Source organism: Hippoglossus hippoglossus, chromosome 10, assembly GCF_009819705.1.
Source record: "Hippoglossus hippoglossus isolate fHipHip1 chromosome 10, fHipHip1.pri, whole genome shotgun sequence".
NCBI lineage: Eukaryota > Metazoa > Chordata > Actinopteri > Pleuronectiformes > Pleuronectidae > Hippoglossus > Hippoglossus hippoglossus.
Genome location: NC_047160.1, coordinates 19,222,734 through 19,799,449, shown reverse-complemented (window position 1 = coordinate 19,799,449; position 576,716 = coordinate 19,222,734). Strand labels below are relative to the sequence as shown.

The window sequence follows — 576,716 nt, the reverse complement described above, 5'->3', positions numbered from 1 at the left end:
TTCTGCGAGATACCTGGTATTTAACAAAGGGAACCGCTTTTAATTAGGGAAAAGAAAGATGTGTTTTAAATTGCCACAGCCTCCGTCACCTTCAAAGACGACATTACAGTTTCATGCTTATAATGGGTTCAGTTTACGGCACTTAAACACATAAGACTTCCTCATTATCTGTCCAATACCTGCATCTACAGCTATAAGGAAAAGCTTGAAATTCAGTAGAAGGAAGGTTTACTTCAGTCTCGATGGATTGTGCAAAATGTTATCAACTTTAAACTGCACATTCTGCATGTTCTTTATTCAGTTTACCAAGTTATGCAGCTATACATTAGTTTTAGGGGATTTTTTATACGTTTGGGTTGAAATATTGATACTGACAGATATTGCTCATGTGTATATATACTCCAATTTTTTTGTGCTGTGTTGCTGGAGTATGCTGTTCATGCAAGACACAATAAACTGTGATAAATCCAGAGGAGAACTGAGCTGGGTGGGTTTAGAAATATACTAACCAGCATGTGGATTTCTCCTTTTCTGCATCTCAGAGAAGAAAAACCATGAGCCCTCACTGTGGGGATGATTACCTACAGTGGTCCTTCAGTGCAACTGTAAGAAATGAGCAAGCTGCAGAGTAAATATATTTTGGAAAGGATGATAAGTATTTGGTGAAATTATGCACAGCAGTGTCTGGAGAGTGTTCCATTTAAAACATGTTTGTCTGAGGCGATTGTTTTGGTGATCAACAGACGGGAGGGTTGCAGAGACATCCATTGCCTGTATGTGCAGATACCCTGTCACAGATGAGGGAGAACACACCTGCCCATATAATAGTGCATCTAGTCTGTAATAAGTGCCTCAGAATGATCAACAACAGGTGCTGCTGCAGAGGAAACTCTACATGTGCGGCAGGAACAAGTTGCTTTAATGAGGCTGCAGAAGACTCAGGATGTGCCAGTGTCTAGACCCGGAATAGCAGAGGAGGATTGTAGCGAGGTGGACATCACTCAAAAGAACTTCGACGCTGCTGCATGTGGAGGCCCAGAAACCCTGCAAAGAGCCAGCAGCTAGAAAGGCTAAGTTCTTATAAAGATGAAGTTCTGGATAGAGACAATTTGTCTGATTTGTTTAATCCACATAATCCTAAACAACCACAATGAAATCAATGCAGAGGAAATATGAAAGGATAGAACACTTAGCTCCGTTAAAGTCCCCCTCCAGTAAATTATTACACCACTTAAAACTCCTCAAAAGTACATATTCAAAAGGTTTGTTGTGAAAAATTCCCCTAATGGTGTTAAAATGGCTTAAATGGATCTCTACACCTTTCTAATGTTTGGCCCCCCCCCCCCCCCACTAACAGCTCATCTGCAGTTGAGGAGCCTTTTCCTGCTACTGAGCCACACCCACGACTTGACAGGATTGGTTTATTAGGTTTGTGACATCACAAACTCTGAATCCGTTTTTTTAACACACAGCATTGTTGTATAATAATAAATAATATTTTTTATTTAGCTCAAAATATGTCTTTTATCTTATATAAGGCACAAGGGTGACATGTTAACATGTTTAAAAACTTGATTTTCACTGGAGTCGCAGCTTTTGTTCTGTGTTGACAAAGGTTATTTGCACTGTAGCAAAATAACTTTAATAGTTTCTGAGTTGGTCTGATTTTGCCAAAATCAATCAGATGACTCAGATTAGTTTTCTTTATAGTAAACTGAACTGTGGGAAAAGTAAAAAGTGTATAGCAGACACAGATAAATGTGATGCTTTTAAAAATTATTGGAGCCATTTGGAGCTGATGTTTGGAACAAAATGTTGAAATGGTGCTGAAGAGTGACTGCAGCCTTTCAGTTTCTGCTTTTTGAAATTCTGAAGCTCTACAGAAAGAGTGAACTCAGCACCAGAGGTGGGAGTCTTTGAGTTGAAGGATTGTAGTGAAGCTCATACAATCTTCATATCTACTCCATCAATGACCTCAGGAGCTGGAGCCCCTTGAGGAGAAGGTCTTCAATGAAAATGTTTTCTCACAGGAACACAAGTGGGCAGCAGCAAACTGTCTCTCTGCGCATGCTCACCGTGCCAAGGAAAAGAATGAACCAGATAGTCTCCACTGAATTTCATTATGGCATCAGTACCAGCATCACCAACTTCAAGCTGAATGTGACAGCGTTGGCTATGGAGCGGAAAAGTTATGAAAGTAATAGTTAGTCCTTAAGAGCACTGAAAGAACATGTTCTGTCTTTGGTGAGCAGCCCAGAGAGATTTAGCTGCCTTAAGGTCACACACTCACAGCCACATGCCAGTGTGTGTGTGTGTGTGTGTGTGTGTGTGTGTGTGTGTGTGTGTGTGTGTGTGTGTGTGTGTGTGTGTGTGTGTGTGTGTGTGTGTGTGTGTGTGTGTGTGTGTGTGTGTGTGTGTGTGCACATAAAGCATTATCGGAGTAGTGGAGGAATAAGGCTACAAGCTGTTGCCCTCCCTTGCTCTCTGGGGCATTAACGGTAGTCTGATGGACAGGGCAGAAGAGGAAGTAGCGAAAATCCTCTGGTTTGCACCGAGAGCAGAGGAGCAGAGTCCTGGGAGCAGGGTGGATGAAGGATGGAGGAAGCACTGAGGAGGTCAGGAAGGCCGACCCATAGAGATACACACACACTATTCATACTGTCTCCTCCATGGCCGTGTACTTGAAGACTTGTGGTTAAAGTATAGAAAGTACTTGTACTGCAGGATGCATGTAAGCTTCAATGTGTATAAGTGGTGTTTTACTGCTGCAGCTATATGAGCTATTTTTAACAACTGTGAGGTTTAGTGCAGTTTTCCTCCTTTTTAAAAAGATTTACTTAAACGTCTCAAACATTTATTTGAATGAAACCATTAAAGTCTTGTGTGAAGACGTTTCTTTGATGGAAGCGCTAACAACTCAGATATCGACAACATGACAATTCGGCATACTGTTTTAATCTTTAGCTGCGTGCTTTTTCCTTAAAATAAATTTAAGTCTTGATCTGAAAATTAAGACACTATGGTTGTCAGATAAATATAGAGGCGTGAAAAGTAAAAACATTTCCCTCAAGATGTATAAAGAAGCAGAAAATAGAAATACTGATGTAAACTACAAACCTTATACAACTTGTCACTATAGGTAGCTCTCTGGAGATTTAATTCTGAAACCATGTCACTCTTTCTTTGATTTGTAATATTGTATATTTATCTCTGTCTCATATTAAAACAGCATCAACACGTCATAAAGACCTGTGAATGTCTTAAAAGCGCGATGCAGCTGTTGAATCAAAGGTGTTTGCTCAGTTCACAGCAGTTAAACCTATACAGTCCCATTATGAATCTCTTTATCCTCGTCAAGGTGACATACAAGAATTCAGTTGCATTTCATGGGGTCGTGTATGAAGAATTGTTGTCAAACCCAATTCAGTCTCCAATAAGCTCTCCCCACAAGATATTCTGAGTACTTTACAGAGCCAGGGACTTTTGAAAAGGGGGGTTGACATAATTCTGACTGGTGTCTATTCTCTCTACAGAGGGATTGGAAGGGGACTAATTCCTTGTTTCTCCTGTTTGCACACAAAGGAAATGCAGAGTGCATATATGTGTACAACCATCATCCACGTAAACCCCAAGCTGCAGTCCTCCCAGCTGTAGGGCTTCTCTCAGATGTTGGAATGTAGCGGCGCAGCGAGGGATTAGTGGAAATGAATCCACATAGGATTCCCTGTATAAATATATACAAGAATGAGTTTTTTACAGCTGTTTGAAATGCATGTTTTTGTTCCCTGTTGTGTTCTAGAGAGCATATCAATCGAAGATGCGCGTTTTCCGGATTTTAAGATGCAAATTGGACGAGACGGAAAAACATTTAGAAACAGTCGTTCTCCGAGTTAGAAAAGGATTATTAAATTAAACAGCTCGGATGCTTATCTGACCTTTTGAAAGATATGCTGCGGTGTATCAACGCTACATTAACCTTCTTGACTCGTGCAAAGAGGGAATACATCCAGCTGCCTGAGTGAATCTTTCACCTTTTAAATGATGTTTTAAAAAGGAAAATAAACAACCCAACGAAAAGGAAACGATTGCTCGTGTGTCCAACATTATATTAATGGACAATTAAGCACTGGATATTGATTTGATTTGCATTAAACCCCCAGTGGTGCATGACTGCAGAGAAAATAATGTATTTGTTTCCACCTGCTGGGTGACATTCACAAGATTTGCGTCAATAATACTGTGTGGAGCAAGTAGTTTCCCTGTGTTTACACTCGTATATTCAAAGGTGACATGTGTAGCAGTGTGTCATTAATACACCACTGTCAAAAGAAACCATTATTTCCCCCTTGGCTGCTACTTCTTCATCCAGCAGCTGGTTACGAATGTTCCTACACAAGCAGGAATGTTTCTAATGTTTGGTGCCACAGATTTTTAATTTTAGATTCCTTATGATTTCAATGGTGTGTCAAGTTATTTCATTTTTATTTTGTTGTTCAAAGTTTACACATAAGCGTGTGGCTGCAGGACTTTTAAAGAAATAGGAGAATTTTAAATCCCAGGTAAACTGATCAGAAAAGTATTTCAAAGCAACGAAAGAGAGGAGCAAACCACCGACAGATAACAGCTCCCACAATGCAGCGCTGATTGCTGTCGTAAAATTTCATTACGTGTGAAAATCCCGCACATTGGAGTGCAGTATTATTTTTGTGTCCATGTGTGCGTTTCTGTGTAAGAAGCTGTACAAGACGTTAGTATTGATCGCAGGTCTTAGGCTGCTCCCTCAAAGCTCACACATCAGTTTTAGCTGTGGCACCAGTGACATTCAGCTGAAACGAGGAAGGGGAAAGCGTCTTGATTACCCCCAGGGGAGTCAGCAAGGGCGTGTCGTGGACATGATGACCAGCAGCTGCATCCAATACCGGCTGTTTTTGTCCTGCTCATTGTAAAGTCGTTAATACACCAATGCATCGTTCATCGCCATGAAGCATTTCCTCAGAGGAGGTCTTCAAATAAGATGCAGCACACAGCCGGAGCGTCACAGGCGTCCAAAAGCTGTTGGAGCAATGAATATTTAATGTGCTCATTTGGGTCCACCCTTCCATCGGAGGATTACTTTATAGATCAGACAGTTTACAGCTGTGGGTTTCTTCCCGTTGCCCCGTGACAGGCGACATGTTAAGGGCTGCGGGGGTGCATTTGTTAAAGTCATCACACTCCTGGGATTCTGTGCGTAATGAAAGTTGGCGCGTGGATCCCGTCGATCCCGAGCTGAGATCCTATGTTATTTGGAATCCATCAGTCTCCTTGAAATTATTCTATACACATTCTGAGGGGACGTGGTATTTCCTGCAAAAGGAGATGGAGCATAATGTGCCAGAAATTACAGGCTTATTCCATGTGTGTCAGTCAGGGTTTGTGGATTTAGAAAAGCTTCTTATATTGCTATGATATGGCACCCACTGTTTTTTTGTCCTAACCCTAATTGAAACAATACGATCACTGACTTAAAGTGAAAGGAGAAAATTTGTTACGGTGATGATACCACTAGTGCAGATTTTTTTGTTTTGGGAGTGGGGCATTTTGGGTTTGGTGTTTCGAGCTTTGAAATTCAGTTCGAAGTTTTTGTTTATCACTCAATCCTCTAAGTCCGGGGCTCTGTGAAAATTTGCGATTATTATAATTTCTAAGGTAAAATCGGAGGTTTTCAGAATTGCAACTTCGTGTCGTCACATTCTTGTTATAGAAACACAAATCTAGAAAACATTTCTAGCTGCTTTGTCCGTGCCTGAGAAATCACCAAACTTCATTGGTCTGTCTACAATATGGAGGATATGATGGAATTGCTTTTCTTCAGCTGCCACCTACAGTTTAAAGATGTGCAGAATGATGGTTAATTGGAAACTAAAGTGTCCATAGGTGTGAATGTGAGACCCCCCCCCCCCTATATAATCAGTATTCCAAACCTGTCCGGTGGGTGGGTTACATTGGAAAAGGCAAAGTGTAGATTTAAACACATTTATGAACAATATTTAAGTGAAATAAACCTTTTAGTGTACTTTAGTAAAAGTCTTAATCTTTAATTTCAACCCACGAAAAATAGGAGTAAAAATAAAAGTGCTGTGTTTATCCTTTAGTTCAATGTATGTACCTGTATAACAAATGAGAAATGATAAAATAGAAACAAAGCCAAGCAGCACACACACACACACACACACACACACACACACACACACACACACACACACACACACACACTTTTTCATTAACTGGGGAACCATACAATACATTGGAGTTGATTAGGATTGCCGGCGAAAGGACAGAAGGCTCCAGCTGCCTCCCTGAATTCATAGTCATTAGCAGTGGAACACCACGCGCTTTTCAAACTCATTAGTTGATAAAACAACCCTCTGATTTTCCATTAAAAAAAACTCTCCGTCCTCCCTGGCTGGCAACGCACCCCCCTCCAATCGCAGCCCCTGCATTTACACACCTTCAAAGCCGCTCCTGAGACGGCAGCTGTAACGTACGTGAAGCTTCCTCAACAAACTTATCCACATTTTCTCCACATTCGATTAAGAATAAAAATGTGATTTCTTATTGTACATCTACAGCGTTTGCAATTGTAATTTGATTTCCATCTTCGCTCTAAGGCCCCCCCCCCTTGGGATAAGTTCTAGGACTACAAAATAGAAAAATAATTGTGTGTGATGCCGACTGGATTCTCTATTCACTTTCTGTGCAGGCATCGTCTTGTCAGAGCAATCAACCCAATCTTCGAGTTAAAGAGGAGAAAAATCGATTCCTGGCAGAATAACAATTTATTCGAATTTAGACAAAAGGAAATACATATTTGTGCTTTGTGCGGTTTAATGAACAGCTTTGTGTATATACACTTTATACACAGTTTTATATATATATATATATAATCTCTTGTTACAAGTTGCTGAACTGAATTATCACCACTTATTATTGAATAATCATGAATATCAAAGACCCCTTTCCTCCCCCCCCCCACACCCTTTTTGTACCCATTTGATATTTGTAAAAAAAAAAAGGTTTTCTTGTGTGTTTTCAAAAACATTCATTCAGAGATGCGTAGTGTCAAAATTCAAGTCGGTATATCTCACTCAGCCAGGACTTACACCGACGTCTCTCAAACTCTCAAACAAACGTCATGAATTCACAAGTACCACCAGCGTTTCCACCTGTGTTGTAATCCGGAACAAACCAAACCCGAGACAGAGACGGCATACCACAAACCACCACACCAGCCTGAACTCACGTAGATCGACCTCGTCTTTCCCCTTAATCGCTCTTTGTCTGAGATCCTGAAGACGCACCAGAGCACCTAGCAGTTTCAAGAGGCACGTCTGCCTCTTTAACGCATTTCCTCATTGCGATGTAGATCTGACAGGCAGTTCTGGTTCTGAGGAAAAAGAAAAAGTAGCATCTGGAGTCGGCAGCGAGCGCTTTTACAAACTCGCGTGGATGTCCTCGTGTCGCAGCACTTTGTAGGTGATCCAGTAGAAGATGTTGAATATGAGGAAGCTCAAGGGAAACACGGCTCTGGATATAGTGTCAATGCGCTTGGCCCGGTCCACGAAGCGCTTGTGAAGCGTCTCCCTATCGCACGCGATGACCGGAGGAGGAGGAGGAGGAGGAGGAGGGGGGGTGGCGGTGAAGACGCTGGCCCCTTCCACAGCGGTACCATCCTTGTTCTGCAGGCAGTGACCCAGGCCGTAACCCCGGAAGTAAAAGCCACGGCTCTCCCTCATCAGTTCGTCCTCCTGTGGAGTCAAGCAAAGGGAAAACAGGTTGGCCGCTCGCTGTCAACAAGAATTAGCTTACAGCTTTTAGCATCTCCTCTCGCTGGCTGATTCCCAAATGGGTAGAAGGGCAGCAGAGTGCAACAGATCCAGGACACACACAGAAAAACAAGCATGGAGCAGCAGTGAAAAGGAGGTTTTAAACAGTTATTACATGTAAAGCAGGTGTTTCACCATGTGAGCCATCATGTTAATGCAATGGGAAATAGACTGATGTATTTATATGGTGCTTTTCTAAACTTAATGATGCTTTATATTACACGTGCTTTCCTACAGCTTCTCCTCCAGCTTCTATCACACACACCAGACTCTTGTTACGACCGATTTTTTAATCCTGGTATCTGGAAAATTACATATATTTGTTTTTTTTGCAACACAAGCCACATACGAGTATTTTTTGTAGTAATTTATATAATAACTTAGCTAACACACAAATATAACTGATAAGAGTCGGAGTCTCTTATCAGTCTCTTTCTTTTTGATAAGAAATACACAGTTGGGTTCACACTGTGTACCTCAAGCAAAGATGGCTGCCATCTTGGGGCGAATTATAAAAAATGTCATAACTTGGAAAACATATTTTTTATCGGGGGTGGATGCTACACGGTTATTTTCAGATTGTGAGTCTTGAGCATTTTGGAAATAAGCTACAATAAAAGTAAGTCTTCAACCTTTTGGGTTTACAGACGTGAACTCCGGAAAGTGTCAGGAGAGTTGTGTCTGGACATTTTCCAGAATTTTGCCTTTTACATCTGAAGAAAGCAGCAGGAGATTGTCCGGGTCAGCGTTTACGACAACAGGAAAATGTTCGGAACATTCAGCGGGGGTGGCGCCCAGGTCCGAGCACGCAGGAGGCAGAACATGACATTTTCATTGTGGAAATCAAGTCATATTTGTCTCCAGTAGATCAACGTCAGTATTGGCGCTTATCCTCTCAAACTTTTCGAATGTCTTTTTTTATTTTCAAGTTGACATCCTTTTGTTTCCTGACATTTTCCTGCTGTATTCGCACATGGGCTCACTCGGCCGTTTTCGGAACATTTAACTCGGAGGCTGGAAGGCAAGGTTCAAGAAAATGTCCAGAGCAACGGACTCTGACATCTGTGTTCTCACATTCAGCTCGTCCAGAGTTCAGTGCACGTCTGAGAGCAGCTTAACTGATGCTTACCTCACATGTAATGGTAATATGAAGCACATGAAGGGGGCTGGAACAGGCACAAGTCTCAGATAAACTTTCGTTAATCAGTTAAGTGTTTTGAAGTTTCAATATCCCAAAGAGGGGAATCAGAGGGCATCTTCATTAAGAGGAAAACAATTATAATTCTGGAAGTTAATCAAAAAATTAACCTCCATCTCTCCTTTGAAGTGGCGAAATGATAAACTTTTCCAAACGCCTATTAATAAAAAGTCAACCTCACCAAAAGAGAAAAGAAAAGAAAAAACTTGGCATGATGCTTTGATGAATGGAAGGGCACTCGTTTTTTTTTCTTCTTCCTCTTACAGTGAGGCACTGTTCCCGCCCTCTGAGGAGAATATTAATAGACGTGCAGCTTAACTCTGACAGCCCTCTGACACTGTGAGAGATTCACTTTAGCGGGCAAAAGTGAAGATGTGGGATCTAAATTGGATGATTAGTAGTCAGCGGGAGGTGCCCCCGAGAGCTCTGATCCCTGCGTCCCCGCCTCTGTGTTTCTCTGACCCTCCCGGACCCCGGCGGCGCGACGCCACGCCGCCGGACGGCCTCGGCTGGGAGACGCTACTCGCTCCTGTCGAAAGGGAGCCAGTCGCCTGATGTATTTCACACCTCTCTCTCGCTGTTACATTTCTCTCGCACAGTACGTTCACTTAGTCCTTCAAAAACTCCCCCTGTCTGATCCCTGCCGGCTGCCCTTTTACTTGCACCCTCACTTTTTAGCTGAAGCTGCTCGTTGATTTATTTAACTTCCTCCTCACAAGTGGGTATGAGTAACTCGATGTGTACTAACTCTGTTGCCCCCATGACAAATTACATCCAACACCAGGGGGATAGGGGAGTAGTAACTCTTCTCACACGGCTTAATTATCCCTCCTACTCTTTCCTAAACGATACAGTACATCATGTGCTAAAGTCTAATGGTGCGTTTCTCCAAAGATAATAGGTGCTCATCGTCTTTAGTCTGTGCTCTCAGCAGCAACCACATCGTTTGTGATTTGTGGGCAGAAGATCAGATGAGACTCGCTCCTGCTCTCGTTGTCCCTCTGTGACAAACTGCGCCCCGTGCTGTGTGAAACGTTTGTTTTCGGTGAGCGAGCGCTGACGCTCTGTGTAAACGATTCGCAAAAACTGCGATAACTTGGAGGAACGGTTGCTTTCCTGCTGAGAAAAAGACGAGAACGTCGAAACCACTCACTTGTCCATCTGTTCGCTCTGAGGCTACAGGCAGCTTAGCATAAAAACTGGAAACGTGGGGAAACAGAGAGCTTAGCTTGCTCTGTCAGAATTTGACATTTAAGCTGTTTTCAGACATGAACTCTGGATAAAGTCTGGACACAATTTTCTGGACACTTTACGCAGTTTGCTTTTCTCATGTGAAGAGTGCATCTTTTTACATAACACGTCTGGCTGTTTCCTGCTCTTTCCAGTGCTAAGCTACCGGCTACCGGCTGCTGGCTTCACACAAGAAAATGTCCCCACATGTTGGACTAATTCTTAAATTAGGCAATTCAACGATTTAAAACAGAAATAAACGAAGGGGACGAGGAGAATTTGAGAACGAGGAGAGAAGAAGAGCAGGGTGAAATTTATGGTCAATTTAAATGAACCTTAAAAACAGGTCACACATTGAGGGAAGAATAAAGGGCAAAATTTCCAAGTTATTAATGTTGGTATAATAGGGCAGATAGAGGGTCACAGGGATCAGCATAAAGTGGGTCTGGTTGTGGGAGGGATGCCAGGATAAATTCAAGCGTTGTGAGGACAGTTGCATAATACAATCAGTTCTGGGAGGCTGGAGGCACGGACAAAAAAAATAGAGGTCTGAAGGTCAGGGTTGACACGGAGGTCAATGTTGTTTTTTTTTTACCCTGGCACAGGCGTTGCAGTGCTGAGTCCTGTGGGTTGAGATGTTACCAGGGAGGTCGCTCACTTTCCGCAACGACTCAACACTCCCAGGCTGACTGGAAGACACCTCCATCGGAAAGGAAGGTAGATAAATGGAAATAATAGTTATTGCTCCTTTTCCTTTTTTGTCTAAAAACAAGATGTAGGAAAAACGAGAAATACACACACACACATACCTACCTGTGTCATGCCAAAAATAAAGTGATTAAAGATGCAAAACTTCAAATCCAAATGACAAACTCAAGCAGGCGTTTAATTAAAGAGTCGCTGTGAGCGTGATAGTACTGGACATTATCTGCAGCTGTTAGTTCAGACAACTGGCTTTGAAGACAAAGACAGAAAAAGAGGAGCCAATTCAAGCTATTTCTGTAACGACTATAAATGGAATTACAGATTTTCTTATTTATTTATTTTGCAGGTTTGAAGCCTGTGTGGATATACAGTGGTTACAGTAGCTGTTTGACGTGTCTGAGCCAATCGCAAGGCTGGATAAGTGCATCGATTAAGCCTGGTCAGTCTGGGATTTGGACATCGGTCTCCCACCCTCTCTCCAGTACAACACCCTGGGTCAAGCGTCAATACCGCTCAGATGGATAGTTTGCGACCTGACACTCCTCAGTGGGAGTAATTGTACCGCTGATGGACAGTGGACAGAGGGAAGTCCTCTCCTCCACAGACCATCATTTTCTGCCTCCTGTATCGATGCAGCAGGGCCGACTGCCCGGTAAATCTGCTGGAGTTTAATTGGATTCTCAAGACATCTCATCTGTTTCGGCCTCGCTCTCAAAGGGGCCTCACACCTCTGGGTAAACGCTTTCACTTTGTCAACTTACTGTTTGCCTCCATAGTTTTCTTTTAAAGATGGATTCTACTGGTTATTGAGTAAATGTTGCCAGAAACAAAGAAACCACGTAGTAATGAGACTCAATTTGCTTACTAATGGCTTCATTAATTAAAAAATATGTATTAATGATTTATAGACCATTAATATACATAAATCAGAATAATTCTGGGCTGTGGGTAATTCCCTGGACTGGTGTTTTGACTCTTGCAGAATTATTTTGCTTTGTCTTTTTAGTCCTGCAACAGAAAGTCAATGGACACTTTGACAGTTTTCCTTCTCCACAGACAATTTAATGAGAACTTATTATAATAACAGAATTTCTGTCTATTTGAAAATGTAAACCCATGACCCTCAAGGAGTTATTAATATTAATTAATATTGACCTTATAACCATGGGTCATTAATCAAAGATAACTTCTTCGTCACCAAAAAATAAGGATTCAGGTTTTCAGTTTTAATTCATTAACAGTCCACAAACCTTACCATGCAAAATGTTAATATTTGTTATTCGGGATTTTAGTATGTAGTTTTCTGTTGCATATGTCTCACAAGAAGAATATATAGATATACATATATAAATGTATATATAGCATGCTAATTAAACTCAATGGATATAAAAAAAGAGCAAGCAGCTGTAACTATAACCCCTTGTAAAACAAACTGATATAGATATAATACGTTAATTAGTGAAGTGTGGAGGTGCTCGTGGGTTGATTTATTTTTACTTTTGGATCAGGACACACACGACATTTTGCTATGTGCTAAGGTAAGTTAAGCAGCTGCTGGCAAATCAGCGTATTTTCCAAACTTTTAACCTATTGCCTTAACAATAGCTTAAAATATACAAATATTTATTGGACATCTATAAAATGTATTTATCAAATAAGCACTTGTTTGTTTGTTATGGTGACAGATCATAAAGTAATTGGAGTCTCTCACGCTGCCCAGGACAGGTCAGAATATAGAAATGTGTCCACCAGGGTGGCTCCACTGTATAACAAGGGTTGGGGGTATCCCATTGCCGGGTGGGGGGGGTCTGTTTCTCTGTGTCAAATGCAGTGAAGGGGGCTAAGGATCACAAAGGCTCTTCACAGGTCAGTGCTCACCATGGAAACAAGCTGAACTGAAATGAGCAGATCTTGCTCATGTAATACAGTATGACAGCCAGCTGTAGCGTGTTGATGTTGTCAGCTCCTGAATATACAGCGTCGCACAATAACAAGAGGCATAAGTCAATGTTATAGGGGCTGACAAGGACTGGTGTGTGTGTGTGTGTGTGTGTGTGTGTGTGTGTGTGTGTGTGTGTGTGTGTGTGTGTGTGTGTGTGTGTGTGTTTGTGTGAACGTGTGTGTTTCTTTCCCTTATTTTTTAGAATCTACTCCACTTTTTCAGTGTCTATGTGCATGTTTTTCCTTGTTGGAGCATGCTTTGGCCTGGGATTGTGTGTGTGTGTGTGTGTGTGTGTGTGTGTGTGTGTGTGTGTGTGTGTGTGTGTGTGTGTGTGTGTGTGATTTACACTTACTATCCTTTGCTGCCGCTGCCTTTTCCTCAGCCTGATGAACTCCTTGTGTTGCCTTGAGACAAAGTTAACGGCGGCGTACTCCAGCAGCGCAGCAAACACAAACAGAAGGCACACCGCCATCCAAATGTCGATGGCCTTCACGTAGGAAACCTGGGAACAGACAAGTTCACATCAACAGCCAATCAATGACGCTGATGGATTATCTGTGGGGTTGTTCACAATCCTCTCGTCCCCGCGGCTCTGGCACGTGATGACACACATCTTTGGGGTGGCCATATTGTAATGAGTCAGTGGGATGTGGCACATAGCCACGAGACAGGTCACAGCTTAGACTTGGGCAGAGCCCCGGCCGCGCCGGTCATGAGAGAGGATGTGTCACAACACATTAGCAACGCAGCCTGGGCACGCATAGTGGAGAAACTTCACTCGATTGAGCAGCAGTTGGCTGAGTGTTACAGATATATACAGCGAGGAGGGAAGGAATAATGCAAAAGGAGATGTCAGCTGGGTTCAAAGTGTTATCTCCTGTGGACGCTAAACACCTCAACCATGTTTTAATCAGCACTTAGTCTCATACTGCAGCTGTCACACATCTCTGTCTATTTTTACTGTGTTGAAATATCATATAACACCCACCGACTCAGCTTTCTAACAATCGTAATACAAACATTTCAAACACACAAATAATGAATCTCTCTCTTCCTTCCGTGGTCAAACCCAGAAAACCTTCTTTTTTCAAAAGCTGCTTTCAGACATTCCAGTAGGCAGAGATCTAAACTTAAGTTAAAAACTAATTCCTGTGTTAAATCATGTGAAGTTTTATTCCATTACCTGAAGTAATAACTCATTACCTGCATAACCAAAAAACTGTTTGATTTCTAAAGGAGCCATTCAAGCTGGCACCATAACTACAGATTTTCTAAGGAATTAGGTTTTAGGATAGAACTATAAACCAAAATGACTTTAGGATGGAGATTTTTACTAGTGATGGTAATAGGACATAAATCGATGGCATGTGAAAATGTCCTTTATTTCTCTTGTTAAACACTGGGATCCTTCAAACAAGAAGGGCTAACTCTTGTCCACACCAAGGACACCACAGAGACCGGTTTGTGACTGGAAGCTCTTTGGTTTAAACTCCAGGAAAACAGGATACGTCTGAGTGTGCAAAGTGTCCATGACACTGTGCACTACTTTCTGATGAATGCAATGCTCTGCATTTTATAGACATGAACATTACACAGTGTGTGATTGCACTTGGCAGCTTCCAGGTTTTAAAAGTGTGTGAATGTGAACAGGGAGTTGCTGGAAAAAGTTTTCTGGTTAAAATGTTGTCAAAGTCCTCCTCAGGCTGAAAATGCAGTCAAAAATCTCCAGGCTCCAGTGAGAGTCTAGAACTAGTAACCTAGAATGAGGCGGAACTACTGTTGCTATGGTTACCTACAATTTAATATACCTTGTGCAGTGAGGTTTTGTTTTAGGAACACTACACCTCATCAATGTATTATAGAACACATTTTAATATGACACCTGCCAGCCAATCAGAAACAAGTATGCGTGATTGTGATGGTGAGTATGTCTCTACCCTGTTCCCTCTGTCCGTTGTTTCTCCTCAGGTACAGAGTGCTCTCCTCTGCCCAGGAGACGAGTCCTGCATGTCTTCCAAACAGAGTCCAGTGTCCTCAGCTCACCTCCTGTTGTACTGTGTTCTTCCTAATTAGTCTCTAGCCTTGTCCTGAATCAGGACCTGCCTCCACGCAAAGTCAGCATTTCATGATTGAATACGCTCGTGCCCATCCTGAAACTCCCTCCTAATGCCTCTTTTGCCCAACTTCAGAGGACATCGCTTTTGCACGTGAGCATTTTTGTCTTGACTCTTCAGTGCATCAGGAAATATCAGATACGACAGGAAGGTATTTCAAACCGTGTATAGTTTTTTTGGTGGATATGTCAAAGCAAAATGTCAGAGCAGTGTACAAGTTTCAAACTGAGGCCGTGCTACATTTAATTCATTTTTTTATTAACCTCGATGTTGAGCTGCCAGATTTATGTAATGCTCTTCCACATATACTTGTTTCTCATAGTAAGGAGGATCTATGTATGATTACGATTGCAAAATGCACTTGCTGGTTTCTGCGATCAATATTTTAGTAGCAGAAATTTCACTTTATCTGCGCAATTAACTGGACCAATATCATTTTCAAACTGCAACTATGTAAATCTCCAACAAAATGAAAACGAATACAATCATGTAAAAGTTTGCAGCCCTGATGGTATTTCATTCCCTGCACCTCTGGGTTGTTGCTCATCAGTTCGTCTGCCTGCAGCAAAGAATCAGCTTTCCATTATGTACGAGCAAGAGTGGCCGGACTCACCTTGGGCAGCGAGGCTCTTGAACCCGAGCTCTGCGTGGTCATCGTCAGCACTGTGGTGATGCCCAGGCCAACTCTGGCAGGTGCAGCGTCCATGTTAATCCAGAAAGAGACCCATGAGAGGATGACGATGAGGAGGGAAGGGATGTACATCTGGATCAGGTAGTAGCCCATCTGACGTTCCAGGTGGAACTTCACCTCAATGCAGGTGAATTTACCTGCAAACACGGGACATAGGACAGCCTAGTTGTTGTGTTGTTTTAAGGTTACATCGTTGAAATTAAATATTGAAGATGTTTGCCCCACGATGATCCAATTCAACCATGCCCGTTATCTATTGTTTTCCAGCATGAACCACAAGGTCGTTGGTTCGATCCCAGGACACATGCTGAAGTGTCAAGTGGGCAAAACATTAAACCCTAAATTGCACATGACAGTTGTGCCAAAACTGTATGAATGTTGTCTGATAGAGAAACGTTTTGCCTATAGAAGCACTGTATGAATGGTTGATGCAACTATAAAGGGCTTGTAGTGGTCGATAAGACTACAAAAGCACTCTATAAATACAATATACACAAAATATGCGAATATAAGAGGTCGAAATGAGTTTTCTCCCTCGTGTAGCAGCTTTAGAGAGAGAGCGGGGAGGGTGAGTAGGAGTTCAGACATCCCCAGGGAGCTTGGAGAAGAAAAACTGCTCCACGTCAAAAGTGGATGGTCGAGGTGGTTCGGGCATCTACTGAGGATGCCTCCTGGACCCAGAACTCTCTGGAGGGTTCACATACCACATCAGGAACACCTCGGGATCCCCCTGGAAGAGCTGGATTACCCTACCTGGTCTATACCTTTGCAACATGAGCACGGAGTGGAAGGCAATGGATCTAACCATTGGTCTAACTCCCTTTTCATTGTACATTCTATTCAGATGAAGAAATCAGTCGTAAGCACCCAATTACAATTAGGGATTTTAATCATGAAGGTTTCTGAACACTTCATATGGAATTCCCGAGGTACCTGTGTTGTAATATTTGGTGCAGTAGCCCAGATCCTTCTCCTCTTTCAGCACAAACTGTGGGAGGGTGAGATCTTCAGCCACCTGAACCGGGTTCTCAGACAGCCACTCGAAGATCAGGTCGTTCATGGTGTAACCGACTGTGAAAAGACAACAAAGGGGGATAAAGAGAGAGAAGAAATGTAAAATATGGGAGGAATGGTGAGAAATGTGTGTCAGTGATGGGATACAACACATCTCCTGTTGTTTTGTATTCAGCACAGGAACAACAAAGGCTGTTTAGACTGCTCAACTCAAGTAATGTGCTGCACTGGCTGTTAAAAATGCACATCCTTATTATCACTATTGCTGTGATCCTCCCCCTCCTCCTCCTCCTTAACTGCACTTTTCCCTTGGATCTTGTTACTGTGGAGTAAAATCGGTGCCTCATAAACATCAGGAGCCTCCGCTAATGAGACTCCGGAAGCGAGAGGCCTGAAACTCGGAAGACGGCGGTGATGTAATGCCCCCTCTGCCCATCTGTCCAGCAAGCGACCCACTCCCCATCACGTTTGTCACAGGAAAAGGTCACACACCATAGTTACAGCCGTGTTGTCATGGTTGCCTGAAGGTTACGGAATAAGGGGGACATGAGGAGCATAGCTGAGGCCAGTGGAGATACTGTAATGTGTGTGTGAGTGTGTGTGTGTGTCTGTGTGTGTTTAACCACACAAGCTGATTAGTGTGTGTAATCTTGCCACTGGACGACATGTTGCCGCAGCAATACAAATAAAAATTGCAATACCCCTCTTTGATATAATGGAAAACGTGTCTTCTGTTATATTTGTGAGTGTGTATATATAATTAGTGATACATTTAGAGATGACCACACAGGATAGGTCAATGATTATGTCTGCATTCTCCCTTGAAACACAAACACTATTGATTTGCATGATCTTCCACTCCTCACACCTGCCTGTTTATATTCAAAATTCATGCCACATCCAACAACAACACAGAATTCCTCGCACATCTGAATAATACTGATCTCCGCTGGGACCCTTTAGGGCCCGGGTTACAAAGACATCAATTATTCACGATGTGATACCACATTCCGTACCAGGGGCCTGAAAAGACAACGCTACTCAAACATACTTATCTCGTTCACGGGGAGAATTCACTGTCATTCACGCGGCCCGCTTTGACAAGCAAAATGGAATAGCCGTGCTTTAAAATGCAATGAAATGGTTCCTTTTCTTCTACCAGCTAACAGCTCAGAGGTGTCAGAACATAATTGACACAGTGTTCAGTGTGCGATCCGAACGGAATTCATGAAACAGAAAGTCTGGAATATCTGAGCGAGGTCGATCAGTGACTGTTCGTCGTATGCCTTCTTCTTTTTCACGTATAAAAGCAGTTCGCCCTAGTGAAGGCCTCCATCTTAACGCAGCTACGGTTATGCTTCAGATTTGCCGTCCTGCTCTTTTCCACTTGTAGTGCGAGTTACAAAGTGGTTCCGAGGTAGCTGGACATTAATGGCTCAAGGCAAAGCCAAGTGGTATAAGCTGCACACTGTATGTTGAGCTTTGATGTGTCAGAATAAGGCAGAATCTATTTATACGTCTATATGAGCCCGTGGTGTGAAAATTCCAGAAAAGACGATTGGCCTTGGCACTGTCAAAACCCCAAAAGATAATGCTCCTCATCTTCCTCGCGTTGAAGAGACGATAGTTGCCATATGCTGCAGTCGTGGCAGTTAAACCAATAATGTCTCCTTAACATCGCGCTCTAGCAAAGGCGATCGCACCCTTGGGTGGCGTTCCAGCACTCGACAACGCAAGGCCAAGTATCCTCATCAGGCGTTTGATTAGAAACGATCATGCCTCCTCTAATGGCATAGTGATGCAACACACTTCTCCCAATACACACACACACATCTGTTTACTGGAAAGTAAAGGGTAAAGTACCTTTTTATATTTTTTGTTTTTGAGCTGGCTGCACTGTTTATTGGATTTTTTTAATTGTTTTGTCCCTGTGTTAATTTGCAGAAATAAATCACACTGCCTCCTGTACAAAGAGCGAGTAACTAGTTCTACACAAACCAATACCTCTTGTTCTTATTGAATCAGATAAGGATGCAGGTTTGATATCAGCGTTCCCCTCCACTTATTTGTTTGTGAGAAACGCCTCTGAAAAGGTGCAGCGACTTCGTGGTATGGGCACTCTCTCCGTTTCCCCCCCTCTTGCCAGACAGATGCTTTTGTCCCTGTGTTGGGAAATTAGGTCACCTCTAGGCACAGGGGGTGGGTCACATATAATAAAAGGAACACAAAATTAAAGTTTCATTATTTATATCCTGGAAATTGGTTTCACGAGGGCAGATAGTATCTCTGCTAAAGGCGAGGGAAGACTGAAAAGGGAGAATATTGTTCCGACACTAAGTTTTACCACTGTAATAAGATTTTTTAAACAGTTTCAAATTCATCTCGTACAACTTAAGAAACAGATGATTCTACTTACTGTTTCCACGGTTGTCAAACTTTTTGTTTCGTGCACAGTACATACGTAGTTTACAGAGATAACAGAGGTAGATTTACTATTTGAAGTTCTTCGTAACTCTAACAATGTCTAATCGATGTCAGACAGTGGCTGAGAAAAGCAGACTCCTCATTGAAGCCTCTGTTCTGCACAGTTTGTGTCTCTGATGGAAGTGCATGAGAAGGTTGGCCTGAAAGGAATCAATTATTACTGTAGCTCATGTTTGTTTCTCGTAGCTCAGGCAAATAAAAGAAGTCATACAACTGTTTTCATCATAAAGTATATTTGCTTCATTGGAGATCCCAGAGGTTGTCATAGGAATGAATACACTTCTGGTTGACTCGCATACGGACACAGAGCAACGTGTCGGAAATGAGGCAATTTGCTATAATAACAAAGATGTCATACTGTATACGTACGTAAATATGGAGGCCATTGATGTCAGCATTTAGGGTTTCATTTGAAAGTGTATGTGTAGTGTGAGCCAACAAATTTGTGAGCAGATGATAACGAGGAGGAGGAGGAGGAAGACAGCCAAAGTTTTAATTATGGCTTTTAGCAAAGGAGCAATGGCTGCTGCTTCAGAAAACAAAACAAAAATGTAGAAAATAATCTACAATGCACAGTCGATATATACAGACTATCACTGAACCTAACCCACAAGCCCACTTCACCATGAAGCTGCCATGCCTCGGTATGGTTACTAAGCAACCATTGGACAATTGCTGTTTGGTGTAGGGGCTCAGCGAATGCTCGGTTGTGCCCCCCCCCCCCCCCCAAAACACAATACATTGACATAATGGCCTGATGGTAACAGTCACATTCTAAATATCATTGACATATAACCACATTCTAAATATCATTAAAACATAATTAGGATGTAATTAGAACACACAAGGGAACCATTTTAGATAAGGACTGTATAATGAGACTTTTGATAGGATACTGTTTGTGTCTTTTGAGGTGAAAGATAGAAAAGAGGGAAAAGAGGAGAGATTAAACGAGGGGAAGTGAGAGGAAAAAGGAAGCAGAAGAAAAGACTCACAGCTTTCAAGCTGCATGGTACAGGTCTGAATGTCCATTGGGAAATTCTTCAAGTCCATAGGGCAGGACAGGATAAGAGTCAGCCTGAGACAGATGGACAGATTGGAAGAGAGACAAAGAGCAGTCGGGAATGATGAAAAAGCACAAAAGGGCTCAAGGAAAAGACAAATAATAAGTCAATAAATCACTGCCAAGCTGCTTCGCTAATTATGAAACATGAGTCTGTGTGATGGATAAAATGAGATAAATAGGAAAAAATAGACACAGATTTAATAGATTGGAGAAAGTGTATGGAGTCGCTTCAATTTGATTACTCGTTCCACCGCAGTAATTGCAGCGTAATCGGCGCAGGCATTGTTTGTTTCATTGGTTGTGGTGTGGATGCATTAAGCCTTCAGAAGTCCTCGGAGAGAAGAGAGGGAGAGCTATTCAGGAGTGTGTCTGTGGGAAAGCTGTGTAATTACCTCCTGTAATGCATCACCCAGAGGCAAGACAACAGCCGCCTGCAGTATACACACAGGCGCCCCCGTTTGCCACTGTGTTGTGATGACACAATATCTCTCTCACCACCTGAAGAACAAACTGCAAACAGCCTGGTGATTGACTTTCCCTAACGTCGCCTGATTGTGTCGTGCATTTAGATCACAGACAGATGTTTGATCCGTAATTACTGAGGACGCTGCAGTAAATCAGTGGAATGAGGTGGTGATTATTTGTATTTGCAAAACTCTTATCGTGAGTGTTGTGCGTCTCTCCCTCTTCCCAAAGTTGTTGCCACTTGCCGAGCGAATATAGCGAATTATGAAATCAAACTGAAAGAGGGCGGCCAAGTGTTTCAACAGCCTAAATGACCAATTTAGAAGAAAAAAGGAAACACTGAGTTACACTATCTTCTTTGAAATGTGCATTTTATTCAGAGACATCAAACTTTTTGCACATTCTTGGGTTGCATGTACCTCTGTTTACATTTAGGTCTGTCTACTCCCAAGCAATCTGCAAGTTTACTATCCAGTGTAATGTCCTTAAAAGTTTACGTTTCCATGCTTTTTTTCCATACCTGCAGTTGTGGTCTTTCTTTATAGACCTATTTAATGATAGTAGAAATATCTAAAAGTATATTAAAATAGTATTTAAGGCATTAATATCAAGGCAATCTGCACAGAGATACAAATTAATATCCATGTTAGACACGTTTTATGAATGTAAAATGAATGATTGAATGAATTAATTAAAAAAGTGTTCATGGTGTGGATGCCGGAGCAGTAGCCTCGGACCATAAAGCAAAAAATTCTGAATGTGGCAAAGCAGCTCTCCTGCAGCAAGATTCATCTTTTAAAAAAACGCAGCCCTCGATAAGCTTCTGATGTTGTTCTCCGACTGGTAATTCCAGGAATCAGTGTGGTCCGATCTATTTGGTAAAAAAATGATCTGTAGTTACCTGATGCTGTACAGGACGCTGCCATCTTGAAAAATCCGCAGCAGCTTGTTATCAGTGGTGACCTCGTGGAAATTGGCTCCTTTCTCGTTTGCAAAGAATAAATCGGGCTTCCAGATAGAGTCCAACATGGATGGATCCAGATCGAGGGAGTCGTCCGGGTATTCGCTGTAGGCCAGACGAGGGTCATTCCATTTCTGCCGTAGAAATACGTTGAGCCTGTAGTCCTGTGGAAGAACCCGACGTAGTTAATGGAAAATACATCGGTGGTGAGATGGAGAGCTCAGAAGTGGATCATTTTGTGGTAGAGATTTGAGACGTTTCTGGGAATAGAAGAACTGGGAATAGAAGAACTATAATCACAGTATTTAGATAAAGTATTACTTACATTGCAGCTACATGAATGTATTTTTTATTTCAGAATATAATCCTCCATTACCAGAAAACCGACTATGATGTTTCCATTGTGCTCAACTGTGGTCACAGGCTGCTGATGAACGGAGGTTCGGCAACAGAGCACAGACCGAGCACTGAGCACAGTCCCTCCTGCCTGCAGCCAGCCCACATGAGTAATTGAATTAGAATCTAATCTGTGCAATTAATTCATAATTCGTCTTTAGGCGTCGTAGATTGTTGCTTTTCTTGCTCCTTCACTTCATTTATCGAAATAGAAAGGCCTGACTCGCCGGTGCGTTCAATGACATCATTAGCGTTGTCATTCTCTGGACTAACCTGACCGGATGTCCGGCCCCTTCTCCTCCTGGACAACCTCAAACAGTCCGCTGCAGCAACGTGCTGACCCAGCAGTTATTACGCAGCAAGTGCAAACTCGAGGGCAGCCATTCCCCCCCCCCCCCCTGCCCTCTCCCTCCCGCCTTTACATTCATTTTCTCAATTTTTCATTTTAATTGCAGAGTGGACAGTTCATTATCAGCATGTCAGTGACCCACTGGTCTCTGAAGGTTGCACTGTTCTGCTCCAGGAAACACAGAAATGAGGGGAATGGCTTCGGCACTGAGTGGATTAGCAGAACGTTGGTGGGAAAGAAAGGATGGAGTGCTTCAACATAGGTAAACAACTAATCATCATAATCAATAATCAATTCATTATCATGCAGAAACAAAGTCATTCCAATGTTGCTTTTAAGAAAATACATTTGCGTTTCCATACAAATCCCGAACGTCTTCTTACCATTGTGGTTTCTGTGATGGACCCAAAGCTGTTGATGAAAATATTGCAGGTGACATTCACAGGTGGACCTGAGGGGAAGAAAAATAAAACTGACTGGATTTCACATCTTTCACTTGAAATGGGATTAAGCATCACACTGCTGTCTGCATTAAACTTACCAATTATAATATGTATCTCCTGAGGCTTCTTAAAATTTAACGCACTTCCTCTGTTACTTTCCAAATGTTGCTGCAGTGCAACTCATACCAGCTCCAGTTCGGCTGTTTTTAACAGGCTGCACAGGAGAAAGTCTGTTTTTTTTTTACCCGTCTCCTGCAAGTTTAATTACAGCTTAAAATTGTCAGAAAAAAATTGGCACAGTGTCTGAGAGAATCATCACTGCAACAGTGTCCCCAAATTATGTTTATATGCCACTACTGTGCAAAAGTAAACACACTGAATTCTGTTTCTTGTTTTTATTTGCAAATAATGTATGATTTACACAAGGATATTAACTTTGATATTCATCACACTCAAACATCCATAAACCCACAGAGAAATCATAGAAAACAAGATATTGTGTATGATTCCAGAACTTCCTCTTGAATTGCAGCATTTCTTTTAGGTTTTCATTCCTGCACATATTGTGAACAGGAGCTGATAGAAGCTAATCAAGGGATTTCTGCAGTGGAAATGTTCCGAACATTTTCTTGTTGTTTTAAACACGTCTGACCTGGATACTCTTCTGCTGCGTTTTCCATACAGTATGTGAAAGGCAAACTCCAGAAAATGTCCTGACCCAATTTTCCAAACATTTTCCAGAGCTGGTGTCTGAAAATGTCGTAAATGTCAGTGGTTTTGCAAAAACCCTCCTTAAAACAAAGCTGGTGTTAAAAGTCCTGTGCAGCATCAACCCCGATCATCTCCCTGTCACTTCCATGTGGAGCAAAAACAACATGGCCAGTGAACACAATCCTGGCAGCAATTACTTCCACTTTAAAACATAATTGTCAAAACAATTGAACAATAAGTTAATTCCTCAGAGACTTGTACTGCCTGTCTCTAAATTGAGCTAATATCAGAGCGAGGGGATGGCTGGCTGTCACTGTACAGGCTTTGTTAAACGTTGAACCAACTGTGTTGCTTGAAACCATGTCGGGTGAAAACGAGGACAAGCTGACGGAATATATATATGGAGGGAAAGGCTGGAGACGTCAGAATATAGTTTCTGTCAGATCAACGTTGGACACGTTTCACATGAGAGCGGCCGGCTGTTTAGCTTTCACAGCACAGATCCACTGCTCTCTTGTTTTGTGTGTTTTTTTCAAGTGCACGTTCTTTCCGCTGGATTTTCTTGAGGGCTACTGTGATGGTCTGATGCCGTACCTTTGAAGTAGGGTCTGATGCGGGCGTCATATCCTGACGTCTTCCCCATGAGCTTGTCCAGGAAGTCAGAAGGCGACAGCTGCGGTCCTGCCCTGCCGGGGGGCTTTATCTCCTCCTTACAGGAGCTCAGTCTTACATTACCCAGGGTGAGGGGGGGGAGGGGAGAGGGAGAACAAACACAAACGGAGAGAAAAAGAGAGAAGATTTGAGAAATAGCAGAGGAGGACTGTGTATATGTATGAGAGTGTAGCAGTGTGGGTGGTGGGGAGCAAAAAAAAAATAATGAGAACGAGAAGCCAGCAGCCATCAGCAAGTCAGTCATCAACAGAAAAATACCCAGCGGTGGAAGGAGAAATGGGGGTGAAAAATGACGTCTGAGCGGCTCGCCTCAGCCGGCAACTAAAATCGTATCTATTTCACATCATGTCGGAGACTTATTACGCTTGTAAGGCCTCGACGAGAGCGAAGCAAAACAGAAACAGAGGTAAACTCGTCCCTCTCCTGTGCTTCCTGCAGCTCGTGGCTTAGCAGGGGTAAGGCTGGACAGATTGATGGCTCAATTGTAATGCTATGAATGTCACACCGGGGAGAGAGGGAAGTTGATACAAGCTCCAGCGAGGCTCCGGCAGCCGCTGACAGGAATAACCAACAGGCCGGAGAGCAAGTACAGAGAGACGGAGACAGAAGAAGAAGAAGAAGAAGAAGACGATTTTGATTTCTCACTGGACCCCCCCACCCCGCTGTAGCACAGCTGATTGCACCACATCCTTTGATGCGATTGTTAACAGTTCACGATCTGTCATGATCTGAAACTGTGGCGGGTTCAACTTCCTCCGAGGCACAGCTCTGCTGATGCCCTCTGTTCTCATGGGCGCGTACGAAGCTGCTCGCTGATCCACCGATCTTACGCCCTCTTAGCTGTAGTTAGAGTCACATAAACTGTGTTGTCAGGGGCGACAGGATCAGGGAATTTGCTGAGGACGTCTTTGGGAATAAGAGAGTGAAGCTGAGCTGAACCTAAAAGATTTGTAATAATGTCGACGACAACAAAATCTGGCTAGTAGTTAGTGGTAAGATAAGATAAGATAAGATAAGATAAGATAAGATAATCTTCATTGATACCACACTGGGGAAATTCATATGTGACAGTAGCAGATAGTCAAAATAGACAAGAGAACATGAAGTATATAGAAGAATAAAATAGGCAATATAATAACAATTTAAAAAATGAAATTGAATAAAAATCAATAGAATATGTACATATACACCCTAGTACAGAATATTATTTGTGGAGACTTCAGGAAAGTGCAGTGTACAAGTATACTGTATTTGAGCATTATGTACAAGGAGATATTGAAATAAACGTATGCATATAAAGTATGTTATATAAACAGTAATAGGCAGCTATGGTGAACAATATGAATACAAGTATAATCAGTGTAACTTTTTAAACTATTTACATTTTGGTGGTTCTTTCTTTGTTCTCCACACAAACTGTTTACTGCCGATCCTTCATTCTGAAGTGTCCTTGTTCACCTGTGATTCGTAAATCCTTCCCAGCCTTCAGAGGGAAACAGGCTGTCGCTTCCTCAATGTTATCAACTGACAGTGTTGTGCTACAGTGTCTGAATGTAAATGAACCATCTGTATATATCAATCCAGTTTTAATTAAGCATTCAATGTTTTTTTTTTGTTGCAATAACAGTGACAGATTGAGGCATTTTTTTCATCTTTCTCTGTTTCATATTTTACTGCCTTCAACACTTTTTGTGTTTAGGTCTTTAAAGAGGACTTTTTGGACTCATGATGTATGTTTCTGGACTTTGGTTTTGTTTATTTGGATACGTTGAGTTCTTTTACTCAATATGATACAGTGATACTATTTCCTGTTTTATTTTGAAACACTTCCTTATGTGTCTCTCTCACTTCCTGTCTTTGTCTGGTTTCCCTCCCCTGTGGATCACCTGTCCTGTTCACTTTGTGTGTTTCCCTTTGTTCAGTTTGTCTCATCAGTTTCTTCAATGATTCAATGTTCCAGCATTTCCCAGAGTTTATTTCCCCTGTAACTTTTTGATTAAGTTTTGGTTTTCTACCTCACCTTTTGGATTTGTTTTGTTTGGATACCTCGGCCTTCCTGACCGTCTACCTGCTCACCTACTGGTAAGTCACATTAAAGTCTAGTTATGTGCTTATGTGGCATCTAGAGTCCAATGTGTTTACCAAACTGGTTTCACAACTGTTGTGTTTGTTTTCAGACTTAATTACCTCATCTGCATTTGTTTGTTTGGCTAGTAATTAGCAGGATTATGCGAAAACTACAGAACAGATTTCCACACACACATTGATGAAAATTTAAGTATGGATCCAGATCAGGGGGCGATGTTTGTGTTTTTTGACATTGTCACTGGTTTCCCAGGGAATAATCAATGGATCTTGATGAAAAGTACCAGGCATATTTAGGGAATTGATGTGTGTGTGCGGCTTGATTGAATTTAAAGGGGTCGTGTTGGGCCTTGGTGGAGATATGGGCTCTAATGAGTTCTATTCTAGTAATAGAAAACTATTTATTGCGCTGTATTTGTGATGGGGACAGCTGAGCTCCTGTTGTCAACCTTTTTTCTTAGAAGTGTGTTTAGCTTGCCGCATACACATGTGGGCAGATGGCGAACCGCGAAAAATTCATGTAACGTGACATCTACAATGTTAACATACAGACAGTTGTCATGGTAACGTACGGAACTTCTCCGCTAACCATTCAACAGTTTCCCTCCCTGGAGCCCGGCAGTTACAGAGGCTAAAAATAATACCCCATCCAGCACTTTCAGTCGGATTCTCCCAGTGGAGCTGTGCACATGTCTCAGTCTTTCTTACATTATAAAGCTCAACTCTCACTGGCCCCCTGACTCCACTCCACACTGCCCCTGGCTGAGGTCCACTCGCGTGTGTTGCTGATGATACTGGAGACCCTTTAATGTCTCTCTCTCTCTCTAACACACATAGGTACACAGAGAAATTGATTGATGGTCAGACTGTCAGGTTGTATCCTTCCAGTCATTGATAACAAACACTCTCTCTTGGGTTGCGGTTGTTTCACAAACCAAGGTCACGAACATTCAGAGAAACGATCCTGACAGTAAACGCTTTGTTTCGGAATGAGTCGCGAACATGGTTATTGACATGGCTCACATCTCACGACATCTTTTATTTCAACGTATCGAGTCTAGTCTGTGACTTTCCCATATCACCCTGATACTGTACTTGAGTGAGTCAGCGCTCTGAAGTCAAAACTATAAACCAACACACACTTCCCCAGCATATTCTAGTGAAATATAGCCCGGATCTGTGGAGAAGTGTGTGAGTCATCTCGGCTTGTTGATGATGATGAACACGCAAGAAACAATGAGATCCGTCACGTTTAAAAGGTCTATTTCTATGCTGTTTCTTGACACTATGCTGGGAATGCATCGATAGTAAAAGATCAGATATGGACTGGAACTGTATTAAAGAACATTTCCACTTCGGACACATTTAGAGTTTATACTGCAGACTTCCAAAGTGCAGATTTTCAGAATGTGTCCATGTGTACATGTACAACAGAGCGTTTGGGAAACGGACATCACATCTTACTTCTTACACCTCAATGTTTGGTTAGCACTGCCAGGTCTAATAACATGTTTGTGGCTAAATGTAGCATCATCGCACCACATTACCATAATTCATCTGCCACGCCCAATATTACTTGGAACACTGCTTCCTTTTCTTGTATTTAATGGATTGTTAATGTAGACTTCATCGCCACCTACTGGCAGGGCATGCTTCTTTGAGTGATTGCCTGTTGTTTTTGTGTCCCTGTCTGGACGGAGATATTTCTTAAAACGAAGGTCGTGTGGACAAAGAGGTTTTTTTTTAAATGTAAGGGAAAATATCCGTTTAAAGAATATATCCACAATAGTGTTGACACGACATAAGTTCATTGATTTCCATTAACTGCACTCTTACACATTTTTTCTTTATATGTGAGCACTCTGGTATCTGCAAAGCCTTCTTGAGGATGATTTGGCCACAGTAATTGTAATCCTGTTCAAAAAGTTGAGGGGAAAATTGGCAATAATTAGCTGATACACTTTGGGTTATGGATATTAGAGGTTCAGCATTTTTATTTAAATTATAAGCACTTTACACTCTGATGTGTTGAACTTCTCACCCTCAGATGTGGGAGTAGATGTTTCCCTCTCCATCAGCCTTCATGCATTTCTAATTGGACACTTTTCTACTGTGTGGAAAGGTCGGAAGAAGAAACAACCTGTTTACAAGCATGACAAAAGATCTGTCTGACAAAGTGCGTACTTGTGACCTGGGTGACTCTTGATCAAGGTTTCAGATTCAGTGCAGCCAGTAAGAAAACTAGACTCCCTCAAATGTGCATGTCTCCATTGACAAACAATACATATTTTGCATTTAATGCACTGTAAAGCAGTTTCTTAAAATTATCTGTCGTTTCAAGAGTATCTGCAAGTGGCTCATCAGAACCCTTCAAAGCTAAATTACGTGGTTCTTTGTCTGTGGGATTCAATTATTAAGATGCTCTTTGCTGACATTTAATGAGCCTGACCTTTTCCTTCCCCCTACATCCCTTTGATTTGAGCATTCGTGCCAGACTGCTGTCGAGAATACGCAACGACTCCCTCTTTCCGTCCGTTACAGAGCAACATTTGACTGTCACACTATTTTTAACGAGGGGTTTTATTTGGCTTTTTTAAAAGTTTAAAGTTCAGACGAAGCCGAGACACAATTGTGTATACAGACTTTAAAGTATTACAACGAGAGAGTTGGTTATAAAAGTGCTACAGTTAAACTCACCTGAACAGCTGCTCAGGAGTGATTTAGTATCTTTGAAATTTTAGTAGCCTATGCCAGATAGTGTTACTGAACACCTTTAGAGCTTTTATGAGCATTTTATCTCTCTTTGAATTCTCGTTTCTCTCTGAGGAGACAACTAAGAGATTGAAAACGAGGCTTTAATCTTCAGATCCTTTGCATATATTGGCATGGACGGTGATTTAAGATTTAAACATCCAGTACTTCTATTCTGGATGGAGTTTGTGAGGCAGTTATTCATCATCCTGTGCTCACGTAAACTCAAACTAGTGTTGGCTCGACTGCTACGGGGGGGGGAAACACTGTTACGACGAACCTGTCAGCACCGTGCTGTCAGCAGATCAATCACAGGAAACCACTGTATGTGCAAATAATCTGAGGAGCCAGTCGGTTGTTGATTACCGTTCCACCCCATCTGGCCTCGAACAAAAATTTCAGTCAGCCATTTATTTTAATAAAAGCATGTGTACACATGACCAGCGGTTCGAGAAAACATGTTATTTTTTGCAACATGGAAGCATGGACCAGGGTCGGCCATGGTTGCCTCGTTCTGTTTTCCAATTTTTCTCAAGAAAAAATGTCCCTTCCACAGAAGCTTTGTTAATATTCAATAACTATTCAATAATATTCAATAACTGATCAGAGCCCTGATCAGGCTGGACACATTTTATTTAACATTCAGTAAAAAAAATTTTTGTACATTTCCGAATATTCCTACACTAATTGGTGAAAATTAAGCGCATATGGCTATGGTGAAAAAAATTGAGGCTATGCTTGAAGAACCACAGCCAGCAGTGATGGGACCTCCACATCTATCCTCACCTCCACACCTTAATTCTGGCTTTGTAAAAATATAAATTTTTAGCAGTTGTCATGTACTGTATTCTACCCAAATCATCTCAATCACCCTCCGGTGGCTGGCTGCAGTATAGGTCACAAACCCAGCTTTTTCCATGTTCGCAGATGGGACATGGGCTAAAAAACAAAATGTCAGAGTACACATCAAACACATTTTTGTCAGATTTAGTTTCTGTCATATTAGGTTGTTCTTATAAAGCCATGTGCGGGATATTTCATTTCATTTTTGTGCAACCGGAGGGAGTGATGTCCTTAATCCATCTTTATAAGGTCTACAGTTTCAGTCATGATATAAAGACGCAAAGTGGGTAAACGGCTCTTGTAAACCAATTTTAATGGTTGGTCATTTACAGGCTTCCATTATATCTACAAACAATGTGGAGCAACAGAACTGGAGAAATGGTACATGATTCATGTGAGGGACATGTAACCTTACACAGCCAGAAAAGAAGCTGTAGCTGTCACACTGTATGTAGTACATAAATCTCAAATGAATGAGGACATAAATGGACCAGGGAGAGAGCGAGGTTTGCAAGAAGCCCACATTTGTTTTCAAAATTCACTGTGTCCTCTTATTTTCTTGCAATCTCAATCCTCTATATATTTTTAAATGCATGTCTGCACACGATACACACAAAACTGGCTGATTGGTTTTCACAATATGAAGCCTTTTTGTTATCTTATCTTATTCTTCATTTTCAGATTTGGGAGTAACTGATCAAAATCACTCGTAATTGGATGGGGAACCTGCCCACGGAGTGCAAACATATTCCTTTTAATTGCTTTTCCATTAGGGAGCTGGTGATCAGAAAAGCTCATCATTTCACAGTGTGGCTGTTCCCTGGGTTCCAACAAGGGAGCACTGGGGGACAGCTACACCATCAGACATCGTTGCATGAGCATACTAACTTGTCAGTGGCATTAGCATAATCGGAAAGAGCACAAAACTGCTCTCTCTGCCTGTTTGAAACGCGTCGCTCTAATGTCCCACTTATCAAATTGCCCTTGACATCCACTTGACCCTTAGGTGTTGCTCTCATAGAGGAGCTCTCACTGTGAAGTCGACCTTACGGACAATCAACTCAACTTTCAAATTGAACTGCATGAACTCATGTCAAAGACGAGGTGCTTCATGGTAATATAATAACATTTTTGTCCTATTAGCCCTTCACACTACTGAATATGACGGCCTATGGCTACTGCTGTCCCCATTTGACCAATAGGCTCATTGAGGAATTGGATTCGGATCACACTGCTATTCACCCTTGCACATTCATCTTCAGCAGCATGACCTCTGCCACTCCTGCACATTGACACCTCTAGGTATGAAAACACAGATGCAGACTGTTTCCTACAGTTCAAAGCTTCTTGTTGAGGCTGACATTGACATTTGGGTCTCAAGGATGAGGCTGAGACCACAACTTGAGATAAGCACAGAAGCCAAAACGGATGCACCCAGAAGGTTTAACTTGGTGACAAGATGCACACTGACGCGCTCCATACAACACAAACTTTCTGTATGTCAACAGTGAGCCGGAGTTTAGTAGGACTGACCTGAAACGAGAAATCGTGTGCAGATTAAGCATTCAAAGTACAGAGGTCCCATTTGCAAGGCAGATTTCTAGAAATTGTTCCGCTGGGTTTTAAGATATCATGGGATAAACCTACAGGGCACACATGCATATTCTATGTAGATAAAATGGAAGATGGATGGATTTGAAATTACTTGTGAGTTTCACAGACAGTTCATTATTTTCTTATGACCTCTATCTGTGGAGAACCATCCTTCATTATGCAAGGGAAGGTTGAAAAGCAAAAGACTGTTCCTTCTCACACCATTACATACTTATATATTGTCTTTAGTTAAGTCAGATGATGAGCTACCTTTTTAATGTTTTTTAAAATAATGGATAAATGTGGCAAATGTGTCCCATATTGTTGATTTTGTCACTAAATCTGATGAAATGGACAAAACCAACAAGGCCCTCGTCTGTCGGATACTGTAGTTTGTTATTCAAACAGCAGTAAATAATGCATTTGCTAGGAACTCTCCAGCTGCATAGTCAATGCGTTAGTACCAGAATTACTGGACAACAGCTTTCAGTTCCATTCCTACTTCTGAATTATCTTTCTCCACAGTGTTATCTTTTGATCTCTTGTTTTGTAGTGAAGCATAATTAGCTCGGCCATGAGCCAATGCTAATTGTAGGATGCACTTCTTGTTAAAGTATATTTAGCCGGCTCAATGCAGACCCTGGGTTTAGTGATTTAGATTAATCCATGTTAACCCGCAGTAGATCACAACTCTGCGCCGTCGCCCATGCATACTAATTTGTAATGCAATCTTTAATCTTGTGGGAGTAAGGCTTGACATCTCTGGAGGACCCGGCAGATATCATCCTTCCAGGCTTGTGCCACAGTAATGGTGAGGGCAAAATGAACTGTGGCTCGATGACAGATTTGCTCATGATGGCCTGTTTCTACTACACTGAGCTCCAACTCCCACCCCGGGCCTTTCCCATGCAGCCTTAAGTCATCTTTAGCACTCGCAGTACATTCTAGTCTAGTGATTTAAAAATGAATATTTGTGTAAAAATATTGTATCATTTACTTTGTGATTAATTCTCTAATCAGCTGGGTTTCTGAACATTGTGTGATTAAGACTGAAGAAAACAACACTACACTTTCCAACTCGTAATTTCTACATCCGCTTATCAAAATGCCACAACAGAATTAATTGCTCAGCCCACGCATGGTGTCTGGCAACTACTCTGCTTTTAGTTTATCTCAGAAATATCAGGAACTTGATTTCAATTCCCAATGGGCATATGCAGAAATGTCCAAAATCCATGAAAGTTCTACGGTTATAGTGTTTGCTTATTTTATATCACATTGCACAACGTTTCATTTCATCTCGGCCTCTGCCCCTTAAGCCACACCACTCGGCCCACCCCTTCATTTTGCACATGGCTGTGAAGGCTTAGTGTTGTCCTATTTCTCTATGTGACGTAAGGGTAGTGGCCATCTCGCCCTTCAAACACCCCTTCAACAGTAGTGTATTCAGGACCCCCCTAAAAACGAAGAGCTAGACGGAAAGTCCTAAATGCTTTACGAACGTACAACGTGAATCAACATGAGTAAAATGCTCTTAAATGTAAGTATGAAATCTTGCAAAATAACTTGCAATGTTTAAATGCACCAAAATATCCTATTTTAATCCAGTGGCAAATGAAAATGTAGTGTTTCAGCAAATTCGCTATTTCACGTCATCAAAACAAGCATGTAGGCAGTTTTACTGAGAAGCAAGTAACGTAACATTTTCACTGCAGGGCAGAAGTTCCTATGGACAAGTTTAAAGTTACATTGAAAGAAATGATGAAAACACGCTGACTGACCGTATTGATCAATAGATCCACATGTCCCGTCTGTCATGCAGTTGTCAGGTGTGTCACTATGGTTGATAACGGTTATTTTCTGTCACTGTAATAACGTTGGTTGGCTGCTGATAACGTAGCGAGTGGTGTCCCAATTCCTAGGGGAGGATTTAGCCCTCCCCCTTGTGGCTCCGTTTGGAGGGGGACACTCCCAGCTAAGGGCACTACATATCTAGAGGCAGGGCCAAGGGAGAGGAACTGGGACAGGGCCTTAGTCCTCCAAAGGATGTGGCGCCTGAATTTGGACACAGCTAAGAAGTAGCACAGGGAATCCATATGTGCTAACAAGACTTTATATTCGCGAACAACTTGCCTGAATACTTGGGAGAGTGACTCTTCCTTGAGTCATTTTTACCCTGTTAAATGCGCAGCTGTTAATACATTACACTCAAATGTACATTCTTGATTTAAACCTACAGTCATAATTGACATTTGAATCAATGGTGACTCAAACAATGTCGTTTAATCTAAAGCCCCCTTTCCAACTGGCCACTAGCATTAGACTTTGTAGGAAGAATATGTATTTAATCGTATATGAAGTGTTCAGCATTTACCTCCTGTTGGCGCTCCCTAAAACTAAATCACACGAACAAACAGGGCTTCCAACAGTGCCGGTTTAAATGGTAATCTAAGTGATAAACCTGAGGAACTCACCTCCCCCCAAGTGAGATGAATCTACCATGAGGCAGCCTCAGACCCACCCATCCTCCAGATATCTCTCCTTCCCTCTCTGCATTCTGGCCACCCTTTCCACGTCTTAGATCTGATATCAGTGTGGATTGCCTCCTGTCAGTCTCTGGGAAACAGAGTCAGCAAGGACTGTTCTGACTGCAAAAGATTGCTTTGACGTGTCTGCTCCAGGGCTTGAGACGGACTGCAGCTTTATCCTCACCAGATGTGTTTTTATTTGGTTTTGTCGTTTCTGTAAGGCAGTAAAATAATTGTCCACTTTGTACAGCACATCTAGATTCATGCAAATACAACCCGGCCTTTATTATGCATGTTTACGCATCTTTTTAACATCTGCGCATTCAACACTTCTTGTGTTTTTATTTTTTCCTGAGCAATCAAAGCTGATTTATGCCTGTATGCCAATTTCTGCCATCATTATGAACCTTGCTGTAAACTGAATATTTGTGTTCACATGCAGGGGGTATAAAATAATGATCAAAGCAGGGTAATGAAATGCTGTGGATAGGGAAGCAAGATTGGATTTTTTTTTTTTTTCCTTGCAACCAAACTGGAACCGTAATTGCATGACATAATGAAGCGTATGTGCATCTTCATCATCTTCTAAAAAGAGGGCTGTGTGTTTGCCTCCACATGTTGGGCTCTGCATCCCTGCACATCCCACCCTTCCTTCTGTGATCTTTAAGGCTGCTGGGAAAATCTCTACAGCTGGATTCCTACAGAAGTAGACTACAGTCTTAACAGAGCACAGCGAAACATGTAATTAGAAGACTGCTTAGCTGAGCTGATTAATGTCTTCCATTTGCTACGTCCACGTATATGAATATGGATCGAGCTGTCAGCGACCATCAGTCTCCGTTTAAATCCTATCCTCTGATAGCGTATGCTCATTTCCAGTTGCCATAATCTTTTTCTTGTGTTTGCTAACTGCTTTAAGCTGCTTACATGATGCCGTTTACACAGCTATATATGGTATATAAGGAATTAGCCATTGCTGAGTCCTCGGCAGTTCTGACTCCCCCCCCCCCCCCGGCTACATGGTTGTCAACCGCTAACTGTTGCTCCTTATAGAGGAAGTAAGGGTCTGGTGGCTTTCTCATCCGCCTCAGGGGCTGTGGCACCACAGCAGTTACTGCATTGTAAGAGAGACATGAGAAATCCAAGGGCCGACGGGTGAGTCGATGTGAGCCTGGCCCCAGTTACGGTTTACCTGTGTCTTCAACCGAAGGTTTTTCTGTCAGTCTGCACAGTGAAGTGAGGATTCAGTCCAGGAGGATGAGGTAAAGCAGATTGACATACAGACACACGATTCCCTCAAAGACACACACACACACACACACAAAGACAGCCACTGCACTCTACATGACCCATATTTTGGACATGACAGCTAGGAGAAAGGAAGTTGTAGGCATAGCCCCTGGCCTGTTTCGCTTGATCAAACCTCTGGCTGGAAACAACAGCATCACGACAGAGCCACCACGGAGCTTAGTCTACCAGGGATTTTCTGCATCGCACCCATAAAGGAGGCAACCTAACAACAATGCTTTGTGAAATATCACTTTCTCGTTTCACTTATGCTGCTAATGGATAATTTCATTGTGTGAGTTTGTTGATGACCCCTTTGACTGCACTGTTCGATGACATTTAAGATTATTGTTCTGGGACATTCTTGTCCACTAACAGATGTGTACTGGAAAATTCTATACGGATGGACATGGACAAGCTCTGTTTACTGTTTACCACTGTGAAAATCTCCTGCTGCTTTTGTGATTGTCTTGCCTCAGAAGTAAAATGAATAATGGATAACTGTCAGCTCTAGGAGGAGAAAAACATTTGGACAAATAATACATTTTTATCTAAATTTACAACTTTCTGACTAACACATATTCAACAAATCACAAATAAATATCAGAGTAAAAGCCAGTTAACACATTTTGTTCACATTTTACTGACACTCAATTGGTTCTATTAGTCATCCCAAGTATGTAGTGTTACCACTGTATGTATTGAGGATAAGATGTGCAACAGCAGTACTCAAGTTCTTTTCCTTCTGTCCGTACACTGTCTTTATGTTGTGCACGTCTTCTGAAACCTTACGGACGAAACAGAGCAGTAACACAGGAAATCGTGGATCGTAAATTGCCAACAGTTTGGGTGAGACGACCATAAGACACAACATCAGAACATTTTATGGAGAGACCTTAAAGAGTTGGTGTGGAAGTACAGGCGTCTATGTGACGTTGCTTCGACTCTACAAAGGGAGACATAGCTGCTTTTGCTCCTTTTTTTTAAGGTTAGGAACAGGCAAAACTTAAACACGGAATCAATGAACCAAACCAAGAAGACGAAACATCAGGGAATAAAACAGGAGCTAAACAGGAAGAAACAGCAACGAAAACCAAACAGATGCACTTAGAAAGACAATGTGATAAACTTTGTTTTCATCTGTCCTCGTGTATGGCACCAGTCAAACACTCCACATTACACGCTGTCAGTCAGTGTAGTTCATGCACCATAACACAGAGCTGACGGTTAAGCGTCCTTATGTTTTCTGTCTCTGATTAAAGAAACCCAAAGGCGAGAAAGACACTGGCTCTGTGAGATTTCCTCAGAGGCTCAAGTCCAAGAGACAACTCAGGCACTGCTCCATTTGCTTTGTGCACTTTTTCCAGGGTGATGTCTTATTCACAAGAGCCTCTCGGGCTGCTGGACATGCATAGCATGTCTTGCAGTTTTTCCAAAGAACAAAGGCATATGGTTATGGTAATCCTTCAGCCTGTTAAGGAAAAACAAGTTCAGACAGTCTGCAAACTAATCCTGTTTGACATACACTGATGTGCTTTCTCTCAGTCTTTCTTTCAGGTGGATTTAATTACTCCATTGTATACAGAGCAGCAAATCCTTCCTGGATTCGCTGGTATTGAAATTGTTTTTGGTTGGTGTCATACGCACAACACTGCAGACATGTGTCACAAAGATTAAAGAACATTTCTAAAATGTGTCAGGATCAGCAAGTAACCCAGAGCCATCAACAGAGAGTCCATGACACGTCTGTCGAGCGTAGCACCCACTTATTGAAAAGCGAACATTTCTCATCCGAAGAGGAGAGCCACCGCATTTGACACATTATTCCAGGAAACAATGTGGGCGTCTTGTGGGAACACGCAGACAAATGGATGGAGCCTCAGTGGTCAGGCACCAAGGTGAATACATTTCCAGACTCAGATTGTGTCTGTTCAACACGATAAAAGAGATGTCCCCTGCCCTGTTATGGATGTTTAGAAAGCCCCAGACCTAACGTGTGGCCTGAGATAACCATGAACAAAGTATGGCCGTGCGTAACTAATGGTGAGTGTCTTCAAGTACGAAATCACATTAAAATGACGTCTTTTCAACATCAGCCCAGACATCCAAGTTGTGTGTCCTCCAAAGAGCCATAACACAATGTCACACTTCTTCTTTTTCATCGCAGTGTCACCAAATCTTCCCCCAATGTCAATGTGACTTCCAGTTTGAAGTGATTACGACTTAGTTATTAGCAATCTTACCTTGAAATGACCATTTCAACCGTTTGACCAAGCAAAGACTAAGAGTACATTTTACAGCCTCGTAACAACTGAAGCCTCTTTTAATGGTTAACAGCATGTCGTGTTAAGTATCATTTATTTTGTTCATGGCAGTAACAGACATTAAGCTTGATGTCTCTCAACAGGGGCAGGTGCGAGGGCAAGTTAAAAAGTGGTGCCACGAAAAAGCCTGTTTTCCAATCACTTTAATGCTCCTGAGATCTTCAACCCGACCAGGACCAGGATAGGACCTGATCAGTTTGAGCTGAGCCTGATTTGAACCTCTGCATCCTGATGTTAGTCTGGTTTGGGCCTAAAATATGAATATTAATCATCATATCTTACTTTTTATAGATATAATTGTAGTAAATATGATGATTATCAGCCTAGACACACAACTTCACATCGATCTGTCCTTTCAGGGGAAGACAAATGTCGGCCGGGACATTGATTGAATCAAGAAAATGGGCAAGAGTTAATTAAAGGCTCAGACTCTAATAGACTTGCATCCTTTGTGATGAATTTACTACTATTGTACTACTATAGAGTACTTTCAGAAACTATACAAATATACACCTCTGCTCAACAGGCCATACTGGTTATAGTTCAAGGGATAGTATCACATCTTTCTTCCCTGTAATTAGTAGAAGTACACACAGATTCCCACTTTGGCCACATTTATTTTCCTATTCATTACAGACCCCAAAGGAAATTACAGCATTGAGCACATTTGAAAAAGAAAAGAATGGCAACAAGACCTTTTCTCGCTTTTCTCACATACACTAAGCTACAAACTTCCTGTCAGCATTGTGTGGTCTGTGAATGAAGCTCAGGGCCTAGTAAGTTTAATGATATCAATTTAAATGTCCCAAAATGAGACTCACTCACAGTATCTCTTCCTCTGTTCTAGGAATCCACGAAGCAGTGATTTCCTCCTGCTTCAGAGACAGATCAGTGAAATAATAAGTGTGAGGAGCTTGAATGTCCAAACTTTGACATCTAAATAAAGTTTACTCACCAGGAGTTCTCCTGGTTTGCTAGCTGCAATTATTTGGGGAAAACAAATCCTTGAAAGAGAGACAGTCAAAGTTGCATCCTTTCAAAACCAGCCTCTCTATGACACTGTGCACCAACACAATCCAAAATATCCCGTGGCTCAGCAGCAACACATTTCAGAGCTTAAGCTGTTGTGTTATACTCTTAAGAAAAACTTGGCTCGGCTATTGTCATTGACAGCTCTTGTTTTTTTTTAGCACACTATGATATCATTAGAGTTGAATACTGCACCTCACTTGTCAAGGACAACTACTCATCTCACTAATGTGAGGAGAAAAGTGTCTGCCAGTGATGCAGAGAGGTCAGGGTGAAAGGGATTTGTGGAAGTACATGATCTGGAGTGTTTTACCCTTGAATAAGCTTAAGACTGTGTCGAAGAGACCTGCAGCCCACTAATGGCAAACAGAACACTTACATCACAAAATGTCAGAGGATGGAGACCTACAGTGTTCGGCCAACAGAACAAAGCTTATTTTAGAAACCTGAAGCCCCTCTAAGATCCCCTGCTGTTAGAACATGGAAAACTACATATTAACAAAGTAAACCTTTAAATGCACAGCTGCTCTAACTCATGAACAAAGCAACCTTTGTGTCAATGTTTTTTTTATTATTATTTCCAAATGGTGAGTGAATTAGACGCTGTTCAGACCTGGTATCAACATTCGTCCTGAGTGATCTGAATCTAAGCGGTTGACGCTAAATACATCTTGAGGTCGTCTGGGACGCATGTGGCCACGTTCTCTCTGCTCTGTGAACCGGAATTCGTCCTGGGCCACATATGAAGGACCACCTACTGCTGCCGTCCACTGACCCGCCACTGTTTCACCATAAATCAAACGTTTTTACTCTTCTTAGTGATCCTACGTTTGTTTGTGGCCACAATATCAAAACTGGGAGAGAATTCAAATTTCTTTCAAATGGATGAAATCGTATTCCTGAGCAGAGCTGCACACAGCACATTGATTTCTCTCTCTCTCTCTCTCTCTCTCTCTCTCTCTCTCTCGCTCACATTGACAGATACATCTGTAAACTGGGAACAGAATTTACTCACATGTGTTTGTGCATATAGAGCAGGGGCAGTGATATCTGATCTCCAGTGGTCACATGAGACAAGTTTGAATGCCAGGTGTGAACAGCTGAACTTAGCGTCGTTCCACACGTGATCAGATCTCTGAGGACGGACGTTACTGTAAAACCAGCTCGGATCAGGACGTTACAGGAACTCTAACATCAGGTAGTGTAGTTCATTCAGTGTGTAGAGGAATTACAAAGGTTCCTGCTTTGAATCCCGACAAACCCTATTACTGCCACCGTGTTATCCAACGAACACAGATGTAATCCCACCTCAACGACCCCCCCGACCCCCTTTACCACCCTCGCCAAATTTCGCTTCGCTGGTTACGTGTGACTTCAGCTGGAGTAACGTGTATTGTAAAATTGTTCCATCCCTAAGAGGAACAGCACAGAGGTTTCTTTAGTCAGTGAACTGTTACTATACAGACAGGAAATACTCATCAATGAGTGCAAGGCCTGAAATCCCCAAAATTAAATGTATTCTCGGAAAAACAGTCTCTAAATCCTCTGCAAATGACTAATGATAATAAAAAATAATCAATTTGAACTGAGTCAGACTGAAAACAGGGTGTTATACAGTGTTAAATTGTTAAATCTGTTCTAAATGATTCATCAGATTTAGTTCAATTTGACACAATCTCGTTTTTTTTTTAGCTCAAGCATGTAATATGTTCATTTCAATTCCCCATTATCTCTATTTCCTGAATCTAACTTTCAATATCTCCCCCTGCATCCCCTCACATACTGAACTGTAGCTCACATAGCTACAATCAAACTGGCAGATTAAATCTAATGGGCTGAGGTGTACATTTCACTTTGAGTTACTGTGTGTAATAGGCTCCACCACTGTTGGCTTTAGCCGGCGCGGTTTGGCTGATAAGTTATAGGCCTGTGTAATTACAGATTGATCGCAGCATGGTCACCCTAAATGCTTCGGTTAATACGATTTTGATTCCATTACAAACCAGATCTTCAGTTTGACTCCACAACTCAGCCTCTTTTCCATCGAGCATTTATTATGAGGTGTTATTTTTTACCTTTTTGTTTGTGGATGGAACTTCACCTTCTCCCTGAGAGTGAAGTGTAATCACTGTGGACTGTTCGGTCGGACATAGCGACATGATGGAGGGTTTTATAATGGGCGCCCACTTCATGCTCCTAATTGCAGAGAGCGTAATGACCTACAGTGGTGGACCTCTGAGCCAAAGTGCTGCTCCAGTCAATAAGTGGCCATTTTAATCTGGCAGGACCAGAGAAGAAGAGTGAAGGGATCCACTTGATTGCATTACCCTACCACTGTGTCGCACACTCTGTCACTGACTCACATTGTGTGCTGCGCTGTTTTGATGCACAGAATGAAACTCCTTTGAATCGTGTTTAGTATTTGCAGGAAGAGCTGTGGTTTTAAAACCCACCTGAACACCATAGTTCCACACTGCCTCCACCTCAGATACATGTCTGGTATCTTATTTTTTGGTCAGAGAAATTACATTGAATAAAAATTTGACAATAGAATGTGGTGAAATGTCTTTTTATATTCAAACTGAAAGTCTGACGGTAAAGTTTGTTGGTACCATTGCTTCACAGCAAGAATGCTCTTGGTTTGAATCCCAGGGTCGGCCAGGGTCTTTCTACTGTATGTGGAGTTTGCACGTTCACCCTGTGGTTAATATTGTTTTAAATGCACTTCCATTTTGCAGGTTTGTGGCCACGAGGCATTCATTTAACTCAATGGTTTCTTTCACCCCTGCCATCACTTTTTAGCGTCTGAAGCCAGGAAGCATAAAAATAGATCCGATCTGATTTGGTCCTCTGTGAACGCACAGCCGAAAGGTTTTGGTGGTTCCCTCCATGACCATCGGACACTGATGCATTTTAAGGCTCTTCCAGCTTAGCAATAGCTGGCCACATATCTGAAGAGATAAACTTTTACTCTGAGCTGACGTGCATCAGCTACACTTCATGATGTATTTGTCATCCGGCAGCTCGGGTGGCAGCAAAGGCATTTCATCCACACGTGGTTTAATGAGGGAAAAGGAAAAGACAGGGAGAGACACATTTTTCTAACCGAGTTGAAACTATTTGTAAGATGACATTGATTATAGCGTTTTTTTAACCTCATGAGATTCTCGCTAACAGAAAATATAATAAAAAAATCCCAGGCATGTTTCAGGAGACATATTCCCTCGGGACCAAATCACCATCTTTATCCCGGGGTGTCAGGGTCTCAGTGAAAATTACAGTGCTAAGATGTGGCAGAGGAGATTGTAATGCACATTTCATACCGGGAGAACCGGGGAAAGGTCACATGTGGTTTGATTGAAATGGGCTGAGAACCATCAGTCACATCTCTCAGCTGCGGGTGTCAGCCTAACACTGGAGGTGCTGGCTGACTGCTGGAGACCATCAGTAAGCTGTCACCTCCACCACATATCCAAACACAGATTTAATGTCAACCGACGCAATGGGCCCGTCTGTGTCAGACTCCGCTCTCTTGTCGGGGATTTTAGATTAGACCGTGTGACCAAGTGGAGCTCGCCAACTCCCCTTTTTTTATTAAAAGTTGCTGTGACTTTTTCTCCGGCTGCCAAGACACAAGATGAAACTAGTTGTAGAAAAACCTAATCCTGACATTCCTCTGTGAACCAGCAGAATAAATAATGACTTGTTTTGAAGTTCTTATCGAAACAAGCTACAATTAAATCCTCAACATGTCCTCACGGGAGCTTAGAGCGTATCAGCGCAGAAGCCTAAACTCTTTTGTTTATCTTCTGAAGATTTTCCTCTGCATCCCTTGACTTCATATTTCATTGTTAAGTACACCGCTACTGTTCGCGGTGGCGCTGGCTGCGGAGAGCCAACCGTCTGTTCGACTCCTGCCTCCTGCCTGGCTCTCATTTTTTAGTCATTAACTCACGTAAACATCCCATCTGTCCTCCTTTCACGCTTCCTTTTTTCGTCAGCGCTCCTCGCTGCTCCAGTCTGTGCTTCAGCCAAACGTGTAGGGATTTCCTGTGTTTTCAGAGAGGATGAGAGAACCCCCGAAGTGTCTGTGACACTCGAACTCAAGGTTAAATTGTTTTTTTTCTTCACCGCTGGCGGCGTGCACAGTTTACCTTTTGGAAAAGATTAACAAGAGAAACCCTGCATGTGCGCTCCAGCCTCATCTTTATTTAACTTACTTTCTATTTCATTTCAATTTAAACATATGTATTTCTCCACTAGGTTCGTCCTGAATGAAAATCGATTCCCAGGTGGAACTGGCATTTTCTCTCCCAAGTTTTTCTGTGCACATTATTCTGGGCGAAACACATCTCCAGCTCCTTGTGGGTTGCTAAACGTTTAAAGTGAAGACACAGGATAATTGTGGTCCTCTTCCCTCCACTGTTTACTAGCCTCCAGATATTACTTTACTGTTGCTGATACTTCTACACCAGCTGGGACCGCCATCAGAATTTCATTAAAAACTGCCTCAGAAAGATTGTGTCCTCGTCCAATGACGTTTGGATTCGTGTTTACTTTGTTCAGAGAATTACTGCAGTCAACGCTGATCCCTGCTGTTTAACAGGCGTTTCTCACTACAAGTCATTTTTAACATTCTCAACCTTTCTCTTAAAGAAAGCTTGAGTCACTTCAGATTTAAGTTTGTGATGCTACATTTCAATCCAAGCTCCAAGTACTTGATCTGCAACTTTAAGGGCATTTGAATGTCTGAACTAAGGATCATGTGTTTGTTACATTGTGAACATTTTGGATTCAGATTATAATTTAGGGAGCAAACCTTTGTATAAGTAGATCCCGCTGTCATCACCTACGTAGACTGAATCTACCAACACTTGACATTGATTGGTTTGTAGACGGGCATGGCTTGGCGGTTGTCAATTAAAATATTGTATTTGCAAAAATTTTTGAAATAAAGTGCAGTCATAGTCTTTCTGTTGAATGGAAATGAATCGCCCAGTTCACTTTGTCAATTCCACTGCCGTATAATTTCATAAAACCAACGTTCTCGTCGTTCAGCCATTAGACAACAGGCGATCCTGCGAGCCGCTTCCGCTTTCTTCCTAAAGCTTGAATGACGTGGTTCTGCGATGTAGTGACTTCTCTCAGAGCTTCTTCTGGACCATACGTCATCACATTCAATAAGCACTTGTTAAAGAGGTGAAACACTTTCCGAGCTGTCAGCTAACAAGCTCTCGGATGCTAGAGGGTCAATGAGTTCACACAGTTTACTCTAAAGATAATTGCACCATTGACTCTTGTAACCGCCTGCAAACCATTCTTCATCACGTTATACTCTGTGGAGCCAAAGGAAAGTGGACGGTGCAACGCAGCTAACAAGTTATAGGATGATGCTACATTTTTCGTCTCTCTATTCAATCAGAGCTCATTGTCAAGACTGTTAGCAATTGCTCAATAGTGGGAAAATACATGGATGAACTTCAATGCCACATTCACATCAGATCATATAGACTCCACTGATTTGACTGATCTTATTTAGCTGTTTTAAACCCTTTAGAAACTTTGGAAAAGTAATTCTAGGCAGTTGTTTATCTTTAGTACAACGTAGGTTTAAACTGCCGCCATCCTTTGCACATCTGTCTTCATCTGAGGAAGAAAGTTCTGCTGCTTTATGTTTCCCGTTAAAGTTGCAACCTTTTGGCCACCAGGGCTTAAATGAGAAAAATAAAAAAGAGTTCACTGTGCTCAAGGACAGCCGTCCTTAGAGACCTCATTTGGTACGAAATGTTATCACCCATTGCTCTTCACACTGACCAGACCCACTCCCAAACTGTCTTCCCCTCTCGCCCTTCACACTCGCTGACTTGCAATTTAAAAAAAACTGTGCAGTCACTGGAAAAGGCTCAAACTGGGAGCTAAATTCAAGTTATGATATACCACTGGTATAAAGCAGCTGATGTGGGGTATGAATGGATCACTTTGTAAGGCTCATTATGTTTTACCTACTTTCATTTCAAAAAAAAAAAAAACATGTTCCCACACATCAAGTTTAAATCTGAAACTTGCAAACAAGAGATTTGAAATAGAAATTTATAAATTCTCAGCCTCAAGCACAGCTTTTCAAATATCTGCTTTACTAATTGATTTAGAAATGAAACCTTTAACCTTGAATGTTTAAATATGTGAACATTCTCTTATTAAAGCAAAAATAGAAATATCTCAGTATCTTAGACACGGTCTTAACTGGGCCAGTTATCCATGGGGATACAAGAGACTTGTTCCCAATCAACAAAATTGAGCCAGAAACATAAATCTTGAATTGATTTTTGAGGTGGACTGTTAATGTGTTAAATTTACACAGCAGATATACCAAGGCAAATTCCAGGTAGGTGTAAACCTACTTGGCAATAAATACTTCTGATTCTGAGATGACCATATTTATACAATTTGTGTGTCCACTGTGAATTTACTGTTGGTTTCAGCAATTTCTTGAGTTTTAGGTCTATGTTATATTAATAACATCCAGCAACTTTTAGAGGTCAAAACTCTACGTGAGTTTCTTAGGTTTTGAAGCTCTGCTTGTGAGAATAATGTCCTTAAAGTGATAGTTCACCCAAAAATGAAACCTCACTCATTATCCACTCACCACTATGCCAACAGAGAGGTGGGTGAAGTGTGTGAGTCCACAAAACACTTTTGGAGTTTCAGAGGTAAACAGTGTTGTAGCTAAATCCCCAAAAATTGAAGTAACTGGCCCCCGATTCCTCAAACGTAAATAAATCGAATTTGATATATATTCGATATAAATCATCCAAGTAAACTCCAAAAAATTCTTTGCTGGAAATGCTCATGTGTCACACTAACCAGACCTTTCACACAACAAACATTACTGGACCTTTTTTTAGAATAAAGTGCAGGTGTTACTTGGGTCTTAAGGTCTGTTGGCAACAGTCCACAGGATTATTGGCTCCGCTCGCCAACTGGCTCTGTGGTGAATGGATTCGGTTTTTACCTGATAAGACACTGAATTGAAGCAGATTAATTTGGTGGTGGGTGCAGGGGATCTGCAGGAGCATGGACACAAACTGTGACGTGAAGTTTTGCAGTGCACGGATCATTGCTCCATGTCATTCCAACACATTGACAAAGTGTACAATTTCCACCACAGCTGCTTTTTATAGCTTAGTATAAAAGTGAGAACCACTATGTTGTTGCCCTCAACTGACTGTCAGTGTTTAGCTATCAAACATTAATTGACAATTTAGTTTTGTATTTTTCCATCATGAAAGAACACTTTAAAAAAAAACCCTGCTGAGAAACAAGTGGGAGAATAGGTTCAGGCAAACAGACAGATTCAGGGCTTCCTTTCAAGGCGACATTCAAGTCTAACAGACCTGCAGCGTTGCAACAGTACAAGACATGACACACACACACACACACACACACACACACACACACACACACACACACACACACACACACACACACACACACACTCCACAAAGCTCTCTTCACACCCTCGCAGACTATGATATGAACTTTCTTATTTATTACAGCCCTCCTTCCTGTTCCTCGTGACAATCATCCAGTGTGAAACCTATCTCACCGATCCAGTTTGTCGACTACTTCACATGACAATCTTTTTTCCACACTTTCCACTGCCCCCCCCCCTCCCTCCTCCTCAAACTCATCTCCTTATTCCTATCTGAACCATTTCTCTCCATCTCCCAGCCCAGTCCTCCACTTTACTAATCTCCCCGCCACCTCCAGCTAAATGAATCACCCTCGCATTTCTCTTTGTCCCAGTTTGCTCCATTCCCATTTCCATCCCCCACCCCTCCACCCCCCCCTTCTCCTCACCACACACCCCTATCAGATTCTGCCTGTCTTTTACACCTGCCCTCCTCGATCCCTTCGTCTTTGCCGTACCCTCCTCCCTCTCTCATTCCACCCCCCCGTACATGGCAGGAAAGGAGGCTGGTAGGAGGGCATATAATTTCCTCAGAGGTGGTGCAGTCAGTCGACTTGCTCTCCAGGCTAAGAGCTGCTCCCATTTGCCCCTGGGTTCACAGAGTCACGGCTCTGTTCCACTCCAGGATTATGCAGATCCTAATTCTCTCCCGCTCACACCTGAGGTTGGCAGGGCATGAAATAAGGAAAGTATTCACTGCAAATAAAAGTTTTTGCCACCAGTGGAGGAGAGAGGACAGCAGCAAGGGTATGTGGGATTAGGGAGGACATAGGAGAAAGGGGAGCTGGGTTGTAGATGGTCTCAGTGTGGGCATGAGGGAGGGGAGAGTGACATGAGGTGTGTGTGTGTGTGTGGTACAAACCATAAGAGAAAGACAGGAGGAGCAGAGGGAGGTGCTTTTGTTTCGTTTGTCCCTGAGACCCACTGAATACACACTGACTGGAGCCAAATCTACTCCAATTGAATCAGCACCCTTCATTTCTTGCTATGACTGGAAAAATAAACCCCAAGGTTCAGCGTCCATGCAATCTTTCAGGTACTAGTGTCAGTGAGCAGTGAATGGGTTGTTTCCCCATTAAGCTTGTTGGAAAACAGTTAATCATCACATTTATATCCCATCATTCACTGGAGTCTTCGATTTACCATTTAAACTCACCAAAAGCCACCAAAGCAAACCTGGAAATCAAGGAGTTCCACAGGTAGTTCGCAACCAGGACACGTTTCTTGCAATGATTATTTTTGCAAGTAGGCATGTTACTCATTTGCATTTGACACCAGTTAACAAACTGCAACCATGATGTAGAAATCGTGATTTGCAGAGTTGGTGTCCAGAGATCAGAGTTCTGTGCGTAAATCTGTGCGTAAAAATGAACTGGGTTATCTTGTGTGAAACCGTGCGCACCTCGTTCCGCATGCACCGCTTTATAAACGGATATGTGTCGTTTTTCCTCATTAAAAAATATGTTATCCAATATGTTTGTTAATTATTTGGCTGAAACCTCAATTGTTTCCTTCGAGCCAACATAAGGACGTTTCCAAACAATGCGTAATAAGTTAAAAGAGAAATAAAAGTCTACAAAATGCCCGATGTGGTGTGAACAGCCAGTTGTGGATGAAAAGTTCATGCAAAGCAGTTGCACGAGAAGAGAGAAAACATCTCGCACCAAGAAACAAGGCGATATGAAAGGCAGGCGCGCCTCCTCACCTGATAAAGCCTCCTTGGAAAAACCAGAAAGACAAGACATACAGAATCCGAACGACCTGTGGGAGCATCCTCTGGCTCAAAGAAAAACCTCTCCTCAGTCCCGTTGAATAAACTTGCAGAAAAATAATTTTCGGCAATCAGCAAATCCACTGAGCGACTCGCGAGTGTGTGTTGGAGGAGGAAGGCATCGTCTCTCTCTCAGTGATCCAGGCTCGTCTTTAGGGAAACTTCTCCCCCTCCCACCAAGTCCAGAGGGCTGCGCGCAGACATCCACACAGCGGGCTCCCTGCTGCAGGCAGCTGGACTCCGCTGCGCACTCACTCACTGGGTTGCGTTGCTCAGGAGGGTCGGGTTGCATGACATTGCGTTGATGTTGCTTTTTTTTTAAAGTGAGGTTTCTCCTGCTTCTTTTGCCTCGCGCGATCCCTCGTTCCAAAAAACAAATTATAAAGGGGGTGAAGATTTAAAGGAACAGCAGCTTTTGTTTTTGTTTCCTCGTGTGTTAATTAGCCTTAATTGTCCTGTAGTGGCTGCAGATGATGAGCTGAATTACACTGTTGAACACAAGCTGCTTGATGACCAGAAACACTGATAAGAAATCCCATAATGGATTTACTCACTATACTCACTACAGTTAGAGTGAACTATCTAGTCCTCAATGAGAGCAGCCATGTGGGTACTTTGCCCTTATGTCATGTCCCCGCCCATTTTTGGGGGAAACATATAACTATCATTTGCAGCAAATAAAAATTCTCAGGTCTTTGCTCGTATAACATTGTACAATAACAAAAAAATGTATTTTAGGCATTAGGAGCTGAAGCCCTGTAGCTAGTAAGGCAAACAAATATATTATGTTGTTGCTAATAAACATAGAAATACTTTTAAAAAGCCAACGTTAATGAAATGTACTAGTTAGAAACAATAGACTGTGTATAAGAATGGATATAGACTAGTGAAGCCAATACGGAAGTGTCTGAACCTTTATTCTCTCGAATGACCAGCAGAGGGCGACTCCAATATGTGCAAAAAATACCTCGTTTTTTATGACTCTACTTCTCATTTTATTATAATAACCGTAAACATTTTCATACAGAGTTTCTTTCACACTAGTTTAAATTCTTCTTCAATATAGCATGATGTACATTTTGTAAATTATGGTCCCATGTTTATGCATCGGGGCATTGATACCATGTGACTAGTATCGTCCAATGGGAGCAGCCTGCAGGTGTAGGTGGGCCTGCAGGGACCTCGAGCTCTCAGACGGGCTCTGGGCACAAACCAATGGGTGACGCCATGGTGTTGCCACTTGGTGGAAACACTTAAAACATACTTTGTATCCCAAAATAATCTATTAGTATATAGTCTTTATTGTAAATTGAGTCACTTTAAGGTTGATTATTCAGGGGGTTTATCTGAGAAATGAAAAAGCCTTTTTTCCAGCCTTCTCAAAGACAGTCAGACATTTCAAACAAGCCCATCCATCATTCTACATTGTAGGAAAAGGCTCCGTCTTTCCCATCAGAGAATAAATCTCCATGTCGATCACATACCTGCTGGGTGTCTCCGAGATGTGCAGTGACGCAGGTTATAGATCAGTGTACCTGCGCTCTCAGTATCCATTAAAGGCGCGATATGAGAGATCACAGGGCAGTAGCACAATGTGACACATCAGTCACAGGGTTAAATTGCCTCTGTTGCAGTCATTCCTCTTCCCGAGTAGATTCCACCTAGTAGATCTAGTGTTTCCGAAGCGGGCAGAGGTGTCACTCTTTTCTTGTTGGCTTCATATTTGACAAAACGGAGCAGATTAACCTTTACTTTATATAATGACTATCTACTTGCTCTTTTTTCAGTGAGGCGTGAGTATTAAAGATGCAGATTAGATTGCTCTGTTCTTATCAAGGACTGAAAATTGATAAGCCTCCTTTTACTTTTGAATCTAATAATTAATTTATGCCAGATTTTATTCATATCAGCTGAATTCTGTTTCTGTTTTTCATGACTATATGAGCTGGTAAGCAGAATTTCATCCCCATAGTGGAAGTCAGAAGACTTGTGAAACATCATGTATATTGCAGTGGTTTATTAGAATGCCTCTCATGGATTCTGGTAGCTGAAATGGTACCCGAGTCAGGCACTGGTGTAACGTTCTGCTTCTCTTCAACTCTCTCGCATTTCTTTTTATTTTCATGCCAGCTGCAGAAACCTGAGAGGCCGGCTCTGCAGTGTGGCGAGGATGTGAAGACGAGGGAGGTGGAGATGGGGCGAGTAGATGTGTGGAGGGAAAACAGAGAGAGGAAATGAAAAGATGAGGACTTCTGTCACTGGCAGCCAGACTGTTGTCGCTGCTCTCCAAGCCCACTGATATCTTTGGCTACAGAGTGTGTCTCCTACTACAAACTCGTCCTCCAGATGCTCACCAAATGAAAAATGAATATTGATGTCACATGTCCCATTTTTATAGTTGAGGTCTCGCTTATCTATTCATTCATAACTTAAATCTCTGTTTAAAATATATATAATTTTGACAGGTTTGCTCATTCTATGTTCTTTTCTTAAGGTCATTAAATCCCTTGACAAAAAACAATACATGAGATTTTTCAGTATTTACAGACGTCCCTGTCTAATGCCTGAAACAGTCGTTATAATGAAAGCCTATTTTCCTATATGTCTATTTATATTCTTGCTGAGGGTTGGATAAGGAGATTGACACCTCTCAGATCGGTCCAGTGGGATAGTTTATGGCTGGTCACTGAGGCTCAAGTGTTAGTCCGGAACATACCAACCCATTAGATGTGCAGTGATATTGAGTAAAGTGTTGCAACCTTCTCAAGAAAGCACAAATACATAGTTCACTTACAATAAATTTGCTCTTACTCAAACAGCAGTAAACAGAACATTTGTAGGGGATTCATTTCAGCAGTGAATTAATGCACATTTGGTGCCCTAGTGACTCTTAAAGCAGTGAGATGATGATGGCTAAAAATAAACTGTGCCCATCTATGGCATGGATTAACAAGGAACCTTGTTCAGATGACTCCCTGACCGACCTACAGCAAGTCCACCTCACTTGAACTAGCTTAAAGTCTTTTAAAGTTATAGAACAGAGGAGATCGCAAAAATAAGTTAACGATTGTTGTTGAAATCAGAAAGTGTTGATCCGAGGTCCAGGTCGATAAAAGATTAGCTCGTGCAGAAGGAGAAGACGACGCTGACCATAATGTCAACACACAGAGACGCTATGATTGGAGTGGGGTAAGGGACCTGTGCTCATACTGCTGCTTCAGGTGGAGTTGATGATGATGCAACACAGTGGAGCCGGTGAGATGGAGGTAGAAGGTAGACTGACACAAAAAGCTTAGAGAGGAGAAACAAGGGGCAGCGGTAAACAAAGGAAAACACTGGGATCTAGAATGGTAAAAGTGTGCGTTTCTAGATACACCCCCTGATCTGAATCCACACCAAAGGCACTACACTGACCCATAATGCTTCCTTCCACCAAGTTTCATGGAAATCCGCTGTGTAATTTTGTGTAATCTTGCTTGCAAACAAGCAAACAGACCAACAAACGGACAGGGGTAAAAAACATAATCAGCCTGGAGGAGGTCAATGTGGACGAGATCCTGCCTTCACCATAACAGCAATGTGTTTGTAAGATAACTGCAACAATAAACAAGACACCTGTGTGATATCTGTAGTGAGTTCTGTAAATGTCAACCCTTTTATCCCTTTTTATTTATCAGGCTTTGTATGACGGAGCCCGTCCCTCTCTAACCTCTCACCTCACGCCTGATCTCAGCTTGGAAGATTAATAGCTGTCTCGCCAATTAAAGGTCAGACTCCAACTGTGGTGATCACTCCAACCTTTTTCACTCTAACCAGTGAAACCGAACGGGAAATGCTCTTTGATCAAACCACCCTTAATATAACCATGAGCCATGCTTCTGTTTTATTCATGGTCACATACCAAGCCTGACCTTTCACATCCTGACCTTGAGGGCAGTGTTTGAGATTGGCTCTCACATCCCCCCCCCCCCCCCCCATGCCATCACAGGCTTGTTTCTTAATTTGAAAAGATCGGAGTTTAGTAGGAAATCGCTCCGAAAATGTGTGCAATCCTCTATCGACTATCAGTTGTTCTGTCAGTGTGTCCAGCATTTGTAGTGTTTGTTTTTATCTATTTCACAAAATTGAAACTTAGGTCGTCACCGACTTTGTCCCAGAGAAATGGCTGCTCAGTATGCCACAAAATCCCAATCTTTAGCCATCCCCCCCAAGGGCCGACCTGTGGCTGGACTGCCCTGTTTGTGGTCTAACCTCCGTTCATCCTCCGCTGCAGAGTAAATAAGATTCTGCATGGCTGTCTGGGTCGGTCGGTCTGGGTGAATACAAAAAGCTTTGTGCAGCAGCCCATGCTGTTTATGGCCTAAAGAGGTGATTATCCTTAAAATGTTTAGAGAAACGTACATGGAGACAAGGTTGAGGGGCCGTTTTCTCTGGTTGTGTCTCAGATTTTGGACTTTGTAAACAACAGACTGTCCTCTTTCTTCCATGTATTTACAGAAGTTATTTTTAAACAAATCCCAGCCGTCACTGGGTGAGAGGCAGGTTACACACTGGACCTGTCGCCAGCGTATCGCAGGGATCACAGAGACAAACAACCATCAACACCTTCGGGCAATTCCCAGTCTCTAATAACCCAGCGTGTCCATGTCTTTGGACTGTGGGAGGGAAGCCGCAATGCCCAGAGAAACCCACACAGGTGCATGGAGAACATGCAAACTCCACACTGAAAGGTTGAACCAGAACCTTCCAGCTGTGAGTGACAGTTCTGACCACTGCTCCATCATTTTACCCATCGCACAATATAGTTTTATTTCCAGCTTGTATTTAGCTTTTTTACAGTTTTTATAGCTTTCAACCTGAATCTTTTAGTTTTTATGCCTCTGTGCCAGCGATAGCAAGTAGCCAGAGTCATAATCTTTTTGGGTTGTCTACCTGTACACACATTTTCTTGATTGTGAACACAATATCTCAAGAACATCTGAAGGCAATTTCTTCAAATTTGCTACAAATGTTCACTTGGATTCAAAGAAAGACTGAATCGATTTTGGTGGTCGAAGGTCAAAGGTCAAGCTCACAGTGACCTGTTTTAGTGAACATGATATCTCAAGAACGCTTTGAGGGAATTTCACAATTTTTTTTACAAAGGTTAACTTGGACTCACAGCTGAACTGATTATTATTTGGTGGTCAAAGTCAGTTCTTGTGAACATGAGAAAAACCCAAAAGATTAATAGATTAGATTTCAGTGGTCAAAGGGGAAAGTCATGGGGACCTTATATGAGTCTGGCAAAAAAACGTATATAGACTGAAACTGTACTGGTCGGCAAAGGCACACAATCTACTTGTCATACAGCTATACAGAATCATGTATTCAAAGAAAACCATGGCCTACATATTTGTTTCACCCGATTACACATGCAGGATGAACTCCCCTCATGTGGAGGTGAAACTGCAGCAGACGATTTTCAGTGGAGGAATAATCCAGACAGACATGACTAACAGAAAGCACAAAGCATCCATTGGATTTGTACAAGCAGCCAATCCAAACGGAAGCTGATGGGCTTTGACGGATGGACATGGTCACCACAAAGGAAAACGACAAGGCAATACAGAGGCAGTCAGCCAAATTATTGGAAGATTAAAATGTCAAAGTAGGTTTAACACAACATGAGCTCTACATATTCTTTCTATTAGCGGTAGAGTCCAGGACGTTTTTTGATTCCTGAGCACATTTCCTCCATTCAGAAGCAATTTCCCTCAAACAATGTGGAAAAGCAGGAAAACTGACCAGACGCAACTTTCACCTTTTTTTTATATCAAGAGTCGTGGTTTAGATACAAATCAGCCTGAAAAAAAGTTTCGTTTACAGAACAGCTCTGAGAACATTGCAAATAATGGAAGAACACAGAGTTTAGATAAAACAAAAATCTTAAATCTAATCTAAAGGAACACAACCTGTTGCATGAGAGGAGGGACATAGAAATACTTTGATAGCACCTAGTGATTAGACAGCTTGTAAGTCAGTTCCTGGTTGAAACACGATATCTAAGCTTTACCCTTTGATCCTCCACTGAAATGTCCTTTGCCCGACTGCAAAGCTATGTTTAGGTATATAGCATGGCAACTACGAAGCTGCGTGACAAATGGACCAAAACATGAAACAGGTCTCCAACAAACAAGTCCTAAAAAGTATTACAATGATTGTGATTCTTAGCCTTTATCACTTGATCGACACATAATTCCAAACAAAACTCACTCACACTTCATTATCCAATCCCAACGCAGATTTACTGGCCCACATGGGATAAAAAGAACATACACAGTGTCCTGTCGTGCCCTTGCGTTCTCCCTCTGACTTGCCAGGTTCTGACCCCCTGTCAGAAGAGCATGGCACCCCCCTGATGTCAGAGCTCGGCTGCAGGTCTGCTATGTTCATCAGTGGTGTAAATAGATGACCAAACCAAAATAGAAGGTAAAGGTCAAACTTGACTGACAGACATGAGTATGGTGACATGGGGTAGGTATGCCACTGAGGGAAAGGTCACCGCTGAATCCTCCAGAGGCCTGATTAAAGCGGGTTAATATCTCCTTTCAGTCGTCTGCATTCCCGTCTTGCACGCTACAGGGCTTATATACCACATGTTGATTTGTTTTTATCAACAACTTCTTTGCTCAAACAGTTCTCCAGTGTGACGGCCTGCCGAGTGCTTTGTGGCACATTCCTCCTGCATACAACAGTGAAGTGAACACACTCAATTCCAGATAACGGCGTCTCATCCGTCGTACGAGAAAAGGCTGACCCCTGCACCTCGGTCCTCTGTCACAGCCTTATTTACAGCTGCAGGAGGACACCACCACTGCCTCTGAACCTTTTTATTTCCAGCCACATGTAGGGCGACAAGAATGGACCAGGTGCAGGGACACCACCTAACCCCCTTGCGCCTGCAATGACATTCCTTCCAGCTCATCACACGCACGTCCCTCCTGTCTTCCTTCCACGTGCTGTACCTTCCAGGTGCTGTTTTAAACACGGTTTCCCACACACGTTCTATTCACAACACTTAATTTTCAGTGTTATGTGTGAATGTACCCCACATTTACATGGCTAAGAGGAAACATTGATTGTGTCCTTGCAGAAGACTCTCTACAGTCACCACCCTGTTCCCCATCGATCAGCTGTAATGACCTGCACACTGAGCCCAGTGGAACCGGCTTCGCTCTCAGTCGTGTTACAACTGTGATGCATGTGGGTTTTAATCACATCATCTTTTACGATACTCAGGCCGCGGTATCACAGAGTTGTAACCATGACATACAGCCGTGGCTGATGTGAATGAGCAGCTTCGTGGCTCAGGAACATGCAGCACACATCAATAAGTTGCTCCTTCCTTATTTTAACTTGAAGCCTCTTTGAGCATCTTTGAAAAGCACTCTATAAATAAAATGTATTATTATTAACTTACCAGGCATGTATTTAATTGGCTGTGGAACCAGGATTATATTTCCTAATTTAATATGAACGACGCGTGACAGAAGTTTTTAAAGGCTGCAGCTCTGAATGGTGTCTGTGTGACTCATTTCTATGGGTTTTGAAGGAGCTGTCCTATTTTCCACGTTACGAAACAGCGAGAGACAACAATACGTTGCCCTGTGGCTTCTTTTATGTTGCCGTTGTGAGTGTGTGATGGAAATGAAAGCAAAGCAATGTGCTAATGCATTAAAGTTGAATTAGCTAACGGAAGCAGTGGAGAGTTAAGAAATGTGCCTCTTGGATGTAGTTTTCATAGACGGCGAAGAATATTTTGGTCTCATGGAAAATACTACTACATTGAATTTGTGTGGATGCTATTGATCCTGGGCCTCTTTTTGCATTAATCATAGATTTATATTCAATCCTAAATATTTTTAACTTTTTTAGCTTCTACCTTTCCTGGTAAGTTGCCTGTGCTGCACATTATATTTTAATATCTACCATAAACCTGAGGTTTTATTGTCTGAATGACTCTCCTTTCTTGAAAAAGAGTCAATTCGAGTAAAAAACAATCTTCAGATTCAGCCAACAGGCTTTCAGCATCCTCAAAGGTTACATGCCGCATCTATTGCACTTCTCTCCGTCCTGGGGGAGGGATCCCTCACATGTTTCTCTCTGTAACTAGTCGGTTTTAGACATTTTAAAGCTGTATCATCACGTATTCCTCCATTGCCTTTTATCTTTGGCTCAACTTGAGAATCCGTTTTTGCTCAGTGTGGCCCGTGCTGTGAGGAATGTACCAACATTTTGCTTGTTTGTCTTTGTAAACGTGGTTTGAGGAAGAATCTGGTGCAGTGTGATCGAGCCAGAGCTGTTCCGGCTGAGGAGTGGGCTGCGATGTTGTAACATGAGTAATGGTCCCGTTCAAACCTTCACAGATACAGTTCATCTGAGTAAATGCACCTTGAATTGGTTTAGTTCGGATGCTCTTTACATATGAGTGCTTCTCAGAGGAGATACCTTCCCTTCACTGTGATCAGAGCACAACCACAGACCAACAGGGGCACATGAAGTGAACTTGTCTGTTTTGAATGTAAATTATTGATAATAATTCACACTGTGTCGGTTCCTCTTATTCGCATTCCGCCACGGCTGAAAGTGCATTTAGGTGCACGCGTTTTTTTGCAAAGGTTTTCATAATTGATCAGTGTTTCTGAGCTGCAATACAAATTAGGTGCAAAATGAGTCGGGGTGTATATAGAGCCAATTACCATACAGTTGATTGAGCCCCTGGTGGTCAGCATTCTTGAGTCTGAACAGGTTCATTTGTTTGCTCTGCGTTGTTAGTGAGGCGATGGGATCCAGACCTGTTTGTGTGGTTTAATGGGTCTAAGAGGGATTTCAGTTATGTTACATAAAGTAAACAAGGCTGAAGCCTCTGAAGCCAGGTCTGGAGCCGCTCTCGGCTCTCAGAGGTGTCCAGAAGAAGACGGTGGGGGGGGGGGCCTGCAGCGGTCGACAAAAGTTCTCCGCCATGAGGTATGAATGATGAAACCGGGAGCAACCGCATGTTACCATTGTTATAATGGAAAAAGGTTGACATTGTTGTCTCCCAGTTAAGCGGGAATCAGACCTCAGAGGTTACGTTTCCCAGAAATCCTTTGCTCTGCACATTATACACCAGCTGCTCACGGGTAAAAGTGTGTTTTCCAGAAAATTCGACGTTTAACTAATTCTGAGCTAAAAGTCTGAGCGATGGGCGGGAACAACTGTGGCTGCAACAAGAGAGCAAGAGAAGCGAACGGGGAGAGGATGATTCATGGTGGAGTGCATGTGAGGAAACTGCTTACATGATAAACCCCCCCCCCGCCCCCTCCATAAAATATATATATATATATATATATATATGTGTGTATATATATATTGAAAAGGTGTTTTATAGCATTCAGATGATATATCGTGTTTTATTTGGTCATCTCAGCTCCAGTATACTGTTGTTCCCAAAAAAAAAAAGTTTCATCATTCATCCAAACCCACCTACTGAGCTGTTTGTAGTTCCTATCGTCACTGAATTCATCAATCATGTATTTATCTTAGATCCTTATCGTTGCCCTCTAATGCCGGAGAACCTGGAGAAATGAAAATAAAAAGCTTTGGTTATTCTCAACACTTCTTTAGGTAAGTTAAGGATCTTTCATGAGAAATAGAAAAATCTTCTCCGTGATAAAGGACTTTGCTGATTTGTGAAAGGGAAAAAGTTCACGCTGGCTCCATTCAAAGCAAGATTCAGATGTGAGTTATTCAACAATTAGATTAATGTTGTGTTTCATCATTAATCCTGCAGAAGATGCTCAAGAAGTTTCTTTAAACAAAAAAAATAGATGTAAATTATCTTTATCTTTCAAGTACAGGGTTTAAAAAGCAGCATGAACTTTTCAATGCACTGAAGTCAAAGATTTGTTTTGCTCACTCACTCCTCAAAACACACTAATACACAGATGAGCAACCGCTTCTGCTGAAAACACGCCTGAAATATTAGAGTATCGAGGGGGGGGGGCTTGACCTTCATCTGTCTCAGCTGCGTAACAGTGTTCTCACACTGACATCAAAATAAGCCCACAGCTGGAAAAACGGCAGGAGGCTCCACAACACTGTAAACAACACAAGTGTGAGGCCCTTTCTGTGCATGACCCCTGGTATTTTTGCGAAAGGAAAGAAAACCTGGAGAAGAACTCGCCGCCCCGCTCTTCACTGCTGCGCGCTCAAAAAGAGAGATTCAGGGGGAGAGGGTGTTTGTGTACAGATTTCACAGCCGGAGCAGAGTGAGTCCCACGAGAACAGATTCACTGCTTCTTCTGCAATATGAATGTAGTATGTTTTCTGGTACTAGTTATAAAAACAAATCAATAAAACATTTCAACATAAATGACGGGTTGCTTTTTCCTCACCTCGGACACAACCACTTGTTATTGTCACGTTGTAATATTAAGTAATAAACAATAATATATATAATAATAAACTTTTAATCATCTCAGTCATGTTGGTTGGGTTTTAGCAACTTTTTTTAGCTTACAAATAACATTTGGATCCAGTTCTATCATTACATGTTTGATAAGAATTTTCATGATGAATTATTCTGTAGATTATTTTGAGGATTAATCAATTGGTTCCTAAAATATCAGAAAATGCTGCCTGTTCAAACAACAATCCATAATCTAGAATATTAAGTTTGGAGTTTTGTTAACCATCAAACCTTCAGATTTGAGAACCAGTGTCCTTTTTGCCACTTTTGTTTAAAACATACCATACCTCAACTGGTGAGTTTACTAAAGCTGCCTTTTAAATATCTGTCCAATAAGTAATCATTTCAGTACTAATCAGAATTCAAGTTCCACACCCAAAGAGATCAGTAGATGGAGTCGGGCCAAATCCATTTGACTCCAAACTGCTTGTTTGTGTTTACAGGTTGGAAGCCGCTGAGGGATCATGTTTGTTGAGGTGGACGAGGTTTGGAGTTACTGTTCACTTCAAGCTCTGCTCTACTTTTTCTTTTCTTTAAAGTGTGTAATTCTTTGATCTCCTCATCAGTTCTTGTAGAATAGACGCTGGAACAACTGGAAATCACTTTGAGCTCCACTGTGAATTGACAAATCTCCTCACCACCATCTTTTGCACTGCAGCAGTTTTGACTGCAGCTACTCCAAACTAATGTTTGCATCCGTTTCTATTCCTGCTCCTCACATGGAGCTCACGAGCTGGAGGGGTGTGGATGGTAATTGGTTTGACTGGAGGTTGAGTCGGTGGGAGGGAGGGCTCTGCCGGCAGTGCTAACCGCATCCCTCTTTTGCAACTCCGTCTTCATACATCACTGAGTCAAAATTGAATAATTCATCAGCATGTTGTGGGTTTATTTTGTCAAAAGCATCCGCAGACATGATGGAAGCGCGGCGTGTTGGGGGGGGGGGGGGGGCGTAGGAGGAAGGGGAAGCGGCAAACTCTCAGGCAATGATCAACACAGTTATTAGTTCTTGTCAGAAACGTGTCTAACATCCATCACGGGTAATTAGTTCGGTGACATGCAACGGCACAGCATCTTATTTTGAAAATTAATGGGTAGGCGAGCTAGATCTGGAAATGATCTCAGCTGCAAATTTCAGATAATTTTTTTGTTTAACTTTGTCTGTGAAAATCTATAATTCACCTCGATGCAAAATACTGATTGAGGAAATGACATTTTTCTTTGCATCCACAGATAAAATAAGATGCTCTCTCGTATCAATCCTCCTCATTATAACATTTAGGTCACTTTGGCTTCGCTGGCCTCGAGCACGTGTCTCCACCCACCACCTCAAGAGAGGCCACAAAAAAACTGGAGCATTTTCCTTCACTCTTCTTCTTTTTGTGTTTTGTTTGTGGCCTTTAAAAATTCACAAGTGCTCACTCCTGTACTTTTGCCTCCTGACATAAATGTCTTTGTTAATGTACCCCCCCCCCCCCCTGCACGTTTGCCATTTAGTTTGCATCTTCATCATAATTATCATCTTCCTCCTCTGAAATCCCTGAACAGCGGTTTTTCAGGCCTCTAAAGAACCTTTTGTGTTTTTCATATCACATAAATGACAGCCACCCTCCTGGGCTCGTCTCGCCCGCCGCAGCCTATTTCAAACTGGTAAAACACCTCCCACTGTCTAACTTCCGAGAAGTTCCATCTTTAAGTCTATTTCTCTGTAAGCCAAGACTTTTTGGGTGTGTAAATACACCAATTTTCTGTTATGCTTAATTTTTAAACATTCCTCTGCACCTTCCTTCCTTTCCGGCCACACAACCGCACGATGACCTGCCTAGAAAGGACTTTGCGTCGGGGTTTTGCCGGTTTGTGCTCGGCCGTCTCGGAGGCCTTCTTCGAACAGAGTCCTGCTGGGACACCTGAGGGATCGTCTTTTCACAGAAGCTGACATTCAGTCACGTCTCTCAGGCTCATGGCTGCAGCTCTCCGGGGAAGCTGAGGAAACTAAAGCCCACTGTGGCATGGATCCTGACAAAAACCAGCTGCTGCAGATTGACTGCGGCCTCCCTGCTGAGATCCACTGATAAGGCCAAGTAACTGTATCCTCTAACTTACGAGAGAGAACTCCCTCTTCTGTTGTCGGGGCATAACAATTCACTATGCTCGTGGGATTTTCAGGCATGTGAGTGTGGATGGAGATTATTTCTGATACAGATCAAATATGTCGACCTGGATTTATATCATTAAATTAAAAACATGTGACCTAGACCAGATGACATTATGACATTTCTAACTGGTTCTGTCAGATGCTCTGGTTGTGTTTTATTTTGCTCGGCATATTCGCTTTAATTCAAGCTACAATATCTGATGTTTCCACTGAGCGGGGACAATAGGTCACCCACTCCGTCAACTATAGAGCTCTGTGGGTCTGGACAATGTTCGTAATGTGTGAGTGAGGTTTAAAGAGATTAACATAGTCAGGATGTTTCTACGCGAGTTAGCGACTAATCCTCCGTGTTAAATGAGTCAGTAAATCTCGTTCATGAGTCGACATCATTTGTCAGTGCATTCCAAAATCATTATGAATCAATGTGTTCTGACGCCAGCACAGCTGTTTTTAGACGTGAACTTCAGAGAATGGGTGGAAAAAGTGAGGAGTCGGGTCTGGGGAGAGGAGGCAGGATATGACTTATAACTTCCGCTGTAAAAATCGAATCTCCTTGTGTATCCAAGTTGACATCTTTGTCTGTGTCTAGTACGGCCCCTCTTTTTCATCCTGAGATATTTATTTACATTTTCCTGCTGACATTTTTCAAGGGGACTGACAGGAAAATCAGAAACTTGCATTCTCACGTACAGGTAGGAGCTAAACATTCTCTACGGTTTGTTTTAGGTTTAGACGGTTAGAAGTGGAGAAAAGCCTTGTTTTATACTAATGAGTATATTATTGATGTCTGCACCATCATAGTTATGGGTAAACTGATTTGTTTTATCGACACATCCGTCCTCCCCGTTCTCCTCCCTCTGTGGACTTTGACGTTTTTTAACAACATCACACTATTTCAGTCTCCCTTCATCTGCATCGCTTCCATCTCCTTAACCATAAATATTTAACGCTTCTTAAGGCATTTACATAAATGACTGATTCAATCTTATATCAATATCATGAATGAGTCATGGGTTGTACGACACAGAAATATTGAGTCATCGTAGTAAACATGCGATACTCAGGGGGGGAGTATTTAGAGCAGTAGTGCAGCGTATTTGTAATATGTTACCATGACTGACTGACTCCCTGATGCTCTCTGACCTCACACCCAATGCAGATTACTAAAATAACAGACCAGGAATATTTTTAAATGCTACATGAGCCAGGCCCAGGTCTGACATGCCTCCTCCAGTGGAAGGAGAGTCAGGAACATAAAGATGCTAATGCACGCACACACTTTGCCATCAGTGCTCGGACGGAGAGACGGTTAAAACTCAGCGCAGCATTGTGTCTGGATGCCCACTGACTCGCTCTGTGTGTGTGTTGGCCCCTAATGAACACAAACTGCAGCGTAAAATTGAATAAAACCGAAACAACACAAACGAAAATTCAATAAGAGGAAATAAATGGGGCTTTTCTACAAGACCAGGGGAGTGTATCTAATCCTTAATTAGACAGAATGTCCACATGGTGACTGTGTTTTTCTTTCTCTTTAGTGATGGCCTGAGAGATGTAGGAGAGAAAGAAAGAGAGAGAGAACATAGTCTTTAGAAGAGAAGAGAAGAGGCAGGACTGACGGAGGTGCTCCACATTTGATATTCAGCAGCATCCTTTTGACAGATGAGCATGTTTTTCATCATTTGCGAGTAAGAGCAGTGATTTATTTTCCCGTTGATATGCTTTGGGTTGTTTGGATGATGTTCCTGCTGCCAAAATGAAAAGCCCGGCTTCTCTCTGTCTCTTTGAGGGGGAAGAAAATTAAATCTTTTGTTGCACGATATCCAACCTCACAAATCAAAGCTGCCACGAACTCCCTCCCCGTCTCGGGAATGTTTCATCCTAATCCACGCTGCCCTCAAGACGTCGAGGCTCGTACGCAGCCGAGCTGGGGCGGCCGGGGGTCGTGGGCGGGTCACGTAATGTGGTTTCACGTTAGCTCGCTGCTATTACGTTACACTGAAAGCGGCGGACACTTAATGGAATGATGGCAAATGACACCCGGGAACGCGATATTGCTCCTCCTGTCTCAAGAGTGAGGCATTACACCAATAAATACGGTTAATGGGGGAACACAAGTCGTGGCGTATGGAGCGGTTACACATCAGCTGAATGCTAAGCTATGTGAGGAACTATAAAACATGATATGGGCGATGCACGTGGGTTATTTCAGACTCTGTGGATGCTGGAGCAGGAAGACAACGACGGAGGGAACAATAACCACACAAACACCGGTGATGTCTCCCTTAGCGCCTAATTCTCTTCGCTTGTCTCTATGGCAACCATCGTCTTTTGAAGACCCCCCCACCCACCAACACGGACACAGGCACTCAACACAAACAACGTACCCGCTACACGGACACAAACCCCTGTTCCATTGTGCTCCGGCAGGTGCTTTATTGTACAAGTGTGCAACAAAATATCTCCTTTCCTTCAGGGAGGACATGTTGAGTTTAATGACACTTCGAGGTGATCAGTCATCATCAATAAGGCTCAAAGTCTCTGTGGAATTATCGTTTCTGTTGTGGCATGTCACAAAAAGAGAATATATGTCTGTGTTCTTGATAATTTATCCTGCGTCTTATACACAAATATGTCTAATAATAGGTTTGTTCTTTCAAAACAACAAAAAATAGAACTCTATAATCACAATCTGCTGCTTGTGATTATATGTCTCCAATGGCAGCTTGTCTTTGGATTTATAAGCACGGGAATGCGAGCTGCGTCCAGGACAGCAGCTCAGGATGTCCACAGTCACATGGGCGAGAGGAGCAGGAAGCAAGATGTAATCTTGTAATAATTCTGTTTCTTTCAGCCGTGCGCCACTCCAGCAATCACGAAGGACACATCCTGAGGAGGGAATGCCCAATAAAGCTCTCCGCCCTCGACAGTCGTGAACGGAGACCCTGCAGAGCCCCGCTGGTTGGTCGTAAATGAGATGATGTGATTCAGTGTGTTCACCCTCGAGGGGACATGAATGTGAATGTCTCTTCATCCTTATACTTCAACTTTTACTACATCTTCTGGTATAGTTAAATACAAGTAATGGTTTGGCTTCAAAGCTGCAATGATTAGAGGGAAGTGTAAGTTAGAGTCAGAGTGTTATTTGTGTTTTTCTTTGCAGAGTGCATTTTTAGGGACGGAAATTAAGCGAAAATGAGGATAAAGCTGGAAGTTGTAAAGACTTAAGTAGAAAACAGCTTCTCCCCTGTTCTCTCGTGTTTTATAATCCCTGTGAGACACCGGCTCAGGTGTTATAATCATCATCCTGCTGACAGCTTTACTGCATTATCATTTCACCACGAACGTCTTTACCAGTAATCGCTGCTTCTGCCATTACTGTGTAAAATAATTTAAAGACGCTCAAGCCCAGAAGCAGCCAAGTATTACAGATCAGCCCCAAAGCTTTAAGCACCCAGGTTGTGCTATTTATTCGGCCTTGACTCCTCTATAGTCGGGGTCAAATATATCTATATTAGCACTTTTAGTTTTTTATTTCCACTAAAGCACCTTAATGGCTGCAATGCAATTGTTTCACTGCTCAGTAAAGACCAATTGGGTTAAACTGTCAAGTTTTAGTGCAATGTTGAAACCACACAACTCTTTTTATCCAGGAGGAGGATGTGAGACACTGTATATACATGCGACATTTCTCATAAATCATACCCAGGTCCCCGTAAAATAAAATGTATAGTATATATGTTTGCAGGTGGGGGGGAAGAGGATTATTTGAAGCCTGTAAACAGAGCTGAAGGAGAAGCTCAAGGTTGTTTGCGTGTGTTTGTGTTGGGCTTCTGTTCAGATACATGGTTTCACGTGTTTGCCGACATGTTTGCGAACTTGACAAAACATCGATATCACCGATGCTCTCGCTGCATCTATCGGCAGCACACTGACAGATGTGCAAACGTTAGCTTTCTACGGAAAACAACCACGAGAGCCACGTGTGCAAATGTTGTACCTGCAAAACGAGCAAGAACAGATGATGCTGAATGTTGTGGGTCACCAGTGAGCCAATAAGACAAAATGAGAAATGACAACACTGAAAACGCAGCACAATCGCAAACCTTACATTTCCTGTATGTTTACGGCCCAGCGGCATTAACTCAGTTTCAACCCCAGATACGAATGAAAGCGACACCAGTGACAAACCAGATTAGATAAGAAACCAGTCCGAGGTGAGCGGCGTCCAAATTATCATGCCCCTGCAGCGAATGTGCCGGAGCTGCTGCGCTGCACGATTAAAACACAGAATAAAGTTTCCCATCTCCTGTTTCCCATTAACTCTGTACTTACTCCCACAGATGAGCGAGCAGCAGCCTCTCCACTTTATGTCGCCTTAATTATCACCTGGAAGAGCTCGCACACTTCTGTACCTCAGGCAAAGTTTGCACTGCTGCCTTGTGTACCTCTGCCAAATGAACAGTAAGTACAGTATAAACCTGAAATAACCCTGTTAAATGTGAAAACCATGGAGAGACGGCAGGTTCATCTAACTGTCATCGTGCCTCCAATCCAACTCCAGACGAATCAGTGGATTAAAAGGAGGGGAAATCATTTAGTTATGATGTTATGAATCTGAAATCTGTCTGAACCACCTAATAACATCATCCTTGGCCTAATATATAATTTTAGCATAATATACGATTGAACATCCAAATAATAATCCAAATTGATCATAATCCAAAATACATAGTAACACATTCTGTTTTGGTCATGTGATGAACTAAACTATATATTTTCATAGACTTTCCTTTGCTTTAGTAAACACTCTTTTCAGGGGACACATTAGATCTGTAGGGGCTGTATAGAAATACAGCTCGTACAGCATAAAAGTTATGCTGTACGATTTTTCCTAGCATTAATAATATTTCAGTTACACCATAGATATTTAATTTAAAAGAAAACATAAAAATGTTCCTGTTAAAACCTCAAAATAACTTTAATTTATTAAAACTTAGTGACAGGGTGGAGTATAGGCCAATGACGAGCCCTTTCCATATTCACCAATTTCCCAAGGAATAATTCATGGATCTTGTGAAACATTTTAGGGGAGTGTTTGCACTTTGGTGCAGCTTGGTTGAATTTGAGGGCTCTGTTGGCTCTAGTTACCTGTTACTAACTGATTGAACCTAGTACGTGCCTCTCAGTTTTAATCCGCCCCAGCCTGGATCCCATGTTGTACCTCATACGAATGAGAAGGGTTGGAATAAGAACAAATCTCTGCTGAGAGCTAGACCCACAATCCCTCACCCAAAGAATCATCCTCCCTCTATCTTCCCTAAAGCAAAGACAGACATTTATTTTCCCCTGTAGTTCCTAGCAGACAGTTTCTATTTAACAAATGTTAAAAGTATTAACTCACAGCAGGCTTTGTGAATCTTGTCTGGTCTTGATTTGCATTTGCAGTACAAATAAAAGTGAACCATATCCTATTTAAAGCAATTGTAAATGCTGCATACATTGTTTTTTAACATTAATGATCAGGAGTTATACTGTAATCTATAATACATAATAAATCTATCACTCAAGTACAAACGCTCCAGGGACACGAGACAGTTTCTGTCTCGTCTGCAGCGGCTGTGACTCTGATCCCCTCAAACTTGTATTTGTTCTTAATCTAGTTGCTGTGGGAGTAGCCCCCCCCCCCCCGCTCCCGACTCTAACACTGTACAGTCAGTCTGGATAAGTGCTCGGCTGAATGTCAAATCTGGAGTTGGGCTGTTAACTTTGTATGACTTTGCAGACGGATCCTTTGAAGAGCAAACACATCTTCCTCCCAACAGGTCTCAAGCTCATCATTTAACACATTATTCACTTGGTTGTGTTGCTCTTGTGTGTGAACAGAGACTAATGTGCAAAAACGAGCATTTGTAGATTTATAGGGTTTTTATGTCAGAGTTGAAATTTAGATTATTTAAATTCAGTTTTTTGTAAAGCACTGTGCAACTCGGTACTGTATAAATAAAGTTATTATTACTATCTTTGTAATATAAGTTATTCAACTAATCCCCAATGGGTACAGATGCGGCCATCTTGTGCCTTTTGGAGCCAGAGTCTTTTTAGAACAATTTATTTGACATTCATTTTGACTTTTTAGTTATACTGCATCCAGCCACTAGGGGGTGATCAAGATGATTTGGCTTCACTTTTGGGCAGCTGCCATGTTGTCCATCTTTATATAAAGTTCTTCACATGTGTCATTTGACTTTATCTTTCACTTCTTGCACGTAAAGTTCAACGTCTGACTCTGGCATTAAATGAGTTAATTGCCTCCTTCGTCAGTGTTGAGCTGTGAATAAATAACCACTAATCGAGTCACTTTCCTAATTCTGACTCATCTGGAGTCACGTTGGTTTTAACCGGCTCCCGCTGGCATCCTGCAGTGTCGATGAGAAACTGATATTTGACCGTAGGCTTCAAAGCCATGAGGAAGAATGACACAGGCCTCCAATTAAACTGGATCATAATCTCCTGTGCCTACGCTCTCACCACGACACATACATTATTGAGATTGTAAGGCCTTTATTCTCCCATAAACTCACACAGCGAACAGAAAAGTGTCTTATCACCAAGCGAGCTGTAACCTTGAATGGTTGATAAGTTCTATTTTGCCCTCATAGAAATACCTCAGATTACCCTTCTACCTGCACTAATGCACTAACAGTGTTTTAGTTTTAATTGCACAGTGGTCACTAGAGGGACGGAGGAAGTGGAGCTTTAAACCGTAATGAGGAATGTTATGTAACTTTATTATTCAAGGTCTAGACTGGAATCAACAAAACAGAGATGAAGACGGCTCCCTTCCATTTTTTAGAAGTGAGGATTTCATTAAATAGGAGCTGCACAACATCTTCAAAAGAAGAGAACAACACCCTCGACTGTAACTACTGCATCATTTTCCTACTCCAGCGGACCCTCGGGCATCAGGTGCTCATGCCTGAGGAAAGAAAGATGTCGTAGCTGAAGATTTCCTGTTGGCTAATACAGAAATACCTCCTTTTTTTTCGATTTACCTGCATGATAGGGAGGCATTGACGATAATTCCACTACATGTACAGTAAGAACGGCCTGGAGGGGCCTGCTATCTAGTGGTGGAACGGCAGGCGAAAGGAGGTTGCTCGGGGCCGACAGTGATGGATGGGGAGTGTCTGCAGCCATTGGCTTAGTGTTAAGCGTCCGCTACATCTCTCTCTCGTCCTGCCGCCCTTTAAGGAGCATCAGCAGGCGTTCCATAACTCAGTGGCATATTGGATGGGAGGAAGGTGGGACACACAGCGCTGGTCAGCCCTGATAAAGGTCTGTGTCCTTGAGAGGTGAATAAAGAGTAAACAGCATAAGGTGATTCAACCTTTGTCATGTAAACATGGGAGCATTTTTTGCATGCAGGTACATGCACGGGTGTGTGACAGAGAGAGAGAAAGTGTCCGCCGAGGCTAATCGGGCTGCCACTCATGCTAGTCCAGGTTAATCTGATCATTATTTAACCGAAACCAAGGGCGCTCTCACAACTACCTGGTTTGCTCTGGACCTTCAGACTTTTTAGATTTAGATGAAAGGGATGGTCTCTGTCCGGATCTTGTTGTAATCAAAGTCCATGATCAGTCCACCATCACGATAACGATCCACCAACACAATCAGGATCCACGATCACAATCCACGATCGTGATCTCTGATTCGCGATCCACCGTCAGGATCTATGGTCCACAATCACAATCTACAACCCACCATGTTGATCCTGGAAGCGTTACTGTGATAAAGAGGGAGAAGAGCTCCATGTGTCCCCCGACAAACTAACCCTATAGCAGCATGACCAAGGTCCAGGACCGACCTGAACCACCTCGAACTATAAGCTTTATCAAAAAGGAAGGTTTTAAGCCTACTCTTAAACATAGAGAGGGTGTCTGCCTCCCGAACTGAAACATATGTCAAACAAAAGTCTACAATGTGTAACTAAAACTAACGAGGTCAAATATAATGTATGAAAGACATGAACCAAGGCTCAGAATTTCAGAAGTGAAAACGCCCCAAGTGACAAAACTTTAAGCGATTTCCTTTCATCGTGTAGGTACGTTTGTATGTAATTATACATTTGCCACTTTCTATGAAGTCAGAAGATTAAAAAACTCTCTTTGTGAAGTTTAGTAGAGCGGAGAACCATGAACTAACTTCTCGGTGGGGAGAAGTGAGAAATGTGTGAACGCCCAATGAGGACCAGATGAACCTGGGGGTAATCGTCCAAGAAATGTTTCATCAACTTGTGCGCTTCCTTCCTCAGCAGATTTGCATCCCCTCCTGTTCGCCCCATCCTTCCAACTTTCTCTCTCACTTCATCATTTGATGAATGACCCTGAGCAGCTGTCAGTGTTTCCACGTTTAATGGTTTCTGCAATCACTGTGACATGTCTGCAGCAAGCAGACCCTTTCACGCTCCTGCGTCATACGGAGAGAAACAACACAAACCGCAAAAGTGGATCCCTCCGTCACTGAAAGACCTCTGTGTACAATCAAGGCAGTGAGAATCTCTTTAAATCTAAATATATATATTCTCATGTAACCCTGTGATGTTTGCAGTTTTGAGTATTTAAAAAAATATTTCTTTTCTATAGAATTTCCTTCTCTGTATTTGATTATTAATGCCAGTGCAGTTTCCATGTACATATTTCCAAATAATTTCTTTTCCAGATTCATATAAGGTCAATGTGACCTTTGACCACTTAAGTCTAATCACTTCATGATCCAAGTGACAACTGATCAGAAGTTAGAGAAATTCCCTAAAAGCAGTCTCGAGATCTCATTCAAGAGACCAAAATCATGATTTTAGAGGCCGACATGACCTTTAACCTTTTAGGCACCAAAATCTAATCAATTAATTTGTAAAAAAACAAACTCCAGAAAATGTCTGGACCCAAGTTTCTGGATATTTTTGTGTTAACTGCTTTGTATAAGTCAAAAGTCAAACGTATCAACACAAAACCAATAAGAAAAAATGACTACAAGAAGAACTAAATGAACAAAATGATAAGCCATAACTGGTCTTAACCTAAATGTGTTCTTTAATTAGAAGTAAAAAGTTATGGGGACAGTCCCCAGGACATTGAGTATAAACACACGCTCGTCTACTTTGATTCTATTTTCATCTTAAACTTGAGACAACAACAATGTTGCTCCTCAAACTCAGGAGCAAAGCCAGAAATGGTTTCAAGCTGTAATTGAGCTTTCATATCTCAGTGTTCACCTCCTTGGTATTCAGCTGGTGAACGTCCCCTAACACCCCATGAAGTTGTTTGTGACAATAAAATGGAAAAACTGCTCAAATAAATAATACCTTGTGTGTTTTGTTTGAATGTTATTTTTTTGCGATTTAAAAAAAAACAACTCTGGTGACGTGTGATGTTACATGTCAGAGAGAGACAAAAATCAATGCACACCTTGCAGAATATGATGAAATCATGACAGCACATATAGATCTTTGTGATGCCTCAAGGCTTCCTGCAAAGCTAATATAATTATTTTTCATTTCACCACTGTTTTATTAACGTGCAGTATTTCTCTTCGGGGGAGTCTTCTTAGTGAGCGTTGACACTGAATAATAGCACACGATATTACACAGTACCAGTCTGTAATGGTAAAAACAGGTGCTTGTGCACTTGGGTTTAAGAGAGTCACAACTAAATAAGCTTAACTTATCTTTACTGTTTATTGTCAGTCTTAAATTATTTAATCAATAAGGATTTTTACGCATTTGACTGCTAAAGAAATATCCGGTCTGTTGCCAGTTTGTCTTGATCCCTCGCGACTAGCGTACCAACATTCCTCCCTCGTGTGAGTTTTTGTGTATGACCTGCTTCTCCGTGTTTCTGACCTGTTTTTGCCTAGTGACTTGGAAACCTCTGCTTGTGTGACGGACCTACCGTGTAGCTTTTTGACCTGATTCCTGCATCACATGTCATGCGTTTGAGTCTCGTTGACACATTAAGGTGCTGACTTTGAGGTGGAGCTGGACGCAGTCAGTGATTGACCTGATTGCAGCAGATCAAGAGCACCTGAGCCCAGTGCTCCACATGATATAAAGCCACCAGCTTCCTGTGTCTCCTCCATTTCCAGGCCAACTAGCACCTTTAGCTTTTGCCTTTTCCTTAAGACTCATTGCACTACATCATTAACACACATCCACATGAGAACTGTTGCTGCCACAGACCAAACACACTTCATCTGTTATTGTTGTTCTATTCTTTTTACAATGAATGTTTTTTGTTAGTGAAATGTTGAGTCTTTTTTTTGTGATGGTCAATGAGTCAGTCTCAGTTAACACTCATTTGTAAGTTGAGGCAGTTGTTCAAATACATGTTTTGAACTCGTGTTAATTCAGTGTGATGTTTAATAAAAACTGCTAAACTTTCCATTATTAGTCAAGACCAGGGATTAACTTTAAAAACATGAGACTCCTTCAGGTTCCATTGCTGCCTTAGAAACACAAGTTACCTTAACTTAAAAAAGGCCATTGGTATGAATAATGTGAACTTGAAAATGTGATTTGAAATGGTGTGGAACTTTGTGTAAGTTTATTTAACAAAAGAAAGTACATTTTCTTGAATTGATGCTACATAGTTATTTTAAAGTATCAAGTTCAATCAATAGTGGATCATTAAATAAACAACTTTTATGACTTTGTGAGTTTCAACAATCTTGAAGTTGAGGCATCAATTGTTAAGTTTTTAAGTTGAACCACCTTGATCATTTTTACATTGTGTAGCAATAAACCTATTGGAAAAACTGAACACTGAAACATTACATCATCATCTACATTACATCATAGACAGATGACAGACGTCATCTTTAAGAGTTCATATGATTTATACTTTGACATTTTTGTTTTGGTCCATGTATCATCACTAACATGGAGGAACACGTCCTATATATACAGCAGCTGCCGAAACAAGTTGGCTTCACTTTTAGGGAGCAGCATGTCGTTCATCTTTATGTACAGTCTACGGTTGAATGTCAACATATTCTCAGTATTCTCTGGACAATCAGTGTCTAAATTTGGGTCCATGTCAGGATTATCAGTCACAAGCAGTCAGATGGAACACCTTCAGTCTATCACATCCCAGAGTTATACAGATAGATACCTGTGTCAGCTGGTCAGTGAGCCACAGGTGCACCGGTGTGCATCTGCAGAGTGTGATGAATTGAGCGGTGGCATCTGTCTGGGAATGTTGGTCCCACAGCGAGTGGCTCTTTGCTCAGTGGAGATGAGGAGTCTGGATGGGCGGCAGCAGTGGCATCATCTGAGGCTGACGGGCCTCAGGGGCAGAGGGGAGCATGTGGGACTGTGTTCAGGGAACAACACGGCAGCTGGCTGTCCTTGGTGCAAGAGCCAGGCTCAGCTGAAAGTCCAGCTGTCGCTCCTGCTGCAACAAATGCTATGTTTGTCTTTTTAAGGTAACTTGTGATCACAAAATCTATCTTTTTTTAAAACTCGGGAAACAAATTAAACCTACATCTGAATTAATTTCTATACTCTATACTTTGGCTGTAGTTGTTGCCGATTCGTCTTAGTCTACTCGAAATCTAGTTGGAGTCTGCGACATGGCAGTGAGCCCTCGCAGTGCGTCTTTGAAGAGTTCACTTATAGCGATTGCCGACTGACACGTATTCAGCTCAGATCTGTGGTGTTGTTGGCAATTTCTAAAAATTGTCAGCAACTGGAAAATTGGACTAAAAGCTGTGTGGTGTGAATTAAAGGCTGTAGTTAAACTGGATGAACAAAATGTGATGAAAATGTTAGAATAAAAAATCGAGGATGTCAAATTTAATGCCAAAAATGATGAGTAAAAACTAACAATAAGACTTGAAAGTTGTATTCCGTGACACCTCTGATTAATTTGAAGTGATATTCATGTTGGAAATCCACCACATTATCGAATAAACTGAATTGTTACCAGAGCCAGGAAGAGCTAATTAGAGACAGCGCTGCCTGAACGTTACTTTAAACTAATGTCATTCTCTCATTATCACCCTCCCTGACATTTAACTACATAAATAAAACACCGTTTGAGGAGCAGTTTCATGTTTCCTCTTTGCACATAAAAGAGACGCGTGCTAATTCAGGGGCGAGCTAATAGCAGAGTAACCCCACTGAGTATGTAAATGAGTTGATTAATTACAAAGGCAGCCCTGTGCTCAGTTTCTTCTTCATGGTCATACGGCAGGGGACGCGGAGATGGGGGTTACGTTTAGGGACGAGAGGAAATCAATATCTCGCCATTTCAGGTCTCCCTGGGCTTTTTTTAGTAACTCAAAGCACAGGTGTTAATCACTGAGTCAATTGTTTCATTAATCAAGTGAGGAGTCCCTGAACGTGGAGACAGGTACGGAGACTCTGCCTCTCTTCCTCTCCCTGTGTCCTGTCCTCCTCCACCTCCTCCTCCTGACAAATAGATAACATCCCTAAAAGAGAGAGAGAGGAGATAGAGGTGACTGTGCCACAGCGGAGCTGGATCTCACCGGGAGGGCTGTCAGGCCAAGTTCCAATACCGAAAAGAAAAGTCTCCTGGCCTGATGATCTTGCTTCCTCAGCCGGCTGTTTGGGGCTGACAGGACCGGTTGTGTTTTGACCGTTCCTGTCACGTCCTGAAATCCTCTGTAACCGAGCAGATGAGGACACAAAGGTTGCACACGAAACTGCAACAGGTCGGGATACATTGGAAATAAAAGGCTGGTAACGCAGATGAATGGCCCCTTAGCTGTCTGCCACATTAATCAGTCATGGGAGATCGCTGAACCCAAAGTGTTTCCTCATTGTGCAGATCCAGAAACGTATTCACTAACCTGCAATAACTCTGCTAAATTGATTTACTGCTTGTTCAATGACCCATTTAGTCATAATTACACAAAAAATCATTAGTAGATACTTACTGTTATAGCTGCTTTGGAAAATAAATTGAGAAATAGAAATTGAGTTTTCTCCAAAAAGTTAAATAACCTCAAAAATTAAATCCACTGTTCTAATTAGAAAATCTAAATCTATGAATCTTTTAGTGTTTTTTTTAATTACATTTTTTTTTGTACTGCTTGACAGGTTTCCAGATTTCCAGAACTCGGATATAAGATGCTATTTACATTTAGATGTTTACGAAATTCAGAATCTTCAGTTAGTAACAAACGAATGAAGTTTTTATAAAATGAAGTTTGCAATTATGTTAATATAACCTCTTAACTTCAAGTTGAACAAACTTTATTCATTTGTGTGTTACAAACTGAAGTATTTTTTAAAGTTGGTCCAACAATTTTGTTTTTACATTATTGAAACTGTTCCTTTCAGCAGATGAATGTGTCAAAGTGCATGTGCATGATTCTGCACAGTGACGTTCAAACATGTAAGTTAAGGAACATAAGGCTTATACACATTTAATGAGTGGTCGGAGACTTGAACTTTGAAAGTTGGCTGATTTGATATAATCTTTTATGGTAGTTTTAGCAAATAAAAAAATCGGACACAGCATAAGTGAATCCATAGGGTTCCAACCAAACAGGTTAATAAAACATTTCAGCAGAAATGTGTTTGGGTCAGTTTTGGTTTTTAAATTATAATGAATGTTTGTAAGTGGACCTTGGTCATAAATCTTTTGTCAACACTTAATCATTGAACATTGATGAATGGGGCTTATTGTCATTGACTGGGGGGTAATAACTAAAATCATTACACCGAGAACAATTCCCTTTCCAATTAAAGCAAAAAGAGCTGCTCAGAAAACGCTCTGAATTTGTAAACAGCTGCCAACTTCCATCAATGCAATAACACATACTGTACATGAATACTTGAGCCGTGGTTGATTTATGTTGTCGAGCCACTGCAGCAGATGTGGATGAATCATATTTTACTTCAAAGTTCAACAGTTTCTCGTAAGCTTTGACGAAATAATCGGAAAGGGGACATTGTTTCATTATAGACGCAACCATGTACAGTTGTAAAGCCAGAGTCCTCTGAGTAGAACTGATGATCGAAGTGTTGGCGTTCACATGTTTCTGCTTTGTAGCGCGTTTCTTTTAAAACTTTCTTCTTTTCATTTCCTTATTAACAGAAACTTGCCGTGTTTGACAAGAGAAATAAAAGGAATGAAAAGCAATGAATAATGCTGTTTCATAGTGACACCCTGATCATAATAATAATAATATCTTGAATTTATGTGGCACCTTTCAAGAGACTCAAGGACACTTTACATGTGTCACTAGGGACAAAAATAAAGAGGGATTTTCAGATTAATATCAGCTTCAGATTGTCTCTCGACCATAAATATTTACAGAGATATATTGGAAAATGTGTTTTTGGACCATATTTTTGTTGACCTTTTGTGTTTGGTAAATAACCATGCATGCATTGTTGTTTTCACATGTACACACACACACACACACACACACACACACACACACACACATACATACATACACACAGGTAAGCCGCAGGGTAATTAAAATCTCCAATACAGACCGTCCTTGTGTCCTTGAAGGCTTCACTTCTACCTGCCTGACCCCTCCTCTCTGACCCCTCATGTAAAATGTATATACACTGTATGTATGTACAATATAAAAGCAGTATCCAGTATCGTGAAAGTTGTAATATGATTATAAAGTACTGTATTTCAAAAGAACTATCAGTCTAAAAAAAAGAAAAGGAAGTGAAGTGTGATACTCTATCTTCCTTGTGGCACATACTGTACTTAAATAAAGTCTGAGCAGAGATGATTTAGATCAGCGGAAAGAAACGGCTCCACGCAGACTGAGAGGGAGAGAAATCCTGCAGCGAAGACGTGTGGTTATTAACATCCCAGTGGAGCCCGGGCAAGATATGAGAGAGCCACAGTGCATATAAGAGACAAATAAAGGTGAGAGAATTTCTCCTCAGCGAGATAATCATGTGAACAGATAAGCCCGGCTCGGTCTCATCTCGGAGGCTCACCAGCAAAACAGAGCTGACAAATGGGAGATGCTGGGGAGCGATTAGGAGCATGACGCGAGGAAAGGCCGAGATGTGGTAAAATCTCTTAATGTTCTTGGATGGAGATGGGGAGTCACGCTCGGGAACCCCGTGCATGTGTGTGCACGCCTATCAGGCCTGGTAGAGTGTCATCTCGGCCTTATCGCTCTGCCACTCACCCTCGCATCGTGTTGGTGTTGTGTGTGCATGCATACATGTTTGAGCATTTTCTGTGTGTGCACATGTATGTGTGTGTAGACTTATTTGTGTATGATCTGATTCCTCTCTCAAACAGCCACTTTGTGTTTTTCGACATTGAAGGTGCTTAAAAGATGAGGCGTGAGGAGCCTGTGAATTAAACGCTAGTTGCGGTTTATTGTTTTCCTTTCAGTTTAATTTAGGGAAGGAGACCCTGTGCCGATAAACCTCGTCTTGTTTGGGGGTGAGTCTGATGCTCAGAGGAGAAGGGGCGAGGGCTTGGTTTCATTTTCACTCCCGATGACTTTGTGCTGAACTTGGCTCTAATGACGCCAAAGCCTCAAATCACGTTGGATTCCAGTGGTCCCAGCAAAAGGGAGATATAAAGGAGAAAGAGGACAAAAGAGAGATGCTAATGCTGGGATAATACCTGTCACATGTGGGGGGCACGTGTACATTGAGAATGAAGATCTCTTCAATGCCATATTTGAATGGAGTTTGTCCTGTGCCACCCATCCATGAGGACAGCCTGTTTGACAGGGGGCCTCAGTCTTGTGGCCCATCAGTGGCTACAAGCCCTCATGTCCCCTCACTTGATTGAACAGCTTCCTTTACTGAACAAATCTATTGATTGAATTAATACGATGCAAACGGACCCAGAAACATTCAGACATTTCATTTTGATGACGGGGAAAAATAAAGTTCTACAGTAGAGGAGGCAGCTGCAGCAGATATGATTCCCTATCAATGATTTTATCAGTTGGTAAATTTTTGTGGCTGCAGATTTCAAATTAAGTTTTCAGTCTAAAGTTTAGTTTAAAATCTCTCTCTCTCTCTCTCTCTCTCTCTCTCTCTCTCCCTGCGTCCCTCTTCACAACTTTCAGATAGATTAATAAAATGAAACGTACTGCTGTTGCTCCGCTCTGCCATCTTTCTGCAGAATTGGCAGAATGTTAAAGCTCCCTTTTCATTAAGTGTGCAAATGGTTTCTTTGACAGCCAGTGTCAAAAACATGCAAGGGGTCTATTAATAAAGGAATAGGTGGAGCTCACTGGGGGGGGGTTACCTCTGTGCTGCTTTCACCTTATTGGTCATGTCTTTTAATGAATTTTTCAAGTCCTCATTAAGGTTTTACCTGTTAAAAGCGCATTTGTTTCAACTGCACGCCGTCGGAAGAATGACAAATACGTGACCGTAATGAACCTGCTACGTATCCGCCGACCACATTTGCATGGAAAGCAAGAGGCAGATAAGTAATTTGATAAATGCAGCCTCGGGCGAAACCAGGCGCCATTTGTTGTTGCCTGAAGCCACAAAGCTGGATGAAAAAAAATAATATACGCACAAATCAGGAGTGTTGGGAAACCAGCAGGGAGGCTAAATGAAATCCTAATTTTTTGTATCCTGTTCTGTAGAGGAGTAAAAGTATTAAAGTATAAGCACAACACAACCAACTGTGTCAATAGAAATGAAGTGACCTTATTTTTCCCCTTCACTTGCGTCACAGCCTAAGTGTTGTCTCTCCTGTACGCCCAGTGTTGTCATGTAAATGAGATGCATATTTGGCTCATCCTGCTCTGCTGGAGTGGAAAGGTAAATATTTGGCTTATGCTCCCAGGCTGGAGTGCGCGTTACGTTGCATTGCTGCATTAACCCGCGTCTTCATGCCCTGCAGCACTGTATCTGAGCTAATCGGCCTATAGCCCTATGCATACACCATAGATGGATGACTCACGTGGCAGATCTGTTTGCTGGTCACACTGCTCACGTTATTCCCAGTCTGATTCATGAGAGGCAAAACTTTTTTCCAGATCCATTTATTCCGATGGATCTGCTCGACCGATACTTTTATTTTTCTCAGATGTGCTTGTCGATGGAAAATGCTTCAGGTCAATCAGATGTAATGAATCAGCTCAGTGTTCTCCCACCGTCCCTGTTTGAGCTCCTATTGATTTGATTTCACGGAACAAGGTGTAATTTCGCCCACCCCATTTCTCCCACACCATTGTATCATTGACATCGCACTGTTTTGTTTTCAGGATGGATAATTATTCCCTTCCACAACCCATGTTTCATTCAAATGTTTTCAGGTCACAAACACTTTGCTTATTGACACGGCCTCTTAATGGCGTCCTCGGCCAAATCACATGGGAGGAGCGCTGGGCTGCACAGAACATCCTACGTGTTTAATCAGGCCTGTGTCTCCAGTGAGAATCCTGATGCTGAGATGAACACATCAGAAGAGGGATATTGATCTTATCAAGGTTTATTGGACTACAAAAGGCCATTCAATACAATATGTGATACATGGCTTATTAGGGCAAATTGCAGATGGTGTATAGCAGCTGATTGATATACATTTTGACTTGGGGCATAATTAGATACAAAAGTAACATACCTCAGGTTTATATTGACATAACTTCCTGCTCATTCATTTAGAACAGGTCTTTTTTAGTTGTTTTTTCCCCTTAATTTCTTTAACTAGTACACCCCCATGCCTCCCATTGATATTTAGGAAATGGCTTAACATTAAAGGAGACACATTTTGCTCATATTCAGGTTCACAATTTTAATTCATGTTATTACTTTAAGAGGTTTATTTGCTCTAATGTTCAGAAAATGAATAATTTTACTCTTGTTGTCCATTGCTGCAGCTCCTCTTTTCAGCCTCTGTCTAAAAACTATATCTGTAGGACCCCTCCTCCCGATAAAGCCCAGTTTGCTCTGATTGGCCAGCTGCTACACACTGAACCTTTAACAAACACAAAAGCTAGATAACACACAAGAAGAAAAAACAGAAACACAGTTTACATTGTGCCCTCATGCAAGTAGCTAAATGTGTAACAAGTTGTGACCAGGTTTGTATGTTGTCCCCGTCTTTCAAACGATGATGATTTTTGTTTCATTTAACGCCCAGTAATAGCTACAGAGCTGCATGGCTGCCCCATATTCACATGAAATATTTTTCTCATATTAGCTACTACAATCTGACAAAAGGTCAAAGACTCTCATGACAGTTGACTTGTCCAGTCATATTTGTAGCACTGTACAAAAGCAGCATTTTGGGACGGAGGTTTCATATCAAGGACATTTAAACTGTATTCTTTCTTCTTCCTTGTTCTTTAAAGTGAGTTCCTCCCTCTTTGGAATATAAGAGATGAACATTTTGGGTTCTTCAGTTGGCACCTCATCGAGCCAAGCTAGCAAAAAATGAATCATAAGTTAATTTCGCACTCTGTTACCTGATACACTTGGGCACCCATCTAAATAAATAATAAAACATTCACACAGAATGGCACCACTTTGGTGAATAACATTTCACAGTGCCTTGAACCCGAGCGCATGATACTGGGACAAACTGCATGGAGAATTGAATTAGACTTGGCAGAAAGAAAAAAACATGGCTGCTGAAGTGGCTGGTTTGCCTTGTTACTCACTGTGGTGGGGTGAGACACTCTGGCACCGGCAAGCCCAGACCTCCTGCCTGTTACTGAGGTACGACAAGGTTGTAGCTGTGCAGCACTTTAAACAGAATATTTAAATGGCTGCTGATGAATTGGGGCTCTGTGGTGTCTTACGAGTGTTTGTTCACTTTGCGTGTTTTGGTGTCCTCGTCAAATGGTCTTGCATTCTGCACAGTCAGCAGTGTTGTCTGTACGTACTTTCCTCCCCTTCAAGAGTCCTACTTCTTCTTGTCCAAACTTCCCCTATCAAAGACGTATACCTGTTAAATTCATCCCACATGTATATATTCTGTGTCCAAATTAGATTGACCTAAAGTCACACTCAACCCATGGAGAGGGCACCAGATAATGGTCGTCTTTACAGTGTAATCATTTGCTCAGCTTGATGGGCCAATTAATGTCTCTGCACGGGGATTGTGGAGTTGAGGCGTTGTAATTTATCTCCACCACACGCAGCCCTGAACACAGAGGATCACCTGAACCCGGAGCCGAACAAAGAAAGCGAATGAGAATGGGATTGAATCTGGAGTGAATAACACAGTAATCCACGCAATATCCCTTTTAAAATCAACTGCTGTTAAAGACGGCAGCGGCGCACCTATTCTTTTCGAGCCCAGTGAGCCCAAGGTGCTCTGTGGAGAGGCTGCTATTCAAATCCACTCTGGGAAAACACATCATATCCTCTCTGTGTGGGTTGAATAATGTGCTGCAGTCAGATTTGAGATATTCTACTCATGCAAGTTGTGGAGGAATGTGTTTGTGTTTTTCGATCCTCAACGTAGGATCATCTATTTTTTACAGTTATTTTAGAGGATTTAAAAGTACACAGAAAGTCAACCTTTACCATCATAACTCCCAAACCTTGCCTCAATACAACTCGCGGCTCTCAATGATGCTAAATAATTCATGTTGAACATATTACTCCAACCATAGCCTGGCTTCATTACATCCCTTTCTGGGCTCTTTTCCGTTTATGCAGTGGACTAATTGGTGAGGGAGCCGTTAAAAGCATTTCTCCATCCTCTCTGGTGAAAGATTCCATAGCAGAGGCATCTCTCCCAGCTGTAATCAAAGGAAAATGTGCAGCACGGGCACATTCACTTTCTAATCTTCAGCGCTGGATGTTTTTGGAGCAGAGAGCTCCAAAGGGAGGAGGCGCATACGCTTCTGCAGTTTCTTAAATAAAGAGGTGAAGTCAATGATAAAGTGACATATATGATTGAGTTCTTGGAACTAATCTGAGTTTTCTGCATTACCCCACCAACCCCAGCTCCTTTACCCAGTCAATATAAAAAGAAGTGGCTGTAGCTGCACAGGGACGTCCTCTGATTCTTAACTAAAATAATGATATGCAATTAGAGATTTTAAGATTACGGAGAAATTCCCTGAGTTGTCAGGGTGGAGCACTTTATCTTACAATCTGATCCGATTTAGGTCCTTCGGAGAAGAAAAAAGTCGAATAACCTTCCTGATAAATCTGCAAATAATGAGACGAACCAATAATATTTATCACATATTGATTTAAAAGCATAAAAACTGCTTATTCATAAAGTTTGAAGTTGCACTGGTTTCACTACTAAGTTTTTGTAATGTGTGTCGTATTAAGAATTGTGAGTGTTCTGTCAGTGCAGCTCTATCTAATCGCTCAGTTATCACAGTCATCACAGAACCAGAGGCTTAAAACACAAACTGCGTCTTCTGCCCAACTTGCACTTCTGAAGATCTTGATGAGAGCTGCCCACAGGACACAGATTAGAGTTGTGTGATACACAGATGATCACCAGGCACCGAACAGAGCAGCCCAGTCTCCTAGAAACTATATCTCTTTAACAGTAAGTCAATATTGTAAGCAATGTAATCAGTGACTGGATTAGGTTCGGAGGCAACATGTTTTTTGACCTTTATCAATAGCAGCTGAGACTCCATGAGGGGATTGAGGTGGACGGCACATTTACAAAGTGCACGTCTTAGTTGGCATCCACAGATTACAACAACAGAACACTGGTTACGTAAAGATCATGGATTTCTTCTGTATTTTAACAGACCACCGTCTTTCCTGTGCCAAAACATAACCATACAAAAAATATTATAGTCACTACATGATTGTACACACTGTACAGAAAGATCAGGTATTTGGGCTGTAAACAAATAAAATGGGAAATCTTACCTGATATGTTTAGTATCAACGTACTGTATTTGTATAATTAATAACATCTTCATTATGATAGGAGAAAATGGTCTCTCTCTCTCTCATTTTCTTTATCTATTTCTCATTTCATCGCTTCTGTTTTACATTTTTACAAAATGATAATGGGGATCATCAACATTTATCTGTTCATGTTGGCGTAATGAGAGATTCAGATTTTCTTCAGCCAATTTGCTGAAACCAAACTGATAAAATAATGGTTGAATTAAACACCTCATTTAGCTCCTGGCCTGAGATCTAATGTATGTCATCTGTTATTAGCCTCTCACTCCCCAGTCCTCCACCCGTATTTTCACCAGAAACTGTCTATCAAAAGGCTGGCAACCCAAAATAAAGAAGCATGCTGGGAAAGCGCTCTCTGTTGTTCCTGTAAACATCTTTAGGTTTGCAACCTGAAGCTTTTATTTCCGTCCCTCTCTGTAAGCATATGGCAAGTCTTGCACTTTCTTTGGAAAGCTGATAAATATAAAATCTCGCCCTGCCACCTGAAAGCGCCCGGGTTGCTTTGCATGGCTGCACTTTGTATCTCCGCTGGTGACTGAAAGGATGTGTTGCGGCAGGTAAGACCAAGAGCAACACTGCTTATCTACATGGGACAAAAGCAGAACGAAAATTCAAGATTTTATGTACTGGCCGGGGCCATAATGCTGTTTGAACCTCTCTGTCCTTTTAAATGAAATTGTAGAGAAGTGAAAATGTTGCAGCCGTGGGTGCTGATGCTTTTCAGTTGTGCCAAACGCTGTCAGACAAAGTCTCCACATAGATTTGCCAACATGTGCCAAGACCTACAGCTTTGCCAGGGCATACTGTCACCCAGAACTAATCTAGCACAGACGGGCATTTCTAATTTACTCACATCCAGCTCAGACCTCACTGCTGCTTTTTGTGGCTGAATTGCATTGAATCTAAGCAGCATTTCAAGTGGGGAAAAAAACTGAGTCAGGGCTGTTTTCCACAGATACTATGCACATAAATAATAGTATGAAGGGGCCTGGAAGGGGAGAATATCATTGCTGCTAAAAAACAGTATTTGATTTCCATGTTTCCAGCTCTTGACCAGAATTCTGTTCATTAGATAAACATCAGAAGATAAGATGCAAGTAGACGACAAACCAGGATCCAAAGCACCTGAAACAAATGTCTCCCGATACCTGTTCTTGTCGACCTAAACTACAGCAACGGTCTGCAAGTAGGTCGCCAGGTCATTTTGATCATTTATATTTCATCATATTGGACTGACAGACATTCACAGGTGTTACGTGTGCTGATATCCATTATGACAAAAACATTTATAGATTCACTTCCTGTTTTCTAATTTGTCCTTAAAGTAAAAACACAATGTTCATTTTGTTGCTGCCAGGCTTTGTATTGATCTGAATCACAGAACTTTTATTTTTGAAAAGCTGTGGGTCTGAAGATTGTGTAGATTTCCTCACAGAAGTCTGAAATAACCGACATCCAGTGTATGAAATAATAACAGCAGCTAAATCACCCAAACTTATATAAAAGCCAAACACGTGAAAAGTAATAAAGCAAATTCAGTTTCACTTCATGAAAAACATTCCAGATAAACCAGGAAGGATGACCACAAAGTTTTCTAACTTCACTCTGCACCATAGATGTTTATATAAAAACCTCTGCACACCACGACAAACAATAAAAAGTGACAGTGTATAGTAGAACTGTTTGAGGAGGAGTCACTATTGACAAGGAATAATTGTGAAGTCGCCTTTGGCACCGCATTACAGGAAGTGACCACACATCTCTCAACATACCCCCCCCCCACCTTTCTCCATGGTGTATAGCAAACCATCTCTACTGTAACAATCAGGGTTTAGCACAAACCTGAATCCTCCTCCAAGAGCCTCAGTCTGTCATGGGCTGTCTAAAACCAATGAGTAGCATGTCTACAACCCGGCCAACAGGCTGAGCTGAGCTTTGTGCTGGGAAATGGACTGCGGGCCCCTGCCAAAAAAAACCTCGAAGCCATTTCTCCCAACCGTAGTCTTGGGATTCTTGTTAATCCACCGTACCCATCATCTATAAATAAGTGGCACACTTGTGGAGAGAGGGGCAGTTCAGAGAGAGCGGTTGGAGGCCGGACACTCACAAGGCTTATCATTCTTCATTTCCACTCCGCTGAGCAGAGCAAATTGGACGAGGCCGGCGAAAACAGGTAGGGTGACAGGAAGTGTGTGCGTTCGGTGTTGTTCAAAGAGACTCACTCTTTATGGCAAATGAAAATAAAGTGCAACTTATTGTGCTGCAGTGAATCGAGTGTGACTGATATTTTGGGTGCAATTTTTCTCAAACTTTTCAGAAACTGTTCTGCCCTCAGTCACAACTTAAAATTAATTTGGCCGCGTGTTTAATCCAAACATAAACACTGCAAAAAACTTCTGTTTCTTCCCCTTAAGTTCAAGATGCCAGGGGCTGTATCCCCCCCCCCGCAGTCAAAGTCTACACCGCGGCCATGATACGGAATGAGTTGTTTGTTTCACGTCACCGCTTCGCCAGATATTTGCTTAATAAATTGCCAAGGGGTAAGGCGATTATACAACCTAATTCTCTTTGTGGCATTAATTGCCAAGTAGTTAATTAAAATGCACAGTGATTGGAGCGCACACTGTCCCGCAGGATGTAATAAAGCTGATTTTATAAACACTCGATTGTGAGCCTGATACCGTAATATGCACATATCTCATCTATCAGCAGTAATGAGGTCTGGAAATTATACTTCCTGTCACCTTTGGTTGCTGACAGTCATCTCAGAAAACCATAACTGCCACTTTCATTTCCTGTCACCAACGACCCATTACAGCACTTACCTCCTTAAAGCAAGAGGGATAGGCCATGTTTAGCAATGTAGAGCTAGTTATTAGGCTTTTATTGCTCAGGGCAATGGGGTTAAATGGGTGGGATTAGAATGCTGATTTAAAATATTACACTGCTAAATTGAAATGAGCAGAGGCAACAGAGTAAAGTGTGTTTGAGGCTGTTTTTTGTTTATTTGTCATTATATCATTAAATATTCTGAACCAATTTGGCAAGAATAACTTTGTCTTTTTGTATTTTAGAGGGAATGTTCCTGCCGTACTGCCGACAAAGTGGATTGGCCACTTTATCAGCATATTGCATATTGAGATACAGCACATACACGACGATGTTCTGCAAACCTCTCACGTTAAACGCACGAAAAATATCCATTCTCTGATATACATGAGGGGGATATTTGTTACTGTACTGAATGAAGATCACCCTTCTAATAAAGTATAGTGTATATTTCGATTCACAAAATCTGAATCGTTATGTAGAGCCACACCAAATTCCCCCCTCTTCTTAGATATTCACCCTCCAAACACGCCTGATTTGTTTTTCATGAAGATCTCTGCATTATTTCTTAAGAAATTCACAAAAATCACCAACAAATGCAGGAAAAAATCCTGAGTCCGTCCCCAAATCCAGATCTGCACCATCCCTTTACTGGTTTTGTGTAATCCTGCTTACTGACAAACACAGATACAAACAAACCCTCCCAGGCTGAGGTAATTATCTTTCAAATCATTTCTGACAACGTGCAATGATGCTTCTGTTGCAAGCTGTTTTTGATCATGTGTTCAGCCGCCCCAAAGTCCAAGGAGATTCAATTTGGTGTTTTGTTGTTTTGCTGCAGACAGATGAGGTTGTGATCACATATTTTTGTCGTCAATTACAGATAAATAATTTAAATGCCAACAGCCTCACGCTGATTTCTGCACACAGCTGTGTTTTTTTTCAGTGATACCATAATGACTTGGATACGTGTCTCTGACCAGCTGCCGTGTTTTCTGTCCCTCTGAGAATCGCAGCGCTGCTCGGTCCGATGTTTGGCGTCTGTCACATTAGCAAGACTCATAATATTCAGTAAGTGTAACACAGATGTGCTCCAAATGTTAACTCTTCACATATGGGAACGTTATTGTCCGTGAATGCAGAGCTGAGGATGATGACGTTTGATATCATGATAAATGCTGACGGAGAAATGAATAATCAGCATGATCAGTGTAATACGGGAAAGGACAGGGTGGCCAAAATAAATCATTATGGGAAATGGACTGTATTTATATAGTTTTAGTCTTAGCAATGTTGTCAGCAAGTTTTTTACTTATACCCACCCTCATACCCTTCAAATTGTGTATGTCTTATATTATACCTGAGCTGGATTATGTTTCACAGATGGTTGACCTGAGAGATCTGAAGCCTTGGATTAGATGTTTGACATTTAGTGTTAGGAGTCGCCCTCCTGTCTCTGGTGTTGTGATAAGAGACGAACCACAGAGTCTGTATCTCATGAGGATAATGGACATCTCGTCATAGCCTATCGTGATGCAGACTGCGAACTGTTCCCTCACATTTGGTCTAAAAGTGAAATGCGTCTATTGTACTTTGAGCTTTTTGGTTTGACCTCACATATTCAAGTGAGGTCAACCGAGGCTCATCGAATTAATTCTTTTGTTCTCCACTGTGGACACTTCATCATTCGTCTGTGCTGAAGATCTGTCTTCATCAAATGTTCTGAGCCAACTACAAATATTCAGCAAATTCAATTTATAGTTACCTCTGCCAAGGAGGTTGTGTTTGTGTCTGTGTCTGTGTCTCTCTCGACTGGACTGGACTGATTTCCATGAAACTTGGTGGAAGGACGTGAGTCAGGACAGCATCTATCATATTTTGTTGCGAATCCAGATCAGGGGGCGGATCCAGGAATTTAATTTCAACATTTTCGTCGATTTCTCAGAGAATAATTCATGGATGTTAATGAAAAAAATCTGTTTGTGCATGTGTGTGCAATTTGGTGCAGATCCAAATACTATATTTACTACTACTACTATTACTACTACTACTACTACTATTACTACTATAATCAAATACAGATCTAGTGAATTTAAATGTGGTTTGATAAGGGGACTGTTGAACCTTAGCAGAGAAATACATTCTTCATTTTAACATCTTATTTCACTGCCCTCAAGTGGTGAAATGAATCTTACTTAGTATTTGATGAGAGAAAAGTCTCTTTAGAGAGCTTGGTAAATGTTGGTTAAAGTTTAAATCAAAGAAAACAAATTAAATTCAAGGTACTTGAAGATAAAACACATAAAGAAATATAATTAAATGTATCTTTTATATTATTATGTATATTTTATTATTTATTGCCTTTTTCTCTTTTCTGATGAACCGTGACGGTTTCTTGTGAGACACAGAAATTAGTTTTTTGATGAATATGGAAAATAAATGGTATCTTGAAATTGAAAAAACAAAACTGTTTAATGTCTTTGTACCTGTATGTTGTTACCAATCTCTCCATCAGCATATAGAGGACTGTAGACTTTAGCTTTGTCTCAATTCAACCAATACACCTCCTGTTACTGGATTCCTTTCACCACAGAAATGATTATACTTTCTATGAGAATGAATAAAAGCCAAAGATCACATAGACTCTCGATAATTAGAAGATATTACAAAAGGAAGCACCTTTTTGTTTAGAATGTTATGATGTAGAATCCAGATAATTGTCCCTGAGTCCACTCGACGTGCACTGTGAAACAAATACTATTCCATCCACATGCGTCCTCTATATTTCATGAAGGTACATTCTTCAGTCCTTTGACTGGGATGCAACTGGAGCATCTTCACATTCTCATCATTCCTTACATGTGAATAAAAAATGCCTGTGGACGCTGGGTTTTTTTCTTTGTTATACTGGGGGAATGCCACGGGTGTCAAAGGAATCAGGGAAGCTCAGAGTCATAAAGTCCACCGCTCCCCTCCTGCTGTCAGCCTGCTGGCCCCCCGCTCTGCAGCCCTGATCCAACCTGACACATGGGGCTGCACAGTATGTCCTCCAATACCTTTAGGGTCCTTTTTCCTTTAAGGGCCTAATTAATACGTCTTTCTCTGGCGGCATTTTTGATTTTCTAGCATTTTCCAATCAACAGTTTTTACAGCATCCTACATTTTTCATATAAACCCTTGAACTCATTCAACTTAAATATAGGGAACAAATACAGGCCTATCAAATACAGAAATAAGCGAAGAGAGCGCAAGCTGCAGTTTTACACAAATCTTTGCAAATGACAGAGCCTAGCCAACTGATTCCCCCTGTTGCCAGACTTTATGCTAAGTGAACCGGCGGCTCACAGACAAAAGAATGGATTGTACTTTCTCATCTGACTCTCAGCAAGAAAATTAATATGCATGATTCCTAAAATGAGCTATTGCCGTAGACGCAGGTTCGTCTCAAGAATGAAAAATACATGGATCTAGATTATTAAGGGGGCGAAAACATTCAAGATTCATTCACTGCAGTTAAGTCCTGGTGCCATAAGAGATTATAGTCCAGCTCCTGCAGCAAGGATGTTTCTCATGTATGTTCATGGAGCTCCCCTCTGGCTCTCGAGAGTCCAGAGCAGTGACTACATGATCACTTGTGCCTGGTGCTTTAATGGCACATCCCATGTTTCACTAATAGTACATTTTCTTCGCCCTCCTCCCCCATCCTCATCCTCGGGGACTGAACAAATGGACCATCCACAGTATTGGAAAGGGATATCCCCTTCCAACCCCATCGCATCTAATTCTGCAGATCCATCTTTGTTTTGTTCTGCCTCATTGCTTGATCTATGGTGGTCAATCTTACAGTAAATGTTTCCGTGCTCCTGCAGCCCATAAACAATACGATATCGCAAAACGCATTACCCGAGCTTTAAAATTGCACCTCCCCATTGTTGCCTCGGCGGCTTCCATTTGAATGTGCGACGTCCGCTCGAACGCCGCTGTCGATTTCTCATGTTGCTCAACGTGACAAATGGTGTTTTCTCGTGGTTTCCATTTAATTTTCGGTGCAGTAGATCAATAGAGTCGCACACTTGGAGGGAAATGGCTTGTGCGTTTTCTGCAGATACACATCCCTCGCTTTACAGCGGTGCTGAAAATGGATTACACTTACATACATGACAAAAATATTGATGCATACTAATAATAATAAACGGCCATCGCTGTCGGAGTAGATGACAGCAGTCAGCGGTCTATTATTCCCCCTCTATTGTATGTGTGAAATGACTCATTCACTTTATTTATGGCTTTCTGATGACACTGCCTGTAAATAAGTTTGCCCATTACCTCTGAGTGAATTACTAGAAGATGCAATGCACTTTCCCTGCATTATTTCCTGCGATGTCATTGCATACTTTACATGCATCAAGATTTAAAATACATGCTTACCTTTATTTATTTTTTTGTGTGCACAGAGAGATTAGCAGGAATAAACGAAAACATAACTGTCTCAATTTGTGTCTGTGTCTCTTTTCAAAATGAAGAACGACTGCGTTCTGAGTTGGTTTTTTGGGGGGGGGTTGCTTCCTCTCATTATGACACTCGCCTCCGTTCAATCGACGGAAGGCTATTCTATTTCCAAGTGTCGTGTTTAATGAACACACAGTTCATTCATTTACAGCCAGAGAAGGGAGGGAGGGGAGAAGAGAGGGGACTGGGTGGAGTGAGGAAATCAGGGGGAGAACGAGGGACGGAAGCAATGATGGGAGAGGAGGAGGAAAATAAAAAATAAAAGGCTTTCGGGAGTTGCAGTTAAACAGCGAGCTCAGTGCTGTTAGTTTCTCTGTCTCCTCGTGAGGCTCCTCTGGCTGGAGTAATAACAAATTAGAGCATCAGGCCTTTTCCCACTACTCTGCGCACAGACACCCCAGGACGGGTCTTGTCTTATTGTGTTTGGAAAGATTTTGACCAATGCATTTTCCCCTTGCCTGAACCTCCTCGCCGTTTCTAAAGCCGGCCTGTTTCTATACGAGCGTGACAACGAAGACATGGTCAGAGACTATGAGAATGTCTTGTCGTGCACTGACCATACACTGATGCGCCTGCAGTCACAAGTGCTCATTAAAGATAAAACCGCAAACACACACACACACACACACACACACACACACACACCACAGCATATTGTTGGTGTCAGCTGCTGCAAATGTGACGCTTTAATTATCAAATCCTCCCTGATTTCAGCGTTGAGTCTTCAAAAGAATGGACGCCCGAAGGGGGTCGAGCACTCGGCCCCTTTGATTTGTCCACGCGAACCACATTTTCTGAGGACAACAGCAATACTCTCAAGGTAAGGATGTGTATCCCTGAGATGAAAAGAGCCAAGTCAACAATCCCCTCGGAATGCATTAGAGACTCATCAACGGTAACCCTGCCTTGAAAACATCAGCTCAGCTCTTTCTCTCTGCCCCGTCCCTCGTGGCTACAAAAACCTTCTCATTAAATAACTTCCATAACAGAGAGGCGCAAGTGAAGAACAAGTGATGGGGAATTTTCAGCAGCCTCGAGGGATTTGGGAGCAGGATACTATTGATCCGGCTCATGTTGGAAAAAGGAACAATCAAACAGATCCATCAGATCACTGTACGTTTCTGTGCAATCAAAAGAAAAACTTGAACATGTGTAGAAAATGTTGACCATGTTGTTCTAATGATTCTAATCATTCTGTTCCCAATGTGATCGGACTCCTTTGCACCAGCTTGACATCATTTTACTTATCAGACCCATGAAATTGACCATCAGCTTCAGCCTGGGGGCGCCAGAGGGCCAAAAGAGATTATTTCAACTCGCTGAAGGTCACCGGTTTTATGGCTGAGGTCATTCACTGAATTGACCCGGTGGTGTTTCATCAAAACCCCCACCCAGCCCCCAGCAGCATGTGTGTTTGTGTGCTCCTCATCTCTTTCTTGTCTCTTTCTCTACCTTTTCTTTTTTCTCTTTCTTTTCGGCTTTCCTCCATTCCCCCCATCCTCTCCCTGCTTTTCCTCTGGAATTATTTACTATGACCTTTGGGTGTTTTCCTATTTCTCAGGCCAAGCTGTCATATTGTGAAGTTGTGTGTGTGTGTGTGTGTGTGTGTGTGTGTGTGTGTGTGTGTGTGTGTGTGTGTGTGTGTGTGTGTGTGTGTGTGTGTGTGTGTGTGTGTGTGCTTGGTCAGGGATTCCAGCAGGACATAGTCAGAGAGGTTTTAGAGATAGAGGTGAAAAAAAATCCCCAACAAGACCCCAAAACGCACATACATACAGACACACAAACACACACACACACCCATATAAACCCACAGTTGGAATCCGTCTGTATAACACAACATAAATCCTGGGAGCAGTAGACAGGGAGATAAAGACACCTAAAGTCACCTGCATCTCTTCTTCATTTATCGTCTTGTTTCCACACATTTTACCCACAGCCTCTATTTCTTTCCCACTACACATCAGCATTCATAAGTAGGAGTATGTGACTTCCATTCAAAATGTGTATTTTGCCATGTTTTCTTCAATCACAGATTTCTGCCGGAGAATCCCGAGGGGCCTGTGTTTTTGCTTATTTATTTGACTGACTGCCAAAAAAAGGGCAGAGTCTCAGGCTGCTCCCGGCAAATGAGATGCCGACATCACCTGATATTATTCGCCACACATTAACATGATATTCACCTGGGAGTTTAAATATAAAGGTTGTGTTTGTCAAGGTACCACGTGCAGCTTTTGACTACTTCCTTCCATTGTACAAAAATGGAGCTAAAAAAACCTGGATATTGATGCCGCCATCTTGTGCTTTTGACGTCATTTGGAGCCTTGTGCGTTCGTAGCGGCGCTGTGGAGAAGTGTTATCCAGGTCCTGCCGCACGATCTCGACCAATCACGAGTCTTTCTCAGCTGTCAATCATGATGTCTCACCCTATTTTTATGAAATCAAATAACTAAATAAAAACAAAACTTACTGGAAAAATGAACACTTCAGGAAATATTTGGACGTTTGGTCCATGTCCCATCAACTACCCTGGAGGAGGCAGGGTTTATGACCTATACCGCAGCCGGCCACCAGGGGTCAAGGTGATTTGGTTTCACTTTTTGAGAGCTGTATTCTCGTCCTTCTTTATATAAAATAAATTAATAAAACCCAGGTATTTTCTAAATTTGATGATTTTAATTCTTTTTAGATTAGCGGTACAATACATGTTCCTTGAAGGGTTGAGAAAATTCTTGTTCTTAAATCTGCAGCAACAGTTTCTGTTTGTTTGTTTGTTTGGTGAACACAGTAATAATTAATTACCTTTTAAATGAGTATGGTGAACGCGCAGTCATCCGTTACTCACTCACTATGTTCACTACTGTAGCCGTTGTGTAACTGTGTGTGTCTGTTGTCTGGTGCTGAGCAGGTTATAGTGTACTGGGGGGTTTTAGAGCCTATTCCCTGGGTTTTATGAGATAAGAAATGTATTCAACATGTTTGTGAGGCTTTAGGATGAACACCATATATCATGGGGAGTAACCATGTAGTCCAAAGGGTGACTTTATGGCAATGTGGTGGATTGCGTGAAGGCTTTGCGTGTCCTGGGAACTGGTGGGCGTCGTCGTGAGATGCCTGGTGTGAAGCTTCGTACGGCCGAGTGGGGAATTAAATTGTGCAGAGAAGCTGCCTCCCAGCAATTTATCAGGATGCTATAGGAAGGATTAGCAAGCGTACAGTTGTATCAGCGCAGCTAATGGAGGTGTAACCAGCTGCTGACTTGTTCACACTGTAATGAAAAGGCTCTCTGGTCACTCGCTGTTTTAAGTCTGGATTTCTATTTCAGTTATCATGACACGTTGGTGTTTTCTTCAGAAGAGGAATTGTTTTGGAATTGATCTCTGTCGTGTTTTCTCCCTAAAGCTTCTACTATGCAACTGTTTATGGAAATGGGGCAATGGCAACTAAAAGAGAAAAGCAAAGTTGAGTAGAGCGTGCAGGAGACGTGACGTATAAATTCACCGTTGTTTACAGCTTATCTACACAGGCGATGGCCCTTATCGTCAAGAACTCTCAAGTCTTTGTGTCTTTCCACGTTGATGTCTTTGTCAGCATCTTAAAAATGCAAGACATCTCTTTTTCATCCTGAGATATTTGTATTCTTTATGTCTTTGTCAGCTTCGTTTCTGTTGCGTGTTTGAAACGTTGGCCACTCGCTCGTTGTCACATGCGCTCACTCAGACATTCTCTGGACATTTTACTAAAGTCCGGAGTTCAGTGTCTTCAAGTCTGAAAGGAGCTACAGTGGTCATCAGACCCAGGAAGTCCAAACAGGAAGTTTAAAGCAGGAAGCTGCAAGAACGGAACATTTTAAATAGTAAACATCATAAACATCATGAGTCCATTGAGGTGAAATTTAGGTTTTGTCTTCTCGCCTACATCTGTCTTGTAATATGATGGGAGTTTTCAGAGCTGCTGTCTTGGCCAAGTTTCTGTTGTAAAAGAGACAAAACGGGACTTTCCGATGCGATAAGAGGAAGAAAATGCAAATATATTTTTTTCTGCACAGATTTCAGAGAATGAATATGACACATTTTGAAAAAAAAATGTGCCTATTGTTGAGATTTACTGTCTTTTCAAAAGCAATGCATTTCTCACAGTGCAGAACTGTGAGGTTACTCTCTCCTCTTTAATTCAACTTTTTCCTCTGAGCGTAACTCGAGCCCAACTGAGATTACCGATCACTGAATCAACACTTCAGCTCGGATTCTGCAAGGTTATCTATGATAAAGAGGCTATAATACAGTGGAAATGTGCCACAGAGATAAGGGAAAGACACATGTCAATGAGTAACTCTCCCTCCAGAGGCATATGGGGTGTTTTTCAGCAAATAAGTAGGGCAGCCCTAATTCTAATCTGACAGCCTCCTCTAACGCTCCGTGAAGAGAGAGAGAGGATGAGACTGAACAAGTAAGAGAGAGACACGAGCAGAGAGTTGAAGTGTCTATGGTGGGAAAACGCACATGCAAAACCGTGCATGCATTCAAACAGCACAACTGAAAGTCACTAAAATCTCACTCATTGCACAACGTGGGAAAAGTCAGCTACAAGACCAGCACCCTCACAACCTCCGTGACGAAGGCCTCTTAGTGCGATTGTAGGAATCTGCCTTCAGGCTGGAAGCTCCTCTGTAGGTGTGTGTTTGGTGTAGAATGCTTCTGTACACGAGTCCTTTTCCAGCCTCTCCACAGGTGTTTTCGTGGGCATCACCATTTCATTCCTCTGCAGACTGATTGAGGAAGCAAGAGAGCAATAAAAGAGCTTTTCATCTGCTGTTTGTAGCCATGATTTCACTGGTTGAGGGAGCCCACGAATACATTAACAGCGCCACACGGCACAGTGTCATCGGAAATCCAAGACCCCTTCAGGGAAATCATGAGGAGATCGTTAGGCGATAGTGCAGCATCTACTTCATCAGTCAGAACTTACGACAAATTAAAACATTTGCAATGTATCTATGTTTAAATCCAGACGTCTTGGTTTCTGTGAAGTTTTCCAGCTTCTCCTGCATCACAGCTCAAACACATGCAGACTTTGGTTATAGGTGTGATGGAAATTCATCTTGAGATTTGAAATAATGAAATTCTCAGACTGGAGTTGCCTTTGAGTCTTTTTAATAGTAAGCTCTGCAGAGGTTACCCAACAAGCACGGGTGCTCAAAATGGAACTGGCCGCAAGTTCACAAAAGCCAGAACTTATACAAAGAGGCGTTTCATAAAACATAATATGAAAAAAAGACATGAAAGACATGAGATCATCATCTGTGTCTATCTGCTGTGTCTCTGTCCGCTGTAGCAGTTGGAAGAAAACATCACCAAATAAGGGCATACACCCTGTTTATCAAGGTCATAGCAGTGAGACACCTGGTCAGTGGGACTTTCCACTACATAGCTTAACTGGAGACTCTTACTTGACCGTAGATGTGAATGTGAGCATGAAATCCTGCAATATTCTTATGCCCTGTCCAACGTGTACCCTGCCTCTCGCCCCAATTCGAGTTTGAATTGGCTCCATGACCCACAAAGGATATGTGTTATAGATAATAGATGGGTGTATATATCCATATTTCTATCATTAGTTTTCTAAAGTCAGCAAGTCTGCAAGTTGTACTTTTGCTTTTAAATGCACAACAGGAACAGTCACTTACAGAACAGGTTTATTATATCATCTTTCACATCCAGGGCTCTTGTACAGTCTGCATATAGAGACTCGAGTACAGGCTGACTACATCATAAATAAAACATCTGCAACATGACAACTGGTGCTACGCAGCTCAATAGTCTGCAGTGCAATAAATAACCTACATTTGTTCTCTATACTTTCGTTATTCGACTTAGTTTTTTATTTAGCTGTCTCCGTTCTCTTTTCTTTGAAAATGAAGTTTTCAGGGGGAAAAAAGCAGAACAAGTTGTTCGATAACGCTCATCTGATGGACTGAAGTTATTGTTCTCACCAGCTGTTGTCTTTTTTATCTGGGTGTGTATTAAAGGAAGATGCAGTAGCTGTGTGTAGCAATTCAAACAGAGCAACTAAAACGATCACATTAAGTTCCTCAAGTTATACTTAAAAATAGCATGGTTCCTTGTATCTTGTTCCTGTTTCTAAGATTGTATTTTTTTTTTTTGAGCCATTAACATATTGTACAGGAATTCGCAGGCTTGTTCTGCCCCCAGCTGGTAAGCAAGAAAAATACAAACAAGTGAAATCACTGTGAATATATAACATTTCTATTCATAACAGTAATAACTGTTATAACATGATAATTATCCCAATCCATGATCTGTATAATAATAATAATAATAATGCTTGATTAAAAACAATAACTTTATTTAAGGGCCATTTTCAAAAGCACAGTTGTAAAGTGCTTTATGTGGTTGAAAAGGATTAAAACGCCACACCACAACAGTGGTGGAACAAGAATTGTACAAGGAGAGTTGTGCATTATTTACACAATTGAAAGACACAGCACCAGAACTGATTACAAATTTGCAACTCATTAAAATATACATAATATCACGTCATAAAGATCAAGCCAAAGAGACGATCCAACGCCCTTTATTGAATATTCTGCCATCTTTATCAACACCTTAGTTTTCAACAACCCGTGAGTTCTTCTCTTACCTTCACAGGCGACCAGCAGATAATCATACTGCATTACATTCAGTAGCTTTACTGCTTTACACTGTGGGAACCTCGCACCTTCACTGTCATGCAAATGTAACATGTAAAGGTCATCTTACTGAGTTCAACGTTCAACCCTGCAGCAGCTTCACAGTCTTTGTTCAGCTCGTTTTCACCTCCTCTCCTCAGAGGTGAGACGACCTCCCAGCAGCCTGGAGCCCAGAGGCCCCGTTCAGACCTGAACCTCCATCCTGAGAGATCACAAGTGTTCAGCGCTAAGTTCCTCTGTTCACATGCGTCCTGAATGGGTCTCCTGAGAACATAGAACCTCATTTCCCTGCTCTATATTCAAATAATACATCATTTGTGTTAGCTCACAAAGGATATTCACTAAATCCTAATCTACGTTTTCCAGTAAAACAATCTTCCCTTTTTAATCTTATTTTTTTCCTCTGATAGTGAACCTAGATTGAATTAGAAGCTTTGATTTTTCAGGAAATGTTTTTAAACATGACAGTACAACATAGGACCTACAATGAGTGAAAATCTCTATATGTAGTTTTTCTGTATTTGAAAAATCTTCAAAAATTCTCTGGGCTCATTCTTTGGATCCAAGAGAGATGCTGAACTTGTTTCCAGTTTTCTGATTAAGTTTAATTGTCCTTTATTCCAGGGCAGCATCCCTCCATTCTTTCATTATGTACGCCGCTTATCATAAAGGGTCATGGAGGTGGTGGGAGCCCGGGTACGCACCGGACAGGTTTCCATCTTTTCACAGGGTTGACATATAGAAACGTCTATTCAAGCTCATATACAACATGTAAACTCCAAAAAGAAAGCCCCAGCCAATCCGCAATTCTAACCAGGAGCCATGTGAGGGCGACAGTGTGCCAACTTTTCTTATTCTTTCTTGTTTCAATAGACAGATTTATTTTTAAAAAGCAACAACAACTCAAAACATTTGATTAGGGCACAGGTTGCGATATTCTGACTTCACTGCCACATATTTTGCTTTTACATATTAGAAAATATTTTTTAGGACACATGAGAGCTAAATACATAATTCCAAATGCAAAATATAATTCCACAAAAATGTCTGTATCTATATTAGTTGATATTTGTTTTCTTCATCTCATAATTCAGTGTGTGACTTTCCCATGACCGAGCAGGCAGCAGAGGGCCAGGCAGCAGAGGGCCTGGCAGCGTTTTGATTGGTCTGCTCCCTTTAGAGTCGCGCAGTTGAGCGGGTCATGGGTCAGTTCAGTGGGTTAATTAGTCATATTTGTCACACTGTCATTCCCCTGAGGACTGTGTACCAACTGCCACTGTTTACAATCTAATCATTTTCCAACCCATTAATCATGAGACTCAAAAATGTTGAGACTAGACTGGTGAAATGTTAAATTAGCATTTCCCCTCCTCGCTGCTGGCAGTTTGCTATAAATGCATTTTGGTCCTGACGAGGAGATTTGCCTCACGCTCCATGAATCCCAAATATCAGATGCTTCAGAGAAACTTTACCGTAATCCATTCAAATTGACTGTATACAGATAAATCCTCTTAAATCCTCGTGTCCTCGCACGTCTGTGTGTGAAGAGCTATGAAGAGGAGTGGAATCAGAGTCCTTGCACGGTTAAACACGCTCGGCCAATGAAAGATCTGGATTTGAAGCTGAGGTGAAAGTGCAACAGCTTCATCTTTAGTACTTTTATTAAACTGGGAAACATAATCAAACCTTCTAGAACCATCAGTCACAAGTCATATCATCCATCCACTTTATATGCCTGCTTATCCTTTACTTATCCTTTACTTATCCTTAACAATCCTTTACATATCCTTTACTTATCCTTTACTTATCCTTAACAATCCTTTACATATCCTTTACTTATCCTTTACTCATCCAAAGAGCAAGGATAGACAAGTGAACCTGTTGTGTTTAACAGGTCGTGTGAAAAAGGTTTTGTTGACTCAGCTTAACTTAGTTAAGTCATCTTGTTTCTTTGACTGAGTTAAGTTATGTAAACATAAATTGCCAACGTCATTACACTCAAATAAATAAGTTGATACTCACATATAAATTAAGTTATGTCAACGAAGTGTTAAGTTCATTACAAATAAATAATAAGTTGATATTTTCTAGTTAAGATTGTCAATAGTGATCATATAAACACAAATATATAGAATCAAAGAGCTGCTTCAGTGATATAAAGTTGCACTTCCCTATGAGGTGACTCATAAGAAACAGATTAAAACAATCCCCATTTAAGCAGATGATGTCTGAGATAACCCTTTTATCCTTACATATCCCATGACGCAACTCAAAACTATCATTCATTATTCTCTCCCAGACGGGTAAATGGCCGTGTCCTCCAAACGTCACACCTCAGTTTGTAAGTCAGACTTTTTACTATAAATTAATAGCCCAGATGACATCATCAGGGTCGATGTCTTTGACTTTGTGAAGCTCCTCTAGACTCACAGAAGAGGTTTTCAAGGGCTGAGCCGCATTCGTGATGAGTAAACTGACCTTCATGTGTAATATTGTCGGAGAAACCTTTCTGAGGTGGCCTTAACTCCGTGAAAATAATCCATCTCAAACTGGAAACATGGAGACATTCAGTTTTTGTATCATTTTTACCTCCTGCTTCTGCACAATAGTGGATTTTTTGAGTGTGAGATGTAACATGGATCTACCACCGGGTGGCAATGTGATACAAGATATGAGCTTTTCCTCTCCTCCTCTTCCTCCTGCGAGCTTCCTCCCTGACCTTCAGTGACTCACTCCCTTTAAAGAATGTTGTTTTTAAAGCCTCAATTTGTGGCAGTTAGATAAAGCTGTTAGTTTAAAAGAAAATCTTCTTGCAAGTGCGAGTGAATGCCAGAAATTTGGCGTCCTTCTTCACGCCAAACAGCCGCAGCACGAACCTCACCTTTAACAGCTCTGTGTAGCTAAAAACAAATACGTGGAAATCACTTCAAAGGGACAAAAGTTTATAGCTCCACACGTTACTCAGCCAGAGTTTTCAAGGGTACGCAACGTTTAATGGTAGAAAACTAAAGGTTTCTTAATTCTGGCAACAACGCTGCAATTTTTATATTCTTTACCGAAATTGTTGGGCGCCCATGTCTGAGTAAAAGTGGTGGAAAACAGTTTTTATATATGATCTTTATACTGTTTTGTTCACACTATATACCACAACAAAATCTACAAATTAAACAACAAAATATATGTATATTTTCATGATATAAATGTATGATGCAAGGACATAATCACTCTCTATTCATTAGGTTTGTGTATTTTCTTTTCAACACATCATCCACCTGTGATGTTGAAGTGGTTAATTATCCAGAGAACGTGGGAATTAAAAATTGTATTAGTTAGTTAATTTGTATTCAGACTCATTCTTATCACTCAAGCTCCATTTCATATTAATACCTGAGCCACCAGGGCTCCAGTGGTGATCACATGACTCACAGTGGGGTTTTCATCCGTCCTTTTTATCTGTTATAAAACTCACATATTATTAAAAAAGGCTTTAAAGCATCTCTGATTATACAAACTGCATTTTATATATTTTCATGCCTGATTTACTGAGCCTACCTACTCTGTTTTATAGAAATAGCTCTTTACATTTTCGGAAATGGAACCTCCAGGGAAACCACAACCTAAAGTTAACCGGTACTGGTTTTAACATAATGAGAAAGGTATCGTTCTCCACAGGGACGTATTAGCAAGAGATTGAGCCAAGATGAAGTTTAGCCATGACGACTTCCTTCTTGCACAGGCGTCCTCAGTCACATGCTTGGTGGCCAATCACAACCTGACCCGCTCGCCTTGAGCCAATCACCTGTAGGCAGACAAAGTTTCAAATGTCATTCAGCTGTTCAGTACCATGATCAACGTGTGACCCACCTCCACCCCTTACACCACCTCAGCTGTGGAAACCAGTTCATCTCCCTTCCACCGTCCATCCAGAAGCCCTTCATCAGACGTCCCATCTTCGTCGTCCATTTCTCATCATCATCACCGCCAGTGTCGAGGCTCCGGGGGGAAATATCTTTCCATCTAAAGCACCTAATTTATTGTAACTGCCTCTATGGCGTTCCCACTTCCTGATAGACTATTTAAGACGATTCCTCTGTTCACAATAAATCTAATTTCATTCTACTTGTAATTTGCTCATTCTCATTTGTGTCTCTAGTCTCCTGGTTGAAATTGTACATAAAATTTTAAACCCTCTATTTTTTTATTTATCTTTTTTCATTTTTCCAACACAACCAATAAGCTGTTGGCAGGGCAGGAGCGAGCGTAGTCAGTAATATAATTCAGCAGCACAACGTGTAAAAAGACGTATGCTATTAAAACATTGAATTAATTGCCTGGGTATTGTGTTCCAGAAAATGTAATCGTTTTTTTTTTTTTTCTTCTTTCAGCAAATGGGTTGGTGGGTGAAATCATGAGGAGTGAACTGAAGGGCTGACAGGTGGGTTATAATGGATTCTCTCCCCAAAGTGGATGTGTCTGTCTCCTCATTCACCCCCCCCCCCTTCTGTGTATATCTGCGCGGGCTCCCACCCATTCCTCCAGAGTTCTTAAGCGAATTGAACGAGGCAGAATAAATCATAGTGTGATCAAGATGTCATCTTCATTTTAATGAAAACATGATGCCTCCTAATAAGTTTCCTGATCAAAGGGAGCTGTTGGGGCTTAATAAGTCAGTGCCAAGTGGTCTGAAAGTGCGGGGTGGGGGAGACGGATTCAGCAGACAATGGTGCCAGTAATAATCTATTATCCAGGTGAAGTTTATATAGCACATTCAGACTTTATTGTATTTCTGGAATGCTGATTACAATTTTGAGGCAAACTAGTTTGTGTTTTTTGTCGTATTCATTTCATATCCTCCATATTTCTTCATGAAACAAACAGACTTAGCAAAGGAGGGCTATATTCAGAATAATTACCACATATCTGTGTTTGCTTTTCGGCCAAAATAAGTGCATAATGGTAAAGAAAATTCAGTGGCAATGGATTATTACATTTTTTTTTGCAATGGTCAAAAAACAAAAACCCATATTCTGTGGGTTCATCTCTGAAGGCGGCTCGAGAAGCAGCAGAGCAACTTTGAAATATTGCGACGAGAACAACAACAGAGCAGCAAACAGAGAGGGGAAAAAATACCCAACAACGCACAGCTTGCAAGTAAATAAGTTCTGACTCTATTTTTGACATTCCAGGAAAGTTTTACTGTGCGTTGTTACTTCTATAAATCTGTGTTTATTGCTCCCCCCCGCCCCCCCCCCCCCCCCCCCCCCCCCCCCCCCCCCCCCCCCCCTTTTATCAATTATTCAACAAAGAGGTAGCGTGCAGATTTCAAATGCTCTGTGGTATTTATAAGGTTCCTCGGAGTAAAGAAATGAGGGTGTGCCTGCCAGGTATAGCATTAATGTTGTGCTGCGGTTCTCCTGCCACGCAATTTATGCCATCTGTTTCATTTGATATGAGATGACATTCATCATTTCAGGACAGTGCCTCTATCACTTTGATTCAGGACTTTAATGATTCATGAGATGGAAAGACAAACCTGGGAGGGAGGGAAAAATATGGTTTGGTATTCTTGGGAAGTCGGAGCCGTGTTTTCTGGGAAATCATGCTTTAACATATCATTGATAATACCGTACTCTAGGAGACAGTGGATAAAATGACCAACTTCAAATACACACTGAGGGCTTAGGTATAACGTGCACATGCTTGAAGCGGAGGTCCGAAGGCAGATTCATCCCGAATGCTACGGCCTCCTACTACATCATTCTGAGAACATGGCATTGTTGAATTTCCCAGTGGCAGAATCAAAATTAAAATTGAATTTGTTAGGTCTTTATTTAATCAAACTCCTCACCCAGATTTACGTGTCATACTAATTGGATAATAAACCAGGTTTTCTTTTTATTAAAATTTTTTTTTTTAGTCTTGCACCAACATGAGCTGCCTAATATAGCCAACTGTATGTTTTTGGCCGGCGTAATGAGCTTTCAATTGGCCAATTTGTTTTGAACCCGGACTAAAAGGCTCCCCAGATGTGTTGGGCTGTAGTGATGTCCCTCAATTTAGGCCTTAATGAAAGCTCTGTCCCACCGCTGTGAAGCCGTTCCTTGACAACACTTCACATCCGCCCGTTCTAAGAAAAGTGCCGCACACGACACGGCGGCCTCCCTCGCTCCAAAACGAGCTCCCCTTCTGTGATGAAAAATGCCGCCTGTCTCTTTGGTTATTGCTGTGGCATTTATGTGGCTCAGTGTGGTGATTTGAGGAGCCTGTAGTGTCAAAGCTATTTCTCCTGCTTGTGGCTTAATGCTCTGACTCGACAAACCTGACCATTGTCATTTCCCCCCATCGGCTTCATGGTGGCTGTGAAGAAAAGCCAAGAAGTGTGGGTAATAACCTTCAAGGAAAGGACTGTGATTGCACATCCATTTCACACTGAAGACCTCTCCCTTGCTTCCCCCAAAGCAGTAAAATGCTATATGGGGTGAGGAATGAGAATGGCAGTAAGGTAGACATAGTGTTGTGTTAGTGGTGGGAGATAAAAGACAAAGGGAGCAAAGTTGAGTGAAATGAAAAAAATAAAAAATAAAGTTATAACTCTGTGTCCTTGTGTCCGATGCTCCGTCGTCTCTATATATACGGCAAATATATTTTCTAAAAAATTGCACTTAGTTTGTGTTCGAAATCAAAATTTCGCTTTTTATTCCTACAAAACATGACAACATTTTTTATCTTGATCTCATCTTGAACTGCAGAGAGCGTTTAAGTTTATCCTCTTAGATGTGCCTGGACGAGCTAACCCTGCTCGTGGGTCGAAGTCGGAGGTGTTTCTTTACATTTAAAAAGAACGTGGCTGAGGTCAGACCCATTCATTCCTCCCTCATTTTCTCCTAAGGCAATATTTCTATCTGCATGTGATAATTGGCAGTATCAAGATCTAGTAGCTAATGTACAAGATTGCAGCCGACCACATTTGTATCTGCACTTTACTGCTCTGTTTTCGTGCTATTGCAAAAAAGCTTTAACATTTTTTTTTTGTTGCCTTCCAAAGCTCCCCACGCAGAGCTGTTGACCTTGCAAAGCAATGCAATTTGATGGTAAATGCTTGTCATTTGGTCCGCCATGCCTCATGAAACCATCCATGTTGTTATTTCCTGCCTTCAAGCTCCCACTGATGACCACATTACAGCGGTGCGTGACTAATTGGACGGCCACAGCCGGGAGCAAAATTAATGCAACTGGATTTCCGTGTTGCAGGATCGCAGTCAGTGGTATTTTGAAGAGGGGGTTTACCTTCATGTAGAATGGATTTGATCTTTTATACGAAAAAGATGCTGCATCCACCATTAATATTTAACAGCTTTGTCCGAATGGCACCAGGCGCTGTTTGGGAGATGACGAGACGTGCATTTATATTCCTAACCTCTAGATGTCACTGTTGGTTAACCGCTGGCCATCCAGCCGCGTGTTGGTATGGGTCACACAGCTTCCTACAACAGCAGATGGTGCTGATCATGATGACTTGCATCATATTTATTTTTTCCATGTTGCTACTTGTAAAATACCAGCCTCCAGATAAATAAACAGCACAACTGACGACACACGTTGGCTCAATGCAATTAGCCCTCATCAAACTAAATAAGATATCGACACTCTGCGGAAAGTCTGAACCCGAAATGAAGCCGAGACAATCCAGGTGTATTGTCTTATCTCTCACCCTTGAGGGAGAATAAAGCAAACCACAGACAGGCAGAGGGAGGGAGGGAGGGAGTCCATTTTACCCAGTTGTAGTTCTTCAGATACCTCTTCATGTATAACAACAAAGATTGTTTTGTCTTCGTCTTGCACCGAGACAATTAGTCAGTAACGTGGGGAAAACACTTCACCTTAATGTGGTTTCTTATGGAAATGAGAAAATCATGCTCGCTGGTGTCCACGCTGTCGGAGATTGTTATCCGTGATCATCCCAGGATGTTCACGTTCCCCCGACTGATTAAAGGATCTCAGGAGTTAGAGACGATGATCAGTGAAAACAGGCCCCTCTGTGGGATCACAGCAAGTCCCGAACACCTTCCCTCCTCAACCCCTCCATCTCTCTTCAAGTCTCTTTTCATCTCCCAAGTTGAGAGGAAAATGCAGGCAACATAATGACATGCTATATGTGGAGCTTTATTGATCGATTGCCTAATGAATTACACTAATGTGCTCTATTGTGTATTGAACATGAGAGGGAAGCATCCTCTGCTTTTCCACTCATAACACAAAATGCATATCACAATTATTTTCTGAGTGAGTTATAGTTTTTCCCATGTAGGATTTAATCATATGAGAAATTCAGGGTCAGAGTGTAGCAGTGGCCTGTTTGCCCAGAAGAACCCTCCAGGACGGCAGCACAGACAGTTTGCCGCTGTATAATTGAAATGGAGCGGCGGTAAATTACTGCAGATACACTCCTGCTATAAGATCAGATAGGCAGGGCAGTGGTGCCTGTTGACAACCTAATACACACACGTGGGGCCCACTGGACCTATAGGCTTGTGCAGGAGTGTGCTATATGCAGGAAGTACGGTGAATAAAGGGAGGAAACTGGCTGAGATGATATGAAAAGGAAGGGTCAGGGAGTTGGTGGCAATATCACAGAGATTTGGTCTGTGTGTAGTCAGGGTGAAGTCTGATTATTCAGTCGCTATGTGCAAATAATGTGGCTCTTTTAATAAAGTTAAGCTGCAAGGATATAATTTAATAACGTTTTTAAGTGAAACTAGGAAATATCATACTAATCTATGAATACAATTATTTAACCATTTATATTTTTATTCACAGTCACTGACGACTACTTCCCAAATTATATCTCCAATCTTTCAATTCATTGATTCAATAATTTCTAGTATTAAATGTTTTATGCATTTATTTTATTGTTTTTATTTATGTACATTTATATGCCTTGTTACACACCACACATACAGGGTTTACTGGGCAAACAGCACAACCCAACATCAGACTGGAGAGTGTGTTCCACAAAAACATCACTAGAAAAAAACTGAAGCCATCATTTATTATGATATACCATGGACAGTCCAAATATTTTATATATTTATATTTTAAAATATGAGCTGTGTACATTTATAAAATAATTTGTAAAAAATAAAGAAAAATATAAGGAGAAGAATTAAAGGTATTCTTTTCAAGAAGTCACCTCTTCTTGTGATACAGATTTAAATTTAAAATTATACATTCATTTAAAATTGTAAATTAGTTTTTTAATTAATAACACAATTAATAATAAAAATGATTATACAGGCTTTGTACTACCAGGTTAATTCTTGATCAATGTTATTTTGTGTGTGTGTGTGTGTGTGTGTGTGTGTGTGTGTGTGTGTGTGTGTGTGTGTGTGTGTGTGTGTGTGTGTGTGTGTGTGTGTGCGTTCTTTTAAAGGCACGTTTTAACGGTTAAATAAAAAAATACTTACCAGTGACTTAACCTCTCAGGTGAGTAAAATCCAGGGGGGTAAATGAAATATTGTGGATGTTAGCTTTAAACACTGCGATTATTACTGTAGGCTACAGAGAGAATCTCCAAAAGGGATTTCAGATGTGTGTTTTCAGCTTCCATCGTATTTCCCCTCTGTAAATCTATGACAGAGTTAAAGGGCTCCCCACCAGGGAAATCAACTTGTGTTTCCTGTCCCAGAGCTGCCTTCTTACTCGCTCAGTGAAAACCCACAGCACCTCTACTTCTCCACACCGGAGAAGTAGAGGTGACGGTCTGTGTAACACAGTTTGAGGATCCAAAAATAGTCCAGAGTGTCACTGTGGACTATTCAACACATTATATAAAATGTAAAATATTGATAATACAAAACATTTTTATCTATCGTGGGGATTTTTTGCTGAATTTGACAAAACATGGACGCTAAAAAAGGAATTGGAACAAATAAAGCACAACTGCCATTGATTCGCAGGTGGAAGCCAGGTCTCCCTCTTTTAATTACACTAATTGTGCTTTGGCGGATACGGAAAGGCAGACGCAGAAAATCATTTACGTTGCAGTGGAGCTTAAGCTAGTCCCAGGTGACAGTGGGCGAGAGAGATTCACACCCACTGTAGGTGTGAATGTGTATCCTTGATCTGTGGGAGGAAGATGGAGTATCTAGAGAAACCCGTGCACCGTGCTGCCCTATGTGTGCCCGAAAGTAATTTAACTAAAATGTCTAACGTGACAAACGAGACTGAAAGTAAATCCAAGTATACGTCCGATTGGAATTTTACGAGCTAGAGATTAGCAGAGATTCCAGTTGTTTTATTCCTTTGTCCATTTCCTCTGTTCTTCTTCATTGACTGCGACCACTGACCACTTTGAACCCCCCATCGTCCATCAAAGATCCTTCTGTCATGATACAAATTGTAATTTATGAATATGGGCTATACAAATATGTGATTCACTAATCCATTGAAGTCTGTGCACTTTGTCACTTTGAGTAAAAACAGCTCAAACTGGCATTTTAGTTTGGGACTTTGCTTTGGAGTTGTCTGTGAACCCGGCCCCTGGAGATAAGAGTAGGTAAGAGCCAGGAATCAATGCATAAAAGCAGGAGCTGAAACTGAATTATCTGGCCCTGTCTGAACCTTGTCTTGCTTCTGCAAAAATGTTTCTCTCAGACCTGATGTTAACTGTCCCTAGGCTCAAGTGTTGTGTGTCACAAAAGTCATCCTCCTCGTACAGGACGGGGCTTTGTAATCTGTTGTGACAACTCCTACGTACACGCGGCTCAGGTCAGACACTCTGTTGTGCCTCCCTTTGCTTCTATGTTTGGAGAACTTTGCAGGTTGATGTCACTGATGACCTCGGGCCCCCAGCATGCTGCTGTCGGTGTGTTGACAGACTGGTTGCTCTCTCCCAGTGGTTCCAAGCCAGATGTTTGGCCAAGCTGCCAAGCGAGGCCAGCTGAGTGGGCCTTGGAGAGCTGCATGTGAGTGAACCACACTGGGTGGTAACGTGCTGGGACCCCAGGGTTCGAAAACCCGCCTGCACACCCTGTTTACGCTGGGAGCAATTAAGGTGACATCCCTGCTCCTGACATGTATGTGTTTTATTTATGGAGCAGGTCAGGATTTACCCTCCGGCCAGAACCATGTTTCCAGACTCCTTTTGGTGTTAAACAGCCAAACAAGTTGGCAGCATTCAATTCTGATAAGTGAGACAGGGTAACCAGCGGAGCGACGCTGCCCCGTCAAGGCACTCAGCATTTATGGAGTTGACAGCTACCTTGCGGGTGACTGACAACATCTTAATATGCTTAAGGGGGTCAAAAGAGGGGCATGTCCCTCGAGAGCTGATTTTGCATATTCCCAGGAACCGGAGGCTTCTCCTGCCTGGGGATTTGAAATGCCACTCTATGAGGAGGTTTGAGCTGTTGCTGCTCCGGGCGTCGCTGTGTACCTTCGCCTGTTAATCTTCGCCGCCCCACATTTTGTCTTCTTTCACCTCCTAGTCTGCTGAGCATCTCTTCTAACTTCACCACTTAGTGCCTAAGTGCCACCTCTGGTCACAAGCTGAGAGGAAAGTCTGTTCAGCTGGACTCCACATCATCTCTGGTCATATTAGCTCCAATCAGCAAAATGACCTGACCTGGAAATGTGTGATATGAAGATTTCAAGAAGAAAGCAAACCCTCAGATAGCATCGGTTCCTGTTTTTTTATTTTGCTGTTTGTCCGTGAGTCATGGTGTATTTTTTCGTTTAGTGTTCATGTGGTTTTGCTACTCAAGACTATTTCTATGTTTTAGTTTCTCTCTAAATATCAATTAAGGCCCAAGAACTGAATGGTGCGAGGACCCTATTGTTCCTCCTAATTTCCATTTTACAACAGATTTGAGAGCCTAAACATGCTTGAAAACTCACAGAACTTTGCACACACGCCTGATCTGGCGAAAAGTGATGTATTTTATTACCTTAAAGCAAAGAGGAAAACCACTATTTTTATTTTTGTGTATGGGTGTGTGTGTGTGTCCACATTCTGGGTATTTTTTGCTATTAAACACTTCATACTTGGACAAATCATCCACGTAATTCTTGTTATTCAAGGAAATGTGAAAAATCTGAGAGACATCTTTCATTAAGACTTGAGGAAATCCTTAGAACAACCCCCATGTGTTTACATTGGCACATATTCTTTCAGACATTCTTTTTAACTCATGTTTATTACATCATGATCAAATAACTTACTATATGCCTCTACGCTATCCCCATAGAGATTCACCACATTTCATTCAAACATATCAATTATTCAAATTATTGAATACACATTTCATATTCCAGACATTTAGCCTTCCTCTACAGCTTTATATTATTAATGGCAGGAGGAGGAATATTCTTAGTATCAATAACCGGCAGACTTGGGTCAAGCAGCACTCACCAGTGTGACTTGCTTATATCCTCCTTCTCCCAGAGGGGGCGCTCTGTGGAGTTGCATTATGGGACCTGTTCAGCGCCACCGTGGACCAGTTTATCACAGATATGATACAAACCCGTTCACTGAGTCTTGACTCTCCACTCTCTCTCAGTTTTGACGGCACAACCAGTGTCTTCTCCTTTTGGCCAGTGGAGCATTGGGAGGCTGAATGTCTATAGGTCAGGGGCAGACAGCCGCTGGGTTTCTGAATGAGAGGGGAAGACTGTGGTGTAGCAGTGTGCATACAAAGTGAGGACATGCAAATGATAGAGAACAGTCATCGGCTAACGTTGATACTGATGCACGCTCAGTCGGCTTTTCGTACAATAGGCTATAAAGGGAGCAGTGAGGAATTATTTGTGCTTGTCTTCAGTGTGATGCAGGGTTTTCTTGGATGAAAAGTGTATTTTATGTCGTATATTTGACTGAGTCACGATTAATTGAGTCTGATTTGCCTGCTTGAATCCAAAGTATTTTTTTAACTGAGTGATGCTCCTTATGTATTTTGCTATTATTTGTGATATTTCAGGTTTTCTTTGCAACAATTCTGAATCCTGAATTAGCATTTAAATAACAAGGTGTTTTTTTTAAATGATTTCTAATTAGGAAAAGTTAGAAAGAAGAAAGATTATTTTTCGTGATATTTATAACAAGAGCATTTAACCTGTACCTAACAATGAATTTCAATTGGGGCCCCGTCAGTTCTGTGTATAATGTCAATCTAAATCCTCATACATATACTAGAAGGACAGCAGCTCATAGAGACATCAACATATAGATTCCCCACAGCAAATGGTGAACAGCTATTGTGTCCGTGTCTCTGGTTCCTGTCTCCCTCCAATTCTTCTGCACACCTCCTCCAATCAATTTGACATCCTGAGGCCATCGGCTCCTCCAACAAGACACCACCAGATCGTCAGACACCTTAAGTGGGTGGCATCCTGGGGCCACTTCTCAGACTTTGGATCCTGGTAGTCTGCTTTCTCTCTGTCCAGTTTGCTAAAACCTGCCGTTTGTCTGTACAACCTTCGCTGAGATGTCAGCTACACTCTCCTACTCACTTTGTTCGGAGTCCCATTTGCTCTCTGCCTGTTAAATTTTGGTCTCTGGAATCTGAATCTGTAAAACCTGTAGGCTACAGCAACCTGTGACCTGACAGTCAACCTGCCTGTTCACATTCGAATCCTGATACTGTTTGTTTTCCTATTTAACACTTTTTAAATCCTTTTTGTCTCTGTTTCCTGGTTTATACTCTTGTGCAGCCATTACTTTTAAACATTACATGGCAACAGACTGACAGATGTTTATCAGCCTGTAATTATGCCCCATCAATCTCTCAGTGTGGTTTGGAAGCAACTATTGACCATGCTCGACAAATAGTTACACTGTTATAGCAAAGAGCCTCCAGTTGTCTTTTTCTTGTTCCGTAGCTCCTGCAGTCTTCCGAGGCTCAAGTGAGATCTGCAGCGTAAACAAAGGTATATTTCAAAAGAAATATTGGTGGCACATATGGCTGTGCTGTTGGTGTTTGTCAGGAATTATTCAAATGTATCAACACCTGACTCGGCCATGAGCCTGAGGACATGCATAAAATGCTTGATATAAGCACGGCTGCCATATGTTCAACATCTGGGAAATGTACATTCTTTGAGTAAGTCATAAAATATAATTCAGTAAATGTTTTGGTTGCTGACTACTTGGAAAACCCGGTTTGCATTTTGCTCAGTAAGACTCCATCATGTAGTTTGGTGCCTCAAGCCACCACTGTCAAATTATAAGTAAATCACAAAGATTGTTTCACTAGCTGTACTGGCACATAATGATCTATTACAAGAACAACAGTCAAGGAGGTTATATTTTCAGCCCTGTCTGTTTGTCTGTGTTGTTTTGTCAGCAGGATTATGCGCAAACTGCTGAATGAATTTCTACAAAACATCGGGAAAGAATGGGACATGAACCAAGAAAGAACCCATTAAACTTTGTATTGGATCCAGACAAAGGGTTGGATCCATGAATTTCCTTTTATCACTTTCTTTATGAGATTGTGACATTTTATTCTGACATTTTCACTGATTTTCCCAGGGAATAATTCATGGATCTTGATGAAATAAAATCCGGACCCATTTAGGGGACTGATATCTATTTGTGCAGCTTACATAAAATTTTTAGGGGACCTTGGTGCAGGCACGTGCTCTGCTGAGTGCCATTCTAGTATTTGCATGTAATGTGAAAGTATGGGCTGTTGAATCATAACAGGGTGTGTTGAGTTGTGTGTGTATGCAAACTCTGAGCGGCACGGCACAGTGACAACGTGTAACAAAACATTTTCATCAGTATCTTGCATCCAGTCAGTTGTTTTCTTACATCGACAATCTCCCACACACCTTTCATGTCTCTTTTCAATTATGTCAGTTTATACAAAGCAGGTAGGGTCTGTAACTGAAATGCAAAATGTCATGATTATAGGCAATACAAAGCTAGTTTTGGGTTCATGCATAAATATATATATATATATATATATATGTTAATATGTTAATACTTGCAAATTAGTAACTGAACAATGGCAGCAAAGTCACTTTTCATTTTAAAATCTAAAACGTGAACCATGCACAACACTTCCGGTTTCATTTCAATTCATAATGTTGTTGTTTCAGTTCCTACTATATTCCCCTCATGAATGCAAATCATTTCACTTGACTTGAAATCATTTCCTAAATTCCCATAGCTAGATTTGCTACCGATAAGATAATGTAGTTTTTTTACATCCACCTGTTCATTAATCCTTGATCTGCATGTCCCTGATTTGTAATCATCATAACACACGGTGCCCTGACTTAGAGCACTGAGTAATGGCAGAGGTCAAGCAAAGGCATTCGTGCTTTATGTCATATATGCTGATGCAAACAGGAAATATTGGTCCCAGACTCTCGTGCCACTTTATCTGATGTGCTGCAAGCCTCACAGCTAATGATGTGAAAGATTTCTGCAGCATTTGCATAACGCTGAATGGTGACATGCTCCTATTAGACACATCTTTGTGTTTTTGTCTGTGTTGTCACATGAGAAATGAAGATGAATAATTCAAATTCCTCTTTTATCTCCCAGGTCTACGCACACGCTGCTCTTTGACGACATATTCATATCTTTCTAAGTCTAGCGATACTGTAATAGGAGAAGAATGCCACAACAAACAAGTGCAAAGCATGCTGGGAAGTTCAGTGGGGACCCCCTGGCTCAAGTGCTAAATAGGATGTGAATGGAGATTTAAAGATTAAAGAACAGCTGCACATAAACAACCCCAGTTACACTTAATGCAAAATCTCAACAGGGTTTCTTTTGAATCCAACCATTTGTTTTTGAATGCATATGGTTTATATTTGTCTCAGAAGAATCCCACTAGTGCAGCAGTGAAACCGCACTGATTCCAATGGAAAAAACAACATCCTTTAAAAAGACATAAATATTCAGAACTTAAGTTTTTGAAAGGGAGTTATCTACTTTTCCAGGGCCATGGCCAGTCATCTCGAAAATGGACAAATGACTTTTGGGAAAATGATGTCCCACATCCAGAGCAGCTGCACATGTTTAATTATGAGGCTTCTAAGTGGATGTTGACTCCAGTGAGTTAGTTAAAAAATGGAAAGAGAATCACCAGGGTCAATATAAATGGCAATGGAAAGACAATGGTTTGGCAATTGTGTGGATCTGTTCAACAAAGAATGTACAAATAATACATAACACAAATAAAGGCTACTGTTGTGATAAGGCTCAAATACAATCGTTAAAAAATACTGTGTGTGAATATTCTGTTGTCTATCACTGAACCCAACAGGAATCTCTTGTTGTGTCTCGTGATCTCATTCCCACATTGCAGCAGCATCTTGCTAAAGATCCAGTGGGGGACAGAAGTCCAGCGTGGACAGATGGAAAGCTGAATGACCTAATTAAATGTTTGGAGCTGCTTTCAAGCAGCTGCACTCCGACATAAACTGAGGAACTGTACAGAGGGAAACTGAAATACAGAAAGTGGGATGCTTAGCATGTTTTTACTGGTGTGTTTGGCAGAATTTAGATTTTTAAAGCCTGACAGAACCCAATAACTATGGGTTTGATATTAAAACTGCAGTTTATGCGTGTATTTCTCACTCAGTCTGTATGAACTAATGCCAATATATAACAAAATTCACTCACAGAACTGGCTGTACACGCCTAAATGTTACACCCTTTTTATCATAGTGAATTAAATCTGCCTTTAGCCAAAAACATTGTACATTATTTAATTAGATTTCAGTCAAACTTTTGGGTGTAATTGTTTGAATGAAGAAAAGTGTACTTTATTTTCAAAAGAACATTTATCCTGTAAGTATTTAAATTTTAAACTTAACTTTTCACTTAGTTAACTTAAAACCCCCATTATTGCTGTCTACTGTTATTTTGCCTTTTGTGTCATGGCAGCATCTGGGTGAGTTGTATTTGTGGGCAAAATAAGTTGTGCAAGTTACTGTTGTGGTACTTGGTTCAAAGCTGGATGGATTTCTCTCGGCATGTCTAACATGGCACGGAAGAGCTCAACAAGCCAACAGCCTGTTTACCTGTGTTGTGGCAACAGGCTCCTCTTCATCATCTGCTTTTAGCCATGCTCGTAATATGGTGGCTCTATGGCAGCGGCCGATTGGACGGTTGGTGGCAATATGATGAATACTAATCTGTTTTAGTTTATTTTCTTTTACCAACACCATGATGTTGACACATTTGGCTTTTACTGAAATATCTCAACAACCGGTATAAATGTGACATTGATGTTTTCAGATGTTTGGATGTTTCTTGGTAATCCGGTGAAAGAAGAGACATTTATTTGAAGCTGGATATTTATCAGTATTGAACTGAACACAAAAGGAGGGTTAAAGGATTACTTCCCCGGTGCCTTCAGGGCAATCAGACAAATGGGCACATAATCTATAAGCAGTGAAAAATTACTATGCCCTTGTTTTCCCAACAAAGAAGCATGATTATACATTTTGATTGTTTATCACCTGGTTTATCGTCTGGTTGACAAGGACACACACTCTGTCTTCATTAAAGCTTTTGTCAACTATGAGTCACAAAGTTAGACTTTTGTCCAGCAAGGGATGTTACATTCCAAACAGTGTCCCCAAACTTTATCAATAACTTTTACCATTGGTGCCGTCTCCACGCAAAAGGCAGGAAACTCCTGGATATTCAGGAGGGCTAAAAGTCAGTAGATATAGAAATAAATAAAGTATTTTATTATTAGCGGTATACGTTTTATTTGTCATATGCAAGTTAACACATAGGTCAACTGTAGAATGAAAGGGGTTGCACAAGAAGAAACCAGTCAGCTCAGCAGTGCAATCGTTAAATTAAAATAAAATCCAGGTAGAAAGAGCTTCCTATAAAAAAGTCAAATACAATACAAAAGTAAAACAAACATCCAAAGGTGCAGTGTGACATTTGTTGAAAATGAAGAACAACTTAAACTGTTTGGAGTGTGTGTAAATACAATTGCTAAACTCAAAGGAAAAGTTAATAGACCAGCTTGTGCTCCAGTAATTTGTATTCATATTATTATATTGACAAATCACCTATTTGAGCCGTGTATTTGTCTGTATTTGTTTATTCTATTAAATGTCAGAAAACAGTGATGATCGCGTTTCTTCTTTGTTGTTTTGTTCAACAACCACTTCAAATCAAAGAATGTTTAAATTTTCCAGCATATAAAACAGAGGAAAGCAAACATTTTTGGAGTTAGCTGGGAAGTTATGTCTGTGTGGTAAATATGAATAATACAATTTCTCAGCTTCTGCTCCATTTTTTCATGCTCGTCTTTTCATCCTGGTAACGCACTTTGTATATGTTAAGTGCCATATTGAGAATGTTTATATTCATTATTATTATTCTATGGAGAACCATAACAATAGCATCAGCTGTTCCTACAACACACACAGCTTTGTCTGCCGCAGATTCACGCCCTGCCTCCTCTCATCCTTTCACAATTCACTCACAGATCTATTCTCGAGTCTGAATCCCATCCTCCTGCTGTGAGATCAGACTGACCCCACGTCACCACAGGCCCCGCCCCTCAAACGCCACGCCGACCTTATGGCTGACGGCCGATCTGACCAATTACAACTGGAGTCCCCGCTCGCTTCCTATGTCACGGACCAATCAGACGAGCCTGTGGGCGGAATCACCGCGGGCCTGACAGTCACGTTCGGTTGCACAGGTAAGCCCTGGATGGGGTGTTGTGAGTTTTCTTCTTATTGTTATTTATTGTTTACGCTGTAAATAACGCTGTTTGGTGGCATGTGGTTGTGTACTCACGTGTACACAGCGTTAGCCGGGTAGCAGCACATTTAAGCTAGCAGGGCTGAGAGTGCAGCTCTACAAAGTGAGCAGAGAGAGAGAACAACGGTGATTTTCCTCTATTACACACATGTGTATTACTCCTTATTAATGGTATTTATGTGTGATTAATGGCGATATGGTCAGAGCACGTCAAACTCTGTCATTCCGGGCTGACAGGAAACGCTTTGGCTCGGTTACTACTACGTTATTGCTCAGTTTAGAGTTTGCTCTTTGTACCACTTCAGCCTGTTTGCAAACACAGAGCTGTCTTTGTCTATTAAGTGTAAAAACACACGGGGTTCACCTCCTTATCGATCTGACCCCAGTTCCATCTGGCAGGGTTTGTTTACATCTGTTTTGCCTTCTTCACGATGCGTTGGGCTCGAACCTGTGTGCTTCTGTGCACCCCCCGAACACAGAGGGGGGAAACACGTGTTAAAGCGAACATCAACAATCAGACAGATGGAGAAAAAGAATAGTTGTTAACGTGGTGTTTGGATGTGATTTCAGGAGAGCGGTGTGAACAGGCTCGCTGCTGAACCGAGGAGCCATCAGGACGGGACTCCTCCATATCCTACCACACCTCTGCTCCTCCTTCGAGCTGCCTCCCCCAGCCGCTGGATCCGGAGCGGGAGCTACTCTGGAAGGGATCAACGTGAATCCGTACTTTTTCCTCTTTTTGTTTAAATCGGAATGGGTTTTGAAAAGACCTGACCTGGATGCTTTGCTGTGAACGTGCTCTTTAAAAAACCGCGCCGGTGGAGTTTGCCAACTTTTGTGGAGGTCGCTTGTGAAGTCAATCCGGGAGGGGGAACTGAACCTAAAGCAGACATGGATCAAGCCAGCGGTGGAGAGGACCCGGGTAAACCCTCTAAAAAGAAATCCGGCGAGGATGAGGGCAAAAACAAAAAGCTGGTAGGTGTAAAGACTGTGTCGGGGCACTGAGCAGTCGTCTCTCACATCCTGTGTAGTCCCACAAGCAGGGGTTGATGTCACTCTCAACTTTGGTCACAGTTAGAAAGTTGCACTGCTCCACACTTTCACAACTTGCTGTGTGTAAAGTGGCTTTGTTAGACCCATTGCGTTACATTTCCTCTAGTTTTATATGTGTTTATTTATTTTTATTTTTGTTCTTGCTTGATCCCATTGGGAAGTAATATCTCATTTTACCAGGGAGTCCTGGTAAAGATGGGCAGCGATGACGTAAAGGTTTCAAATACAGACACAAGCAGGGATACATTACACACACACACACACACACACACACACACACACACACACACACACATGAATTAGGGGAAGCACATGTTAAAAGTAATGACATTGTCCTATGAAAACTGATTTTTAAACACGCCAAGAGAAGGCAGCTGTTTTCAGTTTATTAATCCGTATAAACCTCATGAGCAATTGAAGTGTAAACATAACGCAAGTCCAGGCAGTGAACAGCAGGTTGTGTATTTGCTGAGCAGGCCGAGGCTAACGACGTGTTGTTATTACTATTTAATGCAGCCAGATACAGAGCAGCTAATAGCCGTTAAGAGTTGAGAAAAACAGATAGTGTTTCACTGAGTGCCTCACTTTTCAAAGCACTCAGTGCATCATGTGATTATCCCCGTCAATGCATTTCCCTAAAAGTTCTGTGAAGAGTGTTCTTGTTGTGACAGTTGTGCTTCAATATCTATTGTGACTACGTACACAAACACAGAGTGAAGTTACTGGATGACTCACAGCCACTCATGTGCCGTCAGTGGGGGTTTGTGGCGGTTTCATAAAACGGTGTGAGTGTGTGTGATTGATAAAACTTTTTCCTCAGTCAGCCTGAACAGTTTTATCAGCACAAGAAATGAACTTCTCAGGAGGACAGCGTCTCTTAGATAACAACTCACAACCACTTAAACAATCATATAAGTTGCAGCAGCTCGATTGGCTTGGTCTAGTTGAATAATACATGTAGAGTGAAGAGTGTGCTGGAGTCTGACTCTGCATCATTGCTGCTCTGGTGTCATTAAGCCGTTCAGTCACTGCATTCTTTGCTTGGGAATGAGATCATAAGTTTTGGGAGGTGTGGTGTTGTGTAACATTTTTGTATGATGCGTTTGACAGCTAATGATGTAGTGTGACTGATTTCCTTAACTACTGCTGTGTAAACAAGTGTCAAGGGCATCCAAATCTATAATTAGGATCCTTCTGGTCACTCTCTTGTACATAAAACTCTAAACAAACCTAAACTCTGTTACTGAATGTGTTGAGTGCATGTAAGTGTCAGCACACTGTCAGAATCTGTAGAAACCAGTGGTTGAAAGTTATTTTGTCCGTGATGAAAAGCTGAAAAAGAAAATTGTCCGGTGTTTGATTGTGCTTTCTGTTTTTCCACGTTCATGAAAACCTTGGCTGCGGTTGAACTTTCTGGATGATGTCGCCTCTCACCAGCCAATAATTGAGTACTAGTAGTGTGGCTTTTTATTGTGCCTTTCACTTGCTTCTGATTGTTTGCTTATTGCTGCGTTTGGCCAGACGTGTAATCAGAGTCTCTGCTATCAAACAAGGAAACGTCTGTGTAGGTTGGCTAGTGTTTCTAACGTCAGACTGAATGATTGCATAGAATTAGACTGACCACTGATAACTTTATTAACACCTCAGTAGTTTTCATACAGTAGGTGGTGGTTCTTGTTGCTCTGGTATTAGTCTTGAGGAAAAACAGTCTTAAACTTTTAACTTGTAATGGTTGTTTGCAGCAAATGTAAGGTGAGGGAAAGTGTTACCATAACAGCTGCCGGACAGGAAATGACATGCACTCCCTAAAGGGTGTTGTCTTGAGAAATCCCAATGACAGCCTGAGACTCTTGACTAGCTTGCTTCCCAGGTTTAAAACTGTTTGCAAGGGTGTCCGGAGAACGCCAGCATTCACTCTAAGATCACTTCTTTTTGTCCAGTAGAGTGGACTCAGGGCTGGGCACGTCCCCTGCTTCTCATACCTCGCAACAAAGCAGTCAGAAGCAAAGGAAGCCTGGACTCTCTGGCTGTTGCAGAGATATCAACAAGACTCTTGAGTGTAAGGGAGGAAACCATTATTTATTCCTGGGTGGAGCCACGATCTGTCCTCTCTTGTTTATCCCCACTTTTTCGCTGCCCCAATAGATAGTGTAGATCCCAGTTTGTTTGCAGACATTTCAATAACCTGACATACACTCACATGAAGGTATTTAGCAGGGTCCTTCAGATGATTACATCATAACATACTTACAAAAATGTTCTCTTGGATGGTTGGACTTTGGAAGATTTGCTTATAATTAACTATGAACAGTTTACCCTCTATGCAGGGCTATGGGCTACATTCCTGACATTCAGTGTAGTTAGTGTAAATGTTGTCCAGGCAAAAGGTTGGGGGTAATATCTATTACAGGCAGAATAAAACCACATGTAGTCTCTGCTTTTTCACACTCAGAGCTGCTAATAACAACACAGTACCATTTGCTTGGCTCCCAAGCAAAGTGGCAGTCACTGGTACAGTTTGGTCTCAGCTAAAGCAAACCAGTCTTTAGAGGAGAAACACTGAAAGCTGTGTGTTTGTTTAACAAGTCAATGGGCATGATTACATCACAGCAACACCATTTGGGCTTTGGGCCCAGGATGTAGATACTCAACACAGCCAAGGACATAAGAATAACCCCACAGTGTTCAGTGAGAGAGCTAATGCAAAACTTCTCTTTTGTTTTGTGCTCGGCACTCTGTGATAATGTTCTTTACTGGAACTTCTAACATCATGACATGCAATAAAACAGGCTGATGAAGTCCTTTTAAAGGAATTCTGTGGAGCTGGTTTGGCAGAAAGGGAGAAATATTACCCCTCTGCATACCAAAGTAAATGATGACATCATATAGAGCAGCAAGAGGGTAAAATCATCCCAGTGTATCCTTAAAATAAGCATGTGACTTCTCAACACAGACTGTGGTTTATTAGTTATGATTTTGGCCTATATATATATAAATAAAGAAATGACTGGGAACAAGCCTTCAGCCGACAATCCAAAGTTTTGAAACACTCATTTATTGTGTACCTATTTATTAGAGCATATATTGATTGCATTAGTGTTGTTGACTTTTATTTTGAGGTTTGTGATTTCAAAATAATCATTACAGTTATTTCATCATCTGCAGAAACCTCGTCTCACCCATTATGTTTGGCAGATTTATTATCAAATGTCAATACATTTTCCAATGCAACACTCTTTGAATTTACCATCTCATAAGTATGTATCCGCTCTAAAGATTTAGTTTCTTTTCACACACAGTCTTGTGACATGCTGCATTTATTTGCTGATCACGAACCTTATCCAGAGATCTGTATCATGTGAGGAGGAATGTTATTGTTAAACAGCTTTGCTATGGTTTTAGAGTTATGTCATAGTTAAGTGTCAGTGATGAATGAATGAATCACAGAGCAGAAATTTGTGATACATCAGTTATTTTCAAGTGAATGTTCTTGAATGAGCTCAAGCACACAATCTATTCATTAAATGCTTTAGTTACGTACATTTTTATTTAATTATTTCATAATTAATGAGGTTTAAACGTGCAATTTGCAGCTACAATACAAAGGTACCATTCCTCCCAGTGTGTTTGGTGGGTCATTTCATTGTGTTATGTGAACAGTCAGTCAAGTGACTGATCCATGATGTTTGCTTACGACAGGCAGTGTCCGTCTGCTCTGCTCTATTATGTTTAACAAAAGGACTAAAGGTGATCCGTATCTCAAAGGTCATTTGGTCAAGTGAGAAGGAGACAGAGACTGGTGGCTAATTTACAACTGAGATCAGTGTCCTCTCTTCAACCCAGCACCTTTTCACTATAAGTGTACACATACACTGCAGATGGGTGGGAGAGTTGATACGTTTTAAAACACATGTTTTTTTTTTCACTTGTCAAAAGATAACTGATATTGTTTAAGAAATAAGTTCTGGAGGAAGTTGGAAGTGATTTTCGGGATACACATTAGCTCAGAGTTGAAAGCTATTCTCACTTCTTTCTTTCTGTTTTGACTATTAGCTACAGAACTGGTGAGCCTGGCACTTTAGAAGAGAGTTTCTTTATTGTTTGTTAACCTATGAGAAATGAGGATCAGAGAGACGCATTATGGTTTTAAAGATGACTGTTGGTGTCCCTATTACCTCTTGTTATGATGAATGTTTTTCTACACATGATATCGATATGGAGAAGATTATTTTTGCAGACGTTTTGTTGCAAAATGTCAAAATGCATGTATGCAAGATTTTTATTTTGGTGTCATCAGAATGAATCAAAACGGATAAGTGGCTCAATGGCTCCTATATAAACTAAAGTGTAAAAGTATAATGGTAATCATTTATTATTATTATCATTAAGATTATTTTAATATTTCAATGTTAATTTTACATGTATATACATCATACATATAGCTATACATATATAATTCTTCTATCATTTTAAATATATAATTAGAGTGATACAATTGTAAATGGTCTGTATTTATAAAGTGCTTTTCTAGTCCTTCTGGCCACTCAAAGTGCTTGACAGCAGTTTTTAATTCACCCTTTGATACACACACTCATACAGGATGGATACGATTCTATAAGATAAGATAAGATAACTTTATTCACCAGTATAAAGAAATCAGTTGAAAGCCATCGTGTAGATGCCCATTAGAATGGAATAAAGGAAAACGTACAATACAAACTGTAGATACTATGAAGATATGAATAAATAGAGTCAGATAAAATACTATATACACAGTACATAGTACACAGTACATAGTACAATGGCCACACACTGTGAGGTGTGGTGTCCCCACAGAATATTTAGATCAGGGATAATATGGCACATTATATGTAATGAAGCATCTGTTTGTAATGACCTGTCTTCATGACCAGTATGAAGAGTAAAACGTGGAGTTACAAACAGAGGACACGGTGACAGCAGCGCATCTCAGACTGTGGTGACTTCATCATATAACACGTTGCTGTGGCCACAGAGTGACACGTTAGCGTTAGCATCGGTGTTAGCCGCTCGGTGACGTCAGAGCAGTGCGCAGTTAGCCGCAGGTGCAGCGGCGTCAGGTGCAGCTCGTCACCGTCACCGTTAGCAGAGCTGAGACAGACGGTGGAAACAGTCTGACCCGGGAACCGAGGAGGTGCCTCAGAGCTTTGTCACCGAGAGAAAGTACCACACCCCGGGGGCCTTTCTCCTGAAAAGTCCCACGGCTAAAGTCAGACAGGTTGGTGGCTGCTGACATTCACCAGCACTGAAAACCGTTGAAATGTCAGTTGTGAAGAACCGTTGCTAAACCAAAAGCAGCCATTTTTAATGCTAACATAAAAGCTAGCTGAGGTTAACGTTATGTCTTTAGCTTGTGAAAAACTGAGCAGCTGCCCCCCAAATAGATTTTAAAATTTAGTTTCACATGTATGTTGTGAAGCATTGATATGTCAGTGAAGTAATTTCCTGTTAGCATTAACTAATTCATTCTTTTTAAAAAATCAATTTCGAACATGTAATAAAAAAAAAAGAGACATTTTTACAAACAAGTGGGAAAAAAAATATACAGAAAAAAGTGTTTACAGTGATGAGGAAAAACGAATCAAACACTTAATGATTTAATCTTCATAATCGAAAGAGGAGTGAGAAGAAGTGCAAACCTGACCGTCCTACAGTAACTTGTTTAAAAACATTTGATATTTTTGGAAATTGGGTTGCAACAACCATTTCCCTCCCCCACCCCTCTATTCAAATACAGGCGATTATCCACCAGTACAGAGTTTAAATAAGTGAAGACCTCAGATGAGAGTTCATTCTGGCCACTGTTAAGATTTGTAGACGTGCAGTTATTTTACTGTTAAATATGTGATTTCTTATTAATTTACTTTGTCAGTTTAATCGGTTTAATATCGCGGATTCTTAAAGAATATTTCAAGGCCTCTTTATACATTCTTAACGAAAACAGTGTCACTACAGATCAGACCTGAGATTCTTGAGTGACAGCTGGAAATTACAGGTCCATTGTGTAATGGACCTGTAATGTGATGAGATTGACATAAACCAGACAAGTAATTCAGTACTTCACCAGAGCTAAAGAGTGAGATCCTGATTCATTGTATATTTATCAGGAACAAGCCATTATGATTTTTTTCGGTTTTTATGATACGAAATCCACATCACACACAGCGACAGTGCATCTCAGGCGAGAGCCCAGATGTTAAAACAGGAAACATTTGTGTCTGATTTAAGGCAACGACGTAGTTAACCTTCATGCGCTTGACAGTTTGAACAGTATCACGTTGGGGATCATATTTAATGGTTTACTTTGCTGCTGGTGTTTAAAGCTTTGGCATTTGAAGCGCTTGACACTTTGATACACAAGCTTTAGGGAAGCCTCCAGGATCATTTGAGGTCCTGTTATCACCCAGTTAATACAAGTTGTCATCTTGTCACACACTTGAGGCTCTCCTGTATTTCCTGTTGCCTGTTGGGTCAATCTATACAGGATTTGTGTCGCGTAGCTCCACCATTACTTCTCGTGCTGCTTTGATTATTTTCTATTTTCCCCGCATTTACATTGTGAGGGAATGTTACCGCGTCTGCGTCAGGGAGATGTGTGAAGAACTGCAGGAAGCAGACCACATGTGAGAGTTTTAATGATGGCATTCAGGAAGTAGGAGCGAGAGGAAGTGGTGAAGAATGCTTTAGTCACACAGTGGAAGAAACCAACAGATTCACCGCTCAGTTTCACTCTCAGAGCCCCTGTGTACATTAACTATAGAGAATGGAACATTTATTTGGCTGCCTCAGTTGCATATTAAAAAGCCTCCTCGAGCGATAACATAAGATGAATCGTTGCAGTTAAGTCTCGTTCATAGTTTAGGTGGATGCTTCGTCGTCTGTGTTTCTGTTTTGACTGAGCTACTGAGTCACATGTAGGTCAGGCTGAAGGGGGTTTCCTGCTCTGTCACTTGTATGACATTAAATGATTGTGATGGCGGATTTTTCTTTCTTGCTAAATTTGCTGAGAGATGTCGCTCATTGCCCCTGTTGTACTTTTTCTAAATTTACATTTCTCAGAGTAAGCAAGTGAGAAATCATATTTCTGCTGAGTTGTAAGTCAGCTGTCTGACTCTTCACACTTTCTTTTATGGGTGTATCAGTTGTGAAGGATGGTGTTTTATACTACATGTGTTTTGATTTAAGTTGTAGCCCACAAACAAAGAAATTAAATGTAGCTATTTAAATTTGAGAGATGAACAATTAAATCAAATGATTTGTTGAATAAATCTCTTTGTGTGATATGGGTCAGACTGAAAGAGTTTAATGCAGAATGAAACTCACTGGCTGATGCACTTGATGCACTGCCTGATGCATGTCAGTGGAAAAGGCAGGCATAATCACTATTGTAGCAGATACAAGGGCATTGTGATTGGATTATTTTAGAACGTTCTAGCTGTACACAGTATCATGAGCCAGCACCAAGCAAACAGCCGACAGATAACATAACAAGGTCACAAGGTCATATCATTCTGCACATGGCAGCAATTAAGGAAAACAATTGGCTAAGCAGATGTAATGACTGCAGGTTTAAAGACGTAATCCAAAATTCCAGTTTAAATATGCCTGAATAGTAATTGTATTTGGGCTGGGCAATAAAACAATAATAATATAAGCAATATAACAAAAGTCCTATAACAAAAGTCTTATATATTGATAAAATGTAGAGGCGTTACACATAATTGATCTACCTCAGATTTATAAAATGTTTTGCTGTTTGAAGAGAGTTGTCATTCTCTGCTCATAAAGAAGATTTTAAAGCTATATCCACAACTCGGGAGCAAAAAGGCTAAATTATTCATCCTGATAATTATTATTACCGACTGAAATCAACATTTTTATCTTGATGTAACTTTTAGCCATATATCGCCCATCTCTAAATTGTATTATAAAGTTCCTGTAGATCTCTGCTAGAACATATTTATTTCAGTATGTCTATAAAATGCAAATTACATTTCATGAACATTTTGAGAAACGCACTGACATTGTTGCCCTTTCCTGCAAACTTCAACTTTTGTCTTGGCTTCATATCATGCCAACCCTCAAGGGGACAGTACTAGAAAGTTGCTTTCAACCGAGAGCGAGATAACCTGAGGGCAGTGCTGTACTGCTCTGCAGTCACGTTGTCAGGCCGTCCAGCGTGGAGCCATTCAGATCTTAGCTGTGCTGGCTGTTGTGTGCTTTCCCCTTTCAATAGATGCTGTTTTAGGAAATAGTAAACTGTACCAGCACTTTCCTGAAATAATATGGCCAACACAGCACTCATGCCCTTTAAAGGCACTTCAGCTCTCGCCGAAATCTAGTGCATTCTTTATTTGTTTTTCTCTTTTGTTTTAATTGCTGGCTCTGTTTTTGAAACTTTTTGGGGAATTAAACAACTGAAAATATCACAAAGATTATGTGTAAGAAGTGAGTCATTACTGCATCTGTTAAGACTTAATTTATTTTTGTAGAATAACAACCAAAAGTCTGTGTTTGAGTAAATTATTCCCAATCCAGTTTGCAGAGAGGACCTATGTGCTGTTGTGGTGCAAGTTAATTCGAGATTTTCTTGTACCTGGAGAAGAACCTGTGTCTTCTGGTGTTTCCTCGTGTGTGCGCTTGTTATATGTGCAATGCCTCCTCTCACCTTTACTCCCATTGTTGAAAGTTACTCACACACAGGTATGTTATGATGTGGATATGTCTATTGTCACCTAAAAAAGTGGCTCAGGGGAGAATACAGATGAGACTCAAACATGAGAGAAATTAATCTGACATTGTCAATTCTGATTTGGACCACTTTACTTCACCCTCGTAAAGTGTTCAGTTTATGAATCGGTAAAGCTTTAGACCACAATAATTGTGCTACTTAATGTTGATCAATCTGATTTTTAATCAGTTACTCATTATGTGATGGTCCAGTACACACCATCAGTTACACACCACCTCATATTTGAGTTAGTCTTTGTAACTTAGTCAAACTCATCACTAATCTGTAAAATTTACTGACGGAAAAAAGATCTGTTTTGGTATTTACTCTGCAAAGTTGTTCAGAAAACTTAGTGAAGCTGTTTGGTGCAGGCCACAGGGCTGGAGAGACGGAAACTATAGATACCAGCGTTTGAATAAAGATGAGACTCAGGGCTGGAGTAGAAATGAAACCAGATGCTTGCTGTCATTTAAATGTTCAGCAAGAATTATTTGCATATTGTAGAGGAAAACACCAGGAGAGGGCAATTTTACTTCTACGTGCTTACTGAAGTCAGTTTTGATAGTAATATATTTTAAATGGATAATTGCTCCCAAGATATAGTTTGGAAAGTTGCATGAAATGTGAGGTGGAAGTGGCTCTTAGCTCGTCTTATGGCCTCTCCTCTACTTCTGTGCTCTGCTTGAAAAGGGCGTCCTCACAGTGCAAACGCAAAGATTAATTGGATAGATTTTTATCAAGAAAGATAAATGTTACTTTCATGCTTTCATAAATCTTTTGCAATAGTGAGAGCTGTGTTGTGTGCTTACCTCTTTGACTTTACAAAAGCCATTGAGGAGACTCTGTAACAAGACTAATTTAGAAAAATTGATTTGTTTAGACTATGTCTAATTCAGTTACTCAGATGGTATTTGTTGCTGCCTGATGCCATTCCCCCAGAATTGAGCATGATATTGGCAATGCTGTATCTGATTTGATTACACTTAGACAAATTATCTAATTTTGAAGTTTATGGCCAAACATGAGTCTCTAATGTAACCAGAGGAAAGTAGTGCTGCGGCCTAAGGGCCTGTCAATTACAGGTTTGTTTTGCACAGTAGAATCTTGGTGGTGCTCGGTTCAGGTTATTGATTTCCTTCTTGAATTAGTGCATACAGTATTTTTGGATAAAGATTTAATAATTAAAGCCTTTTTTGTTAAATCTGTTGTACACATTCATCGGGCCTTTTTCTTAATAGGAGCTCTGGTGCACCCTATTGGCAACAACCCAAATTTAGACACCCTTTATTCTGACATTCAGAACAGGACAAAATATATTTTTCCCCCATCTTAAATATGTTTGTGGTCTGTGATTTGATAATAGGCACAGACACATCAGCAGTCACTCTTACAGACGGTGCACATTCACTATTGTTGCTGTGCGTGAGATTCACTTTTTGTCCTTTGAGTTCATTTAAGCCATGCTCTGAGTTTTGTGACAGTTATTCCTTTGCATTGTGATTTATCATCACTGCTGTCTGTTCTGCTGACAGATAAATATCTAGCCCGATTAAAACATGTTTTGACAGTTTAAGCTGCGTTGTGATTGGTGCAAGTGTCACTGCATCTTTTACTTTTTCCTACAGTTACTGCACTAAAGGGGGCATTCATGTTTAGACATTTTAATTAACTGCACAAAAATACAATGAGCTATGCTCTCATGATTCATATGTACAGCAAATGTATTTGTCTGTACTGGTGAGTTATTTAATAACAGAACTATTTTCCTTTTCAGTGAATATTGGTCATTTTATTTGCCAGTAGATTTGTAATCCTTGTTGAGTGTAAAGTTTAACTGCAGTAGTCAAGTTTTACTCGCTCATAATTGTATAAGCAACAGACACTTTGCGAGAACACAGATTTCCCACTTTGAAAACTCAGCTCGACTACAGAGTGTACTAACTAGCGAATGAGGCGTATTGTGAAATTCTTCCTAAATTTCAGAATGCTTTTATCTCAGTATTTTGAATTTGTTTGTCCTTCACGTATTTCTAACTCTCAGTCACCTGAAGCTGAACTGAGCAGCGGATTTAACTGGAGATACAAGGTAGTTTGATGAAGTTGCCAAGTACAGTCATCGGTACATTGCATTACAGTCTTCACTGCCAACAACGGCAGGCTCCCAGTAATCCTTTGTTATTATTAGAACTAATTAAAGTAAAACCTAATTTTGTTTAAACTCGTTTTACAGAGGCATGTTGACTACTGATTTTATAGCGATGGTTTCAGTGAGTGAGTTAAAATGACATCATACAGATGGTCTAGTTAAATTAGTTGGGTATAACAGGCATTTCTATTTAAAAACATGTGCGATGGTACCCAGTGTGATACTAAGTTGGTCTGTTGTCCATCTTCAGTGAAAATTTATTTCATATGCCACCTGGTGGCTTTTTGTAATAAAACAGAGCGGTGGAAGGATACGTCTCCACACGAGTTAAAGTAGTTGTACTGTGTGATATTAATTTTAAGTTATTGTGTAAAATATGCATACTGGTATGGTTTTGTGTCCCCAAACTGACTCAAGTTTTGAAATATTGCTTTGTGTTTTCATTTTTAAAGATCTGCATGGAGTCATAATCATATTTGATTAAGGAGGGACCCAGAGCTAATTTGATTATTTAGAGGAATATGTGTCTGGTAATAAACATTTATTATGATGAAAAAGTTTACTTTAATAAGCGGGAGAAGCCCAGAGGACATGCAAGCTTAATTGTTAGATGTTAAATTGCATTGTTGCGATGTTGCCAAGATAATGGGCAAGGAAAGGCCCTCAAGTCAAGGCAATTAACCAAACAGTGGTTTGATTGTTGTTAAATTGATTAGAAAATGTTTAAGCACTCCATTTGAAAATTAGCTATTATTTCACGCAGTTTTAGACTGCTAGAGAATGCTGGGCTTAATGACACATACGATCTGAGATAAAAATGGGAAAAAGTTGTTGCTCAGGTCAAATTCTCAGCTTTAGAGATGTTGGAAGACATGATGCAGCCGTGTTGAAGGCTGCAAATGATGATGAAATGAATACGTGGTCATCCCAGACAGACGTCTAATGAAAAGGACCTATTTGTTATAGCCGGACAGCACATAAAGCCTGCTCATAGCGACCGAAGCTCTATTCTCTGTGGTTCCAAGCTTGCAACTGTTGATCGGTTGTTGCAGACAAAACTAGTGATAGATATGGCAGTTTGAGTGTCTGCTCAGTGTTGCCCAGAGCGACGGCTGATAAAGACGCACAGAGGGAGGTACAGGTTAGAGTCAGTCTGTTTGCTCGCCCCAGCATTAGTAGTTTCCTGATTAGAATAGTGGAGAAATCCGCGGCTGGAGGCAGACTTTATGGCCATCCCCACCCCACATCGCCCTACTCATTAGTACTTCATAGCCTAGCGCCACGGCATATGGCAGTGTTGCTACTGCTTCCCATTTGAGGTGTGTTTCAAATGGCTGTCCCTTGCCGAGCCACAAGCGGCTGGCAGTGGCCCCGTCTTATTTTGTCTGAGATAAAGAAGAACATCTGCAGCAGAGAGAAGTTTCTGGATTTCATCTTTTTAATTTGAGCTCTTTGGAACACAGATATTTGAAACGTTTGTAATGTCTTTGAATGGATTATATCATAAAATTTAACATCAAGGATCGGGTCACTGTCACTTCAAGAGATGCTCTTTAAAATACCTTCCAGAGATAAAACAATATTTTGGTGTGCAGTCATGGCTGTAATGAATTACCTTGTGAAAGAGTTTTTTTTTTTTAGTATACACAAAACTTTGTGGGTCTTTTGAACAGGCGTGTGCATTATGTCTGTGGGGTTGTAGAAGTTTTAAAATGCATCTCATTTCATGTAAGATATTTTGTATGTGTATTAAAGTGTGTGTTCTTGGGGTGTTTCACTCTTGAACTCACACTTAGAGCTTACACACAATAAAAAACTCTTTTCGGGAGCATTATTTATTGTCACGTCCTTCACATGTACAGTGTCTAGAAATCCACATTGAAAAAAAAAGCAGATAATGAAAACTGGCTAATGCTGGGTGTGGTTCTCAGACATTAAGCACATATCCATTATGTACCACTTATTATACAAATATAATTGTTATTGGAAAAAAGATTTGTCTTCTGACAGATTAATGAGACACAGTAACCAGAGGACACTGCACATGTGAGTGCATTTTGATGGGCTACATGCTGTGCTCTTTGTGGGTGTTGTCATTTTCTGTTGGATCTTGTTTTTCACACTCTTCCCTCCCTCCAACAGAACATACACATAAAAACATTGGCTGATGATATGGTAAGGTGCTTGGTTTCATTTTGGTGTGCCTAGTTTTGTTTAACATCATCTCACATTTTGTTATGGCAGCATGAGACTTCAGACTGAAATATGTGGATGGGTCCGATGTGCAAAAAGCAAAACAATTAATTGGATATTTTACTGGAAACGTGAAAAACTCAGGACAGCTTATATATACAATGAGACCTTTTGTTACTCGACTGAACCGAAAAAGCTTAAACTCACCTCATGGTTATCACTCCATAATACTGTGAAAATAAAACATAATTTTTCATGGTGTTTTTTATCAGCACCACCGAAGTCTGTAACCCTAACGTTTTCATTATGAACAGAACTTGGGTCATAGCATCTAGACTTTTGTAAGCAGCTCATAGATCCTTTCATATGCAGTTTTCTGTGGGACTATGATTAGATGTGCCGATCTGCAGGGCCTTTTAAATGCCCTTTAACAAATAACCAGTTTGACACTGTATTTTAGGGTCTACAAAGTAATGTCAACATTTTATCTATCAGGAAATATGTGTTTTGTCTGAGTATATTTGATCCATCCAGTAATATTTCACTCAGTCTGGCAGTCGTGGCAGTCGTGCCATCATGTGTGTTATCATCATGTATCTGTATCTTCATTTCACTACTATGTGTTCATTCATCCAGCATGGCTTCTCCGTTCCATTTAACCAAATGTGACTAACATCATGTAGTTGCATGCCGTCCATGTACTTTTTTGCTTTCACACTAAACTTTACTGCATCATCAGTGTCAACTGATGAATCTGAGGAAAATTTACTGAGTCTCACTGATGTTACAACAGTAAAATATTGTATGTTTAATGTGTTTTTAATGACATGAACACAAACCAGGTTGTCATGTGGGTGTGACGGTAAGTAAAGGTTTGATATAAACTTCTTGCGTTACAAAATGTCAAAAATAAGTTTTACTGATTCTGATGTTTCAAACAAACTGATGTGTATTCCTGACTGGATTTATTTGATTTTTACAAAATTAACTCTTTATATTTTGTACATTTTATTTTATAAAAGCATTTAAAAACATTTTGAATCAGATTATAAAGGTGTCATTTACTGCATAAACATGCTATAGTTTTCTTTTTTATTGTTTTAGGACTTTGTTTTTCAGTCCAGCAAGGTCCAGTATGAAATAGCCTAACAATCATTGGATGGATTGGATGTACATGTCATCTCATAGCCAATCACCAAGAGTGGCTTTCCACATAATGAAAAACACCTTCATGCTCATCAAAGAGTGAAACCCTCTCATTGAGTCCTGACTTATCACTGCACCTGCGAAAACATAACATATTTTTAACCTATTACCATTTGTTTGGGTTGTTCTAAGAATTGTGTTTTCTGGTGTTTTATTTCATCCTCATGGTCCCAACCTATAGACCTTTTCTAACATGTCTTTTTATGAATTAGCTACACCAAGGGTTGATGAGATGCTTGCACTGTCATCTAGTGGTTGGTCCTAGCTCTGTCCACACCCTGAATGGTCAGTTGTACCTGCTGGGTGTGGTTAGCCGTGCAACAGACATAGAACTGTCAACCTCACAGAGTTCAAGGCATTTTCATCCTTATAAAACAGAGTTCTCCTTAATGACCTGCAGGGGTTCTGGCTGACATTGTAAAAGCACAGTCTGAGCTGACCTTGCCATCAGAGGATCCTGTTTGCTGTGTACTGCAGTGAGCTGTGTGTGTCCTCTGATAAACAACACTTGAATGTGTGAAATTTCTGTTACAAGCAGATTAAACCAATATTTCCCTTTTTCAAACATCTGTATTTCCTTGAGTTCAACAAAGGCAGTGATTACAAACAGTTACCTTTATACTTGACATAGTTTGAAAAGGATTTTCATCAGGGGCAAATTTTAATATCTCAAACACTCTTTTTTTTTCTTTCAGCGTGATCGTATTACCAGTTTCAGGAAAACGGGGAATAAGAAGGAGAAGCTCCTTATACAGCACCCAACAGATCCGCTCTCTATCCAGGCTGAACTGCCCGTTCCTCAGCCGCTGTTTGACGACCGCTCCATGAACCTCTCGGAAAAGGAGATCATCGACCTCTTTGAAAAGATGATGGTGAGCTATCTATTTATTTGCACACGGTCATCTGTAGCACTCAACAACAGCTTTATTAAAGCTGCCACAGAAAAATAAATAATCTGCATTCCATTATGAAATCTTAAAATTAATTCATAAATCAGTGCAAAGAGGCGCACAAGTACAGAAACTGAGCTGCTGCAGGTGAATGTAGGTGAAGGAGTTTGATGAGGCAAAAAAGCAAAGTTAGGAAAGTTCCTTTATGTGAACTTATACCAATATATCTCACGTGTTCTTGTTTAACTGCTGATAAGATTTTTTTTATAGTTAGTAAAGCTTTGCAGGCATGTGAAGAAATATGATGATAATATTTTTGCAAATTGTTTATTTTCCCACAAATTAATAGGCCCTGATGAAATGATACCAATGGTTTCCAGCTTTTATGAGTAAATTGACAAGTTATATTTGACCAATTTATCACAGGATTAGATCTGAAACCAGAGTGACCAAAGCTGTAATAGTTGACTGTAGTTCGGCTGATCCAGACCACTTTAACCATTATGAACCAACTTGTCATCGCATGTTTATGATATTAATTTAATTATTTAAAAATGTTAATGGCACATAAGGAAATGTGTAGAGTTCCAGGGTTGAGAAATATTGTATAAATGTTGTTTTTAAATGCCATGTTAGAGGTTGAATTAAAGACAAATCTTTACCTGTATTCATAGTATTGATAAAAAACATTATACATTCAGATGTGAAGCTTTTGTGATGCAGGGCTTGGCTGCGTACACACGCCAGGCCACTGTCAGTAAAACGTCAAACTTTGAAATTCAATTCACACTCATCTACGGGGTCAAAGCTCTGTCACACTTGTGATTTTCTCCATTGAAATGCATTTTTGCCCTTATGTACTGCAGGATTGAAATCTAACAAAAAGCTTTCAGCTCATCTCTTTGAAGTGGGGAGCCGAATTACTCTGGCTTCATTGCATAGGTTGTGTGCACTATTGTGGATAATGTCTCCAAGTGTGTGTGTGTGAGTGGTGCAGTGCCTGCCTTTCCTTTTTTCCACATACAATGGTCTTCTTTGCCAGGGCCAGAGAAATGCGACCAGGGCTCGTGGTTTTCATCAGGCGACTGCTTAGTGTTTTCTTGCCTGGGTGCTCATCCCTGTCACTCAGTTCACCTCTCAATTACTATGTTTGTGCTCACAGTGGCGTGACATTAAACCTAGGCTTCATCTCGCTCAGTGACAGACGACACAGAAGACAACACATGGTGTGACACTTGACAGACCTTGACACTTTGGGGCGGGATGTATAATTATAGCAGTGGAATCCAAAAGAAAAGCATTATTTACTCGTGTGCTTTTGAAGCCAGCACTGTTTGGACTGTAAACTACACTGTAATAGATGGTAAACTTTTCTGCTTTGATGTAGCAGAAACGGAAAAGTCAGTGGTTGTTTCTTTTGATGCTAGCAGCTCCTCTTCAGCATCTGTCTTTGTAATGTCTTTTTCTGTCACACACACACACAAACATTTTAGTTGCTCTCTTTTTGTCTTACATCCATTCTGTTATTGATTGTTTTTATGGCGCTACATGCCACAGCCTTATTAGATGTCTAGCTGGCTTCAAATGAAGGGATGACCCAATGCCATATTAGTGAGACCACCGACTGTGCATTAATGACTTGGGGATAGTGAGAATGTTTTTTTTCTCTGGAAAGTGGTTTACACATTACGCTGTGTATCTCAAAGCCTGAATAGCACATAGCCTATTACTGAAAGGTCATCAAAGGGTTTTGGTGGAGCTGGTAGACTCCCTCCGTCAGTGGGGAGGAAAACCAAATGAACTCTTTACTAGACTTTTTGAAGCTAATCATTGAGAGCAGGAGTATGTTCATAAAACTACAGGGAGAGTTACAAGGAATGAGTAAAAAACATTTACTTTCAGCACTGGCTTTACAATGGACTTTGCCCCGTGTGTCCTGTCGTTGGTATTTCCCAAGGCGTGCGCAACAGGAATTCAGAGCCCGCTCATCAAAATGCACAGCACCAAATCCGCCGGTGTCCAGTATTTGCATCTCACTCAGGAGGCAGCTGTGTTGCAGTAGCAGACCCCAATCCAAGAGGTTTACCACAGTAATGTGTGAACTCATTTCATCAGCGTTCTGTTAGCTGTGAAGCCTTCACAATACATCCTGATGTGTCACAAACCCCTTTCATCATAACTTCAACACTTAATTATGTGAAGAAGGGTCATTACAGGAAAGCTGTGGTGGATGTTTTGTGAAGATGGCCATTCTGAAAGTCTCCCTCCTCCTGCCATGAATTTGTGTCAATGGTTGCTGCATATTGGCACTTAAGTCCTCTGAGCTGGCCATTAGCAGTCGTAATGACATTATTACCCTGATGATAGTTGCACTTGTCCGTCAGCATGAAAACCTCCAGGAGCATCCTTATTAGGATTGATTTGATACCAGAGCCCGTGTGTTTCTCTTCCCATTCTTTCGAGAATGTCCTCTCATTGTCAGGAGTGGTGTATGGATTGGAGGTGCTTGCAGAGACAGAGGACCGGTGAAAGAAGAATGTCACGTTGCAGTGCTGCTGTAGCTATTTTGAGGTTTTATGTGCCTCGATATACGCCATTGTCACTCCTACTAATAAGCTCCTATGTGATCCCTCAGCAGTTACACCCTACCCCAGGACATTAAAACCAGCCCACAGAGAGTTACTGTGTGTGCCCTGACACATTCATGGATCAGGCTCGAGGGTAAAATAATCGATTTGTCACAGTTGAAGCAAAACATTTTTATATGTCTTCTATTTTTCTTAGATCCGCTTTTCCCCATGGCACGGACTCTTCATATTTATTTCACCTACAGACACATTTGATGGTGGCCATTAATTGCTCTTTTCTTTGGTCTGAAGCCTGTGGCTCTGTGGATGGGGCTGTATTTGCAGCCTCTTCGTGCTGCAGGACTTTGAAATTCCTTCCAATGCTATATATTTTATCTACAGGGTAGTCTCAAAGTAGGAGGACGGTGACAGATTTTTGTTGCTTTGACTCTGAACTTTCTGAAGTCACTGGAGGAAACATTTGCTTTAAAGTAAATTGGTAAATTCCAGTTTTATTTGAGGATGTTTAATTCTACATCAATAAATTAATTAAATTGTTGCACTTTTCATTCACCGTCCTTGAAATTTGGGTGAATAAAATGTATTGGTCTAATTAAAAGCTTAAGTCAACATATTTATTATTAATTGTTTTAATAATTTAATATATTTAGCTTACTTATTTGTTTTCAGAGAATGAGTGCTAGCAGGTCTGTAATGCAGCCATCTTCACTTACTGCGTCTTTATAAGTTTGCTCTTCTGGGAGTGGAACACCTGCTCAGTTGGATTTAGGTGCCTGACTTGGCCAGTCAAGAGCATTACACCGTTTGGCTTTCAAAACCTCCTCGGTCGCCTGCTCTGATTACAAGTCTGCTCAACCAGTGGGGATGTGGACACCATCAAATACCATTAAAGCTGAAAGTCAGCTCATTAACCTCAGCCATTGTTTCATTTTAAATCCTGTGTGCTGGAGTGCAGAGCCAAAAGAGTGAACATAATGTGTCACTGTCTTACTACTTGGGACTGTGCTGTGTATATATATGCAGTAACAGCAGTCCACTGGGATAGACGCTGTTCCTGGAAACCTCATAATGCAGAATAAAATCATTTTTGGCATAAGACAGACAAGTGCAGAATATTTTGTGCTGGGTAATTCTTAGCTGAGGTTTTTAAGCCCAACTTGAGACAAAAGGTTCAAGAGGATATTTCTTGCCGATTCCACAGTCATTGATACAAACTCGGAGCTCATCATTTCGACTCACCAGCAGCGTAGTTGAAGATATCCTGGGACTCTTTTATGAAGCCCGAGAGTGTATATTTAATAAAAGAGCATTAATCATTTTAGAAACTAAACATGGAGGGCTCATTCCTCCAGTTCGCCCCCTTGGCAAGCATCCCACAGGCCCTCTCCTCCTACCCCTCCACAGCATACTCACCCTGACACATTTTGCCTCGTTTATTGAATGCCAATTAAGCAGATAAATTAGCAGGGTTCAAAGATTAATTAAAATGCCTGCCGGTTTCCTTGGGTGAAAAACCTGCCAATTGTAGAAGTTTCAGCCTTGCTTTTTTTCCCTCCTGTTCTACAAAAGGGATGTTAATAGTTTTTAAGCTCCGAGGGTATTTACTAGAGGAAATGTAGTTGAAAGAATTTAGGTCACGATGCCCTGGATGGGATTCCTGCCCGTGCCTCACTGACAAATGAAGCACAATCAAATCGAATTACATTACTTGTGGTTAAGATATTCAAGCCGTTACATAATACAGTGTTCTTACTTAGAAGTGACATGCTTAATTTGTAATTCTACATTAACTTGGTCGTCGGGTATTCACTGCAAAATCCATTCACCCAAACCTGAGGACACGGGATTTTCCCCCGCCTCCCAGCAGAGGGCAGCATGGCTCCACAACTTGAGGTTCAAACATACTGAAACCCTGAGGAGGATGTTTTTTTCTCTGTTCATTCTAGCCATCTCTTTGTGAGAGAGTGCTTCTGATAAACATCCCCCTCCATTCTAATCATCATGTCATTCCCTAGCTTTTAGTGCTCTGTCCGGCCTTCGCTCCATCCCCTGATGTCTCTCACATGAAAGACGTCTTTTGTGATGCTGAATTAAAGTAGCACAAAGATAATACTCCCAATAACATGCAGATACCCCCTATTCAGCCTATCTGATGTGATTGCATGCCCTCAATAGAAGCAGCGTTGTTTGATTTTGTTCGCTTGCTCAGATTTGGGGTGCACAGTTTATATAGCGTAGCCTTGCTGCTGCCTTCATTTCAAAGACTAATTATTACTGTCATTATTTCCTGTTGCTGTACCTTGTGACTTTCACATAGAAACATGGATGCAAAAGTAATTTATTCAATTATAGAAGGACATAATCTGATTGCAAAATCTGAAACATTTCTTCTTCTCAAGGGAAACTATTGTACGGTAAATATCACCGGTCCAACTTTCGGGTTTCAACATTCTCGTCGATTTTATGCTTCGTGATGTTAATTGTTAAATAAAGTATAACTGTCATTTAAATGAAATCCTCTTTCCTACAGATTACATTTTATTTATTTCATTTATTGATATTCTGTACCCCTTCAAAGTATCTAATTTCTACCATTATTGTGCATTAAATCTCTTGCTGTCTGTGTGTTTGTGTAGGAGGACATGAACCTGAATGAGGAACGAAAACAGCCCCTGCGTGGAAAAGACTTAAGCACCAAACGTGAGATGGTGGTCCAGTACATTTCCGCCACTGCCAAATCCGTAAGTGAGAGAATTAACTTGAGAGCTGTATCATTGTTATGTGAAGTGTACTGTATAATTGTAGTGGGTGCGTTGAAGTATCATGACACCCCACTCGACTCTTTAGAGTTTAACTTGATCCTGTGCTGTATTGCTTGCTTTTCCATCCTTACGCACCCTTACTTCTGTCATTGTCTCACGCTCCACTCTTCATCGCTCGAGCCCCATATCTTTGATTGCAAATTTTGATTTTATTTTTCTTCGTTGTTTTCCCTTCTCTGTCACAATCTAAGGGCTTTAAATTGTAGTCACTCACTCGCTCAAATCCAGGTGGATGGTCACTGCTTGTTCAATTGCGTGTTTGCATGAAGATTGTTGGTCCAGTGGTGAACATGCATGAGTGTTTATGCCCGGTGGTGGTCCGCTTTGATTTTAGTTTAAATAAAGTCTAATAGAACTTTTGGTTCAGCAGCGGTACAGAGGAGAACACAACGATTTTAGGCAATGTTCAGCATAAACCCATGATAAGCCTGTGTTTAATTCAAATTAAAGATTCCTTCACCACACAATTTTATTTCTGCTTTCTGACAGACTTAGTTTATATTGAGAATCATACACATTAGGATCTCACTGCTGATTCATGTAGTGTAAAAAGGGACTTGATACATCATCACTTAAATCCCAAATCAGCAATAAAAAGTACTGCTTGGTTTTTTGACTGTAATCCATGAATGCATGATGAATTCTTGAATCATCTTTTGAAGTTATGGCCACGCTTGTCAGATAAAATTCACATCTGCACCGTAGAAGAAAGTGATATCCGTCCCCACTGCTTCTCAAACTGGGCAGTACTCTCTTGACATCATCATTCATTACCTTCCTCATTGTTATGGTAATTAACTGGCATTATTGATAATGATGATTATCCGAAATGATTGAATTCCTCACAGGGCCCATTATGCCTCGCGAGCGCCGATATTTTATTCAAATGAATAACGTAATCTGTGTAGTCAAAGGACGGAGGACAATATGCAGCAATATGTCTGTCAGCTCCCTGCTATCACTTTTAATAGGACTGAAGAAGGGGGACGGTTGAACGTCAGTGATGATGTATCTGCATACACAGATTCAAGCAAGTGCACACATACAGTTACACTAGAACACTTGTACATCGACACACTATGTTACATACTGATAATACATCAAGACGACTGATCTTAGACTTTGTGTTAGACTGATATTAATGTGACACAGCTATCAAATGTCCTCTGCAGTCACAGCCTCACCAATATGGATTTTTAGGGGCTGATACCTCATACAAATATATATTATTTGTTTTTAATATATATCAGCCAATATATATAAAAAATTGTGAATGATTCCTAAGATGTCATTATCAAACCCTTACGATAACGATATGCAATTAAGGCTTTATATTTTAGACAAACCCAATTATAAATAACTATAAATAAAAAGACTAACTATATATAACTTGAAAATAATAACATTCTTTGACAACAAGGGCTGCGAGATATATCTAAAATTAACCATCAGCGCGATATCAACATGGGCGATAGATGTATTGCAAAAAACTGCTTGAACTATACTGAACGATATTTTTCTTAAATGAGTTAAATCTTTCTTCAGAGTGTATACATCAGCCCGTCCTGCTAGAAATAGAAATAATGAATACAATTTTTTAATAATAAAAAATATCGTTCAGCCCTAATAAGTATGACATTGGTTTAAGCTTTAGATCCCTGTGTCAGTCTTTGTTAGGCAGGTTTCATGCGTTAATGTTTTTAAGTAACTGCTTTGTTTTGCAAAAGTTCTCCAGTTTAGGCGTTATCTGGGGCTAATGGTGCTTGTGGTTGCTGATGTGCATGCAGTGTGGAGTAGAAGAGAATACAGTATGTTGCGTTGGAAATGAAAGTGGTGATGGGTTTTGGTGTGTCTCTATTTTCCTGTGGTGCTTCTCACTGTTGATCTGACTCAATCTTTTCCCACCAAAGACGTCTGCAGCATTGTGAGATTGCAGTTTGGGGCTTCGGAAGAATTTCCTCTCTGTTTTTGTTTTATTCTAGATGATCCCAGTAGAACATCTGTCAAGATAATATTTTTTGATCTTACTCTTACAGGAACAACACTTTTTGAAAACGTATATTTTATTGCAAATACAAGCGGGAAATTCATGAATGTCACCAGCTTTCTTAAGCTGCTTTCAGACAAGCACTGGACTCCGCAGATCCTCTGTATTCTCTCCGGAGAAGGTGCATGTGTGAACGCAAATGTCAGAGTGAGACGTGAAAGAAAGACTGGGTAAACTCCGGACCCAATTCTCCTTTCGACAACTCTTTCTTTCTCAGCCTACAGCTGTTGCAAGAGCTAGACCCATTTTAAATCAGTAAATACTGTGGTAACAAGAAATATCCCCCAGTAAGGTGTCCCATTTGTCTTGTTTGGCTCTGCCGATCTTTTCAATTGAACTTGTGCTTTAGTGCCCAACAAAAAGCAACCAAAATTATTTTTAAAGGGACATTTTATTTTAAATTGCTTTAGGTGCTTGATGTTTCCTTCAGAATATACAAATTTTTGTGTGTATATTCATCATTCATGCATGTTGATATACCACAAAGGCTTCAGCACTGTACTTATATTAAGATATCTGACTTCAAATGATAGCTAATATGAAAAAAGGGTAGTAATCACTTTGTTTACTCTAGTAAAATATATCTTTCAAATGAAAGTCAAAGCCTTTTTCCCCTCCCTTGTGAATTGCCATCTCTCTATTGGTCTATCACAAGGCAAGATTGAGAACAGTCCCATAATCTACCAAGGTGCCTCAGCAGGAGACTAGCAAATTACCCCTCGCACAAAATGGAATGTCCTTTCAAGGGAGACTTCAACATTGACCCTGTTCATCTGAATATGAGCCGTGTTTCAATGGTATCCAGCCCCGCTTTCGCAGGAGTGTGTCTGTGGACGTCCTTGACCATCAGCTTTGCATGAATCATTGTCTTTCTCTCTCACCTCATTTCTCGTTCTTTCTTCTGTCTGTAAATGTGTGCCAACCTCATTAAAACTGCCTAATTCCTTATACACTAATACAATTACTTATTTTTCTGCAGACAGTGAATATTTTCTTGTTTAAATGTGATGTGGCTCAACCTGCAGGAGAAAAGATGATGGCAGAGTCCGGTTGAGGGGATGGTCCATTATTATTTTGATTTGGCTGATGTTTTGCTTGATGTGACCATCAATGTGCCACCTTGTTCTCCTAATGGGGCCTGACCATTACTCAGATCATCAAGGCCTTTTATCATTATACTAATAATTAGTATTTATTAGCACTGACTGATTAATTATTTTTATTGACATAGAGAAATAAAAATGTGCAATACACACTTTCTGGAACACGATGAATTGGGGGAAAAAAACAATTTTATTTGAACGTGTCTAGCATTCACTCAGGGATTTTAATACCATAATGAGATACAACGTTTGAACCAAAGAAAGCAGCAACAAATTAATGCTGAATGTTCTCGACCATTTTTTCCTCTATGATCACAGTGGACAGCACAGAGGACAGCACAGAGGTGGAGTCGGTTTGAAGTGAATGTTTTACTTCAGTTTACAATAGAGATGATGCTTTATCACATGTATAGAAAACCATGTATACAAATATTTTGAACTGCTCCCATTCAATCCAGCATGTTATGCACAATATACTTGATTCTATTGTTTAATAATTAGAACTTGTGAACAAGTTAAAACTAAAATGTGTGTAATCTTCTAGCAGCTTCCCCCTTCTAGCAACATTACCTGCAGGCAGTGAATCTGCAGTGACGGATGTTCTTCATTCAACTTCACTCAGTTTTTCTATTAAATAGACTTTATGGACATTTTAAATTTGTTTATATTATTGAGCTATATATTGAAGTGACAGTGCTGCTGTAAACATTATTGCTGCTGCTCCCAAAAATCATACTAATACTGTTTTCCATTTTATTCCTTTCAAATAACAAATATTTAGTTTAGTTGTAGATGAGTCAAATTTAATGAAATATAGTGGTGAAGTAATTGTACTGACGGTACGGTGGCAAGCCTTTGGAGTAATAATTACACTGACACATTAGGGCATTTTTAATCATGGGAAGCATTACACATTCACAATGCATGGAAATACATTCACACCATTTAGCCAATAACTTGGTAGTTATACCTCATAGCAGTTGTTCGAGAACAAGGTGTCACGTTGTATTCAACATACAAGCTTGTTAATGAAACTATGCTGTTCCCCTCAAGCTCTTCCCTGCCTGTGTGTACAGCCTCAAGATGGTGTCTGTTATTTTGGTCAACCTGCTCTAAAACAAGATTTTAAATATTTGAATGAGCAATTGCAGGCATCAGCATCTGTGGAATATGTCTGTGTTCTGATTTGTCGGTGTAACTCATTATAATGTTTCTAGCCGGCAGTAATCACATGTCTTTACACACCGGGGGCTTAACGAATAATGGGAAATACTTAACTCTTTACTATTAAACTAGCCATACCAGCAGCAAAGCAAATTTGCATCACATTTTCAATAAAAAAATTTGAACCAGCTCTTTCCTTAGAAAAAAAATTATGACTTCAGTATCATGCAGTGAAGACGATCTCGTCTTCCTCCTCACACGACAAAAGAAGAATTTCCTATTTTACAAGGTAGAGAAAGAGGAGAGTTCCCCTACCTCATACAATAAACTGAAGCTCCACCACAGCCCAGGCTCCTGACATACTTTAGTGTCAATGGGACACTTTGAAGTCCTGGTGGGAATGCTAGAGCCACATCTGAGGACGCAGAGGACCCTACTGGGATCCTATAAACTGGCAATCTATCTGAGCTATGCTGTTGTATAGCCTAACATACTATTGTACAGCGATTGATTGATTCCTTACTTCAAGGTACAAAAGCTCAGAAAAATCGCTCATTGCATTGTGAGATTCACCATTCACCTTCTGTGTCAGAGTTCTTATTACAAAAACTTAAAAAATATATATAAATGTGCAAATGAATCACACAGAAACGTCCCCTGCGTGCAAAGACCTTTTAAAGAGTGACATGCTGCATTGGAGAGCAAGAAATATGTGGACAGACGGTATGATTAAAAAGTAGTATGTGCGTGGTCAGGTGGCGGCATGCGTAAAACAGACTTTATGGTGATCATAAACTCCTGGTAAAGGGATGGAGAGGGGGAAATCAAGCATCAAATCGCCACAGACTTGCAGTTTGAAACTGACAATAAAAGAAATGGAATGGTAGATTAGAAGAGAATGAAGGGAAGGGGGGTGGGAAGTGGTAAAAGATGAGGAAGTGTGTTCTGTAACTTCCTACAGTCAAATGCATTTCCTTGGCAACATGCAGCCGTCAAAGAGAAGCTCAGTCACAGATTAGAATACATTTACTCAGCTGACAGACGCCCTCCGACTGTGAAACAAGCTCCACAGTTGCGGTAATAAAACACACTCCTGCTGCCTGTCACTATTGACAGATAACAAGGTTAAACTCTTAGAATCGTGCTGACTGCATGTGCTCAATGTAGTTCTGCCACACAAATTTGACACTTGAAGCCCAGTGCTAATGGCAGCTGATTGATTTCAGCCCGGGAAGACACTCTGTGGCCTCTTTGTCCGCACAAGCCTCTGTTCCTTTTCTGGGATGAATCTTTGAGTCTTTGTCAGTCAGTCACAAGGACAATCATATTTCACCCCAATCGTTTAATAAAGTCCCTTGTGTGGTTATAAGCATGTTGACTCATCACTTCCACAGATGTTGTTGCCATGTATTGATAATACCTTGTGTTTCCATGCTTCATGAGCTTGCTTGTCTTAATGTTTTCATTCATCCGCATTTCATGTGTCTGTTTTATTAAAAAATTGAAAAATTGCAGCTTCCGAAAACAGACATAATCTTCAGGATGTCATTATTATGAAAGTTCTCTCGTTGGCTTTTTACAAATGTTGTATTGTGTGTGCTGTAATTGTGTGAAGGATGTTTGATGTCACACAAGTTGCGCCAATGCCTCAACATGTAATGGAGAGGACTCTACAGCCTACTAATAATTGTGCTATTTGTGTCCTTTTGCACATTAACCTTCTCCGCTGATCGCTGCATGCAGATAACTGGGAGCAAAGTTCCGGTAAGTAGCCCATTATTTATTTGGCTTCTGAAACTTGTTTTTTCTATGTCTCCCCCCCCAACACACATACATACACATTTATATCCTTTTGGAACATTGTCAAGGAGCGAGTTCCAAAGTGTGCTAGTGGGGCCATTTTTATGGCCTGGATTTTTATTTTCAGCACTGATATTGCTAATGGTTGATAATTTGGAAAGGCTATAGATTGTCAGCACAATTCTTGCATGTAAAATGGCAGCACTTTCAAATGAGGGATTTAGAAATTATACAGCCTGAAAATTAACTGGAAGGCTTTTTGTTGTTTTTTTGCAGTTTCTTTTGAAATAGATTGCAGTGTAACGCCTATTAGCAACCAACAAAGAGATAGCTTTTACACAAATGCTTATAATCTGCAGTGTCATCTGTTTGTGAGAACAAAGTGCATTTTCCAATAGTGGAAACTCCGCTCTAACTCCTGAGAATACAGCTGGAGACAGTGGGAAAACAATCACATACATTTGTTCTGCCCTGAACAGATATATTGGCCTCTTAATTTGGTAAAAGTATTCTTGGCAAAATGATGCTGGATATCTTTCAACTATTTTCGACAATGGTGAAGCAGTGTATTTTAAACAAGTATTAATACTGGGGAAATTACTAGAAAAGTTTATAAATATAATTTTGTTATGAATATGATGATGCATGGATCCTTGCAGGAGCTGGATTTATGATGTTTGATGTCACCTGACTCAATATTCTCAGTCAGTTCAAGTTGATCAGTCACTGTCAACCAGTTGACGTCAATGCAAATCACAGGACAGTTACATTTAATAAAAAAAACTATGTGAAAGTTGGCTGAAATCTTTACTTCTAAATTCCCAGTCAGGGAGGCTCTCTGACATTAAGTGGATTTGAATGTTGAGAGGAAAATGGCTGCGGTTCTTCTAACACATAGCGACTCGAGTTTCATCAAACTTTACATTTTACCTGTCCAGGCAGCAATGTCCTTTTTGCATAAATTACATCGTGCATTGAACCTGGCAAAGTGGATCCATGGCTTTTAATCTTGAGACGCACATTGTCGTTGTCTCAAAATACAACTCCTATGAGCCCTGTCTGTGGGTGTAATGTCTTTTTTCCTGTTTGCTTCTATGACATGTCAGTAACATTGTTGGACAGCCAATCAACAGCGACATTAGATCATGATTCAAGCTTGCTGTATGCTTATTGGCTCAATGTTACTGATAAGATTTATGTCTTAGATATCGAAATTCAATAATATCTAAGAAGCCAGGTCAGTGCCAAGTGTTGAAGGTTGGGACCCAGTCTATGGCTTAATGTTTGAATTTACATTCAAAACCTCACTCTTTGAAAGAAATGAAGCCTACAAGACTAATTTATTACCAAATCATTTTCTTGTCTTTTCACTTTACCAGTTAACAAAAGATATCCTGAAAAAATGTAATGTTGTCTATACTGTACTTTATAAGCAACTGGTACAGTGTTGGCAAATTAATGTGGCACCCACATGATTTTTTTTAAAGAACAGTTTCTGATGTTATTTTTTTTTATGTGGAAATAAAAGGACAGCTCTGCTATTGGTTGAGCAAATGTTGAATTATCACTTTAAATGGTATTTCATTGCCTTTTGAGAGCTTTGTAAGGATTAAGAGGACTGTAAAGCTTAACTGGAACACAGACAAGGTAAAGCAGCACACTGTGACCTGACTACTGGTCTGTCCATGCTCTCAGACTTTGAAGCATTTTACAGAGACGTTTTGTATCGATTGCATTTTCTCCCTCTTTGTCAAACGGTTCTTTTGTGCTTGGTTATTTCTGTGAGAAGAGTGGGTTCTCGGCTTGGCCTTTATGAACGTGGATGGAGTAGCTCTCGATCAGCGGCAATGGTCACATTGTGTTCAGTAAATGGAATATGACAGCATTACCCCAGCTTGTAATCATGACTGCTCATCCGAGATGTGGAGGCCTACTTTCAGACGTTCTGCAAACCATGTCAAAAGGTGCCAGGGACCCAGTTTGTCAAGAAGTTTCTTTAAACTCAAGTGTACACTGAAGCATCTGAACCGGCCTTTGCAACCTCTGTGTAAACCCTGCAATAGCACGTATTGGTTAACATAGTGATAGTTCTGAGCTGTCATTCTTAAAAGCTCCACTGAAAGAGGAAAAAGCAGAGAAAGCATTTAGCCTGGTTTGCCGATGGTGGGCTCTCTGCTTTGCTGGCAGATTCCCATTTTCACGCTGTCAGCGTGCGTCAGTGGGTTAGAGCGCTCTCAGGTGTGCTGGAAGGCGAGTATTAGTTAAGATTGTCCATAGGGAACACACAACTGTAACTCCTCTGTCTCAGGCATGAAATCTCTCTGGCACTTTCCCCTCTCCCAGTAGAGATGGAGGGGGGGGGGGGGAAAGAGGACTGTGTGAATTGGTTCTAATCCAGTCTGAGCAGCGTGTAAGTGTGCAACATTGCTAAGCCTCATACGCTCTCTTCACCTCCTTAAGCAAGATTGAGGGAAATAAGAGCAGCACACATATAGGTAACAAGATGCCTGCAGTTACATCTGAACTCTCCAGATGAACCAGACACATCTTCTCTTCACAATGTGCTGCGGCTGCCTGTTGACCACTACGACGACGGCATCAGTCTCTTAAGATTGGCCTGATTCACGTCACTAGTCAGGGGCCATGTTGTAGCAATCCATCAATGGCTCCTGCCGTGTTACTGCGAAAGCCAACTTCAGTCTTCTCTGCACTGCCATTGACAAACTCTGCAGCTCAGAGGAATGCTGCTGAGAGCATGACAGTCTATGAGTCAAGTTGTGTGCTCTGTGAGTTGAAACGCAGCAATCTCCGGACCACCGGGGGGGTGATCAACATCTGTGTGGACTGGACAGATGATGCCTATCTCCATGTTAACATGCTGGTCAGCTCTGAGATGTTGGGCAGGGGTGGTTAGTGCAGTTGTATAAAATCTCTGTGTACGGTCGTCAGTATGATTTGATCAAGGATTCAAAAACAACTCAGGCTTACGAGAAAAGGCTCGATGAAGCTGCTATTATTTTTAGAAAATGATCTTCCGAATCCATAAGTTTCGTTCTTTTAATTTCAAAGGATTTTTTACATTGGCCTCTTTCCCTGGTTGTATTGTTCTGCGGATCATGTTTCCAAATTTAAAACAGTTTATGACAATGTAGGGTTCAAATAGGAGATGTCACAGTATTAAATAGAAAAAATAGCCTTTAATGAAATTACATAGAATATGGATAATTTATAACACTTTGAAATGTAAATTTCCCCATAGTGGGACTAATACAGGATTATAATCATACGTATTCTCCATAAATGAATACAATTTATACCTTTTACTGTTCCGCGATTGGTTGATTTTTTGTTAAGTTAAAGTGACTTATCTGTCTTCCTGCTCTATTTGTTACTGTTGAGCCACAAAACAAGGGATAGCTGGTGAAAAGGTTTTATAGAGGATTGCCAAGCATCCGTGTTGGAAATGAGGACGGCAGAAAGAGAAAGTTGCATTGCTATAAGCACGTACAGATACCTGGCTCTTCTTTAACTCGAAATATGTGTTTGTTCACTGTGCCAGGAATGCTTACGAAGGTTCTTATAAAAAAAAAGGAAAGAATATGGTGAGGCTGAAAGGAAATCAAGGCGCCCTCCCTTCTTGATTCCCCTCTTTACCTTTTAAAACCACATGCCTGAAAAGACTTTTTGTTTCAAGCAAGCTATTAAACTGGGTACTGCAGGTTGAGCAGATTTGATGTGGCACATGTCCTTGGTGCTTTAAAAGAACGGCAATGAAAAATTAATCATGTGCCTCCCATGCCCTCAGCCAGTGTTCACCATTGATTCTATCTTAAATTAAGATCAAGGAAACATGCACTGGAGGGGACTGTTTGAATAAGATGTTTCTTTGATTGGCTGAAAGCTTCTTTTAGAGTTAATCTGACGAAAATAAAAAGTTGACTGGGAGTAAGATGAGGAAAGATTTATTCGATAAACTACTGTTAAATAGCTTATCTAGAAATCTGGAGTCAGCCGTCGTTTATAATGGATACATCGAGTATTTCCTGCTTCATTTACTCATATGCATTTTTTTCCTTAGTGGCAAACACTATTTACAGCTTTGTTCTTTTATTGGGAGGTTGGGGATCAAAGAGGTTTGTTGGACTTTCTCTCTGCTATGCTGGTGACATAGCTGTGAACAAAAATATAGGCACCTGCACATCAAAACATAACACAGTATCTGAAGGCCCTTTACAAAGTAAGGCTGAGACCTTGCAATATTATATAAAGAATCCAAATAGTTCGCACAATAAACAAGCAACTGGCAACAGTGTAGAGAAGAAAAAACATCCTTTTTTAATATGAAGCAACCTGCAGTAGAACCAGACTCGGAGTGGCGACCATTTGCCTCAACTGGTCGCATTTAAAATGGACAAGAAGGGGTGGGGAGGAGAAAGAAAGGGAGAGAAAAAGAGTCGGGGGTTAATTTATATGTTGAGAAAAAGGCAATTAAGTGATTTTGATCAGTCACTGTAAATTGTCTGTACTAAACACTAACTAAAGAAAATATAATAATTAATAATAATAATAATAATTAATAGTAAGTCTGAGAATTCAGATAAAAACCCTGAGGAAGATGGTGGACGATGTATAGTAACTAATGGAAGTTTTTTAAGGTTGAGTGTTGATTAATAAGCAGGAGTGAGAAATCACTGCCTCCCCCTCCTCTGCCAGTGCTTTAAGGAGTGGGATAGTTAATGAGTTGACTCATTTCAACTAACATGTTCTTCTTACTGCAATCAGGTTTCAGTTATTCTGAATACATCTATTTGATGGTCAGTTACGAGATCATTTATTGACTAATAAAGATTTAGATCAGTGACCTAATATTCAATAGTTCACATTTCACACTTTTTGGTAATGCTATAATTTATTCTTATTACTCCTCCTCTGTTTCTTTTTATTGAATTCCTTTAGTTGCTCTGGGACAAATACTCAGTCTCTATGTGGGTGACTGCTCCAACAGAAGTTTAGATATGCGTGTATGACTAATGCTCTGCCTCCTGGTCTCAACTCAGGGTTGTCACGGCTCTGGGTGTCAAATAATGCTCCATCCAAAATGCTGTCTCTTCTGATCAGACCTGGTTTTCTCCGAAAGGTTTGACAGTCATCTACAGAGCCAACATTGAAACCGGTGGTTAAAAGATGACATGTAGCTAAATTATTCATCACTGGTCAGATTTTGCAGAGGCCAACATTATCTTTGCTTATGTGCGCAGGGACTAATTACTCATGTTTGTGACCTCATTGGTTTAAATTTGTGATGTTAAAGTTGATGTGAAAACTGTTTCACTGTATTTATGTTTATCCTCAGCCAGCAGGTTTTAAAGTGTTAAAAAGAGTTATATACAAATAAGAGTAAGGCTTCATCTGACCATCAGTTATACCAAACTTTCTTAGAGCTCCGCAAGGATGGTGAAAATTAGCATTTTTCATTTTCACCCCAATTTGGAATTATTTGTTGACTTTCTTATTGGGACATGGTGAGTATGTCTCTCCGTCAATATTCTGTGAATCCAAACGGAATTAGGGAAAGCAGTGAAATCTGAATAATGAAATAATAAATTAACACTGTGATTCCACTGTTAAATACCTTTTAAAACATATATGAAATTTAAGAGTTGCAAAGTTTAATTTTAAAGGAGATATACTCGTAGACTTAATTAGTTAAATAGCAGAATATCTCAGGCCAAATTTGTCATGTAATGCTGAACTTTACAGTGTACATCGGATTTATCAATTAATGTTGCTACTTTCTGTTTGTCTTGGGGCGTTCATGGTTGGATTGACCTTTGTGGGCTGTGTAAGAAGCAAAATGCTTACTGTGACAGGGTGGGCTGTGTGGGAAGGATTAAGTCAACACCAGCCCCCACAGGGGAAGAGAAAAAGAGGTTACTTTTCCATCAGCATTTGTCTTTTCATTTTTCATTTTTTTTTTTTTATCTTTTCATTCGTTCCTCCCTTGCCATCTCTTCTCCTCACACACCTCCTCCCCACACCCATACAACATGTATGTTTTTTTTCATTCCTCTTCAATCAGAAGGGGAGACCTGTGTTGTTTTGAAGGGAACATGAGAGGCTGGACTGGGCACAGTATGCTGATATTGGATTGAACAGTGGCGATGGCAGTGCTTTATAGTCTCCCTGTATTTGTGTTGGTGTGTGCGCATGCTTCTATATCTGCGTGTGTGGTAAATAGCTCTGTTTCTCCATGCAGTTCCAATAGACTTGGATATTACAGCTTGGATTTAGATATTGTGCAGGAGAGAGTATATGATAAAGTATGGGGGGGGGGAGAGGAAAAAATAGGATTCTTAGTTCTGTTGATTGCTTATCTGTGATTTTTATATACTGTATTAACACATCCCCACACCAGTGATGGAGCTTGTGAAAACTGGCTATGCTCTCAGTTGTACATCTCTCCCCCACAGCTCTGTCACACACTCAACGGCACTGTCGACATGCTCAGCTCGGCAGGAGGCTGCTGAAGGGCCGCATTAGGCTCCATAAACTTTATAGCATATTTTTACAACCCGCCTCTCTGTATGCATCCACCATCACATCCCATCGCATCTGCTTTAACTGTTCACACAGCTGTGAAATTCCGTGTATCCCCATGTTTTATGGTTGCCTGCTCCTCCAGTCACTCCCGGTTTCTTTATTTGCTTCTTTAGCTTTTTGATATCGCTCTCTACATCTGTGTATATTTAGTAAGTTATTTGCTTTGCGTGATGGAGCTGTCTGCTTTTTCAAGATGTGATCTCTATGAAATGTGGAGTGAAACGTATGAGTATTTCAAGATTTGCATGGAGAACGCTTGCAGTGGGTGATAATGCACTTCTGCTCATAACCTTGCCAGGCTCCCTCTCTCTCTCTCGTGTATCTCAAGTTGATCTGAATGCAGCCTTCATACTGACAATATGTGGACTTTCATTCCAATGTGGGCAGAGTCCACATCAGCAAATGCAACAAAAACCTGTTGATTTGTTATATCTGTTTCACAACTGACACGGTACATGGTTTAAGGACAAGAAGGACAAAAGAAGATAAACTGTGGACAGGGACCCGTGGTCAAAATGAGAGGGAACTCATGCCGCGGTAGCTGTCGTGTTTGGAGAGAGTCACATTGATGGCCTGTTTATAATCCTTCTCTACTTTTGCAGTAAGCCCACCATGCCCTGTGGGAGCGCCTTACTGCTCAGCCAACTAGTCCACTCAGCACAACAGAGTGCTAACAAGGTATAGTCTCTGCCGATCAGCTACAGTGTTTTCATAGTGCTGTCATACTTCGAGGCACAAGAGTAAAGCCACATAATCGCCTCATCAACAGCCAGGTTCCCCCCCGATTCCCCAGACAGCTCTCTGCAGTAATGATTGGTGACATGATCAAGGCCAGATCACTAGCTGTGTTATTGTCTGGCTTGCAGTTTCTTTTCTAAGGGTGCTCTGGAGAGATGGGCCACAGTTTCAAAATGGCAGCCTTCAAGCTGAATCACTGTTTAGCTGTTTACTGGCAACATGCGGCTGGCCCTGAATGAATGAATACATAAAAAGATGAATGAATGAATAGAAAACTATCCATGTGCTGGATATCTGGAGGTCTCAGGCTGCTATGACTTAGTTCAAGCTTGGTTACTAAAGCATTGGTTACCTTCACCTGAGGATGAGGGTTTTACCCGGAGTAAGTTTGCACTCCCTCCTCTTCATGCATGATGGTTGGTTGGTCTCAAATTGCCAAACTGGTGGCAGTTTTTGGCAAATTACATGGCCTTGTCCATTTCCTCTGTACACTGCCAAAGTTTGTAGCTGTGTATTAAAGAAAAAAGAATAGTACAGAGTTGGTCTTTAGGGATGTTTCACAGCAGTGCTGATGGAATTGGATTGTTGTGTATCATTTGGATTGCCATAAGCACCATAGCTGGTCATGCATGGACGATCGTCTGCCTCATATTAAGACAGAGGCGGCAGCAGCTTCAGCTCTCCAGCCAGTGTTGTAGTACTGAAGGCCAGCACTTGGTGGCAGTGGGTGCCCACTGAATTGGCCAGTTGGTGCAGTGCAAAAGGACTGAAAGCCCCATTGTTGTTATGGAATTGACCTAATGGGTTTCTCTTAGCCCACAAAACACACCACTGTGTATGCCACTAATCACATTTGTTAGATGTTTGGTCCTTAAAGAGGAGAATAAGTGTGAAATGACTCAACGGCATTAAAAGTGGTCCGTCCTCTCTGATCAATCCTTTAACCCTCCTACTATAGACTGAGAGGGGAAAACAAGGATGGAAAAGCACATTCGATATCATTATTTTGTTCCTGTGTATGGATTCAAAAGTGAGACTTTCTCTGACATGACGACGGCAAACCACCGCTGCTGTTACTTATTTTTCCTTTAACACTTCACCTACAAAATCAAGGCCTGTAAGAAAGCATGTTACCGTACCTGCTATTGTTAAGATATGTTTATTGACAACTATTTTGTCAAGTCATACCTGAGTTATTTATTAGATCGGCCCCACACTGATGTACATATGATGTCTCTTAAAAACAACATATCAGTTCTGCTTACAGAACCACACCGTTGGTATCGCACTCTTTTGCCAGCAGACTGACACCATGTCACTCTTGCACTCTCTTTGTGTATTCAATCACAGTTTCATCCCTCAGAGAGATCAAGATCAAACCTCTATTTCTTTTCTGACGTCACCTCTTCACGCAAGCTATATTCGCTTGTTGACACTCTGGACACAGTTTCTTCGGTCAAATGTGTTCTACTGAAACATGGTCCTGGCTGAGTATGGCTTTGATTTACGGCCCAGGTTTCTTACCCAGCATAGACACTAGAGACAGAAGGTGGCAGAAAGGTGGCTCTTCACTCCCCCCCACATGCTGTGCTCACTCTTTTGACTTCCTCCACCTTGTCATTCGGCTCATGTGCCCTCACTAACATACCACATCCATTTTTAATGCACAGCCATGTGATGGTCTTGTTTTTCTTCAGGTAGAGGCGCCAAATAAATTGAGTAAAATGAAACGAAACAAAAAAACCCTGATATCACATAGACTTTCATTCGGCGGTCAAAATGTATCAAGCATGTCTTTTGAATGGGGCCAATTACTAGATATTGGCCTGAGGCTGAACTGATGGTAGATGTATGGTGTTCCAAATGGTGATGCCCTTGATGTTGGCTATAGACCCAGCATGTGAGGTGACATCCAATCATGTTGAGATGTCTGACCTGTCTCCTTATGTCCTGAGTGGTTCTAAGAGATGATCTTTTTAATACTGATTGGGTGGATGTCTTCGTCACACCTGAGATGCCGGCCTTGAATACACATGGTGTGACACTGCATGCGATTAACAAAAAAAAATGCAGGACCTTACAATGCAGACTCCTGATGTGTATAATTACACAGTCATTTAATAAGACAAGCAGCAAATTCAGTGTCGTGTGTGAGGTGTTTTTCTTCCTTCCTGTCAAGATTTCCTATGTTAGCTTTCAGTTGGCTGTCTCTGCTGCCGACTGGTGTTGTTTGCTAGATTGTTTGTGTGTCACATCACATGTCTCTGAGTGAGGAGGAGGAATTTGCTACCACAAAAGAATGAAATTGAGAGGAAAAAAGTTCCTTCCAAGCCCTGCAAGTAGAACAAAAGAACAGGGAAAAAAATCTTGATGTTATTATGCCGGCAACATCTTCTGAGCTTCTGATATAAATGAACTAAGGGTTCTAAAATTGTCATTTGAATTATGCCTTTCATCTCCCCTTGGTTTTTAGTGAAGCAGTTCAGCCCAAGTCTCTAGTGAATGTTTTTTCTTACCCTGTTTGCATTTCTGAACAAGCGCCATAACTGTAATGAATTCTATTATTTTAAAACCAATTACTGTTAGTTGGGAGCTTTTCACAGCCGTTGTCGTGCTCTCTGAGGAATAGTGCTGTTGCAGTGTAGACTGCAGTCAAACCTGATGGTATTTCTTCCTATTTCCCAAACCACCCATACTAATGTAGTTTTCTGATGTTACTATACAGTACATCCTCCATACACAGCACAAATGTTCATATGAACTGGAGTTAAAGGAATCAAAGCAATGAAAGATTTAGTTGAATTGAGTTGTTTGTGTAATCGGTGGAATACTCTGCTTTGGAAAAACAAGGAACGGTGCTTTTCCATGATTGCATGGGTAAAACTCATGATTTGCATCCTTGATGGTTTTTTAAATATATGTGTATTAATATATACATTTTCATTGAGGTTTTTAATATTTAAAATGTTTCGCTTTACCCAAGGGAATATAACACTCAAGTCCTGACCGATAAATTGTCTTTTCACTGTCACTGCGATATGAACATGTGCAATAAAAGCATTACAAAGAACTGCCTGGAAAAAAACGGCAGCATTACCTGGAGGCAGTGGATCCACATCAGCAGCAGAGGACAGAGGAGAGGAAGATGGTGACAGATATGTGTTCTTCACTCAGTGTCACTCAGTGTTTTCGTGTCAGGATAGTTTATTGATATTTTACCTTAGTTTTCAGAGAGATGGTGTTGAGTTTATATAATATACTGACATTGATGCTGTAAACATTATTGATGTCGTTCTAGAATACACATTTTATTTATTTAAAAAGCAGGTTCCTGGTTTTGCATGTGTTTCATCTGACTGTGAGGTTAGCTTGCATGATGGAAAACACAAGAGCTCTATATCACACATTTGTTTGTTCAATGCAAGTAATATCGTCATCACAATATTATACTATGATACGTCACATAGGCTAGCAGATATTCCTCACATTGTGTCGGCTTATATAACGCAGTATTTTTATCAATATATATTGACAGCTGTAAGAGTAGATATAGACAAAAAATCCCAAGAATTGTACATCTCACACTATGATTTCTGTACAACTTTGAATCATCTGTATGTTCATTCAAAATCCATCCAAGGAGAGGTCGAGAGAAAACAAAACAGAAAAGCAAGAAAATTGAAAGAAAAATAAAAACACAGAAAGGCTGAAAAGGTGGAAACAAGTGCAACGGGATATAGGGCCCATGCTGATTGGAATTTCTGAAAGGTTTTTCATCCTTTCTCTTTTATTTTATTATATGTAATTAATGCTTCATGGTCTAACAGTAGAGTCTCGTCCAAACTCGTGTTAGGTCACAGTGTTTTCTTTTGTTCTTAGTAATTATATTTAGTCGCGACCAACAAAGACTTGGACCGACACTTTTACAGACAGCATTGCAAAGTTTTCTTTTGACGCTGCCCTCCATTATTTTCTTTTCTAAGCATAGGACTAATTGGATCCTGCTGGCCTGTGTTTGGAGGTGGACTTTTTGTTCGCTTTTTTCCTGTAAGAGAACCACTTGCATTCAGCTTCCATCACCAGTGGGAAAGTTCCAGGTTTACATACTTGAAAGTTGTGGTGAACTCAACAATGATCTCAACTTACAAGCATACGTTATGTTCCAATATGCATTTACTTACAAGCAGAAACAGAGTGAAGGAAAGAGAAAAAGTGAGGTGAGACACGTTCATTCATTAGAAGCCAGCCACTCCTTCCGCCCTAAAGATTGATTTATAGCTTATTTAATAAGCTGAAAGGTTACCTCAAAACAGATTTTCTCCATAATTGACCAATTTAGTGCCGCTCGATAAGCATTCATGTCAAGCTGCGATGTTGTCGTACTTCTGTCTATCTCCGTGCCCTCCACTTTCTCATGCATCACCGATTCATTGTCATGATGAGTTATAAGAGGCAGTATGAAATATTCTACATGTATTTTTGCCTGTTAACAGGGTGGGGTCCAAAACCTCTGCACAATGGCTGCAGCATTAGTTAGCATCACTGAATGTTCTCTTAATTAGCCCACTTTGCCCAGCAGCTGTCTGCTATTAGGGGCCTTTGTTCCAGGTGTTATCTCATTAGAATGGCATTGATCATCCTAATGACTCCAGGAGAGATTATTGGGCCACATTAGTGTGACCTGCTTGCTCCCTCGTTCCCCGAGGTCAAACCACACCACCTTCGCCCATCCATATGTTCAGTTGATGGGTTAAGTATGGCGGCCATTTCTTGAAGTCATGGTCAGTTGTATGTGGAATGACCAACAAATGGGAAGCAGGATTGAGCCAAAATAGAGCTGCATGCTGGTGCAGACAGGGTAATTTGTGGACATTAAGCCCATTCACAGTGTTTGTCAGTGGGCTAATGCCAAGTGTACACAATTCCCTGTCTGTTTATTGGCCCCAGTGTCCTTGCAAAAATGGATTATTTTTGTTTTATAAATGGGTAGGCTGTGTTTAAACTCAATTTCATTTTTGCTTCACATCATTTTCCAGTTTAAGAGACGGAGGGCAGTATGTCTAGCCGTTACCTTGCCTGTGAGGGTAAGGTTGTCTGGAGCGAGGATATTCGACATTGTGTACTTTTAAATTCAGAGCATTTAATAGAAATACAATTCAACATTTGGAGTTACGGTTGGTGCTGGGTGGTGCCATTTATATTTATCAAAAAACCAAAAGCTTACATTTTGTGCTTGTGTGTTGTGGTTTCAGGTTTGTCTCTTTGTGTGGATGTTGTGCTGCAGTGATGGATAGACAGAGGGCATTTGAGTCCTGATCTCACACTTTGGTTTTTGTCTCAGTATCTTTCTGGACAGACAAGGCTTTGCCAGGGCATCGTTGACAGCTGAGAAGCAAGCAGTTCCCTCCCCTGCCTCAACAATCACAGAGCACAGAAGTACACACAAATCTATGTCTCTCTTCTCTTTGTTTCCCCGTCTTCCGGACTCAAAGCTGGCCGTCTCTGAATTCTGCTAAGCCAGTGAAGCATTTTACATTCATTCTGATAGAGCAAGCGCAAAGATCGGATAAATAGTAGACAGTTAGATAGAGACAGCACGGGAGGACGCACATAAACTCAGTCAGTTTACAAAAGAGACTGAACTTTGAGATTGTGCAAGCAGCGAGCGCACGCTGTACGATCAGGAGACGGGAGAGCAGGGGTCGGGTGCCAGGGTTAGGGGGCGGGGGCAAGGTGAGGTTGTGCTCTGAACTGTCATATAATGCTCAGTAAACAATAGTGTTGAATTTAAATCAAACTTAAAAAAATTACACAATAACAACTGAGTAAACCACCAGGTGCGTAAACGCTATATTGTATTTAAAATATTACGTAAACAGCGTTTGCATGAGTTTACCCCCCCCACTACAGCCCTGACTCTCCTGCCTGTCTCTCTGTCTCACGACTCAGCAGTGTAACTAATCCTGACTTGACCAATTCCAGTAAACAACATTGTAAACCTGTCTTCTGCGCCTCAATGTGTCTCTGTGGCCTGCCAGTTTTTGACTTTTCCTGCTGCAGGAACACTGTTGTATTACTTGGGGCCTCTGTTTTATACTGTAGACTCAAATGTGCAGTAAAACAATCTTTCTTAATTGCCTCCATCTCAGTGGCCCAGTCTCCCCAAGTTTTCAGGCTCCACGGCCTAATGAAAACGGAGATGCATCAGTTTAATTATAATGTACTTGCCTCTTATCGAGGAGAGATTGTTTTTATTTGGAGCTCTAATGAATTTCTCATCAGTTTATTATTAACATTGTGCTATCTGGGGGTCAAGTGGGGAAGCAGCCAATTCCTTGGCTTTGTTCTCACTGATGGACAAGTGTTTGTACCTGTGTTGAGAGAAAGGTAACTTGTTAAAATAGTATGGGAACAAAAAAGCTACATCATCCTGCCGTCTACTAACACGCAATTGTGTACGTCAGGTAAAGTGGTATGTGAATGTACCAATCCTTGTGAAATCATTTTACTTAAGAAGCCAGCTATTTGTGATGTTTTCATAACAACATTTACATCAATTGCTCCGACGTGTTCAGAAACATGATGGTTGACGGCCATCTATCAAAGAGCATCAAAGCAACATTGGAAATGTTATGGATGGACTATGTTTGTACCATGACATAAAGTTTGATCATAGAGCTTGATCACTTCAGTCATTTTGACATGACACACTACTAAAAGCACAGGTGTAAATAACATGAATAATGGCTAAATTCCATTCAACTAAACAGCTAACAATTTAAGGTCCTGGTATAGTGCATGTCACCAGACACCTGAACTGAGCAGTGCTTTCATGAATCGGTAACGGCTCTGCTTTCCACAGTATAGCTACTTTCAGAGGGGTGGAGGCAGGGTATTCCATGCAGGAGTCTGCTAAAAGTTCCGGAATCTCATTGTCTTACCAAGTTGACATCTTCGTCAGTGTCTCCTACATGTACGGCACCTCTTTTTTATCCTGGGATGATTGTTTTGCCTTTGGCGTGTGTAAGAAATACCGTTGTTACGCCCACTTGCTTGCTGTGAGTTTTGGAGACATTTCTCTACTGCTTTATCACGTGGGCCTTACACAGACATTTTATAAAGGGACTGGCAAGAAAAGTTCAGTAAAGTGTCCAAAGCAACTAAATGCATTCTCCCATACAGCCCCTCTGGATAATGTCAGGAAACTCTGCAAACTTCCGTGCATGTCTCTAAGCTGATAATGTCTGCTGTGAAAAAGGCGTAGTGTATATTTTTCCATTGGTGATTCTGTTTACACTGTGGTTGTTATGAATTGAATAGGCCAGAGTGCTGAGCATTAGAATGAGGACAAGTAATGATAATTTGACATTCTTATCAATGACCCTGGCTGTATATGTCATGGCTTCCTTAACCTAAAACCCATTTGGAACTAATCTAATGGGATATGAAGGGAACATAATGATGTGTGGGGCCTTGTTATTTGCCTTTGTTCACAAAACACTTCCCTAGTTTATTGCATTTTACGGTTGAAGGGCTTGATCACTAGTATTATGGCTTTGTAAATGGGAGTCAATAAATTACCCTCTGATTAAAGACGATGCCCTCACTTTAGGTGTGAGAGCCATTCGCTATGCATGGTTAGCCCAAGTCTTTTGTGTGTACTAACTTAATCACTTTAATTCCTCTTTAATTTTTGCTCCCTTCATCTCCATCACTCCGACTTGTCCCTGACAGTTGAACATGGCACAAACATTTTTTATGTTGAGTTCGGGGAAAGCTTTACTTTCTGTGCAGAGACGGGCTTTCACGTGCATTAAGTTCACTGTTATCTGTCTACAAACGAGCTACCTACCTTTAGGCCCAGACAACCCTAACTATCTGTCTCCTTCTGAGTTGTTTTATGTCGGACTGAAAGCCTTTTTTCTCTTCTTTTTACTGATCTACCCACAGTTACCAGGCTTGATTTCAATAAATATCTCACCTTTAGTATGCAAATGAAAAGATTGCTAATTTTAAACCAAAAATCTTGCACCTCACAAAGTAATCTTTACAAAAAACATAATTTCTATGAAATTCATAGGACTAACATCCCAACTCATATATGCATAAATTAGAGGATAAAAAGAGAGCGAACTAAATTGGTTATATGTCCTGTTTTATTTCATGTGACTGTTTATAAGTGAAGGACTGTGAAAGTTATCCGCTGTTGCAGATTAGTCAAAGCAACATTTACCCTTTTCTAAACAATAAAAAGATCTTCTTTACATGAGCCCAAAAAATGCAAATGTGTTATTCCTGCATGCTTCACAAAGTTGTCTTTCTTCTGCATAGTTTCTTTTAAGCTCTCCCTCGTAATTACTGGTTGTCTCTCTATCTTATTCATAAATGCAGTTCTTCACTTAAAACACAAAGCACAGTTTGGGGTTATTGAAAAAACAAGGATGCGGTGAATAACAAGACAGATGGTCCAGGTCTGTTGACAGAAGCTTTATGCATGGCAACAGGGGATGAGAATCGTACTGCATTTCTGCTGACCGCCATAGTTTGAGGGGAAAAAATGCTGACCTCCTTCCCCCAGCCCTCTGGTTTGTTTCATGCATCTTCAAACCTCAGTCACACTGATTGATACACGGTGGAATAGCCTCAAGCTTTATTTTCACATGAAAAACCAAACAAGTTCCCAGAAGAGCAGAAGACTTTCAGGCCATTATGGGACCGAGGAACCACAAACTACACAAAATAATTATCTGTTGCACCCCAGCCACAACTCCATCCCTACGCCATTCTCTGTGTCCTGTTAGTGAATATGAAAATAAAGAAATCAAAGTAAAGATGAATTAAATGTGGCAGGCATCACTTATTGATCATATCTGTGTACGGTTTGGGATCTGTTTACCCAGTAATGACTGTATAACCAGTCTGCTGTTGCATATTGAAATGCATTAGAAAACACTATATGCCTGAATAGGATTATTGGACATTGAAGATAGACATTTGAGACAAATAGGAGTTCTGCATGTTTTACTTTGCTATAGCATTTGTGTGGGTTCATCCTTGGATTACCAAGATAATGAACAATCGGAGAGTTTGTCCAGCCACTGCAGTTTGGTGGTTTTAACAGTTCACAGACCAGTTGTTTTCTGTTTTGTTTTCTCACTGGCTGCCGTGTGTTTGTGTGCAGTACCGGTTGCCCATCCTCGGTCTAAAGTCTTCTGCTAGGTTAAGGTTCTACCCCCTCAGTCTGGATTAGTCCCTCTGCTGGAGGAGGATGATGCGGGCATAGGGTGAGCCCAGGGGCAGCCAGCAGGGCCCAGCTAGGTGGATCCTCCTGTGGTGCTAAGCCTCTTAACTCGCTCCATCCTTATTGGTAAACTCACATTACTGGTATATCTCCATTGCCTTTGCTGCAGTGTGTGAAAAGCAACATAGGTCCTATTTCCAGTGGCCACATAGTAATCAACTTCCAAGTCTGAGTAGATTCAAACTTGAGGGAGTTGTGTGATGATCAGCCATGTTTTATTAAATTTCATTAAAGTGCATTTGCATGTTACCCAAAACACTGATGGTAGTCCATGGAATAATGAGAAATTGGCTCATTTGAATTTCATAAAAAGAAGTATATTGTGTCTTCAGTGGCAGACTTTTTAACCCCACGGAGAGCGATAAACTGTACTCTGTAGGACACTGTAAGCCTCCCCTGCCCGTGTCTCTCTCTTTCTACATATTCCTCTTTCCTCTTTCCAAATGTTACCTGGTTTATAGATATGTCTCAGTGTTGTCGTTTGGATCACATTGTGCACTTCATCAGTAAAAAACTGCCCTGTGGTTTTTGACTTCATGAGGAGAAATGAATAGAACATTTAACCTGGGTATTACAAAGATGTGTTTAATAACATTGAAACACGTGAGGAGGCAATTGCAATGGCCACCAGCCTCGGAAAATATGTGGCTGTAACATCAAAAATACAATCAGTAATTGACACTGAACTTAATCATTGTTTTTCTTCCTAAAATCAGGACCAAAGGCTGCTGTTGCTTGGCGTTTGGCCACAAGTTGACTGTTACTAATTTAGGTGGAGTTTTTCATTAATGCATCTGCAGCAGAAGAATAGCACCTCATACTAATATCAAACAGTTGTCCAGCATAATTGATACCTCAGATAGTTGAGAGTGCAGCCTTTAAACTTCCGGTTAATAACTGGTGTAAGCTGTGCCAGCACCATGATCTAACTTTCAAGTTTGGCGAGTTGCTGGGGAATTCATTAAGCAGGAGGCAAAGGTACAAATGGTAGAGTTGTCTCCACATTGCAGTGCACCAGCTTGTGATGTTGTGACAGATGTCACAGGACAGATTGATGCTCCATATAAATACTTTCATAAGTTACAGCTCAGGCACAGATATGCTTGTTACCATCTGTTGCTATGCTTTCACTCAAAGCTCAGAAAAGTGTGTATCCAATGTTGTTTATTTGCTGTCAACAGCTCCCCCCCAGCACTAGACTTTTTTTAACACACACAGATTGAGTCTTGCTTGTCAAATTATATGCCAGTACCCCCCCGACCAACACCCCTCTACCTCTGCCCCCTTATGTCTTCCTCCCTCTTGCTGACTTGGCCCCTCAGTCTGCTTGAAGAACTGCTACTGGGCTGGGGAGGACTTTTTGACCATGCAGGTTGAGAGTTGGCGAGAGGGAATAAAAGGAGAGGAAGAGAAAAATTAATTCCAGAAGTGTACCAATATGCATATGTAAAGGTATGTTTGTTTTTGTCACTGCGAGCGCAGTGTTGCTCCAGGTACACATTTGATGCCTGTCATTCTGCTCTAGTCCTTTCCACTATAAATAGAAATCTGTGCGCTGCAGTTCCTGGGGGGCTTTGTACCCTTCTTTTTTCTCTCATTTTTCTCCCCTGTTCATCTCCTCTTCTCTCCTCTACCAGCTCCTGTGCCACTGTTGATGTCTTTCCATTTACCAAATAGCCATATTAGGATGCAGCAATATTACGATGGAATAATTCAGATTGGCCCAAATCACCCACATCAACAGTACCCAAGAATGGTTTTAGCTATATGCCTTCACATTCATGATTTGATTCATTCATTTTTGATAGTTGATGAATTATTCATCATGATCTTAAAATGATCTCTCGGATTTGTTAAGAATACAGATATATATAATCTGCAATGATCTGAAATGAAAACGAGCAAGTCCTTGTTATCAGAATTAACACTGATACATTTGTTGTTGTTTGAAGAATGGGTTAGCATCTATAAATTTAAGATTTACCACCCATCATGGCCTTTAGTGTTAGGGGTCAGGCCAGAGAATGTTGGTTCTTTTAAAGGTTAATAAATGGACTGTTTTTATGTAGCACTTATTTAGTCTTATCAAAGTGTATAAATCTTAAACATCATATTCACCTGTCAGCACAGCCCCACTAGAAGCTGCACCTTGTCTGTTACACACCTTTCCAATTTGGGGTTCAGTATTTTGCACAAGGACACTTCATGGGAGCTGGTGATCAAACCACTGATCTTCTGATTAGTGGATGACTTGCTCTCTCCCCTGATCCACAGCCACCCCTCAGTCATTAAGACTGCCTGCTCGTTTAGAGGTGATAGAGGTATGATTGAGAAGCAGATACTTGATACCTGTTGCTCTCACACACTAGGATCACATCAAGTATGAAAACATGTATAAAATATAAAACATTTCAGGGACAATCCAGTGTTTTTCCAATGTTTCCAATTCAAATAATTGAAAAAATATAGCATGCTCCACTGCAATTACCAAGTATTTTGTGACAAAGTGGGAAAACAAGAAATAGGAGTGGGAAAGTTTCTATGTTTGACTGTTTTCATCTAACAGAAATGAAAATATGAGAATGAAAACAACTAAAATGACCAAATCAAGCAATGTCACTGAAAGTTAAGACACAGTTGACTGTAGATACTTTGCATGAGTTCTTTAAAACACCGACCAGTTCCAGCCAGAAGCTCAGCGATGCATTGTCAAAACCTGTTTTACCTCAGTTGACAGCAGGTGTGTGCATAAATGTGGCACTTCGATACACTTGTGAATGAGATTTTGTAATATGTTAACTCGTTTGCACAAAAAAAACCACGTAGCTTGAGGTCTTAATTAGCACCATTGCTTTTTAACATAACTAAACTATGGGTATGCTTATTTACAGCATCAGTATTATTAAATACTCTGTTAAATTGAAAACATGCGGCGACGCAGAATTTCGTGGCCATGAAGGTAATTTGCAGTAGGCTCAGTAAATCAGCCCCCAAATCTAAATAATAACATTTGCCGAGTGCTTGCCTTCCAAATAATTACCATCAAGTGGGACGTGACGGCAGGAGGCACCAAGGGCTGATGGGAGCTCATCAGGGAGGCCAGCCGTTTACTGCAATAGACGCAAAGACAGTCTGCTCTCCCTCAGGTCCCCCTACCCACACCCTGAGATTCTGACTGTGGTGTACTGCTAATTAACACAATGAAGATGAGTTTTCTGCCACAGTTGTCTTAAACAGTGTTCAGGTGTGCCTGAACCCTCATCTGGCTTAATGCCAGTCAGGTCTTTTGTAGCGTCTCACAATTTGGAATACCACATGCTGTATACTATGTTTTTTGCTTTACTCACATCATTTTCACTTTATTATTTCCTTGTTTGCTGAAATACTAATTATATACACATACTTTTTTACCATGAGACAACTAAAATAATTGGGTTTATTTTTTTCGCTGCACCTGTCTATACAAGACATAGCTTTTTCTCAGAAACAAAGATAATACAAAATATTCTGTCTTGTTGTATTTTATCTAGTCTAGAGGAATTTGAAATTTTTTTTTTACATTGAACTCATTGCTTTTGTCAGGACTTAAAGTAGCAGCTCCTTGACCAGGGAGGGGGAGGAAGAGAAGGTAATTACTGAGCGCAGGGCTTTTTTCAATGAGGAAAAGACAATGGAGACGCGCCATCAATAAGGACAAACTTTCCCCAACCCTCTTGCCACACACTCTGTAATGAAGACCTTTGCTATTGGCTTAGATGGATGAGGGCAGTACTGTGAGAACGAGTGAGCAAGAGGCAGGTAGACGTTTGTTTAGGGCCAGCTCATGGTGGATATATTGGAGTGAGAGTGGGCCTGTCGGATAGGAAGGCGCATTAAGACCGGGGGGTGATTAAGGAACAGAACTGATGGAAAACGAAGTACTATTGACAAGGCTTTGTCTTCCCCTGGTCTCCCTTGTGCCCACATTGATGCCCCTGTCTGGTCTCCTCTAGGCTAAGCTACCCGACTGGATTCACAAAACCTAAGAGGGATTGATTGTTCTGCAGCAATTTTCTATGTAAGCTCAGGCCAGCACATTGATTTTGCAGGTTTCAGGAGAGGTGGTCTTATGTTTATTTTAATCAAGCGAATGGTTGATATCTCCTCATGTGTTGAATACCACTGTGTCATGTCCGCCTGCACAGCGGCCACATCTTAAGTTTAATATCACTACACACACGTACACAGATATCCAACTCCCTTACAAACAAACCTGCGTCCTCCTCCGTTTGCATTCTTCCTGTTTAAGTGTAACAACTGTTTCACATTTATGCATCATGTACTTTATCAAACACACACGCACTCAGATAGACATGCATTTATATACATGCACAACTCTTAAAATTTGCCCAGAGAGGCTCCTGTGTGGAATACAGAGCCAATGCTCCTGACTTGAAAGCCTCTCCACTGCCTCAGATGTGACATCAGCTTGTTCTGTCTCTCGCGCTCCCCCTCCCTCCCCTACTCCCTTCTTCTTTCCTATCCTCTTTCATCAGATGAGCCCATCTTTTGACACTTCAGAAGGTGTTCCTCACATGCCTGTCACCTCTCCCCTCCTCCACTAACGCTTTCTTCCCAGCTCTCTATCGAGAGCACGCGTCTCTCTCTGAAACTTATGTACTTTGTAGAGTTAACGCTTTGGCGTTTGCATCACCTTGAAGTTGGTAAGTGGTACTGAGCGCAGAGACCGATCTTTAGTGTTTAAAGAGAGAAGAGCTCTGAAACATAATGTGTTAGTGTGGCATGGCAAGCAGGCACACATCACACTAAAGAAGGAGAGAAGGAAGTAACTGCTTCACCTCTGTACCCTCACTTTCTTACACCTTTAACAACAGACTGTGAAAAAGGTCAAAGGTTGGAGATTTCTCCTTTCTATTAAAAAAGGCTTTTTACTATGCCCTGCTAGTCTTTCTGCGTCAGTGTATTCCTTTTGTAGCCATTTTTATCCATTTATGTATGAAGCCACCACCAAATGTATTATTTCAGATACTGTATGATCATTTGAAATCATTCTTGAGCAAATAATAGCAACAGTATAGAAATCTAATCAGGAGATCTGTGCAAAGCATGGTGCGATAGATATTGTTAAAACATAGATTTATAATGTATAAGTCTGTGCTTGAACCATAATGATTTCCCTGCTGAGACATATTGTACCATTATATAAACACTTTGTCACGTGGGCTGAGCTGTGTCGCCTCCCACATGCCTACTCAGGAGCAGCTTGGCTCAGGCTCAGAGGGGAACATGTTGCCTACATGGCTTGAGGTGGTCTTTGGCACTGAAAAATGTATTCACTTTGTTGATATATTGTTGCTGTGTGTTGCATGTGATTAACTTACAAGTATGTGGGATTTTCTTACCTGATATACATCAGTATGTCACAGGGAACAATTGGTGAATGGTACGTTTTTTGTACGTGCACTGTTTGTGTGTTTAGGTTAGGGACGCCAAGGTGTCAACATTTTGGTAAAAACTGGACAAAGTAAACACCTTTTGAATTTTTATGGGGACTGACTGCAACTTCACCACTATATGTGGAGGGATGCTTCACATGCATTAATTAAACTCTATATTTGAGTTCTTGTAGCCAAATCTTTCTGCAGAGGACCTTGGCCCTTCTAGCTGACTATTTATTCCTACTCACAGGCGACAACCACAACCTTCTGTAAATCCCTGCTCTACAATATTAAACTTAAAGCTTCACCATGGATCTGTGGTAGAGGTAGGAGAAAAAACTTCCATGATAAGCTGTATTATTCGCTCATTGTAATAACAGATCATGGCAAGAACATGTTAAGCTAACAATAGTCCCTCTGAGCCATTTTCCTCTGAGTTTTGGTATCCAGCCATAACCTAAAGAGACATCAGTGACTCCAGTGCTCGTTCAGCACTGTTTCCTTCATAGTCCGTCTCGATGTTGCAGAAGCAGGGTTCCATTTCCACTGTATTATCCTCTCCCCATGTAAAACCATGGCTCCTATCAAGGCATAATCCCCAGTATGTGTGGAGAGAAGGGCAGGCATTTTAGATTTATTAGTTTTTTCGCACACAGCTAAGGAAAGCCCTAGGAATGCAGTTCATGCCATGCTGAGATCAGTATGTGTGCAATGCACACAGACAAAATAGGATTTTGGCTGGTTGAGTATGAGAGAGAGGATAGAGAGGAGGAAAAGGGGTAAAAAGTAAGGCAGGGACTTGAAAAAACATTATATTCTAGTAAACCTTTACTTCATTATCAAGTGAATTTATTATTCCTTGGAGTAATCTGAACATTAAATGAGGCTTTTTTAATATGCTGGTCAGACACGCTGCTGCTGGACATTATTACTTTGGAGGAAAGAGACACAGAGGAATAAGCAGCAGCTCAAAAATATGGTTGGAGATTTTCTGCCCCTATGAATTTAGTTATTCTCCAGAAGAGGATGGAGTGCTATTTGGTGTTTTTCTGTTTCATGATTATTGTCTGTTGCTTTTTGTTTTGTTTTGTGAACAACGGCCGGGTTCCATCTTTCTCTGGGTTCAGTAAAGACTTCCTTGAATGACATTATTCTCAGGCATCAAGCCAGACCAGGGCTGGGGAATCACACTTTTATTAGAAAACATGAATCTTGTCTCTAGGATGCCTAAGGAATATTGATGGTAGTCGCAATTCAGATGGCATTTGTAGATAAAGTGGAGCTTAATATGCAAAATTATCATAGTGTTATCTATGACATTCTTCAAGTAGTGCCATATCCTTATCGATTGGGAGCTGGTTTCAGAAAACGAAAGAATTAATTAAAGCTACAGATCGATTTTTTTTAAGATAACACATTTTTTGCTGCTTCTCTGCAGCATGTACTTTGATATGATGGATGTTAAGAGGATTGTTGTAAGAATATTGAGGAACTCATGGATGGGTAAAAGTTTGTTCTCTAAAGTTGGCTGGAGCGAGTTTGGTTTTCTTTTTCTTAGCTCGTCACTCGGCTAAACTCTTTTGTATCGTGGAAATGAATTCAATGGGTCCCTTCACAAATCAGATTTAGACTACTTTGAATAGTGGTTCCTCCTCAAATGAAGCCATATTGCATGCCATCATTTTGTATATTAGACAGGAGTGACTGCTTATGTCGCTCATTGTCATTTTCCTTGATTCTCACCCCAGCAGTTGAACTTGTTATTAAACTATATTCCTGAAGCATTTCTTTTTTCCTTGTTAATCTGTCATTGATGGGTTTTAGTTAGTCCTTTCATGTGGTACATAACTGACAAGCCGAGCTTTTGAACACCCTTAATCCCTCTTTGATGAATTAGTTGGTCTTTTCCCTGTGCCGTAACAGTTGTTGAACAAAAAAAAACAGTTTTCCAAGCTCCACAATTGAGTCAGTTAAATAGACATCATTTCCCTCTGACAAGTTAATGCTTTGTTTTCCTGTTTATGGGGCATCATGTAGGCACAATGAGTAAATTACCGTCACTGTTGTCAGAGGTATTAAATTTCAGAAAGTTCTCTGTTAGTAGCATTTGCCTAATTTTGTAAGTAGCTTGGCCTGTCTGTAGGGCCTGATATTGCCAGCTCTTGTTTATGGCACTGCTTTCCCGAATTGGAGCAAATTAGGATCCTCATTATTTTATTTGCCGGATGCAGGGTTTTTAATGGTCTTTCAACAAATTAAATAACCTCGAGGCATGGGCAGGATTAATTAGATAATAAGAATCACATCTCTTTTCATCTTTTTTTTAAACAGATTATGTCTTGATGGTTGCAGGGATGAAATGGGACTTTGTTTTAACTGCAGATCAGAGTGGGAATCAGTGTGGCAGAAAATCTACTAATTATTTACAGAGAACCAGGAGAGCTTAGTTTTCTGTGGACCTAATGGGTAGTGGCCACCTGGTTGTATCAATAAATTAGCTGCTGAAAGTCAAATAGCTGTTGCTCGTAAATGTTTCATCTATTAGAGACATTTAAAATGAAGGATTTCATGGTTTTTGTTATATTTAATGGAAAATGGCGGATAAGCAGAAGAACAACACATGACATGACTTCTTTGCAGTATAGAATCAATTAATCTCTGTGTGTAGTTTTGAGATGCTATCCACTTCCTGGAGAAGGGCCTGATAATGGGATGGGTCATGAATTTCACATTTTTTTGCTTATCTTTGTTTTTAGTCACTGATGCATTTTGCGCCTAAAAGACGTTTGCCAAAAGTCATTGAAAAGTGATGTGATGTCACCGATCCCCCCCATATCTCTCTGTCTTTTCTATTCCCTCTTGGCAACCCACCTCCACTCTTCCCCATTTTTATCCGCTCACCCCAACCGGTCGAGGCAGATGGCCGCCCACATTGAGTCAGGTTAAGACAGATGTTTCTCCCAGTTAATGAGGGAGTTTTTTCTCTCCACAGTCGCCAAAGGGACTTAAGGTTTTGACCTTATTATGTTACGATTTGGCTCTTAGATTGGACTGAACAGGATAGCTTTTATTACAATCGAATCTTAATTTTGCCACTGACTGCTATACAAATAAAGTTATTATTAATATTATAATAATAATAATTATTGTTATTAACAACAAAAGAAGAATGAGTTGCTACCAAATACCAGTAAAATGTGTGTAGATGCTACTGTACAAATAGAGGAAACACAGGGACCAGGGGTTGGAGGGTCGGGGCTCGGGTGTAAGAATAATGGTCGAAGAGTTCCCAGCAGTGACAATGAAATAGTCTTTTTTCTCTTGAAATTCCAATCACCACTGATAATATCCTGTTAGGCTGAGGGTCAGATCTGCTGGCAGCCAATACTTGTCTCATAACGCATTATTACAAAATTAGCTTAGTAGCTTCTGGGTCACTCACAGTACAATGGCTTGTTCAATTTGAAAGGTTTGATGAACAGAGAAACGGAAAAAGACTCGGGGAGAAGGAGTTGGCGTTCACAGGCGGATTGGTGTGCCTAATAAGCAAAGGATATGATTTTCTTCCTATGTGCAGCAATACAATTGATAGCAGCCTCAGTCAATCCTATCAGACAAGTGTCTTAGAATTAGCTGTGGGTGAGGTGGGGGCAATATTTAAACCGTATCAGACCAATCTGTAGGGGAGTGTTTCACAGAGAAGTAAGCAGAATTAAAAAGCCATGTATCGTCACAAGCAGTCATCACAGATAAACCCATTGCTTGTAAGTTATCGAGGCTTAGAAGGAAAATTGATGCTCTCTCTCTGGTGCTGGACTGTACTGAGTTTCTCTGTAAGAGGTACTGATGAAGCTGATTAACAGATATCGTGCTTTTGTGTCTGGTTCAATTACACAATTACACTGGTTGCTTCTGTTGAAATGTATCTCTGTGGCTCTCTCCTGTACGACACTGCTCTTTCTTTTTGTCTGCCCTTCCACATGAACTTAATCTGTTTCATCTCAATTTTCTCCTCTCATATCTCTTTCTCTTGTGCTTCCTTTATCTCTCTCATCCCCGTACTGGTCTTGTGTCACTCCCCTCATTTCCTGTCCATTGGTTTTGTCTTTCTTGCCTCAAGCAAACTCTTTTTGGATTGCAACAGTCCTGGGGTGCAGGGATTCACTGGTATATCGTCCTAGAAGACAATCAATAGGTCAAACACTGAATGAGTTTATCATACAGGAAGGTACTTTGTGTTGGATGACACTTGAGAATCCAAAATGCTGTTCTTTGAAAAGTTTAATTTAAAACATGTCTGGTAAATATTCTTTCATCAACCTCTTCATTAGAAGAAGTGTTGGTCCATACAGTGCCATTCCATGACATAGAGGCTCAATCAATATTGCTGGTATCTGTCCAGAAATATTACGATCAAAATCTAGCAAACTGAGCATTTGAAAAATGCTGTGATCACTGGTCCAAGATCACTGTGACCACACATCCGTCCCATTCTCGTGAAAGTTATGCTTTAGTTGCGCAGCTCTTTTTAGTTAGTGCTTGCTGCCTTTGTTGGTTGAGTTGATTTTGGTTTTAGGCTTGAAGAGTGTTGAAATGTTATTGTAAGAATATCAGAGTAACCCAATCGGAGGCAGGGCAAGGGTGGAGTAAATGTTTGGATGGAATTTCATCACATGGATCAAACATCAACTTGGACTCCAAGTGTCCAAACAGAGCGTGTTTCACTTGTCTGTAAGTGAGCACAGTGTTATTCTCACTATAAATTATCCACTGGAATAATGTATTATGAGTCTGGACACACGTAATATGAAACTTGACTGTTTAGTGGAGGCCTACAACCACAAGCCTCTTATTCAAGGTAGTTTATATCACCCACTTGAACACAAGATGAGAGACGTCTTATCTGGTGCAGGAACCTGTGCAATCTGAACTGTCAGGATTTAGACGTGTCATTTGCTGTTGTCTGGAGGAGAAGCATCAACATGATGACAACACCAATTTTGTCAGAATCTTGCTACAACCGTTTCAACCGTAGTGTGCCATCATCATTTGAACTAAGTAAGCCCAGTGTTAGTGTTTTACTTTTTTCAGTGTGTTTAAAAGCGTGCCCCATAAATTCTGGAATGAATCAAACAAACACAAAGTAAACTTCCGGTACTGCACAGGTCCTAAGAACTTCTTCTTTGTGTTTATTGTTAAAGTGTGAAGTGAGCAAAGGTCAGTGCGAAACAATAAAAGGTGAATGGACCTTAAATGATGCTGAAACAGCGGCTGTAATCATTTTGCAGCGGTGGCTTTCCGCTGCAAAAGGAACGTAACCCTGAATCTTCTTGAATTAGTTGAAAACCATTCTCAACTCTCAAAAGCCGAGGATGATAATTATGTTTCTATATCGTTTAGAGATCTTAGCACCTGAAAGCGGGAAATGACCATGCAACCTACTTTCTTGGTGCCACATCTACAAATAGTGTTTAAGGCTTTCTTTGATTTGACGATATTGTATAGATGAAATTAAGTCGACTTAATTCCACATCTACAAATAGTGTTTAAGGCTTTCTTTGATTTGACGATATTGTATAGATGCAATTAAGTCGACTTTATTTCTTCTTTATATGCTAGTAAATTCCCCTTGACTGGCTAATGGACTAAAGGCATATCAAAAGGTATATCCTCATCAGAACTGTAGACTGAGTGGTGCATTTATGGGTTGTTAAAGTGCCTCACTTACACGTGGTTCAGCACGATGTAATGACTGGAATGATGCTCACTCAAAGTTATCATAGGCACTCAAGTTTGAGAAAACACTTCACATTAGTTTAGCAGTTGCTGAAAGAAAAAAGAAAAATGGTTGATTCATGGGGAAGACTGCTCGAAATGATGGATGAAGCTGTGTGTGTGTGTGTGTGTGTGTGTGCGTGTGCGTGCGTGCGTGCTTGACGGTTCAGGACAAGGTAATCATGAGGGTTAAAGCTTAATAGCTGAACAGGAGTTGAGAATCAAACTTTGGGAGATTCTGCTCATATAGTGGCAGTGAAAGGAAGCAGTGTTGTAACTCTTGTTAATGGACACTTCACTATGAGGACTTCACATTTAAGTAACTCACTACTTTTACATGGTAACAGGTACAAGAAATGCAACTCTGTTAGGGACAAGGTTGGACATTGACAATAAATATATTATGTCTATAGCTGTCATCTACTCTTTTTACTCTTATTGGTCGGTCCTTTTGAAATAAATGAATGTGCTCTCAAAACTGTTTTACATTTAAATATTTCCTTAGGGCAAAATAATGAAATCATTTCAGAAATTGCATTGTTACATTTGTTGCCGTCTCTGCGGAGCATTTAAATACACAATACGCTTTTAGATAGCGGGATAACGTGTTGCCGTCGTATGGACTAGCACCACTGGCTATGCATTGACATACAATTCATTTGTGCTCGGAGCAACGCTACAGGCAAGAGTTAATTTCTTAAAATTAAACTAAGCGTATTGGTAAAGAGCTTTATGGTAATCTGGCCAGTTTGTCTCTGAGGCATTACAGAAAATGTTCAGCACTTGTGGGGGAATATTAAATAGCTGGTTGTTTGTTATTAACCGGATCACTTTGCTGTATGATGGTGGAACAGTGGGTTCCGCTAAAGTTGCGTTGAGTTCTATCAACCTCACAGAGAGGATAATGACTTTATCAAATAGCTTTGAGCTGATCTCTGCACCAGCATGTCAGAAACGTGACAAATCACTGAGGACACATTTGTTTGTAATTTTTTGTTTTACTTTGCAGTGTTTCTGCCTCATTTGTCACAGAAGTGACAAATGTAGGAGAGAAAAAGATGATGACATTTAACAAAGGTAGTTAACCCCTCTCACAACAACAGTGACGCATGTTTAATTCACTCTCCATTTCACCAAACCGTTTGGCTGCAGCAAACTTCCTCAGTTTGGTTTTGCTGTATTTTGTTATCAATAGTGGGGATTTAAAAGATGGCGTGCTGTTCCACCAGTGTATCAAACAGTCTGTATTATTTTGATGTGCTGTTTGAATAAGTATGAAGTCTTTTTTAAATGAAAATGGCCTGATGCAGTAGCTTGGATAGCGGCTCATGGCGTAACCACATGGCCCAAGTCTTTGTACAGGGCCAGCTGAAGATGAAAATTAATGGCAGAGCTCAAGTGACGACCTTTATTCGTCTTTCGTTATAATTTGTCCCTGGGCAACACTAACTGAAAGGTGGTTCCACACAAGGTGAGTCACCTTAGCAGAGTGACACCAGTAGCTGTCCCTTTATACTGTTCCTTTGCTCCTCAATACATTTGTTGCAATACAAATACATAGTTTTTCATTTCAAAGCACAGTCGGCATTGAAAATGACACTTGTTTTAAGACTTTTGAATTTCATGGTTGCCCATAGTGGAGCAGCTTGGCAGAAAGGTTGTAGCTTCACAAAAAAAAGAAGAAAAAAAACGTTTGGCTATATCTGTAAATAGATCAGTGTTGGAAAACCATCCATATTTTGTCCTTGACTGACCATGCAGAACAGTCCACAGAGCATTGAAATATTCATCGTATTTTCTGCACAGATCCTTTGCCTTTTTAATGTTAAAAGGCCTGGAAATGGCACATCCGCGTACTCCCATTCCATCTTTGTCTAACTCTCCCCTGCAAAGTGAAGCTGGGCAGATGTACTGAAAGATACACTGTTTGTTGGTTAGACTGAAATATTTTGTCAAAATAAACATGATAACACGCATTTAAATGTGAGCCACTGCCTGTTTATTTGTCCATCAGCATCTGTGTTTGATTTTTAAATCTCACAATTTGTTCTGCAAAATCTAAGTATTTGTGTAGACCTTCACCGGAATCCTCACTTGTTGAAGTTCTGGCTTTATTTGTCCTGCCCCACACAGATTGAATGATAGGGTTGGAACGGAATAAATAATAGATAAAGAAGCAGAGTTGTTTTTCTAACCCTGTTTATTGAAGGCATGAATTGTATGTCTTGACAGCCTTGTCAGCCTCAGAGAGAGAGGGGGAGGGAAATATGTTTTGGCAACTTTCATGTGTCAGTGATGCACTGTTTTTTATCAGCAAGCAAGTGTGCCAATGTACCTTGTTATCAGGCTGGGTTTGTAGAAGCCATGTTGACTCTTTTGTTTCCCTGTTCCCCTTCCTACCTCAAGGCTGTGTAAAAATGAAGGCATTAATTGATTTAACGGTTGTTCATTCCCACATGTATGAACATATGCAACATCAAGCGGTGCAAGAGGAGGGGGGAGTGGGAGGGAGGATGCAATATGAAGAAAAGTCATTGCAGAAGGGGCACCAATTTAAAAATGTTCCCAAGTGAGACCCCGGTTTACTAAGGGATAGAATCTGTGTGGTTGTGTGTATGAGAGTGGTATGGGAGGGTGATTTGATCTTGAATGCCATGAAAGGTTGCTGGGGAAAAGCAGTGTGGGCCATGTAGCCTGGTCGAGATTTATTCCCATTCAGAGGACCATTATTGTTGACCTTGCCTTTCCTGGGAAAGCCAGAGTAAACAGAAGCCTAATAAATCAACTTTAACAAGCCCATAGTCCTGGCTGGTGGAGCAGCCATGCAGCTCCGACACGCAGGGGTGGATTAATCCACACTACCTCCTCTCCGCAGAGGATACCTGTAGAGTCTGATTTGGCTGATATTTTGTATGCAGACGCACAGGGACGTTTAATTGCTCCGCTGAATGCATCTCCCCAGCCAGTGTGTTTGTATTCACATTCAGGGCCGTGTTTGTGTGAGAGATACAGAGCATTCAAAAGAGAGGCGGCATAATCACACTCTAGTGCAGGTTTTTTTTTTATTTTTTTAGACTACACTGGAAATTTCATTACATGCTTACCTGGTGTTCCAGTGAAGGCAATATTTGTTGAGCAGATTGACTTGGCTGCCTGTTTGATTCCTCATCAATTTCATATCCCCTTCATGTCAAGGGAGATCATCAATGATTCATACTTTATACTGCAGCTCCCTGCAATGTAAATGCATTCATAAAACTTCTAATATGCTCATGTTATGGCAAAGTAATAAAACCGTTTACCAGTCACTATTGTGTTTTTGTATGGAATTATTGTTGTACTGCTGCATTTTTTGTCTTTAGCAAATGACAGATAAAGAATAACAGTAATTAAATCATGGTGTATGATTTTACACGCACGCACGCACGCACGCACGCACGCACGCACGCACGCGCTGCCCTCTCATCACACCCACCCTTACCCCGAGTCTCCTGTTCTTTGCCCCAGGAATGTGGGTGCTGAAGAGTAATTTTTGACTCTAGCTTGTGGGCTGGGTTTTGAGTGAATATATGCAGAATTGGCACTGCCAGTCAGTCAGTCAATATATCAGTCTGTAATTTTAGCTGACAGGTGGTCGAGGCAAGATCCCTGATATCACACGTGGAGACAACCGGAGCCACACAAAATAAAATGTTTTTGTATCTCTTGCTGGACTCAATTGAGCTGGATGTATGTTTGGCAGAATTTTCCCATCTCTGTGCTTTTAGTGTGGACACTTGCTTTTGTTGGTACATTTGAAACTAAATTGCCTCGTCTGCTCACACATGTATGTGCGAACCAGACCGTGCATACGTGGGCGTTTGTAGGAAAGTAAATGCAGGAGAGTTATTCTTCCAGTGTCATATTTTTGGCATTGTTGTGTTGTGTCCCAGGCTGCTGCACAGTTGGTGAATATCAATGCAGTGTGCCGTAGTGACGGGGACTGGAGCTGACATGTTGTCACACTGTGATGAAAAGCACTCTGAGATGATGTGGCGGGAGTGTTCCTCCTGTCCACAGAGAGATGGCAAGCCGGCTGTGGCATTTGTGTATTCGTTTGTGCCTCCATGCCTTTGTGAAAGTATGCGTGTGTGTACTTGTTGGTGCTTCTCCTGGTTCACTTGTGATGTGTAGGCCTATCGGTTGGCCTTCAAATTCAGATCACTTAACATGCAAAATGGTTGCATTCGGTTCTGTTTTTGATGTAGCAGGGACAAAGGTTTATCGGACCAAGTGTGTGCCGCCAAAAATCATTTCAGTTTGTGTTTCTATTGACTTAACAATTAGCCAATAAAGGTGATGACTGACTTCGATTTTGAGTCAATGTAACCAAGCACTGTCATGTACTGTTTGAGAGAAGCTTGCCATATTATTGTGTCAGAAGGTTGGAAGCATTATTGGGGTTAAATGAAATGTCTATTGATATTCTAACACTCTTTGTTGAGTTCTTCTGTGGGATCTCAGTGGAATCTTGTCTCTCGTAATGTAATGATAAAACAAATGTCTGTGTCAAAACTTCACCAAATCTATAAGATCATAAGGACACCTTTATATTAATCATTTACACTTACATTCTGTTCACATTGGTTCACTGTCATGAGCAGCTCTTGTGCTGCAGATGCCCTGCCACATGGTTGCGTGTTTTCTGCACACTCTCAGAAATGCCACTGTGCATCAGGCGTAGCATTTTTTCCCCCCTCCCTCTCCCTCGCCAGTTTTCCTGAATTTCACAAGCACTCTGCCACATCTCTGTGAACTTGGTGTACTCTCTAGCCTCTTCACCCCTCGAGAGGTGACATGTGAAGGGAAAAGAGTCACTTATCCTTGGCTGTAGCAGCAGTCCTGCCAGGTCTGTGCAAAACTCTTGAGGGGCCTGTTCGGGCCTCTCATTTCCTGTTTTGGGCAAAGGTTCAGCTCTCACTTGGGCTTAGGCCTGTTAAAAGCTTTGCTTAATGCATATGTCTTTGTCTCTGTGGACCTTCATAGATAGATAAGAGACAGGCGCCACCTGGTCACTGCCCGAACTCTGTCAGTTTAATTATTGAACAGAGGAGCATGAAGAGCACGAGTGCACAAGGGTCCGCGCAGCACGAAAAGGTCTTATCAGTGACTTTTTGGTCTTTAAATCATAACATACACACAAATAAATATCACATGGACCTGGACCCTGCAGGTGCTGATGTGTAGGTTTCTATAAATAATGTTAAAAGGGCAGAAGGAGTCAAGATAGCACATGCATCAATATAGATATTCTCAGACAAGGACTTTTTTGATCCAAGGGATATTTTTTGCATCACAGCTTTCATCTAACATTACCAACACTGACACTGGGACATGACACTTGTGACTTACAAGTTTCCGCAACACTAGCAAGCTGCAAAAAAGTCAGTGCTCTGGAATACATTTTTGAAGAGTCGAGTGCCAGATACGCCAAAGGAAATATCAGTTTCGAGTTTGACAAGTAGCCTGAAATCTGTAGGTAACCACTTAATTGTTTTGCAACTTCAAAAATGCAGCCTGCCGACAATGTCAGATTTATAGTCTCCAAGTGTTCTGACTAACACTTGAGAGAAGTGGTAGTGGAGGGTTTAAGGATTGATGATATGAAGATTGCTCTCTTGAACCCACCTTATTTAATCTCCTGGAGTTTTTCCCTTTGCTTAAGATATCTGATGCTCGTGGTTTAGTTTTTGGAAGATATTGGTTCAGTACAGTTTAGGAAGAGATGGAATTTGATTTTCTTTCTTTTCTGTGTTGATGTGTATTGTACACGCAGAGGGGGACAGATTAAACAAACAAATAAGTGTCTTAGTAAAATATTGGGCCACCACGAACCACCACAACAGCTTCATTTCTGCACTCTTGTGGAGCCATGGACCATTCTTCCAAACTATATTGCTTTATTTTCATTTAAAGTTTTCAAGATGATGGTGGCAAGTTCAGCTGAGGAATCAAACAATAACTATAATAGAGACTAATTCAATGGCAATATAACAAAAGAGTTATATATATACTGCTTATTCGTTGAACATGAGGTATAACACATATACTTGTTTTGACTGTGTCACTTAAAGCAGGTATTTAACTTTCACCCACGACCAATGACTCATACAAAAAAATGTTGTGATGACAAACTTTGGGCAGCCAGCCCCTAGTGGAGAGGGCTGTCTTAACTCGTTAGTGCAACATCTCCAAATGGTGTTCATTATTATATCGAGATCAAATGACTGTAAAGGACACAGCATATGATTCACATCAATACTCTTAAAACGTTAAGTTACCCTGTGTCACCTGTGTGGAGGCATCTGTCTTCCTCCATCTATTTATTAAGAGTTTTCTTTTAATCTATCAGTTTAATTTGTTTGTCTGTACATGAGTGTGTACGTGGCGTGTGGTTGGGTGTATACATTATGCTTGTATTTTTGTGTTTACGTGGAGGCATGCGTGGCCCCTCCGTGTCCTCCTGTGTTACCAGCGTGTTACTGAATATGCAACACCATCAATCAGGGAGTTGTCTGCCGTCTTTTCCCTCCTAATTGCACCCCTAACCCCATCTCTCCTCCCTGGCAGCCTTTTGGTTGCAGCATAACATTTCATTTTCAGAGAAGAGTCCTTTTAGATACAATAGTCTCATTGAAGTGCTCCTCTCCAGATGTTCTCTCCATAGATAAATCTACTATTCAGATCTCTATAATTGATTGTAATATGCAGAATTAATGCCTGGGGTTATAAAGAGAATTCTTGGAAACGTTTTTCTCTTTCCTTTTGAAATTCAAAATAAGAAAGCGCCACACTTTTTTCCCTCTTCCCAGGCTCGGCATACAAGTGCAGTGCAGCAGTGCCTATTTGCATATTCTCTAGCTGATTCTGTGAAAAACAACTTGGGTATTGTTACAGACGTAATTAGGAAGATGATCAAACAGGATTTTTTTTGTGACGCTCACTCCCTCACCCTCTCTCATGCTGTTTGGAGTAACACTGATACCATTGCCCAATTTCCCATTAGAGTAAAAATTTTATTGCAAAGAGTGGCTGCTAATGATGATTTCCGTGCACAGCAGTAATAAATGCATGAGATGAATTTAGGAGTGTCTGTTGTCTAGTTCAGAAAGAGACAGAGAAAGTGTGAGGGGGAGAAAGACTGATAGAGTGACAGAGCGAGGGCGAGTGGTGAGCTCATTTGGAATTCCAGTGTGTTGGTAATAATAAGGGAACCTCAGCAGCCCTTGTTGAATTATAGATCACACCAGCATGATTGGATGAGGTTAGGCAATTGTAACACCAACTTAATAATTTACAGATTGTATTACTACAGTAATAATTGCATGGGAAAGGTAAGCATTTTTTCCCAGTCCTCCCACATATATACGAAAAAAAAGGAAGAGCTGTGTTTCATATTGTGTGCTGAACAGTCTTATAGAGACAAATCTTGAAAAAGAAACTTCAAATTTCATCAATTCTGTCTGCTTTAAAGCTACAGATCTATAGTCTTCTCAGTCCTGTAGAGGGATGGGGTTTTGTTTGAAGGCCACGATATTTGGGGTTGCTCTGGTTCAGCAGATGATTTAAAGTTTGTTCCAGCCGCTCTGTTTTTGACTGATTTCCAGCAGGAAGTGGAGTGACACAGTTTGCACTGAGAGTGCACCCACCGCCCTCAAGTATCTGGCTAACGCGTGTCCTCATTTCGACCTCATAATGAAAATGGTGCTCGGGTCACTCATCGTCGGTGTCGGGCTCAATGATTCAACCTACTTGGCTTCATCAATGTCGGCTCGAACACTGACATTTGGATGTACGCACTCACACACAAATTATCATTAACAAATTTCTACCTCTTGCTTTTATTATCGTCACAGTTATCATCAACGCCTATTGTAGGTCTGTACGAGCCCGACTGGGCATGGGACTTATTGACACATTGTCCGCGCATGTGTGCCATGTCACTGCGACTTCACACGGCCGTACTTCAGTCGATTCAGTCCTCAATGCCTGTGTTTATGAACAAAGGATGTTCCAGCTTTCAGTCGGCCCAGTATGTGGAGAGATTGTATTTTTACAGAGAAAGATGGTGAGGAGCAGCCTTCATGATGTTAGGAAATGGGAATATATATATATATATATATATATATAGGGTGTTGGAGGACAGTGGGGTTGGTAGTGATAGGACCATGGAACAACCTCATTAACTTCACCCCCTGTTGCTGGCACCAGGCTAAAATCAAGTCAGGCAGCCACACACACACATCTCCGACTTGGCCACTCTTTTCCTTTCCTCTCCGCCTTTTCCTTTTCCATAATGCAAGTTGACAGACAGTTAAGTATCCCTACCGCACATCTGTGTGTCTGAGCGCACGCCTGCATCCATATGTTGACATGGTTTGCCTGCGGATTGCAGAGGCAAGACTTCCTCGGGAGATTGCGAAGTTACAGCTAAAGCATGCGATTGTCTCTGGGTTGCGTCAGGTGGAAGGCAGTGGATTAGTGGCAGGCATTTACCACCTCTGTATGAAACTGAGTTAATTTGGTGTCAGGAAACAAATGGTCTCCATGCTTTCTAGTCATGTACATTAACTGCACCTCTTCCTCTTTCTGATGAAAGCACCGTTATAGTGAAGCTGTCACGTCTTAAAACGTGTTTAACTTCGCAAAGTTAGATTTTAGTGGAGTGTAAGACTTTTTTTTTTTTTTTGAGAGGCTGCAGACGTACATGGTAAAATCGATGTGATACTGATAGTGTGATACGAGATCCCTGTTTCCTGGAGTTCTAGTGGATATTATAATATGGTGTGTAGTATAGTGTAAACGAGGGGAGTGCAACAACTGGAAATCCAAACAAGATGACATGTAAGTGTTCCTGGGAGTTTCAGATCATTTTAGAAGATGACATGTTCACTGTTGTCTTGCTATTTCGTTACAGCATTTACACATTTGTTATAAAATGTTTGACTTATGTTGGCTAGTCAACATGAAAGAGGACACACTTTTACGACAGACATTTCTCCCATAAAACAGATATTTGCAACACTATAAAGAGTGGGATTTATTTTTCTCTGATTTGACCTTTTGTCAGCAGAAACGTGTGCGGTTCCTTTTTTTTTTTTTCCTGTCTCTGCAGTTAGATACGTCTTCGGGCTACAGTTTTTAATGTTTATGTTCATCAGTAAAGGCGAAATGATAACAAGTCTTTTTAAGGCAACGTCTTTTCCTAGGCCCAGTGATTATACAGCCTATTTGTGACTGTCTGTTTCATTAAGTTTTAAGGACGAAAAGCCAGTAACAAAATAATTAGTGCTCTTTTTGCAGATGGCTACAAATAGGAAGAAAAAAAAAGAAAACATGTAATTGCTATGAAGGAAAGACGTATCTAATTGGAGAGCCAGGTTTAGAACAAATGCAACTGAGCAACTGAAGCAAAACTAAATACATTTGTTTCAGAGTTGGATTTGCTGTTGTCACTTTCTTTGTGGAAAAGGCAGAATAACAAGGTAGTGTACTTTGTTACAATGAACGAGGATTTCAGTTGAAGAAAAATAAATGTATTTCACTTTGAAGTATATATGGCATTCTTATCAATAACATTTATTATTTTGAGGGTTTTTTTAGAAATGATTTTACCCTCTGTGGTCTTTTATGTGTTTATCTTGTCTTCGCTGTTCTGGTTTAGTGTTAAGGCTACATGATAAAGGATCTTCTCTACAGCAATAAAGCAGGATGTGTGTATAAAATGGGCCCACAACATGTGTACAGCTTTGTTCTAATACAATTTGCAAATTTTCACGGGGATTGTATAACAGGAGAACATATAGAAAGAGTAAGTAACATAATTACTTTAACACTTTGTCTTATTTAACAGACGAAGCACTTCATACTTACTTCCAGGTCTCCTACTGTTCTGAACCTAAGTGTTGTCCCTTAGGTGTAAGTTGCTTAGAATAAAACTGTCTGCTAAATGAGTAGATGTAATTATCAAGAATCAAATATTAGTCAACATATAGTGCAGCCATATTAAGTTGTTTTTTGGGGGAAAGTCATGACATAAATAGGCGATGAGCTTTCATCTTTACTTTGGAAATTAAGATTTAAATCTGAGCAATGTGCTGCCTCGTGGTCCTTCCCAGCCTGGGGTCTGTGAACCACTTTCTTCCAGCCCAGCAGAGGAACCTCTTCTGCCCTGCATCTCTTTTAATTGGGACACTACGGCTGAAATTGGAGTGGCTGAGAACCACAGGGACTCCTATTTCTATCTCACCCTGTACATTTCAACTTCCAAGTTAATGACCATGGCAGGCCATTATGTTTAGACACGCAGCATGATTCCCACACTACACATCTCTCATTTAACACCTTTGCCTCAAATTTCGTCAAAACAACCCACACATCATTCCACATCATGTCTAGCAGCGTTGTCAAATGTGAATATACATACATTTCACTGCCAAGTGCAGCAGGTTTGAGTTTTGCTGCTCATATTAAATGGTACTTGTGCTAGTTTGTCGTGATGTGGCCTTGTGATATTGTGCTGCTGCTCCTACTTACGGAAAGTGGGCTATGCTTTCAGAAAAGTATATTGAACTCGCCTTGCTCAATGTAAATGAATGAAACCTGCAGTCTGCATATTTCATATTCTAGTGGTATAAAAAGGCACAACACTTTATATTTCCCTTTCCTTGGTGAGTATTCTTTCCGCATACAAATTTTGTTTGGTAGCAGTAGTTTATGTAAAACCTCTGATCATTGTAAAGTCTGCACACACTCCAGCAATACATCCTATAATCAATCCGCTTGTCCATCCTTTGATTTTCTTGATAGCTGATCATGTGATTGACTTCATACCTGGCGGGTGTATTGCTGCAGTCAGGAAGTGCAGTGTTGACCGTTGAAAGTATTTTGAATGAGCAGTTTCTCAACTGCACTCATCAACTTTGACATCATTAGTAGTTTGTATTGTATCAGAACCGTTACTGTTATATGCTCATGTCTACGTAATCAATATACTGTATATTTATAATATATGTACACAGATATACTAGTAGGATATAATATAAGTTCTCTTTATTGCCCACTTACTTTGCTTGGCCCTGCTCTCATAGCAATAATTGTCTTTTCTACTGTCTCTATTTCTTAAAAAAACGCACACTCTCAAATACACAGAATGACAATTTCATAGTGTCATTGAACATTTGCTAATTTATTCTCCCCTCCACTTATTTTCTGTTTCACTTCACCTTTTAAATCATCACACTGTTGTGGATGTCAGACTTCTAACTTTCCGTCTCTGCAGGACAGAATCTCATTTATTCTCAGATGTGTGTGGGTGTAGTGGTTTCGGTGCTACTGGTTTCAGAAACTCAGCAGCACCATTTAAAGCTTTGGCGGTCTTTGAGAGTGCTAGAAAAAGAGAAGATGTTAGCAAGTGCAGGCTTACTGCCAGCTTGTCTGTCTTTCTCTACATGGCTGCTGCTGTTTGGGGTCAGCGTTCAGGTCAGGTTTAGAATCTATCAGTGGGACTAGTTTTCCTTTCACTGTCTGGTACACACACACTTACACAGAAGTGGTACTAGTTTTCCTTTCACTGTCTGACTGGTACACAGACTGAAGATAATATTTTTAACACCCAACAGCAAAATAACGTTTTTAGTTTTAAGGGGCTGATTCTGATCATTATGCCCATGCAGCCATTTAGCTCCTCTTTTTAAAATGGAAATCAACTTTGGAATAAATTGAAGCTTGTTCAGCGATGGTTGGAATTCAGACAACTTTCTGCAAACCAAAACTTTCCATTCATTGATTTTCTTGTCATCACATATACGATGTCGACTGCTGGGTTTCAACTGGGTTTTTATGAACTCATCCTTGAATCTGTGGGGCAGCATCGACTTGGTAAATTTACGTTTTATGAAGGAGCTGTTTTCAGCTAAATGCGGCCTCACAATTCTGCAACAAACATTCAGAACAATAAGAAGACATGAAGTTTCTCATAAACAATTAAGTAAGTGGTTGATCAAGAAGTTCGGAAAATCATTTAAGCCTTTAAGTTATTTAACAAGTAAAAGTACAACATTTTATATTGTAAATAGCTATGTAGAATATGGATGTATTTCAAAGACATTTAGTTTTTCTTCATTATAGGTCGTGTTTACACATTATTTCTAACCATATTTATTTGTTTTCCAAATATCCAGGTCTGTGATACTTATATTTGTTAAAGGTGTTAATTTGTTGTTCTGCTGTATGAACTGCAGCAGGTGATCTTTGCCGCTTATAGTTGTCTATACAAAGTATATTGTTGTGACTTTCAAGGCAGATTGTCTTACCACATTTCAAGTTTTATTTTGTGTGAATGACTGATGGCTGTGAGCCTGCGGTTCAGGTAATGACTTTTCTGCTCCACGTTGCTTCAAAAATTCACACATTTAAGTTGTGATTATCAGACATCTTTTGAAGCTGTAGACACGGAATATTAATTGACATCAATCACATTTAGTTGTGTGGTTTTTGCTCAGTGGCTTAAATGTTAATATTCCTTTTGAAGCAGTGGTTATTTTGTCCATCCTTGCACAACTCATGCACATGCACCCATACACAAATTTAATTTTCAGCTTTCCTGCTTTGGCTAAACTCCCTCTCTGGGTTCTTCTTCCCCCGTCATCACACTTACTCTCTCTCTCTCTCTCTCTCTCTCTCTCTCTCTCTCTCTCTCTCTCTTTCTCTCTCTCTTTCTCTCCACGCAGTCTGTGCTCTCTCCCCCTATTTCCCTTTCCTTAGAGGTTTCTGAAATCATATAGAGTTGCAGCTTCCCTCCGTTCTTCCTGTGATAGAGGTGTGGGGTCTAATGAAAGTGAAGTGTTGGGGACTGGGAAGAAGCTAAGGGACTGTGCAAACCGTGGGGGTCTGGGTCTGGAATTGGATAGTTAGAGGGTTGCCACAGTGCATTAGTGCAGGAGACATGGAGTGGGAATGTCGGGGAATGGCTTTTTTCACTAGTGATTGGGTCCCCTGTCACCAAGCCTGGTGGTTTAAATGATGCTTGATTAATTGAATGAGCCACACACTCCGCATGGACAACACTGATAAGGACTCCATGCAATACACCAAGGCCCCGGTATTATTTTCACCAAAACTGTAGCATGGATCTGTTTAAGACAGTTTAGATTATCCAACAGAACAATGTATTACACACAGTGCTGTAATTGTGAGATCAGGAATCGGTTTCGTCGCAAAGGAAGAATAGAAAAACTTCAACATCTGGTATTTCAGTTGATTGTGTTACTCTGCAGGTCACTCAAAACCTTTTAAATCGCTCCATGTGCTTGACATATCGGTATGATGAAATAGGATGTCAACACAGTAGGCAAGCCTATAGCACTACCGTAGACTACAGTACATCAGAGAGATTAACCAGGTATTCAGATGTATTAGAAACTATTTCAAAGGATTAAAATGTTTCAGACTCCCCTAAAGTGTGACATCAAATACAGTTCTTCACTTAGGGAGGGTAAGCGGATTTAGGTTCTCTCCTTTCATTAGGTCTCGAATTCTATTGAAATGGCCCGGGACGGGCTGGCGTCAAGATGTGCGGAAAGGATCGATTCCTCCTCCTTAGAAGCCGACAAACGCTGGGCCCCATGCTTTTGCACAGATGCATTAGAAGATTAAAAGTAATGTCTGGACGTGGCAGCCACTTCCTAATTGATCCTGAGCGTCCTCCCCCCCCACACACAATCTCCACTCCCCTCTCTGTCGTCAGATGAGGTGCTGCACTGTATCGATCCCTGACGCCAATTTCTTGATTGCAAATTCTGATGTGAAGAATCCGGCCAAATGCCATAATCATACACTTGTGATTATGGGGGAGTCTCTTCTAATCAAAGATCCAGGCCGGACTGCCAGAACCCCACACGGGAAAGCAATCAGTAATCAATCGTTTAAGGAGACGCACTAAAAATATCCAGCAACCTTCTTAATCTTTCTTTTTCTCACCTCATGTAAAGGTAAGATCCCCACAAGGGATCACAGCAAACTAGGTGAATGGAAATCCAGAGCTTGTTAATGTCATTTGAAGTGAGTCTGAAGTAATTGCTATTTTCATGTAAAGTTATTGTATTTATCAGTGTTTAGATTGGATCCTGCACGAGTGGATCAAGGCAGTTGTAGCTCATTGACGGTAACATGAAGCACACTCCAACACTGAGAAGAAGTGGTGGTGGACTTTTATCAAAGCACATGAAAAACACAACTCTTTGTGCTCCGTCTTAACCACTAGAAAATCACTTCACCGTATATATTTGGAGACCTAACAGCTCATTGATGACACAAGCTTGTGGTTATTTATGAAGATGAGCTTTTTTTATTGTGTAACATTAAGAACTCAGGGCATCTACAATCAAAGGTTCACCCGAGGTCGCCAGTAGAAGCTGACAGGGTAAAATATGTTGTTTTCCCCACTGACAGCAGCTACTGGCCCAAGTAGCTAATTAGCTCAGTAAAGTAGTTGTGTGCAGTGGGAGGTGGAGCATGGATGCTTCCTCTTGAGCTCACTTTTTTAATAAGCAGGTTCTTACAGAACCGAGAGGCCCTTAACATCCAGCTGACCTCTGTATTTAACATGTGTTAAGAGCCAGGGCAGTGGACTAGAAAGTCAGGTTGTGAGAAAAGGAGGGGGGGAATCGTCTGTGTCAGAGAGAAGAAATTAAAGAAGTACTCATAGGATATACTACAGCCCCTTGATGATGTTGTTTGGCACCCCTCCCTCCTCAGAAACAATTTGTATTGTACAATTTGCTCCAGCTGAGAAAATTAAGATTCCGCTCCACATCACGCCAGGCAATATATTTCACCTTTTTAAAATCCAATCTTCAATCGCTTATTTCTTCTCGCCTCACTCTTCTCCATGGCATGTCAATGCTGTAAATAATGTTAATAATTTCAGGATGCTCACCTTGACAGGAAACTGGCTGTTTTCTTTCAACATCCTATTCAAAGACTCATGTGGTGCATTGTTTTTTAATGTGCAGGAATGAGGCACTTCAGCTGCTGTTGTTTAACCTATGGGGAATAGAGCTTGATGTACCTCCCATCTTCACAAAGATGGAAATGATAACTGTTTGAAATTGCCAGTACCTTTCAATGGTATTGATAGTTTAGCTTTCTTGTTTGTTCATAGTTTCCAGTGCACCTCATGATTTTCAGGTAGTTCTGAAGGGAATAGAGCTATTCCCTTTAATAGTGGCGGCTGAAAGACGTAGAATGTGTTGCAAACTACAGTAGATATAAATAGTCATATTGAGCAATTGGTTATCGAGATGGCCCTGAGCCAAATGAATGGAATTGAAATTTGTTGATTTGGTCTTTCATAACCACCATTGAACCTATGTCAATTTCCATTCAGTAATTTATTATAGGGATGTTTTCATAGATGAATATTCTATTTGCAAGGTGCTAACATTTGCATCAGAATGTACTGAATGTTATAAATGTCTTAAATGAACTGCCAGAGGAAAAATAAATAAATGTGTACAACACAGCGACAATGAAAACATATCCCCCCCTTGATAATGTACTTGTCTTCCCCGATGGTTCATTATATGTAATGGTTCTCAGTAAGAAGTCAAAAACCAGCACGGAGATCATCAATTTGGTAAATGGCTCTAAAAATGTGTCCTTTGGAAAATAATTCAAGCAGCCTTCCTGCGTCACAGTAAATGCTGTTGATAAATGGATGTTAATAATCAAAAATTAGCTGAAAACAATCATACACAATTTTTAAAATCTTATTTGTATCGTAAATCAACATCAACAACTCTCCTGGTTTCATCTAATATTTCCCCCCCTTCTCCCAGCCTCTGGAACTGTTCACACAGCCTGCCTGCAGAGGGTAGTCACTGACTGTAATAAAAGGCACACAACAAAACCTCCTCCTCGTATAATAGACACGGACAACCTTACATATTCTAACATGCATGTATGCAGGTGTACAGGCCGGTTTGCACACAAACACACACATTTTAACACGGAAGCAAACCTCATTATACTGTATATTGCACTCTATCTAAACACTACATGTGTATCTGATTAGGGGTTTAAATAAGTACGAGAGGAATGGGAACCTGTGATTGCCAGATGTGGACAACTCATTTTTTGGAACAAGATAAACCCCAGTCCCAGACAGGTGGAGCTGGTGCAGCACTAGGCTGCAACAAAACCATACACTCACCAAGGTTGCCGAGATGAAACGAATGGGATTTTATGTAAACTGCTTGTCAGCGGAGATACACACTGATCCTTTTTTCCACGGGGATGGGGGTTCTGGGAGTTGCTTCAGTATGCTGCGTTGGTTGTGTGTGTTTGTGTGTGTGGGATATGGCTGTGTATTAATGTCTATTTTTTTGGGGGGGGTTTCTCTCAAGCCAGAACCGCGGGGGAGACAAGTATATATACATACCTGTACACATGCTTGTCATAGCAGCACTCTCATACACTATCTAATATGATGTGGAAGCTTAATAATGGATGTGAGCAGCAGCTGGAAAGGTGGAAAGGCATTGATTTATACCCACAGGTTTCCTGGGATTTTTATAGGATTGGCTAAATGTCATTACACTGCAGGTGGGGAGGTGATGAACTGTAATAAACTTTGATGTGGATGGGTGTGTGTCTCCTGTCATTGGCTCATAAACGGAACACTGTGGCAAGTCTCAAAAGATCTACTACCCTCCCACCACCTTTCATCATTTTCAAATCCACACAATGCACTTGTGAACAAATATCTAAATGTATGAACTACAAAAATACAAATATATTCACACATTTGCATACACATTTACAGTTGACATATGAAAACGAGAAGGAAGTGTAGGAAAATTATTTAGCAACCAGACCGGCTGTTGTACTTTGACAGAACTGTTTTCCCTTCATGGCTTTGAGTGAGAGCAGTATTGTGTGCCTACATAGTAAATGGTGGTGAGTAAAAGCTGGAATCTACTACATCCTTTTCACATGTCAAAAAGTATTGATTCACTCTGGTCTCCATGCATTTGTTCAAACAGCTGAGCTCAGGTGATGCAACTGATTGATCTCCCTTAATAAGGTGCAGGGATTTGAAGGTTTCACTTTAACTCTATACCTGGATAAAAATCAATGGCTTAAAAATGAGTTTTCAAGTTCTGTCAAGGTTAATCAAAATACATGAAAACATACATTTTACACCGTTTCACTCTAATGTCGAAATTCATCAATGAATCTGAGATAATTCCAATCTTTGATCAATGAGATTATCGGCGCAGCAGCACTGATGTAATGGTTTCATTACATATTAGGTTTAAATGGAAGACAGCAGAGAGACCTGCTTTTTTTGTTTTCTATTCCTGTGCTGTATGGTTACGCTTATTTTGGTGACATTTTTTGTGTAAAAGACATTTTCTGAGGCATCAAATGAAGCTAAGTGAAGGTTGATGACTAAAGTATCTTCCAATTGTCAGGTTGATAGAAATAATTCTCCCTGTAATAGTCAGGTAATGTTTGATTTAGTAGTGACTGCTGAGAGCTCAGAGATGTTGCTCAGTACAGTCAACAGACGTTCAACAGGTTTTTTCAGGACTGATGTAATGTAATGTAAGCTAGTTTCCCATGCTGCTTTTTTTTTTTTCTTTTTTGTTGGACTTTTCAAATTTGATCCATTTCGGGTATTTTCTCTCATATTTTGTTTCCTGATCATTGGATTTTACGACAATTAATTAATTGGCTGATTTGAAATGGATAATTATTTGATTCGAACTTTATCGGATATCATACCAGTTAGTCAGTGTGAGTATTTGTCATACAGTATATTGGATACTCAGAGTATTTCTGGTAATAGGTTAAAATGACTGCATCGGGCATTATCTGTTATGTTTGTGTATTATTTTGGTATGTTTTCTAAACACATTGGCTCTGTTTTGAAAAATTTCAGTCTGATCTCCCAGTGTCAGTCATCTGGCTTATTCTGCCCTGTTTTTGCCCAGCGTCAAACAAATGCAGCCTAATGCCATCCAATATTAAACAGCTATTAATTCTATCCCCCACCCCTCTAATCTCAAATGAGCAAATCTGTCCTTGTTTCCTATCAACAAACAACTGCAGTGGATGCACCTTGAAGGTCAAGTCCCCTTCTCTAATTAATTGCCCTGGATGTTTCTGATAGTGTTGCCAGGGCGGAGAGATCTTGCTAAGCCTGACATTAATATTCACACTCACTTGTTTATCTGCCATTGTGTTGTTTTTTTCCTCTGGTTGTTATTGTCATCACATTCAAATGGAGCCCAAGCTGAAAAGCTCCACAGGATAGTTGTCAATTATTTCATTGTTCCAGTGCGGTTGTCTCCATTAAAGAGTCCAGGTGCATTCTCAGGGTGCCACTTGGGAAACAGCATTCACTCCACTCATGCTGGCGCTGAGCCCTCACCGAGGGAAATAGAGTAAAGCTGCCTCAGATCCTGGGGACTCAAGAAATACTTCATAAAAATGCCAAATGTTGTCGATACGAAGCACAAAGAGCAGAGATAGGATGACAGGGTCCTTGACTTTTGATTGAGGAATGCACTTGATGATGAATTACTTCAGCTTTTTAAATCCTCGTGCATGTTGGATAATGATAGCTTTTTAGCCAAAGCACACAATCGACATCGCTGCTCCCATAATTCTTCGAGACGCTTAAAGAGGTTCACACCCCAGTGACCATGTGCATTCATCGTACTTTACCAAACAGGGCCAATTGTGTGCATTTACAATGCGATAAACCTCATTATGTCTGCCCACTAACCAGTTGTGCATTATCTGAAATGGTTTATGGAGCTTATACAGGCCAATTTACCACAGCACTTGGTTCCATTGTTGGTCCATGAATGTGATGCTTGTCTTAGGCTGACTGAGCTAATGTTACTCCTGCTCAGAATCAGGATGCAGTCTTCCTTTCGACTCTTTATATTGAGGTGATTAAACCCCAGGGAATTTGCGTCCACAGTGGGACATTATTGCTGTCACTGGTGCATAGCAAGTTGAATGCACCTCTTTGCATGTTAATCTTCCAAGTCTTGCACTTGTGTTGCAAGGAGGAAATATTTCAGTGAGAAACTTCCAAATCTGAAGGAGACCAACAGTTTTTTTTTAGAGGCAGATTATTAAAACATGAACTAATCTATATTTTTGTGGATTGTGTTGTGAAGTGATTAAACACAATCAATACGATGTATTGCATAAGTTAAAATTAAATATCGTTGAGGAAGTGAAAATAGACAGAGCTCAGAGGTTAGAACAGCTGCTTTGAGCCATTGTCTCTGCATGTGCATGCTGTGCATCCATGAGTTGTGACACATTGATTCTACTATTGGTTTTATGGCAGGCACATTTAGAGCAGGGTCAAATAGAAATGTGATATGTGAGGTTCAGCTAAAACAAAAACCTGTAAAATTAAGGCTCTATAATCACCTATCGATCCTGATTTCTAGCACAAATTGTGGTACTGATGTTTTCTCACTGATGTAGAATTAGATTTGATTCTAGTATCCTGCTTCACATCTGCACTGACAGCTGAGCCTATATTCTTGTTTATCTGTGTGCTGCTCCCACTACTACCACCATCTCTCCAAACAAAAATTCCATTATTGTGACAACTCTCTGAGGTGTTTGTAGATGCAGTGACAGCCAAGTCATACTTACTCACCGCATTTCTCTTGAAACCTAATCTCCACGCTGGCCTTGCTCACCCACTGATAGGCAGATAGTGGTGGGAAAGGCTGCTGATACACTCTGTCACCAGTTCCACTTGGAATACGTCTCCTCTCATTAGTATTGACTCTGTGCTTAGGTTTCATGGTATCTAGCTACTGACCTGTGAGAGATGAAGTTAAGGCAGGGCCATGATGCTCAGTAGCCCTTGATTACATCAGGAACACGTCTGTCATCACTACACTAGGTAATGCTGGCTCCGAGTGGTGTTGCTCCACATGCAGCTGTGTGTATAGGCAGAAAGTCTCACGGAATATTTAATGTTTGTGGTTATTGATCGCGGCCCTCGTAATGTAATTTCACCATCCTTTTTCCTCTTAGCAAATATTGGGGTTAAAAGGAGACCGTCACCCATTATAAATCCTCTTCCTTTTCCCATCTGTTTCCTCTTCCAAGCACTCTCTCTCCCTGTATCTCTCTATCTGTCTGTGTCCTTTTGCCCATTGGGCAAGGGCCCGGAGCAGTAAAGTCCTCTAGCTGATGGAATTTTATGGTTGCCATCTTGGCAGACTCCTTCATTTAACTTTATCCGTGTCAGTCTTTAGGCAGCCCAGAATACTGTCTGTATGGAGAAAAAAAAAATCATAAAATCCTGTCCCTGTCACCAGGCAAATTTAGATAACTAATTTTCAGATCAAATTATAAATCTTCTAACTTGGCTGGCTGGCAGAGAGGAGCCTACCGAGCAGAAGTTAGAGCGATCTTTGCCTCCTCAACAGTCTCTTAGAAGAGGCAAATCATTCTGTGGTGGCTGGAACCAGACGGTCAGCTAAACCAAATGGAATGAGATTACATGCTGAATGATTCTGGGGCAAGTCAAATGTTCATATTTTGTTATATACTGGCATCATTTAAAGTCAGAACCCAGTGGCTTGTGCTGCTCGTCTGGAATGTTTTGTCAAAGTGATGCAATATGTGTTTCGCAAGGGATTCTAGTGGGGAAAAATACACTTCTACCTCTGTGTCCTCACTTGCAAACAAGGTTAAAAAAAGGAGGCGCAAGTATTTCAGCTCACCATGATTGTGTGTGGTTAGATACGGATCTATACATACATATATATGAGGACAGCCATGTGTGTGGTCTCATGCATATGTGTTTCTGTGTCAGGGGATCCTGTTCTACACTGAAAAGCACTCACCTGGTGAAATCCCTCTGCTTCTGTTGTGTACTTATTACATTAGAGAGAAGGTGTCGTGCATTCTGATGGAGCACTCCCTGACGCTGTTGTCTGGAGACACGATCTGTATTGTAGAATTGGCAAGCTCACTTAAACTGAAGATGCTACCTTATTATCTCCACTGAAGACAGCTCATATCGTCATCCACCCGACCTTACCCTTATTCCTTGTCTGTAATAGTAGAAATCAACCAAACACACTTTTTCCCTTCCACAATGCTGTGCGGCGGTACTACCCTGGGAAGCTTTTCAAATTAACTTCCTTTGGAGCAGCAGTGGGTTTATCCATGAGAAAACGCACATCACACGATAATGTGCACACAATCACAGGAACGCACACATGTAGAGAAGGAATATCCGCCTGCCTCCACTTTGAAGCAGCCATGCCAGAGCTGCTTGTGTGTTACTAAATCCCATTCCCAAATACACCCCACGTCTGAGAGGCCCTTGGCATTGGCAGAAAATGCACACATAGGCGCACACAAAAGCCCATACACAAACACAATCTACATGCCTGATGCAATGTTCAGTCACTCGAGCAAGCAGAACCATTTGGGTACATGAAGCAGCAACAGTACTCTTATTAGTGAAAGTACTTTTATGCTTACACAGCTCCTCTACATTGGTTGGTAACGATACACAAAACTGGAAGAGAAGGCTTTTTAATCTTAGATTGTTGCAATGCTTAAATGTTGTGTGAGTTTGTTATTATTTTCCTTTTCCTATTGCTCTTTTTAAAAAACTTTGTATGACAGCTGGAGCACACACACAACAAATGCTGATCCAAATGTAAATGGACGGCTGAAGGAAGGCATTGACCCTACAAGGCACCTAGTGTTGTGGTCTTACTGAGAAATATGGTGCATTTGCATCCTGAATTCCACCAGCTAGCCTTTGCAATAGTCTGCTATAAAACTCACCTTCATTCATGGAAAGAAGAACAATACCACTGCTTGTAAATATAACATTTTGACCACATTACTTTTATTCTTTAGGCAGAGTGTTAATTGAAGTTTCGCTTTTAGTCAATGAACATGCCACATAGAGTTTTGGATGCATAATATCTCTTCTTATCTCCATGTGTGAACTTTGGATTTCTGAGCTGTCTACATTTCTTGCTCCATAGGTAGAGTGTCATTACCATGTCTTCAAGGCAGTGCTGAAATCCCATGGCACAGAACCTTTAGGCTTTGATATTTTCCAGAGCCACCTCCTCCCAGTATTATGCTAACCCCTTGTTGGTACAGTGGAATTTCAATATAGTAAGAGAAAGCAGTCTCTCCTCATGTCCATGTTGGAATTTTGGCATGACCACTCCCATATTCCTCTGTGACCTGCCAGGATCAACAACGAGGAATGAAGAGATGGAGCGAAGATGTAAAGGAAGAGATGCCATTACCAAGCCATACCCCAGGGTTTAGCAGTTCACTGCAGAGGTTAACTGGTCTGGCAGCACGGCGTTAGTTGGCATGGCTACCATTTCCCTGGGTATGTTTTTGCCCCCCTCCTGCTATTCTCATGGGTCTCTGTTTGATTGTCATTCAAAAGATGGCTAATAGAGACACCCTGCTGGGCTGAATCAAGTGGCAAGGAAGCTCAATACATATCCATCTGTTGATGACTAATCTCTCACGAGACTATGATATACTAATTTCCCTCTAAATATGAAAGATCACTGGAAACATTAAGATTGTATAAAAATGCAAGGGACTCTTAATATTCCATTTTTTTAAACAATAAGGATAACATTCCCCATCTCTCTTTTGTACTGTACAATAAGTGAGTTGTTTCTGCATCTCAATACTGATGCCGAATTGAGAGGGAAGGCAGCACACAAAGCAGGCAGGCAGGCAGGGGCCCTGGTCTTTGATGAATGTCTCTATCTCCCAGCATTAGGTGTTCTATTTTTCATAGCAGGCCCTACGGCCATGCTGGAGAGAGCTTGGGCCTCACATGTGCGTTCGTGCAAGGCGCCACAATCCTCAGAGATGGTGACTAATCCAGGCCTACTGTCTGGGGGTGAGAGTGGCCGCTACGAGCACAGCCGAAAGGTCACACCTGTCAGAGGTGGGGGAAAAAAGAAGCCAGAAAAGGAAGTCAGTCTTGTAGTGGCCTCTTCTTAAAAAGGCAGAGTTTCATAGTGTCTGAAGTAGTTCAAATGCATTGACACAAAAGCATCACATATTGTCCTCTCTGAATGCCTGATTTTTTTTTATTGTGTGAATGTGACTACAATTTTATTGTGAATGGCAATATTTATATAGTTCAGGGATATTTTATTTGCAATATCTGTTTAATTAATCTTTTGCTAATGGACGTCACTATAATTCAATGGAAAAAAAACTCCACAGTTCCATAGCAACTGAACAGAGGAGCTGTTCTGATTCTTATTGGTCTCAGTAGTTTTATTGGTGTGGCTCCATTTGCGTACCGTTTCCCATTCCACCGATGTGTTCATATCTGTTTGGCCATCCTTCTCCTTAACGATCCATTAATCTTTAATTTAAAGGTGCTATATGTAATTTCACACCTTGTTTTCTCTGCTCCTGATTGTGGTTTATATGGTGGTCGAAGGCACAGGGGTCATGGTCACACACAAAGAGCTTCAGTTACCAAGGTCATAATGCACAACACTACTTCTTCAGGTCATAATAAGCTACAGTGACTCACTCAAGGTGATGAGATTGGCTGACTGAGGATAGTTGGTTAACATGCTAACTTCTATAAAGTCTAGAAGGTCTTGGAGATGGAATCCGGATGCAGCATTGGTGTTAGTCTCCACTGCTTGAGACTATGAGTAAATCAATGGCTGTTAATATTAACATAGGCTATAGCAATTACTTACATACACCCCTCAAAATATATGGTCTTATATATAAAATTTCATAGCCAGGTAAAGAAATATATGCTCTTTTCATTAAAGCCGGATAGTCCATTTTCTGCTTTTCCCTGTAATGCTGCACTGTTGACATTATACCGATGGTCCTGGTGCATGGGAGGCACCACTGCACCTCAACATCAGCTAGGCAGCGTGCCAAGGCTGGGGCATCAGCCTCAATTCAACAGGCAAATTAATCTTCCTTTGTTGAGGTAGTCAAGCCCAACCTGGGAGAGAGTTTGTTTTTGCTGTTGCTCTGCTGATGTAAGTGCTTTCTCTCAAGTTTGGAGCCATTTATGGGCAGTTAAAGATCTCTTCATCTGTTATTAGGCATGGCCTGCACATAGACATCTTGATGAATAGGTATTTCTGCTGAATTGAGTGGGCTGCAGCCACTCAGCGGAGATGAAGTAATAGTCTGAATACTTGAAGAAATGGTTTATATTTCCCGAGACCTCAATGTGACTACATCCAATAAAGCTTGATTAGAGGGGAGACCCCTTTTAGGGTTGAGACAAACCCATAAATGACTGAACTCGCATTGGTTCTGCTTCACTCCCTCTTTTCTCTGAATCTTTTTCGCTGTATTTCTATTTACATGTTCGCACACTCATAATACATTACTGTGCACACCCCACCTCGAACACACATACACATTGTGGTTCTCTTTCAGCACGGATCACCTCTCTCACCCTTATCTGTTAGCTGTGCTGTCTGTGTGATGAGAAGATAATCTCCCAGTATGGGTTTTTCATGGGAAGATATTTCATAGATCATGTTATTCCACTGATGGGGTAGTACCAGACAATTTGAAATCTTATTTATCTAGCTAAGAGGGAACAGGAGAGGAAATGTACCTGTGGTTATTAGAGATGAGACGACCCCAATACAGACATGAGAAAGAGATCAAAGCTGACCACCCTGGAGATAATAACTGAATCCAATGCATCCTTCCCATAGCTTTGAGGTTCAGGAAATGTAGAGCTGTTTCTTGCTTTTTGAGTTTCTCTCTCTGTGTGTGTGTGTGTGTGTGTGTGTGTGTGTGTGTGTGTGTGTGTGTGTGTGTGTGTGTGTGTGTGTGTGTGTGTGTGTGTGTGTGTGAGTGAGTGAGTGAGTGAGTGAGAGATTTTGTTACCTCTTTGTGAGCTTTAATTCACACCTTTGACGGGACCAGTCCTCATTGGGACCTTTAGGCTTGAACTAATGAGGCAAAAGATCATTTTTGAGGCCCTGGTTAAGGCTAGGGGCAGGTTAGACTGTCCAAATTCAATATGGGGAGGGGGATTTGTGTGTGTGTTCTGTATTGTGTTTACCTGGTCAGAGAGCTCAGTCTACTTCCATTTACAATCCTGTCAAAGTTGAGGCTAGTACTGCAGACACATGAACAGAGAACACAAACACACTCGCATATCAGCCATTCTGCTTCTGGCAAGGCCCTTCAACATTCTCCCAGGACTACCATTGTCGTAAATCATGCTTGTCCCCTCCATCAGAATCTGCCCACAGAACCTGTATAGGGATTGGAGATCATTAATGTCACTGCCAAATCATGTTTACCTGAGCCCAGTTTTTGTCCTCGGCCCTCAATTTTTTCTCTTTTTGTGTAATTTATTGCACATTCTTGGCAGTTTGTTCCTAGGTTAGAGAGGATGACTAGGGAATGATGGGTTGTGGGTTTTGTGTGTTGTACTGATAAGAGTGCAGACTATTTCAGGAACAGAGGTTTAGTTAGGACAGTTACATATTGTCCCATTTGTTCTTTGAGCACAGGCACTCAACACTCAATCTGGCTATACTGGCTTGTCTACTCAAGCTGTTGCGCAATGCATAGAAATTTTCATGCATGTGTTAATTGGATCAAAATGGACCTAACAAACTTTCCTTGTTACAAGCTCAATAAGTCCTTACATTTTGAGTCAAACTTAACTTTTATTTACATTTCCCAGGCTTTAAAAGTGAGGCTACATATTCTTCCTATGGCAATATCATGCACAGATTACAGAGAGTAAGCACTGTGTGTGTTTATTTTTTGGCTGTAAATTATTCAGAAAATCAAAATGAGGTGAGGTAACAAAACCTCAATGTAATATTTCTTGTTTTTATCACTCTTAATCCCTTTATAGCACACGATTAGCTGCAAGGCTTAGTTGTGCATCCTCAAAATGACTCGACAAACCTAAAGCACTTCTCTCACTATTTGTGATTTCTTGCTCAGGATCTGTTGCAACAAAAGGTAATTGATATGTTGTTTGTTGTAGCATTGTTATTCAGCTGAATCATTGTGGAGAGCAAATCAGAAAATAAGAAAATCAGACTAACCTGAACCTGTTACCCCTGTAGTGTGTTGTCTGTATGAATGATTTATCAAGGTTCCTGCCTCGTGAAGACGGTTGGCAAAGAAGGACAAAGGAGCATATAACAGGACACCCACTAGAAATCAGCATTGGTACTCTTTCTCATTTATTCACAGTTTCCTTGTTGTTATCCCATCTTCAACCCTTTTTTGTAGACCTCCTCCTAACTTTTAGTCAGTAACTGCAGCTCCTGGTTTCATACCCAAGATCCCAGAGCAGGAAACAAGAGCACTGAGAACAGAGTTTATTAGGCCTTCACGTTGCAATCAATGCAGCAGAGACCACAGTGAAAACTTAAATTAGATCCTGTGTGACTCAACCTACATAACAGCTCACTTGTTTAACCCCCTCCACCAGGACGGTGGGAGTACATTGGGGGGAAACTAAGGGGCAACATGGCTCGACAAGCCTTTCAAGTTTTCCTCTGTTCATCACTTTCAGAAACTGGAAATTTGACTGGTACTCTGACAACTTTCTCACTTCATCTGCATATAAAATACCTAATGTCTTTGTTCATTTGGCGAACTTGTGGGACAATATTGAGCCACCTCGACCTTGAATTGATTGGTGAGTGGTTGGAGTGTAGTGCATTATCTTGAAAGCAGTATGGGTGAGTCAGTGCAAGGGCTTATTTTTAGGTTAGCCCATAAGTCTCTGAAATGATCTCATTGTCGAAAAAACCTGTCCATCAGCCATTTTTCAGTCTGCTGCAGAGTTTGCTTGTTTCTTCATGTTAAAAGACATATTTTCTTTCATTTTATATCTTTACAGTAAATCCTTCTCGTCCCTTGTATTACACTGCTGCAAATAGACACATAACTTAAGACTTCTCTCTGCAGCTAGTGTGCACTCAATTTTACTCACTCTACTTTTTTCACTCTCTTCCACCTGACTTTCAGCAAGCTGGCTGACATCTGCTCCTATCTTTATAGAGGTGTCATTGAAATTCAGTGCAGACACGAGTCCTGAAAAGCACAGGGAGAGCTGCTTAGAAGAATATTCTGCACCACACACACAAACACAACCCCAAAATTGTACATGTTCGAACATAGACATGCATTTATGCACATAGAAAAATATACCATATCAATATATGTGCACATACACACTCCCAAACAACAGTCGAGATTTACAGCATGATCTCTTGTCTGGCATTCTTAAAATATACACACAATCATGTAGCACTGTATTTAAAAAAGAGTAATGAAGTTAATTGAGAAAGATTCAGTTGTATTTAAAAAAAATAAGTGACGTTCACATTGCATGTGGCTGTGTGTGAATATACATACGTGTGCATGCTTCAGGCTGTGCATGTGCGCAGTTGGGATGTTAAAATATATTTCGAGCTCTGTTCAAGCTGAAACTGTTCCTTGAGAATCGATAAGGCGAGGCTAAAGTTCTTACCCATGTGGCTGCAGACATTAGTGTTCCAAGGTCTAAATCCTTACTTCTTAAACAGCAGATCATGGTGGAGCTCCCAAGCCTCACCCATTCCCAACCAGCAGCAGGTTTGTCTCAGGTTTTCACACAGTAGTTGTGAGAAGCAGCCGACGCTGCCACTAGCATCACTATAACGTAGCTGCTGACAATATAGCACTTATGTTATTGTGTTTTTCCTCAATTTCAAGAATCAATACAAAGTAAAAGTAAAAATGATCTGAAATCATGTTAATACTCCATCAATCCTACACACCTAGCTACATATGTGCCTACAACTAATATCTGAACTGTATGCATTTTTTTTTATTTCATTGTCCACAAAGTAGCTTTTTGACCCCTGTCATTAATAATTACAGCTTATAACATCATAATATAAATTAATTTAGGAAATGTACCTTCTTGTATTATTGTACATAAATAAGTAAAGTAAATCTGAGTGACTGGTTCATGCAGCAGTGATTCAGATCTGTCGATAAGTCCTCTGTGTTTGGGGGTGCTCCGGGCTCACCTAGTTAAGTGAATACCATACATCAAGGCTGAGTCCTGGCTGCAGCAGCTCAGGTTTGAATCTGGCCTGAACCCTTTGCTGCATGTTCGCCCTTCTCTCTTCCCTGCTGTTCCTGTCTATCTCCACGGCAGCTGTCATTTAAGACAAAATGCCCCAAACAAATGTTTAACAAAAAGTCTTGTTTGTTCTACTCAAACATATATATTTAATTGTAGCTCATAGATTTTATTCATGTATTTAATTGCTGTGCTTGTTACTGTCCATCTCTTTCTCCCTTGTCCCTATTTTAATTATTGAATTATCAGTAAACTGCCTGAAGTTGTTTGTTAACAGGTTAGGTTCAATTTTTTTCATTTATTTTTTTGAATTTGAAAAGTTTTGCAATGGTTCATTGTGTTTAGTGGTTTCACCATCATTTAGCCGGCAAATACACTTTGTTTTTGATTCAACCTTGCTTTACTGACGGTGTCTCCTTTCCCTTAAAGTTTATGTGATGATAATGAATCCATATCTCCTTGACTGAATTGTGTGTCATTGTGGACATTTTTCAGTTGCTCGTTGAAACACTGATGATGCCATATTGCAGGCAATCATTCAGTTGGATTCAAGCCAAGGGAGTTTGCTGACATTGCCTGTTGGTCTGCTGTCCCCTCGCCCACATTTGAGGCATAGTCAGGAGGACGGACGTGCTTGGTGTTTTTTTTTTTTCTGGAGCTTGAACTATCTAGCATTGGTCAGGGCTAAAGTTAAACGTGTGAAAATGAAAGGAAAGGGTGTGAGGTAAACACAATCATCCATGTTGTTGGTCTGGTAAAGGTCAAGGAGGAAGCATCACAAACAGGTTAACCTCGAACTGACTTCTACTTTGACTTTGGGACAAAAGCTTGCAGATAATGGCTTCAGGATGAAGAGAAACATTTTTCATCAGGAGTGTTACCTCAAAGCTTGCCAAGCATTTGCCATATAACACAATGGCATTTCTTTTCTTGTACGATCTTTATATAAATCACAATTTAAATTGTTCTCATACACTATGAAAAACATACAATTCTTAAGGACATACTGATTCACATTTTTATTTGTGATGCAGCCTGTGAGAAAAATAAAACACACTTTACACATTTAGTTGTTGCTGATGAGGCTGAAATAACGCATTTTGTTTACCACTGAATGTGTTGATTTCTAAAGTCATGTAAGAGATTTTCTGCAAACACCGAAGCATGCTTTATTTATAACTGCTTGATAAGAAAATTCTATACAAAACGTGGGGCTTGTTTTTTTTTCTGTTTAGTTTGAAAGTTTAAAATCCATTTAGAAGAACATGGCCTTTCTTTAATAAAAACATATTCCTAGATAAATCCTAGTTCTGAATAAATAAATTCCATGTCTATTCAATCCTCATGGCTGAGCTGCCCCATATTTCTCTATAACTGACCTTTCATTGCATTTATGTATACACACACACCCACCACAAACAAATCTAGAAGCAGCAAACCGCTGCTCGTAATTTAATAACTGTTACAAACTATTGTGGGCATTTTTGTGTTGAAATAAAAGGGGAATCAAATCATTTAATATCCGGGTCTTATAGTTTCAGTTGTCACTGGGTGCTCTTCCTCCAGACCTTGGGGATCAACACACACACAAACAAAATGATACATTGTCCACTGCCCAGTGCTTCTTATAAAATGAAACCTGCAGTGCTATTTTTAAGCTTTTTCCAGCCAAATCCCCAACTGTTCTCAGTCATCTGCTCTGTTGCGGCAACCTTGTCTTGTCTGGTCACAAGATGTAATGCCACTGCACTGATTATTGAGAGAATGATGTAGACCTAATTAAACGTAGAAGGCCCTAATTGTGTCTGTGTTATCAGCAAGTTATAGTTGGTGAGATGTGATAAAACTGTCCGTCCATTGTTTCGTGACCATGACCATAGAAGATAGAGGGAGAGAATAAATAGAAGTAGAAGAAAAAAAGCCCCCGGTGCATACAGACACGCTCACATATTTCTTGTGGCTGTCATCCAGGGTTCAAAAACACCTCAACAGTGTGGAGTGAGTGAAAGACAGAGACAGACGGATGGGGAAAAACAGGAGGAAGTAAAGACAGTGAATTGGAGATGGAGGAGAGAAAGGGATGAAATGCTTGGCCACATGGTCTTGTGGGAAATCCCCCACCGAGCTGGGAGCCCTGTGCCCTGGTGGCTAGATGAAATGTCTTATCTGCCAGCAGCAGGACTCTGTCCTTTAAGTAGGGCTAGGGAAAACTCATTGTCCAGCCAACCAGCATCTCAACTGATCCGTGTTGCAGTTGACCTTTACCACAGCTGCCACAGATTCATGCCAAACTTAAGATTGTGGTGAATGTAAGATTGTTCATTTCTATAACATCTCTCATATTTGTGGGTTTTCTATTTGTGAACAATCCTTGTTTCCTTGTGAAGTTGCATTGACAGTGTTGTTTTTTCAGGTCATATTTGTGATGTAAGACAAAGAGCGAGACGTGGTGATTGGCTGTGCATGTCTGCAGAATGTCTTTTACCCGTTCTTGTGATATCTTTGCTCTCAACTAATCTACCAACCCCTAATGAGCAGGAAATTAAGTTATAATGTGGCTATCTTGCAGCATGATATGCACTAATTGCTTAGATTGTATCTGTATTATTTTTTTTACAAGAGAGCAGGGTGCTCTAGTAATTTTCATTAATTACACACAAAGAACTAATTAAATTTCTCATTATTCCACAACTTTGTCTCCATTACTTTTTTCGGGATGTGTGGTTGTTTGAGGTGAGAATATTTTTTCTTTCATTACTTCTCAACAACAGTGTTGTTGACACAATCACCCTATGGGGAGTTGGAAATGTGTTCTTATCACTCTCCCCCACGTACAGATATTTTTGTCCAGCTTGAAATATGTTGCTGTAAAGTCTAAGATATTGTTTGTCACCTTGAATGGCTTCAAAATAAAACTGTTAATCAAAACAAGTTGTTTTTGGACCTAATCACCTTTTGTCCAAGTAACGAGACAACTCACGAGGCTTTAACACCTACCTTGTTTGTTCTGTACCTTTTGACTAATTAGTTTAATCCAAATCAAAATAATAGGCGAGAAAGATGCGTCAGACCATGGACTGGATCAACAGACCAACATTTATTCTGACCAATAGAGGTGTTCTTAGTCTGGACCGTGGTTCTGTTGCAATTTGAACCAACTGCAGGATGTTGACACCAAACTATAAAATAATAAAAAGAAGTGGAAGAGAAGCAGAATTACAGAATTAAACTTGTAGGATAGCTTCTTTTCAAACACAATGTTTGAATGATGAGAAATGTTCATTCAGCGAATTTGAACTTTTGACTACTGTTGAGTACTGCCCCTGAAGTTGGTGATGCTGGTATTAATATTAGTGTTTCCCCTAGGATGGAGTTGTAGCTGCTGAAGTAAAGGTAGAACTTGATGAACTTCAGCTTGGAGAAGCTCCTGTCCTCTCTGGTTTTATATTATTGGTAACGATTTCAACAAGAAAATATGTCTGTGATAGTATACCTTCATCGTATTATTAATGAATTGTAGTTTATTTGGTAGCATCTGGTAGTGCACCAATTGCATTAGTACTGTACCAAGTTAGAGGTGCGCTTTTTGATGGACTCCACTGCCCCCCCCCTTACTCCCACCGAATAGACAACACTCCAACATCAGACGCTTGCCCATCTACAAACCAATGAATGTCAAGTATAGGTAGATGTAGGCGAAAACGACATGTCGTACAAATGTCAAACAAAACTCTTAAGTGCGCTTCCTAAATCAACGGGATCAGCGCCCTTAGTAGTTAAATGGATTTGTAAGGACTATTTTGGTTGTTGCATTCTTGCTTCTTTTATAAATTAGGTTCAAGAATCAACAGTGCCCTTATTTAAATAGACCATGAAGTGCTGTGATGAGTAATGTCACAGTCAGACACAAAGCCTTGGTTGACTTTCCTGCTCGCCATCTAAGTAAATCATTGTAACAGGCTGTGATGAATTACAAAGACTTGAGCACAGACCTTTTCTTCTTCTGTTCTTGCATCACTTGCTAATGGTAACTCGTCGTCACGCAGCACTGCAACGGATACGAGTTAGGAAAACATTTAGAGGGTTGTATATTTGTGAATGTCTCTGAGAGAGGGAGGTAGCGAGGCTGAATGCAGTCAGCCCTCTCCCAGATAGCTTCCAGGCCAGACACGCTGTCGCCATGTGGTTTTTCCAGTAAGCTGACAATGAAGCTGAATAATGTATCTATCAGTGAGTGTGCCGAGCACTGGGCACTGAGGAAGCTGCCAGGTTGTTATGGGCTCATTACAGGTGAAGATGACATGTGGCAGTGCAGCCTCCTTGGCATTGTCTTTCTGCCCTGCCCTCCATAGAAGGCACGACACTCTGTCACTCCCCATGGGATAGAGAAAGGGAGGCAGAGGTGATGGAAGAGAAGGGAATGAGCCTCAATGCTACCCTAACCCCCCAAAATGAAATTGACAGGCTTGCTGAAGTAATTGCTCCCAGCACTATTTTCTTTGGCAGGAAATACTGTTATCGACAAATAGGGGATTCAATAAGCGGCAGGAGATGAGGCTCTAGGCTGTGGTCAAAAGGCTGTGCCCGTCCTCTACTGTTGAGGTTGCAGTTTCACATGATGCTCCATCTCTCTCCCCTGCCTTTTCTCCCTTGCTCTGTTTCTTTCTCTTTGTATTTACCCTTTACTTTTTAAATCCCTCCCACTCCCTCTACCTCTTTCAATTTATATGTTGCTACTTCCTCACGTACGACCCACACAACATCTCTCCCCCGTCCCTCTATCTTCCCTTGCTCCCTTCCTCTAGGGTCTCTTTTTGACCACTTTTGTCTGTTGACCGTTTTTGTCAGTCTGGTGAGGAAATCTCGATTACCCAGTAGCCAGCAGGTAATGCCCCCCCACCCTCTCCTCAGATTGTTTCTCCGCCGCCAGTGTGGTGGTGTAATGTTGATATTATCCCAAAGGATTTCCATTGATTTGGTCTAGGGTCATGAAAAAGCAGTTTATGGTCAGTGTCTTTGGTTTCCAGAGGTCAGTACACGCTGTGAAACCAGAGCTCCAGCTTTTCTGGACATAGTGGTTCGCCTGCTGGGAACTGCTGAGAGGTAGGGAGATAAATAAAAAGTGGGTGATGTTTTTCCTTTCACTGGCCTATGTATTACTGAGGAATTAATGTTCTGAAAACGTAGTTGCCTAATCAGCCATATCCAAAGTGCCTTTTCTCAGACTATGCAGTTTTCTCTTGCAATGATTGGGTCAACAGTTATGTCATTCACTTCTTGATTATGCAGCGCGTATTTTTTACTGCCAAGTGCTCAAGTTTTATCAGCTTTAGTACATTTTGATCTGGTGTGTTTACTGATGCTAGAAAGCTGTTCTTGTCAAACCAGCTCTATTTATTAAGCTCTGACTCCACCAAATTCAATCCTCGGCCAAATGCCAGGTGATTGATCTTCAGACTTGCATGAAACCCACCCCTTGTGGATTTTATACATTTCACCTGCCGTTATCTTTAAAGCTTTATTTAGCAGCGTGCTGGCATATTGCCTCTTCGGTGTCTGCCCGACGTGCCTGCTTTAGCTTCTGTTTTTCATCAAAACAGATCAGCAGACAGCATCGTGTTTTGAGAGCCCCAGCCTTCTCTTCAGTGAAAACTTTGTTGAAGAGTTGTTGATTTGACTGCTGTGATGGTGGGACAATCACACATATTTTCAGCAGGCCGACAGTATATTACACTGCTGCCTCAACAACGCACGACCTGAGAATACAAATGCCACTCGCTGTTAATCATTTTCCTCTCACCTTTTGGAGGACGAGGAACACCGACGTGGACTTAATGTTCCTCCTGCATTTCCTGGCATGATTGGATCAGACATGTGTGATGCACTGTTCCAATTAGCTGTTTAAATGGTTCTGGTCCCAGGCCTTTCGGTTGGTCCCTGTCCAGGGAGTAGCAGCCCTATTGGATAATGAAAACTGTAGTTTCTGCCTTCCTCTCAACAGGGAAGGATCCCCCTGGAGGATCTACAGGCCCATTCTACTAAAATTGTTATGAATTAATGAGCACTTTTATGCAGTTTGCCAGAGGAGGACATCTGTGTAGCTGCCTAATAGTCCAGACACCACTCAGGTAGATTCTAGACTTGGGATCTGCAACATCTTGTGCAGTGCACCTCACACTGTTTTTATATTGATATCACAGCAAAACATTTTCTTTTTTTTTAGCTTGTTACAGAGGAACATAAAAACCTCACATATTCAGATTAAATGGCTAAGTAGGCATTATGTTGTCTACCGCTTTCCATGTAGTTTGAAATCAGCAGCCTGGTAGTAAATATTTCTTCATTCTGATCTGAAGCTTTGTATTCTAGATACAGTTTGTCACGTATGTGTTTACTACATGTCATATTGTTGTTTATTTTACAGGATAAATATTGTTTAGTTGTTGACCATAGTATCTTTGTATTTGTTCCTGCTTGTGAGAATAGAGTGATTGTTTCAGCCTCGCAAGTTCATCTTCAAGCTGAATGATATTGGCAAGTCTCTAATAAATGGGAATACAATTTATTTGGTACCTCTGAGATAAGTCCCATATACTTACTTTGTTACCATACATTTTCCTTGCATGGCCAGATGTCTAAAATGGTGCTCTAAAAAAGGACCCAGCCAACTGGTGAGGCATATAATAATTTGTGTTGATCATGACATTAATTAAGAATTTTTTCACACAAACCTTTTTTGGCTTTTTCTGGAGTAACAATTGCAAGTAAATATCAAAGTTGATAAGGAAGAAAAATAGTGGCTTTACATATCAAAGTCAAAAGAAATAAAATGTGGTTGAAATTTTTTTTAATTCAATTCATAAATACAGTCACAGAATATTACAGATAAAAAAAGTCCTAAACATGTTTTTTAAAACATGATTTTTAAGGATTTAAAATAACGTTATTGTCACTTTTATACCAGTTTTACATCACTGTCTGTGGTTAACCTTGTAGTAAAGCTTGTATGAAGTCAAAGCCCCCACATTCCTTCTTGTGGTTTTGTTACCGGTCTGGGATCATTCTTTTTTTTTCTCCGTCTCATACCACATATCTGGTTCTACCAATATCATTCATTATTTTTGAGTCTAGCCGTTCATAGCCTACACCACAGAAGCATGTATTACAGCAGAAATGTACAACAAAGAGTTCTGTGGCAGGTACTAGTTGAAACATCTAGATGATAATGAGGCTTGTCACCTCTCCCTATTGTCTAATAAGTAGGTTCAGTAAGATAAAAGTGAAGACAGTCACTCCCCCACATTCACCCTGTGCAGCTTGAGAAAAAAGATGAATAGCACAAGTGTTTGTATAGATCATGCAGAGAAAGACAGAATAGACATAAGCACAGAAAACAGATTTACTACAAAATCAATCTATAGTCTGGAAAACAAGACAATTATGTTAAACTCAAACTCTTTTTTTAAAAGTGCTGGTAGAATACAGATGAAACATGACAGAGCATATGGTTCCTTTATGTTTACCCTTTCCGGGGGGAAAATAAAAAACTCTTACTTGTGGAATGACATTAGTGGACTCTTGTTTACAATTTTTTGGTGTAGCTTACAAACTGTTCCTCTCATAAAGAGAAGACCACACATTGCAGGGGAGCAGCAGGCTTCTATTAACCAGATAAATGAGTTAGCTTATTACTTCCCAAACTGCCCATTAGCTCGGCTCACTTTGTGGGGATCCAGCCGTCCAGGGATGAACACACGGAGGAGGAATCTGCCCAACTCTCTGGTTCAGGCGGTTGTTTTGCTGTTTCTGCAGCATGTTTCCTTATTTTGACCTGAAATGAAGCTCATTTTTACAACAGAACCTAAAGATTTCTACACAGGTTCAGTGGGAGTAAAGATAATGTTCATCATTTTATATTAAAATCTCTTTCATTGGTATTTATGTTGATGGTTGTTGCTAAGACAGACTACACTATCCAAAGCTCTATGTAATATACAATGTTGATGTCAATGTGATCTTGGAACGTGAGTGTGTGATCGTGTTTCCCTGCTATTGCTGCCAATGAATGGTGTCATTGTTTAAATGTCAGTGTAGCGACATGTCCCCAGCGCCCTCTGTGGAGATTATACACAAGAATCAATTTACCTCAAGCAGGATCTGCTGCAGATACCATGAAGAGCTTAGTGTTTGGGGTTTTCAGCGAGTAGTCCATCATTACAGTCTTGGCTGATTGAGAAAAAGAGAAGTTTTGGCCAGCTTTTTATCACTGGCACCTTTCGTGTGAATCCAAAAACACATGCTGCTTGTTATTGATCAAACAACTGTTTCTACTGAAAAGAGATAGTGACCGAGCAATGCATAATCCTCTTCCTGTGTAATAGGATGTTTGTTTTCTCATTTCCGTGGAACAAGTCGTGTATTTCGAGCCATATCGATACAAATCAATGTTTCATCATTGTTCACAAAACTATAATAATAGTAATAATAACACAAGGTGCTTGATAAGAGGATAAACCAAATAAATAAAAAAATAAAATGAAGGGATTTGATTGAATACATTTTTACACATTAACACAGGTGTTGAAGTCACAGTGATGATATTTATCTAACTTCTGTCCTGTTGTTTCCTATTTCCAGGGTGGACTAAGGAACAGTAAGCATGAGTGTACACTTTCATCGCAAGAATATGTCCACGAGCTGCGTTCTGGCATCACAGAAGAAAAGCTGCTCAATTGCCTGGAGTCCCTCAGAGTGTCTCTCACCAGTAACCCTGTCAGGTAACTCAAACTTTTTTTAATACGCTGTACTTGATTATATGCAAACACCACAGGTCAAAATCAAAAGAGCACTCACTTTTAATCCCACAATTTTTGTTCATAAATATAAAATCTGATATGAAGTGTCATGGTGCTGAAAAATGTGCCAGTACCTGCTTCTCTTAGATCTGTCATGAACCCATATGAAAACACAATTTCAGATGTATTTCTCAGCTCTGTCCTGCTGAGCTTTGATTGGCCCATGGGCCTTTCATTACCAGGCGGGGCCTCACTCTCTCCTGTACAAGAGATCTTCAATTTTAATTTGGTCCCACGAGTGCAACGGAACCCTCAGTGACAGCAGATCCTCTAAATTATTTACCGGCTCTCTGTTGAGGAGATGTTTCTTAATGTGAATCAATGAATGGTGCATATTAAATGGTCATTGGATAAGTGAAATAGTTTTTATGTTGACCCGGGTACAGAGAAAGGACCTGCCAGCGCTGCCCCAGAGGAGCTTTTATGTTATCTGTGTGGTACCACCAGCATTATGCTGGCGTCCCTGTAAAGCAATTAGTAACAAAAGAGGAAAAAAAGAGAAACTAATTGTTTTGTGTTGCTAAACTCCTGCAGAGTCAAACATCCATACATATATTCAACAAGCTTTTTATCAGGAACACGTGTACATCTGCTTTTACATCGAATTATGCAATCAGACATCAGAATTTTAATAACAAAACCATGCAGATCCCCCTTAGGAGCAGGGATGTCACGAGAACCAATATTGTGGGGGGTTGCCCTCAAGTATATAGGTGTGTGTGTGTGTGTGTGTGTGTGTGTGTGTGTGTGTGTGTGTGTGTGTGTGTGTGTGTGTGTGTGTGTGTGTGTGTTGAACATCTATTTTTGTGATAGAGGAGGAAACAGCAGATCAGCAGATATTATGTGATACAGTTATGTCAACATGGACCAGCATTTAAAGAAATGTCTACAACTAAAATAATCAAAGCTGTTTGTATTTTATTTCATGTGGCTTCTAATAAATTGCTCAGTGAGTTTATTTAGAAATGTATATAAGCAACACTCCTTTCAAACTGAGGGAGTGGTTATGGAACCATTATGATTCACATGACATGCTGGTTTGTAATAGATATTTAGTTGGCTATCAAGGGAGTAAGAGTAAGTTATATACACTTACAGGAACCATTGATAGATTTATAATGTACTAAGCTTAACGAAAAGCCACATTTTACATGTAATATGCTATATAATAAAATTAATATCTGAGTAGCTAAGTAATTATCCCTGGAGTGATTGTAGAGCTGTGAAGTCGGTCTCTCCAGTCTCCAGCAAGCTGTGGGAAGTCAAGTCAGCTTTTTCACTCGGAAAGGCCAACTGGTGCCAAGGGGATTTAAGGCCAGGCCAGGCCAGGCTTGCCCTGTGGGTATTTTCAAATGGCTGAACCTTTGACCAGCATGTAAGGGACCGCTGCTTTATGGAGGAGTCACCTCCCACAGTTTGCCAGATCCATCCAGGGAGAAAGTCGCTTTCGGGTGTGTGTGACTCTGGGAAGTGTTGACTACCATTCGTCCCTTGCTCGTCCTTACACCCCTCATTATGCCTCTCCTGGGGAAAGGCACTGGCTATTTTCTCGAAGCAAGGATAAGGTTACTCCTAATTAATATGAATGCACTTAATTATCATGGATCACAACACAGGAAATCCACATTTGGTTTGCTACACTTCTGACTCCACTATGTTAATGTAACCTTTGTATGGTACGTTATCTTATACTGAAAATAAACCACGAAGTAGATGGCGGAGCACGGCATTCATGCTTGTTTTAACTCACACCTTTGGATAAGGATTAGCTGGCTTGTTTTTAAATATTAGTATTTGGGGAAATTTACTATAAATTTTACCAAATAAAATGAGGAAATAATTCTTGGTAAGAGCTGTCTAGTAATACGCCTGTACAAATGTTACATCTACTAATTTGTGGATAATATTCTACCATTTATTTCACAATGATAATTTACCTCACAGTTAAAATAGCATCACATATTTTTAACTGCAGATGCAACCTCCCATTCTGGCAGGAAATGTCAGGGTATAGCCTAGAGCTGAAGGCCAGCAAATGTTGTCAAAAATAGTCTAACCTGTGTTCAAATATTTTGGATAAAGCAAGATTATAATTTTAACATCTTAATCAGGCACTTAATGTTGGAAGAATCCCTCGTAAATTGCCTTAAATTCTGGTTAATTCACTTCTGCCTTGAAGCTCCATTTTGCTTAGGATTAAAATATCTTGATGTTATGAATTTTATCATAACAGATGAATCCTGTCTCTGTGGGAGGCTAAATATATATTTTTCAAATGTCCACTCAATTAGCTCCTTTGCACTTGTCTACTCTATTTTTAGGCCAAACAAATTCCCTCTGAATGTTTATATTGGAGAAAACTGAGGCATACATTATTTCATCACACTATTAAATCTACATATTTTACCTGAGGGAGACACCATGCAGATGGGCTGACAAAAAACCCCCCAGTAATTTACAGAAATATCACATTTTGTATTTTTTCAGCAAACAAGAACAGATCCATTACTTTTTTAATTAGTTTATTAGAATTATATTATCAGAATTATTCACATGTTCTGCCTGGATTATTGATTATTGATATGATACAAGTGGGCCTGTTAATGCTAAATTAATATCTTACATGATTAGCAACCTTGAATAAATGGTTGGAGTCGGTCTTCTCACATCTAGCCCAACCTCTTTCTATTAACTTCTATATTAAATGTATCTGGATTGATAATTTGACAATTACAATTTTAGCCCTGATCCTCATACAAGGTTGTAGCTGTAAAATAAATTATACGGTATTTATATAAAATAAATATTGTGATCATTGTTTAAACAACTGATTGAAAACCAGCTTCTAGAGGCATTAAACGCAGCTCTGCACACTGACATGAAAGTCTCACCAGGAAAGTGTTGTTGCTCTTCACAGTGCTTACCATTGCTTTTTGTTTTCCTGTGGTGTTTGGGCAGACGGCTAATTTGCTCCCAGAAGCCTGTGTTTGTCTAATAGTTTAATTGGCTTCGCTGTGCACCTGTTTGGCAGCACAGGTGGCCACAGGGCCATTGTGCTGAGGGCCTTATCTCCCAGGCAGTCCCACACAGGTGTGTGGCATGCAGCCTTTGCAGATCTGCCCACAGATGGCATTGCCTGGAGCGTCCGCTGCATCCTCTGTTTCCACTCTTTTCTCCTCATCAACCGTGTTTTCCACTTCCCTCTCTGTCAGAATTTCCCAAACCATTTTTTTTTGGTTATCTTCTGCTTCATTTTCCCCCCTTTTAATTTTTATCATTTTGAAACACGCTTATTAATTTTCAGATTTACTTATCACACATTTCTTACGCCACTGACATGAAGTGAAACACCAAATTGAAGAAGGTTACAGTCCTTGGATCTTTTTAGTATGGCTTTGTTTTTCCTTTTTAATTCTCAGCTCTCTCTATTTCACATGTGAAAACTGTTTAAAGATCCATATAAAACATATCAGGGAGTTGTATGTGTCAATAGGCAAAACACATCTCTATTTACTGTTTACAACCACGAAAGCAGAACCTCATCTATTTTCTATCATGCATGCATACATGAGAAGGCTTACTTTACTTATACACTAAAGCTGAAAGGAATCGGGTTAAAGCTCACTTTCTGGGATCCATTTCAACTGCTACTACATCAATAGACTTTCCAGTATGAAAAAGGAAAGAGGTTTTAGTGGTTTTGGGCAGCAGAGCACACATCCATGGGCCCAACCTTTTGAGTTCCCTAGGTTTAGTCCTTGGCATTATGCTATGACTCTGTCAAATCCCAACAGTGACTTCCATATTAGATCTGCTAGCTCTCCGATCCCTGAGACATATTTAAGCAAAATTTAACTGGCCACCTTTCTTTATACTATGTGAAATCTTGACGCTATAAGCGAGACATTTTCTCAGGGGCTTCTTTCTTGTAGGGTCTTTCTGTGGAGGAGGGAGACATTTGCTGACACCAGAGTTTGTCCCTGTGTGTGGATACTCGAGGTGTGGGTTGTTAGGATGATCTTCTCTGCCACACGGGGTGTCTGAGTTGGAATCAGTCTCACCAGCTTTTCCCAGTTAAATGCTCGTAGCTGAGCACCCAGGTCTGCTGGGACATCAGTCATGGGCTTTTTATGAGCTTTGGAGGTACTATGCTTGTTAATGTAGAGGTCGTCGTCCTACTCACTGACTGCCTTAATGCCCGTTGTGATACTCCAGCACTGACTGAAGTACAGCGGGAGTGCTACCTGTGTATAACTGAGCAAAGATCTTTAAAGAAGTCGGATTCCCTTATTCCCGCTTTTGGTTAAAGATATATACCATTGCCCAAACACCACAGGAAAAAAAAAAGCAAGGATATATATATAGATATATAGATATATATCTATATATAGATATATAGGGAATAATGATGAGACCCTTGTGATCATTATCGATACAGGCTGATATAATTTTTGTTTCCTTGATATACATTTTGGCTTTATCGCCTTGCTTACTGGAAAGGGAAAAAGATATTGGTGACCTTGATTGTCACCTCATAATATTTCGTTTGGTTCATACTCAAATCAAAACCAAGATAATTAAAAGGTGTCAAACAAGCCACTCCCTTGGCACAGATGTTATCACACTTTTAGTCTTATATCTCCAGCTCATCCTCCCTTGGCCTCTTGTGTCCACTGTGATCATAACAGCCAATTAACACCAACACAAAGGATCACATCCATCTGTCCATCTGCCATTGTGACTTCCGGAACATATATAAGGATCTAAGCGTCTCACAGGTGGTAGATGCCCCCTCAACAGCTCAGGCCGGTAAATCTTGTCTGGAACAAGTGTAACTCTCTTTGCAACTGCAATGACTTAACACAGCACTGATGCAGTAAGTGATTGTTTGAGATACAGTAGACATCAATGAGCCTGTTCAGTCTGACAGATTCTGGTTTTGATGTGAAAATAGCTCCCTTTCTGAGTGACTCATCAATAATTGATCCCCTGTATTCACTTTCATAGTGGGTAGAGGCTAAATGAGACTCTATGTCAATTTGAACATTTTAAATATAGTATTTTTAAAAGGCCTGACATCCAAAGTAGAGTTTAGGGAGACATCCTACCTAAGGGCACATCAAACAAAGTTCCTGTCCTTCTCAGCACTTTGTAGGGTAATGGGAACCAAATCTATTTGATTTACTATGATGATGATCAAGATGTAATATCCTCCAGATATGGATGAGGAAGGGCGGAGGACAGACACAAACTACCTACGTAGATGCAAAAGAAGTAAAGTTGGGAATAAAACTTTCTAGTGTGGTATTTGTCTTTGCACTATGGGACTCTACTCTCTCGACTCACACTTTCATTACAAGCCGGCCTCAAGGCCTCAAACAAGTTTTCTTTGTCAATTGTCAAGTAGAAATGAGACAGTACAGATTCAACAAAAATTATGCAATAGTTTACAGAAACATTTGACTCATCAGTGAATCCAAATTTATTTTTGTCCTTCAGTTTTCAGGCTGGTACCACCAGTCTCATTTTACTGTAGAGTTTTATGTGACTGTTAAGTTTGACACACATCTTACGACCCTTTTCTCAATGGATGTCATGAGCAGACAGAAATGAAAAAGTTAACTAGTTTTTACCCTTGTGGCTGACTTCACAGATGACGCCTGCCCTTCTTCCTCTGCGGCAGTGAAAACGATTTTGGAGACATAAATGTCCTGACTGTCTGGGGATATTTTAAGAGTGATGCCTATTTGATTTTATGACACCATCTGTTAACCTCCAAGATAGTCATATCTGTTATGGCCCCAGAGTGATACATACATAATTAACAAATATCTGATTTGAATTCCTTATGGATTCAGTTGGAACTTGTCTTGCTCGGGTAAAGGAAATAACGAACATTTCTGTCAGATATTGTAATTTTTATTACCTTATTCTTCATTTTGTTTCTAATTTTTCGAATCTTCAGACCTGATAAATTGTGTAATGTTTTCGACACGTCTATTTTAATGATACAGCTCGAAAATAAAATCATTGATTTCCTTGACATTGGATTACTTTAACAGTTCCCAACATCCTAGAAAGGTATTAATGTTTTCTGGTAGGTGGGACATAACCGAAAATCCCCAGACACCTTTTAAATAAACATCTGAGCAGGAAATCTGTCCAATCTGGTCCACATTCTCAGAGTGATGTGTATTTGTTTCTTCTGTTATGCTCAGGTATAAAAGCATTTATCTACTTTCCCAACATACGGAAGTCGTCTTGTCTTCTCCGGCTTTAACGAGCGCTGCAGAGCTGTCCTAATGTTTTAGTAGTTCCCAGCAGGGATCGAATTATTTCACAAACATGCACGCACATTCTGGTGAGGTGCACGCTGACACGTTGCAAAAGGTTTTTATACATGTACTGTAAAAGGTGCCTGCAACAAAACAAAAATGGCAACTTTATAGCTTTGAAAATAATAGAACAAAATAATCCTTTCTTTCAAAGCAGTGCTTGCCACTGTCTTTTCCTTTTCCTCCTTGAAAGATCAAACTCATCCCTGCAGAAGCCAGAGGAATGTGCGGATACATCAAACACGATGAACCTTTGTCTGATTCTTCAAAACATGTACATATTTGTTAAATTAGTTCTAATGAATCAGGTCACCGGCTGTATGACTAGTTTCCCTCTTCCTTCACTTAGTGGTGAGTTGGGTTAGGTATCATTCACATTTGAACCAATACAGCATTGGTACATGGAACTCAGTCGTTTTGTTGTTGTTGTTGTTGTTGTTGTTGTTGTTGTTGTCGTCACTGCTGCAGTGCTGACATAGTAAATACTATGATGTTTGATCATGAATCGTATACAATTCTGATTTATTGTAAGATTTCGGATGCAAAAATAAATCTCACATACTGCTGTAGAGCTCTAAATGATGTGTTGGTAAGATATTGCCTCGCCAACCAGTGTCAAAGAATTAAACTATGTGAAGATGTTGATGGCACCTCTCTGTTTCCTCATGGACTGTGACTGCTGCAGGTATAGCTTGGCTTTCTTCCGGGCTATTAAAAACACACAACTCATTATCTTTTAAAAATTGTGTTTTTTAAAATCATGAATCACCTCACACATCTTACAGATGTTGATACTCCTCTCTCCAATCTGTCACACTGCTTTTATTGAAGTCACACACACAAGTACAAGCATTTCAAGTTCCAGAAGGAAATATGGAAGAATCATTTTGATCTTTAGCCTTTTTTTTAGAGCCACATTCATGGAATCAAGCTGCCTGACACTCAAATATCCCCCAAATCATTTTTGAGTGCTGCACTGCTCCCATTCCTGGGCTTACAGCACCAGTCACATGATGGAGTGCTGTGACCAGGAGATTGTTACCTGCCTTGGCTCTAATATCAATGTCAGTACCCAAAGGTGATTGTGAGAAGGTCCTCTGCTGCAACTGATGCAAGTTTATCTTTACAGCTTGTGATTCTAGGATCGCTCCGTCATTACGTTACGTTATTTGTGATGCATTTCGTTTAAAAATGCTCCAGCCAGGAGATACAGCGGTGAGAAGATATCAGGACTCCTAAGTGCAGTGACATGGCCCTTGTTACTTAAATGAAGAGTGTTCATGTTACCTGGATACACATTCGAAGGATATCCACCAAGTGTTTTCTTTCAGATACAGTGCATGCCAATGACATGACTCTGTATGTGTAAATGCTAGTAATTTCATAAGAAACATTTTTAATTACTGATACTTCTGGTTATAATCTCCTTTTCATGCCTCAGTCGTTCAATGACTTCAATCTGGTGAGTCAGCCATTGAGTCCACTGCTGGCACACGCATGCAGCACGCTCTCATGCACCACGTGAATGACAGGTAAACACATAACAGTTGCATAAGGCTCCAAGAACAACTGAGCCTAAGAAATATCAACAGTACAAAATGACCCACTTGGGGGCATTCTTTAAGAAGAGCAATATTAGCTTTTTGATTTCATTCATCCATTTCCTGTTATAATAGGAGATTAGTAATTGCTCTGATAATAGTGAAACGGTCACGATTCCGTAAATAGAAAAGGAAACCTGTGTGACCACATATCTTTAAAAAAGTAATTCGCTGTTCCTAAAGTTTATTAATATTTAAATGAAGTACATAACAGTTATAAAGGCCACGACAATAAATACTTTTTACAGTTTTTTGAGATGTGAAGAACACGGAGCTACATTTAATATAGGGTATCTAATGTCTGTCATCTGATAAGCCCTGAGCATTACAGTTATTTCAGAAGGCTATTAAATTGATCAGAGCATAATATAGCTCTATGTTTGCCAGGGTAAGTCACCAAGCAGACACTGGTGGTGCTTGGTTTCAAGCCATAATGCTCAGAACTATTTGTTGCAAAGAGCATCAGGCCTCAGTTGTAGTAATGTAGCACTGAATAGGTCAGTGGTCCCACAAAGGAACTGTTGTATGCCTTTGCCTGTAATGCACTATGAAATATATTGCACTTGCTCAGAGGCTTTTGAAAACAAAGGTCCCCACCTAGCCATGATAAAATAATAAAAGTGGTCTATAGACTGAAATCAATGCGCGTACAAGCCATCTCAACACAAGACCAGTGATCAGTCAAACCGAATGGGCGAAGAAGTTTCTACCTCTCACCATTTCTATCGCTGTGGAGTCGCTTGCTGTGACTGGTGATGTGGAGGGAACTTTTCATCATGTGCCGTAACGTTTCCCTTGCCAACTATTCGCTAACTCTACACACGCTCTTTCTCACAGTCTGCAATGACAATTTCAGCAGTTTACTGAACTAAATACACAGTAACCTGTTGTATTCCCTTGAGTAAGTGGTCCCAGTCATGAAATGTGTCCATAGGAAGTGTAAAGAGCCGTGTATTGTAACAGGATTACACGTATGATGACTGAACTACTCTTGCAGATCTTTTAGTTGAAGCCCTTTTTCAGTGTCTCAGTGAAGCACCTTGAAGTGCAGTGTGGAGTGAGCCGTGTCAAGACCGTCTGAATGATGGAGTGAGAGGAGGCGATGGACTTAATGTCACAGTTTTTAAAGCAGGCTCACTTCTGTTCAGCTTGAAAATACTGTACATATTAGTAGTAATTTCAATATACATGCACATATTTTCTCATGGTGTTTAGCATTGTCGCATCACAGCGAGATGGTTTCAGATTTGAATCTGCTGGCTGTTAGGAATATTTTTCTTACTCGAGATTGAATGTTCTGTTGAAGTTTTCCTCTGCCTCCTTGATAAACTGGTGAACTGTCCAGGGTTTATTCAATGATGCATGTAATGTAGGCTCCAGACCCCATGGTGACCCTGATAAGGTTAAGCAGAATAGAAGTGCATTTGATCAAGCATGATTACATTTGTCATGGCAGCACATGTCAGACAGTAAAATATTTTGGCAGACAAATGCTATTTGACAGGAAGACAATGTCAAGTTAAGTTCCCAAGATAGACTTCTGAATATGATCTTTGGTGAACATACATTTTGTCAGCAAAGATACTGTTTGTGTCTAAACCTTTATTTATGGGCCAATCTGAAGTTTTCATTACATGCGTGTCATAGTAGTTAACATATAATTAAACTCTATATACCATACAACTGTATCAAGCCAGTTGAAATAACATGAAATAAGAAATTGCTTCCCCAAGACCGACCATTAATATTTCATTTTGCCTGCGGAATATACATGATTGCAGAAAGTAACACAATTTGGTAGCACTTAACTAGAGGATTATAGCCATCAATATTAGATGAACAAGTCCCCCCCCCCCCCCCAAGTTAATGAAATCCTTGGATGTGTGCCCACATTAGACGAAGAGTCTGATAAGGGAAGGATTCGATCTCTTGTTCCTTCAATGTTGAATCACTACATCGATGTTTTAATGGCCGAGAGAAACGAGTTTGTTATGTTTGACCAAACATGAGCTCAACTCTACGATGCAAGTGTTGTTGCTCTTCTTCTCAAGCAACAAAGGGCTATGATTCACTATGATAATGCTGTAAGATGTAAATGTTGCTCTTGATAATCAGTGTACAATAAAGAAAACACATTCTTATAAAGGAAAGGTAGACATGTAATACAATGTACACACCCATACTGTTGCTGCTAGTAAATTTATTTGTGTTAGCTGTAATAGTATTTTTTCCTCTGAGGTGTTTTTTCTCTGATTACTAGCGAAAGGGCTATTTCACAGCCTCAGGACGGACACTGTAGAAGCACCATCTCTCATTTTCTTTGTGGTAACTTTGGGGACATTTAGAAGGCGAGCTGCAGGGTGTACGTGAGGGGACAGAAAATGATCGACAGTCTGAGATGCAGGGAGGAGTCTAAACATTTAGTGCCTTAGAGAACCTTGGAGGACTCCATTATGTTGCAACCTGCAGCAAGATGTACAGTTCTGATGAAAAATCTGCTGCTCACACGATTCCTTTCTCTCCTTTATTTTATGCATTTTGCAGTTTTAGTTTACATTCTGTTTTAATGAATGCATCTTCTCTGAGAGTATTTATTACAAAGCTCTTTATCTTGTTCTGTGAATAGTCAGTAATTATGATGGATTTCTTTTAAATCATTTTACAAGACTGTGTGTGTTTGTACTAGATTCATCTTCATCTATCTTTTTTTTTTTAAATCTCTGTTCATGAAATGATTTTCAGTAAAGCTTTTCAATGCAATTTTATTCATATCCTAAACATCAGGGGTCTTTAATGGCTGGATGGAAACAATTGATATTAACAAAATAAATGTCAACAACAAACCAAAAATGTAAGTGGTGTATTGTGGGTTTCTTTATTTTCAAAGTTTGAGCACTGGTGTCAGACAGATGTTTAGCATTTAGTGTAGCTGCACATAAAAGTGAGCTTGTGGCTCACACTGACCACTGGAGTGGCTTTTCTGGCTCTTTCTCTTGGTCCCAGTCAGCGGAAGGATGGGTTCATGGACTGGTCATTGTGTGACAGCATCTGTGTTTGTATGTATGGAAGCTCATTTCCAAACATACCAGATGTCCAGTTTCACTTGTTTCCTCCAAAGCCTCCCTTCTGCTCTGTTTGGAGATCGTGGTGGCACTCGCCATGAGGACATTGATATCTATATAGAAAGACAGGAAAAAGATTTTAAAAAATGGCGAGCACCGTCAAAGCACTGTTAGATATGTGATGTTTGAAATAGTAAATCCTCCACATGTTCTTAATGCATAAGGTGTTACAGTCTTCATCAGTGCCCTCCTCACACACCTTGTTCAGCTTGCACAGCATTCATTCAATCCCATATTACAGTTGTGCTGTGTAATAAACAGAATTTCTTTTCACAAATATTGGTTCCATTCCCTGCCCTCTGAAGACTGACATTACCATCATTACTAAGGAGCATAAACAAAGACTGTGGATTCACTGGATTGTGCTCCCTCAGCCGTGTCACCTACTTTCCCTCTTTGTTGTCCTAGGTGCTAATTTACCCCTGCCACCTCTGCAACACAAATATATACCACTGTGTTATTATTTTTGCAGAAAACTGAGCTGGTTTGTTTGTTCTTTTATGGAAGGAAGGGGAAAATTCTAACCAAATAAACCAAACTTTCAGACTGGAAGACTTTATGTAAACAGACATTCATACATTCATAACATTGTGGTGTTTTGTTTCTATTAAGAAAACAGATCATCATTATGCACCACAGTAAATATTAATAACTTATTAATTGGTTTTGCTCATCCTCTGATGAAATTTGAGTAGCAGTGGGTTGTAGCGTGTGCTAATTTAGTCACAGATCAAAGAAATACCTCAACGCCACCATTTGCCTCAGGCTATTGTATCTTTCCCCTAATTGAGGGTTTTTTCTGACTCACTGAGTCAATACAAATTACTTTAATACTCAAGCCATTATTATTTCAAATCATTGTCAAAAAGGCGGGATAACTCATTGACTTGTGCCCTGTAAATTTCATAAAATTGCCCCATGCATTTTGTGTTATTGACAGTTAGGGGCCTGGAAACAAGTGATGCTAATGACATAATCTGGTTGTGACCACACTGGGCCTCCCACCCTCCTCTCGCCTCTCTCAGACAAATAGCCTCATCTGCACTGGATCATTTGCTGTCTTCTGATACGCTGTGGCTTATAGCCAATTATCTCTTGCGATCCATTATTGATTACAGTGTTATCTTTCTTGTATTGCTTACTCTTTTTGGCTCAGGAATATAGCTGTGCACAGGGGGGGGGGGGACTGTATACAAAGTGCTTAGCGGTTGGAACACTAAGTTAAGATGGGTGGGAGTTCATTTCCTTGAAAATGACTACAGTTTAAATTCAAAGTGATTGAGACTGTATCCACTCTCATGGAGAGGAAGGGTGTATTTTGATTTGCAGCTCTCCCTGTTAGGAATTAAAAACCACTACAACCATCACTTTATCACAGTGAGTGTTAAACCTTTCATATTAGTCTGAATGACTGATTTCCTCTGAGGATAATACAATATTGCTTGTGTTTGTTTTCTCCTGTGAATCAACATGGCTTACAATAAACCAGGAGGGCAATAACAATTTTGACAGAATATTAGTAACTCGTGTTTATGTGTCTGTCTTTTTGTTTTCTAGCTGGGTGAATAACTTCGGTCATGATGGTCTTGGTCTTCTTCTGGATGCTTTGGAGAAGCTGCTGGACAAGAAACAGTGAGTGATCTCCTCTGATGTCCCATCTCTGTGCCAGTGTTACAGTTATAGGTTCTGCTCATGACATCACCATGTCTCTTTCCATTTGTTTTTCAGGCAAGAGAGTATTGATAAAAGGAACCAGCATAAACTTATCCAGTGCTTGAAGGCTTTCATGAACAATAAGGTTTGTATGAATCAACGAAGAAAAGACGATACATCCAGTTGATTTGTAGGATTTCATATTGCACAGATATAATAATAATAATAATAATAATAATAATGATTTTATTTTCATTTGAAATAATTCATACAAGAATAGTGTAAATTATGCCTATATCTTAAGGTCAGCTTGTGGTAATGTCTTCAAATTTACTACAAACACTAAAAGATGAACTGATTGCAAAAGGTCAAGGTCATGTGACCCTACGTTGTTTTGAACACAATCTATCAGAAACGCCCAACGTGAATATCATTACACGTGGCACAAACATTCACTTGGATTCAAAGATGGACTGATTAATTGCTGGTGCCTGAAGCTTCCTGTGAATGTCACATATTAGGACTGCCCACAGGGAATTTCATTACAACTGGCACAATTGACCTCAACTCATGGATGACTTTGGTGGTCAAAGGTCACTCTGACCTCTCAAACACATGTTTAACCTCCTGAATGTAATATCATCTCGAGGGAACTGTTTCAAATTTGACTTTGAATTAACTGATAGGATCTCAGTGGTCAAAGGTCACTGTGACCTCAGAAACATGTTATTGGCCTCTTGAAGGTGATATAACGGAGTGGAGGGAAATTCTTCAACTTTGGATCAGTTTGTCACTTGGACTCAAAGATGAAGTGATTATATTTAAGTAGTCAAAGGTAAAGGTCACTGTGACCTTATATGAACCTGGAAAAAAAACATGTTCACGAAAACTTCACTGCGGTTGTTCGCCTCCGCCAAATAGAACCGCAGTTTGGTAATTCTAGTTTAAACCGATAAATTAAAAGACCAATGACACTGGATTCACTTTCTCTTTGAAATTTCTAATAGGACCTCAGGTGGCCAGATTTCCAAACACGCTTTGAATCTGGACTCTGACAAGCATTGGATAATGGGACAGAGAAAGTGAAGCTAATTTAGCAAATTTCTAGCTCACAGTCTCAGATCTTTTAATTATCCTTTTTAGGGAGGTCTGGCTCATTTCTCAAAAGTGGCACACATTTCACGGATAGATGAACTATTGATATAGCTTCTCTTAGAGTTAATCCCCACACGTGGTCATCTCTACCCGTTCCTCCAGTTGTGGGCAGACTAAAAGGTACAGGAGACTATAAGTATTTCTCCCTATAGTCCTGTCCTGAATTGAATTAATTCATCATCCTCTCCATTTTCTCCCATGGCCTCGTTGTCCCTCCTTAAAAGACAATTAAGGAAAGTGAAAGTGAAAGTTCTACATGAATGCAAATGCTCTCATTAATTTATACCCAATGGAATTTTTCCTCTATTCCCCCCCCCCCTCTGTTTTACAGTATGGACTGCAAAGGATCTTGGGAGATGAGCGGAGCCTGTTGCTGCTGGCTCGAGCCATTGACCCCAAACAGACCAACATGATGACAGAGATTGTCAAGATTCTCTCTGCCTTTTGTATTATTGGGGAGGAAAACATGTAAGTTTAATTGCATTTCATTTCACATCTTGCTCTCGAACATGTTCCCAGGTCTTTTATATGATTAAAGAGACACGTGTACAGTAGAAAGATTATGATTAACATATCCAAATGGGGATATTTCTTTAACTTTGGTCAGTACACAGTTAATGTACTGCGAATATGTTTATAAATATTTGATTTAGTGCTCAGAAGGCTACTTGGTAGAGTTTTCTTTCTCTGGTCGCAGGTGTAGGTGGGCATGCAGTATCCTTGCCTCAAACCCCCCATGTTTCAAGATACAAAAATAGCACGGGCCAAAATGCCAAACTCAAGGTATCAAAACAACAGTTCACAAACCAGTGGGTAATGTTACGATGAGTTGCCACTTGGGTTCATAACAGCCCCGTAGTTTACATAGTCCACAAAGCTTTTTGTGGAGTGTTTATATTTAAAAAAATTACATCTGGTCCAGATTTCAGCATCAGGTTTCTGAAAATTGTTAGAAATAAACGTAAAAGTATTTGCATGGGCATGCTGGAAATATATTTTTGTGACATGAGTGAAGTAACCATATAAATACTTCTGACTTGCCACAATTTAAAGTTGGAAGCAAGTTTTCAGAATTCAGAGTAAAGTGAGGGAAACTTTTCTCAGTAAATAACAGCTGTTTTGGAAACCTCACAACTTCATTTCAAAATCCTGACTAATGACAAAAAAAGAAGAGAAAGTCCAATGATGAAAGTGATGTGGTCCATCTCTGCTCTGTTTACACCCTCTGCAAGGTTTCTGAAACAGCAAGACGGATGGTTGCTTCTTGTAAACACTGGAATATCACCAAAAAACAAAATGCTTCAATCCTCTCCCACAGGGGGGGCATGTAGTCATACAGAGATTGTGCCACAGGCATACATGTGTACTCACAGTGGGCACATGGTGCAGTTTCAGCTGACCTCAGACAGTACAGGAACCTATTGAGTCACATGGTCGGATGATGCAGTTTAGTCTGTTTAATGTGTTGAACTACTCAGTGTAGTTTGCCACAGATACACAACCTGGCTGACAGCTTATAAATTGGATTTAGGGGAGTGCTTTTTTTTATTGTTTCCCACAGGGCCAGACTAGAATAACAATGGCACTTCAAAGTCAGTTTATGCAGTGCTGGAAATAAACTAACCCACAAATTCTGTTGGAGAACAGTGTGTCTGTACATCACTGACCATCGAAATGGACTTTTATGTCTGTAGTTCTGAACCCTCATCGTGCAAAAGGTTGATGAATATCAAGGAGTGTGTTTCTTTGTCTTTACAGTAATTTTATCTATTCAGGTTTACTTTTATTTCAGGACATTCGAGAGCATTTTTATTTGTTTGAACAGTTTCAGTTCAATTTCCTAAAATCACTGTTACAAATAACGAACTGCTCCTACATAACACCCCCTCATCACCACCTGTGCTTTCTACTCATTTGAAAATGTTCTGTTTTTTGGGGTCAGCAGAACAGAAATGCTCTCTTATTTTAACAGTCAATTACTTCATTGGCTTTCTGGAAGATGACTTCCGTCTTGTTAAGTTTACACAGTGGATTTTTTATGCATGCAACTATTCTAAGCAGATACTGGGTGTGTAGTTAGTAAGCATCTCTCTCTCTTTTGCGCTTTCAAAGTGCTCAAGAAGACATCGAAGTAAACATGGAGATCTTTTCCATGATCATAGCCCGACATTAAATGTACGTATCCTGTGGAAATGACAGCCAAAAGAGCTGGAGCGCCACTTTCTTGTTCAGAAACTTCTCTGCCAGCCAATGTTGTGACGTTGGCTCGTGTTCAACACCCACTTCAGCTGACAGCATCAAACGGGAACACAACAAGTTAAGCAGATCTATCTCGCCTGTTTTGAAGCGTCGTCTGAACTGGCTTTAAAGCTACTCAGTATGCAGCTCCCCATGCTTGTCTGTGACTTTCTAACCCCTATCACAGAGCATGGCCGTTCAATTTATCTCTGTGTCAGGCTTACTCCACACGTACAATCCTATTTGTCAGACAGATGATCTCCCTCGCTCACAAAGAACTGCCACTATTTTGTCATTTTGAAAGTGTTATTTTTTTGGGTTGATATACACGAGGTAATAAAAACGGCAACAGCCTCAGTGGCATGTGTGATTACACATGTTCTCACATATATAAACTGGCATTTCAATATCTGGCCGAGCGTGACTATTGATTTGTTATTTGATTTAACACAGAGAGGAACTTGTATTTCAGGCTAAGGGCTCTTCTGTACCCACAGAAGTATTATGGTTGCGGACAAGGGTGTTAAGCTGTTCACTAGCTCTACTAATGAAGGTAAAATAGCAAAAGGGGCCCCGCAGTGACAGAGAGGCCACCTGTTGCCAGTTTTTGTGTATTCATATTGTAAATCAGTGTTAAGGTAAGTGCTCAGAACACATCAATTAACTTTTTATTGCAGTCCTCTGTTTGTTTTTCCATCTGTGTGGTTCAAACTTTCTCTTTCATTCACGATTCAGAGGCTTAAATTGCCCAATGTCCTATTTAGCCAAGCTGCCTGGAGCCCTTGCAAGTACTCTAAATTGCTTACCTTCTCAATAGGTGTATTTGCACATTAGTCTGGCGGTCTGTGCAATCATTTGCGCCCCCTTCTCATCCAACCAAACACAACCAAATCCCCACTTTCGTCGAGCATCACCCTAGTAACAACTATGATGAATCAAAATTAGATACTGAAGCAATAATGAACCGAATTATATACAAAGAGATGGAAAGCAGCAGCATTTGTCAGCGTGACCAAAGACTGGCTGTCCACACTGACACACAGGGGAAGATAAGATACATGGTGTTTGAGCTGAAAATTGTGAGTAAATGTCCTGTCAGCGAGGTGATAAAAGTGTTTGTTGACTTTTTTTTGTTTGCCTGCTCCCCGCTCTCTGTTTTCTTCCAGCTTGGATAAGATACTAGCGGCCATGACAATTGCTGCAGAGAGGAACAATAAAGAGAGATTTGCCCCAATCGTTGAAGGGCTGGAGAACCATGAAGCGCAGCAGCTCCAGGTTAGTGATCGTTCAGCAAAAAGCACTTCACATAACCTTTTCATAATTATCAGGCATTCTTCACTACCCGGCTATTACCCTTCTGAAAGATAAACCTGATCTAATAGTTCAGTGGCAGAGCTAAAGACCAATGCAGGCACCACCTTTGTCACTTTTAAATTACATAATAAAATCAGTGATAAACGAATAATGACTGAATCACTAAATTCAGTCATTATTCTGTGGAATACTTTTTTTTTCTCACCCATTAATTCAACCCTAATTAGTCCGGTGTCACTCACTCAAATTCAGTTTTTGTCATGGAGACCCCGTTTGATGTGAGACAAGACCGAAATTGACAGTTGCGTCACTCTGGGGACCGTTGTACCTCAGCCTCAGCTGTCTCCGTACATGTGTTTTTCTCTGTCTCTCTTTGTGTCTTCCTGTCCACTTGTCAACCCCGCAGCACCTCCAGCACATGATGGGATGTGATGGTGGGGCTATTGAAATGCCCCCAGAGGTCCATCACCACTGTTTTAATCAAAAACACCTGCTTCATTGAGCGCCGTGGCTGAACTGCCCCATTGTTGTGCGAAAACACCAGAAAAACAATATATGTGGAGTTCCTCTCAGCTTTTTGTCTGTTTTCATTCCTTCTCACATTTTTCCTCTTCTCACAGCCGAGCTCATTGTTTTTCACATCTTACAGAATCCTCCCCATTCTTTTTTTTCTCCACGCTGCTGTCAAGTCGGGTCTCAGAGGAGTTGGTGTGAAAGGGCAAATACAGCACACAGCGCTCTTCATTTTCATTAGTATTCTTCAGCAGCAGGAAAACTATATAACAGCAGTAAAAACACCACTTAAAACATGGTTTTGTGAAACCAAAAGTAGGGAATTACTTAAGGAATTACTTTTTTAACTGCAGGGATTGGGAAGTCATGAAGGAAAAGTCATGAAGGGAAACTGATGAGGCGGGTGGTGGAAGAGAAAGTAGATATTCTTTTATTAGGAGGCTGTTGTTTTTCCTTTAAATTTTGCTGTTAATGAAATGAAGCTCTTCTAATTGTGTAGTAAATTAAAATGCCTTGCTGATGCAGGGGGCTCAAGGAAATTAATTGACTTTTTATCCAAAACCTGTGATGGGCTGTAGAACTACACTTTGTTAATGTGATTAAAATGTGTTTTGCTGTAGTTCAGGCTACGTTCGTCTGCTGAGCACGAGAGAAACTCGACGTTTCGCGTTTAAACTCGTCCCAGCAGTGCCACTTTTAATTACGATGTTTAGACAAAGCCCCCTATGGCAACACTCTGTAAACCTGACACAACTTATGCCTCCATCCCCAACCCAACCACTTCCCGCTCCACAATACATGGCTGAAGTATGTTTGAGGTGCTTGATGTAAGTATCCATCTGTATGCAGCAGAAGAGAAAGAATTTTTCATGAGCTCCATGGCTTTCTTCACTCACAGAAATCCTGTGAAGATTTGGTGGAGCTTCTTTTATGTATCTGGCCTCTGTTGGATACAGCAATATGTGTCAATGCACAGATCTTGCTTAGAGGCCCTCAAGCTTTTCTGGAACACGGGGAAGTCTGCCATGTTTTGGGAGGCAGACACCGGTACCACATGCAGCGTGGTGGTGCATCCTTTACTGTAACAAGCTTTCCCAAGAGATTATGCAGTATCTTATATCCGTATCGCATATCATCATGCATTTTACCTCCATATCTGGCAAATAAAATGTTCATTGTTCTGCTACAATTTCAGGGAAACAGAAAAAACAAACCAGCTTTATTTGATTGTGGCTCTAATAAACAAGATTATCACTCAGAAGAGTGCATATCTCTGCCAAGGCCCAATAGTCCCCTTAAATTCAGTCATGCTGCACCAAATTGTACACACTCATGGATATCAGATCCCTAAATATGCCAGATTTCTTCATTTCCTCCGTGAATTATTCCCTTGGAAATCCGAGAAAATAACAAAAAAAAAAGCCAAACGAAAAACGAAATAATTCCTAGATCTGCTCCCTAATCTGGATCCAAATTTAAATTTGTTCTTCCCTTACCCAAACCACATACTTCCACCAAGCTTCGTGGTTATCTGTCCAGTAGTTTTTGTGTAATGCTGCTAATCAACAGACAAACCCCAATGAAAACATATCCTCCTTTTCAGAGGTAAATATCATTTAAAATTTTACTGAGCAAAAAGGGTGGAAAAGGATTTAAGTAGTTATGAATTAAACAGAACTTTAAAAAGTATAATTTAGAAAGTACTTTGCTTGATATATTAGGATGAAATTACTTCATTATTCTGCATTTATTTTTCCTTATGCAAGTCTGTCTGCAGTGATTTAGATGAAACTGTTGATATGTTTGAATACAAATTCTAACCCTGAAAAATAATAAAACTTACTCAGGAAACCGACCACCAGCATTGTTGTGGCATCTTATTAATAACACATACAAGCCAACAGCACTGGGTCAAGGTTCCACATCGTCCATGGGAATCCTTCATCCTCCTATTGATCGTCTGTCCAAGGAAAACTGTGTTATCCATGGCTCGCTCCCCTGAAACCCCTTTCTGCTCATTATAACTTATCAGCAATTTCCTCTTAACCCCGTCCTACACACCTTGCACGCACAGAAACACACACACGTACTTGAAAGCTTTTTCCTAACCAATAAATTCATTAATAATACACATATAGTCAATACACACAGCAGACCTTCACCATTTCTCTTCAGCTCCTTTTTCTCCCTTTACCCTTCTAGCCTCTTCATTGCCGTCTCTTTTCTATCATTTTTGTTTTGGAAAGGAGATATTTGATTATTCGCTCAACAAACTATTTACAATAAATTTTTTGCTTTGGCAAATGTTATGCGGATGCTTTTCCATAAATATTTACTGTTTTTGTCCTACTTCTCTTTTTTTGTATTTCTGTGTGTTTTTGTCTGTTTCCACCGCAGGTTGCCTGCATGCAGCTGATCAACGCTCTGGTCACCTCCCCGGACGACCTCGACTTCCGGATACATCTGCGGAACGAGTTCTTGAGATGTGGCCTCAAGAAGATCCTGCCTGTGAGTTGTTAGATTATCAAATAGCAACATGGTGAAATCATTCACATGCATTAGAAATAATGGAGTTCTTGTCCTGTTCCTGAGGTCAACTGTCAATTAATGTAAGTCTGATCAACATATATCATTTTTTTTCCTACATTGTACTTCCTCCCGGCTGATTTGTAGTCTCACAGCATAAGACATTAAAGTTTGAATCTCTATTAGTTAAGAGCTCAACGTTGATTAATTCAGACTCGTAGAATTTCTTAGAATATATTTTATGTATGGTCATACATTTTCTGTCATGAGCCAACTTTAAAGTCTGTGCTTTAACCTAATTTCGTTCAAATTAAATATTCATACATTCAAACCAAAGAGCAGAGGTGTAAAAATCACAAGCCCCGGAGTCGTCATGTGACACAACTGACATCAATAAGGGTCGGTTTTATAATGCTGATTTAATTGTTAATTGTAATTGCGGTATAACCAGTAGTGGGTCGAGTGTGAGTCAGTGCTCGCACCTCATCGCACAGGTTGCGTCGTCTTGGCATAATTATCAGCCATTTTACACATCTTCACATGAGGTGCAGGCAAACGAGCTCCAGCTCATCACTCAAGCTCTCATTTGTAGTGAGTGGGGTGAACATGTCACAGAGCCAGTTGCTAATAAGTCATCCCAGCTGCTCCTGTTGATTATTACTGTCATTACTTTAATTATCTTCAATTCTGCCCCCTGATATGAAAGAGTCTCGGTGTACAGTCATTTATGAATGCCACGTTCCCGGTTTTAATGTCGACATTCAAACTGACACTCTTTCATCTAATTATGAGTTATGCTCAGGAGTCAGTGTAGCTGTTGGCAGGGAGAAGTGGACTCCACTGGAAAGGGAAGCACAATTTGTTTTGTTCTTATAGTCCTTGATGCATATATTTGCCCTCGCTCTCTTCTCCCTCGCTCCTTTCTTTTTTTTCTGTGCACCTCCCTCTGAACCAGAGTTGCTTAAGACAGATGGTGCACCCGAAAAACAGTGCAGGGTGATTGATACCTGCAGAAATTGGGTTACGTTTGGCCCTGTCTCTGTCTGTAAACTCCACTGCTGGTGATTCATAGAGAAGTGGTAAAGAGCAGCCCCCGTTAGCCCCTCGTGGCTGGAACAGGTGCAGGAATAGTTACTGTCTGGAATACATAGTACGAGGGTTTAGGTCAGTTCCAGGTTCTCTCTACAGCTGGAACTAGAGCAACTAATATTCTTGTGCTACATATTTTCAGAATATATATTCAGTTAATGATTAAACAATTTAAATATAGCAATATCACATTTTCATAACAATATCTAAATATTTCCGATAAGGCTCCTTTCCTGTTTTTCATGAATCTACATAGCGAGATGTCCTTTTGTACGACTTAACATTCTCAACTATCTGCTGTATGTGTAACTCATTTCAGGAACTAAAAGAGACGGAGGAACTTGACATCCAGCTGAAGGTGTTCAATGAGAACAAGGAGGAGGACTCTATTGAACTCTCCCATCGCCTGGATGACATCCGTGCTGAGATGGAATATCCTTTAGTCCTCCCTTGTGTGAATACACTGATGAATATGCCTGCGGAACTGGCAGGGAGAGATGAGTGTCGATTGTGGGTTTGGTCAAGCTTTACAGGCTAAAGCCCCTCGTGGCTTGGTTCATTAGAGAGGGATTTGAGGAGCCGGAGCACATTGTCTAGCTCCGTCTCCGAGCAGGAATAGTAGGTAAATAACCCCTGTCATCTTAACCTCCCACCCGTTAACTCCTCTTTTTATTTACTCTTCCCATCCTCTTCACTTTTTATTCTCAGTGTGTTAGTATTAGGTCAAGTAGGACTGTACTTAAGAAACATATCAAACACTCTTATTTCTTATTCTTAGCATTTAGTTGTTTATATATTCTCAGTATGAGGGCCACTTAGAGAGGGACTTGAAAATTAAAAGCAATATATTAAAGTAAGGAAAATAAAATCATAATTTTAGGCAATGTGTCATTTGAGAATGGGAATATCAGAAGTTGTTATATTTAATTTGTATAAAGTTTCCCAGATAACGAAATACCTCATCTTTTGGCACAACATCAACATATTATCATACGTATCAGGGCTTTGAAAAGATTTGACAAGAAATGGTCTTTTCTGAAGAAAATAAACACACAGATTTGGAAGAGATTTCCTCGTTTGTGGAGAAGGAGGAAAAGTCTGCGAGCTTTGCAGAGGTGTCGTAGTTTTATCACGATTTGGATCCAGAAGGAGTGGAACTCTGGCAAGTGCAGGTTGAAATAATATGACTTTTTATTCTCCTGATTTTACGAGTTTACTCCCATAATCTTACTCTTATCACTCCTTGTCTCTGTTTTATTTGGAATGTAAATTTTACCCTCCATCTTTTTTTACCAGTGTCCATTTAACTCCAAAAACACACAGTAAAACTTAATAAGTTGAGCAGTAATTCAGTCCCCAGATGGAAACTTCTTCAAGCATCCCAGAGAAGAACCCTTTTAATAATTCACAAATCTTCTCTCAGGCTATGTATGGATGTCTGACACTGTGAGCAGACAAACCAGACGCTGACATTGTTATGCAGATTTTCATTCCCACAACCTTTTCTTTCACCAAATCCCATAGTTCTCGTGAGGGCACAAAGCGCTGCAGTGAGTGACAGTTCCTGTTGACACGTGTAGTTGATGGGAGGAGGTTGTGTATGTGTGTGGAGAGAAGATGGAGAGAGGAGAAAAAAAAGTGGACCTGGATTAATGATGTGCTTGAGCAGGTTCACAAATGAGTAGGCCCAGTGTTTGTTTCCAAGGACAATGCGGTATTGATCTGTGAGCTCAGAGCATGCTTCGAATGCCTAGGCTACCCTTTGCCTGCACAGCGCACATGCACACGCACACGCACTCGCACTCGCACTCGCACTCGCACAGCACACACACACACACACACGTATTACGCAGGTTGTACTTCTACTACCTGAGCATTGCATATGTGTCTTGTTTCTCCCGGCAGTTTCATGAATATTAACCTGGAGCGGCTCGTATCCTCTGTGTCCGGCCCGGGTCCAGGTGCTGAGGAGGTGACTCCGGGCCACTAATACATATTAATGAGCTGTGGAATGGTGATTGATTGACCCCACTGCTGACTGGCCTACATCACACTTGACTGCCGCTCATGTTTATTCATTATTTGGTGAGAGAGTGTAAAGAGAGACAGAGCGACGGGGGGAGAGAGCGAGCGGGAGAGAAAGCAAGCTTAAAGGGAGTGTCATCGACTGGATTGGCATTCTACATTAGGTTTATGTCTGCAGCTTAGTGATAGATGAAGCTAGTTGGATACTTTCCCAGTCTGAGCTGCTTCTCATGTCCTCTCAAATGCTGCTGTGGTGAGGCTATAATTGAATCTCACAGGATTTGGTAATTCTCCCAGGCTTCATACTCAGCTAATACAAGGGAGAGGAATGATACTTTAGAGGAGCCGGTATTCCCACCCCTCTGTCTCTAAAAATTTGATATGGGATAGGAGTTTAATTACAGACATTGTGGAAATTAATAGGGAAAGCGTCAAAAACAGTATTTTAAAAAATGGATCCGCTCCAAATGAGGCAGTTATCTTGTTTTGCAGTTCAGTGCTGATTTACAAAAAGAAGAATAATCAGAATTATTGATACTCTCATAGAATCATTGTTCACCAGCTGTGGATGAGAACTGACAAATAATATTTCAAATAAGCAAAACCTTGAGATTTACCCTTGAGAACATATTAGTTCGATTTGTCCTTATCTTTAAACATCAGGTGTTTTGGCTCCATCACATTAGTAAAGCCACGTAATCAGCCGTTATTCCTCATGTACATGTTTCTAGTAGACATACAAATGTTGCTCTGGTGATGTGTTTAGCCTTAATGTGACTTTAATTCCGTCTAGTTCCTCAAGCTCAGCCACATAAAGATTCGTTTTTACATATTCATTAAAATGACATTTTCTGTTGCGAAAGCAGAAGGGAGGAGAATCACAAACATATGTTGGCACCGTTTTAAAATGCCACTTTCCAATCAGTGTGTAGCACCATGTAAATATTTTAGCACACATTGTCAAGACTCACACTTTGCGTTATGATGGCAATCCGGTTTTCATCTCTGGGAGCTTAACAGGGAACAGTCGCTTGTTTTTTTTTCTGCATCTGTGCACATATCTGAGAGGCTTATTCCACTTTTTCAAACAAGACGAGTGTCCACAGGGAAATCCTCCTTTTCTCAAGCAAACAAATTAAATGGGCTCCAAATCATTCATTTTCCTGGGTTCTTTACTTAGAGCTACACTTTAAGAACACTATTAGAAGTTTGAGAATCACGAGATTATTCTTTTCAAAATTATCCTCGTACTACAAATAATCCATTTACCTAAGAATTAAATTTTTAAATGTGACTCAATATACATGTTTTTCTTCTCCATTACAAACACTTTTCTGTTTCTTTGAAGAGGCCTCATTAACAAACGCTTTGGAAAACCAATCCTCTGCAAATAATCAAGAAATATATATGTAGTATATAGTATTCAAACATGGAAGAATAACAAGTAAGGCAGTCGGATTTAACATCTCTTTTAGATGTCAGAGCCATCACTGCTTCCTCCTGGGGAAAGCAAACGTAAGACACATAATCAATACCTTTTGCAAATTTAATAACATGAATTTTTGCTCCTGAGTACATGTCAGTTTCAATCTGAGGACCGAATATCAGCCGTATTTTTGGCCCGCGAATCTTCGGCTCCCCATCCTTCTTGCCTCAAACGTTACACCAGTGAGTTTTTCATGTAATTAATTTCCAGTATCTTAAAAGGTTGGGAGTGACAGGTAAACCAGAGGGAGAATTCTTTCTTTTCAATTCCCCTCCTCAAGTTAGCTGTTAGCTCCCCAGAGAGAGCAGATAAGAGGAATCACATCTTCGTTTGCTTTTCCACAATGACGCCTGTCAGAAAAGCTGAAGTGAGGAACTGGGGGAAAAATAAATAAAATGTTAAAAAGAAAACCGAAAGTAAAAAAATTTATGTTTACAGCAGTGAGATGACCTTAATGAACTCAGAATGTGTGTTTTTAAGAAGTGAAACATAATCGCCCACTTTTTTATCTCAGAATCTGAAAGAGTAAACATCCTGCGGTGATGTTGTTTTCCTTAACTGTGCTCCTGTACTGATATGAATGAAGTGTACCATCTCCTGTCCAATATGGTGAAAGACACCGGCTCAGAGACGTACTTCCTGTCCATCCTTCAGCACCTACTGCTCATCAGGAATGACTATTACATCAGGTAGGTTGTGTGTGATTATTACATCCTGCTCGTCTCTGTCATTGTGCATGTACAGTCATATCTTTTATAATGATTTTTTCTGTGTCTTTCCTTGGGTATGAAACACCTCATATCTCTGATCTTATTTGTTCTTTACAGGAAATAGTCAATGACTCAGTGGTTCCTATTGGCTTTGACCGACATAGCTAGGACAGTAGAAGCAGAGTTTTAATATACATTTATGTAGATTAATCCTCACAAAAGTAAGAGGCCTATTAACAGGGTTTCCTCAGGGTCAATAATTTGTATTTTAGGCCGTAACATGTTTTAAATGTGTTAAAATATTAGATACTAGGTCTTAAATGCTTGAAGGTAGGTCTTAGTTAGGTCATAGTTGCTGATGCTTCTCACAAAACAGATTTTAGAATACGGAAATAAAACTACAAACAAGACTAAAGTGGAACTGACCTACACTTGGTTTGGCTGTGGGAATAACAATGGTTACCTCATTTCTCTGCCTGTAGTTAACATGGTCTTTTCAAGGGTTATTCTCTATACTTCACCTTTTCTTTAATAATGGGAAAGTGAGACTCTAATATTTCTTCATATCTGTCAAACCTAACATAGGTTTTAAATATCATTGATTATGGTCTTAAGAAGGTCATTTAATATGTTGAGCCCGGCAGAAACCCTGTATTAAGTTATCAGTATATAACTCTTAATTTAAACTGTTATTCATTAATTCAACTTGACATTTAACCTCATTGTTATGAAGATACATTTTTCTTGTCGTCCAGGGAAACGCACATAGGCAGAAAATAAATAAAACACGATGAACACATGTAAGAACAAATACTTAAACCTACCACCCAAGCTCTTATATATATATATATAATAATAATAATATAGGCTACATCAGATGTCAGCCAATGTTAAACCTGGAGTACGTCCAACCCATTCATTAGTAGTTAAGGCAACATTGCCATCATCTTCACCAATTTTATTCACTAAAACATATCTAATAATTGACCCATCAGCCTCGAACCAGTAGGAGGAAAAACAGTTGGATATGACACCAGGATTATTAGGTTGTTTTCATTCTGCAGCTCCAGTCTCTTGGTAGAGTTGAAAATTAATACAAAGTTATAAAAAGTCACTTCACACTCCATCTTATATTCTTACCTGTGTGTTAAAACTAGCCCAGATGTATTTAATCTGTATCCAGTAAAGTGGAGAAACATGATCAGAGTGAGGATGTTATTGTGTTAATCAGGATTAATCAATCATCTTAAAGTGTTAAAGTGTCTACTTTCTATGAAGAGCAGATAGATCGCTCATCGACAGGAGGGCTGCCACTCCTCTGAATAGTAATGACACTGATGAATTTACTGCTGTGTTAGGCCTTTTCTCAGAAACAAGTTTTAAAGAAGGAAAGTTGGATGTCGAAAGGGAGGATGAGAGGAAGAAGATGAATTTACCATAGACAAGTTGCTGTTCCCTTGGAGTTATGAATAATGTATTCCTCATCTACTCGGAAGAAGCGAGAAATAGAATTCACATTAATCGGCGAGTACAGCCACGTCCACCTCGGCTCCAGTATCCATGTACCCCCCTCTGTACGCCAGCAATAAGAAGGCATCAGTACCACAGCTCTTAAAGGAACTGATGGTCTTTTTAAAGATATGTTTTGGAAATATCTTTTTATTCCTTTGGCCTCCATCACAAATGCAAGGACAAACAAACACATGTGCACACACAAAACATCCGGCAGACATTCTGGCTACGGTGTTTTATTCCCGTTCCATCATTGCTGTGGAGTTGATGATAATGATGATGTACTACAGTACACACAGCTATTCAAATGGATTTTTGTTTCCAGTCTTTTAAAGTTCCCATTTCCTTTTTCATGTTCTGGTTCAAATTGGGTGAATGTAAAACATAAATACAGTATTTGCACAACATAAGAGAACAAACAAAGTGGGAGGTCACACGACGCGTGGTTCCAGTTGAAGTCCTTTAATGGTGGCAGTCGTAGGTTGATTATATAAAGGTGTGACAGACTTTGTGATCAAAAGAGTGTGTGTGTGTGTGTGTGTGTGCGCTTCACATACCTGAAGAAATCGACTAAGTTCTTTCTCAGCTTTGTGTTTATTGGGCCTGTTTCAAATAATAGTCGATTAACTGATGATTCTTGTTAAATATTATAATTAGTGTTTTGATAATAGGATGTCTACGGTGGGCAGACTTTTCAATAGCTTTGTCTACTGTCGCTCCTCCTAACACAACACAAGTCGGTGCTCTCCCCTCCAGGGCTTGGTTTATTTTTTGATAATTAATCTCTCACTGCACGCCTAATGAATGGGAGCACATCAAACCCACCCAGTAAATATAGAGCAGATCTGCTCTTTTGCAGCCTGGCGATATGGGGATTACACTGGTTATGTGGAGCGGAGCTAGATCAAGTGGCTGCGGCTGTGCTGAACTGCAAGCTATCATGGGAAGAAATGAAGGTGCCAAAGTAAAAGAAGAGGTGGGGAATGATGCAGCGGGTGGGGGGGGGGACATATGCTTGCTTCTGGAGCCCAGCCCTGCCCACTGTGGAGGGGCCTGACAGTTCTGGGTCACACTCTCCATCTCTAGTTATCTCCACCCTGCTCCTATCTGCTCGGTGGTGGCGGATGGAGGACGAAGGGAAAATAGGGCGGCTTATTGAGATAATAATGTGGTGTACATTGGTGACAGTTGTAAGCCGAGTGCCACAGTGCTTAAGCCATGCAGGGTGATGTGCGAGCTTTCACCAGCTTGTTCCAGTCGCGAGTGGGCGAATCCGCCGGCTCAGGCTTAATGTATGGTATTTCATGCTTTGAAAACAGGGCACCTAAATGCTGATTTCTTATTTGCTTTGGCTCAGAATTTTGTGTTCTTTCATGTTGCTGTTTGTAACATGATACGGCCTGTCCACCCACAAGGTACCAACGGAACATAGCCTTTAGTTTGTGGGCAACGGTGAGAGGCAAAGACTTAGACACTAATGTTTGCAAATAACAACTTGCTGTTCATCACCAGTGTTACTTTTAACTAAGACACATACTTTAATATATTTGTTTTTTCTTCCGGTTAGCACCAAGTTAATCCAGTTGGCACTTTGTCCACAGTTCTGCTTGCTCAAATCAATCATTTTATTTTAGTCATATTTTGTGCTCCTGTCCCTTAATGTGTTGAAAAATAAATAAATTATAGCACATTTGTACAGCTGTACATTTTCTTGTGATTTCTGTTGAAATCACTTTCTTCCTCGTGTGAGATTATGTGCAAAAACAGGAGTTTGCAAGGATGTCAATGCTTTCTAATATACAAGAATGATTTTGTGTAAATTCAGCTGCCAGTGGAATCATACCTGCAGTGTTGCACTGTATATTTGTGCGATTGACTGCGCGCTCTCGAGGAGACGGTTTGCTATTTAAAAAGCTGCTGTCGAATCAGAAAGCTGTCCCTATTCCAGCGGCTGATACTGTATTCCTCCTACTGGTAATGTATTCATCCCGCTTTTGCAGACTTCACAGCCCTGCACCAGAATTGCCTTGCCATTAAGCAAATTGGAACAATTAGTTGGTCGCGCCCACGTGGAGTTTGTTGTTCCCAGTTTAGGGAATTTTTTCTTGGATAATTTGTTAGGCATCGTTCAAGAGAATCCTCAAGGGTCAAATTTCCACATCTATCATCTCAGTTTAAATGCATCTTCGCTCTTAAGAGAAATACAAATGAAAACTAGTTGTTTATTTTGCATATTTAAACAAACTGTCCGTCAATGTCATTCTTAGAAAATAACGATTTCTCAGTTTGGAGCTCAGCTTAAGCCGGCTGTGTATTTATTAAATGTCACTTGCAATTTAAGTTGATAATGTTACTGAGAAAAGGTCACATACCAACCTGTGTGGAGGACCGGGCTGATTCACACACAGCAACACCAGGCTCTCAGTCACACTCCTAACTGGATGACATGTTTTCCCGGTCATTTTGCTTTCAATTACACACATTACGCTGATTAGATTTACATTTCAGTTTTTATGGTTGCTCTAATTGGCAAAGATGATTGCAAATTAGGCAAGAGGGCAAGCATAGCCTTGGCCACTGTCTGTCACCTTGAAACGGACAGAGGAACACAGACCCGCATCCTGTGTGCCTATTAATCTGCATATTTCATGATGGGGGTGAAGCAAGTGATCAAATTTAATAGGGTGTCTATTTTCTCCCGCAGCACCTTTTTTCGTCTGGCATTTAGTGACCTCTAGCTTGGATAAGGGAATAATGTGTGGTTAATTAGCCTTGTAGAGTTTGTGTCACTCATATCTTTCGGTGGCTTGTCTAATTGTTCTGCTTTATATTTCCTCACCCGTCAGGCCTCAGTACTACAAGGTGATAGAAGAATGCGTGTCTCAGGTGGTCCTGCATCGCAGCGGGATGGACCCCGACTTCGGCTACAGTAAAAGATTGGACGTCGACTTCACCCATCTGACTGGTACTTTTTTAATGGCTCCATATTTACTTTAATGTATTTAACTCATGGTGTTTAAAAATACGTAAAGTTAAAATTTACAGACTATCTGCTGCAGGTGTCTCACCACTGACATTGTTAAATATGGTTAAAATACCTCGCAGTTATTCTCATTATCCTCCCAGATCCCCCTCAGATTCCACTGACAAACACCTGCAGTGGCTTGACATATAAGATGGGGGGGTCACCTATTCATGAACAGTATATTATATCTGATAGATACTACTTGACTAAACTCAGCATCATTTCGAACTTTGCTTTTCTTCGCCGGGCTATTTGTCAGCTGTGTTCCTGGGATCATACAGAGAACATCTATTATCACTGAATTACTAAAGGGAAAAATAAAGATTCAAACTGAGAAATGAAATAAATAACACCAGCGTGTCTCTGTGTTGTGTCACTAACAGGTCTCTGACTTGCCAACAAAGGGTCATTAAAAGTTTCTAGACCTATCCACAGAGATCTGATGCAGTATGAAATAGGGTTTCTCACTTACTTTGCCAAGATCAGCTGTTGCAAAAACTTCCCGGGGTGTGCTTTGTTAAATTCTTGCGATTGGATATATTCGTGATTGGTTTTTTTTTTTCTTCACATTTTCGTGTCACTTAACGTGTGATCTAACAATAATTTACACTTGCTCAGTCCTGAAGACAATTCATCTGCATGTGATTCCAAATCACATAATCAAGAAAAACTGAATAAATTGAAACGCACACAGTGAAGAAAACAAAGTAAAAGAGTTGATTTGGTCCAACCCTCTAAGTTTTAGCTGATATTTGTTCACACCACACACAACCTCCACATAACCCACTTAGCATTCTTAGGTGTGCTGAAGGGCACTCCTGATGTATGACGGTTTTTAAGACCATCTTAAGTTGTAAACACCTAATGGACTGTTTTTTTTAAAGATAGAATTAATGATCACACTTGCCCTAATGTGCTTTGAAAACAAGACGCAGGTCGAAGTGTAAATCTCACGCGCGGAGCTTCTCACCCAGATACGACTTTGAAGCGTCTCGTGACCGTTGCCGCCTTGTTTTTCCAGATCAGTGTGTGGATAAAGCCAAAGTTGACGAGAGTGAGCAGAAAGCGGCCGAGTTCTCCAAAAAGGTGAGACATTAATCACTCCTGCAGCGCCTCTGGTTGGCCGCCTCCCATCAGGAACGTTTTTTTTCTCCCTCAGAGCTCCCAGACAAGCTATTGATCTGCCATGCCCTGATCAATACCTGGCTGTGACGCTACATGATCCGTATCAGCATTACAAGAATCAATGCCGATGTTGTGATGTATACTTATTTGTGCACAGTGTCATGACAGAGTTAAGTTATGTGCAGGCTGTTTTGGTCAAGTTCTACAATTCAACGTGTCCCTTTAAGGATGTCTCACTTTAACTTACATTTTCTTTTAATGTAGTTCAAGTTAACCCTTTGTTGATTCATAGCATTTTTTATTTATTCCAGGAAAGACTTTACCCTGAGCATAGTGTGTGTAATATTGAAATCTATCTCAAGGAGCCTCACTGTCACTGCCTGGTGACACCAGGGGGGTCCTGTCTATGTTTTCTTCTTAAGAGTCCTGTCCCACCAGCCTGCTACACCCCGCTGCGCCAGTGAAATCATCGTAGTGACATGGCTTGGTTTCTGCAAAGGTTAGATCCATCAACATACATGAAAGCCAGGCCTGAAACAAAGACAAAGGACAACAGGGCTCGAGGGCCATGAGGGCTATGAATAGAAATTGGCCAGAGAGTGTAAGACAGCATGTTTTTTGGTGTCTGTTGATGCGCCCTGTGGCCATTCTCTGGAGACATCCTGCCGCTCACCAACCTGCGTGTGTGTGTGTTTACAGCTGTGTGCTCATGTTTGTTATCTGCACATAGACATACTTGTGTCTCTTTTCTTTCAGTTTGATGAGGAGTTCAGTGCACGGCAGGAGGCCCAGGCAGAGTCTCAAAAGAAGGAAGAGAGAATCAAAGAGTTGGAGGGGAAGATCCAGGCCCTGGAGTCCCAGGTAACTCCATGAAGAGAAATAACACTGCTCTGCAAAACAGCGGTGCATTTCCCCAGAGATCTCTTATGCTGTATGTTTCCCAAAAAAGAATCAAAAGGAAGAAAGTAAAAGATCCGATATCTAGACACACTTTTAATCAATTTGATAAAAGTTTCTTTTTGACAAAAAAAAATGCTTCCAATCCTAGCTGTGCAAAGTAATGGCGCCACTCAAAAACGGCTGATTTGGTCAGAAGGATACCTTTCTGCTCCACTTACACATGTGATGCTGCTGTAAATGGGAGTTATCCTCCATGCAAGAACATTTGATTTAATAAAGGGTCAATCTCTTTCTTAAGTTGTAGCTCTTTATATGGGCAGATTGCTCTATTGAAGCTTTTCCTATGTAATTCTATCATCACAGAGATGGATTGCGTTTCTTTTCCTGGCCTCCGCATCATTTTTTCCCAGGCAAAACCCTCCATTTTGAGCTCAGAAAATGACTGCTATTTCCCCCTTAACCCAATTTCAAACACTTTAGCACTGCCTTGGGACAGAAGGGCAGTTTGCCTCCATGCTTAGGGAATTTAATAAAACCACCATTGAAAGATGGTATAGCTACATCTATATTAGAAATTGCTTTTCCTTTCGAGCATTCCTCTCTGGTTGCTTATATTAGCACTCACCGTCTGACGAATTGCACCTAATGTGTTCCAAGCATCACCCAGGTGTTTTCTGAGTTGTATTTTACTGTTGCCTCAGTTCTCTTGCAACCATTCTTTGGTATTCCTGAGTGCTCTGTTGCCGCTTGTTACCTGCGTTTGTCCCCGATTACTGCCTGCCCATTTTAATGAGACCATCAGAAAAGCTTCTCCGCGCTTTCTCCAGCTGCTTGTCCTCTTTTTCTGTCGCTCTCTCCTTCCACTCTCTGTCAGAAACAAGTGCATCAGACTTGTGTTACCTTTGCTTGGCCTCTTTTTCTTTGTTTGAGCTTTTTACGTTGTTTCCAAGTTGCTCTTCCCTATCACACACCTTCCCCCTCACCCTCCCCTGGCAGCCCCTGTCTTTTGAAGACTGACTGACTGTGGTGCATTAACAGGTATAGTGTGGAGCAGAGAAGCCCCGGAGAGTCAAACCCTCTCTTCCTCTGTTTGTCTGACTGCTCCTTCAGAGAGCGATTATAGATGGAGAGCTGCAGATCAACAGACATGAACCTCAACAGGAGAACATGTCATTTGTTTGACTCAAACCTGCATGAATGTGGCCATAACAAATACAAAAATATCCCCTATGGATATCGACAAAACATATTTACAGTATATAAAGTAATTGCAGTACTTACTATTGAACATAGATAAACTTAACTATCTACCTTTCTTTTAAATTGAATTTTAGTTAAGAGTTGATCTTCTCAAATATGTGAGTGTTGCATTAACAATCTAGAATCACCTCCTGTTTTTGGGGCAGGCGTTCACACTGAACATAGATTTGCTTCCTGAAGCAATGCGACACAACAACAGTGTCATCCTCCCAGACGGTTGTGATTCTGCCACTTCAGGAAGACTCGGCTGAAAGAGTGTGTTTTGCAACCTAATCCGCATTTGACACAGTGCTGTAGAAAGCCATTAACTCTGAGAGTGTGGAACCTTTAAATCGCTGTGAGGACACACATTCACTTTGTCCGTCAAAGCCGCCGTCTTGTCACCGCTGTTTTGCTGAATTTGAATGAAGTGGGAGCTAACCCTAACCTTTCATCTCCCCCGCCTGGATTCCTGTTAGATATTAAAACACTCGCATGCCTGAGTCGCTCCTTTTCACCTTGTTTGTGAACCAACACATTTAATGAGAGTCTTTCTCTGGGAACTTTGGCATTGTAACAAGCAGCCTGTTTGATGTGTCTGTTTGATTATCCCCCAATTGATTTGAGTGGAGGTTCTGCCTGTAAACATCAACAAAGGACAGAAATCACAACAAGTGGAAATCATCCATCCTTCTCCAAACCTTTGCTTGCAACCACACTAGGCACAAAAAAAAAAGGGAAGTTATTCATTGAATTGGCTGTGGATGTGATGAATAATGTAGCACTGCAGTGGTACATTGGAGCACTCTGCGCCATCCCATTAATAGGTTTTAACAACCTGGCGGTCTTGTAGCTGACCCAGCTTGGCCCCAAGAGGAGCTGTAGGTGTAGTCCACCATGTTCTCTCTCTTTTCCTGCCAGGCTGCCTTCCATCGTGGCTGATTATAAAATTTGACTCAACTGATAATGACAGCGGAACTCACCATGTAGTCACTGTTACAACGTGTGCTTTTTTTTTTTTTTTTGCTGTTATGAAACAGAGCCAATTCAGTTGTTTAGCTAAAAGCACACATTCGCTGTCATGGTGAATGGTGGTTTGCAGAGCTGGACTCAGGAAGCAGGCCGTGCTGTGCTATAGAAGCCGTGGATCTCTCTGGTTTGTCTTGAAAATGTAATCCTCACAGACTTCTAACTTTTAATCCCAGAGGATGAAAGATAAAATAAAACTTCCCTTTGCCTTAAATATTGCACTTTAATTCTGTTTCCCTAAAAATTCTTGCAAAATGAAAGCTCTTTTATAACTCGCCCCACTAAAGGTTTTCATCCCCCTTTTCCATTTTACCCATTAAATATTTAGTTATCTACAGTCTATAGTAAGAGGTGGTCTGTAGGAATGACTCCATGAAAAGATCTTTCATTTCAGTGGCTGAGGATTACGCTCCCTTTCCCATGCTTTTCGGCAAGGTTGCACTCAGTGAAATATCAAAGCAAAATGCGTGCATTTCTAAAACAAAGGCTGCACAGTGAAATCGGTGCCCATCACACATCTTAGAGTGTTAAGTTGGACGTGTTTTTCGATGCCAAAAAGAAGAAAAAGGCAGGAAAATGGAAAAAGGGTTTGAAGGTGCACCAACTGTCAGTGATGCTGCTCCTTGTTCCTTTCATGCTGCCGTCTGAGCTTTACACTGATTTTCTTTTGAAGATAGATTACATCTTGTTTTAGGTGTAAAAGTACTGTACCTTTTGCACATCAAATAACTCATTCACACAAAATGGGAAAATGACGCTGTCCTACCATTTTTCATGTGTAAGGAACATTCTCTTTCCCCTGATTCTCTTTCCTGCCTTGTTTGTGTTCGGTGTGAGTTTTGCATCTGTACCTGTTGTAGTGTACTAGTGTTCCTTCTCTTCTCTGTCTATCTAACCCACCCCCACTTTTGCCTTTCTGCTTCCGTATGTGTCTTCTGTGACGTGTGTTCCTGTGTGTGTGTGTGTGTGTGTTTGTGTTGTATCTGCACAGTTAACTAATGAAAAAGACAAGCTCACAGAGGCTCAGAGACTCATCAGGGAATCTGAAGCCAAGGTGGGTGTCCTCTTTGCATGCACGGCCCTGGATGTAGCCTCACTTTTTATCACCTGGAAAAAAGTCATATGTGGAAAAGAGTTGTGTTGCAAAATATTTTTGTTCGAGAAAATGATGATGGAACTTATCTCTGCATGTTTTAAACTTCAATTTCTCTAAGTTGAAGTGACATTCTGTGTGAACTGACAAGCAATGTCTCTTATCTTAATTTCCAATACACATCTTGATGCAATGCTTTATCTTTTGAAATGACTCATTCACAGAAACCGATTACATGCTTTAAAAGTCTATGTATCTAGGACCATTATTCCGTTAAGCTTAATAATGGAGCAGTTCCAAGGTTTGAGAAACTGTACAAGGTTTTTAACTAAACGCAATTATTGCTTGTTAAATGCAAATTTCCTAAGTAAACACTTTGTGATTGAATTCCTCCATCAGAGATGAGATTGAGGCGTAGATTTAATCACACAATGTTCAGAGTTGATTATCTTCCATGCTGACCTCCTCATTGAGTCCAGCAGACTATGAATCTAATTTGGTTAGATTTTATTTTATCCCGCTCCAGATGGGCTCTGCAAAAGTCACATGATGGAAAAATTATTTTAAGGACATTCACTACCTGGCCAGAGACACACAGTTAAAACATGTTGGATCATGTACATATTAGAAAACAACACAGGATACTAATTCAGGTATCTTAAAGCTCATATGTCATTGTATACTGCAGTTTGTAAATACAGTATTTCTCTTCTTTCAATATGTATCTATAGATAGATTTATTTGTGCGTGTTCTCACATATTCACAGTTACTTTTATATGGTAAATGTTAATGCAATATCCTACCTACAGTGGAAATATAAAGTAGTTTAACCCTTAAGCATTTTCTTAATTTATATACAACATTTATCTAAAATATGGTCATATCTTCAGCTGAATAACAATAACGGACAAATACCTACTTTTGTCCATACTGAATACATCATTCCAGCTTTCATTAAGTTAGTGGGAAAAGTATGTGAACCCCTATCCGCCAATGACATTTACAAATGCTAACTGGATTCAACAGTTTTCAAACCTAGAGTCTAACCAATGAAGCAAGACGGGAGGTGTGTGTTCCATTTACCTGGAACGATAAAGAAACACTCAAACCTTTGGACTTTGTTACCTGCCAATGTGAATAGTGTCAAACAAAAAAGAGAGAAAAGAATCATATTATTCATGTTAGGGTGAAAAAGTCTACAGTTGGACAAATGTTTAAATAGACGTGATGTAGTATTGTGGCTGCTATTGAGGCTTAAAGGAATCGTCTCTGTCGACTTTGCACAGATCACTGAACAGTCATGGTCTCCATGGCAGGAGGCTGCTGTTCTCCCAAGGAAAACATCACAATGCCTGAAGTTAGCCAAAGACCATCTTGACACTCAACACTATTGGGAAAATGTTGTGTGGGCTGATGAAACTAAGGTTGCATTGCTGGGAAAGAACAGCCTGTACTACATACTGCATGAATTGGGCATCGCAAACCAACATGAAAACTTCCTCCTAGTGCTGAAGTACAGAAGCTGGGATGTCATGATTTGAGCCCGGACAGCTCCTAGTAATTCAGTGGGAAATTAATTCCAAAGATTATCCAAGTGTCTAACAAGATAATGTCGGGGTAGCTGTCTGCAGCTGAAGCTCAGGAGAAAATTAAGTGACACAGCAGGACAATGACCCTAAACATCGAAATAGATCTACTGCAGAGTGACTTCAAACAAAGCAAATCCAGTTGTCAGAGCCTTGAGCTTGGCCTAACAGAGCGGCTGTGGAATTACCTCCAGTGGAAGGTTCACCAGACGTCCTGAGAATATCCCTGAGCTGAAGCAGTCCTGTGAGGAAGAATGGTGAAAAGTTCCCCCTGAAAGTTCCTCTATGGTCTGCCAGCAGTTGTTTGGAGTCATTACTGCTAAAGTTGTCCCTTACTTTTCCCCAACTCTGTGAACGGGTGTGTTCAGTAAAGACACTAAATAATACACGTGCATAGGTGTAAGACACGGCCCTGAGTGCGATGCTTTCCCAGATGAACTCACTCTAAAATGTCCATCGTCATTAAATATATCCTTTTGATTACTCAATCATTTATATACTTTACCGTTTATGGATTTCATTGGGTGTTTGCTTTCATATCTGAGGGAGAAAATACCAGTGGCATTGGTATTGCATCCCAAAGCTTTATTATTGGGGAGATCAGAGAGAGGGGTTGAAACTCGGAGGGCCCCTCAGTACGGAAACAACCAGCACTCTAATTTAGCAGCTAATTTGCTTCCATTCCCTCATATTAATCTTTGAAGAGAAAATGGGCCACGAGGGCTTGAGATTGACAGACATGTAATCATCGAATGTGGATTTTCACTAAATGGCTCCGGGGCAATCTGTATGAGACGCTCCTTGCACAACACCTTTTTAATTTTGGCCCTAATAAACAATCCACCAATGCCATTATGTAATGAAACACTACGTAATGTCTTTAAATATGAAGCCAATCACATTTTACGCACACAATCAAGTGACTAGGGAAATGAGCACAGTGGGGAAATTGGTTTTAGAAATGAGATGTGCAAGTGGAAATGCTTTTTGGTGAGAACTGGCACCTAATCAGCTCTGAGGATCAAGCCCTGTCTAAGCTCGGGTATCTGTAATTGTTGTATTTGCATAACTTTTTCTCTCTGAAACATTTTTCATTTTAGCATTATCACTATCAAAGACGACCTGTGTATGCACCAGGTGTGATAGTGCAGACATGTCAAAGGACTGAAAGACTTTGTCTTATCAGTCTCGGGTCTAATTACATCCCTGTCTACTGTTTAATAGCCTGCCACTGTGAGAACTCATGACAAAGACTTGATAGGAAAGCAATGTTCTTATCTTTGTGTTAAAGCAAATTAGAACAGCAGTCGTTTACAGGTTTTCCTCCAAAGTCGAGTCTAGTATTTATTTACATACTGGGATTTAATGAACACAACACATTAGTCTGATTAAAAGCTCTTTAAATTAAGCGGCATTTTGTTTTCGGTAGAATTTCATGACAAACATGACCTTTGCCTCCAATAAGGAAACATAAACAAACAGACAGCAGCAGACTTTCTGTGTCAAATTTGACTTTTTGACACCACCTTGAGTTTATAATGTAGTTTTAATAATATTTTTTTCTTCAAAGGACAAATTCAAATATATATATCGGGAACAATACATAAAAACAAACTGCAGGACTGACAGAAAATATGTGCACAGAAATGTTTCATAAACTTGTGATCTTAATACTTGTAGTTTGTGAAATCATGGAAATGACAGAGGGCTTGACCTATTCAGAGTAGCTTTAGATATTTAGTGACATAAGATTGAGGTTTGTATTGATCCACCAATTTATCTGCAGGTCATCATTATTCTTTCCACCCTCTGTTTGCAGATTGCAGCAGGTCCACCTGCGTCAGGAGCAGCACCTCCACTAGCAGGGGGTGCAGCAGCTCCTCCTCCTCCTCCACCTCCTCCGCCACCGCCACCTGGTGGATGTCCTCCTCCTCCACCTCCTCCTCCTCCTCTTTTCGGCCATGCAGGCATTCCACCGCCACCTCCGCCACCTCCTCCTCCAGGTGGAGGACCTCCACCACCCCCAGGTTGTGGGCCCCCGCCTCCTCCGCCTTTCTTTGGGGGCCTAGGTGGGCCTCTGCCACCTCCATCATTACCTGTCGTCAAGCTGCCTTATGGGCTGGAGCCCAAAAAGACCTACAAGCCTGAAGCTGTGATGAAGAGGGTCAACTGGACCAAGGTACGATTCACTGAAACACATATTCTCATGTTCACTGATTGTATCGGTTATTTTCATATGAAATATTATGCAATGATTTTACAATCACACCTGAAAACACTTTGCTTCAGAGCTTTGGATTTAGAGGATTCTTTGAGTAACCCTGTGCAACACAAAGATGCAAAGTTGAGGATCCAAACCAAAAGTTGACCCATTCCAATGCTTTTTCAATGTAGTCAAACAAGCGTTCAGCCACGGGCAACACGTTTCCACACTCCGCACCCATTTCAAAGGGATTCGAGAGTAAACAATTTTCACTGCTTCAACGTCCTTGGATTTGCACATTCTTAGTGTAATTGAATGAAGACTGGGTTGTGTAACTTTCCATCACATTTGAATTCGATTTCAATAAGACATTCTCTTGCATGTGGGCTCTATTTTACCATCATTTATCCATAACCTCAGGAGTTCTTAGCATTCATTTAATGGTTCTTTGCTGATGTCTGTGTGACCTTGCATTTTAGTGTTCAATTACTGACAACAGCCACATAATCAGGTTAGTTCTTTTGATATCGTGTTAGTGTTGCACATTAGATTTAAAGGTTTTAATGGAATCCAGCCACGTATGAACATTTTGAATGTGAATATTTCATTCTGTTGAGGGCCATTGCAGTTGTCCCTCAACATATTTGGCTCTTTTTCCCAAAATAACAAGTAAACAACTTGATTATTTTTTGATTTCTACTTTATATTATTTATTAAACAGCAGGCCACCAAATTACATAAATGAGAGAAGGAAATTTGGAAATACAAGTCACATTTACAAGCACCATGTTGCAGGTCACATTTGCTGTCCCCTTAAGGAGAATTTAAAATGCCACATATGTAATTTAGTAGATACAATAATAAATATATAAATTACAGCTATATGAAATATAACACCCATTGTGTAAACAGTTATTCGAAAAACTGCTTTGTGTTTTTCAACCAGGTGGGGCTCTGTGTGTGTTTGCGCTTTGATATTTTAAATATTATTACTCATTGTCTTGTGCATTGTGTGGATTTGCATGCATGAGTTGTGTGCTTTCTGTCTGGTGCACATGCCCGTTGTTTGGGGAATGTACTGAAACAGGTTAATGTGAAGGTGCATTAACCTTGTCTCCACAGGAATTGTGGTTTGGTAATGCAAATGAAATTCATAACCACCTGAGGAAAAACAATCTGTGTCTCTTGTGTCGATTAAGTGGGACAAGAGTCGTCCGTCTTATCTGTGTGCAGCAGATGGAAGTATAGCAATGCCACTAGCAACTGTAATTTGGTTGTGTAAAAAGGAAGGGGAGGGAAAATACATTTTTATACATGCATCCCCTTTGTCCACTGCCCCATACATGTCTGGAGTATGAATTACAGGTTTGCCAACATTATGCTGTCATATACTGTAGGTATGCACTTATTAGACCATTAGGTTTTACATGCAAGTGTGTGGGTAGATGAAAGTCCAATCCTTTGTTGCATCATGCGTACACAGATGATCTCTACTTACATACAAACACACATTCAATCATACATACTTGCTTCCACACTGCAGATAAACTAGCATTAACTCTCACTGGGAGCAGCTTTCAAATCAGGAAAAAGTTGAACTACTTTTTTATTTATTTTCAGTTTTAGAATAACTTCTCCAGTCAAGCCAGGGTTGTGGTAGCTTTGCATTCTTAGTCATAAACAGTAGAATAAGACTCACATGGGAGAAGACCAGCACAGTTACACACAGTGAAATGTCAACTGTGTTCAAGTGCTAAGTGCATTTTAAATCAGTTTGAGTTATTGTTGTAACACTGCTTTCCGTCTATATCTGTGTTGTTGGGTCTCACACAAAAATCCTTAGAGAATATTCAGAATGGATGTGTGCAAATGCCCCAAAAAACAGCAACACACACATATATAATCTTCCTGTAGCTGCCATTTTGACCTGCTGATTACAAACTAATTACAATTTGTTCTCTTTCCCCACGAAAATATGTAATCGTATGATATTACGATACAGATTAAAGATGTCTGTAAACATGTGGGAGTAGAAGAACAAAAGGAAACATGGGAGCAGTGAGATGAAATAATTAACTTGTTTTTATACAATGCAACAGCTCATTAGCTCAAGTGGTAACAAATACCTGGACTCAAACATAGAGATGCCATCTTTACTCAGGTCAGGACCCAGGGTATCTGAACAGTTCATGCAACAGGCTGAAATTTGAGTTACGCAAGTTTTTAAGCTCCTGCACAGGAGTAACCCAGGGCAGTTGTCTTAGCCCCCATCTTTTCCCATTACCTGTCTCTTCAAGGCAGGGAAATAACTACTGTGGAATCAATTAATATAACATAACAATATATTTTTTAACATTAAAATCTGACAATTAACATGCAAAAGATGAATAAAATAATCAGATCTTTTTTATCATGTTTAAAAAATCGACAAAGTACATGTTTGGATTGTAAGCACCTGAATCTTCTGTCTACCTTTGCACCATCATTTTTAAAATCATCATAGGCACATTTTGAATGTATGCTATATACTTTCTGTTTATATATGCTTTAGACAAGCATCATCAAAATCAGCATCAGTAATGTGAAATATATATGAAACAAATCATTACATCATTGAGCTACATTCGCTGCGTTTCCATTTGCTCTAATTAGGTCACCACAGACATGACGTGCGCTGCTTTCTAGGACTTTGAACAGAGAGCAAGTGAGTGTACAGAGGCTCATTGTTAACGACACTCAGCAGCAACAACAGCTCAGGTCGAAGGTTCCTAAAGCCTCCTATTAAAGCCATTACAGAAAGACTGAGTATCACCTGGAACTCCGTGTTTCATGATTGTTGTTTCTGTGTGTAATGGACATTTTTTCCCAGCACCCAGTTTGATATGAAATGGTCGGTAAACACAGATGTTAGCAATGACATTAATGAAGCTTCGTCTTTGTTTAGGTACAGAGACTCGATGGATGTGATCACTAGGACCTGTGTTTACCTCCTATTCCATGTCAAATTACTGCAGGAAGGTCTATTACTGTTGTTTTGAGAAGGGTAATTGCAGCGGTGCATTAGGGCCAACCGTCAGTTAAAGGCAACACTGTCACACAAAAACCTTTCACTATACAACTTAACACAATGTAAAGCAGATGTAATGTTGACCTACACATTATTAGTTGGTAATAACGCAGCGTGCTGGATGAGTTTGTTTATGTGTGGATCTCTATGTACGCCTCTTGTCTAGTTGAGCAGTACAGAGGGAATAAAAGAGCAGGAAGAGAAAGCATCTCCTCTGCCCTGCCATCGTCTCAGCCTGTGTAGGTGCTCGGCTCCTTCTTAGAGCCTTTCAGACAAATCTAGGTAGGAGGACTGTGTAAACAGGGCTGCTGAGGCTTTGTACTCCGAACTGAAATTCACAAATTTCATTCATCCCAGGAGAGGTGAGCGAGAGCTTTGATGTGTCTGGTGCGGTCAGGATCCATCCACACATTATCTTTTAGCCTGGCCACATTTATGTGATTTGTCATCGTATATTTCCATATTCAGACGACTCAATTTTCAGTCGTTGGACCACTGTGCAATTCACACTATACGTGACTGACTGGTGACAAGTCGTCACACACTACATGATCTCTCACCAGAAGAAACCTACTAGTAAGTCTGGTCATTTCGTCCTGCGCTCTGATTGGCTGTAGTTGTGGCAGATTCATTTTAATGTAGAGCCGTCTAGAAAACTAGTTAGATGCCTCCTCCATGTGTCGACTAGGGCTGTCAATCTTCCTCTATAATCCCATTTTACTTTAATTCCCTATTATTTTTAATCTTCAAATACTATTTGAAATTTGAATTCAATTTGTATTAAAATTGAGCCCATTATAACTATGTTCCCTGTATAAAGCAGCGCGTCTCAGGTGCATGAGACAAGCAGCTCCTCTTTTGGGGTCTCATCTATTTTCTACGCGTGTAGATCACAGCAACATTTGCTGTAAAAATGATCTGTTGATAATCATTTTGACATCTCACCAGCAACAGTACACCTTTCAAGAAAGTTGCAATGTCTATATCTGTAGAATATGTCACAGAGACGTAAAAGCATCAGCTGAATGGCAGTTTTTGTGTGTGGGCTCCCTCTCTCTCTCTCTCTCTCTCTCTCTCTCTCTCTCTCTCTCCCTCCCTCTCTCTCCCTCTCTCTCGCTCTCAGAACGAGGGTAATCAAAACCACGTTGTCAGACTCAGCCGTGGCGCTGCAGTGCGCACACTCCCTCTGTGGACAACACAGAAGACAAGCGAGGCTGAGCCCGAGGCACCGAGCCAGCACATTTATAAAATGAATAAAAATACAGCATTCAAATGATATTACTTTATTTTAATTGGAATTATATTTGACCCCTGAAATTGGTTCAAACACCCCTAGTGCTGGCAAACCTCTTGGTCCAGGTCTTTGAAGAGTTCCTGCACAGTGATCGCTGACTGCTGATCGAACACAGAGTTACAAAATTGACTGAGTGGAAAATCGGGCTAAGAATCATGTCATGTGAACTAGACATAAAAGAATGCATCTAACCCTGAATATCACCCATATGCTTTGTTGCTGTTTTTTTGCTTGTCCTGTTTCCCACTCCGATGCAAAGCAGGCATACACAAGGGCACATGTGTGTCTGTACATGTGAAAAACACACACAAACCCAATCTCCAGTGAGAAGAACTTTTTGAGTGGCAGGTTGGTGGAAAGGCAGTCTCTGATTGTAGTGATAATGGAATCCTTGTGTCATTGCAGATAGTGCCTCAGGAAATGGCAGAGAATTGCTTCTGGATCAAAGTCAAAGAAGAGAAGTTTGAGAATCCTGACCTATTTGCTCAGCTCTCCCTCTGCTTCTCCTCACAGAGCAAAGGTAAGGAGGCGTCATCTCCCTTCACCCATTCCTTAATTAATCTACACACACATGCCTTATTTAGCCTCCCTGGCAATGGATGCCAAGCCACTTTCATCTTGTGACACTTAAGAAGCCATTTTTCTCACTGAAGTGTTAATTATCCTAAAACCAAGCACTTTCTCCTCTACATTTGAACTCTGTCTATATATGCTCTGGATTCCAACCTCTGTGCCAATTAGAGATACTAGTGCTCTTGTTGCAGTGTGTTTATGCAATTCTGTCTGTGTTAAAGCTTGAAATGGAATATGCCTGCGCATTATATTTGTTCTTTGTACCAACTGAGTAGTTTCAGTCTCAGTTTTTTGGGGCGTGCACGCGGATGTGCACAAACTCGAACTTGTACATATGTGTGAACCAAGTGCCGCTATGCTTGGTTTATTTCTTGCCTTTTTCTAGTCCAGTAGACCAATGCTCCAATGGGGAAGACAGGGGTGGGGGGTGGGGGGGCTTTCGTGAAGGGAGCTCTGGGAGTTTTCTTGTCCCGGCCAGTTTGTTTCTCAAATACACAACCAGGCTACCTAACTTGCTGATGAATAACACAAGCAGCACGGAGCAAGTTTGTTTTTTGTATGGAGGAGGGTTTGTGAAGGCACTTGATGTATTCTTCCCATGACAATTTGAGTGTTTTCCACTTCTTTGACAGTGTGTGAGTGTATGTGTGAGTAGTACACCCCTCTAATTCCAGCAGCAGTGGGAGGGGAGAAGTCAGAGTACTGTCAACCGCAGAACAGTCAAATCAGAGCCCTGTCAGGACGTGTGGACATAACTATACAGAATCGTCCAACTTTTCCCATATACCCGCCGTCCATTTGGACACCATTCAGACCCCCAGCAGCTTCCTGCTCTGTTGTTCTCACTGCCTCCAGGTCTACAAACTAGACTCATCGCCTATTTCTTTTTTTCTGTGAAATAAATAGCAATTTTCCCTCGGCTGCCGCAAGGTGATTTTCTGGTATAATACAGATGGAAGGAAAGTGAGGGTAGGAAAGAACAGTTGTTGTGAGGCTTAATGAAGTGGCAGGGAAAGGCCTGGCAGTCATGCCACTCTCCTCATCTCTCACCAGAGGATATCAGCCAGACCATATCTTTTTTATCACAGCCTTCAAGACATTACTGAAGTAATTGATGGGCAGACCTTTCCCACCTCTGCAATGTGTGTTTAATTATTCTAATTCTCGTCACGTTCCTTTATTTGATTCATGAATTGTTATTTAAGACGATGAATGTAACATTTCATCATAGTAAATCAGAAATATGTTTGCAGAGCCCATCTGCTATAAAGTGCATTTGCAGAAAGATTCTTAAAATGAAATACAACTTAACATTTTCAGATACAGTGACACATCTTTAATTCAGATTTAAATGACCTTCTAAATTCTTTATTGAATTAATTTTCTCACCCACTGGGGTTTAAAACAAGGATTTCTATAGATAGTCCATGTTCCCGCTGGCCCGGTAGGAATTCATGATCCAGCATTTCCCCTGGGAGTTACCTTTGCTGGATCCCTATCAATTACCCCTGCAGCGACTTCACTGAGTCAGCTCTTTTCCTTCTATTGTTGAAATAGAACATGATTTTCTCATGAATGAAAAATGCTGTTTAATGTTTGATATGTACACCCCCCCAATGAGAGGAGCTTTGATGTAGATGGTATTGCAAAAAAAGGTGCTAGATGGAATCTTCCTAAAATGAAATGGTAGTTTTTCCTCTTTCCTCTGTTCATGTAGTATAGTTTTTCTCATGCAGGGCATCTGAGGGTATGTAGGAAGAAGTGTGCTTGAACATTAAACCATTCGTCCCAAAAAATCCCACTTTAGTTCCACTTTGAATTTAATCTATTTGGGTGGAGCGTTTCCCTGCATCTCAAGTCAATTCGTTAATTGTATTGGTCAAGTTTAAAGTGGAGCTGGGGTTCAGGTGGAAAAGCCGAGGCTTGCAAGATTAATTCCTAAGGTGTTGTACTCTCATTGTAACCTCTGTAACCATGGACCATAAATCCTCTATGCTGATTTGACAAATAAGTCACTGGTGAAAACGGACTTCATTTGTCTTAGATATTGCCACAGTTTTTTTTTTTTGCCACCACACACATACACATATGTTGTTTTTTTCTTTTGCTTCTTTGTGGTAGCTTCATCTTTGCCACATCTTACACGTAGATAGTTATAAGTGAACCGCACTGTGGGGGACCAGCGTATCGGCAGAGATGAGGCAAGCAGGTGTAAATGCCTCCCCTGCAGAGCTGCCCTCTGAAAGTGCTGCAAAGAGGCTTCTGTTAACTCCACATGGTTTTAGGATTCTTGCTTGTTACTTGCATTGTTGAAGAACAACACTTTGGCAGTAAAAGAGGAAAAAAAGAATCACTAACAGCCCCCAATTTTCACATGCTTATTGCGCTCAGAGGCCTCTAAAACAACTGAGAATGCAAAACTGTCATCTCCCCTGCTGCTTTTATGAGTCTCACTGTTTAATGAGTTTTACCAAGAACAGGAAATGATAATCAAGTGGGATTTCAAGCTTGGCTTCAGTCTTCTAAATGTGTCATTTATTATGAAATACATCTTTGGCTTGATTTTAAAACTCAACACTTGTGGTGTGTCAGTTGTTAAGCCATAGACGGATTAAGACATTCAGGCATCAACTTTTTAATGTTTCACACATGAAGAATTGGTTTCTGTCTGCAGGGTAACCCCATGTTTTAATGAAAGACCCACTTCAAACACGATGTTATGAATCATTAAACAAATATATATATAGTTTATAGTCAACAATGGACATTATTAAAATCCCTTAAAATAAATACCCACTGCAAAAACACTGTACGTCCATACAGTGTTTTAATCCTCTTTGTTTGATACATTTATACAAACACCTTCAGTCACTTTCCTCTTGCTGAGCCCTTCAGCCAGGAGAAGATGTCATCTGGTGGCATTTTCTTTGACATTTCGACCCTGTATCCCACAACATCCCCCAGTCGGGGGGTCGGCAGTGATTGTGGGAGCCGATGGCCAAGTGCTCCTGGCTTCCAGCTCAACTCCTCCTGCCTGTTCCAGAAACAACAATGCTCTTTCTGTTTTCTCCCCCAACCTGCGAGCAGCTGTCCTCCTCTCCTTCCCTGCTATTACTAGAGCTGGACCCAAAATCCTTGAGCCAACCACAACTGGGAATGGCCGGGCCTGCCAACCTTTGTCCCTGGATCGTTAGACCAAGTCCTGATACTTGGTGGCCTTCCTCCTGGAAGCCTCATTGCATCCATCTTCCCATGGGACAATCAGCTGAATCATTACGATCCATTTCATGTAGTGTAGTTTTCTTCCAGGAGCAGGTGCTGAGCAGTTGTCTGTACAGTGTCTTGGACTCCCCCTCATGTTGGTTCACTGGGGTCCAACTCTTCCTGATGAGGTAACATTAGACTGTTACTGTGGCTTTCTTTGAAGAACTCCTCCACAACTTTCTTAGGGATGGTCAGTCTCCCAGATTTGGTTTTGCCCAGTGTAACTTTGGAGAAATTGTATGAATCCTCAGCTCTGCTTCATATATTTTTATATTACATGCTGCATCCCGTTGAAGTGAAAGTCAACCATTTTTCCTGTGACCTAAAATGTGTCGTACTTAAAGCTTCACCTCAGTTTCTGATGTCAAGACACGTATTCCACCTGTGGCATTATTAAGTGCTCTCTGATGTGGAAATGGAGCTGAGCAGTCTTTTATCACACACCTCCATTTTGCTCTCGCTCATCCCTCCGTTTTTTCACATTCTTTAAACTCTGTAGAACATCTGACAACATCATACAATTATTTCATTTCCCATTAAAACTGTTACTTTGCATTTGATTTTTTTCCCCTCTCTTCCTCCCTCTTCTGCCTTTGCTTCACTGGATCAGCTTATCCTGCTTTCTTTACCCTCTCCTCCATTGACTTGGCTCTTTCTTTCTTTCCTTTTTTTTTTTTATCCTCATCTCCCGTCAGTTCACTTTATCAATCTGTGGGTTGTGCCTTTGTACGGCTCTTGGGATCAAATCAGATTCACTTCGGGATTGAATGCGTGTAGCCATGGCCTGCTGCATTTGAAAGGCAATTCATTCAGCTGGAACTTTGCGGTTCAATTTGAAACAAGATTGATGTTGGCAAACTTCACACCCCCTTTCTTCCAAAATGTTTCCTCCATTGCCCACATCAATTGCTGACGGACAAAGGGCATATGCCACTTTGTAATGGTGATTTCTGGGTTTCTCAGAGCAAACAACACAAAAAAAGAAGGAGGGGTAACTCGAACAACAACTAAAACCCTGGATTGTGCTGCTTATTTTAGTATGTGATAGCTTTTATTCTGTTAATTTATAAATAAATACTGGTCCCAGTCATGTTCTAGTAACGAATAAACATAAAAGCTGTCTTTTTATTTTTTATTTTAGTAAGGATTTTATTGGGATTCTGTATCCCCAGTATGTTGTTTAGTATCCAGTTGTAATTTGATTTTATTTTTTTACACATGTAAAAAATGCAATAACCACACACACACACACACACACACACACACACACACACACACACACACACACACACACACACACACACACACACACACACACACACACATATTTATACACCCCTTCCCATCAAGTTTTATTTCATCCTTGTTATTCCATCTATTTTTTTTTTTTTTGTAAATATCCTCAAACTTGTCTTGTGCCTGTAAAGGTCAGCTCTGGAAACATAACTTGGTAAAACCCCGACTTAAAGCTACGGCTGCAGTCATCCTCCCCCTCATCACAGGGGATTTGATCAAATCCCTCTGGAGTTCTCCTCACTCTGACACTCGTTTTCCTTTACCTGTGTCCCTACAACTGTCACGCACACACACACCCACACACTAAAAAAAAACACACACACACACTCCTCCCACTGAGCCATAGTGGTGTGCACACCAGCAGATTCTCAATCCCTGCTAGAAAGCCTCAGCAGCAGGGCGGTAATGACCCTGCCACAACGGCAGTAATGATGGAATCAGTGGGGGGTTTAGCTGGCTTTCTGACTCGCCCTAATAAGTCCCCTAATAACTCTGTTAATATCAGGGCTGACCTCGGCCACCAGATCAAACACACTCACACATGGTCGGCCACCTCACCGACACTCAGCAACCTCTCAGGGAGGCTAGAAAGATGTTGCTGACCAGTACACTGTGTGCTGGGGGCCCTGCAGCGCGTGTTCAATACAAATCTATGGACACAACTTTTGTCTCACAACGCGCAGCAACAACTGCGGCAACAATAAGTGCCACTCAAAATATTTTAATCCTATTAAGGGGTATTTATTTACTAACAATATGTGTTGTTGACTGAAACCTTTGAAAAGCTTGTTCTTCTTAGAAAACGAAGATCCCAAGACTATTGCGGCTCTGCTTTCTCATATCCTCACAATGTACTAAAGGCTTTTGTCTAATGAGTTTAAGCCCAATTCAAGACACTTAAGCCCACTGTGGACTAGTCCGCCTTGTCACAGTAGCATGTGTGAAACGATAAGCTTTCGATATGTTCCATCTCAAAGAGTTTGGAGGTCATGCTCGATGGTTGCCATGTTTCCCTTGGAGAACATGGCTGTTTATTACTGATTCTGTTAATTGAGAGGAGGGAGGATCTTCCATGGAAGCCGTCTCTGGGCCTCTCTTCTCCTGGCATCGCTCCGTTTCTGTTTTCTTAGCTCATCTTTATGTGCTTGCTTCTGAAATCATCCCTTTGGACATGGCAGTGTTCATCTGGAGTCAGAGCCGGTCTGGTTTAAAAAGAAAAATATCTGCCACTGCTTCCCACAACAAAATCAACAAGACATGTACGCGCTTTGTAAACTGTCATCACTGTGAGTGGAGAAATGCCTCTCATCTGTGAATTATTTACATAACCCAAGACCGTTCCTCCTTTCCTCAGTTAATTGTTCCGTCTGGATTAAACGTTCATTATTACTAAAAGCAAAACAAAGAGGATATAATCTCATCTTGGAAAAGATCCATTTTGCTATTTTCCTCATTTTAGCAGGGAAGTCATTAATTGCTGGCGCAGGCAGGAGACATTTGTCTCAATAAAACACAAAACACCCTGATGTTCATTTCTCTCTGTTTGAGACAGCCAACCTACTGTGGATATCTCAGGGTCAGCCCTTTTCCTTGCTCATCCCTGCACGTTTTTAATATATCTCATATGAATGGAAATTAGGCCCTTAAATATTAATGACAAGTAATTGGTTTATTGTAGGAGACTATATTATGTGCGTGTGCATCTGTGTCTCTGAGAGAGGGGGCGAGCGAGCGAGTGAGAGAGAGCACGATTTCCTCTCATTCCTTCTTCATATTGCCTCGCTGTGATGTCCCACTGATTTTAATCTTCTCTTCTCAGATGAGAGCCATTCTGGCTATCACAGTGCACTTTAACTTTAGCCCTCTGAATATTAGCTTTCTTTGATACCTGCCGCTTACAGCCTCCCAACTCTACACCCTGCTAACTTTTATGTGCCTTCAGGTAATGTTCATCAAAATCTGTCTCTTCAAAAAATAAATATCCCCCGTGCATCTAAATATTTGATTTCTTTGTCTCCGTGCTCACTCCCCTGGTTAATCTCAGATAACAAACGTTTGGGATATGTCAATTTAGCTCTGTTTCCTTTGAGTTTTATTTGTTTACTTGCCTTCAAACTTATATATTTTGTCTGTTTGCTTTTCAATTTAACCACACATTTAAGCAATCTCATACATTTAACCTTATTTTCTGCATCTTCTAAAGTGGATTTGTTCCATCAGTCTGTTCTGTCTAGAACCTATCTGTTGACAAGACAAGGGTAAACATGGAGTGGCACTAAAATTATAATCTTTATTAATAATCGTTTGTGAAGTAACTGTACTTTAAAAAAAATATTTTTTTTGAATGTCCCCCTGAATTTAATAGTTAAAAACACATTTGATACTTAAAGGCATTTATGCCATGTCTGCACACCGTTAACATTTCCATTATATAACATTTACCAATATGTTGGTATTTGTTATGTCGACCAGCCTCCCTCCACCGCCCCAGCAAATATTCCCATAATGTTGAGTTTGCGTGTGTTTTTGTTACATGTCTCTATCTGTATCGTCTCCTTGTGTGGCATCCAGTATATCCAGTGTCTGTGTGCCTGCCTAATTGAGTGATCGGATGCTTATTAACAAGGGGGTCTGCCTTGAAAAAGAGGACAATGTCAGCGCTGTCACTGGAGCTTTTCACATGGAAAAGCCCCGATGGAGCTTCATTAACTCACCCCCATGATCCCAGACAGCAGAATATGGAATGCATATCTAATCCAGCTCAGAAGTACGAGTACGGGAGCGGAGGGGCTTTATGGAGAATACTTGATGTGTGATGGTTCACTGTTCACGATGTGGATATACTGCTGTACTGGATCGGCATTTACAGTCATGCGTGGAAGGAGTGAAAAGAAGACTGTGGAAGTTATGTGAGCAATTTATTAGTTTTCAGCACTTTTTCAAAGAGCAGTTAATAATTGTAAATGGTTACAATGACGTGTTTGTCAATAATTGCCATGTGTCTTTCTGGTTTCTTAATACATTTCTATAGCTGCAGCCTTTAAACCGATCCGCTGAGAGTGATTCAGGATTCTATTAGCAACTTACACAGCTGTGTTTTCACTCTTCTTACCAGGTATTAATTTCAGGGGCTGATAGTTTTTGTTCTACTTAGACAATGGTTGTTGTTTTTTTTTCTGATAAGCCTGTAGACACTATTTGTCTTAAAAGCTGTTGCAACTCAACCACCTGCTGTATTTCATAATGTTCTCTTAAATGAGATCGAACACAAACTTTGTCGACCATGCAGTTAACAAAATTCATCAGTTGTAATTGCAAATGTTTTACTAGTATGTTGATTTTGTACTTACCTAACCCCCTCTCCAAAATGCCTTAAATCTGGCTCCATGTTGACTCATGATTTCCATACAGATCAAAAAGTGCTCACAAGATGTTTCTCCACCAGGCGAACACAATGCCTTTGCAGTGCACAGTAGCCCACTGAGTTTGTTACATGGCATTAAGTTTAATTTGTCTTTGAGGCTCTTTGGTGGAATTGGTTTGTGACTACAAGTGGGCCATGGGGTGACACTTCCACAGCCAATCTGGCTGGAGAGACACAGACAGGAGACAGAGGAACACTGGGGGGACGGGAGCGACTGTGATGTCACATGCAGGTTGGGTAAACAATCAAGGTCCTGCGTGTTCAAGATGGTGCCTCCTTGAACATAAACAATCACGACTGCTCACGCCACAGCAAGGTAAATTACTGCAAAGACAGAAAAGGTTTCGATGAGGGAAGGGGCCGAGTGAGGTAGACAGACCCGTCTGAAAACAGATTGTGATATCGATAAAAACAAAAGAATAAAAAGAAACAGTGACACCTGGGGCAAACAGTTAAAGCTGGTGCCACTAGAAGGGTTTTGTAACCGTGTCAGGTACAACTATTGTAGCTCAAATTTATTCCTATTCTTGCATAAAAGGGAAGGAAATAAAGCATGCTACTTAAATGCTAATAAAGCATAGTGACTAATAGGCTTCGGTCTGACACAACTTACTCAGCAATATGTTGATAAAGCGATCTTCTTGTATGATTTGGGTGTCCTGAATATTTCATTACCGAAGTAACTTCAGCTTTGCATCAAAGGTCTAAGTACCATTTGCCGTGTCTCGTATCTTTGCTCATTAATAATGTATTATTCCGATAGGCAAACAAGAAAAATGAAGCAGTACTTTTTATATTTGGGGGCCCACATTGAAGCCGTACGCCAGTCCCAGTCATTTGGGTATTTACAGTGGTTACAAGTTTACAGATTGTGGCGAACAGAGTGGATGAGCTCTACTTGTATAGACAGTAGAAACACCTTGAGAAATGACAAATGAAGTCCAGGAGAAAATGAATATTCAGTTAAGAAATGTCATCTCAGGACATTCAGTTTGACTGGAGAGTTTTAGGGTTGTTTCCCGGCGCTCCAAAAACCCAGCACCACTTCTTCATGGCAGGCACATAAAGTGTTCATGGCACTTTTCTCAGTTCCCCCTCAGGATACACATATCAGTGAGGTTATCCTTTGCTTTTTATTTATTTTCCTTTCTTGTGCTTACTTCCCTGTCCTAAAACCCCATATATCTCTCTGCTCTTCACCATGTTTCTTTCCCTGTCATCCCCCTTGAACTTATAGTATCAGTTCTATGTTATTGTCCTGCTTTAGCACCCACAGCACACTTGCCCGGCTGTATGACAGTGACACTTTTTTTCAGATTTCCACCACAGTGTCAGTTCTTGAATCTGCTCTTTCTTAAAGTAAACTAAATTAAAGGTTTTCTGTGCTTTTATTACCTTCTTGAGTCGTTTCTTTCTGAAGCCGGAGAGGGTCAAAAATATCTCACACAGCTTTTGATAATAAATCTGCTCCTCTACAGAGCATGTACTGTTACTTTTGAAGAGCTTTTTATTTTGCTTGTGGTATATTTCTTATCTTTTTTAAACATGGCTTCCTTAGCAGAGAATAAAGTCCCACTTCCTCTGTGTGTTTTGATCTGAACGCCTTTGTTTTGGTAGCGCCTTCATATTAGTGCATGTGCAGCCCTTCCCACACTGATGAAGTGTGATGGCATCGGCTCCAGATGTGAACATGACATCTGGGTGGAAATGCTAATTTAAGGCCATTTCCTGCCCTGACATCTTTCACAGCATAAGAAAGCTATAACCACACCTGTCGATGGTGTATTTGTTCTGGTGTGAGATGCTGATGCTTGTGTGATTGTTACGACCAGGTGAACTTTTAGATGCATCACGTGGCTGTGCTTTTATCATTACAGTGCAAAACACTTTATCTGAATTGCAGCATTTGCAGATTGTTTCCTTTTTTTTTGTCCTCTCTGTTTGATCATGTTTTATTAAACACATACCATGCTGGTGAAACATCTGAAGCTGTAATGTGATAAATGTGCAGAATAATGAACAAGTCTGCTGTAAGTGTGAGCCATTATTTCAATGTTGTTCTTGGCTTGTTGTTTGCCGTTGGCACAATCTTGGCCTGTATAAACAAACGAAATTCACAAACTGAGAGGGTGCCTTGGACCGCTGTGAAGCTACACTTAGACCTAGCCATGTTAAGCTTTAGGTCTCTCGGTGTTGTTGCACTGTTATTGCACTTTTTCTCCGCCCACACAAGCAAGTACATGGAAAATACATCAGTAACACTTCAAGGATAGAGACAGGGTCATGGGAATTTCACGGCTGCTTTCATTGTACACACACAGCACACTGTCTCCAGCCGAAATGTTGCGCCAAATCAAGCACATTTCACTGAAACATTGATTCAGGTTTCCATTAGAGTCAACAGTGCGCAGGCAGACAACTGAACTGTGTGTGTTTTCAGCAAGTGTTTCGTCATCCTTTCACATTCTGTCCAGACCTTTGACCCGAGTTACTCATCGCAGGATGAGGGTCTGACTGATGTCAATCCATGTATGAAATTTTCCTGCTGCATGGGAAAGTACAGATCCAGCTGGTTGGTTGGAGAATGTTTCATAGCAGAGCGGAGTGTTTAAAGAATAGACAGATTACTTTGACTGAGGGGATTTGCATTAAGTCCTTTCTGCTCTCCTGACCTTCTTTTCACCTTTTCCCTCTCTCCCCTTCAATCATATCTCTGGCTGAGGGGTAAAGCAGCTTATTAACCGTCATCCCCAGATGGAAAGATGTCACAGACCTCCAGTGTGAGAAACATTAAACTCAGGGTATCAATATGTCTTGATTTAATTTCAATCAGCACTAAGCAGATGAAATGCATTGGATGTTTTATGTCTGATGTCAAAGTGAAGTAGATTTTACACTTTTCATTAAAGTTCAGCTGCACTGAAATGGAGACCTCAGTTAGAAGAAGAGCAATACAAGAGTTTTGTAAGTCTCTTCTTTATTTTAGAAGCGTATGATGGCTAGAGATGAGTGTATCTGCATCTATGTTTTTTTAGTGTACAACCGTACAAAACTGACCACAGAATTCAACATACATCCCACCTGTCTATACTGCTTGGTGCATCTGACCAGGTGTTCCCTTCTCCCACCTCTTATCTGTCCCCATTGTTCCTGGTAAGGTACAAACTTTACATTGTTTACTAAGCCGCTACAGATCTAGTATTGACTATCTATAATTGGTTGTGTGAACCCCCCCCTGTGATGCAATTAGAAGTCCTGCAGTGAGGTGAAAGCATGAGAAAGACAAGTGCATGAGGGTCACTCTGTAGCCCATTACTCTGCCCCTGACATGGGTGATCCACCCACCAGCAAAGAGCTTCCTGAGTAAAAAACAAGTTCCCTCACAATGTTGGTGCTCCGCACGAGAGTTTGAAATGAGTCAGACAAACAAATAGTTGCATTCACTGTTACCTTTTTAATGATTCCCTAGTTTCCCTTGTTTAAATGGCTGCAGGAAGCGGCAGACTGTAATAAGTGCAGATAACAGGCAGAAGAGGGTCAGTGAAACTATTGTGTGGCTAATTGTTTGCGTGTCACTGTTTTATTTTGCCTCACTCTACTGGCATTAGCCAAAGCTAGCACAGCGGTGGAAGCAAAAGCTCGTGCCAAGATGTGATGAGCTAGCGGTGTAGTGGATGACTAAGCAGGGCACATTGGCCACCCGGGCCCGTGAATTCCTCTTGCATATGAGGCTTGGTCTGTTCATTAAAGGTGTGGGAGACAGTTTGACCTCAGGCAGGTCTCAAATGACCCCACTCTCTGTAAATGCTTCATTAGCTTTGCTTCTCCCATACTGGACTGCCTCACTTAATCTGAGCATCAACTTGCACCACCTAAGTTGTGTACATAGTGTGTTTGTGTTGCTATGTGTGCTGGTGCGTGCACATATTTTGTATGTGGTGTTAAATGCAGGGTCCTGGTTGGTGTGTAATTACACAACAGCAAATGTCCCCAAGGGTAAGATTAACGTTGAACACATTAGACACAATGGAGCCCGGGAGAGACTTTTTTTTGTTGGCAATTAAATGTGTTGTGTGTGTCTGTGTAAGTCAGACCATAACTCATGTTGGCATAACTGTATTGCTGCCACTTCTGTCTCTCAGACTCGCGTGCACACACAAACATACACTCGCACAAAGCCAGCAGTCCCCCTGGATTTGTGGGCTCCTCACATGCAGACTGGCAGGATTCTGTCTGCTTTCCCTTCTCAGCCGCCTCCTCCACACAACATGGTCCAACAAAGATAAACACATGCTGGGTAGATTATTAGAGAAGTACCAAGGGCCCCACAGCAGAGCAGCCAGTGCACCATTGTGCTCCAAACACGGTGGTACCTTGTAGAATCCGATGCAGTTACCCCCAGGGTGTTCTGATACGTACTTAGACACAGGTGGGCGCTGATACCAGCATGAGAGCTACAATGGACTCCAATGACGTTTCAGTGTCAGACGAAACTCTGGGCTCATTGTTTTCACTGATGGCATTGGTGGTGTAAATGCTCCCGCAGCTTGAAATGTAGGCATGGTTGTTTACAGTCATAACATCCTGATAAAGTAACGAGTATGCACAGTATTTTATGTTTCGTGACAGGCGATTGTGGATGCGTGAACGGCCTTCAATGAGTGAGCACTCGTCGAGGCAATCTCTCTCCATCCTTTAACAAATTTCACCTGTCCTAGAACTGTTTCACCAAAGAGCTCCTGAAAGAGGTTTCAGCCAAAGTGCCAGAAGACACACCTTTACACATTGAGTTTATTCTCAAAGTATTACTGTATTACCAGAGGTACATTTCATCAATGTGCAATTACTAAGGTGTATTTACTCGTGGCCATGATTTTGCATTTGCATCTGCTTTGCATTAAGGGTTTCTTATATTTGTCCATGTATAGTAGGTACTGCAAGTCTGCTTTGTTGTCCAGGAAACTGATGTTCTTGAGTGATGCATCAGGGACAAAATGGAGAGGTTACAGGCCGGAGATTATACAAGTTATTGTCATGAACAAGACCTTGCAGGACATGTTTTCTTTTTCTATATGATGTTTTTTTTCTGTCTGATTCTGACCATTTCTCACTTCAGGAATTTGTTATTTTATTTCATGTTACCTATATCACCAATTTCATGCTGATCAAATCTACGAATGTGTGCATGTATTTTTTCGTCATGATGTTTGCACAAAACATGCCTTTATTGAATCGAGTAGTGAGAGAGAGTGATGTGAGGCGGGTGTGAGAACGAGTGAGCACAAGAAAAGAAGAAAAAAAAAGAGACGTGGCGAGAAGGCAGACGTAGCCGGTGCACACACGAAAGAGATGTTTAAAGAAGTAGTATTATTTGAGATGAAGGCAGTGATAGAGGGAGAAGGATGTGGTAAGTACACCGGAGGAGGCTGTTTGTGCTGCGCAGGAAAATGATAACATTTTTCAGGAGAGGATTTGTACATACAGCACCACAGCCCTGTCAACTATATTTGGATAAGGAGTTTGCGTGTGGTATTTCTAAATTATCTTCCCTCGCTGGCAACACAGCATCCTCCCTTGTAACTGTGGTGTTTTGTTCATTTCAGCGAGATGTGTCAGGCAGAGTAGTTTGATTTTTTAATCAGACAAAGGTTAATTAGTGTCATGGATTCTTAGTGGTGACACCGATGAATATGGACGAATTGAGAACGCAAATTGTTTTGGACAAGGATGCATTCTTGCCTCTGCTTTTTCTCTCCGACACATGTAGGACTTGAAATAGTCACTCGCACGTAAGCACAATGGCCTCACAGGCGGCCTGCACGTGCATTATTGTTCAGTCTGTTGTAATTAAGGAAAACATGCCATCCAACCAACAATCAACAATTTTTTTCCTCTGCTGAATGTGGCTTGATGTCAGTGTCCTCCAGCACAGTGAAAATAAGCCCCAATTAATGTGACACATTCTCACCAGAAAATATGAAAAAGCTCTTCGCAAGCAGTGCTGCAATTCAAGGTCTCAAAAGCAGTTAATCGCTGATCAGAGCTGGCAGGTCAGGGGTGTATTGCTACCTTCCAACAATCATCGCTGTGCGAGCTGCCAAACCTAGAGGTAAGATATTCCTGCTCTCGAGTGCTAGACCAAGTTAGCACAAGACATCTTTCACCTGCAACATGTGATCTTGTTATTCATCTGCTTTGTGGGTGAAAAGAGCACCGTAAACACACCGCGAGAGGTGTTGACGTTCATTCAGCCCAGCAGGACTAGTGTGATGTTGTGAGACGTTTCCATCAAAATGAAAATGAAATGCATACTCAAGTCGTTTTTATCCTTTTTTTCTTGAAAGCAGCCAATAAACTGACTATTTATGGATGTAATTTATAAAGATATTCAACAAAAAAATATTAGCAAACAATGAAATATTAGCCTATATGTTAGATTATTATTATTATTTTTTTATTCTTCACTTAATGAATTTATTATGAATTGAATTAATTGATTTCTTTCAGCCACCAAATTCATTAAACGATTTATCGGTTAAACACTTAGTAATTCATATTGACACATTAAGTTTATGACATGACTCTGGTGATATAAAATGTTTGTATCTGTAATGACGTGCAGAGAATAGGTTTTGAACAAGCTGCTTGTTTAATGAGACCCACCTGGTTATATAGAACGTTTGTGAACATTAAAAAGGTCATTATCAAATTAAATTAAATAATTGTACCCCTTCAGTTACAACGCCTGTTTTTTATCATCTCCAAGTTACTATTGTTTAGTCTTTTTAAGTAGCTCTGAGAAACAGAAATGTTCTTGAAAATTAAGACTTTACACTTTGAATTTATTTATAAGTAAAAAAGAAAACGTTCACCACAGAAACTTACATTTTTGACTCATGGTGTATATTTTTATTGTTTTAAGTGAAGCTTGTTCGTCATGTATATGCCGAAGTCCCTGTTTTGCTTCCAAGAATAATTTGTTCACATACTGTATGTTACCTATCATCATTCCACCCGAGGTGCTGTTATCAGATCGTTTCCCCACCAGTAGGGGGCACTGTGATACAAGCCAATGAGGGAAGCCACTCTGAGGTTTGAATTTGTGGTTAGTGGAGGGAGGCACACATCCTCTCCCGTCCTCATTGGGGTTTGTAAATCATAGACATACCTAATACGAGCCAACACAACATATCCACCATCAAAATTTCATCAGATCACACAGTGAGGGGTTTCTGAATGTTGTGACAGGGACCAATCTGGATGTTTGAACTGTGCCGACCCGGAATCAATGTGAACTCACTTTCTGAAGGAATGCCAAAGTACCGGCACTATTCACTTTCAAATTTCTCATTTCCCAGAGGAGTCAGTGCATTTCAATGCCACGGCCAGTCTGTTTTTTTTTTATCTGTTAATGGTTGATGTCAAGACCAGTTGGACGTTTTCTCTCCGGGGTTCGTGTCCACAAGACTGTGAGTTTAGTGTTGGATGTCATTGAGAAGATTAAATGTGTTTGGGGAAGGAATGTTGACTCCTTTGCTTTGTGGGTGAAGCAAGCTTACGGACACAGTCATGGCCAAACTGTTCCTTAAAAACATGGTGTTATCTTGTTGAAGTGTTGAAAGGTTTTATGACACAGAGAATGTTAAGAAAAATGTGTTATTCAGAACAAAAGAACGTAACTTTTAGACTTTATTAGATTAAACAGCTCTTTGATTTTAAAAGGGTTGTATGTAGTGGACATGACTGATAGTGTTGACTGATACTCTAGCTATGTATCATGCAGACCGGGCAGTGGTCTGTCCATTGATAGCTGTGTTTGAACTATATCTTCTAGCAGCATAGATGCTATCGTATATGTGCAGCTGAGCAGAGTTCCCCTCGGAAAGACAATCCTTCAATATTTCACAAGAACCCAAGTGAAAATATACAGTATTCATAGGACCTGGTGCATTAACAATTGATGGCATCCAAAACAATTCAACAGGATTATGCCTTGTTAGTATCTATGTGTCATTTCAGTCATTTTCAATGGACCTATTTAATCTGTTGCACTTTTTAGAGCCTTAGTGAACAATATATCTGATACTCTACTCTTAGACATAGCCCAGTCAATGTGACACCTGACTACTAATTTACTGTTAGAATTGCATTTTGTTAGATTATTTATCAACATAAGGTTTTTACTGTGTTATTAGGTTTTAGCACTGCCATGATTCTGAGACATATGGAGATAATGTTCAGTTTTGTCATGGTCTTTGAAGCACACAGTATAAGTATTTTGAAATGTGAATTCAACATTTATATTTGCATCTTAAAAAGTCATGTTGAAATCTTGGGAAAATCTTACCGTGATTAATCATTTGCTGCTTTATTCTGCACTTCAGATCAGATATTTATATCTTTCTGTGTCAAACCTTCCATTTAATAGACCCTGGGTTGTTACACCTTCATCAATTAAAATGTGTCGCACAGTATATCGTTATCAAATCCACCAGTGCTAGTATGAAACAATGTGAAATCCAGTACAATTACAGTGTTTCCCCCTAGGATTATTTTTTTAGCAGCAGGGGTGGGCCGCAGCTGCAAAATGAACATTGGGGGAACCCAGAATTTTTTTCAATAGCTTCATTTTTGTACATTGATTCATGAACAGTTTCCCCTGAACTGCAGCTCAGATGGTTTTGTAGATACACACCAGGGTTACTGGTCATCTGCACTTCCATGGTACAGGAGTCGAAATAACTGAAACTTTCACCACTGTTGAATATTGATTTATATTTGAAGAGTCTCTGTCTCTGAGTCGTAGCTAGGGAATGTAAGGATTCACTTCCGGCCCTTCATAGTCCATTTGAAGTGATGCTCCTCCACTGTCTTCTCTTGAGCAGTCATCATTGCCGATCCTGGCACACCACACAAAATGTTATCTTCTCCCTCTCTCTTCTCAGGCTGTCTTCTCACTGTCTCGTGCTCAAAATCCCGACTGCCAGATTTGCGCTGCTCTTTGCACATTATCTCAAATTCATTCTTTGTCTAGACATGCTTATTATCTATCAAACAGGCGCACCAGCCAGGAAGTGCATTTGCCTGTCGTCTGTGACAGACCTTGCTTGTAAACAATGCAATGCACTTTCCCTATTTTTGCATATACATTTGAGAGAGGAATACAAAATACATGGATGGGGATATGAGAATGGCTGGGTTGATAAGATTCAATATTTTCTAGGGTTAGTTTTGTTTGGAAAATTGTCTGCGTCTATGGATCAGTTGTATATTTATTGCAGTATATTAAGGAACGATGGAATGTGGATTAGAAACTTTAGTCAACCTGTAAAATGACATTATTTCTAAATAATCATAAACCTTCTTTGACATTTCTATATGGCAGTGCCTTGTTTCCTCAACTTGTAGGCAACCCTGTGCAAATGCCTCCCATCCTTTTCTTCTTCTGGTTTTGCTTTTCTTGGTTTTGAATTAATAAAATGAGGTCTCATTTATAACGATGAACTCTATTTGTACAACATTTTTCTTAGCAAGGTTACAAACTGCATCACACAAGCATAAAACAACAATAAAACAATAAAATTAAACAAGTTGAAAAACAAATCTTTTTACAAGGGAATGACGACAGTGACCAATTTGACCTCTGTCCCCTCTTGAAATACCCCCAGATTGCCGGCTACCATTGTGTAGCTATTGTGTGCTGCACAATGTGTTTGCTAGCAAAACAGAAAACAAGCAGAGAGAAGCAGGTGAGCAGCTGTGTGGTCGGTTGGGATGGAGTCACGGTGAATTTACATGTTAATACACTATAATAATAAAGAAGGTAAATATGGAGCGATACATTGAACGATTCAAGAAATATATTTATTTATTAAGGAATAGTGGAGAGTGTTCTAGGGTTTAATCAATGTCTGGGGAGGTGAGCTTTAAACTAAACTATACACATTAACCAATAGAAACATGATCAGACCATTTCATAAAGCTTAACAAAACAGGGAAAGAGACTTTTAGAGCCATGTGCACATTGAATATGGACTTGAACTATTAGATTAGTTGCTACAGCCCTGTGTGTTCTGTGTGAACTTTTCATCGAGACAGTGATAGTGTGAATTTGGCTTCCATCACATTGAGATGATGGAATATGATCCTTAGCCCCCACCTGCTTTAGTCTGAGGGTCTGCAGCTGGTTGCTTTACCCAGTTTGACATTTTGTTGAATCATATTAACCAACATTCATTTTCAAAATAAATCTTTTGATCAGGATTACGATTCACAGATTGATATGGGTTGCAGTTTTAGTTGGTGTTTCACAACCTCTTTAGCATCTTTGACTCTTGCTGAGTGCAATAACAGTAAGATGTGAAGAACTGAACTGAACAACACTATCCTCAAAAGTCACTGACCTATACTGCACATCCTGCAACACCTTTTCCCAATATGTGAAAATACTCTAAAACTAGTTGTGTGTTATGTTGATAAGATATCCAAGTGTTTGGTACCAATACCAAAATAATTGCTAGCTTTCACAACTGTGTTTAAAAATGCATAATGCTTTCATACCCAAGCCTTGCTGGGGTGTATTCCACCCCCTGTGACACTGAACAGAATATGTTTGGAAAATGAAGGGATGAGCTGCAGTCTACAGTGTGTATTTCAAACTGTCCTCTAAGGAAGATTTATATTTTATTATTCCGAATACAGAGATAATAAAAGTTTTAATGAATGTACAAAAATGTGATTTTTGTCATCTTGTGGATTCTTGAGAAATAACGTAACTCAGGAGACATGGTCTATATCCCCAGTAGTCAATCAATCTTTTCTCATTGTTGTAAGAACACATCGCAAAAATATATTTTTTTATATCTTAGTCAGTGTAATTGTGATTTGTCCAAACTAAAAGACAAGTGATTTTGGCCAAATGACTCACCCAACCTGTTAACTTAGCCAGAGTACTGGGTGAGGACAAACTCCAAAGGTGTGGATCATTTTACAATATGGTTACTCAGGCTTCTGGCGGGATTTCCAATTAAGATGCAATCTGTTATCTGTTCAGACGACTAATAAGCACAACAAAGCCATTGAGGAAACCCCACGGAATTCATATCAGACCACTCGAAATAACCATCAAGCCCCCCTATCTGATGCACTGCCAATACCTGCTCACTTTCCCAATTAAAACCGCAGGCAGATTGTTCTCCTGTTAATAAGGCATGTATTACGGCGACTGTCATTGTGACATAACGGCAGACGCCAGCAAAGTGTGTGGGCTCGGAGCATTTCATGTTGTTCGCAGCTTCCTTTTTATCTGAAATCAATGTGTGTGGTCCTTTTGTACGTGTGTGCACAGATACAACTGCATGCTATGAGAGGGTACTGTGGGTCAGCACTCATGCATTCTTCTGTGATAATTAGGGCTGTGCTGTGCCCAATCAGACTCCGAGACCACCAGTGAAGGCACAGCATTGATGACCTTATTTTCATGATAAAGCCAATTACAGTGTGAAAATGAGAAAGGGAGAATGAAACGTTGATAGAAATGGGTTATACAGGAGGAACACGCTTATCTCCAGTTTTTCACATAATTGTTTCTTTTTAGCATATTTGTGCCAAACATCCGAGTTACCGAGCATTAACATTTATCTCATGTCAGCTGTGTCAGATAGGTGCAAAGACTTATTAAATTATTGCCGGTGCGTTTAATTCTGCTGTTTTTAAGATATGTAAATACGCACACTCGTAAATATCAGTTCCTTAAATGTGCATCGCATCCCTCCACCGATTTTCATGGAAATCCACAAAGTTGTTTTTGTGTAATCGTTCTATCAACATAACCTCCTTGACGGAAGGTACTTAAGCAGCACTGCAAACTACAGCCTCAGAAATTGCATTATCAAGTTTTTACCATCTTCATGTGCATTTCAGTTTTTCTGTGTGTGTTTGTGTGCACGCTGGCGTTGTGCCTGTGGATTTCTCCTTCACCGGGGAAACTTTCTGGCTTTGCAGGGGAAGATCGGTTTGAGGTTGATAGGCCCACATACCCCTCATCCTCACAGAGGTTAAGTACCATGGGCGAGCCTCTCCTCAGGGCAAATGGCACCAGGTCGAAATATGTGTCTTTCATACCATGTCTTCAGTCTCTCCTTCTGATACATACCCACCATGCACTAAGGCACAACCACTCATTAGGGCTCACAAGCAGATGATCCTGTACACACACATACAGGCAAGAAAGTCTGGATACAGATTGTTTCAAGGCAGAGAGAGACTGGCTAAAGTAGATGCTGCAGTTTAATTAGGCTCTGCCGGCACCCACTGAGAATTGCTCCTGAATTTGACACTGTTTTTCAAATGTCACTGGCAAGTGCTTTACTTAGAATGAAATGCGAGTCATTATTCAGACTGTGTCACGTTCAAGCCGTTTTATTTTTTTCTCCTTTGGTTGCCTCGGAATAGAATTGTAATTAATGATCATGTAATTACCATGTGCCACACGATGAATATGTTTTGATGTTATTCTTGAAACCCTTCAGAATAACCTCATCTGAAAAATCCACGGCTACACTGTCAGTAAATGTAAGCAAATAGAAACTAAATAACATAAATAAAGCCACACAACCAATATGATAGCCGGAACAGTTTGTTTGCATTTAAGCACATGTGTATCACCCAGCTGCCATCATATTTGTTTACCATGACTTTTTTTTCTTGAAAAAAAACAATTCAACGTTCAAAATGACTGATACTAAAATCATGGCTTCTTAATTATAAACATGCAGGAGCCTTTTCTTTTCCGGCGCTACCATGAAGTGCCTCTACCTTGAGAAGGGCCTTTGAGTGTCCTAGAGGTGAAGAACACCAGCCTGTGCTGTGGTCTCCTCTAAAGTACAGCAGCTTCGACCAAAGCGTATTACTCTCCGCTTGTGCACACCTGTGTTTTTCTGCTCTGGCTGCATCTCCAATTCACTCACTGTTTGAATTCCCAGGTGCCCATTGAGTTTGGACACTTCCTATCAGTTGAGCTGTCGGTGCCTTTAACCCTCATCCCACAACACAGAAGACTCCACTGTGATCAGTAGAGGCCACTGAAGATAATTTATCAACTTTTATGGAGCTCTTTACCAGATATAATCCTCTGGCCGTGCTGCAAATGGATTTTACTGAGGGGACCCACCCATGGTGGGATCTAAAGTAACATCCTGTGTAAAACTGCTGTGAGGTTGTGATATCATGTGCGATGCTGAAGAAGACTCTCGATCCCTCGGAAAGCTTTTTGCTGTCTTAGTTCCTACAGAGGTCATTTAATTAAAAATAAATTATGTTATTAATAATGCAGCCATTTTAAGATGACACAATTTTGAATCATTTAACATTTTAGTGATGACGCCTGGCGATGTACTCAGTTTCTTTCTATACTGTAAAAGGGCATTGCTGTTCAGTTATAATCTTCGTAGTCTATATTCTGCTACAGGGGTTTTTACCCTTCTAGTAGCTGTGCACTGGGAAACAGTTAATTGTGGAATAATAATTAAAATAAACTGAAGAAACACAATGTTAAGGAATATATATGTTGAATTGTCTTGCAACTGCTGGTGAAGGTGCGCGTGTGTGTGTGTGTGTGTGTGTGCGTGTGTGCGTGTGCGTGTGTGCGTGTGCGTGTGCGCGTGTGTGCGTGCCTCTCTGTATGTGCTCGTCCTCTACTCAGGCTTTGTAGTGGTGTCCACATTTGAAGGTATAGCACAGCCCGATGGGCATTCCTCACTCATTTACATTGTTTTCTCTGCACCTCCATTGCAGAGCACAGGACTTTGTTGAAATTTTAATGGGTCTTTGACCTAGATTCGCTGTGCATGCGTATGTGTGATGTGTGTCAGTCTTACCACCGCCAGCTGACGAAACACATTTACCACCGATGGAGGATGGGAGCTGAGCAGAAATATTTGTGCCAGCAAGAGTTCCGGTCACACTGTCTTGTCTGCGTGAACCTGTATTCGCTCCCAAAGGAAATAATGAAGTTAAGAAAAAGGAACCCTGTTGATGAATATGTGTGTGACTGCACCTTCATAATTCATCTCTGTGCATTATAATTAGCCCCTCATTTATGGATTTATGAAAGAATCACCTGCAATGTTTCGCCTCTGCTGCAGCAGCTGCTTTGTCTGAAGAAGCATGTGACTGGACGGTCAGGGAGGCAGAAGCAGAAAAGCACAGGAATCATCACTGACAATCAGGGCACAAGTTTAGTGTGTGCACTGACAGGGTAAAAACGGAATTATAGCTTTCTTCATTTCAAATTGGCATTTGGTGTTCTGCCCCTGCCACTTTGTTTTGTCGCTAGTAGAGCAAAGACACCTCTTAAGCAAAGAGAAGCCTCTTGTGAGAATGAAAGAATGAATGGCCCACTCTAGTGTAATCATCTTACCATGACATAAAATCCACGTCTGCCTTTTCTCAGCATGATTTAGAAACTGAAGATTGGGGCCATTTGAGCATCAATTGAACTGTCTTGATAATACACTCAGCTCTTACCTGAATGTGACAGACTCAGACCATTCTGGCCATTCTACTACATGGAAAGAAATACGTATACCGCAGCAAACCAGATCTTGGTGACCAGGGATCATGGTCAGTCTTAGTCATTGTTAAATCTTGCTCAATATTCAAAACGCATCTTTTTATTTAATTGAACTGAGTCCTCCTGTTTTTTTTTATATCGTATTTGTATTTCTTCTTTCTGGGCAGCCAAGTGTTGTGCGCCCTGATTTTATATTCAGAGTCCAAGTGAAGGCCACTTCTTTGTATCATCGCATAACATGTCAAAGGTCAGAATCCCTGTGCAACAAACATACCCACCACTTAATTAGTGGACTTGCCTGCCAGATACGCTGTTGCATGGTGGATCTGGACCCTTGACTGGTGCTGGAAGTAAAATTAAACTAGGGATGGGGAGGTAGAAGAGGATCCCTCATTGGGTGATTAAAAGTAACCTTTAGAGCTGTGGAGAAGTTGTTAGCCATGCCCTTTCTTTTCCCGCAAATGCCATCTTAGAACTCTGGTCTAATGATGCTACAATAGTTTCTAGGCAATTACACTGCCTCTAAATTGATCCCAAAGCATTGGACTTGTGAGTGGGAGAAATAAAGAAGGAGAGAGAGTGCAAAAGGTAGATGCTGATCCAGTAAGCAGGTAGACAAGGAAGGGAAGGAAAAGGCTTGATTGATTTACAGTCATTAGTCGTCCAGATTGATAGTCAGAAGCTCATTTTAGCCGAGATTGAACCGTGCATTACAAGGAGGGGGAAGCTTGATATTGTTTTTAAAACATTTGTGACAGAATTAAGTCTCTAATGTCAGCACCAGTATGGATGGATTGGCCTTGTGAGCAGGCAATCAAGAAATTGTCTCAACCGTCATCTGCCCCCCCCCCCCATTAGTGTGGACAGTGCAGCTTCTTTGGTTGCCTCCAGGTATGGCAGCGACAGGGGGTGCTGCACCCAGCGAGAGCCTTGTTTTGCCATTGCCCTTGTCCTTGTAACCAAGGGGATTCTGTGAGGCTCTGCCAATCATTTCATAGATCACAAAGGCAGCTGCTTTCTTTCCTTACAGCTAGTATGGGAGGGAAAAAAGATGCTCTCAAATTTTAAATAAGAAGGAATGTATTCAAAATAAATGGCATTTCAGGCATACATTTTGAAGTATTTTTATCTTTCTGTCATTATTTCCATATTGTATCTCAGTCTCTCTAACCTAAATATAGTTCTTACTCAATCACATTCTCAAAATAACAAGGGATATGTAAGAATACGTTATCAACATTTTTTGCAAACCTTAAAGTTAAGAGGAAATAGGATGCATAGAACATTGCTGCAAGCCATTTGTTAATCATATCAACTTTGGCAACTCAATCGCTGTTAATTTACGCAATACAAAGCACGATTCCATGCATGCAATAAATGTGGAATTATTAGAAAAATACAAGACTGAGCAATATATCATGCATACAAGTACAATAAAAGAGCACTACATTAATTAGTTCAGAAACTGAAGTCGTCCCATCATCATGGTCTTGAAGTTATGTTTGTTTTCAGTGAAGTACTGCCAGTACAATATTAAAGAAAGTAAAATCGAAATACAAATATCGCACAGCAGGATTAACTCTAGTAATGAATATCTAATCCAGTCTGTGACTTCTCTGTTTGAATTTGACTTCAACCCCTGTTTTAAATCCTGCGTTGTTTACATTAACTTTGTGCTTGCTAGCAGTCATCGTGTGTTCCCGACCGTTGCCGTGCTTTGCTGCCATTATCATCATCAGTAGATCAGTGAAATTGTGTGAAACAATTGACAGGAGTGTGTATCGTGTCAACCGCGAGTGAGTTCATGTGTGAACAAGTGCCTGTGCGCCCTTGTGAGTAGGTGAACAAACAAGATGGGGACTTGCATGTAATCACATCTTCTCATGTCTCTAGTGGTCGAACACTTGAGAAAAACACCACCTTCCTGACAGAGTTTAAACTCCTAACAGATGCAAGCAACAGTCAGACGAGCGCCATTAAGAATAGCTGTTTTTAATGTGGTCGTGGAATATTGAAGTGGGTATGATGTTGCTTCAAAGGGAATGTGTGAAAAGGGTAGCTGGAGTGGAAGTTGGTAGATGTACAGTTGTAGACATGTGCTGTATAAAGTGTGGAGACCGCTAATTAAATTCTTAGAGTTTTGTTATTTTAGACGTTGTATTTATGGTCTTTATTAGATTTTCCAGTTGATTTTCATCAACGATACTTAAATGAATAAATATGTAAGTGATTTGCCATCAAACATTTACAAAAATCCATTATTATTTAGAAATTACAGTCCTCTCATTACATAGATATACATTTACAGTTTAGTATAGAACCCAAACCTAATTTATGTATGTGCCACAACAGCTGTATTTTCTTTCTGCCACTAACATTGTTTATTAATTTGTGTTAAACCAGGTTTTACACAAATTCAGTATATTCAAATAAGTTAGGATGATGACAGTGCAGTGTGTGCAGAGCTTATTAAGAAGGGTTATAGCAGTGGGCCTGAAATAAAAAGGACAAATGGGCCAACAGTACGTGTGAAATTCACTGGAGGAGACAGCAGCCTTTCGAGTGAACTGCCTGTGTTCCGTCCTCTCACCTTAGGGAGTCCTAAGGCTCATAATCACAGTCCAGCATGGGTAGGCAGATGGCCTCCAGTTATACTGTGACCTCACCAAATCTGCCATGCATCAACTCTCTCTGTATTCAGTGGAAAAGCCTGAAAAAGTTTTCCGGACGTTGTGGTCTTGGATTAGCCTTCTCTTCAAGTCTGAAGCCGGGGCTTAAATGTTCGGCAAAGTAATTTCCCCTTTCCCCTTTTCCACATCTTTCTGAAATCTCCCAGTCTGTCGTACCACTGAAGTTTGAAAGTGGGGAAGATGGAGAGCAGGTGTACGGTGATTGGGATCAGTGTAGCAGAAAGCTGTGGGCTTCCAGGGACCTGGCCTGACAGTTACAGTATGCTCCTCTCTTCTTGACTCCCTGCCAGGCCCCAGCTGAGGCCATCTGTTTGGGTGACACCACATGCCTAGACAGTCATGGCCATGAAATACAGTATGTTTGATAGATTATTTGACTGCCAGCAGGGAAACTGCTTTTCCCGGAAAAAATAAACGCAGAGATGATGTACATGGCTCAAAGGTTATATAGTTGGCTGGGTCCAGATTGAAAAATTACCCCAAAAGTTATTTTCTGTAACTACAGGTGTGTGTAGTAGTGTATAGTTGATGAAGGGGTTTCTTTAAAGTGAGGGGACTGTGTCCATGGCTGCCACAAAGGTGTCATTGTATTTTAATGTGATTTTTCCATTACCTCTCAATGGGCCCTTTAGGTCCAATTAATGAGAGAGATTGTGATACTTTATGTAAAAATTATTGAATATTCACTTAGATGTTTGGTTTTGTGGCCTTGATTTGCATTGCTGGGTTTCAAGTTATGGAGTCTGCCATTAGGGGTTGGTGGGATACCTGTTTTTTATTATTTTCTTTTCATCTTAAAAAAGGAAATATCAGATCTACATTCTCCTTAAATTTGAACTCTTTGGGAAGAGGGGGTATGTTATGCCTGCCTGTTGAGGATGGTTAAAACTTTATGGATTGTTCTAATGTGCCATTGATGTGGTGAGATTTCTTATGGTGCTGTAGGTGGCCTGTCTGACAACGTCCGACATGTCCGTGGCCGATGTGTGTGTGAGAGAGAGAGAGACTGTGGGGCAAGAAGGAGCTGGATGAATCAATGTGCCCCCTCAGTAAACAGCTCTCAAATGAAGCAACAGTACCAAGCAATACAATGATAAAGTATTTGAACATCATGGAACAGTGTGATGAATTGGTTTATCCCTTGACTCACCTCAAACAGGATGTAAAAACCTGCGTAGGCCTAATTTTATAATATACATTGAAGACTTTCCGTCACATCAAACATATCACAAATCAAAAAAAGTGCTATATTTTCTCTGTGTTTTTCACCCTTCTGCTAGCAAGACACATTTTTCATTTGTAATTCTCGGTAAAATTTGCAGGAGACTCCTTTGATTGCAATTCACACATGTAAGAAAATGCCCAATTTGCAAGATTGCCAGAGCTGATGTGAAACTCAACTCCTTGATCAATCAAATGCAACCTACCACGATGTACTGTAGTTGGCTCCCAACACTGAGGTGTTTATGTACATACATAGAAACAAAGGCAAATATAAATAGACCACCACAACCCATCCCCACAATTTTCATTTGACATCAAAATGAGGTTGTTATTAAACTTTATATTTGAAATACATATTTGCATATATTCAGCATGGTTTGATGGGTATGCAGTGTTCCTCTGTAAGAGACAGAACATGGTTCTGAGTTACACTCCCTCTTTGAAATGTTCAGTTTCTTTATCTCTGGTGTGTATAACTGTTTATTTGGTGGGGAATGTTGCCTTAACGGAGCCCTGTGTCATAGAGGGAGGTTCTGGCCGTCTCTGGGGTCTTAAGGGAGACATTCCTTGCTTGTATCTGCTGGCTGGGGTTGGGAGGGTGGAGCTGGGCCACTCCAGTGCCTCCCAGCACATTATATGCCCCAGATAGCTGCCTTCTTATCCCCACTCTCTATCTTACCTCCTGCTTGCACTCACTCACCCACACTGCTTGGGGTGAGCCATCATTTCCCACCTTTTTACCATGTCCTGGCAGATTAATCATCTGGGAAAATATGTATTCGTGGTCTGTTGTAGTTACTCCTATTGGAATTGTTGAATGGATTGTCTTTTATCTGAGTCCTCTGCCTTCAAAGTGAAATATATGGTCTGAAAGTGCTAATTCTTGCATCTACTCAGTTTGTTCTATGCTCTAGTAATAATCATCACAATTAACTTAATTTAAACAGTTCCCTTAAAAACTAGGTTTCAATTAAAAGATCCAAGAACTCAAGAGATAACATTGATGTATGAAAACAAATAACATCAGTGCAGAGATGCATTAAAAGCTAGTTTTGAGGGAAGATGACTGAGGTTTCCTTGAAATCTCCTGGTTAATGTTCCACAGTTGACAGGTTTGAACAGAAAGGCCCGATCAACTCAGGTAAGAAGTTGGTCTTTAGGAGCTTAACTAAGTACGGCCCTGCCACGGGACGTCAAACAGCGACCAGGCCCATAAGGATTTGGCAGGTTGTAAATGTAAGCAGGAGTCAAACCAATCAAATAATGGTTGTTGCTGGGCAGGTGATTAAATCTCATCAAAATCAAGGACTATGACTTTCCCTTTATGAATGACCCGTCACTGAGCAGACGCATACATCCCATGAAACACAAACAGGCTCTGAACCAATGAAAGAAAGTGGAAAAAGAGGTGGAGGTCCCCACACTATAGCTCCCTTCAATGCAGTTTTAATGAGACATTCCTTTCTTTCTTTTTTTTCCTCATAAATCTAATTATAAATTTAATTCACCCTTTGCTATATTAAATCAATGGTTTTTGGTTTGTCCTCTTTGTATTTGTATTCAACGTGTGGCGCTGTGTTCATCAAGTATTGCTACCTTCATCACACTGTGTTGTCAAGACTGTCATGTATTTTAAAATTCATCTTCTGGCTGTGTGGTTTGTTATACTGGTGCTGGTTTTTCTATCCAGCCTCACAGCCCAGTTGTACACCAGTCCCCGGGTTGACACAAAATTAATTTTCCCTACCTCCTTTTCTCTGAATCACCAATGTGGTATTGAATAGGTTTTTTTTTTTCTGAAGAACCACATTTCTTATAACTCGGAAAAAATTCAAGCACCACCTTGCACAGGTTTTTTTTAAATCCCAGGAATAAGCATGCAGGGAGCAGCACTGTCACATCCACAGAGCAGCAGTTTAAAGAGATCTGCCCAGTGTGCTCTGTGATCAGCGCTGCATTGTGCATATCCGACATGTCCTTAAAGTGCTTCAAGCATTGCGATCTGACTTATTTCCTTGAGTGACTTCTCCCCCATCAAAATCGTCTTACTCTAGTAACATGCTTAGTGTTGCTTGCATGCAGAAATAGCATCCGAAACAAGGTCGCTGCCAAATGCTTAAGTCTTTTTAGTGGCTGGAAAATGACATTCTCATTTTCAAAGTCAATCCTCTGTCACTGAGCAGATTTGTCACCAAAAAAAAAAAGCAGAATGCCAGTGCAATAAACACAATTTATAGATTTGAACAACTTTGGTTAAGCTCTGGTTGGTAAACAGTTTTGATATTCATCTTACAGAGGCCTTACGTCTTTTTATAACTCAAGCTATTTATGTATGTTTGGTAGGGTAGATGTAGATGCCACACTAATGCCTAATCAACAACCACAACCTTGTTTTTTTTAGAGAAGGGCTACGACAGGGTCACACTATTAACTGCAGAGAGCAAACCTGCAGTGACAGGGATCGCAATGCTATTGGTTTCCAGAGTCTTTGCTCTCGACCTTCTCGTGTTGTATTTCAGTTGTTTCTATGACGCACTTATGTTCATCTCTTCAAAGTCCAGATAGCACTAATTCATCAAACCTCATTGGAACATGTCAAACTTCATTCAGTTTTGCCGCACAATGAAAACTCATCATTTACCAATCAATAAATCTGCACGGCTGAAGTCAGATGGAGAGATGATGAAATATGGGTTTGCTGAGGCCTTCCTTTTTTTTTTTTTTAGCAGACATCCATCATTGTCAACAAAATGAGTCCAGCAAATATTCAATTAAGACCTCAGGGCTCCATTCCTCATTCATTATTCTGGGGTTAATTTGCAACTGTAGATTTGTCTTTTGTCACTTTGAGGCTAAGAAAGGATGGTTAAGAAATTACTCTCCCTCCTCATCTTCTTGCCGTCAAGAGCAGAGGACTTTAATTGTGTTATCATCAAGTTATTTTGACATTGGTTAGCACTATCTCTTCACCTTAGCTGCAGCTTGTTTTGTCTTGGTAGCTGCTTCAGTTTTTACATCTTTTTCACACATTACAGTGATGTAACAGCACATGTGTAAAGAATAGTGTTAGTATGTGTCCGTGTTTGCAAAAAGTTCTCTTTTAGAAATGAGATCTTTTTAAAAAAAAATGATATCTGAATCCTACAAATCATTTATGGACATATTTCTGCAATAAATGGGATCCTACAGCGATTGCATTAGTTGTTAAAGCATTTCTATAAAAACTACATTTTATTGTGATGAAGACTGCTTTGTTTGACTTATGCAACTTTGGTTGGTTACAATACTTTTGTTTTTTTCTTCTTTTTCATTAATTTTCTTTATCTGATAATTCAGGACTCTTGCCTATTAAGACAATCCTATATATTTTTCTTCATTTTATATATAGTTCATCACATGCATTTACCATGTCATTTCTGATGTAGGACACATTAATTCACGTTAATATCCAGAAAATGTCCAAACACTATGCGTCTGGATATTATCTGTGTTGACTGCATCAAGCTGAGTTCTCAGGTGTTGTAGTAGAAGCACCAGTAGTTGTAGAAGTTATGTTAGCAAGTCTGCAATTTGTTACCCACAGTGTCATCTCACATAGACAACTCTTGAATGCAGAATTTAAAATCTTGCCACAGGCTTTCATGCAAGCCAGGCCAGCTCATTGATTGCCTTTTCATCAAGGAGACGGGGGTGTGCGGTGAGGAAGAGGTGAATGTCGCGCTGAGTGGCAAGTGATGGGGGAACAGTGGGAGAGCCATTGGCTGACAGGATGAAAGTTAAACACTGGCCTACGGTCTTGTATCACAGCTGGAACCAGCTTGTTGGCCTTGCGGCAGGGGCCCAGTTTATTGACCAAGCTGGTACCCCTCGTCTGCCCAATCCCTGTCTGCTTCACGTGCAATTTCCTTGTGCCCAGCCAAGAGATGTTAAGGTGTTATTTTTAGCCAGTGTACAACTATATTCTGTTTTTAAATGCACCATGGTGTACTCAGCTGTGTCTTTGAGCAGTCTGGAAGCTGAACTTAAGGTGAAGATTTCTTGTATCTTTTTAAACAAGCTGGGGACCACCACCTTTTTAAACAAGCTGGGGACCACCAGTCCTGTTGATCATTCAGTTATTAGTCCAACCAGGATCCACATCAATCCTATGTCCAGCCAGGGGGAAAGTTTACCCCCTGTTGAGCTCCTGACTGCAGGTATGTCAACAATTCTCCCAGTCCATTTGGAGATGTTCAAACAGGCTGCTTTTGTTGACATCATCTTCTAGTCTCCAACAAATTCACTGCTGATGTTTGGATCTCCACTAATGGCTGGATTTACCTCCTACCCTGGGCACCCACCAAAGGTCCATTAACCCACAGCTTGAATTAGCACATAGTCGCTCACAGCGTTTCTGAGGGCTTCCGGTTGTCAATACATGTTATTACTGTAATCACAAGAGGAAACATGGCATGTCGAGGGCCCTTAAAAGCCCATCCATTCACCATTTATGCATCCATCTAGCTCGCCATCTACCCATCTATATATACTCACATCCATGTAACAGAGAAAGTACAAAAATTGGTTTCTGGCAATTCTTTGAATATCAATATGTTTTGATAAGTTTGATCTGCAAAAAAACAAAAAACATGACTCCGATTGGCATTGTTCAAAATTAAATTCTTATCAGTCAGAATGTGACCTATAATTGTTTGGGCCCATGATATCTTATACATCTTCACAGTAGATTTTCCTTAACATTGAGAGTGATTCCTTCATTTATCTGTGTGTGTGTGTGTATGGGGGGGGGCTATTTATTACCTCTGGACTGCCAATGATGGAACAAGAGTCGGGTCTTGTTGATAAATCTGCATTGTCATCTTATTAATACCCCCATACGGTCAGGGCGGCTGCCATGGATTTTCCATCTAAATGGATTAAGCTCTCATTTCTTATGCATAACAACCAAAAAGAGAGGTTAGGAATGAAGAAAGCAGGAGATAAAGGGCTTTGCCTTCACACACTCACTTCAGTTACTGCTCAGCCCCCTCACATTGACCCCCACCTGTGCTACCATGTATGGATGAGCTTGTTTTGAGCAAGGCCCATGTACAGTAGAGGTATTTAGACTTTTAGTTATGTTGTATTCTTATGCTGAAAAAATATCTACACTCCAAACACCATAAATTTGGAGCCTTTTCTGACCCTTTGCAATGAGAAAATGGAGGCACCAAAGCTGAATTTAATTTTTTTGCTTTGTCATTATGTGCTATTTGTGTTGATTAATAAGGGGCACTACTTGTTTTTTTTCTTAAAACTCCAACATAACAGTTATATTTAAAGCTTAGTGCCTTTCGTGTACTAATTTGGTGAATATATTGTTACGAATTTAAGAACCATTTGTGTCACAATTTAATGTTTCTAAGGTTTTGTTCCTCAGATGTTGGAGGAGGGACCGTAACCTGTGTTGTTGTCTGTTGTATATAGAAAATCATTTGGTCCACAGAACCTACTAAAGTACTTATCTGCTGATACATACATCACAATAAAAGTGTGACAGAGACTGAAGTGTGGTTGGCCATGTGTCTGGCACACTGCAGTTAGGGGGTAGAACACACACCAACACACCCATACACACGCACTGCACCCACACAAGAGGATTTACTTTGACCTCTACAATGTCACATGTTGCCAAGATGCATCTTGGCAATTGTCCTGCACTGAAGGGATTTGTGGGGAGAAGAAGAGGGATGGGAATGGGGGATACAGATAGGTTGGTGGAGTCAGCCCTGGATTTATGTGTCTGAAACCGAGCCATTTATGAGGAGACAGTTGCCCCTTTTCTTCAGGGGGAGTCGCTCGTTTGCCATGGAGGCTGCTGTGCAAATATTAGCTGTCCCGGTGCACCTGCTGCCATTGTGGGACCCCCCCCCCCCCTCCTGGTTTCCCACCCTGCATTGCTATACAATTCATTTGTCAAACACACAAAGGAAGACAGACATACAATAGAGTCGCATTTTAGCCTTGCCTCGATCGCACATTGGTGTCCTGACACGAGGTAAACAGGGATACGACCTCCCATCCCCCAGGGCTGGTGCTGCTCTCCTTTAATCTAGGGTAGCATGCCTCATACCTTAGCAATGGTCAGTCACAGGCCACGGTGTTCACAAGCTGACCACTGCTGGCCCACCCCGCCAACCTCATCTACATATGTATTTATAGCTTCTAAAAGACACAGCGGTGTCAGGGTTTTGGGGGCAGTAGATGGCGGTATGTATTTATGTTGATGGGAGGACTAATCTCCTTGTCCCCGTCTTCCAAAGAGTTTTACCCTCAGTGAACTTTAATTCCTTTTAATTCCCTTTTTCTCATCAATATTTATTTCTCCGTGTTGCATAAACGATATGCTGACCATGTGCTCTCCGCTGCTGGACCACCCTGACTACTTTCCAAGCACCCCTCCTCCCCATGATAGCCTAATTTAGGTTTGATATGAACTAAATTATCTTCAAGCTAAATTAATTAGAAAATGAATTATTATTATTATTAAAATGCTTCAGCCAAGTGCATAAATTAAGACATACACCTTTTGTTCATTCTTTAATTTTGTCTTCAGTGTATTTATTGTGTATAGTGGTTCATTTTCTTTCCTTTGTCAATTCAACTCATTAATTAAAAATAAGATGAAGGTGAAGGCCTTTCCGTAGTCCGACATATAAAAGAAAAATACCATTAATTTGAGAAATTAGTTTTACATTTTACTTGGCCACCTTGGAAAACCAACACAACATCAATTTTCATTTTAATTGATTATTTTGAAATGGAATCTGATTTATTTTGTTTAACTGTCCAAATGGCCTTAAGTCATGTTCCAGAATTTAAAGGGAGATGAGAGAGCATGTGTAGTTAAAAGTTGCTGTCATTGATGACCTTCTTTAAATACTTTACATCAAACTTATTCAATTTATCTTATACGTAAATGCCATTTCTCAGGGATTTCGAATATACCCACAGATGTTACATGGAATGACGAAGAAGCGATTGCTTCACAGTAAAAGAATTCGACCAGGGGGTCATGAGTCGAGACGTTTGAGAATCACCGTTTAGGTTTGATAATTTGTTAAGAAAGGAAGTGGGAGCATTCTTGATGTGCTATGTAACAATATAATATGTAGATAAAGTTTAATAAAGTAAATTCCATCTTAAAGTTAAATGTATGAATATTAATCCAAACTCACAAATATATTACACAGATTGATTTGTAATTGAAGTGTCACATCACTGTCAAAACAGGTGTTTTTACAGGCAAGTGGATGACCTCTCAGTAAGAGTGGGTGTGTGCACGTGTCTTTGCATGTGCATGTTGGTGCGTGCACACAAACACCCATATCCTCACAGCCATACACAGACCAGGGTGTTCTCTGGAGTTGACCATGATTACTCTGTGTATTGTTGCTTACTCATTATGTCTGACAGGTCACCACGTCTGCTCTTTCTGCTGTCTCCTGTGCACTGGTGTAAATATCAATGGTGCAACCGGTGCAGTGCACTGGGGCCCAGGAGCCGTCAGGGGCCCATGAAGCAAAGCAATTTTTTTTTTTTGCTGCTTTACTATTCAAGGCCGACCCTCTGGCTCATATACTATTTTACACAGTCCTCAAAGTAGCCATTCAACAGTATAACTAGAATCATTATCAGCCAACCTTCACAGAGGTTCACTTCTATTCCTGAAACTAACGAACTGTTCCGCGCTGTCCACCCTGGCACACTGAGCGGTGCGCGGGACGATGCACTTTACAGCAGAGATTTATCCTCCCGTTTGCCCCAAGAACTCCTTGCATTCAGAGCTTGCTTAAATCCAAAACTGCAAAAGAGCCAACGGTTAAAGATCTGGCCAAGATGCTCATTGTGGTCCACTGCTTACTGCCAGCCACCCCTAGTTATGTTCGCAGAGCGCTGCTGTTTTACCACAACGTATCTATCACTGTAGTGACCACAGAGCGCTCGTTCTCCCAGCTCAAGTTGATACAGATTCATTCACTGAACATCTGTGTCTCATGCTGCTGCACGAGCAAGAGAGACCCAGTGAATCAGCTTTACCTTCATTAGGAAACAGCGTAGCCCATAACTTGGACTTGAACTGTCCAGTGAATGTCCACAGGATAAACTTCCAATGGGTGAGGATTGTTATGGAGTGGGATCAGATGTTAGAATCTGGAGCTGTGACTTCTCATAGGTTGAAAATGCGCACCTTCTTTCTGTTTCATTGTGATTTAGTTATTGTTTTATGTGTTGTTGTTTAGAAGTAGGATGAATTTTGACATTTTGCACGTGTGGCCTTCTGTGCGGCAGCAACATTGGAAAAATTAATTTGACGAAATTGGACTAAATGGACACATTTTTTAAATCGCTAGTTCAGTCAAGCTTTTGATAATTGTGGATTACAAGTGCAGTGAATTGCTGCTGCTTGCAAGATATCGCCTGAAGCTAACCCCCAACACACTTTTGTCAAACAAGGCAAAAAATCCAAACGGGGGAGGCAAGACTCCAATTAATTGGCCATAGATATGCAGCTACATGAAACCATCAATGGGGAGCAAACAGCTTTAACTTTGTTTCTAATGTAATATAAACTTTAATTAATAAAGTGTGTGATGAAGTGGAGACTTATCAAACAAGCCCTGTGTCCATTAAAGGCCCTAAACCCTCACAAGGCAGGCATATTAAACCCAGTTTCAAAACGTGTTTATGCGCCCATGGAGAAAAACAAGGAGAAATGCAGAGACATGAAGAAAAAGAAATTAGTTTGTGTAATTAGTGAAAATTAAGAGCTTTTAATCCAGGAGGAGGGGTGGAAAGAGAGGGAGGTCGGGAGGGGGAGGGAATTAAGAGGCAAGTATTGGCATGGTGAGATGGGTGGGAGGGACTGTGTTACTAGTGCTTAGCTTACATTTGTTTGCCCCTGAAGAAATGAGCAAGGACCCAAAAGCACACACCTAATAAAGAAGCTCATAATAAAAAATGTAGTTATTTTAGTAAGGGGCTTTGGAAGCACAGCCTCCTTCACCTACAGGCTTTCTTTGTTCAGACAAAATAAAACGGGTCTTGTCACATTTTTTGCGAGAGACTTTATACGAGCAGAAGGAGATGCAGTTCCATTAGGTAATTATATGTGGACAGGAATGATTTGATATTGTCAGCTATTCAGTCGCCTGGATTTTGGGACCAGTAATGTTACTCTTCTTAAACCTCTATGGATAGTCGATTCTGTTCTATAAAGATAAAAAAAATAATCAGCTTTATGGGCCACTGTGAGGCTCTTACTTCCCATATCAACGCAGCCAAGTGTCTACAGCTCTCATCTCCCACCTTTTGCGTCGCAGAAGGCGTCTCCGGCTCTATATTATCAACCGAAATGTTATTTCCAGGTCCATCTGAGGGTGGCATTTCTTTGCTCCATTCCATGACACACATCAAGACAACTTCCACTGACAGTTTCTGCTTCACTAGCCCTGACCTTCTAAAACGAATCCAGATGTTTCTAGTGATGGACAGAAGAGGTGAAGACGGAGGGAGCAGCCGGGTTTTGGAGACAGGGTGATAGTATTACATTAGATGGAAAAGTACAACCACCTCCCCCGCAGGATTCGCACTGCCGCGGAGGAGAGAAAGTAATGCCGAGCGCGCTGCATGTGTTCGGCGGCCTCTGCGATACATACATGAGTAAAATGTGCTCTTCATGTCGGGGCCAAACAATCATCTGAGCAATACGGACCATTTGAGGTTTAAATGTGGCAAAGCAGTTTTCACACCCGAGCGGAAGATGTTAAGTAATTCCCAAACATTGTCTCAGGTAAGGACCCCCTATTGTTTACAACAGAGGCATGAGCCATTTTACTGTGCTTCTCTTGGTGCGCCAGGAGTCATGCGAGTGATTGCTCTTGCCTATGAGCTCACTTAACCTCTCCCTCCTGCCGAGTCTTTCTGCCACAAAACTGCTCTTAATGGATGTTACAAGTTCTTCTGTGGCCCGCGCCTTTGTCTTCAAACAGGAATTACAACTCTTATTAAATAGCTGTTTTTTTGTATTCATTGTGAGCTGCATATGTAATCCCTTTTCATAAAATAAAGCACAGTTAAAAATTCAACTCAGCGAATGAACTACTTACAACTGCACGGGATCCCATGGTTCTTCATCTTTATCCTGATATAAACCAGAGCGCCCTGCCTTAACTTAACTACCCACATTCTCTCTTTATATCTGTTTCAGTAGACAGATGGTAAAGCCTCGCGTTCACTGCTGACAATTATTTTATCCAGAACCTTAGAAAGCACAGCCAGCGCATATTTCTGCCCGGGCTTCTAAGCGAGGAGTGTTTTGATTGTCATGTTATGATTGTCCCGCCCTTTAAGCAACCAACGGCACACAGCGGGATCGCAATGTTTGTTTTCAAAGAAGATTCTCAAGAGATGGATTAATCAACATTTAACACAACGAGGCGTGTGTCTATGAGCTATATTAGGCTTTTTTTCCCCCCTGCAGGTGGTGGAATGAGGATGAAATGCCATTGGCAGGGGTTTTGTAGAATTCAGTAATGTCATAGGGTTGAATTGGTGATGGGCCAGCAAGATGTGCAGAACAGTATTCTTGTCTGACGTCTGAATGTATTCAATGAATACAAATGATTTTAATGTGATGTAGTGTAATTTGCTAAATGATACATTTCTGAATTCCTTTTACTCTGGCCTTCCCTTGGAGAACCAGAAGTTTTTGCTCAAAATGTTTTATTATACAGTTGTCATCATTGGAAAGAAAGGTTTAACCAACCATTGTTTAATGCCATGGCTGGTTCTACAATGAGCTGGGGCCATACATGCAACAGGGTCTCACGACTCTGAATTTGTGAGTAGCGGTAGATGTAATGTATCCACTGCCTTCCACCACTGTGTTCCCCCTGGGAAACGGAGTCAGCATGGGTTTCCTCTGCTGCTTTTAAATGTGTGGAATCCCTTAAAGCTGAAGCCCATGGATGGCTACTGGGAATTCTCTGTGAGCTCCCACCTCTGATAAGAAGACAGCTACCGTACAACAGAGGTAGAGGGTGGATAGAGAAGAAGAGGTTGGGAGACTATGGAGGAGAAGAAGCGTAAAGAACCTCCAATTAAGAGATTATTTGAGGATGAGGAAAGTATAAGTATAAGTATGCTTAGTGTTTTGTTTTTAAAGCTTGATTAATAGGATGGATTTGTGGCTTGTAGGTATCATGATAATGGCATAAACATGAGGATAAACCAGGATTTCTGTGAGAGTTTCCATTGCACAAACACTACGAAGCTGAGGGGATATGGAGACCACTCATCCTCCATCTGATGAAATTGGAAGGCAGAAAATGTGCCCTGTCCTTCAGCGGTGGCCTACTTTGAAAGTAAAATAGCAACTATTGGAAAAAACAGAATGCCAATACAGTACTTAATATGCGTGCATATCAGGCTAGTGCAATGCTGCGGAGGCACACCTGAGAGGAATATGAAACTCTGGGCCAGGTGCTTGGTTCCCCGAGAGAGTGGGGACTGGAGGGTTTGGAGAACAGAGGGAGTGTTTGAAGTCCTATAGGACGCTGCTGTTTGTGGGTGGTATGGTGGGTCACAAGCCTCAAAAACACATGCTGCCACCTGTTTCTCTGAAATAGGCTGCCGTGCAATTATCTGGGTCCGGACATGTGTGTGCAACTTGGAGAATTTATTTTCTGAGGGTATGTTCTTGTTTGAAGATCTTGTGAAAGAAGATGGACTCTTACGTTTCTGAGGATGAACACTTGAAGGAATTGATAGTCACAACCTTTTCTTATTGAAAGTGTTTGAAATTTAGTCAGTGCTCAATCCTGGATATGTGAGTAAAGGGAACAATTTAGACAAACAGCCAGTAATATCTCAGTATTTAAATCCATTAATTTTAACATTAGATTATATAAAAAAATTCAAATAAACAACATTAGTAAAGGTCATATTTTAATTTTAATTTCAATAAATAAAATGTACTTTGGAGTCAGAGAGGAAGATTTTGGGAAATATTTATTATCTGTCCTCAAACATTTAAAATAATCAAAAACGTTTGAGCGTTGGTAACTGAGGATTTAGGCATTTTGTTATTAAACTTTAATTAATGTCTCTTTATTTAATTTAGTCCCTCATAAGTGTTGATTTTCTTTCGGCTGCTTTTACTTATTTCTTTGACAAACACAGTGGTGAAGTGGTTCCCACTTTTCTTACAAGAGGTCCAACCCCACCAGAAGCTCCTGTCACAGGTAACTGCTCCTCGGTTGAAAAAGACGAGGCAACGGGGGAACTGTATCAGAATGAGAAACATGCCTCCTCTATCAGTAGCTTTGCATTCAAACAGGTCCACATACAGAAGTGTGCACAAATAATCCTGCCCATACATACATAGACACACACAGACAATTCTGCTTTACAGTAGTTAGATATTTCTGGCAGGAGTCATGCTGTATATCCTTCCCCTCTTCCTCCACCTTCTCTGATACCAAAGCTTATCCTGTGCTGTCGGATCTGTGAATACCCCTCCTCTCCATTCCCAGCACTGCCTGATGGATCAGTGTGAATCGAGCGAAAAGATATGATACAAAGGAGAACAAGGAACAAGAATGCAATCGTGCTCTGCTTTCTTTTCAGACACGAACGTGGCTCAGTGTCATTTTCAGGTTCTGAAAGCGTTTGTCCTTTTGTTTGCTGGAATTTAGAAACGTCTCGAAATTATGTCATGTTTTTCCACATCGGTTTATAAATCAGTGTATCACGACAGACGGCACTGTGTGAACCACACACTCTGGCACTGTGGAGGACTTGTTAGTGTATATTTTTCTACTGCTCATGTTGATTCCCTCGGACACATTTCTCAGGTTGAGCACATCAGTCCAGGGGCTGGTGCTAAAGAGAATGGCAGCAATAACCGTTTAGAGCAACAAATTGCTTAAGTGATGTACTTACATGTCAAAAGCACCACAAACTCTGCCGTTTAGAGCTGTAATGGCAGTGTTTCAGACAGTGTGTTTTCACCCTGAAAGTGGCGTCATAAAAGCATATCGAATGTAGAAATATAATTTATTTAGAGATAGTCGACTGCAGACGACGGTGCAGTACTGTACAACGCAGTGTGATGAATCGCCTGGCATATTTCCCGCGTTAAACAGCAACGACCCTGTGTGGTAAAGTTTGATATAGGGCTCTCTGAAGCTACCGAAATTTTGTTTTGCAGTGTGCAAAGCGCCGCGTGTGCTTTACTGCGTGCACTATATCAAGCATTTAATAGATGTGCCATGACATAAACAGATTGTGTGTATTGGACTGCATCGTCTTAATGCGTGTATTTTTCCACACATATCTTGCATTTCAACCCAATTCTATCGTCGTAGAAATGTCATCATGATTTAGCTTTTTTTTTTTCTCTTGTACGATTTCTTTTGGCAAAATTTAGCAATTTTTCTTTAACACGTGCACTTAGGCTTTATATGTCCGAGGCAAATCGGAACATCGATAAAGTCCACCTGACAACTGACTGGAGATAAACATCAGGTGCGAGCACAGCCTGTGTTTATCTGTTGTTTTGGGGGTTTTATGGGTGAAATGACAGTTGGGAGTGGAACACATTGATCTGTTTTTCTGTTTTATATAGTCTGTATGTGCAATTTTAAGTGTGTGCATATTCTGATGTGGATTTGTGCTCATATATATCTGAGTTTTTGTTTACAGAGGTTGTTTCAGTCAGCCAGAGAGGGGATTGGACCAGGGAGTCCACAAAATTCTAAAGGCACATGTCAAGATCAAGGCCAGTGTGCGAGTATGTGTGCGTTTGTGTGTGTGAGAGGGAGAGAGCGAGAGAGAGAGATTGCAGTGGAGTAGGCTGACCAGGCCAAATAAACTGCACAAAGAACACACATTCCCGAGATCATCTTAGGCCATTGGATATGTATTTGCCCTCACGCAGTTCCCCTTCATCCAGCAGCACCTACTGAAAAGGCTTAGAGCAGCAGAAGTCTGTGTACTTGCTTTTGATCAGCACAGCACAGCAACTTTATTAAAGCACAGTATGTGTTTCAGCACATGCCCTTACGCAATGTAGATGCAGGCTCAGTGACCTAATGGAGACTATTTTGACTTTCTGATCTGATCTGGACATCGCTGAGCTCACTGCTCATCTTACACATCACCATGATAGACATCTATGAGGTCTTGCTAGTAAAATATATTGTTCTCAGTAAAATAGTTTGTTGCATTCATTTGCTCTTTTTCCTCGACTTGAGTAAATTCACTGGGAAGTTACTCTAGGTTTGATATATATATATATATATATATATGTATGTTGTACTTCAAAAGTATGGCTTTTTTAATTCATTGACTTTACAAAAGAAACTTATGTAAGTGACTGACTCAGTCCCTCAATATCCTTTTCAACATAGGATAATACATCCAAGTCATTTAGACAGCAGTGCAGCAGCGTGACTCGCTAAGAGGTGGGCTGCACTTAAATGGTCGGCGGTGCTCGGTGCCCAAAAACACCACGGGTACCCCCAATTCCAGAATCCAGCTACAGTACAACTACTGGAGTCAACAGGCGTGTGGTGTCAGAGACAAAATCCTGCTTTACATACAGGGTTCTGACCTCCTGCCGTCTCTTTGAGCACAAAAGCAAGTCTGTAATTATCACTCATTAAGCCTGACTCACCTGTTGTTATTCTCACTGACTAAACAAAGGATAATTGTAATCAAGATTTGGACCCTGTACTGTACATTATGTAGTGTCGGGGGGGTGCACTCTTGTAATCCCAATTTTAAATAATTACTGGTTTCGCTGCTATTCATGTCATGCAATTATAATGGGTTTCACATGAGGTGTCCATTTGTGAGCGTCTATTTACAGTTCAGCTCTTTCTGAGCACTCATGAAGGTCTCGTCCGGTTTCTTAAGAGATCCTGTCGTCTTCATAGTGTCTCTCCCGACAATTATGACTCTCACGTCTCTTATTATATGTCTGCTCGCAGCCAGTGAAATAAGTGACTTCTCTGAAGTACTTATTTCATAGGAAGTGGTTTCCATGTACTAGAAGGCCACAGTGTTTGAGTCACTCAGTTCTGATGCCTTTTGGTAGCAAGAGCAGTACTTGTAGTCGAAATTGCTCATGTTTTTTCTTTTTCTTTGTCTTGTTTTTTCTATATTACTAGGCCCCTTTTCATTATCCTTCTCCCTCTACTCATCTTTATTTCTTTAGAGTATATTTTCTTAACTGTCCTTGACCACATGGACACAACACCCACACATGGCACCACAAGTACTCCTCACCTGCAATTACTCTGTCGCTTAAATTCTAAGCATATATCTAAAAATAGGACACTGGTAGGTGTATATGCAGTAGCACGATATCTAGTTTTGACATTTTTCAGTTCAGTGCTTACTGTGACACAAAATGTTAACACGCTAATGGTGGCTGGCTGTGCCTGGAGGGCTTCGTGGCGTGATGGTCACAATGCAGCGTTTGCAATGAAGATGTTACTGGGTTTTATCAGAATGTTCGAAAACAGCCACGATGCATGTATATTCATCAAAATAGAACATAGGAGGAAGATAGACAGAGAAGTAGTCCTTGCAAACATCGGGGCAGGTGAGGAGCTCAGCAACTTCTGCGGTTTTTTTTTAGATCCAAATGCAGTTCACGACTGAGTGCCTCTCGTTACGCTCATATTCTCCCTGCCTCGCATTTAACTCCATGCCCAGGTGCCGCATGGTGCATCTTTAATCAGGGCAGGCCTTGCTTGACACCTCCATGTCACCAGAACATGCTTCTCTGCAGCTGTGTGAGGAATAGTTATCAAGAGGTGGCATGAAGGAAGCTGTTGCTGCTTCAACAACATTGTGGACCCAGCTTTTCTATTCCATGTACATGTATGTAAGTCTGTGTGTGTGTGTGTGTGTGTGGGGGGGGGGGGGGGGGGGGGGGGGGTTTGCAATGCATGCATTTTAGCGGCAGGAATGGTACCAGCTGCCTTTTATGTGATTGGGGACTTACAGCTATACTGTTTATGTCTGTCCCTGTGTTGATTGCCAAGGATAAACCTATTTCTACTAACAAGCGTGAAGTCAAGCTGCCAGAAAGAGAAAAAGTCATTCTCCTCCTCTTGCCCGCATCTCTCAGCAAACCTTGACAATTTTCCAGCACAGAAATGTGAAGTATTTCTAAGTCCTTTCATGCCTCAGTAGACAAATTGGATCAACCTATCGGTTAACCTTCACAAGAAGAAGAGATAATACTTGAGTGAATTTCTTAAAAATAAACATAGGCATGGTTGTCTTTCCCTTGTTTGACAACCTTTCATGAGTCACTCGTCTTAGCTCTTTGCTTAGATACACCTGCATCTTTCTTTTTTTTTTTTAAAGGAAAAGGTGGATTGCATTGAGAGAGAGATAGAGAGAAACAAAATAAAAAATATATAGGTTTTATTAACTTTTTTCTGTCTCTTTACTCGTGGGTATGGCCTTCGATGGTTTATAGTTGCGCAGGCCACACTTGACAGTTAGTTATGTCTTGATCCAAGGTTGACAAAAAGTGTATCAATAGTGATGTGGCCTAAATACAAACCCAAGCAGTTAAAGTTTAAGCGAACAAACTGATGATACTAAATGTCTTGTGACGGAATGAAAATCAAAGTTCTATTTATTTTTTACTTGTTTAGCATCCTATTTCCATACTGAAGTAATAAACAAGGAACAGGGCTGTGTCTGAAAGGGTAAAACAATATCTGTGTTATAAAAGAAAGAAAGGGGGCAGATTATGTTATGTCAGCTAACAAATGAACAAAATGCAAACCTTGTCGAACACGCTCCAAAGTAGGACAGTCACTGCACAGACAAAAGCCAAGCATTTTTTTCTTGTGTAGCAGACACGTATAAATCGCATCCAGGAGATATTTTGTCCTATTTTACCCATGTGTTGAAGAAAAAAAAATGCATTGTTCTACAGTGTAGCATAAGAATGTTGACTTGGAATAAGGAAAAATCCAGTTCATTGTAAACCAAGGGGCGTTTGGAATAGCCTGGCTACAAGGCTAGACGTGTATCTGTGAAACCAAGGGGGTGAAACGTCATTTTCATGTAACTTTTACCGAGACAGCCAACAGACACATATATGCAATATCTAACAGGTGATCAGCAGTATAGGTGCACAGGCTTTAAAAATCCTCTTTCACCATGTGTCGGGGGGGTTCTCTCTGGGCTTGGTCCCATGTAGCCCGATGTTGGAGAGGTAATAGAGACCATGGGGACATCAGTAATCCTGCCAGCTGTCCAAGGAACAGCCTTAGCTTCAAATCTCTGTTCTTCATTCCCTCACAGTGACACAAGCCCAGCGTCTGCGTTGTCTGCTGAATGCTTAAGGTGGACAGCATGCCTGGGTCTTAGCGGACGCCAGGGGCAGCCATTTGGACCATCAGCTTATGCCTTTTCACCAGTGCTCAAGCGCATTGGGTCACAACGAGCTGTTTTGACACAACCAGTGAATAGTTTCCTCAAACTGATTGGCTGTCAAGCTCAGTCCATTCACTGCCCCCAGGAGCATGTCTCCATGACCAATTTAAGAGGCAGAGTCAGAGCCTTCCCACACTCCCTGCCTCTGAGAGAGAGAGAGAGAGAACAACAGTCATGTGTAGATGTGGGCAGATTAAAGGCACTTGTTGAATTGCTATACCAAGATCCATATCAGTGTCAATGCTCAGAGTCGTTGCTTCGTGGGATTTATCACGTGTTCAACATTGGTTTGTTTTGGACTCATTTGTTCTATGTTGTTGTGATGGCAGATTTGTGACCCAGGAGAGACACTGCAGCATCATTCCATCTCCTGTAATCAATACAAAAACTTAACTGTAAAAAGATCTAATGGATATTGGCTGTTGATTTAGACATTTAGACAGTACATATGTCAGGGTTTACATTTACAAGAAAAAAATCCTAATTAAATCCATTAACTGAATAATAAGCATATATTATCACATTAACCCACACAATACTGCTTTGATTCTTCTTATTTTACAGATTCTTATAATTTCCATAGAAAGCATTTATCATCTGTAGGAGTCCTTCCACTCTCCTCTTGGAATAGAAACTGGGAAGTGGGTCACTAAGGGAGATCTGTGTTGTTTCAATTAGAAGAGTAGGAGTTTTTCTTACTGGGCCCTGTTCCAGGTCCAGCTGTGAAATTTCCACCGTGGGCTGAGCCTCTCCCTGCATACTGAAAACATTACTGGCCCACGGGTCACAGTGTCACTCTGCAGGACACATCCTGCTCCGAATACACACCTTTTATTTAGACATCTTAGATAACCAGAACCAGATGGTTTCGGTGGTGGGACAGAAACTAGAAAGCCTAAAAACTAAACAGGTGCATCCATATTTTTGGGACTGTGTTTTGACACACACGAGTGTGCATGCACTCATACTTACCACACTATCCACAGTTTCCATCATCATTATCATTATCAGCCACTTCCCCCACTCCCTGTTATCATTAGGGATGATGATGATTGCATGGTTGAGAGCTCCATCTCTTCCCCCAACTGCAGCTCCAATCTAATGGTTCACCTTGAGCTGAGAAGTATTTCTAAAAAAGATAAAATAAAAAAAAATACTTTGGCACTGTCAAGGTTAATATACTATCAAACCCAATAACTTATTCAAATAACTTGAAGTTGATGTGTCATTGCTATGAGAGAAGAGCACATGTTTAGTTATAGAAACCAAATAAGTAAACATAATGTTTTCTGTCTTTGGACACACAATCACTGCTGATTTAAAACTGAAAGTGAAGACAAATATGAATGTCTGTAAGTGAGAGGGACTTGTGTGTGGGAGTATGCTTCTGAGAACTATGATAGCAGGAGGAATGGATGGAGTTGTGTGTATCTGCCCCTGCAAATTGTCTTTGGGGTTGAGAAAGCAACCTCTGTTTAGCCTTAGTCTACGGGAGAAATTGGTCACTAGCTGGATTTCACTGGGCAAGTGGTGCGTTCAGATCTGTAGTGTGCTCTGTATTGTTGGAGGTCTCACTCATTATTCCAGCAATGACTGGGCCTCTTTGCCCTCTCACAATTCATTATCATGCCATGAGATGTTTAGCAATTCCTATGGTTCACTATGAGTTAATATGTAGAGATACTCAATTTCAAAGGATTAAGAACACACATGTCCACACATTCACACACACGTGCAAACATAACATCTATATATACAAGCTGCAATCACAAAGTTCACAGACTTCACTTCTAACGAGTAAAAACCGTATCTGATTTAAGTTATGATTCCATCCCCTTCAAAGTAGCCACCTTGTGTGGCAATATATCCCTTCCAGCACTTCTGCCACACTTGGAATGCTCCCTGGAAGTCCTGATCCGCGAGAGCGTCGAACACCATCTGTGACACGCGCTGGATCTCATTGGATCGCAATCTCATTCAGCTTGAATTTCATTTTGGAGAAGATGGCGAAGTCGCAGGGAGCCAAATACGTAGAGCAGGGTGGATGGAGGTCTATGATTGAGTTGGTGCGGCCAAATAATGTGCACACTTCCAATTCACAATGAGTGGGCCCATTGTGAGGATGGAGCACCTGGTTGCAATCGTTCCAGAGTTCAGGTCTGTCTCACAAAAATGTCCTCTGTCAGGTGCCTGGGAATGGAGCAGAATGAGGACAATCTATCCAGGAAGATGAATTCACGATCGCATAAGCCAGCATATGTCAACGAAAAACCATAAGCAGACTCCTGGTACACTTACATTAGTCTGTGGGTTGTAGCAATACATCCAATTCTTGTCACTCTTCCCCCTACAAACATTCACAATCATTACGAATGTTTACTTTTTGTTGAAACTCTATTGAAGAGGTGTATATTAAACTTGGACAGTTTTTCAGGCTGTAATTTGTGCTGCTGCTGAACTTCATGGTGTTTTGTCGACAGTCGTCTCTATTATTATTACCAGCCCCTTCAAATCAATGAGGATGGGCTAAAGAAAAGATGCACACCTTTGTATACTGCAGTTGAACAGCACCTCTGTCTACATCTTCCAAAAGTACCCATTCAGTTACCTTTAATATATATTCAACACCTATTTAAAAAAATATTTAATAATGCAACATAAGACATTTATATATGCAACATAAACACATCTGTGGAACTGGTATTTCTGTGGATCAGGCAAGGCCAGTGATTTTCTTCCTCAGAACCCATCTCCTTTAGACTGGCTGGCAGCTCTCCAGCAGCTCAATCCTCATTGTGAGTCCCTGAGATGGAGGACAGGGCACATGTTTGCAGGCAGATTGCACATTTGAGGGAATAAATTGCCTCGTAGAGGACCAGACTCCACATTGTCTGTTCCACTCTGTGTTCCTTTGCCTTTAAATATGTTTGTTGAAGACCTGTCATCTGCAGTTTCTCTTATTTCTTTTCAAGGCCCCCGCATTTATGGTGTCTGGTAGCGGGGCTCAGTCGGATAGTCTGTGTCCGGAAGTGAACATGTGGTAGTGTTTAGCTTTGTAATGCCCAGGGTTTTATGAACGTCTTGAGGGAGATATCGCATGGAAGGCAACCAGCATAGTGATTCTGGGCCAGCAAACAGACTGGATGTCCAAGTGTTGGAGAACTCTTTTTATCACAGCGCTTCCGAGGGTATACCTCAGTCCAAGCCCACAGAGAAGGCTTAACATAGTTGCAAGGTCATCATTAATAAGCCAATCTGTGTTTTGCTCAAACATTCATGTATTTTTCCAATGAGAGCTCTATCAGTTTGGTGACTCCTTTTGGCATGAAGCAAGCATCCACTCCCCCTCAGTTAATGGAATGTGTATTCTCACCAGAGACTTCTCTTCATGTAGTTTATGTTGGCTCTGGTGAATCTTCATGTGTTTTGTTAAAACATGATTTTGAAACACTTCCTCCTTGACATTCATCTCAAAGTTCCTCACCCCCGTAAGTTAATATATACAATAAATCATTGTGAAATACTAACGATTTACAAATCATAGGTGCTTGTCTCTTCTCAACCTTGCGTGGCCAATTATCAAGTTAAATGCATTTGACCTTATAATTTCCTATAGAGGACCACCTGGCCCAAGAATCAGCTATGTGGAAGTTGAATTCTGCATTTCACAGTGGGTGCAAAGCTTAGAAGTCATTGTTAATAGTTCAACAGATTGTTCCAGTCTTTCATGAACTGAGGTTTCCTGAAAATTACTTACATTACTGGCCCCTTGTTTAATTCAGCAACAATTAATAGCCTGTAAGACAACCTGACACAGAAGAATTGCATTTGTCTCCAACCATTCCAAAAAAGGCTAAAGGAGACCTTGAATAATTTAAGTAATTATGTGTTTGGTCTCCGGTGTTGTCTTTATTGAAAGGCTTTGGAGAACTTGATATGATTTAAACCAGGTCAAGTGGCCCAGTCTTCACAGTTTGGAGGAGGTAGGGAGTGGTCTCGCTGGTATAAATCACCTTATCTCTTTTCAGCAACTGCAGCAGACCATTTCAACTTCTGCCTTCAAATTTCTTCTGCTTTCTAAAATTTCCCTTCACTGCAACACTTCTCCGGGCTAGTGTCCCATGGCATGAGCAGAAATCTCTGCTTTGGATAATCTCTTGACTGTTGTATCATATTCTAAAAGCAGTGTCTCATTTTTACAAAACTTTACAAAATTCAAATCATTCATCATCACATTCTTTTGGGGAAGATTTGTTATAAAGAATGGATCCTGAAATTTGTGTGGAAAACCTAGTTCTAGTCATACTTTGATAAAATTCAAAGTTCACGGTCATTTATTCAACTTTTTTGCTGAGGCTTTTTTTCTTTGGCTTCTTCCACTGTCTCTATAAGTGCTGTTTTGCAGTGGTTCAGTCAGGAAGACTGATGGATTGGAAAGAAGCCTAGACCATTTATCTTTCCCCACTGCCATCCAGAAAAGTGCTGCTACAATTCTGCAAATCTGAGAATCCCCCAATGTTTGATATGTGGCTAAGCAATTTAGGAAAGGTCTTATGAAATTGCATACACCTGTGTCGAACAGAGACAGATTCTTTCAATTAATCTGACAACCTGTCATCAGTCAGATTGAAAATTAAAGTGAATGGATATTTGTATTACTCTGTCACAGTATCACATAAAGGATACGTCATGTGTAACCTTTCAAAGTCAACAAAACATGTTTCATAAAGGACATTAGTTTTTTCTATCTGATGTGACTTTAAGTCATAATTTTCACAATGGCTCAGAAAAACCAAGAAGCTGCCAAAAAAAAAACAACCTCCCCACTCTACTCATCACAAATGGCTCTTCTCAGTGTGAAGGCTTGGGAGATTCCATTAACAAATATAAATCTGTCCAAGAGGGATGGCATTGTTGTCAGAGTATTATATTTTAGCCGCTGGACAAGAAGTAAACACGTTAATTTTGGCGAGCACTTTGATCAGCTGTATGGTCTACATTGTTAGACAGGTTAAGCTTTCTTGGCAGAAAAAAAATAGATGGGCATGCGTCCTGCACACGTACAAAAGACAAAGACTGAATCTTTGATCAAAATGTAAGTTGCCCTAAGTCCGGTGCCATGTGGTGCATGTAGTCTCTAGTAACCGGCAACTATTTGGAGATGTTAGAAATAAAAAAAGCTTTAGTGTTGTGGCAGTCCATTTGATTGAAATATGCCATCTATAGTCATTCTCTCTCGTATGAAAGGGGCAGTTCCTCAAGGGCCCATCAGTCCACATGCACTGCTCAGAGGAAGCATCTGACATCTTCCTTCCTTCCTTCCTTGCTTCCTTACTCTGCATTTTTTCCTTCGTAATTACTCATTTTAAATTTAGTGCAACTTCATTTTAATTGTCAATTTCAATCACAAATGTTCCCTCAACAAATAAAGTCTTTGGCCAATGAGCATCTCTGAGCTCCACCGAGTCCAAAGTTAAATCTGCCTGTTGTGTTTCATGCTCACGAGTAGACTTTTAAGTTAGAGTGCAGAGTTCTGTTTGTTTCTAAAGAAACCTCCTCTGATGTTGACAGAAAATCAAAACATAATACTCTGTGTAGCATCGGTTCATACTTAACACCATTTTAGCACTTCTTAATACAGTAAACAACTGCCTCCCTGATGACATGTGTTGACAGCAAGCACTTGAGTTAGGCAGGTGCCTTCAGCAGTGCTTCTTGTGGGTGCCCAGGAGATGTTGCCTCTTTGATTGTTTCTTCAAATATGCAAGCCAGCGCTATGGGAGCAGATTGTTTGTTCTACATTTCCTGGGAGACTCCCACCTTGAGTTAAACAGAGCAGTTGTGATGATTAGCAACAAAGCGAGCTGCCTCTCCAGAGCCATTGGGAGGAGACAGAAGGGGCTGAGGAACTCTTTGTTTAATTTAATTTTGCTGCTTTTTATTGTTTCTTTGTGTAGAAAATCCAACTCTCTCCCATTCTGCTACCTCATTCACCTACTCTCAGTACTTTGTCTGTACATGTTCATGTATAAGTACAGATAAAGAGTTATACATGATGACATGGGGTTGGACCTAATAATGTCTTCATTATGAAAACATAGTTCTCTTCATTCAGACCAATTTGTCTGTTGTGTTCAGTCACGTAACAGAGACTTAGAAGTTCAGTGTGTAAGCTTTTTAGGGGAAAAGGATCTATTGGAAGAAAATTGATTGTAAAATAATCCTAGTTGTGTTTTCACCAGTGTTTAATCATTCAAAGTGTACAAATTGTTGTTTTATTTACCCTAGAATGGGCCTTTTATATTTAAATACTTATGATTGTTATATATTTACATCAGGAGTGGGTCCACCCTATGGAGGCCGCCATGTTTTTACAGTCGTCCAAACTGGACAAACTAAACACCTACTTGACAACTGAAAGTGAAACCACCATTTGTCTTTGTTGGGAAGGGGAGGGTGATGTGGGGGGTGTTCAGCTGCCACATGCAACTTCACCACTAAATGTCACTAAATTCTACACACTGAGCATTTAATGGAGATTGAGATTCTGGGGGGTAACACAATTATCTCCTTGGCCTCGAGCAAGTTGACAGACATGGCCTAAGGGAGGGAGCTGCTCCTATCAGCCATCTACCCACTTGTCACCATGACAGAAATGTTGGCGCACACAAACAAATGAAGAGGGGAAATGTATCTAAAGGAGCGTGCTCTGATGCTGCATCTGATGATATTGCACATCATGTAGTGTCAGTGTGATGATGAAGGAGGCTGTCATCCATCACATCTCTCTTTCATCGGCTTTATGTTAAATCACATGTGTAGCAGTCTCACCAGTGTAGGTCTGGACACAAGGAGTATAACATATTTTATAAGACACAGCATGAATTTTCCTTTTACACTGTGATATGTCCAATTCTGTGCGTTACTCAAATTATTGTACTAATTGTAGGATGCATCCCTGTTAGATTGTTGATAGTAGCTGTTTTGTTTTTGTCGTTTATTAAGAGAAGAGTGATATTGAACCAAAATATTCAAGTTGGCCTGTATGGAAACTATGGTGTTTAATTGGTTTATGCCATCTGTTGCTGTCTTACCCATCTTGGCCCGTCAGCTCCTGTTTTAACATGCATAAATGTATTTGCATTCTAATGCATGCAAATTGTTTATTTCACCTTGTTGTAGCAAATGATGAATAAATATTTTTGAATGTCATTTAAATCCTTATTTTTTTACACAACTGAAAGCAGCCAGTGTGAGATTGTGATTAAATAACCTGATGTTCAGTTGTTGAAAATGTTTAATTGTGAAAATGTTGCTTTTCCCCCTGTAGTGAAAAAAGACACGAAGGATGAAACTGACGACAAGACGCCTCAATTCAAGAAAAAGGTGAAAGAGCTTCGCATCTTGGACGCAAAGACAGCACAGAATCTTTGTAAGTATCTACAGTTACATTTTACACAGCTGACATTTCCTGGCAGATAACCACACCTTTAACACCATTACTTCATACTCTCTCTAACTACGACCTTTTATATCAGAAATGTCAGTGTTGTTGTCCATGCCACTCCAGGCCTTTTCATACCCCCACAAAAACAGATCAACAAAGCTGTTTGTGGGAAACAAACAGTAGAAAGCCCTTAACGTTGATAGTATTTTGCTAAGTCCTTTGGGGAAATGTTTTCTTGGCAGTTGTTTAGCAGTCGCCACAAGTGCATATAGACTGTGTTCAGGCTCCTTGTCTGTAATCATGTGTAAAGCAAATTTCTATCAGAACCGAGCACTAAAGCTGCATGTAGGGGATTTTAATCCCTAGAAGCAGAAGTGAACTAAATGTCTAGTGAATGCTGGATTATTACCTGAACCACCAGCTTCTCTTTATTTTAGTATGGTGATGGGATGGTTTTATATGCCGGGCTAATTTCAGGCCTTCTGCCTCAAATTTCCACAAACAGCTCAGCCTTGGCACCTCAGTATGAATCCCCTTGATTTCAAGCCCATGAAATGTTTGTTTGAATTCAAAACACACAAAAAAAAAAAAAAAAAGCAGAGTGACTGCTGGCAGTGTTGTGTTAATTGGTGGGTAGAGCATTTCTTATTGTTTTCCCAGCTCGTTGGGGTTTTTATCCTCAGCCTTGATACACATTACCTCAGAGATACAATGTAGATGATGACACCTCATGAAATATGCATGTCAACTGCTGAGATTACAGGTCGCCCTCCGTGCAACCCCTACGCGAGCCCCTTTGTTTGTCCATGTCTCTCCTCCCTGTCTTCCTTAAAGGACATGGAGAAGGGTATGCAGTGGCACAGTGCACACTGTAAACTGAGTGTGTTTATAGGTGGTGCTGTATACTGTGGGTGAGAACTGGAAGCAAACCAAAATGTTAAAATAAGCAGGGGGATGCATGTAAATCAGAGAAACACCAACAGTTATGTGTGCCTCCAAACCAATTTCCATCCTGTGTGCTGCTGATACATTATCTTCCATGAACAGAGGGCGGATGAATGAGTTCATCAGGCAAAATATTGGGGTCTGATGTCAGAAAGGGGCATGTGGCATGAACATAAGGATGACACATAGAAGCGTCTGTGTGTGTGTTTGCACATTTCCGAATGTGCCAGTGTGCGCATGTCACCGCACTCGTTTACGGGCTGCCAGGATGTTGATAGGTGTCTCTGCCATCTTTGATTACCGCCTGAGCAGATGGGCTTTGAATTTGTCATGAAGCAGAAATAAGTGCAGAAAATCTCACTTCCAGAACGGCGAGGGGCGGGACGCATGTTGTCCTACACAGTTTCCCAGAGTCGCTGAGACACATCAGCATCGTAGATCATATTCACTGGCTGCTGCAGAAACCTGTAAACTCCCTTTCATGTGTCGTGGTATGGAAGGTTCAGTGGGTAGTGGAGCAACGTGAATGATGGTGATGTCAGTGTCACTTTAAGTATTCATGGTACAGTGGTTATTCATACATCTAATAAATCCTGTCTGCCATCTGTCCATCTGTCTGCCCCTACCTGTAGCTTTTACAATAGGCTGCAGGTGAGCATTTGACTCCTGGCTAAGACCTGAATTAAGAGAAAATGCCGACATAAGACATGGGCCTACACATATTATTACCCAGTGAGATCTATTTTGACTATAATCCTACAATGAGAACAATTCCGTGACCCATTTCACTTTGTTATTAAAGCAAAGGGTTGAAACATTATATAAAAAAAAATGTTTTTCTGTATAAGTTGACACACCATGTTGTGAATAAAAGAAAAGAGTAAGATGTCTGGGTAAAAAGAAAAGATGCAATTATGTGATCCAAGCTGTGGAGGAACACGGAGCTGGGTACAGCAACAATAACTCAGTACTTAATGACAACGCACTTCTTGATTTATTTAGAGTGCACTGTGCATTGAGTGCAGACCTCAAACCAAGAACAACCATAACTCATTTGAATCATCAGCTCATTTGTAGCCTGTTTTCATAATAGTAGAACAACAATTTGCCATTTTTGGAATTTTGGAAAAAGGGAATAAGGATTAATTGTCACAGTAGTCTTCAAAAAAACAAAAGTGTTTAGATGTTAAAGCTGCAGCTATGGAAAACCACTGCACCAAACTTGCATTGTGCTGCAAAAATCTACCTTTACTTGGACAACTTGTATTTTTGCTACAGTTAGACTAGCACACAGCTAGTAAAATTACCAAACAGGTGCAGGCTGACCGCACTCCACAGTGGCACAGAGCAACTAGAAAGGTAAAGATTCTTCTGCTAGATGGCAACAAAAGTTGGACAACAAGAGACGATAAGGAACACAGCACTAAAACAACAAACGAGAATGGAAGGAACTTCCATTAGATAGTAATGTAGCTCAGTAAAGATGCAGTAAAACCAATGGGGTACATTTATAAATAAATGAACGTCAACAACATAGTGTGGTTTGTTGGCGATTTATTTTTTTATTATATGGTATAAACGTCCCCTTCATCCTGCAGTTCTCAGTCACTAACATAAAAAGCTGAAACATTAAAGCCAGGAACGTTTAAAGTTTAGTTAATAGAAGCAACTCTTCCTTACTGCCAACATTACTGTAACAACCAGTTTCATGTAGATACAGGCTGCACAACATTAAGGGAATACGTCCCCTTCTCATCCAGAATGCAGCAGCTCGACTGGTCTTTAACCTAAGTTCACTCACACTACTCCGCCCCTCCGCTCCCTTCACTGGTTACCAGTGGCTGCCCGCATCCGTTTCCAAACATTAGTACTTGCGTACCGTGCTGCAAACGTATTGGGCCCAGCCTACATCCAGGACATGGTCAAACCTCCCACCTCAACAATATCACCACTCTTTGCTGTCCTGGCTCCCAAATGGTTAAACGAGCTCCCCATTGACATCAGGACAGCAGCAAGTCTACACATCTTCCCCCGCAGACTAAAGACACATCTCTTCCGACTACACCTTGGATTCAAAATAAGTATATACATTTAGTAGCACTTATATGGCACTTACATATAGCACTTTGCAGTTTGGCTTTCTTGAAGCAAATTGTATATTCTTGTTGTTCTGGGTTTGTACCCTCATGGTTGAATGCACTTATTGTAAATCGCTTTGGATAAAAGCGTCAGCTAAATGAAATGTAATGTTATACAAGCATACTTTACACCACACGTCAAAAACATTATAAATGGCATTACATGTAAGTGAATAGATAACATAGTTACAGATAATTAAAAAGGAGGAGAAAAGACTCCCAACCTCCTTTTGTTGCACGCAAAATACAGACATCAGGTCCCAGCGCTGTAGCCGTATAACAGCTGTTGAGTGAGTCTCCTCCAACTCATTACCAAACCTCCACCTGTGACTTCCACCTGGATACACCATCAGCTCCAATTTCCACTGTAGACACCCCACCTGGAGATTAACACACCCACGAGGCTGTCCCCTCAGGCAAATTCAGTGTGCTGCTTCTCATCCGCCCAAACAAAACCACTTAGTTTCCCTAGATGACACCATTATCGTTAACAAGTACAGCTAATATATTCTTATTTTTACCATTAATGTTATTATTTTTATTGTTATTTTGTGTTTTGTTGATTTTTTATTCAGAATCAAGCAGGGGTGGTATTACCGTGGCACCTCTCACTGTCTGGGGTAAATGTTGATGTTTTCCTTCCCATTTGTTTTCGTCCGGGCGACACAAACTATCCTGTTGAGGGGCAAAAAGTGTATTAGTTTTTCCAAGTGACAAGTTAGGTCTGTGGTCATTTTGTCTGAGGAGCGATGAGTGCTGAAATGTCTCTTTGAACCCTGCAGTCTAATAAAAAAAAGGAGAGGAAATGACTCTCTTCTCTCTCCATCACAACAGCAATTTTCTTGGGCTCGTTCCGCCTGCCTTATGAAGAGATCCGGGACATTGTGCTGGAGGTGGACGAGGATAGACTGAGCGAATCACTCATCCAGGTAAGACTGATGTTCAGTGTGGTGTGTTAGTTTTTTCACTGTCTCTCACTCACTCACACACCCTTATATCTGTACACACACACGCTTATTTTTTATCCTCTGAGGAATGTGTGTGTGTGTGGGTGTGTGACAGAGTGACTCTTTGTCCATGTTCATGTGAAAAGAAAAATGTGTAATTTTTAATTTGCGGTGTCTGGCTGGGAGCTTGGCAACCCCATTTTGGTATGGTCTTTTAATTTGGACAAGTCAGTCTGCTCATTCTCGTGTGGACCACAGAGACCCCCCCACCCTATTCAGCCTTTTATAATGGATGGTGAAGGACAAGACTTGGCAGAGTCTCCTCAACTCCACCCTCCTTTCCTTTTGCCTTTGTCTTAAACCGTGATTGATGAGCCTCCTAAAGGCTACTTGTTTTTGCTCCTATTTTATTTTTTTGTTTTCCTTGTCTCAGAAGGTATTAATTGAAAGCGGGGCAAGATGCATCATTGAGCTGCATAAGCCTCAATCTGCACTAATATTTCTTGCAATGTCCTCGTGTCAACCATTGCTGCAGTCTTATTATCTTTTGTTTATGTTTTATATCTGTAGAAGAGGGTTTAGACCTTAGGAGTGAGCTGCAAATAGAAGATTTGATTTCAGGATAATATTGACAGAGATTCACTGTGTTGTGTGCACGAGTGTTGTATGTGAGATTGTTATTTTTTGATATTTTTCCCAACCAGCCTTGGGCATTGTCCGAGGTGTTCCCTACCTTGGAGCAATAATTCTATAAAAGACTTACCTTTGTGATGATATATATGTCCTTTCCCACATGGCATCAACAATAACTTGCGCAGTAGTCTGCCTCCTCCCCACTGCTTGGATCCCAGACACTAGTAAAAGATGGTGGGGATATGCAAAGTATTAAGATGGGTCCTATCTAGAGAGGCGCCCTGCAGGACTATTATTTGAGCTCTGATAACCTTTAATTGGCTCACAATCTGGCAGAAAGTGCAGCGTGCACATTATGAGACGGCAGACACCCCCTCTGCTTCGCAGCGGAGAAAGGAAGTTAAGGTGTTGACCTTTTCCAACCTTCAGCCTTTCTATAGCAAAGTAAAAATACTCCATCTGCCAGCAGGGCAGCTGTGTCCTCAGCACCGAAGGTCTTTGTTGCACACAGCACCAGACAAACGACTGGGCTGGTTTACAGTATGAGTGTGGAACAGCGGAACAAAGCACTTCTCTTGCCACCCAGCAGGTACCACTGACCAAGATACACTGAAGAAACTGGTCAGTAATCTGCTTTAACTGTGAGCTCTTGAATAGTTGTAGCTCTTCTCAAGGCCCGACAAGGGCACTGGTACCGATTTAAACGCACAAAAAGAAAAAGTCTGACAAACCGAGAACAAGATAAAAAGCTACCCCTTCAATTCTCACACGTCTTTTGAAGTGATGTATTTACAGGCATCTGCTGTGACCTTTTAAGATCCTTTATTCAGTGTTTAAAAAAACGAGGTTCTTGTTTCCACACGGAAGCAGCTACTCACCCTATTTGAGAGAGTTTCTGTTGTTCCTCTGTCCTCTTCCATATCCCTCTTTAATAAATATGAACCAGGACTCTGAGGCTGCTGACAAAGAGACAGGCTCAACAAGGCTCAGGAGAGTGAGAGAGTTAACACAAACATCTGGGAACCAAGCTAATGTCACAACGTAGGGGGGGGGCATGGGGACCAACTGAGTTAACTTATCAGTGCAGAAGAAGCCCACATTGTGCAAGTGAGTCACTGCTTATTAAGACCAGAGTAATGCTGGGACTGGACAATTAAGACAAAGCTCTTCAGAAAATGTTTGTAGTGGGATCCGTATTCAGTGGTCACATTTATCCAAGTCAAATTGAGCAAGCGTTTGCTCTAACTTAGTTTTTCCTCTTCATTCCCCATGACGATTACTATCTAATTGACAATTGCATATTAAGTACATGAATATAAAGTAATGAAATCAAAACCTTCACCAAAGAAAAACATGTTGCCCTCTCCTGCTCCAGGTCTGAACGTCAGGGTAAGAGCATTATACTCCCCTCACGTAATATTCCTGCTGCTGTGAGACAGTGCCAACGACAGTTATGTGAGCAAGGCAGTGGGAAGGTCTCACATTGCGCACAAGTGCATACAGAAAGCTCACAGAGTGAACATATGTTGGCAGAGCAGGGGACACACTGAAGGCGTCCAAAACCTCCTGCGAAGTAAGTTAAAAGACAGCATAGAAATTGAAAGCTTCACATTATTGTATTTATTATCAGGTTGAACCCACACACTTGAATATGGAATTTATTCTTTCTTCATCTCAAATGTTGTGCGCTGTCTTGAATGTATTCATGTTCACAATGTGACGCTGGGTGGTTGACGATTTGGCAAATTCTCCACTGTCATTTATCATGGAGGCAGTTCCTCACATTTGCCTTTGCTCGGGGATATCACTCAAAGTCGCTCTCTGTCTCTTTTTGTTTGTGAAATGCTCATTTCTAAAGAAACTCATCTTAATCAGATAGTTTCATGCCACACAGTTGCTATGGTGGCTTTTGCTTCTTGTGAAGAACTGAAAACTCAGATCTTGTGTTTGACGGACAGCACAAATTGCTCCTCGAGAAAAAAGTTCTTCTGAATGTACACAGTATTATAAGGTAAACTTTGACAAGAGAGACAACATTTGTATTTATGTTAAAACGTTGCTTAGTCACACATTGTGAAATAGGAGCTAGATGATTATAGAATAAAATCATGCAGAAATGAGCTCACAAATTTCACAAGGAAGCAAACGACACATGCCCCGAGACTCGGAGACTTCCTGCTGGGTGACACAGTCCTGAGTGTGGGCTCCATCTGCACAGCGCTCATCTACACTCATTATGCTGATTAATCACTCTACACCACCCACTTTCAGCCACACGCCAATCACCATTTATCCACATGGACAACACACACACATTCAGAGTAAATGTGTCGGCATGGCTTGGGCAATTACAAAGGGAAATGCATTTACCATCTTGCTAATATTAAGAGTGGGTGAGCGTGTGCACCGAAAATACACACAAATTAAAAAAGAGATAAAACAAGATGGATGGAAAGGAAACATATTTAAATAAAGGGAATATGTACGAGATGTAAGATGAAGCTGGCATTGCCTCTGATCAACCCTTGTTTAAATACTGCTGTGCTCCATTAGTTGTTAGTTACTTTTCACAGATTGATATCACCTGCTGCTTCCGCATTTAATTTATTAATTAAAAACATAAGAATTGTGTGTTAAAAGGCTAAGTGATTTCTAATTTAAAAACCCTTGTTGGCATAGGTACCACCATGAGTAGCTACATGTCATATTAAACACCAGATGTGAGAGACGCACAGTTGCTGCGGACATCCATATTTTTTTTTTAGCTTCAGTGAGCATTTCTTTATGTTTATTTAAAGGTAAAGTAAAGAATGCTCCAAGCTTGGTATTGATGTATTGTACTTGACCGGCAGTTCTACAAAGTTTGCTTGGATTCACAAACACTGACCTGGAGCTCTGATAAACAATGGCTCCAATTTACCTGTTCTCGTTGCACTTGACACAAGAGGAAAATAAAGCGCGACAAAATTTAGCCCAGTTCAAAATTCTTCTGCGGCATTATTTTTGCACAGAGCGGTGACAAGCAAGTGGAGAATTGATAAATGGAAGGAATAGTGAAAATGGAAGTAACCAAGGAAGCAAGAGGTGTTCATAATGCATCTAAAACTCTGTAACTCAATCTTATTATCTTCCTTCTCCGTCGACATGTCTAATGTAATGATTTGTCAGCAGAATATGGCAGCGCGCTGGCCTTGAAGTACCCCCACAATGTGTCACCCTGGCAGAGTAGATAGATAGGAGCTGATTGGCTCTCCTTATTCTGCATTAGGGCCCATCAACGCTTCAGAGATGATGTACACATCCCTGAATGCTGTCAGACAGTCCTGGCTCTCACCATTCATCCGGGCTCCATTAGAATCCTTGCAATTCAACACTTATTTTCATCTCAATGCAGACGGCATACAAACATACGTTCAGTACATGCAAATGTAAAGACAGGGTCAGTTATCTCCTCCATCTCCGAGCCGCTGCACGGTCATTTATCATCCCACCAGTGAGTGTGTGTGTAAGGCCGTTGCACAGGAGCAAACACACACACACACACATGCAACCTCTCTCTCTCTCTCTCTCTCTCTCTCTCTCTCTCTCTCTCTCTCTCTCTCTCTCTGTGTCTTTCTCCCTCTATCTCATTTCCCTACAATATTCATAGTGCTGGTGGACAGAGGTCACTTTTTTATATCAGGTCAGCTTCATCAAATTTAAAAAGACATCAGAGCCCCACCACCCCCACTACTCTGTACAACAATGAGATGAAGGAACAATCAAAGGCAATAATGAACACTGGCACAGTGAAAACAGATTGAGACTCGGAAAGCTTGGCAAAGGTCTGCTTTTAAAGGGCCGACAGCCTGACAAAGCTTTTCTTTTTTATTGTTGGCTGGCAGCAGAAACAGCAAGGGAAGGGTCCTGTAGACCTTATTTGTGTGTAAAAGAGTCAGCCATGTGTGCTCTGGGCTTCAGGGGCCTGGTTGCATTGTGTTTGTGTTTAGTTTGACACTACAAGACCCCCAGAACGCCCTGAGCTTAGTGCATATTCTACCTCACTTGCATTGTTTAAATCGCTGGCCATGACCTTCCTGTCTTTGACTTAACTTTTCTCTCCTTTGGTGCTTTGATTTTTCCAAAATCCCCCACAGCCTCTTTGCACCCACGGGGAAGTCTCAACTGGCATAATGATGGTATTTGGTCCCGTGCCCTCACTGTTCCTGCCAATGGAACCCAAGGAGGTTTAAAAAACACCCAGTTTGTTAACAAGCACTTAAAAACACAAATAGTGAATGGGGTGTTCATCCGGTACACATGCGGGGGGGGGGGGCTCATAATAGTTTACTACCCAGGTTACTATATTAGTTTGTGAGTATAATAACATTGCAACTTATTAAGTTTTGTCCATTACCATGTTATTTGTGTTAATTTCCAATTATATTGTCATTACTACCCTTATTTATTTTTAGGTGCATCAAATGCGATTTAGTTGTTGTTGTAAGGCCATGCTCTTATTTATCAGTGTACACAATGCATATGTTTAAAATTCTGATATCTTGAAAAAAAAAAATATGTATTTTCCCATTCGTCTGCATTATATTCCAATTTAAAAAGGCAGAGGGGAATTTTAGGGCATCTTTGTTTATGTAAGTATTATTCAGTCAATCTGAAATATTCATAGGGATTACTTATGCACTGAATAATTTAGTCTTTTGGGTTGGGCGATTCGTCATACGAAATCACTGTAGGTCATCTCAATTACTTTCATACTTAAATTGTTTGTTATTGAGATGACCTTTTTGAGATGGGTGAAAATGGCCCATTTTAACGATAATGCAAAATGCACTGCAGGAACACGCTACTCAGTTTTACAAGTTTTCTCTTAAAAATAGGCAAATAATCCCAGTGTACATAGTTTGTTATATCTGGCAGGAACTGTTTCCAAAGTTAATCATAGTTAGGAAGATATTTTACTTCCAGTAGGAGGGATTACTAAGTGGTATTTGTTTCAGGAATTTGGATTAATACTTTCTAACAGCAACCTCAAAGCTTCTTTTTTCTTTCCACTTTTTTTTTAAATCTTATTTCTCTTGTACAATATTTCTGCTGGACAACCTTCTGTTCCCTTGTTGTTTATATTGGCACATCTTGGGAAATTGCCCTTCGTGATTACAGTTAATGCATTTTTAAATATTCTACAATACATGCATACTCTCTTCTGGCCAAGCCAATATAAGCTTTTAAAGGTCTAATCAGATTTCCTGCCTCCATCATGCAGAAACACAACACACTTTCTCGTGCATGATTCTGTGTATAGTTTAGAGTTTAGCAGCGTTCTATTGATGTCCAATCTCTGCTCATTTCTAATTCCTTGTCTCATCAAAGCTCATCACTACATTGAGGTCAGTGCACCAGAGCCAATGCATAATCACAAAAGGGTTGTGTTTAGTGTGTTCAATTTATTCGGCCACTTAATTTCAAATGTTACATCCAAATAGACGAGTTGAAATTATGGCAATTTAGACTTCCACTGGTATATTACTTGATTTAAAATGACCAACATCCAGACCATGCCTTCAGGCTGTTGTGGATTTGTAAATTACTTCTTTGTTAGTTAGCCATCATGTTGTGTTACACAGTGGAAAACTGAGATTAGGATTATCTACAAGGTCAGACCCACAAACCAAAGGTTGTCTGGACCATTTTAATTTGGTCATAGAGGGAGCTCGAACCGACAGAAGAAAGACACATAGATACACACATACAGGGAGAGATCACACAAAACAAGAACTGTTCAGTAGACTGCTCCAGAGCGGCACCAGTATCCAGGACATGTCGTGTGATCTAGCTGCAAGAAATGAGAGAATCATCACTAAATGTTTAACACACACCCAGTTTTTGGTGTGTGTGGTAAACTAACTCTCGTCAGCAGATGATACGGCCCTGGGGGCTTGTTTTTGCGGAATATCAGAGTGGCTTCTCAATGTTTAATGTCTGCCAATGTATTTTATATTAGCCCATCTACTTTTCAAAAGGAAAGGCTAATGACTTACCCTGCTCTGCCGCTATTCATTTGTAATTAGTATTGTTCTATGTTTTGTGCAAATGCACCAGTAAGAATAGCAAAGAAGCGCAGGAAAGTGTCCAAAGTCAGCATGTCTGAGTAGATGTGTGCACAATGTTTTTAGCACTTGTTCAATGACATACCAGAGGTTTTCAATAAACAGTAGAGAACATTATCATTTTAATCATTTAGAATAAGCCCAATAAGGATGCTACACATATTAAACCGATTTGTATACCTTCTGATTTATCATGAAAATATGTGGTAAGTCAAAATTATGCAATCATGCAAAAGTATTTCATTCAAACAGGAATTAGTGTCCCAGCATCTGTCAATGTGTAAAGTCACTTTATAATATGTTTTTGGAGATATTGTCCGGTTAGACCACTCATTATGCGGCACTGAGTGTTAATTAGGGAGAAAAATATATATATTTTTTATTTTAAGGTTATATCTTAAAAAAATACATTTGATGGAGAGAATACTCCAGGAATGTGCTGTATATTGCCGTGAAATACACACTGACTAGGTCGTCTCGCAGTAAACACCAGGGTTATCAGTGTACGGATCTGCACTACCTCTCATCACCTCGCCATGGCAACAACCTCTCCTGCAGGTCTCGCAGGAGTCTTTCAAACTAGCCTCGCTTGTTATTATTGTTTATCCGTCTTGTCAATCACCCAGATCACGAAGATGCTCATCCATATGCATGGGCCCATCATTACACGCGGTAGCCCATTGGCTGCAGGGTCTGGCGGTGCCCATGCCAGCCTCTGTTCTCTGCCGAGCAACAGGTGATTGTAGCACCGTGGCACATTGTTGGGCATCATTTGCATGGTGTAAAAGTGCACATGTGGGGCAAGGCGATAAGTATGGCTTTGCATTGCGTCTCTTGGATTAGAGCTTAAGCAGGAGAACCGGGGGTCCCCCTTGGGCTTAATTGTGGTTTATTTTGGCACACAGCACATAACTCTCTTCTGCATCAAATGCTAATTTAACATTAAAAATGTGAAATACATTATGCTGATTTGGGAGGGCTGAGAAAATAAGACAGAAAAGTGGTGAATAAACAAAGTAAAGGCAGGGAATTGGGAAAACAGGCCTGGTGCAATATCAAATGTGCTTTAGAAATTGATGGCCAGGACCCAAGGTACTAGATGTACTTTCCACTGATCATCACCATGCTGCTGATCTCTAGCCACAGGGTCCAGGCCAGGCACTGTGTCCTCAGGTTGAATATTGATTAAAAACACACACAGTCACGGTCACATGCACGAGTGTGTGAGTGTGTGTGTGCGGGCGTGCATGTGTAGTTAAATTTTGATTAGATGGACTCCATGTATCTTGTCCTTAGGCTCACTGGGTGCTGTACTTTCTTAAAACAGTAGAGATTAGTTTTCTATTCTCACTGTGCAATTTAGTGTCTTTGTTTCTGGGACAGACGGGACATCACTCACAGAGAAACTCTCAGACAGGAGACTCCACAAACAAATAAACTACTATTACGGCCAGCTCCCCTTTTTATGCCTCGGCACCTGTGACAGCTGTAGCCGAAGACATTATGTTTTCAGGTTGTCCGTTCTTCCATCAGTCCGTCCTCCTCTTGTAAACACATTACGGTAAGATCACTGTGAGGGAATTTCTTTAAATTAGGTAACTTGGACTAAAAGTTGAACTGTTAAGACTTTGGTGGTCAAATGTGAAGGTCTCTGTGCAACACTATTTCTCAGAGATACCCAGAGGGAAGTTCCATTACATCAGGCCCAAAAAGTTCACTTGCATTCAGGGATGACCTGAGTAGAATATCGAGGTCTAAGGTCAAGGAAAATACGTTGTTTTTTTTTGTTTGCCTCTTGAACGCAGCATCTCCATGACGCCTTGAGGCAATTTCCCCAAATTTGGCACAAATGTTCACTCTGACTCATGAATGATAGAATTAGAATGTGGTGGTCAAAGGTGAAGAGCAGTAGGAACTCACAACACACATTTTTGGCCATAACTCAAAGATTCACATGTGTATTACGACAAAATAATCCTAATATATTTTATAAAAATCATACAAAGTCCACACTACATATACTATGAACAGACATGGATGTATAATCCTTTTACATAAACCTGTCATATACCACCTGTAATAGGATATAGCTTTGATGCAGTGTAGTGGAGTTCATCGTCTTTCTTTCCACCATTCAACAGTTTCCCTTTTAGCAGAGTTTTACGTATGGGAGTTGTATCTGACACGTTTAGGCGTTCAGAAACATTTTATTTATCACCTGTTGTCTCTCTCTCTTAAATTCCTGCGTCTGTGCTTATCTCTTTTTTTTCTCAATATGAACCCTCTATACGCCTTGTTAATTTCCCTTTTAATCTTGCTTCACACCTTTCATGGTGAATGCAAGTGCTCAGGTGTGCACGTTAAAAAAATGCTCCATATTTCTTTCTAAAAGACAAATTCAATGTCACACTTAGTCTGTCAGGTTTTCCAGCCCCAACCCTGAAATTAATCTCTCCCCTCCTCTCTCTCTCTCTCTCTCTCTCTCTCTCTCTCTCTCTCTCTCTCTCTCTCTCTCTCTCTCTCTCTCGCTGTGTTTGTCTTTCTTTCAAACTGCATTTCTCATTTAGTTTAATGCGATTTAAGAATCTGTCACATGCAGTTTGTTGCCTGTCAGTCTGTCACTGTAGCTTTGCTCATAGTGAGATTTGAGGGGTTTGTGTGGTTTGGCAGGGTGCAGATTCTCTGAGACTACAGCAGCCTGCTTGACTGCATGTTCATTGTTTAACATGTTTTACCTTTGAGACAAGATTTGCAGTTTGTTTTTTTCTCTTGAGTAAATTACTCAAGTTACCATTGGGCTCAATGATGTAATATGCAAAACCTTGTATTCAAATGCATTTCATATTTAATATGTGTCATTTACATTACATATGAGTTCAAATAACATAAATGTTGTTTTTAAAAGTTGTTATTTCAAAGTCTGTAAGCTGAAAATATAAATGTAAGGCACCACACTGCACTTTACTGGGCCCTGTCTGTCAAAACTGTCCCTATTCTTGAAAACAAAAACAACGTTATAGCCTTTTTTGTTCCAGGTATTCAGTTTGCAGTAGTTGTAACCTTTTGTTTGAGATAGATACCATCTACACCCACAACGCTATTGTGTAAAGCTCCTTATTTCTCCTGTCTTGACTCTTAAGCATAGTTTTGAGAGAAAGAAAAAAAATTGTGAAATTACACATAATGTCTTTTTTGAAACTGTCAAGTGTTGATTGGAGAAATAAGCCTCGTAGAATATTGTGAGCTGCTGTATTATTTTTTATTATTGATTCAAACTGAAGTCTTCACTGATTTGCCATGAGCCAGGTGGGGAGCTAGCTAAGGTGCCACAGTAGGGAGGAGGGAACACTGCATTTGTCTTTCTCCCAAAACTGAGGAGAAAATTACATCACGCCCATGACAAACATGGCTCCTCTTGTGTCTTTGTTGTGAGCCTCACAAGACACAGGCGTCTCTTCTTTACCCAGCATGGACTTCATTGCTTCATCAGCTTCATCAATTCACTTGTCTCAGACTGAATTTTAAAGTTTCTTGGTAATTTCTGTTCAGAACATACTTCTCCATCCACTCATGTATATTTTACAAGGTGCTAGTGGAAAATGAGCCAAAGAAGACGAACGAAGAAAGACAGAAACATGTACACCATCGTCACAGCCTGATGTTTGTACGAGCGTGCATCCCTGTAAACTCTATGGTTAAGTTGATGCCTAATACCACCCTTTCAGCCTGGCATGGCCTTGAAACTGTGAAGTCGATTCACTGGAAGCTGGTTGACAGCAGCAGAGATCAAAGTGTGGAAGTGAAAGCCCTGAAGATACTGTCATCCTCTACAAATGTTTAGTGAACCGTAACCTGTATCTCATTACTTTAACACTCTTCTTTACCCTCCCAACTGCTTCCATTCCTCAAGTGCAGACCTTTCAGTAAGGGTAGCAGCACAGGAACTATTTTGTCAATATTTACCACACCAAAAAAAATAAACCACAGTTTTGAGTGAATGTGAGACGAAAAGAAGGCCAGTAACAGTGTTGTGAGGTTTTATGAGTCCTTGAATAAATCCACTTACTGTAAATCTCTAATACATATATTTAGTATTGTGTGCAATGATATCCTAATCCTAATCAGTTTCCGAGTAGAATATTAAACAAAAGAATGTCCTGTCCTATTCACTTAATTTCACACTGATGGAAATTAATTGTTCTTTGATTCCGATTGTGTTCTTTGATTTTCACTACACCTGACAGATTTTAAATGATTCTGATTTGTCAAACTGAACTGGGGAGTGACACACATCCAAGATCACACCGTGGATTTTTTGAGAGTCGGATAAAAATATACATAAAAATATACACGACTGGAGCTGTTCAAAGCTTTTGAAACTGTGACAGAGTCAGCGGAGGAACAATAAATCTACCAATGAAAGCCATAACTGCTGCTCGCAGTCTGAGAGCAAATCTGAGCAAACTGGGGAAAAAAAAACACCTACTGAAGGACTTCCTTCTGAAAAGAAATCCATGTAGACAGTTACACATGTTGACTGGAATCTTTTATATTGTACGTTTTCTAATGATACGTGACAAGAAAGACGGAACAAAGAAATGTTGAGGGACATGTTCTGAACCTGTGCTGAAGTTATTTCCTACTTACACGACTGATTCAGAGAATATAGTTCGTCACATCATTGTATCGGAAATAAGACACAAGCAGGGCAGTGAAATAGCCTCATTTCCCGCTCAAATCTCAACAATTCATCATAAAAGAATATCAGCAAACGTATACTTCACATTTACCAGGTATCAAATATATTCATTGTTTTCTCTTGCTCAGCCGGCAGTCTAATTTTATATTTGACAAGAAAATACTACATAAAATAGTGTTTATAAGGTTTTAACCTCAACATCCAAATTCTGCTGTTGCCGTTTGCCATTTTGTCCGCGGATTGCAGATCTTGGCACGTGTGCTGATATGTAGTGCCTTCATCTTCGCTCAAGGCTGTAAACGAATGTGTAGTGTTGCTAGCATACTTCCAGTAATCTCTCCCAGACTGCTGTGTGTGTCTGGTGGCCTGTGGTGCGGAGTCTGGCCCAGCATCCTCACCCAGTCTCCCACATTGCTTCACATATGGTGCTGCCTTTGTGTCAATTGTGCTCCGTGGGGTTTCTGATAATTAACAAGATGACAGACAAATGAAATGACAAGCGCAAGGTGGATTTGATCTTTCAGAGCCTTGTCTTTCTTGCGTTTCTTCGGTTGTACTGTGGCATGTTGAAATGTTTTAGAATAATTTCACCTCCTTCATAGAATCAAGTGCACTCCTTACAAAATGAAGGTGTGTTTGCATGCTTGTAAACTGTATCACAATGGATTTCTGCATGAAAAAAAATCACTGACCATTATTAAAAGCACACATTCACTGAAGAACAGACAAACACCTCCTCATGGCTGGCTGCAGTATGGCTCCTAAACAACAACTTCTCCATGTTAGCAGATGGGACATGTCAAAATACACACTAATTAGATTAATATATACATCTGTCATCTTAGGTAGTTCTCATCACACTGACACGTGTTCAGATGTTCATGTTTCAGATAAGTGTGGTTTTAATTAGAATGACTAATGACTGATGGCATCAGACGTATCTCAGTACGGCTGCTCTGCTCCCCCATCACTTCTGTCACCAGTGCAATGTGGCAGTGTCTGTATGCTGAATATTTTGGCTTCATTTTTGTGCATTTGGAGGAGGTATAGATGTGATGTCTATCTTTAAATGCTGTCGTTGGCTGGAACACATTCACTAACAGTGAATCTATTGTGAAGACTCTACAGAGGACACTGCTCCTTCTTTTCTATACCATGCCAAGATGAACTCAACTAAAATGTACACTCCATTGCTCTCGCCCAAAAGGGAGAAAAATAGAAACATATGTCCCGTCATCATCTAGCTCAAACATACAATTCCAATTACACAAATAGTTTTATTTATTTATTTGATATCATCAACCATCTTTTCTGCTTCTGCTGATATGATCAAAGGCCTTCATTATCAGGGCACCACTGCTTGCTGCAGACCCTAATTGGGGCCTCCGAAAAAGCAAGCAACATTTGATATAATGGCTTCCTCCTAAGCAGGAATGCCAGCCCTGCATTATGGCTTAGTTTTTGTATTGCTGAGTTCCCTGAGGGAAGGACAGAGATGTCATCATTAGTGGGCAGTAGACTATGGCTGCGGTGCCTGCGATGACTGCCGAGGTCTATAAAGTGGTCAGTCAGACCCGTGGCCTCGTAGCTGTGTCTGCTCTCTGTTTTCCATGTCTGACTTCCATCTGCCCATGAGCCCCTTCGCCAGTCTACTCCCGCTGGTTACATTTGGGAACTAATGATGAAGGAAGCTTTGTGAAGACCTGGAAAGGGCAACTCTTCTTCTTCTCCTCGGAGAAAAAGAGGGGAAAAGTCAATGTGTTAAAGTTTATTAACTAGGCTGACCTTAACACAAACAATTAACATTTTCAGAAAAACAGCCCCTCCCATGGTCTTCCTCTTCTCAGTCCTAATCTTCAACCTCACCAACATCAGCACCAACTCTTTTCCACTGTTTCCATAAGGGCAACTTAACAGAAGAAATAATGGAAAACCAGCTGCATGTATTTCTAAGGCAGTTGCAAGGTGATGTGGATTATGCAGTAGAAGGTCAATTATCTGAAGATCCCCGACATGTTCAGTAATTGGCTAAGGGCCACTACTGTCACAGTAAAGAGCCAACAGTGATTATGTGACCTTATCTGCTCACTCTGCTACCGAACCTCTGTGCAGCATGACTCCAACCCTGTCTCATGAAGATATTAATATATGGAGTGAAAATGTTGTGTTTTGACTGGTTTACAACTCAAAGGATGTTTTTTTTCATTCAAGCTGTATTAATTAACAAATCAATGAAGAGCCTTACATTTATATACTTGTTCTGCAATGGGCTCTAGAAAAAGTCCATCAAAGGGCACAGATCTAGAGCTATTGGAATGGTTGTACTCTGTGATTATTTTTTTTAAATATATATAACTATTAATATATATTCAAATTCAAAAGGTAAGTTGAACAGGAACACACTCAGCAGCTTCACTCTTTGCTTAAATGGCCTCTTTTCTCCTTCTCCTGTGAAAGATACTCTGTCATCCTTGTCCATGAGGTGATTTTTATCCTGACGTGTGTGTGTGTGTGTGTGTGTGTGTGTGTGTGTGTGTGTGTGTGTGTGTGTGTGTGTGTGTGTGTGTGTGTGTGTGTGTGTGTGTGTGTGTGTGTGTGTGTGTGTGTGTGTGTGTGTTCCCTCTGTCCCACTTGTAGAACCTGATAAAGAACCTTCCAGAGCAGAAAGAGCTGAGCGCACTAGCGGAACTAAAGGGTGAATATGAAGAGCTGGTGGAGTCGGAGCAGTTCAGCATTGTGGTGAGTATAATTTCCTGTGGCTGGACAGTGGTTTTTGGTTGGACCATGAAATCCACAAATGTCTCACAATTTTGAGGAATGCATCACCAAGAGTTGCAGTTATGTTTAATTAAAATGTCGCGAACAGTGTAAAGGGCATTTCTAATGAAAAGAAAAACAGAAAAAGAAAACGTAACCGAAGTTCCAAATGACAGAGGCTGTGATTAAAAAGGAAGTACTTTTAAGGCAGGCAAAGAGAAGGTCAATCATTTTTGATTAGGATTCAGTATTGGGAACTCTGTGAGTGCCATTTTTTGACATCAGATGTCAATCTTGTCCCGCAATAAAAAATCATACCCTGAGGCGATGAATCCTGTTTGTAACAAAGTTCTTTGAAAAGAAGGCTGCTGTAGTCAGCTGTCTTGATAGTGTATCCTAATCCTCGCATTGATTGACAATAATCAGTCCCAACTTGTGCAGTGGTAGGATAAATAATATATTGCTTCATATGCCATACTGTTAACTTGGAGTGAGGGACATCATAGCCTTTGTTATTATTCATCAGAAGAAGTTTTCACCCCAAGATAGTTTTATTAGCAGGTAATTACAGCTGTGATTGTGTATGTAAAGGTTTTTGGGTATATGTATTAGATTTAACCACATACAAGTTGTTGGTATGCTCCGTGTCAGACTACTGAGATAACAAAAAGTGTTAAAAGTGTTATTTTTTATACTTTATACTTTATACAATATGATCACAGAGGTACATTATACAATTTTACAACCGAAATGTTCAGTGAGGTTCAAGGATCACAGATGTTCCCCCGTCCCCTAAGTTATTCTCTTTACTTGTTACACACTGCCTGTGTCTTTTAGGAGATGTGATGAAGCAGGTGGCGGCAGTTTCACTCATGATCCCACCAATGTTGTGACCATATAACTCACGACTGATGAAGTAGCTCCTCAATGCAGAGCTATTACGTTCCCTCGGGAAATAAGCCATGTTCAAGCTTTTCTCTGCCTGAGCTGTCATCAACGTGCTCCCTTTCATCATGATTTCTCCTTATTGTATACACAGCAATTCAAGTGAGGGGGTGGGGGGGGAGCTGCGTCTGTGTGTGTGTGTGTGTGTGTGTGTGTACGTGTGTGTACGCGCAATGATTTGAGGTGGGTGGGAATGTTGGTGTGGGGGAGCGGGGGGTATTGTTACGCACACTACTTGCTCATACTCAGGAATACATTTCAGCAGTAATGAAACATTATGGGCTGGATCAAAAGTTGCCTTCAAGCAGCGGATTATGCAGCAATCTGTAGAATGTGTCTGTGGCTGCTGCTTTGCCACATATCTTACACCCAGAGCCCTATTTGTTTTAATTCCCTCCCATTTTCATTTCCCCTCCTTTTTTCCCTGGCTTCAGTGATTCCCCCACCCAAGCCTTTTCCACAAGTATTGATTGGGGCTGTAAAATTATTTATTTATGACAAATCTGTTTAATGGGTGCTTTCTTTGTCTGTATGAAAGTCAGGAAACAGGTTAATCCCACTTTCTACAGAGGGTAGTTGATTTTCACGTTATTAAAACTTGTTACAGACGTATTTACACTGGGGAATTAACATGGATTTCAAGGTAGCGCCATAAAAGACTTGTTTAGGCTTTATTTTCTGTCCTAAAATATATCAGTTTTTTAAAGATGGTTACTGACGGTTGCAGTTGAACATGTTGGATTGCTCTCGCTATAGAATTTCAACACCAACACCAACTAATTACACCCCTTTCTTTTTTTTGCGATCTCTTTAGATGAGTTCGGTGAAGCTCCTTCGGTCGCGTCTCAACGGCATTCTGTTCAAGCTGACGTTCGAGGAGCAGGTGAACAACATCCGACCGGATATCATGAATGTGACGTTTGCCTGCGAGGAGGTGAAGAAGAGCGAAAGCTTCAGCAAACTCCTGGAGTTGGTGTTGCTGGTCGGCAATTACATGAATGCGGGCTCGAGGAATGCTCAGACGTTTGGTTTCAACGTCAATTTCCTCTGCAAGGTAACACACCAGCAAGTCAAAAATACACACATGAAAAGTATGTTGTTCAAATGTATGAAGCATTAAGTGACAATAATGAGCAATCACATCCTTACAGTGTGAATGGATTTAAGGTTGTTGACATCTAACTCTGCTACGTCCAGCTCCTGGGTTGGTTGTGGGTTTTATTACTATAAACTAACCAACAATGGCAGCACTTCCGTTCACTTCCAGGTGAAATCACAGCATGCAGAGGTGTGAAAGATTGAAACTTGTCGCACTCTCCTGTGAGACAAGACGATTCTTTTGCAGTGTGTTCTGAGAGGAAGATTCCTTTAGTTTGGAGAGTGTCAGTCCCACTGCAGACAAGGCAACGGTTAGTCATGTCACAAAGAAAACAAGTTGCTAAAGTTACGATTTTAAAATACATAATTTATTTTATATAAATAGAATCACAACATACCATGTTTTTACACTTTAAGTTTTAGAAATCCTAGTGCAAATCAGAAACTGTACAGTTTATTCAGCATTAATTTAATAAAACTACTGACAAAACATTGAGATAGTTTTGATGTGAAGTATATGAACAAACTAATGAACAGCATGAGAGTCTAATTTTACATCTCAGTATCTGGTATGAATCTTGTGGGGTCGAGGTGACACATGGTTGCATGCGGACAGGTCGCAGAGCTGCCAGCATCTTCTTCGACAGCTGATAGTTGAATGATGGACATTCAGTTCTGCAGACACTGACTTAATCAGCATCTTGATATGCCAGACCCTGTCAGGTGGATGGATTGTATTGGAAAAGGAAAAGTGCAACTCCACAAATTTAAACAGATTTAAATTTAAAATATGAGAGAAACAAGCCTTAATAATTGAAAAATTAGAACATAAACATGAGTGCGAAAAAATACAAATGATGATTTTCTGTAGTATCAAAATCGTGCATAGTCAACATATTTGGGCTCATTTTTCTTGGCTATCACATTTATAAGACAGCAGTGTATCAATCTCTTACTTCCTATTTTTATGCAGATGATTATTATTTCATTCCTAAAAGTTTTCAATCTAATTTCAATTAATTAGTTTAAAGTGTATGAACACATTTTTTTAATATTCAGTTTTTTTAAGGTTCTCTGAGGATATTGTTCCTCCATTTCTTTGGGGAGAAAAAGGAAATCCTGGCTCATAAATAAATACACCATCAGCCAAATGTTCCTAAATGTTCAACAACTTAATGTTGTCTACTTGGAGGATAAAAATCCGGCATCATCGTCATATCTACCAAACTGATAACAAAAAGAACAATATTAATGACAGCCCGAAAGTTCACTTTTGTTGTGTTGTCCCTTTAAAGCGGCTTTGGCACCACATGGTTGTGTAGAATAGGCAAAGCTTTTCAATATCTTATCTAATGGGTGATAAAACTGATGAGGATGTTTATTGAGCAGTCTGCAGAGTGTTTTCAGGACTCGTGGGGATGCTGAAGCCGGGGGAAGCCTCCTCCCAGCGCTGCCTGTGGTTGCCAATCAAGCAGTGGGAATTAACAAGTAAAATAAGTTGCATCATCCATCTTATAAGCAGCCAGTGTGGAAAACTTGAAAGACTCTTGTGAAGCAGTGCTGTTAAAAGTAGAAAAGTAAAAAATCGAATCTCCCTTCAACAATCATTTCAAATCAAATGTTAAAACACTCAACGTGGGCTTTTTTTCCATATGGGGAGCCCTATTGTAATTGCCATAAGCCACTGCCGTACACATGTATTTGAAGGCAACATGTGAGAAAGGGACTGTATTGTGAATCCAGTGTGCCTTCGGTATTCCTGCGAGCTGACTGAATCAGTGTGGAGTGTCAGTGTAGAGCCTGGTAACGCCTCAGGGGGCTGATTGGGCCATTATTGATGGACAAGAAAAAAAAGTCTGCTTTCTCACTTTAGTCAATCAAGTAAATGGCCCCCTGGGTGGCAGGTCGCGGGTACCTAATGGGCTCATCAGGGAGGAGCAGGCTGGTGGTGGGAAAGAGCTGCAAGGGGAAGGGCACGGGCTGACCCTGCTTCACCTTCAGCCCTCCACTATAGCCCTTTGTCCTGCCAAGGACACACACACGTCTCCTGGGAGCCGTCTTGGGCAAATCTATTCTTTCAGCCAAACACCCACTCAGGCTTTACAAGAACTCTGGTGAAATGTGGACTTCACATCATTCGTCTGATAAAGATTTTAGCAAACATGATGGGGACTTTTAAATTTAAAAAAATGATTTTTCAGATATGTCGTTTATTTTAAATTTTTTTCGTAAAGGGTGTGCTAAAGGAAGAAACTATAAAAGCAGAAACATAAGCAAGACAGTTCAGCAGATTAAAGACATAATGAGGAAGGAATTTGATAAAAACAATCAACCTTCTGCAGCTCAAAAACAAGGAAATATTATTTCTCTTGGGATTCAACCCTGCCATACTCAGGAAAACCACTTGCATGGGCTCGACTTAATAAATCGAGAACACATGACATTGAGTTGTGTCAAATTTAAGTTTAACTGACTCGGCCATGTAAAAGTCACTTGAGTTGTTTGACTCTTCTACCCAGCATCTGTGTGACCTTGTGTTATATAACCACTGCTGAGATGACTGTGACAATTAACCACTATACAGTAAATGCCCTCTGCACATACATTTGTAATTGGGATGAAGTAGCATCGCTGTGTTCCTTTTATTCACCCCAGTGGCCTTGTGTATGTATTTTCTAAACAAATTATTAATTATTCAAGCATATTTAAATGAACTGTGCCCTCTTCTTAGACAGTATAGTAATTATATTGTATGTGCATGTATACAATGTGTCCATTGTGTGCTTTAGGTCCGTCTGTCGAAGTTAAATTGAATAGTCAAATTTTTTTTTTTTATTTTCTAAATAGAAATGTAAATGGACAATTGTTGGCTTGTAATCTAACTACCTTGCCGCTCTAAATGCTCAATGTGTAGCAATATATTGTAGTAACTGGTTTGGGATTTGGAATAATACCACCTCAAGGCAATTCATGTTATGAAAGATTGAATGATATAACTGTCAAGAATTCGCTGTCAGCAACACAGTAATGAAGCAATGTTTCAACATTTCATTTAAATGGACATATTTGTTCAAAGGACTAGCTTCAGACACACAACACCGACTTTCAAAACTAATGGCAGCTGTGAAAAAGCATTATATGTGGTCAGTTTTAAATGAAAAGTATTTGAGATGAAAAATGAATGTAGCTGCAGCTGTTTAATGAGACTCGTTCAAAGCTTAGGGATTCAGACAGTGAAAGCCTCCCTCACTTTTAGTTTTTAGCATAAACTTTTGAATGTCTAGGACGAGTGATGGTCAAGGATTAGAAATGGCCGGGACTCTCACACAGACCGGCTCGATACAACCTGTGCACAGATACTGGTCCAGTTCTCACGATGCCCTAAAGCTGCATTGATTGGAATTCCTGATGTAAAACATTGTGAAAATAACATCACTGCCCCGGGGCTTTATATAGGATTCCCCTTGCCCTCACAGAGGCCCTCAACAGAATATTATCCACCACTAAAACCACCTTTCCCCATTCAAATACTGTAAATCTTCAACTGCCATAAACATACACTTGTAAAAGATCCTTGTAGTGACCATGTCAACTTTCTCAATCAACATAAAAATATGTATTTCATATATATATAACAAAGCATTTTAATATCAGAATTTTTTCAATACCGTTATGTGTTGACCATATTTTCTCATGATATCTCCTCTGGAGGTTTTAACTGTGTTTACAGTATTGAACAAAACCAGCCCTTGAGACACATATGTTCAAATTGTTTGTTATTATTATTAAATATATTTTAAAAATAATAATATCCACAGTCCAAACATTATGATTTCTACTAGAGAGAAAATGCATTTGGTTTATTGAGCATCTTAGTTGCAAACGATAATAGTAATATAAATTAAAAACTTTAATGCTCAGTTTCCACAATTTTATTTTTAGTATAACATTATTAAATGAAGTCCCAGCCTTTTTTTGAGAATGATAAGTCATTTTTATTTATATTTATAACCCTAACCCTCAATTAAAAGTTTCAGATGTGGATAAAGATATTTCAGGGGGCTGTTGATGAATTGGTGAATATAAATACTTGGACATGGTCATCTCACAATGCTAGTATCTCTCCAGTTTCATCATGTAATTTCAGCGGTTACCTTATTACCGGAAGCCACAGGGTTTCTTCACTTATAGCCACTGTTCCCAGTTTGCACATTCTCCTGCTGATTAGTTCATGTCCGAGTTACTTTTCTAAACCATTAACACATTGTATCTGTGAAGCAATAAATATATATTGCGAGCTAAAAATACAGGACATATTGTTCCGTGTTATTTATAACAATTGTTTGTTAACATTCACAATGTCTTATGTTTCTCTTTCTCACAGTTCACCCTCTCTTAATTACATTTTACTAATATTAGTTCGCAGACGAATTCAACATACTGGCACATTTTTTTTGTTTGGTAATGACAGTCTGGGGTATAACAATAGACGAATTAGAATTTAAAATCCATGAAATTAAATTGTGATTACCCAACATGAGCAAATGATTGATCCTCATCTAATGAAAGTTTGTGTGTGTGTGTTTGTGTTGGTGTCTCATATGCCTCCGACTTTCAGTAATTGTTTCAGTTCACTAATGCTTCAGTGTGTGTTTGAGCGAGCGCATACACACGTGTTTGCATGTGCACAGGTGTGGGCATGTCCAACTGCAGGCTGTTTACAGCACAGATATTATCAGTATGAGTACACAGAGGTGGGTTGTGCTAATTAGCTTTCCCAGCATGCCATTCCACCAGCATGGCAATCACGGTGGGGAATGAATATGAAACAAGTTTCCTATGCACTGATGTGCACTCACACACACACACACACACACACACACACACACACACACACACACACACACACACACACACACACACACACACACACACACACGTACACACACACATCTGTGCACATACTCGGCAAACACAATACACTACTAACATTCAAACTTTTCTGACTCACTCTTGTATGTGTGTATGTACCGTATGTGAGAGTTTGTATTTGTTGAGCCATACGTAATTGGTTGTGGAAGTGTGTTGCATTAGTATCATCACAATGCAGTTCGATTTTAAGTCCGTCTCATGTACTCTGTTTCCTTCCTGTTGACTGAAGTACCTATTACATGCAGTCCCTTATTATCTTGGTGGCCATGGACTGCACTCGTACTTGCTTCTTGAATCTGTTTGCGACCGTGGTTGTTGCCATCAAGTAGACACAGAGGGATTTTGTTATACATTCAGTCTAGTTAGGTATAATGTATGATCACATATAAAGGAAATTAATTCAAAGTAATGTTACTCTATAATTCTGTTTTCATACAACTCTCAGTCTCTCTCTCTTAAAACTAAAGAAGATCAGGGTTTTTCTTTTGCCTCCTCCAAGATCTGTCTCCTGTTCCACACCAGGTCCTGACACAATACTGATCATTTTACATCTAGTTCATAGTACAACTTTAAGTTGTTTTAATTCAGACTGAGTTTTTCTTATGATTGTGTAAATATCATTTTAGTAAATAGCAAAGTACATTTCTTTTTTTTTTTTATTGAGGAAATCAGGACAGAATAATTTACTTATTTGGCCAAATCCACAAGTATTTTGGAATATTCTCACTTGGACTTTCCATCATCATATCATAGGGTATTCTAACCTGTTCATTTAATGTCTGCTGCTTTTTATCAATTAATTTTAACTTTGATTCGGATGTTATAAGTACTGTTTGTCTACGTGGCTTCACTAAGCCAGATATTTCTAAAAATGTGTAGTTCAGATCATTTAACTGAGTTATGAATATAAGGTAAATTACCATAAAGAATTGGGTCGCTCAATTCTTTTCTCTTTTTGTTTTTAGCTGCGGGACACAAAATCCATCGGTCACAATACAACACTTCTTCACTTCCTGGCTCAGAAGTGTGAAGAGAGTCATCCAGAGATCTTGGGTTTTCCGGACGAGCTGGAACATGTGGAGAACGCCAGCAAAGGTATGTGTCTGTGTCCTTATGTCATGAGACCATCACACATCACAGCACCCACATGTACATTAAAGTACGTAAAGGGACAACATCATCTGATGATGAACACAGTCTACCAAAGGCTAAGGTCTTTACTTGAGCTGACAAAACCGATCCACATCAACATGTGCAATGTATTTTTAACCTTGCGTTCTGTCTGTTTAAGTTTATTTCCAACACTTCCACACTTAATCTGTTTCATCCCTTGACGACAGCTAGCACTCTCTCTGTGACAAGAATAGAGTTGTGTGTCTGACCACACTGTCATTCAGCCTGTCAATAAACTAATTCCACTCTAATTCTATTCTCAAGCATTTGGTGGAATCCCTGCAGGCTTATTTACTGTTTTAGTCTCATAATTGGTTATTTAATCTAATTCAACTAATTATGCACTTGACTGAGGCTGCCAGCGATTGTGTAAGTGGACTGAATAGTCTTCATGCTGTGTGTATATTAAGATGTCTATATGCACAAATGTTGAATTATATCGACTTTGTCATTTTGTGGAAATGAATAATTCAAGGATAAGTCTGCTAATTGACGGAGGCAAGTGAATACAAGTTTCCAACAAAACAAAAAAACCTCAAAAGAAGAAAAAAAAGTTTACTTTGGGCTCACCTTGCTTTGGTTGTTCCATTGATCTTTACCCACAGTTAAACTGGAGTTTTATTGAGACTCCCTCTCTACATGTTAAGAGATTGAAAGTTCCAATCCATCAAGAATCCTGCACAAACTCCCTCCTCCTTTCTTCTCCGTGCTATTTAGGATTGTGTTCTTGCCACACTCGTCCTTCACTCCATACATTTTACTTTGGCACGTTTAAGCAAGTGGAATAAGGAAAGATGACGTCCGGAGCCTCTTAAATGTACTTGGTGCAGATCACATAGGAACCCAGTGATTGGAGTCCATGTCCAAGCTCTTCTCTTTGGGAAGCTTTTACCAGCCTGTAGAACAGTAGAGCATCACTGAGTTATTTAAAACTCTCTATCTCAACATCCTTTACAAGCTTTTTCCTGTTAAATAAATCTGTCTTTATACACTGCGCGTTTCCAGAAGTCAAAACTATTTATACATGATAGCCTCGTCTGATGGCAATGCTTTTCTTCAACCTCCCCCCTATTTGTTTTCATTTAAGTTTCTGGTGAAGCAATTTTCCACAGTTGGAAAAAAATTCTTATTTATTTTGAAACCCATTAGCTGTTGTCATGGCAACAACCACTCTTCCAGGGCTTCATAAGCAAAATATAGATTATAATCATTATTTATAATAGAGTAGATCAAGTAATTAATAAAGCAACACAATAAAATTGCATCAAAACCAAATAAGACATGCATGCAAGACTTAAAGTTGACTCTCATCCTCTCATAGGTAAAGAAATATGTTTGTGCGTTCTTGCATTGTGAGTTTCATTTCAACACACCTGTTCACAGCAATGTTGCCCAATCCTGTGATTTCCTCAAGCATGAGCAGATTGTTGAGTAAAGGTTGATTCAGAAGGACACTGACATCGGTGTGGGGGCATTCACATGTAATCAAACAGCCATCTGCAATGGCAATTAATACATTTCATTATTAAGTGCAATCAGGCCTGGGATAATTGCCCTAGAAAATCATGACTTCCACTGCCTTGATGGACAGCTTCAGACTTTCCCTCCTCTGTTGCACATTTTCTCTAAGAAACTGGATCGCCACCTTGCTGTTGTATTGATCTTGACACAGTTTTTGTTCCACCCCCATTCAAAATGGTCTGTTTCCTATAGTAATTCATGGCAAGCCTACAAATAATTAAGTATAGGGTGATGCCTAATCATTGTTAAATGCATCACTGATAATCAGTGGCCTGTGATACCATTTGGTGAGGGTGAAAATAGATTTTAAAATTTCCTGCTGTGCTGTTTTTATCCATTACTGGCCTCCTATGTACCGTCAGTGCAGACACATGTGTATCGTTGGCAAGTTTGAGCTGTTGTGGTGAAGCACTTGTTCATAAATAACTCAAACAGCCAATCTAATCTTCATGTTTGACCCCAGTACGTTTTATATCTCAACAAAAGAGATTGGAGTAGTTTATTGCAATTAAAAGGTCTGACGCTTCCACTTACCCTCATTGAATTTGATAGAACAACTTAGATCTGAACACTGTATAAGGAACATCTCATTTTTCTTCATTTAAAAAAAAAAAAACTAGGTTACCCTCAAACAGATGATGGTATATTTTATTCCATCAGAAATCAGTATGCCCATAGACTTGCCTGGCAGCAGATAGTGGCCTGACGGAGCTGGAGGTTAACAATAACTAAGTCCAGCAGATAGAGATGTTCCCTGAGGAGAGTTTTCCTCTCTCCCAGGATCCAGCCATGATCAAAGACGGATCTGTATTAAGGTCAGTTTTGATTAAAATTCACATGATTATGTGAAGAAGCAGGGCCGACAATCTGAAGATGTTCCAGATAGGGTCTGGACAAGGAGAAGGGCAGAGATTTTTACCAAACAACCCACTGTTAATACATTGGCCCAAATGAAATATGAGCAGAAATTATGTATCTAAATAATATTAAGGCCTATTAAGGAATGTGTAATCACTTGACGCTAAGTGAAGGTTAAGTGGTTAAGTTGTGAGGATGTCATCATCAGTATTAGGTTATTATTTTGGTCTTTTCTGTTTGTTTTATGTGCGGTACCGTATATATTTAAAAAAAGAAAATGTATCTGGATTACTATGCAGTCTTGGCAAAGTGACCATCCTTATTTAACCTGAGTAGCATTTGTCCCAAATCAATATTTATCAAAACGCCATGTGCTTTCATAGAGATACTGAGTTGCAGTTGTAATAATACAAATATATAGTTTATAGTAATAATATATAATATAGTAGGCCCACTGAATTAATTAGGTTATTGGTTAGTGGTAGTTATAAAATATAAAATGTTGCTAGTGAGCACTTACTGCATTTAAAGACATCAAATATATTTTGACCAAATTTCCCTTAACTATCGTCTTTGTATCCAAACTGCTCCATACTTCACTGTGAGCTCCATCACTCTCTGATCGGAGGATCTGCAGCCTCTCCTGACACCATGTCATCTTGGATCTCTTCTGATAAATCACGGTGAGGTGAGGGTTTAAAGGGGGTTGGTGCTGCTGAAAGGCGCTCCGGCCTCCTGAGCATCCAAAATGCTCTTTTATGTCGTCTCACTTCCCCCTTTGCCACAATAACTGCTCACACACTATCACCACTGCATAGAGGATAAAAAACATTCAATCAATTGTGGTTAACATTATCATTGATGCACTTTTTACATCAGTTTTGCCATTCAACTCTGATCTGTTGTGTTATGCATTAATTTGCTAATGTAATTGATGGTAAATGGGCTTTGCTTAAAGTGTGGTTGCTGGGAGACTTGTGAGGTATTTGATTGACTTTCCAGAAACATTGACTTACTGTGTTTAATTGATGTGATATAGTGTATTTCCTCCACCTTGATTGATTCTCTTGACCTTATTTTCTGATTTCAGACGGCACTTTATTGTTGAATTTCATGAGCAGTATATTTTAAAGGTCTTTTTTTACTAACTATACACATAAATAAAGAAAATAATTTGTTCAGACATTCATGCCCAAACTCTCACGAAGAGCTAAATTCTTGTGACATTTACTCCGTCGCTTCTGTTCCACTAACTTGTTTTATTTGAGTGTGGGTGACATGGTGCTGATCCTAACATCAGATCCTAACATTACAATGCATTTCCCGTCAACTTCCTGTTCCTCACCTGCCTGAAATCCTTTGTGTAGTCAATACTGACATGGATTTAAATTCTCAGACTCTGAGACAGATTAGCTTCCGGCCGGATGTCCATATCCCTGTCGTGATTTGTTGCTAATGAGAGAACAGTGCAAGGCTGGACAGTGGGTGCACACAGCAGTGCACTGCAGTGTCTCTGTGTCAGCTGACCAGGAGTCAATGTGTGCATATGTTTCTATCCTATGAAATGTAGCCATCAATTCTCATAGAGTCCACTATTTTCATGCCCCTGACCTCATATCAATAGCAGAACAGCGAAGCCTTGGGAGAAATGCCATTGGCCCGCTTGCCCTGTTAAATCCCCCCCAGAGATGAATATGTGGGGCTCGACAATGGGAACTAAGTCTGTGTGGTGATTCCACTCAATCAGTGGTGCAGTGACAATCTGTCTTGACAATCCGGGAAAAGAGGAAATATGACACAAATGTTCTCATAAATCTATTTAGTATAAGGCATAGCCAAGGGCAAAGTACTTTGGAGCCTGTGAGAGAGAAAATGGAGAATGAGGGAAGGAAAAAAAGATGGGCTCTGAGGATATTAATACCACTGTGAATATATCTATTATCCACATTCATTTCAAGGCACTGCAGCATAATAAAGCAGTGCCCATTCCCCATTTAAACTCCTAGCTGTACTCAGCTCTGTATTACGTAGACAAAACGACTTTCTGGATGGGGAGGAACATAGAAAGGATCATTTGTCTTATGGTTTCAATAGAGTTGCAGCGAATCGTTGGGTTGAGAGGATGTTCCCCCTTTTCTCACTGAAGTCAGCTGTTGAAGCTTGAAATAGACTGGACGCCTTTTCTAACCAAACGCTCCCGTATTTTTGCATAGATGCAGAAATGTGAGTTGTTTTCGTCTTTGAATGAAACTCGAGAATTCATGTCAAGGTGAAATTACTCTATATATTTTTTTTTTTACAGCTTTATATCCTTAATATAGGCAGTGTTGATGCGAAGGAAATAACCAAGCTCAGAATTCGTAACTGTTTCTACTGACCGCGATTCACAATCTAAAATATATTGAAATACTATTTGATAACAGATAGAAATTAATTGATGAACACATAATTCGATTGTAGTTTTGAATAGGTTTTCAATTTGCGCAAATGTATAATTTATCAAATCATACAGACCATAAATTCTAATTGAAATGGGGAGATGATTAACTGAAACTTTTACTGTTTGCATCAAGGGTGCAGTTATAGACGCGTTGCATAAAACAAAATGTTGCCGTTATTTCCTTATGCCATTGTTTCCTTGTTAAATAAATCCTTGTAACAACCCGTCCACGTTACAGAAAATGATTTAAATCAGCCTCTAATGCAATGCTGATCAACACTTCCGTCGTATAAGTGTCTATATAAAACTGGACCAGCCAGATTGGAAACCCCAAGATCTTAATTTGACCGGAGCTGGCACCTTCTTTGTCCCTATCGAAATGATTTCATGTTGTCTTTTCTGTCATTATGTTATTTCCCATTGAGGCTTATTGTGAATTCATTTCAAATCTGATTCAGAGAGAGAGAGAGAGAGAGAGAGAGAGAGAGAGAGAGAGAGAGAGAGAGAGAGATGTCATTCACTCAGGTCACAGATGCCTGAAGCGTGTGCCGTGGTGTTTGCTGTGTGTAGGTACCATTCTTTGATAGTGGGCTACTTACACAGAGCAGAGGAGATCGATAGACTGACAAGACACTAAGTTTAGTTTCTCATCCTGCTGCTCTTCCAGGTTGTAAAGTGAACTTTAAGCCCTAATTGCATTTCCCTGCAGAAAGGCACAGACAGAAGGGACGTGAAGGGGCATTCAGGAAACAGCTGCATCACTTTGCTGTTATGAATAATTATTGGGGTATTCACGGTTATCAAATGTAAATGAATAGAGCTTTGTTTGCAATGACAGTTTTATTTAGCACCTTGACCTTTTTCTAATGTGCTTCAGGCGCCAGAGTTTTACTCCTGTTATTTCAACATACAGACATAAACTGCATGTTATTTTTGGCACTGGTTACCACCAACAGCACCAACATCCGACCATCTCAACCTCTGGAGGGGGCGAAAAAACTAAATAAATAAATATATAATCAATTTCACACTCAGTGAAACTCCCCTTCTTAGATTTGTAGTCAAACTTTTCCATTCTCCCTCAGAAGTAATTGAATGACAAGCTGATTTAGGTGCATATTAATATTCTCAATGGGAATTCCATTTGCCATTTAATCGTGAGAGTTAATGGGGTGTGATATGAGGCTCAGGAATGTGCAGCATTTCAACTTTATTGCAATTTATAAAGTGGGGAATTGCGAAGTAGGTGAACGCAGAGACGGTTTTCTAAATTGGGATGTTTTTAAAGATACGCAGTTTTCATCTTTTGATGCACAGGTAGTTAGTGTAATATCAGCCACAGTTTTACAAATTAGACCCCAGGCTGTGTTCATCATGTGGCGTCAGCTCGAGATCGTGTCGTCGGGATGCTTTCAGTGAGACGCTGTGTAGTGCACATAAACTCTCCGAGAGGGAGAGTTCCCCTGCAGCCCGGAGCTCACATCCCGAGACAACAGTCTGGTGTCTTTGTCCCTGTATGTACTTGAGGGGCGCGGCCAAAGTCTGGATGTATAACCTTTTGAAAATCTGTAGCGAGACCTGGAGATTGCGGCTCACTGATGCTTTCCCTTCCAATCTCCCTGAGATAGAGAGGATCTGCAAGGAAGGAGTGAAAAAGCCCAAATCCAGGCAGCACAAGCTGGTGGAGCCTAACTGCCCAAGATGACTATAGATGGCTGTAGTCACTAGTCACAAATATTCCACAATATTAAATACACTTTTCTATTCATATTTTAGAAGAAAGACACAGTAGATGCTTTAAATTAGACATGCACAATATTACTTAATTAATAATTGTTATATTTATATATTTTTGGTTGGGGTTTAAGCTCAGATTTTTGAGCTAAATCAATTTGTTAGATATACTCACATATATACTAGAAGAACACACTTTGGTCTCTCATTTTAATGATATCAGAAAAAGGGAAATAGTTTTGGAAATATCCTAATTTGACATATTTGTTTCTATATGTTTGGTACCTCTGGCTTTCATACTGTTGCTGAAGCCATGTACTGTAAGTTTGAAGTACGTTTAAAGCTTGTGGGCTTGTTTACTTTTAAGTGCCCTGCTTGTGCTCGCTCTGCACCTTCCCCGCTATCATTCAGTTGGCGTTTCAGTGCCTAAGCACCAAGCAAACTCTCCCCGGAAGCTTTTCGTGTTTGAGAACTCATTATTTATACATCAAATGAATTTAGCAAAGGGTAGTTGTATTATTGAAGGCACAGTCTTCAGTAACACACAAGCAATGACAGTCTTTGGAGTCCTGAGATTTCCAGATGATTTGACTGGATCCTTTTTGCACTGCTGCACACACAGATTTACATGATTAAACATCATTTGGTGGGAAGCAACAGAGATGAAAAAACTCGGTAGGTCCACTGACAGAATTAAACTAAAGTTTCCAGGGCCGGCTGCATCGTGAGTGCTCAGATCTTGAGCTTTATATAAAAAAAAAAAAAGATTTGCTCTCCTGTATAACATCAACTTCACCTGACCGGTGGGTAATTTAACGTTGTCAGTGTGGCTAGAAACAAACGATTTCCTCACTGGTTGTTTAAGGTATACTCATCCCTAGACCCTGAAAGTGATAGAGCAGGATCAGCGAGGGTAGCAGTGCAAATGGACAGTCTGTCATGAAGAATATTAGGCACAGGAAACAGACCTGTCGAGCTTCACCAGCTCAGGATGAGTGATGAGCTCTAGAGACTTTCCTTTTTCTTTTTTCCTCTATTGCTTCTTTTTCTTTACTCACTTCATGGAGGATGAGTAGTTCATTGTGAGACCAAAACAACTGTTCTCTAACTCTCTTTTTTCTGTCTTCTCTGTCCATCTCTCTTTTCCCTCCACCTCTGATTCCTTACATCACCACTTTGGCCGGCCGGTATGAATGTAGACAGAGATAGACACATGCAGGAAGGCCAGCAGCCCTGCTTAGCATCAGGCTCCAGTCCGTGACAGCAGATTTCAATGAGAGCTGACAATGGGACCAGGAATGAGAATAATGGTGTTTGCCAGCCTAGAAATTCAGCCTGTCACACCAGACCATTCCCCACGCTGTTCCCATGTGCTGAGGTGATCAGGGAAGCTCCACTTTATATGCACCTCTATTTTGCTTGACCCAAACCTGCAGATAGAATTATCCACAAACTAGCCTTAAAAACAGTTTAGTCCACCAGGGTAACCTTGATTTTTAACAGTTTTATAAATCTTTCAAAATGCTCTATAGTGTATAAAGTCACATTTGATGACTTACAGTCGTTAAAATCAAGCAGAAACAAATTCCAAGGAAGCAAACATGACTTGACAGTGTGTATTTTTAATACAGAATGTCACCTGGTGCACCAGTGTCACATGAGGGAGGAGAATGTTTTAGAGTCATTACCACCGACTGGCCCTGTCGCCTCACATTACTATTTGATCATTAAAATAACTTGCTGGTTGTTGCTCACTTGAGGAATGAGTCAGAGCCACAAGCTTCCCGGACTAAGAAACGAGTGAGAGCTCAGCAGCCAAAGAAGCAAATTTGTCTTTTACTTGTTATGAAAAAACTACCAACACATGGCAATTCTGTACCAACAGACAGATTTTATTTATGAGTTGCACCCACCTCAACCCATTTTTTTGAAGACTAGTTAAATATATATTATAGTTCTTATAGTTCCTATATTTATAATTTACTTATTTCTTCCCCCAGTACAATATATGTTCAAGTTCTAACTAATTTAACCTAATTTTTAAATAAGGTTCTTAATTTCTTAATTTTCCCTGTGTCCCTCTAGGTTTGAATCGGGGCTCTGAAAAGTTTTTAGCTCACTTATTAATTGAGGACAGCTGCTAGACAGCTTGGATTTACTGCCATTTCAGTGTATCCCGATATTAAACCAGAGTCACTGCAAAGAATCTAAATGTTTTATACAACTGTCAAACCCTTTATGCAGAACAATCCTGGTTTGAACTCGTGATGACACAATAGCATGATACAGAGAGAGTGTATCTCGCTATCTTGGGAAGAAACTATACTTATCTACCAACCACTTACCTCATATAACAGTGTCCTTATGAGGCAGGTGAGGATAAATTGTTACAAACCTGTTCCCAGTGTGACCTGGCAGCTGATCATGAACTATGTGATGTATTCATGTGTTTGAAAAACACCCTGCAACAGTGTCTGAAGAAAAGCAGGAGGATTCTGTATTTCTCAGTGATCCAGATCTCCAGTGATTGGCTACACACATTGTGACAATGAACATTATCACAAAGCTCGAGTCACACAACGTGCGGTGATAAAAGCATGTAAGATGAGGTGAGGCAGACACGGAGCTTTTCATCTGCCACGTGGTTGTTGAGCAACACAAGTGCTGTTTCCTTGAACTGCCGCAGTCGCTGGCAGGACGCTGTAGTAAACATTAAGGAACTTTGAAGTTGTTTTTCGTGCAGAGACATGTGATAGCGCTTCTGTCAGGCGACTCTGATAAGTACGATAATGATGAGGATTGTTGTACAAATGAGCAGGAAATTGAGTTTTTTTTTCTGAGGTGATCCCTGCACCTTCCAGATAAGGCCCTGTTGAGGCGTTACAATAACAAGTGCAGGGATTTGTAATATTGACTCAATGAAAGAGCGTAATCTACAGTGCAATATGCCCACAGTGTTCAGGATTTATGTTGTGTGCTTGTGTGATGGTTCGGCAGTGAGATCTGTATTAAAAAGGCTAAGCTCGGCAAACGGGTATCATACTGGTGTTAAATCGTCATTTCAGTATTAACCCAAAGTAGACTTCCAAGTTCTCCTCCGCAGACCACTTGTATTATCTATGAATAATACTTCAAGTGGGAAATATAGCCACATTTCATTTTATAACCCTGGGATGACTGGAACTCCTGAGATTAGTAACATTATCGTTGTCGTTATTATTTCTCATTTCATTCTTGATCCGAATGTCATCTAATTAGATGACATAAGATAATGACAATTCCATCATTTTTACAGCAGGCAATCTCGCATCACAGGATCGTGTCAAAAAGACAATTAAATCTTCACTAAAATCAAGCAAAATGGTGATCAGAGATTTTATAAGCAGTTGTCAATCCAGTGTTATACATTACATTATGTTTTATGTTTGGGCTTTTACTGAAATAACTTAAGTACTTCATGTATATTGACTACGACGGTGAGAAGTTTTATTTTTAAATGGGTTATGATTTCACTGCTTCACTTTTAACTGCCTTGAAAGTGGAGATTTATAAGTGTTCCTCTCATGGAGATGGACTTTTTGTCTCTCAAGGATTAAGTGTGGTGCGTCTCTGTGTTGGTTTTTACCGTGTATTCACGTGTTATACTCTTATGTTGCAATTCTTTCAAAAGTGAGGAGCTCTGTGCCGTTTATCTTATTTGTTTAGGTTTTCTGATATTAACTGAGAAATGTTCTCAAAGTGTTGTTTAAAATTGCAGAGAAGAGCAGAAGTGTTCTCATGTTTTGTGCCAATCATACTTCTCTTCATCCACATTGTTCTATGTGCACAAATAACACTGTACCATCGAAAAGAAATACCCATCATACCAGACGTGCTGTTTACCCAGAAAGGTAACAGATCATTTACCGACTAGGCGGTCACTGCGCTAAAGTGCCTCCGTTTTCCTCTGAATTCCTTCCCACACTGCCTCTATTGACCACAGCTTGTGAAAACGTGTCTGTGGCTCAAATGCTGTCATAAGAATCTTGGCAGCTTTCACCAACTGCTGCACATCATCGGCGGTGGGAATTGATTTTGGATACTAAATTGGGTCATTTTTATCATGGGCTGTCATCAATATATAATTTAAAAGCATGGCCTGGAGCGAGCGTTGCCTGGCTGCCTATTGAACTTTTACTAGGCCCAGGGGAGCAGGCTCCCATGTGCCCCCTTTCAGTTAATGCATGCCACTATGTGTGAGGATTCCACCATCACTTGTGATTTATACCCCCAGAGGAGCAAAGATAAAGCAACACACAGGCATTCACTGCCTGTATTGCAACATTTATGTGGTGCTCTTAGATTTTTGCTGGGTCTGCCAAGTCCATGCTTATCTGTGAATATCATGAAAGCCATCTTCCAGGTATTTCCTCTCAACATGCTATCCCGGTTCTTTCTTTTTCTTCCCATAGGTAAATCACAGCCGGGTGAATTTCAAAGTAATCACAGCCGTGTTGTTGTTGTTGTGAACAACTGTTCAAACCATTGTACCTACAGTGGTGTCACAGTGACCTTCTCAAATGTTTATAGTGATATGGCTCTCTGCTCTGGGGGAGGTTATTCAGATGGAGGCAGGAGATTCACTGTAGCAGAAGCCTGTTTTTCTCATCTTAGAATGTAGGATGAAAACAAGCCAGCTTGTTTAGTGTACACTAGGCAAACCCACCTTCATAACAAGCGTCTTCCTTTGTGTTGTACCTTTATGATGTAAATGATGCTGATCTCCTCTAAGTTTGTCCTCAGGCTTCATGGAATAAGTTTAATTTAGCAGCCAGCTATTTCTTTCAAAAATAAATCTTAACAGGTCCCGAACATGAACCTACTTTTACATGTTGATGATTTGCATTTCCCACCGTTTTTTCTTCCTGCTCTGTGATATGGAGTCAGACCGTGTGATCCATATTCAAATATTATTTAAATCAGTTGCACTGCATTTGCATGTGAAATTGAGGATTTGAAGCCAGGTCGTCTGCATAGGGACACCCTTCATTTGAGTGAGATTGATACTGCAAATACATGGAACAGTGTATTAATAATTGTCATGAATGGGGTGTTCTATATTACACTGTAAATGAGTGTTTTTTCTCGGTGTAATAAATCTGATATAATTCTCAACCTCTCTGCTTTCAGCTCAGGAAATGATTCTGCTCTCTTTACATATAGAGAGAGACTCAGCCTTGGTGTCACTTTTTAGGTCACTTTTTAGGACAACATTAACCACAAGATGGCTGCTTGCCCATACACCAAAAATAATTTCATATTTTGGGGTCGAGAAGAAATACCACACATTTTGATAAATCGTTTTAAACAGGGATGAATACGGTGTGCCTCAAAAGGTCCCCAGCGGGAATTGAACTGAGGAGATTGTTGTCTTGAAAGGAGGAGTAAACGATTCTAATCCAATACACTTTTTGTCAGATTCAGTGAATATCTCCTCGCGGTCCACTAACTCTCTTCTTTGTGTGTGTGTTGGAAGAAATAAAAAAAAGACTTGGAGTAAAGTAGCCCTGGCTCTGTGAAGAGTAAACAAAAAAGTGTCTCGGACCAAGCCACACAACAATATTCAAGCTGATCTGCAACATGGGTTCCTCGTGCACAAGACTCGGGGAAGGAGATGAGGGGAGAAGGGGGAAAGGGTACATGGTAACAGATACTGCCAATTTAAGGATTACTGGGGGGAGGCAAAGGAGCGGTCTACCCTTTAGTCACCGCCAGACCGTGTGAGGTTTTCAATGGGATTGGTGGGCAGAGCTTCTGAGGGAGAACTAACAGGAGGGGTGTAGGCACCAACATAAACAGGCAAGCCAGCTAATTCATAACATTTCAGGTGATTTCAGATGATCAGCAATAATATGGTTCTATATATTGTGTTGCTTTAGCTAAATGCCATTCAGGTTTTTTCCCTTTTCCATGTATCTTGGAAAAAGGTGAAATAGGGAAAATTAATAGGTGAATTTTTCGTGATTAATTGACACATCAGTATTTGTTTCTAACTGTTGCTTTTTCCATGAGTACGTAATGAGCACTTGATTAATATTAATATCATGATTTTCAGACAGTATTATAACTGTGAGCTGTATTTCCAGTTCTGGAGTCGACTTGTTGCTTCAGGCTTAAGTTCTGCAAGTACTGTTTATTTTGTGTTGTGTTTGCCTTAATTTCGTACCCCCGAGCATGTACGACTATATTCTGCTTACAGTCCGTGTTTAAAAGTCCACACTTCACAAGAGGCATCTCAAAGTTCACTTCACATTCATGGTTCACAATGGGTTCAAATCAAACTTTGTTTTCTGTCGGAATCTGTACTGATATGTTATAAACTATCTTTAGCCGTATACCGTTAGCTATGTTAGCTCTCGCTCGTGTCAACATGCATTACTTCAGTTCAGTTCACCATTTAAAACAACATGAGCTATGGACACTCTTTTAGGAGGTCCATGCACAACACTGACTAGAGTAACTTCACACCCTACCGTTTATTCATGTTTGTCCATTCAATTGTGTTTCAAGTTTTATATAATTCTTAAAGTTGATTTTAGTTGTGCCACTGTGACAATATAAAGATAATACGCGTGCCAGTTTGATAGACAACCACAGGAATATTGACGTCCTTAGTTTTCCTCTACTTTGGCCCGACATGGCATACCAGCTGAGACCTGCTCTTTACAGAAAGGTCTGGTTTCATTCCACCAACTGAAGCAGGGGTAAGGTGGGACAGAATCGATTGTTGTGGGCCAAATTGAACCTGTGTCGAGCTGCAGGCAGCACGAGATAAAGCCTCTGACGATGTCTGCTGTGTTTATCATCAGGTGGCCTTTTCTGTGTGTGCTGTGCTGCGATTTTGATGTGTTAAGTCATAATAGGGGAGCCACCGTTCTTTGGAAGGGCTGCCAATAAAATCGCAGACAGAGGGGATTATATTTCATGTCAGCCGATTACTGTTTCCAGCCGCCCCTGTACACTTTGTTTCAGCTGGAATGGGCCTCTGCCTCAATTTAGCTGCTTTCCACCATATTTTGAAGACATTGCGTTTTGATGGTTTAAATTCCATTTAATTTTTGGCCTCTACTCATAAGTCCCCCTGGTATTAATGCAGACTATTGGCCATGACTGACTTGCAGTTGTGAGGTCTGTGTGAAAAGGGATATTATTACCAGTCATATGGGAAAGATATAGTCACAACAGAGTTTTCTTGCCAAACAGAACCACGTCATCGCGCATTAAATTTGATTACTCTTGTACATTCTGTAGTAAATGTCTTGTTATTATCTTTATGTTTCAGATGAACCACAGGTGGCATAAGAAGGCTATCACATCAGCCAACTGCTAACTGGAAATGCATTTGACCTATTAGCTTCTATCCAAATAACTATTTTTCCTAGCTATAGTCGTAGCTGCTGGTGGAAAGACACTAGACCACACATTGCATGTATGGACTGTCAGATACACCAGTTTAATCACATACAGTAAATACCCCCTCAGTCATCTGGTAGCATTGACGACACAGCAGCAAGATAGTTTTATTGCAGCTGACTATCCTCTGCCAAGCTTTCTCCTTCCACCAACAGAGATAATTTGCCACTGCGACAGCGCCTCTGAGTGTAAAACATTGGCAGAGGATGCACATACACTGTGTTTGGACTGCCTCGGAATTGAATTTGTCCTGACGGCAGAGTCTCGCCGAGCTTGTGCCTCAGTCTCACGGATCTCTGTTCCAGGTTAGCTTGTTCTACGAGGACATCAAGTTGTGAGCCGCCACTCTTTGGAGTGTGTTAACTCTGTTACACCAGTCGTTATCTGAGATGACCAGAATATCACTGCCCACCTGCTCCTATAGAAGGTGGGCAATAGCCTTGTCGCTAATCAGGTAGCCCATTAACAGAGAATGACAACGACTTCAGTAATTTTATGGGCACAGTAAAAGCTTCTTTCTTTGAAGAAGAAAATACTAATCTCCTTTTTTCCGTCCCTCAGGCTATGTTTCCAAGTTGACTTAATCAAGTGCAGATTAGAACAGTACTTTTCAAGCATGCACCATAGATCTCTGGAATGTGTTAGATGCTGGCTCAACCGACTCAATCCCCAACACTTCGTATAAGAGGAAAACGGGATCGAAAGCTAAACCTACCATTGTTTTTGCTAGAAATGTGAGGGGGGAAATATTCAGTTCTTTGAGTAACTGCTTGGAGTCAGAAGCCCTGTCCCCAGAGTGCCTGAATTTTACTGGGTAAATATGAAGCAAAGTGGACATTGACTGTGTTTCCCAAGTCAGGTCCCTGGTTGTCATTCAGGTTTTATGAAAACCTCTTGTCCCACTTTACCTGCAAGTGCTGACCACCTGCAGTCTTTAACCTTGAGGGTCTTGACATTGTATTAACTGTGTTCTTTTTTCCCTTCTGTCCTTCTTTTCCTTTTTGAAAAGTCTAATATTTCACTGATAATGTCCCTCAGTCAGAAGCTTAATATGAGATAATAAAGACACAGTGTGAAACCAAGTAAGTCCACCTAAAAGCAGCCTCCAGAAAAGCTCAATCTCGAGTGACTGAAACATTTCTTTTTCACAATTCCCTCCAGGATATGTTTAGCAAACAGTCTCCTGGTGCTCTACAAAGGTTAATTTTTTATTTTCTTGGTGACCTACATCCTACATTCATGGAGTAGCACAGTACATTCATGGCAGTGACAGCTTTCAGCAAAGCCCAAAGCTGTTGGTTATTACAATTGGCTGATTGGCTGCAAGCTACCCCTAAGTAATAGCTAAATGGAAACGCACAATGAAGCCGCCTTGGGCTACGAGATAACAGCACAAACACACCAGCGCTGTGTGTCTTTTGCAGTTTTACTTCCCTAATGTGTTTTTTTTGCCAGGCTCGGCACTTGGCATCTCGAACACTTCACTCTTAACTGGCCACACCAGGGGCTGTGTGCGTGTGCGTGTGTGTGTGATGTATATACACATGGGTCTGGACACATTTCTAGATGCTTTTGGATAGAATCTACAGCCAATCAAAAACAACAGCACATCGTGCAGAGGGGAAAATGTAACTCACCAAAATGCTGCAAGTTCAATTGTTTGCTCTTCTTTTAGAGGGAATAAAACTTCCAGTATGTTGCAACACATCGCTCTAAATCAGATGCTGACATTTTAGTTGTTACCGACAAATGCTGAGCTCCTTTGTCAGTTATTGTTTCAAACCCGTTCCACAGACAGAAATAACTGTGCTGTTTAAAGCAAGTTATTGGTGAGATACACATGGTTGTTTAACCTTTGGTGTCTGTACCTGCGTATATTTACTGTAAAATAGTGAACTTTGTATGTTAGGTCTCCTACAGCTTGTCTACATTTGGTCACAATTTGGGAAACTTTTATGATTAGGATGAATAATTAAGTAAAATCGTACGTTTATATTTGCTACTACCCCGAGTACATCAGCTCTTGTCATTCCTTCTCCTCTCTGTTGTCCCGGGGAAGGTTTAGACTGATATGTGTCGTCTCCAGCTCATATGGAGACACCACCTGTTTCGTCTTCCTTGTCAGTGAGAAGCTATTAAGGGTGTAATGATATATAGCATATATAGATATATGGTATATAGCTCTTTTTGCAGAAACACACAGGACAACAAAAAGTGCCTGTAGCATGACCAACACAGTCTAAAATCACCTCAGTCAAATAGTTTTTAGTATCAAGCTTAAATATTTGCTCTGATATTTAGTCATTTAATTGCAGTGGATGGCTTGTTTTCAATATTTATGCGTTTTCTAATATGTTTACTCGTACACGTGACTGATTGGCTAATATTGTCTGAGTGAACCATTTGCTCACTTTCTTCTCTCAACTATGTTTGTGTGTGTTTTCTGTCGTGCCTCGTACATCAGAGTCCTGGATTGCTCCTGATGCTGTACTCAGATTCTCTGTATGGGGGGAATAAAAAGAAGAAAATCGTCCAGTTAATTCATCTCCCAGCTCGAAAGTCTCATTACACCGCTGATGAGTTTAAGGATTGCCTGAGGTGGAAGGGGGCTGTGTTTATGGCTCAGCAATTGTGCGCACCGAGTTTTCTTTTCTCATGTGGATGGAAAACAGAAGACGTGCCGAGTAACCAGATAAAAGATTCATAAACACAGCCTCGCTTACAAACTTTATACAAATGAATACATGATCGTACACTTATTTAAAGATATACATTTTTCTAAGAGATATTATGTCCTCTGAAGTCTTTACACGGCGGCAGCTAAATGAAGACAGATATGGTTGGTGAGAGAATTGATCTGACCTTTCCCATCGTGTAACGGGTATGATTCTTTCTGCATCTACTTTATTAGTGTGATGTAGGGACACAGGGAATCCTAATTTAGGCAGTTACAGCAAAGCTACAACACGTATGGAACAAGTATATGTATCCACTGCTTGCCTGCTCTTATATAATTATTATTTAAGACACTATTTCGGGATGCTTTTAAGCAATCACATCTTTTTCTCATGTCCCTAAAATAGAACAAATCTAAATGACCTGAGTGTATTTTCAGTAATATAAAGTGTGTGTCAGATTTGTGGATTAGGCACCACTCACTAGGAAGGAAATATCATTATAATACTGGTTAGTTACCGTAGAAATAAATAATTAGACCTTTGACACCAAAGACACGTTTTCCCACACGTAGTCTGGTGGCAGGTGTCGGAGGCTAACACACCTGATGATGTAATATGAAGGTGTGATGTAACTTAGTTATATTTTAAAGAGAAGTATTGCTTCCAATTGCAAAAACAAGGTTCTGGTTGTTGTGGTATCTTGCAGTTTATTTATGATCTAATTCTCTTGGCAGTTTGAATGCACATGTATGAGTTGCAAAGGTTAGACATAGTTCGAGCATAACTTTGCTGCATTTAGATTGAGGGCCGTGTCTTTAGCTAAATAATTCAAAATGCATTCCTGCTGCCGCTGCCAAATACCTTGTACCCAGTTCCACATCTTCCAGTCAGTGAGTCCGTTTAACGCATTCCGTTACCTTTCCATCCCCTGCTCTGCCTCTGTTGTTAGGGAACCACCAGTCATCTGTGCTGTAAAATAAAACCAATATTCTAAAGGGGATGTGACCTGCCATCTGACAGATGTCTCTTCAGTCTGACTGCTCAGTTTAAAGCCAATCAAGAAGAGCCCGGCTGCCTTTTCCTTTCCACTGAATAATTTCCATCTCAACCTCGTCAATAATCAGGAATTTCGATGGCAGCAATTGTCATGATTGCTAGAGTTCACAGAGCGATACTTGGGAAATGTAACGGATTGCTGTCTCCATGGATAGATCGTGGAAATCAAATGCAGTGATTAAGGGTTTGACATTCCTCATAGTTAAAACAATGACTCCTGGGAAGTGTGTTTTATTTGTCAGCAGAAGGAGCAGGAATTCAGTTTAGATGCAAGCAAGTGATAAACTTCACTTAAACATAGTTTTGTCAATACAGTTATGACACACTTTATCTTTGAAATAACTTGATGTTGGTATTTATTATGTCAGCAGTGCAGTGCTTTTAATTGAATTAATGAGTTTATAATTCTAAATGTTGTGCTTTTGCATGTCTTTGCAGACGTGTTCAAAAACATCTAAAGCTCACAAATCAAATGTTTTATATTATGTTTATTAAATCAGCTCATAACCGATCTTAACAGGGATGTTATGTGCAGAAATGGCCCTTTAAAAGTATATTAAAATAGTTTTACTTAGTATTTTTTATGTGTCGAATAAAACTCTAAGTCTAAATCTCAACATGCCCTTACGTGACATTCTTTAATGATTCAAAATTAAACCAGTTTTATTCATCAAACATAAAGAGCAGAAGTGGAACAAAATCCCTTTCCCCAAAAAATAGGCAGAAAGAAAAGATTTCACTCGGGTGTTTCAACGACAAACGATGCACTTTGTGTGAAATATGTCACTATGCAGGTTTCACTAAAAATCGTATGTGGTGATTGCAGGGACAAATATCCATGTTTCTTCATCAACAGAAAGAAGGGAGGGAGCGAAACACAGTTTGAGTCATCACCCGCCCCCACACTCTCCCCATGAGTCAGGCACCACCACACATGTGCAGACAGTTAAGCATTAGGAAATTGGAAATATTTGCAGTGGTACAAGTATAAAAAATATTATTTAACTGTAGGAGATCAATGACGTTTCCCTCCAAGGTTGAGGTAAAACTAATCTTAATATATGAATCAATGTTCTTAAAAGACCTCAGAGCTTAATTAAGAGCAGGGTGAGAAGTATTTTTGCCACTTTACACACACAGCATTGTGATAATTAATAGGGGGACCACATCATGTAGTGCACATATTCATTTTAAATATATGCATCTATAATCCTTAATGCTGTGATTAAATTACATTATTTAAATCAGAAAGCATTCATTTCAGATAGTGAAGTAATTCACTTAAGACATGATTCATTTATTTAAACCATATTTCATATTGTTATTGAATCCTTGTTACAGAAATCATAAGAAATTCTAAAACAACCTCTTTGTGTTTAAAGTTTTTTGTATTTTTGGAACGATCACACCACCGGAGGAAAAGTTGTCTGTTTGAAATGAAGGCTGAATAAATTTACTTTGGTAATATTGTGTGCACATGTTAAGAGTTCCCTCTGTCTGGCAACATTATCTGTCGCAGAGGGAGCTCTTGAGCTACAAATGGGAACACAGCAGAGAGCCAAATGACAGAAGGGGAAAGGGAGCATGTGAGAAAAGAAGAGAACAAAGAGCGAGTGACTGAGATACAGGACGAGGGAACCCGAGGAAAAACTAACCAAGATGATAGGAAGCGAATATATATCAGCAAAAAAGAAGCAAAGGGGATGAAGACTTCTCAAGACTCTTCCTCACTTAGTCCCAGCCTGTTGACCTTGATGCTTTTTTTTAATCATGAGATAAAAAGCTATAATTTAAAATATTAGAGTTAGTAAAGGTTAAAATAGCAGTAACTACAATATAAAAAAAATGAATTTTAAGCCAATCATGTAAGATTGGGTCGGGGATGAGGTGTAGATATTGAGCTGTATTATTTCCTTAGAGCTGAGGTATCATATTGAGTCGGCTCCCAAAGAAACCACTTCAAGTTCAAGCCACTCATTTAATTCTGTAGAGAAATTCAACTAAATATTTCTATCACAATTATTATTCTATTAATTGCTTGTGATTGAAAAAAATGTTTCTGTATAAATCACATTTTTACCCTCTTAAAATGTTCCAGATACTCAAGTGTGAGATCAATAGAATTCTGTACATCACAAGGGCCTAAGTTTCAAATCCCCCTAATGATAAGAGAATATATAAATCAATTTCATGTTAAAATATTTCAAGGGAAATTGATCATCATTAAACATGCGTTTGTTTGTGTACATTTTATGTATGAATAATTTGTCTTATACAATTACTAGAAATCTTCAACAATGAATTGTCCATGCTATTTAAATGAACATGCTCTCACATGTTGGCTGCTACAAACCTGATTGAATCTGTTTTGCAACAGTTATGTTTTTTTATTTTCTTGCTCAAAAATAAAAGCATCTAATCGGCCCTGTTCGTCAGCTGTAGTGGGCAACTCTGTTATTTGACAAATCCTCAGGCCATAATCATCCCAGCAGCAAACTTTAAAATTAGCTAGTTGCTGGTTAACAAAGTTCAAGCGCAGAGTGGAACATCTTCAGAAAATTACATTTGTATTATTCAGATTGTTAGAAATAAAACGTGTAATTTTAAATGTGTAATATTTTAATTTTACAAAATTGTGTTTCACAGAGGATTGTGGTACTTTTCTCAATCTTGAATGGAAAAGATTTGTATCTTTTTTCCTGTAAAGCAAACCCAGTCCTCACTTAACTTAACAGAAACCATATATGAGTTTGTTGTATTGTGGCCTTAATGAGAATCCACCATATGGTTTTATTTGTTGTGTTTTACAAGAGTATTTATTTTGATCTCGCCTTCAAGAGATTAAGTGCACAATGTTTATTCAACCATCTTGTGTTTGCCGATGATTATAGAATCCAGACGGCGTTTGACACAGGTATGTTAAGATCTAAGACGTTAAATTCACGGAGATAACACGTACATATGTTTGAAATGGGATGTATCAGATTAAATTGGCCTTGTACAATATTTAATACGTAATATATCACAGAATCACTCTGTGTAACAACTTAGGTGTGTGTGTGCGTGTGTTAATGCTGCATATTAATTCACATTGTTTCACCTATTGTTAATAAGTCAAAGCTTTGGATTCTGCGTTTAGCTTCATTTAGTTGGTGCTTTATAGTGAGAAATAAAGATACAGATACAGATACTGCAAGCCTTCTGTTTTCACATCAACATACTTAGTTCTCTATCATTGCTCCATTTCTTGGCCATTGCATTTTACAGTTCTCAGGCCAGTCGAAAAAACATGGAGTAAAGTTTTGGGTCTCCTGAACCCAGAAATGTCAAGTGAAGTGTGTCCCTCGGAGGTGTCGGGGGAAATAGCCACAGTTATGCGATAAGGAACAACTTTGAAGTTGTGAATGAGGTTATAGGGATGAGTCAACCTCTGCAGGCTATTATGATCAGCGCACCCCCATCACTGAGCATCTCTTCTCTCCACCACGCTCACACAAGTCATCTCCTTCCCCTGCTCCCAGGAGCCCCTTGTTGTAACTAACACTAATATTTAGCTGTAAGGTGATATTGATATCCATGTTCCATCTACTTTGTCAGTTAAGGTGCTGTCTGCAATATTGTGGTAATTAAAGGTCCAGTGTGTAAGATTTAGGTGAAAGGGATCTATTGGCAGAAAATGAATATAAAATATCCCTAGTGATGTTTTCATTAGTGTTTAATCATCTAAATTGTAAATTGTTGTTTTCTTTACCCTTGAATGGGCCCTTTATATTTAAATACTTTATATTTACATCATGAGTAGGTCCTCTCTACGGAGGCCGGCATGTTTTTTACAGTCCCAGACTGGACAAACTAAACACCTTTTGAGTTTTTATGGCAACTGAAGGCTTCCACAGGTTTTCTTTCAGGGGAGGGTGAGGTGAGAGGTGTTCAGCTGCAAAATGAAACTGCACCACCAAGATAGAATATGACAAATGTGTTGTTCATGCACCAAAGAGCAAACTCTAAATAATCAATTAGCTTGTTGTACTAACGTGTGGATTTGACAAGGATACCTGACACTATGTTTCTGTTCACTTGCCTTAATAGTCTATTTCGAGCTGAGCTTTTATTTAGAAATATCCTCCAGCTCGTCATCTATTTTACCAGACAGCTCACTCATTTCAACATCCAGGCTAGCAGCTCTGTGTGTGTGTGTGTGTGTGTGTGTGTGTGTGTGTGTGTGTGTGTGTGTGTGTGTGTGTGTGTGTGTGTGTGTGTGTGTGTGTGTGTGTGTGTCTCTGTGTGTCTGTGTGTGCGTGTGTGTGTGCGGGCGGGCAGGCGGGCGTGTGGGCGTGCCCAGACATGTATGAAAATGGACAACACACATTTGGCTCCTCAGGCTACGCTCACTCATCTCCTGTTGGCGTCTCTCGTGCACTGAATGTTCTCCAACCACCCAGCTGTTTACTACCGTCTCATACCTTCCTGCAGGTCGTGTGACATCGGAAACACAAAACAAATATGTATTGATAGAAGAGAAACAACCATCTTAAAATAAGTGCATGACAAGTATTTAGGTGCGAGGGAGGAGGTAAACCGCTGCGTCCCCGTGAGTTTCTTATGCTTTTTATTGCCGAGACTCATAAACAGCACTGGCACATCAGCCTGACTGATTTCCTCAGCACTTCCTGGGGAATTGTCATCACCCCGGGTCAATGTCTAAACTTTCCCATGCATCAAAATATATTGTAATTGACTCCATTTGTAATTCCTCCAGAGATCTGGCACCGGGCTGTAGCTCCGATGGCTGCCAAAAGCAATAAAGTCTCACAGACATGACCCTCATTGTAAACAAGGCCTCCTTCCAGAGTGTGAGGTGCGGTAAAGTGTGGTTTTTTCGGTGACTGGCTGCACTTTCTGCTCTTTGGCTCCGACCCATACTCCCATTCAAATGTTGTAATTTGGAAATTATGTGTTCTTCACGTCATGTTTTATTCTTCTTGGGTTAATGCTCATGAGCTCCACTCCGTTCCATTAGATTTCTTGCAGTTTTTTAAATATTGTTGCAAGATAGAGCCTTTTTTCCCCACACAGTTATTTTTTAAATAGATGCCAGTATTGGATGTGAAGGATCTTTAATTAATACTGTATAGCACTGTACTCTGCATTATACATATGCTATAATGCAGTGTGCTATAGTGACAGTAATTAATATAATAGTACCTTTAATGTGCTGTGTGTCATGTTTGTGTCCTACAGTGGTATAAAATGATGTAACATAAAATGACATATTCAATTGTCTCTCAACCTTTCTATCTGTGCTGCACTAATTATAAATACATTTTTATTTTTAATTTCGCGTTTCATCATATTAGGGAATAATTTCATCTGTAATATTAATTACATCTTGATTTATTAAACACACTCAAGTGTGTCATGATTGCTGCACTATGCACATGCAGATTTTAAACCTAAGGTTTTGCTCTTTGGTGGGGAGGGGGGGGGGGGCATCGGTTATAATCACAGAACAAATCCTTCATTATGATAACACTTCTGTTATAGAGGGCTTACGGAAAATGCAAATTAAAAAAGGGAAATAGAGCACAAGTAAAAAGGATTTACCCTTTTATGTGCATGCAATTAGCACAACATTGATGGGATATGCAATTGTGATGGTTTATGCTTAGTGTGAATCTGTGTTGAGTGAAATTAATTGCATTGTCTACCAATGACATTGTCTATTTTCTAGTCTGAAGTAATTCTCTTATTACTTCCATATGTGTGTGATGATTTATAACACAATATAGCTGGTCCATTTAATCATTCATAAAAAAAATATATAAGTAACTTTTCCCTTACAAAGCACTGCTATGAAAATTAGAACAAGATGATAGAAGTCCTGCCCGGAAAACCGAAACCCATGCCACGAGGTTTAGTTAATACAGAATAAAGGTTTCCTCCATCCCTTTGTTTTCTGCTGCCCATTAAATATCCTCATTTGCCACTCTCTCCTACCTGCTGTTTTTAACATCATGTGCTGAGGTAATCAGAAGGAACCTTGTGGCTGCTTTGTAACAGCAACAATATCACTTTCACTCCTGCAGAATGAAGCCGCTTTGATTCCTACTGAAAGGGGAACACAGAGTTGTATTTATCCTCTTGTCTCGTTCCTCTGCTGTACACTAGTCTGCCTCTGACTTCATCTCCTATTCACTTTCAGGTGCCACCAATGGCAAATCGAAAAAAAAAGCTAGAGCATGTTTTTTTATATATAGTATGAATATGTGTCATATCAAACTAGGTGTGGGGATATTTAAAATTAATTATATTTGTACCAAATGTTCTTAAACGGACATTAGATGAATCATTGTCTTGGTACCATCTTTTTGATCAATAGCCTATTTTACCATGATGTGATGAATATGTCCCCCAGCTGACATTATGTATAACATGTCATGTGTAGAGTCCCTTCAAGGTCGTCCTCTCTTCACTGTGCTGTATATGAAAAGAGGCTGTGACGAGGTCTGAGAAGAGATAACAAGCTGGAGTAGGTTTATTTCTTCTACTGATAGTGACATTTCTCAATTTAAAGATATAGTATGAAACAATTTCTCATTAAAGTGACTCCACCTATGTTAGATTATTTGTTTATAATTAAGGGACGTCTCATTTTGGTCGTCTTTTAATTGCATTTTATCCTCGTTATCTGTGATTTTGTTCATCTCTGATTTAACTTCCTGGACAAACAACATATAATGAAGGAAAAATACAGCACTAGCTAGTGAGCCAGTCGGCTGTTTTTTTTTGTTTTGGTTACTCATAATAGATCATGATTATTAATTGAACTTTGCTTTTTTTACACATTACCTTATCCATGAACATGAGTCAGATAGATGTTCATCAGCAATGGTGCTGGAGACAACAACTCCCTTGATCCCATTGCTGCTTCACATTTGGGTAATTACATGTTATTATTATTTTATTTTTTATGGCTCATGGTTTGATACAAAACTTTAGTTGTGAAAGAGCTTTGGTTTTCAAAAACTCCTCCTTATCCACGTTGAACTGAACATTGTCAATATAGCCTCAATTTCCAGTTATAATTCTAGGTCACCCGTGATTGATAAATGTAAACAGCCCAATTTAACATTTGAGGTGATCCACCACCAAGTTTAGTCTGTTAATTCATCATAATTATCAACATTTGTATTAATGCATTAAAAACAACCTATCATCTGGACCATGTTTCTGACGTATATAACAGACATATTTCTACTGTCTGTGTTGATCCATTTCGTCAGCTTGTCATACTCTTACTCATATAAGGTGATGAATGCACTTATGAACGACCTTGTCTGGTTTTATGTTGCATTTGTCTTTGTTTTCACAAGTGTGTAGATTATTTAAAACTTGATCTTTTATGCCACGTTGGCAGCTACGTTGAAAATAAATCTCCATTTCCTTTGTAACCTTTGGCGGCACTGCAAGAGCACTGGATGAAAGATTGGTATTATTTGTCTATAAATCAAAATGGAAATTACCCCCTTCTGCAAATGACTGAATATAAAGTTGACATCTTCACATTATAGCGGTTGATTTGGTATTGTGAGCTGCACAGTATTTTTCTCTGGCAGTTTATTTGAAAGAAGCGGGGCAAAGCTTAATTAAATACTTTCTGTTTTGTCTTTTGTTCCATGGGAATGAGTGATGCTTCAATAGACAGTTTTGCAGAGCTCATATCAATAACTGAGGGAGGTTGACCACAGAGGATTTTTTTTTTTTTTCATGCTGTTTGTGTTATTAACTCAAGTTAACCTCTTGTCTTTCAAATAACTTTTGTCTTTGTTGTACACGTTGGTGTCCCCAATGCATCACTCAACCTTTGCAGTTATTTCCAAGTCCATAGTCAAATAGGCAGGCGGTAGAAAACATAAAGAAATTGAAAAAGAAACAGTTAAAAGAGTAGATATGTCTGACTGAAGATATTTTATTTGTGTCGATTAAAAAAAACTCCTTTCTAACAGCATTGATTAGGACAATTTGACACATTTCAGAAATGATCTGTCTTGGAAAATGGATTTATACTCTTTGATCCCTCTCTCTCTCCTCTTTCTCTCCTCGGATCCACTGGAAATTGTGTATTCAGAAGATGCCAGTGTTGCCATGTTTTGTCCCCTAAAAATAGCAGCACTAATTTAGTGGTAATCTCACTAATGAAATCCCCAAAGAATCCATGCTAGCTTCTGTACACACTATATTATTAGAGCAAAGAAGGGTGGGGATATTAATGTATATGTGTTTCTAAAAAGCATAAACGTGCCTCTAGAGCAGAAAACAGCCACAGATATGTGTGCCAGTTTGTCTCAAGGATAAGTAATTCCCTTGTAAACAATAGTCTGTGTTGTGGCCCCATGGCTTCACTCTGATCCTGTAAATGGCTCCCCTGAAACACTATCACAGTTAGCTGGAGTCACCGATTCTTGGCTACCGTGGATACTACGATCAATGTTAGAGCCAAATAATTACCCAATACTATCGCTCGTGCCACAAGCGGCAAACCTAATCCACAATGAATGACAACGGCCTTCCCGTGCCCCAATACATTTGTGTGAATTTAATTGTCGCTTCTCTTGCAACCGACTGCCTACCTCCCATGCTGTTCATTTTCCTTTTTCACCATTAGCCGGGCTGAGAGCGTTGCGACGCGAGCATGTGGATCTCTGAGGTCCTATCAGTGGAGAAACAGGCTATGTGATAGTGTGGTTTTCATCCCCAGGAGTCAGTTCTGTGAGAATTGCGGCGGAGGAATTGTGAAGCTGCCAGTCACTGGATCCATCCAGCCAGCCAGCTACCAAGTCTAATAATGACAGTGACCTCACCCCTAAGTCTTGTTGTATTGCTTCTCGACTGATCACAGCTGTGTGTGTGTGTGTGTGTGTGTGTGTGTGTGTGTGTGTGTGTGTGTGTGTGTGTGTGTGTGTGTGTGTGTGTGTGTGTGTGTGTGTGTGTGTGTGTGTGTGTGTGTGTGTTCACTCTAGATGTCTTTGTGTCTGGGTTGAGTGTTGGTTCAGTGTCCTGGTTGTGTGATGCACCGTCTTGCCATCCAGTCGTCTTTTCGGAAAATGAGAAAAAAAGAGCAAATCCAAGTTATGGAATTGATGTAAAGCAAGACAAGGTTGACCCTTATGTCGCTGAGGCCACATCGCTTGACATCCTGTCCATTACCCCACTCGTCACTCCCTCAGCACATTCAATTACTGTCTGGTGAAGGGACTAACCTTGCATGTGGGGGTAGTGTGTGATAAATAATGACAGAGCTGTTCCAATCAATACCTATTTTTGGTTATTGATTTGAGTTCTATGCAAATCTAAATGACAAGCTGCAAAGTAGGATGAACAGGTCGCTGGTGATGGTTTGGACATTCATCATTCATTCTCTCATATGTCACTTGCAGTTTCATTGACACAATTTAAAATGCATGTCAACACAAGGTCACTCATCTTTCGCTCAACTATCACTCATCCATGGATTTCATCATTCATGCATCAGGGCATTTTTATCTTCTGCCAAAAAGGTTGTTCATGTGTGCACCTGTACAACCTGCATTGACGGTTTCAAATCAAACTCTCAAAGAGATTATAAATAAACTATTTGATTTGACGACCCCACGACTTTTCACCTGGCTTTACCAAGTCATTTGGGTTTGAAATAGTTTTCGGAGCCCGGCCCAAATTCTGGTTCCACTATAATTAACATTCCAATAGAATATCGGCTTGAACATAATGGGGGTTACAAAAGGTGTTTATTAGGCTTTGGCAGCAGTCTGCCCTCAGTCGAGCAATTTGTGTTCATCCTGTAGTTATCTTTTGTTTAAATTTTTAGTTTTGGGCCTCAAAGGCCAAGGGCTTTAGTTGAAAAATATTATTAAAAAGCAATTAAAACTGAAAATAAATTGTATACTGCAGTAAAAGCAGACACACTTTCAGTCAATTGCTTGTCAATATTGCAGAGAACTGACAAAGCCTTTGAAACTAAATACACTGTTTGACTGCAATTCAAATACTCATAATATGAAGGCTCTTCTAGAATCGAGGCATGTGGTTTAATGACTGCATATGACTTTAATTCATTTTCCTCTTTACTTATCTATTCACTTCACTCGAATGTTTGTACTGCGTATGTGTGTTTGGGTTTGTGTCAATACGACTAAAGTCTTAACAGCAACCTAAACATGGTACTGGATCTATGCTCCTGTCCAGTCTGATCCCTTAAGATGCTGCTCGCTGTTTGAAGTCTCCACTTGAAAGGGCTAATCTGAATACTGTGGATTCCACAGCAACTCTGCATACAGTGATTACAGACTGATTAATGAGCCACCGCAGACACACACTGTACACACGCGCATCCACGTGCTCTTGCTTTCTAGGCCACACACAAATGGATAATGCAGGAGTCAGTGTGTCACTACATACGTGGTCTAAATCATTCACATGGAGTTTTCTTTGAACTTTAACAAAGTTCTCAGGGATCCGTGTTGTTTTCATCATGTGCCGTTAATGAACCCTTTTATAAACCCAGCATGAGTCAGATTATTGTCACTAATCGATTCATTGTGTATCTTCTTTATTGCTTTTTTTTCTACAGTGTCCGCTGAGATCTTGAAAAGCAGCTTGACGACCATGGAGCGTCAAATTCAGAGGCTGGAGAACGACATCGAGAACTTCCCCAAAAAAGATGACCAGCAAGATAAGTTTGTGGAAAAACTGTCGATATCCTTTTTGATGTGGTTATTTTCACACATCACATAGGTTTGTACTTTTTTGAAACACACTGAATGTGTTCTCACATATCAGGACATTGTGTGTACCAATTGTCCACCAGCAGTGGCAAAGGTGCGTGCTGTTTGTATTCTCCCTGGCAGTGGGAAAGCAGTTTAAGTCACTTGGTGTGATAGGTGGGACCCAAGGGAACTTGGGAAATGCATCTGGCTGCTTTTCTGTGAGATGTTGATCTGATGTCCCTCTTCACTCCTCCCTGCGTCCCAAGAGTGAAATCATGCCTGTGGCTATTTTTGCTGCACTCTGCCACCGCTGCCTGTCCCCTGGGGGACTCTAATAGGGGCTCTAGCCCCTCAAACCAACTTATCGCCTATCCCTGATTTCATCTCCTGACTGGCCACGAGCCTCTCCACACAACCGTACGTGCACTATCTTCTCTCGTGGCACATCTACTGTTTCGATAACAGAGTGTTTCACTTAAACCCAAGCATATCTGCTCCCAAATTGAATTAGCCATGTCTCTGCACTGTCTTCAATGCCCTTTCTGAGAGGAAAGGTCCTCACAGTGTGGGTTTGACCAATGGTGGAAATCAAGTCTTGTCAATACCCTGAGGCTATGGTGCCTTTCATGAGTAGAAAACAGTAAAGAAATCAGCAGTACACTATCTTTGTTTCGAGCATTATTAAGAAACAAAGTACCTTTATGTTTATGTTTAACAAGTGAGTAGGTGTTTCCATATGCCCATATGCAAGACAGCATTTAACCTGATTTCTGCATCCTTTTGTCTTATATCTTTTGAGGTTGACTTTGCACATTGGGTTGTGTAAGCATTGTAGCCTCCTCACACATTTACAATCTGCTCCCCGTCGAAGAAGAGCTCTTGAATTTGTGTAATTAAAAAAAACGAGGCAAGGACCTCCCTGGTGACAGCTGGAAGGCAGAGCAGGCCGACTAGAAAACTGCTCCATCCAATGTCAGTATTGATTCTCAAGGTCCTTTGAGAACTAGAGTGAGAGGAAATGGAGAAGTGTAGATATACTGCAACATGGCTCTTCCTCACTGTCTGGAGTTCCCCCCCCAGAGAGTGGCAGAAAGAAGTTGGCTGACCATGACCCGAAACATCCCACTTCCTCCAATCTCCCTTTGTCCCATCTCACCTGATTACGTTGTGGTGTCTAGAGCATTGTTTAGTAGGATTTAATAGGATCTATTTTTGCCTTTGCTTTATTTAAAGCAGGAACCAGCAGGAAAGCACTGCCATCACATATATTTCATTCTCCACCTGTGTTGGGTTTCATCTTGGAGTGTTTCTTAATGGATAATGTTGCAGTTTTCTTTCCTCTTGTTTTTTTGTAAATCACAGAATTACCATAGTTACACAGAAAGTCTTATTTTAACTATAATTTCCCTCCTTTATTATTTGGGGTGGAGACACGGAAAGGAGCCAAGTTATGAAGAGTGCACGGCCGTTAGTTCTCTCAGTTAGCTCCCTGGAGTGTTGGAACTGCTTTTCATCTCCTGTGTAAAATAAAGTGGCATAATTAATTATAATGCAATCACAATAACAGGTTGACAGGAAAGCTTTATTTCTACAAGGAGACATTTGGTGCAGATATTTTTGTATTGGATCTCTAAGCTCTAAGTTATCTAGGACACAGGTGTTTTGTGTCAATCTTCCTGCTACAGTACATATTAATAGGACACTAGTGTTACGGAATCACATGTTGCCTTTAGTGTACCTGTCGGTCTGTTACAGTAGGACCTGTGTGTGTATACATGCATTTTTCAATGGAACCCACTTCTCTGATGTCTGTCACAGCGATTTTTCCCGCCACTCTAAACGTCCTGAGACATTGAGGCTGTTTTTGTGGTAGCGTGCACGGTGATTTGAATCAAACCTCATTCAAACAGAGAGATAAAGAGATAAAAAAGCAGAGGCTGTGCTTGATTTGCCGAGGTTCTTAGGAGCAGTGTTTGCAATGAGCTTAGGTAGCGCCGCAATCTGTGTTGCGCGGCTAAGTGTTGGAACAAGAACAGTGTGAAATACAGTGCTGTATATTTCGGGTTGACATTTCCTCTGGTACACATAAGATAGCAGAGTCAAGGCAAACATACCTTCTTAAACTTTTCCCTGGGATTAGAAAAAGGATGTTGGTTCCTTGAAGCATGACAGATGGAAGAACAACAACAGCTAAAACTCGTGCATTTGATGCTTGAGCAACCCTGAAAAAGTTAAGTGAAGCTCTGTTGTCTTGGCTGTTGAGCAGGGTGATAAATGAGTCAGTCTGTGTGTATGTGCGTCTGTGTGTTACGGGGGGGGGTAATTTACAGTGCAATGTGTGTACCTGTGCCTCTGTTTCCCTGTGACTGTTGTCAGCCTTTTCTTAAGATTAATTCAGAAGGCCATGGTCACTGCAAGGTATTTTCAATGTAATATGTGCCCCAAAGCAGCACAGTTTTAATTAAAACTTCAACAATAAATTATGTTTTGTTGTTTTGCACCATGCATGATTAGTGTTCCTAATCTGCTCGGGCTTCAGACATTTCAGGTTTTTTTTACCCATTCAAAGGACACGTTTTCACAGCAAATAGTTTTTTAATAACCTGTCATCTTTAGTGGTCATCTGATGTGCGTAGCCTTTCGGAGGGAATCAGTCCAATATGATAAATATTGTACGAGAAGAAATTCACCACATAGCAGTTAGGAAATTCTGAAAGAAATGGGCAGCAGAGAAAAGAGAAGAAATATGGAATGAAGAAAGGACAGAGTAGAAAAAATTAAGGAAGGAAGGATTCAAGAAAGAGAGAAAGAGGAGCGGAGCTTAGTGGAAACACTTTATTTGGTTTTATTGATACATTTTTCTCCTTCCATTACTGTAATGTATGCAAATGACTGAATGGGGTGTTTGTTCAGCAGTTTAGTGATCTCTATCTGTCAGAAGTAATGGGAGCCCACAAAGGCTGTAGAGTTGAGGCACAAGCCCCCAGAGAGCCCTATTTCACTAGAGAGGCTGTAGCTATCACACACACACACACTTCCTGTTGCTGCTGGATATGATAGAGTAGAGCTGCAGGCTCAGAGCGGGACTCTGCATACTGGAATATTAATGATAGTGAGGTGGCTCGATCGTCATGGTGAGAGGCTGGACTGAGCCTTGATGGATGCCTGGACATGTCCAATACATCTCCCCCCCCCCCCCCGCTGTACTCAGCGCCTTATCCCAACCCAGTGATATTTAGCTTAATCTTTTATTTCCCAGAAGGCTGGAGTCAGAGTGCATCACTCTTAATCTTTCCAAATTTTTCCTCTGAGAGCAGCGTAATGTGAGGAAGATGGTTTTGCAAAAATATAAACCTGACTAATTTCAAGCTTAAAATAATAGTCACCCTGTACGATCAAGCTAAAGCCCTAGAGTACTGTTTCCGTGGTAACAATCAGTGATACTGACTGGAATTTTGTACCAGATGTCAGAAAAGAGGAAATCACAGTGATTTGTGGGATGCTAACAGTTTTTCCAGTCATCTGTTAAAGACTTATTTTGTTTGTGTCTGTGGGTCTGCATGTCTGTGTGTGCAAAGCACTGTTACTGTTGTCATTGAGTTTTCCCAGTGAAACGTCCACGTAGCTGGTGAAAGGAGAACTCAGGCAGCAGCTGATGTCTTATGCAGAAGATTTTAATGTAGACTTGATGCATCAAGGAGACCAGAAGGTGGAAGAATGTAACAACGCTAACAGAGTAACATGAGCAACCATCACCCCCAAGTCTGAAGATGTCTCCCACAACATCCCAGTATATCTTCCTCACCCTGCGTCCCCCATTCTAACAGCACATCCATGAATGGCTAGAATTGCTGTCACTCTCTATGTTACATGTAGGTGTTCACATTCCTAAATCACATTGTCTCCTTACGTCTTGCCACTGGTGTAATACAAAAAAATTCCTCAACAGTGGATATGTGTCTTTAGGATACTGACCCAAGTAGACTTTTTTTTTTTTCTGTAAAAAGTTGTATTCCTTGAGTTTTCACATTCACGGTTTCTCTGACAGTTCCCCGTCAACATAAAACAACAGGTCTTCAAGGAGTAATACATCCTAATCACGTCAGAAATATTGTCATTCAGTATGAAATGTACAAACATGGACTTGGCAGTGGGGGCTGGGGTGTGTTCTGGCATTAATCCAGCAGTAGAGGTAGTCACAGAGCATGATAATGGATTTTCCTAATAAAACTATAGCTGTTTAAAGGGGGCTATTGATACATGATGGTGCAGAGGAAGCCTGCAGCCCTGGAGTCATACAAAGCGCACACATCTAACAGTGTCCTCCCACACAACGTCAGCCCAGACACACTTTTTCTCTGCCCCAGGTTCCGCGTGCATTTCCACCTTTGTGACTTAAAAATCGACAGATACATTAATACAGGCACCACCTTCTGTTGTTCTCAGAGATTACAGCCTGATTTAGTTCTCTCTTTGAAGGAAGAGGTTTACTACAATTTGCTTATGGATGGTCCTTGTCAGGGAACAAGACTCTGTCGTCTTCAGGCAAGCTTTGTGTACAGGTGTCACCTCCTCCTCCTCTCTCGGCACTTAAGGTCAAATAAATGGTTGTTAGTCGAACATTGTTCTGTTTAGCAGGCTGCCGGGTTAAACTGCAGAAACATCCCCCATTAAACTGGTGTTTTGTCTGGAAGTGTTATTCCACTTTAATTATTCCACTTTAGTACACCTGCATGTGCCTGAATGAAAATAAACTCAGATTATTTACTGAATCATGTTTATGTTTGGTATATTTGTATATTGAAATTGGGTTAAAACATGCTGGTGGCACTTTGCTAGCTCCTTTTAATTTGTAAAGCAAAAACACACAAACACCCACCCCCTTTGCCACACACACAAAAAAACGGCTTTCTTCCACTAATGAAATTCACTGTAAACTGTGTGGCCAATTAACTGAAGCACAGATAAACCATGGAGCTTTTTAATTATTCAGAAATTCAGTGGAAATTGGTGTAAATAAGTACAAGACATGTTTAAAACAGACACTGCCTGAGCTCTTTATCTGTATCTTTGACCTCAATGTGATCGTCTATGTTGGATAAAGCAACGTTAAAATGCAATCACAACAACCAATACTAATTGATCATGTTATATGCTTAATGTCAGAGGAGATATAGGATTTAATGAATATTTTGATATGTATGTGAATAAACATTTACTAGAAATATATCATGCTGCTCTAATAATAAGTATATGAAATAAAAGGAAAAATGTATATATAAAAAAAGAGCACGACTTGGCATTGTTGCACAGGGAGTCAATTAATTTTGACTTTTAAACCATATGACTGATATCCATACAGTGTAGACCCTTTGTGTAACCTATTGCACCTACACTGTCGGCTGTTATATTATATAGCACTAATCTTGATATTCTCTGCAAGAGTCAGAGAGAGCGCATACTTTTCTGTTCTACTGTATAAACACTAAACTTTGTTTAATTGTTTTTCTGTGTTGGCCCAACAGTCTTGTTTGTTGTATCAAATGTAATTCGACTAAACTTAAGCAAATCTTTACATTTAAGATGATAAATACTTGTTTGTCCTTTTCTTTACTAAATTACCTTAATGGTCTGTTTTGATATCGCGCTCTTCTGGTCTTGATGACCAAAGTGCTTTACAGTACAGTTTTTGCATTCACCCATTCACAGACACATTCATACAGTGCATCTGTGTGCAGCACTTTCTCTTCCACACATCATTCAGATGGCAGACGGGGATCGAACCGCGAACCTTACGGATATAGAGGACAACAGCCGCCTGACATGCATCACAATTATTATGTGATTATTAAATTAGTGGCAGATTGATTCATTCATTAATCATTTTACCTCTTTAATTAATTTTGTGAAATAACATTGGCATATAAGTTTCAGTGAGAAAAAATGTTCTGCACAGAATCCCACTACTTTTGAAATATTCAAACTAGAACTGCCTGAGCAGATCTTTGGATCTGGCTCTGACAGCTCTGGCTTCCAGAACAAACTTTGAACCAAATTAGACACACATCAGCCATATATTAAAATCTGATGAAGCCCCCCCCAAAAAAAACAAGTGACAAATTTCAAAGAATAAACATGTACTACTTTGTATCTGCAGAAAATATCATGTTGCCATCGTCTGTGTTCACTGCCAGACGGAAGACAATCCCCGTGCCCTCTGGTAGTATGAGTGAATTCCCTAGAAGTTTGCCAATCAGTATCTTGTTAGGCTGTGACACTTGGCCTGATGCGGCAGCTCCATTAACCATCAGAGCGAGCTTGCTGACAAGTCGCCCGGATTGTCGCTCCCAGGAGCAGGAGGAGTTGTGACGCTGGAGTACAGGAGGTACACCCATGAATTACACTGGATCTGCCTCTTTGCTCCTGAGTGAACAACTGTCATATTCCACTGATAAAGCCTCCATGCCCTGCCAGTCCTGGGAGCGAATCCTTGGCAGTATACGGCATACATCCTTCGGGATCTGCAACGTCCTATTGGGATTCAAGCATGCTGCCTTGCAATTTAACTGCTCCCTTACACACCGATTGTATACATCCCCCGGCTTCCTGTGTACGTTTAATATACATTATACATGGTTAAGTACACACATATAGAGTCAATGTATTTAGCAATCTGCAGTGTCCTGAATAGAAAATAATAGTTAATCTGTTTTATCGCCATGTTTCCTGGTGTTGCTCAGCCGCTGTATTGCTTTACCCCCATTGGCCCGGGTCTCTGCTGATTCGTTCTGCTCCGCAGAAAGTCAGGCTAAGGACCCAGTGGCAGCGGCACCACCAATCTGCACCTCATTACGTCCCCAAAAGGCTTGGGCTTAGTGCAGGGTAATAGACAGAGGCCCAGCCGCCCTCATTTGTCATGGGCTCCTGGGTTTGATGCAAAGCCCCCCTTGAGCACTTGTTGCTGAGCTCTAATCCTGCAGTAGACACCAGCCACGCTTCTCTGCTTAGCCATCCCCACTCTCCACCGTCATGGCTCATGATTTCACTTTCATTTGATGTTTTAATGAAATCCCTGAGACTCAGTTGAATGGCAGGCCCATTGTTGGCAAATTATTCTATCAAATGCAAGTGGAAGGCAAACGTGACTAGAGTTATTTGTCTCGTAAATATGAGGCACCGAGGGTTTACTGTGTTTTTATTCAGTGTATGAATCCATGGGAGATGTCTGCCTTAACACATGGAATTCATGTTAACTAAATAAATCTATGATACTACATATGATGCTTTTTCCATGTCCTTGAAGCGCCCTGCATTATCCCTTTAAGCAAGTTTTGTAATAACTACTAACAATATTACAGCTTCTATTGTAGTAGTTAATTGTAATATGAGTTGGGCGAAATGTATTTAATGCTGGTAGATGGTGTACAGGGCTGACATTTATAAAATGGCTGACATTTATTCCTGAGCAGCCCAGTATAGCAGCACCATTTGTTGTGCCTTATTGCAAATAAGTGCTATGGGGCAGTGCCCAAGAGGCTGGGGAAAGCTCCTTGATGAAAAGGCCTCAGTATCATTAGCTGAAGTTGCTGTGTATGCCAGTTGAAAGCCTTTCTAAAATGTAAATCAAACTAATGCCCAAACACTTTCTCTCCTTTTCCTCGCGGTAATGTTATCCCTTTCTTGCTAATGCCGTCGTGGGAGCAGGATGTTGTTCTGCTGTTTGTTACTGGGCTCTCTGTTGATTTCTTACTTCGCTCCACAGTGCCTACCCTTGCCCTCCCTTGACAGGAGCCAGGGATCTAGTGTCTGTATGACGGAACACCTCCGCAGCTTCATTTTCATAGTCCTACAAAAACCATTATCCGAACCTATTGACTGTATTTGCTCGCTTTGGAGCAATTAGCCGCTTCATTATGCAAATAAAGAGCACTAATTGCCTCACGTTTGCTAATTGATTATAAGATACGGTATATGGTCGACACTGAGGTCGACTCTGAGATGTGGCCTTCAGCAGCTTAAGCCGTGCACTTTGTGAACAAATTAAAGGAGTAAATAACACAGTGGGTCATTTCCCCAGCATGTCACTGTGCACTCGCCTCTGCAAAATTTCAGGCACAATGGAAAAGTCAGAGGAGAAAGAGATCTCTAATTAAAATGAATTTGTGACAGTCAGAAACACTAACAGTTACAAACGGCAATCTGATGGTAGTCAACAGGGGATTCTCCATTAATTGGCAAAATGAGGCTCATCAATCACACAGAGGGTGGAAGCGCTGCGCAGATCCTGTCAGAGTCACCCACTGTGGGGGGAGCAGCGTGACGTGTGTCTTAGGGACAGAGTCATGTCGAGCAGGAACAGTTTTTCTGTCTCTCGCTCCCCTGCCCCCACCCTTCCCTCTCTCCCCCACGACTCTGTTTCTCACCACATGTGGCTCTCAGTAGACGTCTCTCCAACTCATTCTGACAGGCTTTGTTTTTCCTTGTCGCATTTCAAATTGGCATTGGCTGGCATTCTCTGCCAGTCAAGGCCGAGACAGAATTGTCAAAACACTGTTGAATTTTTAGCTTTCAGAGGATCTTCTTTGCTGATGACATGTGCTGAGAGGCTTGTAACCCCCGTCTCTCCATTCAAGCATTTGTGAAAAAACTGCTAATTTTATATTCAGGAGACATTGATAATTTTATTGGATTAAAAATAATTCTGAACTATCTCTAAAGTCTTAATTGGTAGGAACTATTGACTCTTTCTCCACATCGTGAGACTATCCAAAACTGGCATAAAGAAGCAATGTATGAACTTTGCATGAACCTAACTGGTAATATCCTTGTTTTACATGGTGAGCCATAACCCTCCGTCTCTGACTGGGTCAATAAATATACCCGGGCGATAAGTGAATGGTACACCGATTGAACCAATCAATGGTCTGCTCCTATGTCACTCGCTAGGTTGAAGGCAATCACGGGCAAAGCAAGACCTGACATATGGCTTCACTGCTTCATCTCTGCATCTAATCTGGTTGTTCCATGTATCTTTACGGCACAGAGAAACACAACTGACTTGGTACATGGGCTTTAATGTTATCTGATGTGAACACACTCGCACATTACCACGTGTTTAATGTTGATATCCTCATTACCTCTTTCCAGTGCATCAAACCAGTAATATGTCAGGCATGTCACAGCAAATGGAGTATTCACAAATGCCTTTATAGCTTTCATCGATAGGGCTAATATACTGTGTGTCAAAACAACAGTGTTGCCTGTGTGGGTTTTTATTGACAATTAACCCACAATTAGCAGCATGGATGGATGGTGTGACCTCCAGAAGTGCTAGTGGTAGTGTTGATGAAGGCTTCTACATGTAAATGATCACATGAGAGGAGCCAGTTGGCTGTGACCTCATGCTGTAGCACTGACACAAAGACAAAGAGGCATTTAACACTTACTGCTGTTAGCTGCAATAACAGGAAAATAAAAAAATATATATACATACATTTGTGATATGAATATTCTAATTTGTTTTTGCACATTTTCTATTTTTTGTTTCTCTGTCACACACACACAGAGTGTATACTGTTGGTGGGTCTGAGCCCTTTCATTTAACAGCAACAGGGATGTGTGAAACACATCTTCTACCTGAACCGGCAGCTGACCTTGAATTGACTTTCTGTGATGAAGACTTATGGCTGATCCCTGGGCTTTCTGCTTTGATGCCTTACAGCTTTCTATCCTAACTTGGGAACATGGGGACGATCTGTATAGACCATATGCCTCTTTCTCAGTTACTCTCCTTTGTTTTTTTATTCTTCCGTGTAACAACTTTCATGGATACTTGAGGAGGTGGAAAGAACATACAGCTGTTGCTAATATTTATGAATTTCCCTTGTCAAATTTCTTCTGTGCACAGAGTTACATGATAGTGCTCATACAGTTTGGACCAAAAGTCTGAGATCATTTTCCCTTCCACTTTAATGATAAAGTAGTCTCAGGCATTTGGACCCCACTGTAAGTGGGATTTTTCCTTTTATCCGAACTCTTTGCTGGCTGCTGTGCTCTAAAGTATCAGAGTAAATTTGGTGCTTTCATGCAGACTGACAGTATGAAAGCATGAATTTAAAAAAACAGAAATTCATTTTGCAAAAATATTCACTCTACTCACTCGAGCTGTCTTGTCAGTGGTTTGAGATTCCAGCTGGCAAAAAAACTTCTATTTTTTTACTCCTTATGAATAAAAGTGCAACTTTTAAGGACTTATTTTTCTTGTACCGACTCTTAAAGTGAAATTAGAAGTGTTTATGCACTGAGAAGCTAAACTGATATTCTTAAAGAATGATGAACAGGTTCTTGAAATCAACCCAAAAACTGAGCTCCCACCCACCTACAGGAAATTACACTTACAGATTCTAGCATCTCCCCGATGGAGGATAAACATAACATGAACATAGCATATGGTAATCCTGTATATAATAATAATAATAATCTTTTTTATTTAAAATAAAGGTGCTTCACAGGGCAACAATTAACACAAATAAATCATAAAATCACCAGATTTATAGGGAGTATAATATAAAAGTTAATAAGTAGTTCTTGTTATGAAAGTACATAATGAAAGTACCAACAGTGGAGGAACATGGTCACTGCGAACGACAACTGCTAAGAAAGCTCTCCGTACATTTTCTAGAGAAAACTTTAAATGCAATGTAGCACAATAGAGAATAACTAGAAGTTAGAATGACTGACTGGCGGTGCCCTTCTATTGAGCCCTGTTTGTGATGGATAGTACAACAGGGTTATGATGCCTCAGGCTTTTTTTAAACCAGTGGTCATGATCTTAAACCTCTGTGAGAAAAGTCACGACGCTCTATCTGAGATACAAGTCCATTTGCATAGACTCCTTAGGCCTACTCCTACAGTTTCCATGTACAAATCAGACTTTTAAGGCAGATATAAAAGAAAGAATCAATATGATGTGACTGTTCATTGTTATGCTGCTTTTCCCTGTCCATCACTTTAATATTTATAGTGACTGCTGTTAACCAGTGTGAGAACTGCTGTGCCACCTGGTTCACAATTTTTACAAGTTGACTCAGACTCATAACTGAATCCATAAAGATGTCCAAAATGCGTTACACATTTTAATTTTTAAAAGATTGTCCATGAATGCATTAGGAAGACAATACAATTGTCTTCCTACAATAGCAAGAGATATCGTTTTTTATTGCTTTCAAAGAAGTGCAGCATCTCGAGGTTGATCAAATCAAAATCACACTGTCAAAGTCTTTTTGAGAAAAGCCTGTAATCACACACTTGAACATTCGAACTATAACCTTCACTCTCTAGTCTCTAGTGTAATTAATCATTGGGAACGGTTCACATATCAAAACATAGTGAGTAGAGCAGCATCAGTCTGATGCTCATGAGATAAAACCAGTCATCCACTCATCTAAAGGTTGGTGGTTCCACTCCTGGCTCCTTCAGTTTGCATTGCTGAAGTGACCTTGGGAAATAAAATGAACCCCCCAATTTTGGCCAGCTGGGAGTTAAACCGGCAACCTGCAGTTGGTGGAATGTAGGCCCATGTGGTATGAACCCCAACCATTCAGCTATTAGGTTGCTACATTTCTGTTTATACTTTAATGCACAATAACAAGGATGGATTAAACGTGCCTCCCCTATTTTGTGCACGTCAATACCAGAAGGTCCTTTAAAAACACACTGTAATTATAATTCAGGTTTGAGCATTGCTATGATTATGGCTAATATTCCTGTGCTTTAAAACATGCAGGTCAGCCCTCGTTGAATCCCTATACCAGTATTAACATAATTGATATCAATTATTGTTCAAAATGTTGCCTTTTTTGTACAATTATACAGAATGCTACTGGGAGTTTTAAGTACCTCCCTATTTATGGGTATTTACTATCTATTGTTGTTTGACCTTTAATTGAATAATACAGCGATGAGGTTAACAGTCCTGTTTAAAGGTTAACAGTATTTTTTCACTAAGTGGAATAATGCATGTTAAAATTGAGATGTTAACACATTATGAGCTGTCCTCTACTCAAATACTCGTAAATTCCTGATTTACGTTTAATGATCTCCTAAACTACTTCATTTACTTTACTCTTTTGCAGTTTGTGAATATGTATGTAAGTTTGTATTTGCCTATTTCTTCATATGTTTATCAATGATAGTAACTGACTTTATGCGTCTCTGTGTCATTGAGCGAGAGGCGCAGAGCAAAGTGGGTTACACAGTATTCAATATCACAGGATTTTGTACTATCAGAGAGTCGATGTGTGTGTGTGTGTGTGTGTGTTTGCGAGAGAGAGAAAGGGGGGGGGGGTTGTTTTAGGGAGTGCAGGAATGTGTATATACATGAGATAGCTGCGAGGCAGTACAGCATGATAGCCATGAATGAGGCATTTTCCTTTGAAGTGATTAAAATGATTGAGGACAGTGGCGAACGCATTCATCTCTGAGCAAGGTGATGAGGGACATTCTGTATGTGTGAGCGTCTGAGCGAAAGTGCCCCAGTGTGTGTGTGTGTGTGTGTGTGTGTGTGTGTGTGTGTGTGTGTGTGTGTGTGTGTGTGTGTGTGTGTGTCACAGTTGTAGAACAAGTTGTGAAATGGGACTGGCATGGAGGCGACCAGAGAGATGTGCAGCGATGCCCACAGGAGGGCCGTGTCTTTTCTCAGTACATCTGAACAGACAGCCGAATATTTATCATCACCCCACCGCAGCCTCCATTTTTACATTTTAATTTGACCTTTATCAGAACAAAGTAAACACAGAGCCTGTTGTTTTTCATGCAATTGTATTCGTGTTCCCTTTAAATGGTAACCTAGAGAAGCAGAATAACACGAGTCAAATGGACGTTCCTTGAGTTCCATGGATGTGATTTAGCTGGACTTTAATTATGTTGCCTTTGTATGTGTTCTATTGTCTTCATATGTACTACAGCTATTTTTAATGTTAACATCATGTCGGCTGCACTCTGCTTGACACAAAGGCTAAACAACAGCCTGTACTTTAAGTGTAAGTAGTCCTAGCCCTGGTGGCCTTGTTGGCTGCACATAACCAATCTCAAGCACATTAAGTGTATTTTCTAAACCCACTTAGCATTGGCAGCCTTGTGAAAGTGTTGATTTGAGGTCCATGGGTTCACGTTTCCCTCCTCTTTCTCTCTCTCTCTCTCTCTCTCTCTCTCTCTCTCTCTCTCTCTTTCACTCCCTCTACCTCTCACATCAGTCGCTCTAATCTCCTGAATTCCATCCTCACTCGCCGTTCATCCCCTGCCTCCAGGATTGGTTTCACACGGTGATCCCCTCACTGACCAGACAGACGACTCAACAATTAACCTCTAAGGCTGACCTGAAATATTACAAACCCTCTCCCCGCAGCATCCTTATTGGCCTCTAATAGATTTCTAACGGGTAGGAAAAAAAGTGGATTGAATTTCGTCCATCCAACCCTCCGATTCTTTTCAGAAACACTTCAGTTTGTTGTCTTTTTTTCTTTCCCTCTTTCCCTTTCCCTTAAATACCACAGCGTGACCGTGTTACGGGATGTTGTCTGAGCTCAATGTGTAATGGCAGGGGCCGGGCCGGTGAAACATAGTGCCAATGTGTTCATAATGCCATTAGACATTGTGGCATTCTTCATCGAGTCATTCCACCGATTGCTTCTCCATTTTGGTTACTGTGCTAATAGCCCAAAAGCACTCTGCTGGAGCCGGCTTGACTGAAAGAAAATTCTCCTTGAATGAGATTAGTCCCTGTGTTATTTAATGTCACTTTAGCCATTATTGCAGGATTTACAGCTGATGCAGTGTCCCTGACCGGGAGATGGATATGTCCTGCTGTGCCGCGGACACAGGTTGGCAATCGACTGATTTCCATCCCTCTATTCTAGACACTGAAGCCCAACAACTCATCAAGTGGTCTTTCATACCGGATGTTGGGTCTCCATTGGGAAGTAGGGCCTTGAAAATGCACTATCCTGCTGTTAGACATGTGGGTTTATATCACAGGGCCTGTTTGTGTGCTTTGCTTGTGCGTGAGTGCGAGTGCGGATGGTCATGTTGTTTGTAGTTGAGGGAGAGTGTGTGCGGATCAGATTGTAACTAGTAAGGGTAATGATTCATAAGACAGCCAGTAGGACTTATCCACTAATAGATCTCCAGGGAGATAACCTAATCCCCCAACAATATCTCCTTATCATATTACAAGTGAACTATATGCAGAATGGGTTTCTCTATCCACAAATGAATACTAAGCCCTATACTTACCTTTAAGCTTATTAGATTTCGATATGAAACAGAGCAGTATCAAGTATTCTCCCCGATGCAAGGCTGATCAGATAATAATCCTTTCCAAGATTAGCTAATTTCACAGTCTACCGATTACCATGAAACAATGTATGTTTTGGTTTTTTTCCAAAGCCGTAGTATTTAAAAACATATGTGGAAGAAAAAACGCGTTGTAATTCGGTCCATCAGGGAGATGTATTCTGTGCTGGAGACTGTAGGTCAGTAAATACACTATGTAATCAAGTCACTGAGAGCTTTTGTCGTCTAGAAAGATCACAAGAGGGAGCTTGTCAGTGGCAAATGAAAGTCAGACTTCTTTTCAAGGTGGAGATTGGAGATTAGTAGTAATGCTCATCTCTTTTCTTTCTGTCCGCTTTCACAGAGATGATACGATTTGCAAAAAGATGAGCCCCCCCCCCCCTTCCCTTCTCTCATTCTCTCTCTTCCTCTGTCTTCCTCACCCATCTATTACTTCCTTGTCTTCACTCTCTCATGTTACCAGTTTTATTTCTTTTTATTTTTTATTTTTTTGCTTCCTCCTTGATTTACTAAGCTTTAAAAGGGTTGCTAACTCTTCAGGATCCCAAGAGGGAGAAAATGCATGAGCGAGTAGATATGCTGAACACAGCCCCAAATGGCTCTGTGTTGCCAAACAGACTTCACAGGGCACCCACTAGATTTCCAGAGCCCTTTATTTTCACTAGATTTGTGAGACAGCCCCATGTAAATCATTAGTGATTGCTGATGCTATCGTCTGTGCCACTGGTTAACAATACATTAGATACAAATGATTTATTTACTCATACGTTTATGATGCTTTCTTTGTACCATCCTATGATTAAATAGTGATTTACATTTTATTTTATTTTAATGCGGTATGTCTAAATTATTCATTGCCAGTCTAAAAACAAGTAGTTGTAGAAAGGGCAAAGCTACACATGACATTTGACCAACCTATAAAAAAAGTACATAAGACAATGTCCCTACAGTGTCTTTTACACTCTTTCTTACCAATAATATTTGAGATCTCCATCCAAAGGTGTTTCCTCCTCCTGAATATATATTTGTTTGGGCTTTAATTCTGTTTAGTTTCTTTTATCCTGCTCCCTCATCTAAATGCTGGTTTCTCTAATTGGCCCTGTCCAGAGGGAGGAACCGAATCCCCCTTTGCTTTTCTGTGATATTTGAGTCTGAGTGTGTTGTTCGATAGATACACACTGTGCACAGATCACTAGCCAATATGGGAATGGAGAAGTCACAGTCAATTAGGTGCTTAATGAAGTAGCACAGATGAATTAAGGTATTTTACCCGAAGCTTGACTTCTCCCTGTCCATCATAATGTATAGTACAGAAGTGTGTTAATCTGCAAACCTTTGAATGAGTTAAGATCTTGTTTAACGCACTACAATTATCACCTCAAGTCGAACAGTAGACATACATGTTATTGATAAGGTATCATTTAGGAATTGAAATGTACTTATTTGATGATATCAATTGACTGATAAGATTAAACAGTATCTTAATTTTAAAGAACAGTGTAACTATTTTGTCTCAACAGTTCCTGGCCTGGAACTAAATATATTTGCGGTAGTAAAATGTGAAATGGGACAGTAGAAAAATCTATGGTAGTAACACACTTTCCATCCTAGACTCCGTGCTAATCCGTTTAAAATTCTCAATAGCTTTATCCTTTCAGGCCTCTAAAAATGTCCAAATAAAATATTTTAAACGCAAAACGTGAATTTGTCAGCACAAGTATCTTAAGATCTTCCTTTTAGGGGTCATAAGATTAAAAAATGGCTTAGAAATACTGGGTTAAATGGGAATTAAGATCCTATCTATAAAGAAGTCTGGTGTTTTAGGGTCTCTATACCGCTCTTAACAATATCAGCAGGAGATCCCTACATTGTTTTACCTGCTCCGTTTATCCAGCTGCATGGATTACAGTACATAAACAGGTGCTGTGCTTTTAGCCAAGTTTATTTACGGAGCACACAAGCGCCTTCTATCCGTCTCTCTTGCAGTAGTCTTTAATTTAGGGCACAGAATCCAGGTTTCCTTTGAAATGCAGCTTTGGACGTGTGCCAACATCGTCTCGTGCTGCTTAATTCTCCGTTTCACGTTCTCAGATAATGACAGGATTTTGTATTGACTGTCGAAACTGCTCTTATTTCAGCTCGTGTTTCATTACATGGCGTTGGCGTGCGTTCAATAGGTTGCTACACAAGTTTGATTCACGATTGTTTCCCACTGCTTGTTATTAGTGCAGCATCAAAGCAAGACTCGGTAAACACATTTGCATTTTAATGACTGATATAGATTGTTCTGCTGCTCAATACCGCCATCAACCCACAACACACAACCTACCCTTGCCCATATTGATGAAAGGTGGGCTGCATCTAGTCTATTTGAAAATACCGACTAAACACACATGTTGACACACACACACACACACACACACACACACACACACACACACACACACACACACACACACACACACACACACACACACACACACACACACACAGTTCCGTAAGCGGCAATTAAAATGCAGATGAAGTATGCAGGATAATAGAAAAGCTGCTTTATTTTGAAGAGACAGCACAGTGGCCTATCAAGTCTCCAGGTTTCAGGTGACAGCAGGCCAAGAATAAAAAAGTCCAGATATGGTAATTAAGAAAAAAACTGGGTTAATGTTTCCACATCGTGGGGATGGTGCAGTTAATGTTAATATAACACAATTGAGCGGTTGAAAATGATATCTCCGAGCACAAATGGATGCCATTAGAGCAGCAGTCAGCCAATGGCGATCGAGGTGTTTGAGGAGCCAGATCACTTTTGCGTCCCCAACTCCGGTTTTCCTTCCCCTGCCACCTGCAGAGGATGATGGTACCCATTAAGGAGAGTTTGCCTCTGTGGCCATGTAATCGGCTGCATATTGGAGCATCAGACTGCCAAATGACTTCAGTGATGGCACTGTGGAGCACATGTAGCCGGTATTGCAGCCAGGTTATATACCTGCACTGCTAAGGTGTGTGTGTGTGTGTGTGTGTGTGTGTGTGTGTGTGTGTGTGTGTGTGTGTGTGTGTGTGTGTGTGTGTGTGTCTCAGGTGCCAGTCTTCATAGTGATTCTATGAAACTGATGAACCCCCCCTTATTGATCTTAGAGTGTCTGTTGTGCTCCTTGCCAAGAAAAACTGTGCACCGCAGCAATGGATGTATGTTTCGTTCGCAAAGGAGGTTTACAGGCCTTTATGTTGAGCTTTTTTTTTTACCAGCATCACTGTCAACTGTGAGCAAGTGCCCGAAGCCAGTGCCTCTCTAAATATGTGCTTAGAGAAGACTCTATGAAATCTCCCGCCTTGAGGTGCAAGACAAAAAAGACAAGACAATAACTCTCGCGTCTATTTAACAACATGCTACATTTCTGCATTGTTCTCTAACACAACTTTTTTCTTTTTTCATGTTGTGGATTGTCCATATTCCCCGCAGTAGTTTCCAGGAAGAACAATTTATGTATCTCAGCAGAGATAATGTGAGCGAATGTTTCCTTCAGCGAATCCCTTCTGTTCTTGAATGTGTGCAAAGCCTCCGATGTAATGTCACCCATCGACAACCAATGGAGCCGATAACAATGGGTTCCACAGGTAGTGCTGTGTTTCTGTAGTGAAAAGAAAGAATAATTGGCTGAAGAAAGTGACGTTTAAATGCAGCAGTTTGTTGTTTCAAAAGCAGTCGTCTTTTGTTAATATCACTGGCAGTACTGTTGTCACTTTGTGAGAGCAGACAGGCTGGAGGATGAGAGGAGGGCAGCTGGGGAGGCTCTAATTTATCTGTTTGTCTGTGTTTTCCTCCAAACCGTAGAGGGGGAAAGAGGCTGTAACAGGGCCCCGCTCCACAGGGGAGAGTTGTGTTTAGTGGTAACATTGATTTTATAAAAGGTTGCGCAGTGGGGTAGCTAGGTAGGCCTGTCAACCTTAGCTCTGACCAAAGCACGTCACACCGTCAAGCTAATTGTGCCCTCTCCGTAATCCCAAAACCCTAAAAAGGACACAGTATGCAAACATATGTCTGCACATCATCCCTTGCAAATCCTAGACTTTTATCTTTTTCATGTGAACAAAGACTTCCTTTGAACTAGTGGTTGTTAGTGGCCAATAAACATTAATATCCTGGGAAGTTTTCTTTTTTTCATATTAAAACACTGGCTGTCAGACAAGGAATACATAGTTACATTCATTTTTCTTATTTCTATTTTTCTCCTTCCAGCACCATGCAACAGGTAGAGTGTTTTCAATTGTGGAGGCAACAGTTAAGGAAGTGTCAAGAAAATGCAGGTGACAGAGAGGAAGATGGATTGGCAGATTTGCTTACTTAAGTTGACAGCTAGTCCCATGCAAATGTTGTCCAATACAATCTTCATTTGGTAAAGCCGCTCAATAAGTGGGTGGGCCGAAGACGTAATGGGATAGGGAGAGCGGACAGGAAATATGAGAAGGTCAGAGAAATGAAGACGAGAATGGAGAGGAGAGAGTTGGTGAAGAAGGAGATGAACCGGCAATGACGGCACTTTTATTTTTACAGGTTGGAGGACACACACATTGCCAGAGGCAGTTCATCAAGTGCTTGTCAGTGCTCTCTCCACCCTCCTCTTCTCTCTTGAGAAGGAATCTTGTCGGGGTCAGGTGTTCAGATAACCTAACTCAGGCTCAAAACGTTTACTTCCCCTCCACCGCGCTTACGACCACCACTACTAAACTTTTAGTCCCACTATCGGGGGAAAATCTTCGTTAGACATTTGTGAAGATTTAGGAGAAATGCTTTATGTGGTATCATTGCAGTTTATGGTGCTTTTCTCGGAGTAATGTCTCAAGGAAGTGTGTTCATCGTGGCTGTCGTTTGTCCCGCGTTTGTGTGTGTGTGTGTATAAAACAAACAGGAAGTAATGTTCCACAAACAAATGGATTCTAAGTGCCAGTTTTCCATCACTCATTAGGGACTAATCATCCACAATTTCCCTTCCCTTCTAGCATGCACATCTTACTGTTTCTCCCCTGTCACTTCCTTTTTTCTTCTTTTTTCTTTTTCCCCACCATGACACCCGGCAGTTCCTTGACTGGCGAGTCACACAAAGCTCTTTCGCCCGCCCGCTGAGCTACATGACAAAAAAACTCTTGGGGAGATCATCTTACTCTTGATTGCCAGATAATTATCAGTTAATTATTTAGAATCTTAAATTAATTTGCTAAAAATAGTCTCTGTGCCTCAGCGTTGCCAATGGTGATGGCTCCATTATCCTTTCTCCCAACGCCGCATCTCTTCTTCTCTAGCTCCTCCTCTCTGACTGCTGCTTCTGCCACTCATGTCTGACTGTAGTATAATGAAGGAGATGGACCTTTTGCATTTAAAGCAACTTCATTTAAGCTTCACCACTGTTGAAAATTCTCCATGTTGAGGGGCTTGACTCTTTCTGCCAATTGTTGGCAGTCGGGTGTAATTTACAGTTTAGAGGGTTGAACTCTAAAGTTTAGATTCACAAAACAAACTTTGTTTAGTTCCCACTTACTTTGCTGTTGTTTTGCTCCACCAATCACCTTTCCTGTGCTTTACAACAGTTTAAGTGGATGGCATTTTCCTTATAGTTCTCCCTGTACTCTTAGGACACTTCATTAGTGCTGAGAGTGTTTGAACAAAGAAATGGTCTTATAATGGGATTCATTGGCTTAAAGAATCGAAAATTTACTTTCCTTTTTTCCTCTCCTTCCACGCGCACTCATGCATGTACCAATACACAGTCTTGTCTCCATGACTTCAAAAGCCTGTACTTGTATTTATTCCCGAGTGACCAATCTTGAAAATGCTTACTACTTGCCTAACCCTAACCCTAACCTGAACCTAACCTTGACATGTGTTTTTGTCCCCATACAGAAGACAAGATCCTATTATATGACTGTGTAAACAGATTTAAGTCCCCACAACATGAGTAATAGCTAGACCACACACACACACACACTCTTACACACTCTTACACACTCTTACCCTCTCTCTCTCTCTCTCTCTCTCTCTCTCTCTCTCTCTCTCTCTCTCTCTCTCTCTCTCTGAACCAGAGGCCAAGTAGGCTGACCTGCTGAATGGGTTTGTGCTGTGGTAATGATAAGGCTATTGAATGGAGCTGTACTCTGTCACGCTTGCTGCTAGGCCAGTGGTCTTACTGAAGGAATTTGATCAATAATCTCTCTCTCTCTCTCTCTCTCTCTCTCTCTCTCTCACACTCTCACTCTCTCTCTCTCTATCCCCCTCTCCACTTTCAAACACATCTCATATCACTCTTGCCATCATCATCTCTTTATCTACAAACAAATTAAAAACCTTACCAATCCTCTGGTTGCTTTCTGGAATGTACATTTGGCTGTCAGCCTTTCAACAAGAAAATAAGAGCTACCTCCGTCAGATGTCTCCCTTTCTCACTCACATACACAGTTGATTTGAATGTTAGTGGTAGTGATAGACATTATTTGCTCATTGTAAAGCAAAGAAGGTTCAAACAGTCCAGCATGAAGACAGGATATTCCATTGAAATTTAAAATACTGCATCTGGAAACAGCTGTACAATGAAATACTATTATAATCACTTGAAATCGTAAATAAATATAAATCAATATATGAGAAACACAAAGAAGTGTAAACATAGTTTTGGTTCATTATGAAACCGTAGCAGCTCAGAGGACGTCAGTTGAATAGGCGGTCCCCCAGTTCAGGTCACATTTGTCCTCACACTGCTCAGAAACGTGGCCAAACGCAGACACCATCTGTGAATCTGGACTGAGAGATCAGATCTTAAATGCATCTATAATGTCAGTGTGTTCACACCTGCACTTAGAGCTGTCTCCTTGTGATGGTATCACCTGAGACGGATGTTAATGTCAGGTCTGAACAGGGACTGGAAGTGGACATGGTCCAACATCATGTCAGTCTGCGAACTGCACTGCTCGGCTTGATTATTAATCTGTTCAGAAAGGACGATTTAAATGGCCACTTGAAAGGTCCCATTTCCAGCTTTATACACCGCTCACACAGAGAAGATGTAATCTGGAGATACTTCTATGTTTAAAGCTGCTGGGAGCCACCTCTCAAAATATTTTAAATTAAGTATGTCAATTGTTCTCTTTGCATTAATCATATTACAAACACATTTTAAAGATTTCCCAGCAAAAAAATAGAATAGAATCCATTTACTTGCAACAAAATACTGTAAATTTCCTCAGTTCACACAGTTGAAAAAAATAAATATGAAAGACAAGAAACAGCAACAAATAATTATTATATACAATTATTATAAAAGTGGAACATAAATAGTTTGTATCGCACCAATCCAGTGATTGCATTTAAGCAGGGTTTTACTGCAGAGTCCCAACCTTTCGTTATTTGAGTTCAGTTCAGTTCTTTGATAGCTTTTGGGTAAACATGCCATGTTTCTACTTTAGTATATTTTAATGGCAGGTGGATGTTGGCAAGTGTAGCTGCACATTAGTGAGTGACTGGAGACACTTAAGCTCTTAAAAAGGAGCAGGAACAAGAGCAGGCTGGTGCCATGTTTTTGTGTTTTATATTTTGATGGGCCTAATGCTGTGTACATGACTTGAACCCAAACCTTTGCAGTCGGATTTGATTGCTACAATAACATGTTCCCACAAAGTAGACATGTTAAAATGCTGCTGACAAAATAAACTCATTAAAATGTGCCTTTTATATAACACAGATCAGACAATAATACAGCAGTAGTTAATGATCTGGTGAAAACAGGCTGGCCGGTGAATCTGCTCGTCTGTGTGAGAGTGAGGTTGTAAAATGCTTGTTAGAGGCAGATGAAGACGGTTAAAACAAAGAGACAGAGCAAGAAACAAAAAAGTGCCGACCGGCTACTGTGATTCATCACTGTCATCATCCGCAGAGCTACATAGACATGGCATGGTGAAGGAAACAAGTCTATACTGTGCATCCCACATAGTCTTTGTACTCCATCAGTAGCAAATACAGACAGGTCTTTTTAAATTGAACTTACTCCAATTAAAAAGGAAGAGACTGGGCTCATATGGCTGGATTCACATGTTAATATAATATCTGTGGCTGTAACAGCAGCTGTGCTTGGCTCTACTTCTAGCTGTTATATGTTATTTCACGGTCAAAAGTTGTACAGTAAATGCATCTTAACACAATTTGATAATTAAACTGGAAGCATGGGTAGTTACCGTTTGAAAGGCAGTTGTTTTCCTATCACTTTCAATAAGCTCTATTTGTGCTGAGGGAGAGAATCGGTTGCGGATGGATTTATTGAAGATAAAATCAATGAGTGTGCAATCCTGTGCACCATCTCAAATATTACTCGGGTGTGTGTTTTAATAACAAATATTGAGATGTGCACTTTGGCCCAACTGGGATGTCTCTGCATGTTAAGCTGTGTAGTATTGTTTACCTGTGTCATTTAAATGACATACATGAAGTCTGTTTTCCCTGCACATACTTGTCTCTTCAAGGGGCACCTCAGGGACCATTCAAATGTTGAGGGAGGGATTGATGTTTACCAATTAGATCTGTGTTGGGGGGGGGGGGGGGGGGCAAGAGACTTGACCTTTTACAGTTTGACAGGTTTGAACATTGTGAACACAGTGGATTTGCATTGTCATGTCGCCACCACGTGAAAATTACACAGAGACGAACGGACCCTGGGCATTGATGTGACATGAGATTGCTTTGAATGAGGATGAAAAGATGACAACAACTATAAAGGTTATCAAAGATAACAGCGTGCTTGTGTGTGTGTGTGTGTGTGTGTTTGCTTGCGTGCGTGCGTGCGTGTGTGTGATTGTGGGTAATCTTAACTGTGTTGTGTTCACATACTCACCAGCACCATTATTGTGGACACCAAATTATTTTTCTCATTTTCCCTGCACTCTCCCTCCTTTCATAATAGCCTATCTATGATTCAACAGGTCATTCCCATGGACCTAATCCCCTCATATCTAATTTATATGGTCTCTCTTCCTTTATCAGACGTAGTCATTACACCCACCAGTTTCCCCCTCATTGAGTTGTTCCAACACCAGCTGGGTGCCGTAGTGGAGCTTTGAATGCTTAAGCAGAGGCAACCTTCCTCTCTACACGTATAAATATTTCAGGGACAGACTGGCTGAATAAATTGACAGTAAAATTGACATCAAATCTGGCTTTTAATTTCAAGAGAAAGAGGAGGACGGAGCTGTAGGGGAGATGATGGAGCGGCGTACTGAGAGAGGAAAGGTCACGACTCCCGTGTCAAAGCGCTAATACAATTCACTCAGCCTCTGATGTATGAAAAAAAAAAAAAGATCTCCCCATCTCTTTATATCTCTCTTTTTATCTTATACTACATTTCCTGTTGCTGTACAGAAAGGAATAAAAATCCACATGAGAAATCGAAAAGATTTAAAGACATTACAGTGACTGGAGGAAGCATTTATGGTTTGAAGGAGACGGTAACATGGTTTAAGGTTTAAGGGCTTTAGTGTAGCACATGGTTTAGAGCACATGTTGCATTCAGGGCGTGTCCCAGACCACTTTTGCTAGTTTGAAGTTGGAAGTTGGGTTTGTTCTACCAGGCACATCCTTCTAAAAAGTTGCACTTAGTCCTTTAACAAAAGCTGGATTGCACACCAGGTAATAAGAGACAACACTTTTCTGCAGAAGAAACAGATCTGTTCACACTTTTGCACGAACAAGCAGAATGTGTGTTTGTGTGCACCTGCCTATGTTGGCACGTATCTCTAGGTGTTGTTTTGATTATTTTACATCCAGCAATTTTTGGTGAGTGAAGACATTCAGTTTGTTGAATAATGAATAAGTGTCACCATGTGAAATGAACCTGTCTTGAATCCATGTATTCTTGTGCACATCTAGTCTCACATAGAGCCGTGTCAGGCTGCACCCATTGTTGTTCTGCTGTAAAAATGCTCTGGCTTGCTTTTATTTCTTTAAACCAATCACAATAATTTCGGGCAATGCTAAAACCCAGGATGCAGCAGCGATGGCGAGACAAAAAACTGTTGTCGGGGGAACTGTGAATATGTGGAGGAAATCGCTGTCATTAAAATTCCCGGCAAAGAAAATGCCACAAAACAGTTTGAAAAGGATTTTGAAAATGGTAACTTTACAAAAAATTGTTTCCCTTTTCTTTTCTGTATTTTCAATTTTGTTTTTGCTGCAGGTATTTAGAGTGACTGGCATCTTAATGCCGTACGACAATAGATTTATTCAGGGTTGACTAAAGGACATATCTCTTTAATTTATAACACTTTATTAGTACATACACAGACCCCATTTCAAATAGAGAAAATGGAATAAAGGCCGCTCTGAATCATATTTAGTTGTCGAGTTTGGAAAAAAGGCTTCTTATAAATCATAAACTCACAGACCTCAACTTTATATATCAAACTTACACACAACAAAACTGCATTTTATGACATAACAAATTCTTCAAAATGTACCATCTGCGACTTGAATCGTCTCGGGACATTTTTACATATTTTATACGAGTGTCAGTCATTTTTGGAAATGTATAAGAAACTCTTTGTTTTAAGATTGACTGCTCTTCTTATGGTGCCGAATGATGATTTCAGGCAGAATTCGAAAACGGAGGTACCTCGCAGCATGCACTGTTTCTAAAAAAAAAGATGTTGATGGTTTGGTAGAAACCACCACACACTTTCTATTTATCAGCTGAATCACTCCTAAATGGAGATCTTTTTTCTGAGGATCTCTCGGTTGCTGGGGTAAACAGGGCAGGTCATGTTATTCTCAAGGCTAGGAAGGCATTCAATGCAACTAGAAAGATGTCGTAACTTATTATTATTATTTTATTCCCTTATTAACTTTGAAATATACTATGTTGAAATGTTCTTTATGTACATTGAAAATGAAAGACCCATGGGAACCGTGTATGTATGTGCGGTTAACGTACAAATGAACGGTTCAGGTATCTGCTTTGTGCTGCCCCTCTGTACTCAGACCCAAGGTCTACGTGCTGGTGAGTGAGACTAATGCACAGCAAACAGGCTCTCATTTTACACGAGCTGAGATTGTAGAGTAACCACATTCATCTGTGCTCCTTGTGTTCCATTTTTAGTTAAGTTTCCAATTGAATTTTAATGTATAAATGCTTTTTTTTCTTCCCCAGAGCAATTTATAATCTGTAAGCAAAGGCAGGTTGACTCTCTTGTTGAAAGACACTTCAGCCGCAACTATTACTGCTGTAATGCAATTGAGCTGCAGTTGGAGGCCACAGTCTTGGCGTCGCACTGTTGGTCGGTTTGTCCACCAGTTTGATCCCAAGTGAAATATCTTGTATCAGATATGGAGGGCCTTCACATTTGGCACAGACATTCATGATTTCCACATGTGGAATTGTAATATACTCGTGTTGTGATCTCCTGACCTTTGATTCCGTGCCACCAGCTAAGTTTTCATTAATTGGTGAAATATGTCATATTGTCCAGTGGATTGGCTTCAAATTTGGTCTGTACCCTTATTAACCCCATCAATGAGATTATGTTTTTAACCTGTTGGTTGGTTTGTTGATAACCACAAAACTATGTGGACGGATGTAGCTTAGAAGAAAACCATTCAATTTTGGTGTGGATCAAAGATCTTTTTTTTTCACCTATTCAACATTGCATCAATTTTAATTAATTTCCCAGGGAATCATTCATGGATGTTGATAAAATGAAATCAGGCATATTTAGGTATATTTATGTTGCCATTGTTATTGTGAGCTGTAAGCTATTAGCAACATTAGCATTAGCAAACCTATCCTTAAACTGAGCTGGTGTTGTGTATTTACTCACTGTGGTGTTGTACAATTATATTTTATTTATGGAAATATGTCCTTAAACTTAACTGAAAAAGGAAATATAGCTCAGTCACTAACCGTGATCTGTACCTTTAAACAGACTGTGTTGAGCTCCTTTTTACCCCCCCCTCTCTTCACTACACCCTCCCTTTCTCCCTCCTCACACTCTTACCTCCCCCCCCCTATCCACCTCCACACCAGCACACATCCCAAATTCCTGGAGCTGGATGCTCCACTAATTCGCTCTGACAGCCCCAGTGTCAGTGCCGTGGCCCAACTCAGGACGCTGTCAGCCTCTTTCCTGCTCGCCCTACGGACCTCCCTCTGCCTCTATCACCACACACTAGAGAGTGCTCCTGTCCTCCTCTTAAGCCTTGGCTTTCTCTCACTTGTTCTGCTTTTTCACAGATTTTGCAAATGTTTACATTTTTAAAACAAAGCAGGAATCTAACAGAGAAATGTAGATGTATTGTAAAAGAAAGATACATGTAGATGCACTAATTCATAGATTAGTTATATTGTTTCTCCATCAACTCTCTCTCTTTCCCTCTCTCCCTCCATCTCTCTGCCCTACCTCCATTCCTTCATCCCCACTCTCATCCCGCGCTCACTCTCAGCATGATGGGTTGTGTCCAGTCAGTGGGCAGCCTTGGTGTAATTTGGCCCAGAGGGGCTGTTGGCAGTAGGTGTGGGGATAAAGGGAGCAGGGATGGTGGGGTTTGGAGAAAAGCAGGCTTAGTGTGGGGCCTTGGATGGAGGGGCCAGCAAGCACATAGGAAAAGCATTAAATAAACATTAATGGAACTAGGTTACAGGAGATTTATTAAGGAGGCTTTTTGGGCCCCCACTGTAGGGTTTTATGCAGCACTTTAATAACTCTCTCATGCACACAGGTAAACAAAGCAGGTAATTTATTGCCATCCTCATAGGTGACCATTGTGAAAACTGTTTCAACTTTGCTATAAATGGATTTTCCCCTCCTTCTCTGGATTTTATTTTGAAATTGAACGAAATTCTGGCTCCAAAAAAGCCTTTTTACATCTAGGGTAAGACTGACTTGGATATGATTTTGATGTCACTTTGTGGTGTTAAAAACGAGTGCCCTTAATCGCAGCTTACTGATGTTAAACGTACCCTTTCTGGCATGTCAAACACACAGATAAAAAGTGACTGATTAAACACAGTAATGAGAACACTGTGGCAGGACAAAGAACTAAAACTAGACATTTTACAAGGACATGGTGGGTTTTGGCTACGACGGGGGATTTGAGAGAGAGAATTATAAAAACATGAACTATCAGAGCGCTGCCATTGACATCTGACACTGTCTTTGTAAATCAATGCTTTCAGACATGACACTGTCGGAAACTGGAGCTTTCTGTGATATGCTTCGTGCCACGCTGCTATTCCACAAGCTGTTTTTGAATTTGCAATTGTTTATAACTCCAGTTGTGCCAGCTTCAGTTATTAAAATAGCTATTTCAAAAATTCCAGAAAGATGAGGCGCACAGCTCGATAAGGCTTTTACTTTCAGAACTAAGAATTCTAATCTGACCATTAGCGGGAACTTAATCATCACTCCACGTTCATCTTTTGTACCTTCCACTTTTGTAACTCTAAGCTCTCCAGCCCTGGAGCAATTCTCCTGCTCTGTGTTGGTGAGGTTCAGTGCACAGGAAGTGCAGACGCTAGTCCTCCTTTGAGAACAGAACTAGAAGAGGAGAGCGGGGACTGACAAACAGAGTCGGGGCAACCAAAGGCTGCGCGATGCTTTACCTTGAGACCCATCGCCTCTGCTCCCTGCTCTACTTCAAGCCCAAGTGACGTGAATACCAGACACAGCTCAGACAGAGTACTTCTGAAAGTTCACTCTGAGCAGAAGAGAAAGACGGGAGTTCTTTTCTGAGTGAGGGAAGTTAATGGAGAGAATATCTAGGGGAAACGTAGAAAGCGAATCATAAAGGGAATGGGTTTGAGTAAGACAGTGTTGGACAGGAAGAAAAGGAAATAGAACAAGATTTATCTTTGGAGAGGGAGAGTCAGTTAAGGCTAGAAAGGCAGAAAAAAGAAAAGTAAAAAGTTACAGGTTGTGGTTGTGTTGCAGTATATCAATACATCTATATATCTATCTGTGTTCGTGCGTGCTTGTACGAGTGTGTGAGCGTGTGTGTGTGTGCCTGTTCACTCTATATCTGTGTGTGTGTGTGTGTGTGTGTGTGTGTGCGCGTGTGTGTGCGCCTGTTCACTCTATATCTGTGTGTGTGTGTTTGATGGGGCCTCAACCATACCGGTTGTGTTGCTGCAGGATAGTGTGCATCAGGCTCCATCAATATGACATGTCTTTGATGTGGAAATACAAGGCGCAAAAGCCCAGCCAGCCTCGGTCCGGTCCCCAGCGGGACACTTCTACAATCGTGCATGTGCATGCATGTGTATTTGAGTGTACGTGAGGGAGAGAAATGGAGAAAGTGAAACACGGAGAGCCACAAGCCACAACAAGCACCAAAAGGAACCACTGCTTTAATGTTTTTTGGACTATCATTCTGCCAGGGAGGCAACAGCTTTGACCCAAACGTTTCCTGAGCTAAAAGCAGCTTTGACTCCGCTGAGGCCCAGAATCAATCATCTATGTAAATGCTGTTCACACACATTACCGCGCCGCTGTTGAATAATATCAATGTGTCTTTTGCTCCTAATTGACACATTGATTGTATTCTGTTTTGTTTTTTTGGCGTAATCTGTTGCTGCAGCATGTGTTCAGTTTAACATGCTAAATATTTATGATTTTCATGATTTTTAACCAATTTTCCATTCTGACCTATGAGAAATTGTGTTAAGGGTCCAGTTAAATGAAGCTCAGAGTAACAATCAAAACGGACTTCATTAGAATTTTTGGATTAATTATTAAGATTCTGTTTCACTAATAAATGACACCAGACCATGACGCATTGTTCATGACAGATTTGTCCTAGAATATGACTTTTTACTTTTTGTCAGGGATTATTTTAAGTCTTGACTAAAGAAATACAACTCCTATCCAGTACATCTCTGCCAGTAGTTTGGATGTTGAAAAAGACTTCTTACTTTGGCAAAGTTGTACTTTTACATCTATCTGTTGAGCCCCTGAGTTTACTCTCACAAGAGAAGTTGGAGGGGGGAGGACAAAAGAAGGGATAAAGGCAGTCTGACAGAAGCAAGGAGGATAAATTAGGTCTGGGCAGACAAGGAGAGCGAGAGGGAGACGAGGAAGAGGAAAGACAGAAGGATGAGTCCATCCATCGGCCCGTGTGTGGGCTTACTCCTAACGTGGGCTGTGCCATCACTGCTGTCTTTTACTTAACACTAGCTTGTAGGGACGTTATAGTTTATATTCCCCTCTCTGCTACTCTAGTGCCTTTCTACAATATACAATAATATATGAGCATATTTAAGTGCACATGTACATTTACTTCACAGGCAGATTTTAATATTGTATTTATATCCACACGGAAGAACATAACATGGCAAGGCACCCAGAACAATCCCTGGACCTCAACACAGAAGTTCACCAAGACAAAAGAACAAATAAATAAATAAAGGTTATTATAGGAAAACTGCCGCTTCCACATCCCAATGGCAGATTGCTCACAAACAGCAATATCTTTACAACTGTTCAACCCTGACAATCACAGGCCACATGCTGTAGCACCAGCCTGTATATGTTGCCAAGGCGACTGCACATGAGCACTAATTGCCTATAACTGTACCCATGACACGGAGAACAAGAACTATAACACAAAGAAGCAAAATACAGTCGCAATTGTTCCTTCATGTGTTGTTTGACAATACAGAATTTATTGGATTTAAATTGAAAGGCTTTCAAAACAACGCTGATAGAGATGGATGCACAAAAGAACACGTCCTTGTTTTTATTATTCTACATTTACCTTCAAGCATTATGGCCACGCTAAACACTTTGCTCAACAGCCTTTTACACTGAGAAACGTTATTTACTGTAATTATAAAATTTGACTACACATAACTGGAGCGTTGTAGATTAAATGGGGAGTTTTAATTCTGATTGCATAGGAGATCGGGAAAAAAAGGTAAAGATATTATATATCACATTGGTAATTTCTGAAAGGAGACAGTTGATCAGAGAGGTTTTAAACAAACCCGCTGCCTAGTCAAACTGTTGTGTAGGACAATCAAAGGACAACTTTGACGTTGTTTTAATGCAGCTGTAAAGAAATAAGGAATCGACATTGCGCATGCTGCCTTTTGTTTTACTTGTGCTAGTTAGTTTAGCCTTCAGCTTGTTTTCAACATGTCTGATCATCTGACTGTTTGTGTTTGTTGTTCAGTTAGACCTATTTTTAGAGATGTCGCCACAGTGTTATCATATCCAATTGGAAAATAAAGCTTTACCCGTAACAATTTCTCATAACTGTAATGAGCGTTGAGCCATTGTCGATATTATAGCTTCTCGAGAATGAAGATGGAAATGATTGAAGGCACAGCAGGGGCTGGACACCATTGCCGATGCATTGAAACTATTATGGAGTTTCTGCCGCAGGTATTTATTTTGACCCCGTGCTCGTCTGTGTTTTTAAGCATGTACATGCATGTATATACACGCTGGTGTCTGTGTGCCGTGTGAAGTTGTGTTGTCCACATACCAGGCGGAGCGTGTGAGTCTTGGAGTGTCCAAGAGCAGTCTCCATGAGGTCAGTGGCTGCTGTGATAATGCTTAACTGATGCCGGCTGTCAATAGCCATTCACCGGGAGAAAAGTGCTCCGCCTGTTCAGTAAATTACATAGTGCGACGTGAGCTGTGAGGTTCAAAACAACCTGACCCCACTGTTGTTGGAAGAAACAATAGAACAATGACTGCAATCAGCTTTTCCAGCAACCATCTGTGTCATGCTGCTGACTGCAAAACACCTTTCCATTACTCCAGGGCTGCACCTATTAGCTCACCGTGCTATTGGCTCCAGAGTGAGACGGAGAGGTTATTGTAATGGCACATTAGATTGTCTCTGACCCTTCTTTATCCAGCTCTTTGTTTTGCTGACCTTGACATAGGGGGGGGCTTTTTGAATGCTGTAAAGATTCTGAAATGATCATTTGTCTGGGTGTCTTGTTTTTTTTTCACAGATGAACATAGTGGTGAGCTGTCATCACAGAGCTGCTCACAGTAGCTCTTATAGACATTTTTTTCTCTTATGTTTAGACATGATTTCAGCCTCTCTCCATTATTCCTTGACTCTGTTCGTCTCACGGCTTCTGCAAGCATGCCCGGGAGCAGTATGAAAAACTTTCCACCATGCATAAGAACATGCAGAAGCTCTACGAGAGCATCGGCAACTATTTTGCCTTTGACCCTCACTCCGTCAGCCTGGAAGATTTCTTCGGAGAACTGGCCAACTTCCGCGTCCTCTACATGGTAAGTATGAGTTGTTTGCATGTACTGTACATGAAGAGTCCCGTGTTTCCGGTTTCTTCAAAGTAGACACAGAGAGACCAACAGAAGCCACCACCCACACATGCACTTGCTTTCACACACACTTTCACTTTCTGTCACAGAAAAAGGCGTCAGGGAAATGACAGCATAATTTATGTGTTACAAATTTTCATCACACACTTTCATTAGTTCCTGACAGATGGTGAAAATATGTAAACAGAACAGTGGGTTAATGTCGTAATTAAAGTGGTAATACACTTGGTTTTAAGCTTCCATGAACTTGGGGGTCTCATATGTTGCAGAATCGAAAAAAGAAACATGAAAATAGAAGCAGCAGAGGTCAAGATGTTAGGTTTTTTGGTTGGAAGTGTCAGTCATGTTATAAAAATACTTGACCCTTTACTTTCCATAAGGCAATGCAATATCATATTAATAAACCCTCTTTGTGTGATAAAAAAAATGTCTTCATCTTTAATTCCTCACTCAGGCTCTCTCTGATTAAGATAATGTTTCCCCATGCTTCAAAAATAACACTGACATTACTGATGCTTATTTTCTCAGATTCAGCCCCGATTTCCTCCAGAGCCACAGAGGACATTGTACAACTGTTGTCTAGTTCTGAGGGGGGATTTCACTCTACTCGTCTAAAAATACCAGAAAGTTTTACCTTTGAGAAAGTAAACCCTGTGTTTTCTGACCATTTATTGTGGTCTTTAAATTCCCTTGGTTAGCCCTGACATCCTTTTCATTTTTTTTTTTTTTCTTTTATGTTTTTTTGCACCGTTCTCTGCAAGAATTTCACTCGGCTCACCTGCTGTGCAACTTCCCTCCGTATGTTATCTTTTAGTAGGTCACAATGCCACTGTGTCTGCCAGAGATGTTTTTTATTTCAGGATCACTGACATAACCTCTTTTCGTTACAGAAGACTTTCTTTTATTGCTTTCTTTCATGCCGTCTCATTCTGTGCGGTTATGAATATCGGTCTTTTGAAATATTTTTCAACAAAAAAGATTCAAAGACGAATTTCCAGTTTGTTTGTTTTTTTAATTTAAGATAATTTTATTTCCACAACCCACTGGCTATTTCTTTATTTAAACAAAACACAAACATCTTTTTCCCACCAATTTATGTATCTGACATGCGTTTTAAATCTGAATAATCCATCATATGCAAATCAAATTAAATTTTTGATCGCATTTATCTGAGTCCAATGAGGGTCTGATGCTTAAACTTGCAACATACCTGCTAACTTGTAACATGTAAAACTTCCAACTGATTAAGAAACGTCCAACTCTGATTTGGGTGCTGGGAAGAAAAAAAGACGCTTAAGAAGTTATAAAACAGATTAGAATAACGTGTTTGAAGGAGGGGATGCTGAAAAATGAGATAATGTTTAATTCTAGTGTCTTACTGATAAAAGAGGTTTGGGCAAGCTGCTTAACCTTTTAACCACACTTTCATTACCTCAAAGCTGCTGCTTGTGCGCATGCGTGTGCACGTGCTGTCACCAAAGGGTATTGTGGGATTTTGTCAGCTCTACTAGATGAAACTGTATTTTACTTTACAGCCATTAGTTTAAAATTATTTTCAGTATAGCTGACAAAACATTTCTTTACAATTTATAAAATGTTATACATATCGACCTTAAACTTTATGACCACAGTTTAAAATATTGGTTAATGAACACTTACATTTGAGGTGAAATTTCTTCAGTACACGTAGAAAGTCTAAACACAAGTGAGAAGTTAAACATTAATTCACCTTGAATAAAAGTAAACTTCCAAATTTCTCCTGCTACTTCTCGGTGTCATATGAATTGTGGTTTCTAAGAACAGTGACAAAAGCACATTGGGCAAAACAGAGGTGATATCAACAGCAAGCTAAACACCACATCAGCTCAGAACAAGGCCCAGTTTCCCTTTTCCTTATTAGACTGAAGTCTGTTAAACATTTATTCAAGTGTCTTTGCTCCTCTGCCTTTACCCATCCCGACTGGCAACCCCCAGACCTCCCAGTTTCAGGCTGATGGCATGGTGTCCAGAAGGGCTGCTCTCAGGGTTCACATTTCATTAGCGTGAATGGCAAAGTCCCCTTGTCTGACTCCGTCTCCTGTCTTTGCCCTGATCCCCATCTGAAACCAACTTCTCATTCCCTCTGATCAAAGAGCACCAGCACACAACACAATGCTCCCTCAAGGATTCCACAGATGCATATCTCTAAAAGAGGCATCCACCCAAGAAAATAAATTATTCTCTCAAGCAAATAGCTGCATATGAATATTTTATTACTGATTTAAACTTTCTTGCTCTGGATGAGTGGAGGAAAGTGAGTGGGATAAGGTGTTGTGGTGTGGTTGAGATGGGGGAGGGGGGGTGTTGGTGGTTATAAGTTAATGTATTCATATAAAAACAATCCTTTAATCACCACACTCTTCAGATATTATTTATAGTTTTTGGCTCTTCAGCTCTGCTGACAGAAAGGCTAATCCCATCTGCTTGCAGAGCATGAGGAATCAATGGCTGCTTTTATTTTCTTACCCTGAAAAAAACAACTGAGCTAGCTTCTTTATAGCACCACGAAAACCTCCTCCCCAGCTTTCTGCTGTCGCTGAGCGGATTTCGGAGAGATGTCTGCGAGTTCTTTATCTCTGACAAAGTCGGCCGACATCAACCATCACTGATTTGTTCCAAAAGGCAAATCAAATGAACACGATGACTTCATGTCCCTTGATGATTTTAAATGAGCCCACAGTTTAACTTCTTGATATGCTTAGTCTGCTCAGGACTTTTATTTCAATATTGAGACACTGAGTTGTTCGACTCAGATGAAACATCTCCACTAACTTCCATCCACGTTGCGTTGCCCTGTGCAATGCATTCACAGCACAAAGCAGCTGCAGTATTAAAGAATTCCAATGCATTACAGTCACCCTAAATTGCTTTTGCTAAAAAGCTAGGGCTTAATGCACCCGACCGACATGAGGCATTTGAGTAAATGCACTGACGGACAGTCCTCACAGAACTGAATGTAACTGATAAGGGAATCCATTAACTCTATTTTACTTCTGTTTCATTCTCTTTCTCTCCCTCACTCCCGTCCTATTCTCTTCTTTTCATTTTTTTTCCTGTGGCCAATAAAATATTATTTGATTTCAGCACATGGAGTCAGTATTCGAAGAGTCCAACAATTTGTTAATTTAATGCTGCTGCCATATTCTGAAATAGAGTATGAGTGAAATGCAATCGCAGGGTCTGTATGTGTAATCCTGACCAGGAGCACGGGGGATTAGGATTTTCCCATTAATGAGTTATCAAAGCGCAGCAGATGGGCTGGGATGAGCTAACACTCCTCCTTGTTGATTTAGCGACTTTATTAAAAGACCAAAAGACACGGACCAGGTTCTAAAAGTAGCAAGATAAGGCATCTAAGAGTTTTAGCTGATGATTAGTGTACGTGCGGGTGTCCGCCATTTATTTTCTAAGCTTGCTAATTCCTTCACAATAAGACAAATGATGCTGATCTTGCTGAAGATGATGCTCTCTTCACCTTCTTTCTCAATCACTGCCATGTTTCCTCAGTAAATCAACTAACACTGTCATGACACGGTCATTGAAATTGTCTCACCAGATTTTGAAGGTCACTCATCAATATGGGAATCCATCTATACTACAGAGCAGAAGTCGCACAATCTGTAACTTATAACTTCTTGAAGCCGCTTCCCCCCCCCCGACATTCTGGCACACAGTGTAACAGATGGCTAATAAACACATTTGCTGCTTAAAGCCGCAGCGCTGTAGTGTTTGTAAAATTGAAATGAGATATAGCGGTGACACTCTCTGCGTGAGATCACTGGTGCAACCGAGCAGTTAGAAATACTCATTGCTCCCTCATTCCATTGGAAAGCTCGTATGCAGGGGAGGGTCTGCCATGCTGTGGGAGATGTATTGTGTTGTGCAGGGTCAAGGAAGAACAGCAAACACATTTCATGAATTATTGAAAGAACAGACCTGGAGGAGAAAATGCTGCCTGGCCCTTGTTGGTAGATTAGACCTGTGGGCTGCAAAGCATTCTGTTTTCCAGCCAAGTATAGATAGAGGAGTACTTATAATCTCCATCTTATACGCAGCGGAGGCCTAGAGTGTGACATACACTCACTTTGTCTCATGGCCTCCATACGCCTGAAAGCAAGAATGGGCTACTTCACAGAATGGGTTTGTGTTGTTGACAAACCTACCTGGTAAAAAGGTGCTATTATGCAAAAAACACACATTTGGTTTTGGTCGCTTTGAGAATCTAACGTTGAATTTACATAGCTCCCTGAGCAACGTGCATATCGGCACCACATCTTCCTGCTCTTCAACAAAGGGGCTAAGGGCACAGAGGCAGACAGGTACATGCCACCTTGACACTAGGATTTGTTTTATTAAAGGGTTATTAGGCAGAAATGTGCCCAGAAAGGAAACTGTCCATCATGGTGGATAATCATTGGACAGAACCCTCTAACCTCCTGTGCTACATTAACTATATGTCTTTCTATTCCTTATTACTTTCAAATTAATTGCACTGTGTTCAATTTGTCTTCTTTTCTAAACCTTCATGAATGTCTTTATCTGCTTTGACAACTTGTTTATTTTTGCAAACATATTCCTATTTGATTATTATTATTACAAAAATTGCATCTTACATTAAGATGTGTTTTTCAAACACAAACAATTCATTACATTTCTTGTGCAGTATTTTAATTTGTATATAATTCAATTCCAGGTTCTTCCTTGAGCAATGTGTCACTGTCAGAACAATTAAATCTGTATTATAGACTTTTACCTTGTTTACCATTCACCATTAGAAAATCAAGGTTTTTCTATATAATCTCTAATTAGGTGGCTCGGTAATTGTAGTGAGGGAGCAACACAAACATGTGAAGGACAAAAATAACTTGTTACTGTGGTCACAAATCATATTGTGAATATTTACCTTACTACTTTACTTAAGTAGATGACAGCAGCCCAGACAAAACAAGATGTGTTTCAACATTTTGGGATTTCATAGTAAATATTTGAGCATATTCAAGAGAAAGCACATCATTTTCCTATTAAAATAATGAGGTTTGAAACTGGGAAAGACTTTAAAATGTCACACACATCTAATATGTCCACCTACAATGTGCAGAGGTACCAAGAAAATGAAACCTGATCAAATCAGTTGTTGCCATCGGCGAAACAGGGGTCATCAAGAGAATAACAAGAGATCACTAAAGGCATATTTGTTTCTATGTTAGTTAGTGGTGCTGTTTGATTATGAGCAACATAATTATGTTGCATAATCATGTTTACAGTCAAAATGTGTTGTTTGTTTAAAATAAGTTTTGCCGGCAGGATTTTATTTGTAATCTGCATAATTTATCTTCCAATTTATGCTGTAGATGTTGAGCAATGCAGTGATATCACGTCTAAAATGAATTGAACGCTGTCAGAGGACAGACATTTATTTGATTCATGCTGCCAGTGCTGCCCATCACGTCAACAAATTGCCCAAGTTAACTCTTTCATTACTGAATATCTAACACAGCTCTCCTCCGTTCAGTCAAAACTGCAGCAGAGTGCACATTGTCACTATACATGATATACTGTATATATATATCAATCACACAACTTTGATAGATGAATTGATTTTTGAGTGTTTCCACAGACTTGTAGCAGCTGACAAAGCAAATATCTGCTGTTATGTTTTCATAATGCACATACCATCAAAACACACTCACTCTTCTTATGTAGTTTTCTCTCTCTACCATGTTTCTGTCTATCGCCCTCACTTGACTTCTCCATTACCCCCCCCCCCCCCCCCCCCCTCTGCCTCTCCGTCTCCTGCTCTCATTGCCCTTGTCATGCAACAAAGAGACAGTGACAATGAGGGCTTCTGTCCTTGGACATGGAGCAAAGCTCTACTATTGACTGGCATGATGAGCTGCTCTTTCCTTGTTCCTTCCCACAATCCCCGTAATCCTTCAGTCTTAGCTGCCAACATGACACACACATCAGGACCACAGGGGCATTTGATGGGGGGCCTACTGTCACCACTTATTATATCAGTGCACAGATGGGGCCGTGCCTTCACTTACTGACACACACACACACACACACACACACACACACACACACACACACACAGAGGCACATATGCATACATAAGAGCAGAAGCACAAAGATGCCCATGGACTCCAGCATAGGCGGCGCAGGCTCATATGCATGTGTACACACGGAGTATGACCTCTCACACAGTCTTACACTAACACCTATGATGGGTCCTGTCAAGGGCTGCACCACAGGCCTGGAATGAGAACACATTTTGTTTTCTCCAAAGGTCACGGTTGAATTTTCCTCTCTGTTGGCACAAGAACAAACTGACACGTTTGTAAAGGCTGTATCTGTGCCGTTGATTATCTCCCTTTTTCTGACTCCTCCCTGACATTTCAGCCGGTCACGAAGGAGGAGGAGGAGGATGATATCACTTTCTCCCTCCTCAGAGACTGGCACTGCTGCAGTTTTCTTTTTTTCATGCGGTGACTCCTATATTGTCAGGAAATATACTTGCATGGTACATGTGTGTGTGTTTGTGTGTATATAAATTGTTTATTACAGAAGCTATCAAACACCCTCTCTGAATTAGAATTTGCTGATGGCACCGTTTCTGAATATGACAATACAGTAGCAGAGACACTAAAAAGCAGGAAAATTCTGATTTTATCTGTCTATGTGGCTGTGTCCATGTCTGTGTGTGTGTGCCTCATCAGGAAGCAGTGAAGGAGAACCACAAGAAGAGGGAGATGGAGGAGAAGATCAAGAGAGCCAAGCTGGCGAAGGAGAAAGCAGAGCGCGAGAAGCAGGAGCGCCAGCAGAAGAAGAAGCAGCTGATTGACATGAACAAAGGTATGCCACTTCTGCCTGTGCCACCACAGAGACAGAGACGGGGAGGCAGGTGGGGAGTAAGGAGGAGGAGAACAGGAAGATGGAAGGGGGTTTCAATTGTGCTTCACACAGATATGAACTCAGAGGGAAGAGGATAATGCAGTGGGGGGAGTTGTGTTTTTCAGCTGTGAGGGAATCTTATATTTACCTCCTTAGCCAACACAATGCTTCCAAACAACAGGCAGATTATGCTACTTTTAGCTTGTTCTTTCCATGGTGCATTTGCACACATGGACAGAAACATTCTCTTCCTACAGTCTGTACATGGCTTCCATAACATTTAACCTTTTTTTAAACAATAGTTACCGATGGTATAACTCAGCAGCCGCACCAGGTATTGGAATGTAGTGATGAATAAATGCAAATGCTCTGTTTGAGCTCTCGTAGAAGTGGCAGGATCACACGATGTAGGTCACCCGCAAAGACAGGAAGCTGAGTTCTACTTTTACAACACAGTCTTGCTGTTATTACTTTTTCTCTGGTCATTTGCGAGTAATGCAAGACAAAAATGATCATTCCTTCATCTGAGAAGTTTGCCGGCTATATTTATTGTAGTGAATCACTGGAATTGCTCTTTTGTCCTGCGGCGATACCAGTAAACCGTGTATTGATCAGTGTAAGTTGCAGTTGTCCAGACATGAAAAATTAGAGCAACAGAGCTGGGTGCCTGTGTCTAGTTATGCCAATGACATTGAGAAGGAATTTCAAGCCTGAAGGGGCCTTGCAAGCAGTCGTTGTGGTCTTTTGTCCATTTTTTTGACAAACAGACTTGGATTTTCACAATTCACCAGCTTCTAAATGTCAGCACCAGCCAAGGACCTCTCTGTAGCTCAGCCACATTGGGAAATGTGACAAGACAGTGCTCAGTATGCCACAAACTCTCCAAGATAATTGATGCATGCTACATTTTTTTCCTTTTCTTCCCTGAGCAGTGACCTCTTTGAAAGCTTCACTTTTAATAATCCAACATTGCTGAGCCGAAGGAGGCTGTCTAACCCCCTCTCTCATTCTGGCTAACCAGATGGAGAAGGGTAGAGAAGTAGGTATGATATTAAATATTTCTGCCAGAGCAGATTTTGATCTCAGTTTCTGAATGCCATAATATGACTTGTATGAATAAAACATGAGGGTGACATGGGCAACGTTGCCTGCAGCTTTAGAGATAGTGGGGATTGTCCTCCAACCAAGTATTAGCTTGTTGGATTGTCGCGATCACAATGACCTTGCCAGTTGTGATATACACACTTGATGTGCTAAACCCAGGATGCTTCTTACCTGTCAAGGTTCTTTGTCTGCATCGACAAAACATTTTCATTGAATAATTCCTTCTTTTTTTTGTGTACTGACTTGTCTCTATGTGAAATGCAATCAGAGAAAGTGAAATCAAAAAAGGCTCTTTAAATGGATGCTGTGAATGGAAAGCTGAACTTGAGCCAGGAGGAGGTTGGAGGTTACAGCAGTTTGCTTTTCTACTCTTGTGTTCTCACTCGGTTTCTCTTTAAGTGGTTTGGTTGGAACACACTTAGCAGGATATTCAGTGTTTTCCTTTGTTGCACATCTTTATTATGCCTCCGCAGCAACAACAACCATCGCCTGAGGGAATTTCTCAGTAATTTGACTTGTTGTAATTTCTTTAAATTTAGACAAGCATTCACTTGGACCCAAGTGAATGAACTGAGTAGATCTTAGTGGGTCTAGGTCACTCATACAGCACGTTTTTGGCTTTAACTGCAATCATTTTTAATGACCTAATAATTAGAAAATCCACTTTATTAATTTTCTTAAATTCCTTGTGTTCACTACATAGAGTATATTTCATTTGTATATTTTTATTCCGCATAGGCAGACATGTATGTTTACTGTAATTAGTTGGTGAGTGATACAACTGCAGCGTTCCTTTGTCTCTGCTCCTCTCCAGGCAGCTTTGGCTTGAGAGTCTTGGCTCTTTTCTCCCATTCTTTTGTACGGTTGTATATATATGTGCTTCAGATATTTTGAGTAGTTGGTTATTTGAGGGGACTTTGCTAATCTATATTTCATGCTGAGCATCAACGTGTTCTCTGTGAAGGCTGATAAAAGTAAGATAGCTTACTGGACAGAGAGACTTGTTTAATTCCTCTCACCATTAATCAATGTCCATCCACCCTGTGCATTTTGGATCAGTGAATACGTAGGTGGGTGGGTGGATGTAATGAATTGCTGACCTAAATATTGTATTTTTTTGTGTTTACAATTCCATTAGACTGAACAGATGGAGATAGCATATGGTCATTGTTTTAAGAGAATTATGTACAGGTCAGTATCTTATCTGTTTTATGGATTAACTGATTTAGTCATTTTATTGCTTAAAAGACTTTTAGATGGATCGCACTATCGGGTTTAATGTAATTTCAAGAGGCTATTTTTGAGATTTTTTTTCGTCATTTCACAAATTGTGACCTAATCCTCTTCACTTGCAAATGATTAACAATGAAATGCATATTTAATGAGAGTTTAATTCATTTAGCTTTTTCCAGGACAGCACCACGGTGGGGAGGGGGGGAGGGGAAACGGACAAATGCTTTTAGGAAACTGAAAATAAAACCTTTTTCCCCCCCTTTCCAAGTTGATAAAACCTGAGATTATGCTCTCTGACATTCCCACTTATTCAACAAGTGTGATTGATAGATGAGACAAGTGGAGAGCTAAACGTGTTTTCCTTGTGAAGTATTAGAAATCCTAATTGCTTATGAAATCATTACCGAGTCACCCAATTTGTTTTAATTTGCTCTAAGTGGATTCCCAAAGTCTCTCGAACTGACCAGATGTTCAACATTTACAAAATTGCTTTACTTCACTGGAAAAACACAGTTGAACACAGTAGAATGAACCCAAACTAATGCTTCTGTCGAAAGCAGGGGAAGATGGCTCTTCACAGCGGGATAGTTTTTTTTTTTTTTTGGCCTATGAGGCAATGTCACTAGCAGCATGTCGAGTGTGTCAGAAGCTAGAGCATTTGGACTTTTCCTTCTCCGAGGCATTTGTGTGGAGTAACAGGCCCCTGTGGGCGCCAACTCGGCTGGCATCACCAGGGTCAGTGCCCCCGTCTTGGGCAAGTGTCTGCACCCACATGTCAACTGTGTACCCCAGTCAAATCCACTAAGCTTTGAACAGAGCCGGAAAGCGCACATGCCGCTTTGAGCACAATCCAGCCTGGCATACGGCACACAGTAATAAACAAACAACCGGAAAACAAAAATAAACAGTTATGTGAACATTTTATTTAGTCCAGACATTTCTTCCAGGTAGCACGGAGAAATAGTGAGGAACTTTGTGTTTTACGTGCTTTCCGGCAACTTTTCCTCAGACCTACTTTATATAGTTTACTGTGAATGGTTGCAGTAGCTTGTGGAGCAGTGCCCTTCCCCATTAGAGCCTCTGAAGAACATTTTTATTGCCAACCTGAGGAATATCAAGTGTAGAAGCATATTGGTTGTAGCCTGCAAGCTTTACAACACCTATTTATGAGTGTACCAACAACCTGCTATCTCAGCTGACTATACCCATTAAATGTATTCCAACTGGACTCATGTAGGATAAAGACATTTCTTAAGTAATCTTCGCCCCCAAAATAGAATTATCTGATGGATAAACTAACTTTCTGTAAAATCAATTACTAAAAGTGTTCTAGATAGTGTTATTAAAACCCCCAAAACACACACAGAGGCTCCACAGATGCTGTTTTTATGATTAAGTTTTACCTGTGAAAGTGATCATTTTTTACGATGGGAATTAGAGCCCACTCACCCGCTTCCATCCATTCTAACAACAGCTTGCAGACACAGGCAAAATTCAGACCCAAACGGTGCGTCGCTCTATTGGGATAATAAAGCAGATTTTTTTTTTTTACCAGCCTGTTTTGTAAATACAACTTTTGCACACACATTTTTACCATCTAAAACATAGTTATCATTTTTCACTCAACAGCTGGAAGTTGTGTAAACCACATACTTCATCACTGGGGCACAGAATCGCAGACTTCATTAGTAGTCAACATGTTGTATTTCTGATTATTTATTTTAAGGCACAGATATTAAACTAATTCATTAACCTGGTGGCAGCAGATGGTTTATCATTAAGATCCTTCTTAGTTTGCTGTTTTCATAATATCGTTTCTTATTTTTAGTACATTTCATCATGTACAGTCATCATGTGTCCTCCTTCCCATTCAGCAAAGCCGGCAAGAATGAGGTCTCCGTGTCCCTGTGATTCTTTTCAGAGAACCGTTGGCATTTTGACAATGATGGGCCTGCAGCTTCTATTTATGCATTCTCCTTGTCAACCTCTCACACGTTCAGGATGAACTAGTATATGTTTACAATGAACAACAGTGGGCTCCTCTCAAAAGAGCTTTCCATTTGTTAAATACAAACAACATTTCAGACTTCTTATTCTTCTGCCTTTTGCAGGTCTGCATGCTAATATAGATTGGATTTTAATGTGGATTTTGAGACAATACATCTCTAGTATTTGTTATGTATTACACATTTATGATCCGCAAAAATTAAGAGACGGTTGATAGAGACAATTTAGATGCTTTTACTGATTCTAATGAGCTAACATATCCATCAGTGTGTTTTCTTTTTCCTGTGTTTACTCCTCTTAATGTATTTTTTCCTAAAAGACCAAGTTGTGCAGGTAATTTTTTTTATTTTATTTTGTTTACCAATGCTCATTTTCCAAATCCAAGTATCTATTAGTGTGATATTCTAAAATAAATTGACATATTATTGTGCAGCTGTCTGACTGGTTGTGGCTGGCGGAGCCCTGTCAGGAATGACAGCGGCAGAGATTTGGATTGATGGCTTCGTGTGACACTGACAGCTGCTGGTAGGCCAGTGCATACCTGTGTTGCAGCAATGCCAGCTAGGTGATCATAGACAAGGGCTGACAGGCAGCACTGGGGTGGACAGGTTAGCTCTCTAAGTTTGCATAGTGTCTCCACAGCACAGCAGACATGGCAAACAACGTTACCAGGAGAGATGGCTTGTAGAGAAGTGAAGGTCAGAAACCCAAATAGATTTCGAAACGAAAATCTTGCTATTTCTCAGCTTAACGTGGGAAATGCAGCTACCATTATGGATCTATAGATGACCTTCATGTTTGATAGGGACTATAACAGAAGAGGACAGACCTTTCCAGAATGTAATGATGACATATGGTACAATACTTCTGAATCTGCTGCCTGCTCCTTCCCTTAGGTGTCATTTCTTCATCATGCCGCTGATTGCCTCCATGTCTGGTTATATATTTGTAGTTTCTGATGACTTATGAAAATGAAGGATCTCTCCCTGCATCTGCATATGGATGTCACAGCAGCATATTGCTAAAATGAGCAAATTGCCTTTTTCTCCGACCTTGCATATGAGCTGTGTCGATCTGGAGTGCAGGAAGTGCAAGGCATGCTCTAAAACTCCTGAGTATGGATTGGTGAATTCCATCATTACCTTGAAAGACAGGAACAAGGGCACCAGGATTATCTGGTGTCATACATCCATTCTAATAAATAAGAGCATATTAGATTGTGCTCCATCGCCAGTCAAAATCAGAATCTGCCTCAGGCGATGATGGCAGCACACAATATGGCTGACTGCGTCTCAGCTGAGGACTATAATAGCAAGCGGCACAAATAGACACATGAAGAAAAATAGAATTATGCGTAAACAAATGACATTCAAGGATTAAGTACGTCTGACTGCGAGCAAAATTACATTTTGTAAGTGAAGGTGATACAATAAAATACTCATCCAGTACTTATCCTCTCAGAATATAACATTTTCAATGCACTTCTATAAACAAATGTCAACATGAGGAAAACAACCCGGAATCCCTTAAATGTGTTTTAATAAATACCACAGTTCAGTAGCAATTAAAGGCAACACCGGGGAATAGTCTCTTCCACGTTTTGTCTGACTTGTGCATTTAATCGTTACGTTAAATGTTTGCTTGTTTTTCCTTTGTTTTATTTCGTAGTTCCCTCTTTTGTATCAGGAGAAAGACAGAAAACACTAATGAGATTGCACCTTAAAGCTTTTAATCACTTTTATCTATTATCTTTTACTTAATTTAGTTAAAGCCACAATCAAGGGAGCGAGACATGCATCAGATATCTATGCCTCTCCGTTTTTTCTCTCTCATTCCCTGTGTGTCTCTGCGCGCCTCTCTTTCTGTCTCCCACACACACACACACTCACTTTGCTCATCCCGCCTTGTACTTTTCTCTCTCCCATTGCTTTGGTAAATGTTCTTCTTCTCCTTGGTGAAATCAGCTCAGGCACAGTTGAATCTCATTAATTTGTGGGTGGTTCAAGTGTCTGATCATTTCCCCTCCCAGAACTGGACCTCACCAGTCACTTTACAGTCAATCAAACCTAATTACCCTCACTACAAAGACCGTCAAATCCCATTGTCAAATCCATTTAGCTTCCCAAGGCAGCGCCGCCTTTCACTGATGCAAACAGCCCATGTGGGGTTTGGTTCAGATGTTATCTTGATCTGGATTCCAAAACTCCGCTTTCCAAATGTGCCAGTCATCTAAAATGGGAATATACTCTGTACTGCATGGATGAATCCCAAAATGTGTATGGCATCTCAGTGTGCGTACGCTTGCCAAAGCCTCTTTTAAATCCCTTTCATTTTAATTACCTTATTCATTTCCAGTGTGACCCTGGTGTGAACAGTCACGTATGCTGAATGTCTGCATAGTTAAGGTGCCTTGCCATATAGATAAGCAATCGTGATCAGTCTGTGATTTGGGCTTTGGCATTAATACTTGAAGGCTGTTCTTGTCTGTCTGCCAGAGCAGCACAGTAAAAGGTGTTATTAGTGTGTCAGAGTTTTAGAGGTTGACCCCAACTGCAATAAAAAAACACCAGTCACCAGCTTACTACTCTTCATGTAGACCAGTTTAGGTCCTGTTACTTGTCGTTTAACTTAATTATTATGGTGTCACTTCCTGTTGCTCCTTTACATTAAAATCCATTTAGTGTATATAATGTAAAAACATTCTAATGGAAAGCAACACAAAATATACACACTGTACTAAAATAAAAAGTATACAATTGGAAGGTTTCTGACTTTTTCAGATTTTCAGGTTTAATATGGAAAAAGGTACTTTGGCAAATTGCAATGCAGCTTTGACTGATTGATGATTTGAAAGATGCTTGAATCACACACACTTGGAATTTTGCACAGAAACTAAACAGCAGATTTCATAAATGTCAAGGCAAAGGGGAGCACATGAAAAACAGCCACTAGAGTCTATTAGATGAGGTCAAATCGAGTAACACAAGACCGACGCTGAACTCAAAACCAGAGCCACAGAGTTGAGAAAGCCTGTTGTAAATATAGCTCTTTATCTAATCGCTTGAAAGACCACTTTGGTCAGTTTATAGTGACAGCTCGGTCAAGAGCAGACACCATCAATAGGTGACGGTTCACAGTGAAAATATATATATATGGGCCATGGTCTCTCATAACACTAAATGTGGCAGTACCTAACCTATGGAAAAAGGGGCAGTAGTGGTCCACTCTTGTGAGGACAGGCTCCCACAGCCCTGCTGGCACCCTGACATGTTGACCCCATGTGGCTCAGAGAAAGTGTGTCAACTAAACATCTGTCAGTGCTTGGTCGGAGCTCTCCCTTGTGTGTTAATGGTGTAACTGGGCAAACTAGCCCAAAGCAGTGGATAGATGGTGATCGCAATATTGTAATTGGAGGGGGGGGGGGGGCTGCAGGCAGTCGAAGTAAATGATAGTAGAGGAAGCACAGTGTGGTGACTGCTCTGTTGCAGGCATCTCTCTTCCCCCCCCATCCCATCTCCCAACCTCCCCTCCCTACTGTTTCTCACTTGGGGCCTGGCAGCATCCATCCAGATGGAGGGTTTATTTTTGTTTTTGTTTGTTTACTTATTCATGCATCCAGCTATTCGGGGCATCGCAGGGGCTTTCGTTCCACCACAGAATGCAAATCGCCATGGCGGATAATCCACTTTCATCTCTCCCTTGTCGACATCCAACTTCTCTCCACGTTTCCTCCAGTCTCGCAGTCAGGACATCTCTCTTTCTTTCGTTGTATGGGATCTGGCCTGCAGTGACCAGGGCCAGCCTAGCTCCTACTACATGCATGTCAAACACAGTGCACCTCTCACCACATTTCCCACCCTCACAGCACTCTGCCCTTTTTCCACCCCCCCTTGCTTTCTCCCACTGACCCTGGCGCCACACAGGGGCTCACAGCAAGATTTAAGTAGCAGCTACATTGCCATTCCCCCTGGAATGGAGGGTTGTGGGAGCATCCCTAATTGAGTTAGGGAGGACATGAGTGGGTTTACTCATCAAGCTGATACAGTAAAACAATCCAGAATGATCAGGAGGCAAATCTGTCTTTTTTATTAGCCATCTTCCTCTTCCATTCCCCTTTTCCTCCTCTCCTTTTCACTTAAGTGGACTACTACACTTACACACACACACACACACACACACACACACACACACACACACACACACACACACACACACACACACAGACTCCTACAAATTAAAGACTGCGGCCTGTCTGAAAAGTTTCTCGGGTCATTGTGTCAAGGCTTCTGTCAGGGTTGGTGGGTTGGACTGCAGGGAGATGTGGATAGAGGAGAAAACAAAGGGGAGACATCTAACAGGTGCATGACTGCTGTCCCTTTGGGTGCTTGTGTTCTCTGTGGCAGTAATGGTCTCTGTCTGGCTGGGTCTTGGGGGCGATTGCAACTGTAGGAAAGGAGGGCGAGGGGAAAGGGTGACTCTGCTCAAAGCCAGACAGTAGGAGAGTAGACAACAGAGCAGTAAGAGGAAGGGGAAGCTGAGTAATGCAGGTGGTTGTGTCTGTTCAGGCAGCCGAGCCCCTGAATTCTAGTGTGAAAGTAACAGGAAACCAGGTGCATAGAAGTGAGGGTCAGCTGGAGAGATGAGATTAAAAGAAAGTGTAGTTGTCGCCTCTCCACCTGGCCATAAACCAGCACCTCCCTCCCTCCACTGAGGCTTTTGTTTCACAGCTAATGGTCCAGGTTAATTGCACAGGTGACTTTCTGTGGGGGAACAGATGGGCTCAAATGTGTTCAAAAACAATCTGCAGCGAGCAAAAAAACGGAAGGAGTCATTCACCCCCTCTTCATTCTCCCTTCTCTTACTCATCTTATCCACTGGAGCCATGGAGGGCGACTGGGGTGAGGTTAAACTCTTACTGTGTTGCCCGTTCGCAGTGGTTTCGATTCATCAAGCAGAAGAAGGCCTGTAAGCTCTCATTAGATGTCATTACAGTGCAAATTAAACTCAGGGATTGGCTACGGGAAGGATAGCAGATAGTGAATAATAGACATCTCTCCTATGCCTCATTTTCCCCATGTAAAACACTTTAATTTGGTTTGGGAGGAGAGTGCTGCGCTGATACAAAGTCAGATGTTGATGTGTTTGATTAAAATATGTGATTATCAGGAAGGTCATTATTTCATATTGCTGTTACTTGTCTTTTCAGTTATCGTTGCCCTGTTGCTCCCAGCTTCACTCACCCGTACCACACAGAAGCTTTTCAGAATTTCGAATAATTATTTGTCTCTTTTCCCCTGAAGGCTGCATGTGAGCCATCAGAAAATTGAGTTCTCGATCGATCCACTGTTTTTTGTTGTTGTTTGTTTTGTTTTTCTCCCAAATCCAACATGCACGAGATGACAGATAGCAAATTGAATTTATGAACAGCCTTTGTTGACACTGCTGCATAATTATAGGAATGCCATGGCTTTGGTGTTTAAAGAGGGAGCCCAGCCTTTCATTCAAATACATACATGGTTTTCTGCTCGGATGGTCGAGTATAAAGCTTTGTCACATTTCTGAGGCGACAGCTGTTCTTTTACTTCGCAGTTGGATACATATTTTGAATGCTGTAGATGACTAGTTTTAATTAGCAGAAACAAACAAATGCAATGTCATGTTTTGCATGATGCAAGCTTATTTATTTAGTTCCTGACTGGTCCTTGACTGATGATTAAGAATTTCTATGGAAGCCTGAATGATGCATTGGTTTTCTGAAAGACTTGGCTCCTTCCCTTTGTCTCCTCTAACTGTTCTTGCCATGAGCATAGGTCATCCTGCTGCCATTAGCTGGAGTACTCTCTCTGACTCCCGTCTTGTACCCAGAACTCTTGATGTCTTTGTTTGACAAACTTTTCTTTACTTCTCAGCTAAGAAATCTGCACCATAAATCTGGATTAGTTAAGTGGAGGCTACGCTCTTGCGGATACACAACATGCATTTGTATCACTAAAAAAAGGTTCAGGCAGGTTTAGGTGAAGTGCCCGTGTGCGTATGCTTGCAGTGTATGTTTTAGAAATAATTAAATGTCACAGGGCTCAAGCCGTCAAGTATCCAGGAAGGAGTTTTAAAACCTTGTGTCTTGCTTCGCTCCACTAGTCCCTCTCAATAACCCACTCCACCTCACGCACTACTGCACCCACACAAACCCTCTTCACTTTTCTCACTTGCTGCCCCCCTGTGCTCTCTTTTTCTTATTTCTGTCTGCATTCTGCCTCCTCCCTCGTTCTGTCCTTTATATCTCCCTTCCCCAATAGTGACACTTACAGTATATGTGCTCTTTTTTATCTCTCCCTCTCCTGTTAATACATGATTTGGTGTTCTGCTCCTGGGATATCTGAAAGGTACATTGCAGCCACTTCCTTCCGCTGTAACTGAAGTTTTTATGCCAATCCTACTGAGGGCCCATTGCTCTTGTTATCCCTCTTAATTACAAAATGCAAAAGTGCTGCTTGTAAATACATTGTGGAGCGAGCCAGTCCCCAGGGCTCAGTGTTACATTTGGCACAGGCTCTTGGTCTAGGTAACACCTGATGTTCAGGTAAAGGAGTGAAGAATGGGGGATTGCTGCTAGGCAGGGATCAAAGTGAGAGATATGGAACAGGTACACCGTCTCTCTCCGGGAGGTAGAGGTTCACAGAGCTTTATTTCTGCGGTTAAAGGTTTAACTGTTTAAGAAAGTACCTAAAAGTGCAAGAGCTGCAACCATGTTCCACAGTTCCACAATCTTTAATAAGATCATTAAAGGCCCCTGGGGCTGTCTGTTGAGGTGCCCACCAAGGTGTTTCATTACTTGAAGGGTTTGTCAATGTCTTGGGTCTTAGCCCATCTTAACCCATTTAGAAAGCAATTTCCTGTGAGCAGAGGGGATCTTTCCTCTTGAGAGAGATCTTTGGGCATAAAAGGTTAGCTTTTCTGTAATTCCCCAGCATGCAATCCACCATTTCTGTTAATGAGAAGCGGATGAATATTTGCCCTAGGTTTTACAGCTCAAAATAAGACAAGAGTGAATTGCAGAAATGAGGCAGAAATGTCAGCTTAAGTGGGCAATGTTGCAATAAGTAGTGGAAAAAGGTGTTTTCTCTGAGGATTTCTGAAATAAGTACAGTCAAATAACTCATAATTCAGTTTTTTCTTCCTACAAAACGCTTACCTTGTCTTTGCAAATTTGTGGAATATTGTATGAATATATTTGATTTGAACTACCTAGTGTGAAGGCTCATTTGTTCGAGTTTCTTGTAAAGGGTAAGGCCTGCTCGAGTTTAAGCTGTGGCCCAATAGGACATAGTTAATTGAGCTCTGTGAGGTGACTGGGGAGAGTGTTTCCCATTTTAGTCATTTTGGTTCTGTGTGTGTGCAATCCTCCTGCTGAACCACAGTCTACTCGGGCTCCCAAGTCCTGGCCATTACAAATGATGAATTGTGCTACAGTTAAGCTAGAAGTAGGACAAATTGATCAAAGTGTCAGGTGCCCCCTGTGATGTCTCCATGAAGAAGGCAGTGAAGAAGGAGCTGTCAAAAAGTTTCTTATGCCAAGGTGGTTGTAGATAAATGTTTACCTGCCATTTAGCACTTTATGCCTTCTGTCAGATCCACAACGTGTCCTTCCTAACCTACATACGAAGAAGGAGTAGCTAAAGATTTGGGGCGTGGATGCATTTATAGTAGCTGCAAGTCGCCATATTGTTCTTTAGGTCCACAGAAAAATGAAACCCATGCTTCCCCTTTTAAACCAATGAGCTCGCTATCTGAGGTGTAGTGCTGCAATTTGAGATAAGCACTACTTGGCTCAGCTTTGGTTCTGTTCTGATAAAGCTGGTCTAATTAAGCTTGATTTAATCGGGATTGCTTTTAAGCACCGCACACAGCCGGAACAGATACTTTGATTTCAAAGTAGCCCTTGGGAAGGACTTGAGGAAGAAAGAGAAGGAAAGAGATAGAGAGCAAAACTAGTGTGAGTACGAGTGGAGTTGTTTTTTACATTTACACATGACATGTTTCTATTCTCAGTTTCACTGTCGTCTTGCATGAGTGATTTCAGGTTGAGTGGTTTGAAGGAGAGGGGGAGAAAACATGTTACGCCCTGATTTTCTCTGGTGATGGCAACATACTAGTAAAATGAATCCTGTAGCGTTCGGTGTCAACGTGTTTTGTTCATAAATTCAATTTGCCTGACTGTCGTGTCTCTTTGAGTAGGCTGCATGCAGGTAACAAAAGATTGATCACCCTAGCGTTGGGGAAAGTGTGTTGTGCTGAAAGTAGCAGTTGTCTCCACTTATTGTTTCCCTTCAGCTACAGCTGTAAGCACAGTGGAGGAACAAGACGCCGAGACCCTGATGGTAAACAGTGGGGACGAGCTAGTTCACTCGTGTACGCAAAAGAATTGATGGCCAAGTCACCAGCTCCACAATAAGTCACCCTAATGATCCCGGTGTAAAATAATGCCTGTTCTGGTCTAGAATGATAAAAAGGGTGCCCCTCTGACTCATTAGTATTGGGGTGTAAAGATAGATGACCCAGATATAGAACCTATGCTCATTTTTGAACCCTTTTTTTCACTGAGCGGGATGCTGCTCGTGCACTGTGTGGGCTCAACTTGTCATTCCTTGGGCCCGAGCATTTCAAGTGTCTCCTACTTGTCTCCCCAGCCTGGCCAACTGCCTCCAATTCTCTAGTTTCATGGATCCGCACGACAGCTGGAATGGTGGGCTGGGGGAATGTTTTTCGAAGGTCGGACCTGGTGTCATTGACTGAACAATGATAGAGCGTCCGTGTATTGAGCGGCTCCACACTAAATCTTTGTAAAGAGCACTTAGCTCCCCTGTGTTAGCCACAGAAAGAATATCTGTCAATGACCATCAGTGGATGCTTTCATCCTGAGGCTCCTCTGCCTGTATTAGTTGCTCAGCTCTAAGTGTATTTTCCTCCTCCCCAGCTGTTTACAAAAAATAAAAAGGACAGACCTGATTGACAGGCCTGTCTCAATACTCATGCACCTTCTGAATGACTTGTTTATATCTCATTCACAATCTCGGGTCTCTATTGCCGTGATGTAAAGGGATGCACATGTTCTTTTAAAGGGCATACTTAGCTGCCATACCTTGTATTACACCTTGAAACGTGTGTGTGTGTGTGTGTGTGTGTGTGTGTGTGTGTGTGTGTTTGTGTGTGTTTGTTTGTTTGTTTGTTTGTTTGTTCATGGACAGACTCGTATGCTGTTCTGTTAATGTAAGTATTGTCCTGTTAACACCTTTGCCTCTTTGTACCTGTTCTCTTACAGAGGGAGATGAAACTGGTGTGATGGATAGCCTAATGGAAGCTCTACAGTCCGGAGCAGCCTTCCGTGATCGACGAAAACGGACTCCACGCAACGGTAAGGCAGCAGAGACACACAGCACTCATGTCCCAATTTATATGTGTTGTCATTTCTGTCAATCTCACATGAGAAGAAATCTGCCAACTCCCTTAAATTGGTTCCTGTTTGCCATAAGAACTGGATAGTTTTTATATAATAAGTTTGTACGTTGTGTTCATGTGCTTGTGTCAGTTTGACTTGTTTCACAGATTACTGGCCGATACACATGCAACATTAACATAGGAACATGTGTGCATATAAACAGGTCCCAGAGTAACCAGCACACGTGTGGCCAGTCTGGGTCATTCCCTATTAATCATCCCTTTGCCATTCATGAAGCACCTATCATAATTTAACCACATTGGATGCAGTTGGACTGAGGCTGATATTGAGTCATCCTGGTGTTAACATGTTTCATTCTGCCATGATGAATGGCTCTCGCCCAGCTAAGAGTGGTGCCAGGGTCAATTGATATGCAAGTCAGAGTTCTGCACAAGAGCCACAGGTGCTGCCATCTCCACACTGGCTCATCATGGTTGGAAAGCAGGAGGGTAGAATAAAAATGTACCAATCAGATCAGCATTTTAAAAGGCAGAAGAGATCCTTTTCTGACCAAACCATCTATTTTTAGATTGTTGCTGAACAATATTTACATCTGGAGCGGTTGTTGGGTTGTAATAATTAGGCTTACATTTCTGTTAATAGGGCAAAATGTACTCTTTGTCTGTGTAATGTAGATTCACTAACTATTTTTACATTATTAACAGTTTTTACTTGTAGCAAAATGGTTATTAGTAGCAAATACTTAGTCGACAAGATATATTCTAGAGAAGATTACCAGCAGTATAACAGTCAGACCTCTCCTGCGTGACAGTAGGTTAAAAAACACATATTAACGCACTATACATGATATATGCTAGTACACACTGGTACATTGTCTGTCTCGTATCTCATCTGGTTCTGCCATCAGTCATCATTCCTGACCACATTGATGCATGTGTGTGTGTTTAAACAAATTATAAGATTAATAAATATTGTTGCTACTACTATGATTTGGGGGGGGGGGGGAATTGTGCAAGTTATTAGACTCACTTATGGATTAAACTGATAATTTAATAATAAGAATTAATTTCAAAGTGTTGTGCATGAAAAATCATTTAGAATTAATCATTGAAATTAAATGCTCCAATCAAATTGTGTATATATAATGCTCGACTGAAAAGACGAAACGTTTTTAATCAACATACACACATGGACATACACTTTACTCTTATTTTAACACATATACTACTTTTAATCTTCACAATTTCATTCCATATTTCTTTGTTTGGGGTTTAATTGGAGCAGGTGTCTTGACTTAGCAAAGCCAAAGGTTTTTTTTCTCAAGTGGTTAATTTCTTCAAAATATCTGACCTGTCACCTCTGATGCCTTTTTCTCTTTTCCTTTTCCTCCATCTTCCCCTTCTTTAATTTTATTTTGATTTTTGATTTATCACCAACGTCGTTGCAGGTGATCAAAGCCCTTCCAGTCCATCCTCTCGGTGGCCGGGTGCTAACTATGGTAACAGAACCCTAGGTGTGTGTATTTAATTGGCTTTTTAACCCAGCACCAACCTGTCTCCTACTGCACTTCATATCAGAACACTCAAGCTGAGCTGGTCTACAACATGCAGTGTCTCTGGCTGAGTAATTATGTTTTTCTTAACAAAGAATGATGTGTAAGATTCAATGTAAGTAAAAAGCAGCACCTTACTCCTCAGCAGTGTCAAAATTAATCAAAACTAAATTTGGCAGTTATAACTTATGGAGAATCTTGATTTCCATGATACTAGAAACATATACACCCATAAATCTACTTGCATTTTTCACGAGGAGATGATCGTATAGCTTGCATTTATTTGTATTCTAGCCCTTTATAAGCTCTTGGCTCATGCATTCATAGCACACAACACACAAAGAAAAGCATCCATTTGAAATGCTTGCCAATACAGAGGTAAAGGTCTCATACATAATTACCACTAATGAATTTATCTTGTGAATAGGGTCACATGAAAATTGCAGCAGCAGAGAAGGTAAACTCTTGAGTGGAGAAACTGTAAAGAACACTGTACTGCTGAGTGACATGATTTAAATTTTACATTGAATACCTTTACAATCCAACACAGTATTGTGCACTATTATTGAAGTGGCCCTTCGTGTTGGCATCTTGATCCTCAATCTTGTAACAGTAATACAATCCTAATGGTGTCCATGTAACTTATAGGAAATACTTTTTACTCAGCACATTCCCTGCCTTGTAGAGCAGCTACAGTTGTCATCTAAGTGTCCTGCTTTTCATATGAGTCTGTGCCGTCACTGCATGATACCACCTGCAGTCTCGTGTGCTGCTGGATATTTCTGTAGAGCGTCTTTCTTCTGGCACTCACCATGTCTTTGTTTATTATGTTGCCTTTATGTTTGGCAAATGTCAAACTGACATGCGACAGCACCTTGACGGATTGTTGCCTTTAACGCAGATGTCTTTAATCAAAACAAATTGCTTGTCACTCTCAACAGAATTTGTCTTTCTTGCTGTAATATGTTGAATCTGTTATGGATGCATGTTTGGGTACCTGATGCTGTGATCTTCTATGTCAAGGATAAGTGTGTATTCATCTTATTGGTACATTATTTTGCTGTAGCTATAATAAAGCACCTGCATCTACAGTCAGTATCACTGGGTTGCTATGGGGATAGATCAGCACTGCTATGTTCATTTTCTTTTAAACATAAAGGTAGATTTTTTATAGCACCTGGTCATGTGGTCCTCATGAGTCCTTGAGAGGACGTCACCCTACAACACATTAGTTAGCGGTTTAGTGGATTTAGCGTCAGGATACGCAAGAAAGGAGGGTTGTCACATTTGAGGGAAGCTTTGTCACAGAGCCTCACCGAGGAAGTCAAAACACTACACACTCCGCTTGGAATTTTCTGAATGGAATCTTATGAGTGGAGAGTGTCCAATGTGTTGGGTGGGATGAGAGTCTGCACCTTTACACCTGAGGCCATGTTGCTGATGAGTTTCATGTTGTACCTTCAGCAGTGATATGTTATTGGATCACTGGATAATGAAATACTGTCTCTGTTTGTGAATATGCTTGATATGCAATCAAATATCCTTTATCTCTGTGACCTATTTTCCTTTTCCCGTGACACTACCAAGATGACAGGGGTCCTTATGGTGGCTCTTTCTCCTGCACGGCACCGTGCATCAGACTCAGCACACTTTTTCCCCCATAGTGCACATCACTGCTATGCTACCGGAACATATTATGCACTGACAGTTTTCTGTTTATTGATATGGAACTCAGTACTGTAGTTTGAAAAACAGCTGCATGGATTTTCTATTCTGAAGTGATGAGAGAGGAAAATCCTTTTGACATGCCGGCTCCATGGATTTTTTTTTCCTAAATGGAATCTGGAAATGAGTTCAGATGCTATAGAGCATAGGGGGAATTTGTCTCGTCTCATGAAAGGAGGACAAACAGAAATCTTTACACACAGTTTGAGAGGATTTTTTTAAAAGCTAGCCCACACTCTGTAAAGAGAAACAATTAAGTTCCCCAGTGATGGATGATTTGGTAACAAAAAGCATCTCAGTCACTGAAATATGTCTTTGGCTTTTTAAATCTTTGTGCATGATTGGATGCCAGTCAGAATCCAAACAATGATGATTTCATTTTTGGGTAAGTGTGACCATATTAATGGTTATTTTCCTTCAATTTGCACATATTTGCATTTTTTCAGACAGAATTTCAGCTCCTTTACGGCTTTACTATATCACACAGTGGGCCAAATCTATTCACTCCTGCTTGTCATGTCTGTTGTAATCTCATGCTTTAAAGCTTGATTAACCTCCTGTCACCCTCAAATGAGCAGCGTGTACCAGACAGAGTCTCTGCAGCTCGCACCAGAATCTTTGCTTACGTCAGACGAGTTCATTTGGAACCAGCATGTCGTTCTTTGTCATCCTTCAAATCAAACTACACTCCAGCAGACTACCTCAAGTGTCAGGCTGAACACAATTCTAGATGCCGCCAGTTACAATTACACCCACTTCCAGGAGCATTTCCTATTTCCTATTCTCCACTTTGTGTAAGACGGAGGCCACACTCGTGTGTTATGCAATTACACCAGCCAGTCCTAATTCAACACGCAGAAACCTGATGGATGGATGGTTCTGTTGGAAGTTCAGACTCATCTCAGGAAGATAAAAGTATTTTGTGAGGTTGAATCCGCTTGGTTTAACAATGTATATTACTGTGGGGGGGGGGGGGGGTTCACAGACATTTCAAGATATGAGCTAGCTGCTCCTTTTGTATCTCCTATTCCCTTTTTGGTGAGACAGTTACCTTGGTATCTGGCAGGAGATTGGTGGGTAGAGAGCATGAGCCTCTCATACATTCTGGCTCATCGATTTTCGGTCAGGGATGAAAGCCACAGACTCAGTAGGTCTTTCATACTGGGGGGCATCCCAAAAGACACATCAATCAGTTTTCAAAGAGAACCAAGCCAATCTTATTTATTTACTGCCTTTTCAACGTCATTACAATCCCAAATCAGTGCCTCTCTTCTTCCCTGCTCTCCTGCTTCACCTTCACAGGTCAGTCCATCAAAAAGTTCTATCCTCTGTTCTATATAGTAAGTCTCTTAAGGACTTATTTGACATTGAACAGGGAGGGATCATCTTATGCCCATTAAAGACTAGAGATGCAGTGATATAAGTCTTGTCAGGGTGACGGAATTTCTGCCCACTGTCTAATCCCCCGAAGCCGAGCGGTTAATTCATCTGGTAAGGCCAAAGAGTGGGGCCCCTGTAAGTTTAATGAAGATGAAATTACCTATTTTCTCTCATGAAAATTTAAAGGAAGGAAGGGGATGGATTTAGGGAATTGCCTTTAAAGAAGATGCTGGTGAAGACAAAGAACTTAACCCGTATCCTCTTACATCCTCCAGCCTCATTTGTGACATAAATGATCTTTTAATATTTATATGTATGTCTTTGTTTGTAATCCACATCACCCTGATGTACACAGCCTGGCAGCTATTTTCTCATCATTCCCCTTATCTGAGGGAAAATAACCCCTTTGTTTCTGAAATTACATCAGAGGAAGTGATAGTGATCGTAATTCCCCCAGCAATTAATTTGTACCCATCGCTTTATCTCTCGCTTGTTGTCTCTCACCCTCTCCAGCAGTTGTTCCTATACTGTTTCACACATACACACACACACTTGTGTCACATATCTGATAGGGACTGTTGCTTTAGGGTGTGTCTGGGTTGTGGGCTAAAGCCCTTTGCCTCCACAAGCCCCTGGCTTTCACTTCAGGGTGTTGATAGATGTTATTCATTGGGGCCGCCCTAGGGGCGATCGTACAGGAAGTGGAGCTAACATGATTTGGGGCGAAGAGGCCCAGAGGGTGTCGGTGACTCTTGCTATAGCTTGGATGGCTTAGTAGATGTGAGATATCAATAGAGCAGGTGAGAGAAGGGCTCTGTAGAGACATGCTGCTGGAAATCTATCACCTGCTTCACAAAGATAAGGTTATTTATCAACAACCAAAGGGAAAGGTAGATGGGAAGGAACTGATGCATGCGACGTCCTAGACCATAGACAAAGCCATTGTCCCTCCCATTGACCCACGGGGTCCTTCTGTGGACCTGATCATTTGTCATCCTCAGCAGAAAAGCCATTATGTAGATATAGATGAAGATTTTATGAACCGTTTGACTACCCTTGCCGTGTAACTAATTCCTTGCTTGACTCTGTCAAGAGAGGACAAAAGTAAGTGAAGTGTAACATGGAACCAGTTTGAGGGGATAAATCAAGTTTTAATAAAAAGGCAGCTTCTCTGAGTGGACACTAGAGGTCCCTCTCCTGTGACCCTACTGCCAAGTACCTCTAAATCCTTTGCTATTTAAACTGAAGCTATCTACCCGGGCTCAGGGTATCAACAGGGGGCTGTCTGCTAGGCTCTTTGATGCAATTATGCCCTTTTACACTTCCCTGTCTGAGGAGATTTACCATGCAGAGCCATGCTTTCTATGGTAATGCTCGCTTTTTATTTCCCCTTTTTGAAGAAGTAAGGTCTTTGACCTCGTGCTGTAATGGACTTGGAGCTCTCAACACCTATGTTGTCAATATTGTCTTATATTGGTTCAGGGCCTCCTTGATGTAAAAAGTACTCAGCCCTCCTGCCTAGACGACCATCAACGAACAATAGCAGAGCAAAAATGTCTACTAACTTATCATATTCAATAATATCCGAGAGCGTTTGCAGTGAGCTGTTTTTTTTTTCTTGCTCACTCTCCAAACAATATTGCCTTTCAAGTAAGTGGGCAGTTATGAAAGGTCACCCTAAGTGTAAATTGTCAATACTGGATCAATTTTGGAGGGCAAATATGCTTTGGAGGCCCCATAATGGAAGGTTTTATCTTATTTTTACCCAGGGCACATTCACACAATAAGATTGATATCGTTCATTGTTTGATGAATTCCTAATAGACCTATAAACTTGCAGAGCTTAAAGCCAAAGGAATGCCTGTGAAAGCCAAATACAGGGCAGGCAGTCGGACCCACCCACTAGCTGAAAAATGGCCCTCATATAACTCCAATGGAAGCTCGCCCAAGCCATCATGCTTAGTGTTGAAGGATGGGCAACTTGCATCGGTTGAATTAAACCCTATTTATCGCTCATTAGGCATCTAGCAGGGCCAACTGATGATCAGCTAGAGAACAAATAATGTGCGGTGGAATAGGATACCATCCTGTATGGTTATGTGATCCACTGACAATAAGAAGAAGAGCCACAGTCAAATGCTTCTTCTCCTGCTGTCATACTCTTATTGCCACACTTTTTTTTTCTTCCTCAATATAATGTGGCTATGATTAAAGTATAAGATTTAATGCCCGGGATGATGTTTGCATTTGAAGTGTCAGACACTATCTACAATCTGTCAGCCACAATGAGCTGGAATTAATATTTTACTTTCCTATTAGGGAGGCTTGATATATGTAATAGAGAGGTATAGGAAAGGAACGGCAGACCAGGCGATGAGTGATAACGGTAATTCTCATAAATACAGATAAAGGGAGAATGTGTCAAAGATAGTTTAATGTTCCATTCAATGTGACATATCAGTAGAGGTGCTGGGAACGAGGATATTAAAGAAATTACAGCATGTGTGATGCTGTGGGTTGAAGTAGCTGCATCTCAAACATTACTTTCCTGACTGTTTTCACAAGTTAGTCGTGTTACAAGGTGAATTAAACTTATTTAATCAGCGGTGTTATTTAAGTCATGCCTTCCTTGGTGCTAGAACGTTTTTTAATAACAATTTTATTATTGTAATATGTTAATTTTTTATGTAAGATGTTTTTCATATTTAGATGAATGAATGAAAATGAATTAATTAACAATGCTTCTGAGACGACTCCCAGTGAAAGTGACACTAACTGTAACATTTCACAGTTTTACCTGTGATCGAAACAGTTTTAAAGACCTGAAAAGGGAAAACTTCTTGTAGTTCCTCAATTAAAAACTCGTAAAAGGTTAATTATTTCTGAAACCATGTTGCAGTTGTGTGCACACCTTTGCATTAATACCACAGGAAATAATGCTTACAGTATTGAAAACACAATTGAATTTATTATTTATACTTTTATTGAACTGAATCAGCATCTATTAGTTCAGCAACTGACGGATGAAGACACTGAAAGGCCACATTTCTTTATTGTGTCTATTAAAAAGTGAATCATGTTTGTCATGAGAGCAGTCTCCTCACCACGATACATGCTATATGAAAAAGGGAATCAGCTGATCGGTCATTTCACTTTTAAAAGACAAAATTATTTATAATACGAAGGTTATTTGCAGAAAGACCGAGGACAATGAGTTTAGAAAGTAGTCAAAGCTTTTAACCCAATTTACGTCATGGAGGACGGGAAGAAATGGAAGTTGTGATCTCATGTGGAAAGAGGTGCATTCATGAGGGAGAGGGGGTGGAGGAGAGAGAGAGCCATCGGTTTCAGTGTAATGGAGGGAGGAGGTTTATTGTGCAGTGATGGACGGATGTATCGACACTGATAGCGTTAAAGAGTTAGAGAGGCCACCAGAGACAGAGAGGGTTAAATGAAGGTAAAAAGCTGAAAACCACAGTGATGCCACATGTACTCTCATTCTCACACACACACACACACACACACGCGCGCGCGCGCACACGTACTTGTTGTGTAATTAGCAAGAATGCTTCCTACACTCAGGCACTCCCCCTCCAGTCAAGCATGATTGTGCTTGACATGGTCCCATCACTAATGCTTACTGATGCCCATTTGCGAGGCTCTTCACATTTATTTATTTATCTGTTTATTTGCATCAAGTTTATTTATTGATGGGCCTCAAGGATATGATGGCAGATCTCCATTTGCTGATAGGGAAGTCAGAAATGGAAGGCTATGAGGGCGTGCGTCTTTACACGCGAATGAACAAAAGACAGCGGGAGGATAGAGTTCACCTTTTTTTTATTTAGATCCCAGCTGTTGAAATAGCTTTTCCTTTCTGGTAATGGAAAAGTGATATGGCCCATTTAGTTACTTTGTGCTAATCCCAAAGGTTTATCCGCCTTTTTCTTCCCTTTTATCTCTTTGTCTTTCTTCATTCACTCCTTTGACTTCTACTTGGTTAAAGTCTGATAGAAGGATTTGAGTGGGGTCAAATTATTCCCTTGCCTGTATGAGTCTTTCAAAGCTTTTCTTTGCAGAACTCTCAGCCACAACAGTACGCTGCTGCTGCTGCAGTTGACCACCAGATACCTGTGTGGGGGTTTTTGATACACGGTGTCTTTAATTCACACAAACTTGATTTTAAAAGAAAATTGTTATTTTTTCTAAAGTTTTTAGATACCCTCTTGTCTTTCGTTAAGGCTTTACATATTTTGTGTCTGTAGCTTTTAATAAGATGTCCCCTTGCCTGTGATTGTTACACGGGATGATGCAATTAGAGCATAATGAGTGTAAGGGTAATTGTTGTTACAGCAATGCTTAATTACCCACAAGTGTACAATTTGAGATCATTAGCTTTGGAAGTCAATTTCTCTGGCCAGAGGTCTGCCAGAGGACCTATTGGGCCACTTTGGAGAGGTGCGAAGAATGCCAAGTTGAGAATTGCTTAAAGATGATTACTTTGACATCCTAAACTCGAGGTGCCAATCCTGAAATTTCTAGAAATCCTCTGCCCTAATCCACAATTTGTACCAGATATTTAAAGGGTAAATAAGGTAAATCTTTGGCCAGTGATGGCACAATATAGATGGAGATTTTGCAGTGATAATGGCCGAAATATGGGGACTAAACAGAGCTTTGAATCTTCTTAAAATAGTGTATGGGAAAGAAAAATGTTCAATTTGTGTAAGATTACTAGGAATGCATAAAAGAGATAGAGAAACAAATACTGCTTTCACCTGTGCACCTTTTTATCTGATATTAATTGTGTCCATCTACCAGGTGGAGAGGAGAAAATAAACCAGTTACAACTCTTAACACATTTTACCACATGCTCACAGTGGTGTGAGGAACTTCCAAGCTCCCTCTGCAGCAGTAGATAATTGGCATCTGTGCTCCTGGAGACAGGGATCGTACCCAACTGCAACTTTTGAGTTTACTTGAATTTGTCCAAAACAGTTACAACTGTGCAACGAAGGACAGGGGAAATAAACAAGAAGGCAGCACACAAGCTTGGTATTCATGAATTCCATAAATTACAATGTTACTCCCCTAGGAGATAACTAATATGTCAAGTTTAAAAATAGACGGTTTGTCACAGTATAAACCAGGTGCCTGCAGTGGATGAGGATTAAGTTGGTAAAGGGTAGAGATCGATGATTTTGTGTGTGTGTGTGTGTGTGTGTGTGTGTGTGTGTGTGTGTGTGTGTGTGTGTGTGTGTGTGTGTGTGTGTGTGTGTGTGTGTGTGTGTGTGTGTGTGTGTGTGTGTGAGAGAGAGAGAGAGAGCTGATGTGTGTGGATGCGAATAAATATCTGACCTAACCATAATAGTAACAATCATAATAATAATAATTATAATAATTATAACTTTATGTAACACTTTTTTAATGTGAAGAGTACTAATAAAACACATTAAAAGCAAAGATAATATAACGTGAGAAATAAAACTTATCACATTATAAACATCAAAACTGAATTAAAATGTCATTGAATTAAATCACTGAAAACCAGTTTTAAACACATTGGTTTTATACAGTACTTTGAGATAGAGATAGTTTTCTCCTCTGATCTCTTCAGGCTGCATGCAGGTCATTCTTAATTCTAGGGGCTTCTTTTTACTTTAGGAGAAAGTAAAAAGAAAAGAGGATTTGTTTTAGGGCACCCAAACCTATTGTTGCTGATCTAGAGTCAGCGACTCCAATTCAAAAGTGCCTGACTATCAGGGAAGGACCTGAACCATTGCAGAGCAGTGCCACTGATACCGACCCAGTTCCCAAGCCCATCCAGGAAAATGCATTTATGGGCAGAACCAGCGGACAACAATACCCTGTTTATGAAGTTAAGGCACTTTCTGAACTTTTTTTTCCAAAAAAAGAATTTGTCCAAAATATAATTTCAATGGATAAAAGCAGGCATTTTATCCACAATAATCTTTTCAAAACCCTTTGCTGAAAATGGGAGCTTAGAAAATAGGTCTCAATTTGTTCAGATCAGAAGAATCAAGAGATGTTTTTGGTTGAATGAGAGCAGATTTTAAGAGCCAGGAATGGACCCTGTCGACAGAGAGCCGTTTAAAATTTGCAAAATAGAGAGAGACACTTTATTAAAAACATCCTTATTAAATTTTACAGGGAGAATATCTAGAGGGGTCGATGGTTACATTATCAAATCAGACAGGGAGGATGGGGAAATTGGGTTGAATGAGCAGAGGGAAACTGAACAGGGCTTACCAACCGAAATTGGAGATTCGGGAGGGGGGGGGGAGCAACCTGTAATGACCGAGACCTTCTGGGAAAGAAGAAGAAAAAACCCGTCGCATTCCTCAGGATTGTATCTAATATTTGTCCTGGGAGGCGATGAGGAATCAATGGGGGCTCATTCACCAATGTAAAAAGAAAACTCTGCGTCAAATTTATGTTGCGTTCTCAAACTGCAGAATTGTTTGCATCTGTGTTCTTATATTGATGAATGCCATGTGTTCGTAAGTTGAAAGCTTGTGCCAGTTATTCATGAAAGGGCATGAGACTGCAGTGCCGTGTGCACACACAGAAATCACAGAAACCGAAGAGAACATTTTAGAAGCCAGAATTGATTGGAGGAAAATCTAAAGAAAGCTCCATAACTGGACTCAAACCGCAAAAAAAAAATGTTTTATTTTGTAGTGTCAGCAGTGGACAAAAAATACCACAAAAACGATACATGGCATACAGTTACATGTTCAGTGAAAGCTGTATCAGGAGAAAGTCGCATATTTGAAGTTAAAAATTATATATATATATATATATAGTCAAACACAGAAAAGAGAGGGGAAAAGAAAAGCAAGGTGCACAGATTTATCTGAGCTGAAATATACAATGTTTATATATATATATATACACAGTTTTCTCAAGGTTTAGGGATTTTTTGCATATACAAAACTCTTATTTAGCTGCTATCTCAAAGGTTATTTTGTATTATAATAGATAACAAAGGGATCTTATTATCTAAGATTATATGTGAAAGCCTTTTTGGAGGTTGTGGGACAGCACTTTACTCCACCTCTGCAGAATGACCCATATTTCTAATACGTGTTTCTCTGTGTTTGTGTGTGGTTGTAGTGTATCTTAACTGACCAGGGTTTAACGTGACGTATATAAGCTGAAGTTACGGCAGAAGGACGAGGGCCTGAGAAGTAGCTCGACGGTACGAGGGTCATGCATTAGTACAAAGCCAGTGGAGGTTGCTGAGATTGTAACATCTCCTCCCTGAAGCCATTGCCAGCTAAGTAAAGGATGAGGCTGCACACTGCATTACCTCAACTATTTTTTTACTCTTCCACTCTAGATGAGTTTCTTCCAGTGGCTCAGGTCACTGTTGCCCTGGGGCAGATTATGGCAGATGGGAGCTGTGATGTTCCTTAAGATTTCCGACAAGTGAGGGAGGAAACGTTGGTCCGGGAGTGTGTCTACACATTTGATCTTTTTTGTGTCTGTGTGCTGTTTATTTGTTGGAATGTTTACTGGAGCTTAGCGTTGCCTGGCAGGCCAGAGGTTGACCTGATTTCTGTGTCAGAGCATGACTCATACAGGTTGGATTTTTAAGATCACAGCGAGGCCGGTATGAAACTGCAGCCATCTTATCTGTGAAGACTCCAGCTGAAGCTCTACTGAATATACATGCATACCCATATGTACAACACACACACACTCTATTTCGAAATAACTATATATAGCACACCATCATTGTAAATATTCAACCAGCATACATTATGATTAGTGAGAGAGCATGTAAAATCATTTATGGTCTGCATTATTAAAGTCTCATGGTACTCTGGGACTTTCTTCCCTTCTGATGCCGCCATTCCTATGCTTACGGTGGTGGCAACATTCTGTCTGAGAAATTGATTCCTCTTTTGCCAGTTGTAAAAGTTTTATGACAGTCAATATGGCTGAAGAAGCAACCCTTTCATTATTTTACTGGATCTGCTGCTCGCTGAATAGATGGTTCCTGCTTATAAACCTTGAATAATTGAACAGGGGAATCAGTCAATGAGCGAGGGAGAGGCACAAGGTCTCGATGGCTACGATGGCCAAGATGACAGCTTGTGAAAGAAAAGCAGACAGCCGACTGATTAGCCGATGTGTTATATTGCTTCATTGCTGTCGCTACACTATTATCCCTCATCTCTCTTTTGCCCTCTTTGTCTCTCTCATCCCCTTCCTGACTTACTCTGACCTTTCTGTACTCTTCTATTACTCCAGATTCCTCCTTATCAACCTCACTTTGCCCCGTATCCCCCCTCTTCAACTCTAATGCCATTTTTCCTTTAAATGCTCTATTTTTCCTCACATCCTGTCTCCATCCATCCCAATGACCCTGTGTCACTCCGGGCAGAATTATGACTCTTGGACGGAACATCAGCTCAGTGGCGCCGTGCTCTGCTCTCTCCGCCCGCATTATCCATTTATGGAGTATCCTCTTTTGTGGTGAGCCATCTTCCTATAGCCCAGTAATGATAGGAGCCTTGGCGACCCTGTGCATTTGCACTGTAATATAAGACATTCTCATTAGTCCGAGGATTGTACTCTCTCTCATGTCCATTACATTAATTGCTGCACATCACTGCCTGCCGTGCCCCTCAGTATTCTGTTACATTGCTGGAATTCTCTGTCCGGCATCTCTGTGGCCCACAGTCAGTTTGCCCATGGAAGGTGAGAAAGGTAATCGAAAAGTGCTACGGCTAGAATTGGATAAGACGTTTTTAGTAAAAAAATTCAAGGAGATAATCTGACCAGTTTGTTTGTATTTTGTTACCTGAGTGGATGCCAATGAATGAAAAATATGTTTTCAGATCAAATAAATTGAAGCCAAGTGCCCTTCCAACCCTCTGCTATCCCTCTGTTGTCAGTCATCTTTCCTCATAATAGGGAAGCAAGCCGCTACCATAATTGCTTTGATGGTCCAGCCTGAACAAATCACTTCTGGGCATAAAGAGAGGCCTTGGAGATGGCAGCCAGAGAGAAAAGGTGCGAATGAATTAAAGCACTTTGCGTTCCTCTGGGGCATGTGGCCCAGATTTCTCTTCAAAGAAAAAATATAAGGAAAGGAGGGAGGAGTGTGGGGGTGGGGTGTGCCTCTTTCGTCCTAGAATAAATGGCAGTAAAAGCAATAATACACATCCAGCCTCCATTATGCCAAAATGGAGAGCTTTTTGAGGCAAGACACAATGGCAGTGACATAGTTAACTGGCAGGTGGAGAAAGGAGGATTTCACTGGAAATAATCTGATTTTGAACGGGGCTCCCATCTATGGGCGAACCTCTGGTCAGGCCTTTTGTGAATGAACAAAAGTTTGGCCCTTTGGAATCAGAGCTTTGAATGTTTCAGTAGTGCTGCATGAATGGGCCATGTGGATGTCCCAAGGCCCTTAGTAGTGACGACTGCAACAGGCGGACATCAGACGGGGCCTTGTGCAGCACTGCTCAGCCTTTGGACCTGACTATGTCAGTGCCAGCTCCTTTTTTTTTCTTCCTTTCCCCATTTTATCTTCTTCAATCTTGAACCAAACAGGAAGGTTTTACTTCTTTGCTTTTATTAGTCACTTGTACTATTTGAATTGTGCTCAGATTGAAGCTGACGATCAGAGTTATCTGCAGATATTGAAAAAATTCACCAGCGAGGACCGACAATAATAGGCCACAACTACTTGACTGCAGTAATCTCTCCGTGTAAAGAAACCGCTGTCTTATATTCTAGACTCATGGGTTGATCCGTAGTACAGCAGAGGTCACAGAGAGTTGGGAATACAGACGATACAAAAACAGATACTGGGACAGTTTAGTGTATCAACACTGTCCACATCTCAAAAAGCTGAGTGATGTTCTTCTGAAATTGCATTTCATTGCCAAGCAGAATCCTTTTAGATGTATGACAAAACATTCAGTTGCCTGTGAATAACATACATGTGAATGATTCCGTTATTTTCATTATTCTATTTTGAATCGGGGGGGGGGGGGGTGATGCATGGTGCCGTTAGCTGGTGGGTGACTGAGCAGAATCTGCTGTTTTCAGTAAAAGTTCAATTATGGCTCCATGCTGCACAGGGTGAGTTGTCATGACTGTGACACAAAAGCAGTGGGGCCATTAGACTAATCCTCCTACATCTCTACAAAACCTCCAGGGGTCACAAGCCCCCGAAGCAAGGCTCCATGGGTGTCTTGATCATCATTCATTCCCAATGGCCTAGCCTTTTTTTCCCATGCAGACAGTCACGCCCCTTGTTAGTTCCACCCTGAACCTTTTGCTTCTCTAAGTCACCCCACCAGCCCCGGCTGCATCCCCCTATTTCTTCCTATCAAGCTGAATCTTTAACCCCCTTATGGAGGCTATTGCTTTTATTTGTGGTTGACAGGCCATTACAATCCTTCACAGCCGCAGGTGCAGCTCTCTTGCAAAGGAGTCTACGGTTCATATGAATACTGACAGTTGATTGCATCAAGTAGATAAAGCTTATAACTTTAAATCAATGAAAGGGAGAACTATTAAACCTGTCAGATATTTGTGTGTCATCTCTAAAAAATATATGCTCAAAAACAAAGATAATGTAAGTGGTATATTTTCCCCCAAAAGAAAGTTTTGACAGAAGTCAACTTCAATGCCTCATTCTCTTCTTTCATGGGTTTCTTTTATGTCGGTCTTGACTATCACTTTCCACATCATCCTATAAGGATGAGCGCTGGTTATAATTGCTTTTCATAAAATCATTTTGCGGCTTTATTGTCGACAAGAGCACAGTTTTCCTTGTCAACTTGAGTTAAGCACATTCATCTTATGCACTCATTTGAAGAGTATTCTTTAACAGAAATGAGGTTGAATGCATCCACACGCAACAAAGACCAACCGTTATCAGTGCCGACTAGCTAATTAAGGAGTCTCTGTGACTTGTTACTTGCCAAGGAGTGTGCAGTGGGTCCACAGCCATGTATCCAGCCATGTGTTTCAGGGAAATGTCTAAGGCATTACTCCTGCCCTCCCTCCATGCATAATTAACCTCCCTTTATTCATAATTCAGATGTGTTCTTCACACATCTTCCAGTGATGTGACATTATTTTGCAGTGGCTAAACAGACGTTGTGACACTCCTAGCGCATGGGCATGTGCGTGTCTGCCTGACACAATTCTCACTGTCGAGGCTCCACCCCAGCCACAAGTGCAAGATGGAAGACAACGCTGTCACCACTTCCTCTCTTTGTTTTAGAACTGCAGGGTGCATATATTAGCTTGACTCTTAAAATGGTTAATATTTTCAGTGTTGTGTAGTATAGTTTCCATATGGTATATATCATAAGGAAGGCATAAGCATGTATGTAGCTTGAATGTAAGGGACACATGATTGCGTGAGGTGATGCAGGAAGGTCGTGAGAGAGAAGAGCAGAGAGTTAGACAGAGAGGGACGGAGAAGTAGAGTCGGCATCTTCCTGCCAAGGCAGCACTCAGTATTGAGACCAGTCCTCAAGGATGTGACATATTTCTCCAGTCTTTGTTGGCTGTTTTAATCAGCTTACATATGTCCTGGATGAAAATTGAATTTGTCTGGAAGACGGGAAGATACTATTGGCTCTACCCCTGGCTCTCGATTGTTTGTGCGAGTGTGTGTGTGTCTGTCTGTGTGTGTGTGCGCGTGCAAGCATTGTCCGCACCAGAGCCAACCAATTCATAACAGCAATGGATTGTGTTTCTCCCATACATCATTGTCAATGCAACTCACCTCTGCAGTGCCAGCTTATTTAATGGCCAAGACCTAAACTCACAGAGCACAAAAGACCCCCACTTGCCTTTTCTGCCCATTTGCCCTCTGGCATTTGGAATTATATGTGTGAAATAGATGATTTGGTGTGTGTGTGTGTGTGTGTGTGTAAGTGGTTTTTGTTTGTTTTTGTTTGATTTTTTTTAGCGAGTTTAAATGAAGGGTTTATAGAAACACTTAAACTGTATTGTTGTTATACACAGTGGAATATATGTTATAGATGACAGTTAACCCATTAAAGCAAAACACCTGTCGTTCAACACGTAACATTTATGTCACCATATGCTGCCTGGCTGTGCTGCTGAGACATCCGAGGCTTGCACCCGTATGTGGAAACATTTCATTAATATGTTCGTCTACTGGGAGTTTTGAACAGCCTGTCTGGCACAGCTAGACTTTTCTCAGAAGAGTTCATCCCCCAGCAGATCACCACTTTATGGATAGCATCTTTTTTTTGTTTATTTGAGCCAGGGAAATCTTTTTTCTGCAGTTATGACTGATCACAGAAAACAATCACACAGTATGTAGAAAATAGTTTAAATAGGGAATTCTTTTTGCCTTTGAACTGCAGAGTGAGTCAAGCATTCTCTGAAAAGCAAAGCAATGATTATTCACCGTCTTCTATGATGCACTCTTGTCCTATCTTTTGTTCCTGGAAGTAGGGCATGTCGGAGGGAGAAACAAAAAAAAAGGACAACCCAAGCTACAGATCAGATACAGACATCATGTGGAAAACTCCTTTCTGTGGGAGTAAAGAAACAGGGTTAACTTTTACCAAAGAATATTTTTTAAATATCCTAAACAACAGCAAATCCAGGTGTGATATACAAGCATCAGAATACTATCTTTGCAATGTCGCCAGTACTGTTGGTTCCACTGTGGTCCCAAATCAACATATCCTCCCTAGTAGGTCACGGCTGCTCTTTGTAGGTCCCTTCATTTGCATGGGGGTGGTGTGTTTTTTTTTTGGGGGGGGGGGGGGGGGGGGGGGGGGAGGTTATAAGGCATTCTTGATTCAGATGCAAATGGGGCAGTTATCAGCAGCCGGGACCTGATGAATAATGGGATGTGCAAAACGCATGGCTCTGCATAAGGAAATGAAAGAGCGCCTCTTTTCTGCTCCACTGATTTCATTATAGACACTATTATTGGCTTAGAATGGCAACATCTATTATCTAGAGTCAGAATGTGACCATTTTTGTAAATTTTTTTTTATTATCATTATTTATTTATTTTGGGACTCGGACAGTCTTTTACTACTGTCAAACCTCATCAAATATTCCTGCCCCAGATAAGGCAACAGGCCCACTGGGGAGAATGGGAGCCTGCAGGCAGTGGTCAGATATAGGAACTGTTAATGTCTGCTAATAGCCTTGAGATGGAGCTCTGACCTGATGAGAGTCACTCATGCCTCCAACTTCATTTTCTTTTTTAAATAAACAGCTTCTCAGTTTCTCTGGAGCTGAACGACGGACATGTTGTGTCTGTTTGGCTACTGAAATCCAGTTGTTCATCTTAGATGTGTAATCAGTTGAGTTAATATGCCTCTTTTATGTTGTTAGCTTGGATGCTGAGAATGTGGTTGGGTTGAATTATATTTCACTAGAGAATTTCTATTTAGGATTTTTTTTGGACTACCTATTTGGTTGAAGACATGTGAACCATATTTGCAAAATACACCATGACATTACACTTATTGTTCAATACGTATATATCCTCTTGAAAGGGCAGTGTTGAACCTGCCGAACTGAAATGCCCCTGAATTAAGGTGACAAAAAAAAGAGTGGATCATTTGGAGTGGAGGATCTAAGAATAGAGGACAGCCTGTGGCAGAGAGAACAGGACGGCAGAAGAATTGGATGTGAATAAGACTCGGTGACAATGTGATAACACTGACGCAGACCACTTGGGATGTGTAATGTGTTGCGTTACCTTAGATATTGCTGGCCTCTGACATTCCAATTGAGTTCTCATACATTTCCTTCACGTCCTCATTTCAGAGGATTTTATGGAGTAACCACACATTAGGTGTGGCTATTAATTGGATGTCGGAGTGTATATTACAGTGTTTGACTTACAGTTTAAAATCTGTACTACTCAGTAGATGAATAAATTAACAATATTCATTTTTCCTGTCTGAGAGATTACATGTCCCTCATATTTTGAATTGAAGTTTTCAGGTAGTTTCTATATGAGCTTCAGGGATGCAACCCAAGTGCTTGTAAGCAAAAATCATCAGAACCTAAAAAGAGAAAATGTTGGTGTAATGCTGCTCAAGCTTCTCAAATTCCCTTTCTGTCAGAGGCTCCTAATCTGCCTTTCTACATTATTTTTGCCAGCTCAGTACCAGCACGTGCCGTTACTATGACGAACCAAATTCTTAATTTTGGCGCTGACCTGGGGATTTCTTCTGATATTGTCTTCAGATAAAAGACAAAAGGCAGATCTCGTCCTGCTATCCTAAATGACTGTCCTGCTCCCCCAAAAGCATGTGATTACAACACACCTCCAGTCTAATCCCTGAATTACCCCATGACGATTGTTATCTGCCTTGTAAAAATCGAGTAAGCTCGCAAGGTGGCAGAGGAACAAAGTGGATAACAATGTCTTTGCCAGCCACAGCACAGGACAGACACTTTTATCTGTGGGCCCGAACATGTTTTGAAGTTAAGTAAATTGGTTCAGCTTTCAGTGAGGCGCTGTGTAGTTGAGGAACCTTAAAAAGGGCTTTACGACGCCTCTTTCCCACTGGGTAGAAACATTCTATTCTTCACAAAAATATGTGGCTTTGGTTAGATTATGTCTGTTTCTATTTCTGTGCTTGGTGTGTTGGGGGCTCAATTCGCCAGGCCCTTCACCTCCCAGAGCTTAGCCTTAATCTGCATTTAACGGAGGCATGGAAAAGACAGAAGTTATTATCTCGACGTTATACACCCAGAAGCCTTTATTTGATTATTTCCTTTAATGTCTTTGACTATTTTCAATACGTCATTTGGATGACAGAGTCATAGGTTAGGTTATTTTTGTTCTTAAGAGGATAAACAAATAATCTGAGAGTATAGGGAGACAGCAGCTAATTTTAGTATCTCAGAATTCCCCATTTAATTGTGTTGTATTCATGTTTTTTATAGTGAAGTTGCAGACATAATTGGTTGTGTTTCTAGGACAAGAGTTTGATGTAAGGGATATAATTCTGGTGAAGGAACAACAGCATCATCGTAGAAAACCCACAACGAAAGAATTCTTGCACCTGTTTAATTAACTGATACGTTTCTATAAATCGAAACAAACAAATCATGCAGCGGTGCATGTTTTATAAAACATTGTCTTGTTCCTCGTGACAGTGGGTCTTTTTTCATCTGCTGCAAAATGCAGCGCTTTTCATGGATTAATTACGCTCCTTGTTGTAGTCTTGTTCTCCTCACTTCCTCTTTTATTTACTGTCATATTCAGGAAACCTTCAGGCCCCCACTCCTCCACATGCACACACACACACACACACACACACACACACACACACAGCATCTCCTCTCCTCCTCTGGTCCTGTATGTAGTCCAAGCGATTGGATGAATAAGTTGTGCCATCCCATATGGTGGGCTGTCCTGCTCGATCTGATCACAGTCGTGAATGAAGGAGCCCATGAGTCACCACCGGTTTGTTCTGCCGCACTTGTCACGCTCTGCTGTCGCATACTTCCCTCTCTCCCTCCGTCCATCCTGCCAGCCAACAGATGCCACGCCTTTTAAACTCCCTCGCCCTGTCTTTCACTGTCTCCCTCTCTCATGCACTTCATAGCTTCAGTCTCTTGTATTCCCCTTCATGCTCGTCCTCTCTTTTCTTCATTCCCTCCTTTTTCTATTCTTCCCCTCTACCTCCCCAGTTGAGGTAAAGTTTGTACCCTGTTCCCTGACAGCCTAAACGTCAGTGTGTTCCCCAGGCTCTGCACTTCCTTCACAGTCAGTGCCAACATCATTGTCATTTATACACATTTAATGCCAGCTCTGTAGGGTAATGGTTAATTTCTCCCACCACACGGCTCTTCATTAAAAGTTGATTCTCTGTCAAAATGGGTCCTAATCAAATTAGCTGCAGCTACTTGGACAACTTTGGTTTACCCACGGCATGCATCCAAGTTCTTTGCTCTCATGGTCATATATTCAATTTGTTTTGTTTATGCATTCTCGTGAAAAGAGCTAGTTTGATTAAAGTTATCATTATCTGGTGAAATAAGCAACAGTCATAGTTTGAAAAGGATGAATTTCGAAAAAGTTTCCATGGAGAAGACATGTCAGACCTCAGACTGTCACTCATCAATTTCAAATAGAGTAGGTTGTATTTAATTAACTGAAGACAAATAAAGTGTTCAAAGGAGATATGTGTGAAAGAACCAGCCTGAATGACACAGAGCTTGATAATGTCATCAGCTTGACTGCTTCCCACAGAACTGAAAAGACAATTTCGTGTTTTCCATGAAAACTCACACTTTTATTTATCAAATGAGTTGCAAAATGAATAGAAAATATAGTCAAGACATTGACAAGGTTAGAAATAATGATTTTTATTTGAAATATTAATTTTGTTCTTCAAACTTTGCTTTTGTCAAAGAATGCTCCATTTGCAGCAATTACAGCATTGCAGACCTTTGGCATTCTAGCTGTTAATTTGTTGAGCTAATCTGTAGAAATTTCACCCCACGCTTCCTGAAGCACCTCCCACAAGTTGGATTGGCTTGATGGGCACTTCTTGCGTACCATACGGTCAAGCTGCTCCCACAACAGCTCAATGGGGTTGAGATCTGGTGACTGCGCTGGCCACTCCATTACAGACAGCATACCAGCTGCCTGCTTCTTCCCTAAATAGTTCTTGCATAATTTGGAGGTGTGCTTTGGGTCATTGTCCTGTTGTAGGAGGAAATTGGCTCCAATCAAGCGCTGTCCACAGGGTATGGCATGGCGTTGCAAAATGGAGTGATAGCCTTCCTTATTTAAAATCCCTTTTACCTTGTACAAATCTCCCACTTTACCAGCACCAAAGCAGCCCCAGACCATCACATTACCTCCACCATGCTTGACAGATGGCGTCAGGCACTCTTCCAGCATCTTTTCACCTGTTCTGCGTCTCACAAATGTTCTTCTGTGTGATCCAAACACCTCAAACTTTGATTCGTCTGTCCATAACACTTTTTTCCAATCTTCCTCTGTCCAATGTCTGTGTTCTTTTGCCCATATCAATCTTTTCTTTTTATTGGCCAGTCTCAGATATGTTTTTTTCTTTGCCACTCTGCCTAGAAGGCCAGCATCCCGGAGTCGCCTCTTCACTGTAGACGTTGACACTGGCGTTTTGCGGGTACCATTTAAAGAAGCTGCCAGTTGAGGACCTGTGAGGCGTCTATTTCTCAAACTAGAGACTCTAATATACTTGTCTTCTTGCTGAGTTGTGCACCGGGGCCTCCCACTTCTCTTTCTACTCTGGTTAGAGCCCGTTTGTGCTGTTCTCTGAAGGGAGTAGTACACACCGTTGTAGGACATTTTCAGTTTCTTCGCAATTTCTCGCATGGAATAGCCTTCATTTCTAAGAACAAGAATAGACTGGCGAGTTTCACATGAAAGTTCTCTTTTTCTGGCCTTTTTGAGAGTATAATCGAACCCACAAATGTGATGCTCCAGATACTCAACTAGCTCAAACGAAGGCCAGTTTTATAGCTTCTCTCACCAGCAAAACAGTTTTCAGCTGTGCTAACATAATTGCACAAGGGTTTTCAAGGGTTTTCTAATCATCCATTAGTCTTCTAAGGCGATTAGCAAACACAATGTACCATTAGAACACTGGAGTGATAGTTGCTGGAAATGGGCCTCTATACACCTATGGAGATATTTCATTAAAAACCAGACGTTTCCACCTAGAATAGTCATTTACCACATTAACAATGTATAGAGTGTATTTCTGATTAATTTAATGTTATCTTCATTGAAAAAAACAGTGCTTTTCTTTGAAAAATAAGGAAATTTCTAAATGACCCCAAACTTTTAAACGGTAGTGTATGTCTTTACATTTTACTATTTGACCACATTGTCTTGTGTCTTCAGTTCACTTGTACACACACATTGCACATTTGCACACAGACCAGCTTCCGTGCCGAGGCAAACGTGATTGATGGCAAATGGATAAGCGCCAGGAAGCCTGCTGAGATTCATCAATTTGCGTGTAGGGTGTGTGTGATGGTCAGATACAGGAGGGCAGCACTCAAGCTACTCAGATGATACTTGTGTTATTCAATATTGGGGAAATCGATGCATATCCACCAGGTTCATCGCTCCTCACATGCTCGCTCATATGAGTGCCGGGTGTAAAAATAATGCTTTGTTCCGAGAGTTCAGACTGCTATTCACTGTTACCCAATAACACTGAAAAGCCTTTTCATGTTTGGCAATTTTTTCTCTTCCTCGATGCCTTCCACCCTCCCTCTCTTCTCCATAACATTCTCTAGTTTTCTTGCTTTTATTTATGTTCCTTTTTTTCTCTCAGTATTATTTTTCTGAAAAGGAAAATCAATACTCTCCTTTTCTCGGCCGTGAGAAAACAGCTGAGAAAGTAAACACTTACAATAAGTTTAGAGAGGTATTTCATGTTCAAAATCCAGGGTTTGGTATTTTGTTGTAATTTTTTTTCTTGTTTATTTTCATCTGAGTTAGTGAAAGATTGTGTGTGTACCCGTGCTCTTGGTCTTATTATCCAGTTTTGTCAAGTTGTCACAAAGAAACCAGTGGGTGTCTGACTGGTGTCTGGAGCCATGGAGTGACTGCACCGGTGATAGTGTTGGCTGTGTCTGACTTACTAATCTCTTGGGTACTGGGCTGCTTACGCATCATTAGCAGTGTGTTTGTGTGCGTGTCTCTTTGTTCTCCTTCTAACATTGCAAGGATCAAATATCATCACAATGATTGTTAGAGTACAAAATAAAAATCAATCTCTTCTATCAAGTTAATTAGTTTTTTTTCCTGGTGAAGTTCTTGAGAGACAATTTTAAGTTTTTGGACAAAGGATTTGACTCCAATATGAGGTATATTTTCGGTCCTAATAGAACAATTATCCGTGTGCGTGAGAGAGAGACAGAGGGAAGGGAGTGAAGGGAAGTTGGAGTTATTAGTCCAAAATCTTGCCTAGGGCACCAAATGCCAGCCCCCAGAGGCAGTAAGCAATCTGTCTAGTCAGACTGCCACTTCAATCAAGTAATTCAACCTCATGAAACAATAGTGACCCCCCCCCCCCCCTTTCTGCAGTCCTCTGTTATACAACCTTACACGTGGCGGTAATGTGACCTCTGCCTATAACTTTACCTAGTTAACGAAGGGGAAGCGGTCCTGTCAATTGATGCCATGTTCCATCCAGTGCAGCAGGGAGGACATTTCCCCGAAGCCGAGCAGCGGCCTTCTGAGTGATGATTTTAAATACCCATTTGTGAGCACAAGTGACAGAGCAAGAAAGATAAAATAAGACTCTGGTGGTTCTGTATTTAGCCGATTACAGGGCGGATATTAGCGTGAGCCAGGACAAATCCATGCAAATCTGCATCAAGAACAGAGGTTGGAGTGGAGAGGGTTCACCTTGCCAATAACATGACATTTTCCACGAGCAATAATGCCGGCTTAATTCCTCTCTGAAGAGCATCTAGTGCAAATTGGACATAGTTGCTGTTTAGCATCACTCCATGAAGGATAGGCCTTCTATTAATAACCCTCTCCAGTGTGAACATGGTGTCGAGGCTGCACATATTGGACAGTTATTTATTAACAAAATGTTGATAAGTGTTAAAAATAAATGACAAGGTTATGCAGTAGAGAAGACAGTGTTTGTAAGAACACAAGTACACATATGTACCCCTGACTTTGTGTCCGTATGTGTGTGAATGCATCTGCATGTACCTATGCATGTGTGTGCATGTGGTACCTGGGTGTGTGTCGTTTGGGGCCACTGAGGAGGAGCATGTTAACCAGAGGAGCAGCCGGTCCACCAGATGTTAGTATTCCCACTTGGCTTGTCATAAGTGGACCTTTACTTCTCTCCCTGCAGTACACACAAGCACAGGCACACACACACAAACATGGAAAGAGCCACAGCAACGGAGAATAGAAAGCTACTTAATGCTGTTGCCAGAGTAGATTTGCATAGATACCGAACACTGATGCTCTCCTTCAATGGGAGTTACAGTGAAGAACATCTAAACCCACCTGTCCTCAATGATAAGGATTTTTTCCCCTTGTTTTCCACCAATGGTATTAGATATGGTGTCCTTAACCAATCCAAACCATTTATTCACAGCGCCCAAGAACGTTATTTGTTTGACTGATCATTGTCAAAGTCAAAAGTTTTCTTTTCAATCTCAATCATGTTTTCACTTTGAAAGTTGTGTAAACAGAGCAGCACTTTTGACAGTAATGTCACTGGTGTACTTTCTCCCCAGTGCTTAGCTTAGTGGACTGATTCTCATCTTCTTATATCATGGGTCGGTGCCTCTCATGGTGCCATGATCCTAGGTAGAGGAAATGTCATGAGAAAGGTCGAGACCATCATCACGACCCAGTTCAACTGGCTGATTTATGAGGTTCTAGCAAATGAAATATAGTAAGAGGCTAGTGGAACAACCAGGCCCCTATAGGCACCCCCAAAGGTCACCCAACTTAATTTCAATTAGGCCTAGAGGAGGCCAGGTAAGTATGTCGCCTTAGGAAAGAGTGCTGGGGAAATGGATTTACTTCTAATGACATGTTTATGGTGATGAAGATGAGGCTAATCAGTTGTAGAAAGTGGCCGTGTTACAGGCACAGGTCCACACTGTTGATTTAGAGGAAAGAGATGAAATAATCAAAGTGAATACCACAGAGAGGTGCTGCTTGTTCTTTATTATTTACAGTGGGAGAAAAATGCAAATCCCTGTGCTTCCTCCACTCCCTATCAATCACACTGAATTGCGCCTGCACTGAATCCCATCAATTACTGCTCCCTGTTTGACACATCCAACACAAATTCTCATTATACAACAGTTCTCTGGAAATAGCCCCATTGTAAAGAACAAATGGCTTGACATTTTAAATATATAAGTTTACCGCCAAACCCAACCCTCATCATCCCACCGCTCCATCTCTGCATACGTGTCAAAAGCACCCCCACACAAAGTGCTTCAGAATGAGTCACAGATTGCCAGCAAATGATTTCCTGCTCAGGGAGAATAACAGGGTCCTCACTCTCCCTTTGATTTAAGCTCTTTTTTTCATCCCCCCTTTGTTTACCCTGGCCGTCTAGCAGCCGCTCTGCTGGAATCCCTATTGATAGCTGTCTGACAGGGGGGGCTGGGTGGCGGAGAAGCCCGGGGGAGGGAGGGTTACAGTTCGAGGCCGTGCATTGTATGAATATATGAGATGTTAGAATGGAAGCTATTTTATGCAGATGTTAATGGACATTTCTGCCTTGCTTTTGCCCCTGTGTTCTCTCTGAATGTGTGCAGCTTGGCTGAAGAGATGGAGCAGTCTTCTAGTAATTCAGAAGGTTGTTGGTTGAATCCTCCACAGAGCTGGTCGATGAGTTAATGAGCAAGACACGGAGCCCAAACTGCTCTTAATGCTCCACCATCCATTTCCTGTCCATTTAGTGTACGTACCAGTGAGTTTCCAGGTGTGTGCGTGCATATTTGCGTGTGTTGCGCACGTACCTGTTTTTGTGCAGGCATGTATTTGTGTGTCTTGTGAGGGTGATGTGGCATTGAGGTCACTTCTGTCAGATCCGATGTCCAGGCCCATGCTGTGATGTGAAGGGCACTGTCAAGAGACAACCACAAGGCAGCGCAGGTACAGCTGCCCTCAGTGCTCTTTTTCCACTGTGGCACACACACACAGTCGCACAGCCTAACACATCCAGGCTTCCTATAAACTGACACACGGTGGTGGAAAGCCCCCCCAGCGTGAAAACCGCAGGATTGCTTCAAAACAAACGCTGCCGCCTACTTGTTGACTATCTGTTTTGCTGCTGACTAGCTATGTGACACTGCACCTAACTGGGAATATCGAAGCTAGGGTGTTATTTTTTTTTGGCCTAACTGGGAGAATAGATGCTCATGTGGAACATGTTTCTAGCCACATACTCCACCAGGAAGAGTAAAGGTTAAAAAAACAACAATAACCTGTGTGGATGAAAAAGAATTTTAAAAATATATACACCGCAAGTTCTAACAGATGACCTCTTTTGAGTCCAGTTGAAAATCTTATGTTGATAGTGTAAAAAACAAAAGTAACAGAAAACACAAGTTTTTCCTCTGTCAGTCTGTGAGTAGAATAAGAAAACGTAGCTTTGAATGTTTCAAGCAAAACTTTGTTTCTTTTTCTAAAAATCAATACATAGTGGTATTCCAGACACTTAATGGAAAGTACAGATACTTGCAACAAATTTACAATTTTGTATGAGCCCCGTTAAAGAATCTGAATTGGCCTTAAACCCCTCAGGGAAAAAAAATACTATGCACATTGTGTTTATTGTTTTAAAAGTGTGTAACAACAAAGCATTAGTCATGGAGCGATCAATGTAGTGGAAAGAGGGGAAAAAAGATGCCGGAGTGTAATAAAGGTCCAGCCACAGCAGAAGATATAAAGATTATGAGAGATGCATGTGTGAATGAGTCTTAAAGTTTTTACATTGTAGAATTTTGCAGGAATAACATTTCCATTAAGTATGATGATTTTTTTGCAGGTCCCCACATGACAAATACGCAGAATCCAGTACATGGATCTAGAAATAAAGCTAGTATAGGGTTATGGTTAGAAGAATGATTGTGTGTCTGTCTTTCCTGACTGCTGTAGAGTGTGTCTACAAATCTATCTCTCTCTTCACGTCCCTGTCAGTCTCTTTCTGTGGCTGTTCTCAGGCTGTACCCCTCCAGTGTACACTGTGTCCACACTGCGGGAGTGCAGCTCTGAAACTTTAATGCTAATTGATCCCAGTGAAGGAGTGTGGACACAGGTGTGTTGCCGCAGGCCCTGGCTCTGTCATGGATGCCAAGGGATTCTGGGTAACCGAGGGGCTTATAGGGCCAGAGCAGAAACTGCCACTAGCCAGGACACAGGTGACCCAGTTCTCTTCGAATCAGCACTGGTTTGATGTGCACTGTGTGTGTGTGTGTGTGTGTGTGTGTGTGTGTGTGTGTGTGTGTGTGCATGTGTGTGCATGTGTGCACATCAGTCAAACAGAGAAAGAAAACTAAAAGTAAATTCAGTGACACTCATGTTCCTGTTTGAACTTTCACCATAATAAAGATTATACATATCAGATTGAATTATAGGTGATGCAATGACCAAAATGCAGGTAAGTCTCTTGCTGGGGAAGAATTACCACAACTGACGCTGTAATGTGTGCATGCAGACGTCTGAGTGGTGCTCTTATGCTTTTTAGAAATATGATAATTGTGCAGCCACGGGAAAAACCCACATCAAAATCAGACTCAAGCTGCTGTGTAACTCCCCGATTTTCCCTCTAAGTTTGCCGCCTTGATTGTGTGGGTGTGGTGGTTTGCAGTTGCATGTATCTGTGCGTGTTTTGTTCTGGATGGAAAAGAGACTAAGCGCTGCCAAGACACAGGTGTGCGGATTAGGAGTGATCCCTTCTCATATTCTCAGTAGTATTTCTTATTTGATGGCTTTCCTGCCATGTAAATCTCATCAAAAACTAGCTAACAATAGCTCCACGTTGACAGACGCCCAAGCATCTGGCGAGCCACCACTCTGAATGTTCAAACTGCTGTGAACAACCTGTCTCCAGAAAGAGCTTGTGTGTGCTCGCGTGCATGTGTTTTCAGTGTGTGTGTGTGTTTGTGTGTGCTCGCATGTGTGTGCGTGTGCGTGTGCGTGTGCGTGTGCGTGTGCAAAAGAGATGAGAGAGAAGGGTGTTGGGGGGCGAGGACAGTGCATGTTGATAGCCTCATAAATCATGAAGCAGATAGTTCCGTATCTTAACCAGTGTTGAGCCAGGTGATGGTATGATGATGATCTCATTGCGCCTCCTGTTTGCAGCCTCCACCGACTCACTCTGCTTAAAGATAGAAAGAAGGAAAGGGAGCAGAGAAAAAACTTTGGCCAGGACAGGGCTCCATTAAAGAGTGATGAGTGGCCTCAGTGAGGGGCTCTATGTACAGCACTTTATTCAGGAACAATCACTTATTTATGGGTGTTGGAATTGTGTTGTTTGCTTGTTTTATTGAAAACCTTGTGGGTAAAGTGGCGGCGGACCGCCTGGCATGTGAGCGCCACATCTCTGGAGGGCATCCCTGCAGAAAAATCTTTCTTCTTGATGAATAAGTGAAGGGGACAGATAAATTTTTCATTCACACAGAATCCATTGTCGCTCGAGATGTCTGGTCTATGGGTATGTGTAGTCAACCTGCAGGCGGTAAAAAAAAAAAGAACCCACACATAACCGTCCTTAGACACTAGCACACATGCACGAGCACATAGACGTATGAGCAAGCACATAATGTATATCCACACATGCATGTAGAAACACCTGCACCATCTCCTCAAGCTGTGGACACCGAGGAGCTGTGTCAGACAGTGACTGTCAGATGTAGTTAAGGGAGATAGATGAATCGCTGTTTACTCTACCACATGAGTGCAAGTCAGCTCATCAGTCACGGCACACACGTCTACAACTTTGTTCAGAAAGGTGAGTAAATCACCGTCTTTCCATCAAAGCGTGTGTTTTTTTTTACCTTTTGTAGTTTGAAACATTAATTTCTGGTGAAAAGCATAAAAAAAATCAGAAGCATTACGATATTTGTTGGTGGATTTTTAAATGACTTTCCAATAATTTGATTTAAAAGTTACAAGAAGTTTTGGCCGGCATGTCTGTATACTTTCTGTCTACCACCTCGACTTTAAGTCTTGCACACTAAAACTCACATTGACAGCCACACAAGCAAAAACATGAAGGTAGCAAAGTGTAGCCCATCACAGGGAGGGTTGTGGTGTTTTGTGTACATGAGGGAGCATCTCTCAGTATGAATGATTTATATTAAAAGAGAAAGTGAAAAGTCTTTCTGGAAGCGCACCCCCCCTGAACACACACACCCCCCCCCCATGCAAACAGAGAGGAGCATCTTCACATGGCCAAATGGGTCTGATGGTGATGGCATGGAGGAGAGAGCAAGGCTGCTCGCTTGCCAAGCCGCCTATGATCTCCCCCACCACTCTCACTGCACGTTGGGACACATCAAAAAGGGAATTAATAAATAAATAACACACAACACCATGTTTTATTAACTTCGGTAGGGCATCAGCGGTGAGGGGTTCAAGAGAATGCTGAGATTTGATGGCAGCTAGGATTGTGGTTGGAAAACTTGAAGCAGTTGCCTAACCAGTTTCACATTTTTATGGGGAAAAGTCGTTGAACTGAGCCACGAAGGACAAAAAAGTTAAATGCAAAATAGTGACTAACTAAACCAATTAAAAACCAACAGTAATCCCCAGATGTGCTAGTGTACCCACCCATGTTATTTTTTTTACACTGCATCTGCATATTCATTCATTCATTATATGAAAACTCAGGCATTAGCCCCCACAGTGAATGCTCAAATTGCCTGATTATTATTTTTTACTCTACATGACACTAAAAACGTTCAAGTATTTCCATTATTGCTTTATCTGTGGATGTTTTTTATCCTCAAAGTGTCAGAAAATAGTAGAATTTTAGGATAGCTCTTTGTGTCTGAAGTTGTTTGTGTTATCCATCAGTCCAAAACAGTCCAGGTATTAAATAGTATGAAAAACAACACAGCAAAAATAGTAAATCCACACATTGTTGTTGCTCTATCTTTTAAATCTTTGGCCTTTTTGCTCAACATTTGGCTTGAATGGCTTGAAGGGATTATTTTTCTATTGACTAATGATCAGTTGTTTGACTGTTTCATGCGCGTGTCTAATTACCGGACCAACATAATAATAAGATAATGTTAATAATGAAGAGGAAGAATATGAATGAGACAGTGTTTTTTTCTCAGGCATGTGAACTTGGATTGAAGAACCACCTCTGGTTACAAACCTTCTTTCCTTTCTCTGTGCTTTTGACAGAAATCTAACACTATTCCTAGAGATGGAGCTTTAGCATTATTCTTGTTTACAGTGAAGGAGTTGTACTGCTTCCTTAACGTGGCACAAACAGATGTTTGTTCTTGCAGCGAATGCAGGGTGTTTTTTTTTAGCCTGGCTTGTTTTATAAGTATTAATACTGTCAGCCTGATGCTGAGATTCTACTTGTCAGGCATTATCTCCTCATCCAAATGGATTAGTGTGCGTATGCATGTGTGACCGTGTGTGTGTGTGCGCACTCCTGTGTTTATGCGCCGCGTGTTTGTGTGTATTTGTGTGCGTGTGCTGCCAAACTTATTTGTGCTTCTTAGAATACGCGTCTGAACATTATGCACCTGTGAGCGTGTTTTTCTGTGTGTCATCTTGAGCGCACTGTGAAGGTGTCATTGTGGAGCCGAGGCCCTGTAAGCTGTCAGGCAGTGAGAGATGCTGCACCTCTAAAGGGCATGCTTTCTGGGCCTTTCCTGTCTATTATAAGCCCTGAAACACTCATCAAGGCTGTTGCAGTGCACCCCCATGTCCCTCAAGCAGCCACAGAGAGAAGCCACCTTTCTAACTAGGAGAGCCCTTGCCTCTAAACTTCGCATACCCTTGTCTTCCATTTTGACATGATGAACGCAAGCAGCAGTAATGAGGCACCGGGTTGTCAGGGCATCCATTTTGTTTTTGCTCAAATCTGAGCAAAGCCACAGAATCCTACTGTTTCTCCATTTTGAGACACCCAGTCCCGCTTCTCTCTGAGCTGCACTTCCTTACCAGTGCCGGGGGTTAACACCTCATGGCTTTCTTACTTCACCTTGTAATTCACGCTGACTAGTTTAGACCCCCCACCTAATGTGAAATTGTGTGCGTGTGGGGGTGTGTAGGGATCCGTCGAAAATGATACACTGCACACGCAGTCATTTAATAACGCTCAGGAGTGATGGCATCGCTGAAGGTGGTGCTACTACCCCGGCTAAGATAGACCGCACTGAGACGAGCCAAAGATTGAGATGTGTCGCTATCTCACCATCTGTAACAGTCACGCCTGGCAACGTCAGAAACAGATCGCCCTGATACCAGCCACATCAAATCTCCAGTTTGCCAAGCAAATAGAATAAAACAATCTATCGATTGCGCCCCACCTCCCTGTGTATCAACACAATCCATCTGTGTTTATCAGGCTATCTGGCTTCCTATCTTTTGTTGTCTGCAGGCAAGCATTCTTCTCCTTTCTTCCCTTTTTATTTTCTTCCTTCCTCCTCCCACATTTGTTTGGTGATCCATCAGCCTATTTACCTTATCATGCTGCCAAACCATCCATTTACGCTCCCATCTGTCTGTCAAACTATATCTTAGCTTCCATTTGTCTAACTATCTCTCTGTCTACTCATTCACCTGTCAATCATGTGGCTCGCCTTGGCAGCGGCAGGTCCCAGCCTCTCTGGTTGATGCCGTCTGTGAACTCATCAGCTCATAAGACCCCTGGACAAAGTAATTAGCTTCTTATCACTTCATCTTAAGTTTTACACTGTATTAACTGCACTCCATTTAATTATAGTGTGGTTCTGTCAGTTTTTGGGCTTGAAAGATATATGGACAGAGGTTATGAAGTGTGAGGCGAGGGTGTAATCAATGGCCTATTTAGTTGTTTGCTAAATTTTGCTTTAAGGAAGCAAATAGAATTAAAATATCAAAGTTCAGATTGTAGTTGTCAGTGCAGGCTGTTCTCTGTGATCTAGATAACTTCCTCTACTGAATCCTAACAGAAGCAGGTCACTGCTTTGGCTCGGTCCAGTTCAGATCAAGCCTCGATGGAGCAAGCCAGACACTGATGTCCATGTCGTCAGGGGGTCTGGCCTCCCATAGAGGCCCAATCAGTCCTGTAGGATCAGTGACTGCCCCCCCCCCCCCCCCCCCCCCCCCCCCCCCCCCCCCCCCCCCCCCCCCCCCCCCCAGGCACCAGAGAGCCTTGGCCTGATGGATTACCCTCTCTCCTGGCTCAGGCCTGTGAAACACAGGCTTCTGAAACAGGCCCCATCTGTGCGCTCCATGGCTCCTTCATGCCTTGTGGCCACAGTCTTGGGTTGCTGGTGAAGCCCCAAATCACCAACCTCAGTGTACTGTTCATATTATAACACTGATATTCAACAAATCTATGTTACACATGAAATAATCAACAATTGAATCTATTTTGATATCAAAATATTTTTATTTACATAATTTTCAATCAATATTGACAAACATGCAAAGGTTCAAGGGTATGAAATATTAAAGTTTGATACTTTGCTAAGTCAATATTGTAAATTAATTAATTTGCTTGTTTGGTTGGACTGGATATTGAAATAGGCACTTAACAATGTTTTATAGACCAAGCAATAAATCAAAGAAAAACAATTCAGCAGTTTAATTGATTATAAAATAATACTTCTTTGCAGCCATGGTAGATAATGAAATTAAATGGAAATTATCTTATTCCTTGTACTGAACAGAATGTACTGCCAATCCTAATACCCCCCGACTAAACTACAATGTTCACTTAAGTATTGAGCCAAAAGAGATGATGTCAAAGTGTAAAGTAAACTCCAACAGCAGGAAAACAGGTGAGCGATGCTGAGCAGTTTCAGGAATTTACTCTCGGGGATATTTGTTTTCTTCCATGGTTATTCTTGGGGTGAAGCCAGCCCCCTGAAACTTGACTGCTGAGAGGACAATCATGAATGGGAGTTTTGCTTCAGGCGCTGATCGATCGCAAAAGTGTTTTCATATAACTGTTCATTTGAGCTGTGTGTGCCTCCGCTGCATCCCAGAATGCCAGGATGCATTGTTCCGTGACTGAGGATTCAAGTCCAGCAGAGATATTTTAAGGAGATTTCTGAACCTGAGGGGCCCAGTGAGGAATCTGTGCTTCCTGCAGTCCGTCAGGCTTGTTGTTTTCAATCAAAAGTCTAACAAATGTTTGCTGAGCTTTAAGGGGAACGATAGATTTTTTATTTTATTTTGAGATTACCACACACATGGATTCATGCAGAGCTTAAAGTTCACGTTGTACATGCAGGTTTTACCGGCACAAACAAAATCTCTCTCTCCCTCGCTCCTGTTGTTTTGTCCTTAGTAGAGAGCTGTCGAAGCTTCCCTGCTGAGGAGATAAAATGGTACTTTTCTTGCCTCTGAAAATAAGCATTTGAATATGAACATGTGCAGTGGTTTCCCAGTCTCCTCAGACATATGTTGTGCAAAGCAGTCAGAAGGCATTACTTTAAGTCCAAGTTCCCTTAGGTAGGGTTGTTAAGGGGTAGTGTGCGAGCGTGTGTGCACTTTTTCTGCCGTGTCTGCGTGGAAGCGTTTCACAGAAATAGGCTGCAGTTATGCAGTAAGCCCGACGATAACAGCACCGGGAGGAGAGATGGGGCTACTGGCAATAACGGGAGAAATTGTAAGCACGACCACTAGCTCTGATGCCATTTTTTGAGTGATGGTCCACGGCCCAGTTTTTGTCAAAGGGAGTCTGGAACTTAAATGGAATCCAGGGAGGGAAAGTGGCGAGAGGGGGAAAGAATAGCCGTATTGACTATCTGGGTCAGTCACCAGTATTTCCAAGCATGCACATCGCAGTACCCACGGAGATAGAGTGGTGATAGAGGCTTGCAAAGATTAACCACATCCCGGCCCTGTCAAAACCGATTGCATGTGTTATGACCACCCTGCTCTCCGAGAAGCTCTCCTCGTTACCCCTTATCTCAACAGACTGTCAGTTCAACTCGCTTTGCCTCCATATTCTGTATACAGCCTGTCAAGCAGGAACACAGACTTGTATACACGCATGCCAAATCTGAATACTAAGAGATTTAGTGCTGAGATTGTTACTTTACTTCGTCTGCTTCCTGGGTGTTTAGAAATCACGAGTGACCGGGTTCTAGTGGTCAACATTGGTGGTTATGTTGGTAATAAGGAGAATTGGAAAGAAAAGCAGGGAGAGAGTGAGAGAATGAAACAGAAGGAAACTCAGTGTGTGGACGAACGAGAGGAAGTGGGAGACTTTCAGTATATTGCCGCCACATTTGTATCCATGTTGTTTAGGGCATTTCACTTTCATCATGGAATTGGGATCAACCTCTCCCTGCTAACATGTCAAGCACCGATTAAAAGCCCTTTCACTCGCAGGTCCTCTGACATTTTTACAACCCTTCGTTTTGGTCATTTCCGAGATACTTATTAACAACATCTATACAAACCTCCACAAATGTGTTTTTGTGTCTGGACTGTCAGGATTACAGACACAGACGTAACAGACAGGTTGGCGAGCAAAGTGTACATGTAAGCTGACATTGATTACCCGGAGAAATGTTGAAAGCCATTCTGGGACAAACAGAAAATCAATACATGGAAATGTTGGTGAGGCAGAATCACAGAGTCTGAGTATATCAATATAGTTAATTGTATAAAACATGTTTAAAAGAAAAATAGGTGTTCAATCATGACATTAAACTAATCTCCCCAAACTGCTGAAAAGCTCCTGTGCGTATGGATACATGTTATCATCTTATTCTGCATATTTCTAGCAGAGGAGTTGGATTTCAATAGTTTAAATGTATTGTGTTGTAATGGCAATACTAGAATTCTGTAAGCAGTGACATCAAGAATATTATACCAGCATGTATATTTAGAAATAGATGAAAGTTAGATTTATATGTATATTTTTTAAGTCATAACATTGACAACCATTGCATTGTTTTGTGTTGTTTACCGCAAGGAACCCTGTGTTTGCTGTGAACTGTGGTGAACAGTGTCTTGTTGCAGCAGTAAAAAAACAACTATCAGATGCAAGGCGATATCAAATCTGAGTGAAAATTTGTCTTTTTTCCTTTTCCTCTTTGAAAACCAACATAGTTTTCTGAAAGAATATACAAAAAGGAACGAAAAATCTGAATAATGCCCAACACATGCTTTGCAGTGGCTAAGAGAAAACAGGTTGGGCTTTAATCTTTGATAATGCATTGGTTTGTGTACATTTCAGCTGCTTGGTTAAAATCAATGGTGACTTGAAACATCCGATAGAAAAGGTTCAGTGACGCTCTTTCTTCTTCCGCCCTCCCTCCCCTTCGTCCTTCCCCCCTCTTCTTCCTCCTCTCTTCACTTGCACTATTTTCCCCTCCCCTGCTCCTTGTTTGGGGTGATTACTCTTACCAGTGAACGAGGGCCTGTGCTTGCCACGACTGTAGTTTTGCGATACCCAGCCCATAACTTTCAGTAGGAAGAAATAGCTTCTCTCCCTCTGCATCCCATTTATACACCGTATCTTGTTTCTGTGTAGGGAGTTCCATTACTCTGTAGCTTGGAGGCAGGCAGAGGCAGGAAGGTGGGGGGGAGGTGGAGTAGATGAAAAGAGGTGATAGAAGGTTGTGGCTGGTGATGCTGTGGCTGCGGATCCTCGCCCTTTTGACAGAGGAGGAAACACGACATGTTGATGTGCGGCGATTTTAATCACATCTATTATAATTATCTCATCAAAATATGAAGTGCAGAGCAACTCGGATAGAGGCTGTGACACGATGGAGAAATCATCGGATTGCTCATTTATTTGCTACAACAGAAAGTCTATTAATGATTTGCACTCAGTTAGCAGTTTAATAGGTACACCTAGCTCAACCTGATGCAGAGGCAGAGGTGCTGCAGTGAATCCTTCCTACATGATGGTAATAATGTTCAGTTTTATTGAAATTATTTTATAGATGCATCAATTCAACTTCATGATAATTTTGTAGATGATGATGCTTTTGAAATTTTCCGATTTACACAGAGATATGTTTCTGTTATTTACCCTCATTGGTCTGAATAGGCAAAAGACCGAAACTAATAATTATAAATGAACTGTATTTATATATTATTATTATTATATTATTATTATGCATCCATCCATTCACACAAACATTAATACAGCAGGTCTATACACTGCGCCTTTTCTATCACACACCATTTTGGGCTCAGTATCTTGCCCAAGGACACTGAGCTGGGGATCAAACCACCAACCTACGGGTTAGTGGACGACCCTCTCTACCTCCTGAGCCAAAGCCACACCTAAATAATACAAACACCCCTCCATGTAGAGCTGTACATTTCACCAGCATCACAGACTGCAGGACCCTGAATCAGAATCAGCCCCTCTCTAAAACCACAATCTGAACATTACACCCTTCATGACGGAGGGTTTATTGCAGGACTATTGTATAAGTTTGAGCTATTTGTGGCTAACAAACAGAAAACTGAGTGTATCCTGTGATATATGCAGCTCCGCTCCTCCTTTATGATGCATCCTGTTTGTCTTCTGCAGCTATTTACACACATGATTAGTGAGAATGGGAACCTGACCTTGTTATTGTGGCCTTGATGAATGTGAATGCCATGTGTAGATGTTGGCGCAGAGTCTGACGCTGCCCAGATACGATATTTAACTAACACTGCGTAATCCTTCCAAAAGTCTTCCTGTTTACACCGGCCAGTGAGAGGTAATTTCTCAAAGTATCCCACGCTGAAAGTGTTTGATCGATGGCTGGCAGCTTCTCCTTCTCCTGCGCGTGGTAGAGCGAGATCACGACGTAATCCCACGCAATTAGCCATGACAATTAGATGACAGTGACATAAAAGTCATGATGATGTTTAATCTCTTTTGGGGAACCCGTCAGGGGAAAACACAGTTCCATCGTCCATCATAAGATGAGATGACGTCCCACTGGAGGCCCTCCAACAGTTAGGAGGAGGTTGGAGTTGACTGTGCCATCTTAAGGCCTCGACTTTAGCTGTTTAGTAATCTTGGCATCCTCTCCTCCCCCTATTACCATTGTCTTATTCAGAGCCTCTCCCTTGTGGCAGGGATCATCATGATATACATGCAAGGATATGCCTGTGTGTGTGTGTGTGTGTGTGTGTGTGTGTGTGTGTGTGTGTGTGTGTGTGTGTGTGTGTGTGTGTGTGTGTGTGTGTGTGTGTGTGTGTGTGTGTGTGTGTGTGTGTGTGTGTGTGTGTGTGCGCGCGTGTTTGATTTTCGAAACAATCCACCATTTCTCTATGCACCACTTGAACACTTAAGCAACAATGTATTTCCATCTGTGTGTGTGTGTGTGCGTGTGAGAGTGTAGAGATAGACGGTGTGTATTTCTGCTTGTGCGCACATGAGTGTGTGTGTGTGTCAGTGACTTCCCCCTCCATCTGCCCACCCTCACTGAAATCCTTGGTGCATTTAGTAACATTTTGAGAAACAGTGCCAGCCAACGTTTAATTAAGTTTTGATATGCCAACATGTCCCTGCTGTAACGCAGAATGCCTGTTCTTCTTTTTATCAATTTCTCCTCCTGTTCTTGTGCTCCTCTGTGTCGCGCCTACTGTAACTCGGAAAGATGTCACCTCTGGGAGAAGCAGGTAAAGAAGCCATCAAAACCAGCGCAAGTAGAAAGAGCCGCAATCAGCACTCTAACAAAACCGTAGAGTTTGTCCTTTGTGGATCGCTCCTCCACTTCCCCAGTCTAACTTTGTTTCCCCCCCGCCCCCCGCCCCCCCCCTTGCCTCTATGTGTACATGCTCTTGAAGAATTCAATTCAGTAGAGGTTAGTCGTAATGTTTCTCTCCCAGTAGAAATGGCTGCTGTTTGTTCAATTGTTGTGATAGATTGATGTGGGGTGGGGAAGAGATGGGCTCTTTACGCACCTGAAGATAGGAACAGAGAAGTCTTCATGAGAAGCCAATAGCTCTCCATTCCACCGGCGGATCCTCTGATGGCAGATTTGCTGGAAGTTTTTCTTCTTTTTTTTTTTTTTGCAAAGTCTTTGACTAAAGATTTCCCACGTATTTGGTTAGGTGAGACACATTTACCCCCTAATGGATATGTTTCATTTGTAATTCCACAAACGTTCCTCTGCCGACTGTGCAGCTCTGCGCCTGTAGGGTTTCAACAAGTGGTCACACTAATAGTCTCCATTGTTTTCAGTTTACACAGCGTAGTCAATTTCTGCCTTTTCGAAAAAACAATGCACAGTGCTCAGACTAGTATCAATACACCTCTTCTGTAAATCAATATGAGGGTAAAAGTATATAATGTGTGTCTGTGTGTACTTGAACTCTAAATGTACATGTTGTTGTACTCGGCTGGAAAACATCACGTGTGTGTTGCCCCCTTTTTAAACCCTCTGTAGTTGTGATTTCTTTACAAATGTTTCTGTTGTGTTCCAGCTTTTCTTCCATTCTATGACTTCCATTGTATAGTCCTCTTTCTTTTTCTGTCCTATTTACCTTATTAAATGCAGCAGAAGATGAAGCCCACATTCGAGACAGTGGCTCTGTGTTCTCCACGCTAATGCTCCTCCGACAGACTGAAGGTTAAGGATGAATTGAGGTTACAGCAATTGGGCTTGCAAATCATTGGCTGTGGATAAAATATGGATGATCTACTTTTTGTCAGTTGTGTCCCCATTTTTTTCTTTCTTTATTGTGCACAGTGGATGCATGTTTTGAAAGCAGGGACGTTGTACAAGTCCTGGTCACAGAGTGAAACACACCTGTCAACAGGAAAATAGGTGCATGGTTAATTTGGGATGTTTTGGACACGCTGCCAGAACATGTGAGCTTTTATGTGTTCACCTCACATAGGTTCATTTAAATGAGGATTTTCATAAGGTTTTTTTGAAAGATTTTCGATGTCTTCCTTTGGTTCTTTCTGTTCCTTCCCTCCCTCCTCCTATATCTCTCCTCCTGTGCACCATCTGCATGATGCTTTGTATCCAATCTGAAGGAGGAGTGCACTCTGTTCTCTACTGTGATGGTGGAAGTCTCTCCCTGTGCATGTGTGTGTGTGTGTGTGTGCGCACACGTGCATGGATGTGTGTGCGTTCCCAGCCATCACAGTCACATTACCTGACATGATGGATGGAGCAAGTGCCATTAAACAACGGCCAGCCTGGGACGCCTGGCACCCTACAGCTGGCTCTGACTAATGGATATATTGGTGGCTTCATGCTTGGAAATACCTGGGAGTCCTGTGTGGGCGTGCCTGCAGTCATCTCCATGGCTATGCTTCCTGCTTCTGTGCAGCCCCACCAGCCACCTGGCTGCCCGTTGGATGCCATGGGCATTTCTGGGCATCCATGGTTGAATAACATGGGAGGCACTGTTTGTATGACTCTGTCATGGAACTGGCAGCAGAGACAATCCCATCGTGTCTGGCCCAGCTTCCTGACCACAAACATCACAGTGAAACATTCACTGTCACCAACACACACAGGGTGCATCATAGCTACTACAAACTTTTATTTTCATTCCTCTGTGGCAGGAGACATTTTGGTTTGATTACAAACACGTATGGAGGGTTTGTGAACGTGATATCCCAGGAACGCCTGTTAGGAATGTTTTCGTTGGTTTGGACTCGAGGATGAACCGATAAAAATGTGTCACATTCAAATGTCACTTTCATGTTATAAAATGTGTTTTGGGAAGTAACTCAAGAATCAATCTGCTAATCATGACAAAATAATACAAATTATGATATAATATGATTCATTATATGTACAAATTATAATGTCTAATAAGATAATATGATAAAGAGAATGTTACATATCCTAAAGATCAATTTCACTGCTACATGATATTGTGTAAAGACACTTCTGCTTGATAGATTAGTGGCAGCTCACAACCACAAGGTGATTGTTTCAGATGACTTTAGTTATAATTGAATGATTATTTTCAGATGTTTGTAACGTGACCTGTTGCATCCTCTCGTCTCACAGATCCTCTCTCCTCGTGTTCCTGTGTAACATTAACACGTTGCTGTTCCTCTGTGTTCTGTCTGTACTCTATATGTGTTGTCACATCATTCTTCTGCCACCTCGAGTGTGTGCCCGACTGTGTCCGTGTACTTTGTCTTCTGTGCATATACAGCATCTGATGTGAGAATAGTTGAGGGGCTCTTGAGTGGAAGCCTGGATCAGGCGCTGAATAGAGTTACTATGACACCAGACACAAGCACCTCCACTCCAGCAGCTTCTTCTGTTTCTCCCTCCTCTCCTGCTGCTGCGCTCTCAATCAGCCTGGATTTGCTTCATGTTGTTTCTCCACCGCTCGCACTCCCTTTTCTCTGCCTCCCTTAGTTTCTCCATACAGTCTTTCATTTAGTCGAACCCCTGTGTGCCAGTATGGATCAATGTAACAACACTTTCTTGTTCTTTCTCCGTCTCACTCCCGGGTTTTGATTCTTTGTTGTTTCTTCTCTCCGAACAGACAACCGCCGCGCAGTCCTGGAAAGGTCTCGTTCGCGCCACAACGCAAATCACCAAGCTCGATGATCGCCCGCGCCTACCACAAGACGCTAGATAAGTGCCAAAGAGGCCTGCGAGGTGGAGATCCTGAAGACGACTGAGGGAGGATCAGACCGTCCCTCACTGTGGCACGCGCACACAAACACACACACACACACACACACTCACACATACACACACAGCAACCAAGTTCAGAACAAAAAACTCCTAAAGAAGAACTGAAGGATCTATATTACATCACACAGACATTTAATTTTAATGCCGCTCATCTGACACATTACATATTTATTCAATACTCCCGCTCTCTAAATGCTCACGTCCTCTGTCGATGGTTTCATCCATAAAATGAAACGGTTCACACGCTGCTGCTGTTTGAAAATGAAAGTTTTTCACTGCTTGAAAAAGTCAGAGCCTTGAATTTGAAACCTTTTCCATCAAACTGTTCACGTACGGTTTGGACATAGAAAGTGCTGTGTTTTGAAAGTGGACATTCAGCCGACATGGACTGCACCATTATTGTATGTTTATCATCCAGAGGAACGTACCACACACGGTTCATTCTGCCCCCCCATGTTGTCGAGTCTGCCGCCTCCTGACGTCTCCTCCAACGAGGCATCGATCTCTAAACGGAAGAGGGAGTGGTGTGTTGTTTTTTTTTCCTTCCCTTTCAATCCCTCCTTCAACCATTATCAAAACAATTTTTTTTACAAGTGGATGTCTGAAAGAATCCACATGATTCATTTTTATTTTCTCTCCTCTAAAGCCTCCTCTAGAGCTGGACCCCGTGTTCGCCGAGATTCCAGAGCATGTTACTCACGGATTTTGAAAAGTGTAATCTCCATTTTGACAAGATGCATTTTATTTTTAGTTTGTGTAATATCCAACCGACGCCTCCGGGGGCTGATCTCTGTCCCAAGGTCGCTTTTGCTGTTAACATGAGAGACTGACATATTTCTAAATGCATATAACTGCCTGGAGACGCTAACGTGAACTCTGTGACCTTCCCTGCAGTCACACAGGTTTCCAGTGGGTCTGACAGTACAATGACAAACAAAATGTTTTCATTATGAAACTATTTCAATCTGGGTATTTGTCTTATTTTAATGTAGAATTTAAAATTACATCTTTTGGAAACCGGTGGTGAAAAATTTTAACAGCAGATTTTCAGTTTTTTATTTCCCCCATTGAGATTTCAAGAAATGAAAATAAGCTTTGGAGTGAAGCTGAAACTTATAGTATCACAATAACACAGATATAATCTCCACAAAGAAACATGGTTATGTTTCCGCTTGTATTCACATTTCGATATATTTATCTATAGAGTATACATAAATATATTGAAATTCACATTTTGATATATTTATGGAGAGAGTATACAACAGATTGTGACATATATTTAAGCCTAGATGAACCACAGGCATTATTTTATTCATAAATTGAAACGCCTTTGGGGAAAAGAGCAGTGAAAATCTACTAAAGGAAACCCGTGGCTCAAACACTAAAGGGTTTTTAACACTCTATTAAAGAGCCTGTTTCCTGGCGGGATACTTCACAGTTGTTTTCAGTAACATCTTCCATCTGATGGAGCTTTACAGCATCAAAACAATCCCCTAAATCCTCCGTGTTTGTGCACCAAATAGTGGAAAATGGGCTCTAAGCTCTGTTCCTCAGTAAGGACCCACTGTCACGATTTCTTCACGTGAGCTATTTATTCATATATTCATGCTGAGGGCGGCCCTGTCCCCTCACTGTAAGCAGATGCTACTAAAAACAACCACTGAATCCACATGGAGCGCGGCCACGACCAGATTAATCGACTAAGGGGGACGGCCGACAAGACGATCCCTGTCTTAACAAGTGACTCTCCAAACGTCCTCAGAATCCCCGGCACATGGCATAAGGGACCTTTTCCTATAACACGGGTTCTTTAGTAATACCACAACTCTGCTTAGGGCTTTTTGTATGAGTGTGTGCCTGCACCATTCCAGCTCAGTACTCTGAGCAGCCGCTCAGGCTAAATAGGATTCCGTGTGTTTGACTCCTGAGGTGAAGAGATGGAGATTTTTCATTTAAACAATCTGCCGGTGCTGCTCGTGATGTGTCGGCTTCATGACGCCTCCCCTCCCAGCCTGCATGCTTCTGAAAATGCAATTTTATACCTGGTCTCGGCTCAAGGTGCATTCACAAATCTGCATATTTGCGAAGTCAATAATTCTCTGAGTATGAGGTTGGAGCAGTTGCAGATGGAAGCCTAGAGAAGGAGGGATGGTGCATGGACGGGCGTTCGACGGAGGTGTGTTGTTACTTCCTTTTTGAAATCGCCCTCCGTCCTCTCCACCAACACAGCTGTGCAGCCTCAAGTGTTAAATAAGACTCTTTTGTAGAAGTTCTCAATAAACACCAGTGTCTGCTGGGACATTTGGTGTTTCTTCACTTTATGATTTGATCATGTTCACGCCACAGCAGCCAGTGGCTTCCTGTGTAACATTTACAGTGTACATTTGTTCTTAAGAATTTGCCTAATAACCTTTTTTCTTTATTGTTTAATCACCTTGAGATATATTTTTTACCCCACATGTGCCACTTTTTGTTTATTGGTTTGTTTTTGGGAAAACACCACAATGACAGAAAATCCTTCTTTTTTTTTTTATTTTAGTTTTGGATATTAAAGGGAGTGCAGGTCTCTCTGACACTTTAAGAAAGATTGTACAGACATAAAAAAAAACTTGATTTATTTAATTTCATTCATCCTTTTATGAATATTGAACTGATTCTGATTCTCATTCTGAGTATGAGATTGTGATGTGATGACAAAATGACAGTGCTGTGGTATTTCTCACCTGAAACACGCAAACATCTTTTGTAAGATGTCGTTAATTTGGACTTTAAAAAAAAACGTGTGATGACTTCATCGTAGAACGTCATGAGCAACAGTGTTAGCCATTGTAGAAGTGTCAACATGAACCATTGTTTTGATGGTGTGTATAATGCATCAGAAAACATTGGTTTTTGCCATTTGTTAGACCAAGTGGCTGAAATGTCAGATTTTAAATTATTTTTCTTATTAAAAGAAACTAAAGCCTAAAAAACGTTCAATTGTTAAGAGAAACTTCTACAATGACAACATTCCTCATCAGCCATGTCAGTGATTGTTGTATTTTTCCTTCTATCCCGTCTTTTAGGATAATCAGAGTTCTGTGTTTTATAGAAAATAGCAGCAGAGTTTCAACTCTTCCGTCGTTTAGTGTGGGCCCTGACGCGCCGATCATCCCATCGTCTTTTAGCTTGTGAACTAACAAACTGAGGTTAGGACTTGTGCTCATGGTGATTGTAAGAATGAGGAGGCAGGGGTATGAAACGATTTATCAATACATTTGCAAAGGTGCATTTTTTTCCATGGTGACTGGTGACGAGCGCTTTAATTCAGAGAAAAGTTTTGCAAACGCAACTTACACCCACTGTGCACTTTACCTCACGAGATATTCTGCTCAGGCAGAGGAAGAGCCGACGTGTCTGACATTGCCACTAACAGAGTGAACTATTTGCAAAGTCTTTCTTCTGGTAAATAGTTCCCAGCTGCCACATATCCAGTTCTTCCCTGGTTTGTTAGCGCTTTCTATTGATTTGCGGGAGGCCAATTATGGTTGAATCAACAAACAACCCTCACAACTGTTGACAAACCCGCTCGGACCACAATGTGTAAGCTGCCGTATCCCTGCCTACCTTCCATGTTGTCATTGAGTTTGTTTTATTGTCTTAAGAAACATTTATATTTGTAACATTTTAAGTTTATTTGTATCCTTAAGGACATGAAAACATGGTTATGCACACTGTCCTTTCATGGAATATGATACTGAATAATAACCCCTTTTGTTATATAAACTTATTTCTGAAAGATATTTTTTTGTGTCTTGTATTTATTTCATCGCACCTCACTGGTATTGAAGCATTTCTCCATCAAGCCTTATTCTTAAAGTCGTCACTTGTGTTTCAGGTCTGATTCTCACTCCTCTGCTCTGAGTCAGGGCAGAAGATTCCTGCCCCAGGCGAACTTATGGACAGGGATTATAGAGAGCTGCGAGTGTTAGCACATGATGAATGGGACAGCTTCTCCCCCATAAAAGCAACATATTTGGACCTTGGTGTCCCCACTGCTTTATCTTGTACAGTGTCACAGGCAAAGTGATAACGCTGTCATGTCCAACGGCAGCTTAGGGAAATTACTACAGTCAGAAAATACATATCCAGAAGAATTGCACTTTTTAATCATTTTCCAGACCTTGAAATCTCCTGTGTGGCTCCACATTGCACATGTTGGAAGAAAAGGAAAAGGCTGCATGGAAATTTGATAATTTTATTATGTGATATAGAAGGATTTAATAAAATAACCAGGGAAATATTTTCTCTGGATTTCATCTCTTATTGACACTCGGGGGGGAGAAAAAAAACGGTTTTGTGTGTAATTTTATTACAGACAACCTGGGTTCGGATTTCATTTTTCAATTTAAAATTAGAAACCACGTTTTTATTTCGGCGAAACAAACATATGGAGGAAATTAAGCAGCATGTGTGAGCGCTTGACTGTGAGATGCATGGACTGCTCCTCGCCGCCCGTGTGTTCCTCCCTGTCTGGCTGTCTGAGTCCCAGGAGCCAGCGTCGAGTGGCAGGGCAGAGCTGTTCCTGTCTCAGCCCCTTAGCGTTACTCTCCCTCCACCAACCCCCCACCCCCCGATACATGCTCAAAACCAATGGCATGTTCTCCGTGCATGTGCCATGTCCCACTTCCCCGCTGCTGCATGACATCATAAAATTAGGGTTGACATGGGGAAGTAACCCTGTGGCCACAGAGGGCCTCTCTCACTCACCCCCCCCCCCTGCACACACACACTCTCACTCAGCATCATGTTGTGAGTCTGAGGCCTGATCGTGTCTGAGTCTCTCCTCCTCCCAGTGTGTGCAGCCAGACAGATGGAGATTCATCTCTCAACAAGCTGTGTTTAGAGATGTGTGCTGTAGAACACAACCCTAATTAGGTTTATTGTTGATCTTAGCAGGTTAATTTGTACTTGGCTGCAAGTAAACATGCGGAAAGAGGCCAACCTAGTTCTTTGTAAGGCAGCGGCGTTGCAGCTTTAAAAGAAGGGCAGCTTTTTTTTTTTATCTTCTTGACTTCACAGGTGTTTCAGAAAGATAATACCCCCCCCCCTGCTATATTTGTCTGGTCTGGTGTAATTGCACTTGGTAGCAAAGGTGAGGTATCTGTCTTCGTCAGGATGGTAGAACTAGGGACGAGGTACAGGAAGTGTGTTTGTTTAATGAGCTTAGGGGTACAGTCGTGTGTACGCGCTATTATTTATTTATTTCATCCAGTTTTTTATTTTTACAACCTCCAGGTAAGTAGCCTTGTCAGAGTCTGAGAGATGAGCCGGGCCCACACAGGTTCTATTTTCTCTTCCCACCCTCTTCCCTCACACCGTGCACAGTTGTGTTTCCAATGCGCCTGGTGACTTATCAGTTGTCAGCGGGAGAGCAGCATAATTATGTTTCATTTTGCATTTCCACCTACTTGAGAATACACAAACATTATGGAGATGAGACAAAGCAGACAGTAACGATTCCCCCCCCTTTACCTGAGCCAATTCTGTCTGAGGAGAAATCTTCAAGCAGCGATTTGCACTGAAACGCCAGACTTTAATAAATGCACGTGTGTGTGTGTGTGTGTGTGTGTGTGTGTGTGTGTGTGTGTTCGGGCAGAATGGATGTCTTAGTGAATATGTCTGTGGAGGAATTCTCTTGTTCTGCTGGTGTGTTTGAATTTAAGTCTGTCACATAATGTGACCATCTACAACCGTGCCGCACCAGTCACTGTGTTTTCAAGATAAACTATTAAATTCAACTCTAAAATCATGTTTTTTCTTACATCTCCTGTTTTCTTAGTGACATGGATACAAAGATGTAATGTAATGTCATGGAACTGCTACCAGTTGTTCCCAGTGACTAAATATGGTACTGCACCAAATAAATGTAGTGCTTGCCATTTTTGTGATGTTAGACTGAAACTCAATAATCTTGCAACAATATCAATAAAAACAGTTTGTTCGTTGTTTTTTTAATTAATGTCTTTTCCATTTTAGGCCGAAATCCTAATCCTATGTGAACCAATCATTCTCCATCCATTATGTAATCTACTTCTCCTTTGAGGGTCACGAGGGGAACTGGAGCCAATCCCAGCTGCCACTGAGCGAGAGGGGGGGACACTCAGGTCATCAGTGTATCATAGAGACAACCAACCATTCACACTAGTGGACAACCCGATAAAAGACTGCTCACAGAAAGACCCCAGACAAACCAGGAGCCCATGTAACTGTACACAGCTCCACACATTCTGTATAACTCACACGCTACCTGGCCACTTCTTCATCTGATAAATCCGTCCCAGCCGCTGTGTGATGAAGGAGACAGACTGATTATGTTCACGATACGATACAGAGAGGGGGAAGTTGAAAGAGCAGCGGCAGAGCAGGTTAGACGATGATGTGGGAAATCAATGATATCACAAAACACAATCTACTGATTTCACTGCAGTCGGTAATAAATAGCAACAGAATGCTGATTGATGTGCATCTGTTGAACATTGGCCTGTAGCTGGCATCCAGTGGAGCTGCTGTGTTGTGAGGCTGTCGGCCCATATGGAGACATGAAGACTGTTTACACCCAGTGGGAGGGAGCAATGCATCAGTGGTTTAGCTTTTGTTCAGGTTAAATCTATATCTAAAATACATGAATAAGCAAGATTCTGTTTTTGATTTTATCATCACATGAGGTTTTTGATGGAAGATGCTGATGTGTTGTGTGAGCGGGAGAGGAGGGGGACAGGGACGGGGACAGACGGACAGGACACAGACAGAGTTACTGAAGAGGTGAGAGAGAGAGGAGATCAGCAGACAGACAGACGCTCAATAGAAACCATTATCTCAGAGTAGAAGCAGAAAACAGGAGAGCAGGGTTTTATCCACATTCAATCCAGCAAATGACTTTTCTGAAGGATTCAGTCTCGCTGCTGAAAATAAATATAATAATGAAGTTGACTGAGGAATCAGATTGTTCTCATTTTGTTTCAATGATTTTAGTTTTTGTTGCGGAAGCTTAAACTTCTCCTCAGAACCTGAAGTTGTTTCCCTGAGCATCAATCATTAATGACTGTGTGGTTTAGGGACAAATAACTGATTATGATGTTTTTATAATAATATTATTATTTCTAATTATCAAGTTCCATATGTTGCATGTTAACATGATTAGCAAAGCTGTTGACCTTGGTAACAGTAGCACGTTATCACTGTCTTTAACAGCATGATAGCCCGTGTTATCACTGGTGTGGTGAAATGGACATAAAGGTTATTCTGTATCCACTCATCTGTTGATTATTTTTGTATTCACCGATCAAGGTTAATTTAATTTCTTGTTCTTAACCCGAATGTTTCATTCATTTAAACGTTAAACAAGGAACAGCAGAAAGTCTCAGAAGAATAACAGCAGCAGATGTTTGGATTCAAACTAATGATCATTGGTCAACCGACACAAAAGTGATTCATTATTTCGGCCCTGGAGTGAACTGACATTAACATTCTATCTCCTCCTTGTTTGTCTCAGCAGAGTCTGAACTCTTCCTTTGTTCGCTCGCAGACTCTCCGGCCTCCTCCCCAGACGTTCAAACAAATGATCCGTCCTCTTTATCTTCTGTTTTCTCTCCCGACCCTGGAGTCAGTGGAAGTCACTTGTCACCGTGTTTGTCCGAGCTGCGCTGCCACAGTCTCACCGCTCACTGATCAATACACCTTTTTCACTACATGGAATTTAAAAATGGCCCAGACAGCGGATGTGTCTTCACTGTCACTTTGCTTCAACTGTTGTCCTCTAACACTACGTCCAATAACGCTGCCTGACACTGACTGATGCTCGTATTAACCTGCCCAGCGACAGGTTCCCGCAGGAGCTTGTGCTTTAGTTTGGGTCAAATTAATCCACTGCGTGTTTCCTCCTCTTGCTGCTACAGCTTGCATTCAGCATTGCACCTCCATGATCACAGTTCATTGCTCCTTCTTATATTCTTTTGCTGCATCCTGCCTCACCCCACCCACCTCCAGGAGACACGGCTCCCAGCAGGGAGAGGGTCAGCTCAGAGGAGACTTCAACCTGTCAGAAAAAATTCACATCTCGCCCCTCATGCCTGCCTTCACCGTCCAACCCCTCTGTCTCCCACGTCTCCTGCGCCTCCCTCTCTGGCACCCATCACTCCTCTTTTCCTGTGCTACCCTCCTCCTCCTCCTCCTCTTGCCATTTGATTCAGATCACTGAGTTAGCCTCCGTCTCCTTTGTCTGCGGCTCCATTTTACCTGGCAGATGGACAGGAGGAGGAGAGGAGACGGACTCACGTGGCGGCGGGGGGGGGGAGCGTCTACGTGTGTGTGTGTTCGGGAGATGGAAAGGTAGAGCGAGAGAAAGGGAGGAGAGAGGCTGAAACTTTTTTTTCTGGGAGGTAAAATGTCAAACAGCGATGAAGTGAGGAGACTTTCATCTGTCAAACTTGTGTGAGGTCTTACCTCTCAGGCTACTGAGTGACAAGGCTGCAGTTAAAAGAGAGCGGAGATGTGAAAGTGAGGGCGACAGAATGAGTTTACCTCTCATTCAGTTAGCTTGTCATGCGGTATCAGCCTTATCTGTACGTGCCCTATTTTACCTAAGCCAATGTGTGTGATGTCAAAGACAGTTTTTTTTGGGGGGTTCGTTTTGAACAATTTCAAAAAAAGTCCAAAAATTAATCTTCCAGAAAAAGTACGAGGCCACTAAACTTTTCTTCAGAAACAGTCGGCATTAGGACGATTAATAAGCAAGTGTGTTGTCTGCTCCTCGGCTGCGTGGTCGTTTGAAGTCTTACAATATGGCCCAAAAAAAAGTGGCTGCAAAAGTCTGACTCACTGTGAAGTCACTGACATGCCCTACATCGCTCCACTACCGAGCTCATGCTCTCAGCCCGTGGCGATGCCTCCGAACACCGCACAGATGCAGGCCTAAGAATAGAGGAGGGATTGATGGATGTAGAAAGGGAGGATGGGAGCCTGGTAATTGAGTGAGTGGCCTTCTGGATGCGGGAGCCTGAATAAAAAGTATAAAGCCTTCCTTAGGATCATTTCACTCAAAAGTACATAAAAGCTCTTTCAAAGTTTCTCTGTGTTCTTTGCCCTCAACTGAAATAGTCCCTGCGGAGGGAATGCAGAAACACACAAACACTCACGCACTGCTTCCTGAAAGAGGAGGATAAAAGGGTTGACCCTGCAAACATGCATGCACAGCACACACACACACACACAAACACACACACACACACACACACACACACACACACACACACACACACACACACACACACACACACAAAAACACTCATGAAAAATAGAGGGCATTCCATTCAGGCCTCCTAACGGTTCTTTTTTCCAGCTCTGCATCTTAAACCAAGATTATTAATAATGCTCCAGTGGAAACATAGCTACTCATTTTCCTCTGAAAGGTTTAAAGTGTGCGAGCAAGCAAACAGGAAGATCTCTGTCGCGCCCGGCAGCAAATAATGACCCGAGAGCGAGAGGAATGGTCGTCAGAGATAAAAGGAAACGCGAGGTTTTACTCAGGAGAGACTTTTGTTCCTCGGCCGTGGAGTGAGAGGAGAGAGTGGATGAACATCTGTAACCTGGAGACGAACCCACAGCATGTTGTAAAACACAAAACAGCCTCGTCAGTGTGACACAAGCTACACGAGCAGAGAGAGAAGTTATATGTTCACTGTTTCAAACACGTATTGATTGTTTTTATAATGAATGGATTTATATATATATAATGAAATAGTGAGACCACCGAGATTTTGCTTCACTTTAATCAAATGTATTCATTTGAAAATGCCATAAATTTTTTTTTTTAAAAGTAGATTCAAATTTTTGACAAAAAGTAAACAAGCTAACGTTCAACATTTTGTTTGTAAGCAACTTTACACAAACACAACTGAACCGATTCCCATGAAACCTGGTAGAAGGATGTTGTGTGAGTCCGAGAAGAACTGCTTGAATATTGCAACAGATCAGGAGTTGGATCCAGGATTTTTTCTCACTGTCTGTAACGTTGTGAGATACTTTGTGTAACGTTGTGTGATACGTTTGTGTAATGTTGTGTGATACTTTTGTGTAATGTTGTGAGATAATTTGTGTTACGTTGTGAGATACTTTGTGTAACGTTGTGTGATACTTTGTGTAACGTTGTGTGATACGTTTGTGTAATGTTGTGTGATACTTTGTATAACGTTGTGTGATACGTTTGTGTAATGTTGTGAGATACTTCGTGTAACGTTGTGAGATACGTTTGTGTAACGTTGTGAGATACTTTGTGTAACGTTGTGTGATACTTTGTATAACGTTGTGTGATACGTTTGTGTAATGTTGTGAGATACTTCGTGTAACGTTGTGAGATAGTTTGTGTAACGTTGTGTTCTAGGGCATTTTCTCTGTTTTCCCAACAATTGATCTTGATGAAAAGAATCTAACACATGAACTGATTTCTATGAGTGTGTGAAATTTGGTGCAGCTGATTGAATCGAATGGGACTGAGATCCATTCAAGTTTCAACATGTTCCTCACACCAGGCTTCTTTCTCAATGGTGTCAAACATGACTCACTCCCTCAATGTGACAACTTTGTCTGAGTGACACACCAAAATGTGTTTGTGACCGAATATACACACAGCGTGTCAGCAGGGGACACTGACAACACTCCTTCCCCACCTGACACTGAGACCATGTATGACAGCATGTCTTCCCCTCTGGCCCTCTGTGCCCGCCCTGGTGCCAGTCTGCCGTGGAGGCGTGCCGCCTGTTTGAGACTGCTCACCTGCCTGTGCCCACACACCAGTGCTGGCTTTGTCAGTGTCACCGCATCAGTGTCACCTCTCTCCGTGGTGTGTCCTTCTGGGGAGTTGAGGGAGTAACACAAGGTGACTGTTGATATTAGGATGTAGCATTTGCTACGCTGGGGTGCCTCCCTCATTGGTATTTCATGTAGAGCGCCGCCGCATTCGTCACGTTTCATAAACTTCCTTATTATTCACTGGCGGGGAGTAATTTTGTTCTACCGCTTGCAGTTGTGAGAGTGAGATAGTGGGAGAGAGGGAGGGATGACACTCTGAAATCCTTCTAATAATCATCCCTCTTCCTCACACATGAACTTGTTTATCAGAGGAGCAAGAGGTTGAGTGGTACTCACCTCCCTCTGCAGCTAAAACACACGCTCACTTGTGTGAATCCTCGGGGTGATCGTCTGCGAATCCCTGCACAGTCCACCCCCCCCCCATCCACAGTCTCAAGATAATCAGCCGGCTTTCGGGAGCTTAGGCAAACAGAGTTGTCAGAGGAGTGACACGCACAGTCACGCCTTAGGGAGACGTGGACGTGGAGAAAAATAATTCATCAGTGGGTTCATGAACCAAGAAGTATCCCTCAGGTCCGGCGGTTCTGTGGTAGCCACGAGGAGGACAGGATCTGCTCCTGTCTTGTGCTTATGGCACCAATGAATTGCTTAAGTGCACACCATATGCAGCAGGCAGCTCTCCTCGCACACGTCCTTGTATATCTTTGTTTAGTTGCGGAACGTGCCCATAAAGCCCAGCATAGCAGTGAGGGTTTTACGCCAAGCAGGTGGCCATGTTGTACTCGGCCAGAAAGCATAAAAAACAGCCTGCCCCCGGCAGCTGCCTGGTCATAAAACACATTTATACCATGATGTCCGCGCCCGTCCCTAAAGTGTGCTTCAGGCTACGGGGCCAAAAAAGTAGGACCTGGTGCATCGGAGAAACTTGAGTCAACTCCACAAAAAAAGAGAAAAAAAAAAACTTTGACCTTTATAAATGGGAAAAAAAAGTTATTCTCCAGAACAAGCTGAAGCTGTGAAAGTTCACTTCATATACAGTTGTATACAATGGAGTGTATAAGTCCTCAGAGCGAAAAACTTTGTGTGCGACTTTTCTCTTACCCCTCTTCTATTTTCAGAGGGTTTCTTCAGCCTCCTCGCTTTCTTACTCTGTTCTCGAGTAAAGTGCCAGTGAAGTTGTCCCCACGGCGTTGGATGCGCTGGAGCATAAAGTGTGCCACAAGGTGGACTTTTTTATTAATGGAGTCCGGTTAGAGCGGCTGACCTGTGAAGCAGTACGGTCAGCCGCTAGGTGAGCACACTGCTGCTGTAAATCCCAAACAGGCGTCCCCTGTCTCTCTCTCTCTCTCTTCTCCGTCACGCCCATCAGCCACCACGTCCCCTCCACTCTGCAGCGCCCGCCCGCCCCCCCACCGCCTCCACCACCACCGCTAACAGAATGTCAAGCCCAGCTTTGTTACCGACGGCTGACAGAGTGGTCAATAAGGTTTGGATGTTGCAGGTTAAGGTTGTAATCACCGCTGTTTTCTCCCTCCTCTCAGGCCGTCGTGACAAATAAAGAATAATTTCAGCTTTAAGGATTACGTTCATGTTCCCAGGCGGAGTCAGGATGCTGCTGTGTTAGATTTATGAGCAACATGAAGCTGGTGACTAATGTTATAGCCCGCTGGGACGCTATGATCCCTCGGTACCCTGGATTTGTGGCCCTGTGAGTTTTTAACCTTTACATAGCCAGTGTTCATAGTGTGTTCATCTGGAATAAAGTTTAAAGCTAAATATACTTTCTCGTCCTAAATAATGTAAAGACTAATTAGGGCTAAAGGGCTATTTAAAAAGCTGCGTCTTTGTATCTTTGTTTTTATCCTAACTGCTCTTAAAGAGCAGGAATGAACCCAGTAATCGTATGTATGGCTGTAAATTTGTCTGTGTAGTTCGGTCACGATCTTTTTTCCTGACAGACAGTCACAGGTCACCTCTATACATGTTATGAATCAGTCCCTGTGCCCATGTCTAAACCCACCTTGCAGAATTTGCTTTCAATAATGCATAAAAAAGGGCACAGACTTTGCATGTATCGTCAGCGCGAGGACATGATCCCTGGCATCTGGAAGCCACACAGGGCTCATACTGAATGATAATGGCCTCTCCCCCCTTTGATGAATTATTAAATTCAAATTGTTTTGCAAACAAAACATATTTGTTAACACCATGAAATCTGGGGTGAAAGCTGGAGCTTTATCAATATTTAATTTTCACTGTAGACAACGGTATAGCCTCTGGCCAGTTTCTGGTGCATAATTAATGAAAGGGCAATAGAACTAACAATGCATACTGTATAAAACAACCGCTGGTGTCATAACAGCTCAGGTTTTAACACTGCAAACAAGCGCTGATGCTTTGAAACTGTGCTGGAGCTCTCACGTGTGACACATGCTGATGAGCTGAGATTTACAACAAACAACACTTTTCCAATAGAGGAATTCTGGAGAAATTTATTAGCACTCCGCCGAGGCATTAATATTCATGAGGTTATTGTCGTCTTTCACTCTAAACCTTCCATTGTTCTATTGTCGATCGCATCATGATCTCTCCATATTCAGGCTTTTTGATTGATTGAATATCAATGTCACACTGTGGTTATGGTGATACGCCTGCTATTGGGATGATTAATATTTGATTCCCCCCCCCCCCCCCCCCCCCCCTCTCCCTCTCTCCCCCCTCTGGCATCAGAGTGGGAGGAAGGGAAGTCGACACAGTGAATATCAAGTGGCTGATTGGCGCTGTCACACTGGACCCTGGTGGACCCCGGTTGCCAGATGTGCTTGTCCGTCGGTGTCAGCTGCAGGATTCGTCTCGTGGGTTTGTCGGGTTGGACAAACGGTGCGGAGGTGGTTGCCGAGCGCCGCGCCGTCCCTCACTGGGGCCTGCCACTCATACTGTCTTTTTCTCTATTCATCACTGTCAGCCGTCTGCTGATCCCGGTGTCTGATGACCGTGCCCATCCTTTGGAGGCATCGCTCATGCCACATGTTCCAGCTAAAATAAATCTCCCACCACACACACACACCTTTGAATGACATTCCTCAGTGAGTTACTTTGTAATGATACTGCAACCATTTGGCTCAGTTTGCCGCGGACAGCAGGGTTTTTCCCTCGTGGATGTTTCCCACAGGAGCACTCAGGTCGATAAACGCATACAGTTCAGGAATTAAGTGAAGGACGTTTTTGTGCTATTGATTGTTTGTTGCAGGATGCTATTCAAATGTGGAGCCCTGTGTGAGACATACACAATAAGGTATGGTACTGAGGGTCAGTGTTTTTTTTTATTTTTACTTACCTGTGGGTAATGAATAGAAGCAGCTCTGTTGTGAAGTGAGGAGCAGTTGGCTTTGCCATTTGAGGGGCACCTTCCTACATTAGGTTGTGTGTCTCAGACCTTGGAGAGCTCATTTAAACCCGACTTTATTGTTTGCAGCAGCAGCAGCACTCATGAGCACTGAGGTGGTGCTTGTTGCTAGGGAGGACACAAGAAAGTGATGCGGTTGTGCAGACAGGATATGGAGAGGGAATATGTCTGTGCAGTATGCATGAACGTGTGTGTGCGTGTGTGTGTGTGTGTGTGTGTGTGTGTGTGTGTGTGTGTGTGTGTGTGTGTGTGTGTGTGTGTGTGTGTGTTTATCTATATGTGTCTGGGAAAGTGTCTGTGTTAACTGTTTGCTCTATGTGTTAAATCATCCCTGCACCAAGGTTCATGCATTGTGTGTGTACCGTGTGTGTTTTGAGGCAGCCAACTGAGCGGGGGGAACATCTGCACACAGTGGCACAGGCCTTCTGCCTTTACACACGGCTCCTGCCGAGCAACGCTTCACGGCCTAGCAGGCTGTGACCTCCCAGAGGCTCCAGGGGAGCTCTTCCTCTTAAAAGCCAGCTGTGCCTCAAACTATCTGCCCGCCAAATATTCCACAGTCCAGCTGTTCACCTGAGAAACATAGAGCACAGCCCTCTTACTTTCTCCCTTTCATACTTTTGGAGAGCCATTGTGCAGGTTAAAGAGAGCGTTGAGTCTCAGCACCTGTGATGCTTTTGTTGTTACTGCCAAAGCAACAAACTTGGCTTCTTCCTCTGTGTTCAGAGCTGTATAGTTAAAGGTTTTTAGATGTTTGCAGTATAACATTAAAAGCAGTTTCACTCTGCACATTTCTTTTGATAAGATGCAAGATGTATTTAGTCATGAGTTCTTCTTCAGTGAAAGACCGTCAGGGCAACACTGAAGGATGAATTTATTTAGTCGACAAATGAAACAGAATCTTGAGAATAGCACAAATGAAGGAACCTTCAGTAAATGATTACTGAAGGTTCCTTCATTGCTGGTTGGTTCTTTCAGTTTGACCAAATCTTTCAGATTTGGTCGGCGTCTGTGAATGAAGCTATTTTTCATGATTGATTTCTGTTTTTCATCCACAGGAGGATTGGATGATATGGTCATTAACGGACATGTGCTGGTGTAAATAATCCATCATGGCTTTAAATGGTGTCAATCATTTTGATTATTTGAATCAATGTGATGAATGAGATGTATTTGCAGTTGAAACGTATTTTAAATATGGCATCGATTGACACCCATTCATTTACACAGGGTGATGTTTTTATTTATATTGATAGATAGATAGATAGATAGATAGATAGATGGATAGATGGATAGATAGATAGATAGATAGATAGATAGATAGATGGATAGATAGATGGATAGATAGATGGATAAGCGCTCCCTCATTCAGACTGCAGACCTATCACATTATGGATAAGTACTGACTTGACACTTCTCAAGGCATTTGCCTAAAAATAGTTCCTGGTTATGAGGTTAAATCATTTACATTTAAATATATTCTGACTAATATCAAGCAGGAGACTATTTCAAAATTCACTGTACACACACTTTCAATGGAGCTGTGGAATATTAAAGGAATTCGACGAGCCTGTGTCAAGTGTCTCCTTCAAAAATGCCTATAGGGCAATACGCACTAATATGCCAGTCATGAAACGGAGTCAGGACTGTGAGACATGGCAGACATTTTGTTATAACAAGGTGCTGCTGGTGCCGTCTGTGAAGTCAAGTGCACACGAGCCGAGGAATCAGCCCAGATACATGTCCACTATGTACTGTAGAGCAAAGCAGCTTTATTTATAACAGATCTCATACACAGAGGTAAAAACTACAGCTACAAACTATTCCTTTAAGTTTTATGATAAGGCAAAACAGAAAGAGTGACAACACCTGAGCTGATGAGAGAGAACTACCACACAATAAACACACAAGAATTAGGTTAAAGGAAATTAACAGAAAATAAGATGGAAATAGAACCCAGTAAAAACATGAGTCTAAATGTGAAAGTGAATGATCTCTGTATACCAGCCCTGCGATACAATAGTGACCTGTCCAATGACATTGCCTCTCTCCCAATGTCAGCTGTGGTTGGCTACAGCAGCCCCCTCCCCCCCACGACCTTCAAATGATAAGAGGTTCAGCAAATGGATGGATGGATGATTTTATTGGTAGAAGAGATCAAGTCTTTCGAGCTTTATTCACTCGGGGTGTCTTGCTGCTTTGAGCCTATTAGGAAGGAGCGCTGTGTTCAAATGCTCAATCAGAAATTAAGCAGTGTAATGAAGCGAGACTGAGGTTAGTACGACTGTGAGGTCGGCAGTCAACCTGAGCCGTCAGCTCCTCTGTGACGCCTCACTCTCACCTCAGGGTGTAGACGAGAGAGAAAGAACCTCACAGGTTTCCATGAGATGGCCAGTTGAGAATTCCAACGTCACAGTGATTGATGACGACCACGGCGATGATATATACGATGCCCCCTCCCCGTAGTATAATTTATGAGCAGGCTCGTTTAATTTGTCTGTGGCTTAATTTGGCCCCGTATATATGACTTATTAACGTGTTCGGCAGTTGATGACTTCTACTCTGGAGAAGCAGTGGGCGACTGAAACTAACATGTCCTTTGGCATAGATACGTTCACTGTCATCCGTCCAATCTACATGACCTGACAATTAAGCTAATAAGTGAAAATGGCACCTTCCCAATGCAATTTTAATGAGCACCATGTTGAGAAAGGGATTCTGTTCACGAGGAACCCTTAATGGGCTGCTCCTGATTCCCAGCACTGAGGCAGAAACGGTAAATGCACTTGAACTAAGGGCTCAGCATAATTGGTCCGTACCCCACAGCTGAACCAAGTCTTGTTGTGTGTCACTCAAACTTTTGCTTTGAACTTGTCAGGTTTAAAAAAAGGTACTTAAACATGTCTGTCACCGGGAAAACCTTCACGAATCCTTTGGGTGCGTGTAGCTCCTGATCTCCAACCCAATGTAAGTGTCCAAAGCCGTTTTTCAGACATGACCTCTGGAGGAACTCTTTCTCCAGAGGTTTATCTTTCACACATGCACAACGCAGCAGGAGATTCTCCACTCAAGACACAACAGGCGAGGGGGGGTGCAGCAGGCAGAGGCAGGATGTGAAGAATTTACACCCATGTCGGCCATTTTCATCAAAAACCCTCTTGACATCTTAGTCTGTGTCTTTGTCTGGCACCACTTTTTAAAGCTGAGATATTGAGAGTATTTTAGTTTCTTTAATTTTTGCATCTGTTTCATTTTAGAACCCCCACACTCACTCGCAGAGGATCTCCTGCTGCTTCTCACATGAGCTCCTCTGTAGTTTCAGCAGACTCATGACTCGGGGGGGGCGAGCTGGAGAAAGACTCTGGAGGTTCTCACGATCAAAAAGATAATTATGCCTAAAACTGTGACTTTATGTATTTTATTCAATGTAAAAAGTCCCTTTAAATGTTGAGTTAGTGTCAATAAATCAAATAACTTGAAAATGATGAATAATTTTAAACTCATACATAAATATAAACACACAATTCATTTAATGAAATCCCAGTGCAAGTGGACATTTGAGTTCACATTTGCACGTCCTCTAAAGAAACTCCAGAGGATCTCCGCAGTTCAGTGCATGTCTGAAAGCACCTTAAGGGTTTTCCATTCGTTTATATTGTATCTGATTTTAAAATAGTGAGTGTCATGGTATAATAATATTGCAGTTGTGTTATCATATTTAAGTTGCAACTAGAGCCTGATCAATATATCTTTTATATTTTTTGGGGCCAGTGCTGACGCCAATATCACACATTGACTATGCAGATGACAACTGACCACATTATACACTTCTATACACTCTTTGCCAAAATTAACCAGAGCATAATAACGTATGAAAATAAAGAAAAGAGGAAGAGTCGAGGCACATTTCCTTATCTTTCTATCCAAATTAGGAATAAAGTATCATTTACAATCATCAGACAGCACTGACAAAGTGGCCTTTTGGACTTTTCTCCACTGTTACAGAAATTGGGCTGGTGGCTCAATGTGAAAAAAAACAAGCATCATAGAGACAGAGGGAGACAGACATTGGTGTCTGTGTTGTAATGATGGGCCCAGTGAAGCAGAGCTGTGCGGCCCACTCTGGTTCTATGTGGACGTCGCCTCCATCACGCCTCTCTCGCTCTCTCTCTCTCCAGATAACCACGTTTGGTCCCGCAGCTCCGCCCACACACTTACTGTTTGCATGTTGGTATTTTCACTGTTGGTCTGAACACTTGAGGAAAACAGCAGTGCACCATTGCTGACTTGTTTTACATGGATAACAATGTTAGAAAAGAAAGGTCTAGCTGCAAAAATAGTTTTTTTTGTAGCAGGAAATTGTTGTTTATGTTTGTTTTCTGCTCTGGTGTCATTAGAGATTTAAATATGCAAACACAAATACTCAAAGTCTGTTTTAATAGACAGAATCTAAAACTCTGATATATCTGGCTCTCTATTAACGGCTGTACTGTTTGAATTATGTATTGTACTTGTAACCTGTAGTTACAGAGTTAGATGGTTATTGTTGAGACTGCATCTTCTTTGTTGTTTTATTTGTGGACTGAAATATGTTTTTTCTCCACAAACTGATCATAGAATATCATCAAATCTGTAATTGAATCGTGTAAATAACAATTAGACTATAATGTTTATTATTATATGACCTGTCCAGGGAGTACACTTCCCTTTGCCCCCTTGTAAAACTCAAAATGATAAGAATATGGATAATGGATGGATGAATAATTCACATGCAGGTGTTCGGCTTCATGTATTAATATAAAAATAAAATGTTCTTGTACAGTGTAACATGGGCTGCATGTGGTGGTTTGTCTGTGGTTGTCGGCCAGACTGAGTGAAAAGTCCCAGGTCACTTTTCACTCAGTCCTTGTCAGCCAGACGTGTTTAGCCCAACGTGTTCTGCTGGAACCACAATTCTCTCTGTGTGTGTCTGTGTGCAAGTATTTGGTTACCTATTCATTTAGGGACACCTACCAAACACCAGTGCAATGTAACATAACATCTCTGCAATAAACCCTGCCCCGCTGAAGGTTACAATGTTTCGTGTTTATTGCGACGGTTTTCCAGTGCTATTGATTCGATGTTAAGGTCATTTGAGAGGCTGTAGCTGTTAAATTTGGCATCAGGTGTCACATCTTCTTGAATATCACTGTTGGAAAAAACAACCTGCAACATCATTATTTTGGGGAAATATGGCTCACCGCAATCTGTGGGTATCTGCATCAGAATTTACATGCGGTATGTTTTCCTCGACAACCTTAATCCCCCTGCCTTAGGAAGCTGAGGGCTTTGCATTGTTGCCACGCTTGGAAGTTGCCATCCTGCCATCGTATGTAAAGGCTCACTAATAGACCCCAGTGGGGCATCATTCCTATTCCACTCGAGTTGACGACCCCCCTTTCTTTCTTTCTTTCTTTCTTTCTTTCTTTCTTTCCGTCCTTCTTTCTTTCTTTCGCTAATTTTGACTTTTTCCTTCTCCCTCCGTGTGTCTCACACGGTGACTTGATATTTTTCTCTTGGCTCTTCTCTGCTCTGCCTGTGGGCCTGCGAAATGTCTCTGTCTGAGGAGAAGGCCCCCTCGTCCCTCTGGAAGCCATTAGAGAACCTTTATGAATATGTGCTGAAAGGGCGCTTTTTTTCAGGGGTGGGGACCGAGTGGGTGGGTAGATGAGGGGGATTTATGTGCTATGCTATCATTTGCCTTAGATGCTCGTGTTGTGAACCACCCATGAAGGTTTTCCGCGCTTCTGTTTAGAGCGCTGATTTATTTTGTACTTTTGTTTGGGGTTTTTCTTGTTTCTGGTAGCGCTGAGTGCTGCTTGTGTTTAAGTGCAGTGTCTGTGTGGAGGATTTTCTTTCTGTTTTACTGAAGCTGCAGTGCTTAAAAATAATGTTTTAAAAAAGGCCGGCCTTCACAGGCAATGTTTTTCCTATTCATGCTTTCCTAAAATCTCTCTTCAATATCTTCCTCTCTTATCTACTTTTTCTTGTTTTTACAACTATCTTTTTATTTAGAGACGGTAGTAAGTACAACTTTGGGCCCAAACAGAGTATATTGTGTAAGTAAGTGCTCAATATAAGTGCATTTTTAAAAGGGGGGGAGAAGGCAACAGGGCTAAATTTTCACGGCTTTTACGCATTCTGTTCCCATGAAATAAATATCACATATTTTAAAAGCTTGTATGTTAAATTGAGCCATGGTTAAATATTCAAGATGCTCTTGAAGAGATAGTGGCCAGGATGTACTAAGTGCACCACTTTACTTGTGGCATCTAGCTCTAAATCTGATGGGCCTGACTATGTACTCCTACTGGTAAGCCTGCGGTTTGTGTCTTTATACGTCCAGCGGCACTTTTAACAAGATCGGCCTACCTTGGGGGTTTCCACGCTCTTGTTGATCCGTGCTCGGTGGTAACGAGATCTTATTATGAGCAGTTGCGGATGCAGGCTTTAAAATGAGAGGATAAAAAAAAAAAAAGTGGCAGCGGTGGTGAATGCCCTCTGCTTCTCTTGCTCATTAATTGCAGAGAGGGCAACTGTTTTGAGTACAACCTGATGGTTTGGGCTGCAGGCCTGCCTGGGTCAGACGAAGGCTCCAGTGCTCATGAATCATGCTACCTGGGAATAGGAGTCCAGCTGAGGTCCAGAGGGGGGGGGGGATGTAAGCATTTCCACAAACGCCTCATCGACAGCACAAATGGGCTCTGGAGGTCCTGCAGGCTCAAACAATCAATCAGAGACCATTTTATCATAATTACAACGAGGGAGTCATGGTGCTGAGCCGTCCACAGCAGCACATGTCCCTTCCCTCCACCTCTCCCATGACTTCTTCTGTCAAGTGGTTAGTCTGATACTTTCTTTATATTCCCTCAAGGACCTCCATCCTCATCCTCCCTCCTCTTCTTTCTTCTTTTTCCCATCTCCGGTTCTGGCCTTTATCTATGGCCCTTCATTTGCCCTCCATTTTGATCCACCTGTCAGTATTTTCTGTTGCCTGGTCCCGACTTTACACACAAATACACGTGCACTCTTGCAGACTAATAGACAGGCACATGTATCGCACCATGCTGCAGATTGTGGGGAGAGGATAGATGAGAGGTGTTCTGATGGAGTCTGTAGGGGAGAGGGAGATGGCTATGTAGGGCACAGTGTGTGGATAAAGTAATGATTTCTCCTTCACACCTCCCTTGCTAATTAGTGCAGACTGCCTGCTGCCTGGAAGGGGGTGGTGTCTAGGGAGCCCTGCTATTTGTCTTGAAGAATTACCGACAAGGAATTCACGTTGCTCCTTAATCCCACAGATACTGGACAGAATTCAGCATTTACCTGACTGCAGCCACCTGTCAATTTGATTTAATGATTGCAATGATCATTTTTAGCCTCCACTCCTCTGTGCAGCCACGCAACTGGGACGTGGCATAAGCTGTGGCCTGCTTCACCTCCCCTGTGAGTCCCTCAGTGCAGACTGTTTATGTGTCCTCATGCTGCAGAATCCCCCCACGCTGGTGCGTCCGCGACATCCCTCCATCATCTCCTATTTGTCGCCTGCTCTCCACTCTTCCTCAAACCTGCTGTCTCTCCGCCCCCCATTCATTTTGAGAGGTGTCATCACAATGGAGACATCACTTTGCTGTATGTCAAGTGTGTAAATATGACATACATTTGCGGTAATAGAAAACTACTGTAGGTATTTACCCTAACCAACAGGTCAAGCTGAAATCCAACCACTGGTGCTAGATGCTGAAATTCCGAATGCATTTTTCTTTTATTAATTTGCAGAGGAAAGCGCTGAAGAGGCAAATGACGGAAAAATAGTTACTTACAGATTTACTGTATGTGATAGGTGTTTGTGTGGGAATCCCATTAACATTATTTAGCCTGAGGTGTAACTCATCTCCATAGCAGCTGCATCTGACAAGCCTGCCATGGCATGACAGAGAAGCCAATCATTAATGTCAGCCAGAAGAAAAAAGAAGTATTATGTTTCCCTGGAAGTACTACCCGGTAATGATGTCCATTTCCATGCATTCTGAACTTTTCTCCACTGGACTAATAAGATGAAACTTTAATGATATCTCTGGGTGTATTGTTCGCTTCCCATTACCAGATTGTAAAACAACAAAGCAAACAGAAATGTAATTCAGATAAGATTGGGGTAAGTAGAGGCTCGCTAAAAGAATGTACAGTCACTCTGATGAAATTCCACTCACGAGTTTTTGTTTACAGCACATCAACACCAGTGCACCCTTATCACCAAAAGCTCTCAAATCTTGTTTTCTATCCAAGTTGACCTCTTTGGGCTCACTCGGACATTATCCACAGTTTTCGGGGCTGGCAGAAGAAACTCTGGACAGTGTCGACTGGAGCTGACTCAGACATTTGCGTTTTTCACATACAGCCCCTCAACATATTTTCAGGAGATTATTTGAGGGTGTATGTCTGAAAGCACCTTTACAGTTTGTGTTCCTAATAAATTGACAGCTGAAAGTAAGGTTTTGTCAGTATTTGATCTAAACTGTAGGTTATGTTCTTGGGTTGGTTTAAGTGTAGCCGGGTGTAAAAGTAAAAGGGATACATTTACATAGTTTTTAGTTCTTAGCTTAGGTTTTAGAATATTGTCTTCCGTTTCATTGCTGCTTACCAGGACCTCAGTACTTAGTTCCGTTCCCTCTCATGTATCTCATGTTTTGGAATGACAATAAATCTTCTCGAATTTTGAATAAATAATCTTAAATAAAATCAGATGACAGTGAATTAAGAATCGCTAACTAAAAGTTGGTTTGGTTTAATACAGGCAGCAACAACTAGTTAGCTAAGAGTTAATCGAATATAAAAAAAAGTGTATAGTAAATATTTAAGATAATATTGTTTTAAATATTGTTGAAACAAACTTTTAAACAGAATGATCAGAACAGAGGGGGAAAGAAGTGGAGAAAAATGGCGTAATGTGTCTTTAGTCCCATCCATGCTTTTTTAAGTATATGGAGTTTGGGTAAGAGAGCACAGATCAGGGTGCTGTGGACTTTCTTCAGGTACACAAGGATTTTCTATAGGATTTAATGGGTAAATAGATTTTTTATTTCTTTTATCAATTAATTAAGTAATTTATATTTTTTAGAGATGTAGAATGAAAGCCTTTTATTTTTACCCATACTCCAGAGCAGGAGGTGGCGGTAGGGAATGCACCATTAAGCTGGATGCCAACCGCCTAAAAAAACAAGAAGAAGAAGAAGAAGAAGAAGAAGAAGATGCACCTGTGTTAATAGGCCTCATGTAAGGAAGAGAACAGGAGTGGGCGGGGCTTAAATCAATCTGGCAGGGGGACAGAACATGGAGGAGAAGAGACACAGAGAAGACAGAGTTCAACATACAGAGAAACCTTATGGTTATAATGTCTTTCAGTGATTCAGAGGACAGACTTGAGTTGTAGCAGTGGACAACATTCGCTGTTTAGTTTGTCCACAGTGACCGACTGCTACTGTTGCTCATGCTAACATGGGCTAACAACAGATGGATGAGAGGAGGCCATTACTGACAGAAGAGGACTGCTGTGCTTCCTCAGGATCGTTCCAGAATTCTTTTGCCATGTGTTTCATCACTCGCTCCACAAACTGTTTCTACAGGACCAGGACTAACTTCTAACTGTGAGTTAAACTGTACTTTTTTCTTTTGCTCTGCTGGGGATAAAGCTTCAGGCATCACACAGGGTTCTTTTGTTATTGTAGTGAGTGTGTGGGCCCACCTCAGTGTTTATCATGAACTGAGCTCTGGTGTTTGTGTTTACTGAGGTTAACAAGTGTCACTAGTGAGTCCTCCTCGAGCAGTTCTATAATATACTGTCACTTATGATTGTTTTTGTGCTGGACGTCGTGTGCAGAGCTTTGTTTTAAGTCTATGGTGCAGAGTGAAGTTAGAAACATTGTGATTATCATACCTGGTTTATGGGCAATGAAGATTTTAGTTTTTGTAACCGCATTTGCTTTATTACTGTTCATGTGTGGCTTATGTATAAGTTTGGGGTGTTAAGCAATTCACAGCTTTTCAAAAATAATAGCTCTGTGATTCAGCTCAATATAAAGCACTGCAGCGACAAAATGAACGTTATGCTTTTGCCTAGAGGACAATTTGCCAAATGGGGAGTGATTCTGTGAATGTTGTTGCCTTAATGAAGCTCAGGGCCCATCACTGGTCAGTCGGGTATAAAAAGGTCAGTTTGTTTTAAAGGGGTCTAATTTATACTTCACACATTCTTTAAAAACTCCCTATTCAGTGAACTGTGTTTCCCTTTTATTCAAAAGAGTTGTCTGGGGTCAGTTATTGAAAATACAGCACAGTGAGAATATTGCCATGTTTTAAAGCTTTGTTTTTTAGAATGATATTGTAAGTTTCACCCAAAACAGAAAATCAAACCCCCGAACCCCTTATTCTAACCTCTGGTGAGTTAAAGTAACCTGGGCATATTATAGAGTGCTGACTACACGTGTGTATGTCCTTTCCAGTGTTTTTTTTAAGGTAAAAGGAGAGACATTTGTTTGCCACTGAGCAGTCACAGTTGGTGTAGTGCTAATCAATCTTGGACCATTACTCCACTATACCCCACATCAGGAAATGCTGCAAACACACCACTGCTGCAGCGTCATGGCATGTGTCAAGTGCCGCCTCTAGCAGGGCCAGGACCAGCACCACTCTCTAGGAACAATACATGTTTTTTTTTTAAGGGACATTAAGGCTGGAAAAAGGACATTGGTGTGATGGTGTGGGCTGTGCGGTGCTGCCAGCAGCGTGCGGCTGTACATACCAGTGTGTGGTGGCTGTTTGCCGGTTGTGTGTTTTTGGATATTCTATCACTCACAGCACAAGCATTATCAGCCAATTACACAAGGATAATGTCAACAAACTAGCAACATCTTCTTCTCCCTGACAAACTCTTTCTAAATATAATGAAGGAACTGTTGTGTTTTGAGTTTGTAAGTTTAACAGCTTGCATTTAAAATGCCAGTGCTTCTCAATTTGTAAGTCAATTTATGCCATCTACTTACACATACATCATGAATTGTTAAATGTTGTTTTCAGTAATGTGAGCACACATGCAGATGGAAGTTGTGTTGTATCTTTCTCTCCAAGTTTCCCTCTTTATTTATAAAAGTCTTACTTATTTAAAGGCAGGACAAGGAGAAGTGTTTTCTATAGAGGGCATGGCACTGAGGCTACACCCCTCTGTAATGAAGCAGCGAGGGCTGCAGTGTGGAAATGCCCCAGTGCCACATAAAATGGATGACACAGGGATGGGCTAAGAGGCTTTGCCAAAGCTGTGGCTTACCAGTCTCACAGGTGTTAATGTGTGCTCTGTCTGCCACCACTGAGAAGATTGGGCATCACACTCACTTTTAACAATTCAGTGTCGGGCACAAAAGTTACCTCCTCCACTATTTCCCCCTTTAGTCTGATGCTATGTAGAGAGTGAGCAGAGTGATTAATTGTTTTGTTTCATAACATGGGAGAGAGGAAGATGAATGAACCGAGGAGATAATCTTTTTAAAAAAAGCAGAGGGGCTGGGAGGAATTATAGCCACTCTTTGTTTCAACTAGATGTTTGAAAGAAATCCAATAATTGCCTGTAATCTTAATTTTACTCTCGTCATATAATGGATATTGTGGACAAAAACCCTGAGCCTGTGATTATTAGTATTCCATAATTAAAAGAGATGACCACATCTTTTCAGTTGCCACCATAATTTCATGCCTTTCCTATTGCTCCTTATGAGAGTGCATATGTCTTGTACGTTTTTCCTTTATTGTGAGAAGTTCATCCTTTTGATCCACAGCTTGTCTTGTGTGGATAATGTGTGAATGTTTTTATTTTTTCTGAGGAAAGTGAAAGGCCCTAATCTAGTGTAGAAGCAGCAGATGAGAAAACGCTTTTTGGAATGACACTGCAAAGGTGCGGATTTCGTCCTCTTCTTTAAAAACTATAATTGTTTCTTTCAGAGCTCACAGCTTTCTTCATTCTTTAACCCCAGGCCAAGGGATTTGCATCACACTTGCATCACAGCTACACACACTGTCCAGTGTTGTAAAATGTATTTGAACAATTCTAATATTTTGGGAAAAAGAAAACAAGAAGGAGATATTTACTTCCAGTTTGTGTTGTACACAACATTGATGCTATTATTAGAAATATAAGATAAATCATGTTAATATTAATCTATGATATAATAATAAATAATATTTTAGAAAGTACATTATTATACCTTGTATAAACGACTGAATGTGAACCCGTTGTACTGTTTCCACATGTATCCACACTGCACATCTCAGTATGTAAGGATGTGTATTTAAATGCTTCTAAGTCTCCCAGTGCTGCCTATGGATAGTGAGCTTTAAGTGGGGAAGAGTGAAATCCCTCCTGTGTCGTCTTAGTGGAATTGCGGGCATGAGCAGACTGGATTCCAGCTCAATAGAAGCTGTAATTAGTTGTAATTTACGGGGCAACTCCTCCCCAGCGACCCCGCTGTGCTGAATCCCCTGGCCACTTGGAAAGATCATGTTTTCTTGCACAGTGCATGGCACTCAAATGAACCACAACACTGCCATAATGGCTCGCTCCCCACTGATTTGCCCACCTTGTCTAAGGTAGCTGAAAGTCACTTCCTGTGATGCTCAGTGGAGCGTATGGGCTGCTATTTCTATCGAGATGTGAAAGAGCAAGTATGCCAGGAGCCACCATAAACACATCAATAATAGAAGCAATTGGAGTGATTGGCAAAGTTGGTGGAACTGTGAAGATGTTACTGCTTGATGTGTTTGCACCATCAGTGGATGCGACTGACGATGTGTATTTTAGATGCACTGATACATTTGCATGTGATTCTCTGTGCTCGTTATTGTTCTGAAATCAGCCCAGATGCAATTTGAGCGCATCAATTTAGAGTCCAATGTTACTCAAGCAACTAATGGACTCTCAGGCAAAATGAAAATTGCTTCCTAATGATCTGACTAAGCTTGATGGGTGAATCTAAATTGATTAGTGAGCTAACATGAATGTAATATAGAATTAGCCTTTGAGAAGTGTGATCAAATTTTTCTCGCACTTGCTGACCTTATTACATCCGAGCATTTCAGTGACAGACTGATAGTTATTGCTTTGTATTGGACACACACCCGACCTTTTTGTCTTCCTCTCATCCTGTTGATGAGAAATATATTGACGTTCTCATGGATAAGTATTGCCTTGGCTGTAATGACATAATAGCGCTACAAATAGGACGTTACAAGGCACGTGAGTGGTTCAGTGAGTTATTTTCTTACCGCATGCTTGAAATGAGAGGAACTGTTTGGAATATAGCGCCTCCCTAAAATCAAAGTAAAAGTTTTTACAATACACAAGAAAATCCATATTTACAATTAAGACATATTATGACAAGCTGTTGCTGTAACACACACCTATATACCTATATATATTTGTTGTTGATGTTATTGATATGGTAAATCAATGACTTAAGCACATTTTCAACATTAAAATGTCCTCTTCATCCTTCACCCCAGAGTCCTGTATGATAGCCAGCTATCCTTCTCTGATCATGTTGCATCTTTCTCCCAGATGTGCCACTTTGCAAAATACAATATAAGAAAACCATGCCTTACCTGACCTAGTTGCCACCCAGTGCTTGGTACATGCCGATGGTTCAGGAAGCAGCGGTGCCTCTGGTCTTCAATCAGCCAAAAAGGGCACATGTCGTTCCTCGGCTAATCAACCTCCACTGGCTACCCATGGATGCCAAGAGCAAAGTCAAGTCCCTTATGCTTGCCTTCAGAGCAACTTCTCTGGCGACACCCATCTACTTGAACTAAATCATATTCCCATATACTCCTTCGCTGTCATTTCTCCAAGGAATGTCATCAGGTATTGCCATCCCTGCACTCAAGGCAATCACAGTCTAGTCTCTTCTCGTTTGCGGTTCCTCGATGGTGGAATGAGCTGCCAAATGCTAATAGAACAGGAGCATCCTTCTTTACCTTCAAGAACCTCTCGAAGACCCATCTGTAATGGGAGTACCTCCTTCTCTAACAGCTCTTAAACCCTAACATGCCTAATTAGCACTTACTTCAATGCACATCTTTACCTCATCTTCAGTTTTTCTTATTGAACAAATTTAGTGCCTAGTACTTACTTAAAGTCTCCTACTATACTCAAGCTTTAATGTTGTCCCTCAGTTGTACGTGAATTTGGATAAAAGCATCTGCAAAATTAATAAATGTAAAAAATAATTGTATTGTTTGTTTTATTGCAGTAATGTGGGTGAATTGGAATTAGTTCCCTTGAAAATATCGCAAAGTTCAACCAGTCAACCTACAAAAGTCAGGTTAAGGATTTTTTTTATTGATGCCAATTTTCTGCCAGACTGTGAAGAGTCAGAGGTCTTTTGGCTTTCAGTTCAAATAATTATTGTTCTAAACACATTTTTTTAGAAATAGTCTGCTATTATGCATTATCTTTTTAAACACACTGGCCACAAAAGAAAAAGTGAGGAAATGGGACTTTGGTAAGTAGTTCTGTAGTTGCGGGATGTAAAACAGATAATATTACTAATTTATGCTGTACCATCTTTCCATTACTCAAAGAACTTATTTTTTCTAATTTTGACAATGATTTCCCTATTTAAGCAAAAGCACAGAGCAAGTAAAGCAGTGTGCCAAACAGTGCCACTTTAAGTAACAACACAAGAACATGCCTCATATCCTGACTCAGTTTTTCTTTTGACAGTTAGCTAAGCTAACTATAGCCTGGACTGGAGTATGTGTCTGACATTTTTCATTCAAATTAACCAAACTTTCAACATGGAAAGCTAAATATTGCAGAGAAGAAGATAATGTTAACGGAAGTACTTACTTTAATCCGAATTAACTTTTATCAGAAATAAACTTTTTAATTTGCAAATATATAAATGTCATGTAAATGCCATTTGTAATATTGTACAAGGCCAATACAGCAAATGAAAGCAATCTAACAAACACTAGCAGTACCAGCAAATCAGGAGATATTCTAATTTACCCTTTCTCTTATTTTTCATAAAGTCTCATATTAATCAAACATTAGCTGTAACTGGTGCATGTTGTAGTATAGGCATCATGATTATTTTAGTTAGGAATTAGTGAGACGACACATTTTAATATTGATTACAGCTCAGCCACTCACATTTATCTTCCATCTGACCTTTAAACAACCCCTGGGTCCCCTGACTGGACTGCTGTCTCCTCTGCTACTTACTCATTCTGCTGTCCAGATGGTTTGTCCCCAGTTGTCGCCAGAAAAGAGAAATGAAGGAGGTAAGGAGTGTGATAGAACAGGCAAGAAAAGCACAACATGGATGAATTGGGTTTGACCCAAATGTTACATGGGCTCCCCTGTCTCGGTATGAAGGACTGAGGGACACTCGAACACTGAGATGAGCTGGCAGCTGGAGCGGAGCACGACAAGCTCTCATCCCTCCAGCCTGCATCCTCTTCCCCTTCGCCTGCTCATCCTCCACTCTGCTCTCGACCCTTTACAGCGGCTCACCTCAGTGAGAATGAATAATGAATGTGACTAGACACATAGGTCAGAGGTGACGTGTCTGTGAGGGAGCAAATTCCTCCTTGATTAGTACATAAAAAGTGGGGCCCATCTGCCTCCTCTCTGGGATTTGACAGGGGTATGGCCAGGAATGCCAGGAGTCTAGGGACTGCAGAGCAGAAACAAGGGCTAGGCATCGGGAGGGGGTGTTAGTCCTCTGAACCAAGCAAGGAGGGACGAGTGAGACTCACTTTATCATCGCCTAACATTACACAGACACTGCAGCATTGTAATGTGCAAAGCTTAAACTTGCCTTTAGGTGTATTAGCATATGAGACTAGTGTATACAATTCAGGCTATCAACTATTGAATGGTAAAAACAGTATTAACTGTTAATTCATGAAATGTAAAAGTGATGGGAATTATTTTAGGCTATCAATGCACAGGAAAGACTTGTATAACTCTTATAAGATATTCATTCACATTTTAACACAGATGCTAGTGCTGTTAGTGCAGTGCCCATGCTGAACATTCCTGTTTGAAATGGGCTCTTTGCTTGACCTGTGGCAGCTTCCTCTCTGAAACTGGGCTGCGGTACTCAGTCCGCAGAACCCTGAGACCGCGCCACCGCTCCTGCACAAAGAGCTGTTCACCTGTTCATTCAAAGTTCTGTGAAGCTCGACTCTGTACGCAGAAGCCTTTATTGGAGAATTACTTATCGTGGATGCACTGTTGTGATTGTCAGAGCCTGTTTGTTCAAAGTTTATTAATATTGAACAGTACTTGTGAACTGCATTCCACGTCTGGAATTATTAGATAGATGACAAGTTAAAAAAACGCTCTTTCAATTGTACATTACCGTATAAGAATACATTTTTACTTGCCCTGCTTCACCTTGCTATCTTGACTATGAGCACAGAAGTCCCTTTCATTCCACCACTGGCTCTTGACTAGAGCGGTTCACTTTATAATACGCCAAAAAGAGAGCTGACCGCAGACAGCTTCCTGTACAGTTTTTTAAATGACTCACACAAGGGTCTTCAAGGCCATCTGGAACACCACTAAGAATCCCTTGAAGCTCCTGACCTCCCACGAGGGGCATCATTGATCTTATTAGTCTTTATAGAAGGATTAACCGTGGGAGACCCTCCGTAGACCTTTCCATTCATTTGCACTGATGGACTGGGGTGCAGGGAGGTAAAGTACCATATCCCATCCCACATTAGCAATGCAATATATACGTGACGAGTCCAGAGATAAGCAAATATGTTGGGAGAGGAAAACATAGAGCACGTTCACCTCCAACAGAAAGACCATACCCTTCGGCAGCGGCTATAATTAATATGCTAAATTGAATTGCAATAATCGACTAGGGGACTGGCCTTGTGCTCCAGAGGTAGGATGATTAAAACGTTAGGCTCCAGTGAAGGGGTGATCGGGACCCTGGTGAATTAAGGATTGGATTTGATGGGAGACAATGCAGCTTCTATTTTTCATTAATTAGCCTCAGATCCATAAAACCCATGAAAGACTTCAATTGTGTATTACTCCAGCCTCTCAATTACACCCATTCATTAGATCTGAATGGCCTTCACCAGAGTATTATAGCACATGCATATGAGAATAAAAGAGTGAATGAATGATGGAGTAGACTAGCCTAATGCCACCGGGTCTCATTATTATATGTGGGGAGTTTATGAAAAATGTTGAGGTCCTTTGTCAAATGTCAAAAGGATGGATGTTACATGGCCAACATCCAACACAATACACATCTGTGCGAGACATCCAATAATAATAAGTTTCTATGGGACAGTCACATCCACACAACCCTTACAGACATCGCCTTGTGTTGGTGAACGACGAACCACTAATTTTTAGTTTCTGTCTATAGTCTCCATAAGGCATTCAATATTCCAATGAGTCGCTTCTTGAGAGACATAATCAAAGAATGATTTTATAGTTCGCTGATCATGTAAGAACTAATGTAATTGTACACAAAAACTCCCTCCTAGACTTCAGAGATAATTTCTATAAATATTAACTGTGCAAACAAGTCATATTTTCATCCTGACCACAAGAGGAGATATTCCTAAATCACCATTTGCTCCTTCAGGATTCCAAACAATCTGCATATGTCGGGAGCGTTTAAATAATTGAGAAAAGACTGCTTCCTGTTGTGGCTGCCTGTATATGCAACTCTCCATAGGCCCGAACACAATCTGTGATTAAAATCTCCTTTGACATTTCTGTGTTGGAATGCCTTTGCATTACTCTGACTCAGTACTGTTTTGTTTCTCTCCCACAGCCCAAAAGGATTTACTACATTTTTGATGCCTACATTTCGTCTTAAGAAGATTACAAAAAAGGCAAGAATTGTCATATATCCTGTGTGTGTGTGTGTGTGTGTGTGTGTGTGTGTGTGTGTGTGTGTGTGTGTGTGTGTGTGTGTGTGTGTGTGTGTGTGTGTGTGTGTGTGTGTGTGTGTGTGTGTGTGTGTGTGTGTGTGTGTGTGTGTGTGTGTGTGTGTGGGGCAGCCTGTGGGTGCAAGCACACAGAGATAGAGAGGTGTAGTGACAGCATAAGAGAGGTGCATGCGTGTGAAATGAAACCCATAATTACAGGGTGAGAGACGGGTATTGTTCATCCGATTGACAAGTCCCTTTCAGTCACGAGTGCAGTTCTCTGTCAAAGGCCTGTTTTTCCTGTCTATCCACCCCCCCCCCAGAAGACCGTGCACCCTCTGCTGCAGCACGACAAGACAATGGCAGCACTCTCCTGGAAAGGGAGTGTGCTTGACGATAATGCATCATTTGCATTTAATTCTTGGATATGACAGGCTCCCTTATAGTACAGTTGAGCCTTGGGTCTAATTTGCATTGTCTTTATCAGGTGCCATTATGCTTTGTTAAGGGACAAACATTTGGAGTGTGTGACATTTATCTGCATGACACAGTGGTGATATGGTTAGCCAGTGTATTGTGACAATAAAAACAAGCTGCTGATGTGTAGGGATATTGTAGCAAAGGTGCACCTGACTACACCTTGTTTGAAAGAAGCCAGTGGCTCTGTTGTTTTTCTTTTATGTTACATGTTTACTTGGGAGCAGACTGACATATAAAATTGAACAGATATTTCATCTCCCCATGAAAAGAGGAAATTGTGTTCCAAATGTCAGACCTATTTCCACATTGTTTTTTTTCCACAAGAGAAGTCTGCATGTTTGGTGTCATTTATGCAATGACACAGTCAAGTATCTTTTTTCACACCCGTGTCTTCACATGCTCTTCACCTCCTTCCAATATTTGTAGAGGAAAAAATACCCCTTGTACTGTGAACACAATATTTCTCAAATTCGCTACTTGTCCTCAAGCACAGTCACTCCTGGCAGTGTGAGCAATTTTTATTGAACATGGCTTTTCCTCTGACTAGTCTTCCAGAACAAAAGTTCCATACAGGAGATTCTAGAATGTCACATATCAGGTCAGTGCGTCCGGGTATGTGATTCCTCAGATATTACACATTTTTAATTCCTCCTTACATGCCACAGGAGACTAGTGGGAGCGGTGGCTGCCCATAATTGAGCCGTATTGTTGCTGAGCTTAGGATTCTTGTGGGAGAAGGGCAGAAGATGGAGGAAAACACAAGCCTGACCCTGGAGACAGAGAGAGACACAATCTGCTGTACATACCTCGAGCTCATGCCCTCCCTTCTCCCATATCAATGAACTCCCTCACTCTCTCTGCCTCCTGCACTGGTCATTTGCTTTCTCTGCCTGATTGTTGTACACATAGACACTGTTAACCCAAATGTAAAAATGTGCCAGGTCTGGGCAAGGATCATACCTGCTCCCTGATGAGTGATTAAACACATATGGAGCATATCGGCATTCCCAGACCCCCCCAGCCAGCCCAGGGATATGTGCTCGCTCTCGATTGCGGGGCCTCATCTGCCACCTGCACCTTTTTTTAAATGAATTTGTCACACATCTGAGGCCAGGAAACTGCCCGGCTGAGTGCCACCTCCATTTGAGCGCAATGGTTTGAACACTATCAGGAGGGAAGTATCAAAAATGGGACGATTTGAATTGCATGTGAACAGCTTCACCATGTGCTATTGCTTGTTTTTAGTGACAGGAAGACAAGCCCTCAAGCAACAATATATTTTTTTTCCCACTTCGCAAGTGTTATTCTGGTGATTCCTCCTTCACACCAGAGATGATTGGAAGTGTTAACCATCGTTTCTGTGTACGACATGTACCTTTGTCATGTCTTCTTGTCAAAGGAGCATTGCAGCAAATTAATTCCCCCAGGACCCTAAGCCAGTTCTTTGTTACAGTCCCTTTTTCCCCTTCACTAAAGTTCAAGCACTGTAATATCTACACTAGTCAAAAGAGAAATAGCTTGTCTATTAATACTGAAACGCTGCACAGAAGTTTAGATGGAGGAGAGGCTGGTGGTGGCGAATTTGATGCAAAGGGAATTCCTGCAGAAATCACAATTTGCCTCAGCATTCCCTGGCCCTTCACAGTTTAATAACTCAATAGATTACCTGCCGCAGTTTCCAAGGACATTAAACTAAGTTCTTCCAGGGATCGATGGGAAAGGGCTTTTTGGATATCAACACTGTTCAATACTGCACACTTCATTTCCCACACCATAAGGGCTCCTGCATTTAATTATACCTCGCAGAATGGCTTTAATTCCAACTTTGTACAGTTACATAGAGAAGCTGTCAATATGACGAAGACAGAAGCACATCACTGTAAAAAGAAATGAATGAAAATGTTAATATTCAGGAATTAAAAATACAAGACATGCAGATTAGAAAAACCTTGTAACACAATTTAAAGACACATTTTAAAATTACATTAGGTGACCGAGCAAGAGATTTATTTCTTTAAAGGGTACGTATTTCACAGGAAAAAGACTGGCTTACGTAGGGGATGTGAGAAATGGGCACTTATATTTAAGTCAGCTGGCAGGTAGGGAGGAGTTATTGGTGCCCACTTGCTTTGTCAAAGGCAAGAAGGTCTTTGGAAGGTCTTTTTCAAGTCTGACACTCATTGCTGCGGACTATTTACCTACGCTTGTGCTTTTATTTATCGCACAGTTCCACACCATGAATTATCTAATGTCTTATGGACTGTAAATTTCCCTAATGCAGTCCTGCGCCCTTCCTCTACACTTACCTACAAACATGTGTGCACACAAGCACACACCACAATCAACCACAGACATACACAACCATGATACCCCTGAAGTCACTCTTTTGTCGGACTACTCCCTCAGCTTTATTGAGTACTGTGGCAACAAAATGCCCACATTTGTCTGCAAGGGGCTGAGTGATAAAAGCATCTGCCATACGAACCCCTGGTGTCCTTTTGAGGTCCTTGTGAAAGCAGTTAACCTGCTGTCACCAATCAATCAGTGAGAGTACTATAATATTGTTTACTAGCCCAGCTCATTAAGCAATGTAGCAGAACATGCTAACTTAATTCAAAGTGAGATTTATTGTGGCATAGGAAGGAGAACCAATGTCCTGGAGCTCAACTCTGTGCCATTGTGGATCTAGGTTGCTAAATTACAACTAAGAGCTGCTGATGAATTGTTCTGTTCTCATTTAACCTTCTTACCGGTTTTCCGATTGGACAATAATGAAGAATTATTCGACACTGAAGTGGAACGCACTAATAAAACTTGCTGTCATGCTATCGAGTGTGACTACAGGTCATGCAAAGTGGCTAGGTTTTAAGTGGAAGTAAATTGGTAACATGTAGCCGCTTATTCTCACCAACTAGTCAAAGCAGGTAAGTTTCAATAGAAAACTAGAAACTCAAAATTAATAGCTTTTTACTTTTGCAACAGCCGAGCTTTTGTGAAATTGTTACTTGTCAAAAAGAAAACAACTGACAATAAAAGGAGATTTTAACAGTATAAAAGCCTCTGTGCTACATGATTGCTCATGGACATTCTGGAGATGTGTATAAATATGCAGTTGTCTAACTTTCTCTCCCTTACACAAACTCCCAGCGACACAGCTGTGAAAGTGAAAGTGACACACTGACAGCCCTCCCACTGAGGACGAGGTCACACTAAAGCCGAACGATCAGGACTCTCAATGGGGCTTCTTCCCAGGTACCAGGTCCAGGGCCATCTCTCTTGCAAGTGCCTCCGGGGAGTAGTCACACTTTTAAAAGATGGAAATTAAGTAGAAAAATGTCTGCTCATTCACTGATGTAATTATCTGTCCTGGATTAACATCTGTTCGCAAGCTTCAGTGCCAAGTCCACTTCAACATGTGCCAGTACCTCATGGCAGTGCCGGGTATGTGTACCTGTGTCTATTTCCAAACGCTGTGTATCTTGGCACCAGCTGCAGCAACTTTTCACTCTGACATCCTCCACCCATTCAACATCTGCGTATTTATGTGAACATCTTGGCTGCGGTCACTGAGAATACCAACGTTGTGACGCCACTTAATCAGGTTTTTTCCCAGTACAACCATGACACTGTAGCACAGATTTTCTAATATGGCAATAATTGAACAAATTACTGGAGTTTTACAAAATAAAATACATAATAACTACAAAGTACTGCACCATGGTTTTTAATATTATTTCAGTTCCTCATATTACCATATTTTTGTTCAGGATTTAGGTATTTTCTGCCGACTCTCCTTTCATTATAACATTAATCCGAGTAGCGACAAGTCCCTAGAGATTATCCTTTCCTTGTTGGTGGGGGGGCCTCTAGAAAGCTCATTTGCATGCTTCATTTATCTATATCATGTGTGTCAAAGTGAGTGTCAGGGTGGGCGTTCTCAAGGTGGCTTATTCCCACCTTAACAACTCTGTTGTTACGGAGCTCAGGTGGCCTGATTGTACTATATAACCTGCTTGATATTCAGCCTGCAAACCTGGGCTAATCCATTATGCATTGGCTTTGTTATACTCCTTTTAACTACACCCCCCCCCCCCCCCCCTTTTATTAGAAAGGCCAACTTTCCCTGGTGCTGCTCTAAGTGTGAGCTAAATGAAGGATTCCATTCTAGTTGTGGTTATTGACGTGCAATAACCAAAGGATTACACCTGTCTTACTGTGGAAATGTCATCCAATATAAGTAGAAGGAATGTATTTGGATGACCCCTGGGTGAATACTCCCAAGAACGCTAAAGCCCAGTGGGAGCGAATTATAACTGAACTACACCATGGAAAAGAGAATTTGCATCTCGTCTCTTTAACTGGGCCCCAATTATCTTTACTCTTTAGTTATTGAAGCAGACGGAATAGAGCACTCTGTCCTCTCTATTAGATCAACTGTCTGGGGAGTTTTTTAGCTATAGGTTAATGAACTGCAGAATATCAAGCAGAATGCAATCACAGCTCAGCCAATATTACCAACGGTAGTTTTTTGTTTTTTCTGAGCTTGTGCATCAGGGCTGAGAAAAGTCAGCTCTCAGGGGAGCATGCCCCTGTAGTGTCAGAAATGTTGCACCAATGTCATGGTGGTTTTCTCCCATTAAATTCTAAATATGTCAAATCATCTGCCCTTGTTGCCTTACAAATGTCCCTGGCTGGGGGATATTATGAAGTACTCCCATTACAATGCATGACATGTTTTACAGAGCTCAGTAAGTATAAGATTTGCGTAGCCTTTGGCTTGTCAAATGATTCTATAATTGATTAGATTAATACTGATCAGTGCTAACATGGAGCTGAGTGTGGACTGATGTCAGTGTAGAGCAGATAATTGGATATTAGTGTGAATACATTATCAGTGATTAAAATGTTTCAAAATGTTATTTAAGTAATGTAACACACATATATGATAATTTTCCAAAGGGAAAACCCACTGATTGGATTTATTAAATTGTGATTGATAAATGTAAATACACAGTATGATATGTTTCTCATTATAAAAAAGGTCTGGTCAGATATATTACATGCTACAATGGCCATATAACATACACAGTGGTCATTATAGAGTAAATTATGTCTGTTTCTAATTAGAATTTCTTTTGACCTGAACAAAATTAATTATATTTAAGATGAATTAGGGGTTTACAATGTAAATTTAGGAATTTGAGTATGAGTACATAATACTGATATTAAAACCATAGAGAAAGCATAGCATGAGGCCAAAGTACTAGACACAATGTGATCGGTGGAACATAAAATCTTCTCCCTCTAGACATAGCGACTCAGTCAGGAAACAGAAAATGTGCAAATGTTTACTGGACCAGTTTCAGTTCAACCTTTTCAGCTGTCAGCCAAAGTACAAACAACACAACATTTGGTGGTTTTAACAAAGGACAACAACAAAACACTCCATCTTGCCTGACTTAGTTACCACAGTCTAACTGTAGTGCTTTTTGTTTTGATTGAGAGTGCTGGTGGATGTTAGCTTTATTCTACCAATCACACCGGACCATGTGTGACCACGGCACAGTTGTATGCCCCTTCCTTTTATATTTACTAGCAAGAGTGTGATAAGCACCTATGCCACGGGAAGCAGAGTCCATTAAATGAGCCATTTGTCCTCCCCCAGCCAATGCTATCACTGAATATGGGCTCTTGCTCTTGTAGCTCCCCTGCTGGTTCGTCTTTGCTGGCAGGCTTAAGCCTTGGGCATGTTAGCAAACCACCTTTTGTTGTTCAATGGACTAACTCTCCAATAGCAACATGGTGCCGTGTGTGTGGGAAGTAGCATATCTCATGGCGGCTTCCTGACTATCAGCTTGCTCTGATTATTATAAAGAGCCAAGTCCTGCTTTCACATGCAGTGGCATCAGATCCTGCTTTTTCTCTGGTTCCCAAGTTTGCTTTGTACAGAAATGGTTCAATAGGGGAGACAGCAATGACTTGAGTCAGTATGTCAGCCGAGGACCTACTTATCAGAAGAGTACCTCAGAGTCTGTGATTTGTATATAATATTGTGATATTAACAGTGACATATTTGTAGTGGCCAAGCTGTTGGGCTAACCACATGCTTTTTTAAAGATAACTGGGTTATCAGCCACTTGCAAATGCATATAATCCCCAGTAGTTTTAATAGCTTCTGTCGCTTGTATTCCTCCACTTATAGGTTTCAACAGTTTCACACTTTAATGTGGTCATTGTCCGTAAATTCTAACAGCACACACTCACATCATGTTGCGAATGCCTTGAAGTTTTGTACCAATTCATTAGTAATTCTGATTAGTATTCTGTATATTTTCTGAATAACAGAAGGTTCAGTGCTTCTGTTGTTTTCATTCATTTGTTCATCCGGCTGAATCTCTGAGGACTCGATGCCATCTTACGGCCATCTCCTCTCCAGCTGGTCCACAGGTGGCTAAGTACACTTTGCTCTTATTTGTCTGGCCCGCCTGTTCAATATTAGCCTCCTCTCCATCCAGGAACAGCCCCTGATATTGTTATGAGAGGGAACATAGAATCAAGAAGAGCGAAAAGGCATTTGGCTGGCATTTTCCACCTTGGCTAAACCCAGTTCCTGGTCCCTGGGCCAGACTGTTTTGTTTCTGTTTGAGCATTGATGATGACACAGTTCCAGGTCTCCACCTGTGTCCTCCTCCTCTGATCAGTGAGGTGGCCATGCTGAGAAGGGATAAGCAACAGCAGGAGGCTCTCATCTCTCCCTCGTCTTTCTGCACTGATAAGCATACAGAGATTATCAGGATTGCAAGGTGTTAGAATCTCAATCTTTTATGCTTGACCTAAGATCAATGTACATTTGTCTGTTTGACTCAAGTACTTTAGCTCTGGCCATGCATACTAAAAGTTTTATTTTGGTATGAAATAAAGAAACCCTTTAATCTACGAATCACTTTGTGAATGTTTACAGGATATGCTTAAAGGTTTTGGGCTTATCAGTGTTATTTTTGCCTGTATTAACATTAGTATGAATACATGTTATTATAACTACTACATATACACATATTTCATACAGATCATCATGTGCTTATTCTTTTTTTGACTTGGACATTTTCCCATTAATACATGTGGGACATGCTGATATTTGAGTTTTAGGCTGGAGATCCATTCCCAAAACAAAAGCCCTCATTTTGGGATTTATGGAGGAACACAAATATGTTTAAAAATGATGAGTCTTGGTTAGGAACAGATTATTATACTCCTGCTGTACTACATTACTGTAATACTTAAGAGTATGTACAGCTGCATGTAAACCTGAATATTAGTGGAATATATTTCTTTTTTAACAGCTTAGTAGGAAATTTGTCTTATTTGGAGTGAGGGTGAAATATTTTGTGCGTGTAAATGTAGTGAGTGTGACTTGTAGCGTCTCCTTCTCCTCCCTCCTAAGCCTCAGACACAGTCTCAGAGTCCCGCTCCCCAGTCTCAGGCTGACTACACATGATAAGCAGTCTGCGCTGCTCCTGCCACTTGGGTTCAATGCTGGAAGCTACATTCAACCCCTATTTGTCATTATGTAATTTATATAATTTATAGACAATAACTGTTAAATTCATGCAGAAGAGCAGCCAATACACACTCATTTCCATAAATTATATGATATGCAACTGTTTCTTCTTTGTGAGTCTTAATTTGACTATAGGCTTGCTTTGAAAGGGCAAACAGAGCAAGCAAACAAGGTTTACGTTCACATCATTTAAACTTAATGCAGCGGGATGTGGTATTCTCATTGCCCATTGCTGTTTCTGACTCTAAAATGTGATGGCTGTCCTAAAATATATGTGCATTCTGACCTTTTATAAGTGTTCCCATGGGAGAAATGATATACAAGAATAATTCATAAAATGGATGTATCTCAGAGGCAAATTTACAATATAACCTTAATAATCAGAAATGTCCTATTTAATGTTAATATTTTTTTCAAATAAGCATCACTTGCTACTTGCAGGGATCCTCTAGCTGTGTTTGCAGCTCTTAGCTTGCTTTCTTACTGCCTTGCTAGCAAACCGCAATTATTTACAAAATACAAAAATGCAGTTTTTAAATACTTTAATCAGTAAATGTTGACGGTGCACGAAATGCACAACACTCATCACCTCAGTTATTTGGCATGAGCACAGAGAGTAAAGCAGCATTCAGTGGGACAGATAATCTGTTGTGTTATCTGTTCAAATTCAAATTATGATTTCCATTAGTCATATAAAGCATCCAGTATTAAAGAGAATGCACAGTAAAAGGCCGTACATGGACATGGGTGGATAGATGGACCAGAGGGTGCAGAAAAAGATGGAGGCACGGCATGGTCCTGGGGGGGGGGGGGGGGGGGGGGTTGATGGGGACTACCTGGTCCAAATAATAGGGAAGGCCAGCTGGGGCTTTTGGCAAACACATTTAGAACCCGGTGACAGACCCTGAGCCCCTGAACTAATCCTGTTGCAGGTGATTATGTGGAGACAATTTGAGAAATAGGCGGAAGACTACACCCCCTGCTCCCTTCCCCTATATGTCCTGTATACTGCTGTGCTTTGTCAGGGCAAATATATATTTGAACACAAATGAGGCATGAAATCTTTTAAAATATTCAGTCAAATAATTGAATACAAATATTTAGTTGAAAATTATAATTTGACAAAAAACATGATCAATATTAATCTTCATGGCCAATGTCAAAGTGCAAACATATGTTATTAAGTCTTTCTATCATCATGGCCAGATTATTATTCCATATAACTGTGATAAATATGTATCATCCAATATTTCCATTTGGATTGGAAGCATTAAATGCACATGCTTTTCAAGGCTGCTATTTTTATCCATGCACCCACACACTGAAATCATCACATGCCATGTCAATCCATGTCTGTTCAAATTAGGCAATCAAGGGAGGACTGAAGGAGTTGCATTTTTTGAGCATTTGTCAGGAACGACTGACCTACTTTAGGTCAAAAGGACTTCCAATTGTAATATGATGACTTTAAACACTTCCATCTAGATTTATTTAGATGGCAGCAACATGCTCGTCACTGTCTAGCTTGGCCTCTGCCTTCTCGACAATTGTACAACTACTATACAGACCACTGGGAAAAAAACATTATAGTGACCCATCACTTTGGGAAGACAGGTCCTGCAAATCGGTGTACATACATACATGCATACAAGATGATGCAGCTCTTTCCAACAGTGCACACGTATAATATTGCAGTTTCAAGCTTTATAAAGTTCGGGATGGCTATTATAAGCGATTACCACAAACTATGGAGTTGATATTTTTGTAAGGGGTGAAGTTATTTTCAACAAAATCAACGCGTGCCATCTTAGCCCCATGGGGGTCTAAAATTATTTCCTTTCAGTTTTACCTAAAGATATTCAAAAGACAAACGACAGAATGATCTTTCTTTTCTCTCTCCTGTTCTCTGTGAGTGGCAGGTACAGCCTGTGACAAACAGGGCTCCTAACATGCTCTAAATCTGTCAGGGCTGATTGCACTGGCCTCATTTGATGTTAACGGCTACACTGAGGGGAAAAAAAACATTCAGACGCCACGCCTAGTTGATGATGAGATTATTATGTGATTAAAGATTAAATCTATTTGACCTCCAACAGCCATATGGGCTTTCACTGGCGTGGTGCAGTAACAGTTTCCATAGGGTCAGAATCCTGTAGTGGATTATAAATACTATATGTGCAGTGTAGAGTGTGTTCCCGTGCACACACTTGCTGATGGGACAAAAAGTCGGATATGATGGATTCATGATCATTACAGATTCATGTTATGTCTACTGAAGGCTTTATTATTTATTCTGACGGCTGAATAAAGTGATTTTCTGCTTTGAGTTGTATTTTCTTAATGACTTTTACAAACGGCAAAAGTGTTAAGACGTTATCTTCCCACTTATCTTTTTTTCATTCCATTACATTTATCCTCAAACACGTCTCAGGTTCCCACGTGGTTAATTGAACATCACATAACTTTCTACATTGTTACTTTATGTTAAGTAGTGAATGAAATCAAGGCAGCATTAACATTCCTCCAGAAACTGTAAGGCAGAGAAAACATACTTATATCATGGATTGTACAGTTTAGTTTTCTCTTAATTTTCTTCCCCTTTTCATTTTTATTTTACCTTATTTATTCATTTTCTTATTGAGCATTAACACTATTGCAGAAACTCATTATTATTCAGACTTCAGCAGGATGATATTAACTTAGAAACTTTGCTAAACATTACTTTGTCAGCTGTATTGGGGAAGAAATATCAACCATAGGAATATATGAAACTTTAATGTCTGGTTGCTGTTAGTGTGGCATAATATGTTATTTCTTGGGTACATCAAATTTATCACCTAAAATAAAAAAAACAAAAAACAAAGACTGAGTGGTTTGTATTTATCTGTCCCAAGAAATCCAATCCATGTTCTGGATTGAATTGTATCCAATCAGCTTTGAATCATATTGCATCATTACACGTGTCATCTTTGTGTTGGATCATGGATTGTATCAACTGTGCAACCAAATCCTCTGAGTGGTCGACTTATTGGTGGAAATGTGACAAACACCCTATCTCAGATTTTCCTTCCACCACGGATTGGCATAAATCCATCCTGTAAATGTTCGGTAATCCTGCTGCCAAACAAAGAGATAGAGGAGAAAAACATAGCCTCCTTGGCAGAGGTAATACAATTACATGTGAAATCTGGAAGGAGTAGTGGGGTTTACTTGGTGAGGTCACTCCTTTTATGAACATAGAGCCAGACATCATCCTAAACATGCTCACAAGCAACTGTCACTCTATTCAGCAAATCATCTCCAGACCCCAGCAAACCAACACTTCCTGCAAAAGCATTTTACTATCACTGCTAGTAGAAGATTTAGTTTGGTTTTAGTTTGACATTGTTTTTTTGGCACTTCCTCTCTTATCTTTCTTTCGTCTCGTCAGTCAAACCCTGTCGCTGGTCATGTTTCACTCAAACTGGTTAGTAGAAATATAACGTGATTCGAAGATGCACCAAATAAGATTTGACCAGAAATGCGCTCGAGAGTTTGTTCAGCCTGAAGGGATGAACGACATAATCCAAAAGGTTATTGTCCACAATCTGTTACATGTTCTGTCGGTTTCTTTAGTCTTTATAGTTCATAGTAATATAGATTTCCAATGCAGTTTTACATTCAGTGATATTCAGACAATACTTTGCCCATATTTTCTGCTTCATTGGGAAATCGGAGACATTGATTCTGAGAGATTGCGTCTCACTCCACCTGTAGTATTCGATGCTTTTTAGTGAAGAAGAAAGAGAAGAAGGTAAAATCCATTAGAGACATGGGGCTTGTCATAACAAGACGAAGTGAGAAACGTAAGGATTCATATTAAAAGGATTCATCTTTGCCTGTAATGCATTCGGTCATTTTGCTTCACGAGGATTCTAAAATTAAAGCTTCATGTGACATCTCGTGAATTCGAGATTCATTTTGAGACATTTATTTCACTCTGTGCCTCGTTCTCTGTCTCCCGCTCTCCATCTTTCTCTTCCTGAGCCAAAGGGGTCAGTGATTAAATGATGTATTTGGTGGGATGCATCAGCCAGGTGGTTTACAACTCATCTGTTGTCGTGTGTTAGTTTTCCAGACACACAGCCTTACACACATGGCAAGCCTCCGATGCAGGAATGGTCTCAGCTGCTGTGTTCCCATTTATTTATTGTCATCTATTGGACATCTATTTGAACAGTTATTCACAGAACACAAACTGCTCTAATTGCTACAACCGCCACCAGCTTTCCAGACTCCCCTCTTTGACAGCCATCCATGATAATATGCTGCCGTAACGCTTGGAGTAAGACTTAACACGGCAGCATGCAGGTAAATCCCATGGCATGGAGTTAATTTCAGTCTTTTACGGGCAGCATAATGTTCCAAATTTGCCATGATGTTACCCTCTTCTTTTTATTATGAGGCCATGCAAGTCACATAAAAAAATCTAATTTGCAAAATGTGAGCAAAATCAATAACAACACAAGATCAAGTCAAGATATTATTTTTCCTCTGAGTCCATACACAGTACTTGTTTCTATCATTTAAAGCAGATACTATCTAGATCAATGCAATGTATAAAAATGACCTGCTCATAAAGTCTTTTTAAATATATTCTGTAGAAAACAGCCAGTGAAGGGCAATGTGTAATTAGCTGAGTATACAAGTACAGTTAACCCATAAAGACATTCCTCTATGTTATTGACGAATGAATTGCAATAATGGTATTGGACTTTCACTGGGATATATTTCATATACTTTCCTCCTACTGATTTTGATATTAAACCCACCAGGCTGAAGAAAGAAGATTTAATGGAGAACCACATGAAAGAACAAAGCAAATCTTTGTAGCTACTGTACCTGGTGTAAATCTAGTTTTAAATCCTTTGAGTATATGAATATGGCAATTTTTCATAGCACATAACTGTTGCATTTTATAAATGCTATATGTGCTCGGAATCCAGAGGGTGTTTCTTTTTGCCTCGAGGTATAACCTTTACATTTTTTCCTTGCCCTAATAACTGGCAACATAATGGTGGAGATGCTCCCAGTTTCAGCTCTGTGTATCTCTAAGCGTGCAGCTGCCGCCGCCCTGCAAGCTCCCAATAATCCTGCATTCTGGCAGAGCAATACAGCCTAAAATAATGGGCAGCACATTATCTTAGCTAACAACATATTTCCTTGTCAAGGGCAATTTGGCAATAGGCTTGATGTTAAGGGACTCATAATCATTCAAATAGCATCAACTAAACACCCTCTTTTGCACGCACATGCAGACGCACACGCACACGCACACTACCGACAACAGTGTGGTCTGTGATTGATTAGCACAGTGGCACTGGTACAATAGCTCGGAGGTGGTGCAATCTGTAAATAGAAGGTTTGTAGAAAGAGCAACGCAAGCCAAGAATTCTGATCAGCTGCAAGAAAAACTGTTCTGGATGGTGTTCAAGCACATAAACACAATCGTCAGAAGTTAAAAAAATAACTTTTCTTTCCCTCTCTACGCACAAGCAAGTACAATGTCTACAGTATGTGTTGTTTTGGAAAGGCATCAGATTTTATTGATTCCCATATCAATGCTGTACTGATTGACTTCTTGCTTATTGAAACTCATTATAGACTCTGATAGTTACCCATCATTTTTATGAATACCTTTAAGTTGGTACATTGCCACGTCAGTGATGGAGGAGCAGCAACAGTTTTCACCAAGCTGTAAGAAACAGAAGGCAAATTGGTGTCATATGGTGCCATTATTTTACAATATATAGCTTTTCTGTAAAAAAAACCCACACACCATTACTTTTGCATTGTTTAAGTGAACTCACACTTATTTGACCCATTTGCTTGAGGCAGACAAGTACACACAATAAACCTCTTCTTTTTTTTTCTCAGGCAGATAGAAAATGCTTACTCACTGTCGATGAATTCACAAATTAGTACAAATCCATTAGGCCACTCAGGAAACAGTTATGATTAAATTAATACAATCACTAACTCAGATCTTAGAGGAGTCATTTGCTATGATGCTTTTACAAATTGTTTGTACCATGTTAATGCGTTCGCAGGAGCACACATGCAGTATGACTCACATCCTGCTAGAGGTTTAACACTACAAACTGTTAACACTGAGAAATGTAGCAAGGCAGTGAAGAGTAATGCTTCTAGCAAACATGTATGTAAATTATGTGGAATTTAAAATACATACAAAAGCTTTAACTCACTTATTAGACCTCAATAATACACACTATGTATATGATTGTTCCAATTGTCACTCACAACATAATGTAATCACAATGGGGTTGTTTACCAGCAAACTCTACAAGGGCCCTATAAATATTAGATGATATGCATCCACTTACATACCATCATTAATCAGTTTCTTACATTTTCTGGCAGAAAATATCACCTCTCCAAGTCCTACTGAATAGTGACACATCTATTCAGGTGACAGGCGAATACATTTGTTTTTCGAACCAAAGATTTAACACATGGCATCACAGCTTTTCTACCAATACAACAAATCCACATCCCTGGTCCTTGTCAACCGAATAGAAAAACCCCAACAAATTACGGGAGGCGATATTGTAAAAAAAAAAAAAAAAAACTGTCAAGAAAACAGCCTCTACTGTCCAGCATGAGCAATTTCCCTTATCTGATTTAATATTTGGCACAATTTGACAGATGATGCAAATTTCGAAATCTGGTCTGTGCAATACATTCCTTGAGCAACGTGCGTAGCAACTCATGTGATTTCACATAAAACTGCTTGGACAAGTGGAAAATCACATCTCTTCTCCCAGCGATTCCCTCCCCTCCCCTCAGTCATCCACCATTAGGCCTGCACAGTAGCGAAACCTGTTGGCAGTCTGAGCCATGCTGCTACCTGCTGAAATGTAACTAAGACAAAGCTCCTTTATCTGCCCTGCTAGTCTGCTGTCCTCAGCACACAATTTACTATTCAGTCATTTAACAGATGCTCTTATCCAGACAGAGACATAATAAGTGCATTCAAATGTGGAGGTGGCCTCATGTTTCCTGCGTGTGCTCCCAACTTTGTCGAATGTGAAGGACGCGGGGCACTGGTGCTGGTGGAGGTCACAGGAGAGCTGTCTGGATGGCAGACGGTAGAGATGACTTACTTTATGACTCCCACTTTGAATTCCTCTCCCTCCTTGTCACTCTGCCTCTCTCACCCTTATTCTAGCTGGATTTCTCATTTCCTATGTTTTTTCTGCACGCCACATTACATCTTGAAGGTGAATCCCATAAATACTGAAATTACTTTGCAGGATAAATTACTCAGGGAGGCATTTTTTAGGCCTGATTACCATTGCATGGCGTCCCGAGACTTATTCTGCACCAGTGGAAATTCTTACCGCAAATGCATACATTCAGACAAGGCTAACCATCTATTTTCTTTAAGGAAAAATATGTACTTGAAACAAAGGACAAATGAAGGAACTGAAAATGTGCCGATTTACTTAATCCCTTTGAAATGTATATCATTTCCAGATTTGTTCCCCACGTCTCACGTTATAATTCCGTCTCAATTTTTTTATCTCGGAAAACAGGCCTGGAAAAATTAATCTCCTGAAGCCTCTTGACAGGGTCATGTCCAGACCCACCGACATTCTCAGCAGGTGCTCGTTTTGTGCCTGCATGCAACTGTGTGTGCGGTGTAAGTGTGACCATGCACACTTTAAGTGTCTCTGTGTTAAACACAGTTTTCAGTAAAGCTTTTCACAGTCAGCATTTCAGTTTACTCTGCTTTTAACTGAAAATGGCCTTTACATCTTTTCAGTGGAAGTTGCATTAATGGTTTAAAAATTGCCTGATTTAATATCATTTAGGTGGTGAAGCATTAAATCGTACATTATGTTAATAACAAGATATTATTACACACTCACTGATTTGTTTAATGCAACCTGGAGACTTTTCACCAGCAAAATGCTTTGCACTAAAAGAGGTACTTAAGGTCAGATTGATGGTACCAACCTCAGCTGTATTGTTAAAATATTCTCACTATTTTAACAATCATTACAGTTTAATGTTACAAATTATCTTGGGTAGACTTCTGACTTTATTGAAGCTGTCGCCAAAGCAAGCAACTGCCAAGGTTGTTGTCTGAATGAAGCTTTGCCACTTTGCTAAAAATATCCTTTATCCTTTGCCTTCCTTCTACAACTGGACGCACATGACAACCACATTGTGTCTGTGCGGGTGAATTGAGATTGTAAGAAGAAGAATATCATGGCTACAATGACAAAAATAGAGTTTCAGTTTTATATTCGAGTTGGAACAGAGTTTGAGGAAACTGGTGAAGAGGTAACGCACCACAATGTAACATGCACTAACAATGTTTCTGTCACTTCTCATTTTAGTGTTAGGACATGGCAGGTACAGGCCTGATAGCTGAAATATCTGGTGTTCATTATGCCATCGTCTACTGCTGAGTTGAAAATGTAAGTGGGTGGGTCCCTTTAGGAGCGCTTAAAAATTCAGTGGATTGTTTCGGAGAAGTCAACAACCCCCCCCCGAAAAATGTTCTGAATCCAGAAAACATTTGAAAATGTCTTTCAGTCTCAACAGCTTTCAACACTTGATAATTGCTGGTTATTTTGTCCTCTTGTGAAGGACATATTTTACCTATTTCCCCTCTGAAACATCAGCATGTCAGTAGTGTGTCATGACATATTTTATAGCAAATGTTCAAATTAATCTTGTGGAAAGAAGGAAAATTAAATGCGATAAAATCAGGGTGAACATTTCTGTCCTCCCTCGCTTGTCATCAGTCAGTGATTATTTTATGATTCAGTTCAAGAAATTAGTTGAGCCCGTGCAAATCAAAAGGACTGTTGGACTGGTTTTGGGCAAAGTCCTCGTAACCCACACACAACACACAGCCACCGACACCACCCCCTACACACAGCCTCTCCCCCCTACATGCCAGCACTGAGCAGTGCTTTTGACATACAGAGGAAAGAAGGGCCAAGCAGCAACTAGAGCAGCGGGGGCACAACCTGTCAGGGAACTCTGCTGCCAAGCCTCAAATAACATTTGGAGGTAGCCTTGACTGAAAGTCACTTTCAAAGTTTATCCCAGCATTGCAGAGACCCATATCCAGATGAGCTGTGTACAATAAAACTTCTAGACTTCTTTTTTAGGCATTTTCTGCTTTCATTTGTGCAGTGTTGTTATACTCAGTGAATTGCTGCTAGTTCTACATGTCACTTAGTAAATGACTGCATTGCAATCTGTGAGTAACGTTGAAAAGGGGTTAATAATAATATAATTATTATATTATTTGTTAGTTATCAGTAGTCACCACTCACATGATATGGTTCAAGATGTCACAGGAAAAGAAATCCATGTGGAGCGCTCTTTCAACTTCAGTCAACAGGGTACATTTGAAATGGCAAGTTTTTGTTTGATGTTGATTTTTCCAAATAAAAACGGAGATATGATAATATAAATGTTATGTATAAGAGATATACACTTGTTTGTCTTTGGGCTCGATATGTTGATATACTATGTAAAAGTGTCAAAATAATAACTTGGTCATGTAGGAAATGTAGATACCAATCAACTGGCAAGATGACATTTTGAATATGGTTTATAAAGGCAATTATAACACCATTTCACCTGTATAAATAAAATGCCAAAGCCCAGAAGCAAATGACTGTTTCATTCATTTAACAAATCAATTAGTGCCGTTATTTATACTCATAGGTCTATGTCCGCAATTACCTGGTTTTTATTTAAGTTAAGTTGGTTGGGATTTAATTATTTAGCTGTATTTAACTAATTTTAAACATAATATATCTTTCTGCGTTCACAGTTTGGACGTCCCACATTAGGGTTGATCAAATGTGCAAATCACTGCCTCTGTGACGCGTTTTCTTTCCCTGTTCCCTCACTGGGAGAACGTGAGGAGAGTCTCTCCGATTTCAGTTGTAATTGCAATGGCCATAAAACCACCAGCAAGTCATTAATCAACCTCAGTTCGCTGGAGGTTTGATTGAATTTCATCATTTCCTTCAGTCTTCGAGGTTCTCGAAGTCGATAAGCCTGATATTTGTGTGACGGTGTTAGTCAAATGACTGGTGATATGAAAAAGGGCATGAACTACAATCCTTTAGTTCCTCCAGTCTGAGTGTACTGTCCTTTATATTACAAAACACTAAATACCAGAGAAAAACAATAAATGTATAACAAAAGAAACATTGGGACAATATCCCAAGAAGCTGTGAAATGTAACGGAGAAATAAACATGTCATAAATTACAAAGTGTTTCACAGATATGTGTTGAATATCAATATATCAACCTGCCACGTTAACACAAACAATTTCTCCATAAACTCGGAGCGGAGTATATTTTTACATCACAGCTGAGCCTTTAAAGTAAACACAGGGAGTGTTTCATTTATAGCTGAATTTGCTTTGCAGATTTTCTTACTCCACTAATGTTCTCACCTTCCACTGAGATAGAGTAGAGGTGTGATAATATTCAACATCGCCCCTGCCGATATGATTACAATACAAGTTTTTGTGTCATTACATCGACAAGACGGATGAAGTTTTAACAAATGTTGAATGCAATATCATAGAATTGATTAGTTTCACCACAACAAATATTTGTGATGTCCTCTTTCTTCCTTTCATAAACTTACATTGTCCAACATAAGACTGAGGTGTGGAAAGAGCAAACTAAAATTAAATCATAAGAAACAGTCTCCTCTCTCATCTTAAATTTTTCACCGTCACATCAGAGCAATGTCGCACTCATCATCCTCTTAATTAGCTGTCAGAATATGGCCAAGAGGAGTTCCAGAAAAGATGCTTCCCTTGACGCATGGAGAAAATGGAAAGGGTGGTTTCTAGGATATTTCACTAGTGTTTTCCTTTATAGCCTCTTTTAAGGCCACGGCCCTCTTGGGTGCGAGCTGAATCTAACTGGAGATGGAGGAGGCGAAAAGGTGACGCTTCGCCCGACACACAATACATCATATTTGACAGATGTCTGCCCATGTCCCAGTGCCAATAGTCTCTTCCTAAGTTAGTAGTTGCTCTCGCTGCCACACCACAGCATACGAGGAGGCACCATGTGTGTTTCTCAAAGCTTTGATAAGAGTGATTTAGATTGTGGCAGATGTAATTTACCTACATCTCAAGGTTGTCAATGGGCAAAGATTTAGTAATATTTTATTAAATGACTCAATTAGCTTGTGTGTCTGCATAAGGATACAGAGCAGTCAGACATCTGTTCTTCTGTTAAATGTTTCTAATGCAGATGTGATATTAACGTTTCACTATATGTGGAGTTATCAATTCCTTTTAAAGTATCCAAAATGTAATTCTGCACTTATGTAGACAATCATACTGAAAACAACAGTGTTTCAGTGAAGTTATCAGTATAAAAGAACAGATTTTCGTCCTCAGTCGACATTTTCTAAGGTCTCAAATGATTCCATTTTCATATTTGATTAAGACATATAGCATGAAGTTTATACCCTGGTATTTTGAGGACATGCTGTTCACTGTACTGCATATATGGAACTATTCAGTGACATTGGCCAAGAATTGAATAAGGAAATGACATTTTCAAGCAATTCAAACGGTAACTTGCATTTAAGTGGATTGTCTCTTTCCTGGTATGCGTTTCATATAGGATGTCTGTCTTTACTCATGTATAGTGTCTCCCTCTTTCTCAAGGGGCTTGAGTCTCTATCTCATTGTATCTCTGTTTTCTACTTTCTGTCTCACTCTGGTCTCTTCATCTCTCAGAGCGTTGAACAAATATGATTGAACACGACCCCGGTATATTATTCTACTGTATAATGTTGTGCTTTCTTGGCTGTTATCATGGTCAAATTATCTTTACTGTCCTTCTTTAGCAATCTGCTACTCTCATTACCTAAAGGCAACCGTTTGATGGTCACTCTTAATTGAGCTGTACCTACAAGACCATTCATTTAGGTGTGTCACACAGGGCTGATCGCGGAATATTCAATTCATCCGAGGCCCCTGAGTCGAGTTGAGATTCTCGGAGTCTGGTTTCTTTTTTTGTCAGTTTGCAGCTTGTGGGGACATTTTGGTCTCAACATTAGCTCAGCGATAACTTGCCTTGTTCACGTAAACATTATTATGACACTTTCAGACAGAATTTCCCTCTGAACTCAAACAGTGCATTGCTAGATTCTTGTCTGTATGAAAAAAGAAACACAAATGAGACACATTGCATATATGATTAAGTTACGTGATATAAAGCATTAAATGGCTTATTTAACCACTCAATTGAATTCTAATTAAGTGTAATAAAGCTCATAGCCTCTACGTGTAGAGTAGGCATGTTCCCTGCATCTTTTTTTTTTACCCAAGGATGTAGAGGGGAATTCTTGTGCAGGTGCAGGAAATCACATTTCTGAAGAGTCTCTCCATTACTGGGTTCAGCCCATTTTTTCTGCCTCATTTACAGCCTGATTGGAGTTTGGGCAGAGGCAGAAGCCAGCCTCTAATTGTCTCTCATAATGAATTAGTGTAATAATTAGTAACAAGGCTAACCTTCTTGTTGCACAAAGCAGGAGTATGTGCCCCTCTACTTTTTGAGGTATTTGTATAATTTGTGTGTGTGTGTGTGTGTGTGTGTGTGTGTGTGTGTGTGTGTGTGTGTGTGTGTGTGTGTGTGTGTGTGTGTGTGTGTGTGTGTGTGTGTGTGTGTGTGTGTGTGTGTGTGTGTGTGTGTGTGTGTGTGTATTGAAAGTGTTCTTGTGCCCAGTGCTTGTGCATAATTTTCTGTTTCATCAGTAATCGTTGCTAATGAGATGTCTGGTACTCTATGTGCCATCGGATTTAGCACTTCTGCATATTCTACCCTGAAGTTCCCCTTTCAGAACATTTGGCTCCTTTTACCTATTAACACCAATGTATGTCCCCTAAACTGAGCAAGATATGCTTTCATTGCTCATTGGCCTTTAGCAGTGAGTTGCTACACCTCAAACTGGGGCTGGGCAATTAACCAAAAATGTATCGAAACCGACATTTATAACCTCGAACTGACCTAGTTTGGTCATTTCAGTTAATACTTTCCCCAATGCGTGCACTCAGGAACTGTCCGGTTTCTGCTACAGTACTTGTCCGTATATACCCTGTTGCATGTCTTCCCTCTTCACCTGCTGATCTGCCCTCACATTACACGTTAACAATAAACACCAACATTAATCAGAAGTTATTAGGACACGTAGGCTGCAGGACTTGAAGTTTACCTTGTGTTGGTTTGATCCACTCTAAAGTTTAGGAGACACGTATTTAAGCACACTAACAAAAATTCTAACATTTTGTGTGCACGCAGTTCACACACAACAGGAAACCTAACGTGACACACACAGCCAGGACATCAGGGTTAAAGTGACCGGAACGATCCAGATTCCTGATCCAACATAATGGATAATAGCTAAATAAACATGATCGTCAGTTTGTGTGAAGTAAGAAAGGCACGAGGAGACACACGCAGGAGTGACAATTCATTCAATTGCAATCGAGTTAAAAGTTTGAAATAATCGTGATATTGATTTGAAGTCATATCGCCCAGCCCTACCTCGATAAGCATTTTGTTTGACAATAGTGATATTATACTCAAAAGGCTTTTGATTGTGGTGACAGCAAGATCCTTGTCATCTCCCAGTAAATTTCATCTGAAATTATGCTAATTTGTAGCAAAAGATTTAATATTTCCATCAGTATGTGCATTTGAATCAGAACAGTACAGTGCATGCTTTGGAAATGTGGGTTGATACTGTTTAGTGAGGCACTGCCTCGGCAAAACACAGTTTGAATTTAAAGATGTGAATCTGAGGGTCAGTGCCATCACGAGTTTGTTTAATACACAGGAGCTGATATATCATAACAGAGTAGCTCGCAAATAATATACATTGCCTGAATTCAAGGTTGTAGGCTGTACTTCTCTGAGATATATATGCTAAATATTTAAAGGTATTTATTTAGTATCATACATTTTAGATAGGGTTTGTGATATTATTGAGTATCAGAAATATCTTGTATTTTTGACATTTTAAATTAAAATATGTCTGATAGCAAATCAGAAGGTATAAGCTTATGTTACTACATTACACTGAAAATTGTAAGTTTCCTGTTGACCTGCAATTGGCAAAATCTATATTTTACTAATTAATATTAAACTAAAACAGACACAACCGTTGTTCTAATTAACTGAAACCTTTTGGTTTAAGGCAGCCGTCAACATTGAATTTAGTTCTCTCTGATTTGCCAAAAAAAAAGGAAAATGAGACATACAATTAAATCAGAAACCTTAAGAATGGGAATAATGAATCTGGAAGTTTTACCTCTGTTGGTATTGGCAAGATAATTTTTTTCAACATTCACATAAACGTAAACTAAATGTTGTCGTTGTTGTTTGTAACCTGAGTTTAAACAAGTTCTAACAACTCCTGCTCATTTATGTTTGTCAGTCAGGTGACACTTTGTACAGCTCTCACTCCTCCAGCTTGCTTCATGTTGTAGCATATGGACAAACTGATATCGGCCGATGACACATGGAAGGAACTGAAGGCAATTTTATACTGTGCGATTACTCTCCAGCTGTGCGGTCTGCTGATTAAATCATATCCTTGTTCTGTTCATATAAAAACAGTCATCCTAACTCTGAAATATATATATTTATATATCAATGGTGTAAGAGGTAGTCATGGTCACTTATTAATATTTGATAAAACTACATTTGACAAAATGCATGGGTTTTTCTAGGAAAATACATCACTATAGCTTTATAATAAATTCTGCCTTTGTGAAGCTGTAAGTTATAAGTTATGGTGTTGATCACAACTGTTAATTTGTTTTGAGCGATTTAATGCAAATGTTGTATGACTACTGTTGCCATAACAGTGACTTATCATTTGCTGTTGAAAATAAGACTCTCAATATGTAACTGGAAAAAAGTTGATGTTTAGTTTCACAGTTTAGTTTTGTAAAATACAGCAACTGCATTTTAGATGATAAAACTATTTCAACACCTGATTATACAAGTTTAAAATGAATAAGATTGTGTTAGTACAATACATTTTTTTATTGCAGAAAAAGTTCACAAGTATGTTTATAATACACATCTTACAGTAGGTGTGTTACATGTGATAATTAATAGTAAGAGAAGGACACACACACACACACTAGTTTTATAAATATAATAATGATGGGGTAAAGACTCAATCAAATATCCATATAATACAGTAGTATCAAGAGGATAGAAGAATATGAGATGGACTGCCGCTTGGCGACATCATCCGGTCTTGTAAGAATGCTTTTTACTTAACAGTCGTATATGTGGGTTTGAATCTATTTCACTTCTCATTCATTATCTCAATTCCACGTGTGGCACATACATGTTTTGCTGATGGAGCAGAGCATCATCTGTTTGTTTTGTGTTTGACCTCCTTCCTCCTCCAGCGCCGTTAAGTGCCTACACACAATGATTTTGTTTTGTTCCCTCTCTTTCAACTCTTGCCTGTTCATTGATACAGCTCCAGCCTTTTTAAAATGATTGAACAAAGAAAAACACCTGACACATTCTGACTGACAAAGAATAACCTGCAGTTCACATTATTTTACTTCACTTACTTACGTTTAGCTTCCAGATACACATTCAACGCTTGCTCTGGCCTCGGAGCCACAGAGTGAACCTCGTGATTAACTGATCCGTCTTTCTTGAAACTGTGAACCTCACCCTCCGGTCAAGATCTTTCGTTTGAGACCTAAACAAATAGACCGTGGCTACAAATGGAGGACAAGATGTTCCTCTACAGGGTGGCTGGCCTCAGTCTGCATTATAAGGTGAGGACTTTAACAAGTAGGGAGGGCCTCCGTATTGAACTGCTACTCCTCCACAGAAACAGGAGCCAGAATGTGAAGTGCTCCAGACACCTGGTACGATTCCCTGCGATGCCTGTCTTTGGAGGGGCTCCAGGTGCAGATAGCACAGGGCATGAGCTGGAGGACTCTAGTGAGAAGAGATGCCCGGCTGCTGGTTTCAGTGTTGCATGACCATGACCATGTTTTTTTTTTTACTGGCTCTACACACTTTTCACAAAAAGATCAAGTTAAATTGCTCTTCAACTGGACAGAAAATGTAATTGAACAACAGCCAGCAAATAGAAAATCTCTCACAGATGTTAATATATATGTTTTTTAAACTTAGCTGCAATATACGGTTGTGTATTACAAGTGGGGATTTGATGACATGTTTATTTCCCCCGCTTGCCTTTTAGAATTCCAGATAATATATTAAAATACAAACGAATGGGGCTCAGGAGGTAGTGAGTCACCCACTGAATAGAACGTGAGTGGTTCAATCCCAGTCCCCTCCATTCTGCGTGCTGAAGTGTCTTTGGGCAAGATGCCCGCAGTGTCTGAATGTATGTGTGAATACATACATGCATGGCAAAACTGTACCGTGAAGCCCTTTGAGTGGTCATCAAGAAGAGAGAGGTTCTGTATGAATACAGACCATTTACAAAATTGTAATTAGAAACCATTGAATTCTAATGATAATAGATGTCTCTAAAATGCATTACACAAACCTAGGTGAGTGTCACACAACCTTGGAGTAATCAACAGTGCCCAGGTAAACCCAGCCTGTCTTTTGATGGCGGAGTCATTTTATCACCCCGTGATTTCTTTATTAATTGCTACCTGCAGTTTATCATCAGGACAACAAAGAGATCGATGTCAACACTACAGTCAGTGCAGGTTAGTTATTACATGAATTAATGGCCTCACAGTAAGAACACTTTGCCAAGGCCAACATTAGAGAACAATGCAACCCTTCAGAGCCAGATCCACTGTGGATAAAATCATTCAAAGATCGAGATGATGAAACCAGCTGTGCTAACAGATGCTCAAGCAGAATCCTGTTTCTCAAGAAGGGGGGATTCAGTGTGGGGGAGACCAGAGGGAATCTGTTTGTGTGTGAGATAATTGCTATATCCTCCTGTCCAGCTCCTCAAAGTCTGAGCTGTCTTTAATACCATGATTACTTCATTTAATTTGATTATGTATCAATCAGTTCTTCACAATAAGGAGCTTATAAATTCCTATGACATTTATCAGGCGCATTGACTGTTACTTGTTCAGTATATTGCTGTGACATGATAGGGTTTTTATATATTTAATTTATGAAGTTTTTAATGTTTTATCTTTAATATTTCTGTTGTTTTCTCTATGACTCCTAAGCCTTGTGCTTATGAAAGCCTTTCAAACCCCCGGAGAATAAACTGGGGAGAACAAGAGCTAAAATAAAACAAGTTTAAAAATCAAACACAAAACATTTTGGAAACATCAGTTTCTCAACAGACAGCAATACTTTTCCACATAGGGACCTGTGCTAGTGCATGACTTTAACAAACAGAAATATGTACATCTGCATTTAAGCACATTTTAGTTAAATGCTGAAATCAATGTTCAAATTGAATATCTTCTAGGGTTCACATTTTGATAAGCTTATAATTACTTACAATGATGTCTATACTCTGACAACATCTAGAGATGGTGATTTAAATGAACATTTTTGCCTTAATCATCATACAAATTACTTGCCTATAATGAAATCCACTTAATTGTTGTAAAACTAATCTGCATTTCCACTGGCACAGATGTGTAGATGAGAGGAATTCAAAATAGATCCATCTGGGCTAAAAGGTTTAAGCCTATTCTTTACTTCTGCCAGACAAAAACATGCATCCAGACATGAATCTACAGACACAAGCAGGCTGAACAGAGGCTATTCCCATGGTGTGTTGTTTACTTGAGGTTGAGCTGCGGCAGCTGAGCTTTGTTCATAAAATTACTCAAAATAACCAATTACCCATCTTTTGCAGTGTATAGAACTATCTGAAAACCCCAGAGGATGCCTCTAGTCCTGACACTGACGGAAAAAACTCATGTCACAAAGTCTAAATATAGCTTGTTTTTATCCTTCCCCTTTTTCTTCTTACTTCCAGTGCTCCGTCTGATTTGGTCTGTGTCTTTATGTCTGTCAGTCACTACATCTGCCAGTCTGTTTTCATCTCTGCATATCTGTCAAATCAAAGGCAAACACATTATGTATGAACATTGGCTCTAATTGATGGAAGATGGGGTATAAGCATACACACAATAAAGCAATACAGACCCACACAACAATGACATGATACACAACTCAGTGATTCATAGATGAAAAAAAGGAAAAAAGTTGAGCTTGAATGAGCCCCTGGGTGGAATTATTCTACTACCACAGCTCTGTTACATTTTTTTAATTTTACATGTGACTAGGTGAGACAGTGATTCATCATGAACATTCAAAGGATGGCTAGGCCTAAACATGGGGGCGGATCAAACACTGATCAAGTCAGGCATGTGCAGGTGTATGTCTGTTATTGTGCCTGTTTTTTGAGTGTCTGAGTGGGCATCTGTTTCCAAATGTGTTTGCCATCTGCAAGAGCCAGTATAATCTTTTTTTTAAATGAGAAGGAAGTGTAAAAAAGTAGATTTAGACTCTCGAGCAGTTGTCAATAAAATATACATTTTATTTGTAGCATAAAAATCTGTGATGGTTTCCTGTAGGTAAGGTCTAATAAACAACACAGCATTTATCTTTTGCAATGTGTTTAAAAATAAAGTTGAATTGGATCATATTTTCAACAAACTTTGTCAATGTAATTGATTCGGTACATACTGTATGTGTCACTGTGACCATGTGACTTTTTGAGGGACTAGTAACATAACTGCTAATTTTATTGACAGTATTACTTATTATTTTTAATTGTGTAAATAATAGACATACACCACTGTGTCGGAATCTGTTCACCCGATGTAAAAATGCATTTTAATTATTAATATCAACCTGTAGTGTGACTAAATATTCTACCACATTGTACACAGAGGTAATATATTTGCATATCTCCAAGCCAATAATTTTTTTTCATCATTTATTGAATTTTAATTAGTTACAGATGGATTTTTTAAAAACCTTTTGGTCCCATGGTTTATATTTGATTATTTCTCAAAGGCTTTGTTGGTTTAGATGAAGTAAGAGACAGTTTAAACTAGAGCTGAAATTATTAATTTTCGGATGACCGATTTTTTTTAATTAAGAACCAAATATAATCACTGTTTAAGTCATTAACCAAATATGTATCTGGTTCCCAATGCAATAACTTTATGTTTTACTTCATTCTGAAAGGCTGTAAATGTTATAATCTTATTTATGGCACTTTTGGCTCTCGGAAATGGTGAAGGGAATTTCACTGCTTTCTAACACCCAGCATACTAACCGAACCAAATATTTAGTCCATTGAATTATAGAGAAAATAACCGGTTGTTGCAGTGCTAGTTATAACCTACAAAGAAAGTAACATTTTCCATGTGACAGCAGGGAGCAGATTAAATTCACAGACATGCAGATAATTTCATCATAAATTGTGATTTATTCAAGCAGAGAAAATGGCCTAAAAGCTACGTCTAATAGCGGGGAGAAGTTTTCAAAGTAATAAAAAGAGGAATCCTCACAATGATAGAAATGAAACAGTTTTGTCATTTCTAGAAAGCCATGGGAGAATAACATGAATTAACAAACTTCACGTCTAACGCTCCCAGTAGACTTGTAAGGTAGCATCACATTTTTCAGTCTACATATCATGTAAATGTGATAGATGGCCCTGGAGAGGGAGGTGAGGGAATTAAGGGAAACAGAGACATGCAGCATGTTGAAATTAAGATGAAAATTGGGACGAAACGCAGAAATGGGGTGGGTGGATTGGACATGGTGGTGATAGAATTCCACTGGGCAACCTTCTAATTAGTTCTGCTAGCCTGAGGCAGTGAATTGCCACTGGCCTTGTAGCATACAGAGTTCCTGCAAGACCTCGAACAGAATGATTGACCGCTCTGGCAAAGAAACTGATGATAGCTATCATAAGCATAGCACTTGCATTTAATTACCCTGGGGTTTACAATGCATGATAAATACCCACATGCATAAAGATCGATAATTGACATTCACAGTTTGGAATATTAACTATCAGACCTCCTTGCAAGCTTTTGTTTGATTCAGCATCACTAGGACACGTTTTTTTTCCTCCTGCAGATTTAACAATGCATCTTCCATACGGATCACTTACTCATTTCCATCTGTATATATATCAAGAGCATTTAGTGCAGCTGATACTCTGAAGGAGTATGTATGTACTACTAATGTTGGTGGTTTCACAATGTCACAGAAATGGATGTTTTACTTGTATGTGGTGATTTAGCTTCATGAGCAAGTAATCATTTCATTTCACTTTGGGAAGGAAAACAGGAATGTGACAGCTGACTTCCTTTGTGCTGCTCCTTAATTGGCCAGCAAGGGAAATCAGCCATTGAAATGGTGTCACAGTGAATGTGTGCTATCCCAATGAGCAAGTGATAAGGGGAACTTGTCAGGGGCCGGCATGAGCAGCATCTTTAAAAAAAGCGACTGTATTTTTTTTTTTTGCTGGAGGAACAACTATGCAATTAAATGGATAGCATTGAGAGAAAGGATGAAAGAATATCATGCTTCACTATGCCTAACATCTAATTATCACAGGATGGGAATCGGGGATAATGATATAATGAAAATATGGGTGTGATGGGTGGTGTAAATTTTGATCCTGTCACTGGTTTCTCCCTTTTCAGTCAATACTACAATTATAACATCTGAGCAGAAATTACCTAGGACAATAATTTTGATCATACATACAATCAGAGAGGCCTAAGTGTTAGTTATCTTTAATGTGGATCTAACAAATGTGTGGTAAATGTCAAAGTTAGTTGCTTTAATTATCCAGATGATATGAATATACCCGGCATCACCCCAGACTCTTCCTCTCATTTGATACGGCCTCATTAATTCAGATTATATTCACACCTCTCAGTGTTGTTTTCACACATTCTTCTCCTTTTCTCTTTTACTGACAGGTCACACTAATGGACAGAAAAACTTCAAGGAATTCATGGTAGAATGGTGTAAGCACAGGCTTCCTTATTTTGAAATAGGTGTTGGTCTTTCTGAGCAGTTTTTTCTTTTAGGTTATTCCTGAATCCATGTTACAATGTAGGCTTCATTAAATACGCAAATAAAAGACTTTCAACATGAATCAATTTGTTAATTTCTATATCGGATACCAATTGGAAAATAAGTATGTAGTGCTTTTTTGCTTTAAGGAATTTAAGGAATAAAATAAGAATAATTCCGTTATATGCTTCAAATAATTCAATCCACTTTTGACCTCCTGTATCAACAACTGCATTCTGAAGCCAACTGGGCATGGGCATACACGTTAGGTCATAAAATCACTTATCAAACAAATTTAATATCTGTTAAACAAATAACAGCAAAGGTTTTCACAAAGGCCACTGATTTGGTCAAAAATTTGGTTAGACTGAGTAGAGTGGGACTGGTCCAGCTATAGTCTCAGATACAGTCCTGGTTCTTCCCTTGTGGCTTATAGAGTTCTGATATTACAAAATATAGTTAAGTACTTCAGCACAAACATTTTCCTGTGTGACAATTTTAATGCAAGTTTAGGTTTTAAGAAGAAAATCTGTACCCACACACCGTTTTCATTGGCACATTTGCACACACCATTCCTAATCACTTATAGTGAGTCTGAAGTTCAGCGGCCTAATGTGTCTTTATTAAGGGTAATTAAGTTGTAGTGATAGCTGTGGTAAATGTGGGGGATCCAGACCTGATTGTCCACTAGTCTCTGTGTGAAGAGTTGATTATTTTGGGCACAGCACTGGATGAGGAGACACTGCACAAAACACACTAATCAGCTCTGGCCACATTCTCTAACTTTACTCTCATTAAAGTTGGCAAGTGACATTTAACTGCTACACCAGGGACCTCCCAATGCAAATAAATGGCAACTTTAGCATTAGAATTATAATGGCCTTCTTATTCTACTTTTAATGACCCAATCTAGTTTTCAAAGTCACCTCCTCAGGAAGAGGTAGGCTCGCCCGCTCCCTACAAACCTTCTTATTGGATAATAGGGAGCAAACGATGTCAACTTAACTGTAGCAGGATTCTCAGCGGCAAGTAGAGGGAGAGGCTAAAAGCTCAATCACTTACTTCAACTCCTCCACTCTTCCAAACGGGCTGTTCGTGGACCCATTTGGATATTTTCATGCTACATTTCATACAGGGGTCTTTCTAATCCCCAGGCCCCTAATGAGGAGGTAATGAAAAGTTAATCCACATAGCTCAACTCCATCTAGCCTGTAGCTAATGCTGCTTTTAACTCTGGCTCTCATTAACTTTTAAAACATGAGCCATTAACAACAGGTTGGTAGACTAACCATCGGCTGGCCTCGGCAGCACTCTGCTATCCAACCGCTCCCTGTGCCTGAACTTTAAAGCGCAATTAGGCGAGTAAGAGAAATTCTTGGTACACACCGACCCTCTAATTAAGTCTGGATTTTCTGGAGCTCAGCTGTCACTGTATTGATTCCTCCTCAGGATTCCTCTGCTCACGGAGGGGTCAGGTCGGACACTAAGCCCGAGAGGTGATGTCTGACTCTTTTCTTTTTTTTTTAATTGTTGCTGAGGATGCACCTGAGCACAGAGTAACTTAACAGTTGATTGTGAACTGTTGATTTCATTAATCATAAATTACAGCATTTTTAGAAACTGGAATTTCAAATACTTCTGTCTTACCTGCAGGTTTATTTTTACCTTTTCACAGCAGCCAAACAGATTGATTTGTTGTGTACGCACTCCATTTTCATTAAGGAAATTATGAATGATTTAAGAGGATGATTAAAAATGAATCACATTCAACACACATCATAAGCTTTAGGGGAGGTCTGGTTGTCTGAAATAGACACTGCCACCTCCCACCTCTCCAAGAATTCAATGTTGCCTCCAATAAGGGCTGCGACTGTTGTCTCCCCGCCTATTTATGACAAGACTGGGTCATAAAACATGTCTGACTGAACCAACGATAAATAGTGATTTGATTACAGACGGTTAATGCAAGGGCAAACAAGTGAGTAAATTTTGAATTCCTGGAGCTTTCTTGACAGCTCTCAACGGATTACCAATTCATCATTTTTGTGCTGTGGTGACACACAGTTCTACAGCACTGTTGCTCTGGAGAATGAGAATGAGGTTAATCAATGTGGATCAGGCTAATTCATCTGTCCTCTGCCAGGCCACAGACCTATAAAATACGCACATAAACCGATCTGCGTGGATGAGATGGTTTGTTGCAATAAGTAAATGTTCACATTCCTCAAGGGACGTTGAGCCAGAAGAAACATGATGTCTTCCAGATGTTGAAAGAGTTGTTTCATAAATGTCATGTCCAAATGTTTACTTTCACATTAACACAGAAGGGAAGTACAATAACTTCCCGATATAATATATACATTATATTTATGCATTATACTCATGGTAGAAACTTTAGGCAAGTGAAAACAGAAATGTTATTGCATGCCTGGTATCTCCAAACACTCTAAGTTAATGATGGCATGCATATATATAAAAATATAAATCCACAGAGTCCACAAGCTGTCCACAACCAAGTTTATGGAAAAGAAATATCTGACTGTTGACACATTTATAAGGTTGTTTGTGATTCTGTCTCCTCTCATCCTGTCAGTTTTTCAGTGTCTGTCCACACTAATATGGATATTTTCCTCTGTGTTTGGGCCTCTTGTCCACACATATTTGACACTTTAAGTCTTTAATACAAGGATTTATGGAAACGTCTTCCAGCGTGCTGATTCTTTAAAACTCTGGTTTCTGTGTACAACAAAAAACAAAGACGTCACAGCTTACATTGAACATGTCCACAGATACTTTGTGTGTTGAGCATGCACCAGAAACAACAATAGCAATGGCGGCTACATACCACTTGATAGAATAAGGTCATTAGAATAAACAAAGGTTTTGAAGTCGATTTTTTACAAAATGGACGGGCAAATATCAACAAGGCCCAAATGAGTCACACACCCTATCCTCTGAACCATAGTACCAGCCTTTCTCTGTCTCTGTTCAAATTGTTACAGCACAATTTGGCAAATGTGAAAAGTATGGAGTAAAATCCGTCAGTTAAAACACTGTGCGTTTAAGGTAGCAAAACCCAGATTTATATTCTGATGTCCCCAGGCTGTTTCAGAGACAAAAATCACTTAGTGAATCACTGAAGTTCACTTCCCTCCCACCCCCTCCCCAAAAACTCATCTTCCTCTTCCTCATCTTCCTTTATCTGTTGCCTCACTACAGTATTCCTGTTCCCATTACACTGCAGACATCCGTCTGGATGGGGAGAGATGGTATTTGATGCATTCCCTCATGATTTAAGACAGATTCAGCGACTAATTTATGGACCTGCTTTGTAATTGCACAAGCACGCTTGCGCATACAAAATCCACCAATGAGTAATAGCCAGTGTGCACTGCCACGCTGCTCGTACCAGACAGTCAATTTCACATAGTTAGAAATCAATTTATGGATATCTGCTTTCACTGTGTATATGGTGATGACTCGTGTGCCTGGAGGATCAATTCAATCTCAGTATCAACCCCTTTTAATGAGAATAAAACACAAACTCTGGCACCTGTTTTTTTTTTTAACAGTTTTATTTGGTTGAGCTCTACAGTTACAAATTAAGTTATTAAACAAAGTGATTAATTTGATTCAATAATAATTAATTGTAACCATTAATCATCACAAAATGAAACTCAATACTTATCTCTAGGAGTGATGATTACAGCCTCTGGGCTATTTGATATACAGTTATCAAGCAATATCAAACTTGTTCTTAATATGAACTTTGATCTCATACTTTATATGGCATTCATTTATTTTAATTCCGTGATTACTTAATCCAAAATCATCAAATAGGAATGATAAAATAGCAAGTAGAAGCATAATGTATGAGAAGCTATCTTTCAATTAACAGCATATGGTGCAGTGGTAGCCTGTGCTAATAACTGAATATTTCTTTTGCACTTTATTCGAAGTCTTAGGGAAGGAACATCCAGCTGGGCTGCGAATCAAGATTCACTGTATCTCAATTTCACACGGATATCAGCCGAGTCTTGAGAGACGAAACTGAGAGACATGATTCAGCAGAATCTGGCTCTGATGCTTGGGGAAGGGGTTGGACATCGACCAAAACCATCAGCCGCATTGCAATATGTGAACCACAAGATTTTAACCGGGTCATGAATGAGAACAATATATCATATAGAACAATAAATCATTAGGCAGCATGTGGGAACCACAAGTTTACATTAATGTATGACGATAAAGTAGTGTTGGCAGAACGGCCTGAGTGGAGGGTGGCATACAAACCACCAAGGTCTTTAAAGGCTCTGAAACAGCCCTAAAGCAAACTCTCACTTTTTTCTTTGAAAGAGGAGGAGGAGGAGGAGGAGGAAGGAAGCCATTCATCTGTGTGGTCCTGCAAGACAAAAAGCAGTTTGCGAACACAAGCAACAGGCACGTCTTCAGATTGTTTAGGTTTGGGGCTAAATAATGTCAATGTTAGAGGTCATGAACATTTTCTAACCAGCTGTCAGTAGAGTAACCACAGCGCTGCAGAGTAAACAGCCCTTATTGGAGAGGCTCGATCTCTATGGTTAGTGTGGAGGCTGAGGGGAAGGAATTACCAAAGGGCTAATAGAACGGAGTTTGCCTCACTCTCCATGATTAATTAATTATCATTTTCTGCTTGATGGCTCTCTGAGGGCCACGGTACTTTGCTGCTGATGCACTGTCAGCATTTGAGGCTTATTACTGTGCTAACCCATGTAAACCATATAGTACACTCTCCTGGTTACTTCAAATTACAGAGTCATAATTTCACAGCGAAAATGTAATTGGCACATTCATTACACTCTATATTAAGACAATTCATGGAACATATGCAATTACAGCAGCTGTGGCCACGTTATGGTGAGACGGTTATTAAATGAGAATAGTTCTGTACTTGAGTTCTATTTGATCGTTTTCTCAGTTTTCATTGCTCAGTCTTTTCAGTCTTTCCATATGTGGATTCCATCATTTATTGTTAATGTCTTGACAGTGTCTCTCCAAAGGCCAGGCTTAGGAGTATTCCCACAACTGTGCGTCAAGTAGAGCAATTAATTTAGTGAAAAATAATTTTGAGTGAGAACAGATAAAACATCGACAGGGATTTAACTTCCAAACTGTAATTACGAAAGGAAAAAACGAAACAATTGAGATTAAATTGTTTTGTGCTTAGACTTAGCAGCTGGAAAACATTTGCTTTTGAATAAATAATTACTTCTGTTGATATTATGAATAAACAGATTTAGAGACATTGACAGCTCTTGCATCGCAGCAACTGTTACTCCTTTGATAATTTCGAAATATAAATATCAGATACAGGACAAGACGGTTTGACTGAATCAAGGCCGTTCATAGTTTTATGCGATGTTTGTCGGCAAACATCTCGTTGCTACAGAGCAGTGCAATGACGCCCTCATTGAGCCCTTGGCACAGCTAACAGACCAGATGAAATATTGGGAAACTTTCTACTGACCAGATTGAAAGCTGTGCATGCATTCGTTCATGCATCCCCATTGGGGGCACTTTAGCACATAAAAGCCATTCTTCTAACAACCTAATTTGGGTCGTTTCACTGGTCCAGTCATTTAAACAAACTAACAGGCCCACTGAGGTCTGGACAGAAGAGCTTCACCGTTTCACAAGATATAAAATCCTTCCACTAACTGGAAGCCTATGCAGTCTTTATCACCAAATCTCACTGTTGTTACAGCGTCTATTTGTTTTTAATGGCGCACTGATCGTGTATCATGTTCTTGATGAGATCTATGGGTATATTGGGAAATGTGTTACTAAAACTAACATGTAAGAGGCAGCTTTCATATTATTTTATTTAAAAAAACCTTTGAGTCAAAGATATAATTTATAAAACAGGTCAGTTAAGTAACATGTAGAAATTACAACATTGTTTTCCTCCACAAAAATCTGCCGATATCAGCCTATCACAGACAAATTTATATCCGACTTTATATTTGCCAATAGGCGCTGTTACGAAAAGTTTTATTCTATAGAATCAATAGTTCGACATATTTTACATATTTGTCTTTTCTTTTTATTAATATTTTTTATAGTAAAGTTATGGATAAACTGTAAAAAGATGAAGCCTCAATTGGATTTCTTTGTCGATAAGATTTGATAATCACATTTTGAGAATCATTGGTATTTATTAACTTTGCAATATAAGTATTGACCCCAAAAATCCAAATCAATCTGGCTCTACTTACTTTTATGCCTGGTTAACTTACCTTTTCTATGCAGAAAAATTCTGAAAATCTAGTTTGGTTTAGACGATGAGCATCTCAAAAAAGAGCCCCTAAAGTTTTGTGACAAACCAAGTGAATGTACCTCATGTATTTACCACTTAAACTAGAAGTAAAAGAGACAGATGAGTTGGTCTCTTGTATGAAGTATTTCTTTTTCAAAGATTTCTCGTCATTATACATCTAGACAAACGTACGTTCTTCCACTGATGTAAACTATGTCCGTGAGGTGGACTACTTATCAGTTATCGACAGAGGAAATAGTCTCCACAGTGCAGAGACCCCTCCCCAGGAGTGCTACCTTATGTTGCCTGTATTATAGGTTACATACAGAATTTGTGTTATATTAGCCTTTCAGGTAGGATATTAAGGGATGCCAAATTGCCTCATATTCCCACTTTGTTTCTGAGAATAAATCTAATTTGTTCTAAATGCAGAGTTTCTGTCAACTCAGGTAGCCAGAATTTAACAGTAGGTAATGTTGTTTCTTCTTCCAAAGTAGAGGAATGAGCTTCTCAGCAGCTCAGAAGTCCATTCTTTTTAATTTTATTTGATGAAATTACCCCAGGATTGTGTTGGTGTTGCTCACAAGTTATCTTGGTCACAATAAAAAGATAAAAGCATCCAAATCAAACTTTTATTTACAAAAGTTTGAAATATCTGATGTTATATTTCTTAACTCCAAAATAAAAAATGCTGCGCTGAAAGTGCGTCCATGCAGGTTTTTAAGAAATGAAAAGTACATAGTTCACAGTTTGAGTTGATCAGATTTTTGATGTCCCTAAGGTAAATATTTAGCAGTCAATAATGAGCAGTATCATTTGTAATTCATATAAAACAACAGAGAACTGAGGGAAGTCTGCAATGTGCGCTGACACTATAAATAAACACATGTTGAAGGGTGCATTTAGAGCTCCTATATCTTCCTCAACCATAGTCCTAGCTAGCCTTATGGTCACCACCAAATTGACACCAATTAATCTGAAAGGAGCTGACAGCTAGCTGGGGCTTCAACTGATTATCCTAAAGGTGTGAATGTTTCTATGCTAATTGTGTTAATTTAGGGCTTTCCCTTAGTTCCTGGAGGGTTTATGTTGAATTTGCAGCTGCGAGGCAGCGGGGGTTCTCTCATCAGGGTGTAGCAATAAATGGTATATTTATCGTTTACAGTGCACCTCATCCCGTTCTTTGTTGGTCCATTGGTTCTTCTTAAAGGGATAGGTCACAAATTGAATTTGTTTCCTGTGCAGCAAAAGTACGACAGTATATGTCTCTATCGTCCTCTCCCCCGTCCCTTTCCCTCTGCTGCTCATGTGAATACATTGCCTGGCTTTGCCTTGCTGGTATTGATCAACATTTGCAAAAACCACTGTTGAAGTCTTATGAATATTTTGGACAATAACTCGCAAGAATACTGACTGTACCTTTAAAGATTAGAAACAGGCAGTGACATTTTTAATGTGGATTTAAGACTTGCAAACAATGCAAAACGCATGATGAGAAAAAGTAAAGGTAAGAGCTGGTAGGGAGCTTCCACTTCAGAGAATCAAGGCAGCAGGTGAGGCTGTGTTAATTGACTGCTGAATGGAAAAAAAACCACACTATAATGAGTGCGATATAATTACCTGCTGACATAAGCAAAGAGCGACAGGGTGAAAATGCGGTTGAGGTGCGCTAAGAGCTTCAGTCTCATAGGATACCAGCTATATGAAGAGGTAGGCATTTTGCACAGCTGGAGGACTATTGAAGCAGCACAGCAAGAAAAATCTTACCTTGGTATCTTGTTATATAATTAGCAATTTATTCATTCTGTGAAATCGTACTATGGCTCTCAATGATCTAATTGTGAAGAAAGGCATGATCATACATTCAATGTGCTTAACAGAGGCATGGAAATACAAAAATAGTCATTTAGACATTAAAATTGTATTTAACAGACATAGGTGCTTTAAGAATAGAATATAATGTTTTTTATTGTCATTGCACAGTGTACAACACACTTTTACAAATCCTGAAGGTGCAATATATACATTAAAAAAACAAGAATTAAATACAAAATTATAATAATAAAAAGTGTATATATGAGGTAGAAAAATAAGTGAAATTTAAATATGAAAACAGTACAGCAGATATTTTAGCAAAGATTTATTGAAAATGTACAAACTAAATAAAGAACAGATACAGTTACTTTGATAAAGTGCCAGTGCATTACTTTTGGTTTGTCAAAATATGACAATGCAAAATCCTAAATATTTGCCCTGATTTAATTATTCCTAATCTATGATCAGTAACAAATAAGAGTCCCTGTATGTCTCTCATTCCCATGTTTGGGGGTAATACTGATACTAATCCAGATATCAGCTGGATGAATGTAAAAAATAGAAACGGATATTCATCAAGACAAAATTCTGTCCTGACAGCCAAACAGTCACCCTCAGGCCAACCACATTACTGAGTCCACATTTTAGAGGAGGAAAATTCAAAGCCTTGATATTTTAGTGCTGAGCTTCAGCACAGATAAGTGATTATTGACTGGGAGGGTGTTGTATTCTGCATAAAACTAATGTGATGTCAATTAGCCATTAATACAAATGTCTTGCCCTTTTCTGTAAATGTCTGATTTGACTCAGCAGTTAATATGCAGGCACTATGTGCATGCACACAGGGAGGGTGTTGAGGACTGTGGCTCGTTCTGCATGAAATTAACAGCAAGCTAATGGCTGTGCTGGAGGAATACTACTCAAGATGTATGAATCTGCCTATTTTCTGAGTCAATCTGCTGCAGTTTCACATTTCCTATGTGACAGTTATGCCAAATACAAAAACTCCAACCTGCCAGTAATGTCAGACATAACCTGAGTCTATTTTAAAAGTTGTTGTGGGAGTGTTGTGTTTCAAATAGCTCGTCAAAACCTTGTCATTTGCAGCTCTAACAGTGTAAAATGCTATTCCCATGCTGGATAGCACTGTATGGAGGACAGGTTGCAGCTGGGCCCATAAAGAGCAGCACAATGACGTGGAACAATGATGAAGCCAAGTCTTAGGCCGTTGGGGAATGTCATGGCTTCCATGTCATTGCACAAAGCCGCTGGTCCATTCAGCCTTTATGACACCTGGAAGGGCAATCAGCCTTCACTCACAAACACAAGCTGGACTCGAGAAACAAGTCCTCATAAAAAGTACAGGCTACTTCTTTGAACCTACTGTGAGCTATTCAAGCAAAGGCTTTGTGGTTTTTAATAATCTCTATGTAGTATTTGCACATATATATTTTCAACCAGGGCCTTTTTAATACAATACCAGCCTACATGGCAAATATTTACCAACATAAGGGCACGCTCGGGACAGTTGCTATCAGCACATGGTAATGCGCCAGTCCGAATAAAGGTCAAGCTTTTGAATGAATGCATGAATTAGCACCTCTATTGTGTGTCTCCTGCAAACTGGGTGGACATTTGGTCTGTGTTATTTTTTTAAAGACATTTTGCAAGATACCAATATTAGTCTTTTCTGATAATGACAGCAGTTAATCCTGGTAGATTAGCCTTTATTTAGGCGGATCAACCTTCGTTGTACATATGATTAATTCCAAGCTCATGTCTTTTTGTTTTTGCACAATCAAGCTGTCAATGTCTGCACACTGATTATGACCTATTGGCAATAACCACAAAACAATGATGTTTTCTTGACAACAAAGTAGAAGATGTCTGTAGGACCCACTCGAGGAGCCGAGTGCTCTTCCAACTGAAATGCTGTAAAGTGGTGGAACTGACAGAAAACACAGCCTGTGTAAGATGAGCTTGCTTCCCACGGGGCTCGGCTCATGTCATCCATTGAACTGTTTACATCCACAGAACTCCAGAAGCTTGTATCGCCTTTCTCGCCCTATCAGGGACCAAGCACAACAAACCACAGTTTGACAATAATCAGAGGCACGAACAGTGTGAGAAACCAGTGGAAACAATAAACCCTGCTCATAAGGACGTAGTTTCTTTCAAAGTAAAGGGATGCACTCTGCTGTTTCGGTTATTAAATTTGGAATCCTATAATGTGGAAAACAACATGATATTTATTCAGTGATAGGTTATGATGCACGCACCAACAGAAGGCACAGTCACAAGACGAGACCCGAGTAAGGGCATGACTCCTCATCCATCCCCATTACTCATAGTCTTTTTCTGCAGAGGCCGAGGTATGATGAAGGCCTGTCTTCAGGGAAAGTACTGTTTTACATCAATGCATCAGTAACTCCAAATTGCAAGTGGATCGGTCATATCCCCTTTGGTAGGAGGGTGAATAACTCTGAATCATATGAGTCATTCAGATTTTAGGACAAACTCTTTGTCATACGGCTCATATCACATTTTTCTCCCCTTTTGTCCTTTTTGACTTTAACATTGTCTTATTATTGTATCGTGTGGTTGGGTTAGAGTGAGGGTATCTGAAGTGGTATCATACATGTGAGTGTGTATGAATTGCCAAACAGAAGCACAGCAAGTATGAGTAGGATTAGGGGAGTTAGGGAAGAGAATATGAGAAGGGCCATAATATTAGATGGGACAATGTCTTTCAGTGATTTCAAAATCAATAAAACTTTAAAACTGCAGATAATCTGTAAAGTTGGAATAATATCAATGTGCTAGTATATCCTAGCACTTTTTAAATAATGTTTTCATTTGTGTGTGAATAGGTGAATGTAATTTAAAGCTCTTTGAGTGTCTGTTTAGACAAATAAAGTGCTATTCAAATTTACTATATATTAGCATGCTAATGAGCTAGCTCCAGACCAGCACTTTCCAATACCGAGTGACTGTAGCCTCCAGCCTACTCCAAAGAATTAGTGCTGCTCAGATCCCATACGATTATTACTTGGCCCCTAAAGGTAACAACAGAGTTTTATAGTTCTCACCTATACTATCATGGTAGTCTACAGTAACTCAACTTTTGCACTCATTGCTGACAAAAATCTTGCACAGTTGTGAGTTGATCAAGCTTTAATTAGATACACCTTCTTCAGGCCTAAAGATATCAGTCTACATTATATAGACATGTAGTGCACCCAGGTGAGAAATAAAATGAATCATGAGCCGTAACACTGGGTCAGTATTGCCCCGTGTAGAAAGAATAATTTAAACTCCACTTGTTCATCACAGCAGGCTGCCGAAGACCCTCTGATTTTTACACAAATAGCCCTTTCATGCTGTCAGGTTCCTGTGCCAGAAAGTACTGAAACGTAGGGCACGCCTGTGTAAGGGTTCCTGCTTGCGTTGATGCAGCAGCTGGGCAGAATTCCGGGGCGGGCTCTCGATCTACACGATCTAAATTAGGGGTTATCACTGGTGAACTGCAAAAATACAAATCCACATAGAAAGGCTGTACAGTGCAGTGTGATGACTTAGTGATTCTGTGGACCAGGGGAAATACTCTGAGTCTATGGAACTGATTAAATGGCAGCGTGGCTTGTTCGTGTGTGTGTGCCTTCTGACCAATGATTCCAACCATAAAAACTACTCCAGATTTATTAAATGGCCAGAAAAACACCACATGTTTTTATCACACAAAATGTAGAGCGCAAAATATACTTGCATATGCATATTTATTTTTTCACTGTTCATAGATATGGTGTAGTTACCTGGTTATGTACCAGGTGACTTAAACCACAAGTGGCTAAACTGGCAGCAAAATGTAATTATCCTAGTGAAGTGCCTATTGTAAACCAGCTTGGAATGGGCCGTTTGCTTGGCCTGTGGCAATGCTGGTTCCGGCTGTCTTTCTGAAACTGCACTAATTGAGCTGTAGCAAGTTAAGACTGACTGCTGGAGTCTGTAGAACCCTGAACTGGAGAAACAGTTGTCGTTATTCAAAGTTTATTTATAATGAACGTATTTCATGTCTAAATCCTTCCTTTGGCCCTTAACAATACACATGCCAAGTGTAAAGCTGATAAGATGAACTGTTCTCAAGATATGCAAGCCACATTGTTCTCAACGTTGAAACCTTCCAGTTCCCACTCAGAGATTTGGGTTCAGTCTCCCAAAATGATCTGAAATCTGCATATCTTAAAAGTAAACATATGCATGAAAAATGAGCTACTACACCAGTAAGCAGTTTGACATACAGCTATAGAAAAGTAAAGGTGGGGAGATAAGAGCGCTGAATGGGTGGTGAATGTAGGCGAGAGATAAATATTACCATGTAATGCAATCTAATACAACACCAACACAAATTATTCTATTTGCTTGAAAAAATCCAGGCTCCATGACTCAATTTCAACACACGGTGAACATATGCTTTACAAAAGCAGTGCTTATTTCAGGGATGTTGCATGAGATGACATTACAATATACTGAGGATGCTTTTATTCGTCTGCCTGAAGTGTTTTGCATAATTACAACTGTGGTGAGAGATTCAATTGCTATTTCCTGTTAGATTTTTAGCTATGATGGCTTGCTTTAATCTCAAATTAATAGCTAATGTTTAAAAGCAACTTAACACCAGATTGCAGGTTGAACAAGTCCCCTTAGCAGTTTTAAAAACCCAAACTGAAAAGCTAGAATGATACTCAGTCAAGCTCATACCTTCACCAAGCCACACCCAAATGCACACACTCAGAGATGTTAGTCCCCCAAACACAGCAGGTGTTTGAATCAACATTTATGCATTATTTCATTAATAATTTAAGTTTGTATCAATTGTTGAAACTGTCAAAAAACAACAAAAAAAGAAGTCGGAGTTATAAAAAAGTAAGAAAATGTAATAAAACATTTCTGAATCTGTTTGTCCAGATCGGCCCCAAAATTTAACAGATTTGCTTTGGTCCCATCCTTCCACTAAACTGCAAACAAATCAACAAACCAAGCAACAAACAAACCAGCAGACAGGGGCAAAAGAATCAGCCCCTTGGCAGAGGTCATGAATTTCATATCATGAAGGTTGTAAAAGGGATTAGGATCAATTGATAGTGCTAAAGTGACTGCACATAATTTACCAACTCATAAAAGTAGATTTGTTTTGGCTTTAGCTGCTACGAGAGTGATTGAATTACTAGATTTCTTATTAATTATTAGAAACTAACTTTAAATCAATAATAGTTTGGCTGACACATATTCTAGTTTACGTGTTTCTGTCAAAGTTGTTTAGTGTTGGAGGAACATAACCTTCACATTCTGCTGAGTTTTCGCCCGTGTGGGCAAATTGCATGTGACTCTGTTGAGAGATGCACAAGGCGTCGCTCAAACTATGTTAACAATAGAAGGTATTTTCATTCCTGTCAGGTCTGGGTGTAATTGCTTTCTTTTTAGTGGTTGGAATTTGACACCCCATTTTCAACAATGACAGTATTATAATTGCTTTGAGAAGTCATGGCTGAGCTTTTGAATGATATCAAAATACCAGCACCCTCCTCATCCACCTCACTCTACTCAGCTTCCTGTCGATCTACAATGAAGTGCTATTACTGACGCCTTTCGTTCACCCAACCATGAGGCCTATTTGGAGTTGCTCCACCACTGTCAGACCCACCACAGATTTTTTTTCAGCATGGCACCATATGAACAAGGTCCTCTGTTTTAATTGTGTATTCAAAGAGACACATTAAGTGGGGTTAGATGCACATCAATTTTTCAAACGACATTATTTCATGTTTGATTTGGTGCTGTGTCCTGTGTGTAAAACCAGGGATAATATAAGCTCTTAGACGTCTAAATTTAATTACTGGAAAATTAATATAGTTTCTCTGATCCTAAGAAATGAAAAAAATAACTTATTGGACACATTCATTTTTCATTTGCTGTGCTTAATCATCGAAAATGTCTATCAATCTGCGTATGCAAATTATTAATCATTTGTACGTTCATTGCTTCATTTTTTAATGATAAATTGTTTCACTGTCATTTTTACTTTGCATATTTAATACTGCAAAATTTACTGTATTATCCAAATCTGTGCTCTCATTACAATTAATCACAGAATAACTAAAAATGAACTCAAGTTGACACCGTTCACTTTGTTCTGAAAACATCACCGAGGGGAACAGTCCCTGTTTTCGCTGAAGGGCTGGCAGTGGCAAATGTAATTAGATGGGTGGAATTCCTCCAGGTGGTTAATGGCTGTTCGCAAGGTCAGCACAGCCATGTTTAGGATGCCATTCAGGCGTGAAGAGGAGGAGCCGGGCTTGGTTGACTGGTGGTGTGAGCATTGCCGTCCCCTCAGGTGACTCACATGAGATCCACCCGCACCCCTGCTCAATGCTGTAAAGTTTGACAGCGAATCACGGGAGAGCGTTGTCTGTCTAGATGCATTATAGGTCCATGGTTTGCGTTTTTGGAGAGAGGCTGTGCTGCTGCTTTCCCTAACAAGCTCTCATGCGATATATGATCAATTCCATGAGATTACAGATGCATCCTGGCATATACAACCAGGCAGTCTGATTAACCTTGAAGACCTGGGGCTCAGGAGCGTGAAGAGCACCAGTGTCAAAACGTAAATGAAAAAGACCTGTTGGAGGAGAAGAAGAGGGCCATGCCTGCACGATGGCAAGGGAGGGGAATCTAAAGTGAATCCTTAAGTAGTTTGTTTGGTTATGCTTTGTGGCTGATACTCTGGAGAGAGGCTTCCCATCTGTCCTGCTCTCACCTTGGCCAGTGTCTGCCAGCTTGGTCTGCTTGTCACATTTGAGTAGTTGCTATGGGACTAGTCCACTGAGGCCCTGTCATAGACCACAGAGAGCAAGGCCCTATCATCAATCACACAGATGAGCAACACACTCCGCAGGAACCTCCCACTAATGACGGCCAGAGATCTAAATTCTTTTGACATGGATTTCTATGCAGGGAATAGCTTGGGTGACTGTAATCATTTCACCAACAGGCAACTTGATTGTACATTGGTGACTGCCAAGAGTGCCTTTGGCAAAATATCACATATACAGTAACATGCTGTACATCTAGAACCTATAGTGAGGATAATAAAACCAGATGCAATCAGTCTATGCTATGGTATGACAGTAAAATTGCATTGTGTTGTGATTTGCGATGTATTGTATGAACTAAATCAAATTCATGATATTACAGTTGTATCCTGATACTGTTCCCATGAATTACAATCATACCCTCAAATTGATGATGAGTTATTGGCACTGGAGATGTTTCCAAACACATTGTTTTTCCGGCATTACTTCTTCTCAGGAGGCTATGAGGAATTTTCTTTTGTTAAAGTTCCCTTAATTGAAAGTGCAGACTTGCTTGTCTCCACTGCAACAAAGATACCACTTAGACTAGACCTCAGATAAATCATGAAACCTTTGACAGATTAAAAGTGGCTGCCGTGCAGAATTGCATTCATGAGCTAGGTCATCTGAAAATCAAACAGATAAGACACATCATGTACAAGGTCTGATCAAAAGGTTGAAAGAATGTTCCTGTTTAGGTGACAGGAGTTCTGCATGGAAATATGCATGTAGCATTTTTGAGCAGTAACTCCAGTGAGTCATATTTCATAATTAATGTCACACGCACTACATTGTGCGATCTTTCGATTTTTGTTTGCCTTCATGATTTCACCAAGCATCTCAAACTTAAGCAGAGAGCAAAGATCAAATTCTGTAATGACAGAATGGATCAACAGCTCCAACCAACAGCATCTTTGAAAAAGAAGAGCCCACAGTCTCCAAAACCCAAGAAGGTGTCATGTCAGAAGGACAACCAAGAGCATGCTTGTGTTTTTTCTCCAACATTTGCACAAGGCACAAGACATTCATCCCCCATCATTAGACGGACTCCTGCTGCACCATTCATAGGTGGACAACCTGAACAATGTTGAAATTGGGTGCTTCATCATGACAACAAACCTGCTCACAGCACATTGAAAACAATCATGTTTTTTTGGCCCCACCAGCCCAACTCGCCAGATTTGGCTCCCTGCATCTTCATTGCTTTCTGAAAATGAAATTCAAGCTGAAGTGTTCTGGTTTTGACATAGTGGAGGAGATCCAGCTCACTTCACAGATGGTGCCTGGCGGGTTTTTAGATTGGGACCTCCAGAGACTGTTCCAAGTGTGGCAGGAGCACTGGAAGCGATGTATCGCTGCACAAGGTGACTACCTAAAAGGGCTGGTCGCCAGATTTAAGTTAGGAAGAGTCTTAATTTATTATAGGTGAACCGTGACCAACATCCATCAAAGCTTAGCAACAGGGGTCAATGACAAACACACCCATGACATACACGAATTGATTAATCTCAGATCTTTCTCAAAAAATATATTTAGAGGGTTTTCTCCTCCCTCCACATTTCTGTGAAATGTGAAAAATTATGGCCAGAGTTCTCCACTGCTGAGGAGAGAAGTGATACCAAATCATTATATTCCTTGAGGCCAATTTTTGATTTGGGATTTTAAAACAATATTTGACTTGACTTGTTGGCCACTTCATATTTTAGGACAAGACAAATAGTCCAGCAACATAACCTCAATTAATTGTTATGAATTTAGATGCACGTCTATTGTCTTTTACAGAGAATTGCTTGATTTGTTCTTTGTAGCCTTAAGACTGCTAAGTTGCCAAGTTGTTGTAAGTTCATGTACAAGGTGTCTCTCGGAGTTAGTGAGTCCTAAGTTGTTTGTTAGTCCAGTTTAAACTGCAGGAGGCTTTAAATGCTGGTAATACATGTTTTGCTGCCATGGACAAAATTAATTTGTCACAAGTAAACAGCAGTTCCTAGCATCTTTACTACAGAAATGAACCAGGAACAAAATCTCTGGTTAATTTCTGATAACAGGCAAGAATTACAGCTGTCACAGACGAGGATGTAATCACAACATTCAGGGAACAGAAACATTCGGTCTTTTTATCTTTAAAACACTGACCGAATTGAAAAAAGACAATAAGCAAGTCTAAAAGTCCTCATTAACGTAAATATCCCTTGGTTTATTACGGATATTTAATTTTGATTTCTGTTTTGCTGTTAATTGGTTTAACACTGCCCAGTCTTTAGGGGCAAGCAATGACATTAGGCTTTTGTGCCAAAGAGAGCGATTTATGGGATTTGGAAATCAAGCTGCCAGCCTTGCAGATTAAGACATTTTATATGCAAGTAAAATGACAGTGTTAATGTCTATATCTCACAAAATCGGAACATACTGTTCTCTATTACAGCACTGTACCCTGAATAAATTGTTTATTTAAATGAAAAGATTTTCCCATTTTATTTGAAATTTGATTCAGAGTCTGCTCCAATTTGTGGTTACTATGGTCTAGGTACTAATAAGAGAGCAGAGGCCATGAACTAATGTAACAGCATTCTACCAAGAGACTAATGGAACTCATGCTGAATCACCTGTGAACATGGTGAGATAATTGCCATTTCAGAGACCCAAAGAGCACGCAGTGATAATAAAGTCAAAGGGAGCAGGAGGTCTGCCTCTTTCTGGTAATTGAAGAGTGGAATGCCATGTGACTTGGCCACACATCAGGTAAAGAAACCAAAAGGTTTTATTCACAGACACCATTATGGGAAAGTGTGAGCTTGCTTAGTTGAATCGAAGGTCAATTATAATGGAGTCGTGCTTAGGTTGTCACCAAAGTGCATAATCAAGGGGTACTGCTGGGCTAACCGCTAATCCATAGCTGTGCACTTAAGCGTGCCAGGCTTGTAGCCATGGAGCTATTCAGTGTGCCTATAGTCTGGATCCAAACCAAGAGCCTCTGGGGCTTCACACTGAGAGGGTGTAGGTCTGTGTTTAAGTATGATACTCCAATCCACACAGACCATTTGTCAGTCGTGTAGCATATAAACACAGTATGAGCCTTCAATACAGTTGAATGTCAGCATAGGATTGTCTTAAAAGCCACCTTCAATCAGCACACCATGCTGAGAAGTAAGTCGGCTTTGAAGATATTAACTTCGCTCACAAACAGGTCAAGCCTCTCATATGAGGACTTTGACATTCATGACGTTAATAATAGGGAAGACAGTACTTTTCTTTCAGCAGTGATATGCAGGATCCACTTACTGCCCAAAGAATATTAGATGGGCGAAGGTGCGGAATAATTTCGGAACGAGCTTTTTGAATTTCACATGCAAATGGAAAGAGAAGAATTAACATCTCTGGTGTCATCAGCCAAATTTCTGATTAAAGGTTTGATGTGAATCCTTAAAAATTACAATCAACTATTTGACTGAATTAAGGAACCATATAATAGGTCAGACTTTACATTTTCCAGAGCAAGATGGCGGAGATTGCTTTATTCTTGGTGGAAAATGTTGTATTTTAAGAATGATTTTGCATAAAAATACGTTTTGATGATATTCATGGTAAGAAATGTGTGTTTCAGTTTCAATATTTTCATTCAGTGAACCTATACGATGTTTGGTTTGTTAGTTATTACGAAGATTTTTCACGTTTCTGTCGTATCTGAGGTGGTTGCTATGGCCGCTTTTGTATTACAAATATTACACCACCTCTAGTCACCCCTCTTGGACAAACTAGTTTCAAAAGCAAGTTTAATCTAAAAAAAAAAAACACTTTTAAGAATCTTTTAATATTCCGCTGTACTCTTTACATTTTATATGTTCCTCCCCTCAACTATCTGCATTATCTACACAGAGAACTCTCTGATCTGTTTCCATGTTCAATCTCCACCCTGCAGACTGGATTACCACTGAGCCCAGAGCCAAATCAGAGCAGCACATCTGCCCACACAGGTCCACAGCAAGGTCTAGTACCCGGTAGCTCACTGCCAAATTTCCAACTGTGATACACAACTTTCTGCTTCCTACAGCCTGGGACACAACTTAAATCAACTCCAGCTGAAAACATAGATGTTTTGCTTGTCATTCTATTTTTAGAAGAAATATGGACTGTCAGCCGAGGCTGAACATCCTCCTGATGTGCAACATGCCCCTCCTAAATTCTTACATAAAGACAGTCTAAATGGGTCAGAACTATGCTGGAGATGAGCCACGAACAGCTTAAACAGGGCAAAGAAAAGAGAAACCATTCACAGAATCAACAAGCCGATAGTCCCAGGGAACATAAAAACAAATGAAAATGTAAATATAGCACTTTGGAAACTTCAATGTGTCCCAAAACAAATGAAATTGAGTAAGTGCTACATGATATTTGGATGTGAAAAGTTGCACAACAAAAGCTTCAGAGCAGCTTTCCCAGGTTATTTTCCCACAAGCATGTGTGTATGTGCATTTATGACAACATCTGTGTGCAAGTTCGCAGATGTGGCTTAGCTCTTTCAAGTGTGTGTGCTTGTGTGTGGTAAACAGCCTATGGTGATGTCTGAATAAATGTTAACTGGATACAGGCTATGTGGGTTACCAAACATGACTAACACTAGCCAGGCATATTGCATTATCCAGGGCTGTGTAGCTAGAGGTTTGTGCCTATTAACATTGTATTAGTCATTGTTTTGTGCTTGGGTTTTGTCCAAACACACGACTTTTTGTTGCAAGGCTGTAAACTCATGAGAAAGTATTGTTCTGGATATGTTGATTCCCTTTGCTGCTTTGACTGCAGACACGTCCTGACCTATTTTCTTCCATGTCAACAGCATTACTGCTCACCTCAATGAGGAGGATTTTAGTCTGTCATGAGACGGAATTAGATTCTTGTCACACAGACGCACAATTACTGTGATTCCCCCTAAACATAAAAGGCACTCTGACTTGAATAATAAAAAAAAAAGAAATCATGACTTTTGTATTGCCAGGATGAGGCACAAAGAAAGAATAGGACTTCATCAGAATAACATGAATAGATGAATAAACAGCCTTTGTATCTGATGCACTGAAATACGGCAGCTGTAGACTACTTAATCTCACACACCTTGTGTTTCTTGATCCAAATACTGAAGGTCATGGTTAAAAAATATAAAGTTTATAAGCTGATGTGATATGAATGAGAGTTCAGTTGGATGAATGCCACAACTGATAGTGACGTGCCATGTTTTGCAGGGAAGACGATGTCTAACGCTGTTTGATTTGTTGGAGCCAAGGAAACATTCGCATTTGAACAGTGGAGCTACAGAATGTTCTCAGAAACTATCTTCAACAAGTCACCAGCAAAGTTTAATTTAGTCCTTTCATCGAGTTATTTGCAGAACCAATATTAATAAGTGGCCACTTATATGACGTACCGCCGCCAACTTTTGTTATTTTAATCAGCGTCAGCGATGTTAAGTACTAGCTAAAAATGAGAAGCACTGATTGGATAATTCAATGTAGGATTAGTGGATAATTTTATTTTTTGTCTTTATAAGGAAGAAATTCTAATTCTAAATGTCAAAAAACAAAACCTGTTCAGCAAGAAGTCAACATGAGATCAAATGATTTTTTTCCAATGACTAACACTATTAGTGCTGTGACAGTGTCAATATTGTCGTATCTTCCTTTTTTGGAGAAAAAGAGTAGAAGCAGCATTTGACCTTGTGCTCCATCAGTACAAGAGTAGTTTTTGTTTACCTCTACCACACATGCTGTCAATTTCTCAGTTCAACTTATCCACCAAATGAGCAATGAATCACCTGTTTAAATATTTTTGGAATGATTCTCGTCTATCCAAACAAAAAAACACCTGTGCTGAGCCTCAGCCTTCTGTCTCCCTTCTTACGTTTTCTTCACCACTTGCTCTGTGCTGTTAATATCCCTAATCCATGGATCCAGGATCACTGGTTTCTACAGGCCTTACAGAACCCTATCAGATTAGCTGAACTATCTCTTGACCAATATGGGGTCTCAGTATCTCCAAAACCTATAATGAGAAAACCGAGATTGAATTTGAAACTCAGTATGACCGGAAGGATTAGTGTGCAGCCCGAGACTCCTCATACCTCAAAGATGTCAGTTGGATTTCAGCTGGAGGGGGTTTTGGAGGTGGGTTTTCGAGGATGACCTACATTTCTTCTAAACCGCTTGCAACACAGGGACTTAGGACATGGGCAATGTCTAATAATGTTTCTGCCTCCAGAAATGGAACTGGTGCACGAGGAAGGTTACGTCAGCACTAATTTACAAGGCAACAGGAGGAAATACGGTTTCAGTTTGCATGGGTCAAATGCAACAGCCACTAACAAGTGATTGTGTTTATCAGTTTTGAGACTTATTTATTTCCAACACTATTTGTCCCCGAAGGGCAGTTTTCAAGGTCATGTAGAGACGTGAAATGAGATAATAGAAAAACCAAATCTGTAAAGCAACACAACTAGATTTGACTAAATGACTAAATCTGTCAAAAGGCAATAGACAATTCTATAATAAGCATAGCGGTTCGATAAATGTAATTACACACAGTTCCAGTCCACTTCTACGCATATGGCTGAGGTGACAAACCCGAGGCCAATTGCCAGTCACTGTATAGGTATGTATGTATATTTACTGGACTAAAGATAAGCATACAGTGAAACACACACACACAAACACAGAAATGCTCAGGAACAAACTCATTCACTACTTCTCAATCTGGCCTTGAGCGGTGTCAACCCTGCAGCACAACATGCTGATAAGCAGAGGAACGGCGCTATCACATGGTGTCTCTCCTTGTGAGAGAAAGAATTGCCAAAATATGAAAAATAACAATCTTCCCATGAATAATAGACTATCCCTCACACAGACACACAGACGCACATACACTCAAGCATACCTCCTTTTTTAAATAAATAATCAAGTAGTTAGAGTCGCCTAGCAACCACATCAGTACCTGCTTTGTTTTAACACACTGAATGATCGGCTTAAGGCCCACAGCACATAGTAGGATGCGAAGGTTCAAGTTAAACTGATTCATTTTTTCTTTTCCCATTAACTTCCTATTTTGTATTAATTTATTTCTATAACTGAAGGTAGACAAACACATAATGAGTGATTTAATGTAAACAGATGTTATCTGACATCACATATGTGCATGTATCTAATACAATGTCACAGCGATCTAATTTTATAAGTTGATGAGTTTGTTTTTTGAATAACTGATTATTAAAAGCCTAATTTTGCTATGTTTTTTAGTGCACCTTGTTGTCACCCTGTACTTGAGTATTATCGTTGTATAAAGACGCTGTAAGATAAAGATGCATCAATGCGATGATAGATGTGTTTATCACATTAACTAACAAATTTTATCCTCTGGTGTTCAAACGAGTAGACAAAATGCATGAAAGAGTGATACGAGAGTGTGTACTTTGTGTTCTGAAAGCCTGCATAAAAAATGCAGTATCATTCTCCTATTGGTTGTTTTTCCAGTGTGAACAGCGGCATGAAGGTGGACCTTTTGGCAGTCTCTCAAATCCAGTCTGTGCCCTTGAAAATCAAGAATGGCCTGTTCACACAGCAACTTATCTCCCAAAGTGAAGCTGACGTCTAATCAACACCTGCAACCCTTTCCTTTGCCGTGTGTCCAAGTGAGACTTCAAAAGCTGTGCCAAGCCACACGCTTCCCGCTGCGCGCGAGACAGCGGCGGAGAAGAGAGAGAGATTTCTTATCAAAGCCCCCCAGAAACTGATGTTATTTTCCGCCATATGCATTGGATAGTACCTGTGATGTGTTGTTGAAGCTTCGTGTCCCTTTGAATTTTGAGGTGGCTCGTCTTACAGCCTATTCTCCACCGCTGATTGTGGCTCGTGCTGTTAGATTACACAGCTCTGCAGTGAGGTTTGAGAGCCTTTTTCTCCTGATACCGCCTTTTGTAGACCTGAAGCAAAGAATGAGGGCTTGTTCTATGTCGGATTTAACACGTTGCAGCTTCCCAACGACCATCGTGTCACCTGATTTACCTCAGGCTAAATAGTAATAATCATTGTGTCACAGAATGATTTGTGGATGTGGATTGCATTGTGGTCTCAAAAGCAAAAATGCCTGCACTGTCATATCAGCTCGCCCGTTATCTGACTTAAGATTGCATCGTTGATGTCGGACATCATATCGCTCGGGCCTGTGACGTTAATGGGCTACACCTTCCTTTGTCGACAGTCAACAGTGGAGATGAAAACACTCTTTGTCAAATAGGTTCAGCGTTAAGATGGTGAAAGGAGCTTATCAGTCTGGTGCTGCTTGCTTGTAATAATCAATTACAGGTGACTATGAGTGACCTTGCAATGTATTGAATCTGCAGAAATACAATGAGAGGATTTGAATTGCACACACTTGTGTAATGCTGCCAAGGATTGTGGACACACCGTGCTGGAAACAGACCAAATAAGGCTGTGTGGATCTATTTTTCTCCTCCCCAAACCTAATATCTTCCTGAAATGCATCGTCTCCCCTGGCCTTATCTCCCTCTCTGCTCTCTCTGCTGTAATTGTCAATGAGAAGCTTTTGGTGTAGCTGTTCCACCAGTAATAGCATGCAGAACGTGTATCCATCAATCTGTTCAGTTCTCCCTGAGCAGTTCCTTCACCGAAATCCGTTTAGGGCTTTTCTTATTGAGTGGAGTGTAGTGAAGTCCTTCTGGGGCTTCGGCTCTCTAACCTAGTTCTCCCTCTGTGTCTTTTCAATGAATCCATTCCCACCAGTGAATACACGTGCTCACCACATAGGAACAGCAGAAAGGCCAATGATGGAGGAGACTGTGATTAATTAAGTGTGAATATGTGTTCATAATCTTTTCACGCAGGAGGTTTCGCAACTTACATCTTGCATAAATCTAGCGGCTGTAAACTGTTGGTTCTCTTAGTGTTTTTAATACTTGCTTTTCACCAAATTAAGTAGCTGCGTTATATACCCACAATTATATATATGTAGATTTGGGGTGCATAATTAATCAAGCAGCACTCTCCATACACTTCTGACAGTAATGAGCTGTTGGTCGCAGAAAGTGCATTTTAACACAGCAGAGTTTGTGTTTACTTCAGGATTCTGATACCACCACTTCTCAAAGGGTTCTTTTCTCTCCCTTAGAGTTCCCCCCACAGATGAAGGTAGCTGTAATTGGGAAGCGATGTTTGTTGTCATAGTTGTGTAGTCATAATAAATTTTACATAACAAATGCATTTTGAAACAGAGGAAGACATTGCTGGCTGTTCGGTCCTGTTCTTAGTGTGTTGCCATAATTGGTGTGTCGGTGACTATCATAGCTTTGAACACGGAGCATGCTGAGAGCAATTTTAAATACGCTTCACACGAGACGGTAGAATGCAGGGAGTTGATGTTGTATTACTATCCAAATGTGCAATCTGCTTTCATCATAACCTCTTAAGTATGTCTGATATGTACAGGAGAGGGTTCTTTGCTGTGCTGCTCGCTCTTGAGCAACCTACCTGCAGCTCTTTTATGTAACCAACATGCTCTAATACTGTCATTCACTAGTAGCTTTATTTTAATTATTCATTATCAATTGTCCCCCAGTAACGTGCAGCTAAGGTCTTTAAAAATTCATCATCACCATTTCGGACACAGATTTCAAATGTATGTGAAGGTTCATAGGAGAATCATAAAATGTGAATGAATACGACAGAAGAATTGTGATTGTGAAGATTCCGAATGGGCACATGTTTAGAGTTTAACAAATAACTAACAAATACATTTTTGTAAAACTGAATTATTTCATTATAGGAAGCCGTTTTTCTTTCTTCTTCATATACATGAAGCAGTAATGATGTTGATTTTCTACTAGCAAGGTAGGAATATTGGTGAAAGAGCTTATTAAAATAGCTCCACCATCGAGGAAGAATAATTGTATATCCTGCTGCAATGGGAGACTTTGATCCAATTAAGTGTGATGTCAGCAGTCCGAGGTAGACTGAGTTGCGTGCTTTATCTGGAAATCCAGTCCCCCTCTAAAATTGAAGGGAATAAAAAAAATGGGTCCCACCGTCTGCATTTGTCCCAGAGTCTAAGATCAAAAGAAAAATTGTACATGCACATCCTCAGTGTCTGAATAATAATAGTCCCTTTAAGACTTTAGCAGATACATATTATGGGAAAAGGTAATGCATGTGTTTGCACTAGAAAATAGAAAATGATAACGGGAACATCAATAAAGTCAGAAATAATGAATTCATCTAACTTCAATACTACAGTTCTCCATAAAGTCAAAGAGATGTTTTAACTCATCATGTTATTGTTACTCACTCTTAAGCCATTTTCAGACGTGAACTCCGTAGATTGCAAATTCAAGATTTGCCTTTCGACGCTTCTTCCAAGTTGACTTCTTTGTCCGTGTTATAGATATTTGTATCGTTGTTTCAGTTTTCCATCAACCACGTGTTAGAAACGTCATCAGTGTTAATTGATGATAACTTCAGGAGATTGGAGTGGAGTTCAGTGCATGACTGAAAACAGCTTTGTGGATATTGATGTTTGAACTTTAGCATTGAAATCAGATGAGGCTATAATTCAATGCAAATCACACATCTACCAACAAAATGGTGATTCATGATGAAAGCAGTGGCGGGGGAAAAAATGAGGCAACTTTGGTTTGTAGCCTTAAAGATTTTAAAATCGCAGCCTGATTCACCAACAAAATTGATTGTGTTCTTTCAGGTGTTCTGGGGAGAGATCCAAGAGCAGAATAAAACTTAAAAAAAATACAACAAAAAAACCTTTCCAATGCTGTAGATGGTAATAAATATTCTCACGCTACATTGTGGTTTAAAGTGTTTATTGCTGTGTTTAGAGTCATTGATCAACACAACTGCTGTTCTCCTACAGATGTCCTGTGTTCTTGCCAAGGGGCTGTACTCTGCAGAACCATCAAAAAGCTCCTGTAATGTAGAACCGGTGGATTTTATCAATCCCAAATGCTCCAGTCTTGCAGCAGCCCCTACTGCTTGACTCTCCTTCCCTGTGTGTGAGTTAATGTTCCTCCAGTGTTCCTCTGTGAGCACTGGGCCCTATAGTGCGCGCTGCTTCCTTGCTGTCTCTCCATTAGGCGCCTAACAGAGCGTTGGGCTGCGGCTGCTCTCTCCCTCAATGCCTCCATCTCCCTGTCGCCCTTCAGGTCTCATCGCCCTCGCAATGGAGGATCCATCCGCCATGATCCCAGGACACATACTGTCCTCCATTACCCATCCTCACAGCCCACTGCATCCAGATCCTACAACCCATATATGTGCACGAGCACATTGCATGTGTGTGAATTTTTGCTGCGTCTGTGTGCATGTTACTCTTGTAGGTTTAACCAAGGACGGTAAGTTATATCTAGTTACATGACCCCGACACACACATACACACACAGACAGAGAGCGCAAGGGGGGATTTTAGAGAATAAGCGACAATGGTTTAGAAGCAGGAGTTGTATTCATGGTGTTTTTCCGGACTTTTCAAAAACTGCTGACTGTTCAGTTTGAATGACAGTTTCAAGGAATAATACTGAATATCAAGTCTGACCAATTTGCAAAGGCAGTCAAGCCTTTTTTTGACTAAGTCCCAGCACTTTAGAAAAACGTAGTTTACAGTATTTCAAAGTTAAAAAGAATATCCAGAGTTGTATCAATTATTTTGAACCTGAGATTTTAAGGATTTATTACATTTTTTCTAATTCTCAGTTCACTAGATGTTTCACATTAATTAGACTCCATCTTTACCAGCCATTACAGCGTGGACACATAGGCATCAAGATCACACACATTCAGATTTAGTTGTTTTCTTTAATCAGTAAATTACGATCTTATTACATCTCTACTCGTGGGTTGGACAACAGCCTTCTTCAAATTTTCTGATGATTCACTTTTCTGGTGAATGTGATGTAGCTTTGGTTTATATTTTGTTCAATTTGTATGTATTTTAGTTGGTTTCTATGGAAATACGTAACAATACATGAGCCTTACTTCTGCATTCGACTGGAAAATGTGCCAACTCCACAAGGCTGCTATCATTCAAATCAAATCACTGTCTTCGCCTGGAGTCACAAACACCCCCAAAACTTAGATAACAGATTGTTTTATCCATAGGATCCAATTAAAAGCTGTGAAATCATTGAAAGTCATTTGGTGTCTTGGATGCTTATCGCCACTGAGTGCATGAGTGATTACACTTGCCAGTGAACTCTAGAAAATAATACAGATGAGAAATGCCAGACGTATAACATACTCCCAGTAAAACGGCACAATCAGGGATTGCATTTTCTGATTAAATCGCAAATGTAAGTTGAAACTCAATGTACAGTTGGTCCCATTCACACTAAATTACTTTTGCTGTAGAAAATGTTGTTCCATGACTATAGTATAAAGGCTATTCTAGTCATGTCAACAGCATGGGTATGACAATGAGGGTCTGTCTGTGGGTTAATCAGCTGAATACTTTGATCTGGACTGAAAAATCAAAAACAGCGAAGATTGTCACAATGATTTTATTTGTACAGCCATTAATGATCGCAGATAATAAATCCACCAGTTCAAGGTTTTCACATGAAAGTTACACTGATCCATGCTGCTAAGGCAATGTCCCAATTTGCAAGTATGCCACCACCTGTAAGTACCCAAAATGGTGCAATCAAAATGCACCAAAAGATCAATATCAAATGCAGTACACTTCGCATCCTGAATGGTTGTGGATGTGGTGGCCGAGAAAAGAGGACACATTGTCATGGGAAGGAAAAATTACACAAGTGATGTGAACAAAACAGAAATTATTCATGGCATTTACTGTGTTGAGGTACCTTATTTCTGTTGAGACTGATCTTTATAACTTTACGCCATCCCCCAAGTCTCGGGGGAAACACTGCATTTCAGATTCAAACAAAGAAGAGTATTTGAGTAAAACTTAAGAAAATAATTTTGACATTCCCAAAACGGGTTAGAGTTAGGTTTGGTTTTTGTTTATAGTTTTTGTCAAAGAAAAGACAGACAGAGTCAAATAATGTTTTTTCTTTCTGATAGACAGACTCTAGGTTAATAGTCTGGCTTGCTGAGGACTAAGTTGTTGTTTTTTAGAGGATGCAAAAAGCTAACAACATGCCTCAAGGCAACATGGTGGTTCCCACTGGGCTTTAGTGTTATAAAGGGTATAAAGTGCACATTTAATAGTTTCCTCCTCCCTCGTTCTATCAACTACTTTGGGAAATTTAAGCAAAAAAATAAACCATGCTTGAAAAACTAAAAAAATCTACATTAAAATATAAAAGTAAAAATCTATCACTCATAATAACAGACATATTTGTCAGGTATCTAAAATATATTCTTGAGCAAGACCACTAGTCATAATACAATAATGTATAATACATTTGAATTATTTAATCTCTTTCAGATGCTATGCCATGTATTTTACCAACTTAACAATATATTAATTTTACTTAATAGCATTATATAATGTGACCTATAGCTGCATCACATCTGTCGTCCCACGCCAGGATATTATTCATGTTGATGAATCAAACACACATTTGAGAAGAAAGCATATATCTTCAAAGCTTAGTAATGATGCATGCATAACCTTTAAGTATTGGTGTGTCTATCATATCAGCCTCACAACATCACTTAGTGTAAAATAGATCATTCAGATGTGCCTCACAGCTAATTTGATGATGAAACATAAAATCCAAACCTGGCAGCTCTGTAACTGTAAACAGCCATCCTCGTGCTCAGAGGCTGAGACCAAATGGAGACATAAATTGAAAAGTAAGAGTAGCTTTTGAGAGAGGAGACTGTGGCGGAAACTGCGAGTGTCAGATAGGATGGGAGGTGGAATGGAAGACAGGTGGGTGTGGAGAAGAGTCACGCAACCATGAGGAATTACATAATGGCTGGGGATGGGGAGGAGAAGGCCTCAGCGGGTGGTGACGCTTCCTGTGAATTACCAGCTATGAAGTGCTCCAGTAGCACCATGCTAATGAAAGGCTTGATCAGACAACAATGCGGGAGTCAAGTGCGAGTCATTTTCTAGGGCATGATTTCTGCAAACCTATTCCTTTTCTTTCCATTTAAAACTGATGACAGAAAATCTCCATGAGAAAAGCCTAAGCTCAGTTTAATAAAGCTTGTTCACCCATAATATGAAATGGAGGCTAAAAGGATCCACCAGGTTAAGAACAGTGTTCCCATTCTAGTGTTCCTCTCTTCTTTTACTACACGCATATAGTGCCTATAAAGTGCTTCTTGCTTTATGTGTGAGTGGCTACAACGTTGGTGGAAGATCATGGACATAAAACACAGACCAAGACTAAGGGAAATCAATACCAGTGATGGAGACCGTTTACTGTTTCATTATTCCAGATTCATGACCTACCAGCGCCCCATGCTGTTGTTGCCCCCCCGGCTAAAGCTCATTGTCACTCGCGTTTGCTCATTAAGTGCCAATCATGCAGTACTCCGGGCTATAATTTTGCCAGCATTGGTGGCACTGCAGATGTCGCATAATGATCCCCTGCCTACTTCCTGCATAATTCAATGTAGGTGCAGTTGACAGAGTTTACCCTTGACAATGAACCACAGTATGTCAGTGTGTGGGAACTGGAGGTGAAATTGGTCAGCACCAATTTTCATTGTTCTGTGCAGAGTGTTGCAGTTTTGTTTTCTTTATGGACTGAATGACCGGGTACATGATGCATCTGTCGTGTCTAATTTAGCAAGTTTTGTAAATATGGTTTAGGCTGAAAGGAAATGAATTCTCTGTCTGCTGGTTTGCATTCCATGTGCACTGATGAACACCATTATATGTCCTGAAAACTTATCAGTGTAAACGTTCTGCTTTGATGATATACAATCTCGTTAGAGGCCGACTTCTCATATTGCTCATCACATAAAAGACTCAGGTCTAATATGCATTTATTATCCTCTTATGTGCATGGTGTCAGAGTAAACATGTTTATCCCTGATATCACAGCAAGAGGAGAGTTGGTATTGCTTCCTCTTCATGTAACATTTACAGTACAAAGACCTGCAAAGAGTCATCTGTAATAAACACAGATGCAGTTAGATCTGAGGAGCAAATCGGAATTCAGACGCCAAGGCCTGGCCAAAAAAAATTAGGCTTCATAAAGGATCTTTGTGTGAACAGGGCAAAAGGGGCATTACATGTACGGTAACTGTAAACATGTAAAAAAAACAAAACATTTCAAGGTTTCTATGGACAACAGCGATTAAACATGAAGACGTGCGCCTGCATGCCAGTGAATGAAATAGAAAGTGTCATGTGTCAGTGGCCATGATCCTGACTTCCATTGACACCTTGTCATAGTTCAGGCGTTTGTAAGGCAAATAAATCATTCAAAGCCCAGCGAGATGGCAACCTGAGACAATTTGTGCCTCTAAAAACACGATTGTAGAATGAAGTCTTTGTGCACATGCAGAGAGAACAATAGCCAATGGAGAATGGTGGTTGTACCTTTTTTAATCGAGACAAAACCACAAAAAACTCATGATAGTGATTCCTCCAGGCTGCAAAAACAATTATAGAGTAGTTGTAGCAAGGCCAAAGTTTGAACACATTACTAAGTCAATATCATTGCATATCTGGACGGAGCATACTGAGTTAAATCCAGTTAGTTTAACATGCGCAGCAGCTGATGTTTGAGTGGTTATTTTTCAGCCTGGTGCTCTTTGACAAAGATTTAATTACCTTGTACCCACCCTGTATCATTTAAACTAACGTTGTCACTGTTGTTTGGCTGCACTTTTCAAATTATCAGGTACCGGTGTAAAGCATCTGTCCTGCTGCCTGACTCAGTTTTCATCAAAATAGCAACACTTTTTGTGTTTCCTCCACTTTTGTGACATGATGTCCAGCGCACAAATACTCACTAACTTATAACTGACCCCACCTTTTAGCAAGGACGGTCCAGATTACTCTGTGTTAGCTTCAGAATTATCCAGGGAACAAAGGCTTGAGCAAAATTGTGGGCTCATCTCTATCATCTTTACTGCTATGAAACTAAAGCCGTCGCTGGTAAAATCTTGTCACAGTATGAACTTAATGAACTGAAACTATTAGCTGAAAAAGTTATTAGATTAACCTCTGATAAACAATTTATCGTTTTTTCAAATTGCTCCCAGTGGTTTTCAGCTTTTCGCACATGAGAATCTGCTGCAAGTTCTTTTTTATTTATGACTTTACATTGTGGAACGCACAAAGCGAGCAATCTGTTGAATTATGGCATCACATTATATTAAAAAATCAAACTATCTACACCTGCCACTGAGAAAATGCCATCACCCTTGCAATTTAAGGTAACTTTGCAAATGTTAAAACTCTCACTTTTCTATATGTTAATGTTGCCTAATGTATATGTTTAATGCAAAGCTGTGTGAGTGTGGTTTAACGTTACATGTGTGTGAAGCTGACGATTTGACCTAAGAGTGGCACTAAATTGAAGCTCATGAAGAGTCTAATAGAGTTGTGTTAAGTGCTTTACAAAAAAAGCCAGTTATCAGTCTTCACTCCCGCTGCCAAAACAACCTCATTAAAGGCCAAAGCTTGTGTGAAATAGAGCGACCATTATGTATTATAACCCTGGTTCCACAAACAGAGGGAGAGCCCTTTAACTAGATTTTCTCTCTCTCTCCATTATTTGCTGCTGACATAATGGAAAGATATCAGAGAATCACGGTCTCTACATTAGGAAAGATGAAGTCTTACAATGATTAGTTTGCTCGCACATGGAAATTTCCATTTACAAATCCCGATCGCAAAAGCCTGTCTTCATAGAACCATGGTTATAATTTATAACTACTGGATCTCGGATTATTTAGCCTCCTTAACCCAGGCTGTCAAACGCAAATCATTATGCATATCACACACTTTTACACATTTACGTATTTTCTTCAATCTCAGAAACTAACAGGGTCAAGCTTTCTGAGATGTAGATCTTAACATATATAATTGATCCACCCTGAGGGGTCAATACTTTTCCGCTTTTCAGTCAAACCAATTCCTTGGGCTTTGTTTATTGCTTGTGGCATTTTGCTATTGTAAAAAAAAAAGAAACACCATTTCAAAGTTTAACAAGTCTTCTCCAAGCATTTAACACACAGCCATTAGGTGTTACAGCTACAGAAAACGGCCCTGGTGAATTTACCGATTCATTTGTCTACAAGCAAAGAAGCAAGGACGCAGAAGTGCTTTGAAATGCCACAATCATTGTTAGGAATGAAAGCTCCCAGGCTGTCCATGATTATCTATACCTGCTCTCAGGTAATTACAATGTGTATAATATTTTTGCCAATGATATTTATTTGAATTACAAATGATTAACTTTTAAAGACACTTGTTTTGTTCCATTAACAATAACCTAAACATATTTTATAGTTATCAGAGGTGGGTGACAACTACAAATTCTAAATGTAAGATTACTACACTTGACTATGATTCTATATTTTTAATTCACTGCATTACAGAGGGAAGTACCGTGTGTCTTATTTCCTTACATTTCTAAAGTCTATAAAAAGAATTCCTTGCTTTAGCTTTAACAGATTGCATGATTTATTTCTGTATATACTTTATTAGGAACTTATACTGACAGAGTTTCTCTTTGCTCTTAAAACAGCTATGTTCTCCATGGTGTGGATTCCACACCATGGAGAACATAGCTGTTTCTTTGATATTTTGCTCCATCCTGACATCATTTTATCACATAGTCTGTCGGCTGCACACTCATTCAATCTCCTGTTTTATCACCAGGGAGGACACTGAAGTACAGTCCCCTTGTTGTCATGTTAATAAGACCAGTATGAGATGACTTTTTCTTTGAACATGTTGCATTTTCACGCTGGAAGTAGCCCTTAGAAGATGGAAAACTCTACATATAAAGTGATACTCATGGTCAGGAACAATACTCTGGGTGTCTGTGGTGTAAACAAGCAATGACTGATTGGGATAATGGGGCACAAAGTGGGCTAGTAACACATTCCTCAACCACTTACTATATCAGCAGCCTGTACTGTTGACACAATCCAGGTTGTGTCCATGCATTCATGTTGTCTATGCTTAGTTTTGAGCTGAACATCTGCATACCTCAGCAGAAACCCAGATTAATCTGACCTGGCTACATCTGTCCACTCTTCAACCGTCCAGTTGTTGGGGAGCCTGGCTCACTGCAGCTGACAGGAGTGTAACCCATCGTGGTCTTTTTCAGCTTCATCCGATGGTGGTGAAGAGTAGTTATCTGAGTTACTGTAGCCTGCCTGTCAGCTCGGACCAGACCGGCCATTCTCCTCTGACCTCTCTCATCAGCAGAGCGGTTCCATCAGCAGAACTGCCGCTCACTGGATGCCTTTGTTTTTCTCACCATTCCGTGTAAAATCTAGAGACGGTTGTGTGTGCAAATCCCACAAGATCAGCAGATTCAGAAACACTCAACCAGCCAAGCACCAAAAACATCGTGCCACATTCAAAGTCACTGAGGTCAAAATTTCTCCACACATGATTGGCTGATGGGATATTTGCATAGATGATCAGGTGGAAGGTGTTTCTAATAAAGTACTTGGTGAGTATAATTATAATTTGTTAAACTTTCTGTTTTTATTTATTAGTCTTTATACACTCTTAATCCCACACAGTCAAAACTTTGTAGAAGACAGTTTATGTCTGATCAAAGGTAAATGTGTGTACCAATACAAACCTGCCCTGAGGGAAGGGAATAATAAATGAAAGGCTAGAACACAATGGTAATTTCCTGTGAGCTACAAAACTGCTGTGAAAAGCCTTTTCTAGGTTGCTGCTTGAGAGGCAGTCAAATGTGAAGAGTTAAAGCTGCTCAAAGTGACTAGCAGCACTGAGGGCTAAAAATCCCATTTCCATCTGGATTTGATTTAAAATGTAAACACACATTGTTGCGCCAGAGAAATCGCAGCAATGTTGCAACTCATGACGCGTCTACAGGCATTATCTAATCCCTACGACATGCAGCTGGTTCCTGGAGTTCTTTTTCTCATGGAGTCTTAGTCTCTTTCTCTTTGCCCCTTTCTCTCCTCTTATATTTCCCCACTCAGATAAACCTTAACTGACTTTGATTTGAAAATATGTTTTCATATGTCATGCAGACAAATAAATAAATAATAGTTATTAATGAAGGGGTTACAGAAATCCGCCTATATCCCCATTCTCCTCTCCTCTGGGATCTGGCTCAACCTCAAGGCTGTTTTTGGTGATTAGGTCCTTGGTGCTCTCAGCTGAATGGCTCTTTTATCAACCACGATGGCTTTTTTCTCCTTCTTGCCTCTCAGCTCAGAGTGAGAGGGGCCTGGATTCACCCCTCTTTACACCCCCTCCCCTTCCCGTGCTCCATTTCCCCCCCCTTTCCTTGCGTCTTTCCTGCTCTCCTGGAGAGACCGTCGTCCACTCTGTGTGTACAGATGACCTGCGTTATCATCAGCACAGCAAAAGAATGATTTTACTCCCCTGCAAGTCTCCGGAGATGGCCACCAACCCCTTGTCTTAACAGTGACACATGGCTCTGTAACTTCTTCTCACTTACACTGATGCAAGCCACAGGGCCAATAATGAATGACGAGACATGACCGATCATGTATGTGGACAGAGACCATGACAGCTCACACAGTGAGAATAAAGGCTCTGACAGCCTCAAAGGCCATGCGAGGCAGTTACTGTATGTGTCGCTGATATGAAGGAAGACATCGGAGGTAAATGTCATGTGTACGCCATCGGCCAAACATGAGTCATAACATTCTTAACGGACTGCTTAGCCTGGTAACTCCATATACTGCATGTTTCAGACAGCGTTGAAAACAACTCATGCCGATTCATGTGTACACGCAGAAACAAAACAGCAGAGGAGAAATGTGCATTTTCTGGGAGAAAAGCCTATTAAAATGCATCCACAATAATGTGATCTTTTAGAGAAATGTGCTTATTAGATGCCAATTATCAATGCAGTCTCATCTGTATACTAATATGCATTTTGGCAAAAAACCTGTTAACGCTGAGGATGGTAATTTCAACTAATAAGCACCTCAATATATTTAGTGTGAAAATCTAGCACTTCTTCAAGAGTACTTTGAATTATTGATCAAATGGAGGTTCCACTTGATGAGGGAGTGAGGGACTGTAGGGGATATGAACTTATGCTAATTACATCGCTAATGTACAGTGCAACATACTGTACAATAGCTTACTCTCAAATTGTTTTCCAGAACCTGTTGACAAAAACCTGTCTTATAAGACTTGCAGATTAGCCTTGCATTTTCCTTCTTGAGCTGAGAACAGCTTGAAGAGAGAGGTAATTAAGTGTTCCATTTTTCTCTCCTATTTGCAGTTCATTCCAGGCCTAATTGTGGCTAATTATGCAGTGATGTGAGTATTGATAAGTAGTGAGGTGACGCACCTTTTCAAGGCTGCCATCACAACTGTGAACGTGTCAGAAGTTTTCTTAAAATAAAGTTAGAGTGGCAATATGCTTTAAGTAATTATTCTAAAGTAAATGTTTGCACACTGTAATAACTGTAGAATAATGATAGTATCAGCTTTTTGACTGGTTCCCTATAAACCTTGCTTTTATCACGCAGTTCTGCAGCCACCGGGTAAGATTTACAGCACAAAGGAACAATGACGTGCATCTGCTAAGGACAATCAAAACAGGAAGAGACACACAACATAAGTGGTGCCTCATCTAAATCCTCCCACATTGACCATCAGGCCAGCACAGTGACGCACCAATATCCCATCATGGTGTGGATCAAACCCTTTGTTCAGCATGTTTGGTATTTTGTCAAACAAATAACCGCAGAGAAGCAGTTCAAGGTATTTTTTATAGAAATGTAGCGGGAGACCAAAATAATTTTGCTAGTTTGTGTCTCTATCCATGAGAGGAAATTATGTATATATATATATATATATATATATATATATATATATATATATATATATATATATATATATATATACACACACACAGAGTATATAATGGTCCATTATTGTATATAACATGGCTTAGTGTCCCTTTCATCACGTCTGCAATCCGCTGATGTGAGCATCTGAGAATGAACCAATTGATGACAGTGGCCAAGAAAAGCAGTGAGCAAGGTCATTTAAACCATTATGCTGGGAGGTACATTCTGTTGCTGTTAATTAACTCAGTAATTCTACTCACAATAATATGGTGTGGTGGTTACAGGTACAGCAGCTCCACCAGGCACTTACTACCATCAAGTGCTGATCGAAGGATGTAAGAAATGTTCATCACCTTCGGGTACGCCTCTGTAGTCGTGCAAATGGTAGTATTTTTGACATTCTTACACATGCTCTTATTTGTATAGTTGATTTGTCAGCGACCTGTAGAACCATTGCAAACCAAGTATTTCTGAAATAGCTGTAGTTGACATACACATTGAAGTGTTACATCACTCAATGTGATTTTCTGTTTTGCTGTTTTTTGTGCAAAATCTGGAGCTTAGGCCTGTCTGCTTGGCACATCACAATTAGTGTTTGATCCAACTTTTAATTTGCATGTAGAAGTAAGAGAGTGGGCTTGAAACGCAGCCTCGTCTAAGTATATCACTGATGAGCCATTTTTGGTTTTTGAAAGAGGATCATTTCAGATTTGGAGAATACATCAATCTTATGTATTCGGGAAAGCAGTTTGCCTCCAGTCTACAATCACTACAACCATCTCCCCCCTGCGAGTAGCCATGATGGAGACAGGAAGTGTATGTATTTAGTATAGCAGTTGTGAGACAGTTGTAAAATTGTTAATCAAATGTAATACAAACTGCAATTTGGTGTCCAAGGTACAGATAAGAAATCCAAAAACTGCAGTGTCTACACTTGAGGGAGACAAAGGACGACAGCTTCATCCCAGACCCACAGAAGGTCATTGTTGTCAAGTGGAATGAGCTTTCCCTGCTAAACTGTCCCTGCTAAATAATTCAAGAGCTGTAAATGTTTGTTTTCATTTGTAAATAAACAATGGGAATCAAAAACGTAACTTCTGTTGACATAGCACATAAATAGCAAATAAAAAAAAGACTTACATTTGCAGGCTATAAGAAACTGGTTTACTTTAATGGTGGGACACCCTGAAGCCAGTATATTGACCCGTTGGCTCAGGAATTGCATCAGAAATTGGCTCCTGGTCATCATCGATTGGAAGAAGATGATGCCATGTGTCTAATATACAAGAGCAGTGCCCATCCTAAACATGCTGGACATGTTTGGAATGTCCTGTTTGCTTGACCTGTGGTGATGCTGGTTGTAGTTTTCTTTCTGAAACTGTAACTGCTGTTGCATTAAAGAGCCATTCAGCTGTTGGTTGAAGTTAGGTGAAGCTCAAATCAGACGCAGAGCCCCGAACTGGAGAATCAGTTGTCGTTGTCATGAATGTGCGAATGGTCCTGATCATCCTGTGGTCATGATTTCAAATCAGACCAAATATGACACTGCACTTCCTTTGGCCCCTAACAATACACATGTCAAGTGTGAAGCTGATAAGACGAGCGGTTCTTGTAACATGCGAGTTACAAACAGTCAGACTATTTCTACAATCATTAGAAAGATAATACTCCTTTGTTCTGTTAGATTACTAAAAGCATGTAACATGTTCAAAGATTTGGATTACTTCAACATTGTCATTGTGACTTTATTTTGCACGTAACACTGAATGAATGTAGCATACATACAATACTTCTACCTAAACTAGACAGAACTCTGAAGCCTACACATGCACATTGTAAATTGTCCCATCTCTAGACCTGTTTAGCAAGCTAGCTCCTATGCTAAAGAACAGGCTAATCAGCATTTGCCTAGCAATTCAACAAAAAGTATTTTGCCAGGTACGCAACCTAACCTGCACTAAATGAATCACTTAACTAAACTGTACCTACCTTTAGATTTCACAGTGACTTGTGCAGACTATAAAAGAAAAAGAAAAACGCATCCCTGGCAGCTGCAGAGCTTCTCTGTGTCGATTGACATGTCCCTGCAGTGGGTGCAGATGCACCAGTGTACTAGTGCCCATCTGGGACATCAGGACTCTTGGCAACCTCCAATAACCTTATGACGTCAAGCATCAGGTCTGTTAGTCTTGTCATGTCATGACCTTTTCCAGCAGTTAGTCCTTGTAGGGAGCCGTCAGGGAACCGATTTTTGCCTACAATATAAATAATTTGTTTTATTAAAACTTTAGCTGAGGAAAAATAAAGCTACAAAAAGTGATATACAGTACATCTGATAAATCTTTCTATGGAGGAGTGATGACATAAAATAAATCTGAATTTCAGCTGTTTTTCTCTGCTGCAGCTCCTTCAGCCACCTCTGGTCATCAGGTTCAATCTCGTCTCTGACCCTAACTCCTCTCTCTCTCCCTCTTGAGCTTCCACCTCCCCTCCCGCTTCCTCTCCTCTGACCTCTCCCTGCACTCTGGCTTTCTCCTACTTCAGAGGAGGTTGAAGCTTAAGTTGATTCCTGCAATAAAACCATATAAAGAACTGTTGCTATAAAACTTAAACCTCATACTCTCTTAGCAATGCATAAATTAAACTTTCTAATTGAGCAGACTAATGCAAGGCTGCAGTGATCTGTCTCACTGCTACATTACAACAATTTGACAGGAGAGTAAACATCCTTGCTGATTTATTTATTATTTATGACAGACTGCAACGTTATGCCATTTCTATGGCATAAGGAGTTTAAGGAGTTTTGTAGATTTTCTGAATGGTAAAAGTCAGTGTAGTCTCATCAGGTCAGCATGGAAGTACGTTAATTAGTCTTATACCACGTACTTCGTCCAGTCAAATATGCCTTAAAGTTAAACAACCTTGTAAACCTATCTCAGCTAGCTTGTAAATTACACTGTTCAGTCTATGTGCAGTGGAGCCTGTATTGTGTTTTGTTGTCCAACAAATGAACTTATTCATCTGCCAATGAGGGGGGAAAGAGGGTCAAGGCACAATTTGTAAAAGTAAAATTCACTCCAGAACTTAAGGGGCAAAAACTACTGATTCTTGCATTATAATTCGAGCATTTAACTTGAAATGAGCCATTATTCAAGACTTTAGGCTGACGAATAAACTCAAGGCCAAAGGCCACCTCAATTTAAACTAACTAAATTTAACTCATGTTAATTATCACTCAGAATTATACTGTGCAGATGTAATTCGACTTCTAAGTAACCTGACACCAGCTAAAAGTGACCTCCAATGTTTCAGTTTCTCACCCTGTTGCAGTAATGCAGATGTGTATTCCAGGGTGTGTCAGTGGTGTCACAGCAGCAGTGTCCTTTACCTTCTGCAGAGGACACCTCCGACCCCAATAACTGACGCTTATCAGTACCTCTTTTTGTTTTGTTTTGTCAAAGGTGGAACAGACTTGACACTTTCCACCACAGAGGGCAGTGAAACACTGCCTGGTGTTCAGTCACTCTTTTCATAGTTTCTCATCTGACAGTGGTTGTGTTGTCGTGTCACGCAGAAGTAACTGTCTTTATGAGTAGGACACAAGGTGAAAAGCTGACATGATGTTTGCATCCGGCTCAGCTCCTCTGTTTATTTGCTCATAATTACCAGACTGGCCCTGCAGCCTGTTGATTTTTCTGCGCTTGAAGTGCCACAAGCACATTTCATGCAATTTTCTCCTGAATAATTTCTAATTGATTGGGAATGAGGGGCAACACAGGTTGATGTATTGTTGGAATGTGGAATACTTTTAGGCGGTGCATTTATGGGCTTCTCAGTTATGCAGTAAATGTCCTCCATTTTTCATTTTGTCAATTCAATTCATGCCAGTAGCAGAACAGTTGTGCACATTCCCCCAGTCAGGAGGTTAGCATAACGCTGGAGCTATCTGTCACTTAAGACCCTGGCTGAAAATGGGAGGATGGAGAAGCAAGGGATCAGTGTTTACCCACCTGGCCAATTAGAAAACAGAGAAACCTTCAAGATGGAGTCAGCCTCCAGGAGCAGGTACTAGTCACTGTTATGGCACTCAGCAGTTGCTAGGCAACACCATCTATCTGTTATTGAGCAAACTTGTTGTGGGTATGGCTATTATAAATCACTGGTGATCTCTGCACCTCAGATAAGGTGGTGCACTGTTGTTGAGAAAATGAGGTTTGATTTATTCTTTTAAGAATGTCTGAAATTGATCTTACTCAGAGTGATCAAGTAATATAAATGTATTTTCAATCAGAAGAAACGTGATAATATGAGCCTCTCTACATAAAAGAGAAAGCTATGGGAAAACAGCACATTTTAAGGAAGCACAGATTCATCAGCGGCTTGTAAATTGTCCAGCGCTCCCGATTTAAGAGATTAATCTCATGTGAAATCCCAGGTAACAATGCATGTGTTGTAGTTTTCTGAAGGAAAGATGAGCTATGGGTTTCTGTAAGGATTTGATGTATGCACCGCTTGGCAGGGGATGCGGCGTAAGCAGAAATGATGAGAGCATTGACACATTGGTATACATCACATGGAAGGCTGTAACAGCCCAGAGAATTTATTTCAAATTAAATACCCACTTTATATTTATTTCAACAAATATTCTACATGAGGAAAACAAACCTATCGACTGATATTCAGTACATTTGCCTTTTTTTATTCATCTTATTGGGTGTGTATGCACATAAGAGTACACTGCGAGAGGTGGGTCTTTAGTTCCCAAATCTGAATCTCTTTGCTCTTTAAAATCACTATTATCTGAATATTACCATGGAAACAGAAGAGAGAATGTCATAAAGCATTTAATTCCTAAATACCTAAGCTTTAAAAACATGTCACTTTATCGTGTTTATTTTAGACAAGATATGGTACAAGCTTCTAAACTGAATAGTGGAGTCTTCCATAATATTAATGTGAATGCAAACACAGGGTTTAATGATGTCCCTGTAAGGCTGCTGACAATGCGTCTTTGCCCACAGAAATAAATAAAGTTATTGCAGGCATATATTAGCGACACTTAAAATTCTGGATTCATGCTAAAATTTTAATATCAGAGTTTGGCCGCATGATGCATTGTACAGAGAGAGAGGGAGAGGGAGAGAGAGATGAAGGCAACTAGCCAAAGCATGTCTATTAGTACCACATTTTCCCCAGATCCACAGCATGAAAGGTACACTCCCTAACCAATGATTTTTCCCTGTATATGTAATTATTTCATTAAATATTATATCAGTCCTGCAGCCCACAGCTGCTTGCTTCAAAGGAAGTTTGGTATCATGGCCTAAAGCCCGACGCACACACACACACATACACATACACATACATACACACACATACACACACATACACACACATATACACATATACACACACACACAGCAACATCTCTCTCCTTTTTCCTCACTCCGTCTTGTTCTCTCTCTCCCTCTCTCTCTCTCACTCAGGCACAGTCCAGCAGTGCCAGTTTTGCCCCGGGCTGACTGATCACAGGAAGGAGCAACATTTTTGAATTCAGGGGAGGATTGAGTCACACAGTCCCAGCATCAGGCTTTGGGTTACAAAGCTTCGCTGTTTTTCACTGTTGCAGACCGCTATGATTCAAATGGAATTTTAATGGCCCGCTCTGCTAAAACTGTATCATTGTCTTTTCCTATTTGACTCTGGATTTGTCTCCTCCCTGATAACACTCCGTGTGATCATTTTGCTATTTGCTTACTCGTTTCATGCCAGGTATGTTGGTGGTCCACTCCACAGAATTTAATTTGGATCCAGAAATCTTATTGTTCCTCTTGGCTTCCGACCCATTAAAATGGAAAGCAATACCTACCGTATTTGCAAATTCCACATACCCGGCTGCGCACACAGAAAGTTAAACAACTCAAACCAAGAGGGTTTTTCTTCATTGCAAGGCTTCCCTTTGAATACATTTTGAACTTCCATCATTTTTTTTTAAATTTAATAACAAAAATGACATACATCTTTCAATTCAATGGACAGTATAAGGTTGAGGTGATCATTTATTACATCATATCAAGTTCATCCCACAAAACATAGCTTTAATGCTAAGTTAAAAGAATCTTCCTTCAAACAAATGTAAAATGGCAGCAATTCTTCCTAAAATATGTAAAATACCAGTGCTACATTTAAGAGGGATTTGGCTTTAGATTAGTCATATCCTTGACCCATATGGTGGCATATTATGGTGCCAATATGATTTAAACTATACCTGAAAACTTCAGCCATAACCTTTAGAAACAGAAAGAAATTACAATTCTGTATTATGCAGGTATTGACATTCTCAACCAGCTGCCTGGCATGGATGAGTTGTAATACCTTGAGGAGCTCACCTATTTATATTCATAGTCGTTCCCATACAGGAGGGGGCAGTGCAGTGAACCTCTCTGACTTCAGCCAGCGGAGGGATTCAGAGACAGAGAGAACAGTAGATGGATAAAGTGAAAGTTAAAACCCAGGGCTTATACACACAGATACCGTAATCCTGACAAAATCTCCCGCTACTACCCTTCACATGCAACTTACGGACATGACCTTCAGTTGTACTTTCGGTCACACAGTCTACGCTGGTGGATGTGTTGAATAAGCAACTTGATCAATAGGTAAAAAGTCAATTCCAAAGGTGTAAAAACGCTGAGAAACGCCTGAGTATGCGACAGCAGATGCAGCTGACTGGAGTTATACTATCCGGAACTAAACACAGGTGCCAGTTGATTCCCTCACACTGAATTCTTCTGTCTGCTTGTTTTTTATTTTTAAATGCAAAGTTTGCGGTGAGTCTTGCAAATGTGTTTTACGTGCGTCATGCAAATTATTTTATGTTGCATGTAAATAGTTTTTCCTGCTCTTCCCTCTCTCCAGCACACACAGAGGGTTAGATTCCACACAATGTTGCTGCTGCTTCAAACTGTGATGGTGAGGCAACGTGTCTCTAAATGAAGTGTTTTTGTACAAACGCACACTAACACTTTCCTGACAGGAATTAGCATTAACCAGCTTATCAAACGTTTTCTAAACATCCAACCAACGCCTACAAAAAAACGGGGCTAATAGAGAGCCATTTAATCACAGATACAAACAAATTAACCTTTAAATACCAGTAGGGGCATTTTAAGTGCTCGTACATCTATTAGAGCCCTGGTCTCTCGCTGTCTCACACTCAATCAACCCCCCACCCCAAATACCCCGCTGCATTTGGCTGCAGCTGAGAAGCGAGGTGAGTCTGTATGTGGGACATCACAGAGCTCATTAATGTGACTGTGCAATCAAATCAGGTCAGATGGATGCATCTGTGCCTAGAGGAAGGATTTGATAGCCAGCTCAGAAATGCCTTATAATAAGTTAATTAGACATTCACTTAATGGTCCTGCAGCCATCCTATCACTAGATAGTTCTTTGATAGGGTTTGGGTCTTGAAAATTGAGTGTCACAGACTAGTGCCTTATCAGTACAGTGGAGTAATAGGAGACTCCTCATTAGGATTAGAGACAGCCGTCTTCCTGAGCCGGCATCTGACCATGTGAGGATGGAAAACAACAACCATAAATAAACCAATGCCACAAATTTGGCAAAGGTTGAGATATTAAAACAGTTTCTTGGTGTCAGCGCTACTCGGACTCTTCTGATATTTGACCCGTTTGTGTGATACTTGGAGTGGGGACATGTTTTGAAGTTCTGGAATATACTGCAAGCTACTATAAGTTCTGGATTTACTATAACATATACTCATTTTGTAAGGTAGTCTGAAAATAACAGGTGGAAACGTAGTTTTATTGTTTGCTAATTTGTTTTCTATTTAGAGATGACTGCATGCTGGTTTTATTGGCACAGCGGATCATATGCTTTCCAGGTTTTTCCCTTTCCTTTAGTGTGTCATAGATCTTTTTATGCATATAAAACATCTGTTAAGTTACAAAGAGCAGAGTCTCTGTCTCCCACAGAAAACACTGCTCCTGAAACAACTTGTTTTTATTCCTGTTTTGATTGTTTCATTTTCCGTAAAGCGTCTATTTCACCATGGAACACATAACGTCTAACATGCCCACCGTCTGGTTAGCTTGGCTGGAATTAGTACATCAGAGCTAACACCATTGTTACTGTGGTTACAACCGTGTTAACACCTGATCAGGAAGCGATGCCACATTTCCGGCACAACAGTTTTTTTGGGGGGGGGGGTTTAAGAGAGAGCTAAAAAATAGTATATTTGTATTTCGAACAGAATATAAACTTATTCTAGTCGACCCAAGAATTTCGATAAACCTATAAATACTCAAAATATGGGCAATTTAAAGTCATGGTGCATGATTGTTTATTACTGCCCATTTTTTGAACAGTACAATTCAACACTACAGCATATATTGTTACGTCATAATCTGATTTGAACATACGGAGAAACCATAAAATATAGGACTGGAAACTGCTATGGCTTTTAAAATCAACTTTAAATTGATTGGCAGGTTAGTTAATGCAGGAAGTAAATATTATTTCTCATTAAGATATAGGTTTTCTGGTGTGTAGTTGAAAACACTGATGCACAGCAGTCTGAAAGTACTGACAAACACAAAATGCTCTTATCTTCAAATAATCTATATATACTGTAGCTTTGATATGTCTAAGTGACTGTGTCTGTGCATTTGTCAAGTTAACGCTCTGCAAATAAAATGAATTCACTGAATACCTATAAAGGGCAGGTTGCCGTACAGTTAAGTACCTGCAACTTAGGTGTGCTGGAAACTACACATTGTGTTTGACTAGGTGTGTTTGCCTTGTGAAGACCTGTCAAGGTTGTTCCTTTGCCTCTCACCAAGTGCATTCTGGGACAGGGTTGGGTCCTCCCGTGACAATAAAAAGAAAGAGTGGCTATAGAAAATGGATGGATGGATATGGAACAGTAACATTTGTCTGTGTCTCTCTTTTCTTCTCTATTCAGGGTTTACCAGTATTATCATTCTCTCAGAGAGCTTTTACTGTCACAAGGGTCCTAAACTCTGATGCACCGGCAGTTCACAGGGGACCAACCCCTCTTCCCTGAGCTTTAGTTTCAGTCATCTAGGTCTGATCCCTCATGGTTGCTGTCTCATGGGTAAAAAAGCCCAGACAAAGTGGTGTCTCTGGAATTACAGGAAATCAAGGGTAACAAGATAACTTTGAAGAAATAAGAGCTGGTGGCTCAGTCATTGAAATAGTAATTAAGTTGCAAAGTACATATACCATACGGTTAAAAGACTTTCTAGCCTTTATGTTTTTTCACTAGGGAATAATCAATACATCAGCAGAATAAATAAGGACTTTTTGTAAGCTCCTATCCAATGTCCAATTGTGTTCCATATTCTTCTGTACGATGGTAACAAAATACCTGAATAGTTAATGACTGAAATTAGTAGCAGGCTACATGCTACTCTTAAATGTAATTAGAATAGCAATCAGTAGAACGCGTAGCTCTGCCAAGGCCCAACAATCCCCTTGAACACAATCAAGCTGCACCAAATTACACACACTGAGATGTCTGTCCCCTAGATATACAAGATTTATTTTCATCTAGAATCTTGGATTATTCATTTTAGGAAATGAGTGAAACTGTCAAGAATAAAATTCATGTTGCCATGTTAAAGAAAGTAAAAAAAAAAAAAATAAACTCAACCCACATGAAAATAAGTTCTGCCCTGACCCATACTGTGTTCTTTCCACCAAGTTTTGTGGTTATCCATCTTGTAGTTTTTCGGTAATGCCACTTACGAACAGACAAACAAATTCACGCAGATGAAGACATAACCTCCTTGGGGGAGGTAATAAATGGGCTTGGCTACTTTTACTAAATCAATTTGGCCCTTTACAACAAACACTGACGGCGTAACTTTGTCTAAACATTGTTACTCGTAGCCAAACTCATGACTGGTAATCTCTCTTTATAAAGTATGAGAGCGGACCCAGCTCTGGAGCAATATTATTATTAGCTCTGCTTTGACAGTAGACGTGTGCAGTGGGGAACAAATGAGGATTAAAGAGGAAATCTTTAGATTCAGTTGTCACCCTCTGCAGTGGTGTCAGGAAATGATGGAGAGATGGTTGTTGTATTACAGCCCAATGTCTTGGCAACCAATGGTGTTTTGTGACATCAGTCTTGTTGCTATTGAGCTGAGTGAGAACGTCCTTGACCTCATTCCAAGGTGTAGTGTTGGAAAGGAGAAAACAATGTGGCAGGAAGTTGGGCAGCACAGCACTGGGCCTATGAGGGGCTGAGGGTTCTGTCATTATTTCCCCGTACTGGAACAACCTATTATATTCTACATTGCTTAAATTACTCCTGGAAAATTATTAGCTGCTGTAATCTCCTATAGGTGGTTGTTGACAGGTATTTTTTTTATCTGCTATCTTCTTCCCCAGGGCTGCAGCTCACTCTGTAGAGAAAATGTTCAGCTCACATGAGACCAGGGGCAAGGTCACTGGAGATCACAAACCCACCTGTTCCACTTTTCTGTTTCCCTTTCCTTGAGGTGGGAGGAGGGGGGGGGGGGGGCTGCGCCTTTTGCTGGCAAACGGCTGAGAAATGCTTTGGTTAGGACAGATGTGTCATTTGCTGAAAAATACATTAAAATGTATACTACACCGTTTTTTGCAGATACTCTGAAAATATTTGTCACTGTCAGCTTTTAAGAAACACAGTCACCAAGAAGGTCTAAGAAGTTATTAAATCTAGTGATGCAGTTGCCAATTTACGGAACACTGCTGCAAGCAACTGTGTTTTCAGCTTTGCTCCATTTCTGTGTTCAGACTGCGAGCAATCACTTTGCTGTGCTGCAGTCAGTGGGTGATTTGAGTTCGCTGATTGATAGCTTTAGTGTCAATGGTTTTGCAGCAGTAGGTGGGACACAGTGTACCACAAATCCAGCATGTGATTGGCCGATGATGAAAGATATTGCATGTTCAGTTACCGCTAATGTTTCTGCACTGATATGAAGAGAAAATATTTGATTCTGGCTCATGTATTTTCAATAATTCAGTGTAAAAGGCAAATAAAGAGTTTCATGTCTGTCTTCAAGAGTCATTAATTGCCAGTTTTACATAGTTAAAGGGTTGTTGTGAATTTACATACATTGGGAAACGTCTTGTGTACAAAGCAGTGCATTGTGGGCCTTGTTAGAAGATTATCATAATTTCAGTTTATTGTTTGTTCATCATGCACATTTAGGGAATTAATTTCAGTGATCAATTGAGGTGTAGAGCTAAACATTGCTTTTCTCTTTGGCAATCACCACTGTAAATTGAGGCTCTCATTAAGAACAGCATTGCAATCGCTTGGTAGTGTTACACTTTGATTTACTCTCATCAATAAATAAAATACAATCACTGCTGTTTGATTATACGGTGTTCATTATTCTCAGGTGATGAGATGAGGTTGTTAAGAAGGTAATGTATGATTCGTTGTGAAACATAATTCAGAAGGGACGAGGTGTTCTTCACTGTCTGCATTGTGAAGTTGTTGTTTGCTGTATATACACCTCGCACCGAACGACATGGATCGGTCTGGCCCGGCAGATCCGATGGCTTCGACAATAGTGGAGTAAAAATAATTCTCGAAATGTTTTGCCCAGTGGTCTTTTCAAAAAGGCCATTTCGAGAACATAAAGAGCCGGAGGGAACATTTCTTGGAGGCAGAGTTTCTTGTGTGTTGTATCAATTTCTTATGGCATGCTGTTGTTAAACTTCTCAAGTGGTGCATAAAGCTCCCAAAAATATTTCCTTTAGGAGCCAACCTCAAGGGTTTTTAACATTGTGTTGTAAGTGGGATTGTACAGTTGTTGCCATGACATAGAATGACCTTCTTGATGCTTTTTGTAAATTTAGTCGGTAATACTGTATTTGCATACATTGATACGTTTCTCACAATGTTGCAGTCATAGATTATCCTTAAAAATAAAATGCCACGTGGTTATTCTGATGCAAAAACAAAATATTAGCAGTCCACAACAAACCAAATTAAGTTTTTGTTTACAAGAGCACACAATTTAATATACATGTATCACCTTTATTTCACGAATAAATGAGCTTCCCAGGGAGAAAAAAATGGGTCTTGATTTGCTTTTTAATCATCTTCAAGAGTCAAACCTCTCAAGCACATCTGTCATATACTAATTAGTGGAGGTAGCTGCTGAATGGATTGCTGTGTCTTCCATACAGGATATTATGTAATTAGAGGGTGACATTCACAGACAAGTAAACAATAAACACCTATATGTAAAGTCAGAGAAACGTGATTTAAATTCCCTTGACACTATAGGTGCCGCTATGCGTCCTTCTTTTCCTTCTTCTTCCTTCATTCCCTCCCATCTCCACTGAAGGAAGCTGGGTTTCTCTTCCACGTCACATTTTATACTGAAATGTCGCTGTTGAGAGAATCCGGTGTTTCTTTCAGTGGCTTCAGACATTGGTCTGTTCATTTTATTGATGGTATCAAGCTTTGGTTTACAAATTAATGCATTATTGATGGACAACGACCAATAATGGTAAAAAAAAACACACTGTTGTGTTTGTCACCTTTTAGCTCTTTTAATTAGTAAAGACTGAATTGCAGCAAAGATCCATCACTGTGGCAGCTACAGCCACAGATTAATTCTGTTTATTAACAGATTGATGTGAAATAATTTTTCCTAGCAAAGTACCACTAATGCACCATCCTTGAAGTAGTACAGTTTTCTTTTGGTTGAGGGGACTTTTTGGGTTCAGGTGGAACCATATAGCTGAGAAATACATCCGCTTTTCATTCCACTTTTTCCGTCGACTGGATGGAAATGCTTCAAGATTCAAGGAAAGATTTAAGCAGACTTTAGAGGAGGTAGAAAATCAGAGCCACAGTGTTTTACTTCAGTGAAAACATGGTGGAAAGCAACAGCAATAAATACAGAGGTGTTTTTTCTGCCCTCTAAGAGTAATAAGTCTAAAGTACGTTTGCATTCAGAGTTTTTATTACATTGCGAGTCTTCTGAGTCATCTCCATGTCCACCCACTACTTTTTTAGCAAATGCGAGTAAGTTAACTTTAAGTTCACTGCGAGGAAATGTCTGTCTGTTTAATTTGCTAATAGCTTGTCAGTAAATTAAACTGAAGCTTTCCGTGTTTTCTACTCCTGTAAATACACAACACGTTGTTGTGCTGCTGTTTGCATCATGTTCCTGCAAACTGTGACACTGTGACCTGGCTTTTTTCAGTCACCAATATTTGTTCCAATGAAATCTGGCATTCACTGAATTTGTTTTAAAGGTGTGACAGCTGGAAAAAAAACAACAGCAGACTCCGACAAAGGACTCATCTCTATAGTTCTTGGACACTGTCGCTACCTTTTTGTATTCCTGTAAATTATGCATGGGTTCATTGTGCAAGCGAGACATTAACTTTTTTCTGTACTTTACTCCCTAAGTCCCTGTTAAATTATTTCCTAATCTGTCAATAACCAGTTTTTTTACACATCGCTATCAGACCATTCGACCTGCAGTCCAGAAATTGTTAGAAATCCTTCAGATAGTTTGCTCATGATCATCGACCGGACGTTTGGAACAAGTGGGCAGAGACAATCTTGTTTTGAGGTGATGAGACATTGTGAGTGAATGGAAACATCTGATGAACAGCTATGTCAGCCTTTCTGAGCAACCTTGAACCTCACTCAATAAGTATAAAGCAGTATCTATCTTTAGAACATTCACTTTCCTCCCATAGAAATATGTTGTCTCTCGATCACTCATTATCTTTGCTTATTCATTAATGTTCCCTTCCTTTGTACCAGGATTTCAACAGATATGGTCCGGAATTCTCTGAAAGAATTCAGTGTCCTTCAATATTAAGTAGTGTTTCAAATATGTTCATTACCAGTCTTCTTCTTTACATGTTCAACTAATTATGAAAGGAAAATCTGATTAGTTGTTGTCATTCATTTCTCGCAGCCTCTCTGATTAAACCACGACTTTAAAACCACAGAAAAACAACATTAATATCTCCAGCATAGACCTGAATTGAGCTCATGTCATACTCCTACAAGTTGCACTGCCTGACAGTCTACCTCTTAGCATTGAGACCTAAACAGCTTTGATCTGTTGCCGCACTTTTTACTTTGAGTGAAATTACACTGATAGCTAAATCTGCTTTAACAGAAAATAAAATAAAAACATGACAGAACTGAAAGCAGCAACTAAATGTTTAAAATACTCTCATATTTGTTTAAAATGCAGATAATCAAACTGTCAAAAATCGAATGCTTGTTAGAAGAAACGTATACAACATGCAGGAAAGTATTTATTTACTTATTTATGGGTTATTTGATAGGGACAGCTATCTGATGCAAGTATCAGTGTTTATTTGTATCATATGCAAACATGCATCAACAAAACTTGTTAATGTATAACTAGAAATGTGACACAAGGGATTGGTGGCATTGTGTTGCCACAGCAGCCCTACCTTTTGTCTGCTTTGGTCGCTCAGAGGTGCAAAGAACAAATATTTACATGTTTATCCATTTATTACAAGGACTTGCATCATCAATATGTCCATTTGGTCGTGAAAGCCAAGAAGAGAGGTTCAAATGTGAAAAGGGGAGCCATTTGAAGACAACTGCACTGCTTAGCTTCAAACTGTCATGCAGCTAAAATCAAGGTGAACTCCAATTCCACAGTGGATCATTGCAGAAAGCAGAAATGTTGTTAATAAAAGTAAAAGTATAAAAATACAGTGCCCATTCAAACTTGTAAACAGCAACACTGGTCATGAAAGTGAGTAGTACAGTCTTACACGTTCACTTGAGAGAAGCATGCAATAAAAGAATGGGCCATAGACTCTAGGCCTATTAAAACAAAGTGAAGCCAAAGCATCACAATTGTCCCTGGCGGCTGCCTGCAGCATGGTCATGTACCCCGCCTCCTCCATGTTAGTGGAAGTAGATCACATCAAATAATTTAGTTTTTTGTCATTTTAGGTAGCTCTTATCAGTTTGTTCAAGTGTTCATGTAACCAACAAGTTTGGCTTCTAGTAGTTATTTGATGACCTCGATACTACGGCTCCATCGCCTGATCGCTACTCCGCAGACTCTTGCTCCAGATGACGTGATTGTTGCAAGATGGCAGCGTTCGTACCAGGGATGTTTTTGACTTCATGTCTGGATAGTGGGTGGAAGTAGAGACGCGTTGTCCATCTTTATATACAGTCTGTGGGATGGTACCACAAATCCAACCTTTTAACTTTTTATGCATCCACTACCATGCTCTTGCTTTGGTCTATTAATATTTTAACATTTTTTGAAATGACAACTTTGTGAACTCTAGTCAAGAACCCCAGTAAATCATCTCAGTGTTTATAAAACCAGTTTAGTTCCCACATTATGAAGGGTAAAGCAATGAACCAAAAACAATTGGATGAAATCAGCATCTCTTATCCCACAATAAGTCATCATGGAAGTATAGCAAAGCAAAAGCATGAAGGGCACAGTTCAGCCTGATGCGGTTGTACATAAAAATAAACCCAAGTTTTGTAAATAGCACTGTTTGGGGTAAATTTCCATGACTGAATCTTCGAGTGGTAATAACACAATGCAATTTACTTCAAACTGTTAGTGTGGACATTACACATGAGCATAATTAATTTTGATGTCGGGAAACACATGCACTTCACAGTGAAGGAAAACCAAGCCTCCAAGGAAAGTGCACGACAGTAGATGTTTATTATAGCTCGTGGTATGGGGGAGGTATGAGGGAATTTCATTTTCGACCACAGCATAACATTTTCAAACTATGACAGACAAAAACAGTAATTTACATCAGCATTGTGTTGTGTAGGTGTTCTGCCATCTATAATGAGCTAAGATGTCAGCGGGCATTTGTAGAAAAGAGTAGAAAAAGATAAAACTGAGGAGCCGGCCAATGCGAAGTTAAACGTAGCAAAAGAGTTGACTTGCCCATTATTTATTATTGGCTCTGCAGTGCTAAAATTGCTGGAAAATGAGTTTTTGTTACACACTGTGATATAGTACAAGATTGGTAAGTGGCAACCAAACATCAGACTGTCAGTTTCTTTTTTGTCTGGAAGGAGGGAAAAAGATCACTGACAATAATAACCAAGAAGACACAGCCCCTCCCATCAGTCATTAAATTCTATCGATTCATAACAGACACTATGAACAGCTTCAAATGAAAATTGCCTTGGCAATTGATCCATAAACCTGTCGTTTGCTGCATACTGAGCATCAGTACAATGGAATACAATGAGATATGTTTAAACATATAGGTTTTCCCCACATCACTGAAAAATGCTTGTGAGTCAACATGCATTAAGGTAGTTCTCATAGGAAAAGTCAGGAAACACTAAATGGTTGTTGCTTGGAGAATTCTAGTGATATGTCGACTGTTAAACAAATAAATGCCAAAATAATTAGAAAATTATCAATATTTCAATAATGAAAATAATAACATCTGCGGGCCTATATAAGGATAACTATGTCCAAAAATGTCCAGGCCTGGATAATAGTCTCATGTCTGTTCCATCACCACCTTTGTTTAGGAACTGCAGATTATGACCAACCCATGATGTCCACCAAAACATAAAGGGTGTTTTCAGTAAAACTTAGCAGAAGGATTGGACATGAGAAACCATTCTACTTTGGCTCTGGACAAAGTGGGGGATCCCGAAATGTTTATTCACTTCATTTAACATTGTGGAATGTTAAAGATCTTGATGAAAAAAACATTAATATCTTTAAGTGTGTGCAATTTGGGGCAACTTGATCAAATGTCAGGGCACTGTTGGGCATGAGACAGCAGAAGAGAGCAGAAAACAGGAAATGGGAGCAGTCACGTATTTGTGCAGCAGATATCAGCAGTTTTTCGAGTGTAGCACTTGTCAATTTCTGTTTGTGTGGTTCTGAGAAGCTATCAGAAAGACGAAAACAGGGAAAGCGATATTAAGGTGGCAAATAGGGGTCCCGAGGAATAGAGTGTGATTAGTGTATTAAGCATGCATTAGAGCTCCTCCAAGCTGTCTCTGCAGAGGCAGGGCGTCGAGATAAATGGCTTTAATATCCCCGTGTTGCGATAGGAGAGCAACAGTTGTTTCCCATTGATGGCTTTAGGGTACGACAGTCGTAGACACCGACCTTTGGAAAGCAGTATGACAACCCCCTGTCCTTTCAACCCCGAGAGCTTGTGACCCATTGAGACCCTGGGGACAATGAACCAGCAGCATCAGTGGGACAAGCCCATGTATGTTGGACGAACAAAGGCTGGCTAATGCACTGTTTTCTCTCTTCATACCCTGGTGGGGGTAAATCTGACCTTCTGCCTCTTGTTTCAACATGCTGAAAGCAGCAGCAGCAAGACGCTGACCTCTAGAAACTTGTTTTCTATGCCCTCCTCCCTTGACAGTGTGGAAAAATGTCAATTTACAAAGACCTACATATCAAGTGCAGATGATACAAGTTTTTTTTTCACTCGTTTGTTGTTAATATGCATAATTCAGCTGAGGAAATGCCAACACTGTGCTATTACGATTTTTGATATGCTTTATGAAATCAGGCCATTACTCTTCAAAGTGCCATGATGAGGCCCATCATGATGTTTCCTTTGTTCGCAAAGAGTCCAACATGTGTAAAGAAAATGGAATGCATTGATTCCGCACGACGCCGTTTGTTCTCTAATTCTTTCTGTCGAGCCTTTATATGTAGACATAATCAACCTGGATAAGAACTCTGGCTCTCTGATATTAAAAATAAACCTGCTCTTTGAAGCCCAATTTACATTGCTGCTGGGTAACTGCCATGTTGCTCGCACCATCAAATGATTAATGGACAAACGACTCAAGAAAGACCCAATCAATTAAAAATAGACACAATTGAAGTTAGTAAAAAATAACATTTAACACAGTGTCACTTGAGGTTTTGTTTTCATCCTCGAAATAGCTCAGATTTATCCTAATTAGCTGATGAAAAACCTTTGAAATAATGTGCAAAGGTGTGATTTCAAACACGTGATAATTAATTTAATTTATATTCAATACTATATAGAGATTTAACAAAAGTATTAATAGAAAAATCCAAAGGGTTCCAACCTTCACTTTTCCAACGTCTGTCTCAAGATATTGACAGTTGGGGCGAAAAAAGCACAAAGTAATCTCAGTCATCTTCTGCTTTCTTATATACCCTCTATCTATTCCCCTTTTTCTTTCACAAAAGAGAGATTTGAGTTGTTCAGGTGATAGCTTGAGTGATGGCCATCTTGGGAAATGAAATATTTGCTGAAACTCTGTGCCCTTGAAAGTTAACTCACCAGAATGTACCAGAAACTGTGGAGAAGAACAGTAATGGGTTTTCTTTCTTTGTCAACCTTTGTCTTGTTCTGTTCACTTTGCTGTATCATCCTTGACGTACATACTCCATTTGTTTTTTAAAAGCAGAGGCTAAAACTAATGAATATGTTCCCAATAGGACATGGTGAAGGTTTGCTAAATTCAAGCATCTACATCTTGGAACAACTCAAACAGTGGCCACCAGGTTGTGTACCAGGTTGTTTACCACGTTGTGTACCATGTTGTGCTGATATTTACGAGACTATTGAAGAGTGTCAAAATACTGACTTACTGATAAGTAGTCAAATACTTAATTCAACCAAAAAGCAAAAATCCAGCAAATATATCGATTGTTTAGGTAATTTTTCAAGATAAATATCAAATATGTTTTAGTGACAACTTCTCAGTGGTAATGACTTGTTGTTTATATTCTCTAATGTGAGAATAATTAGAATTTCTTAGACTTCTGATGTGGTTGTTGGACAAAATAAGCAATTCAATGACATTCTCTTGGGCTTCATAAAATTGAAATGTTTTTTAACATATAATAATCCAACTAATTAATCATAGTTGTCCATTGTCATTTCAGTCATCTGGATTGTGTCTTCACAATCACTTTTATATTATATATAGGTATACTAATTATAAATATAATAAAAGTGGGTTGATGTGTTGTCCTAATCCAACATAGTCTTCTCACCTGCTCTGATGCATTTAGTATTTTGGTCCCTATTGATTTAATTAATGCCAATGTGGGAGGAAACACACAGTAGGAGGTGTAAAGAAATAATCAAGATTCACAGCACACTTTGAAGACAAAGGTGATGATGATTTATAAACCCATGAAAGCTTGACAGAAGAAAGTGTTTCCACCACAGCAGAGCGGATTTTTTAAACTGCCATCAATGGCACTGTTGAGGACCACAAGAGCAATCTGACAAGAATCCGTAAACCCATCTCTCTGTAATAGAGCACAGGGAATCTCTCATCCACAGGTACAAGTGCTTGTTTTGACGGTTTTATAGGACTACATGATAATAAATATATCAACCACTTATCAGCTAAACATTGTGTTTTTTTAACAACGGTATGAAGGAAAACCAAAACGTTTAGATTTACTGTAGTTGGAGCGCAATGATGTTTCACTTCAGGCCCACTTTCCCCTTCCAGAGAGCCAATTGCAGACTGCAGACGCAAGTAATTGGCCAAAAGTGTCAGTGGTACATCTAAACCTCCTCTTTGTTTACACTCCTCTCTTCTCTTTACAGTTCCTACAGATGCAACAGGGCTGCGGTGTTGTAGGCAGTAATTGCACGAGGTGAGAAGGCCATGGCTCTCTGCGAGGCACCTAGGTGGCTTAGAGGTGACTGCAGTCCCTGCAGTTTGAAGTGCGGTCTGCTTGAAAGGGAAGTTGACCTAGACAAGACAGGAGCCTCTCTTTGCCTTGTGGGAAGCAACAGGGGGGGGAGCAAAGGGCGCCTCTGTCTGCCCACATCACATTACTTAGACCTAATGGCAAATTGTCACTATGGAAAACACCTCGGCCACAAAGAGATTGTTCAGGGACAGAGGCATAAGCGACCTCTCCAAGGTTGGACAGTCATTGCCAAAGGGGGGGTTTGAGTTGGTTCCACTGGTGCTATAGTTTATGGTCTGCAGGCTAAAAGATGTTGTGTCGTGATGTGTTTCTTTTTTTCCCCAGTAAAAAAAGGTGTCAAGAAAGTGTCAACACAGAAAGTGTTGCTGTTTAAATTCCTTTAGGTGATGTTAAGTCCACTATACGTCTAAACATGCGTATCTGATGTATGAGTATTCATGACTTTATTCACAACACATTACTTGATAAGTCAGTATAATCACCATCCAGATATAATAACATTTAATTCCACATGATGCATGATATTAGTTTGAATTTGATGCGTCATTATTATTATATTAATGAAAAAAATAGTGCCACCCTCAGAAATACAGACATTTAATTTAATTTGAATTATGCTTTGATGAAGGTTTGATACAAATAACCAGAGAAACAATGTAAATTGCAGCTGGACTTCAAAACAGGTAGCATGTGTCATTTTGAAATTGCTCCAATATTACAGTTCACAAAGTGTTTACTATTTTATCATCATTTGTTTAGTAGTTTAATTTTAGTCTTTCAGATTTCATACTAGTATGTTCATGGCTGCCATCACTCGTCATTGAGGAGATATGCACGCATTGTCATACTGCCAGCGTTTCTTTAAATCACAGTCGCCAACAATGTCTCCTCTTCTGTTCAAGACTTTTTCAAAACATAAATCACAACACAATGGCTCATTATGAGTTTGAGTTACCTCTTTCTTTGAAGTGCACAGTGTTCACGCAGACATGTGTCACAATTGGAAAAAGATGATGACTGGAGACCTCCCTGTTCTCTCCTGATCGCTCGTGTCTCTGCCAAATTCCTCATCTCTCTCCACTCCTCAGTTTGGTAAATCAAATTGAGTTCTCAGTCATTTTCCCCTCCCTGTCTGTAATAACAAGGTGATATAAGTACATCAGTATCTCTGAATCCCCAACTCTGCTGCAGTGTAATTCTCACCAGGTAAAACACGCACAGATTCACAGTGGCCAGGACTCCTGAGCCATTTCCTCTGGACCAGATGAACTGTTCTGCTAATTAACTGTAACACACATTACAAAGTCATTTCCATTCTGCTGCTTTGTTTGTAATTGAGGGCAGTTACATGTACATTAGGTTAGAGAAAAATCTGGTTTAGCTGTAGTGCAGATGTAAGACCCCAACATCTGTTTGTAGTACAACTGTGACCAAATACTTTTACAATTAACCACATATTTCTAAGGGAAGAATTTAAAGTGCTGCTGTTAGTTGACAAAATGCTTCCAGATGCATCTTCATTTTTTGCTCTCCATAAAATTTTTGATCTGTAACGTTTCAAAGAGACACAATGTTATTATCCAGCACAATACAAGTGGGATGAATTTGCAAAAATTATATTATTCAATAACAACAACTGACTTAGGGATGTTTATCCCTCCCATCTCATGGGAGTAATTAGCCTTTAGTATTTTATATTTTGGAAGCAGCTGTCATGTCCTCATTATCACTCACTGGTTTTCTCACTCCCTCAATCAAAGTGGGACTCTAATATCTCTGCTGTCACAGAATCACGGTGTTGTGCTACGTCACGTGTGTACATGTACACAACACACCGACAACAGTCCAGGCTTCCACTGACAGCTTGTTCTCAGTCAGATTAAACAGCTGTTTGAGACTCTGCTTGCATGAAGGATATATACCAACTCTTTAGAGTGTGAAAAAACAGGCAGGATTAGCATCACTCTGATCAGCAATGAGACTTTTATATTGGACACACAAATTATAGAAATCTATGCAGCTTTTTCAGTTGAGCATTGATATACATTGATTATTCATGTTTGAATTCCTTGTTTCAACTTTCTACAGCAGGGATAACTTTTATTCATAGTCAGAATAAAGGTAGGTGGTTTTTTTGAGCACATTACACACTCTAGCCAGACTTGGTTAATTAAACTTGTTCTGGAGGAAATCGAGCAGGAGAATCGCTGCAGGTGGTCCACACGTGTATTATGTCCTCAAATAACTGACTTCATTCCTTTTAAATTATTAAATTAATATCCTGTTCAGCCCCTTTGTCCTTGTCTCCTGCTTTCTCATACAGTTTTGACATTGGTTTCAATGCTAACAACCAAAGGATGAAAGTTTTATCAAAATATTCATATAACCCTCTTAAATATTGACTGAGTATAATACCCTTATCCAAACTTTGGCACATGTTGGTCTGCACCACTTGCTTTAGAATAACTGACCCCACACAAATTTAACATGAAGTCCATAATAAAGCTAAGGTAAAAATGTACAATATTACCACATAAGACACCATGGTTCTCTGTATTCTGTGGTTCTACCTTAACATAGCAGATTCAGCACAGCATAGTCTGTGTAGAGTTTAAAGCTGAGGCTATGGGTAGATAGGCAATGTTACATTAGTAGGGAAAACTTCTGATAATTAATTATTATAATTCAATACATTTTTCAAGTATTCATTTGACAAAACATCTTAACTCCTCAAATGTGAGGATTTGCAGCTTTTCTTTGTCTCGTGTGACAGCAAAGTGATAATCTTCAGGTTCTGGACTGTTAGTTAAAAAAACATTATTTTGTCATCACGTTAATGTTCAGGCAATCATTTTATACAATTTAATAATTTTATTTCTCAAGCAATCAATTGATTAATTGAGAACATATTCTGCTGGTTAATCATCAATGAAATAAAAATATTTGTCTCAGCCCTGATGGATTTACTGTGCATTTAATTAGAGAAATAAATAACACAAGATGTTATGGAATATTATTGTTTACAACACAGATTTACAAACAGTTTAACTGTATTAATGCCAATGCAAACTAATGCAGACTTTAAATAAACTATAGCTACACCATTAAACGGAAAAAGACAATGCCTAACCCGGGTTAAGTTGTGTAACAAACTAGTTGCTGCAGTCTACCACAACTTCAGCTAATGACAGAACTCCTCATTTCAGAGCAACAGCACAACACTGTAGACACAGTAGCAGTAACAGTCTGTCACAGAGTAACCACACCGACCACTGGGCACAAAAAAAACGGCTGATGTAACAACGTCAACTGCAGCTTACGAAAACAATGTCACGAAGAGATGAATCCATAATAGACCTGATGTTCAGTAAGCATCACAAGCAGCGCAACCGATGCAGACAGAAAGAGGCCATGATGAACATCCAGCCTCTAAATACTGCACAATAAACAAACTGTGGTGTCACACTGCACAAGCTGATTAAGGTCTTACCTTTAGAGGAGTCTCTTCCTTGACCTTCTGTGTGTGCAAACTGATACATCCAATCCTCGAATTGAATCGATCACACCAGGTTGGACTCCACAGGCAGCGGTGACAATACAGAGTCAGTCAGCTCCGGGGCCAATGACATGAATGTGCAGTCGGAGTCGAAGCTCCATGTGGAGACTTGAATCTCTCGGTGCAGTTAGTTTAGAGGGCAGCAGTGCAACATGTCACTGCAGAGATGTCTTCCTCCCTGGTCAGAGTCCAGCAGGTTCGATGGCCCTGTTCTCTCAGGCTGCACAGGCTAATAATAGCTCTTCCTTGTCACGCTCCATTATTAAATTAGGATCTGGATAAATACTGTGATTCTTTATCATCATTTCCAGGCCAACAGACAAATTTGCCATCACCATTTTCAAAATAGATCCATGCCGAAACTCCAAGCATGTGCAGGGCTACGTGGAGCTGCTGCTGCTGCTGCTGCTGCTGCTGGCCTGCCCTGCTCCCGCTCATCTTTGCTTTATCTGCCCCACAAGAGCTGCCATTTACAAGCCTTGCCAAGCAAACACTCCACTTCCGTTGCTGATGACAGCCCTGATGCTGGCGGTGGGACTAATGTGTCTGCTCCAGCACCACCACTATCTTTGCTGCTGATGTCTCATTGTTGCTCCTCCCGGGCAGCGGGGCTAACTGATGACAGCACCTGTTGCTGATGGTCCCACTTGTGAGTCCCACAGTGTTTACACTCTCACAAAGCAGAAGTTTTTCATTCGACCTCGAACTAACGCGTAGTTGGCAATTTAACACGTTTTGGTTGAAAGCTAAACGGTCTAATTACAGACCGGGGAACTTATTCGCAACATTTAAAGATAATTAACATCATCACAGGGCGTGCGTTTGTGAAGCATAGGCAACAAGCTCTAATGAAATGTCACCTGCACACACTGAACAGTGAATGTGACATTCATGAGTCGCCCCAACTCTTTAAAATCCAACTGGACTCATTATTTGATCAGTGACATTGTCCTGCTTCTCAGGATAGTGCCTGGTGCTGCATAGTGGTCAAAGCTAGAAAGCAACTACTCTATGTGATGATGTGGTGAATACTGTAGTGGCCACCTTAGATACACCCTTACCATGTGTTTTAATGGTGTGTAAAGTTTACAACATTTCACTTTTGTCGTCATTGCCTTTTCTTTTTCTTTTTTCTGCATATAAGTATCAGAATGGTGCATTGAACAGAAGCACTGTTTCATGTATGTCATGAATAAATGATGCAAGTACTTTATTAATCCCAGAGGAGCAATTCTCAACACAGTTCATATTAAGAGGTGTCTCTCAGAGAATCCTTCATTATTTTATTTTAGATTATTCAACAAAAATGTGTTGTACTCAGTAGATGCAGCTCTCATGAGTCTCAGCATCAGTTAGATAAGACTTATGGGAAATGTTTACAGTGGACTGAAGGTTTACACTTGGTTTACAACTGGTTTACATTTGGCTGGAATTACTTGTGTTGTCAGGGTACAGTTTATAGTGATTACACTGGAATTCCTTAGCTCTCTACAAACCTAGAGCCAGATTTAATTACCCAGGATTTGGTTACACCTTTGTGTTCTGGTGTACCATGGAAACGAGAATTTCTTGTTTAGGTTTCTGCTCACTTCACTTTCTGTATTTTTCTGCAACCAGGGAATGTTTGAAAAATGGAAAAAAAATCTTTCTTTTTGTCTTTTCACTGTATCTACAAAATCCAAAATGGTTAAATCCTCAAGGGGCTGAGCCATATAGATCTCCTTTGAAAATTAGACTGTGATGGTTCTCACCTAAGACAGAGGTGTGCCTCGTGGGAATACACGATACAAGATAAAGCTATCATTAGCATCTCCTTGGTATAAGCCGTGACCAAGGATACTGTGCCTGTGAAAACAATACTTCCTGTGACATTCCACTGTTTGATTCTCTGCAGTAACCTTGGCAATTGCCTCAATCACAGGGAATTAATTCCAGTCATGCCACTCCCTCCCCCTCCCCTGAGCTGTATCGGGCCCATGCATCGTTCCTCTGGCCCTGATTCACCCCGAATTCCAGCCAAGCCCAATGATTTTCAGGTCCCCAGACCCCTATTGGTATCTGTCTGCCTCCACTCTCAAAATGGGCCACTCTTTTGTCTGCAAACATTTTTTAAGCTGCCAGGTCGTGGCAGATTCAGGCCGTTTTTTATTTCTATACTCGTGGAGGATGTCAAAGTGCAAAGGATCTCCTTGTTGAACAATGTGCAACCATTATATGTTGAAGTGGAGCATTGCAAGTCTAAGGGTGTACATCCCAGCCTTAAATTCTACACGGTCAGTCATATGTGTCAAATATTTAGAAATGCCAAACAAACAAAGTAAAGACAACCTTTGTGCACAATCATTATTGAAAAGTTTTTATTTCATGCAGCATAGCAGAGATGTATTTTTGCACAAATGCTAAAACTGCTTCACTGACAGCGCCTGTTGCTGATGGTCCAACAAAGTTTTTTGCTCTGCCATTACAGCAACAAACCAACATGTTCCTGTTATTATATTTGTTCCTTGTGACATTTTAACCAACATTGGTTTGAAAATATTAAGGAGAAGTTATGACAAATGAAATGTGTCATAATCTACACATTTCTTGTCATTCTTAATATATCCTGCTCCTAAGAAGCAAATACCAAACTGCTGGAGGTCTAGGAACAACAAACTGGTCCCTGGCTGTTTTCTGATTGACACATGGCCGAACCAGTCACAAGGAACAGATTTTGACCCACTACTGTAACGTGCCACCAAATCATTTTTCAGCTGTGAATAGGATTAATTTGGGACAAAAGACGAGAGACGAAAGTGTACTGGCTGTCACATGTGTCCTGTAAAACTGGTGGTGATTGTACAGCAGTTGTGCATCAGTGCTTTACTGGGTGAATGTACATTCCATCCGGCTGAGAGCCTCTTTTCTAAGGAGCTTGGGCTTTGATAAGAGCTCTCACTCTCAATTCAGAATTCAGTAGGCAACAGCAGTTACTTACTCCTATTGTGCTGAGTGCAGCCATATACCACTAAGCCTACCTATTCAAAAGAGCATGTAGTGGTGCCATCCTAAATATAGGCTGCTCTGCTGCCGGCAGGTTGCCTCATTCCCACTGTGTCAGCTCTGTAATGCACAATTAACAAGAGTTAGACAAGACCTTTAAAATACAGAGTTACGTTTAACAGCACTCTTATTTTGTGTCATGTTAGACCGGCTGAAAAGAGGATGAAATTTCATAGGTTTTCTGCCATGATCCTTAAAATACTCTGATGGGAATGTTTCATTGAATCATAATGAGACTCTTGATAGCAGTCACCTCACAACAGGAAGCTGTTCAAACTCAAATCGACAGCTCGGGCCGTCATTGTTTTGAGTTTGCGTGTTCTCTCTATTTACATGTCGGTTTCCAACCGTTCAAAGGCTGCAGAATGGAGGTTAGGTAAACTGGAGACTAAAATGTCTGTATGGAGAGATTGGTCGTTAATATACACAATATTGTCTAAATCACTGATAATTCCTACTGAAAAACAGACCAAAATAATTTGCCATGCAGCTCAATATAAAAAAAGATTCTGTGGACATTTTACTGCTTGATGTGATATTTTTGCTCTATACGCTAATTGACATGTAATTTATATATATTATTAATTAAATAATAAAACCTCTTGCACATGAGTGTACTATTCTTAGAATGAGATGTGGTTGTGATCATTTCAGTCATATTACTGTCTTGAGAGAACAGAATGTGAAATCACTTAGACCAGCGAATACCTGGTCTGAAGTTAATAGCTCAGTATTAGAGTCATTTTAAGGGAGCATTATTAATATAATAATATGTGCCTTTATATACACTTGTCTTGTTACGTGCACAGATGGTCTGGACACACATTCGAGTAACCATTGCCTCTGCAGAGAAGTGTCCTTTATACCTGACAAATCCAGTGTTTGAATAGCAGACACCGAGGTTCAAGTGCACCTGGCTCCAGCTCTCATGACCCCGAACAGAAGCATTTACAATGGATGGAAAGATAATTGTCATGTGAATCAAATAATATGTTTTTAATGTGTATATGCTCCAGATGTGAGTTCAAGGGAGGTTTTATTTATGGGTTTAGCTCTTTACTTTTTCCTTTACTGTCCATAGTTGGTGGCCAGCTGCGAAAATGTGCAAAATGTATATCCTGTATGGCTTTTTGTCAGGGGAAATTATGTGTGTATGCTCACGTAAAGGAATGGTGACTGTGGGGAGATGGGGGTTGAGTCTACGGTGGGACGTTGTCTTGGACCACAGGCATCTGTCTGGGAGTGTCTGTAATTGGCTGCAGTGTGGCATTGTCTCATTAATATGGAGCCCAGGGGAAGGAGACAGCCAACTTCCTCCCTCTATGTTTGGTTGTTTGACTGTATCTCCATTGATGCTAAATGCAGTGCTCCCAGGGCACCCCATGCCTGTTGCCTGCTTCGTTAAAACCAAGAAAATTAATATTAATGTTATAAAGACTGGAAGCTGCAGTAGCAGAAGGGGGTCGTCAGTCTAAAGGCTGTTCCTACAGATTTCTGGGTGTATTTAATAGGGTCTATTTGGAAGGGCCCAATCCGATCCGCTGCAGAAGGGCATGCTCTATCAACATGGAAAGTGCTGTTGACACCTTATTTTCCTGTCTACTGGGCATCGTGGCACACAGTGACTGAAAAAAATGTCCATTGGAAATACAGTATATTACTTAAGCATAGCAGGTATAGTCCCATGTCTTAATTCTGAGTGGCCACATACACACTACAAGAAATTATGAGAGTGTAAATATATATTTATGGAACTCACTGGTGCAGTAAATTGACAAAATGTGTGCATGGGTAGCTGGAGCAGC

General features: G+C 40.6%; 2 protein-coding genes and 1 long non-coding RNA gene across 10 annotated transcripts; 2 read left to right on the top strand and 1 right to left on the bottom strand.

Moving 5' to 3' along the window:
- Positions 1 to 6,799: 6,799 nt before the first annotated feature.
- Positions 6,800 to 48,296, bottom strand: glra4a (glycine receptor, alpha 4a). Of its 2 annotated transcripts, XM_034598208.1 has the most exons (10): positions 47,923 to 48,296; positions 24,229 to 24,359; positions 22,864 to 22,931; positions 21,676 to 21,899; positions 20,239 to 20,321; positions 16,679 to 16,816; positions 15,668 to 15,882; positions 13,293 to 13,442; positions 10,889 to 10,993; positions 6,800 to 7,787 (listed from the first exon to the last, which is right to left on the bottom strand). In XM_034598208.1, the coding sequence occupies exons 1-10, from the start codon at positions 47,988 to 47,990 to the stop codon at positions 7,473 to 7,475; spliced, it is 1,497 nt and encodes a 498-aa protein (XP_034454099.1). In that variant the 5' UTR covers positions 47,991 to 48,296; the 3' UTR covers positions 6,800 to 7,472. The 2 variants fall into 2 exon arrangements, with proteins under 2 accessions (XP_034454099.1, XP_034454100.1); XM_034598209.1 differs by lacking the exon at positions 10,889 to 10,993 and having other exon boundaries at positions 47,923 to 48,293.
- On the top strand, positions 8,868 to 11,655 carry LOC117769349. The gene is made up of 3 exons (XR_004615196.1): positions 8,868 to 9,661; positions 10,899 to 11,010; positions 11,345 to 11,655. It is a non-coding gene; the product is annotated as an uncharacterized LOC117769349 (long non-coding RNA).
- Positions 48,297 to 114,145: 65,849 nt separating the features above from the next.
- Positions 114,146 to 451,965, top strand: diaph2 (diaphanous-related formin 2). 7 transcript variants are annotated; one of them, XM_034597172.1, is made up of 32 exons: positions 114,146 to 114,255; positions 114,888 to 115,292; positions 128,429 to 128,461; positions 130,381 to 130,557; positions 135,800 to 135,904; positions 142,043 to 142,063; positions 206,802 to 206,941; positions 219,635 to 219,709; positions 219,806 to 219,875; positions 221,217 to 221,353; positions 224,290 to 224,398; positions 227,348 to 227,458; positions 228,885 to 228,997; positions 232,649 to 232,765; positions 237,145 to 237,263; positions 238,345 to 238,409; positions 239,205 to 239,309; positions 242,608 to 242,670; positions 246,116 to 246,475; positions 251,266 to 251,380; positions 302,745 to 302,846; positions 306,779 to 306,873; positions 320,968 to 321,069; positions 322,847 to 323,086; positions 329,028 to 329,157; positions 357,602 to 357,726; positions 389,196 to 389,360; positions 396,170 to 396,305; positions 410,008 to 410,100; positions 411,593 to 411,643; positions 448,124 to 448,145; positions 450,993 to 451,965. In XM_034597172.1, exons 2-32 carry the CDS (start codon positions 115,209 to 115,211, stop codon positions 451,129 to 451,131), a joined length of 3,519 nt encoding a protein of 1,172 aa, XP_034453063.1. In that variant the 5' UTR covers positions 114,146 to 114,255; positions 114,888 to 115,208; the 3' UTR covers positions 451,132 to 451,965. The 7 variants fall into 7 exon arrangements, with proteins under 7 accessions (XP_034453063.1, XP_034453064.1, XP_034453066.1 ...); XM_034597171.1 differs by lacking the exon at positions 114,146 to 114,255 and adding an exon at positions 114,295 to 114,443 and having other exon boundaries at positions 411,593 to 411,658; XM_034597173.1 differs by lacking the exon at positions 411,593 to 411,643.
- Positions 451,966 to 576,716: the final 124,751 nt, after the last annotated feature.

Bases quoted from the DNA above. Each gene is read 5' to 3' on its own strand.
- glra4a (XM_034598208.1), bottom strand. From the start codon at position 47,990: ATGCTCCCACAGGTCGTTCGGATTCTGTATGTCTTGTCTTTCTGGTTT. The intron at 20,322-21,675 runs GTAACTACAGAT...CATCTGTCTCAG, and splicing joins AGCGTCCTGTACAGCATCAG to GCTGACTCTTATCCTGTCCT. The intron at 10,994-13,292 runs GTAAGTGTAAAT...TTTCCGATGGAG, and splicing joins GGCAGCGGCAGCAAAGGATA to GTGTCTTCCAGTCAGCCTGG.
- diaph2 (XM_034597171.1), top strand. From the start codon at position 115,209: ATGGATCAAGCCAGCGGTGGAGAGGACCCGGGTAAACCCTCTAAAAAG. The intron at 219,710-219,805 runs GTGAGTGATCTC...TTTGTTTTTCAG, and splicing joins AAGCTGCTGGACAAGAAACA to GCAAGAGAGTATTGATAAAA. The intron at 239,310-242,607 runs GTAACTCCATGA...GTATCTGCACAG, and splicing joins TCCAGGCCCTGGAGTCCCAG to TTAACTAATGAAAAAGACAA.